Consider the following 576,716-nt stretch of genomic DNA (forward strand, 5'->3'; position numbering starts at 1 on the left):
AAGTCACTTCAGTCTTGTCTGACTCTTTGCTACCCCATGGGCTGTAGCCCACCAGGCTCCTCTGTCCGTGGAATTCTCCAGGCAAGAATACTGGAGTGGGTTGCCATTTCCTCCTCCAGGGGATCTTCCTGACCCAGGGATGGAAACCACATCTCTTATGTCTCCTGCATTGCCAGGTGAGTTCTTTACCTCTAGCACCACCTGGGAAGTCCTGTTGTCTCCTTGAGGAGCTTGTAGCAATTGCCAGCAAGAGACAGGAAGGGACTGGCTTTTACTTCTATTGATCTGATCCTTCATCCACCTCCCGTTCACTTTCTTTCCCCCCCTCTAGTTACCTCCCAAATTGCACTTCCCCAGATTCTGTATTCTCCCTCCATAGATAAGCACACTTATTCAGCTGTTTTGGAGTTGTGTGTGTGCTCCATCTTCTGCTTACATCTTATGCTGACCCAGAGGACTGTCCAAGAATATCTATGTATAGTGTGTAGCCTATTGTATATGAGAATATGTGTATTTGTGTGATCTTTAGGTTTAGGTTTAGTGTTACGATTTTGCTTTAAATTCCTGATTACTACATATCTAGATCACACAAATACACATATCTTCATTCCACAATTCACACAAATACACAGTTTTCATTCCAATCCCAAAGAAAGGCAATGCCAAAGAATGCTCAAACTACCACACAATTGTACTCGTCTCACACACTAGTAAAGTAAGCTCGAAATTCTCCAAGCCAGGCTTCAACAGTATGTGAACCATGAACTTCCAGATGTTCAAACTGGATTTAGAAAAGGCAGAGGAACCAGAGATCAAATTGCCAACATCTGTTGGGTCATCGAAAAAGCAAGATAATTCCAGAAAAACATCTACTTCTGCTTTATTGACTATGCCAAAGCTTTTGACTGTGTGGATCACAATAAACTGTGGAAAATTCTGAAAGAGATGGGAATACCAGACCACCTAACCTGCCTCCTGAGAAATCTGTATGCAGGTCAGGAAGCAACAGTTCAAACTGGACATGGAACAACAGACTGGTTCCAAACCGGGAAAGAAGTAAGTACATCAAGGCTGTATACTGTCACCTGCTTATTTAACTTATACTCAGAGTACATCATGAGAAATGCTGGACTGGATGAAGCACAAGCTGGAATCAAGATTGCCGGGAGAAATATCAATAACCTCAGATATACAGATATGCCACCGTTATGGCAGAAAGTGAAGAACTAAAGAGCCTCTTGATGAAGGTGAAAGAGGAGAGTGAAAAACTTGGTTTAAAACTTAACATTCAGAAAACTAGGATTATGGCATCTGGTCCCAACACTTCATGGCAAATAGATGGGGAAACAATGGAAACAGTGACAGACTTTATTTTTGTGGGCTCCAAAATCACTGCAGATGGTGATTATAGCCATGAAATTAAAAGATGCTTGCTCCTTGGAAGAAAAGCTATGACCTACCTAGACAGCATATTAAAAAGCAGAGACATTACTTTGCCAACAAAGGTCCGAATAGTCAAAGCTACATTTTTTTCCAGTAGTCATGTATGTATGTGAGAGTTGGACCATAAAGAAGGTGAACGCCGAAGAATTGATGCTTTTGAACTGTGGTGTTGGAGAAGACCCTTGAGAGTCCCATGCACTGCAAGGAGATCCAACCAGTCCATCCTAAAGAAATCAGTCCTGAATACTCATTGGAAGGACTGATGCTGAAGCTGAAACTCCAATACTCTGGCCACCTGATGTGAAGAACTGACTCATTAGAAAAGATCCTGATGCTGGGCAAGATTGAAAGCAGGAGGAAAAGGGGATGACAGAGGATGAGATGATTGGATGGCATCACCAACTCAATGGAGATGAGTTTGAGTAAACTCTGGGAGTTCGTGATGGACAGAGAGGCCTGTGCTGCAGTCCATGGGGTTGCAAAGAGTCAGACATGACTGAGCAACTGAACTGAACTGAAACCTAAACATCCTGGTTTGCTAAACTAAGGCAAGCCTGAAAGTTAAACTTTCCTTAAACCAAAAAGCTTAGAAGAAAATGACTTGGTTCAACTTAAGACAAGTAATAGAATTTTTCAAAAATTACTTACTCTTTTAAGTATAGATAACACATTTATATGATTCAAAATTAAATTAATTTATTTACTTATATAAGTGTTTATATTCCATCCCTGTCTTCTACATGTCCAGTTCCACTTCACTTTCCCAAAATGGTAGCCATGTTAATATTTCCTGTGAATTCTTCCAGAGATTTTTTAAATGTATGCAAGCAAATACAGGAATGAGAGCATGATATGCATTTTATTCTGCATCTTACTTTTTTAATGTTATAATCCATCTTGGGAATTTTTTAATTCATAAGAAGTGCCCTCATTCTCGTTTTATATCTACATAGTATTCTGTTGAATGGATGTATTGTAATAGGTTTAGCCAACTTCTTATTGGAAGACATTTAAGTTGTTCCAATTTCTTACCATAACAAGTAGCTGTTGTTTAGTCATTTAGTCATGTCCTACTCTTTTCATGACCCCATGGACTGTAACCTGTCAGGCTCCTCTGTCCATGGGATTTCCCAGGCAGGAATACTGGAATAGGTTGCCATTCCCTTCTCCAGGGGATATTCCCTACCCAGAGACTGAATTCCCATCTCCTGCATTAGCCAGCAGATTCTTTACCATTGAGCCAGCTGGGAAGACCATAGCAAACACTACTCCAGTGAAAAACCAATTTTGATGTTTATTACTAAATTGCCCGCCTATGGGAATGGCAAAGACAGGAGGAGAAGGGGGTAACAGAGGATTAGATGGTTGGATGTCATCACCGATTCAATGGAAATGAGTTTAAGCAAACTCCAGGAGATAGTGAAAGATGGGAAGCCTGGCAGTCCATGGGGTCGCAAAGAGTAGGACACAACTGAGTGACTGAACAACAGCAGCGATGGGGGAGGCACCAACTGACACTTGAATGACAGACACAGTGGAATGCTCATTTTCCTCTTCCTTGCCAAGATCATATATTAATATATTGCAATTTTGACACTTAGGGTGTTTTTTTGTTTTTTGTTTTTTTATAGCAACAAAACTTGGTGCTTTCACTGCTTTTGTTTCTTGTTGGCTGGTGGGAAGGGATAGGATGCTCTGGTTCTGGGCTTGGCTATTCCAAGGGGGTGGTGGATAGTTGACACTGTCCTCAGGGAGAAGGCAAGGAGCCTTGGCTGGAGGCAGCGGCACCCAAGGACTCTCGTCTGGTTCTTTGTTTTCTCCCTGGCAAGTCCTACTAGGGAGATTTTTTTTTTTTTTTTTTTTACTAATTTGATAGTGAAAATGATATGATATTAAGATATTGTATTTTGAATTTATGTTACTCTTAATATAAGAAGGTTGACTATTCATGTATTTAAAAGTTGTTTGTATTTCTTTTATCTGTGAACCATTTCTTTACATTCTTTTCCCAACTTTTCTCTGAATAATTGGTTTTTTTTTCTTTTTGACCCATAGAAGCTCTTAAAATATTAAACACATTAAACTTTGTGAAATGAATTATAAACAATTTGCTTCCATTTCACCATTTGTCTTTTTACTTTGCTCAAGGAGATTTTGCCAAGCAATGATTTTTATTTTTATGGAACTTAATTTTTAACTCTTTTACTTTATGCCTTCTAGTTTTTATATTATAGTTAGAAGGTCTTTTCTGCTCTGAATTTATAGAGGAGCTTTCCTTTTCGGATTTATGTTTTACTTCTTTTATTTGATTCATTTGGAATGGATCCTAGTAATAAGGCACTTTACAATTTCAGTGAGAATCTGAAAAGTAGGGCAAGGAAGGAGGTCAGAAGGATATTCCCATGAGGGCTGAAGACTGGAGTCAAACGCATCCAGAAGATCCTCATAGCTTTGCCATGTTCTTTATGCCTCTCCACCCACAGTCCTTTGGCTCAGAGGTGAGTATCTGGCTCAAGATAGGGCAGTCAGAGCCCTTCTCCAAAATTTCTGAACTTGGGGCCAGAACAAGAATCATTCAGGCAGCCATAAAAGATAAACCTTGTGAGTTCCATGAGATAGCCGGACAGCACTGAAAGAATAAACCAACCCAGAAGAAAAGGCAGAGATGATGGAAAACTACTCAGGAGTACAAAGGAATGAACTGCAGATACACCCAACAACATGAATCAGCCTGAGTGGCAGAAGCTAGACAAAAATAAGTATTGACCATATGATTCCATTTTACAAAACTCTTGAAGACGCAAACTAACCTAGAATGTCAGAAGTCAGATCAGTCGTTGTCAGAAGAAGAGGGTGAGGTGCACCAGGGTGGGGTGGGAGAGAGCAATGACAAAGGGGTGTAGGGAAATTGGGGATGGCAGATACTGTCCCTATCTGGTTGTGGTGATGATTCCATGGATGGGTACGTATTTCAAAACTTTTCAAATCACACACTATATATAATCAGTCCAGTTCATTTTATGTCGATGATATCTCAACAAAGTTGTTTTAAAATAAAGCAGAGATGAGGGGGAAAATAAATCAAGTACACATGAGGAATGTATGTATAGGATGAAAGGAAAGCAAGAGAAAATGAATTTAGTTGGGATCTACTTCTCTCATTCTAGATGCCCACACTTGCCCTTGAGTGCACCCATCCTATTTGTCCACCTGACAAACTTCTAACATATTCCAAGTCCAATTCGGATGTTATCTTTTTACAGCTTTTTTACTCTCTCAAGCTGAATTAATTGCTCCTTCATTTCTGTATGTGTTCCCATAGCTCTTATCATCTCTGCTGTGGTGACTGATGAGTCTGTCTTTTCCACAAGATGATAAACCTCTGAAGAGCAGGAAGTGTGTCTTATTTATCCTTATAAACCCAGAAACCAGCATAATTCACAAAAAGTAGCAGGTGCTCACTTAATGTCTTAATTGATTTAAATGGAGGGAATCAAATTCAACCAATGGTTATCAAGTCTTTTTGAACACTCCTTAATATAACTCTTTTTAAAAACAAAATATTGCAGGGACTCTCAATAGAGAATTCAGATAAAGGTGGAACTGACCTGGCTGAAGAGTCGATTTGAGTTTGAATCAGAGGCTATTTTCTCTTTCTGGTTTTCAATTGTTTTCTATCTGCATCCATGTATAGCATATTTGCTTTTCTGTCATCTTCCTCTATTTCCTGATCTCTACTACCTAAAGAAGACCCCACTCACCCTCTCTGGGAGCACCCATAACCCTCCTGTATCTGTCTTTCTCTTTCTGACTTACTCCACTTTGTATAATAGGCAAATACTGTACACTGACATATATATAGGGAATTCAGAAAGATGATAATGATGATCCAACAGGCAGAGCAGCAAAGGAGACACAGATGTAAGGAATAGACTTTTGGGCTCAGTGGGAGAAGGCGAGAGTGGGATGATTTGGAAGAAGAACATTGAAACATATATATTACCATTTTTACATATGTATATCTATATGTAAAATAGATAGCCAGTGAAAGTTTGATGCATGAGGCAGGACACCCAAAGCCAGTGCTCTGAGACAACCCAGAGGGATGGGGTGGGGAGGAAGATGGGAGGGGTGTTCAGGATGGGGGGCACATGGGCACCTGTGGCTGATTCATGTTGATGTATGGCAAAAACCACCACAATATTGTAAAGCAATTATCCTCCAACTAAAATAAATTAATTTTTTAAAAACCCTCCTGTACCACAAGAGACCCCAGAAGACAACGCCCTTGTGTTGGTGCTCCTGCTCCAAGCTTTCCTGTGCCGTAAGAAATTCCCGATTGTGAGGGTGGGGTGGGAGAGAAGGTTTTGGACAAAAAGATCCCTGACCACAAAAATAGATCTTATAAAAAGGTCTCTAGCTACTTGCTTAAATTACTAAGCTAGTTTCCAAAAAGTTAGATGAAAGAAACAGCTCATTTCCAAAGGGCCAAGGAGGCTGGGAGTTAAGCCATTGCTGTTAGGTGCTTCTCCTATTAATTGTTCCTGCCCACAGAGTCTCAGGGCTTCCCTGGTGGCTTGGGTGGTAAAGCATCTGCCTGCAATGCAGGAGACCTGGGTTTGATCCCTGGGTTGGGAAGATCCCCTAGAGAAGGTAAAGGCTTCCCACTCCAGTATTCTGGCCTGGAGAAATCCATGGACTTCAGTCCATGGGGTCGCAAAGAGTCAGATGTGACTGAGTGACTTTCACTCCCTCACAGAGTCTTAATCTAAAATTGTAAGTCTGTGGTCTTTTATTTCCAGGATTCCATTTTACAGAATTGCTTCTGGAATTATTTTCTGACTTGTATTATCCAAAGACTCACCATGTATTAATTTTCCCTGCAGTTTTTTAATCAGAGCTGGTTCAATATGAAACCCAATAGGCTATGTTTGGAATGCATAGAAAGCATTCAGAACATTGTGGCCTATAGAATTTACAATAAAGATAAAATGGAAGCAACTTCATTGTGCAGGCCAAATGAGGGCATTGGACAAGATGATCTCCGAGAGCTCCTCCAACCTTGTGAGTTTATGATTTCTGGGCAGACAGACGAGAACAGCAGCATAGGTTTGGGGTGAGCTGTGTGAGAAATAAATTGTTCTTTGCACAAATGAATAGAGTATAATAGCAATAAATCTCAGGAAGAACATTTCAACAGAAAGAACATTTCAAAATTATCTTCAATGTCTCATTGTCGGTACAGTTTCATTTTTGTATTATTTTTTCTTACTTTCTAAGTAATGCCTCTTGTAGGGGGTTTAAAGTGTGATTCAGCAAATGTTATGCCCATTTGTGCTATCTTCCATACCCAGGACAAGTCATTAGAGGCAAGGACCTAAGGACATTTGGCAAGGTCAACAGGACTAAATGAGGAAAGGAGAGGATTTTTTCTAACTGTTAAAAATGCAGGAAGAGGGTGTTTCAAAAGCTGGTCTGTTGATAAGAATTTAATATGTATTTGCCCAAACTGTTAAAGTTATATGGTTATGTTACCAGGCTAGGTCCCAACCTAAAATATGACAGAACAATAAAAACTTTATTTTTATATAGGTAACCTCATCTATAACATCATTTTCTTGGGGAAAAATGTCCATTTTGGGTTCTCTGCTACAATGTTGTGGACATGCCTCCCTCAGCCTAGCAGTAGAAGAGACCTGCAGTGACGGGGACAAATGTGGGCAGTTGTCCTCAGACACCCACAGTTCATCCAAGCGTTACATCTGCCGTCCCTTAGAAGGATAAATTATTCCAAACTAGGGAACAAGGGAAAATTACCTTGAAGGGTGATGTTCTGAATATCGACTCTCACCATTTTATGTTTAAATTACTTTACAAATTGAAAACTCACAACAGACTGTCTTTACATTTAATTTAGAATTCTGTTTTGTGTCCATGATTGAGAACTCAAGGGTTTTTTGCTCTGTGTTACAATTAGTAAATGGTTTTATGTTCCTTGATGATGATAAATTTGTTTTTGAATTTCATTATAATATCTAAATTGATTATTATCATAACTAGATGTCAGTACGTGACTGTCAGTGTTTTTCCTATGGCAGAAATGAATGATCCAAATTTTTTGAATTACTACGTTGTGGGTTTCTTCTTAACTACAGGAAGAAAAAAAAAAAAAAAAACACAGAATGACAAAGTGTATTTTGAACCAAACAGGAGTTCAGTCATTCATACTACAAATATTTATTGAGCATTCTGTCCTCTGGATTGAAGAAAGATAAATAATTCACATTTCATGCACTCATAGAACTCATGAATTACAGGAAATAAAACAGATAAATAATTCTACTCAAGGCAAAATGAGTAAGTACCATAAAGAAATATTAATAGCAGAGTTCTTTGGGCAACATAAAAGAAAGAAAAAACATTTCAGCTGAGACAAGAGAAGTCTCCCGGAGAAACTGATGCAGAAACTGGTCCTTCTTAAAGAAGAATCTAAAAAGTGATGGGCAGGGAGCCCACCAGGCGGAGAATGGAAAACCACTGGTGGTTTTTGGAAGGGGAAGTGACATGGTTTAGCTGAGTGGTTTAGAAGGCAAACATATACGAGTCCAACGATGATTGTAGTGATTCAGATGAAGTCAAGATGCTTGAGCCATATGAACGGGTGTGTACAGAGCACAGAGATTTAAGAGATGGTAAGGAATCAGGGCTTTCCAGGTGGCTCCAGTGGTAAAGAACCTCCCTGCCAGTACCAGAGATGTAAGGGATGCAGGTTCAATCCCTGGGTCAGGAAGATCCCCTGGAGGAGGGCATGACAACCCACTCCAGTATTCTTGTCTGGAGAATCTCATGGACAGAGGAGCCTGGTGGGCATGACTGAAGCGACTTAGCACGCATGCACATATGCAAGGAAACAGAATCAACAAACTTTGGGGATCCTTTAGAAACAAGAAGTAGAAACACAGATTTGAAAGTCAGGAAAGGCAATTACTGAAATTACAAAAGAGTGGTTTTCAAGCTTGATTCAAGTGCAAGAATTTCCTGGAGAGCTTAAATATCAACACAGGTTTCAGGGTCTACCTTATGGACATAAAGATTCAGTGAGATTTAGGTTTGGTCCCAGGAATCTGTATGTTTAAGCAGCATCCCAGAGGATTTGGATGCCTTGGGGCACTGACCACACTTCGAGAAACAGCTCTATGGAAACAGAGGTTACCAAGAGGGTGTGCAAAGCCCAAAACGGGGCTAACCTGGCTTTTTGGAAAATGAGGAAGAGAATCTGAGACCTGGAGTTCCTCCCTTTTCCCCTCTGCTTCTCCAAGACCTGAGATTAAAGTCACCTTCTGGGAGCTTACTATTCTAATGTAAAATAATGCATACAATAGACACACACAAAAATAAAATGGTTAAACAGTGCCATGGAGAAAATAAAGCAGAATAAGGGCTTGAGAAGGTTTGTGGGGAGAGGGAAAGGAGGCGAAGGGAGAGTAGGGGCAGCACTTTTGGACTGAATCATAAGGAGAGGCTTTCAGAAAATGACAGGAGTGGAGGTCTGAGATGAGGACGTGGCCAAAGGAGATGAGCATTGCAGGCGTGGGAACAAGATGGGTAAAGATGATGAGTGAGGAAACCACTGTGTGTTTGGGGAATGGCTGCAGGGCCAGGGTCCAGGGGGTGCTGGAGCAGAGTGAGGAAGGGGGCAAGCAGTAAGAGCTGAGGGCAAAGGAGAAAGCAGTAGTCAGGTCACAGAACAAGACCCTGCTGGATTCGGGAGTTAACTCTAAGGTGTGGGGGGACCTCCTTGGAGGCTTTGAGTAGGAGAGTGTCATGATGTGATTTACTTTTTGGAAGAGTCACTTTGCCTGCTTTGGCCGTGGAGTGTGGCTATGGGGGATGAGCTGGAGGTACTGAGATGATCTCAGACAGATGCTATAGCAGCTGGGACATGGACGGTAGAAGTGGAGAGATGAGGCCAAACCTGTGTTCTGAAAGGAAAAATGACACAACTTGCCAATGCATTAGCTATGTGGTATGAGGGTGAGGTCTAGCTTTTGGGGGTATTTGTTTGTGTTTTGGTGGAAGGAACAACTGGATCCATGAGATGAAGCTGATATAATATGGTGGAAGCTAAGGGAAAGAAAACTGCAGGGTCTAGTGTCTCAGCGTTGCTAATGCCGCAAACTATGATGGCAAAGGGTAAGCTCTTAACAGATATTTCTTGACTGAATTATTGAAAGACTCAATGCTAGAGAATAGCTAAGAAGGTAAGGATTGGGGAAAAAAACACTTGGTGGGATTTGGAACTGTGTAGGGACACTTGGTGGGGGTTGGAAGTGTGTAGGGGCTCTTCTGGTGGTCACAGTGACCAGCACCAGTCACACCTAAACTCTTGAAGTCACCACCAGGCAGTTTCAGATCCACTTGTATCTGTGCATGCCGTTTTCCTGCAGGTTTTTCCACATCCTCGGGTCAACTGTGTGTATTTCTATTGGTATTATTGCAGCAAACGCCTATATAACAAAATTTACCATTTTAGCCATCTTAAAGTGTACAGTTCAGTGACATTTTGTACATTCAGTACTGTACATTGACAGTTTGTACATTCACACTATTTCCAGAATACTTTTATCATCCCCAAGGAATTCCATGAAGCCGTTTCTTCCCATTTCTGCCTGCCCCTTTCCCTTCCCTGGCAACCACTAATCTGCTCTCTGTCTCTATGGATTTACTTATTCTAGGCTTTTCATATACACTGGATCATGGGGTCTGTGGCCTTTGTGCCTCACTTCATTCACTTAGCATAATGTTTTCCAGGCTCATCCATGTTGTAGCACGTATCAGCACATCATTTCATTCTGTGGATGAAAAATATGCAATTGTATGGGTAGATCATATTTTGTTTATCCATTAGTCCATTGATGGATATTTGACTTGTTTCTATCTTTTGGCTATTGTGAATAGGGCTGCTATCAATATTTGTGTATAAGAGTTTTTTGTGCCTGTTTTCAGTATGTGTGTTGAGAGGGTTGTTGAGTTACACGGTAATATTTTTTAAACTGTATTTATTTATTTCGGCTTCAGTAGGTCTTTGTTGCTACATGTGGCCTTTCTCTAGTTGTGGCAAGCAGGGGCTACTCTTCATTGCAGTTGCACAAGCTTCTCACTGCCGTGGCTTCTCTTGCTGCGGAGCACTGGCTCTACCCACGGGGGCTTCAGTAGTTGCCTCACACGGCCTTAGTAGTTGAAGCTCAGGCTTAGTTGCTCAGCGGTGTGTAGGATCCTCCCTGACCAGGGATCAAACTCTTGTCCCCTGCACTGGCAGGCAGCCTCCTAAGCACTGCACCACCGGGGAAGCCTTTTATGTTTAACTTATTAAGGAAATGTCAATCAATTGAGCATCTTTTAAGACATCCTTCCTGATGTCTTTCTTGACTTGTCCTTTCTCCTCCCATTGAACTTTCCCTTTTTCTGTGTATTGCCACTGTTTCTGATGTACACATGTCTCCTGGCACCCAAACTTGAGTTTAGCTACCTTATGCTAATATTACCCGTCTTCCATTTAGTGGATTATAAACTCTTTGAGGAAAGAACCCAAGTCTTATTTTTCTCTGTATGGTTTACTGCAACTCCATTTACCTTTGGTAAATTTACAAGCTCTCAATAAATCTTTGCTGGGAAAATGACAGTTCTCAGTGCAGAAAAGAGTTTCAAGCAGGGTGACTTTTCATTTGGGGAATGGAGAACTTTAGATGCTACACAGTGGTAATTGCTGTTTTTAACTGTAATTGCTGGGGCTGTGCTGGCACACCCAGGTTGCTATTATGTTTATTTAGACATATAAACAGGGGATATGTGTGTATATGTGTGGGGAAGAGGAGGCTGTGTTATTTATGTTGAAGCTTTTTGACAGTTCACCTACATCTGCAAAATCCCTGCAAAATCTCCCTACCAGACAAATGACCTCAATCAAGGTAGAAGAAACTTCTCAGAACTTCATAAACAAGCCTGAGTTGTTGGGCTTATCCACCGCTATGCTGATATCTGAAAATGCCACCTTTGATAAACCATAGCTCTGCCTAGAGAGACTGAATTTTTGGCAATCTTGCAAAATCCCAGGGTTTTAATTAAATTGCTTTCAAAGTAGCTTGACTTAATGGGTCATAGAACAAAATGTTGAATTAACACAAAGCATTTCCTAATGGAGTGAAAACAAATGGGAGGTAGCTTTTCGTGTGAGCTTCCTGTAATTGGAACCACCAATCAGATGTGCCGCATGAAGGCTCCCTGATGGAATGCCTTTTGTCTCTGAGTCAGCATACAAAGTTAAATGCTGAAAAAGTGTTGACTTTCCAAGTGCAAAAGTGCTGAGGATCAGACAGAGCAGCATAAGGCATGGCTTCCACTCACAAAGAGCTTATAATCCAACTGAGGAGGTGAGAAACAGACATATAAATGATAACATCAGTTTCAAATGTGTAAGAGCTAAAGGGGTAATATAAACAATTGGTAGTATTAGATAGGGCAGGGGGTCAGTGTTAGGGGGGAGGGAGAGATGCTAGTTGAGAGTGTGGAGAAGTTCATTACAAGGTTGTATATTTCAAATGACAAGCATGACACGTGTCAGGAACATGCAATGGTTAAGGGCCTTTGAATAAATTATTAATAGTCTAAATGGAGCAGTATATTCAGGTAAGGGAATATGGGGATACTCAAGTGGCAAGGATATTTGGGAACTCAGATTGAAAAGAGCATGGAAAATAAAAATAAGTTTAGACTTTATCCGGTAGGGAATGAGAAGCCATAAATGTCTCCTAAAGGCTTCTGAGAGGGAGAGTGACAAGACACATTGACAGTTATATTTATGGAAAAGTAATTTAATGAGGTTTTATAGGCTGGCGTAAAGAGGGAAAATATTGGAAAAGAGGAATAAGTTAATAGGCTATTGAAATAGTCCAGCAGAGAACCGAGAGCTTAAACTAGAGCAATGGCAATGGGGATATAAAGAAGTGTGGGAGTAGGAGGTGGATTCGTAAATAAAGTTGGCTTTTCTATAGTTTTAGACAGACATTAAAAAGTGTGAGTTTTTATGTTTAATTTTTCTATTTCTGCTTCATATTTTCCAACACTGCTCTGTTGGAAATCAGGACTTCCTTAGCTGATGAAGGGGATCATAATAAGCCACCCCCAAACATACCACTTTGACTTACAGGTTATTTTGAGTTGAAGGCAATTAAGAAATAGCATATACAGGAGAAACTCTGCCCTCCCATTTCTGCCTGAAAACAGGGCATAAATTTCCCCTTGGAAGGGTAACAAATTTACATTTATAAAGATTTCTCCCTCTCCAGCACCAGAAAGAGGAGAAAAATTTTAATCGCCAGAGATGACTCTTATCGCTGGAGACAGCACTGACTATGTCTGCATAACAAGCCTGACTCAATAACCTTTACTACCATACTTTTCCTAGTCACCTTCCCATAGTTCACTAAAAGCCCAAACACCCACTTTCCTTTGTCTAGTCGCTTCTCCACAATTTATTGTTGTTCAGTTGCTCAATCATGTCCAACTCTTTGCGACCCCATGGACTGCAGCATGCCAGGCTTCCCTGCCCATCACAACCTCCCAGAGTTTGTTCAAACTCATGTCCATTGAATCGATGATGCCACCCAACCATCTCATCCTCTGTCGTCCCCTTCTCCTTTCTCCAATCTTTCCCAGCATCAGGGTCTTTCCAATGAGTTGGCTCCACGCATCAGGTGGCCAAAGTATTGGAGTTTCAGCTTCAGCATCAGTCCTTCCAAAGAATATTCAGGACTGATTTCCTTTAGGATTGACTGGTTGGATCTCCTTGCAGTCCAAGGGGTCTCAAGAGTCCACGATTTACTACCCTTTGTTAAAGTGCTATGTAGGCACCTGGGTCTAACTCCGTCTTTGGGTTTTCCCTTATTTTCTGTGAGGCCGTCATGTACATGCGAAAGAAAAGTTTTCCCTGTTACTCTGTCTTTTGTCGTTCAGTTTGCTGGCTTCAGGTACTGAATCTAAGAGCATAGAGGAAGAGTTTTTCTTCCTCTATAATGAGCATTCAAAAATGCCCTCAAGCTACTGATCACTGCTAAATCATGTGACCACTTTCATGTATAGACTTGATTCTTAATCTCAAGTGGGTCCGAAGTGCTGCCTGGCAAACTGAATACATTTCTTTAGTAAATTCACTGGAATGTGAAACTGCATGGGCGGGGATCTCTGTTCAGTTTACTGGCATATCCCAAGAGCCTTGAATACTGCCTGGCACAGAGCATGTGTCGGACAATGTTATGGACAAGTGTTTTATACTTTTTCTTCTTTCCTCAAACCTCAACCCCCCAAATCCTCAGACCTCAATACTCAGCTATTGGCCTTGCTACTTACTTCACTGAGAAAATGCAATTAATCTGAGAAGAACATGCACATACTCCCACACCTAAGTCAACCACCCACTTGCAAACTTACCCATATTTTTCCCCTCCCACTTATCACAAAGGACAGTTTGTCCCAGCTCCTGCCTAAGTCTGACTCTCCCAACTGTACACTGCATCCCACTCTCTTCTGCCCACTCAAGAGTTTGTTCCTGCAGTCGACTCTTCTCTTTCCTGCATCATCAGTTTTTCCTCTCAACTGGATAATTCCCATCAGGATACAGATTGATTCAGGAGAAAACCCTGATGCAGAAAGTAAAGAGATGTTCTGGTGTGTGCTTGGGTGCTGGCAACCTACATAGAACTGTCAAACAGAGCTGCCTTTAGGTGGCCTTGGGCACTCAGAGCAAAACTAAGGGGTTTTTCCCAAGGTATAATATTGTGCCTGAAAATTAGTAGGTGCTCAATAAATATTCACTGAAGAATGAATAATAACCCTCATCTTAAACTATCCCTCTCTTGACTATGCAGCCCTCCAGCTACCATCTCTTTCTTCTGCACCCCTTTTATAGAAAGTTCCACAAAAGCATTATTTATATGATTGCTGTTTTCACTTTTAAGCCTCTTAGTTTCTCTTGATCTCGCTCCAATTGTGCTTTCATCTCTAGGACCCTACTAAAACTTTGAGATCATCAACGACTTCCATTTTGACTAGTCCAATTCCTAGACCTCATTTACTTGACCCTTCAGGCAATCATTTGACCCAGGGGATAACCTCTCCTTTTTTCCTCACTGACCTCTCTTTCTCAGTCACATTTTCTGGTTTCTACTCAGCTCTCCAAATTTTTGATGTTGTAATGTTCCCATTTCTGCCCTCAGACATCTTTTCTATCACATTTATTCCCGTACTTTACTTCCTAATCTAGATGCTGATGATTCTCAAATTTATATCCAGGCTCTGAATTTAAGACTTATCCACCATCTCCTCTTGGATTTTGAATAAGCGTCTCTCTGTGTTTCTTCCTTTAAATTTCAGATGTATAGAAATGAATGAATTATAATCTTTTGTTGATGCCATATTCATTTTTTTTTATTTGTTTTTGGTCAGTGCTTGGCCTTCTTTTCCATTTATTTATTGTTTAATATGCTATAATGAATACCTATGAACATATTACACAATAAAGAAACTAGAATGTCTACAATAATGGAAGTCATCCTCTATGATCTTCCCCCACCCCATCCCTGTACTACTCCCCACCCAGTTAACACCCTGGTACCATCTCCATTACCACAGCTGCACAAACCACCATTGACTCTCTCCTAGACTGATGTAATAGTCTTCTGATTGGTCTTCCTGCTTCTTTTATTGCGTCAACAACCCCCCTCCCCATCCATCTCCACCACCTCCTCCACCCCCAGCCAATCTATTCTTTTCACTGCATCTGGAGTGATGCTTTAAGGTCGGCTCATATAAATTCTATGTGACTCTAACCAAAATCTTCAATGGCTTCCCATTCTCATGCCAGATAAAATCCAAAATCCTTATGATGGATTACAAAGCCCTCCATTATCTGACTCTCCGAGTCCTCATCTGCTACCATCGTGCTCACTAGTTCTTTGGCCTAATATCTTTGAAGTAGCTATTCTAACTGCCTACAATACTCTTTCCCAAAATACCTCCCCGTCACTCTTCCTTATTTTATTCAGGTTGTTACTCATCAGTGAAGCCTTCTCAGCTAATCATTAAGAATAGCATTCCTCCTCCACTTCCTGAATCACTTCCGAACTTCCTTATTCTGTCCACTGGAACTTACCCCATGTGTATTTGTTTATTTTCTGTCTCCTCCCAGTAGAAGGAATGTTCCAGGGGGCAGGGACTTGCTTGTTCCCCACTTTAACCCCCAATGAAATGTGTCTTGTGCTGGGCAGCTACTTGTTGCAGGTTAGGTTCCCTGGAAGCAGACTCTGAGACTGGGTTAGTGTGCGTGACTTCCATTAGGGAGGGCTCTATAAAAGGGAAGGGAAGGAAACAGAACTGGGCACAGGGAGAAGCTGGGTGATGATACAGTCTTCATAAAGGACTTGGTTAATCCCACAGGAAGCTCTGAAGCTGGGGTGGCCCTTCAGAGTTCTACCAAACACCTGGGCTTTTATAACCCAGTCATTCGTGGGGCTTGCTCGAGAAAGTAGCCATGACCTTGGAGGGAGGGCTCTCTTTAGCTCTGCAGGGGATCACGGGCTAACGACTGAGTGCTTACTGCCGGCAGCACTCCTGGGACCTGGGGAAATAATTCCTTCATTTCCAGAGAGATCTAGGTGGCCTATCATGGGGCCCGCCACAGCAGTCAATAAAGTGGTTAGCGGATGAACTTTGAGATCCAAGAACACAGGAAATGGGTGAGGGTTCATGACATGGAAAAGAGGAAGGAACTGGGAACCAGGTCCGTGAATCTTCACACCCACAGTCCTCCAGTTACCTCCCGTGGCAGGACCATGTGCAGGTGCTCTGTGATGGGACCCAATGGTTACAATGTGACCCTGCCTGGGAGAGAGAAAGTGAAACATAGGCACAAACATCCATGGTACAAAGCAGTGTATTATAACAAAATAGTGCTTATGAAGAGAAAAGAGGAGGGGAGTGAGGGGAAGGATTGAGGAAGGCAACATGGGGGAGACTTTTGAAATCTTGGAAGGTGGATAAGGTGTTGCTGAGCATGATTGGAGGGAAGACAGCCAGCAGGCTAAGAGGTGGTAGACCAAGAGCTCAGATGCAAGAGCTCAGATGCTCAGACCAAGAGCTCTGTGCCTTGGCATCTCCCCTCTCTCTCCTCTGATACTTGGAGGCTTTACTGCACACAAATCCCTCCAATGCCAACATCACATGCATGTTGAAGTTCCATCCTGAAAGAGGAAAATGCTGCCTCTTTGCTACCAATTCTATCAGCCTCAGGGAGATAGTTTGTAGAGTTTTATGTGACCTGTTCTATTTTTAAAACTGTAATGAGCCAGTAAATCCCATAAGGCACACTATAAAACTGTCCCTTGTATTTAGGAAACAGAATCTAACAGCTACAGAAAAGACCATGTCTTTTGAATAGAAGCCAATGCAGTGGTAGCTGAGTCTCTGGTTTAAAAAAGTTAGACTTGGGCTTCTCTGGTGGCTCAGTGGTAAAGGATCATCTGCCAACGTAGGAGACAAGGATTCAATCCCTGGTCTGGGAAGATGCCACGTGCTGTGAAAAAATTAAGTCTGTGCACCACAACTATTGAGCCTGTGCTCTAGAGCTAGGAACCACAACTGCTGAGACCATGTGCCCTAGAGAACCTGCTCCACAACAAGAGAAGTCACCGCAATGAGAAGCCTGCACACTGCAACTAGAGAGTAGACTCCACTTACCACAACTAGAGAAAAGCCCATGGAGCAGCAAAGACCCAACACAGCCAAAAATAAATAAACAAATAAAAAATTTAGACTCAAATAAACACGTGTAGATTATCACCGATGTAATCTTACAGTTGAAGAACTTGAGCCCAGCAAGGTGATAGGACTTTGTCAAAGTGACAGAGCAGATCAGTGTCAGGTGAAGCCCAACAATATGCACATGGCCTCCAAACCCCTTTTAAAGGACTGTCTAGATCTTTGGCCAGGGGTCCTTAAAGGATGCCTGCCTCCCTCCTTAAATGAACAGCAGCAGGAGCCACTGGCCAACCCAGTTGCTGGGTCAAGTGGCAGCTTCCACCTAATTGTACCAGTCCAAAAAGGAGTGACACAGTGAGTCAGCTAGGAGTCTGGTTTCCTGTAGATCAAGAATGGCAAGACGAGGAACAAACCATGGGCTTTATTGTTGGGGTAAGAGAATGATTTACAAGGCCCTGGCCTTTGGCTGGGATAGAGAATAGAAAATCCTCTAAGAATGTGATTTCAGAGAGTGAAAAATAGTCACTTGAAACCATGGTTTCAGCTTGAGGTTCCAGCGTGGCTTTGTGTTTTCCTGCCAGTGAACCAATTTCTGTTTGCCTAAGCTAATCACCCTGAATAGTGCTTTCCTGATCTGCTTTAGAAATGAGCCTCTCCCCCTCCCTCCTTCCACTATAAATGGATCCACTATTTCTTAAGGCACTAGATCCCTTTGATCATTTGGTGGCAACCTCTGGCTTTAGCTTGGAATGTGTGGGATATCTCGTGACCAAAAAGGGACCAAGATGAAGACTGAATGTCAACAGTGATTATTACAGTGTTTGACTCCTTGGAATCAGCAACTTGATGGGAAATGACTTGCTTAGAAATTATACCTGGAAGATACAACAAGCCCATGTATGAAATTATACAAAATCTGATCCCAGGCCTCTGAAACTTAGAAGCAGGTAGAGGAAATAAGAGAGAGAAGCCCGCCCCCCCACCAAACTCCAAAAATAAATATTATTTATTCCCATGTGGCAGCTTTAATTGATGCTTAGTTTTTCTCAGTAGTGAGCCACACAACCACAAATCCCTGGGTGTGGGCCATGTGAATCTTTTTTTTTTTTAATTATCAGAATTCAAATAATCCATGCTTGGACTACAAGTTTCATCAGGGACCAAGTTCACATAAACACTTCGTTGATCTTTATTATCCTATTTGTCAGGATCCTCATAACGTCCTATTTCAAGATGAAATTTTGGTAAGAATGATATTTTATCAAATTTTATTCAGTTTTGATTATTATTTTGATGGATAAATGCCAGGCAGGGCTAATCCAGGCAGAAACAGTTACATACCTGTTATGGGTGTGGGATGGAGCTTGTTAGACACTAGTGGCCTACTTGCTTGAGTGTGAGATAATTAGTAAAAATGTTTTTGTTCATCTAAAAATCTTAGATCAGCCTCTCCTTATGGGTCACATTTTGGAGGCTTGAGTTTAATATGTCAGTCATCCATCCCTCAAGTTTCCATCCTCCCCTCCTATTCATTTAGTGGTGGGTTAACCAGGCCAGTAACTAGTTTCTCATGTACTAGGTATCTATCCCCATCACTCTCCTCATGGCTATAAAAGTACTCAGTTCAATCACTTACTATTATTCAGATTTAAGCAAGATGTGTCATGGTGGTGGTGGTGGTGATAGTGTATGTGTCTTTGTACATTGATCACTATCGAATTGATGCCAAGTTTCCTCATCTGTAAAGTGGGGATGATTATTCTAAACTCAAGGCTTGATGGGAAGGTTAAGTTAGTAGACATCATGCATGAGAATCTCTGACACACAGTAGGTCACCTTCAATATGTTTGTGAACCTGAACTCATAGGGATCTTTCCACTCTCACTGGGCCACACCTGCTCTCAGTTATTTGGGTTAAGTCCATGCGGCCTCAGGCATCTGTGCTAAGAGTGCACCTTGGGAGTTGGGTACATGGCTTGTTATGGAAGGTCAGGGCAGAGTAGGGAACCTGGCTTTCCAGTCAGACCATGAGCTCTGGAATTGATTACACTGGGCCATCACTTCTGAATCTATCTAACACCAGATTCTTCCATGGACATTTGCCTTCTCTCAGTAAGATGTTCCTCTTTTGTGTGTCTCCTGGTCCCTCAAGATGGCTACATTTTCAATCAGCAATCATTTGTTGAGCAGATGCCAGGCACGAGGCACTGTGTCAGATGTTGTGAGGGAAGTCCAGAGAATCACTTCTGTTGAGTATTTGCTAGGCAGCAAACTCTGAACTGGGCTTCCCTCATGGCTCAGACAGTAAAGAATCTGCCTGCAATGCAGGAGACCTGGGTTTGATCCCTGGATTAGGAAGATCCCCCGGAGAAGGGAATAACTGCTCACTCTAGTATTCTTGCCTGGAGAATCCCATGGACAGAGGAACCTGGCCAGCAACAGTCCATGGGGTTGAAAAGAGTTAGACACGACTGAGTGGCTAATACTTTCACTTTTCAAGCCCTGAGCTAGGCCTTTTACGTACTTTATCTCATTTACAAGGATGAATAAGACAGTTTCCAGCCATAAGGAATGAAACATCATTAAAGGAAAATAAGACATATACACACAAAAAATAACTATTCCAAAGTGTATAAAACTGAAAATCAAGACATTAAGAGAACTGAGAATTTAGAGAAAGCAGAGGTTACTGCTAAGGGATGGGGCCATGACTGTATTCAAAAGGAAGGATGGGTTTGATTGGGTCTTGAAGGATGGTCAACATTTGGGCAGGGAAGGAGAAGAAAATGAGGCTGCCCACTTGGGGAATTGCACAAGCAAATCTAAAAATGGGAATGAATCCCAGCTGTGCCCATCAGACAGTGAGCAGCCCATTCCTGAGGTTGGGATAGGACAATTTCCCCTCCCCTCTCTGTACCCGCCCGCGCACACACACAGACAGACGCAATAAGTGAGAGGCAACCACTTCAGTGTCAAACAGACTCAAATCCCACTTGTGTCACATGCCAGCTAGATTAATAAACCTGTCTGAATCTCAATAACTTCATCTCTGAAATGGGAATAAAATACTTCATCTCCAGGTTTGTTATGAAGATTAGATGAAAAGATGATATACGTAAACTGCTCAGCCCTCCGTTCTTGGCAATAGTGAGACCAGAATAAAAGGCTGTATTTCATCAAGCATGTGGATACTGATTGAGTGTCTGTGGTTAGAGCTGTCTGTGGTTTGCAAAGTACCTTCACCTACACTGGCTCATCAGGGTGCGCCTCCCCTCTGCTCCGTGTGTAGGCAGGGCTGGTGTCACTGCGGTCCCATTTTACAGCTGGGAAAATGGAAGTTTAGAGAAGCCTGGGCTTTCCCAAGTTCCTAACTTTACAGTCAGATAGACCCATGCTCAGACGCTGGCTCTGCCACCATCTGCTAGCTGGAGTACCTCTCTGAGCTTCAGCTTCTTTGCATTCCGTGGTCAATTTAACACATCCATACCTACATCCTTTACTAAACATTTAATTTGATTATTTAAATTTTTGAATATATAATAAGTTTCAAAACTTAAAAACTGCAAGAAGCTATGTGACGAAAAGTCTCCTTCTCACCCCTGTCCACTATCCATCATGTTCCACTACATCCCATAAGTAACTTGCACATACTTCAGCCGATCACTGTGTGTCCTTTTCTAAGTCTCTACACATATAGAAGCAAATCCAGGTGCATGTATATGTGCTTCTGCATCTTGCTTTATTTTTTAAAGCGCATCTAGGATTTTTTTCACATCAGCACATACCAGCTTCCTTATTTTCTTTGGCAGTTGGTATTTCATTACCTGGATGTGCTGTGATTCATTCAACAAGTCTCCAATGACTGACATTTAGGTTGTTGCCAGTCCTTTGCCATTACAAACAATACTGCAGTGAATAACCTTGTACACACACCACTTTGTGTATAAGCACGTTCATACGATAAATTCTTAGAAGCACATTACTGGATCAAACTCGGGCAACATCATGTTCATAGCTATTGTTAAGTTGCCTTCCATCAGGTTATACACCCACTTGCAGTATACAAGTGCCAGGGCAGTGTGTTGCCAAACTCTGGTACTGTTACCAATCTGATAGGTGAAAATAGCATCTCAGTGTAGTTTTAATTTGAATTTATCTCATTATGAATGAGATTGAGCATATTTTCAAAAAGCTCTTTGTATTTCCCTTACTGTGAACTGTATGTTCACATCCTTTGCTCATTTCTCCATTGGGTTGTTGGTCTTCTATATTTTATGATAAGAACTTTATACAAGGAAAATTTAATCATAGAAATGTAAACCCTCTGTGATATGAGTTGCAAATAACTTTTTTCTTTCTTCATTGGTTGTTTGCCTTTTCATATGGCTTATTGCATCCATTATTTGCACGTATGTGTGTGTTAGAAACCATCCCCGAACTTTTCAGCTCATCACAACAGCCAATGCAGTGCTATGGTCTGGGCTCAGCTAAGAGTCTATCTCTGTTCCACAAGGTATCAGCTGGGCTCAAGTATGCTTTAAAGTCAGCCGGTGGTTGATGTCCTCATTCCCAGGCCTGGTGGTTGACTGGCTGTCAATAGAAGGTCACCCGTCATCCAGTGGGCTAGTCTGGTGTTCTTCTCGTGATGGTCACAGGTTCCAAAAACAGCAAGAAAACAAGTACATACCAAAGCTCAAGTGTTTTTAAGCCTCTACTTGCATCACATTTGTTACTGCCTCAGTGGCCAAAGCAAGTAAAGCTGGATTCAGGGTGGAAAGGGAGCACCTGAGGGTGTAAATAAAGGGAAGAAATTTTTGGCCATTTTTGTAAACAATTTACAACATTTACAGGATTTGTTTGGGATTTTGGCTCTTTTCCTTGGTGTTACTATTGTTTGTTTTCCTATGTGGTGTTTTATTTTTATAGTAATGTAATTTGTCAATCTTTTCTGTCATAGATTCTAGATTTTAAGTTATAAGTAGGAAGCCGTTCTTCCACTCTGAGGTTATGAAGGTAATTCTTACTATCTTCTCATACTTTTATGGCTTCACTGATTAGCTTTTATCCATTTGGAATTTATCCTTCTGTTCACTCCACGTTTATATTCTTAAGTAAAACATAATCTTTCTCTATTGTCAGGGTAAGCAGTTAGACTCAGTAACAAACAACTCCTAAATTTTAGTGGCTTGTAACAAGAAAGATTTATTATGTGCTCACGCCACATGTCCATCATGGTCTGAGGTAAGCTCTGCTCCCCATCAACTTTACTCTGGGACCCAAGGTGATGACCCATGCTCCACCTAGGACACTGCCCATCTTGTACAGAAGAGAGACTAAGACCACATACACAGTGCTTCTTACAGCTTCCTCTCAGAAATAACGCTTGCTTTTCATAGGCTAAAATGAGTCACATTGCCAATCCTGATGCCAATGGAAAAGCGAAGTATAATCCTCCCCTGAGGAGGGACAACAATAACCAAGAACATTTCAGTCTTTCACAACTGTCCTTTCTGTTAACTTGCAGCTCTGGGAAAGGACACACACAGAGCCTGAAGCTGCTGGTGACCGCATCTTACCAGCTAGGTCAGGAACATCATCACTGGCCTGGGATTAGGCATGCCAGAAGCAAATGACCTTCACACCTGACCTTTCTCCCTCAGATCTTGAACCCTGTTCAGAGCAAGGGGTGTGTGTGTAGTCTGGAGCAGCAGAGCATATAAAGAGAGGAACAGTGAGCCTCACCTAGAAAACTGTTATAAGTTGAACGGTGTCACCTTAAAAAGACATACTGCAGTATGAATCCCACCCCAGTACCTCAGAATGTTACCTTTTTTAGAGATAGGGTCTTGCAGAGGTAATCAAATTAAAATGAGTTTATTAGGATGAGTCCTAATATGACTCATATCCTTATATAAATGGGAAATTGGGATACAGAGGAAATATGATATCAAAACAATTTACCTCAGATTGAGGCTTGAACCCATGTGCTTGGACTCCATCCCAGCTAAAACCCACAGTCTTCCAACTGAGATCACAGACCTGGCTTTAGGACCTAATGATGCTCTGGTTCTTCATGTCTCATCACTGAAAAAACTCAGTGAGAGACAAAATGATAGATAAGAGTGGATTTATTTAGAGAGAAACACTTTCACAGACGGACTGTGGGCCATCTCAGAAGGTGAGAATGATCTCAAAATGTGGCGTGGTTCGCTTTTATGGGCTGGATAATTTCATTGGCTGATGAGTGGGAGGATTATTCCAAACATTTCGGGGAAGGGGCAGAGATTTCCAGGAATTGGACCACCACCCATTTTTTGGTCTTTGATGGTCAGCCTTGGAACTGTCATGGTGCCTCTGGGTATGTCATTTAGCTTGCTGATGTGTTACAATGAGCGTATACTGAGGATCAAGATCTAGTCAAAGTTGACTTGTCCGCCATCTTGGACCCATTTGATTCTAATCAGTTTATGTTGTCTCCCTGGGCTATGTCATCCTTTCAAAAGTTGTGCCCTGCCCCCCCACCCCTCCGTTTCAGTATGAATACACAGGAAAAAGACAGCCATCCACTAGTAAAGGAGGGGGACCTGGAACAGATCCTTTACTCACAGGCCTCCAAAGGAACCAATTCTGTCATCACATGATATCAGACTTCCAGCCTCTGGGACTGTAAGAAAATAAATGTCTGCTGTTTAAATAAGTCACCCAGTTTATGGTACTTTTTCATGGCAGCCCTAGCAAAGGAATACAGGGAACATATCCCAGAGCCTGGATGCTAGTTTGAAGCATTTCTGGTGTCACAGGTTAACAGAAAAGAAGCCCATGGTCAACTAGCAACGTCTTCCTTGGATGTGAGGTGGGAAGTGGCAGTGAATTCACTCAGGTTCCAGTACATGGTGACTCTGTGATGACAGCAAGGGTCACACCAACTTGTAAATTGGTGAACTTCAGGGCAGGACTGCCAGGAATCCATGACTGAGGGCTTCACTGAGGATAAGGGAGGGGGAACAGAGAGTAAGCCTGGCATCTACCTAAATGTGGGTCCCTAGCCTGTCGGGTGATAGAGCAGCCAGCACTTCTCTGACGAGGGAGCACCAGGAGCCAGCAAGAGAAAGTCAGGGTCTCAAACGAAATGATAGCTCCTTAATATTTTACTAGATGTCAGCATTTCTTTCAATTAGCCTTTTTGAAGTTTGCTATATTAAGACACAAAGTCTGCCCTTCTCAGCTCTGCTAAGTATCATGAGATCTCTGCCTCTAGCAGAGTAGAGTAAGATTCCACAGCCCTGAAAAACACAAAGTATTTCTCAGAGCAGGTTTTAGAGGGTACTAGTATGTAAGAAAAGTCCTAAAATATTGATGAAAAGGTCCAGAGATGTGGGTGTAGAGGTTGCTTGCAGCAAGTATTTCCTTCCCGAAGGCAGATTCAATATCAAAAAAAAAAAAGCAACAGAAAAACTTTAAAAAAATGTTAATCTGTGTGTGTGTGTGCGCGCACGTGCACACGTGTGTGTAATATGCCATAGCTTGCTGGGTGCGCCATGGAACACTGTTATAATGTGGGAGCCAGACAACACTTTGGATATAGATATTGAGGTTGACTTAGCAGAAGCGGGAGTGATGAGATGTCTTCGGAAGTGACTTCAGAGGCAGAGCCCACCAGAGAGAGACATGGAGCAGAATAAGATGAAAGAACAGTGTATCTTTTGCTTATGGAACAAACCACCCCAGAAATAATGACTTAAGGCCACATTTTATTTGTTGGTGATTATGCAGGTCAGCAATTTGGGCTGGGCTCAGCTGGTCGATTCTTGTATTCCCCTAAGGTCACTCATGGGCCACAGCCAGCAGGCAGTTCAGCGAGGGCTGGTTGATTGGGGCTCTCAACTGGGGTGGCTCATCTCTGTGCCAGCGACTTTATCACAAGGCAGCAGGAGAGCCTTCAGCAGCCAGAGAGGGCAAGTCTGAAGACACACACATCCTTCAGGCCTCTGCCTGCATCACATTTGGTGACACCCCAGCGTCCAGCCCAGGATCAGTGCAGGAGGGCACTGCACAGAGGTTTAGCGGTATGAAGGCATGAGTCGCTGGTGTCTTCAGTGTAAGACTCCTCCACGGTTTGCCTTTCTGAGGACCTCTGTAACATGTCCTGAAACTCTCAGAGGTAAAAACCTGTAGTCTGCCAGAGGTTTTTACCTCTGAGAGTTTCAGGACATGTTACAGAGGTCCTCAGAAAGAGTTCAGGAGGTAGTGAAAGTTTTATTGTATTTATCATTCTGTGATCCTTTCTATACACACAGGCAAGTAGGCCTGGGAAAGCTCACATTATTGACCTTGAACAAATCCATGACTCTCTAAGATTTAGTTTCCCATTGGCAAAACTCACCCACAGGGTTACGGTCAGGATCATGTGAGCTCATGGCCTCTTGTGACACATGTTAAGTGGGCGCTTCCCTATCAGCCAGGATAGGCTACGGAGAAAACTTTAAACCAGTGCACAGGGAGACATATAGCTATTCAGTGAGAAAATAGAGCTCCAGGTGACTAGGCTGCTTGAATAATCTAAAAAATTCAGGAGAAGATCTTTCAGCTCTAGATACATTGTTAGTCTTGATCTTTGTCTACCCAGAATTGACAAGGAGAAAACAGATCAGCTTTGCCTTTTGTCCTAGTCCTAAACTATTCTCCTATCTCAAAGGCAACTCATTCTCTCTTGCTTTTAACATCATCAATCTAGCTCACAAAACATCTGCTCTGAAAAGTGTTTGATGAATCACACACGATTTGATCCCTGCTCACCTATCCATCAAATATTACCAAGTCCTCTTTAAGCATCTGGTGTGGTGCTAGGACCCGTGACACAAAGATGAATGAGGCCTCGTTTTTATCCCCTAGTTGCTCACAGACTAGTGATGTGATAGATGCTTAGACAGGAAATAGTACTGTCATTGTGTGCTGTGAGAGAAAAACGTACATTTACTCAACAAACATGTAACACCCCTTACTCTGTGTATGCCTTATGCTGGTGTGAAATATTAAAATGAACAAGGGGGACTTCCTGGTGGCCCACGGGTTAAGAATCCACCTGCCAATGCAGGGGACATGGGTTCCATCTCTGGTCTGGGAAGATCCCACGTGCCACGGAGCAAATACGCCTGTGTGCCAACAGTTCAACCCACGCTCTGGATACCACGTGCCACAACTACTGAAGCCCGTGAATCCTGGAATCCATGATTCGCAACAAGAGAAACCACCACAATGAGAAGCCCTTGTACCGCAAACAGTGAAAACCTGTGACCAGCAACCAGCAATGAAGACCGACTGCAGCCAAATAAATAAAATATGAACACGATGCCTTTGTATTCTTAAGGAGTGTCTAGTGAAGGAGTCAGAGAAGTCTCCAGTCATAATTTAGAACTCAGAAGTAGGTATGAGGCTCTCATGGAAGCCCAGAGCATGGCACCTGCCAGGTGGAAGTCATCAAGAGTAGTTTCCTATAGAGTTGATCACAGACGAGGGAAAGGCAGACACAGCAGCGTGTTACAAAGGCAGTTTGGAGCAGCTTGAGAGTGCGGCATCTGGGGGAGCCCAGAGCAGCTCGGCATGCCTGGTACACAGATCAAGAGCCGGGGTGTGAGAGCAGAATCCGGAGAAGTTGGTAGAGGCCAGACCATGGACGCTGAGGAACCATAGATCATTTCCATCCAGAACATGGTCTGATCAGATATGCATTTTAGAAAAGTCACTCGAGTAGGAGTAGGGAGATTGGCACTTACAGGGGCAGGCTCAGAAAGGGACAATGAAACAGGAGGCTGTTTAATAATCCATTTCAAGTGGGAAGTGCTGAGGGATCAAGTTTAAGAGATACTAATAGGGAGAGAGAGAAGGGGCATGGAGGTGTTTATGGGCTGAAATGCATCCTCCCCTGAAAATTTTCATATGTTGAAGTCCTTACCTTCAGTACCTCAGACTGTGATTGTATTTGAAGATGGGTTTGGGGTTTTTTGTTGTTGTTGTTGTTGTTTTTGGTCAAGCTGTGCAGCGTGGAGGATCTTAGTTCCCCAAACAGGGATTGCTCCCACACCCAATGCAATGGAAGCTCAGAGTCTCAATCACTGGACCACCAGAGAAGCCCTGAGATGGAGAGTCTTCAAAGAGGTGATTAAGTTATCAGCTATTAGTAAGTAAGTGAAGTCGCTCAGTCATGTCCGACTCTTGGCAACCCCATGGACTATAGCCTACCAGCCTCCTCTGTCCATGAGATTTTCCCGGCAAGAGTACTGGAGTGGATTGCCATAGCTATTAGGGTGGGCTTAATCCTATATGACTGCTGTGCTTATAAGATAGAAGAACAGTTTAGGATTAGGACAAAAGGTAAAGCAGATGTGTGAAACAAACACAAAGTCTGTTTTCTGTTTTCTCCAGGTTGGCCTTGGGGAGAGACGGGGAGAGATGCAGAGACATTCAGAAGAAAGACCATGTGAGGACACAGGGAAAAGACAGCCATCTTTAAGTCAAGGAGAGAGACTTCCGAAGAATCCTGCTGAAACCACAATCTTGGACTTTGGCCTCCAGAACTGTGGGAAAATGGCATTTCCATTATTTAAGCCATTCCGTCTGTGGTACTTTGTGGTGGCGACCAGAGCAAGCTAAAAGAAGCAAGATGGACATGTTCACAGTATAAAACTGATAACCAATAAGGACCTGCTGTATAGCAGAGGGAACTCTGCTCAGTGTTACCTAGCAGTCTGGATTGGAGGGGAGTTTGAGGGGCGAATGGATACATTTATATGTATGGCTGAGACCCTTTGATGTCCACCAGAAGCTATCACAACATTGTTAACCAGCTATATACTCCAATACAAAATTAAAAGTTTACAAAAAAAAAAAGAAACCTGTGCCTTTGGGGAGGGTCAGATGTATAGGAATTATGGAAACTGTAGCTCCACTTCCTTTATCCTCCCCAGACCCAGAAAGGATCCAGTTAGCATGGGTACCTCATAAGTCCCTGGCATCACCCCTGTACTTACTCCAGGGAAAGGGAAGCCATGTGGACCCCCTCAGGTTCTCCACACCCTAGCCCAGGAAGAGGTGTCTGGGAGAAAGTTAAAGGAATTTTCCCAAAGTCACATGAGGGACGATTCGAAAGATCTTCCCATAACTCTCCTACCCTGTTGGTGGGAATGTAAACTGGTGTAGCCACTATGGAAAGCAGTATGGAGGTTCCTTACAAAACTAAAAATAGAACTACCACACGATCCAGCAACCGCACTGGGCATATATCTGGAGAAAACTCTAATTCAAAAACATACATGCACCTCAATGTTCACAGCAGACTAAACACAATAGCCAAGACATGGAAGCAACTTAAATGTCCATTGACAGAGGAGTGGATAAAGAAGATGTGGGTACCTATATACTCTGAATACTGCTGCTGCTGCTGCTAAGTCACGTCAGTCGTGTCCGACTCTGTGCAACCCCATAGACGGCAGCCCACCAGGCTCCCGTCCCTGGGATTCTCCAGGCGAGAATACTGGAGTGGGCATGAAAGTGAAGAATGAAAGTGAAGTCGCTCAGTCGTGTCCAACTCTTAGCCACCCCATGGACTGTAGCCTACCAGGCTCCTCCGTCCATGGGATTTTCCAGGCAACTGTACTGGAGTGGGTTGCCATTGCCTTCTCCGACTCTGAATACTACTCAGATATAAAAAGAATGAAATAATGCCATCTGCAGCAACATGGATGGACCTAGAGATTATCATACTAAATGATGTAACTCAGACTGAGAAAGACAAGTATTAATATCATATGATAGCAATTATTTGTGGAATTTTTTAAATGATACAAATGACCTTATTTACAAAAAAAATACTTACAGACATGAAAAGCAGACAATGGTTACAAAAGAGGGGAGAGGGGAAGGATAAATTAGGAATTTGGGATGAACAGATATACACTACTGTATATAAAATAGATAACCAACAAGGCCCTACTATATAGCTGCTGCTATTTAATTGCTAAGATGTGTCTGATCCTTTTCGACCTTGTGAACTGTAGCCCGCCAGGCCCCTCTGGCCATGGGATTCTCTGGGCAAGAATACTGGAGTGGGTTGCCATTTCCTCCTCCAGGGGATCTCCCCAACCCAGGGACTGAACCCACATCTCCAGCTTGGCAGGTGGATTCTTCACCACTGAGCCACCGGGGAAGCCCACCGCTATATAGCACAGGAAACTATTTACTATCTTGTAACAACCTATAGTGGAAAAAAAAAAAATATATATATATATATACATAACTGAATCACCTCACTGTACACCAGAAATTAACACAAACAATGTAATTCAACTATACTTCAATTTTTTAAAAAAAAGCCTAGAGAGAAAAAATATATAAGAAATTAAAAAAAAAAAGATCTTCCCACCATTAAATTACCCTCTCCCCTGCTGTCTTCTCTCCATCACCGGGTTCTTTCTTCCTTTCCCACCTGTGCTCTGTGCTTACTCCAGCAGCCTCTGCACCAACCCTGGAGTCATTCTGCTGAAGTCCTGGGGCATCTTTACCCCGAAATAAACACAGTCAGCCAGCCTGTAGTTGGTGAACCAGCCAGTCCGTGGATGCGTCCTATCCAGGGTGCCCCTCCGGAGGGGATGGAGGGGGTGCAGAAAGCAATACAGAGAGAGTGAGCTTTGGGCCCTAGATTTCTGTCTTGCTGGAAATCTGAGCGCTGGATGAAAGGTCAGAGACCACATTTTCTAACCCATTCACACGACAGCAATTGGAGAAGGAAATGGCAACCCACTCCAGTGTTCTTGCCTGGAGAAACCCATGGACAGAGGAGCCTGGTGGGATACAGTCCATGGGGTCACAGAGTCCAATGCAATTGAGCGACTATCACTCACTCCACCAACAATATTGTCTAGGGAGGGTAAATTCCCTGTCGTTTTGGAGTCTCAAACTAGTTGTGATGGGGGTGGGGCAGGACCTCTCACCGTTTAACTGAGAGATCTGCTCACCCAGCAGCACAGTCTCAGGGGCCCCAAGGTGAACTCCGTTTCAAGTGTCAGACTCACATTCTTGTCATCTGGGCTCACAGCCTTCTGAGGTCCCTGGGCATGAGCCCCCTCCATGAAAGATCCCACCAGGGATGACCCAGCCTCTGTCTGAGCATCAGCCACACAGGAAGGGCTCCCAGCCTCCCGCCCTGAGACCTGCCACTCTGAGCCATTCCTATCTGTTCCTGGGTAGAGATGCACTCTCCCTCTGGAGTGCTCCCTCTGCAGAGTCAGAAGAGATGTGTGTGAAGCAGGGGGCCTGGGAAGCTTTTCCTTCCCACTCTCTCCCCTGGGTCAAGGCTTGGCAAGGTGGCTCTGCGTGCACCAGGCCTCCCTAGCTGGGACGAGCAGCCTCTTGCCTGCAGGCACTTCTGCAGAGCAGCGCTGTTTCCTCATACCTGAGCTGTGCACGGCAGCACCGACCACTCCCGGCTGAACCCACTATTTAAGGACAGCGCACCCCAGCCGGCTGTGAGTCACGGCACTAGGAGGGCAGCGGCAGCTCCACTCACCCCAGCATCCAGCGCCCTGCAGGAAGGGCCCCTTCCCCCGCCATGGCTTCCCTGGGGCAGGTCATCTTCTGGAGGTAGTGCTCTCTTCTCTGTCTTTACAGGTGCAGGGAACCGCGGTGAGGTCTTGCGGGGCTGCTGAAGACTGCTGGGCCATCCCATAGGTCCCCACCGGTACTCTTATCTGATCCAGCATTGGGCTGGCATGAGCCTGGCCAGATAAGAGCTTAAGATAATTAGATTTAACATCACACCCCGGCCACTCAAAGCCCCCATTCATGGTCAGATTGGTTTTCTGCCATGGAGGGAGGGCTGGCACCTGCCACGACAGCTCTAGACCAAGAAGTGTGTGTGCCAGGCTGGGACATTAAGGCTCTTGTGGGGGCCCTATGTAGGATGGCGTGGGGCTGCTCGATGAGGTGGGAGGGAATCTATGACTGATGATGGCTGGGATGCAGGGAAACCCTCTATAAGCCCCCAGGATGAAGGAGGTGAGCATGCTTAGACTTTTCTGTGGGTTTGACTTCCCAGTACTGCTGAGTTATTCACCCCTCCTCCACCCCAGCTCTGGGGTGGGGTCCCTAGTTTTCCTGGGGGTTCCTTGGAGAGGAGACCCCTGCTGCTTCTGATGATGATGATGATGATGAGAAAACAAAACTTTGTGGAAGGCCAGAGTCAGCCCACCCTAGGGCCTGGGATGGGACAGGGGAAGGACATAAAGAAGCAGCAGCAAGAGGAGCTTGTGGCCCTGGAAACTGCGGTAGGGCAGGTCCATCAGCAGAGCTGAGAGGATGGAGGAAGAGGATTGACAGAATGAGCCGAACTCCCCAGAGATGAAGGAAGCCCCATCTCTTACCTTCTGCTCCTCTCACAGAGCTCCCTCTAGTTGCCTGTTTATCTATCAGGCGGTTGCTTACCTTTCCAGAAGGAAAGAGATGGAAAGTGAAGGAAGAGTTTTCCTGAAACGGTTGGTGATTCACCTTTGGTCACAACTTGTGATGATGTTTAAGAGGACTGGTGGGTATTGGTTCTAGGGTTATTTGTGTCTTTTCCAGTGAAAGGAAAAGCAGGGAGGGAGGAAGGGTTAACCTCAGATTAACAGTGAAGTTTCTGAAAAGACTGAGAGAATGTTACTTCTTAGAGGCAGCCTAGAAAACTCTTCCTTAAAACAAAACATCAGCTCCCTCACTGGTGTCCTCCTGAAGCCACCAGTCCTGAGTCAGGGGCTGGGGGCACTCGGTGACTGCATGGCTGTTGGGCAGCATTCCCCTTCCTGTGTCTGCGAGGACACCCTGCTCCCTTCCATTTGGACTTTTCTGCCCAGTGAGGATGTCCCAAGAAACACCTACGTCAGAGGACCTAGCCTTTTGCCAGCACCTTCTTTCTCTGTGCCCTGGGCTAGGTGTCTCACAGTGGCTGCCTGTAATCCTCACCACAGCCTGTGAGCGTTCATGATCACCTCAGAGGGGTTACGTCTCGTTCTCAAGGCCACACAGCCTGGAAGGGGCAGGGCAGCGTTGGAATCCACCCTACCTAACTCCGAAACCCAAGTTCTGTCCCCCGTGTCACACTTGACTCCACTCCTTGCCCAAAGGCCCCCTTCCCCTCGTTCCTTGGTTCCACTGAGACACTCCTCATGCAACAAGTGGGTCTGTTGTTCCCAGGAAGAATGTGTGGGCTTTCTAATAATACATTACAACCAGCCTGACTGGTTTTGCAGGAGGATTAGCAGGAGATGGGTGTTCAAAATGCAGATCCCACCCTTCAGAGACCCACTGGAATCCACAGAGGTTCCTCTTGTTGACCCCAGCATGCCTCGGCAGTTCTTCATGCTCTGTGGTTACAGAAGCAGTGAGGAGCCAGCAGGGTGGCTGAATCTTTGTGCAAAGAGGCCCCTGGGAAGGGGGCCAATGGCAGGCTGGGTGGGGAGCAGGGTCTGGAAGGCTCTGCCCTAACAAGCCTCTTTCTTTGCCATAATTTCCTTAATTCATACTCACACCTTTACTGAGATTGGTGGTATGGGAGAGTTCATGGGAGGATCTGCCATCCTCTGCGGACCCAGTGGATTATTTCCTTAAATAATTACCAGAGAGCTTACTACCTTCAAAACTCATGCTCAGGGGGATGGAATGTCTGTGCGCAGGTTCCACTGAGCCTGACCTCCACGGTACATTTAGAAGCTCTGTGGTCAGAATTCTCTTCCCCCTTTCCCTTCAAGGTCATCAGTGGAAGCAGACCTCACCCAAGGAACATTTTGTTTCAGCTTTTTTAAAGTAAAGTATAATCAATGTACAATATTATATGTTACAGATGCACAACATAATGACTCACAATTTTTAAAGATTATATATGAGCTTTCCTGGTAGCTCAAATGGTAAAGACTCTGTCCACAATGTGGGAGATACAGGTTCAGTCCCTGGGTCAGGAAGATCCCCTGGAGAAAAGAATGGCAACCCACTCCAATATTGTTGCCTGGAGAATCCCATGGACAGAGGAGCCTGGAGGGCTACAGTCCACAGGGTTGCAAAGAATCCGACATGATTGAGCGACTTATACACACACACATACACTCATAGTCAATTTATAGCTACTATAAAATATTGCATATATTCTCTGTGTGGTACAATATATCCTTGTGGTTTATTTATTTTATACATACTAGTTCGTACATCTTAATATCCTACCCCTCTATTTCCCCTCCTCCATACCCTCTCCCTGTGGTAACCACTAGTTTGTTCTCGAAACCTGTGAGTCTGGCTCTTCGTTTTATTCACTAGTTCATTGCAGTTTTTTAGGTTCCACACAGAAGTGATATCATACAGCATTTGTTTTTCTCTGTCTGACTTATTTCACTTAGCATAATGTCCTATAAGTCTGTCCATGTTGCTGCATATGGCAAAATTGTCATTCTTTTTTACTGCTGAGTAGTATTCCATTGTATCTCAATAGCACGTCTTCTTTATCCACTCATCTATAGATGCACATTCAGGTTGTTTCCGTGTCTTAGCTACTGTGAATAGTGCTGCTATGAACACAGGGGTGCATGTATCTTTTTGAATTATAGTTTTGTCCAGATATGCCTAGGAGTGGATTGCTGGATCATACAGCATCTTTATTTTTAATTCCTTGAGGAACCTCCATACTGTTTTCCATGGTGGTTTCACCAATTTACATTCCCACCAACAATGTAAGAGGGTTCCCTTCTCGCCACGTCCTCTCTAGCACTTCTTATGTGTAGACTTATTAAAAATGGCCATTCTGACCAGTGTGAAATGGTACCTCATTGTAGTTTTGATTTGCATTTCTCTAATAATTAGTGATGTTAATCATCTTTTTATGTGCCTATTGGCCATCTGTATATCTTCTTTGGAGAAATGTCTGTTTGGTTCTGCCTATTTTTCAATTGGGTTGTCTGTTTTTTTGATGTTGAATTGTATGAGCTGTTTATATATGTTAGATAGTAACCACTTATCCATCAAATCATTTGCAAATATTTTCTCCAATTCAGTAGGCTGTCTTTTAATTTTGCCAGTGGTTTCCTTTGCTATGCAAAAGCTTTTAATTTATTTAGGTCCCATTTGTTTACTTCTGCTTTTATTTCCTTTGCTTTAGGAGAGAGATCTAAAGAAAATATTGCTGCAATGTGTATCGAAAGGTGTTCTGCCTATATTTTCCTCTAGCAGTTGTATAGTATTTGGTCTTTGGTCTTACATTTAGCTCTTTAATCCATTTGAAGTTTATTTTTGTGTATGCTATTAGAGAATGTTCTAATTTCATTCTTTGATATGTAGCTGTCCAGTTTTTCCAGCACCACTTATTGAAGAGATCATGGAGGGTCTTTCCCGGTGGCTCAACAGTAAAGAATCTGCCTGCAATGCAAGAGACATGTAGGAGTTTGGGTTCAGTCCCTGAGTCAGGAAGATCCCCTGGAGTAGGAAATGTTAACCTGCTCCAGTATTTTTGCTTGGAAAATTCCATGGACAGAGGAGCCTGGTGGGCTAAAGTCCTTGGGGTCGCAAAAAGTCAGACACGACTGAGCACGCATGAACTCCCCTTAGGAATCCATGGGTAGAGAAGTAGTGGTCCCTTCTCTGAAGGGCTTACATTCAGTCGACAGTATTAACAGAACACCTACTATGTGCCAAGCAGTGCATGAGGCACTAGGTCAAAGGCAGTTAAAACACTGACAAGATTTTAGGTTAATGGGAAAGAAAGACTCCCAAACAGACAATTCCAACCTTCTGTTGATAAACCATGAGACAATAGAGCAAAATAAAACTGGAGCACTTCCCTAACTTAAGAATTTGGGGAAGGATTCCTGAGCCAGGTGATGGCTGGGCTAAGTGTTGAGGATTAATTAGCATGATCCAGGTGAAGAAGGATGGGAAGGGCCCTCTAGGCAGAAGGGATAGAGTCAGATAGGATAGGATAGGATGATAGACTAAAGCTCATGAAGCAGTGTCAGGTGTTGGAAAGCTACAAGCTACTCTGTATCATCATCAGAGCCTGAAGTTTGAGGCAGGGAGTGCTGGGACGAGGCTGGAGAGGCTGAGTCAGGTCATGCTGGGCCTTCCTCTAGCAGACTCAGAGCCGGGAATTTGGTGTGGGTGATGAGGAGCCATCGTAGGTCTCTAGCAGAGGAAACCTGGTGGTTTTCATCTTAGGCAGGTTATTCCAGAGGCAGCATAGAGGATGGATATGAGGACAGGGAAAGGGTAGGGAAATAGGTAAGGAAGATAAGGACCTGAAATTGAGAATGATAACTGAGGTCCAGAGAAAGGAAACCTATTCAAGATACATTTGGACTTAAAATTGGTGGTATTTGGTAAATGAATGGAGGGTGGTAGAGAATAGGAATGGATGCGAAGGTTGGAGCCTGGAGTGACCCCCGTGTTCCTGGATTAGGTACAGTGAGGTGGGAAACAGAGACAAGGATGAGAAATAGTTAACTTTGGCATGTGTTCAATTCAGGGTTCCCCTGGGAACCTTAGGTGGTGATGATCACCTCTAGGCGGTGGTGCTCAGAGGACAGTGGAAGCCTTGAGGCTGAAACTGGGAGAAGCCAGGGCTGGAGATGTCAGTGTGAGATTCAGAAGTAGGAGGCAGGGAGTAGTCACCTGGAATGTCTTCTAAGGAGAGCCCATAGAAGGATAGGAGCCAGGGGCTTGGCATGGGAAGCTGAAGAACACCCATGTTTAAGGGAGGGCAGAGGAAGGTGAGTCAGAAAGAGCTGGGAGCAAATGGTGGGAGAGGCAGGATAAAGACCAGGATTGAGGGGTCTCGTGGATGTCAACAGAGCAGTTTCATGGAGCACCCAGGGCTGGTGGGGGTGTCACACAGGCCTGGTGCTGGTCAGGAGATCCAATCCAGCAGAGAATATGGCCTATGTAGCATTTAGCAGAACTCATGTGGCTTTGCACAGAAAATGAGGGGGGCATACTGCCAAGTAGCTCCTGAGTCCAAATGAGACCAGAAAGAGGCAGGGACCCTTTGAGTCTAGTTTTGTGGGTGCCTTGAGCATGAGCAGTGAACGGAGAAGATCACATAGCTGTTGCATCTGATTGCTCTCCTTCCAGAAAGCAGAGACACAAGCTGAAGTCCAAGTGAGGCCCAGTTGGCATGGATTTCAAATTGTCACTCTGCTCTCCTTCTTTGCTCCCCTCCCCCATCCCTTCCTCTCTTCTTCCTCCCACCCTCTCTTCCTTCCTTTCTTCTCCCTGGGAATCGTCATCTATTCCATTCTGTCTCTTCTATCTGAAGAGAGCTCTTTGAAGCATTTAAGACTGGGGAAAGTCACCAGCCTCAATGGGATTGATGAAGACAAGTCAAAGGAAGGAGGACATGGCAAAGACATGTCTTTCTCCCAGAGGAAGGTGGAAGAAACAGAGAATGAGGGAGGCTAGAACAAGCAGGCTCAGGGAACTTTGTTCCAAAAGCTTGGTTCCCCATTGCCCACAAGTTTTCAAGCTGGTGGCTGGCTCAGACATACCAGTCTTTGATGGCCAGACAAAATAGTGCTTGGCAACATAACAAGTTTGCCTACTGAGAAAATCTTACCAAGGCCTGGCCTGGGGAGGATCTCATCACAGGCCATGATGACACTTGAAACTCATCGTGATATGAAAAGATGGGCCCAAGTTTCAGATCCTCTGAGCCTAAAAAACCTGAGACTTCAGGGCCCTGAGGGCCCATCCTCTTGAACTAGAGAGTTGGAAAAAGAGATAAATTGCACTTTGAAGATCTAAACAGGAGGTACCTGTGTTCCCACCCGCACAGGCGTAGGTTTTCTCCTGATGGCGTGGCTCTAGCCCCCTCTCCACCTGCTACAAGGCCACTCCTTTCTCTCAGCATTCAGCTCAAGTGCCACTGCTGCTGTGACGTCTTCCTGGACTTTTCTTGTTTCTGTTCAGTCGCTCAGTCGTATCCGACTCTTTGCAACCCCATGGACTGCAGCACGCCAGGCTTCCCTGTCCTTCACCATCTTCCAGAGTTTGCTTTCCCCGGCCTTTCTAGTTGCAATTAATTCTTCCTTATATGTTCGTGGTCGGCCGTGTTAATAGATGTCTGTTCCTGTGCCCATTTCCTTCCCTCTGTGGGGTTGGCTTCTCAAGGGCCTGGCCTTTGTCTTGTCTCTTGTTGTAGGGAGGCAGTGTAGCTCCACGGCTATCCCTCTAGGCTCTGGAATCACACAGCCTGGGTTCAAATCTGTGTCCCACCTTGAGGTCTGTGGACCTCAATTTACCTACCTATGAAATGGGCTGATAATAGAATCTAACTCCTAGAGTTGTGTGAATGACATGTGACAGTTCTGTACCTGGCACATCCCAAGAGCTATTTGTTAGAGTCTTTATCTGCAAATCCCTCTATAGTGCTGACACATGGCTATGACATATGCATTCTAGTATACTTTGGATAAGTTGCTACTGGCGTTTCTTAAAGACAGGTCACTCTAGCAACACTCTGGGAATATTCAGAGTTTTTCAGCTTCTTGTTTGGAAAAAAGAGTCCACCCTACTTCTGTTGTCTATGAGATGATTCTTCTGCAAACCTGAGGAGGGCCAGGGTTTAGAATAACTGTCTGACTCTGCCAGTATCAAGCATTAAGGTGGTTGAGATGAGTCTGGAAGGCCCTTGTATATACAAGTTCAGTATCTAAGTCTTCCCATGAGGCACTAATCAGGGATTGAGGCACAGCCTTCACTGGGCCACTGGAACTCCAGAGCTATGAGCAAGCACCAGATAATGGTTAATTAACTAAACCACCCCATACTCATAATTATCTCCATTTCATAGGTGCAAATGTTGAATCAAGATGACTGTACAATGTCCCCCTGGTCAGCCAATGGCAGAACCAACAAGTTCCTACCTAGACCTCTATACTGACTTTGATTAGACAATTACCTTTGTAATCAGTTCTGCCTCATCTCCTGCCACTAGAAGCAGAACTCAGCTCATCACCCGCACAACTCCTCAGAGACCAGAGACCACCAGGGCACTAGAGTTCTCAACCAGCCAAGGAGGGTGCTGAGCCCAGAATAGCCTGGGGCCTGTGATTTATCACCCCTGGGTCTGTGTTCTTCCAGGTGGCTACTCTAGATGAGCAAGTGCAGGAGTAAGAAGCGATTGAAACTCAGTAAAAATTACATCCTTTCAGAGCCTGAAAATTTAGAAAGTCAGTACACCCCCTCATTTTATTGCTGGGATAATAAAAATAAACTGGCAACTTTGCTTAAAGGTTGTGCAGTTAAAAATGGGTAGAATGATGCTCTTTCAATGATTCCATATTGCCCCATGACCCTAGCTAAAAACTGATTCCAACTGACCACAATCTACCCAAACATCAAGGATCTAAGAGACCAAAGCTTCACCCATAATTACCTTTGACATAGGAAGAAGTGGAAATAATGTTGGTGCTAGAGTTAGTCTCACCTGTGTTCATATTCCAGCTTTCCTCTAGCTGAGTGACCCTAAGTAAGTTACTTAACCTCTCTGTATCTTCACTCCCTCAGTAAATTGGAGTTAATAATAGTATCAGCCTCACAGCTGTTGTGAAGACTAAATGAGTTGATACATGAAAAGAGTTCAGAGCAGCACCTTGCTCATAGTTAGTAGTGAGTGCTATATGTGTTAGACACCCATATTCAGTGATCCCCTCTTATTGTTTTTGCAGAATAACAAAGTGACTCAGAGGGAGGCAGAGAAATAACCAGTCCTAAAGTAGCAGCTCAGCCTAAGGGTCCTCTGTGTCCAGATTCTTCTGGGATTTCAGTGGACTTGAAACACCTTCTTAATCCTTGTTCCGTGAGATTTGGGAAAGATTCGGGAAAGCACTTGGCTGCCGGGGGTGGGCACTCTCTCTCCACAGTCAGTATGGTTTCTTGACAGGGGCGGGGTGCTGCAGGTAAGAAAGCCAGCTTGTATCTCTCTTTATGTTGGCTTTCCTCAGTTCCCAAGCCTCTGCCTGGAGTGTTTCAGATTTACTATCACATCACTTTCAAATGTATTCCTACCACTCCCAGCACAGCAGTAATGGGAGAAAGGGCTGGCAGTTTCCTCTCTTTCTTTCTCTGCAGATTTAGAATGAGAAATTTCATAGAAGAAAAAGCATGAAAGAGTGGAGAAACAGAGCATCCATAAAGTGCCAGGGTATTGAATTGTCTCTTTTTGCTTCCTGTCTTGGCTCTTCATTGCGTTCTCCTCTCTCCTCACCTCCCAAAAGGCCATTTCAAACCTCTCTCCTCCCCTCAGGCCTCCTGCAAGCCTCCTCCACCCCGCCCTCCATCCCAGTCTCAGATGATGATCTTACTTTATCGTTTACCAAGAAAATGGGAATCCTCAGACTTCTGACTCCTCCATCTTTTCTCTTCCACAGCTGCCTGCCACACTCATCTGCACCCTTTTTCTCTTCCTCCCCTCCTGGTACCAGAGGACAAGCCCAGCTCCGAGCAAAGGGCAAGGCCCCTGCTGCCTGGATCTGTCTCCTCTCTACTTGTCTGGCCAGCATCCTCACTCCTCCTCTGTTCCTCCAGTGTCTGTGTCAGCATGCCACCTGCACATCTGTGTTTCTAGCTTAAAAGGAAAGTCCTGAGAGTCAGCCCTATGACCTTTCCAGCTCCCACCCCCTCTCTTTTCCCTCACAGCAAACTTGTTGAAAGATGCTCAAAGCTAGTGATCTTATGATTTGCACGTGAGGGGGTGGCTCCCAGTACAGACTGGACCCTGGACAGGGAGGCTAGGGTGCAATTCCAGCTCTACCACTTTCCAGCTGTGTGGCCCTGGGCAGGTTCTCTATCTTTCCTGGGCATGAGGTACTCCCTTGTAAAATGGGCATGACATTAGAATCTACAGTGTAAGATTGTGAGAAATTTCTGAGTTGATGCCTATAAAGCACTTGGCAGAGAATGTAAACCATGGGTTCTATTACTATTCTCTCCTCAACTTACTCCATTGGGGTTTTGTCCCCACTGTGCTGAGACATTGCTACTGTCAGTGTCTCTAGTGATCTCCACATTGCCAAATCTAATGTCAGCTTCTCTGATCTGATCTTGTCTCCACATCAGTATTCAACACACAATGTCTCACGACCTCCTTCTTGAAATACTTCGTTCCATAACGCTACCCTCTCCCTCTCGCCCCATGACACCGGTCCCACCTCCTAGGGCTGTCCTCTGCTTCTCTATGCCTGGCCTGGTGGTAGTTGCTCTCCTCTGCTGTCCACACAACTCAAAACCACCACGCTCTGCCTACAGGGAACCCACCTCTGGAATAAGGGGGAAGACTTTCACTCATTTTATGCATTTGATGATTGACTGTACTCTTTGCCAAAAAGCCTCGGGGTACAGGAACAGAATATAAAATTGTGGGGACAATTGCCCTTTAGAACTTCAGGGTCAGGATAAAGTCCTATGAGACGAGGGAAGGTTAAGTTGTGTACTAGCAAGTGCCCTGTGGGAGGGAGCTTCTTTCAGACCCCAGAGGAGCCTGGACTGGAAGCCTTGAAGCCTGAGGTTAGGTTTCCAGACAGGTCCTGGTGGGAAGCCCATTGGCAGGATACATGTGAAAGAGGAATTATTCCAGTCAAGATGTTGACATGTCCAGGGAAGCAGCATCCTATCCTCTTCCTCTGTCTCCACTTTTTTGATGAAGATCCAAGTCTTTGTGATTCTCTTCACAGCTAAGAGAGAAGTCAGTTGATGGGAAAGTTGTGATGTTATTCTGATGGTCTTAGGTCAGGGGGTCTTTGTCCAAAGACCTTAATATATGGTCATGGCAATTCAGCAAGAGCTATCCAAGTTTGAAGCCCCTGCCACAGCCACCTTTGATGTGGGCCCTGCTCTGCGGACACTTCCCTGTGGAGGGGCTCTGCCTCCTGGCAATTACTCATACCGTATCCTCTAGGATGGCATCCAGGGGGTGCTGGGGGTGGCTTGCATATGGCTACTTGCCTAGAGTCTAGGAATGAGGCTGATCTGGGAGTGGGGCATGGAGAGGAAGCAGGACTTCTGAATGTCCCTTACTTAGAAGTGTTCCCTGCCAAGCCCTGGGGATGCCCCGGAAGTCTCTCCTGCAGGCCAGGCACTGCCTGAAGACCTGGACAGAGGAGTTCCTTGGCACCAACAACTGCATGTGTGCTTGCTCAGTCACTCAGCTCTGTCTGACTCTTTGTGACCCTATGGACTATACATAGCCTGCCAGGCTCCTCTGTCCATGGGATTTCTCAGGCAAGAATACTGGAGCACGTTACCATTTCCTTCTCCAGGGGCTCTTCCTGATCCAGGGATCAAACCCATGTCTCCTGCATCACAGGTGAATTCTTTACAACTGAGCTGTGGCGAAAACCCTCAGGAACAAACTTACCCTCTTACCAACAAGTAGCTGAGGGGCTGTTAGGGCAGCATCCTAAGCTAGACTGGAAAGACATTGTCCCATGGACACAGCTCAAAAATGCAAGCTAGATTCTCAGTTAGCCCGCAAAATCCATGCACTCCATGCTGTAGCTATAACTGTATGCTTATGGTAGGAATGTTTTCTGCTATTTTCCTTTCTCACTATAAATGTACCATATTTTTGAAACCTGGGGATTCAACAGGGTTTTGAGGCCCTGCTGAGAAAGCTCATCATCATTTATAAAGAGTGTTGCTAATAGGATCCTGTCAAAAACAATTTAAACGCAGACGTTAGAAAATAGCCATTGGGTATTAGAATGCTTGTCAACTTGGGGATCTGTGTGGGCGGGCTGGTTCTTGGTCTGGATGTGGAGGCAGAAGGGCTGTTAAGGTAAGTGATGGAGCCAGTGGGACATGATTGACTAAAGTTCTGGCTGGAAGGTCATCATCTCCTTGATACCACCTTCCCATCTGGAAAGAATGGAGAGGTGGAAAGAATGGAGATGGGGTGTGTTGGGACTTTCTCAGAAGACATTCTGGTGTCAACTCAAAGCCTAAGGAGTAGCTGGTATAATTTTTGTTTGGCTGGTTTTGTTTTTTGTTTTTTTTTCCTGTGAAACAGTAGAATAACACTTGAGGATTTTTTTTTAAAAAGGAAACAAAAGATCATCCATAGTTCTATCACTATAAATGACTGTTTTCTTTTTTTGTTCTTGCCCTTTGTAAGTCCAACCGTAAATCATTTTTACATAGTAATACAGTGTGTACCCTTTCATATTCTGCTTCTTCCATTGAGCCTTTATGTATTAAAGCTAAATGTTTTAAAGCACTTTTACAGTTTAAAAAAATCCTTACACCTTAATACCGCAGCGGTTGTGACTCTACACAGTAATGTGCATTTCTGCATGTTTATTGGGTTGGGAAGTGCCATACTGGGCCACCTTCCCAGAAACTCAACCCCAAGGCCTGGCGGGATTCCCACATCTGCTTGCTTCCCATTCTGCTCAATCCATTATCCTGTTACACGTGAGCATATTGGGGTCCAAGCAACACACACCATTCAAGCACCTAACACTCTCTATATTAAGTACTTAAAACAGTGGCTCCCAAAGGGAGTTCTGAGGACAACGATATTGCAAAAATTTCCCCACAAGAGTTCTGTAGTCAAAGAAGATCGGAAGTGCTGAATACTCTTAGGTTGGGCTACATGAAATTGCCAGTGTTCACTCGTTCTTGACCTCTGAAAGAGGGATTTCAAATAGTTCAACCTAATACATACACACATACATACTCCTCTGGGACATTCACCATGCATATTAGCATATTAAGAGCTTTAGAGGGATTTCCCTGGTGGTCCAGTGGTTAAGACTCCCTTCTTCCACTGCAGGGGGCCCAGGTGTCTGCCTTGCTGCCAAAATATAAAAACACAAACAATAACCAAAAATAAGGGCTTTTGAAAAGTCCTATAAAATAATCCTTTTAAAAATGATATTAATATACACCAGGACATGCTTTGGGAAACTAGGGCCTGGAGTAATTACAAAAGAACAGAAGTCTTATACAGAAAAATGTACATAAATGAGGGAGCCCAGGGGAGCATGGAGGGCTGAGCAAATAAATGCTCAGGAGGAAAAGAGCAGGTGGGCATTTTCCTTTCTGGGACTGCCCATCCATCTTGAGATCCAAAACCATCACATTTTCAGCCCTCCTCCTTCTACAGGGATTCTTCCTGAATGACCTCTACTTTTTTTCTCCCTCATAAACATGTAGGGAGGATTCATGAAGTGACAGCACTGGCTCGCCCCATATTCTTGAAATGACAGATACTAAATAAACATGGGTATTATTTTGACAGCTCTCTCATTATAATAATTAGTTCATCTTTTTAGGATGTTATTATCATCCCAGTTCATAAGTGATCATCTAATTTGCTTACAACTAGGAGGTGAGTTAAGCTGATCTGTTTGTAGGGAGGATGCTCTGACCTGGCTATGGTCCCTGGGGGGAGTGCCTCACACGTGCTCTGTAAAGAACGTGGGCATGTGGCCAGCTTTGACTCTCTTGTTCTCCGGGCACCAGAGCCAAATGTCCAAGACAGAGTCTGGAATTGTCGGCTGGGGTAGATTCAAGTAGCAAATGATGGCTTAGTCAGGACTAAATCCTCAGGGTCTCTAATCCCTACCTACCCCCCACTGTCCCAATGTCTGGAATTCTTCCCAGGAGAGAGCCTTTAATAGACCTGTCCATCATTCACACACTACCAGTGGACATCAGTATGACTGACTCTCTGAGGAGTGATGGCATTTTGGTCCTTCCAGTCATCCAGCAGAATGTTAGGTGTGGATAGAAATTATCTGATACTCCAGGGAATTGGAAGGTGAGAGTTGAAAGGTAGGGCGTCACTTCCCTGTGAGAGCCCATCTGATACTCCAGGGAATTGGAAGGTGAGAGTTGAAAGGTAGGGCGTCACTTCCCTGTGAGAGCCCACAGTTTATTTAAAGTTCTTAATTGTAGCATAGTGAGATTTATTTTTTAATGTTTATTTTATTTATTGGACTGTGCTGGGTCTTAGTTGCAGCACATGGGATCTTTGATCATCGCTGTAGCATGTGAGATCATTTGGGACCTAGTTCCCTGACCAGGGATTGAACCTGAGCCCCCTGCGTTGGGAATAAGGAGTCTTAGCCACTGGACCACCAAGGAAGTCCCCATGGTGGCATTTAAATGACATTAAATGCGACCCTAACAGTTTAGTACCCTAGAGTGGAAGGCACTGCCCAGAGGGAGCATACTTACGGGAGAAATCATTAGCCTCTCAAGGGCATTGCTATAAGTATGCTATTACCAAGAAAGGATAGAACAAGGTTATTTGATTTGTCATGAAAAGCCTTTAACTTCAGCTGACTGAAACAGCAAACACAGATAAGCTTTGAATGGGCCACACCATCTTTCAGATCCTCACATCTCGTTTGTCATCTATCTGTCAAAGTCAAATAATCTTTGTAATGTCTGCTGTGAGAGCTCTGAGAGCAGAGGAGAACGGAAGGGGTGGAGTGTTGTTATTTCTCTTCAGATGTACGGTAGATGGGAAAAGAAAAGATGGATTTAGAACCAGGGGAGCCTGACTTGACCTTCCTTTCCAAATTTATCCTGTGTGGTCCTATGCCAGTCACTTCATTTTTATTAAGGACAATAAATAGGCCTCCCAGAAGCACCTTGAGGATCAAAGGCGATAAGGTACAAAAGATGGTCACGACAGTGACAGTGAAGGCAACACACAGCTCTCTTGCATTACCTGACATGTCTACATCTTTCATAGAGAAACTGCCTTGCTCATTGGAGGAAGATAACCTTTAAAAAAAACCAAGACCCATACACCTTTTTAAAAATTTTTATTTATTTATTTTTTGGTTGTGCTGTGTGTTTATTGCTACGTTGGCTTTTCTCTGGTTGTGGCAAGCGGCGGCTACTCTCTAGTTGCTCAACTTTTATACATGCAGCAAATAAGCATTTTCACCAAGAGTGATCCCAGCATATTCCATTTATTCTTAACGTGTTATCTGTTTGTAAATGCTAATTACCTGAGGCAGAAAGTGTGGGGTCTGTGAGATAATCTGTTTAATACAGGTAAACTGTCAAGCAGTGAAGCCCAGGATGGTGGCTTTCATCAGCATTCCCCAAAGGCGTCCAAATGTGAAGGAATGCTGTTTACTGGGGCTCCTGGTGCTGTTCACCTGGGCCCCCAAACTGAGTCTGGTCTCCATCACCTCAGGCATCTTATAAATCACCTACTGAGCTATGAAAAACATGCATGCTCAAAACAGAAAAAGAGACACAGAAATACAGAACAGACTTTTGAACTCTGTGGGAGAATGTGAGGGTGGGATGTTTCAAAAGAACAGCATGTATACTATCTATGGTGAAACAGATCACCAGCCCAGGTGGGATGCATGAGACAAGTGCTCGGGCCTGGTGCACTGGGAAGACCCAGAGGAGTCGGGTGAAGAGGGAGGTGGGAGGGGGGATCGGGAAGGGGAATAAGTGTAAATCTATGGCTGATTCATATCAATGTATGACAAAACCCACTGAAATGTTGTGAAGTAATTAGCCTCCAACTAATAAAAAAAAAAAAAAGAAAAACATGCATGCTAACTTAAAGGAAGAAAAACCAGTTATGGGTAACTTCTAGCATGCGTTCACTGGGGTCTGGCTTTTCCCGTGGGAGTTCTATGATAAGTACAAACCATTGATCCAGGAAATTGTCGTAAGTGAACAACTTTGTGGGAGCATCTCATTGAAAGATGCCTGTTCATACATTGTCTCAAAGAGAGTTCAAACCTAGAGAAAATAGAGCAATGTTTTCTTTTTTTAAAATATGTTCTTCTTATTTGTTTTACAAAAGTAATATGGGGACAGTGGGTAGAATTTGGAAAATACAGAAAAGCCCAAAAGAATAAATATCTAAATCTATACCATCCTGAAACTGGAGATAACCACCTTTAACATATCCTTTCAGCCTTTTTTCTCCATATTTAGATTTAATAAATGGTAGCATACAGTACATATTATTTTTAGAAGCTACTTTCTGCTTACCAATTTTGCGACCATTTCTCACATAAATATTTCTTTACAACTACATAGCATCGCCTCTAGGGATGAACCTTAATTTACTCAGTTCCCGATTCTCGGACATGTGCTGCTGCTGCAAAGTCACTTCAGTCGTGTCCGACTCTGTGCGACCCCATAGACGGCAGCCCACCAGGCTCCCTTTTCCCTGGGATTCTCCAGGCGAGAACCCTGGAGTGGCTTGCCATTTCCTTCTCCAATTCATGAAATTGAAAAATGAAAGTGAAGTCAATGCATGAAAGTGAAAAATGAAAGTGAAGTCGTTCAGTTGTCTCCAACCCTTTGCGACCCCATGGACTGTAGCCTACCAGGCTCCTCCATCCATGGGATTCTCCAGGCAAGAGTACTGGAGTGGGGTGCCATTGCCTTCTCCATCTCGGACATGTAGGTGCTTTCAGTTATTTGCCCACAACTACTATCTTAATTTTAATCAACGCTATAGTTAATGACCTTAGAAATGCATTCTGCTGGTTCTTTAGTGTAGACTCCTAGAAGTAGAATCCCTGGATCAAGACTCACTGTGCACACAGAAGCATTATGGTACACATGGCCAAACTGTCCTTCTGTCCCCACCCTGAGTGAAGTGAAAGTCGCTCAGTCATGTCCGACTCTTTGCAGCCCATGGACTGACTATACAGTCCATGGAATTCCCCAGGCCAGAATACTGGAGTGGGTAGCCTTTCCCTTCTCCAGCGGATCTTCCCAACCCAGGGATGGAACCCAGGTCTCCCACACTGCAGGTGGGTTCTTTACCAGCTGAGCCACAAGGGAAGCCCCAGCCCTACCCTAAGGTTTGCTCCAATTCACACTCCTACCAGACAACCGGACTCCCCAAAATAAGAATTTTTACATAAGCCTTTTTCCAGGACCAGAACTAACCCTGCCAACGTTTTGAAAAGGAAAATAGCAAATTTCGTATCTAACGTTTCCACTTTTCCTCATCATTGAGGTTTTCTTTCTTATGGCTTAGTCTCTTCCTTCTTAATTTACCATCCAAGCCTACTCCCAGTAAAGTAACTAATAACACTCACTTGCATCCATGTATCAATGACTAAGGGACCTGCCTGGTAGCTCAGATGGTAACGAATCTGCCTGCAAAGCAGGAGACCTGGGCTCAACCTCCGGGTTGGGAAGATCCCCTGGAGAAGGGAATGGCAACCCACTCCAGTGTTCTTGCCTGGAGAATCCCATGGACAGAGGAGCCTGATGGGCCACAGTACATGGGGTCACAAAGAGTCAGACGTGACTGAGGGACTTAACACTTTCACATCAATGACGAATGAGATAAAATGTATTATACATTTTAATCAGGAACAAAAACAAAAGCAATACATCTCTTGTAAGTTTTCACTTCATAATCAAGCTAACGATGAGCTACTATGAGGTGGAGAAAGTCCCAGAGGTAGTAAAGCAGAGACCAGGTTTTCTTTGGTGTTCATTTTTGCTGATTGAAGTATAGTTGATTTACAGTGTGTTAGTTTCTGGCATACAGCAAAGTGATTCAGTCATATATATATTTCAGATTCTTCTCCATTATAGTTTATTGCTTCTCATGCTGCCCTTTGGCAAGTCTCTCTTTTAGAGGAAAATGAAGTTCACAGCCTCTTTTTTCTCCCCACAACTCCTCAGGAAAATCTTGGTGTTTTCTGCGAAGCCTGCTCACCCAACCACTCCTGATTATGAATTCAGTGGAGTAAACCATGCAGAGAAGTCTGGAAATGGTACAAGAGAAAGGGAAGAGAAGGGTGGATTTGCAGCTGAGAGTGGACTTGAGGCTATGAGGAAGAAGAGACAAGGGAGTGGATTTCAGAGAAAATCTGGTGAAATTTTTGAGAAGGGAAAAGTTTGGGGAGCTAGTAAGGACAGAAGTTGAGGAAGAAGATTTTTTTGAAGTTGTTTTCTGTGCAGATTCCATGTAATACCTTTGGATACTTTCCTACATGTCCATTGGTTTCAGTTAAACTTTTCTATTGGATTCATAATTCTTTGTAACATTGTCAAAAACCAGACCACAAGATGTTTGGGGTTTATAGAATTTTCAATAGGAGTAAATCTCTAGAGCTTGACTATATTTACGCATAATAAATAAGAGCTGATATCTAAATCTATATTTGTATTTAGAAGGTGATTTTAATTGTTTCCATAAAATCTTCCCCAAGTGTAATTTAAATAGACATAACCTTGAAATAAAAATATGGGCTGCCATCCATTTGGGCTGCCTCATGGACATGTTTTGATTCATAGAAGAGTATGTGCCAAAATCAGTCAGCTCAGTTTGGCATTTGTCAAATGTCTAGGATGAGTCAGGCACTATGTCTGACACTTAGGGGAATAAATGTGACTGATATATTGATCCAACATGACCAGTAGGTTATAATCAAAGCAAGATTTTATTTTTATCTTCCTCTGACCTTTTAAAGTACATTCAGTAGAGAAATACATGCTGAAACTTCTGAAGCCTCTGATGAAAACCTGTCCTCTTCATCATCTGGCTGATGTCCCCTCAGTGCTTTGTTCCCCAAAAGTCTACTTCACATACGACTCTCAATGCTCAGGTCTCATCTCCCAGGTAATCCTATTGGTGGGAACTCATTATGGCTCCAGGATATCTGGCCTGTTGGACAAACTCATCTATTCCTTATTTTATGAAAAGAGTTGTTGTTTAGTCACTAAATTGTGTCTAGCTCTTTTGAGACCCCATGGACTGCAGTGCACCAAGCTCCTCTGTCCATGGAATTTCCCAGGCAAGAATACTGGAGTCAGTTGCCATTTCCTTCTCCAGGGGATCTTCCCAACCCAGGAATCAAACCCATGTCTCCTACACTGCAGGTGGATTCTTTACCACTGAGTCACCTGGGAAGCCCCGTGAAAGAGTGGTGACCTCCAATGCATATTATCTTTCTCTTTCTTTCTCTCTCTCTCTCATTGACCTGTTTTATGCTATACATACTGTGCTAAGTCGTTTCAGTCATGTCTAACTCTTTGTGACTCCATGAACTGTAGCCCACTAAGCCCCTCTGTCCATTGGATTCTCCAGGCAAGGATACTGGAGTGGGTTGCCATGCCCTTCTCCAGGAGATCTTCCCAACCCAGGGATCAAACTCACATCCCTTATGTCTTCTGCATTGGCAGGCAGGTTCTTAACCACTACTAGCACTGTCTGGGAAGCCCCTATGTTTTAGATTACATTAAATTTCTTAAGTATGACTTTTTCTATAGTCCATGGTGTCCCCACCACACCCCAACTTTAAGCTTTGTATTTGTGTGTTGGGAGGGGGAAGAGTATGTGCTCATAGCAGAGAAAAAAGCTTTTTTCTCCTAAGAAATAGCATTACAAATCTTCTCTTTCTACTTTGATTCTGTTTTATAGTCCTTCATCTGATTGAGGTAGCTAAGAATCATGGAACTGGTTGTCAAAGATTCCATTTTTAAACTCTACAAAGTGATGTGGTGTCTCAGTTTGGTATGCAGCATCTATTGTATCTTGAATCTCAGTTGAAACTTTAAATTTAACATCCTATTATTACACAAAAACAAAAAGGTGCAGTTCCTGTTCTTGAGAAATTGAGAGGAGATTAAAGAAGACACAAATGTATAAATAGATCATTTTAATACAATATGAAAAGTGTCAGACAGAGAAATGTACAGGGTGAATGAGGGCAAGGAGACAGTTTCTGACACACATTGCCACTATTGAGGGAGGCCATACACAAAAGAACAAGGAGTCTGTGTAGCTTGCAAGGGAGCTGAAAGAATGTGGTATCTTCTTAGGAACTTCAGAACAAATGCTATTGATTTGTCCTCCAGTTACTCAACTGCCTGGAAAAAATGATTAAATTATGGGTCTGGGGTAATACTGCATAACTGGTTAAAGTGGATAGAAAAAGGATCCTTTTTTAAGGGTTTGAAAGGAAGCCCAGAAATCTTGGCAGACAAATGTGAAAATAGTTATGCTCTCTGAGTCTGCCTTAAGGTATTGTGGAAACAGGGCTGGTTCTGGAGCCTGGACTACTCAGATGAGTCTCATGTACCCCTTGGCTGCATGGCATCAGTGACCATATAGAGGGCATCCGGACAAGCACAGCCCCAGACGGAAGTGGAGAGGGAGCATGAGGGGCCCATCCCCCACACCTGCCGTCCCACTCTGCATTCTCCGTTCTACCCAGTTCTTTCTCTGCCTTTGGAATGAACAGTTCATTGCATGTTCCCAGCCCCTGTTCCCAGTCCCTAATCCCAGCATAAAAGATGACATCATAAAATTGCTTGGAAAATAGCTGAAAAATCTAGGAAAGAATCTGTTCCTCTAATGTTTTCTTTTTCTTCTTTTCGTTTTTCCTTTTCTGATTTGATGGTTTTCTTTTGTATTATAACATGCTTGAGTTCCTTTCTTTTCGGTTTTCGTGAATCTATTGTATGTTTTTGATTTGTGGTTACCCTGGAGTTCAAGTATGTTGACCCATAACTATATCTACTTTCTTTAAACTGATAGTCACATAAATCCAAACACATTCTAAAAGGTACACATTTTTATACTCCCCTCACCCACATTTTGTGATTTTGATGTCCTATTTTACATCTTCATGCTTATCCTTTTGCTGATATTACAGTTATAGTCACTTTTTACAAAAATTTTTCATTTTTTTAATCTATATACTGGTTTATTTATGTGATCTTCAATACTTCTATATATTTACCTTTCCTATTTTGATTTTTCCTTTTCCTATGGATTTTTGCTTCTTTTCTCTTCAGAGAAGACCTCTGAGTATTTCTTCTAGGGTAGATTTAGTATTGTTGAATTTTTTTAGTTTTTGCTTGTGTAACAAAGTCTTTATCTCTCCTATTTTAAATGATTATCTTGCTGGGTAGAGTATCCTAGGTTGCAGGTTTTTCCTTTTCCTTTTCATGACTTTGAATATATCATGCCACTCCCTTTTGGCCTGCAAAGTCTCTGCAGAGAAATCAGCTGATAGCCTTGGGGGTCCCTTTGTAACTGACCGTTTGTCTTTCTCTTGTGGCCTCTAGAATCCTCTCTTTAATTTTTGCTAGTATGGTGTCTTGGCATGCCTCTATTTGGGTTCATCTTGTTCGGGACTTTCTGTGCTTCTTGTACCAGGATATCTGTTTCCTTCTATAGGTTTGGGAATTTTTCAGCCATAATTTATTCAAATACTTTTTCCATCCCCTTTGCTCTTTGTTATCTTTCTGAAACCCCTATTATGTGTAGGTTGGAATGCTTTATATTACTATATTATCCCATAGATCGTGTATGTTGCTTTCATTTGTCTTTTTGTTTGCTGTTCTGATTGGATGGTTTCCAATATTCTATCTTCCAGATCACATTTTTTTTTCAATTTTTTTTCTTCTGTGTCATTTAGTCTGATATTCATTGCTTCTAGATTGGTTTTTATCTTGGCAATTGAATTGTCTAATTTTGATTGGTACACCTAGACTTTCTCACCCGAGATTGGTTTCTAGTTCCTTGTCACAGTGATCTGCATTTCTATTGATAATCTTTCTTAATTCCTTTAACATTTTTATAACCTTCTTTTTGAACTGAGGTTCCAGTAGACCGGTGAGCTCTGTTTCATTCTTTGTTCTTTCAGGGGATTTCTCTTGTTCTTTTCATTGAGAGCAGTTCCTCTGCTCTTCCATTTTACTTAACTTTCTCTGTCTCTGTGAATTTAGGAGAAAAAGTTACCTACTGTGGTCTTGAAGGGTTGGTTTTATGTGGGAGTATCCCTGTGTAGACTGTGTGAATCCAGTATCTTTGGTCCAAGGCCGGGTTTGGATGTGCATGCCAGCCATGTTTTTCCTCAGTGTGCTGGCCGTCATCCTCTTGGTAGGGGTCACAACCAAGAGCCTGGCTGGATGTAGGGGCAGGGCCCCCTCACTGTTCCGTGACTGTCACCAGCTTGTTGGGAGGCAGAGTCTGCTCCCCAGTTGTTGCAGTAGAAGCCCCAAGTTCAATCAAGCTCCATCGCCCCTGAGTATATGCCTACTCCTAAAGGAAGTGACCACTGAAGTAAGTCAGGCCCGCGCGGTCACAGTGAACCCATACACAGAAGCAGTCCAAGGTCATCTCCCTTCCTCTGTTGTCTTCATCCCAGACCTAGTGCTAGGCTGTGGTGTGACGGGGCTGGGGGCTCAGGTGCTGTGGCTGCAAGAACTGAGGTGCCGTGTTGCCAGTGGGGACCTGGGCGGCCTCTGTGCAGACCTTCCCCAGGATGTGTCCACCCCAGATCCAGCACCAAGCTGCAGTGTAGGGTGAGTGGAGCCTGAGCGATCCCACTGGGAAATGAACTCCTGCCTTCTCCTGCCCAGGGCCTGTCTGCCTGAGACTCCGTCCGCAGCCACTGTGCATTCCTGTGGTGCCAACGTCTGCTGCGACCAGGTCCTCCGCCGCCATGCATGCTGACAATGGGCTCCATGGCTTCCCTGGGCCAGGCCCTCCTGGCTGTCTCCACACGGCTAAGTCAAGTCCTCTCCCAGGGCTTGTCTGCCTAAGAGCCAGCATTCCACTGCTGTCTTTTCTTGTGGTGCGTGCACTGGCAGTGTCTGGCTGCCTCACCTCGCTGCCCGGTGTGCCTGCTGACACCCCTCTCTGCTGTTCAGTTCCATCACGCCCAGGTGCCCAGCTTTGGCTCTGCACAGGTAGACCAGATCTCTGCTCAAATCTCCTGCCAGACTTGGGTGTGGAGTGAGCCCAACCAGGAAGTTCTCCTCTTCGGACTGGGAAGTGCAGTGAGGGGGCTCTCTCCCTGGTGGTTCTCCCACCAAAAAAAAAGAAAGAAGGAAGAAAGCGAAATGTACTCTCAACCCAGGCCACAACAAATTTCAGCAGATGAAATTCCCTGACCTGACCACTAGCTCAGGTCTCTCTCTGCCCTGACTGTTAGCAAACCAGCACGGGTTCTCCACATAATTAGAGTCTAGGCTTCTCCAGCGCCTCTGTCTGAGGGGATTTCCCAGCAGGCGAGCGGTCTCCCCTGGTGGGGGTCTGCCCCTGTGGATTTTCTCTTCCTTAGAGATCCCTCAGGGGCACCAGTCACATACTGAGGTCCTTTTTTTTTTTTTAAATCTTACACTTTTATGTGGAGATCTATCTTGCAGCTTTGTTTGTACAGGAAATGTGCCAATTTCCAGCAGCTTTTCTCTTTTCCACATGGGGAGTATATTGTTGATATGTTTGTGGGGGGAAGTGAGCTCCCCCTTCTCTACCCTCTTGATCCTCTATCCCCTCTTTTATATTTTTAAACTCTTTGTTTCTCCATACTATACCATGAGTAATTCTTCCACTCTTACTTTGGATTAACTATTTCTCTCTTCCAGTTGTATCCAATCCACTACTTAACCTGTTCAGTAAGTTTGAACTCAGTTATTTATTTTTCATTTCTATATATTCTGTCTGGTTCTTTTTCAAATTTTTGTAATCAGCTTTTTTAGTCTCTTGTTCCTTTCTCGGGCTTGCCTTCCCTCTTCCATTTATTTTAACAAATTTGAAAGGCTTATTTTATAATCTGTATCTAGCAGTTTCAATTGGAGAAGGCAATGTCACCCCACTCCAGCACTCTCGCCTGGAAAATCCCATGGACGGAGGAGCCTGGTAGGCTGCAGTCCATGGGGTCGCTAAGAGTTGGACACGACTGAGCGACTTCACTTTCACTTTTCACTTTCATGCATTGGAGAAGGAAATGGCAACCCAGTCCAGTGTTCTTGCCTGGAGAATCCCAGGGACAGGGGAGCCTGGTGAGCTGCCGTCTATGGGGTCACACAGAGTCAGACACAACTGCAGTGACTTAGCAGCAGCAGCGGCAGTTTCAACATTCAAAGTCTTTTCAGTTCCAATCTGTGGCTTGTTTCTACCAACTTTTGTTCATGTTAGTCTTTTCTTTGTGTACTTAATGATTTTTTTATTATGAACTGATTTGGGGGAATTTAATTTGCAGAAATTTGTTGGAGCCTGGATTGAGAGTATATTTCTTTCTCTTTCTTCATCTTTTTTTTCTTTTTTGAGGTGGGAAAATGATTTATTTCTTAATTTTCAAAATATTTTCATTGAAATATAGTTGATTTACAATGTTGTTAGTTTCAGTTGTACAGATATATATATCTTTACAACTGAAATTTGTACAGGTCTATATATATATATAGGCTTCCCTAGTGGCTCAGTGGTAAAGAATCCAGCTGCAATGCAGGAGACATCGGTTTGATACCTGGGTGGGGAGGATTCCCTGGAGGAAAGCATGGCAACCCACTTCAGTATTCTTGCCTAGAGAATCCTATGGACGGAGGAGCCTGGCAGGCTACAGTCCATGGGGTCACAAAGAGTTGGACATGACTGAAGCAACTTGGCACACATGCATATATCCTTTTAAAAATTATTTTCCATTATAGATTATTACAAGATATTGAGGATAGTTTCCTGTGCTATTCAGTAGGTCCTTGCTGGTTATCTACTCCTTATGTGTTAGTGTGTATATGTGAATCCCAAACTCCTAATTTATCCCCCCCACTTTCTGGTAACCATAAGTTTGTTTTCTGTGTCTGTGAGTCTGTTTCTGTTTTGTAATTAAGTTTATTTGTGTCATGTTTTAGATTCCACATATAATAGATATCAAGGGATATTTGTCTTTCTCTGTCTGACTTCACTTAGTATGACCATCTCTAGGTCTATCCCTGTTGCTGCAAGTGGCATTTTTTCATTCTTTTCTATGATTGAGTAGTACTCCACTGTGGATATGTGCCATATTTTCTTTATCCATTCATCTGTTGGAAAGTATATTTCTTCAGAAATATTTCCTTCAACTTCTATCAAGCATCGAAACTTTACCTACTAGGAACTCTTTAACCTTGATTCTTGGTTTAGGATTCTTTGGGGCTGGATGTATTGTGAATTCAGGCTTCAAAACTGCATGATGACTGAATGATATATACCCAGACTCAGGGGAGTACTTTTTTCTTTTCACTCAAAATTAAGACCAGATAAGGCTACCATCCTTTGGGGAAGTGGGGGTCCTAGCTTACCTGAGTCTCCAGTTGGAGCTCCTAGCTTGTGTGGCCCCTTAGCTGTCTCTGTGTTCTGTATGACTCTTAAGACGGAAGCTTTTGGCCACTGGGAAGCATGGCCAGCCACTGTTCAGCACTCTCTTCCCTCCCAGGATTCATGTGTCTCCTTCATGTTCAGCCTCTGTACATCTCACTTCTTTTTCTTGCTAGCAAAAGCAAGTGTTCAAAAATAATATGCATGTGGTTTTGCTTTGTTTTTCTCAGCATTTTAAACATGTATAAAGTAAGATGGTTATTTTTAATGTATCTATATTCACTGTTGCTGGAAAGTTAAACATTCATTGTCTGCAAAGCCCCTTTAAGGACTCCTCTATTTCATAAGTCATCCATGGAGAGAAATTATATTGAATATAACTGATTAACAATGTTGTGCTAGTTTAAGATGTACAGCAAAGTGATTCAGTTATACATATGTGTGTGTATACGTGTGTGTGTATATACACGTGTGTGTGTATATACACGTGTGTGTGTGTATCTATTGTTTTTCAAAATGTTTTCCCATTAAGGTTATTACAGAATATCGAACAGAGTACCCTGGGCTATGCAGTAGGTCCTTGTTGGTTATCTCTTTTAAATATAGTAGTGTGTACCTGTCAATCCCAAACTCCCAATATCTTCTTTTAAAAAGGAAGATAAATGATCATTTCTGCCATGATTGGATGCTCAAAAGTTAAGAATGTTTTAGTTTCCATTAGTAACACAGTACTGATATTTAATTTAACCATTACTTCAACAAGTTTTAAATACTATGTGTTAGACACTCTGAGGGAAGCGTTTTCTAAGGTGGAGCACTTATTCAACAAACATTAACTGCCTACCATATTCCAAGAACAGGAAAAACAGCGTGAACAAAGCCCAGAGATGAGAAACAGCCTGGCCTATTTAGAGGCCCAAAGTAATGTTGAATAGATGGAACATGGAGGTAGGGGCCAGAGTGGGGCAAGAAATGGGATAAAGTATCCACAAATTTATGTAAACTCTTCTTGAGCTTATATTTGTGTTCAAACTTTAAACTTTGAGAATTTATATGCATGCTTCACTTTTCATTCTCAAATCAATACTTGAGATTTCAGTCTTAAGTTTTTACTAGAATATGGTATCTGAATGGGTTCTGAGAAGTCTCACTCAGAAGATTAAAAGAAATCTTGTGTTTCCTTGTAGCCCTGTAACAGTTTCTGGGTCTGTGCCGGATCCTGGGTCTCAGTGGGTTAGGGTGGCTCACCGGGTCTGGGATAGGAGTTGGGGGTGGGTATTGGAGAACACAGTAGGTTCTTATTGCATGTAGTACCAGGGGAATGCAGAACCCATGAATCTACAGGAGAAAGTTGAGACCAAGGCACCAGAACTCAGGCTGGACCAGAAGGGAAAGACCAAGAGCAGAGTCTGAAATCATCACAAGAAGGTCTGGGTTCAAACCCAGCTCCAGGGCAGAGGCAGGGTGCAGAGTCCAGGAAGGCCAGGGAACTTCGTGTCTGTAGCAGACAGGTCCACAGGGAAGTCCAACTCGAGGATGGCTGTGGTTCCTAGGACAGGGAGCGCCTCCCCTGCATTGGGTTTCAGAACCATCCTTGGTGTGGACAACCGAGGCTTGTTAGCGCAAGGCAGTGCCAGGGCAGCTGAAGGGTGCAGCTCAGACAGACAGACGAGGTCTTGAGAGGATGGGCCCGCCAGCCTGATGGCCTCATCTCCATCCGTAAAACCTTTCCAACAGCCACACCTGGAGAGCTGTGCCCGCGTCTAAAAGATGAGAATGCGGGTTCTAGCAGGTGAGGATTTGCAGCAGATTTGTAGTCCTGGTAGGGCTTTTGGAAGACTGGGCACCATATCCCTACTGATTTCCAAGACACAGTGGCCTGCTTTTCTCTGGGATATTTTCTAGTGTTACTGAAATAGAGAGTGAATGGTGGAAGCATTGGAGTCAACAGATATGACATTATGTCCCATTTCAGGGTGCGGAGACTTCAGACTGCCTGGGACAGATATATGTGCTTGGCTACAGAAAAGCTCTGAGGAAGACAGACATACTTGTTTCTGGTTTTCTTAATGAATAAACAGTGAACTAATCCCAGGGTTAGGTGTTCTGAGAGGATACAGCCCAAGCAGTTATCTGAATTCCTTCAGTGACAGTGCGTGATCCTGTAGGCAGGTCAAGGAATACAACACCAAACAGTCATTGTGGCTTTACTGCTGCTGCTACTGCTAAGTCACTTCATTCGTGTCCGACTCTGTGCGACCCCATCCCTGGGACTCTCCAGGCAAGAACACTGGAGTGGGTTGCCATTTCGTTCTCCAATGCATAAAAGTGAAAAGTGAAAGTGAAGTCGCTCAGTCATGTCTGACTCTTCGCGACCCCATGGACTGCAGCCTACCAGGCTCCTCCATCCATGGGATTTTCCAGGCAAGAGTACTGGAGTGGGGTGCCATTGCCTTCTCCGCATTGTGGCTTTAGGGTATGGCAAAGGTGATGGGCTTCTCCGGTGGCTCAGTAGTAAAGAATTTGCTGGCCAATGCAGTAGACATAGGACATGGGTTCGATCCCTGGGCCGAGAAGATCCCCTGGAGAAGGAAATGGCAACCCACTCCAGTATTCTTGCCTGGGAAATCCCATGTACAGAGGAGCCTGGTGGGCTATGGTCCACAGGGTCACAAATAGTCGGACATGACTTAGCAACTAATCCACCACCACCAAAGGATGAATGGCACCATTCTCAACAATACCAGCCCCTGTTCCCATCAGGGCTCCCTCAGATCATGAGAGCTGGGCTCTGTGAGGAATTGATAAGGGGCAAGGGTGACACAGTGCCTTCTCTAAGTGTCGTCCATTCCAGAAATGATCAGACTGAGGTGGTGCAGGGCAAGCCGGGGAGAAGGCAGCGGTGAAAGAAGAGCAGCCCAAACAACTGTGATCATGAAAACAACGTGCTTGTGAGCAGCCAAACCTCCCCCTGGGTGCTGTGAGCGTCTCCTCAAGGCCGGTTTGAGAGACTCACAATTAAGCCGTTACAGTGCAGGCCACACAGACCACTTAGAGGACACCTGGCTTCTCTAGCAGTACAGACACTTCACGGGAGGTTTGTAAAAGGTTTGAAGTGTGTTTGTTGTTAAACACAATGAGATCAGTTATGCTGCTGAAGGAATCTTCTGGAAATGTTTTTTTTTTCCTCCGGGGTGAGAATAAGGAGGAACGGGAAATACAGGTATGATTAGGAAAAGGACTAGTAATCAATCTTGTGTTGACTTTTGTCTCACTCTGCTTGTGCACCCGGCTGATGAAATGCTAATGTGGGCTTTGTGGGCAATCGGGGGACGGTTATAAATAGAGCTGGCTTAAGAATAAAATAAAAGGGCTTTGCCGCAAACCCAACATTGTCTGGGGAAAGGTGGTGTCTAGTTATGAACATTCTATATTTTTCCACCTGACACTCCTCCTTCCTGTTTTCCTTTCAGGGTTTCAGATATAAGATAGAGGGAGACTCCTTCAGTCCATGTAAAACTGGCCACGTAGTCCTCCCACCAGCTACAACTGTACAAAACAGGAGTCTCAGCACAGATCTGAACACTGGAGTTTACAAAACTTGGATTTATATAAAATAGAGTATAATAATGAAGGCCATGGATGATGGAGTCTAATTTCCCAGGGATGAAGCCCTTGGATGAGATCCTTGATGGTGGGCCTCGGTTTCCCCATCTATGAAACACAAATATTATCACCTCCCTCAGAGGGCTCTTGTGGGGATTAATGAGGTCATACACTCAGTATCAATTATCATTGTTACATGATTAACAAAGGTTTTAGGAGGCAGGTACAGAATACAGAACTCTGGCAATGGCAAAGCCAGAGCAAATGCCAGGGAGTATCGGATTACAGAATCATTTAACTACTATGTTTGAAAGGGACTTTTGGGATTGTTCCAATCCTTGTTTAGTGCCAGAAGCTCTTCCCTTCCCTCTTCTCTCCTTAAGTGGCTGCTCAACCCCAGGGTGCACACCCACACACAGTGACGGGGAGCTGCAGCTTCAGGCCAGAGCGACAGAGTTCTGCTGGAAAGTTTCTCTCTATGGCGAATCTAAACCTAACCTCTAGCACTTTCACCTACTGGCTTTGTTGCTTCCAGGGTGATGGAGAACAGGCCCATATAGCCTATTTCATTTTGGAATGATCATCACTACAGTTAGTCCTCTCTACTAATTATTCTTCAAAAGGCTTCTCTTCTGATCACATCACCACCCTGATCCTGTTTTTCCTGGATCCAGGATTATCAACCTGGGTGACACACCTGGAGATGGTGTTAGGTTATCACAAGAAGGGCAGGGGAGCTACTGGCATCCCAGCTAGTGGCCAGGGACGCTGCTAAACAACCTACAATGAACAGAACAGCCCCGCAACCAAGAATTATCTGGTTCAAATCATCAGTAAGGCTAAGCTTGAGAAACACTGTCCTAAATATACACATGAATCAGTGTTCTTCTTAAAATATGGGCATAGTTATGCCAAAATATGCAGTCAGTTAACATTGCCATTGGACTGGCATTAGTTTGCTATTAAATTAGCCTCGATTTATTATTAAATTAGCCTCAATTTGCTATTAAACTAGCCTCGACTCGATGGACATGAGTTTGAGCAAACTCCAGGAGTTGGCGATGGACAGGGAAGCCTGGCATGCTGCAGTCCATGGGGTTGCAAAGAGTTGGACATGACTGAATGACTGAAGTGAACTGAACTGAACTAAATTATTGAGACTCAGGTAGTTGGTACTGATCAGCCAGTTAAAGCCCCCTTTCATGTGTTGCTGCTAACCCAGGGACAGGGCCCATGTGATCACTTAGAAATCATTTATCAATGGTGGTCTTCTCTCTTGCTGAGCCCAGAGGCAGACTTGCAGTCTTTTCCAACATGATATCCTAGGCCACCACCATCAATCACATAAAAGAAGTCGGTGTGCGAGATGAAATCCACTTGCTGGTCAAGTCTCTCTGGTTTTGTGGCATTGGGCCCCAGGTATGATGTAATCCTGGGGCCCCAGCTTTGGAGGACCCCACAATCCCGTGTCATGACGCCTAGTGGCAGCTTGAAAGAAGAGAGGTTTCCTCAACTTGGCTCTCAAAAGCACCCAAGCTTCTCATACACAGTTTCCTAAAATCCCTTTCCCCAACACAAAGCCATGCTGTCCGCTGTCATTAGGGAAGTATGGGCAGAGCGGGGCTGCCCAGAAAGGACGCCCCGTCTTCTACACACTCTCCTCAAGCTCCCAGGAACAGCTCCTTCTCTTTGCCGATTTTCTTCTTCACTCTCCACTCCCCACTCTTGCTGCTCATTCTCTGATCCACTCTATGATCTCATTTCTTGGATTTACACTGGCCCTGATTTCTCCAAAATGAAGAGGTGAAGGAGAGGAACGTAGAGGTAGGGAAACACACTCTGGATTCCTCAGGGAAAGAAAGAACTTGAGTACTCAACAATCTAAGCGTCTCACAAACCTAAAACCTACACTAATCGATATCTGAGAATGGTACATAGTTTTACCTTGAAGCCCAGTGCTTCACATAGAAAGATAAAGTGAAAGAAAGAAAGTGAAGTCGCTCAGTCGTGTCCAACTCTTTGCGATCCCATGAGCTGTAGCCTACCAGCTTCTCCGTCCATGGGATTTTCCAGGCAAGGGTACTGGAGTGGGTTGCCATTTCCTTCTCCAGGGGATCTTCCCAACCCAGGAATCGAACCCAGGTCTCCCACATTGCAGGCAGACGCTTTACCCTCTGAGCCACAAATAATTTCTTTTCTCCTTCTCTGGGGAAAAAAAAAAAAGGAGAGAGAGAGAAACTTTTTGGATAGGCTGTAATAAATGTCTTCAATTTCAGCATCCCTTTATAAACCTAGTTACTTCATTAGTTTATAAACAAAGCAATATGTTTGATTTATTCAAATATTTACTTGATTTACTCAAATATTCTGCTTGTAATATTTAAAAGTAGAATTTATTCAGATTAATCCCATATTTGCTAACTTAATCTAGTTTTCAGAGTATTAATCATTTATCAGTGGCACAAGTAGAGGTAAGCTGATAATCTATAAGAAATACAGTCTCTCTGTTTTCCAGGTATTTGAGAAGGAGGCAGAATCTGGACAACAGAGAAACCATTAATGTCTGAATAAAACAAAGAGCATTAGATGCCTTACCGGATGACTGCTCTACACAACGGCATAGCAAATTTGGGAAGTCCTTGTTTTCAGAAATAGAGCCAGAGAAGATATTCATGGGTGGGGCTGAGGGTGCCTTCCAAACTTGCAGCCGCCTGCCATGTGGCACTTTTTCTACAAGTATGGCTCTCAGGAGAACAGGCTCACAAACTGGACTCCCTGGGTTTGAGACCTGGCTCTCCCACTTGCTAGCTGTGAGAGTTTGGTCATTTACTTAAGCTAAGCCTCAGTCACCCCACATGTAAAAGGTAAAGAAGTGACACTTGCCTCAAGGCATTACTGTAAGGAATGAACGAGACTCTGGATGCATAGCACTTGCACAGAACAGGACCGATAAGCATTAGCTATTGTTTAATCATCCTTAGGGATCTCTGATACAATGAGAGTTGGTCCTTAAAAGGCAGGTATCTCATCCCAGTTTTCTTTTCTTTTTTTTTTTTCTTTCTTTTTTTTTTTAAAGACCTGATGAGAGTTCACTTCAATGCAATTGACAAGGAAATTTGATTGTTTCAGTGAGATAACATTTTAAGATAATAACTGGAATTATGACCAATTACACTATAACCGGACGTATCACGGACAAAGACCTTGAATTGATAAATTTCTAGGAATTTCAGACAATTTTGGAAGCACATATTAATAACACATTCCATAAAATATAAACCAAAGAAGATTAAACATTGCTTCTTTTTCAACAAGGAATTGAAAATAAAATTTATTAGGGTCTCATATAGCCAGAAGGAGGTGGTACCCCATTTAGAGGAGTGATTGTTAGGTCAAAGGGATTGCCTATTTGGAACTTCTGAAACTGCAGGGTTAGGGAATCATCAATCTTGTTTCTTGGTAACTCATTACTATAGTCTGTATGCTGCAATATAGATATCTATAAAATCAATTAGCTTATATGTGGTTGGAAAAGAGAGGACTGATACAGTTTAACATGGACATAGTATTTAGTCACAGGCAAATTTTTCCAAGGCGAGAGGAGCTGAAACAGCAGAGAATGACAGTGTCAGTGGGAAGGGCTGAGTATGGCTTTCTGTTCTATTTTTCTTTTAATTTTAAATGAACCCATGCACTTGGGGCTCCCACCCCAGAGGCCCACATCGGCCTTGCACCCCCCAGGTTCCACTTTCCGCCATTGTACCCACCTTTACCACAACCTCACTGCCTCATATCACCTTAAGTTGGAGTTTCCACTCAGTGATTTCTGTGCATTTAAAATTTTCCCTGCAGCAGCTTCTGGGCCTACTAAGCTGCCTGCTTTGGCTGCTAAGTCATCTCCCAAGGTACCAATTACTGTGTCTCTTAAGAGACTGATCACAGAGTCATGTGGGTTTTGAATGGTCTTCCCTTAACCCTATTTTTTTCCCCATAAGCCCTATTACGTTCATTGTGTGATTTTGTAGAACATGAGGTTATTCGGGAACACAGCACGTCTTAACAGAAATGCCTCGTTTTTTCAAGTGCCGCAGAGAGGGCCAGCAGCTGAAGCAAAGACACATGAGAGAAGTGAGCGAGGCCATCCTCAGGTTGTGTGGATGTTTTATGCTGATTACCAGGCTGCAAGGCGGGCCCCTCCCCTGAAAGACTGAGGTCTGCAGCCTCTGAAACTCCCCTCCGCGGGCCCAGAGCACTAGGGTGTGATGCTCGGGTCCTGACCCTGTGCAATGCAGCAGAAACAACTTTTCTTTTTGGTTCTGCCTTGGATACAGAGTATATATTAGCATGAATTAGCTAAACATATTTTTGGATGAAGCCTTTCTCTTTACTTTCTTTGAAATTTGTCCATGAAAGTGTACTTTGATTCTCCCTACTTCTCTCAGATTTAAATAAGTTTCTGAAGTGAAGTGAAGTGAAGTGAAAGTCGCTCAGTCGTGTCTGACTCTTTGCAACCCCATGGAATATATACAGTCCCCGGAATTCTCCAGGGCAGAATACTGGAGTGGGTAGCCTTTCCCTTCTCCAGGGGATCTTCTCAACCCAGGGATCGAATCCGGGTGTCCCACATTGCAGGCGGATTCTTTACTAGCTGAGCCACCAGGGAAGCCCTGAAAATAACTTCCTACCTTCCTAGAATTCCTGTGAGAACTTGCTCCTCTCTTCACTGAAATCCTCACCACATTATGTCTTATTACAGTGGCATGTACATGTGTCTGTGTGTGCAATGTATGTTTGTGTATGCTTTACGTGTGTGTGTCTTACCTCAATTTACTGTAAGTTTCTTGAGGGCAGGCATTTGGTTTACTTCATCTGTCTACTTCCTCCATAGTGCCCAGAACAATGTCCTGCACTTAGGAAGTACTTAATAAATGTTTATTAAGTGAACAAATCCTCCAAAGATACTGGCTGTCATCTGGGCTTCTTTGTCAGGAGAGTCTAACAAACATGCACTGTGAATTCCAATGCAGTTGGTTAGAAGACACAGTTTTGCATTAAACATTTCCTGTAGCATTAGTTATTAGAAATTATTCTGGGGAAGTAAAAACCAAAAAGCAATGTAAGAACACCTTATGTGAAATATTTTATTCATCTTCTTAAAAAATTAACAAGCAGCAGACAGAAATTATTTCATTTGGCTGCTCTGATAGTTCCTGCTTCTCTTTCCAAGGCTCTGGAGGTTGAGCTGTTTCCCAAGGGAATACCAGCTCAGCACAAACCTCAAGGTGATTTCTGCTTAGAGAGGGAACTTGCTGACAGATAGCAGGGATCTGCTTCCAGTGCAGGGAAAGCATGTGGGCCTGGGGGTGAGGGAGATGGGCTCAGCGGCTCTGACTGTGATGTACAATCTCCACTGTCCCCTCCCTGCTGGTGAGGGTCCAGGTACCTATTCAGTGTCTCTGCTGTCCACCCACCCCGTTAGAGGGGGTAGGCCTGTGGCAGGGAGATCTGTGATGGCCCAGCGGGCTGGAAGGGTGGTCTGGAGTGCAGGATGCCAGGGGCAGTGTGGGAGGCAGCAAGGCTGGGGAGAGAGGGCTAAGACTCCCTTTGGAAGGCCATGTTGTCTACATCACAAAGTGGATTTTTACCACAGGGAGATGGAAAGGCACTTGAAGTTTTAAGCACAGGACTAGTATGATTAGTTTTGTAGTCATTCTGACCAGTAGCTCCGTAGCTAAGCAACGGGTGGTCCTCACAAGCATTTCCATTGGCACCACCAAGGAAATGTATATTTAGTTAGAAACCTGTGCTTGTTATATAACCACAGAAGGAAAACAAGAATGGTAATAGCTAATACTGATTAAAGCTTCCTGTGTGCCGCTGTTCTAGGTGACCTTTTAAAATGTGTCAACTCAGTCTTCACAGGAAGGAATGGAAACAAGGTCCGCAGTTAGTACCTAGTGGTGCTGGGATGTGAACCTGTTCAGGCTGGACCCAGAAGCCATGACGTGATTACAGCATTATACTGCCTCAGTATCACCCTCAGCCCCATTTCAACTGGGTCATCTCCCCTAAGCCACACTCATACAGAAATTCTGGGACTTCCCTGGTGGTCCAGTGGTTAAGAAAACTGCCAATGCAGGTTCCGTCCCTGGTCTGAGAACTACGATCCACGTGCAGTGGAGCGGCTCAGCCTGTGCACCACGACACTCTGGGGCCTGAGCACCACGGCTACTAAGGCTGCATGCCTGGAGCCCGCGCTCTGCAGCAGGAGAAGCCATGGCACCGCAATGAGAAGCCGTGCACTGCATCTAGAGAGAAACCCCCACTTGCAACTAGAAAAAGCCTGTGCGAAGCAGCGAAGACCCCGTGCAGACAGAAATAAATACATAATAAAACATTCTGGAGTCACCACTGATTCTGGCCGGGTGAAGCATGGGCTAGGAAGGTTTTAGTCTAGAAGCAGGACTGTCAGGAGAGTGTTGCAACAATGCTGCTAGACATGGTGGTGACCAGGAGCAGTGGGGACAGAAATGGAGGAATATGAGAGAAATTAAGGAGACCAGGACCTGATCATTCAAACAAATGAGAAAATGTGCACTGAATGCTTAGCACCAAGCTTACTACATGCTCTTTTTGATATACCAAAATACTTATGATATTTTTATTATTACCAGTTGGGTTATTCTCCAGCTTTAAGTCATAGCTTTTAATAAGAAGCATGCAGCAAATAGCCAGAGGTACATTTTTTTTACAAAAAAAAAAGAAACATATGAATAGCCTTGTATGGAATATGCAACAATCATTGCCCATTTTGATCTTAAAACAAGATCAAAGCTAGGGCAGCTGTAATAAAATACCACAAACTGGGTAACAACAGAAAAAAAATATTGTCTCACTGTTTTGGAGACTAGCAGTCTAGGTGGTTCCTCCCGAGGACCATGAGAAGAATCTATTCAGGCCTCACCCCTAGCTTCCGTCCGGTATTAGTTGGCAATCTTTGGTGTTCCTTGGCTTCTAGATCTCCACTTCCATCTTCACATGCTGTTCTCCCTGTGAGTGTCTGTGTCCAACTATCCCCTTTATATAAGGACACCAGTCATGTTGAATTAGGGCCCACCCTACTCCAGGGGCTTCCCTGGTAACTCAGCTGGTAAAGAATCTGCCTGCAATGTAGGAGGCCCCAGTTCGATTCCTGGGTCAGGAAGATCCACTGGAGAAGGGATTACACCAGTCATACGGAACTCCAGTGTGGGTTGCCCTGGTGGCTCAGACAGTAAAGAATCCGCCTGCAATGCGGGAGACTGGGCTTCGATCTCTGGGTTGGGAAGATCCCCTGAAGAAGGGCATGGCAACCCACTTCAGTATTCTTGCCTGGAGAACTGCCATGGACAGAACAGCCTGGCGGACTACAGTCCATGGAGTTGCAAAGGGTTGGACATGACTTAACGACTAAGCACAGCAGTACTCCAATACGATTTCATCTTAACTAATCACATCTGCAGTGACTGTTGCCAAATAGTTACATTCTGAGGTCCTGGGGGTCAGGACTTCAAAATGTGAGTAGGGAGAGGCACACTTCAACTTGTAATATTTTTATAACAGATGGAGCAGGAATTATTCCTACTCCCAGTTTAAAGATAAAGAAACTGAGTCTCAGAGAGACAAAGTAATTCACCCAAGGTAAGTGATTCCTGGGTCACAAATGCAAGTCCGCTCTGTCCAGCTCAGTAGTCAGAGAGCCGGACAGTACCTCTTGCTATGAGCCTGTTGAGCTATTCTCACACACTCGGCCCAATAATATCTGAGGCCACACCTAGGTGTGTAAAGAAAGGGGGGAGTGGTCAAATGAGGTCTCTTCTTGGAATCAACTGCAGACACCTTGTCAGTCCTAGTGATCATTTTGCTTGTTCAATTGTTGTCCCTGTGGCTATACCTCATGAGGGCTTAACCTCTAGGGGAACTGTTTACTCAAATTGTTCCTCGTGAGTCTATCGTTTCTCTCTGGTGGGCCCATCCCTGAGCTGAGGGCAACTGGGTACAATGAGCCTATTCGGGGCAGCAAGTAAAATGCCCTGTGCTTCCCTTCTCTCTCCATGGCGTCATTGTTTGCCTCCCTGTGCCTCTCTTTTGTCCTGCCTATTGCATAACATCAGTGTGGGTGCAGGCAATGTGTGCGTTGGCAGCAATGAGACTGTGGCGGAGGACACCTGCCTGATGACTTGTGCACCGGAGCAGGCAGTGCTGGGCAAGCTTCCCAGGGACTGCTCTGCCACCACGCCAGCTCTGACCTGCACCTTCTGTTCTGTCTGAGTCACTCTCAGCAGCTCAAGCCGGTATCCCCTAATGGGTTCCTCTGGGCAGAGAGGAGGGACACACCCCATCTTGAACCCCCATTCCTGGGAGGCAGTGTAGGAAGCAGTCAAGTGCAGAGTCTGGACACAGATTCTAATCCCAGCTCTGCCACTTACCAACCGTGTGAAGTTAGGGAAGAAGCTTCCTATCCCTATGTCATGTCTTCACCTGTAAAATTGAGATGTTTGTTTACCTCACAAGGTTATCACATGGATAAATGACATAGTCCATAAATGGTGCCTAAAACAACATGTCTATGACATAATTCTAGCACTTAGTAAATGTAAGCAGCATTTCCTTGTTTATTTCCTAAACATCATTTATTAATCTGCTCATTGAAAACTGGCAAGATAACATATCAAGAAGTTACCAGTTGTTATGTCTGGATGGTGGAGTTTCAGGTGACTTTATTGTCTTATTTTTGCTTATCTGTATTTCCTAAGCTCTCTGTAATAAACTTCTTACTGTTTTAATAAAACAAACTCTCACTGAGGATCTACAGAGTGAAGCAAACTAGTGGGTATAAAGCAAAGATATGACCGCTGTCCTTAGTGGAGTTTAAAGTCTATGGAAGGAGACAAAACAGATAGATTAATGATGTAATAAGAGGGATGCAGTAATGCTCAGGGTGGGCTAAGGGTTGAACTAGTCTCCCTCAAATGGCACCTGGCATTACAGAAATGCCACTGGGTTTTCCCCAGCAGTCTTTGTGTCTGATCTTCACTGATCTGGAAATAGGAGAGTAAGATGATGCACATAGTCAGACAAAAGGGCCACTCCTTTAATATATCCCAGCACCCAGGGGGCCGAGGATGGGATTGTTGAGATCCCTTTCTGGGGCACCTATTTCTAGGAAAGGACATATGCTGAAGAAAAAGTTGAGAGTCTTTATATAGAAGCTCTTACAAAGGGCAGGTGTGAGCCCAGGTTGCACAGCGGCATGTTAAGTGGAATACGGAATAATTTCCTGTTTCTTTCTCTCTCAATAGCATTATTAGCATCATCATTATTCTGGCTGGAGCAATTGCATTTATCATCGGGTTTGGTATTTCAGGTATGTGATTTCCTGCATTACCATGATCGGTAAGTCCCTAATCATTTAATGTGTAGATGGCAAGAACACAGGGTCTGAACCCAGCACGCCTTAGAGGAGAGCCCTGGTTCTTCTACTTACTGGCTGTGTTCTCTGCCCCTTAGTCATTTAGTCCCCAGACCTCAGCTCCCCCATATATGACATGGAGGAAACAATATCTACATCCCCAGGTAGTTGAGAGAAACAAATGGAATGTCTCTCGGACTGTTGTCTTCACCACACAGTGCTGAAGCTGTCATTCTGGGATCACAGCTAAGTGCCTTGGCTGAGCTATTCTATCAACAGGTGACCTGAGTAGATGATTCCTTTGCAATGAGGCTTCAGCTGAAGTGTTGAAGAACATCAGGTCTTCAAAGACAGGGTTCTTAAACAGAATACTTACTGGTCATAACTGTTGTTCCATGTGGGAAACAGACGCCACTGCGGCGCGGATGGTGAGTTTCCAAAGGCAGTCAACTGATGTCGGTTGCAAGAACAGTCCTCTCTTCTGTGTAGGCCACGTCTCAGGAGCATCTATTATGGATGCCAGATTAAGACATTGAATGAGTTAGACCAGCAGCTGTCCTCTCTGAAGCAAGTCATTTGCTTCATTTCCCTTGAAGCGCCTGACTCAGGCCAACACATTTATTTTAACTTAGACTGTGGCCAAAGCTGTCACTTGATAACTTTAGTTCTTATGGTTCCAGCTGTCTTTTCTCTCTGTCACTCTCCTCCACTGTGTGTGCTGCCACTAAATAGTAATCACAAGGCCTAAATGAATAAAACTCGTTGTGGATGTGTTTGCATAGAGAAGATATTAGCATCTTTCTCCATTTTCTTTATCGATAAAAATGTGTATTTTGTCTTTCATCTATTTTTCTATTGGGTTATCTTTTTCTTTTGATATGTAGGAATTATATGCTGAGTGCAATTTGGTTATATGTATTGAGAAATCTCTTCTACTCTCTGGCTTGCTTTTTCACTCTCTTAAGGATGTCTTTCAATGAGTGAAGTTCCCAATTTTAACACAGTCCAATTGATCTTTTTCTTTATACCAGGAATTTTTTGTAAGCAGTTTGTTTAAGACATCTACCTATTCCAAGGTCATAAATATTTTCTTCTAGGTTATCTTGTAGAAGCTTTAATGTTTAACCTCTCACATTTATATCTACAACCATCTAGAATAATTTTGTGCATGGGCAAAGACAGTGGTTAAGATGGGTCAAAACACTATCCTTCCCCCACTTCTCATTAGTGTTATTTTTATCATAAATCAAGTATCCAAATGTGTATGGATCTGTTTCTGAGCTCACTAGCCTATTTCATTCTAATATTCTTTTATAATTTGTTTTCTCTTTATCTTATCTCTTCCTATTCCTAATCTTGGGTGCTCTTTCTCCCCCAACCTTCTGTCATCTTAAAATAGATTTACAAGGTGTTAATTAGCTTTATAGTAGTTTTAAAGGAACCAGGTTTTGGTTTTATTTTTACTTTCTCTGATTTCCTTATTTAATTAATTATAGCTTTTATCTTTATTAATGTTCCTCTTCCTGCTTTGTTTTGCTGTCTTTTAATTCTTTTTTTTTTTAAGTGATGACCCATTTAAGTTCTTTTTTATTTAAAAAAATCTTTGTTGAAGTATAGTTGATTTATAATGTACTAATTTCTGCTCCATAGTAAAGCGACTCAGTTATACACATATGTACATTCTTTAAAAAAAAAATTCTTTTCACTACGGTTTAAACCAGAAGACTAGATATAATTCCCTTTGCTATACAGTAGGACCTAGTTGTTGCTTACTTTTAATTCCTTTTCTAGTATCTTAAAATAAGCACTTGACAAAACAGTATGTCCAAAAAGCCAATAAACAGATCCTAGTAGATACTGTCATTTCATTTTCCAAAGTGATTTACCAAGTTATTCTTAACCAGAGGTGTATGAGGGACCCAGGGCGTCATGTCCTCACCAACACTGGATACTGTGGAATACTGCTGTGATCTTAACTTCTATTTCATGGTGACTGAGAGATGTATGTTCTCAAATGAGAAACATAATGTTGAGCAACAGAGCAAGACACAGAACAGTACATTCTATATGAAAAACGGGGACTTCCCTAGGAGTCCAGTGGCTAAGACTCCGAGTTCCCAAGGTAGAGGGGGCCGGGTTTGATCCCTGGTCAGGGAACCAGATTCCAAACGTGTAGCAACAGCTCCTTGAATACAAAGAAGACTCTTTAAGTGTTTTTTGAATAGACAAGTGGACAGAGGCAAGGAGGGGTAAATACATAGACAGAGGTCACAGTTCACTCGGTTCAGCCATGAGCTACCAATAATATTAAAACCCTACCACCAATGAAAGGTTCTCTGCTTTCTTTCTCCTTCAGAAAGTAAAAGCTGGCTGTTTTGGATTAAATGGACTGTTTATTAGTTTAACACTATTTAGTTGGATTTTTCTCAATTGCCTGTTTATTAAAAGAACCATAACCAGTACCTGAGAGCACGACATTACCACATTTTAAATGAGTTAGATAAAATGCTAGCTGGATTAATATAATAGACAATGAAATTAAGCAAATAGCATTAGGTAGATGATGGTGGTGGTGGCAGTGATATTTTTCAAATCCTTTTTGTGTTCACCTCATGGTGCCAAATAACTTATCTGATTTACAACTCACAACAAATAAGAGATAAATATTACTATGTCCTGATTAGAAACTTGTGTAAAGTTGCACACAGCTAGCAACCAGGCACAAACACATAATTGCATTTCAAGCCCTGGACATTTGCTTCCAGAACCCACACTCCCACCCATTGCCCTATACGCATGACACTCATGTAACACAGAGCCGTAACACAGAAGGATGTTTTCTGGTGTACCTTGCAGGCCTTATTCCTGAGACCACAGGTGATAAAGATATTTCCAAATACAGGAAAAGAAATCTATTTCTTTGTAACTTTCCTGAGGCTGTATAGGTCACCTTCTGATAGGCATTCCACGCCTTCTAAACCCTAAATATGGACCCCAAATGCATTCGAGGTGGTTGGTTGGTAAGAGAGGCTGAGCAGCTCCCATCAGGCTGGTTTTAGGGTAGCCTTGGTGGGTGACCCTGTAAGAAGGAGGGAGATGCAGTGGAAAGGCCCCTGATGGTACTCTGCTAGTCTGTGGTAGCTAGTCTGCTACCCACCCCGCGGGTAACTTTGAACAGCTCTGGGTGGTAGAAACACTTAGAGATCGGAGTTGCTCTAACCTCAGGGATAACACTGTGTATCCTTTGGGATGTAACTTAACTTTCTAGAACCTCACTGGTAAAATAGTGAGAGTCATTGTGGGAATTACATGAGAAAGTGTTTATAAAGTGCCAGACACATATATGTGTAATAAATGGGCTGCTATTATTGTTTACATTGATACCATCAGTGCCATTAATCATTTGCTATTATTAATGCATTCACACAGCACCTCCTAAAACTTGTACGATTTCCTGGCCACACCAGGCAATTCCTCTGAAGTTAGGGAATCCTGGACACTGGACACTGCCTCCTAATGATGCTCCATCTTTGGTCACTGGATAAACAATAAGGCAGGTGCCTCGAAGAGTCAGACATGACTGAGCGACTTCACTTTCACTTTTCACTTTTATGCATTGGAGAAGGAAATGGCAACCCACTCCAGTGTTCTTGCCTGGAGAATCCCAGGGATGGGGTCGCACAGAGTCGGACAGGACTGAAGTGACTTAGCAGTAGCAGTAGTCTGGCACCAAAACACAAACATTGAAGTGGTTTGAAAAGAAATTGATACGTTTTTTTCCACTGGAGTCATCTGGGAAATCAAATAGATGTTGACCTTTCTTATACTTCTTTTAAGGTTTTTAACTGTTTTTATTTTTACAGGAGGTGGGGATACTGTTTTCATGGGTAGGCTCTCCACATATCTCAATCTGGCCCTGGATATCAGCAAAATGTGATAGAAGGAATACAGACTTAGAGCTTCCCTGGTAGCTCAGCTGGTAAAGAATCCACCTGCAATGCAGGAGACCCTGGTTTGATTCCTGGGTTGGGAAGATCTGCTGGAGACAGGAACAGCTACCCGCTCCAGTATTATGGCCTAGAGAATTCCATGGACTGGAAAGAGTTGGACACCACTGAACAACTTTCACATTCAGGCTTAGGAAAAACTCAGTCAAGACTGAGTTTGATACTGGCTCCACTACTAGCTAGATATAGGGCTTTAGGCAAGCCATTTAATCCCACAGAGCTTCTTTATCCTATTCATAAAATGGGTAGAACAGTATAATTCCTACCTCTCAAGGTTGTTATCTGGCTTAAACTGAATCACTGCAAGCATTTAGTAAAATATTTCTTTCCTCCTTGTGTGCTGATCTGCAATCTTTCTAAATGATTCTAACTAATAATGGTCATTAATATCATTGATTTAAGGTTCAACACGTGGCAAGTCAGGTACCATGCTAAGCTCTTTACTTACACTGTATCATTTAGTCCTTTCAGAGACCCTCTGAGGGAGCTATTATTAGTATCCCCATTTTACAGATTATGGGGATTTACAGATAATTTAATTAAAAAAATTATGGAATAGAGAAATTAGAAAATTTGCCCAGGTCCCATATCCAATAAGTGGCAGAGCTGGGACTTGACCACCCAAGAGCTTGATACCTGTTCTTACATGCCAGGCTCTGCTGCTGCTTCCCTGTTGTTCAGTTTCTAAGCCATTTTTGACTCTGTGACCCCATGGACTGCAACACACTGGGCTTCCCTGTCCTTCACCATCTCCTGGAGTTTGCTCAGATTCATGTCCCTTGAGTCAGTGATGCTATCTAACCATCTCATCCTCTGCCACCCCCTTCTCCTTTAGTCTTCCATCTTTGCCAGCATCAGGGTCTTTTCCAGTGAGTCAGTACTTTGCATCAGGTGACCAAAGTATTGGAGCTTCAGCTTCAGCATCAGTCTTTCCAATGAATGTTCAGGACTGATTTCCTTTAGGATTGACTAGTTTTATCTCCTTGCAGCCCAAGGGACTCTCAAGAGTCTTCTCCAACACCACAGTTCAGAAGCATCAATTCTTCAGCACTCAGCCTTCTTTATGGTCCAGCTCTCACAGCCATACATGACTACTGGAAAAACCACAGTCTTGACCATACGGACCTTTGTGGGCAAAGTCATGTCTTTGCTTTTTAATACACTATCTAGGTTTGTCATGGCTTTTCTTCCAAGGGGCAAGCGTCTTCTAATTTCATGGCTGCAGTCACCATCTGCAGTGATTTTTGGAGCCCAACCTGCTTCCCTACATTGCTCCTTTCACTAGCCTGGCCTAGCATCCTTTCTAATGTTTTCTCCCAAAGCAACTGTTCTCCTCCACCCTGCCCTCTTCTCTGGCGAGAGTGGCGCTGACAGGTGCTTCCCCAGGTGCCAGCAGTGCCGGCTTAAGCCTATGCGTTTCCACCTTTCCACCATGGGCTATGGTGCCCATCCAGACAGCGGGCTGCAGTGGATGCTGAGAAAGCTCTCCATGCTATTGGAATCCACAGAACTTACTGAGTCACTTCAAAGGAAAGTTCATTTTCCCAGGTTTCATCCAGTGGTACTGGGCATCCCAGAATCATAATTTCTATAAAGAATCCTTGCCTTGAGCTCAGCCTGGTGCTTGTGGGATTGGGGGTGGGGGGGGGCAGGTGGCAGGCACAAGAGGGACAGGATTATATATATACTTATGGCTGATTCAGGGTTTCCCTGATGGCTCAGATGGTAAAGAATCTGCCTGCAGTGCAGGAGTCTTGGGTTCAATCCCTGGAGCAGGAAGATCCCCTGGAGAATGGAATGGCTACCGACTCCAGTATTCTTGGCTGGAGAATTCCATGGACAGAGGAGCCAGGTGGGCTACAGTCCATAGGGCTGCAAAAGAGTTGGACACGACTGAGCGATTAACACTTAATGGCTGATTCACCTTGCTATGTGACAGAAACCAACACAACATTGTAAAGCAATTATCCTCCAATTAAAAATAAATTAAAAAAAAAAAAAGAATCCCTGCCTTGTGTTACCTATATCCCCACTTTCCAAGAGATTCCTATTCCTACTGCAGATGGCAGTTGAATAGTGCCCATCCATGTGAAAACAGAAAGGCTCCAATTTCAGCTTGCTGCCCTCTGACAATCCTCATTTTGCATGCAGACCAGAGCTGTGGTGGTAATTAGCCCCCAGGAGCTAGAGAATTCATTTTCAGAGAGTTGTTGGGGCTTCTAACTTTAAAGAGGTTTGATGGAATCTTAAGAGACCAGTGGAATTCTTAAAACCCATGCCTGTTTAACAGTAGATACAAAACTCTAACCGTCTCTTAAAGTCCTTTTACCCTCAACCAGCCACACAAGAGCCCCTGGTGTTTAAGAGACCTGGAGAGTCACATTAGACCAGACTGTGGTTCCTAGAACATAGCTCCTTGAGCCACTATTTGTTGGCTAAATTGAAAACAGATTTCTTTTTGAGAGAAGCAATATTTGTATGCTATTGCTTGCAAATTAAATTTCATTTTATCACTTGTAACCATCATTTATTCACCTAACAAATAAGTATTTATTGACTGCTTTCTGGGTGTGAAAGCAATGCCTAGGTCCTCATGGTTTTTAAAATTCTCACTGGCTTTTATTCCTCCCTGATTTGCTACAAGGAGGGGGGATTTAATCAACAGTGCACTCATTCCATCTGCCACATCTTTAATGCAACCTTAAATGAGCTAGAGCTGGCGGTGGGTCCCTGGGGGCACTCCACAGCTGCCTACTTTTAATCATTACGTTTTCCAAGAGATATTTCAACAAATTCTCCACCTGTGGGCTCAAGGCCAACACATTAAAATTAATTTGGTAACATAATTACTGAACTAAGATAAGTCATTACCATTTCATTCTCTCCATAAATTGTGCTAATCATATACTTTTTCTAAAAAGTAATTTTTCAATTCAACTTTAATGGGACTTTATAAACTACAATCAAATTTACCCTTGCTCTAAAATAGTTACATTTGCTTTAAGATTTTATTGAGAATCATGGTGTATTTTCATTGCTTTTTCTTTTTTTTCACTGACTCACATTTCCCCAAAATTTAGATGGGATAATCTTGCCAAATGTTCCTTACTCCTACAGTCACTTTGGATAGAATCATTATTTCAAACAGTGTCTTGATTTCAACTGATTTTCATTCATTCATTTATTCATTCACTCAACAAACATTATTTTTCTCTATAGAAACAGCACTAGGCACTTGTCTTAGTTTGCTCAGGTTGCCATGACAAAATATCACACACGGAGTAGTTCCAAGAGAGGTCCCCTGGCCTGTTGAAGCATAGAGCTGAATAGCACCGTGGTCTGGTCTTACTGTAGGATTTAAGAAGTCTGGTAGCCTTCCTTCATTTTGTCTCCTTTTTCTATACCCTTAGGTTTTTTCTGTACCAAGCTGGCAATATATAATCCTATCTCTATTCCTGGCTTTTGTTGTGGCGGCTGTTAAAATCCATGAGTCATACATATCATCTCCTTATCAAATGGATGTTCACCCACACCCTGAGTGCTATCTTCAGAATAGTCTTCTCATTTTTTGCAATATTGATAGGCTGAGAATTCTCTAAATCTCAGTTATGGATCCTTTTTGCTTAACAATTTTTTTTTCAATTCATCTTTCTCCTTTCCCATATTCTAGTATAAGCAGTCAGGAATAACCAAACCTCTCTTTCAACAATTTGCTTAGAAATCTCCTCAGCAAAGTATCCAATTTTATGGCTCACAAGTTTTACCTTCTACAAAACACTAGAACACAGTTTGGCCAAGTTCTGTGCCACCTTCTAACAAGGACAGCTTTTCCTCCAGTTTCCAATAATGTGTTCCTCATTAACATCCACATTTCTAGCACACACCTCAAAGCTCTTTCAGCCTCCACCCATTACCCAGTTTCAAAACTTCCTCCATATGCTTATTAGGTACTTATTACAGCAGCACCCCCACTTCCAGTACCAAAATTTATCAGTCAGGGTTCTCCAGAGAAACAGAACCGTTAGGGTGGGTGTGGGTGTGTGTGTGTGACGGGGGGATGTAGGGAGGAGGCGAGACAGAGAAAGGCAGAGAGAGAGTGAAATTCAGAAGGAATTGGCTCACGTGATTGTGGACTTTGAGAAGCCCTAAGATCTGTGGTTAGCAAGCTGGAGACCCAGATAGTTCAGTTCCAGTCTGAGTCCAAAGGTGTGAGACCCAGAAGAGCTAATGGTGTAGTTCTAGTCTAAAAATGGGCAGGCTCAAAATCACAAAAAATCACAGTTCAAGACTGAAGGCAGGAAAAGACAGATGTCCCAGCTCAAAGGCAGCATGAGACCCCTCTTGCTCCACCTTTTTGTTCTATGAGATCTTTAATTGATTGGATGAGGCCCACCCACATTAAGGAAGGTGATCTGCTTTACTGATTCAAATACTAATCTCCCCCAGAAACATCCTCACAGACATACCCAGAAAGTGAAAGTGAAGTCCCTTAGTTGTGTCCAGCTCTTTGCAACCCCATGGACTGTAGCCTACCAGGCTCCTCCATCCGTGGAATTTTCCAGGCAAGAGTACTGGAGTGGGTTGCCATTTCCTTCTCCAGGGGATCTTCCCAACCCAGGGATCAAACCCAGGTCTCCTGCATTGCAGGCCACCAGGGAAGCCCAGAATATCTGACCAAATGGCTGGGTACTCTGTGATCCAGTCAAGCTGACACATAAAAGTAACCATCAAAACATTTACAGGACTTACAAATATGATTAAGACAGCTTTTCCTTTGAAAAGCTTACGAATTAGTGCCAGAGATGGACTAGAGACAAAGTAAAAGGAGACAGGTGCTACAATAAAGGCAAAGAAAAGCGTTCAGGAAGAGTAAAGAGAATCTATTAACTTTTTTTTTCCATTTATTTTTATTAGTTGAAAGCTAATTACTTTACAATATTGTAGTGGTTTTTGCCATACATTGACATGAATCAGCCATGGATTTACATGTGTTCCCCATCCCGATCCCCCCTCTAGCCTCCCGAGAATCTATTAACTTTGTTTTGGCAGATCAAAAAGGGTTTCATGTGAATCCCTCAGTCTGAATAGCCTTGAATATAAGTAGGATTTAGACAATTGGTGATAAAGAAGAAGGAACTATAAACTGTAGGTGCAAGATGAACAAGGGTATGTGTCAAGATGCACAGTACAATTACAACCAGTACTAGCCTGCAATATCTTGGATATCAATCTGTCAAGTAAAAACAAATAAAAAGCAAATTAAATATTTAAAGCAATGTTCAAGAAAATACGAAAGCAAGGGACTTCCCTGGTGGTCCAGTGGCTAAGACTCCACGCTTCCGGTGCAGGGGGCCTGGATATGATCCATGGTCAGGGAACTATATCCCACATGGCACAACTAAAGATCCCATGTGCTGTAAGGCCTGGCGCAGGCAAATAAATAAAAATAATGAAAAGAAAATGCCAAAGCAGGGCAAACTCCTTCCTCATGATGAGGTCCTCTGTTAGAGCCTGTGAGCCCCACTGTTCCAGGATTCTGTACAGGAAGAGCAGATGTGTCAAATTTGTTATTACATTGAACTTTTTAATGTTATTTCTTTTATTGAAAAAAAATCAAGTACATCTTTGCAAAAATAAAAATAGAATTTTATTAGAGCAGCACAAAAGGGCAAGAAAGAAAAGGCAGAGGGTGGGGTATGTTGCACTCATACTACACAGCTAAACTGCATACTACTCTCTTTCATATTTTTTTTCCCAAATCTCCCACATAGATGGCCATTCATGGCAGTTACGCCACAGCCTCTCATTTCCCATACTCTAAAGCCTCCAAAACATCCTTCCAACTCAGCCTATGCACGTGCTTTTGTTTCTTCTGTCTCCTTTTTACTGATAATTTTTTCTTCCATTAGTAGCTCTCTGTTCTTTATAATATAAATTCATCTAGCTCTCTTTTCCAGTTCTGTCCCACATCCATTACCTTCATTTGTTCACAAAGGCCTAGGAGCTAATGAGACATTTCCAACCTCTTATGGGCTGGAAGACACAAGAGGCCAAAGATATCCCTATGTTCAAAATGTTAACCTCTTAAATTTGAAAAATAGCAAGCATCCTTTGCTTATGTATTTTTCCATTGAAAGCAACAAATAAATAAATTGCTTGATAAGCAAACTACAGTATAGAATGTAGTAGAAAGTATGGCTGGAAAAGCAGCAATAAGAGCTAATATATATGTGCATTTCCTAGGTGGCCCGCAGTACTTCACTTTGAAGGCCATGCTATTAGTCTGAAGTTTACTTCATAGCCCTTGGCAGTCATGGAAGGTCAGTGATTAGAAAACTGACATGGGGACTTCCTTGGTGGTCCAGTGGTTAAGAACCTGCCTTCCAGTACAGGGGATGTGGGTTCCATCTCTGGTTTGGGGAATTAAGATCCTACATGCCACAGGGCAACTAAGCCCATACACTGCAATGAAGACCCAGTGCAGCCAAAACAAAAATTTAGAACTAAAAAATAAAAAACAGTATTAAAGAAAAAAAAACTGAGATGTTAAGATTGTTCTTTAAGGTCCACCTGGATGCAAAGATGAGAGGCAGGAACACCAACAAGGAAGCTGAGAAGTCCAGCTGAGAAGTGCTCAGCACCCATCATATGTAGGACTTTCTTGGTTGTAAGAAAGAGATGTTTGTGCAGACCATTATAATCAGTGTTTGTTTAAAGGAGGGTGGACAGAAACTAGACCTGAAAACCTTCAGGATCTAAGACAGCACTGGAGATGGGGGACTCCCTTCATTTTTTCCTCTCATGGTCTCCCCCACACTTCTTTGGGCCTGTACCACTCTCTTCTGGAGCTCAAAGACCCATCCTTCTCCTTAGCTCCACATCCAAATCACAGAAGGAGGCTCTCAAGAATATTCAGTTAATTAAACCACCCCACAAACATCCTCAATCAGCAGCCTCCAGTACAGCAAGAAGAGTTGGTCAATCCTTTACAGACTGAGTGGGCAAGTGCAGAAGAGCCAGTGGACATGACTATTACCCTAATTAATGCTTCTACTTGTGATATGTTTGGAGAGGAGGGTGTGACTTCTATCTTCGGCCCCAGATCAATTGAATTAAGTACCATTCTTCATTACACCATAGCTAGCACTCTAACCTTAATCAAGTCACTTCTGTTCTCTATGCCTTCGTTTCCTTATCATTCAGGTGGAGATAAAAGTAACAGCACTTTAGAATTTAGCATTCTTCAGAATTATTAGCCACATTTAGTTAACATGAGAGTTCATTTCTATGCCACTTCTGGTTAACTAAGAATAACAATCACCTTATATGGCTAATTACAGTTTGCAAATCAAGTTCACATCCATTTGATTTTGATCCTCACAAGAGCTCTTTAAGGTAGGTAAGACAGATATCCTTACCTCCAATTTTCTGAAACCCAGAAGTGTAGTCAAGTTCAAAAACCTCGTTAACTGACCAAGCCAGGATTGGAATTCTCATCTTCAAAACTCAAGTCCAATACATTCTCCTCTTGTTTGGTCTCAAGGTTTTGGTTGCTTGGTCTCAAAAAGCTATAGTATAGCTTTTTTTATCAGCTATTGGCAGATCTGCTGAAGGTATCAAAACTATTGTCTTAATGCTCTATTATGTCTTCTTTTTTCATGACTCTCCTGTTTTGTATATTTCTAATTTTTTACAGAAGTCACTGTTTGGCTTTTTAATGATGAAGGATTTGGTTGTAGATGTTCCAAAGCTTCCCTTGGCATTGACCCTTGTTTCCTGAATTGTAGGAAGACACTCCATCACAGTCACTACTCTCACCTCAGCTGGGAACATCGGGGAGGATGGCATCCTAAGTTGCACTTTTGAACCTGACATCAAACTTGCTGATATCGTGATACAGTGGCTGAAGGAAGGTGTCATGGGCTTGGTCCATGAGTTCAAAGAAGGCAAAGATGTCCTGTCAAACCAGGATGAAATGTTCAGAGGCCGGACAGCAGTGTTTTCTGATCAAGTAATAGTTGGTAATGCCTCTCTGAGGCTGAAAAATGTACAACTCACAGATGCTGGCACCTATAAGTGTTACATCATCACTTCTAAGGGCAAGGGGAATGCTAACCTCGAATATAAAACTGGAGGTAAGTTACTTTTGCACAGTGGGACGGAAAGGGCCAGGAGATATTTGAGACTATAGAGTGTGAATAGCTCATGAGTGACTAATATCCAACAAAGACCATCTGAATTCTGTTAGTAGCCATCCTTGCTGTCTAAGACCCACACCAACTCCACAAGTAACCCACTATAATATTAAGTCTTAAAATCTTTTGTTCAGGACTCTAGTCTCTTCTGAATTTTCTCATATATCCCCTGAGATATTTTTCCAAAATACTTTTTCTCCCTAGTAGCTCTCTGTTCTTTCTCTTTTATGGTAGCCTTCAGTCTTGCTAGTGAGAGAAGACTATTTATAATCCAGTCTGAGACTTTTCTGTTCTAAGTGGGCTCTAGCCCAAGTCTGAAATCAGTACCTCCAGGGACTCACAGCAGTGGAAACCATTATAGGAGAAGTTCAAAGGTAAATGACCAAAACAATATTATCCTATAAACTCACTAATCCTTCTCCCGTGAAATCCATACTTCCTTACCAACTAAATTTAACGTTTTCTGAATTTATGTACAAGGGACTCAGATACTGTAAGAGTAAAAAGATGATTAAGAAAACAAAGATAATTGTCCTTCCTTCTAGAGCCAGAGCTCATAGTATAGAGTTTATAGAGTTGAGGGTCAGGGCAGAGATAAGAAATATGTGTAAAATCTATAATAATTGGTGAAGTGAAGTGAAGTGGCTTAGTCATGTCTGACTCTTTGCGACCCTGTGGACTGTAGCCTACCAGGCTCCTCCATCCATGGGATTCTCCAGGCAAGAGTACTAGAGTGGGTTGCCATTGCCTTCTCCAGGGGATCTTCCTGACCCAGGAATCGAACCCGGGTCTCCCACATTGTAGGCAGATGCTTTACCGTCTGAGCCACCAGGGAAGTCCTACAGTGCTTTTTGTTTAGTTGCTCAGTTGTGTCCAACTCTTTGCAAAACCCCATGAACTGTAGCCTGCCAGGCTCCTCTGTCCACAGGATTCTCCAGGCAAGAACACTGCTGTGGGTTGCCATTTCCTCCTCCAGGAGATCTTCCCAACCCAGGAATCAAACCTCGGTCTCCTGCATTGACTGAGCCACAAGTGTATTAAATGCTTGAAGAGAAAATATAGAGTGATTTGGGGATTCAGAGATCATATCCAAATGCATAGGGAGTAAAGGTATGGGAAGGCCCCCATGCCAAGAATTTGACATTTAATAGGAGCCTTGAAAGATAGAAAGTATTCTGAGACTTCCCAGCCTAAGTTAGTCTGCACAGGTCTTTCTTGGAACTCTCATGACATGTATATGTAATGGTTTGAAGCACAGATCTAGAGACAGACCTGGGCACATAACAGTGGCCTGGGCAAGGTAACCTCACTGAGACTTAGCTTCTCCATATTAAAATAGGGATTAAGAGAGTCACTGGACACTGGAGCCAGCTGAAAGGACTTCCAGTGGCAAAGCTGGAATGATCTGAGCAACAAAATAAACAACATAGTGTTAAATTATAACTAAGTATAAAATAAATACACAAGTCTATTCTTACATGAGTGAGATAAAGAAAATTTTCTTTATAGATGAATTCCAAATAATATTTTTAGATCTCTCCCCTTCTGGGAGGTGGAGCTTAGAACTTCCCTGCTCCCCCAACCACCACACTTAAGGTGTGTTAGTGAAGTCCAATTTCCAAAGAAACCTAGCAAACACAGCCTCAGCCAGGTGATCAAAGTTAACATCCTTATGATTAAGTCTTGCTGATTGCATGCACTCTCTGATGGGACATAATGAGAACGGCACTTTAACTTCTATTGTTTTCCTCTCCAAAATCCATAATCTCAGTCTAATCATGAGGAAATCATCAGACAGATTCCAATAGAGGACATTCTACAAAATATCTAGCTAGTACTCCTGAATAGAATGGTAAAGACTAGAGATCTCTTCAAGAAAATTAGAGATACCAAGGGAACATTTCATGCAAAGATGGGCACAATAAAAGAAAAAATGGCATGGACCTAACAGAAGCAGAAGATATTAAGAAGAGGTGGCAAGAATACACAGAAGAACTATACAAAAAAGATCTTCATGACCCAAATAACCACGATGGTGTGATCACTCACGTAGAGCCAGACATCCTGGAATGTGAAGTCAAGTGGGCCTTAGGAAGCATTACCACAAACAAAGCTAGTGGAGGTGATGGAATTCCAGTTGAGCTATTTCAAATCCTAAAAGATGATGCTGTTAAAGTGCTGCACTCAATATGTCAGCAAATTTGGAAAACTCAGCAGTGGCCATAGGATTGGAAAAGGTCAGTTTTCATTCCAATTCCAAATAAAGGCACTGCCAAAGAATGTTCAAACTACCACACAATTGCACTCATCTCACATGCTAGCAAAGTAACACTCAAAATCCTCCAAGCCAGGCTTCAACAGTATGTGAACCGTGAATTCCAGATGTTCAAGCTGGATTTAGAAAAGGCAGAGGAACCAGAGATCATATTGCCAACATCTGTTGGATCATTGAGAAAGCAAGAGAGTTCCAGAAAAACATCTACTTCTGCTTTATGACTATAGCAAAGCCTTTGACTGTGTGGACCACAACAAACTGGAAAATTCTTCAAGAGATGGGAATACCACACCACCTAACCTGCCTCCTGAGTAATCTGTATGCAGGTCAAGAAGCAACATTTAGAACTGGACATGGAACAACAGACTGGTTCCAAATAGGAAAAGGAGTATGTCAAGGCTGTATATTGTCACCCTGCTTATTTAACTTATATGAAGAGAACATCATGAGAAATGCTGGCCTGGATAAAGCACAAGCTGGAATCAAGATTGCCAGGAGAAATAGCAATAACCTCAGACATGCAGATGATACCATGCTAATGGCAGAAAGTGAAGAGGAACTAAAGAACCTCTTGAAGAAGATGAAAGAAGAGAGTGAAAATATTGGCTTAAAACTCAACATTCAAAAAATGAAGACCATGGCATCCGGTTCCACCACTTCATGGCAAATAGATGGGAAAACAATGGAAACAGTGACAGACTTTATTTTTGGGGGGCTCCAAAATCACTGCAGATGGTGACTGCAGTCATGAAATTAAAAGACTCTTGCTCCTTGGAAGAAAAGCTATGACCAACATAGACAGCAGATTAAAAAGCAGAGACATTACTTTGCCAACAAAGGTCTGTCTAGTCAAAGCTATGGTTTTTCCAGTAATCATGTATGGATGTGAGAGTTGGACCATAAAGAAAGCTGAGCACAGAAGAATTGATGCTTTTGAACTGTGGTGTTGAAGAAAACGCTTGAGAGTCACTTGGACTGCAAGGAGATCCAACCAGTCCATCCTAAAGGAATTCAGTCCTGAATATTCATTGGAAGGACTGATGCTGAAGCTGAAATTCCAATACTTTGGCCACCTGATGCGAAGAACTGACTCATTTGAAAGACACTGATGACAGGAAAAATTGAAGGCGGGAGGAGAAGGGGACGACAGAGGATGAAATGGTTGGATGGCATCACCGACTCAATGGACAAGAGTTTGAGTAAGCACCAGGAGTTGGTGATGAACAGGTAAGTCTGTCAGGCCGCAGTCCATGGGGTCAAAAGAGCTGGACACGACAGAGCTAGTGAACGGAACTGAACTGAGTACTCCTCAAAACTGTCAAGGTCATGAAAAACATGGAAAGATTGAGAACATATCACAGACCAGAGGAATCTAAAAAGACATGACAAATAAGGGCAATGTGACATTCTGATTGGGATCCTGGAATAGGAAATAGACATTAGTGGAAAAACTGATAAAATCCAATGAAGTCTGGAGTTAATAGTAATATATAAACAATATTAATAGTCTCTCAGTTTTGACAAATGTGTCACGGTTATGTTAGCGGAATATTAGCAGAAACTGGGTAAGGAGTATACAAGAACCCTCTGTACTAACTTTTCAACTTTTCTATAAATCTAAAATTACTCCATGTGCTTCCCTGGCAGTCCAGTGGTTTAGACTCCACGCTTTCGATGCAGGGGGCACGTGTTCGATCCCTGGTTGGGGAATTAAGATTCCACATGCTGCTGTGCATGGCCAAAAGATAAATAAAATCATTCCAGAATTAAAAATTTATTTTTTAAAGTGGTCACAACAATAGATATACCTGAGACTGTTTTGACAAACAAATGAAATAATGTCTAGAATTTGGTCCATAGCCCGGAGCACACCCTCTATAAATGGAGGTTCATTGTCATGTACACTCAGGTTCCCACATCATCTCCCAGGAGCTCATTCCTAACCTGTTCCAAGTGTGTGAGTCTGGTCTCCCCTGCTATGCTGCAGGCTCTTTAAGGGTATAGCAAAGCTGTCCTTCTACTTCTCACTCAACGCTAGCACAGTCCTGGGCAAAGGAAGATGCTGAATATATTAACAATGTGTATCCTGCCTTTTTGGCATGATAAACATTTACTGGCCAAAGTCCACAACTTAACATTTTTTACAAGTGTCTCTCTGCCTAGATAGATGAGGAAGTTAGTTTTAATTTCAAAATGTACTTGCCAGCCCAGGGAGCATCATCTTAGAAGAAAACAAATGCCTGTCTTTATTCATGGATACCAGGGCAATCTCTACCCAAGCAAACTTCAGATCTCCATGATGACAAGTCCTGTGTATGGAATTTCTGTGGGTGATAGGTGAATGCGCTTTCTTTCTTCCTTCTCCCTCCCCACCCTAACTTTACCCTCCAGGCAGAAAAATACATAAAATTCAGGAGGCTTCACAGGGTGCCTGGGAAAATAAACACCCAACTTCCCTAGCTAATAAAATTTTTTGTATGATCACTGGAGCTCCTCTTACACGGAGAAATTTATTTGTGTAACAATTACATCTAGAACGTAGGTCCTCGGAGTTTGTGATATTGGCCAGAATGTTGTGATATATAGCAATATTGTGAGCAAATCACTTTTTGCATCTATGATACAATGAGCCATACACAGCCCACTGGGAAAGTACTGAGTCACTTCAGTGTCTTTGTTGCAAGACCTAGCACCTCAAAGACTACACTGTCTTATCGTCCAAGCTTGACATCTGTCCTTTTGACCTGCAGCCTTCAGCATCCCAGAGGTGAACGTGGACTATAACGCCAGCTCGGAGAGCTTACGATGTGAGGCTCCCCGATGGTTTCCCCAGCCCACAGTGGTCTGGGCATCCCAAGTTGACCAGGGAGCCAACTTCTCAGACGTCTCCAACACTAGTTTTGAGCTGAACTCTGAGAATGTGACCATGAAGGTTGTGTCCGTACTCTACAACGTCACAATCAACAACACTTACTCCTGTATGATTGAAAACAACATTGCCAAAGCCACAGGGGATATCAAAGTGACAGGTGGGCTCCTTCACACTTGTGGTATGAATGTATTGCGGTTATAATCAAGTATAAATTAAAATTTAATTTCTTTAACAGATAAATTATGTACCAGGGCACAGAAAGTTTCACTGAGACCTCAATCACAATTCCAGTTGAGACTGCATTATGTAAGAACAAAACTAATACAAAACTATTTATGGCCTATAGGGCAAAGCTGACAATTAGTTTTCATTTGTATGCCTTCTTACTGCCTGGAGAGCAGTGTTTAGGATTCTGAGGCCCTGTCTAACTCAGAAGGATTTCTTTGGTAAAGCAGTATCTAATAAAAAAAATCATCTACATGAGAAAAAGAGAGCTCTTCCACTATCCTGTGGAACAAATTGATGACTGTACCAATTAGAACACTTTTAATTGCCTATAACACAAGACAAAACCAACTCGGGCCCAAGCTAAAAGGGTATTAGGATATCTCATGAAACCAAGGTCAGGAAGTACAGTATGACTTTAGGAGCAGCCGGAACCAAGAACTTAAATTCCATTGGTATTCTTTGTCTCTCATTTCTAGTTTATTCTCTAGTAAATTCTAATTTACTCTTTTGTTTTAGTCTACAGGGAAAAATATGGTTGCCAAGAGCTCTTACCTGTAAAAGTCTCTTTCACTCAAGAGAGTAACCAGACTGAAGGTCAGTCCCTCAGCCTGACTCGACATTCCCCGAAAGGCTCAACTTCAGTCAGCTACCTGTACTTAGACCAATGAGATAGTACCTGGATGAAAGGCCTTCCCAGAAGAGAAGGGAGAATGAAGTGTTAGGCATTTAAAACAAGGAGTGTTAACAAGAGTATCTCAGTTTAGATCTCAATTAAAAGCTCCAAACTACATAACGAATGCTCCTAATAGAAATGGCAATAACTGAACAAGCCACAGAAATTGAGCACAGCTTTTTTTCAGTGAGCAGGTTCTTTTTCAGCGCATGCTTATTGGATACATTAGAACAAGTGCTCCATATACCAGCACTAGGACTATATACAACTTTTAGAAGTGTGACATAGCTCAAAAATCAACATAAACTAACATAACTCCTTTTTACCACGCACAGGGTAAGTTTTTAAACAACTGAATGAGCCTGTGGGGTTTATATCCTGTGTTCTCTTATTGCTAACTGGGGTCATTCATTCAACAAGTATCTATTGAGTGCCAAACACATGAAAAGCAATTTGTTAAGTCCTATGAAACACTAAGATGAATAGCACAGTTGTCATAAGAGAAGTTAATCAGGGTGGATACGGCATCTAGGGGAAAGAGTTATTATGAGTACAGTGGCTCAATAGATGAGAAAGAGTTCAAGCTGGGTTTTGAAGGGGAAAAATGACTTTAATAGACTAGAAAGGCATGAAGTCAGGAGCCTATATCAGGTCCGGGCGAGAAATTACAAGGATCTTAACTGGGGCAGTGACAATGGGAAGGAAAGGGGGAAGAATCAAAAGTTAATGAAGAAAATAATCTACAAGCCTTGGTGACACAAATGTGCAGGACAAGAGAAGGAATAACTTGAGAGGGGTCTGATATTTCTACCCAGATTGCTTAGGAGGTTAGTAATGCTACCAACAACAACAATAATGAAAATGTAGGAAAAGCAACGTGTTTGGGAGGAAATTAAAGATTTTAGAGGGGCTGTGTTGAAAGTGTCCACTGCGTACAAAGGCAGAGATGTCCGGTGCTTAGCATAGGACCCAGCACATGACAAGTCTGGGGGAGGCTGCTTCATCCCTACGCCACAGACTTCTTCCACGGGAAGAGACCTCTACCACCAGTGTAACCCTTCTAGTCTCTCTCTTCTCCCTTCTTTCACTCTTTCTCAGAGGAGGAGGAATTAACTCACCCCATCAGTGAGTTTATCAGGGGAAGCATAAGTAGCTCAACACAAGAGCTGAGCTGCTTGTGTTATTCTATAACACAAGGAATTATGTTCCTTTCTCTCTAGCTAACCAGAAATTAGCTCCTCTGAGTCATCAGGTTTCAGGGGCAGGATTTGCCCTTGCAGGAGAAAGCAGGCCCGGGTCTTAAGATGCCTGCAGCCCACTTCCCTGCAGACAAAGCCTAATTCTTTATTATCAGCTTTATCAAGAACAAAGGTGATTTTAGTCTTCCAGTTGCCTCACTTTTTTGGTCTTACTCATTAACTGGTTCAGAGCTCAGTGGGGGAGAGGGTGTTTATTAGACTCCTTTGAATTCAAACAACAGGCACTCAAAAATATTTGCTGAATATTACATTTTTAAACTGACATACTCTAGTAACTATAAATACAGATGGGGAATTTAGGACAGAATTGGGGCTAAGGAGGTGGATTTAGAAATGATCAACTTAATGGAAGTAATGTTTATCAGGCTTGAGTGGGCTTACTGTTGTTTTTTATAGCTCATACCTATTGAGTGCTTACTATGGGGCCAGGTTCTGTTCTAAGTGTTTATACGTATGAATTCATTAATCCTCATAAGAACCCTAAGAAGTTGATTATTATTTTAGCCCTATCTTATAGATGAAGAAACTGAAGCACATATAGATTAACTTGCCTAAACTTGCCTGAAGTCACACAGCTATTAAGTGTCAGCGTTGAAATGGACTAAATGACATTGGACTATCTAGGGAGAAAATAGAGTAAAGAGTAATTTAATTCTTCACTTTTGCCTTTCTCTACTTCAAAATGAGAACAATATTTTCTCATTACTTGGTGGCGCTGTGATGAAAGCAAATGACACAGAACCTGTAAAGGTCACCGTCTAGAGGGAAAAAAATGTGTCTGAAACCAAGGACTGGCGGTAGCTGTTGGTTTAGCCTATTTTTTATTTGGTAACCAATAGCAATCTGTTTATTGGCATCGTTTTTCATTTGGCTGAGTGCTCACTGGACTGGAAGAGAGAATGGAACATCTCTCAGGAAAGGGAAAGCTCTGCTTTTAAGCTAATTACAGAAAGGTGGAGAATGGGTTACAAAATTCCCCCCAACTTAGGGCACAAGTTATATTAGGAACAACGTGTTCTGCTTTGGGGGTACTTTTCTCTGTTAACCAGCCACATGAAGAAGACATCACCTTTTCCTCTATGATCCTGAACTTTTTTCTCTTCCTTTACAGACTCAGAGATTAAGAGGCGAAGCCACCTACAGCTGCTGAACTCAAAGGCTTCCCTGTGTGTCTCTGCTTATTCTGGCATAGACTGGGCACTCTTGCCGCTCTGCTTTTATCTGATGCTAAAATAACAGACCTTGGTCACACAGAAACATGCAAAGTCATTCGTATGACAGGTGAGATGAATCACAAATGGTGTTGGGGATCCTCTGCATATGTTTGTGCTTGTGTCCCTATCAAGAATCAAGCAGCCCCCAGCCTCAGAGAGAAACATTAATAATGTCAGGGCAGCAGGCACTATTTCCACTGCTATTGTAAAAGGTAAGCATTTGTTAACAACGAGTATAGACCTCATTGACAGACTTACAGGAAAAGCAACTCTATACAATTCAAATATTTGTATAAATTCAAACACCTTTTCATTTATTGAGTCATCCTTGAAGGAAAACATCTTACTGGAGAGAAAGAGATATTTGGCCCTGATTACTCTGAATTGCACAAAGAAACATGGGCATAATTACATAAGCAGCTTCTCCCCACCCAGCAATGCCCACCCCCCAACAAAGCCCCTGTGGACTAGAGACTTGACAAGGCGCTCACCAACTAGCCTTCCTGCTGAGACTTCCCGCTGTTCCTTCAGTCCTTTGGCTCTAATTATTGGTAGGACACTTCCTCCTAAATATTCTTCTGCATGCAGACTTTGCATACACTGCCGAGTTATGAAGTCACAGTCAACACTACCCCCTTACTCAGTGACCACCACCATGCACCAGGCTCACAACCTTAGAGCTATTCTTGTCCCCCATCTGTCCTCAGGTCAATTTGATCCCAAGCTGTACAGTCCTTGCCCATGTCTTTCAGACTACCCTAATCCAGCTTCATCATTTTATGCCCCAACTAGTTCTAGAATCTTGTATTTATCTTACTCTCTTTCAGGTGATAGGAAACTCGGTGCCAGAATAAAAAAATTCAGATGCTATTTTCATCGTAGCATTCCTTTACTCTGCAAGCTAAAGTGACTCTCAGGGCATTGTCACATCAAAGTTAAAGTCCTCAGCTCTGCGGTCACAGTTCTCTAGGTTTTTCTTCCTAAGGTTCCTCCTTCTCTCGGCTCTCTACTACTGCCCTCTGTCCTTGCTCCCTGTGTCTCCCTTCTTGGAAATCTCTACTCTATGGTAATTCAGGCCCACATTTCCTTCACCCATTTCCTAATGGTCCTCTTATTTCACATCACCTTGGTGAGCCTGTATAATTTGTAATACCTTACACTCTCTAAGGCACATATATTCTTTGCCTAGATAAGTCCTCAAGGGCAGGCAAAAATCTGTTAGCTGCTTTGCTTTTTTGAGTATGGTTAAAAAAAAAACAAAAAAACATTTATTTTTAAAAAATAGTGATTGAATTAAAAATATAATGTTGTATACATGGATAAGGTAGTACATGGATATTATAAAAATTGCAAAGATTACAAAAATTGCAAGTAATTAAATTAGAGGAAACCCTTTCTTTTGGGGCTGCTGTGGGGATCAGGTCAGATCATGTTTCCTGAGTTAAGCTTGTTTTGCCATAAACAACATGCTTTTGTTGTATAGATTTTTGTTTGCACAGATTTTTTGGATTGTGTTTTCATTTTCATTTATCTCCACGCATTTTTTTTTAATTTCCTCTTTGATTTCTTTATTGACTCATCGGTTGTTTAGTAGCATGCTCTTTGGGCTCCACATGGGGGGTTTTTGGTGGGCTTTTTTTTTTTTTTTTTGGTAGTCATTTTTCCTTATAGTTGACTTTTAGTTTCAGAGCATTGTGATTGGAAAAATGTTTTTATATGATTTCAATTTTTAAAATTTTACCAAGGCTTGCTTTGCCGCACAGCAGCACGCGCTTTACCCTGGAGAATGTTCTACGTGTGCTTGAAAAGAATATGTATTCTGATGCTTTCAAATTAAATGTTAGATAAATATATATAAAATCAGTAAGGAAACACTAGCCTGAAATGACACATTAGACCAACTGGAGACTTTACACTGTCTGGATGATCTGTCCATTAATGTAAGTGAGGTTTTAAAGTCCCCTACTATTACTGAGTTACTGCTGATTTCTCCCTTTCCATCCATTAATATTTGCTTTACGGATTTAAGTGCTCCTATGGTGGGTGCATATATATTCGCAAGTGTTTTATCTTCATCTTGGATTGATTCCTTGATCATTATATAGTGTCCTTGTTTCTTATAACAGTCTTTGTTTTCAAGTTTATCCATCTGATATAGGTTTTGCTATCCTAGTTTTCTTTTGATTCCAACTTACATGGAATATCTTTCTCCCCCTCACTTTCAGTCTCTGTGTCTTTAGATCTGAAGTGAGTATCTTGTAGGTGGCATACATACAGGTCTATCCATCCAGCCACTCTATGTCTATTGATTGGAGCATTTAGTCCATTTAAATTTAAAGTAATTATTGATATGTATATTCTTATTGTCATTTTTTGTAATTGTTTGGGGGTTCTTTTTGTTAAGGCTTTTTTGCCCCTTTCTTCTTTTGTCGTCTTGTGATTTGAGGACCATCTTTAGTATTATGTTTGGATTCCTTTTACTTTTCTGTGTACCTAGCATAAGTTTTTGGTTTGTGGTTACCATGAGGCTTTTAAATAGCAATAAAATATACAGATGATTGTATTAAGCTGCTGATCTCTTAATTTCAAAGTACAACTCTGCATTTGGGCTCTCCTCCCATCTTGATTACTGTTTTTTGACATCACATTTCACATCTCATTGTTTTATGTATCCCTTAGCTGCTTACTAAAGATATAGACGATTTTTACTGCTTTTGTCTTTTAGCCTTCCTACTAGCTTTGTGCATGATGTGATTTCCTACCTTTATGTTTGCCTTTACCTATGAGCTTTTTCCCATCATACTTTTCATGTTTCTAGATTTGGCCTTTTCTTTTTAATTTAGAGAAGTTCCTTTAACATTTCTTGTAAAGCTGGTTTGGTGGTGCTGACCTTTGCTTGCCTGTGAAGTTGCTGATATTTCCATGGAATCTGAAGGAGAGAGTCTTATTGGCTAGAAGTTTCTTGGTTGTGGGTTTTTCCCTTTCACCACTTTAAACATATTGAGCAATTCCCTTCTGAACTGCAGAGTGTCTGCTGAAAAGTCAGCTGATAGCCTTCTGGGAGTTTGCTAGTATGTAATCTGTTGCTTTCCCCTTGCTGCTTTTAATATTTTTTTCCCTTTAGATTTTGCCATTTTAATGACAATGTGTCTTCATATGTTCCTCTTTGGCTCCTGCTTGGGGCTCTCTGCACTTCCTGGACTTGGATGTCTATTTTGTTTTCCAGAGTAGAGAAGTTTTCAGCTATTATGTCTTCAAATATGTTCTCAGTCCTTTTCTCTCTCTCTCCTCCTTCTGGGACATGACTATTAGTGCACTTGATGTTGTCCCAGAGGTCTCTCAAACTCTCATTTCTTTTCATTTTTTCTTTTTTCTGTTCAGCATCAGTGATTCCCACTACAGTCTTTCAGTTCACTCATCCATCACTTGCTCTAATGTTGATTCCTTCTGGTGTATTTTTCACTTCAGCTATTCTATTCTTCACCTCTGTTTGGTTGTTCTATATATTTTCTCTTTGTTAAAAACCTTTAACTTCTCGCTTTTTGTGTCTCCCTATTTCTTTGATCATCTTTACAGTCACTACCCTGAACTCTTTCCCAGGTAGATTGCCTAGCTCCACTCGGTTCTTCTGAGGTTTTATCTTGTTCCTTTGTCTGGAACATCTTCCTGTCACCTCATTTTGCTAAGCTGTTTGTATTTTTATGTATCTGGTAGGTTGGTTACATTTTCCCACCTTGGAGAAGTGCGATTTTGTAGGAGACCTCTTAGGAGTCCCAACAGCACACTCGCCTCTCATCACCCAAACTATATGCTCTTGAGTACTTTATATGAGGGTTGCATGGGTCCTCCTGTTGTTGCAGGCTGGCTATGTGGGAGGTCTAGTAGGCTTGGTTGGCCCCTGGTCCAATTGGCATCCAGGCTATCCACATGAGTTGAGGCTGCTAGCTACAGAGGCAGCTGACTATGGAACCTCAGGGGGACCCAGGGCTAGTGTTGGGTCACGGATGGCTGGAGTCAGGGTCCAAAGAACTCTGGTAATGTTGTCTGGTGAGTGAGAGCAAGGGTGTCAGTGCCAATCTACCAGTGGGCAAATCTATGTCCTGGAATCTGGTTGCAGGGCCCAGAGCTGGTCTTGGATTGCTGGGGGAGGGGGTAGGGGCACTCCTGATACCGTTGGGACCAGGGTCTGAGTGTCTCAAAGTTTGTGTTGGCCTGCTAGAGGGCAGGGCTGGGGCCCATCTGGTTCTCAGGGCAGGGTCTGACTTGCTGGTAGGCAGGCTAGGTCTGCAGGCTTTGGGATTGTGGTTTTTTGCATGTAGTGTCTGCCCCCTTGTGGTTGAAACTGGCCCAGACGCTAGAACAGGCTTCCTGGAAGGCAGCATCCAGGCCCAGAGGATTCTAGGGCTGGTACCTGCCCACTGGTGGATGGAATTAGGTCCTGGGCCCTCTGGTGGGTAAGGCCACATCCAGAGGCAGCTATGGCCTCAGGTAGTCTTAAGGCACCCAGTGTGCTGATGGGCAGAGCTGTGTCTCTGCCCAGTTAGTTGCTTGGCCAGAGACACCCGAGCACTGCTGACTCTTACAGACTATTGAGTGGGGCCAGGTCTTGGTGCTAATGAGCTACAGGCAGAATTTCACACTGGCGTTTGTCAGTGTCCACATGACAGAAGCTCCCCAGAGTGGCTGCCATGAGCAGCTGTATTCCCAGGGTGATGTGCAATTGCTTCCTACCTTTCTGGGAGGCTCTCCAGGATCAGTAGGTAGGTCTGACCCAGGCTCATATCAGATTACTGCTTCTGCCCGGGTTCCAGAGCATGTAAGATTTTATGTGCACTCTTTAACAATGAAGTCTTTCTTCCCCAGCTCTTTTGATCTCCTAAAAGTAAGCCCCGCTGGCCTTCAAAGCCAAGTGTTCTGGAAGTTTATCTTCCTAGTGTAGGACCCCTGGGCTGGGGAGCCTGATGTGGAGCACAGATTTCTCACTCTTTTGGGAGTACCTCTGCAAGGTAATTATCCTCCAGTTTTTGGGTCACGCACCTCGGAGTAGGGGACTTGCCTACATCATGAGTCTGCCTCTTCTACCTGTTTCATTGTAGTTCCTTCTTTACGTCTTTAGCTGTAGAACTTTTCTGGTAGACTCCAGTTTTTTTCAATGGCTGTTCTGCAAATGGCTGTGATTTGGTGTGCCCATGAAAGAAGATGAGCTCAGGGTCTTTCTACTCCACCATCTTGGCTGGGGATCTCTCAACCTGCTTTTCATTTTTTCTCTTGTTCTCCAAACACTATGGTGCAGTGTACAGAAGAGATTTTTTTGTAAGGAAACCTACCAGTTTCCATCATTTCCAAACTCCGTGGTTGTCACTGGAGGGAGGTTTCTTTGAGGAAACTATCCTTTGAGGATCTCATTAGAAGGAACCCTTTCTTCTTTCCTTGATTCTCATGACACTGTAAATGAGTTTTTAATATACTACAACTAGATAATCTGACCTATAAAGTATAGCCTATTCATCTTTATCTTGTATTCCCTTAGAGCAGGGATTTGCAATCTTTTTTTTAAATAAAATAAGACATACATGAATATATGTTCACATGCAGTATGCAAAGAGTTATATACTGTCACCTGGTTAGCTATAGCTTCACTTCTTTCTCTCTAGAACTATAGGGGGATAACCTTAAATCATTTTTTTAAAAATAAGTGAAGAGATCATTACTTGAGATACACATTATAACTGATGATGACACTTCAGGTCACACACATTCCTTGGTTGAGAACTCAGATAGAAGTCATCTTTCTGCTTCCATCTAGGAGCTTGCCCATAGCTCCTCTCTCAGTTTCTGTTTGCTGTGAGGATGATCCCCTTTTTTAAGGGGAGACTCAAGTCATCTCATTTCCCCTAGTAACCCATGACACCATGCAGCCTCAATAGAATATCATCAAAATACAGAAAAACAAATCCATTCCTGAACAAGAAATATACTCATACAGTGGAAGGGAGACTTTCAGTGTTTGATAAGTGTTTGCTGAATGGTTGTAATGGTATCTTATTGCTATTATTTTCAGAATCCCAGGAATCTGCAGAACTATTTCACCACAAGATATGACCTAGTTTTATATTTCTGGGGGGAAATGAATTCATGTCTAGAACTCAGGAGTGAACAAATAAGATCAAGAAGCAAAAAGAAGCCAAAAGCAACCCACAGAAGACTTCAATATGAACAAGATAAATTTATCTTCAAAGACATATATTAAAAGTTGAGAAATAATTCATCTGAACTAGAGAAGTGTATTAATACTACCAAGTAAAATGCATGTGGGACAAGTGTATCCCCATATCTCAGGGACCTCACCATCCCCACCCAAGAAGTAAGATAATAGGATATTGCATCTCTTTTGTCTCTGAATCTTCAGCTATATTGCTGTGATGGTGCTCTGAGGAAGTTTCTAGAAAGTTCTGATTGCACTATATTCCATGTTTTATAATCCACAAATTAAACTGTAGTGGATTCAGTTAGAAGTTGATAATGTACCGCCACTTCACAGTTTAGAGGTGGCTGCATTTTAGCGGGCTTCCCGGGTGACTCAGACTAAAGAATCCGCCCGCAGTGTAGGAGACCAGGTATGATCCTTGGGTTGGGACGATCCTGTGGAGAAGGAAATGGCAAACCACTCTAGTGTTCTTGCCTGGAGAATCCCACGGACAGAGGAACCTGGAGGGCTACAGTCCATGGGGTCGCAAAGAGTTGGACACGACTGAGTGACTAAGCATGCACGCATACATTTTAATGAAGGGTCAAATGATTCACTTTTCAATGCAAAAGTGCCCTGGCATCTCCTCCCACCTGACAAATGCCAAGAAAAACATGTAGAAAATGATCATAATTTGAACATAAAAAATGTAGTTGGGTGACACTGATTTTCTAAACTATGTCAGCACCTTATTTTTAAAACAAACTGATGCTATTTTACTTCTCAGATGACATTTATCCTTGAATGGTCCGGGGAAAGGACCTCTCATCTTGACCGTGTGTGATACTAGGTTATCATAAGATTTGAGGCTTCTTCTTTATATCCTGATCAGACAGTGATCACCTCAGTTTTCACCAGCATCTAGAGCAGGGGGACTCCACCAGGTGATTCTGTGCCACCCCCAGAGGCACTCGAAAATTTTGGAGACAATTTTGTGGTCACAACGTGGGGGTACCACTGGCATCTGCTGGACAGGACCCAGGGATGCTGCTCGACCTCCTGCAATGCACAGGCCGTCCATCTACAACAGAGAATTACGCAGCCCCAAAAGTCAGTGGGGCTGAGATTAAGAAACTCTGACGTAGAGTAGAAAAGTATCTAGAAAAGAGGGAAGCAAACAAACCTGTTTGCCTCCTAAAATTAGGCATTAGCTTCTGTCTCTCTGGCTGCTGCCTCAGCACAGAGAGCCAGAACTCAGTTTCAGGCAACCAGGAATTCCTGATGGGACGACCCTCAGCTGGTTGGAGCTTCCACTTGCCTTTCCTTTTTTTCCTACTCTACAAACCAAGTCTGGTGAGAGTGTTGCCTGATTTTCATCCCAAGTTCTCTCACTCTGAATTTAGATCTCAGGACTCTGCCTAGTCAAAGTTCAAATTAAGGCAACAAAACCATGTAACTTCCTTGAAGCAGAGACTTCCAAAAGCAAGGGCAATGAACCTTTGAAATGAGGCCCTGAGAAGTGAAGCTCTGATAGAAAAGATGTTTGGTTTCTAACTCCCTCCCTGTATTTTTCACGTGGCGCATACTGCCCTCCCTGGCACTTTGGACCAATTGTGCTTATATTACATTTTGTTATAGAAAACTTGACTTTAAAGTTCTGACCATTCAAGAGAAGGATTAAATATACATTTCCTATGCTGCTGTCTGCCTAGTTTGTCAAAGAACATTAGTTTAAGGGAAAATGGATAAAAAGCATGAGATCAGGTTCTAAAGATTAGTACTTAGTACATAGCAGACCTTCAATAAATATTTGTTGAATGAATGAATAAATGAATGAGTGGAAATGATAGGAGCCTATGAACAAAGGCAAGGTGACTTGGTCTAGTTTCTAGTTTTCTTAAGGAAACTACATTAGGCTTTACCAGCCTGCCAAGTCTCCACCTGGGAATATACAGTAGGCTTGAGGCAAATCTCCCATTTGAGGGAGAATACATATCAGTGCACAAACCCATTTCCCTAGTATCAAAAAAAAAAAATCTGATTTTTACTACTCAGGAATTATTAAACTCTCAAATCTTAGGAGGTGGAAGGACTTCAGAATCCTCTTTCCTAGTCCTTTCACTTTTCAGATGAAGATCCAGAGGCCCAGGGTAAAGTGTGGGTAATTAGCTATCCTCAGGCTATATAATTTGCCCAAAATCATACTAGTAGTTGGTAGAGGAGTAAAATATTAAAAAAATTTTTAATTGCCAAAGGGCAAATTCCCAGGGGACTTTGAAATATCTCTGCTGCATTCCCAGCTTGTTCTCAAAGGTCTTCTGTAGGAAGAGAATAATGCTGGCCCTTGTGGCTCAGCAGGTAAAGAATCTGGCTGCATTGCGGGAGACCTGGGTTCAATCCCTGGACTGGGAAGATCCCTTGGAGAAGGGAAAGGCTACCCACTCCAGTATTCTGGCCTGGAGAATTCCACAGACTATACAGTCCATGGGGTCTGCAAGAGTCGGACATAACTGAGCGACTTTCACTTTCAAACTCAGAGAGTGAACTGAAAATGCAACCACTCCCAGCCCACGTTGTTTCTTCGGCCTTGTCTCTGAGTACACGGTGTGTGCGGATGCATCAGACAACAGATGCTTCGTATTACCTGAAGTACAAAGGCAAGGATACAATGTACGCCACATCTAGGGAAGCTCAACTCTGGATGCCAAAAGCTAGAATATTTCCGAAGTATAACAATTTGAGGGAACAAGTCAAACTTGGAGAATTATTGGCTACCAGCTATACCCAGATTTGTTATAAGTGTATACTGACTTCAATCTCTTCATTGTTAATTGGGGGATGGGATATGCAGGGGGTCATTACTGCATAGTAAGGCTTCTATTAATGAAATTTGTAATTCCTAATCTCCCTTCAGCTGGTAAGTCTCCTAACAGCCAACTGGCTACTCTAATTCACACTGTCCCAATATATGCCTGAGCGCCTTTCTCCTTCTAACCTTGTCTTATTCCTTTTTTGACATCAGTCATCCAGGAGTTTCAGTATGCAAGCCATGAGTAAAAACTAACAGTCACAAAAACAGAACCTGAGAAATGCTCTCCTTTACCTTTCCTTAAATTCTACTTCCCTCAGGCAAAACTTTTTGTTTAGGCTGTCTCTGAGTGGTCCTCTGCACTATGATTTCACTCTTCTCTTCTGTCTACAAATGCAATTTATCACAAAATCGCACATTGTTTTGTCTATTGTTTTTCATTGCTGAGTACTTGGACACTATAAAGTTAATGACAAAATAAGGACAGAGCCTAGGTAGTCCCTGGAAGTTTGCTCATAGAAGAGGATCAAGCAGACACTCCCAGGAAGCCTTATTTACTGATAGAATCTGCTGGGTCAAAGAGGTTAAGTCACCACTTAGAAGGGGGGTCTGGAGTTGTCACCCTAGGAGCCTCTGTGTCTATGAACTGCATGGCTCCCCCAGATAATGATATGCCTGTCTCTTCTCAAAGTCATAATTTGACCTGCAGCATTATCTTATCTCTTCAGTTCAAATCTAACTGTCTGGCCTAAGAAGTATCCTTAGCATTTTCAATTTTAAGATCCCTTATGAACAAAGCTAGTGGAGGTGACGGAATTCCAGTTGAGCTATTTCAAATCCTAAAAGATGATGCTGTGAAAGTGCTACACTCAATATGCCAGCAAATTTGGAAAGCTCAACAGTGGCCACAGGACTGGAAAAGGTCAGTTTTCATTCCAATTCCATAGAAAGGCAATTCCAAAGAATGCTCAAACTACCGCACAATTACACTCACCTCACATGCTAGCAAAGTAATGCTCAAAATCCTCCAAGCCAGGCTTCAACAGTACGTGAACCATGAGCTTCCAGATGTTCAAGCTGGATTTAGAAAAGGCAGAGGAACCAGAGTTCAAATTGCCAACATCCACTGGATCACTGAAAAAGCAAGAGAGTTCCAAAAAAACATCTACTTCTGCTTAATTGACTATGCTAAAGCCTTTGACTGTGTGGATGACAACAAACTGTGGAAAATGCTTCAAGAGATGGGAATACCAGACCACCTGACCTGCCTCCTAAGAAATCTGTATGCAGGTCAAGAAGCAACAGTTAGAACTGGACATGAAACAACAGACTGGTTCCAAGTAGTGAAAGGAATACATCAAGGTTGTATATTGTCACCCTGCTTATTTAACTTATATGCAGAGAACATCATGAGAAATGCTGAGCTGGATGAAGCACCAGCTGGAATCAAGACTGCCGGGAGAAATAGCAATAACCTCAGATATGCAGATGACACTACCCTTATGGCAGAAAGTGAAGAAGAACTAAAGGCCTCTTGATGAAAGTGAAAGAGGAGAGTGAAAAAGTTGGCTTAAAACTCAGCATTCAAAAAACTAAGATCATGGCTCTGGTCCCATCACTTCATGGCAAGTAGATGGGGAAACAATGGAAACAGTGACAGACTTTGTTTTGGGGGGCTCCAAAATCACTGCAGATGGTGACTGAAGCCATGAAATTAAGACTCTTGCTCCTTGGAAGAAAAGTTATGACCAACCTAGATAGCATATTAAAAAGCAGAGACATTACTTTGCCAACAAAGGTCCGTCTAGTCAAGGCTATGGTTCTTCCAGTAGTCATGTACGGATGTAAGAGTTGGACTATAAAGAAAGCTGAACGCTGAAGAATTGATGCTTTTGAACTGTGGTGTTGGAGAAGACGCTTGAGAGTCCCTTGGACTGAAAGGAGATCCAACTAGTCAATCCTAAAGGAAATCAGTCCTGAATATTCATTGGAAGGACTGATGTTGAAGCTGAAACTCCAATACTTTGACCACCTGATGTGAAGAACTGCCTTATTTGAAAAGACCCTGATGACAGGAAAGATTGAAGGTGGGAGGAGAAGGGGACAACAGAGGATGAGATGGTCGGATGGCACCACCAACTCAATGGACGTGAGTTTGAGTAAGCCCCGGGAGTTGGTGATGGACAGGAACTGGGTGCTGCACTCCAGGGGACTGCAAAGAGTTGGACATGACTGAGCGATTGAAATGAACTGAACCCAAAACTCTAAACAACACTTCAAATAAGAACTTTATGGATATCTTCGTCCTATATCACACTCTTTAAACAAAAGTAATACTCAGTTCATCTATCCTGTGAGAGGGTCACAGCAAACTGTAACCATTTCCCTTCTCTTTGCCTTCCTTATTTGCAGCTGCCAAGATTTTTTTGTAACTATTTATGTATCATAAGAAGAACTATTAGGTTTTCACAGATAAAATTCCAGGATCTTATGGTACTTAAATATGACTTTGATGAGTTGGCTCAGATAGCCCTATATGACTCAAGTGGTGGGTCCAGGTCTCATAACAAGGGTAGATGAGACTGGAAACGTGAGACGTTTACAGCATAAAGATAGTAGTTTCTATTAACAGACAGCAGGTGGCCCCCAGAAGAAGCCAAGTCACAGCCTGCTAAATGTGGATCCATGAGGAAAATAGTGATTGTCTTCAGTTCCACTCATCATCCCTTTAATCCATTTTCTCCCATACAGCCCAATCACCTCTCCTCTAGGCCCTGAGTACTCTGTCTTTTCACCATTCTTTTCATCAAAACTCCCCATGCACCCCCACGCCAAGAAAAAAATGCTCCCTGGCATCTTTTTCATTTGTTTAAGGTATTATCTTCCCATGAAGGCAAATCCTCACTTCATTGAAATAACGCTATGAGTAAAAATACCAAACAAAAAATATCAAAGTAGCAAGAGATCCTTGGGGTATCAAAGTAGACCAAGGATTCTCACTGAGGATGTGGGGGTGCTTTTTAATAATACATAAATCACCACCTCATACATAAATCACCACCTCCACCCCCACTGTTGGAATTAAGAATCACTGTGTAACAAGAGATATATTTGAAGAGAATGTTACCTTTATAATCATTACTATTATAGAAATTTGAGATCCCCTGACACAAATTACAATCTTTAGAGAAGGAAAGAAATGGAGTGCCTCCTATGTCTCAAACATCATATTAGGTATTTGTCTCTTCAGTCCTTATAAGATGGGTATCACCTTGACCCAAGCTCCGTCACCATTTTACAGAGGAGAAAACAGGTCCTGAGAGGTTAAGTAACTTACCAAAGATTATACAGACAACAGATTGAAAAAGCATTCAAACTCAAATCTCTCATCACAACCATACTATTTCTGAAAAAGCATGGTCATTTGTAAAAGTGCTATAAAAAGTCTAATACTGTGTGTGTGAGGGGCTTCCCTGATAGCTCAGTTGGTAAAGAATCCCCCTGCAATGCAGGAGACCCCAGTTCAATTCCTGGGTCAGGAAGATCTGCTGGCGAAGGGATAGGCTACCCACTCCAGTATTCTTGGGCTTCCCTTGTGGCTCAGCTGATAAAGAATCCACCCGTATATGTTATATAAATATTGGCTATCCTGTATATTATATGTATTAAACTATGAGGACTCACTGAAACTTTCAGCTTCACTGCTCATGAAGATCTGCAGCCATCTATAAGGAAGATGGACCCTCTCCCTGGAAGAGATTCAGTGCTTCCTCAATTACACTTGGGCATTTTCCACCACAGCCCTTCCCTAATTCACAAAGGGGCTGGCAGTGAAATTTCAAGCCTCCTCCTAACTCACTCTAACTTCACCTTGATGTGATCCCAAAAGTCCCCTGGGGACGATCTCTAAGACTTCAGAAGATGGCTGTAACCTGCTGAGGTGCAGTCTTTACCAGATGATCCAAAATGTCTCTTGAGACCAGTTTATATGTTCTGTGTTGTTAGGCCTCAAAAATACCTGAAGAATAGGTTTAATTGTTATAAATATTTCCTTGAGTTCACAAATGTGGAGCACGGAAACTCTGCCAGGACCGAATATACTGTTTATATATAATCAAATCTATCAGTTTTTTCCATTTTTGTTTCTTCTTTTAGTACTTATGCTTACATGCCTTCAGTACCCCTAGATGATATAAAAATGATCATCTTTATATTTTAATATTCCATGTTTCTTTTTTAACATTTAAATCTTTATTTCATCTGAAGCTAATTTTTAGTATAATCTGTGAGGTAAGGGAGTTAACTATTATTTTTTCAAGTGATTCTCCAAAACTACTCATTAATTCCTTACCCCCACTGAATTTTTATAATATTTTACTCTATTGCATGTTCTTATATGTATACTTATATCTGTTTCTGATCTTTTGATAACCTTTGTGACGCACAATGTTAACCAATATATAAAGGAAAGGAAAAAGAATATTTATTTGCAAATACATTTACCCAGCTATTCCCGGGAGATGGCTGTGAGTGGCTCAAGAAAGTAAATTTACTTTCTTATAGCTATGGGTGCTAGAAATCCAAGATCCAAGAGTCAGTGGGTTTGGTTCATCTTTTTTTTTTTTTTTTTAATTGTCAAACTGAAGGTCAAGTTTAAATTTAATGACTTTGGTATTAACTATACACATACTAGTAAGTGCTAAGTCTTAAAATCTTCCGGTTCAGTTGTGACTCCAGACAGGATCCAGAGAGGAGTTCTAAAAATCTCTTCTCTGGGTTTTATGGAGACTTTCTTTACCCTCCTGTGTTAGCCTCTTAAGGCACTGCGTCAGCCTTAAAAGGGCAATGGAAAGGGCGAGGTTTGGTTCATATTAAGGCCCCTCTCCTTGGCTTGCAGATGGCCACCTTTTCAGTGAGTCCTAACATGGCCTCTTCTCTGCAGACACACATCTCTGATGTCTATTCCTCTTCTTATAATGACACCTGTAATATTGGATTAGGGTCCACCCATATTATCCCATTTAACCTTAATCACATCTTTAAAGGCCCTATCTCCAAATACAGTAACATTCTGAGGTACTGGCGGGTAGGACTTCAACACAGGAATTCAGGAGAACACAATTCAGTCCCTAACACTAACATATAAGAAATAATTAATAAAATTAGTTATTATTAAGTATCAAATGTATATTGGAAAGGGCAAATGAATGTCAAAGCAACCATGACAGGAAAAGATATGACCAACTTAGCTTTTTTCCCCTTATTTGACCAAGAATAGATGTTTAATATTTGAACAGTTGGGACACAAGGGAAAACCTTGTCCAAATAGCTACTGCTTCAAACCGGGTCAGAGGACACTTGAAGACTAGAGCACAATGGCTCAGCAGGTGGATGCTGTTAAAGGAACTGAATTGACTAATGGCCTTCTCAAACCACAAGTTACTATTTTAAATGTCACAAAAGACCAGAGAGCATGAAAAGATGAAAAACAAAACCAGTGTGGGGCCAATCTTCAAACAAGTAGAACTCAGTGATAGGGGCAGTTTTGGCTCCGTGTGACTAAACTAAATTGCCAAGTACTAAGGCTGTCTTTGGGCTAGAGGTAGATTACAATCTTTTCTGTCCTGGGGCTCTCAGAATAGAAGACAGCTTTTTTCTTTTTTCTGTCCTTCTCACTAAAATCCTTTTTGCAGTCCTTGTAGAGTAAAACATCTCTGTGTTGGTCAAAGTCATGCAAAAGGGACACTAACCCTAATGCTACATAATGTAAATATAAAAGAGGATGTATCTGACACCATATACAAAGATAAACTCAAATTAAAGACCTAAGTGTAAGACCAGATGTTATAAAATTCCTAGAGGAAAACAGAGGCAGAACACCTTTTGACATAAATCACAGCAAGATCTTTTGGGGTTGCGAAGCTCCCTGGGTCGGGAAGATCCCCTGGAGAAGGAAATGGCAACCCACTCCAGTACTCTTGCCTGGAAATTCCCATGGACAGAGGAGCCTGATAGCCTATAGTCCGTGGGGTCACAAAGAGTCTGACAGGACTGAGCGACTTCACTTTTCACTTTGCTAATGTAAAGGAAACAAAAGCAAAAATAAATAAATGGTGCCTAATTAAACTAAAACACTTCTGCACATCAAAGGAAACCATTGACAAAAATGAGGACAACCCATTGACTGGGAGAAAATATTTACAAGTGATATGACCAATATGGGATAGATATCCAACAACTCAACATCAAGGAAAACAAACAACACAGTTTAAAAATGGGCAGAAGAATTTGCAGCAAGGTGGACACACCTAGAGATTATCATATTAAGTGAAATCAGAAAGAGAAAGACTAATGCCATATTAAATCACTTACACCTGGAATCTAAAATGTGACACAAATGGACTTATTTACTGAAACAAAAACAGACTCACAGGCATAGAAAGCAAAGTTATGGCGACCAAAGGAGAAAAGGGAGAGAAGGGAGAAGGATAAATTAGGAGTTTGGGATTAGCAGATACAAACTACTATATATAAAATAAACAAGGTCAGCCCTACTGTATAGCACAAGGTACTATATTCAATATCCTATAATAAATCATAATGGAAAATTTGAAAAAGAATATGTATATATGTATAACTGAATCACTTTTCTGTACAGCAAAACACAACACAACATTGTAAATCAACTATATTTCAATTTAAAAAAATGGTCAGAAGAACTAAATAGACATTTTTCTAAAGAGGAAATGCAGATGACCCACAAGCATTTGAGAAGATGCTCAACATCACTAATCATGAGGGGAATGCAAGTTAAAACTACAGTGAGATATTACCTCACACCTGTCAGAATGGCTATCATCAAAAAGAACACAAATAACAAATGTTGGTGAGGATGTGGAGAAAAGGGAACCCTTGGTACACTGTTGGTGGGAATATAAATTGGTGTAGCCACTGTGGAAAACAGTAAGAAGTTTCACAAAAAAATGACAAATAGAAATACCATATGATCTAGCAATTCCACTCTTGGGCATGTACCCAAAAAAACCAAAAACACTAATTTGAAAAGACACACACACCACAATGTTCATAGCAGCATTATTTATAACCAAGATATAGATGCAATCTAAGTGTTCATCAGCAGATGAATGGATAAAGAGGATGTGATATGTGTGTTTATATCACACACACAATAAAATGCTACTCAGTCATAAAATTGGAGAAGGAAATGGCAACCCACTCCAGTGTTCTTGCCTGGAGAATCCCAGGGACGGGGGAGCCTGGTGGGCTGCCGTCTATGAGGTCGCACAGAGTCGGACATGACTGAAGCGACTTAGCAGCAGCAGCAGCAGTCATAAAAAAGAATGAAAGTTTGCCATTTGTAGCAACATGGATGGACATAGAGGACATTCTGCTAAGAGAAATAAGCTGGGGAAAGACAACTTAAAGAAAGATAGAAAGACTGTATAATTATATATCACTTAAATACAGAATCTAAAAAATTAACAAAATAGTGGATATAACAAAAAAGCAGTAGACATACAGATGTAGAGAACAAACCAGTGGATACTACTGGGTACCAGTGGGGAGGTGGGGAGGGGCAATATAGGTGTGGGGAAGTGGGAGGTACAAACAACTGGGTGTAAGATAGGCTCAAGGATATACTGTGCAACATGAGGAATATAGCCAATATTCTGTAATAACTGTAAGTGGGAAGTAACCTTTAAACATCTGTTTTAATTTTCGAATTAAAAAAAGGCGGCTTATTTGGGGAAAAAACTTCCAAGCAAATATGAAAGAGCAGAGCAATCCTCTGAGCTCATTAGAATGGACTGCTTAGGCTGGGTATAGCTACACCCGATTCATCAGGCCAAGCGTTCAAGTAGAGAGTAGTCACCCATCCTCATTACAGTAGAGAGTGACCCTTCTATACATTAACGCTCTACGTATTTGCAAGAAAAGAAAGAGCAGAGAACTATGATGCTATGGAAGATCCCAACTGTGGAAATGGCCTTGTTAGAAAGGGTGCCCCCCAAAGCTCAGGAACTTGTACTAGGTTATTCTCCTGTCAAGGGCTTCCAGGGCCCTCCACAGATGTGTCCTGCTCAGTTAAGGAAAAGCAATAATCACACTACCTATCTACCCGCTATTGTAAAGCAGGTCAGGCAACCCTCCAGTACATATTCCATTGCTGTTCAGTCACTAAGTCGTGCCCAACTCTTTGTGACCCAACGGGCTGTGGCATGCCAGGCTTCCCGGTCCTTCACTATCTCCCGGATTTTGCTCAAACTCATGTCCATTGAGTTGGTGATGCCATCCAACCATCTCATCTTCTGTCATCCCCTTCTCCTCTTGCCCTCAATCGTTCCCAGCATCAGGGTCTTTTCCAATGAGTTATCTCTTTGCATCAGGTAGCCAAGGTATTGGAGCTTCAGCTTCAGCATCAGTCCTTCCAATGAATATTCAGGCTTGATTATTTCCTTTAAGATTGATTGGATCTCTGGGCTGTCAGAGGGAGTCTCAAGAGTCTTCTCCAGTTCAAAAGCGTCAATTCTTTGGCACTCAGCCTTATGTATACATATACATATACAGTACGTATACATGTCATTGAACCACTGGTCAGTTGAAATGGCAGCACAAAGGGTGACCAGTTTTGTTTAAGAGCTTTCACATGGGTGTGCCAACTCTGAGCCAGCTCTCTACCAGGTGGAAAGAAAAGGCCTAGAGGTCTCTGCTCAGATTCACGTTAGGAACCAAGTTGTGATTCAAACCAGAAACAAAACCAAAATAATCCTCTGGAGTTACACTGCCAGAAAGGGCCATGAAAATTCTCTTTTATCATTTGAAGACCACCCACAGTCTGTTATATGCAGAGCACAGACAGTTTCTGAGTTCACTAAATGATCAATTCTTTCCCTTTGACCTTCCTCTCTGTTTCAGGTACTCAGCTGCTCCCTGGGCAAATGATGGTCCAGAATCCTTTCATTAACAGTATGAAAATAGTAAAAATGTCTCAAATATATATTATGAAGCAGATGGTAATTTGAATCAAAGGAAGAGGGTCACTTTAACTGAAAGATCACATGTATTTTTGGTAGTTACCAAAAAAAGAAATCTGATAATTCTCCAATTTTTATCTCCAGTTTTCATCCCCTTCTCCTGATACAGACATGTTTCCAACTACTGACTGAGCACCTCCATCCAAAGTTATCTCATTTTAAACACATCCAAAACAGACTCATTTTTGTGAGTTGTAGTATCTACATAGTCATCCAAGCTAGAGGCCTGAGAGTCTTCTTTGATCCCTAACACAGCCTAATTAATCGGCCTGTCAAACTGCCTCTATAATCCATCTACTTCCTCTTCATCCTTATGGTTCCTAATTCAGCATCTTCTCTCAAGTGAACAATTGCCCAAGACTCTAAACTAATTTTCCTGCTCCCAGTTTCATTTTAATTTTTGATTTTTGATCCATGCCCCTTTGAGGCACAGTAGAAATTCAAGATTGACCTCTTTGGAACAAAGTAATTTGCTTCAGGAGGGGAAAAGCAAGAATTCATTAGGCCCGATTCTCAAGAGGAATGACAAGGTCATGAAATAGAGAAACAAATCTTTCCAGATCAATGTGGTATGATGCTGTGGCTTGAGCCAATGACTCTGAGAGAGTACTATCATGCTACTGAGAGGAGAGGGTGGGAGATTTCTTGATGGGAGGTGGAAAGACAGAGAGAAAATGGCTGTTCAACAACTGAGTTAAATTAGCTAAGTATCTAGTAAGATTCAAAGTGGATGACTATTAGCTTTCCTTAATTAATGTGCAAAAAACTTGGGTATGTACTTACTCTAAAAATTATATACTATTTTTAACTTATATAGAGAAAAAATTACTTCTAAATCCACCACCCTAACGATTACCATGTCTGTGCACGCCCTTCCAGTCTTTGTCCACTGCACAAACAGCTGCAATCATAGCCTTCATCTTGGGTAAATATATAGGATTACATATAAAAAGATTTGATAAATTAGAAAAGCAACTGACCTGACTTAATCTCATGCACCTCACTTGAGAAATTGTCAGTATGGAGTACGTCATTCATTAGAGAGAAGTTCCTGCTGCTAAGAGTGAAGCTGCAGCCTGAGTTGTACCTCCACAATATTATACAAAGGAAAAGTGCAGAATTTGGTAAGGTGCTACAGATTTAAAACTGGTGGACCTCAGACTTGAGGGAAATACCTAAAGTCTAGAAAAGAAATAAAAAAAAGACTCTCTTACCTTCATAACACATTCTGGCTTTTATTATCAGCATCCTTAAAATGGAGTTGATAATATCTACTTCACAGGACTTTGGTGAAGAATAAGTGTACTGTAAACTATAAAAGGAAATCAGTCCTGGGTGTTCATTAGAAGGACTGATATTGAGGCTGAAACTCCAATATTTTGGCCACCTGATGCGAAGAGCTGACTCATTTGAAAAGACCCTGATGTTGGGAAAGATTGAAGGCAGGAGGAGAAGGGGACAACAGAGGATGAGATGGTTGGATGGCATCACCGACTCAATGGACATGAGTTTGAGTGGACTCCGGGAGCTGGTGATGGACAGGGAGGCCTGGCGTGCTGTGATTCATGGGGTTGCAAAGAGTCGGACACAACTGAGCGACTGAACTGAACTGAAACTATAAAAAATGATACAAATGTAAGGAAAAATGATCACTATCATTCATGAATCTGTACCTCTCACCAACCTCCAAACTTCTGAAAAACAACACCCTTGCTTCCTATCTTGGTATCTCCCCAAGCCAGCCCCTGCCCCCAGCTGAGAGGAACACCCAATCTGCTTCTCCTAGGATTGTCAGGTACATTTCACCGAGAGTTTTACAGGGGTAATAACAGGCACCTGGGAGCTATACTTAACATTTATAAATGTCAATCTGAAATTATACTGTTATCAGCAGTAAAGCTTTACAAGCTAAATAAAACATCAAGGCTTTATTTTTTGTTTCTTTTTCCTTTTAAATAGAATTATATAAAATAAATCTCATAGAAAAATTGTTGCTTTATTTAATAAATACTGTGTGAGGCCCTATAATAACCAAAAAGGACAAAAAGATCAATAAAATAAGTCATAATTCTTGTCCTTAAAGAACTCTCAGTGTAATGAAGACAGATAAGTTTAATGTACAGGTATAATAATATATGGCAAGGGCAATAGTAAGGACAATCACAATAAAAGATTGTGATCACAATCTAGGCCTGAGTGGGGCTGGGTGGTCAGGGAGGACTTCCTGGAGGAAGCTAAACTTTAAAAGACTCCTGGGAGTTATCCAGGCAAAGGCTGTGTATGAAGGAAGGGGAGGGGCTGCAGGTGGTATGTCCAGGCAGAAGGAGCAACATATGAAAAAGACCAAAGAGAAAAATGTTACAAGAAATTGTGGTTCAGCAGGGGCCTGTATGCAGGTCAGGAAGCAACAGTTAGAACTGGACATGGGACAACAGACTGGTTCCAAATAGGAAAAGGAGTACATCAAGGCTGTATACTGTCACCCTGATTATTTAACTTATATGCAGAGTACATCATGAGAAACGCTGGGCTGGATGAAGCACAAGCTAGAATTAAGATTGCCGGGAGAAATATCAATAACCTCAGATATGCAGATGACACCACCCTTATGGCAGAAAGTGAAGAGGAACTAAAAAGCCTCTTGATGAAAGTGAAAGAGGAGAGTGAAAAAGTTGGCTTAAAGCTCAACATTCAGAAAACTAAGATCATGGCATCTGGTCCCATCACCTCATGGGAAATAGATGGGGAAACAGTGGAAACAGTGTCAGACTTTATTTTTCTGAGCTCCAAAATCACTGCAGATGGTGATTGCAGCCATGAAATTAAAAGACGCTTACTCCTTGGAAGGAAAGTTATGACCAACCTAGATAGCATATTAAAAAGCAGAGACATTACTTTGCCAACAAAGGTCCGTCTAGTCAAGGCTATGGTTTTTCCAGTGGTCATGTATGGAGGTGAGAGTTGGACTGTGAGGAAGGCTGAGCTCTGAAAAATTGATGCTTTTGAACCATGGTGTTGGAGAAGACTCTTGAGAGTCCCTTGGACTGCAAGGAGATCCAACCAGTCCATCTTAAAGGAGATCAGTCCTGCGTGTTCACTGGAAGGACTGATGCTAAAGCTGAAACTCCAATACTTTGGCCACCTCATGCGAAGAGTTGACTCATTGGAAAAGACCTTGATGCTGGGAGGGATTGGGGGCAGGAGGAGAAGGGGATGACAGAGGATGAGATGGCTGGATGGCATCACCGACTCGATGGACATGAGTTTGAGTGGACTCTGGGAGTTGGTGATGGACAGGGAGGCCTGGCGTGCTGTGATTCATGGGGTCGCAAAGAGTTGGACATGACTGAGCGACTGAACTGAACTGAACTGAACTGAAGGGCCCCATGTTGGAGAAGGCAATGGCAACCCACTGCACTACTCTCGCCTGGAAAATCCCATGGGCAGAGGAGCCTAGTAGGCTGCAGTCCATGTGGTCGAGAAGAGTCAGACATGACTGAGTGACTTCACTTTCACTTTTCACTTTCATGCACTGGAGAAGGAAATGGCAGCCCACTCCAGTGTTCTTGCCTAGAGAATCCTAGGGACGGCGGAGCCTGGTGGGCTGCCGTCTATGGGGTCACACAGAGTCGGACACGACTGAAGCGACTTAGCAGCAGCAGCAGCAAGGGCCCCATGTGCGGCTTCCCTGGTGGCTCAGCAGTAAAGAACCCACCTGCAGTGTGGGAGACCTGGATTAGATTTCTGAGTTGGGAAGATTCCCTGCAGGAGGGCATGGCAACCCAGTCCAGCATTCTTGCCTGGAGAATCCCATGGACAGAGGAGCCTAGCAAACTACAGTCCACTGGGTTGCAAATAGTCAGACACAACTGAAACAACTCAGCATATGCATTATACACTAAAGAGTAAGATCTTTGTCATGCTCCAAGAACCAGTTTTGGCCCACTGACAGGCAATGTCACTATCATTGAGAACACAAAAGAGGAATGAATTAGATTATGAACTCCTATTTCAATTAGTTTTTAGAAACATTATATGAATCACATATAAAGATAAATTCTAAGAGTTCAAACAAAAAAGGTAACTCCTACTGTTTTAAATTTATTTTTGATTTATAACATTGCATTGATTTCTGCCATACATCAACATCAATCAGCCATAGGTATACATACGTCCCCTCCCTCCCACCTCCCACCCCTTCCCACCTCCCGAGGCAGCCACAGAACACTAGGTAGGAACTTCCTGCGTCACACAGCAAATTCTGTTTTACATATGGCAATGTATATGCTCCAGTGCTACTCCAACCACCACACCCTCTCCTTCTCCCACTGCGTCCACAGGTCTGTTCTCTATGTCTGCGTCTCTGCTGCTACCCTGCGAATATATAAGGAATCTAGAAAGATGGTACTCATGAACTCATAAAGTTTTATTTCAGTTCTTCTAAGAAAATGCTTTTTATTTTAAAGCCACTTGGCCACAGACCCCATACTCATGTGCCCCAGAGAAACTAGTATGGTAGTAAAAGACCCAGTCAATTATCATCTGGTCTTTGATGAAATCAATTAAATAACATAAGTCTCTGTTGGAAGGGGCTGGGGGAGGAGCACGGCAATCCCAAGTAGTTTGAGGGCAACAGAGGCACCAGACCCAAGCAAGTACTAGAGAAGAATCTTCTTTGTCGGAGGCAGCAAAACTTCCACAGGTTTTTGAACAAGGTTGTATTAAAGATTAACTCTACCAGTAACACTGTTTCACCAAGATGTAAAGTAGTTCTATCCAGCAGAAATTTAATTAAACAGTCTATGTAATTTTTTTAGAAGCCACATTTAAAAGGTAAAAAAGAAACAACTGAAAATAAATTTAGCAATAGGTTTTATTTAATAGACTTTAATTAAAATATTGTCACTTTAAGACAAGCAACTGCAGTATATTCATACATTGGAATGCTATTCAGTGCTAAAAAGAAATGAACTATCAAGCAATGAAGACATGGAAATTCTTAAATGCATATGATTAAGTGAAAGGACACAATATGAAAAGACTACATACTGTGTGGAAAAGGGCAAGACTGTAGACAATAAACAATAAAAAGATCAGAGGCTGCCAACGGTTTGGGGAGAAGAGAGAAATAAATGCAGCACAGTGCATCTATCCTGTATGATACTATAATGGTGGATATGTGTCATTACACATTTGTCAAAATCTACAGAATGAACAAAACCAAGAGTGAACCCTAATGTAAAATATGGACTTTGAGTGATAATTTGTATCAGTGATGGTTTACAAGTTATAACAAAGGTAATTCCCTAGTGCAGGATATTGATGGCGAGGGAGGCTGTGTGTACTGGGCTGGGGCAGGGGCAGAAAATGCATACATAAAAACTCTGTATTTTTTGCTCAGTGTTGCTGTAAATCTAAAGTTACTCTAAAAAAAGTCTATATTTAAAATGTGTATCATTTTAACATGCAATCAATGATAAAATATTTTACCATGCAATCAAGATAAAATATTACTAAATGAGACTGTTTGCATTTTCCATAATAAATCTTTTTAAAACCTGCATGCATTTTACATTTACACCATTTCTAATTTGTATTAACCACATTTCAAGTGCTCAAAGGCCACTTAATGACTAGTGGTTCTCACACTGGACAATGTAAGTCTGGAGCAGTGGCAGCACCAAGCCACACTGGATACATAAATGAGGAAAAAGTGTTCTGCTCTGCAAATGCAGCTTCCAAGAAAGCCTTTGAATCTTCTTTCTACCCAGCCTGCTGGCTCTCAGCTCCTCTCACACAGATATGCAGGAGCATCTTCCCTGTAAGGCCCCTCCCCAGCCCAGCCCTCCAGATGGTATCACTCTGAAGATTTTCTCTTGATGGAATTCTGTCTAAAAGAGAGGCATGGAACACAGAAGACAGAAGGTATTTATCACACTAGAGTTTCCTGAAAACACCTCATTAATATTAGGTATGCTCCTCATTAACAACAGGAGAAAAAGCTTTCAGGTCCTGTACACTGTACAAAAAATGAAGAATGAATTAAAATGCAGAGCAGATTTAAATGCTACCTAGAAAATAAGTACTTCAGAAAAAAAATAGTTGCTGTCATTATAGAAATAAATAACTAGGCTTTGCCTCAGTTGGTGGGGATTATTTATATTTCCTTGCAACTAGAAACATTATTTATTTATATTTCCTAGCAACATTCCTGGAAATACTGTATAGACTTCTCTGCATGCCATGAAATGTTATCATCTACTCACGCTCTAAATGCTGCTACCAAGATGTGGGTGCACTTTAGCTCAGAAAAGTGAGCTGTCATTTGAACTAGAAAATCCTCTATGTTAAATCATAGTCTGCCTTTACATATTCATCACTTTCAAGTTCTATCACTCACAGAAATGATAAAAAAAAATGGCATTTATTTGCTTATCATTTTCAACAGCTCTTCCAAATGAAGGGAGATAAAAAAAAAAAAAAAAAAAAAAAACAGAAAGTAGACCAATTATAACAAAGTAAAATTGCAGTCTCACAGAATCCAGCAAAGAAAACAGTATGACATGAAACACAATGCATACATATCAAGTAAGTTGTATTTATTGTTATAAAAACATTATTAAATGTCTAACTCTCATCTGAGTCCTCTCTGAAATAAAGGAAGAAATGTAAAATAAATATATAAAATTGGTATTTAACTATGTATGGCATTTTTAAAAATAAAAAATTTAGACAAAAAGTCAAAATTTTCCACCTTTACATCTAAACCTTTTCAAATAAGTTGTTGTTCAGTCACTAAATCGTGTCCCATGAACTGCAACATGCCAGGCTTTCCTGTTCTTCACTATCTCCCAGAGTTTGCTCAAACTCATGTCCATTGAGTCGGTGATGCCAATCAACCACCTCATTCAGCATCAGGGTCTTTTCCAATGAGTTGGCTCTTCACATCAGGTGGCCAAAGTATTGGAGCTTCAGCTATAGCATAATGAATATTCAGGGTTGATTTCCTTTAGGATCAACTGGTTTGATCTCCTTCCTCTCAAGAGTCTTCTCCAACACCAAAAACATCAATCCTTCAGCACTCAGCTTTCTTTACGGTCCAACTCACACATCTGCACATGACTACTGGAAAAATCATACCTTTGACTATACGGACCTTTGCTGGCAAAGTGATATCTCTGCTTTTTAATATGCTGTTTAGGTTTGTCATACCTTTTCTTCCAAGGAGCATTTTTTATTTCACGGCTGCAGTCACTGTCTGCAGTGATTTTGGAGCCCTGAAAAGAAAAATAAATCTGTCACAGTGATGGAACCTGGTGCCATGGTCTTAGTTTTTTGAATGTTGAGTTCTAAGTCAGTTTTTTCACTCTCCTCTTCTCACCCTCATCAAGAGGCTCTTTAATTCTTCTTCACTTTCTGCCATTAGAGTGGTATCATCTGCATATCTGAGGTTGTTGACATTTCTCCCAGGAATCTTGATTCCAGCTTGTGATTGATTCATCCAGCCTGGCATTTCACATAATGTACTCTGCATACAAGTTAAATAAGCAGGGTGACAATATACAGCCCTAATGTACTCGTTTCCTAATTTTGAACCAGTCTGTTGTTCCATGTCCAGTTCTAACTGTTGCTTCATGACCTGCATACAGGTTTCTCAAGAGACAGATAAGGTGGTCTGGTATTCCCATATCTTTAAGAGTTTTCCATAGTTTGTTGTGATCCACACAGTCAAAGGCTTTAACATAGTCAATGAAGCAGATTTTTTTTGAAATTCCTCATTTTTTGCTTTTCCAAATCAGTACCTTAAGAATAATAAGAATGACAGAACGCTATTAACTGGTGAAGCTGAGTAATGGATACTTGGGGATGTGTTATCCTTTTCTCTCCACTTGTATACAACTTATATTTAAAGTCTTCCAGATTAAAAAAAGTTCAAACTCGTTGGTGGAAAGTTTTAAAATATATGAGTATCTTCAACAACAAAAAAGTGACTACAACAACTACAGAATGTTTGGTTGTCTCTGACTCAAGGCCTGGCATCGGAGATTTACTATTTACTCACACTCTTTTAAATTGTTCATGTGTTTTTAATAAAACATTATTTTATCAGTACAAAGATCTATATACACATGTATATATGTAACACAAACATCTACCCCACAGATATATACATACACATGGATATATATAATATTTAATTATGCATTTTATATGGCATATATAATATATAAAAGACACATATATAAGACACATATAAAAGATACATACAATTGCATTATATGTGCACGTTTATATGTGTGTCAGTCTTGATAAATGTGGAATACTTAACACTTCCTGAGGATACACCTCCTGAGACTGCGTTTAGCTTGGCACCTTATCAGCTGTGGGTCCTTAAGCAAGTCACTTCTGAGTCTTCTTAGGTGAACACATAAATGAGAAAACACATTTGAAAATGCCAAGCACAAGGTCTGGTCTAATACAGATATTCACTAAGTGTTCCTTTAAATGACATTTAATATGTGAGGAGAACCAGATTTACCATGTAAGTAGGGCTGTCACTAACAGTGAGGGACCATAAGCAAGAGAAGAAACAGAGGCATCCAGCCCAGGATCTGTTTTTCTCCTTCCACCCTATAGAGGGGAGTCACACACGTGTATGGATATTTCAACAAATTTGATCAAGCTCCATCACCTGTAACAGCTGTCCTTTGACAACTCGGAAGGTTTAGATGTGGGCACACTTATTCTGCCTACAAAGAAGAGCTGGCAGAGGCCCTGAAAGTAGGCTTCCGGTTATTTGTCAGGGAATTTCAAGGGTCCCTGGTAGTAAGAATCTCGCTGGAATATGTGTGTGTCATGGGGCGTTTGGGGAGGCAGGGTGGGTAAAGTAGTAGGGAAATGTATTCTTAGAATTTCTTGGCCCCTGGGATAGGATGTAACTGGAGAAGGGCCACCATAGTCGGTTCTTTCAAAGCAAAGGGCCCAGGGCAGGGGACCCAGTACTGATTAGAGACAATGTGTTGTACTGAATCACTCAACAGAGTAGGAGTCATAAAACATGGATTCTTACCCAGTTCGGCCAGTAACTTCTCATGTGACCTTAGACCAATGTCTTTACCTAGCCATGCCTCAATTTTCTCATACATCCATTCAATAAATAATTATTGGGCTCCAAATATGGGCTAGGCATGCATCTAGACACTGTGGATATACATAGAATTTAACAGACAACAGTCCTTGCCCTCAAAGACTTACCATTTTGATAGGGAATAAGCCATAAGCTAAGAAGATATCTAGGGCAAACATATTCCAAACAAAGGGTCACCTCTAAATCAAAATTTTCATGTTAATCTTGGAAGTCAGCATGTTCATTAAATATAAACCATAAAAGACCCCTAAGAGGAAAAAACAGCATATTTTAAATTATAAAGCAACATCATAAAGAGTGCAAAGCGAGACTTTCATGATCCATGCTCTAACACAACAGGATGAGTACTCCACAACAGCTGCTCTTACCTGAATCACAAGAATCATCACCACATGCAGCACAGAATCCAGACTCTAAATGTGCCATTTTCTTTATATTATTACTAACTTAACTGTATATATATTTATATAGAAGATAAATTTATGTGAAAGACATGATCACAAAGCATTTACCCACATTAAACTTGTTTAATATAATGTATCAGATGCTTTTTAGAAGGTTAATGAGCTTAAAAGTATAGCAGTGGAATTTACACAGAGAGATGAACAGTGTCTGCCTTAATGTACAAACAGTCTAAGAAGAGCTTATATTTATACCAAACCAATAATGATTAGGTGCACCTTCCTGATACAACAACTACAGAATGTTTGGGGTCATGGCAAATAATTTGATCAGACAATTAGGAGTCACGTGAGAAGAACAAGAAGATCTTGAATTACACAACAGAAAAATTTTCTCTGAAAAGGTAGGCAGTTAAGTATTAATAATAATGGAACTTAAGTCTTATTTAGTTCCACTCTGACCTAAAAGCAGTTACACAAGGAGAGCATCAAAGCTCAGATCATTCTAGCCATTGCATCATACACCTCAAAGTTGAAGAGTTTCCCATTTATCACAAAATATCCCTTATAAAGGAATATTTACACTTGTTACATCTCACAATTAGAAACACCTCAAGGTATAGTGAATTTCTAGACAGAAATAAAAGCACCAATAATGCAACCCAACCAAGTTCTCCCTTCCCTGTCTCTGTTCAAAATAAACAGAGTAGAACAGCGTGCACTGTCCAGGTTTTACACAGTGTAGATTTTATACTCTCGGAGGGCACAAACGAAACCTTGTGCACACCACAGCCAGGAGAAAGGAGCAGTGACCCCACAAGACACCGCCCGAGACTCGCCCGTGAGTGTCCAGGAGTCTCGGGCAGAGGCGTGGGGTGGCGGTGGCCCGCTGCAGGGTTGGGGCACTGAGGGCGGCAGTGCGTGCCCTGCACTGTGGACCTTTCGAAGGGGGTCGCCACTATCTTCAACACCTCCACCATCGTTTGACCTCAGGTCAAACAAGAGGGAGGGAACACGGCCCCACCCATCAACAGAAAATTGGACTAAAGATGTACTGAGCATGGCTCCACCCATCAGAACAAGACCCAGTTTCCCCCTCAAGTCAGTCTCTCCCACCAGGAAGCTTCCATAAGCCTCTTATCCTTCTCCATCAGAGGGCAGACAGACTGAAAACCACAATCGCAGAAAACTAACCAATCTGATCACATGGACCACAGCCTTGTCTAACTCAATGAAACTATGAGCATGCCATGTAGGGCCACCCAAGACGGACGGGTCATGGTGAAGAGTTTTGACAAAATGTGGTCCACTGGAGAAGGGAACGGCAAACCATTTCAGTATTCTTGCCTTGAGAATCCCATGAACAGCATGAAAAGGCAAAAAGGACACTGAAAGATGAACTCCCCAGGTCGGTAGGTGCCCAATATGCTACTGGAGATCAGTAGAGCAATAACTCCAGAAAGAATGAAGGGATGGAGCCAAAGGAAAAACAGCGCCCAATTGTGGATGTGACTGGTGATAGAAGTAAAATCCGATGCTGTAAAGAGCAATATTCCATAGGAACCTGGAATGTTAGGTCCATGAATCAAGGTAAATTGGAAGTGGTCAAACAGGAGATGGCAAAAGTGAATATCGGCATTTTAGGAATCAGAAAACTAAAATGGACAGGAATGGATGAATTTAACTCAGATGACCATTATATCTACTACTGTGGGCAAGAATCCCTTAGAAGAAATGAAGTAGCCATCATAGTCAACAGAAGAGTCCGAAATGCAGTACTTGGATGCAATCTCAGAAACGACAGAATCATCTCTCTTCGTTTCCAAGGCAAACCATTCAATATCACAGTAATCCAAGCCTATGCCCCAATGAGTAATGCTGAAGAAGCTGAAGATGAATGGTTCTATGAAGACCTACAAGCCCTTCTAGAACTAACACCCAAAAAGATGTCCTTTTCAATGTAGGGGACTGTAATGCAAAACTAGGAAGTCAAGAGATACCTTGAATAACAGGCAAATTTGGCCTTGGAGTACAAAATGAAGCAGGGCAAAGGCTAACAGAGTTTTGGCAAGAGAATGCACTGGCTCTAGCAAACAATCTCTTCCAACAACACAAGAGAAGGCTCTATACATGGACATCACCAAATGGTCAATACTGAAATCAGATTGATTATATTCCTTGTAGCCAAAGATGCAGAAGCTCTATACAGTCAGCAAAAACAAGACTGGGAGCTGACTGTGGCTCAGATCATGAACTCCTTATTGCCAAATTCAGACTTAAATTGAAGAAAGTAAGGAAAACCACCAGACCATTCAGGTATGACCTAAATCAAATCCCTTATGATTATACAGTGGAAGTGACAAATAGATTCAAGGGATTAGATCTGATAGACAGAGTGCCTGAAGAACTATGGATGGAGGTTCATGATATTGTACGGAGGCAGGGATCAAGACCATCCCCAAGAAAAAGAAATGCAAAAAAGGCAAAATGGTTGTCTGAGGAGGCTTTACAAATATTTGAGAAAAGAAGAGAAGTGAAAGGCAAAGACGAAAAGGAAAGGTATACCCACTTGAATGCAGAGTTCCAAAGAATAGCAAGGAGAGATAAGAAAGCTTTCCTCAGTGATCAGTGCAAAGAAATAGAGGAAAACAACAGAATGGGAAAGACTAGAGATCTCTTCAAGAAAATTAAGAGATACCAATGGAACATTTCATGTGAAGATGAGCACAATAAAGGACAGAAATGGTATGGACCTAACAGAAGCAGAAGATACTAAGAGGTGGCAAGAATACACAGAACAACTGTACACAAAAGATCTTCATGACCCAGATAACCACAAAGGTGTGATCACTCACACAGAACCAGACATCCCGGAATGCGAAGTCAAGAGGGCCTTAGGAAACATCACTATGAACAAAGCTAGTGGAAGTGATGGAATTCCAGTTGAGCTACTTCAAATCCTGAAAAATGATGCTGTGAAAGTGCTACACTTAATATGCCAGCAAATTTGGAAAACTCAACAGTGGCCACAGGACTGGAAAAGGTCAGTTTTCATTCCAATCCCAAAGAAAGGCAATGACAAAGAATATTCAAACTACTGCACAATTGCACTCATCTTACACGCTAGCAAAGTAATGCTCAAAATTCTCCAAGCCAGGCTTCAACAGTATGTGAACCATGAACTTCCAGATGTTCAAGCTGGATTTAGAAAAGGCAGAAGAACCAGAGATCAAATTGCCAACATCCGCTGGACCATTGAAAAAGCAAGAGAGTTCCAGAAAAACATCTACTTCTGCTTTATTGACTACACCAAAGCCTTTGACTGTGTGGATCACAACAAACTGTAAAATTCTTCAAGATGGGAATATCAGACCACCTGACCTGCCTCCTGAGAAATCTGTATGCAGGTCAAGAAGCAACAGTTAGAACCAGACATAGAACAACAGATTGGTTCCAAATTGGGAAAGGAGTACGTCAAGGCTATAAATTGTCACTCTGTTTCTTTAACTTATTATGCAGAGTACATCGTGAGAAATGCTGGGCTGGATGAAACACAAGCTGGAGTCAAGATTGCCGGGAGAAATATCAATAACCTCAGATATGCAGATATGCCATCCTTATAGAAGAAAGCGAAGAAGAACTAAAGTCTCTTGATGAAAGTGAAAGAGGAGAGTGAAAAAGTTGGCATAAAACTCATCATTCAGAAAACTAAGATCATGGCATCCGGTCCCATCAATTCATGGCAAATAGATGGGGAAACAATAGAAACAGTGAAAGACTTTATTTTGGGGGGCTCCAAAATCACACTGCAGATGGTGACTGCAGCCATGGAATTAAAAGACGCTTGCTCCTTGGAAGAAAAGTTATGACTAACCTAGACAGCATATTAAAAAGCAGAGACATTACTTTGCCAACAAAGATTCCTCTAGTCAAAGCTATGGTTTTTCCAGTAGTCAAGTATGGATGTGAGAGCTGGACTATAAAGAAAGCTGAGCACCAAAAAATTGATTCTTTTGAACTGTGGTGCTGGAGAAGATGCTTGAGAGTCCCTTGGACATTAGAAGGACTGATGCTGAAGCTGAAATTCCAATACTTTGGCCACCTAACACAAAGAACTGACTCACTAGAAAAGACCCTGATGCTGGGAATGATTGAAAACAAGAGGAGAAGGGGATGATAGGGGGTGAGACAGTTGGATGGCATCATTGACTCGATGGATATGAGTTTGAGCAAGCTCCAGGAGTTGGTGATGGCCAGGGAAGCCTGGCGGACTGCAGTCTCAAAGACGGGGTCTCAAAGAGTAGGACACGACTAAGCAACTGAACTGAACTGATAGCTTTTTATTGCAGCTACTTCCACTAGATGGCACTACAGGTTCAGACTCTGGGGGGAAAATAAATCTGAACAGCAAAAGTGATCTACTACAATAAACAAGAAATGTCTCCAGTCATCTGTCCTACCATTATGATCAGTTCCTTAGAAATTAAACATGAATCTTGGCCACTAAATTCATGCATAGTACATTTATTAAAGTATACTATCTATGAGACTTGCCCAATGTTAGGAATGCAGAAATAAAATATTAAACCTTGTTCTTAGTGTGGGAGGAGTGGGGTGTAGTGAGAAACAAGTATACAATTGAAATGAGAATGCTAAAAAGGTCATCACAGAGTACCATGGTAGCACGAAGAGGAACACCTAATAAAGGCTTGTTGCAAAAAGGACTTCTAGAGAAGCTGATATCTGAAAACTGAGCTTTGAAGAATGGATAGGAATTAACTAGACAAGAGAATGGGCAGGGTGTCCTAGGCAGAGCAAGAAGTTTGTACAACTATACAAGAGGCTAAAAAAAAAAAAAAAAAACTATACAAGAGGCTGAAGCTCAGGGTGCATGCTAGGATGAGGGTGACGCAGTGCAAGAAATGAGGTTAGCTGGACTGGCAGAGGAAGTCAAGCCCTACTAGAAGATAATTCGCATGAGAACAGAGTTTTACCTTGTTCCACACAATAAGCTATATCCTGGCAGTCAGGAGTCCCTCCCTTCATGGAAACTATTATTCTAGTAGGAAGCAAACCATGAAGATATTTGGGGAAAACATATTCCAGGTGCTTAAGTGATATTTGATGAATAAATGAAGGTATTCAAAAGCCACAGAAGATTATGATCAAACTGCAGGGGGTAAAAAAAAAAATAAGATCTCTAACAGGATTATGGGGAATGAATTGGAAATAGAGAAACTACTCAGTGATCCAAACAAAATATGATAGGAATGTGAACTAAAGCAGGAAAAGCAGGGAGGGAGTAGATTCAGAGATATGATACAGACAGTAATAGTATCGGCAAAAAGAGCCCCTATATAAAGCGGGCTGGTGCTTTATCTATATCACCTCCAAACCCCACAACCACCAAGGGAGCTCTCTTTAAAAAAAAAAAAAAAAAGTTTGCTCAAAGACCCTAGGAAGTAGCAGTGTTTAAGAGCCAGGTGCAAGAAATAGTGCACTGCAAGGAGAAGAAAAGTAGTGGTGAGAAGGGCTGAAAGAGGAAGAAAAATCAAGCATAGTGTTAGAGAAACCAAGGAGGAAAAAGTTTCAAGAAGAAACTGTCAATGTCAGAAGCTATAACAAATTCTGTTAGATAATAACTGAAAAGTATCCACTAGACAGAGCAAGGGGGAAGTTATCAGGGACTATAGCAAAAGCAATTTCAGGGGATGGTGAGAACAAAAGCCAGTTTATACTATGTTTAGGAGTAAAATGTGAGGAGGATTACAGAAGCAAATGTAAAATATTCTTTTTAAGAGGGAAAGCGAAATCAAGAGCTAAAGACGGGTTGTAAGGTAGAAGAAGAGACTTAAATATGGGTATGAGTTGGAAGAAAAACCCATCAGAAAAGAAAGGATGAAGACAGAGGAGGAAGTAGATGAGACTGGGCTTTAAAGCACAGATCTTAGAAGAAAGGATTCTTTTGCTTTTCAAAGGAGGGAAGGATGGTGAATGACAGAAACAGGGATAATGGTGAAAGGGAAGCCTGACATAGCTCTCTAGTTCTCTGGTTCACCACTGTACATTCACCCCATGTCTGGTGGTGCTAATAAGGCAAACTGTCCAATCCAGATGTGCCGATTTCCTGATGGGTCATCCTCTGTTCCTGGCCTTCTTGCCTTTGGTACTTTCCCTATCTTGGGCTACAGGTTTAGTGGCTTAATCGCTGCCTCTTGTGACCCTGTGGACTGTAGCCCACCAGGCTCCTCTGTCCATGGGATTTTCCAGGCAAGGATACTGAACTGAGTTGCCATTTCCTCCTCCAGGGGATCTTCCTGACTCAGGTATTGAATCCTTGTCCCTTGTGTCTCCTGCATTGCAGGCATATTCCTTACCCGCTGAGCCACAGGAGTGCAGTGAAACTCCTTAGACACTTTGACAGACCTGGCCCTTTCCTCAGTCCTATTCCTCTGATCCCAAGACTTTTGCACTTCCCTGTAACTATTTGCTTCCCGGGGTACCCAAAAAGATGAAGCAGTATGTGAACATGGACTAAAACACTAACTAATTCTAAGAAAGGAGACTCCTTAAATAATTCTCTCCCATAATCTTATCCCATATCACTTGTGGTCTGCATGATCCATAAAACTCTTGGTTGCAAGTAGCCCCATTCTACTTTGGGATCGTTCACTTGCCTCATCAATAACAAGTCTGTATTAGATGTCTACTATGTAGGCATGGAATTGGTTGCCAAGGGTTTTTCATCTTAACAAAGAGACAAAAAATACGTGTGTGTGTGTGTGTGTACATGTACACATATATACATATATATACATAATAAATTAAAAACACTTAATACCAGAATGTAGCACAACTGAAAAACTAAAAGTATAAGCAAGTTGCCATCTGACCCAGTAATCCCACCTCTGGGTATATATCCAGACAATACTGTAATTCAAAAAGATAAATGCACCCATATATTTGCAACAGCACTGTTCACAATAGCCAAGACATGGAAATAACCTAAACATCCACCGGCGGATGAACAATAAAAAAGATCTGGCACATATGTACAATGGAATACTACTCAACCATAAAAAAGAATGAAATAATGCCACTTCCAGCAACATAGACAGAATTAGAGGTTAGCATACTAAGTGAAGTAAATCAGAAAAGGAAAGACAAATACCATGTGATATCACTTATATATGGAATCTAAAATACGACACAAATGAATTTACCTATGAGATAGAAACAGGCTCACAGACACGGAGAATAAACTTGTGGTTACCAAGGAGGAGGGTGAGTGAGGGAAGAGATGGCTTGGAAGTTTAGCAGTAGCAGATACAAACTATTACATATAGAATGGACAAACAACAAGGCCCTACTGTATAGCACAGGGAACTATATTCAATATCCTGTGATAAGTCATAATGAAAAATGAACATGAAAAACAATGTATATATAACTGAATCACTATGTTGTATGCAACACTGTAAATCAACTACACTTTAATAAATTTGTTTAAAAATAGCTCTCTCTCTCTCTCTTTAGTCACTCAGTCATGTCCAACTCTTTGTGACTCCATGGACTGTAGCCCACCAGGCTCTTCTGTCCATGGGATTCTCCAGGCGAGAATACTGGAGTGGGTTGCCATTTCTTTCTCCATTAAAATAGCTATTGGAGTTCAAATCTGGAGCGCTGAAACAACAGGGAAAGTTTCAAGAAAGTAGTGTGAAGAGTATGTTTAAATAATAAAGGTGGAAGAATTCTGAAGAGAAAATTGGATAAGACTAAGAAATGTGCTTGGCAATATTTAAGTCCAACTAAAAGGTCAGTTTCATGAATCTATTAAGGAATCCAGATTTCACCCTATAGAGGGAGCCTGGGAGCTACTGAAGCTTTTAGAAATGTTGATTTGTCCCATATTTTTACAATTAATTTGGAAAAACTGTGTAGAGAAAAAAAACAGAGGATAGGAATAATTCAGAAACTATTCTAATCCTCAAAGTAAGTCCTTATCATCTGAAAGTTCTCCACAGTAAGATGTTGGCTGTAGGGATGGAAAGAAACTGGTACCTGCTTGGATATGGAAAAAGAAAAAGGAAGCTAAGAGCACTATAAAGTGTCATGCTGGAGGCAGGAGAATAATATCCTTGAGAGAATAAAACAGAAAAATTCAGAGAATACAGATTAGTGATAAAAAGAAGTTCACTGAAGTTTAAGATATGTGGGGCCTAAGGTGATGGGGCTACATTTGGGCACAGGTTTATAATAAATGGCTATGACCAAAGCTCAAGAGAGAGGTCAGTGCCGAAAGTGTGAATCTGAGGATCAACTGCACAAGAAGTAAAGGCAGGGGATAAAGTGGAGCAAGCGGAATCAGTGAGGAAAGAGAATGTGAAAAGCTGTCCAAGCAATTAGAAGGCCAGGAGAGTAGAATATTTCAAAAGGCAAAAGGGAAGCAAGTTTTAAGGATGAAAAAGTACATAACAATGGTGAACATTAAAGAGACCTGAGTGAGAAAAGGGCAGTGACTGGTCACTTGTGATCCGCAAGAGCGAAGTCTCAACAGGGACTTTGGGAGAGGGAAAAAATGGGTGAAAGCATAAAGTGGGACTAGTCTTTTGCGAAATGTAATGGTGAGGGTCACAAAGGTAAGTAAGTTGAAAGGCAGCCTAGTCAAGGGAGAATTTGGTAAAAGAATGTGCTAGTTAAGGACTGATTGAAAATGTAGGGACAGCAATGTTTTAAGAAGGCCGGAAAGGTTGGAATAAAGAGCAAAAGTCTTATGGGGTTAACCTTGGAATAGAAAAAAAGAAGCCAGATGTCTGAGAGGAGTTGCGACAAATCACAGTTGTTTTTTTTTTAGCAAAAAGTGAGTGACTTGCTTTTCTCACCCAATTAAAGGCAGATACCTGCTGAGTTTATAAGTGATTCAACGCTTAAGAAGCTGGGGAAGAAAAGGCTACAGGTGATTGGGCTAGACTCTCAAACATGGCATCATAAGATAAGAGTTCAAGTTTCATTTGTTCTACCTTGGGCTAGCCACCAAATTTGAGACTTTCCTCATACAGTTGAGGTTAAAGGAGATAATATACAGGTAAATTCAAAAGCACTTCTTAAACAAGGGAAGCCTGGAACATCTACCATGGGAAACATGAGAAAGCATGAATAAGAGATGAAGTAAAGCATCTCCAGACATCAGGGAGAGTTGAGGTGAAGTTCAGAGTAAGAATAAATGGCAAACCCAAGTCTGCACAGTTTCTGTGACTTACTCCAGCATACTGGAGTGAAGAAAGCAGAATCTGAATCAGTAGGTATGGAGAAGAACAAGAAGCTGAAGAAAACCAGGTAAAGACTATTTTAAGACCTTCTAGATGTGCTTACTTTTGGAAATTCTATGTAATTCACATATAAACGTAGCATATGACTCACTGACATATTTTGGAAATGGCTGAACATTTCGACTTTCACTTTATAGTTTTCTTTTCATATTTCAAAGTCAAATTTCTGTTTGTTTGTTTCAGATTCCATATTTTTTAAAGCTTAGGCTCCAGGCACTGGTGCCTATAGCATGAAATGGATAATGAAGACATCATTGAGACAGTTGCCCACTGGGTGCAAATCAAGTAGGCAAAGTCATGAACAAAGCAAGTCGTGAGATAATCAGGCATCCTAGTCGGTCTTACCGGAGAAGGCAATGGCACCCCACTCCAGTACTCTTGCCTGGAAAATCCCATGGATGGAGGAGCCTGGTAGGCTGTGGTCCATGGGGTCCTTAAGAGTCGGACACGACTGAGCAACTTCACTTTCCACTTTCACACATTGGAGAAGGAAATGGCAACCCGTTCCAGTGTTCTTGCCTGGAGAATCCCAGGGACGGGGGAGCCTGGTGGGCTGCCCTCTATGGGATCACACAGAGTCGGACACGACTGAAGTGACTTAGCAGCAGCAGCAGCAGTCGGTCTTAAGATAATAAGAACAAGTGGAGCGTAAGGAACCAGAGTGTTACCATTTCTGGAATTGTGGAGGCACAAGTCCTAGATGCCAAGTGTAGCAAATTCCCCATACAGCCAAATCAGGATACTCCTTCTAAGAACACTTAAAAGACAGAGAAATTGTGAAGTAAAGGATGTCCGACGTGTTCATCTTCCCACTATTCTGTGAGCCCACAGAGGACTTATCCTACTTTGACATCTTCCACTATACCATTGTGACCAGTCATGGGCCCTCTCTGATTTAAAAAAACAAAAAAAAGCGGGACAAACTTGCCCTCTTTCTCTTACATAAAACTGTAGAACTCTGGTTGACAACTCCTTAGTCATCGGCACCTCTAGCCCCGACGGACGAAACAACAGCTTCTCAAGCCCCAGGGAACCGGGATTCGAGCTTCCCGGCGAGTGCTACACGAAGGCAAAGCTAGACCTTTCCCTGATGGGTCCACGGAACCAGCCTGGCCCGGAAAATGCCAGGACCCAGCGAGCCGCTTCCAGAAGCTCTGGTAACCCGCACGCATGGCCTCAAGGACTCCTGAATTAAAATAAGCTGGGAGGCCCAGAGGGGAACTCGCAGGTTCACAGTACAACCAAAGATAACGCACCATTCGCCGTTTCCAAGGACTCGGGAACCAAGAAAACGCCTCCCCCACCAACTCTCGACAAGCCCTGGGCGGAGCTTGGGGCAACTGACAGCGCCAGCCACCAATGGGAGGCCCCAGGGTGGGTTCGCGGGACCAATCCGAGGGAGCAAAGGAAACCTTCCCCGTGGCACATCAGCGCAGCTTTCTAAGTTGTCCTCTGACCTCTCTGGTCGCCAGAGCCATAGAGAGGGAGACAGTCGCCGTAAAATGGTGACGCTGGCTATACTATGCCGCTCACTCACAGCCTTACCCTTTTTCTCTTCCGAGGCCCAAGCCCTGAGGCCGCCCCGCCCCCGGCTATCGCCCCTCCCCGGAGAGGACCGGCGAAGATGTGGAATTTCCAAAGCTTATTGGATGCTGCTGGTGTCACTCTGGAGGGCGGCGGGGCTCGCAGCGGCGACGGCCGCCCCTCTCTGACGGTGATTGGAGTCGTCTGAGTAGCCCCGGGCTGGGATTGGTGCGAGGCGGGACCAGAGCCGTCGAGCGCCTTGGACCGAAGGGTGGGGAGGTGGTGGCAACCGAGAAGGCAGCGGGGGCTCGCAGCTCCCTGGTCCGCCGCGTGCCTTCCGCGGAGGGCCGGGTGGAAGGAAGGAGCGGAGGACCCCCCCAAGCGCATCACGCGGGGGCGGGGGTGGCAGTTGTCGCGTGTCCGGCGTGGGATCAGTGGGGCAGGCGGTGGGGTGGGGGGTAGTAGAGGGTGATAGAGGTGCAGGGGTCCAGGAGTCGACAACAGGATTAGCTGGAGACCTAGAGCTGGAAGCGCTTCCGGGGAGGAGGACTTGGGGGGCCGAGGAGGGCGTGGGCGTGTCTGGTATGGGATGCCTTGCTAAGGAGGAAGCCTTACTGAGTAGATCTGTGGGTGGCTCCTTTGAGGAATACTCTTTTTCCTTTTTGCCCTTTGATTTGCCAAAGAGAGAGTCCCCACGGTCTCTGTACAAGTTTTGGAAACTGTCTCTTTGGGTGGGCCTAATCACCTGCTACTTCATTATAGAACTGCCCAGGGCCTTTTCTGATACTGAGCACAAACGTGGGGAATATGGCAGAAAAGAGGAGGCCGCTGCTGGGCTTCGTGGGCAAACTACCCAGTGGGACCGCAGCTGGAAACTCAGGCAAAACTCACTGCCCTTTGTGCAGGGGGCTTTTCGAAGCCCCCAGGCTCCTGCCTTGTTTGCACACAGTTTGCACCACCTGTCTGGAGCAGCTGGAACCCTTCTCAGTAGTGGACATCCGAGGGGGAGAATCTGACACAAGCTCTGAGGGGTCCATATTCCAGGAACTCAAGCCACGCGCTCTGCAGCCACAGATTGGCATCCTCTGTCCGGTATGTGATGCTCAGGTGGACCTGCCCATGGGTGGAGTGAAGGCTTTAACCATAGACCACCTGGCCATGAATGATGTGATGCTGGAGAGTCTGCGTGGGGAAGGCCAGGGCCTGGTGTGTGACCTGTGCAGCGACAGGGAAGTGGAGAAGAGGTGTCAGACCTGCAAAGCCAATCTCTGCCACTTCTGCTGTCAGGCTCATAGGTAAAGATGGGATACCCACCTGGTGTGGCTTAAGAGTGGAGTATAAAGAGGAGTCAAGGCAGAGAAATCCCTTGGTGAGCAGATGGAAAGGAAAGCTCAAATGCCGTGGAAAGTCAGAGAACAGTATACAATGTGATTACAGATATTCCAGAACAGTAGTTAAATTCTGCAGCCTTTATGTAATACCCATGGTAATAATAGCATCAGAGGTTTGCAGGGTCCATTTCAGTTTACAAAGTTCTTACCCAGTTTCCTTGGCTCATCAATCATTCGTCCGGGGTGCTAGAGAAAGAGTATGATAGCAGATCCCCTGCCCTCAGTCTCATTTGATCCTTGGAACTCATAGAAAAGCAGGCACTGTTTTCACCCTTATTTATTATTGGAGGAAACTGAAGCTCAGCAGTGTGTGATATGCCAGGGTCCCATAACTGGTAAGTAGTATGTAACAATTGAATTTAAAATCCAAATCTTCTACCTGCCTGCGGTGTTTTCTCTGCTCATCTCTGTCGCCTTCCCAGTATAAGGTGCTGATCGGTGGGATACCACCTCCACCTTTGCCCTGTACCCTCGAGGTACTCTGGAACTCGGTGAGATGGACTTGGGGTGGGGATTATGTCTTTTATGCTGTTTGGTAAACAGTTTGTCACAGGAAGTCACTTTGTGCCTTCAGACCACCTCCCCCCCATTCCAGAACATCACAATATGAAATGGCCAATGTTTCAGGATTAGCTACAGTGCTTTTTAAGTTCTGCCTTCGAGGTGTTTTCTGGCCTCACCAACAGAACAAGTTAGCAGTCTTCAGTCCTTCTATTTTTACCTTGTAATGATGACTACTTTGCTGCCAGCTCAACAGCTGACCCTGTTTTGCCCACAGCCACTCTTCTGGTGCCAGAACAGGCATGTAAGCTTGACGTTGCTAAAACACTAAACACATGGTGTAACTCTGAACAGTCACCGTGGTTTCTGGGGATTTCCCTGAATTTCTAGAGGGCTATAAAAAGAGGGAATTAAAAGAGAGCTTTGGTTCTACTGACCACTGATTTTACTCTTTCTAATAATGTTGATGACTTTCCTCTAGAAAATTCTAGCTTGCTGCTTTGGGTGGCGGAGGCATTGATCAAAGGAAATGCTTTCCCAGAGAGTTCGATGAAAGCTGAGGGAGACTCTGTTGTGCCCAGCTAGCTGCTTTTTAACTGCCTGAAGTTTATTGCTAAGCCGTCTGGCACAGTCTCATCTCACTGCTGGTCTCCACCAAACTCTCCCCTCTAGCTTGCTGTAGCACTAGGCTGTGGCTCTTGCCTAAACTTGACAAATGAACTCTTTGGGAAAAGTCCCAGGAGGTAGCCTTAGCGTTGCAAAGTGATGCACCAAGCCATAGAGCCCTAGCCTACTATCATTTCGTCCCATAGAGCAGCCCTTTCACATATGTATTGCCCCAGTGTATAGAGGAGGAACTGGAATCCTAGAGACTCATTAGTAAGAGGTTAGAACAAGGAACTGAACCCAGATTTGTTGGACTTCAGAACCCATGCCCTTAAAGCTGCTAGACTGTTTGTTTCCCTGCTAGACTCATCCCCTCATTTTCCATTCGTGCCTTTGTTTGCCTCTAGGCGGCAGAAGAAGACGACCTACCATACCATGGTGGACCTGAAAGATTTAAAAGGCTACAGCCAGATCGGGAAGCCCATTCTGTGTCCTGCTCACCCTGCAGAGGAGCTGAGGCTGTTCTGTGAGCTCTGCGACCGGCCTGTGTGCCGGGACTGCGTGGTGGGGGAGCATCGGGAGCACCCCTGTGACTTCACTAGCAACGTCATTCACAAGCACGGGGACTCCGTGCGGGAGCTGCTCAGGGGTACCCAGCCCCACATGGAGGCCCTGGAGGAGGCCTTGGTACAGATCAAAGGGACCAACAGCGCCCTGCAGGAGCGGGTGAAGGCCGTAGCCGCTGACATCCGCACCTTCTCCGAGGGCTATATCAAGGCCATCGAGGAGCATCGGGACAAGCTGCTGAAGCAGCTGGAAGACATCCGAGTCCAGAAGGAAAACTCTCTGCAGCTGCAAAAGGCACAACTGGAGCAGCTGCTGGCAGACATGCGGACTGGAGTGGAGTTCACCGAGCACCTGCTGGCCAGCGGCTCCGACCTGGAGATCCTCATCACCAAGGGGGTGGTGGTGGAGCGGCTCACCAAGCTGAACAAAGTGGAATACAGTGCCCATCCCGGAGTCAACGAGAAGATAGCCTTCTCTCCCAAGGAGAAAGCAGGCCTGTGCCGTGGCTATGAAGTTTACGGGGCCATCAACACCAAAGAGGTCGATCCAGCCAAATGTGTCCTCCAAGGGGAAGGTAGGGCGACATCTCCCATTGGCATGGAAGGGCAGCGGCAGGACATGATGTCAAAGACATGTGGCATTTTCAGCTACGGCCTTCATTCAGCTAGGGAGAGAGTCATACCCATCTAACAGATGGTGATCCCTCCCATGTCCTTTTCTTTCTGGTTTGTTCTGGTCAGGTTGCACTTAAGATCCCAGACAGGGGTGAGGCTTGACCCTTTTCCACTTGAAAAAAGTAGTTAACAACCAAGGAACTCAAGGATCAGACCACTTCTCTCAGGTGACAGAACCGAGGCAGTGCCCTTAAGACATAACAGCATAGACCTCAGGGTAGAGTGAAATCCTGCCTGTTCAGAGAGGATGGCTTGTTTGGAGAGGATGGTTCTGAAGAGAATTTCTGAGGAGTGAGGAGGAAGGGATGATGGTTTGCTTTCTTTGATGCCCTTTCTGGTTCATGGAAGCCAGATACTGGCATTGAAAAGAATGTGGTAGGCATTTCAGTCAGTAGGGAGAGAAACAATTTCTTTTGACCATGGTGTTCTCTTCCTAAAGGAAGCACATTATTCAAACCTATTTCACAGATCAGTTCTCACAGGAAGATTGTATTCTAGAGTCATCCTGACCCAGGCACAGGAATTCTTACCTGCTTGGAGGTCACAGATCCCTTTGAGAATGATCTCTCCACAAGAAAATGCCCACTTATTTGAGCATACAATTTTAGGAGATTCTTCACCCCTCAGAAGGCCTCATAATAGTTCACAGACCCCAGATAAAAAAGCCTATTTCATCTGTCTTCTGAACCAGAAGTGGAGTGAAAGTGTTAGTTGCTCAGTCATGTCTGATTCTTTGCGACCTCATAGACCGTAGCCTGCCAGGCTCCTCTGTCCATGGAATTTTCCAGGCAAGAATACTGCAATGGGTAGCCATTCCCTTCTCCAGGGTATCTTCCCAACCCAGGGATCAAACCTAGATCTCCTGCATTGCAGGCAGATTCTTTACCATCTGAGCTATCAGGGAAGCCCTGGGCCAGAGGCTGTAGCTATTGAATATGCCCCCTAATGCCAAGGCACAGCCACCATGCCGTAGAGGACTTTAGGCATGAAGAGTCTGAGCTGGTTACCTGTACCTCCTGCCCCTTCTAGCAGGATCTGTCGCTCGGAGAGGGTAGTTTGGGGTTACAGCCTCTCTTTGGGGGCTTCCCTGGTGGCTCAGACTGTAAAAGGTCCGCCTGCAATGTGGAAGACCTGGATTTGATTCCTGGGTTGGGAAGATCCCCTGGAGGAGGGCATGGCAACCCGCTCCAGCATTCTTGCCTGGAGAGTCCCCATGGACAGGGGAGCCTGGTGGGCTACAGTCCATGGGGTCACAAAGAGTTGGACACGACTAAGCGACTAAGCACAACAGCACAGCACAGCCTGTCTTTTATTCTCTGAATACATTTGTCAAGCCTAAGATTTTTCAAAGCTTTCTTAAGGCTGAAATTAAGATCCAGGATCCTTTACAATCCAAGAGCTACTGCTGGCTGAGCGAGAACCAGGCTCACCAGAAGTGACTCCCAAGAAGTATGCTCCAAGAAACAGACAGGAAGAGAAAAGAAAGGGAGGAAACCAGAAACACGACCTTTTGTACTAAACAGAAAAAGCAAGATGGTGTCTGATCTGGGGACGCCGTCACTACGGTTGACCTTTGAGATTGAGGACTGAGTGTTTATCTTCCACAGATCTTCACAGAGCCCGTGAGAAACAGCCAGCCTCTTTCACCGTGCTTTGTAAGGATGCAACAGGAGAGAGCGTGGGCAGGGGAGGAGACAATGTTCAAGTCACAGTAGTCCCTAAAGATAAGAAAGACAGGTTTGTATCAAGACTCAGGCATCATGGACCTGGAAATCCAAGGTTCTTTGCCGTCACGGGGCCGTAACTGCAGTAGTTCCAGCCTACCTCCCCCATGATGCCATTAAAAAGCGCCATAGGACCATGTGGACCAGATGCAATTCCTTGTGTGGGTTTTAGGCTGCTATTTGATTCTCTCCCAAAGGTCTCATCTGCCCCCGCAGACTGTCTTTATCCCAAGCTTTGAATAGGCTGCAAAATATACTGTGTTAGACTGAATGGTGCCCTCCTCAGAGTTCAGCCCCATGCTTACTATTTGTGCTGGGAGCGAAGTTATAAGCGAAGTCTTCAGGATTGGAGGATGGAGGAGGGAGGAAGAAGAGCAGGAGGTATGACAGAAGCTGGTTAGAGAGAACACTGATGTTTTCAGGAAGTCTTCTGAATGTCAGATTAAATGAGGATTTATGTTACCTTGTATTGTAAAGTTAATTTCTGAGACAAGGAGAAGACACATCCTGCCTGGGGGACATTTAAAATTAACATTGGCTGTATGGTATAGCATTTACATCCTAAATGAGCAGGCAACTGATGTAGGCTTTGTGAGAATGAGTGGTATTTTTGAACTCCCGTTTCTATACAGTCCCGTCAAAACGATGGTCCATGATAACAAGGATGGGACATACTATGTTTCCTATACGCCCAAGGAACCCGGCACCTATACTGTGTTGGTCTGTGTCAAGGAGCAGCACGTGCAGGTAAGTGAGGCCTTGCCTACACTTCCTGACCTTTCACCCCGCCCCCTCCTCCCCTCGGTTTTGTCATCTTAGAATGTGGAGACATTTCACACAGGACCAGCTGTGTAGAGGGATTGACTGGGATTCTCTTCTTTCTTACTTCACCTCACTCAAGAAAGGGCCCAGATTTTGCAGCTGTTATTCTTACTATAGGATACTGGTGATCCTGAAACCTCTTTATTCCTACTTCACCTCTTAGCAGTTATGCCTGTATTTTGTCATTCTCCCAGTTAGATTGTTGGAGTTCTTAATTTGGGAAAGATGCCTTGATCACAGCGGGCAATCTACCAGCAGATGAGTATGCACACTTACAAGAAATATAACCTCACTCAGGATTTTCTGGCTTTGTTCAGACTATGACCAGACATGGACTTACGGGAATACCACTGGGAGAGTTATGCCCTCTCCTGTAACTGATCAGTCAACAATCTCCCTATTTGCCCAGATAATTCTCTACTGTGTTTATATGTATACATGTGTGTGAGCATGTATATATATATATATATGCTTCTCTGTTACCATGGTTACTACATCACCTCCACAGATATATGTAACACTTTTCTGGTGTAAAGATTATGAATTTTTAAAAATTGAGTTACACTCAACATGTCCAGCAGAATCTCTGCTGACATACAAGCTGCCAGAGGGTTTCCCCTAACCGGAAATCAACACTGGCGGGGACAAGAAACACCACAGAGTATCAGGATGTGTTAGGTTTCTGGGCTGTGCCCTGGGAAGACTCATAGTAGCCACTTGCTGCTTGCCTACTTACAGGATGCCAGATAGGTTAGATATATTTTCAAACATTATTTCACTTTTCTAACAAACCACTCAAACATAAGGATCATCATTCAATTAGACCAAGAAAACAAACTTGCCACAACACACAGTACCTGGGTAGAAAAATCAGAATTTGAAACCACATGTTTGAACTCCCAAGTTGTTTTTAAAACAGATTGTAGGGACTTCCCTGGCCATCCCATGGTTAAGACTCTGCACTCCCAATGCAGGGAATACGGGTTTGATCCCTGGTCAGGGAACTAAGATCCCACATACCATATAGCCAAAAAAAAAAAAAAAAAAGACTCTTTAAACGAAGAGAGATTTAACATCTGAAAGGCTTCTAAGTTGCCAGCCTCTCTGCTTTGTGTTTTTGCATGGTATGTGATTCTCATATAGGAACAGGCAGATAGCAACACTCATTAAATATTTACTGTTTAGCATAGGGTAGAAATTCAAGGATGAAAATTATCCTTAAAGGAAAGAAGGCATGTAGGAGAATTTCTAATCTGAGAATTATTAACCACATGCCTAATCTTCCTCCATTTCATCTATCTTCACCGACCTAGAATGAGTGGATGGGTAAACAGTTGTGTCCAGGATGAAGGGATGAAAAAAAATGAATTGGCTTAGGATCTGAGGGATAGGAGTGTGTGGCTGAGAAATTGGAGAAGGGACCACAGATGTTCTTAGACTGCTCAGGAATGGAGGAGATGGAGACCAAAGTCAGTGACTTGAAAGCACAGTTGAGTTTACTAGGGCTTCCCTGGTGGCCCAGATGGTAAAGAATCTGCCGGTAATGCAGGAGACCCAGGTTCGATTCCTGGTCAGGAAGGCCTGGAGGAGGGCACGGCAGTCCACTCCAGTATTCTTGCCTGGAGAATTCATGGACAGAGAAGCTTCACAGGCTGTAGTCCACAGGTCGTAAACAGGCAGACACGACTGAGTGATGAACACCGTCAGTGTGTCCGGCCGTCTGCGTGCCAGGGCAGCAGCACAGACTCCTTGACGCCTCTCACTGCATTTGTATCTGGCCCTGTCCAGCTGAGCACCCAGCTGGCTCTGACCCCCAGTCACTGTTTCCCTCTACTGTCCTCGTCCCTCCAGGGGCAGGGCCTGTGACTTAGCTGTTTAGTCTGTGTGATGCTCAGCACACGCCTGTTGACTCATGAGGCTGTTCTTTGCTCTTGGTCTGAACACTGAAGGGCTCGCCATTCACTGTGACCGTGAGAAAAAGGCACCGCTCACACCCGGGCGTGTTTCACTGTTGCACGTTCTGCTCCAGCGGAGGCCAGAAAACTGCTCGCTGCGCGTGTGGAGGCACCATGCCAGGTAAGGAGAACCAGGTAAGGAGGGCTCCAGAAAGCCCTCATTCTCCCCCTGTGCCTGTCTCCCAGCAGTGGGATCAGCACCACAGCGACCAGGGTCAGGGTGTTCAGACTCAGGCTTTGTTCCTAGGAAGGTAGTCTGTGCGTGTTGAATGTATCACAGTTCTAAACGTTTGATTTAAAGCTTCTTGGTTATGGAAACTGAAATGGCAAGATGAAAAGCTCTGAGTGCTTTTAGTTTTGATACAGTTCACTGATTCTAGAAGCCCTGTGCTTCTCCTGGGATGGTCAGTCTGTACCCTTTCCAACAGCCTGAGCGCTGTCAAAAACATAAACCCATCCTGTTCCTTTTGAAACCTTAAAGAAATTCCAGACAAGGAAGGGATGGGAGAACAGATGAATAAATCAACTGAACCAAGTCTGGCTCTTTTCTTGGGGGAAGGAAACGTAGGTAGAAAGGTCAGCATCCAGGCAAGAAATCTAATTATTTTCGCTCTTCTGTCCTGTCCTAACTCTTATGGTGAGCCTTAACATAGGCTCTTGTAAACTTGCATAGAGACACTTCAGGATCTATTTTGTTTATATCTAGCATTCTGCCCTTCTCTTTTATTTAGATTTTGTTATGTTAAAATCCAAACCAGTTCTTCTCCTTAAGTTCACAGAGTGTTAAAATAACACTGTTCTTACAACTCCAGTTAACTTCAATTGATTTGCTGTCATCTGTCTTTAGAGTCCTCCCAGCTACAGAGGCATCCGAGAGCTTGTTCCTCTCGCTGGGTTGTTTTTAGATGTAAAAACATCCATGAGTCTGAATATCGCCAGGAGTGTTAATTTCCATGGTAACTGCTGGACTTCCTTCTAATGGTTTTTCCCTCTTCTCTTTGGACCATGCAGGTGGGTACCTAGGCTGTGGCCACGGACACAAAGGCCACCCAGGACGTCCCCACTGGTCGTGCTGTGGGAAGTTTACGGAGAAGTCAGAATGCACATGGGCAGGTGGGCAGAGTGGACCGTGGAGTCTACTGAGGACGGTGGCCTTCTGATGGCTTCCTGGGTCCATGGTCACAGCTGTGGCCAGCACGGCTTCAGATCACCAGAGGACCACAGACCTTAATTCTGAAGAAACTGATAGAATTAAAAACAAAGTGCCTTATGTTATACCCTCAAATCCAAGGATCTCTTTGTGAGTTACTCACTGATGGTACATGTGGGCAATCAGGTACCAGAGACTGCATTACATTTGTCTTCTTGGCCAGAGGTCTTTGCAGGGAGGGGGAGGTAATCAGCTATCTGGTTTAAGTTAAATACCAGATGGTGCCCCTTATCAGTGTCCTTTTAAAAAATATGTACTGTAGTCCAGTAAGATAGCTACTATACAAAATGACTAAAATAGATTTTAGAATCACAGTGTATCATCTTCAAAATCAGATCGATCTTTGAAACTTGCAGTTTTGTAATCAAAACTGCCTTTATAGGAGGTGTATAACATATGCACTACTGTTGTTAAGACAATTAGTATGAGTGTGTGCACGTGTTTTTGTATGACTGAGCCCATTCATCATAAGTCTAAACTTGTTAGAAATAATGTATCCATGTAGACTAACAATATATATATAGATGTGATCTCAGTTGTAAATAGCAAAATCTAATTCAATAAACTGTAGGCTTACCCCCTCAAAAAAAAAAAAAGTGTCATTTCTATACCAAGGAGGCTACCTTCTATTTTGTATAGGCATGGAGGTACCTATGCCATTAGCATTTAGAGCTCATGGTAGTAATTTAGTTCCTTAACTTTTTGATACATAACTTTTAAAAACTTTTCCCCAAGGTACACATTATATATTTGTTTCCCTCAAAGAATAAAAACTTTTCCTCATGTCCACGTGTTGCTAGCACACCTTAAATGGATTATCATATGATACTGATGTTTAGGTGGGGGTCCCCCACTTCCCCTCTACACCATGTTCATCTCATAGCCCCCAGAGCCTAGAAGGTTACTATTTGGTCAAGGGTAGACACGTAGCCAGCAAATAAAGGGGAATGCTGTTGAACTAGGACCTTATAAATTCCTTACAAATGTACTCATGCCAGGTGATCCACATACCGTCATCGTCCTCAAATCTCACAGCCTTGTCTTCTAGAGAGTCATCTTCACTTTTGTCTGCATATCTAGGAAATTAACTAGAAGCTTTGGCTCCCAGAGCATGCCAGCTCAATAGAAGAGAATTCTTGGGAGACGAAGTACATAGGGCTGGTGCCCCAGCTCTGCCAGGGTGTTCACTGTATATATTCAGTGTGTTCACATTCAATTCAATGTGTTCTTCTAGGATATCTGATTCCTTATATAGCAAAAACACAGCATGTATTAAATATAATTATTGAAGTCTGCATTATAAGATCCATTAAGAAGTGACTCATTAGAGTGATGAGTTGGCTCAAGCAAAGGAAGTGAAATAATTAGACAAAACACATTGACTATCAGGTCATCATGGAATACGTTTCCTCCTTAAGGAGGTAGCCACAGTGTAGTTGTAAATTTGAAGATACTATATTCTCACCCTTTTCTGGGAAGATTCCCTCCAGCCCTGTCTCTGACCAAAATCTGATCTTCCGAGAAGCCCTGATGGTCCTGTAATCCTCTGAGAATATTACTTGCTCTTCCTCACTCTTTATAATCAATCACTGGACCCAGAGGTCAGGTAACAGTTTTTTAGCTCAGCACTGCTGCTTTAAAATCAGTGGTTTTCAACCAAGAGTGAATTTGTCCCTCAAGGATGTTTAGTAAAGTCTTGGACATTTTTTCTTGCCAAAGCTGGGATCAGGGTGCCACTAGCATCTTTTGGGGAGAAGTCAGGAATACTGCTTATGATCAATTTGGAACAGCTTCCCACAACGAAGAACTATCCAGGTCAAAGTGTTAATAATGCTGCTGTTGATAATCCTGTTCTAGACCATTCAGTTCAGTTCAGTCGCTCAGTCGTGTCCGACTCTTTGCGACCCCATGAATCACAGCACGCCAGGCCTCCATGTCCATCACAAACTCCCAGAGTTTGCTCAAACTCATGTCCACTGAGTCGGTGATGCCATCCAGCCATCTCATCCTCTGTCATCCCCTTCTCCTCCCATCCCCAATCCCTCCCAGCATCAGGGTCTTTTCCAATGAGTCAACTCTTCACATGAGGTGGCCAAAGTATTGGAGTTTCAGCTTCAGCATCAGTCCTTCCAATGAACACCCAGGACTTATCTCCTTCAGGATGGACTGATTGGATCTCCTTGCAGTCCAAGCGACTCTCAAGAGTCTTCTCCAACGCCACAGTTCAAAAGCATCAATTCTTTGGCGCTCAGCTTTCTTCACAGTCCAACTCTCATATCCATACATGACTACTGGAAAAACCATAGCCTTGACCAGATGGACCTTTGTTGGCAAAGTAATGTCTCTGCTTTTTCATATGCTATCTAGGTTGGTCATAACTTTCCTTCCAAGGAGTAAGCGTCTTTTGATTTCATGGCTGCAATCACCATCTGCAGTGATTTTGGAGCCCAGAAAAATAAAGTCTGACACTGTTTCCACTGTTTCCCCCATCTATTTCCCATGAGGTGATGGGACCAGATGCCATGATCTTAGTTTTCTGAATGTTGAGCTTTAAGCCAACTTTTTCACTCTCCTCTTTCACTTTCATCAAGAGGCTTTTTAGTTCCTCTTCACTTTCTGCCATAAGGGTGGTGTCATCTGCATATCTGAGGTTATTGATATTTCTCCTGGCAATCTTGATTCCAGCCTGTGCTTTTTCCAGCCCAGCATTTCTCATGATGTACTCTGTATATAAGTTAAATAATCAGGGGTGACAATATACAGCCTTTTGTACTCCTTTTCCTATTTGGAACCAGTCTGTTGTTCCATGTCCAGTTCTAACTGTTGCTTCCTGACCTGCATATAGGTTTCTCAAGAGGTGGGTCAGGTGGTCTGGTATTCCCATCTCTTTCAGAATATTCCACAGTTTATTGTGATCCATACAGTCAAAGGCTTTGACATAGTCAATAAAGCAGAAATAGATGTTTCTCCAGAACTCTTGCTTTTTTGATGATCCAGCAGATGTTGGCAATTTGATCTCTGGTTCCTCTGCCTTTTCTAAAACCAGCTTGAACATCTGGAAGTTCACGGTTCACATATTGCTGAAGCCTGGCTTGGAGAATTTTGAGCATTGTTTTACTAGCGTGGGAGATAGTAGTTTGAGCATTCTTTGGGATTGGAATGAAAACTGACCTTTTCCAGTCCTGTGGTCTAGACCATTATTCCCCCTTTAAAAATGGCCAGCCTTGAAGCTCACATCTTTATACAACTCATGACCTGTACGTGGTTTGGCCATCAACAGAGCCCTGAGTCATTTCTCACTTATTCCTTGAAGATTTTAGCATCAAACTTGCTGCTACTCCAGTACTACCCCTCATCAGTCTTAGAATAATTCAATATCTATGTAGGCATAATGGTTGTAATTCCGTGACCAATTCTCTAACGTTCTTTATTCCCAAACTCAACATACAGTCATACCCTAGACCTTGATTCTACCTGCTCCCTCTGCATAATCTCAACTTCAAGCATCCTGCAACCATAACCTCCCATCTTTCCAGCTCACCCACCTGACTCTAATTCTTCTACCTTCCTAGAGTCCCCAGGATAGTGACCACCTTCCCACTGTTCCCTTCCTGCCTCATGTCCTTTCCTTCAGCCTTACTCAGCTTAAACTCTACAGAACATCACTGTATTCTTGCATGTAGTATCCTTCTGTCCCTTTTCCCTGGAAAAACTCCAGATTAGATCTCCATCTAACCCAACTGAATGATCCTGGAGAAAAAACAAAAATGTTATGATGACTAGTGTCACTTTAATTGAAGACCACTGATTTCAATGGACTTAGCATTGCCCAATAGTTTGACAACATCTCTCTAGTCTGTTTACTCTTCCACTCTCCTAGAAAATTATTTCATACCTCTCCTCAAACTGCAATTTGTACCCACTTCCCTTCTCCACTTATGACTTTGCTTATTACTTCACTAAGAAAACGAATTAAGAAGAGAATTTCCCAACCTTCCCACCATATCAACAAATCTACCCAAATCTACCCATACTATCAAAAGTAAATTTTATATGAGTTCTCATTCCATCTCTACAACCCAAGAACATTGCTCCAGTCATTTCTCCCTCTATTGGATTGCTCATTTCAGAAAATAAACATGCTACAATATTCCTCATCTTCTTTTTTGTTTCTTGGTCGAAACACTGGGCTTGTGGGATCTTAGTTCCCTGACCAGGGATTGAACCCGGGCCCTCAACAGTAAGAGTGCCAAGTCCTAACCACAGGAATGCCAGGGAATTCCCTCCCATCTTAAAAAACAAATTGCTCTTGATTTTTTTATTAGTCTGCTAAAATACCACACACTGGGGGGCTTAAACAACATAAATTATGTTCTCACAGTTCTGGAGACTGGAAGTCCAAGATCAAGGTGCCAGCAGGGTTGATTTCTCCTGAGGCCTCTCCTTGGCTTGCAGATGGTACCGTCTCTTGTGTCATCACGTGGCCTCTTCCTTGCACATGTACCCCTGGTGTCTCTCCCTCTTCTTATCAAGACGCCACTCCTACTAATTTACAGCTTACCCACATGATCTCACTTAACCTCAATTATCTCCTTAAAGGCCCTGTCTTCAAATATTATCACATTGGGGGTTAGGGCTTCAATCCATGAATTTGGGAAGAACATAATTCATTCAGTCCATAATGGTTTTCTTCATCACTCTCTGACAGCCACTCCATTGTTCCACTTCCCTTTAAAAAGACCTTAAAAAAGTGTGTAAACAGTTATCTCTACTTCCCCTCTTTGCATTCCCTCTCTTAGATCTAATCCAGTCTTTCATGCTCACCACACCACAGCTCCTGTCATGGTCACCAGTAATATCCATGCTATGGAATCCAGGGGTCAGTTCTTGATCTTTATCCTTCTGACCTATCCACAGCATCGGACAAAGCTGATCACTTACTCCTCCAAGAAAGATTTTCTTCACTTGGCTTATGCATATTGCTCTTCTTAATCACCTATCTCATTGACTTTCCTTCTCAGTCTCCTTTGCTAGTTTCTCCTCCTCTCTCCATTCGCTACACCTTTAAGAGCTCCAAGAATCAGCCCTTGCATTTTCATCTCCCCTCTACATCCCAGGTGATGTCATCCTCTCATGAGTTTAAGTACCTTTTATTTAATTTTTTAAAGTACCTTTTCTATACTGATGACTCCTGAGTTTATCTCCAGCTCCAAATCCCATTATGATTACTGTATAGCCAAGAGCCCACCTAACACCTCCACTTGGATGTACCACCTTATTTTTGAGATGTCCAAAACAGAACTCTCAATACCTAATTCTCACTGCCTGCCTGCCCACCAGCACCAAAGTGTTTCTCCTGCAGGCTTTTCTATCTCTTTAAAAGGAAAGTCCACGTCTGTTCTTACAGATGGTGGAGCCAATCACCTTGGAAACACCCGTGACTCCCCTCTCATGCACTACATCCAAACCACTGGCAAATCCTACCGGCTATCCCTTCAAAATACATTGGCAGAGCACTGCTGTCTGCCTCCACACAGGGCTAACCATCCTGACCTAAGATACCACAATTTCATATCTGGAGTTTTGCAACAACCTTCTGACTAATCTTTCTGCTTTTGCCCTTAATCCTCTACAGTCTATTCTCCACCCCACAGTCAGAGAGGTCCTTTAAAATACATCACATCATATCACTCTTCTGCTCAACACACTCCAAAGACCTCCTGTGCATGTATGCTTAGTCGCTTCAGCTGTGTCTGACTCTGCCACCCTACAGACTGTAGTTTGGGGCTTCCCAGCTGTCTCAAGTGGTAAAGAAACCACCTGCCAATGCAGGAAACACAAAAGATGTGGGTTCGATCCCTGGGTCAGGAAGATCCCCTGAGGGATGGCATGGTGACCAACTCCAGTATGCTTGCCTGGAAAATCCCATGGACATAGAAGCCTGGTGAGTTACAGTTCACTGGGTCATGACTGAAGCAACTTAGCATGCATGCATGCACAGACTAGCTTACCAGGCTCCTCTGTCCATGGGACTTTCGAGGCAAGATTACTGGAGTGAGTTGCCATGCCCTCCTACAGGGGATCTTCCCGACCCAGTGATGGAGCCCGCGTTACTTATATCTCCTGCATTGGCAGACGAGTTCTCTACCATTAGCACCGCCTGGAAAATCCTCCAAAGGCGTCCTATCTTAGAGCAGTTTCCATCACCCTATTCCAGCAAAACTGGCCTGTCTGGGGCCCTCAAACTCTTACAGCCTTTACAATCACTGTCCCTCCCTCTAGCATGCTCCTCTCACAGATACTTACATGACTCACTCCCTCACTTTGCTCAGGTTTTCGCTCCTGTTAAATATCATCTGATTTGAGAGGTCCTTCTCTACCCTGTGTAAAATAGCAACTCCCACTTCAACACTCCGTATCATCCTTACTCAGCTTCATCACCATCTAACATATATATTCTATTTCCTGTCTGTCCTCTTATCCTAGACTGTAAGGTCTGTGAAGGCAGGGATTTGACATTTATTAATCACTATACTGGGCTTCCCAGGTAGCACTAGTGGTAAATAACTCTTGCCAGTGCAGGAGACATGAGACATGTATTCAGTCCTGAGGTCGGGATGACCCCCTGGAGAAGGGCATGGCAACCCAGTCCAATATTCTTGCCTGGAGAATCGCATGGACGGAGGAGCCTGGCGGGCTACAGTCCATGGGGTTGCAAAGAGTTGGACATGACTGAAGCAACTTAGCAGGCATGCACAACTGTCGGGAGCTGCCAGGATGCGCCCAATCTGTGACAAGGTCATGGGATGAGAGAGAAACCTGCAAGGCAGTTCTTCCCCTCGGGGGTGTCCCGGGGACAAGGTCATGGGATGAGAGAGGAACCTGCAAGGCAGCTCTTCCCCTCAGGGTTGTCCCGGGGGCCCGGTATGTCCCTTTCCTCTTTCTGTCTTACTGTTGTTGGGCTTTCTATTAATTTTTGGAAATGTAATATATAGTAATAAGGCCTCCCTGGGAAAGTCCAAGCCTATTTAGAAATGCTCATGATTGCTCTGGCTCAGGAAACCAGAAACATCAAGTCAAAAAGGAAAAGGCATACCAGACCACCTGACCTGCCTGCCTCTTGAGAAACCTGTATGCAGGTCAGGAAGCAACAGTTAGAACTGGACATGGAACAGACTGGTTCCAAATAGGAAAAGGAGTACGTCAAGGCTGTATACTGTCATCCTGATTATTTAACTTATATACAGAGTACATCATGAGAAACGCTGGGCTGGAAGAAGCACAGGCTGGAATCAAGATTGCTGGGAGAAATATCAATAACCTCAGATATGCAGATGACACCACCCTTATGGTCGAAAGTGAAGAGGAACTAAAAAGCCTCTTAATGAAAGTGAAAGAGGAGAGTGAAAAAGTTGGCTTAAAGCTCAACATTCAGAAAACTAAGATCATGGCATCTGGTCCCATCACCTCATGGGAAATAGATGGGGAAACAGTGGAAACAGTGTCAGACTTTATTTTTGGGGGCTCCAAAATCACTGCAAATGGTGACTGCAGCCATGAAATTAAAAGATGCTTACTCCTTGGAAGGAAAGTTATGACCAACCTAGATAGCATATGAAAAAGCAGAAACATTACTTTGCCAACAAAGGTCCATCTGGGTCAAGGCTATGGTTTTTCCAGTGGTCATGTATGGATGTAAGAGTTGGACTGTGAAGAAAGCTGAGCGCCAAAGAATTGATGCTTTTGAACTGTGGCGTTGGAGAAGACTCTTGAGAGTCCCTTGGACTGCAAGGAGATCCAATCAGTCCATCCTGAAGGAGATAAGTCCTGGGTGTTCATTGGAAGGACTGATGATGAAGCTGAAACTCCAATACTTTGGCCACCTCATGCGAAGAGTTGACTCATTGGAAAAGACCCTGATGCTGGGAGGGATTGGGGGCAGGAGAAGGGGATGACAGAGGATGAGATGGCTGGATGGCATCACTGACTCAGTGGACATGAGTCTGAGTAAACTCTGGGAGTTTGTGATGGACAGGGAGGCCTGGCGTGCTGCGATTCATGGGGTCGCAAAGAATCGGATATGACTGAGTGACTGAACTGAACTGAACTGATAGTTTGGCTGCTTGCTTAAAAGATTATAATGTTCTAGAATAGAATAGAGACATTTAGATTTAGAAGTAGATGTACTGCTTCAGTTTACTTGCTCCTTGGTTGACAGGGTTTTCATTATTGCTATTTCCTTGCTGCTATTTGTCCATTGTTTCCCTTCCTTTAAACAACATGGAATATTATGGGTATTTTTGTAGCGTTAGGAAATGTGGTCCATAGGATTTCAATAGAAGATTTATATTAACCAGCTTCACTGCCATCACCTCACTGTTAATAGAGGTGTTTTGCTGCTCTAGAGGTGCTTTGCTGCTTCATAGTTAATCATTGCAGACTGAGGTTTTGTGGTTTCAGGTAAAGAAAATTATCAAGGTTTTCACATGGTACTATTCTCAGAAATGTTAACCATGTTTTTGTAGCCCTTCCCATGTATTGTTTTATTGTCCAAAGAATTCATACTATACCTGAAATTTGTGGAATATTGTTTTTGTTAGAATGAAAATGTTAGGCCATTGAGGCAAGAAGACTAATGTATGGGACATTCAAGAAAAAAAACCCTGTAATGGGAAATGTTCCAGATGAATGCTTAGGGGAAAAATATGGGGAAGAAAAATATTGACAGAAGCACGAAACCAATATCTGATGTAACATGTGGTGACTTAAGGGGGAGGTAATGTTCATTCTATAAAAACTGAGCTGTCCTAAAAATAGAGCTTTTTCTTCCATGCAACCTTCTGTGTGTGTCTGTCTCCTTCCTCGCCGACGCCACTCATCCACTGGGTACTCCTGGACCCGCTGGGGCTGGACTCCAGCACACAACCACTATACTATCCCCGTGTAAGACAGTTTCTGGAACATTTTAACAGGAGAGGCTTAATCAATATTTTGTTGAATGAATAAAGATCTAACTGGTAGAATTTTTAGTTTGGATCTCCTTGGTTTCTACAAGCCAGACTACTCTTCCCCCGAACTGATATTTTTTCCTTCAACCAGATACCACTTGGGAAAAAAATCTCAGCCTTCTCTCAAACCTGTTGGATAAGTTCTATGCACCTTAGGGACCAGTCTTGAATTTTCCAATTACCTCAGACACCTAGGGAATTACTTGCCATGAAGAAGCCTGTTGTATTACATCATTTTCCCCCATGTGTCTTTCTTTTATGGCTGCACTAGGTCTTCTGCGGCACGTGGAGGCTTTTCTCTAGGTGTGGGGTGGGGACTTCTCTAGTTGTGGAGCATGGGCTCTAGATTGTGGGGCCTCAGTAGTTGCAGTGCACAGGCTTAGCTGCCCCGTCACATGTGGGATCTCAGTTCCCTGACCAGGATTCAAACCCATGTCCCCCGCATTAAAAGGCTGATTCTTAACCATGGGACTGCCAGGGAAGTCCCCACCATGTGTCTTTTTTTTTTTTTTTCCTCACTATATGTCTTTTAATGAACAGATTTCAGAACTAAGAATAAAAAATCTTATCATTTATTTCAGTTGGAAAAAGATTTTGGTCATTGGATAACTGTACTGTAGATGAAGTGTTATTACGACAGAAAATTAAGGCATCTAGGTCTGGCAAATGCCCTACCTAGCTTTTAAGCAGTATCAATTGTAACAGACTATTTTGGGGGGCTCCAAAATCACTGCAGATGGTGACTGCAGCCATGAAATTAGAAGACGCTTACTCCTTGGAAGAAAAGTTATGACCAACCTAGACAACATATTAAAAAGCAGAGACATTACGTTGCCAACAAAGGTGCATCTAGTCAAGGTTGTGGTTTTTCCAGTGGTCGTGTACAAATGTGACAGCTGGACTATAAAGAAAGCTGAGTGCCAAAGAATTGATGTTTTTGAACTGTGGTGTTGGAGAAGACTCTTGAGAGTCCCTTGGACTGCAAGGAGATCCAACCAGTCCATCCTAAAGGAGATCAGTCCTGGGTGTTCATTGGAAGGACTGATGCTGAAGCTGAAACTCCAATACTTTGGCCACCTGATGTGAAGAGCTTTCCCAGCATCAGGGAAAGATTGGAGGCGGGAGGAGAAGGGAACGACAGAGGATGAGATGGTTGGATGGCATCACCAACTCAATGGGCATGAGTCTGGGTAAACTCCGGGAGTTGGTGATGGACAGGGAGGCCTGGCCTGCTGCAGTCCATGGGGTCACAAAGAGTCGGATATGACTGATCGACTAAACTGAACTGAACTGAATGGTAACAGTTCCATTACAAATATTTACAAAGTCTGTGCAGGTGATGGAGGGGAGGGAGAGGCTGTTATTTAGTTTGTGCTACAGTGGAGTCTAAATCCAGCTGAAAGACTTGGCAAAGTAAGACTGGGCAGCAAAGCCCAAGATTCCAAGGTGAGGACACAAAGAAGTTTCAGGATTTAAGAACTGTCCCCAGTGTAACCAAGTGCTTCAGAAAACACCTCTGAGTTGAGAGCACTGAAGCATCAAGGTACAGCATTATGATGTAAGCTGTATCTCTGGTGTTACAGGTAGGAAAAAAAGAGCCACAAATTACAGCCTCTGTCCTCTGGGATGGTGTAACAGGATAAACATCTGGGTTGTCGTGGATAACATACGTACACACAAACCTGCCAGTCTACCCATTCTCTAATCTCTAAAATGCAGTGGTCACTCAGCTTTACTCCACATGAGGTATACCTGTGAGTTAGGTTTGTCTCAATTAAGAGGTGGCTGGGTGAAGTGAATGCTAATTAAAAGTATAATATAGGAAGAGGCGTTTCACTCTTTTTGCCTTATTAGCTTCTCTCTGTGTGTGTGCTGAGTCACTTCAGTTGTGTCCGACTCTTTGTGACCCTGTGGACTGTAGCCTGCCAGGCTCCTCTGTCCATGGGATTCTCCAGGCAAGAATACTGGAGTGGGTTGCCATGCCCTCCTCCAGGGGATCTTCTCGACCCAGGGATCAAACCCGCATCTCTTGCATCTCCTACATTGGCAGCCAGATTCTTTACCACTAGTACCACCTGAGAACGCCCTTATTAACTTCTATATGATTTCAATTCCTTCACCACTTCCTCAAAGAAGTCCTCCTTAACTAGCTTCAATCCCTGCTCTAAGTCCTCCCAGATATGTGGACCTCCGGACGGTAGCACTCATTGCCACGGCCACTTCACAGTCCTACATGATCTGATCAATGCCCATCTCCCCTAATAAGGCTGGAAGCCTCAGGAGGACAGGTTGTTTTCAGGTTTGCTCAACCTTATAAAGGATTCCCTGGTAGCTCAGCTGGTAAAGAACCTGCCTGCAATGCAGGAGACCCCAGTTCAATTCTTGATCCAGGAAGATACCCTGGAGAAAGGATGGGCTACCCACTTTAGTATTCTTGGGCTTCCCTTGTGGTTTAGCTGGTAGAATCCGCCTGCAATGCAGGAGACCTGGGTTTGATCCCTGGGTTGGGAAGATCCCCTGGAGAACAACAGCTACCCACTCCAGTATTCTGGCTGGAGAATTCCACGGACTGTATAGTCCATGGGGTCACAAAGAGTTGGACACGACTGAGCAACTTTCACTTAGTGCTCAGAAGTGCCTGGCACATTTAATATGTTTTAAAATTAATGTATGAATAATCAAGCACTTCCCCAGTGGTTCAGTGGTAAAGAATCCACCTGCAATGCAGGAGACACAGGAAATGTGCATTCAATCCCTGGGTCAGGAAGATTTCCTAGAGGAGGGTATGGCAACCCACACTAGTATTCTTGCCTGGAGAATCCCATGGACAGAGGAGCCTGGCAGGCTACAGTCCATAGGGTCTCAAAGAGTAGGACACAATCTTACAGACTGAAACCACCCCTTACAGACTGAAAGAACTGAGGTGCCTGGGGAATCTGCACCCAGCTAAACACCAGACAGTCAGCAAACGTTCTTACCAGCCTGGGAGCCAGGGCTTCTCAGGTGACATTCCCTTTAACCTGGTGTGTGGAACATACACCCAAACTCTCAGAGGGTAATCTTACATCTTCTATTTCCTGATTTTAGCAGGGACCTCACTACAGCTGCTGAAGTTCTAAAAACAATCCCACCACAGTCACAGAAACCAAAGTGTAGAGAAGGGAATGGTTTCTTCAAGGCTACACCCTCAGCTAAGGCGAACCTGGAAGTAAAGTCAGAACTCTTCCCTCCAGGCCATCTGTCTCCACCTTTGCAGCCTTTAGACTATGTCCTTAGAGGGAGCCTTTACTTAAAAAGGCCCCAGTGCCTCAGTTCATACTGTGACTGGCCTAACACAGGGCGTTGTCATGTAATCCTAATGCAAAAGAGGGCAACAATTCTATCAAAGAAGAAATACAACTCTTTTCAGCAGAAATTTGCAGAGTAAGTGTTTTGAAAATGACTGCCAACAGGAAGAAGGAAATCTGAATAGTTCCCCAAAGAGAAATTCTCAAACAGTTTGTATTAGTTAGGATACGAACTGCTATATAAACAATCACCAAATAAATCTCATAGCTAAAAAAAAAAATTATTTCTTGATTATGTCATAGTCTGATGTGGGTGAGCTGGGATGAGAAGGGAGGCACTGGAAGGCTTTGTTCTGCTGTCATTCAGGACCTGAGGCTTACCAGTCTACCAAATGGTCCACGGCCAACAGCAGATTAAAAATCTCTGGTCTAGTGGCTCCACAGTTCTCTAGGGCCCTGTAGTTGTCCATCAGTTCCTCTGTATTCAGCGGGCCAAGAAGAAAAGAAACAGCACAAAGAATCGTATGCAAAGTTTTAGAAGGGCAGATAAGAAATGACTCACACATCACTTCTCTCCACATTCCACTTGTTATAGCCACACTCTCCGGAAAACAAACTCACTCAGAAGGATAATGCAGATAGTGGAGTGCAGTTTATTACACCGGCGGGCCCAAGGCAGAGTCTCCTCTTAGCCAAGGACCCCGACCAGCATTTGTGAAAATCTTTTATACCCCATGTGTATGTGTCTAAACCCACCACCCCAATTTCCTTGAGACTTACATAAACATCGGAAGGGTAAATACAACTACAATAACCCCATCATTCATGTGTTATGTGTTCAAACAGTTAATAATCAATAAGCCCGCAGTTACATTCCAAACAGTTAATAATCAATAAGCCCGTGGTCATGTTCCAACCAGTTAATAATCGATAAGCCTGTGATTACATCCATCCAGATAGATACGGAAAAAAATTTATGACCTGTCTGGAGGCAGGGGTGATTACGGTATGTTTCCTCTTAGGCAATGAGTAACCTGGATGTGATCTTCAAGATTCCCCTGCCCACAGGGGGTCTTATCCTTCTATTGTCATTCCCATAGGCGCTAAGCACAGAGTTCAGAGTCCACTGGAGAGGTGGCTGTGCACGACCAGAACGGACAGGCCTGAGACGGAGTCCAGGCCCTATGAATTCCTTCTTCACACTGACTTAGAACTGAGTAATATGACCCATGTAACTGCAGTGAAGAATAGGAAATGTAGTCCCTGGTAGTCGGGAGGAAAAGGGACATGGGGATTAGTGGACACAAAGCATTATCTCTGCTACACGTCAAACACATATTTAGTGGATTATGCCAATGATAATAAAAATACTATATGATTCAGTAATACTGAATATAACAATGAGACTAAGTGCTTCTATACTGCAAATGTGTAAAACTACAATGACACAAATACTACAAGGTAACAATACAAAATGATATGATAACATAAATGATATGATACCAAATTCTAAATGATACAATAATAAGGAAGGGAATAGGTTTATTACTTTTTTTGTTTTATTAAATACTACCCAACCACGTATTAGGTAGGAGCCCACTTCTGCTCAGCCTAAACAGAGATGGTTACTATAAAACTCTTAGAGGAAAATACAGGCAGAACACTCTTTTGACAAAAGCACCAGGATCTTTTTTGACCCACCTGCTAGAGTAATGAAAACAGAAACAAAAATCAACAATTGGGATCTAATTAAATTTAAAAGCTTTTGCACAGCAAAGGAAACCATAAACAAGATGAAAAGACAACCCCCAGAATGGCAGAAAAATATTTGCAAACAAAGCAACGGACCAAGGATTAATCTCCAATATACACAGCTCATGCAGCTCAACATCAAAAAAAAAAAAAGACAAACAACCTAATCAAAAAATGGGTGGAAGACCTAAATAGATATTTCTCCAAAGAAGATAGAGATGGCCAACAACACAAAAAAAGAAGCTCAACATTGCTCATTATAAGAGAAAGGCAAATCAAAACTACAATGAGGTATCATCTCATACCTGTCAGAATGGCCATCATTAAAAAATCTACAAACAATAAATGCTGGAGTGGGTGTGGAGAAAAGGGGACCCTCTTGCACTGTTGCTGGGAATGTAAACTGAGACAGCCACTAAGGAGAACAGTATGGGGGTACCTTAAAAAACTAAAGACAGAACTACTGTATGACCCAGCAATCCCATTTTCCACATACCCAGGGAAAACCATAATTCAAAAAGATACATGCACACCAGTGTTCACTGCTTCCATGTCCTGGCTATTGACAATAGCATAGCCAAGACAGGGAAGCAACCTAAACGTCCATCAATAGAGGAATGGATAAAAATGATGTGGTGCATGTATACAATGGCATATTAGCCATAAAAAGGAACAAAACGGAATCATCTTGAGAGGGTAACAGGCAGGAAGGCCAGGGGTCTCCAAAGGGAGGAAATAAGCTGTAAGCACCAGACATTTTTATCTCTCTTAAGCGGCAGGAGGAAACAAACTAGCGATATTTTTTTCCCTTCTCTATACAAATTTAAAAGGTTTCTCTTAAAATACTGTGTTGCCATGACACCTGGTTTCACCTGAAGCTAACTATTCTCAAACCTTGAGTTAACCAATACATTTTTCTTATGGAAATGTTTGTCTTAAGCTATGTTAATGTGCTATGCATTTACCCCAGACTCTGTCTTCAAGTCGGTTCAGCCAAACTGTTAAGAACCTACTTGACAAACCAGTAAGTTATACTCAGATATTGTTCCCCTAATCTATGTAAACGAAACTATTTGTATGGTAATCTGCCCTTCTACAAGATTGAAGTCAATCGTTTTATGGCCTGGGATGAATCATCTGGTGCCAAGATTATCACAAAATGCAACTTATGGATGAGGGGCCTGGTGCCATTCTGAGTTTTAAGACATTCCTTTCTTTTCATTAACAGACTGCTAGTGACTATATAACATCCAGCTGAAGACTGGGGGCGGGCGGGGGGGGGGTTACTCTTTCTGCCCCCTTCTGATGCCTATGTCAGAAGTGTTCTCTATCTCCTTTATACTTTAATAAAACTTTATTACACAAAAGCTCTGAGCAACCCAGCCTCGTCTCTGGCCCCGGATTGAGTTCGTCTCCTCCGGAGGCCCAGAATCCCAGCGTCTTATCGTTCAGCAACAACCTTTCAATCTGTAGAGATGTGGATGGCTAGAGACTGTCAAACAAAGTAAGTCAAAACGAGAAAAACAAATACTGTATATTAATGCATATATGTGGAATCTAGAAAAATGGTCTAGAAGAGATGGTTATAGGAGCAGCCTTGTGGGCAGGAATTGAAGAGATGGGAGGGAGCCTGTTAGAAAAGGCAGCAACACTGGGTCCCCACCAGCTGAGAAGAAAAAGGTGCAGAGGGCTTTCTGAGTTTTTACTGAGGCATAGGTCCAACTCTCCCAGGGCTGTTTATCTGAAGCACTTTATTGGTTTTATTTAATATGCTGATTGGTTAACATGACTGGTTACCTAGCTGGTTAACGTGATAATTCATCCTCGCTTGGAGAAGGGCATCAGGCTTGAAGGTGAAACTGAAAGCCAAGGAGAGCTCAAAGGACCAGGGTTAAGTCGTTCCCTCCAGATCCTAGTACAAACCAACAGTGGCTCTATTCTGAGCCCGAAAAACAGGAAGTTAGATGCCAAAAAGAACTTTGAGGTCAGCCAAGGAGAGCTTGGTGACAAATTCTCCAGATCCTGATAGAATCTGTTTGGCTAAATCTTTCTTTTTTTCTTGGAGTTGCAAGATCTTCTCTTCCACTGTTCCCTCACAAACAAATCTGAAAAACAGACAAGCAAACAATCAAAACCCCAAAGCAGCATATCTAAAGAAATAGTCAAGCTTCTATGTATGCTTGTTTTTTTTTTTGTTGTTATTGACACTTGGTAACAATATTTTTTAATATCATTTTACCTACACAGTACTTTACTGTTTAACAGAATACTGAAAATATAGTCCAACATCCCAGTTTTAAGTGCAATAATCAGAACCACCATTGTATTTCGGAAGTGAGAGTGAAAGTGAAAAGTTACTCAGTCGGGTCTGACTCCTTGCAACCCCATGGACTGCAGCCCACCAGGCTCCTACATCCATGGAATTTTCTAAGCAAGAGTACTGGAGCGGGTTGCCATTTCCTTCTCCATCTATGTATGCTTAGTTTTTAAAGGAGATTTCTTCCTTTATTTTTCCTTAGGTTTGATTAATAACTCTAAGTTTAGGAAACCTAAATAACTTAGACTAAATATATACATCCGTTTAAAGTGATCTGAACTCAGACTGACTTATTATTTCTTTTCAAAGCTGAGATAACTGACAAACGCCAGAATCACAAGAGATACGTGCCTAGTCACTCAGTCATGTCTGATTTTCCGACGCCATGAACTGCAGCCTGACAGGCTCCTCTATCCTTGAGGATTCTCCAGGCAAGAATACTGGAGTGGGTTGCCATGCCCTCCTCAAGAGGATCTTGCCAACCCAGGGATCGAACCCAGGTCTCCCGCATTGCAGGTGGATTCTTTACCAACTGAGCCACTAGGGAATATGCCGACCCCAAAAAATAAAAATTGTAGAGGTCCAGCTTTCACACAAAAAGCCCCATCTTGGGAAGGTCAGAAGGTCTAAAGCTATCAGGCTTCTGCTAAGAATATGTGTACTGTGTACAGAGTGTCTTATTTCATGGCTAATTCACACTGAAAACAGTTTTGACCAGTTGAGGAAATGCCACTGTCAGTCCTTTCGTCACTCATTGAGCAAGTACTGGTGGAGACTCACCACATGCCATGCACTATGCTAGGTATAGGAACATAGAGACGAACATGCTCGTGCAGTCAAAGAGAACACAAGACAGAGACATGAAAATAAACAGCAAGAATAACGATATGACCTGGAAACTGCTCTAATGGAAATACGTCCACTGTACAAGACGAGTGAAAGGAAATCTGTCTGGGGTATTCAGGGACGACCCCATTGACAAGTTAATTCTTAATGTGACTTGTAGGATGAGCAAGGGTTTGCCAGATGGAACAGTGGGGAGGGCATCCCAGGGAATGGGAACATGTATAAAGCCGTGGCTAACATGTGCAGCAACATGAATGGATCTAGAGATTATTGTACTAAACCAGGAAGAGACAAATACACCACATGATATCACTTATATGTGGAGCCTAGACTACAACAGAAATGAACATATCTATGAAACAGAAACAGACTCACAGGTATAGAGAACAGACTTGTGGCTGCCAAGGAGGCTGGGGGTGGAGGAGGGATGGCTTGGGAGTCTGGGTTAGCAGAGGCAAACTATTATATGATGGACAAACAGCAAAGTCCTACTGTATAGCATATTCAGTGTCCTGTGATAAACCATAAGGGAAAATATGAAATAGAATATATATATGTGTAACTGCCACTTTTGCTATACAGCAGAAATTAACAAACACTGTAAATCAACTGTACGTCAATAAAATTAAAAATAACAACAAAGAAAACACAGAATGAATGAAATAGAGAAATTGTCCAACTCTTTGCGATGCCATGGACTGTAGCCCGCCAGGCTTCCCTGTCCATGGAATCCTCCAGGCAAGAATACTGGAGTGGGTTGCCGTTACCTTCTTCAGGGGATCTTCCCAACCCAGGGATCAAACCCAGGTCTCCTGCATTGCAGGAGAGTTCTTTACCACTAAGTCACCTGGGAAGCCTAATAGGTATTTGTTTTTTTGAGTTGAATGAGATAAACGCATGAGTAAATGAAAAATGGATGCAGATGTGGACACCTGGATTCATATATTTTGTGGGGATTTGGATATCTGGGCCTGAAGGTTAGGAGACCTTGGAATTGACGGTGTAGATTTTGGACTTGCTGGAGTAGATAGGATTATCGAGAGAGGTGCATACAAAGTAAGCTGAGAAGAGAGCTAAAGACAGAACAGCTGACATAATCGCTGTACTTGGCACATTTTGGAATTCATTGGTGGCCCTTAGCAAGAGCAGCTTCAGTGACGTGACAGGGGTGAAAGCCAGTTCACACGGTTGAGGAATGAATGGGAAATAAGTAAAGATAGACAATGATTTCTACATGTTCAAGAAACTTGGTCATGAAGATGAAGGAAAGCGGCCCATAACTGGGCTGGATTGCACTGTTAAGTGTCGGGAGCCGCTGGGATGCGCCCAATCCTCGACAAGGTCATGGGACGACAGAGGAACCTGCAAGGCCGTTCTTTCCCTCGGGGTTGTCCTGGGGACAAGGTCACCGGACGAGAAAGAACTTGCAAGGCAGCTCTTCCCCTCGGGGGTGTCCTGGGGGCCCGATATGTCCCTTTCCTCTTTCTGTCTTACTGTTGTTGAGCTTTCTATTAATTTTTGGAAATGTAATATATAGTAATAAGGCCTCCCTGGAAAAGTCCAAGCCTATTTAGAAATGCTTATGATTACTCTGGCTCAGGACACGACCATAAACATCAAGTCAAAAAGGAAAAGGCCACAGGCATAGTTTGGCTGCTTGCTTAAAAGATTATAATGTTCTAGAATAGAATAGAGTAGAGACATTTAGATTTAGAAGTAGATGTACTGCTTCAGTTTACTTGCTCCTTGGTTGACAGGGTTTTCATTATTGCTATTTCCTTGCTGCTATTTGTCCATTGTTTCCCTTCCTTTAAACAACATGGAATATTATGGGTATTTTTGTAGCGTTAGGAAATGTGGTCCATAGGATTTCAATAGAAGATTTCTATTAACCAGCTTCACTGCCATCACCTCACTGTTAATAGAGGTGTTTTGCTGCTTTAGAGGTGCTTTGCTGCTTCATAGTTAATCATTGCAGACTGAGGTTTTGTGGTTTCAGGTAAAGAAAATTATCAAGGTTTTCACATGGTACTATTCTCAGAAATGTTAACCATGTTTTTGTAGCCCTTCCCATGTATTGTTTTATTGTCCAAAGAATTCATACTATACCTGAAATTTGTGGAATATTGTTTTTGTTAGAATGAAAATGTTAGGCCATTGAGGCAAGAAGACTAATGTATGGGACATTCAAGAAAAAAAACCCTGTAATGGGAAATGTTCCAGATGAATGCACAGGGGAAAAACATGGGGAAGGAAAATATTGACAGAAGCATGAAACCAACATCTGATGTAATATGCGGTGACTTAAGGGGGAGGTAATGTTCATTCTATAAAAACTGAGCTGTCCTAAAAATAAAAAAGCTTTTTCTTCCACGCAACCTTCTGTGTGTGTCTGTCTCCTTCCTCGCCGACGCCACTCATCCCTTGGGTACTCCTAGACCCGCTGGGGCTGGACTCCAGCAGTTAAGGCAGGTTCTATTATTGTTTTTAAAAAGAGGAGTGTCTCACATAAAGGGACATTCTACAAAATAACTGCCCCATGCACTTTAAAAATGTCACTGTCATAAAACACAAAGAAAGACTGAAGTGTTGTTCCAGATTAAAGGGGATAAGAGAGTCAGGAGAATTGAATGCTATGCAGGACCTTTTGCTGGGAAGGACATCACTGGAACAAGTGGCAAAATTGAATAAGGTCCATAGATCAGATAATAGTATTGTATCATTGTTAACATCCTGGTTTTGATAACTTTATTGTGATTATGTAAGAGATGTCATTTTTAGAAAGTGCCTATTTTAGTATTTAGAGGTAAAGGAACATCATGTCTGCAACTTACTGTCAAATGGTCCAGAAAAAAGCTCACACACATACACACACACACAAATGTCACAGCAGTCAGGAATTTTTTGGTATTATTCTTAAAATCGAGAACTCTGGGGTATTTTTGTAAGAATTCTTACATTCTTTTCTATGTCTGGAGTTATGTCAAAATAAAAGTGAAAGAGAGAAAGAGAAAGAGAGAGAGAGAGAGGAGGGTCCTTTCATGGGCAGCCTTGACTGAGATAAGGCTCATCACTGTACTTGTTTTCTTCTGCAGGGACCAGCTCCAAGGTTACCCCCAAATTGCTTGTGTTCCCTTCCTGACCATGAGTGCCAAGAAGGATGAGCCCCACAAACACCATCAGTACAGTGACCACCAAATACTTTACATTCTGTTAAAATACTACCCAAGAAAGATTTTCACGGGAGCAGGTCTTGACTCCAGGAGACCTTTATATACTTACTTGTGTATGACGACATCTTTCTGCTGCCCTACTCGGTAGATTCGGTCACAAGCTTGATCTTCGAGCGATGGGTTCCTGTGAGAAGACAGGTTGGGCTCAGGGGCACTGACATCCTCGACAAGGGGCGGGCAGATCCCATGGCCAAATCCAGCCTGCGGTCTGTCTCTGTGTGGCTCTTGAGTTTGAAACAGTTGTTACATTTTTAAAGATTTGTTAAAAAAAAAAAAAAAAACCAAACCAAAAATCCACAAAGAAAGAATAAGTGACCTATGTATCTGCAAAGCCTGAAATATTTATAGAAAAAGTTGGCAGGTCTCTGTTCTAGTCTATGTGGGGCTTGGAGACTCCCAGATGTCTTCCTGCCCTCTCATGAGAAACTGGGCTCAGATTTGCCTCCAATAGGAACTCTTAGCACCACCATCAGTTGAACCTATAGGTAACAGCGGTTAAAGTGATGCTCAGATCCAATCACTAACTAGCTGGATGACTCTAGGCAAGTTATCTAACCATAGCCTAAAAGGCTTGGGAATGGGAGGACTGGCAAATGATCATTAATGCCTTTATCTTAAGATTTTTTTTTAATGTGGACCAGTTTTAAAGTCTATAATGAACTTACTACAATACTGTCTGCCTTATGTTTTGGTTTTTCAGCCGTAAGGCTTATGGGATCTTAGCTCCCCAACCAGGATTGAACCCACACCCCCTGCAATGGAAGACAAAGTCTTTTTAACTACTGGACCATGAGGAAAGTCCCCTCTAATACCGTTTTCAACTTTTAACTTTCTATGACTCAAATAAGGAGACTGAATTTGTTTCCTTCTTTCTAGATTCTCCTTTTCAACTCCAAACTAGTTTCTCTTCTTACCTCTTTAAAATCTTGAATAACATTTCTCCAATTCAGAAGCCAGCATGATTCCAATTCTGCTTTCCTCATGTATGGGGGTGGGAGGGGTCCCAAAGTAAGACCTAACCACATTCTCCAGGAAGATAACAACAGGTGGGCCTGTCTATGCCCATCTGGGCTGCCTGGAGAACAAACGACAATCCCTGGCAACGGTGCCTGGTGTGGCAATCCCTAACTGGCATCACTGAAAAATCAAAACTGGGACAGATTATGATACTTTTTCCTAGCAACGCATGAATCATTTGCTTCGTATCTAGGAAGGATGCTGCTATACTCCTGGTGTTGACACTATGAGCAGTGAGTCCAAGGCTGTGCCTTAAGTGTGTATCTAACATAATTAGAAAATTTCTTTCCCTTTCCCTTTAGGAGTAATGGTTTTCCTTCTTTGCCAATGTTGAGATTTCCTTGGACGTCAATAAGTATGTCTGAAATACGGTGTTTTGAAGAGATAAAACTCTTTGCTGAGTGAAGTAGCTCTTAGCCATGAGAAAAAGCCTTATTCCCAGTTTCCATGGAAACAGACATTAGGTTAACAATAAAGTGAACAGACTATTTTATATAGTCATTTGAATCCTTCCTTGCTCAGGAATACAGGGCCATCAACTCAGCCTACACCACTTTGATCTGTATCTATACACATGTATGCACAGAGGCAGCTCCACAATACGAAAGGAACACACTCCTTATAAGAAGTCAGGTTTTACTGCCCCTCTGGTCTCCCTGCAATGCAGGGACAACTCAAGAAAAATCCATAATTGTTACCAGTGCATGTCCAGAAGAAAAAGATGGTTTCCTCCAGTCAGGTTTAGACCGACACCTCCAGCCAAGAGAGAAATTAGCATAACCTTCAAAAGGAAGCACACCGTTCACTTTACACAGATTCGGTCTCATAAACCATCTTTCCTCCTGTCACAGGTTCAATACCAAGATCAATACAAATAAGCAACATGTTCTTATCAAATTTCCTTCTGCAGTCATAAAGGCATTGTTTCGAAACTTTGAGATGCTATTTCCCCTGCCTCACCTTGGAGAAGATTCTCATTTAACCTTTTTTGGGTGAGTCAATCTCAAGACATTAATTGTGTGCCTGCCAAATATATGAATACTACCATTTAGAGTACTGGGGCTGGTCAGTTCAATACACTTTCCATCAACCAGATACTGTCTATTCCACCAGTCCCCCACCACTGCCATGACTCTCCTGCCTGTCACTCAACTGTTGTTTGGTTGCTCAGTTATGTCTGACACTTTGTGACCCCCGTGGACTGTAGCCCACCAGGCTCCTCTGTCCATGGGATGTCCCAGGCAAGAACACTGGAGTGGGTAGCCATTCCCTTCTCCAAGGGATCTTTCCAACCCAGGGATCGACCCCAACTCTCCCCCTTGGCAGGCAGACTCTTTACCACTGAGCCACGAGCAAAGCCCTAAATTCCCATCATCCATAATTAGATGTCTCTGAGAGGACAGTGAAAAACTGGCTTAAAACTCAACATTCAGAAAACTAAGATCATGGCATCTGGTCCCATCACTTCACAGGAAATAGATGGAAACAGTGAGAGACTTTATTTTGGGGGGCTCCAAAATCACTGCTGATGGTGACTGCAGCCATGAAATTAAAAGACGCTTGTTCCTTGGAAGAAAAGCTATGACCAACCTAGACAGCAGATTAAAAAGCAGAGACGTTACTTTGCCAACAAAGGTCCGTCTAGTCAAAGCTATGGTTTTTCCAGCAGTCATGTATAGATATGAGAGTTGGACTATAAAGAAAACTGAGCACCAAAGAATTGATACTTTTGAACTGTGGTGTTAAGAGAAGACTCTTGAGAGTCCCTTGGACTGCAAGGAGATCCAACCAGCCCATCCTAAAGGAAACCAGTCCTGAATATTCATTGGAAGGACTGATGCTGAAGCTGAAACTTCAATACTTTGGCCACCTGACGCGAAGAACTGACTCATTTGAAAAGACTCTGATGCTGGGAAAGATTGAAGGCGGGAGGAAAGGGGACGACAGAGGATGAGATGGTTGGATGGCATCACCACTCAATGGACAAGAGTTTGGGTAAACTCCAGGAGTTGGTGATGGACAGGGAGGCCTGGCGTGCTACAGTCTGTGGGGTCGCAGAGTCGGACATGACTGAGCGACTGAACTGAACTGACTATTCTCCCACTTCCCTCCATCTTTCCTCATATCAAGATCCCACCCACCCATCCTTCCAGGCTTGCCTTTTCCACAAAGAGTTTCTTGATCCTAACCAGTTCTGTCCTTACTCTTTTTAACCTTTATATTTTATTCTCTTAGAGTATTTTCACACTTTGATACATACCCCTGATAAATGTCAAAGGAATCAAAAATATCTGGAGGGATCAAAGCTATGAATATTTTTCAATTGAGCTATGTTAAAATTGTCTGTGTAATCGGGAACAATCTGCTGTTAATTACAGAACTCAGCTGTGATCAGCTCGTACCTGAGGGCCCCTGGGGCTGTTAAATGCCTCTACCAAGTCCATTCTCTGTTTGGGGTTGACAGAGCCATCGATGGTGGCATAAGTAAATCCACATCTCTTAAGATGCAAGGCTATAACCTTCAGCATGCTGGTCCACTGAGAGACAATGACACTGGAAGAAAGGAGAAAACAGAAATAAACTCATGAAATAAACTCATCTGCAGGGCTTTAACACCTGCTATCCATATGATTCAGTTATCAAATGTGGAAGAAGGAAAGCCTTCTGATACCTAAGGGTACACACTTAGGTGACATAAGATTATAATGCTTCCAGTTATTTCTATATCCAGTCTGCTACTTATCTTGTGCAAAATGAAGTCAGAACAAAGTGGTGGTGAAACTAAAGTGACGGCTGCAGCCTCCAATTATCTGGGGACCTAATTCTCATCTAAAGGTCTGTCCTCCTGCAAAAAAGGAGGACAGGCCCTTCCCCTTGCCAGTCAGAACCATAAGCCTCTAGGGTTTCTCTGTTCCCTCCATGCTGTGCTTTAATTAGAGTTTTAGATCAAAATCTTTCTGATCTACAAATGCAGTGAGTAACACAGAGTAAAGTAAAACAAACAAAGACTGAACCTCCTGCATCCCCTGCCTCTAGCTCAGGAACATGTCCAGCACTGCCGGGGCTCCCGGTCTGACCACACCCCTCTCCCTCCATTTCCCTCTGTTATTCTCTGGCTTTGTTTAAGATGCTTCTTCTGTGCTCTTAAATGCTTCTTCAGATGCTCAGCTTACTTAGATCCTCCAGGGATTGCCTTTGCAACCAGTGTCAGAAATATTTTAATTAGAAATCACAGGGAATTTGTGCCATAACCTCAGTACTTTCTGCTGAGTGTGACTCAAGGACCTTGATATAAAAAGCTAAGATTTATAACCATCCACAATATCCAATTTTCTTGCATAGTTACAAGCAACACTTGGATCATGAAATAACACATTTACCTCTTTTGGGACCCTGAATTTCTTCGGACTGCCTCCAATTCTGCCAACAGGGATGAAATCTGGGAAAAGGTTGAATTAACATAAGTAGGTTTAAGCAAATTTGCTTTTCTCCATTTTCTCTGGCCTGAATGAAAGAATCAGTCTCCCCCAGGGCCTCTCGGCTTTAGGTGTGACTCCTCTCTGGTTCCTTCTCCTCTCTGCAGCCAGAGGACTATTTCCAAAATGCCAGTTTCTTATTTGCTTTCGCTGGCTGAAGACCCTCCAGTGGCCTCCCACAGAGAAGAAAGCCCAAGCTCCTTACCATGACCTCCCAGATTCTCACTTCCTCTCATGTCTCCAGCCTTACCCCTCACCACACCCAAATGATGCTTGGGTGAAACCAACACTCCCTCCACTGAGCTATGCTTTGTCTCATCTCTGTCCATTCCGTTCCCTCTGCTTAGAACAGCCTTGGGTGCCAGCTTAATGTCATTTCTTGGAGGTCCTCCCCAATCCAAGGTGCCCGCTGACCATGTGCTACTATACACCTTTTCTTTCTATTACCATGGTCTTTTTAAAAATTATATAATAATTGCTTATTAGTTATCTCTTGATTTCAAGGCCAGAGATGCTCCAAGGAGGTAGAGCTGGCATGTGTCCACCCTTAGCACGGTCCCCCTGCACGCTGCGGGACCACAGAAGATACTACCCTAATATTTGCAGAAGGAGAAAGTAAAAGAGCCTGATCCGGTCTGAGGCCTGCTGCAAACAGTGTTGAAGAACAGAACCTTTCCAGACTGAGGAACACTTGCTCAAGCTTTGCGACAAGCTCCCTGGCTATTTATCCAAACTGCTCAGGGCACAATCAAGTCAATGAAGGACCAGACAGTAAGAACACATGGGCAGGACTTCAAAGAGTGACTGAGTTCATTCTTCCTGACTGCTAAGGTGAGTGACCTTTCTAAAGGTTCTAAGAGGCCTAGAGTTCATCTCCAGAGTGGTAGAGGAGGAAGAGCATTGGACTAGGAACCAGGAGATGAAGAGTTCCTACTTTGCGATCACGGGGCAAGCTCACTCTGAAACTCCTAGGGGAGAGTTCAGCTTCCTCATGGGTGAAAGGAGCTGAGCCAGAGCAATGGAGATGCGCTTAGCTCTTCCCCTCTACGCTTACGTGACATTAGTGATAACCTGTAGAGGCTCCCACGAGGCTGCATTCCAATCTGAACAAACACTCCCATGACTGGGCAGGAAGATGGTCACAGGACTGTACCATTTTGAATCAGTAGGAATTTAAAAAGCACATACATGAAGTGCCTGGTGTTCTGACAGCTTGAGGTTATAGAAAGTTCTTGAATTGCCACGTGAAAAACCTAGCCATAGGTATTTTGAAGAAAAAAAAAAATGCAGTGGGAGAGCAGGATTTATGGTCTGTGAGCTGTAGACTAATTCTAATAACATTCTGTATGAGTTTAGGTTTGTGCTATCAAACAAACTCCCTTCCTTAACGTGAAACCACCTTAAAAGGTTTGAACTATGATTAATGGGCTCACATTAAGAAGGCTTGTGAATCATTAACTGAGTATCAGACAAGTTGTGAGGAACACAAATTATTAGGAATGTGAGGTTTCAACCCATCTGCTAACCGAGGGTTGCCAGGGCCTGAAACCTGGCCACATAGGGTGCCCTTTGCATGTTCCCACCAGTTACTGATGGTGAAGACCTATGTAAATATTTTTAGAACTCTAATTAAAAGTAACTCTTAGGTAACACCATTCCCTTGGCAGTGACCTCCTTCCTAGTTACATATTTTAAAAAACTTTGAAACAAGTCTGAGGAAGCCTCAGAAAGCAGCCGAGAGAGAAACCAGCCATGCAGGGCAGGCGAGACAATGGGCAGGTGCCAAGTGAGCCAGTGGAGGGGCAGGCCTGAGTCACACACACCCCAGGCTGCTTCTGAGGGAACCCCTCAGTTCTCAAATCACTCTCGTGGGAGTTCAGTTCAGTCGCTCAGTCATGACTGACTCTTTGCGACCCCATGGACTGCAGCACACCAGGCCTCCCTGTCTATCACCAACTCCCCGAGTTTACTCAAACTCAAGTCCATTGAGTCGGTGATGCCATCCAACCATCTCATCCTCTGTCATCCCCTTCTCCTCCCACCTTCAATCATTCCCAGCATCAGGGTCTTTTCAAATGAGCCAGCTCTTCGCATTAGGTGGCCAAAGTATTGGAGTTTCAGCTTCAACATCAGTCCTTCCGATGAATATTCAGGACTAATTTCCTTTAGGATGGACTGGTTGGATCTCCTTGCAGTCCAAGGGACTCTCAAGAGTTTTCTCCAATACCACGGTTCAAAAGCATTTCAGTGTCCTACCTTTTTGCCTTTTCATCCTGTTCATGGGGTTCTCAAGGCAAGAATACTGAAGTGGTTTGCCATTCCCTTCTCCAGCTTCCGTGGGAATAGAGTGACTAATGAGGACAGAAGGCTGCTAACAATCAAACCTGGCAGATTGAAGCTTCTCAACAAAGGAAAGCAACTGGCGCTCAGACGTAAGACATTGTCTTAAGGCCCAGGTCTTTGTGGCTTTCCCAAAACAAACTGCTCACTTGCCCAGGCCCTGTCCCCAGTGTAAACCTGACAGACTCCTTCCCCAGGAATCCACGCCAGAAATCTGCCTTGATGTGAGAGGTGGGCCCAAGCCACTCTCTGAAAGCCCACTTCAGTTCTATTCGTGAAATGAAACCAGAATTCAGAACTAGAGGGAGAATCTGACCAGCTAACATCTAGTAGCTCCAGCTCTGCCATCAAACAGCTGGACCCACTTGGACAAACATCATGCTCTCAAGGAAATATGTGAGGAGTTGAAGTCTTTCTACTAGAATGGAGGTGAACATACTACCTTGGTGCTCTCTCTCTTGTCATCAAAAAGCTCCACCTTGAAGCATTTGCCATTAAGGGAAACGGAGGCAGACGGCTCTGAGTCGTGAAATTCGGACAAGGTCAAGGCACTGAGCTGCTCCTCCAGGGAGAGGGCCAGACCTTCACTCTTCAGCTCCGTCGGATCCAGGGCCTGATCGGAATCAGACAGGGGACACATCAGATGGGCGGCTGAGGCAGCAAGCCACTGGACTTGCCAAAGTGCTGACTGTTTAACACTGCACATGGCAAAATGTTTTGTAATTTACCATCAGTACCCCCTTGAGTAAACCCAGATTAAAATGAAGTCTTACAAGTTTTTCTCACCAGACCAAAAATAAACCAAAGTGGAACTTTTTAGAAAATTGCCAGATAGACTACAAGATTATTCTATTTGCCCCAGCTGGAACAATAGAGTTAATTAAGCTATTGATAATCAAGACATAATTTACAGTACTACCAAAAAAAAGACACATTACTTCAATGCCTCAAAAAAATAATACATTTCAATAAAAACTTTTTAAATAAAAAATTTTTCAAGTACTAAGTAGTTTTTTTTTCTGTTCATAAAAATGATATGTGCTTATTACAGAAAACCTGGAAAAGTTCAGAAGAGTATAAAGAAAAGAATCATTGATAACCAAGGAGAAAATAATATAAATTCTAACTGCCAAGGAGGAAAAAAAGTAACACATTTCTCTTTTTTTCATTGAAGTATAGTTAATTTACAAAGTTCTGTTAGTTTTGAGCATACAGCAAAGTACTTCAATTTTATATCCATATATATTCCTTTTCAGGTTCTTTTCCATTATAGGACACTACAAGATTTAGTTGAGTTTAGTTTAGTTTAGTTTAGTTCCCTGTGCTATACAGTAGGTTCTTGTTGTTACCTATTCAATATATAGTAGTACGTATATGTTAACCCCAAACTCTTAATTTATTCCTCCCCCCAGCCAGCCCTCTGCTATCCCCTTTGGTAACACTGTTTGCTTTCTATGTCTGTGAGACTATTTCTGTTTTGTAAATAAGTTCATCCATATCATCTTTTTTGGATTGCAGTTGTCTTTCTCTTACTTACTTAATATGAACTCTCTAGGTCCAACCATGTTGCTGCAAATGGCATTATTTCATTCTTTTTTCCAACTAATATTTCACTGTATGTATGTATGCATGCATATGTGTGCATATATATACATATCACATCTTTTTTATCCATTATTCTGTTGATGGACATTTAGGCTGCCTCTATACCTTGGCTACTGTAAATAGTGTTGCTATGAACACTGGGGTGCATGAACCTTTTTGAAATAGTTTTCTCTGGCATGTGCCCAGGAGTGCGATTGCTGGATGGTGTGGTAACTCTATTTTTAGCTTTTTAAGGAACCTCCATGCTATTTTCCATAGTGGCCGCACTCACTTACACTCTCACCAACAGGGTAGAATGGTTCCTTTCTCTCCACACCATCTCCAGCATTATTTGTAGACTTTTTAATGATAGCCATTCTGATCAGTGTAAGGTGGTGCCTCACTGTGGTTTTGATTTGCATTTCTCAAATAATTAGCAATATTGAGCATCTTTCGATGTATCTGTTGCTCATCTGTATGTCTTCTTTGAAGAAATGTCTATGTGAATCTTCTGCCCATGTTTTGATTGGGTTGTTTGGCTTTTTGATATTTGCTGTATGAGTTGTTTGTTTATTTTGGAAATTAATCCCTAGTCAGTGGCATTGTTTGCAAATATTTTCTCCCAATCCATAGGTTGTCTTTTCATTTTGTTTACGGCTTCTTTTGCTTTGCAAAACCTTTTAAGTTTAATCAGGTCCCATTTGTTTATTTTTGCTCTTATTTCCATTACTCTAGAGAACAAATCCAAAAACATATTGCTGAAATTTATGTCTGAGTGTTCTGCCTGTAACATATTCTTCTTAATTATGAATGTGTCTCTACCCATTGTAGAGACAACTTTTCCAATTGTATAAATACTTGAGTTTTCATAACTAGACTTATTAGCTTTATGACATCCTAAAATACCAAAGTATTCACAAATGGTTTCCTTTTTAATGATGTAGTACTATTTTCTATTCTAAAATAAAGCTTTTTTTTAAAATAAAAACTGTTCTCAACATCATGGGAATTATCTCAAGATCACTAATGATTAAAATATAGTAAAATACGCAGTCCCATCTTTGTTGCCCCACCAAAAGACAAAACACCCTCGAATTCCATCTTGCTTGACCCGGCAGACCGGAGCCCCGGCGCAGGAGACGGAGGGGACCCGTCCGCGGCCCGCGGGACCCACACAGGCGCTGTGCTCACCGACTTCAGCAGAGAGAGGTGGCAGCAACACTGGCGGAGCCGCAGCAGCTGGGACAGGATGTGGGCGGTGCTGGAGGTCGCCCAGCTGGCTGCCGTGGAGGGCCCAGGCCCGTGGGACCCAAACTCCTGGGCCACTTCCAAGAAGGAAACCAGACACGGGAAAGAGCACAGTGTTTAAAACAGAAACATGGGGGAGACCCGTGAACTAAATGAGGAGATTTGAAACCTGCTTTGATCTGAGCTTCAATAACACAGTTCTAACTCACTTCTCTGCTAATGAAGAAAAACGAAATACTCATTTTCTCTACAGACCTACTGTATTTGCATTTTAATAAAACAGATTTCAGAAATAACTAAAAACAAGTTTACATCACCAGGTCTGGTGCTTGCAGATTATATTTTACTTTAGTTTGAGGTTCCAAGCTAAGGTCAAGTCTCCGCTATCAAGAATTCACGACCCCCATTTCTGTAAGTTTACCAAATCTGCACCCACATTTTCATAACTCTGTATTTACAAGTGTCTCACTGCTCACCTCTATTGAATGGATTGTCAGGGCTTCTTCCAGATTGGTTGCTCCCACTTTCATGTCTTTTTAGATAGTACTGCAGAGCCAACCTGCCTCAGATCAAGAAACAAAATGCACATATAGTGGTCACTAAGACCAAACAGGTTTACCATGGTCACTGCTTAACTGTGATAGTGGTAGGACCTTGAAGAATTATAAAAGTGGACTTCTTGGACCTCCCTGGTGGTCCAGTCGTTAAGGATCCACCTGCCAATGTAGGGGACCTGGGTTCAATCCCTGCTCTGGGAAGATCCCACATGCAGGGGGGCCACTAAGCCTGTGTGTCACAGCTACTGAGCCTGCATGCTTTAGCCCGTGAGCCTATGCTCTGCAACAAGAGACGCCCCCGAAATGAGAAGCCAGTGTACCACCAGGAAGAGCAGCTCCCTCCTGCTCCAACTACAGAAAGCCTACGTTCAACAACAAAGACCCACCACAGCCAAAAATAAATAAATTAATTTTTAAAAAAGTGGAAAAGTGAAAAAAAAAAAAAAGTGGAAAAGTGGACTTGTTAAATGAAGGCAGGCTCACAGCACGCACTGGCCAAAGGTAATAAAAATAATTAAAAGCTATACCATTTAAAAATGATTAATAAATACTAACAAACTTATTGATACTATAAAATATTAGTATTACATTCTATATCAATTTAATATTAAATATGTAACAGTAATATATTATTAATTAGTTAAGATTAATATTAAAATGTTTATTAATAAATATAAGATCTACAAAGAGGAAAAAACTTAATTACTTTGGAAGGTTTGATGAACAGCTTCTTAAAAGGTCTGGTGAGAGGCTGGATAACAGGTCAAAGGTCAAAGAGATGTACTAGGTTGGCCAATACTTTCCTAATACAGCCCCACAGCGACCAGAAAGACCTGGTGACAGTGTGCACAGCCTAGACCTTCCGTGTAAGAAAGCCAGTGAACAGGCCCGCTGTGTATATGAGACAAAGGTCAGCTGGGGGCGAGGTGAGAGAACAAGGGAGCTTTTGTAAAAAGGACCACTGATATTCAACTTGTCCATAATACCGTAACTGCAGTAGAGGAACCTTGACTCAATCCCAAGCAAGAACAAGAATAAACAAGAATAAACAGCTGTGAGAAGGTGCTTCTTCACTGCACATACCTCGATCTTGCAAAAAGGACACTATAGACAGTCTCTTCGTCTTCAGAGAGTTTTAAACGGTGCAACTGAAATTTACGCTGGGGCAGCACCACCTAGAAGAGTGAAAGACAAAAGAAGCCGCAATGAAGTTCTACAATTAACTGCATATTACAGAGCACGTTCCCCAGAGTTGACACTGGGAATCTAGTCAAGCCTTGGACGGCAGCTCCCACCCTCCCCTGAGAGCAGAATGGCTGTAACACACCACAAAACAGGACAGCTATGACCCCGGGGGCAGGACAGCAACTCAAGGGCCTCTGTGTAGGAGCATGGGAGACTTGGGAGCTCCTGAAGCAAAGGCTACGGCAGTGCAAGCAGAGTCAAGAACGTGGTCACCCTCCTTCCTGACCCCCCACATCCATCCAGCGACAAGTGTCAGTGGGATTACCAAGGGCTTGCCGGCGGAGTCCAGCTGGTCCTTTGTTCTCCTCAGCAAAAGGGTCCTGGTTAAGATATTTAACCGTTCTCCTCCTTTCTTTGAGCCATTGTCTACTTGACTCTTCCACAGCTTAAACTCATCAAATGGAGAACAACGGAGAAATCTTTTTCATCAGAGGACAGAGAACAGGAAACAAGCATGGGATGATGGAGGAGAGAGTCAAAGACAGACATAAGAGGAAAAGCATACCAGGTTTCACATGTCATCCCAACCAATGCGAAAAGTCAATTTCACAGCAAAGCTCTGCTAGACAGAGCAAAAGGGTCCAAGTCAACAACCACATGATAAAACCACATCATACAAACGTGCCTTTTCCCATTAAAATGTCTATATCACCACAACAGGACATATAACCAATAGCTAGAATTCATTCCTAAAGGTTCGAAGACTAATATAGAAATTCTATATCCTCTTATGTGCTGACTTAAATAAACGCAAATATTTAAAAATCAGCATTCTTTTCTGTTTGCTTCAAATAAACTATAGCCCTGACCTCAGGCCATGTGTTTTAAAGCAGAAGTAGCTGAAAACATTCCTAGGACTTAAAAAGTGACTTTTGTTTCCTTTAACTGGTCCTGTATCTTTCCACATAGAAGAACTGCATGTCATGAAAGTCCTGTATCAGCCAGTCAATCAACAGATTATATTCTCATAAATATTAATTCTCCTGTCCCTTAAATGTTGACAGGTTTGCCACCTGCTACACATGCTAATCTGGCGCACACATTGCCGATACGAGATATGAAATAATCAAGAAGGGTTACCGACAGGGCTCACATCTACCTAATCTCAAAGAGTTTACTCACTTCAGCAGTGAATACATGTCCAACAAGTTGTTCTGAATTGGTGTTCCAGTGACAGCCCACCGGGCTTGGGCCTGGAGCTTACACACGGCCATGGAAGTCTGCACCCGGGGATTCTTAACGTTGTGAGCTTCATCCAATATGATTCGAGCCCACACTACTCGAAGCAAAGGTGATGATGTCCCCTGGAAGAAACACAAGTGAAATCTAGCAAAAATATAGGAAAACATGTGTGTCTTCCAGCCAATAAGGGGGAATAAGCAAATTTCACAGACTCACTCTTATCTTCAAGTTTGAGGGCCTAGATCAGGTACACTGAAATAAGGATTAAGCTTAAGAAACCAAGAGCAGAAACTCAATGAGTACAAATAAACAAGTCACTTGACTTCCCAATTGTTGAGCACAAGATGTTTAAAGGTAAAATGTTTCCTAATTTTAGTTTTCTGTATTCTTTCAACCCACTTTCGAGCAATGGCCACGGGTAAGGGATACACTAGCTGTCAAGGCTGCAAAGTCATTCAATCAATAAAAAATTTACTCACTTTCCCTAAATTTACAATAATTCACTAAAAATTTACTAAAAGTCAACTTTATTTTCTTTTTTGGCCGTATCATACAGCATGCGTGATCTCAGTTCCCCAATCAGAGATCAAACCCATGCCCCCTGCAGTGGAAGCATGGAGTCTTAACCCCTGGATCACCAGGAAAATTCCCTAAAAGTCTCCTTTTACATGTAAGATACTAAGCCAGACACAAAGATCATTTCCTCTCTTCAAGGAGCTCACAATCTAGTGGGAGAGACAAAATAAAACAAGCATAAAGATCATTATATACAATGTATATACAGCAAGTCCTACTAGATGATTTAATAAGGAACAGTAGGAAGCTAGTGGGTCTTGCTCACTGCTATACACCTGAAATAGCATCTGGCACACGGTAGATACTCAATATTTGCAGAATGAATGGAGTGCGGAGGTACAAGCCAGCAGCAGGTGCCAAGAGATGCATTTGACCACAGAGGGCAGCAAAGCACTCCATTCAGAGGGAGAACGGCTCAACAGCACGACAGAGTATGGAGGGAAGTACAGCCCTTGGTACAGCTGAGCACGGGGTGCCCCTGGGAGGGAGGCGGGCGGGCAGGGAACGAGGGACACTCAGGAAGGGCAAGACTGTACAAGGCCTAAAAAATCATTTAAAGGAATGAGGGTTCTAGCCTGAAAGCTAAGAGAAACCATTGAGGAAGCTGAAAAGTTAATCATCTGCAAGAAGGCAGAGCTGGTCATGAGATGGGCAAGTACTCTAGTCAGTTCAATCACTCAGTCCTGTCCGACTCTTTGTGACCCCAAGGATTGCAGCACACCAGGCTTCCCTGTCCATCACCAACTTCCAGAGTTCACTCATTCATGTCCATCAAGTCGGTGATGCCATCCAACCATCTCATCCTCTGCCATCCCCTTCTCCTCCCACCTTCAATCTTTCCCAGCATCAGGGTCTTTTCAAATGAGGCAGTTCTTCGCATCAGGTAGCCAAAGTATTGGAGTTTCAGCTTCAACATCAGTCCTTCCAATGAGTATTCAGGACTGATTTCCTTTAGGATGGACTGGTTGGATCTCCTTGCAGTCCAAGGGACTTTCAAGAGTCTTCTCCTACACCACAGTTCAAAAGCATCAGTTCTTCGGCACTCAACTTTCTTTATAGTCCAACTCTCACATCCACACATGATTACTAGAAAAACCATAACTTTGACTAGACGGACCTTTGTTGGCAAAGTAATGTCTCTGCTTTTTAATATGCTGTCTAGGTTGGTCATAGGTCTTCTTCTAAGGAGTAAGCATCTTTTAATTTCATGGCTGCAGTCACCATCTGCAGTGATAAGTCTCTCACTGTTTCCATTGTTTCCCCATCTATTTGCCATGAATTGATGGGACCAGATGCCATGATCTTAGTTTTCTGAATGTTGAGTTTTAAGCCAACTTTTTCACTCTCCTCTTTCATGTTCATCAAGAGGTTCCTTAGTTCTTCTTCACTTTCTGCCATAAGGGTAGTGTCATCTGCGTATCTGAGGTTATTGGTATTTCTCCCGGCAGTCTTGATTCCAGCTTATGCTTCATCCAGTCCAGCATTTCACATGATGTACTCTACATATATGTTAAATAAGCAGGGGGACAACATACAGCCTTGACGTACTCCTTTCCTGATTTGGAACCAATCTGTTGTTCCATGTCTGGTTCTAACTGTTGCTTCTTGACCTTCATAGCGATTTCTCAGGAGGCAGGTCAGATGGTCTGGTATTTCCATCTCTTTAAGAATTTTCCAGTTTGTTGTGACCCACACAGTCAAAGGCTTTGGCGTAGTCAATTTAGCTAAAGTAGATGTTTTTCTGACACTCTCTTGCTTTTTCGATGATCCAACAGATGTTGGCAATTTGATCTCTGGTTCCTCTGTCTTTTCTAAATCCAGCTTAAATATCTGGAAGTTCATGGTTCAAGTATTGCTGAAGCCTGGCTTGGAGGATTTTTGAGCATTACTTTTGCTAGTATGTGAGATGAGTGCAATTGTGTGGTAGTTTGAACATTCTTTGGTATTGTCTTTCTTTAGGATTGGAATGAAACCTGACCTTTTCCAATCCTATGGCCACTGCTGAGTTTTCCAAATTTGCTGACATATTGAGTGCAGCACTTTCACAGCATCATCTTTTAGGATTTGAAATAGTTCAACTGGAATACCATCACCTCCACTTTGTTCAGTGATGTTTCCTAAGGCCCACTTGACTTCGCATTGCAGGATGTTTGGCTCTCGGTGTGTGGTCTCATCATTGTGGTTATCTGAGTCATGAAGATCTTTTTTGTATAGTTCTTCTGTGTATTCTTGCCAACTCTTCTCAATATCTTCTGCTTCTGTTAGGTCCATACCATTTCTGTCCTTTATTGTGCCCATCTTTGCATGAAATGTTCCCTTGGTATCTCTAATTTTCTTGAAGAGATCTCTAGTCTTTCCCATTCTATTGTTTTCCTCTATTTCTTTGCAATGATCACTGAGGAAAGCTTTCTTATCTCTCCTTGCTATTCTTTGGAACTCTGCATTCAAATGGGTATATCTTTCCTTTTCTCCTTTGCCTTTCCCTTCTCTTCTTTTCTCAAATATTTGTAAGGCCTCCTCAGACAACTATTTTGCCTTTTTGCATTTCTTTTTCTTGGATGGTTTTGCTCACTGCCTCTTGTACAATGTCATGGATATCCATCCATAGTTCTTCAGGCACTCTGTCTATCAGATCTAATCCCTTGAATCTATTTCTCACTTGTATTGTATAATCGTAAGGGATTTGATTTAGGTCATACTTCAATGGTCTAGTGGTTTTCCCTACTTTCTTCAATTTAAGTCTGAATTTTGCAATAAGGAGTTGATCTGAGCCATAGTCAGCTCCCAGTCTTGTTTTTACTGACTATATAGAGCTTCTCCATCTTTGGCTGCAAAGAATGTAATCAATCTGATTTCGGTATTGATCATCTGGTGATGTCCATGTATAGAGTCGTCTCTTATGTTGTTGCAAGAGGGTGTTTACTATGACCAGTGCATTCTCTTGGCAAAACTCTCTTAGTCTTTGCCTTGCTTCATTCTGTACTCCAAGGCCAAATTTTCCTGTTACTCCAGCTATCTCTTGACTTCCTAGTTTTGCATTCCAGTCTCCTATAATGAAAAGGACATTTTTTTGGGGTGTCAGTTCTAGAAGGTCTTGTAGGTCTCCATTGAACTGCTCAACTTCAGCTTCTTCAGCATTACCAGTTGTGGCATAGACTTGGATTACTGTGATACTGAATGAATTGCCTTGGAAACAGAGATCATTCTGTCATTTTTGAGACTGCACCCAAGTACTGCATTTCAGACTCTTCTGTTGACTATGAGTGCTCAGTCATGTCCAACTCTTCGTGACCCCACGGACTGTAGCCTACCACGCTCCTCCATCCGTGGGATTTTCCAGGCAAGAGTACTGGAGTGGGTTGCCATTTCCTTCTCCAGAGGATCTTCCCGACCCAGGGATCGAATCCCACATTATAAGCAAGACGCTTTACTGTCCGAGCCACCAGGGAACTCTATGAGGGCGACTCCATTTCTTCTAAGGGATTCTTGCCCACAGTAGTAGATATAGTGGTCATCTGAGTTAAGTTCACCCATTCCAGTTCATTTTAGTTCACTGATTCCTAAAATGTTGATGTTCACTCTTGCCATCTCCTGTTTGAGACGAGCCATGCCGTGTAGCCATGAGCCATGCCGTGTGGGGCCACCCAAGACAGACGGGTCATGGTGGAGAGTTCTGACTGTGGTCCACTGGAGAAGGGAATGGCAAACCACTTCAGTATTCTTGCCTTGAGAACCCCAAGAACAGCATGAAAAGGCAAAAAGACAGGACACTGAAAGATGAACTCCCCAGGTCGGTAGGTGCCCAATATGCTACTGGAGAACAGTGGAGAAATAACTCCAGAAAGAACTAAGAGACAGAGCCAAAGCAAAAACAACACCCAGCTGTGGATGTGACTGGTGATGGAAGTAAAGTCCCATGCTGCAAAGAACAATATTGCATAGGAACCTGGAATATTAGGTCCACAAATCAAGCACTCTAGAAATCACCCCAAACACAGGAAGTTGTGAATATTCTATTGCACTAAGAATAAAAGTATATGCAAAACAGCAGGTCTTGGAACAACACTGTATTTTCAGGAGGGAAAAGCCCATAAGAGTTATGCAATAAAGCCTCTACATAACTGAGACTAGCCTGGAAACAGCAACATTCAGGTTTTTTCCCTTGGTTACTGTTTAAGCCTCTGGCCCACTGTAGCCTATTTCTTTGCAACCCCTTTTCCTGGGAGGTGGAGTAAAGGCAGGGAATAATGCCTTAATATCAAAATACTAGTCCTGACACTGAATACAAAACACATCCTGAGAGTACCCCCCAAAGACTCTCAAACAAACACTGCAACAAGTGAAGCTCCCCTATATTCACACCATGATCAGCACAACTGCAATGTAGTCACTATTTCTAAAAGACAGCAAACTGCATCTCCACCTTCAGCACTGAGGAGGACATCTACAATAAAAGAGAAGGGACAGGGGAAAGAACTCTGTTTCCACAGGAGAAGCAGCATGAATGCTAAGGACCCCAGTAGCAGGGACCTCTCCATCTGTGATGCTGTGAAAAGACTCCTGTTAAACAATCTGTGGTTCTGACCCTACTTCCCCAGCAGGGTCCACGCCTCACCTCCACACTGGGGTTTGCACCCGGGATCTGTTCGTCTTGTTTCGCTGTGGGGATCTCCTTGGCCAGGAGGCTGTAGGTGGTGATCACGATGTCGTACGTGGAGAGGCTGCAGATATAACACAAAGCAAACGGTAAATCATCCAGCATGACTCTGACAAAGTGAGACAGAGTTGATTCCTTCACAAAAATACCTCCAGCAGAACTCATTAATTTGTGTCAATTTACACACACACACACACACACACACACACACCCGGAAGAGGTAAATTTTATACACTTGACTTCCTTATCGCTTACCACTGGTCATTTTTACAGACTACTTACTGTAACTAGAACAGCCCCCCTCTTCCCAGCCAAGTCACAAAGGATCATCTCTGGCTGAGGACAAATTAAGCTTGATGAGATCTGACAAGAACAGAAAGTTGGGCAGGATTGGGATTTAATATTTAGTTAATTTGACACAAATGATTCTAAAGTCCCAAGGAAGTAACCTCTGAAGTACTGTTCATCTTATATCAACAGTGCTTTCTCCTCATTGTTCTGTAATGGATTCATGAAAACCCATTCATCTAGCTCTGACATTTGGGCACAAAAATACATGCTGTACACTTTCAGTTCCCCTTGCCTATACTTTTTACATGTAAAGATTCTTAATGAAAAGCACAAATCTTTCTCCAAGGAAGCTTAAAATTGTGTACCTTAGAGAACTTCAGTAAACACTTTTGATAAAGATGACATGTGAATTTGGAGAGGCAGTGATGCCTACTTGTTGCCTTAGCATCATAAAAGGGTGTCTGACTGAGAATGAGTCCTATCAGTCAGCTAGTGCACTCAGAACACCAAACCCAGTACAATCAAAATGCAAATCATATAAGATAGAACTGACTTCCAAACAAAAATCTATAGTACTCCAAGCCAGAGAAGGCGTGCGGGATGGCCACTACTGCCCTGATTCCATTCATCTGCTGAAATGACTACCAGTCATGAGGGCTGTGCCCTTAAGACTCAGGGTCACCATTCTGGCAATTCATCCCCAAGAGAGCACTGTGCTGTTCTTTAACAGATAAAATATCCAGTATCAGAGGTTGGGGAGAGAGATTACTTAGAAGGAAAAACAACTCAGTTCTTGACTAGATCAGCAAGTATTCATTCCAGACCATCATATCATAATTAAGAACAAAAAACTGGTCCTTTAAAACCAAAAGACAAAGGATAGGACTACAATCACCATCTGGGGAAACATTTTCTTTCCTCCTTCCAGGTCATCCCCTTTAGGAATTCAGTTAGGTTTAATCCTAAACTTTTGAATCTAAACTTCTTAGATGGTTCACATATGAAAAATACAGCCATAAACATTTAACTAGCATATATCAACTAATCATTAATATTACATCAAGATGCTCTGTTAAGACTGAGTTGGTTCCATTTACACTAACAGAAAAAGAATGTTAACTTGGAATCAGATATTCAATCATGAAATAATTGTGACATATCCCTTTTACCAGGGGAACTCTGCTACTTCCTAGCTGACAATTCAGGTATCTCCGGCTAACTTGCAAGGCAGCTTGTTGAGAACGGTGACAGGATATAGCAACAGAACACTAGTCTCTCTCAAGATGCATCCCTTAGGTGAAGGCTGTTTGGTGATGACTGTGCCTGTGGCCTTCACAAATACCATTAGCCTTGATTAAATAAAATATCAGAGGGCACATAAGGTCAACATGACCCTTAAGCCAAGATGCTGAACACCTCATACTGACGGCAACATTTCTGCACTTACACTTTTGCATGTTGATTCCGGTTTGGCCCATGATACAGACAGACTCTTAATCTGTTGTGGCTCACATGTTTCTCCACCTCATTTTTCCAATGATGGATCAGAGAGGCAGGACAGATGATTAGTGTTCCATGAGAAGTGAACTCAGAGGAGTCTTGAGGCGGGGGAAAAAATCAACACCTAGTTACACTCATTAAATAGCTTTAACTTCTTCAAGGCATTACCTCTTTTCCTTGACTGATGTCTATTCATTTAATCAATATTTTTAACAACTGTTGCTCTTATTTCTACATATAGCTTATACCTTGGAGATACTGCAGGCTGGGATCCAGACCACAGCAATAAAATAAATATCACAATAAAGAGAGTCACACAAAACTCTGAGGTTTCTCAGTGCATATGAAAATTATGTTTACACTACATTATAGTCTATTAAGTGTTCAATAGTATAATGCTTTTTAAAAAGTTACATAGTTTAATTTAAAAATACATATTTATTGCTAGACAGTGCTAACACCATTTGTAATCTTTTTACTGATGGAGGGTTTGAAATATTCCAAGAATTACCAAAATCTGACATGGAGACATGAAGTGAGGAAATGCTGTTGGAACAATGGTGCCAAAAACACAGGGTTGACACAGACCCTCAACATGTAAAAACAAAACAAAACACTATTTGTGAAGTGCAATAAGTAGAATAGAAACTAGGAAAAAAATAATCTTTTAACTCAAACAATTATTTGTTTCTTTTCCCCTATAAAAGTGGAAGAGAGGCTAAACAGGGAGAGGAGAGCGGCTAGTACATTACTTCAGTTTAAAAACCAAAAAACCCCAATGCACTTTCCCAGTGGCGAGAAGATAGAAGCTGGGTCATTTCCTAACTCTTCATTGATTCATTAGAGGGCAATATTATTTATTACCTTCCTTTGAAAAGCATACCTTAATTACATTCATACTGAAGAGTAAGTACCAAGTCCTCTAGGATAAGCAAACACTACTTCAGAGCCAGATAGCGGTGGAGTGTTTGTACGTGTGCCCCCGTGCATGTGCACGGGCACACAGGTGGCTGCTTCACACAAGAACAGAGGACCCGCTGCAACAGGGGTTGATGGAGGCCCTGAGAGCAGACGGCCAGAGTCTTTGACTGTCTCACCAACCGAGAAATGTATTTGTGTACATGCAGTTTACATGTAGTGTCATCTATATACAATATACAGGACCGTTAAAGTACTTATACAGTTTTTACATTTTAAAAACAGAGATAGAAATAAGAGAAACTCTCTAGAATCTAGAAATTTCTGGAATTTCAGAAATATGGAAAACTGTCTACTATGGTGGCTGAAGTCTGAATGTGTTAGATCTTCCTTCAAAAAATAATATTTTAACTATTTGGGTCTACCCTGTAGTTATGTTCTCAACATTAACAAAAACAATCATTAGGTTTAAACTAAGATTTTTAGACTTTTAGCTGCCACCATACAACTGTTTCTAATCACAGGCCAAGCTAACCTTATATTTAAAGGAAAAAAATGATCACCTTTAGTTAGCATATTCAGTGTCAGAAATGATAGTATAGGAAAGTAACAGTTTCCCCAAAAATTAAGTATGACCAAAGGCATCCTTTCATGGCTGAAAAACTTCCACTCTCCACTGCCTCACGTCATTTAGGAAGCAGCAGACTAGCAAGACACTTCGGAATACCATTTTTGGAAAGCCAAGTCAAAGCCGTGGTTTCGTCCTTTTCTTCGCTTTTCTTTTGATTCTTTTGGGTCAGGATGAGTGCAATCATTGTCAGGGTTTTTCCTAACCCCATATCATCAGCTGGAAAATGAACAAAAAAAATAGGAGAGGTAATTACTTTGGGCAAGGAATCAGTTCAACTTCAAGAGATGCGGTCCGGGGTGGATATCAGCCTGGTCCCTATGCTGCCAGCACCACTCCAGTCACTGTGCTTTGCCTCCTCTAATGAAGCCTTTGTCTTATTAAAATGAACACTAACGCTTGCCATTTATTTTGCAATCTAGGTCACAGACATTTATCATGACCTCTATAAAATTTAGAACTTATTATTTAGATCTTATTTGCGTCTCTGTGTTTTATTGTTACTTATCCAATACACTCATTGATCTCTCTCAGTTTGATGATGTTGCCTATGTGTGTTAGTCTCAGTCGTGTCCGACTCTTTGCGACTCCATTGACTATAGCCCAGCAGGCTCCGCTGTCCATAGAATTCTCCAGGCAAGAATACTGGAATGGGCTGTCATTCCCTTCTCCAGGGGATCTTCCTGACCCAGGGATCAAACTCAGGTCTCCTACACTGCCAGCAGATTCTTTACCATCTGAGCCACCAGGGAAGTTCCAGATGTTGCCTAGTCTTATTTATTACCCTGCAAAAGCAAAAAGGTCCCAGTAGATATATCCTACTACCCACTTCACTACTGCAATTCTGGAGTTAGAGTTAAGACAGTCCTCTCCATCCCCTTAACTTATTCATCAGTGAAGGTCATAAATTAGCATTTCTTGGGTACCATCATTGTGTTAGTTACTGAGCTTATCCAATTTACTATTTACACCCTATAAAATGGTATTATCTTCTTTTTAATGGTTTAAATACGCGTTCTGACGTAAGCAGAAGTAAAATGTCACAGCATGGGCTCTGGTTCAAGTTCTGGCTCTACCACTGTGCAGCAGAGTTACCACAGCAGCTGACCACTCTCCTCTGAAAGGCCAGCTTACAAGGCTGGCTCTCGGCTAGCACGTGGGAACTCATTTCAGGAGGGGTCCCCCCATTCCCAGACTGGGAAGAGTGGCTCACCATGCCTTAACTGCTTGGACCCACAGAACAGTTTACACTGAATGCCTGCTTTCCCTCTGGGAATCTAGAATTTCAGTACCTGCCAGCCTGAAGCTGCTTATGTGGGTTTTTATCCCGCAGTAAAAATCCTGGGTGCCAAGTCTCTAACAAGCTCTGTGGCTGGCAACGTTTTACCTGTGTTTTCGCAGCTTGCTGCTGGGAGATTAAGTAGATACTGAGTGACTCCGCTCGGACAGGACATGGACCCGGTTGCCCCTAGACTGTGCCCTGTGTGCCTTTTTCCCTTGCTGATTTTGATTTATATCAAATCAAAATAACTCAATTATTATTCACTTTGACTGCAATAAATTACACCCATGAATATGATGCTGGGAAAGACTGACAGTGGGAGAAGAAAGGGGCGACAGAGGATGAGATGGTTGGATGGCACCATCAACTCAAAGGACATGAGTTTGAGCAAACTCTGGGAGATGGTGAGGAACAGGGAAGCCTGGAGAGCTGCACTCCATGGGGTCACAGAGAGTCGGACACGACCTAGCAACTGAACAGCAATATATGACTATATGCTGTGCGTTTTAGCAAACCACCCAACCAGGAGGTGATCCTGGGGACCAAGACACAGCCACTTACTAGCCGTAGTGGACCTCTGTCACGTTTTCTGGAAGTTGAACACCTTGGAAATTTTTAGTGTGATGAGGTCCCGAAGCAGAGCCTGGAAAACTTGCTTCCTGCCTCCTCTGTAGCTAAGGCACCAGCAGCATGACCAGGCTCTACAGAGACTTACACTCACAGCAGACTTTGTTTCAGATGTGAGCAACTTCAGAAGATGAGGCTCCCTGTGAAGCCCTCTCAACAGGAAGGGGTGGAAACAGCAGTGTGTGGCTCTGAGGAGCGGTGCTTTCCTCTACTGCTCCGTGGCACGGAGCAGTCGTATCGTTCTCACGGGACATTCCATTGGTAACTCGACTCTGGCCATTGCTCCTGGAAGTCTAGCCTCCAGCTTGGCCCTCCACATCTTTCAAAGATTCTGTGGGCCACCAGAGAATAAACCCTCCCTCTGCTTCATCAGCCAGAGTCAGTCTCTACTGCCTGCAGCCAAGACCTGACTGATCCTATGGCTGTGTACTCTGGAGCACGTAACTTAAGCTTCCTGATTGATGTTATGGCTGTGTACTCCGGAGTGCACAGCTTAAGCTGCCTGACTGATGCTGTGGCTGTGTACTCTGGAGGGTGCGGCTTAAGCTTCCTGACTGATCCTATGGCTGTGTACTCTGGAGCACGCAGCTTAAGCTTCCTGACTGATTTTATGGCTGTGTACTTTGGAGCGCATGGCTTAAAGCTTCCTGACTGATTCTATGGCTGTGTACTCTGGAGCATGCAGCTTAAGCTTCCTGACTTATCCTATGACTGTGTACTCCAGAGTGTGCAGTTTAAGCTTCCTGGCTGATCCTACGGCTGTGTACTCTGAAGCGTGCAGCTTAAAGCTTTCTGACTGATACTATGGCTGTGTACTCCGGAGCACATGGCTTGTTTCCCACACTACAGTTTCCTGATCTGGCAAACAGGGTGTTAAGAGTAGCTACCCACAGGAGTTGTTGAGAGGACTGAACAAAGCAATGTATTTGTGGGCTCTTATCCTAATGCGAGACTCACCCAAAATTCCTCCTCGTGGCTTCTGGCTTTCCCGCCATAGCAGCCAGGCTAATGCCTGCTTCTGGTGTGGCAGCAAAGAGACCTGACAAAGGTAATAACGGAAAGTTAGGTATCGATTCCTGACGAGAGGCTATGCTGGAGTCTGGCCACATGGACTCCCTCCTCCACTCATTTATTTTCTGTAAGTGACCCTCCCAATACTCTAGCTGTCAGATAAGCCGCTCATTTCACCTTGAAGTCCTGGACTCCACTCTCTCACTGAGGGTCACCACATGCCCTGGCCTGCCCAGGACAGATCATTCATGCCGACTGCCCAGCCTGTCTATCAAGGGCTGCCTCTGTCACTCTCAAGTGACTGCTGCTCTGTCTGCTTAATCAGTACAAGTCAAGATCTCTGAGGAATCACTCTACTTCTACCAGCTGTTTGGCTAGCTATTCCTCGTTATCACTTCAATGTGACTCTCCTCTCTGTGGGCAATGCTAGTCATAAACTGATGGCCCTTTAACTAGGGGCCTCCCTGCTAGTCTTCCCTTCCTCCAGTTTATCTGGAATTCTGTGACATAAATAACCTTCTTAAAACATCCCTGCTCAAATTTCTACAGTGATTCCGTAATATCTCTTAAGCTGTGCTATGCTTAGTCGTGTCCAACTCTTTGTGACCCCATGGACGGTAGCCCACCAAGCTCCTCTGTCCCTGGGGATTCTCCAGGCAAGAATACTGGAGTGGGTTGCCATTCCCTCCTCCAGGGGATCTTCCCAATCCAGGGACTGAACCCAGGTCTCTCACATTGCAGGCAGATTCTTTACTATCTGAGCCACCGGGGAAGCCCAAGAATATTGGAGTGGTTAGCCTATTCCTTCTGCAGAGGAATTTTCTGACCCAGGAATCAAACGGGGGTCTCCAGCACTGCAGGTGAATTCTTTACCAGCTGAGCTACTAGGGAAGCCCTCTCTTATGCTATCCTAGTCTAAATTCCTCCACCAATGCTAGGTTCCATAGCAAGAGACTCTTTGTGCTAAGTTACACCACCTGCTGCTCCCAGCTCAGGTGCTGCCGTCACCTGATCATCACTCATTAATATAAATATCTGATCTTCCTTCCGACCACCACTCCCTCTCACTGAAGTGTTTGGTTTCTACCCTGTCTAAAGGCTTGCAGTTTCCTTAAGGCACAAATAATACTGCTGACCTAGAAAAACTTGTCCTTTATTTCAAATGTCTTTGTATTTTGCATACACTTCACAGTATGTGACAATGCACATTTTCTGCCTTACAATGATTGTCTAATAATCTTACATTGATTGTACACGCATTGTCACTCCAACTAGTTCATTAAAAGCAGCAATTCCTCTGTATCCCTGTGGCACCTATTGAAGCTCAATAAGTGATAAATTCATCTGTTACTGCTACAGACATATAACTTAATGACGTTAAGGAAAAAAAAGTGTTTTTTATTTTCACTGCTAAATAGAAAAAAAGAAAACACCATAAGGGAAACCACTTGAGTGTGATTTGTAGAAAAGATATGTCAGAATGGCTCTCTGGGACTTCCCTGGTGACAGAGTGGATAAGAACTCACTTGCCAATGCAGGGGACACAGGTTCAGTCTCTGGTCCAGAAGATTCCACATGCCGTGGAGCAACTAAGCCCAGCACCTCAACTACTGAAGCCCGCACCCGGAAGCCCAGGCTCCACAGCAGAAGAAGCCACCTCAAGCAGAAGCCCGTGCACCTCAGGGAAGAGCAGCACTCCCTCGCCACGTGCAACTAGGGAGAGCGCCCGTGCAGCAACAAAGACCCAGAGCAACCAAAACTAAAAACACATAAATAAAATCTTAAAATGTAAATTAAAAAAGAAACCAAAAAGGACTATTTAAAGAAAAACAACAAAGAATGGCACTCTGGCAGGCCCTTTCCCAATGGTTGGTCCCCCTCCTCGTGGGCGCTAGGGCATTGTCCAGGATACTCTGCCCTGCAGGCCTTCCCAGCTCACCTTCAGCCCAGCTGGATCCTCTGCCATGGCGGTCTCCCCAGGACACGACTCAAGAGATCGATGTAGCTCATCAATGGCTTCACTTGTGATCTTCCACACTGCGTGAAGGCCATTCTGGCTCACAGAGCCTGCAGACAAATTGAGGTTGTGAGTATTACATCCCGACCAGAGCTGCAAAAAGGGAATTCACTATTTGCCAGATGATGGATCTGTATGGGCTAAAAATTCTTGCCTCCAGATTCTCCTAGGTGCTCTGGCTGCTTTAGCCCCATTCTCTGTATGTCTGTGTTTTAAAGTTCACATTAACAAGTGCTCTAATAAAGGAAAAAGTAATAGAAAGTATAATTAAAATATAAGATAATCTATAATCTTTTTTATTTTTTTTTTCAGCTTTGAAGAGGTGGCAGAGAAAACAATACCATCAGAACTTTTGGAAAAAAAGACCCCTGGGGCTGGATTCCAAGAAGAAAAGCCAGCAATAGAAGAGACCGAGCTAGAGGAAGTTGTCAAACTTCAGGCAGAGAGAGACAGCCCCAAATATGCACATCCCAAGATGCCTACACTGCCCCGGGAATACTTCAGTGTTGGAGACCACTCATTCTATTAATACATAGAGAACTTCTACTGAGGTTAGGCAATAAATACAAGCACCTTAGCTGGTTGAAAATTTAGGGATGAAGTACCCAAATAAGAGATTTCTAGATGAATAAAAAATAATTATCCACTTAAAATGTTTTTAAATGAAAATCTATTTTAACGGGATTCTTTCCTAAACATATAACTTCTTACCTTAATAATCCACCTTATTTTCTCTAGGCAACTCCATCACCATGGTGATGACTGAATGATATCTGGAGCATAGCTAAGCTCTGCCACTGGACTAAATATGTTTTCTTCTTTGTTTCAGTGGAAGTAGTTAATTCACAACACTGTGTTAGTTTTAAGTGTACAGCAAAGTGACTCAGTTATATGTATTTTTTTATGTATTCTTTTCCATGATAGGTTATTATAAGATACCCCGGTGCTATACAGTAGATTCTTGCTGCTTATCTAGTTCACCTATGTAAGTACATTTTCTCTGTGCCCTTTTAGAGGGATCCTTGTGTCACATGGCATCCTGTCTATCCCTTACCCTCTTCTGACTACTGCTTTTCAACTTCTCTCCCCTCCCTCCTGTTTTCTTTTTTCTCTCCTTTTCCTTTCCACATCCTGAGCAGTTCTCAGGAGAAAACTGGCTTTTGCTTTTCTCATCACTGTCAGCCCACCCAAGTTCCTGTGTCCTGGTCAAGAAACCATATGATCATATTACATAGTTGAGGCTCTTCCAGGGATCCTTCTCCTGCAGCTGCTTCAGAATTCACTGTTGTCTGTAGAGTTCAGGATGGAAACGCTCATTTAAATAGGGTGGTACTGCGCTCTGTGGGTCTATTGGTCATGGTCACATACTCCCCTGCTCTGCCTCAGCACACACACACATACACACACACAGGACTACAAACATCTCCACTGGTTTGCTTTCCTCCTCATGATGTAAGTTTGAGTTTTCACTCACAAACATGTAGTAGATGACTCCCATATGCCGGCCACCAAGCTGGTTGATTAAGGGCCATGAACAAGGTCAGTGAGCAGGGCAGACACAGTCTCTGCTTGCAAGAAGATCTAAATTACACTGTGTAAAAACTCAGCTGAGCACCACCCGCTTCATTACACAGGCAACACAGAATGTCTTCGCCCTTCTCATGGGCACAAAGGCATCTATGAGGAAGCACTTAACTTGTAGGTGTAGCTACCCCCCAGGGCCAGGCCCTCGGATCTCACCTCCACAGCACTGATCAGACCTTCCAGCAGCTTCCTGGTGGGCAGCCTTCAGTCCTCGAGAACCCAGAGGCCAGGGATCCTGACCCTGCAGGGGCTTGGGAGGCAGCAAGTGGGGAGGGTCAGTGGTCTCTTTGGTGAAGTGACTCTGCTGAGGTTCCTGAGTGTTACTCTTCTCCTTAGCGTCTGCTCAAAACACAGGGAAGAACAGATTACACTTCAGAAAAGTGAAGGAATTCTATGAGCAAGGTGAGGTCAAGAGAGAGTGGGATCGCCATGAGCAGGGGAGGGCTTCCTAGAGAGCGCAGCATTTAAACTGCTTCTTAAACAATGGGAAAAGACTCGAGTCCACAGGAAACAGGAGGAAATTTTTATCAGTCACAGATGCAACTTAAAAGGAAGCTCAGAAACAGACAACAAGATGGGCAGGTGAATGCATCAACCTATTCTTTCAATGTCAGGAACTATTCCTCAGATTTAAAAAAAAAAAATCTGTTTTAAGACTTTATTGAATTTGTTACATTGCTCCTCTTTTTATGTTTTGGGTTTTTTTGGGGGGCAGGGCCACGTGGCATCTGGGATCTCAGCTCCCTGATCAGGGACTGAACCTGTACCCCCTGCATTGGAAGCTGAAGTCCTAACCACTGGACAGCCAAGGAAGTCCCCCAACCCGTTCTTTATCGAAATGGCTCTCAAATATCTTGGGAAGTTCATGCAAACCCCGGGTTCAGGGGCAGAACCCCTTCTACCTTGCTCTGGGGAGAGGGCCAGGGCACTGAGCGCTTCCTCCAGCTCCTGGATTTGCTTGAACAACTTCTGACCCTTGTCTGGAAGAGCCTGGATGTTCACCGATGCCAGTGTGCTCTGGAAAACAGATCCTATAAAATGGGTCCCTCGCTCCTCTCGAGGTGTCAGAAGGCAGTTTCAGATTAAAACAGCCTAGAAAGCTAAAACTGTGACTTTAGTCTTTTAGCTACATGTGTGAAAACCAGAACCTTTCTTCTTTCTAAACCCAGCTGATTTACCAATCCTGAACATATAAACACAGCAAAAGGCAGAAACTAAACATCCACCTGTGAGACCTTCCTTACATTAATATATTTCACTTGTTTGTGGCGTACCTTGCCTGCCCACAGCAAGCAATGCTCCGACCTTATAAACCAATACAGATAGTAGCTACCTTCTTTTGTTTCAGTTGTGTTGTGAGGAACACACGTTGGGCTGTTGCGTCTGAAGGTTCTCCCTTCTTGGAGACACTCGGGGCAGAAGAAACATTTCTTTGCACACTCTGACCAGGGAGTTTAAGGTTCTTCTTCTCCTGTGTGTCTGGAGGCAAGTCAAAGAGTAAGGGGCTCCCTGGCTTAGACGAAACAAAAACAACGTCCTCTTCCTCACTGTCAGCACTGCTTGTGTCAGCGTCTCGCCTCCCTCCTGCGGGACGCCCTGTAGCCAGTGGTGCAGGCTGAGCAGCGGGTTCCTCTGGAGCAGGCATGTCCCGGGTCTCCGATTGAGCCTGAAAATGGCCCTGGGGCAGACTCTTCTGGAGGGTCTGTGTGCTTGGGTCGTTCCCTGTCTTTGTTTCTCCAGCCTCCCCGCTCTTGGGGTGCTCCTTGTTGAGGTGCTTCCCTTTCAGGGGCTGGCTTACTGAGTGTTGACTGTGAACAATTCGAGGCAAAGGCTTAGTTTCCTTTTCTGTCAGAGGTTCTGACTCTTTTTGGACAGAATGACTCTCACTATCTGACTTCACCTGAAATGCAGATGGTTCTCTGAGCACATTTCCATGGACCTGTTTGAATTTCATCTCAAAAAGGTTTCTTTTGTGCATCCCTTCTATCTCCTTTGCTTCGCACTGAAACTCTGTCTTCTCCCTTTGCTGCTTGTCTTGAACTGCAGATTCTTTTTTCTTTACTCCCAAGCCAGATGAGAGCTCTTTCTCCGTCCAGCACTTAGATTCCAGCTTCTGTTCCTTCTTCTGATCCAGGAGTGGGTCTCCCTTTTCTCTTTGCTTCTTATCAGCTGTCTTTTCCTCATCTTCACCTTTGATGAACTGTTTCCAGACGGATGGTTCTTGATTCTTATCAAGTACCTTGAACGGGTTTCTCTGCTGGCTGGAAGGATAGTGAGATGGCTCAGAGGCATGCTGAGACTTACTGGTTCCAGAATGTTCTTTAGAATTAGGATCCTAAAAGACAAAAGAAATAATCTAATCTTAACATAAAATATGAATGCAACCTTCACACCTAGAATGCCTTTCTTCAGAGGAAATGGAAACACAGTAAAAGTAGCCCAGTTTTTCTAAACGTTCCTGGGATCATTTCTTGCTCTAGAAAGGACTGCCAAACTCACAAAGCATTTGTTTCTTAAAAGTACTTTCAACGCTTGGTTCCTTCTCTGTCTGTGATCACTGCTTCTACAGGCCTCAAGGAAAAGCAGTGTCCAGGTCAAACTGTTTTAATAATAGCAATAGCCACAATGTATATTTTTCATGAAAACAACTCTCTCAAGATGAACTTTTCCCCAAACCTAAACAGCTCTGATTTTGGCTTTAGGATGGTTTCACAGTGCAAATCTAGAACCTTACGTCCAAGCTATCCATCTACAAATCTCAAGACCTCCCTCAGTCTAGTTCCTCATGTAGTAGACATCTACAGGGTCTCTCCTAGTTCTCACACTCTGGAAGCTTATGAATTACACTCAGTTTATACAAACATCAAGTAGATATCAGTCTATAAAAACATGCTGGGACTTCCCTGGCGGTCCGGTGGCTAAGACTTCATGTTCCCAATGCAGGGGGTCTGGGTTAGATCCCTGGTCAATGAACTAGATCCCACATGTTACAACTAAAGATCCTGCATGCTACAACTAAAATAAGAGTAGCCAAATAAATAAATATTAAAAAAAAAAAAATTCCTGAGGTTAGTCAAGTAAATTTAAATTTTTTCCCTAAATAGGAGAATGCTAACCATAGAATGGGCTTCCCTGGTGGTTTAGATGGTAAAGAATCTGCCTGCGATGCAGGAGACCTGGGTTCAATCCCTGGGTGGGGAAGATCCCCTGGAGAAGGGAATGGCTACCCACTCCAGTATTCTTGCTTGGAAAATTCCACAGACCGAGGAGCCTGACAGGTTATAGTCCATGGGGTCAAAAAGAGTCGGACACAACTGAGTGACTAACACTACTATTATTAACTATAGAATGGAGAGATGTTTATGTGTGACTGAGTCCCTTCGCTGTTTACCTGAAACTATCACAGCATTGTTTGCTAACTGGCCACACTCCAATATAAAATTAAAAGTTAAAAAAAAAAAAAGATCCAAATAGTTCTTTGAATTAAGAGTCCCAACAGGGTCTACCTTGCTGAAAGAAAAGAACTGTCTTTCAGAGAAAGTACAATGAAGACCAATCAGTTTATAATGGACTTTAGGGTCTTTTCAGGTGATCCCACAGGTTAAACATCTTTACATAGTCAGATCTGAAACTCCTACCTGCCATGGGATATTTCCACACCACTGCTTCCCCTCTGCTTTACTTTTAACACATCGGAAGAACAACCTGATAAAGTATGAAACACAAATAATCAAGTTTGTGAAAATCCATTAGAATAAAAGATGAACTTGTTTTTAATTCAAGAAACCCTTCTATAATTATTTGATAACAGCTTTGAAAGGTCACTTGAAACCAATTACTCTTACATGTACTACATTTAAAAATTCTTTACCTCAAAGGATATTTACAAGACCTGAGAAGTGAAAGAATACAGATGTCATAGTAACCAGAGGGTACTCATAGATTTATTCATTTAACTCTACAGAATGATTGACATGGGGACACCGATCCACAGGGGCCGCTAAAATCAGAAAAAAGGAGGTAACCAGACATGATGTGTCCCTAATGGGAAGCTTCAGTGTTTCCTGTAGAGTGAAAAAGCAAAAAAAAAAAAAACAGAAAACCAAGCCAAATCGAAGCAAAGACTTCCCCAGTCATCCAGTGGTTAGACTGTGTGCTTCCTCTGCAGGGGGCCTGGTGTGTCCCTAATGGGAAGCCACAATGCTCCCTATAGAGTGAAAAAAGCAAAAAACAAAAAACCAAGCCAAATCAAAGCAAAGACTTCCCCCATCATCCAGTGGTTAAGACTGTGTGCTTCCTCTGCAGGGGGCCTGGGCTCCATCCCTGGTCTGGAAACTAAGACCCCACAAAACTTATAGTGGCATGGTCAAGAAAAGGAAACTAAGACAAAAACGAATCTGAATCTGGTCAAACCCCTGGATCCAATTAGCAATTTACAGGAAATGCAAACAGATGAACACATAAAACTAGACCAGGGGATGTAACCTGCAAACTCTTAACAGTGGGAAATGCTATAAGACAAACAACTTGATTCCTTCAACAAGTAAATCACAAGGCAGAAGAAAAAGACTGGGGGGACCTATTTAAGAGACTTAAAAAAATATATCAATTAACTGCAATCTGTAGACCTTATTAGAATCCTGACTTAAGCAAATGAGCAAAAACTACCAAAAATAAACTATTTATAATATTTATGAATCTTCTGGAAATCTGTACTCCAATTGGTTAAAAAAAAAAAAGTCCATATTTTTTACAGCTACACACTGAAATATTTACAGAAGAAACGACATTATGTGGGATCTGTCTCCAAACATGGAGGAGCTGGTGGGTAGGGTGCAAGGATATAGATGCAACAAGATTCGCCATGAGTGTGACTGTTGAAGCTCACATGCAGTATCCTTTCTACTTTCGTATATGTTTCCAATCTTTCATTAAAAAAAAAAAAAAAAAAAAAGACTGACTACAGGCCTAAATCCCAGGGCAAGGCAGTCCCTGCTCACACAAACACTACCTATATTCCAGCTATGCAAAAATGGCCATGCTGTCCCGTGCTCAAACTAAGCCACACACTCCCCATCCTACTGGACTTTGCACGGGTACCACTCTCCATCCAAAGAATGTCCTCTTATCCCTATTTGCCCACCATTACCCCATCACCAGCTGTCAATCCTTCAGGTCCCTCCATACCCAGTTCAAGACATGCCGCCTTTGCACACTCTCTGCCCTATTCACACATTGTACTGCTTCTGTATTTTTGTCATATATAGTTGTATTAAGCTTATATCTGCCTGTCAGCAACTAGAAGGCGATAAATATCTCTTTATTCCTAAGCCTCGCTGTTTGTACATAATAGTTAAGTATTGTTGAATTAAACAGAACCAACTGAATTCTTCCTTACCCCAAATGACTCCTCAAAAACATTTAATCAGTTAAATAAGAGCCTCTGAAATTATGTATTCCACTTAATTGTTTAAATAGGTAAAATGCTCAATCAAAAAGTATAAAATGACAGTGAAAGGCACCTCCTCTCCATTTGTTCAGTTCACATCCCTCCCAAGTAACCATATCTCTTAGTTTTTTGTTTGCCTTTCCAGAGATGGCTTTAATGAATATTCAGGTCAATGTATTTTCTTTATTTCTTCCTTATCTACTCAAGTGGGTAGCGTAGTATGCTGTGCTGTGCTCAGTCGCTCAGCTGTGTCCAACTCTTTGCAACCCCATAGGCTGTAGTCCGCCAGGCTCCTCTGTCCTTGGGGATCCTCCAGGCAAGAATACTGGAGTGGGTTGCCATGCCCTCCTTCAGAGGATCTTCCCAACTCGGGGATCGAACCCAGGTCTCCCACATTGAGGCTGGATTCTTTACTGTCTGAGCCACCAGGGGAGCCCAAGAATACTGGAGTGGGTAGCCGATCCCTTCTCCAGGGGATCTTCCAGACCCAGGAATCAAACCGGAATCTCCTGCATTGCAAGCGGATTCTTTACCAGTTGAGCTACCAGGGAAGCCCAAGTAGCATAGTATACATACTACCAAATACCTTGCTTGCTTTTTTTTTTTTAACTGAACAATATGTCTTGGAGATTTTTCTATAAAAACATATACATAAAGGACTTCCTTATGTGTACGTATTTTCTACAATTGCACAGGTTTTTACACAGCAGCAGTTTTCCACTATAAGGATGTTCCATTATTTATTTAACCAGACCCCTCTGGTTATTTCCAATCCTTTACTATTAAAAGCAATATCACAATGAATAACCTTTGGCATATGTCATTTCACATGTGTTTTAATGTATCCATTGGGCAACTCTCTATATTTCATGCTGTATATTAGAGCCTTCTCTGTTTTTCTTCATCAATTAGCTTCTAGATTTTATTTATTAGCTCACTTTTTTCCTTTCTACCTCCTTAAGTTCAATTTTATCTGCATTAATTCCTTCTTTCTGTTTTCTTTCTGTTTAATTTCTTGTCCTTTTTCTAACTTCTTAAATTAGTACTGTGATACATAATACAAGGGCTTTACTGGTGGCTCAGCGGCAAAGAATCCGATTGCCAATGCAGGAGACGTGGGTTCGATCCCTGCATTGGGAAGATTCCCTGGAGAAGGAAATGGCATCTCACTCCAGTATTCTTGCCTGAGAAATCCTAGGGACAGAGGAGCCTGAGGGGCTACAATCCATTTTGTAGCAGAATTGGGGTTGCAGAATCAAATACAACCTAGCGACTAAACAACAAATACAACACAAATCACAACAGTCTGAGTCCTGACTCAAAATGAATCCTGAGCAGATCACAACCCCTCGATGCCACCACTTCACTTGGATGTAAAAGCAAAGATAACAAGCTCCAAATGGACAAGTATTCCATAAGAGTGAAAAAGAAGACATGGACTTTCCTAGTGGTACAGATGATAGGAATCCACCTGCCAATGTGGGCACATGGGTTTGATCCCTGGTCCGGGAAGGTTCCACGTGCCACGGAGCAATTAGGCCCATGCGCCACAACTACTGAGCCTGCATGCCGAAACTACTAAAACCCGTGCATAGAGTCTGTGCTCCACAACAAAGGAAGACCCCACAATGAGAAGCCCACACACTGCCTCCAGAGAGTAGCCCCCACTCTCCACAACTAGAGAAAGCCCATGCAGACAACACAGGATCCAATGCAACCAAAAAAAATAAATAAATAAAATTATTTTTAAAAAAGAAGAAAGGACCAGCTCCTATCACACAAACTCATAATTTTCTCATTCAAGTTCACCATAAAAAACATGTGTTGGTCTCTAATTTTTTCTTACTGCAATAAGAAAATTTAGTTCTGAACATATAGTTCTGAAAATTTCTGAAATGCCTTGATTGCAAAAAACTCAAAGAAAGGCTACTATTAGGGAGTACTACTACTTATGAAAACAAGTCAAGAACAAATTCTTGCTGTTGAAAGTGTATCAAGTACCTGAAACCTTAACTGAAAGAATGTTTTATAAGTAGCATGTATTTTAAAGCCCAAACTTCATAGACTTTCAGGAGAAGGGCAAGATTTGGAGAAAGAGGGAAGTAAACAACACACACTGAGCATCAGCTATGTGCTAGGCACACTGCAAAAAAATGTTTCTGCTTATGTTTTTATTAAAAACAATCTAGATGAGCTTCTCTGTTTTTAGGATAAAAGTTTGTTATGTTTATTAAATTGTAAATCAATAGAGAAAGCGGTGGAAATACATTGTCATAGAGAAAGCAAACAATGAGTTCACTATGAAAAAGAGCGTAATTTCTACAGTATATTCATTAATTATTTTCCAAGGCATAGGTTATGAACAAGAAAAATGAAAAAATCAGCTAGGGATCATTCAAGGCCAAGTTCAAGTCTCAATTCCTCCACTTTCTCAGTAACCTTCACCAGCCTTAATCTCCTACTGTTGGTTTTACAGCCAGAGAAACATCTGGCATTTGAACACATACAATTTAGCACTCTAACCAGCAGATCAGACTGCTCACCAACCTTCCTGTGTCTAACTCTTATCCCAATCGTGTCTTAGGGCCCTTAGAAATACGGGTTCATTTCTCCACATGCAGCAGTGGAAAAACATAAAGCTGGATTTCTATCTCACCTTTTACACAAAAATTCAAGATGGAACAAAAATGTATAGAATAAAACTATAAATGTTCTAGGGAAAAAAACAGAGATGAATATTTTGGCAATTCTAAAGTAAAAAGGGAATGACAAAATCCTGCAGCTGAGAGATAAAGGATTTAGTAATTTGACTACACAGAAGTATTAAATGTCCATATAGTAAAAATACCATAGGCAAAATTACAAGAAAAAAGGCAACCTGGGGAAAGGAATTGCTGTACACATTATAAAAGGCTAATATCCTCTCCATGGGCTTCCCAGGTGTCCCAGTGGGCCTGCCAAGACAGGAGATGCAAGAGATGCTGGTTCAATCCCTGGGTCAGGAAGATCCCCTGGAGAAGGAAAGGGCAACCCACTCCAGTACTCCTGCCTGGAAAATCCCACGGACAGAGAATGTGGGGGGCTGCAGTCCCTGGGGCCGCAAACAGTCGGACACCACTGACTGAGTGAGCCGTTTCCATACAAGGATCACTTCTGTGGTACAGCACAGTGCATGATACTCCACAGTACCTAGTTAAAGCACTGGCTTTGTTGAGTGGGATTCTTTATGGGTGGCTGGAGCCCGAGGTCCTTCTGCATGGGTCTGGCTCATGTCCCAGTGCCTCTCTGTCATCAGCCTAGGTAATCATCATTGGGTTAGATACTCTGCATGCCAATTTTACCCAGTAATCAACCTACCACAAAAGGGGTGTCCTAGATGTGCGCAGATTCGTGTGCTATTAAAAATGAAGCATTTGGGGGGACCTGTCTGGTGGTACAGTGGATAGGAATCTGCCTACCAATGCAGGGGACATGGGTTTGATCCCTGGTCTGGGAAAATTCCACATGCCTTCGTGCAACCAAGCAGGTGAGGCACAACTCCTGAGCCTATTTGCTACAACTACTGAAGCCCGCAGGCCAAGAGCCTTTGCTCTACAACATGAGAAGTCACCGCAATGAGAAGCCCGCACACTGCAACGAAGAGCAGCCCCTGCTCTCCACAACTAGAGAAAGCCCGCGCACAGCAATGAAGACCCATGGAAGCCAAATAAAAAAAAAACCCTCTTTAAAAAAAAGTAAAAACATAAAAGTATTTTGAACATCCCAGTACAACCAGTTATTTAAAGAACTAAAACCTGTTTTACCAATCTACAGACAAAGAAAATTACCATCTATTTTGATCCTTGAGAATAAAAGCTAAAAGAGAGAGAGAAAGGGAAGAGAGGAGAGAAGAGGAACTCAGGAGCTTGACAACCATATCCAATATCCGTATATCAACAAGTACCACATCGTTCACGTCAAGGCAGGAGTTCTTCTCTCTGGTTTTACTGAGCAACAATCATAGTTTTCCTTAATGCCCAACAACAGGGTCATGGCTGAAGGGCCAGTCAAATGCTGGTGAGTGGCACCATCTGGTGTTTAGTTAGAGAACTACACAAAAAAGCAGCTTCGTGCCAAGGTAAGAAAAATGGGCACCTCAGTGTTACTTCGGTCTCCTAGTGTCTCCTAGCTAGGTTAAGCATTAAACATAACAGTACTAATTCAAGGATACAAAGTCCTTTAAGTTCTTGAAAAGAAAACCCAATTTGGGGGAAGAAAAGCTTGTGCTACATGATGTCTTTCTCCAGACTGCAGGGATTCTGGCTAAATGCTTTACTGTCTACTAAGGAAGTCATCATCCATAGATACATTACCTATTTCTTTTTTAAATTTTCAGCCTATACCACCTATCAGGGTATACTTGGATTTTTTGCTGGGTTTCTTTTTTTTTTTTTTTTTGCTTTGTTGTTAATTTGTTGTGTGCTGTAGAACTGTATTTTATTCGTGCTAAAACAATCTTTTCAAAGCTCTAGTAAGTACCTCTTAATAAGTGTTCTAGACTTGAGCTAAAAGAAATACATTCAAGCATTCTTTTTCTATTTTTAAAATAATGAGCACCTCAGCCTCCTCCACCTCATGTGAAGAGTAACAGAGACAAGTTCTCAAGATTCTGTCCTCAGCCTAGACCTCTTTGGAGCTGCCCATTCACTTGTCCAGCCTGCTTCACGTGTACATAAGACACAATGAGTCCAAAGCTGTATGTGTTAGTGATCCTCTACTGATGTCAACTTTCCTTCCTTGTTTTGCTTAATGGTAAACTCACCCACCCAGGAAACCATTTCCTGAGCACTGACCACGTGCTAAACACCAAAGGAAGTGATCACACACACGACTGCACTGACCCTCGCAGCCCGGGGAATCCAGTGCTACCATGACTGCTATCCCAGCTGAGTAAATGGAGGAAGAGAAGATGCTTAACCACCAGGAAACACGTTGTATCAATTCTCTTTCAGCAAGTGCTCTCCAGTCTGTGTGTGTGTGTTAGTCACTGAGTCCTGTCTGACTCTTCGCCACCCCATGGACTGTAGCCTGCCAGACTCCTCTGACCATGGAATTCTCCAGGCAAGAATACTGGAGTGGGTAGCCATTCCCTTCTCCAGATCTTCCTAATCCAGGGATCAAACCCAGGACTCCTGCACTGCAGGCAGATTCTTTACCGTCTGATCCACCAGTCTAAGCACACCCAACTCTACCGCCAGGGCTTCAGTCTAAATTCACCTTTCACTTAGAGAAAGTGGGTGTGCCTGGAGCTGGTTAGATCTAGGCTCAAATCCCAGGGGCTTCCCTGGTGGCTCAGTGGCAAAGAATCTGCCTGTCAATGCAGGAGACATAGGTTCAATCCCTGGGTTGGGAAGGTCCCCTGGAGAAGGAACTAGAAACCCACTCCAGTGTTCTCGCCTGGGAATCCTCATAGACAGGGAAGCCTGGTGGGCTACATTCCATGGGGTCACAAAAGAATCAGACACAACTTAGCACCTAAATAACAACAACAACAAGGCTCCCATGCCAGCCAGGCCACACTATAATGCTTGGACCTCAAATTCCTTTTCTAACCTCTCTAAATGTTTCCTCATCTGTCTATAAAACAGGGATATTGAAACCTGTCACAGTAGATTCAATGAAGAGGTCATGAACGTGCCAGGTAGTAGGCATTCTAGAGCCCCACATAGTTCAGTGGGCTCCTTGCCTCCCCTGCCATCACCTCCTAATCTAACTTCCATAGTTCTTCTTTTGATGCAAATTGAATAAAAAATTCTTCAGCATCTTCCTACCACATAGAACAGTATTTCTGTATGATCCAGGGCCCCCAGTAGTATGTAAAGGAGATTGTTCTAACTTCAGGCACTAAAGGCTTACTGACCCCGCTATACTAGCAGGAAACAATAGAAAAGTGAAATTTTTAAAAATTCCACTTTTAAAGACTTCTCTGGTGGCACAGTGGGTAAGAATCTGCCTGCCAATGCAGGGGACACAGCTTGGATCCCTGGTCCAGGATCGCACATGTGCAACTAAGCTGGTGAGCCACAACTACTGGGCCGGTGCTCGAGAGCCCACAAGCTGCAACTACTGAAGCCTGAGAGCATAGAGCCTGTGCTCCGCAACAAGTGAAGCCACAGCAATGAGAAGCCCCCACGCTGCAACCAAGAGTGGCCCTCGATCACCAAAACTAGAGAAAGCCTGTGCAAAGCAACAAAGACCCAGCACAGCCAAAAATAAGTAAATAAATGATTGTTAAAAATTCCATTCATTAGAGTGTCAAGAAACGTAAACACTGAGGACTAAATTTAACCAAAAGGGTATATAGCACTCTATAATCAACTATTCGACAATGCTAAAAGAAATTTTAAATGTCATAAGTAAATATACCATGCTCATGGACTGGAAGATCAAGATTAATACAGTTCTCCCTACACTGATCTATACAGATTCAATAGAATCCCAACTGAGTTTTCTGAGGAAACTGTAAAAGGTGACTCTACATTTTATATGGAAATGTAAAGGACCCAGAATAGCAAATCTTGAAGAGGGAAGTGGGAAGACTCACAGGATCTTATTTGATCATGTCAGGATAGACAAAAAGATCAATGGAAGAGACTAGCAAGTCCAGAAACAGATCCACACATGGTGGTCAACCAATTTTTCACAAAGGTGCCAAGTGTTTCCACGGGAAACATTCAAAAAATGGTGCTGAAACAATTGAATAGCATTCATTCAATACTACATGAAAAAATAAATGAACTTCTATCTCATAAGGTATGTCAAATTAATTTGAGGTAGGGCACAGAGAGATAGGAAAGACAGAAAAGCCTGGGGTGCTGCAGTCCATGGGCTTGCAGAATTGGACAAGCCTGAGCAACTGAACAACAACAAGAGGCGTAGACTAAACAAAAAATCATTAAAAAAAAAATAAAGAAAACAACTATAAAACTTCTAAAAGAAACCACTAGAAAACTTTATGATCTTGAGGTAGGCAAAGATTCCTCACAGAAGACAAAGAGCACAAATCATAAAAAAATGATAGATTGGATTTCATAAAATGAAAAGTTTCTACTCTTCAAAAGACAGTCAAGAAAACGAAAGCCACAGACTCAGGGAAAAAATACACAATATATATATCTGCCAAAGGACCTGTGCAGAGAATACATTAGGAATTCTTCCAACTCAGTAACAAAAGACAACACAATTTTGAAGATAGAAAAAACCCCCAAAGTTACACTGTATGATTCCATGTATGTAACATTTTGAAGTGACAGCATTTGAGAACTAGAGATCAGGTTCATGGTTGCCAGGAGTATACAGAGGGAAATAAGAGGAAGGTGGGTATAGTTACAACAGGGCAACAAGGATTCTCCAGTAAAGGAACTGCTCAATATCTTGACTGTTGTAGTAAATACACAAAAGGTGGCTCAGTTGGTAAAGAATCTGCCTGCAATGCAGGAGATCTAGGCTCAATCCCTGGATTGTGAAGATCCCTGGAGAAGTGAATGGCAACCCACTCCAGTATTCTTGCCTGGAGAACCCCACAGACAGAGGAACTTGGCAGGTTACAGTCCATGAGGTCACAAAGTGTCAGAAACGATGGAGCAACAAAGCACGCATGCATGCACACATGATAAAGTTGCATAGAACTAAACGTATAATGTATACATGCCATTAGGTAATGTGTAAGTCTGCAGAGGATCTCCTTGTACTATTTCTTAAGCTGCCTGTGAATCTATAATTATCTCGATAAAAATTTCAATTAAAAAAATGGGCAAAATTTTAAACAGAGACTTCATCAAAGAAGGTATACAGAAATAGCAAAAAACGACATGAAACAAAATGGCTTTCATAAATGGTATTCAAAATGGTGTTCTGGGCAATGATAAAGAATGAATTACTGACAGATACAACTACATGGATGAATCTCTACAGACACTGTTACATAAAAGAAGCCAGATACAAAAGAATACATGCAGTATGAATCAAAACAGTGATTAACTACGATAGGTGGAGGGATTACCTAGATGGGACCCAATGGCACTTAATGGGGTAATGGAAATAAATATTCTATATTTTGACTGGAATCTTGGTTTTAAGGATAGGTGTATACCTTTCTTAAAACTCAATCAGAAAACAAACAAAAGTCAACTAGTTGAACACTTAAGAACTGTGCATCTTACTGCATGCATAACTCAGTAAAGAAATATCATAGTACAGGCAGTTTTCAGTTATGTAAAATTGTGAAGATGGTACTTGAGTGCCTATATTTGGGGGGAGGAATCAATCTAGAATATATAAATTTCAAACTGTCATATAAAGACCATTACATATAAATGTCATATAAAGACTACTACATCTGGCCCCTGCTTTTCTGGCCAGTATTATCTTCTGAATCTCTGCTTAAATATATGCTAAACGACCACTGAACAGAGTTTCCCTGGTGGCTCAGTGGTAAAGAATCAGCTTGCCAATGCCAGCGACGTGGGTTTGATCCCTGGGTTGAGAAGATCTGCTGGAGAAGGAAATGGCAACCCGCTCCAGTATTCTTGCCTGGGAAATTCCATGGACAGAGGAGCCTGGTGGGCTACAGTCCATGGGGTCGCAAAGAGTTGGACATGACTGAGCAAATAACTTTCACTTTCATTCTACTACCAGAATGAGAACGTTGACAAGCGAGTGCAAATTAATGACTGCTGGTGAGCTGACGTTATTGGCTACTTGAAAGCTGGAGAGGGAGGGAGGTGAAGCAGTTTATCCAGAAATTAACCAGAGGTCAGATTTCTCACATCAACAAGTAGCTCAGAAGTTAGGAAGTGACAGTCCAGAAGATATTCAATACATACAGAAACACCATTTGTTTCTTACTGACTTTTAAAGACTAGTCAATCCTAGGAAAACACCTGACCATAACCCTTCCAGACAAAGAAAAACAAAAACAAATACACTTAGCTGTTCCTTTTGGACACTTACCTATATTCTTTCTTGCTCTGTGATAGAGACAGACCCTGAAGCTCTACCACAAAGTCCTCATGCAATAAACAGTGAGAAACAGGAATGCTAGAAGGGAAGAAAAAAAAAAGGAAATTTGTGTTTTAGGAGGCAAAGAATAGAGGTCAATATCCTAAAATGAAATCTAAAATATGTGTTTTAAACATAAGGGCCCATGTATAATCTCTACTGGGTTTGTAAATCCCACACACTTTCTTGTCCATATGCATTCCTCTGGGGAAAGGGCCCATCTTTTCATCTTTTCTCATGCCCCCAAATAAAGCATGACAATAAACATACCTATCTTTTTCCTGAGGACTCAAGTTTAAAATGATATTGTGCTATGTACCACTATACTGTGATTCCTCCAAGCTGTGACTTTTTCCCAGGTTCTCCTATCATCCTTTTCCCTCTAATAACCTGTTAGCTGTCACTATCAACATGAGGACTCTGGCAACACACTCTACTAATTCACTTCATGCTTGATTGGCCTAAGTTTAACTCCTCCCTTCCAACTTCTTAGTAGGAAAGAATTAATATATAATATTTGAGAGTGAAAATCTAAAGTACTCTCATATGACCTGTGGCATTTTCCTTCTTTTTGCTTATAATCTGGTTACCAGACATATTATAAATGGGTCAAATTATCAAATAACCATCTTTTGAGTCAAATATTATTATACTAGTTTGTATAGCAATATGTTCTTATAAATGGTACTTTACATAAGGGCATTTTCCTTTTCATTTAAAACCAAATCTTATGCTGCCACTAATATTTAATTTCTACAAATCCGAATGTGCTTTCATGAAACTTGAGCTAGGTAATGAACCTAAGAAGCTCCATATACATATGAGAAATTAAACAGTAAACCCTGACACACTGATGTTTATAGCTTGAGAAATTTGTTTGGTCCCTTCTATCTCAAGATTTAACACTAATTTAAGTAAAGTCATTTTGTATTTAATTTAAATGGATCCCAGTAATTTCTTTCAAATGAAAAAACAACTTATTAGAAGGCTAAGAAAATACTTCCTCTAAAAAATTTATTTTCTAAATCTGAAAAAAGGTAAAAATCTTCCACTTAAGTTTCAAAGTGTAACAAAAACACAAGTCATCTAAACCATGTGGGAAAAACATGAGAAGCTAATATATGTGTTGAAAAAAAAAAACAACTTTATTTTCTATTGATATCCAAAGTGTCTTACACATGTAGAAAATGACTTTCCTAAACCAAGTTCAGTAGAAAGCAGGAAAAAATGCATAATTCTGTGATAGTCTAAAATTTCACATAGAAACTGTGGACACCAGATACTATGAAATATTAACAATACTTATGAGAACAGTATTTTCTCACTTCAAAGAAGATGCTTATTATTTCTCGGTCTCAGTTTTTAATTTTGTAAAAACTAGACTGCTGAATCAGATTACTTATGTCTTTTCAGCTTTAATCCCTAATTTGTTTTTGTCGAGTATCAAACTCACTACTTAAATGCAGAGAATCCTGTTTTTAAAGGATCCCGTTAATCTGACTACCAGGGTGTTTTAACATCAAACATTTGGAAACCAATTCGGCCTAAGACTAGGTGTAAAGCTGGAGCCAATTATTTTCTGCTATGTCTGCACGTTCTCAATTATAAACGGGATGGGAGTAATGTCCCAACAGGAAAAGGGACGGTCAAGGCCAGGCCAGTGAACCCAGAACTGAAAAAGCCCAGAAGGATCCAGATGTAGCCAATCCAGATTATAAGCGAGCGCCTTGGCGGCCCAGAGAGGGAAAGTGAACAGCCATGGGTGACATAGCAAGCAATAGCGGAGCATGTCCCTAACATGCCGGGGATTACCAACTACTTAAAGGGCCCTGGCTCTGAAGACCAGGAGTCCCAGCTCTCCTAGCCGTTTTGGGCAGCGGGGAGCTGGCGACTCCTCCTGAGTGGCCACGCGCAGTCCCAGGGAATTGTGCCTAGCTCGGAGACCTACTCGGTGGTCCGCACAAAGTTGCATGTGTCCGCCCGGCACACGTAGAAGCTCTTTCCTTTATTCGGGCCCTCTCGGATGCCGGTCTTCAGAAGACATAAAGTCCCTAAGGAGAGAAGGTCGACAACGATTACACCAAGCTAGGCTGGCAGACCCCTTGGACCCTTGGGCCCTGACCTCCTACCATGCTCCGGACACCTAACTACTTCCATCTCGCTCCAGCTTTCCTCTTCTCAGAAGCCACCGCCTCTCCCAACGCCTGCTTCCGCCTTTTTCTCCGCCCTCCTCATTCAAGAAACAATCGTCACCCACCTCCTCCACTCTTAATCCCCCATAATTCACCGCCGCGGTTTTAGCCCCACCCACCCTAACGACTATCAGCCAGTCAGACGGGAAATGTGCTCACCTCCAACCAATCACGGCCGCCCTGAGATTCGCAGCGCGCCGAAATAAAAAATGGAGCGGGGGGGAAACCTGGTCTTTGGGCCGTGGGGCGAGGCTGAAGCTGGAATGAGTTTTGGAGGCTGGCGGGGCTTTCCGGAGGAGGGAAGCTTTGCGAGGAAGGAACTGGTCGACTCTACCTTGCACGCATTTAAGACCTAGAGGCATCCCTAGAGGAAGCAGGCATTACAGACTGCTTAGAGGAGCTCTACAAAAAAGACTCTCTTCTCCCCGAGGCCGAGAGCGCCTAGAGCTTCGCGGTCTTCTGGATGCCTGCCGGGGCCTAGCGCTGGTGGGCGCTCCGCCTCCGCGCTCGATCTCTAGGGAGGGGAATCCCAGAGAAGCCGCCGCCTCAGGAAGAGGCACTGGATTTGCATGTGGAGGCGAAGCGGGGTGCGAGTGAGGGCCGTTGGGGCGTCCTTTATAGCTAAGCGGTGAACTGACCAGTCTGTTGTAGAGCGGGCCTAAAGACTTCTCTAGAACCCGATAACACAGTCCTTACCCATGCACGTCTGTCTTGACAACCTGGTGGGATGCGCAACATTTTAAGGACCCCGAGACTCAAAAGTTTGAGTGAGCCCCCCCAGGTCAGAGAATTAGTGAGTGGGCAGTTGGCCGACGGTGCTCAGAAAACTGCCTCCTGTGTGCTGTACGTTCTCTAGGCACTCAGTGTAGGAGACCTGAGTTAGAAATGTCAAAGTGGAAACAACAGGAGGAATAGATGGCCTTTGGTGAAAGGGAGTTTTATACTGTATATTTTGTATTGTCAGACTTTTTCTATTAGTATGCGTTTGTAATATTAAAAATCGAGGATGTAATTAAAAGAAGGGACTATTTGAAATCGTAATCAGATCTCCTAGTCAACAAAAAGGGAGGAATAGCAATCAGACATGGCAAGAGAGACGGCTTAATCTTACAACTATTGAGGACCATATGTACAGACATATGGTGTGGCGTGTGTAACTGTATTTACAGAGACAGTAGGACAGGAAAATCTGCAAATTCTAGGAAATCTGAGCTATGTGGTGAATGTAAATGTCATAGGGAGCCAGAGGAGGGGAGACAAACCTGAGAACAAACAATTCTTGTTTATTAAGAATTAAACAAGTTCTTAATAAATAGCTTTTGGTATACCTAATGTGAACTAGGTGCTTAGGAAATATACAATCCATTTATTCACATATAAAGTTTAAGACGACTATTCTAACCACAAAGAACTTGCTCAGTATTTGGAGGAGACTGATCTAGCACATACTGAACACTTAAATAACAATGTGATAGCATTTGAATGCCATGATAAGTGGAGATCCCAGTAAACTCTTAGGACTAAAGATGTGTCTGGAAGCAAAGTAGAGTAAGTTTATACATAATTATCCCTTCTGAAACACCTATAGATAAATGCAGAAATAGGAAAGGAGTAAAGAAACAATAGTGACAGTTTCATTATACCCAGATTGCAATTCTCGCATTGAGAAAGTTCTATTCATGTATTCAATAAATGCTATATTAGGAGAATTAGAGCTTGAATATTGGATTTGCAGGACAAGGGACATGATAATTTAATTATTTCTTTAAAAATGCCTTTTTCAAACAAGACAAAATCAGGGCCTCTTAAGTGTCCCATTGAGGAGGGACTTCTTCCTCTGTCAAGTATTCAAGCTAGTGTCTCAGGTCAAACCCCACAAAAGGATGCACAGCCAAATCACAGAATGGGGGATTATTTCTCCCATAAATTTGGTCACAGTCCATGGGGGTGCAGTCGGACACCACTGACTAACACAGAGAATTATACAATGTGCACTTTTCAAAATATATACATTAGTATGTGTATATTGTTTATATCCTTAACTAGCCTATAAACTCTTGGAGAGCCCTTTGGACACAATGTGGTTTATGGACCCTTATTTTTAGTAAAGTTGAGACTTTGAGTTTGTTTTGCTTTAAAACTTGATGTATTCAAAATGAACGCCTAGGCTAGGTCCTAAAGCTCAGTGGTTTAAATCCACAGGTTAATGAGCCAATAAATTCTTTGTGCATGGAGGTGGCCAGATATGAAGTATGTTCTAAATTGTTCTAAAACTCGGTTGTGGTAATAGCTGCACAATTGTATACATTTCCTAAGACTCAGGGATACACTTTAAATAAGTGAATTCTATGGTGTCTATTCTTCAGTAAAGCTGTTAAAAACAGTGTATAGGCAATACCAAAACATCTGCAAGGAAAATAAAATCTCGGCTCGATCACCAAAATGTTTCAGCATCCTAAGGACTCTTTAGTTTTAGATGATATTAATCCTTAAGCAGACTGGTTCTCTGACCTGTGGAATAAAATCCAGAGTGGTACAAACACACATTTTAATTCTTGGGAAATAAAGCAGTTGTATATTACCTGGTCAGCATTGTGCTGGGTGGCATATATTAACCATGAAAAGTGAAGTTGCTCAGTCATGTCTGACTCTTTGCAACCCCATGGACTGTAGCCTACCAGGTTCCACTGTCCGTGGGATTTTCCAGGCAAGAATACTGGAGTGGGTTGCCATTCCCTTCTCCAGGAGATCTTCCCGACCCAGGGATTGAACCCCGGGTCTCCCGCATTGCAGGCAGACGCTTTACTGTCTTAGCCACCAGGGAAGTCCCATTAAACTTGAAAGGCATCTATAAAATACTGGCGGTGAGGGTATCAGCTGGAAGTCACCCCTTGACTTTCTTGTCACTCTCTGGTTTTTCAGTCACTAAGTCATGTACGACTCTTTGTGACCCCATGAACTGCAGCACGCCAGACTTCCCTGTCCTTCACTATCACCTGGAATTTGCTCTAACTCATGTCCATTGAGTGAGTGATGGAAATAATCAGCAATTCTAAGTTTTAAGTTATTTGTAAAATTCACGTTCTATGCAACTGATGCCTCCCAAAATCTTGGCTTTCTCTGGCCACCAAAGCCAAATAAAAAGTATGGAGAGAGACTTTGGAGGAAATAGAAAGGTGGCTTTAATCCTCAGCATGTGGAGGGGAGACAAAGGAGACTCAAGCGCCCCCTCCATGAGGAATCTGGGGGATTATACCGCAATCAGAGGTTGGTGATGAACAAAGCTGTTCAAAGCTGTAAGGATCTTTTATTTTTCCTCTTGCATTGTTTCAAAAAAATGGCCACAGGCTGGCGTCAGGTAGCCCGGTAATTGGGTCCATTGTCTTCTGTGTATTGTACTGTGGCCTTCTTTCTATTGATATAATGCAAAAAGAGAAAAACTACAAGGGATGGTCTCCAAGAGAGTGCTGTAAAGGGGAGCACCAGATATAGGATGTAATTAGCATAGAGTTAAAAGAAGTAGGTGCAGAATGTAGCCCATGCAGCGCTAGAGGGCAGAAAAGCAAACTGAAGTTATAGACAATAATTAGGAGTGGTTAAAGTAAAAACTTGGAATGACCAGGCCTGCTCACTGTTCTCTCCATCTTCTTTGTTGTCAGGAAAGAATAGAACAACTCATTCCTCTTTTTTTCCTTTTCACTGTTTTAAACGTTAAGTTGTCCAAATATGCCTCTCCAATTAGCAGATAATCTAAGTTTATTTCAATTTTATATCCCTCTGGGTTTTTGCTCATTGCTTTGGAGTGGGGTGGGAGGGATAACTAATTTTAAAGAGTAGGTAAAGGATGTTTTGTCCCTACGAGGCATATTTACTATTGGGAAGCATCACTGTAGCCTACTCCTGCAGTGTATTTTGAGCTAAGTGCTTTTAAAAAAAAAAAAAAATTTACTTATTTTTGGCTGTGCTGGTCTTTGTTGCTGCATGTGGGCTTTTTCTAGTTGCAGCGATCAGGGGTTGCTCTTGAGTTGCAGTGCGCAGGCTTCCCTTGGCAGTGGCTTCTCGTTATGGAGCACAGGCTCAGTAGCTGTGGTTCCTGAGCTCTAAAGCATAAATAGGCTCAGTAGCTGTGACACGTGGGTTTAGTTGCACGAGGGACCTTCTGAGAGCAAGGGCAGAACCTGTGTCCCCTGCATTGCAAGATGAATTCTTAACCATTGAACCACCAGGAAAGCCCTGAGATAAGTGCTTTTACAGACAGCACTTATAAGTGGTTTTAAGTCACACAGCTACCCTGGGGGCAGGTATTCCTTTATCCCCATTTTAAAGAATGGAACACCAAAGTTTAGAGAGCTACTAGCCACTTTCTTACAGAGCCCCACTACTTGAACTTTGGAACCAAAAGATTAATCTTGTCCTGGCTCAGAGTCACAAAGCTGACATCAGACAGATCAGGAACTGGAAGTCACTTTAGAGGGACTCCTATCCCAGTTCTTGCCACCACAGTATTTTTAGGAAGCATAAATTATTCAGTGATTCATTCAGACATTTAACCTATACATAGCCAAGCATTCAAATATTTGTGTTATACAGATGCAGCTCAACAAACCCAAGGAAACAAAACAAATCAAGTCCTGCTGTTTTGTAAATGATCACTAGGTAGCAGCATATTAACATAAAAACCAAACACAAGGCCCACTTCTGTTTTCATGCTCTTTAGTGATAAGCAGTGGTAATTCAGTTTCATTTTATTTCGTGCCTTTCAAATATATGACCGTTTTAAACTTTACCATGGATAAAGGCATAGTCAAGATGAGAATATAGTAAGGACAAATTTGGTTATTTGGAAAAGGGAAGAGATTTTATAAATTCTTTTGTTGTGCCAGTATTTTCTATTAGGTTCCAAATGTCACCTGTGTTAAATTATTATCCCCAAAATGGTTCAAACCTGGCACCCCTTCATCTATTTTTGTTTTTCATTAAGTATACTATTCAGTACTTTTAAAAGTAAATTTATAAAGTTGTGCAACAATCACCACAATCTAGTTTTAGCACATGTCCATCATCCCCAAAACTTCCCTCAAACCTGTGTATAGTCAACGGACACAACACCCGTGTTCTCAGTGAATTGAAGGTTTCTGCTTCATCTTGAGAAAGAATTCAGAGATGTAGCAGGGAGATTAAGACTGTAAAGTGAGAATTTATTTAAGCCAGAATGTGCTCTCAGACGGAAAGCAGGCAGACAGGTGAGGAGCTGCTGTCCTGGGTTTCTGTGACAAGCCAGTTTTGAGGGGCATACAAATGAAGGGACGGGATATTTCACTGGAGAAGGAGGAGTTCGGGGATCACACTGTCGTCTTCCCTGATTTTCATCCCAATTCCATCTTCCCAAAGGGAGGAGAGATTTTTGTCTTTATAGGAGTGTTGGGCTTCCTTGGTGGCTCAGTGGTGAAGAATACATGGGTTAGATCTCTGGTCTGGGACGATTGCACATGCCACAAGCCACGCACCACAATTACTGAAGCCCACGCACCCTAGAGCATAGCAAGAGAAGCCGCCACAGTGAGAAGCCTGCCACAACTAGAGGGTAGCCCCTGCACGTCAACAGAGACCCAGCACAGCCAAAATTATATAAATACATAAAATTTAAAAAAGAAGAAGCATCACCTGGTCAGTGCATGATGGGCACTTATCTGCAAGGCTAATTTTATTGTAATGAGATCATATTGAGCCACAGGTCACATTCCTATGCAGGAGATTGCCACCTTCCCTCACCTTTCTTTGCGTGCTTCCATGACACTTATCATCCAACATCCTGTGTATTTCCTGTCAGTCTGGAGGATTCTGCTTTTCTTTGTCTGCCCCTGGACCCCTGCTGTTTACAAGCTGCCACCCGGCCCCTTCCCGCATTTCTCTGCTCATACCTGGCTACCCGCCTGCTCTAAGACTCCCAGCACCACGGCCCCCACTGACCTGCTCTCTGTGTTTATAAATACGCCTTCTGGGAACATCTCTTATAGGTAGAGTTTACGGTGTGTAGTCTGTTGCCTCTGTTTTCTTTCATTTAGCACAAGGTTTTGGAGGTTCACCCATGTTCTAATGCACGTCAGTGTTTCACTCTTTATGACTGAATAATATTCCATTATTTTCATCACCAGTTGATAGATACTTGCATTGTTTTCCCTTTAGGTTTATTAGGAATAATGTTGTTATGAACATTTACAAGTCTTTAGGTGGGCATTTGTTCTCATTCCTCTTCTGTAGATACCTATGAGAGGAATTGCTGGTCAGGTGGTAAGTTTATGTATAACTTTTTAAGAAATGACCAAGCTGTTTTCCCAGTGGTAGTACCATTTTATAATCCCAGGAGCAACGTATAAAGGTTCCAAGTTCTCCACATCCTTACCAACACTTATTATTGTCTTTCTTTTTTATTATAGTCATTCTAGCATCTGTGAAGGGGTATCTTATGTTGGCCTTATTGTACATTTCCTAATGACTACTGAGGTTGAGCTCCTTTTCACATGCTTATTAGCCATCATCTTCCTCTTTTATGATGGTCTTGAAAGGCTTTTTCCTTTAAAGGTTTGTATGAAACAAACCAAAAAGCAAAAATGACATTTGCTGTTGTTCAGTTGCTCAGTCATGTCTGATTCTTTGCGACCCCATGGACTACATACAGCACGCCAGGCTTTCCTGTCCTTCACCATCTCCCCGAGCTTGCTCAAACTCATGTCCACTGAATCCTTGATGCCATCCAGCCATCTCATCCTCTATCGTTCCCTTCTCCTCCTGCCTTCAATTTTTCCCAGCATCAGTGTCTTGTCCAATGAGCCAGCTCTTCGCATCGGGTGGCCAAAGTATTGGAGCTTCAGCTCCAGCATCAGTCCTTCCAATGAGTATTCAGGACTGACTTCCTTTAAGATTAATGGTTTGATCTCCTTGCAGTCCAAGGAAGTCTCAAGAGTCTTCTCCAACACCACAATTCAAAAGCATCAATTCTTCAGCACTCAGCTTTCTTTTTGGTCCAACTCTCACATCCATACATGACTACTGGAAAAACCATAGCTTTGACTAAACGGACCTTTGTTGGCAAAGTGATGTTTCTGCTTTTTAATATGTTGTTTAGGTTTGTCATAGCTTTTCTTCCAAGGGACAAATATCTTCTAATTTCATGGCTGCAGTCACCATCTGCAATGATTTTGGAGCCCAAGAAAATAAAGTCTGTCACTGTTTCCATTTTTCCCCATCTACTGCCATGAAGTGATGGACCAGATGCCATGATCTTAGCTTTTTGAATGTTGAGTTTGTTTGTTTGTTTTTTTTTTGAATGTTGAGTTTTAAGCTAGCTTTTTCACTCTCTCCTTTCCCCTTTATCAGGAGGCTCTTTAGTTCCTCTTCACTTTCTGCTATTAGAGTGGTGTCATCTGCATATCTGACATTCTTGATATTTCTCCCAGCAATCTTGAGTCCAGCTTGAGCTTCATCCAGCCTGGCATTTCACAAGATGTACCCTGCACATAAGTTAAATAAGCAGGGTGACAACATACAGCCTTGACGTACTCCATTCCCAATTTGGAACCAGTCCATTTTTCCATGTCTGGTTCTGTGTGTTGCTTCTTGACCTGCATACAGGTTTCTCAGGAGGCAGGTAATGTGGTCTGGTGTTCACACCTCTTGAAGAATTTTCCACAGTTTGTTGTGATCCACACAGTCAAAGGCTTTAGCACAGTCAGTGAAGCAGAAGTAGATGTTTTTCTGAAATCTCCTTGCTTTTTCTGTGATCCAACAGATGTTGGCAATTTGATCTCTGGCTCCCAGCATTTTCTAAATCCAGCTTGTGCATCTGGATTTTCTTACTTCATGTCCTGTTGAAGCCTAACTTGAAGGGTTTTGAGCATGACTTTGCTAGCATGTGAAATGAATGCAATTATGCAGTAGTCAGTACATTCTTTGGCATTGTCCTTCTTTGGGATTGGAATGAAAACTGACCTTTTCCAGTCCTGCGGCCATTGCTGAATTTTCCAAATTTGCTGGCATTAATTTTTATTAACTCAAGGAGACCAAAGAAATATTAATGCATAATGTTAATGTTTGTATAATGTTAAGTAAGAAAACTGAATATATACTGTAATATAGTTCTGTGGGGGAAAAAAAAGAAATATATATATATATATTTTGGCTGTGCCACCACATGGCATTTGAGATCTTAGTTCCCTGACTAGTGATGGAACCCATGCCCCCTGCAGTGGAAGTGCAGAGTCTTAATCACTGGACCACCAGGGAAGTCCCCTGTGAAAAATATTTTAACAACAAGCTATTAACTTTTTATAATTGAAGTATAGTTGATGTATAATGTCATATAAATTACAAGTGTACAATATAATGATTCACAATTTTAAAAGATTATACTCTATAGTAATTATAAAATGTTGGTTATATTCCCCGTGTTGTACAATATATTCTTGTAGCTTTTTAAAAATATTTGTATAATTAGTTTATTTATTTGCCTGTGCCAGGTTGGGTCTTATTTGCAGCATGCAAACTCTTAGTTGTGGCATGTGGGATCTAGTTCCTGGACCAGGGTTCAAACTCAGGCTCCCTATATTGGGAGCTCAGAGTCTTAGCCACTGAACCACCAGGGAAGTCTGCCTTGTAGCTTATTTTATATCTAATAGTTTGTACCTCTTACTCTCCTACCCCTGTGTTGCCCCTTACCTCTTCCATCTTTTCACTGGTAACCACTAGTTTGTTCTCTATATCTGTGAGTCTGCTTCTTTTTTGTTATGTTCACTAGTTTGTTGTATTTTTTAGATTCCACATATAAGTGATACTGTTGTAGCCGTGCGTTCTGGGAAACAAACTCACTCAGAAGGACGATGCAGATAGTGGAGTGCAGTTTATTACACCGGCGGGCCCAAGGCAGAGTCTTCTCTTTGCCAAGGACCCTGTCCAGCATTTGTGAAAATCTTTTATACCCCATGTGTACATGTCCAAACCCACCACCCCAAATTCCTTGAGAGTTACATAAATTAAGGAAGGGTAAATACAATTCCAATAACCCCATCACTCATATGCCATGTGCTCAGACAGTTAAACGATTAGCCAATAATCAATAAGCACGAGGTTACACTCTGACAGGTACAGAAGAATTTATGGCCTGTCTGGAGGAAGGGGTGATTAGTGTATGTGTTCTCTTAGGCGATGAGTAACCTGGATCTGATCTTCAAGATTCCCCTGTCTGGAGGGGGTCTTATCCTTCTGTTGTCGTTTCCATAGACACTGAACACAGAGTTCAGAGTCCACTGGAGAGGTGGCCGAGCATGATCAGCATGGACAGGCCTGAGATGGAGTCCAGGCCCTATGCATTCCTTCTTCAATACCTACAATGTTTTTCTCTGACTTACTTTGCTTAGCATAATACCATCCAAGTGCATCCAGGTTGCTGCAAATGGCAAAATTTCATTCTTTTTTTATGGCTGAGTAGTGTTCTATTTGTGTGTGTGTGTGTGTGTGTATCATATCTTCTTTTAACTTCTTTTAACAAACTGTTCACTTTTAGGACTATATTCCATTTACATACCTCTGAGAGATTGGATTGGGTGCAGTTTTCATTTTATACAGCTCATATGTATTGCTCTTATGACTTAGAAAAAATCCAATAAAGATCTTAAAAGCAGACACAAAGGAAAAATAACAAAGAAATACACAAAATTAATAATGATGCCAATTGAAGGTGGAAGGATTATTGGTAGCTTTTTTCTCTTTCTCCCCCTTTTACTATACAGCCTGCAGTGTTATGATACTGTTGGGTAAAGTGACTGTGAGAACCACATCTCCACGCCTCACCACAGCCCCTCTTAAATTTGCTTAGTTCTCAATCTAGCTATTCGATCCTGACCTTCCAGTAATTAATCCTTTATTTTATTTTTTAAAATTCATCCCACTTCCTTCTTGGTATCTAATTTCAATTTTATAGCAAAATCCCTCTTCCCTTAACTCTATTCTAGTTATTTTGCTTAATTCTAACCATATTCTCAGCTCCAATTCTAAATATTACTAGAAAGCAAGCATATTTCTCACTTGTTTTCTAAGATCTTTACCTCTTTAGAAATTATAGACAACCTAGAGTCTCAAGGTATCTGAGGCTCTGAACTTGTTTGCTGGAATTCACCCTGAGTTACACTTCTTCTGGAAGGCAACAAATGACACTAGGGTAGATTCCATGTTCTCAGGTTGAGAAGGAATACACTGCCCAGTGCTCCAGAGGCTTCCGCCATGGTGTTTTGAGCCTCCGTAGAGGCAAAAGTAGTGGAGTGGTTGCCATGCCCTCCTCCAGGGGATCTTCCTAACCCAAGGATCGAACCCACATCTCTTGTGTCTCCTGCATTGGTAGGCAGGTTCTTCACCACCAGTGCCACCTGGGAGGCTATGAAGGGCCTTCCTGATTGATCTCTGTCTCAGCACCCTCTTTGTAGTCAGTTGTCTACTTACCTGTTGATGGTCTGTCTCCTCCATTAATCACATAGGGAGGTGCCAAGAGAGCAGCTTCTTTTCTGCTCACCACTCGCTATATACACAGGACATAGAATTTCAGTATATACCTTTCAAGTGAAATAAGTTAAACCATAGAGTGGAAGAGACCCCAAAGTCACCTAGTGTGTCCTCCCAATTCCCTCCACATCTTTCCTAATGAGTTCAAGGTAGAAACTTCGGGTCACAGCAAATGCTGTATTTGGATATCTCAAAATGTCAATTAATTCTAAAGTATATTGAGTAGAAATCTGTCTTTCTGTCTGAAACTTCCCTTTACTTGTCATCTGGAGGTACACGTAATAGACTTAATTCTTTTCAATGACACTTTCAAATATTTGAATATGACTGTCTCTTCCTCCCCACACTCCACACACATTCTCATTCCTCAGAGACACTGCTGTCACTGCTTCAATTACTTCTCCCCCCACCAGGCCCCCTCACCAGCATTTTTCAATGAATGTTTTCTTAACTTGAGGCATCTCAAATAGAATTCAATATGAATACTGTGGGGTAATTATCTCCCCTTTTTTTTTAATATGACCACTTTATTTATGTAGTAAAAGCTGCAAAAATTATTTTCTCTCTTTTCTAACAAATGTCATGCTAGTAATTTGTATCAAGAGTGCAATCAGCCAAAACCACTCTTTTCATTTCTCATACATGTACTCAAGTCTCCCTTACCTGGTGCATCTAATTGTTTGAACTTAACTATGGCTTCCATCTTTCATCTTGTTAGTTCTGATCTGTCATTCTAACCTGTCTAGATCTCTTTGAATCTTGTTCCTGTCAGCTGACTTATTAGTTCTATCTCATGACTGTGTGTCAGCTGAACCCTTGACAGGCCTGCTCGTTTTGACTTCATCCAAGTTGCCAGGAAAAATGCTGAACAACGCAGACACATTAGCACAACCTGGACAGATCTCTTCCAGGTAAACATGGCACCTTGGACATCACACTTTGGGTTTGGTCATTCAGTCAGGCGTGGAGTCTCATTAAAGCATATTGCTCCTTTTTGTTCAAATGCCTCACTGAAGGTCATTCACGTTCTATCTGGATAGCTATCCCTTGATGTCCCAGCCTGCAAAGCTTAGCAGAAAAAGAAGTGAGGTGAATCTGGGTGACTTTTTTTTTCTTGGTGAGCAGCACAGGAAGCAGCCTAGAAGCCGCAGGGGGATGTGGTTCTTCAGGATGAAGGCTTGTGCTTTGCACTGGCCTAGTGATTCATTCAGTCAGACCATCTCCTGTCTCGTTGATTTGCCTCACAGCACCTCTCCCTTCTCACTTCTTATCAAATCTGCCACCTGCTTCTCTCTCTTGGTCCTCTCTCAACATTTACATGCATTTGGATGAAGGCTAGGAAGTTCTAAGGGAGTGATTTGCTATAGTCCAACGATGAGAAGAAGAAGAGCTAGTAATCCTTTTGATGAAGATCTGAGGCAGCCGTCCTGGGTAGCCCAGGACATCCCCTTCAAAAGATGTAGCTCTTCCTAGCTCTTCAGTTCTTTATACTTTCTCACCCTCCCTTTCCTGGACTGACTCCCACCTTACTCTAAGCAGAAGTTGATGGGTCTGTTTCCACACACAGTAGACGGAACTTTCTCTACTATTCTAGAGACACAGTGAGCCTTGCCTCGGGGCTGTGGGACTGCTGCCTCCCTTGGCATCTGAAGGGTTTCTTCCTGAAAGCTTTTTCCTTCAGAAGCCACCAGCACCTGGTGCAGGGCATCAAGAGAAGAGCTTGGGTGGGGCCGGGGCTGTGAGGCTCTTCTTTCTGTAGTTTGCGGCTTTAATTTCTGCTTTCTTGCTCCATATGCTAATTGCCCATTTCTTCTCTCCCATTCCTCCTTTTTCTTCATTTTCACCCTGCTACCCCTCCTCCAAACTTTTGGTCCAGAAGAGACAAACCCAACATTATTGATTGGCTGTGGAAGATGATCTTCCAGCTTCTGTATATTCTCACCCAGAGCTCTGCAATAAGCAGTCCCTTTTCAGCCTGCAACTTTTTTCATGATGTCACCATACCTGCCACTTCAGTCATCACCTATTTGTGATGGAAGAGCTGAAACATGGTGAAGTGGGAGGGGGGAAAATGCTGCAGGTTTGAATGGCTTTGCTTCTAAGTTGTACACCCTACCCATGTGTGTGCATGTGCAATAGAAAACACCAAACATGTGGCGCTCAAATAACTTTCTCCCTCTGACACATGCAAACAGGCATGAAGAACACAGGTACAGGGCAAACCACAGTTCAGGTCATCACACTGCACTGTCAGTTCTGCTGGGGGCTCACCTGTGTTCCCTCGAGTTCTTACGATGAAGCTCTACCTCTTCGTGTGAGGGTATTTGGAAGTGGGGCCATTGGGAGATAATTAGGTTTAGATGAGATCATGAGGGTGGAGCCCTCGTGATCACATTAGTGTCCTTTTAAGAAGAGATACCAGAGAGCCTCTGTCTGTCCATCTCTTTCTCTCAGTCCTATGAGGACACAGTGATAAGTTGGCAGTCTACAAGCCAGGAAAAGGGCCCTTGCCAGTGACCTGGCACCTTGATCTGGGACTTCCCAGCCTCCAGAACTGTGAGGGAATAAATTTCCATTGTTTAAGCCACCCAGTTTATGGTATTTGTTATGGCAGCCAGAGCAGACTAATACAAATTCCCAAGCTAATTATTTGCTCTCTGCCATAACATTTGTTTTCTAAATGTGCCATTTGAACTCAAATCTACATGTAAATTGAATTAGCTAATTAAACAGGTATAAAACACCTCAGGATAGGTGTCCCTGGTGACTTCATTTCCCATTAATCCCCGTATATTTATATGTCCTCCCTTGGAACTCCTGGATTAAACTATATTGGCTTCTCACTTAACTGTAAAGCACTCAGACAATTTTGTCCAAATGTTCCCCTGTCCCTGTTACCTTGATATCCTGACTCTTTCCTGAAAATCTATCTATCTTTCCTGAAACACCTATCTATCCCTAAATTAGCCTCTTGGACTCTGGGCCCAAAAAATGATCCCATTTTGTAGCAAAACCCATGGTTTCATTTCATTTCCATACCCCGTCTCTCTGCTGTTATGTTAAAAAATTAGGACTTAAAATGTAAGTAACTGGTTTCCTTTACAGGAGTAAAAAGGATTAAAATGGCCAATTTCTTGATCATGATAAGGTTGATATCTAACATTTACGAGTATTCATTTAATCTGTCTGACAAATGCTATGAAGTAAGGGATATTCCATCCATGTTTATGGATGAGGGAAGTGAGGGAAAGCGATTAACCACCAAAAATTATCCATCCAGTGAGTGATGTCATCAGGATTTGAATTTAGGCATCTAAATCCAGATCTCACATTCCCTACTATTAGGTTACCAGAAGTATTCATTGGGCATGCCATCTAAAAAGACCCAAAAGTCAAAGTGGAAGACCCTAAGAGGGAGTAGTTAGCAGCCTGGATTTTGTCTCACTACAGCTTACTTCTCAGGAGGATTTATATGTTGACTATTTCTTTTGTATGGAAGGGTTACTAAATATCACCTTGCCATTTAGCCTTCTGTTGCCAGTTGGGAAGTCTCCTGGTTTACTTCATTTGAATGATTCATGCTTCACACTGTACTGAATACTTTCCATCAATCAAGAAAAAGGTTTAACAAACTCATAGACATAGAGAACACACTTGTGGTTGTCAAGGGGAGGTTGAATAGAAGAGGGATGGACTGGGAGTTTGGAATTTGCAGATGCAAGCTAGTATATTGAGAATGAATAAACAACAAGGTCCTACTGCATAGCACAAGAAACTATATTCACTATCCTGTGATAAACCATAATGGAAAAGAAAATGAAAAAGAATACATATATATATATATTATATACATATACATATACAATACATATATATATTTAACAGAATCATTTTCCTGTATAGCAGAAATACAACATTGTAAATCAACTATATTTCAATATAAATTTTAAAATAAAAATAAAATCTAAAAAAATTTTCACTTGTTTCAAGTGAAGAGTTTAGACATGTGTGTTAGGAGCTGATGTTAGACAGTCAGTAACCCTCATTCAGTATGGATGCTAAAGGCCAGCCCACAGGCACTTCAGACTCCTGTAACGCTGCTCAATTTTTTACTTCCATAGTGATGCTTTTTACACAAGCATCCTCATTTGCCAATTTTAAGGCTAGATATTTGGCCCACACATGGAAAACAAAGGGCACCCTAACACTTGGATCCTTTTATTGGGCTGATTCTATCTTGGATATTGAGAACAGAAGAATCTTCAAACAATTTCCTGCTGCTAGTTGGACAGACCATTAAACAATACAAAGATTCCCTTAAGACAGACTTAAGAACTCATAGCATCTGCCTTCAGTCATGGGAGACTGTAACAAAACATGCTCTCGTGTGTCTATTTGAACAGTATCATCGGGCAGCACAGAGTAGCCATAATCAACATGCACTGAGCTGAATGGAGATCTGTGGGAACCAGGGCAAAGAGGGCAGTGGGATCCCCTGCTTCCCCAGTCCAAATTCATCTCCCCTTTGCAGAGCTAACTGGCCCCAGAGAGCAAGTGGCAGAAAAGCACATGGCATTGTTTTCTGTCCCAGCCATCCCCTCACTACCTTGTAAACATAGATCTTCGCTGGTGATCAGACGGTGGAATCCCCACAGCTAGAGGAAGCATGCTGCGACAGAGCATCGTTTTTGGAGGCCATGCTCGTGCTCTGCCCCTTAACGCCTGGTGACCTTAGGCATAATGTTTAACTGCTTTCTCCTGGTGTGTGGTTTAATCTCCATTTCTCTGCAGGTTTGTCGTTAAGATTCAGTCATCATCACTCATGAACCCCTTTCTTTGTCAGTTATTTCTGCATGCCTATCTCCTAGTGTATGTCTTGGCTTATGTTAGACATCAAAAGGTGCTTGTAAAATGTGTGTCTCATTTCTCTCATATGTTATACCTCTCTATATGTTGGTCATCTAGTTAATTCTTAAATGCTTTTTGAAAGAGAAAGAAGTTTTTTTAAAAACTCAGGTTTAGGTTATTTACATATAAGCTATCTGTTAAGTTATGTATTAGTATTATTAGTATTAAGTTCAGTTATTTACATACAATAAAGTACTCAATCTTAAGAGGACTCATTCTTTTTTTTTATTTTTTCATTTATTTTTATTAGTTGGAGGCTAATTACTTTACAATATTGTAGTGGTTTTTGTCATACATTGACATAAATCAGCCATGGATTTACACGTATTCCCCATCCCGATCCGCCCTCCCACCTCCCTCTCTACCTGATTCCTCTGGGTCTTCCCAGTGTACCAGGCATGAGCACTTGTCTCATGCATCCAGCCTGGGCTGGTGATCTGTTTCACCCTAGATAATATACATGTTTCGATGCTGTTCTCTCGAAACATCCCACCCTCGCCTTCTCCCACAGAGTCCAAAAGTCTGTTCTGTACATCTGCGTCTCTTTTTCTGTTTTGCATATAGGGTTATCTTTACCATCTTTCTAAATTCCATATATATGCGTTAGTATACTGTATTGGTCTTTATCTTTCTGGCTTACTTCACTCTGTATAAGGGGCTCCAGTTTCATCCCATCTCATTAGAACTGATTCAAATGAATTCTTTTTAATGGCTGAGTAATATTCCATGGTGTATATGTACCATAGCTTCCTTATCCATTCATCTGCTGATGGGCATCTAGGTTGCTTCCACGTCCTGGCTATTATAGACAGTGCTGTGATGAACATTGGGGTACACGTGTCTCTTTCAGATCTGGTTTCCTCAGTGTGTATGCCCAGAAGTGGTATTGCTGGGTCATATGGCAGTTCTAATTCCAGTTTTTTAAGAAATCTCCACACTGTTCTCCATAGCAGCTGTACTAGTTTGCATTCCCACCAACAGTGTAAGAGGGTTCCCTTTTCTCCACACCCTCTCCAGCATTTATTGCTTGTAGACTTTTGGATAGCAACCATCCTGACTGGTGTGTAATGGTACCTCATTGTGGTTTTTATTTGCATTTCTCTGATAATGAGTGATGTTGAGCATCTTTTCATGTGTTTGTTAGCCATCTGTATGTCTTCTTTGGAGAAATGTCTGTTTAGTTCTTTGGCCCATTTTTTGATTGGGTCATTTATTTTTCTGGAATTGAGCTGCAGGAGTTGCTTGTATATTTTTGAGATTAATCCTTTGTCTGTTGCTTCGTTTGCTATTATTTTCTCCCATTCTGAAGGCTGTCTTTTCACCTTGCTTATAGTTTCCTTCGTTGTGCAAAAGCTTTTAAGTTTAATTAGGTCCCATTTGTTTATTTTTGCTTTTATTTCCAATATCCTGGGAGGTGGGTCATAGAGGATCCTGCTGTGATTTATGTCGGAGAGTGTTTTGCCTATGTTCTCCTCTAGGAGTTTTATAGTTTCTGGTCTTACATTTAGATCTTTAATCCATTTTGAGTTTATTTTTGTGTATGGTGTTAGAAAGTGTTCTAGTTTCATTCTTTTACAAGTGGTTGACCAGTTTTCCCAGCACCACTTGTCAAAGAGGTTGTCTTTTTTCCATTGTATATTCTTGAAGAGGACTCATTCTTAAGTAAATTTTCACATAGGCATACAATCATGGAACCACCACCCAGATAAAGATAATAAAAAGCAATTCAGTTGCTTCAGAAGTTTCCTTCATGCTATTTGTAGTCAAGGCTCCCCTTGCTAGGGAAAATCATTATTCTGACTTCTGTCACCGTAGATTCACTTTGCTCATTCTTAGACTATGTACCCTGCTGTGTCTGGATTCCTTCATTCAACAGTGCTGTGAGATTCATCCATATTGTCATGTACATCAGTAGTTTGTTCATTTTTTCCACTGTGCAGTATTCTGTGGTTTATATAAACTGTAATTAATCCACTCACCTAATGATGGACAATGGATTTGTTTCCAGTTTTTAGCAATGATGAGTAAAGCTATAAATATACCTGTGTACATCTTTTGGTGCATGTAGGCATTCATTTCTTTTGGGTAAATGCAAGGAATGGAATTACTAAGTCATAGGGTCATTGTATTTTTACTTTTATTAGAAACTACCAATTATTTTACAAAATAGTTGAAAAGACTTATACTCTACTCAGCAATGTATTGAATTCCAATTCCTCCAAATTCTTACATGAGCATTTCCTTTTTTTTCCAATTTTTTTTTTACCACACTGTGTGGCATGTGGGATCCTAGTTGCCCAACCAGGGATAGAATCTGTACCCCCTGCATTGGAAGTGTGGAATCTTAAGCACTGGGCCAGCAGGGAAGCCCATCTCTTACAAGCATTTGATATTGTCAGTCTTTTTAATTTTAGCCATCTTGATGTAATGAATTTGGGTTTTCATTTGAGGGTTATTTATAACTTATGAACTTATTAATAATTCCTTATCCAATGTGATCCTCCATCTTAGCAAGTGGTTTAATGTGATAAATATGCTTCTAGTCAAAACATCTTTATCTGGTAGTCAGAGCTGCAGAATGAGGGGCAAAAGGAGACTTGGATTCAAAGATGACATGGTAGGAACTCCAAATTTCTACAACTAAATTAAATGTAAAATCAAGTATCAAAAGATAAAGTAAATAGAAAACCAGTTAAGATAATGAACAATGTAACTCTCCCTTGTCCCCACACTTATCAGTAGGAAATTTCGTTAACAAATATTTACTAAACGCTTCCCAGGTGGCTCAGTGGTAAGAAAAAAAAAATCTGCCTGCCAATGTTGGAGCCATGGGTTCAATCCCTGAGTCAGGAAGATCCCCTGGAGGAGGAAGTGGCAACCCACTCCAGTATTCTTGCCTAGAGAAATCCCATGGACAGAGGAGCCTGCTGGGCGAAAGTCCATGAAGTTGCAAAGAGCTGGACAAGACTGAGTGACTAAGCACACATATCAGCTTACACACACTACCCCTATGAGCTTGATAGAATACTTGAAACTTTCTGATAATTTTGTTCAGTTATCAAAACCTTCACAAAATTGGTATTATCTTCATTATATAACTTGGGAAAGCAGAGATAGTTTGCTGAGGATGGCTACCTTGCTTTACCATGGTACAACTGCCGCCCTCACCCCAAATCCTCTCCATCACCCAAGCTGCTGCTTTTTTTTAAGCTTATTTATTTTTAATTGAAGGATAATTGCTTACAATATTGTGTTGATTTCTGCCATACATCAACATGAATCAGCCCTAGGTATATACACGTCCCCTCCCTCTCGAACTCCCTCCCACCTCTCACTCCATCCCACCCTTTGGGTAGTCACAGAGTACCAGTTTGAGTTCCCTGAGTCATGCAGCCAGTCATATATACTGGCTATCTATTTTACATATGGTAGTGTATATGCTCCCACGTCACTCTCTCCATTCATCCTATCCTCTCCTTCCCCCTCCCTCCCTCTGCCTTCTGGTCCACAAATCTGTTCTCTATGTCTGCGTCTCCATTAAGCTGTTGCTTTTTCAGTCCTCCTAAAGGACAACTGTTCTTTCCCTTCTAAATAACACCCAAATGACCCACCCTGTCCACCAAATAAGGTCCAAGTTCTTAAAAAAAAAAAGTTATTGGAGTATAGTTGATTTACAATTTGTGTTAATTTCAGGTGTACGGCAAAATGAATCAGTTATACATATACATATATCCACTCTTTTTAAGATTCTTTTCCCATATAAGCCATTGCAGAGTACTGAGTAGAGTTGCTTGTGCTAAATGTGCGTGTGTGCTAAGTCGCTTCAGTTCTGTCTGACTCCTTTGTGACCCTATGGACTATAGCCCACCAGGCTCCTCTGTCCATGGGATTCTCCAGGCAAGAATACTAGAGTGGGTTGCCATGCCCTCCTCCAGGGGATCTTCCCAACCCAGGGATTGAACCCTCATGCCCTATGTCTCCTGCATTGACAGGCAGCTTCTTCACTGCTAGTGCCACCTGGGAAGCCCCTTGTGCCATATAGAAGGTCCTTATTAGTTGCTGTTGTTATTTAGTTGCTAAATTGTGTCTCACTCTTCTGCGATCCCATGGACTGTGTAGCCCACCAGGTTCCTCCATCCATGGGATTTCCCAGGCAAGAATACTGGAGTGGGTTGCCATTTCCTTCTCCAGGGGATCTTCCCCCATCCAGGGGTCGAACCAAAGTCTCCTGCATTGTGAGGTAGATTCTTTACCACTGAGCCACCAGGGAAGTCCTTCTTATTAGTTACCTATTTTATATATAGTAGAGTGTGTGTCAATCCCAATCTTCCAGTTTAAGGTCCAAGTTCTTACCCATGTTTGCGATCTCTTTCCTGTCCCTCCCCACCCCTAGTTAGAGTTTGTTACATTTCCATGTTAATCTCTCATTTCTCCCCTTCATAAATCTGACCCTTAAAATCAAACCAAAGATACTCTATACATTGTGCTCTACATGGAACTATCTCTGCCCTCAGACTACTGTTTACTCCAACTTCTATCAAAATATTTCCTGACATTCTGAAAGTTTAAATGACACCTCTTTTGTGAAATTGTCTCTGATTTCTCATTGCCCACAGCACTTCACTGCGTTGAGGGGGAGGTAAAAATTGAAAGCTAGCATGATAGAAGTCTGAACCAAGCCTACCAGGAATACCAGTTTCTCCAGACCTGTCTGATGAGTGGGGAGCCTTCCACAAGCACAATCTGCATGACGTAGCTGCAGGAGAAAGGGGGCCTGTGATGAAGACATTTCAGGGGTTCCTGGGAGCTGAGAATGGGAAGTGGAGAGCATAGTGTGAGGTTTGTCTCCCATATTGGTTCCAGATTGGCCAGCGTTTCGGCCCTATAGAGAAAAAGGAGACGATGAGTGAACACCAAGGGAGCAGTGTTCACAAGAGAATCTTTAGAGATATGGGGGCACAAGCAACCTTGAATCTGTTTGCAATCGAAGCAGAGTATCATGCAAAGACAGAATGAGGTTGGCCACTCTCCCAGTCTTAGAGTCCAGCTTTGGCATCTCATGGGCTCCAGCATTGCAGGGGGAGCCCATAGATCTGATCAGAGCAGTGGGAAGTCCTGTGGGAAGGGACTTGTCTGTGAGTTCATCTGAATTCCCAGAATCTGATGGAAGCCTCAGAAAGGCTTTAAGAATGCTTTATAGATGGCCAAGACTCTGTAAGGACTTCCCTGCAGCTCAAATGGTAAAGAATCTGCCTGCAATGCAGGAGACCAGAGTTCAATCCCTGGGTCGGGAAGATCCTCTGGAGAAGGGAATGGCAACCCACTCCAGTATTCATGCCTGGAGAATTCCATGGACAGAGAAGCCTGGCGGGCTACAGTTCATGGGGTCACAAAGAGTCGGACGCAGCTGAGCGACTAATGCACACACACACACAAGACTCTCTGTAAACCTGGGGCACAAGTCTGTAGAATTTGAATTATTAGTGTTGATTCAATTTCATTTATGTGCACAGACAAGGAAAAACTTGGGTTATGCAGATGTTCACTTATGACTTGAAATGGTTTAAAACTTATCTTCACGCAAGTATCTGATTTGATTACCTCATAACAGCCAGAAGAGGTGGATACAATTATCGCCAGATTTTTCTGATATTAGTGGATTTGAGCACAGTATTGGTTGTGGAAAGAGTCTAGATTTACTGTCAGCGGGCCTAATATTGAGCCCTTTCTCTTCTACATATGACTGGGTGATCCTGAGCTTTAATTTCTTACTGGCAGGAGAAGAGTAACAATTCATTTCACATGGGGATGCTCTGAGATGATGAACAACTCTTGTGCAATTGTGAGAAATGATCATGGTACATGATTTTCTACCTATGGTATTCACTTTCTGCCATGAGTCAGTTGTTTCCATACATGTCTCCAGAGACTGAAAATACTAAAAGGAATGTATTCATGCCTTATTCCTCTCTGCGTCATCTCACGCTGCAACTTAGGATGGTGTGGAGTCCCTCAGGGTGATGTGTTTCTCATCTTCAGTGGGAATGTGCAGGAAAGGATTCATGCTTCAGAACTACTGGGACTAGACACCAATCCGGAGAGCCTAAAATTATTTATTAAAGTCATCAGCTGTATAACAGAGACAGATACAACTGCTCAAATCAAGCTTCCTAGGAACATAATACATGGCTAAGATAAAACATAAGCTACTGAAGGAGAGCAGGGAGTGGCCAGTTTTTTCCATGAAAGGTCAGAGAGTAAACATTTTAGGTTACTGTGGCAACTACTTTATTCAGCCATTATATCATATCAGCAGCCATAGATAATATGTAGGCAAATGAGAGTGTCTGTATTCCAACAAATTGCATTTAAAAAAACAGGTGGTGGGTCTGTTTTTGGCCTGTGGGCTACAGGTAGCCAACTCCTGAGGCAGAGGTTTGTCCTGTTGCCACGGAGGATTTACTGACACAAGAAGCCGAAAGTGGTGACATAAAATAGTTGAAGTCACTGAGTAAAAGTAAAGATCTCTGTGAAGTCTAAAAAACTAAAAAGAACAAGCCCATAATCAGAGAGATTCCATATAAAATGCCTACTGAATTGAATAAAAGCAAATTTTATTCTAAAAAGTTCAGAAAGGTAAAAAGAAGACACACAGGTTTTAGCTGCCAGAAAACTACTATGGGCCAAACAGCATGATGTGACTTCTTAGAAAATCTAATGTGCTCCAGCCCCCATTAAGGAAAGCAGAGCGTCCAGAACAAAACAAGGTGATCATCCCAGGGGAACGGGGCTATGTCTGCCCAAGTCACAATAGCAACCTTTGCAACCCAGGAAGTGCTCACTGGACAATAAATCTGCTCCAGGTGGAGCAGTTGCATATCTGAGTGTCTGTTCTGTGCAATCTCTGTGCTGAATTCAAATGTGAAGAACTGCTGTTTGAGCTGAGAGCTGAAAGGCAGTATCCAGGTAGTGAGGGAGAACAGTGTTTGGGGGAGAGGGTACCCGGGCAGGGGCAGCTCTAGAATCTACTCTGATTCTCTGATGGAGCTCCATTCCACTCTTTTCCTTCAATATCCATTTAAAATAAAGGTTTCTGGGAAAAATGGTGGGGGTACAGAAGGCATCACACTTTCTAAGATATCTTAACATTAGCCTTGTTTTTGCAAAACTTTGTTCCCTTTTCCTGAGAAGGAAGAAATAAATGCACTAACCTGTTTAAGAAAACATTTGGAATATTTCAAATAGGGCTACAAAGGAAGATGAATTCAAGGAACCTGTAGGTCTGCAGTGGGAGTTCTCATAGTCACCAATAATCCCCTTGCAAAGGAACTAATTATGTTTGGAGAAGATGTGTGTGCCTGATAAAATAATTAAAAATAAATTGCCCTCCTTGGAAATCCAAATTAATGAGTGTTAGAGCAACCCTGTTGGTCACATAGCTAATAAATAGACGTGTTTTCTCAAGTCTGTTAGGTGGCACTGATTGATTTCCAATTCTGGCTACAACAGGGCCTGCACAGCTTTTGAAACAAAGGTGAGGGGACCTCAGGCTCAGTGGGGACAGTTGGTTTCTCTTAGGGGATGGTGGTTGAAAGTCATCAGCCATGACACCCCCATCCCCCAGCCCCTGACTTTTCCTGGCTGAGAAGAGAGGACACAGAGGAGCCAGCCTGACCCACTGCTCCCCCGGAGCTCCTAGTCCCTGCCAGAGCAGGGCAGGAGAGAGGCCCTGTTAACCCTCTGCCCTCACATAACTACCACAGCCCCTTTTCCGGCTGCTCAGTGCTGTCAGGTCAAGGAAAATAAGGCCTTTGGCTAAGAAGAGCCAGGAGCCAGATGGACCTTTGGGTGTGGGAAGATATGAGGGAGATATGAGGCCTTGGGGAGCTGACTAGACCACTGTTGCAAAAAAAAATTTTTTTTTAATTTTTTTCTTACCAATGAGTTACTAAGTCTTATGGAGAAAAAAGAAAGAAAGGCTACAAAATACTTTATCCTTTCATTAAGGAACCCATACTGATTAAGAACTTACTCTGCCAAGCTTGCTTGTGAGCAGCTTTTAGAGAAGGGATGGAGATGGGGTGGAGGAGAAGATGGGATTTCTGTCTTCAAGGCTGTCACAGTCTGGTTGGGAGGCACATTTGATCTGAATGAAGGGCACATTCCCAACTTCTCTTGCCTTGCTGGCATCAGGTCCTTTCCTATGCCTCTGATCTGGAGGCAAAGATTACCTAGAGCCAGGGTGGCTGGACCGCCGAGTGTTCTCCAGAGAATCAGTGACCTAAGAGAGCAAGGCGAAAGAAGCATGGCCCTGGAGTCTGTCATGGGATCTCACTTAACCCCCAGTGGCTGAGTGAGGGAGGTACTCTTCTCCTTACAGGTCTTCCAGATGAGGAGCCCAAGCCTTGGGAGATGTGGCAAATGTAAGACCAGGTTAGTGCCACCTAGCTCCTGGGGGGGATGCAAGGGAGTGATTAGATAAAATACTAAGAAACACTTAACCGTTCCTGGAACCACAAACACGCTCAATACATGTTCCCTCTGAGTCCTAGGTACTTTACCCCAGGCCACAGACTCAGAGAAGGACAGAACCAGGGGGCGCGCCTATCCCGGGCAGTCCAGTTCCAAAGTCTTTCCTCTTCGTGGGCACCACTCAGGATTCAATTGTCTTCACCATAGTCTCCCATCCTGTTTGTGGTCCTGCCTCCAGCTCCTTTCAAGTTCACCCAGAGGCTCTGTTCTTTCTGCATGCTTAGACTCAGAGCTGACAACTTCTTGGCCTTCCAGTACAGGCAGAGGAGGGACATGAGCAGAAAGACGAGTATGACGAAGGGGCAGATGAATAGGAAATAGACTAAAGGTGCTGACGAGCAGATCCTGGAAGGAAAGTTGGGCTCTGTACCAAAAAGGAAGAAAATAAAGAGAATCATTAGTCTCCAGCTTATTTGTACTCATCAATTATAAACACTTCTGGGATTTATTGTTACAGGAAAATATATGTAAAAATAACGGGGCCAGATAGCAGGGGGCCCCTTAAATCACACTCGAGGAGCCAAGGAAAGGGAGTTGGGAGAAGAGGGCTCTAGGGCGGCTTCTGCCAGCCCGACTCCCCCTCACCCAGCAATTTCCAACCACCAGAGGTTCCGATGACCTACTTAAAACTAACAGCCAGAAATGAAAACAAAACAAAAAAGAAAACCTCTCCTTTAATCTTCTTTCCTCAGAAAAGATATCTATAATTCAACCCTCGTTCCCAACTCTGTTGCCAATCCTGAATTTTTAACTGAGTTATTCCCACTGCTGCTTCTGAAACACACACACAGGCGCGCGCACACACACACACACACATTCTACACTGCCCTTATATAACAAGTAAGTAAGTAAAGTCACTCAGTTGTGTCCGACTCTTTGCAACCCCATGGACTGTAGCCTACCAGGATCCTCCCGTGGGATTTTCCAAGCAAGGGTACTGGTGTGGGTTGCCATTTCCTTCTCCAGAGGATCTTCCCCACCCAAGGATTGAACCTGGGTCTCCCGCATTGTAGGCAGACGCTTTACCGTCTGAGCCACCAGGGAAGTCTAACATAACAAGAGCACCCACAAATGAGAAGCACCATCCCTTCCTGAATCTCCAAATTGGTCTCTCATCCCCTGGCGCCCCCTACCTCAACCCCATTCAGCTCCTTCGCCTCTCCCTCTTACTGTTGCCTCTATCTGGTAAGCCCTCTGCTCCCCTATCACATCCTCATCTATCATATCCTATAGCCTCTGGGTCCTGCCGGCCTCACTCTCCATCACAGTGGCCTTCCCACCTTGCCTCAGGCACAGTTTTTCTCTTCTTTCTATGCTCTTCTCACACATACCTTTGTTTAGACTTCTTTCATTCCCTTTTAACCATCTTTGTCATCACAGTTTCTCCAGCAGGTCTCACAGTGTCCTTTGTTTCCATAGCCCCTGCAGTGCCTAGCACGTGTGCCTTGATAATGCTTACTGATCTGAATTAAACTGGCTTGCCTGCAACCTCATGGGCAAAGGCTACTATATAAAGGCAGGCTGAAGCATCTGGCAGCTGCAGCCCACGGGGAAGTGCTATCAGCACGCAGACACGCAGAGCACGCACCAGCAGCCCCGGGGGGTTCCTGGCCATGCAACCAAGAAAGCAAAGGCGCGCGGACTGCCAACACCGCAGGCTCTGGGAAGCAGTGCCCTGAGTTACTAGTCAAAGGACGGGGATTTCGTCCCTCAGTGCAGATAGACACACGCTTAAAGAGACACCAACTATTAAATGCAGCCTTCCAACTACGTTTATTTACCACAGGATATTCAAAATCAGGGCTGTTCTGAAAAATCTGATGTTAATGGTAGCTGTGCTTTTATTGGAAAATTGCAATGACCTAAGCACTTTCTTCTTCAGAGGTAAAACTATAGGATTCATGGGATTACAGATGCCTAGAGATGAAGACAACAGGTTCTTGTGACATGTCCTTGTGACCAACATCATGCTGCAAGAATTCCATTTTTGGCATTGTTAATACATTTTGTACCTTGAAGAATGTCTCTTTGTGGGAAGTCAAGAAAGAATCTAAACCTAGGTACAGCTCCTGCATTTGTAAACTTCTGGAGGAGGCCCATGTCTTATGCATTTTTTCCTCCCGAGTAGCACTTTGTTCACAGGTCATCAGTGGAGATTTAAGAATGAGACAATTGCATGAGTGATTTGCACACACAGGAACTCAGGAGTCACCGCCATGATGTTCCCCAGAGTACAGATCATCACTGAACATAAGGCTGGCAGCTTTGAACAGGGCTGGCAAGGAGCTACAAGGGTTTGCTCCCTGGCTTTTCTCTGGCCTCATTTATATTCTCCACCCTAAATCTGGCTTTTGTTTTTGAAAGGGTGGGCAATGATAAAGCTAGACTTTGAATTCTTTCTCACTCCTTTCCACATCCTTCCTGACCCTTCTCTCCAAGGCCCTCCTATAATAATTCTCCTAGGTCTTATCTGAATACATCTGAAAGCATATAGTTAGGAAGGTACAGAGTGCAATGTTAAAAAAGAATGGTGCTATAGAGACCAGTGAGCAAGAGTTCTGGCCTTGCTACTTCACACTACTCATGTAGGGAGTAGGGATTGAGTATCTACTTTGTCTCAAAGATAGCTGGGTTCAAATCATGGCTCTAAAACTTAGCATTATTGACTTTGGACAAGTTACTTATCCTCTCTTTCTAATCATCAGAAATCTAATCTTGTCGATCAAATGAGGATAATAATTTCCAGAGTTATAATGAGATAAGGCTGAGTAAAGCATTAAACAGTGCTTGGCACATTTGTTGAATCAACAAAGAATAAATAGCAGCTAGAAAGCTGCTAACAAAGTTAGGAAAATCACAAGCAAATTTTCCCCAAGAGACCAGGCAGAAAAGAGGGCGGCAGGCTTGACTCTGTCTTTCCACAGCCCAAGCCTCTCCCTTAAATCTCTGATCTCTCTGTCCCCAGGGTAGGAAGACATTCAGTTGAGAGTCAGATGATTACTTGTGAGACTCTGGCTTCCTTTTCCAATCATGGGAAGCAGAGAATTGGGAGTTAAGAGTCCCACAGCACCCATGTGTCACTGCTGCTAGGATGGTGGCATGCTGATGGGGAGACAGGGCCGGCACAGAGAAGGTGGAAAGAAACTTGGCTCTTGGATTTTTCTGCCACTGAGACTCTAACCTTCAGCATGAAGGGACTGCCAGAGGGCCTGACTATATAAATGGGGAGGAGGCTGCTTGAGTTCAAGCCACCTGTCATCCAAGGACGACAAAACAGACCCCTCACAGTGCTGAATTGGCCCACAGCTAGAAGCTGTCAGCTCCAGTGCCTCTAAATGACCTCTCCTGGGAGGGCAGCACTTGCCCTGGGTCCCACAGTCACTGTTCCCACCATCTGCCTCTCACCCATTTCTGGATGAGCATTAGTGACATTCAAAACCATTAAGGTTTGGCGTTTTGAAGCAATCCAAGTAAGTGCCCTGTGCTCCAAGCACAAGGCCTCTAAGGCAGAGCCAAAAGTGTGATGAGAATGCTTCATCACAAGCTTTAGTTTGTAACTTGCTTCTACCTTGCAGCCAAGCATATCATGAGGAGCGTTCTTGTCTGATACTATGCCAGATATACTGATTTTTGGGCTTCCCCGGTAGGCTAGCAATAAAGAACCAGCCAGCCAATGCAGGAGATGTAAGAGACGCAGGTTCTATCCCTGGGTTGGGAAGATCCCCTGGAGGAGGGCATGGCAACCCACTCTAGTATTATTGTCTGGAGAATCCCAAGGACAGAGGAGCCTGGCGGGCTACAGTCCATAGCGTCGCAAAGAGTCGGACATGACTGAAGCAACTTAGCATGGAAACAGGCATAAAGACTCTGGAGAAGAAAAGTAGAGGATAATGAGGGGGCTATCAACTCCCCCTCAACCCCAACCCACCCTTGGGCAACTGACATGCCAGGTGTGGCCATATGAGAGAGATGGCTCCTGCCAAGAACTAAGGCAAGGTTAGGTAACGTGATACAAGTGCATCCCAGAATAAGTGAGCCCCTGACAGCACTGGTTTCAACTCCATTAAGACTCGCTTGCCCATTCTTTCATCAAGCATTTGTTGAACTGAGCACTGTGTGCCAGGCCTTGTTGAAAGCACCAGGGTAGCATTGATAAATGACACATCCTCTCCAGAAACATCAGTGTGATAGGGGCTCAAGTCTCCTATGAGGACTCGCTTTCTAAATATATCCTTACCACCCAAAAGCTGGGAAATAGTAACAAACACCATACTGCTACAAATAATCCAGCACCCAGAAAGCCTTATAACCTTGCCTATTAATTAATCAGAGAATTCTCTAGCATGAGATACAAAACGACTCAGGTAGTTGCTAGCCCCTGCGTTGGCTTAGTCATAGCTAAGGAAGTAAGATGGAGAGGAAAACGCAAGGTGAGATCCACCAGGGAAACACCTCTCCATTTTCTGCCTTCACAGGAATCGCATGCTTCATAGTTTTATTAAGTAGCTCCAAACTAACCCAACCCAGAAATGATAAACAGAGATGGTAGAAAACCATTTGAGAAGTGAGAACTGGTAGCCTATTGTATTTGACCTGAACTTTATTAATATACAGAGCTGGTCCTGACCAGGAGGGCAGCTATACGGATTCAGTAAGTGTATTTGAGCCTGTTCTGTGTGCCAGGAACTATGCTGGGGCTGAGAACAAGACACTCAGTCTTTGCCTTCCCAGAAGGTATTGTCTGGTCCTGATGATGGATGTTAAACAAGTGTGATGACTAAGAGACACAAGTAAGTCACTGAGAATGAGGCAGTTAAGTTGGTTGGTGAAGGATTAGTGGGTGTTGACTAGGGACAGATAACATGAAGGAGAATTCCAATCAGGAGGTGGTATAAATTCATTCAAGCTGTTGGACTGTCAGTCTTGTCCACTCTCTTCTAACCTTCCTCTTCTGATTCTCCATGGCTCTTTTCTCTCTAGAATATAAACGTGCTCAAGTCCCTACTAACTTCAAACCAAAACAGAACAAAGCAAAGCTTCAGCGAACCTCTTGCCTTTTGTTCTTGTCTCTCTCCTTTTACATCAAAGCTCTTGAAGGACTTTCCTGGTGGTCCCATGGTTAAGAACCCACCTTCCAATGCAGGGGACATGAGTTTGGTCCCTGGTTGGGGAACTAAGATTGAAGGAGTCTTTTGGGCCTAGAAAAGAGAACAACAGTCTCAAAGGCCCCTTGCTGAATCATCTAACTTCGGAGAAAACAAAACAGAACCTTAGTTCTACCCTGATGCTCCAGGCTAGTTGCATCTATCGGGGACTTATCAACCCCTGTCCAGAAACCTTCCACCCCCTACACCTGCCCAGAAGACTTATCACCCCCTGCCCAACTACAAATGTCATCTCAACAAAAGAATACTCAAAATATCCCGCCTGATTAACGTTTCCCTTATCACTTCCACAAACCTCCCTATAAGCATGAAGCCTCCCTGATCCCTCTCGGCGCTCAGCCTGGTCGTTAGGCCGACTGTCGCCCCTCTTTGCCTGAATAAAGGTAACCTACTTCTGTTGAGGTCATCTTTCCTTTTCTGCCTCGCCCGAACTATGCCTTACAAAGATCCCACATGCTGTAGCGCAACTAATTCCATACACTGCAACAAGAAGTCCTTGCACCGCAACTAGAGAAAGCCCATAAACTGCAATGAAGACCCAGTGCAGCCACACACACACACATACACACAAGCTCTTAAAAGCATGAGCTGGATTTGATGTGTCCACTTTCTCCGTGCAGTCTGATTTTACTACTTTTCTGTGATTGTCCTATGTTGTCAAACCCAATGGATATTTTCCTATTTTTCCTATTTCCTACCCTCGCCACTTTTGGTGTCTGTGATACTACCAAACCCCAGTTCTCCTATCTATGGCTCCTCCTTCCGTTCTCCTTCACAGGCTTCTCTTCTGCAATCCCCTGAGAAATAGTGATATCTCAGGGGTCCGCCCTTGGGCATCATTATAGACTATAAGTTGATGATTTCTAATCTATAACTCTGGCAGAGATCTCACTTGGAAATTCCAAAGTTTATTGGATAGATCTCCCTAGATAACTCACTGGTACTCCAAACTCAATTCCAGCCCAACTTATTCAAAACTGAACTAATCTTCCTCTTTAGACCCTTTTCTTATATTACTTCATCAGTGACTGTCCCCACTGTACCAGAAACCTGGTATTTATTCTTGATTCTCTTCTTCTGCTCATTCACCCTCTACATACACACATATGCATGCGTGCTCAGTCACTTCAGTCATGTCCAACTCTTCGTGACCCCATGCACTATAGCCTGTCAGGCTCCTCTGTCTGCAGGATTCTCCAGATAAGAATACTGGAGAGGGTTGCTGTGCCCTCCTCCAGGGGATCTTCCCAACCCAGGATCAAACCCACGTCTCCTGAATCTTCTGCTCTGCAGGCAGGTTCTTTACTGCTGAGCCACTGGGGAAGCCACAGACACATAATCAGTCTCTAAATCCTGAAGACGCCATCTCCTAATATGGAATGCAGAGTGCTGTCCTCTCAGCCCTCGTGGCACTGACTTCATTCAGTCCTGCATCTTGTCTCACCTGGGCCCCTACAGTCAATTTCAAATAGTTCTCCCGGCTCTGTGCCTGCCTCGCTTCCAATTCACTTTTAACCTTGTTCCCAGGGGGAGCTTTCTAAAATGCAAATCTGACATGTCACTACCCTGCCTGAATTTATTCAACGACACTCTGTAACTTCCATGATAAAGCTCACCTTTCTTGGCTCTGTACAGAGGACCCACTTGACATCAGTACCCTTTCCATCTCCTGAGCCTCCTCTTTTGCCATCCTACCACAATTTCTCTGATCATCTTGCATATCCTTTCCTTTTCCCAAAATATGTGCTTTCCTTTGTATAGCCCCACACAACATTCCCAGATCCCCTCCCCACCTAGCCCTGCTTTTGCTCCATCCTTAGTATCCTGAGACTACTTCATTCATGACTCCTGTTATGTTGGACTCTCCTTCCCCTACCAGCCTCAACTCTATGGGAACAGACTTCATAATATATTTTTTTATGTGTCCTTAGAATCTCACATGGTTACTTATCGAACAAATTAAAATATTTTGCCACATAAATAGATATATACAGATGTAGATGTGTGTGTGTGTAGCATGTCTGGAGGCACAAGGGGAAACTGGGGTAACATTTGTTGAGCACTTACAACGTGCCAGGGACTGTGCTAGATACTTCATATGCATTTGTATTATGACCCTCATTTTATGAGGAAGCTGAGTAACCAGGGGATGACTTCACAGCTAGTAGGGAGGTAGACAGAGCAACAATTTGAGCCTAGGCTTCTCTTTTTCCAAATGCTGGAATTTTTGTTATCCCACACTGTCTCCCTAAATCCCAGAAAGGAATAGTCAGGTAGAGGAAGTGAGGTGTTGTATTATAAAGATTGACTTGGGAACACCTAACTATACTTAACAATGAAAACCCTCAGGTTCTCACGGCACAGGCTTCTAAGCACCTTCACTTGTGAAGAATACAAAGACCATTTGGTTTGTAACACTTTCTTTCCAGAGTTCTTTTTTTAAAAAAAAACCTTATACCTGCTTTCTAAGAATTCCACAAAGATGAACAGTATATATATATATATATATATATACACGCACACACACACAGATATGCTGTGAACAATCCCATCTGTCTCAGGAGAGATGTGCTTTTTAGTCATAGAATATATGCTTTTTACAGTTATTATCTATTCATTCTACTACACAAACTTCTGAATCTACAGAGCCCAGGAATTCCATTGGAAAACATGTATAGAATATGCTCAGGGTGTGGACTTCCTACAATTGTTGGAATGGAAGAAAAGCTGATAGGAAAATCAATTCTGCCTGGAAACTTGGGAGAAGAATCCTGCTGAAGAAGAGTCAGGGGGAGAGAGTGATGGACTCCAGGGAACAGGTTCCACAACTGTGATTTCCACTCCAGAAGCCTTGCTGGGGCTGGGATGCCACTATTACTACTCTGAGACGGTGCCTTTCATTCTCAGTAGCCCTCTTTCCCACCTGTGGACTGTCTCCAAAGCTGGCTGGCACTGTAAGGAGGTCATCTTTATTGATCCTTTCTACTCTTCCTGGCGTGGGGCTCCAAGACCAAACCCCTGCCTCTCCAGTGATCCTCTCTTGCTGTAAGTGCAACCTATAGCTCAGCTCTCGCCTTCTCCTTAAACCCCTGCAGAAAGAAGTTGCAGGGAGGATGAGCAGGCTACGACACCCATCTACCAACTCATTGATCACCTTGGAAGATTTAGTGGTCTGGCTGGAGGAATTTTTGCTTAATGGATGCCTGTCATATGCTTGTCACTGCACTGGCTGGAAGGAACCCCTCTTCTCCTTTACAACCTCTTATTCTGCATGCCTCCTGAAGCTGAGTGCTCAGCAGAATAGATTGGCCGTCCACACAGAGAAGACCATCGTGCCCAATGGTCTTCAAGTCCCTGCATTTTCGCTAGAGCCTGTAAACAAGTGTAAACAAGGGCACACTTCCTCCTGTGATGCCTCTCAAGGTGCAGTTAGGAGAGGCACACCCACTGACTATCATGATCAAAGAGGTAGTAGTTTGTTGAGCACATCAGTAAGAAGCTTGACACTTATTCATTGGGAAAGACTTTTTTTTGGTTGGTTGGTTTTTGACTCAGGGAGCATTAGATGTAGCTGATTTTGGTTGAACAAAGTTACAGACAAAGTCACCATGTCACACTATTCCTCACCCCACTCTCACCGCCGGTCAGTGTTCTGAGATTGGAGTGTCAGCTAGAAGATAAAGCTGTCTGCTTCAAACATTATTTGGTTACTTAAAGGGATACAATATTGATGGCTTTTTTGTTTATGAGGGGAAGTGGGGGAGGAGGTCAGATGCCCTTGACATTTAAACGTCCATGCCAAAACCTCATGTAACCTTGTCTGTCTGAATGAGTTACTATTGAGAGAAATGGAGAAGTCATTTTCTTTCTGTAAATTGTGTTCAGCCTGAGAAGAAGCAAAACATAGCAGGGCAGGCAAGCATAGGAGCAGAGACAGAGATTCTCCTGACTGCGAGCCGTGGCCGATGAACCTCTGGTTACCTGAAGGCAGTACTCTGAGCACCACAGGCTGTGACTCATCTGATGCTTGGCTGACCCACTTGCTTGGGTTGCCGTGGAGCTGCCACTCCGCCACCTTGCACCAGTATTCTCCAGTATCTTCCATCTCCACCCGATGTAGCACCAGGACAAAGTCAGTAGTGGATAAGCGATAAGAGTGAAGGCGCCTCCTGAGCCCCTCTTCACCATATTCCAGCAAGCCATCATGCTGCACGTGCACCAACATCTTACTTCTAGAATCTCGGTGCAAGTACCACATCACAGAGATCAGGGAGGCAGGGCTGATGGCTCCCTCAAGGCTGCAGCAGATGGTCACCTCACTGTGCTCGGAGGCATTTTCTGTCCGGGACACTTTGGAGACGCGTACTTTACTTCCTAGGAAACAAAATGGCAGTAAATTTGAGAGGAACCCAGACTTCAGATTGGACACCTCCTCTGAAAAAAACTTCTTCTCATTGAAGTGATGCTGTCTGATAACCTTTAGATATCAGGTCCTTCATTTTGAACACTTTTCCTTGACCTCTGTCCATCTTCCATATTTGCCAGAACATTCTCTGCTGTGAATCAAACCAGCCACTTTCATTCTTCAGCCCGCCTCTTGTCCACTGGCCCTGTCACTGAAAACCACCCAGGTTTGCAGGGAGCTCTGCCCTGCTGCTTTTATCAATACTTCTCCCGGGTCAACTCTCCCTTCTGCTACTTAGAAAGGCCATTTGAAACTTCCAGTCCTCTCCTCAAGTCCTGTATTCCATCACTACTCCTTTTTCTTAGCAAATTACCTCTTCCCATATACCTAGATATCAACCTCAGGTATGGACACAGGAAAAGAGGAGGTTAGGTGAGAGACTGATCATTTTCATACATGTGTTAGAATATCACTCAAGGGACTTCCCTGGTGGTCTAGTGGTTGAGAATTCATCTTGCAATGCAGGGGACACAGGTTCAATCTCTTGTGGGAGGACTAATATCGCACATACCACAGGGCAGCTAAGCCCAGGAGCTATAACTACTGAGGCCACAACAAAAGATCTTGTGTGCTGCAACTAAGATACAACAGTCAAATAAATATTTTTTTAAAAAGAATACTATTCAAGGAGACTATTTACATTAATAGATTAGATTAAGTTTTTAACAGATTTTGACATTTACTTTTTTAAAATGTTCCCCTGTTAACCAGCAAGTGAGGAATTGGAAGGAAGGCTAGAGTAGTCACAAACAAAATAAAGAAATTATGTTGTTGTTGTTCAGTCACTAAGTCTTGTCCAACTCTTTGTGACCCCACAGACTATAGCATGCCCGTCTCCTCTGTCCTCCACTATCTCTTGGAGTTTGCTCAAATTCATGTCCACTGAGTCTGTGATACTATCTAACCACATCATCCTCTGCTGCCCCCTTCTCTTTTTGCCTTCAATCTTTCCCAGCATCAGAGTCTTTTCCAATGTGCTTGCTAAGTCACTTTAGTCATGTCTGACTCTTTTGTGACCCCATGGACTGTAACCCACCAGGCTTCTCTGTCCATGGGATTCTCCAGGCAAGAATACTAGAGTGGATTCTCCAGAGGATTTTCCTGACCCAGGGATCAAACCTGCGTCTCATATGTCTGCCGCATTGGCAGGTGGATTCTTTACCACTAGCGCCACCTGGGAAGCCCCCCTTTTCCAATGAGTATGTGCTAAATTTTCAGCCCTACTACAAACATATTTATTGGTCTATCTTTAAAAGATTAACTGTGTCTGCTCCTAGATTCTCTTTTAGTTACATCTTTACTCTCTCCTCTTTGTAGAGAAGCCTGTGAAGTATTAGTTTACATGGTACTGTCTCTGCTTCCTCAACTCAAATTACTCTCTACCTTATTGCCATCAGCTTTCCAATCCCATCACTATGCTCTGGCCAAGGTTCCCTCCCAGTAAAGGTGCAATTTCCCAACTCAAGAGACCCTCCAGGATTTTCTGTTCTCTCTGCAGTTTTTGTTACCAAAACCAATTTTCTTCCGAAATCCTCTCCTCCTTTGATTTCAGAGAAAATATCCCTGCCCCCTCCCACAGCTCTGACCAATCCTTCTCCATGTCTTTCCCTGGGGCTTCTTCTTTTTCTCACTTCCTATACCAGGGTAACCAGCTAGCTACCCAGAGCCAGCCACACCCAGCCCACAATTATGTTTTATTTGACATCTTTAGTATTTTAAAAGAATTTGAATTCATTATGGACAGTCTCAAAATGGGTGATGCCACCAAAAAAAAGAGTTCAGGCATTTCTTGATAGAATAAAAGATTGGACAACACTGGGCCCTCATTTCTGAACAGGAAGCACTGGCTCGAGCTAAGAAATGGTGTTCAATTTGTTTTTTTTTTTCAAGACTTTTTTGATGTGGGCCACTTTTAAAGTGTTTATTGAATTTGTTATGATATTGCTTCTGTTTTATGTTTTGGTTTTTCGGCCAGGAGGCATATGGGATCTTATTTACCTGACCAGGGGTGGAACCCACATCCCCTGCATTGGAAGGCAAAGTTTTATTCACTGAACCACCAGGCAAGTCCCTTGGTGTGCACTTTTTTAAAGGGGTGGGCACACATTATCAAGATCCAGCTTGGACAATTGGGAGAAACGGATGCCAGCCGCACAGATGGAGGACTGAGTGGGCCTAAGTCTTGTGGGACTGAGCAGCAACAACAGAAAGCCTTGTGGGATGGCCAAGATGATAGACAGTATCATGATGATATGGGACATAAGGATGATTTGGAACAAGTGGAGTGTGAGGGTCTCTGGGGCAGCCAAGTAGAAATGTGCAACAGGCAGTTGAGTGGAAAGGCCTGGAGTTCAGGAGGTGGGGGCAAAGCATAAAAACTTAGAGCTTGTTTCACTGAAGGTGGTAGTTGGAACCAAGGCACTATTTAAGAGGTTCTGAAGGGAGCAGAGAGTAAGAATAAAAATGGGTTCATGTGTCCCTGAGGAACACTCACATTGAGCAGGGAGAGGAAGAAGGGCCTGAAGGGCATGGAGAAGGGGACCAAAGCAGAAGGAAGAGACCCTTGCACTCAGCTACTATTTTGCCCCTACTGCTCCCAACTGACTGTGAGCTCCTTAAGACTCTGTCTTATTTATCTTTGGATCCCTAATTGCCTAACACAAAGCAATGTTCATTATAATCTTATTTTTTGATGTTACATTGAAAATAGAATTTTAAGTGCCAAACTAGATTAACTTATTTGCATTGTGCTTTTGGATCTCGGCCAGTTCCCGAACCTTAGATGTGACATTCATTTAATTTTAATCAACATTGGAGGTGACCTAACTAATGCTGACAGATCTAATCAACCCTGCCCACATTTAGACCACGGCACTCTTGGACCAATGCAAATGAATGGAACTTCTATTTCATTTTTAAAGATCTCCTGAGGGGGAGGAGATGCCCTCAGTAAGCCATTCCAACAGTTAACTACTCTTATTTGCCTTATGTTGAGGCGGCCGAATGTTGAAAAGCAATCTCTCCACATATCCCTATAGAGTTGTACAGTTTCTGTTCACAGTGGGAGAAATATGCTTTGTATTACTCTTTCTCTGCCAAATTACAGTAGAGCCCCACTGGAATGACACAGCTTGTTATTATAGAGAGCTGGAGATACGATACCCTGGGTAGCTGCCTAGACCAGGCTGCCAGGCTGAGAAGCCAACCATTCAAAGGGATCTTGTTCCCATCTAAGCTTCTCCAAATCTCAGACTGACTCACTGGAAATGACCCCCACCTCCTCTGGTGGGCTATTCCGTCCTGCAGTCACTGTGCTGGCGGCCACTATTCCTGTGACTCTAGGTCATGTTTTCACCTGCATGTTATCAGCCCATAGAACAGCTGTCCAAGAGAAGGGGGTCATTCTACAGAAAGATGCTAGAGAACACACTTGTAAGGTTTACCTGTGGGCCTGAGCTTCAGTTCTGTGAGACCTGATGTCTGTCCTCCAAGCTTGTGCCAAGTACTGTTTGCAGACCAGAGCCATTCGTCCACAGCACAGTGGTATCTGCCCTGATCGCTGTCTTCCACGTTCAGAATGTGTAGCTGAAACAAGTCTCGGGAAACTTTCTCAGCGTGGAATTTTTGTTTTCTCCGTGTGGTCTGAAATTCATCCCCATATTTTACTACGTGGTTTTGGTCCACTTCCAGGATCTTCAGCCAGTGTGCATCAGTGGAAATGGGAGAGAAATACCAAGTCACGACCAACTGAAGGTTTCCAGGGGACTGGGACAGGATGCTACACTCTATGTCCGTGTTGGAGTTGATGGAGATCTCTTGGACTTGACTGCTTGAATTCACTTTCAGGTTGCTCTCTAAATGAGAAGAACAGTACAATTACTTTTGTTACTTTGCTAAAAATAGAACTTGAAGGTAGAAGGGACATTAGAGGTCAACTAAGGCCATAGCTCCTAGATCCATCAGATGTGTGAATTCTCTCTTTAGTAGTCCCACTAACTGCTCATCCAGCCTCTGAACAACTCATTGACAAAGCACACATTCCACCTTTGGACATGCTGCCACTAGAGAATTCTTTCCAATATCAAGTTGAATCATACTTTTTCACAATTTCCACCCACTGGTCCTAGTTCTACCCTACTCTAAGAGTGGAATGGGGATGGTAGGGCAGGGAGGAAGTATCAAGCTGAAAAGCCAGTCTCTCCCACATGAAAATGCTTTAATATTAGATAATCAAAAAGGACCTACTGTGTAGCCCAAGGAACTATATTCAACATCCTATAATAAATCATATACATATAAAACTGAATCACTTTGCTGTATACCAGAAACTAACACAACATCATTAATCAACTATATTTCAGTATAAAGTAAAATTTAAAAAAAGAAAATTCTTCAATATTTAGGCACAGACATCTTCTCTTTTGTGGCATTTCATAAATCAAATTGAGAGAAAGTGGCCCTTGGATGCTTTGTCTGGGTGTTTGCTATCCAGAATAATTTGCCCAAGTCTAGTTGTATCTGTCTGCAGACATGGGTAAACAAGAGGAAGCTGTATGTTCACTATTAAAACTGAATGTCTCTTTGCAGTCACTCAAGTCTGGGAACATTGTATGGATATGGAGTCAACTATCCTTTGATCCTAGAGCTTTTCTGCTTTGTCAGAAAGATGAATGACAAAACCTGGCTTCTAAATCTTATTCTTCTTGCTGACATCACAGATTATACTTTTGTGACGGCTCACTGATGCTGCCAGTAGGTCCCTTTATTCTTCCTTCAACAAACATTTATTAACACATACTATGTGCCAGACTATTCCAGGCTCTGTGGATCCCTCCCCTCAGTTTCTGCCCAGAGGGAGAGACTAGTACAGGGACAGAGGCTGAGGGATTATAGGACTGTGTCACCCAAGCAGGACAGAAGTGTGCAAAAGTGACTATCAGAGCACATAGCAGAACTATATAACCCAAATACGGGAGTGAGGCTTCCTGGAGGAGATAATCTCTAAGCTAAGTCTTAAGGGTTAATAGGAATTAAGCTGATAGAGAAGAGGTAAAGGAATTCCATGCAAAAGAAGCAACTTGAACAAGGACTAAAAATGAGAGAGAGCATAGAGTATTGGAGGAACTACAAGTAGTTCAGTGTGGTTGGAGCTCAAATTCAAGATGGAAAGTGGAGAGATGGTGCTGGGAAGACATAATGTACCAGATCACAAAGGACCTTGCCTGGCATGTAATGCAAGTTTGAATATGAGTTGGATGTGGAGGAGCAGTGGATGACTCAGGTTTCTTGCTTGGATAACTGATGGATGGTGGGGACATAGAGAATGATGTCAGAGGAGTAGCTTTGGCAGGATGATAATGGTATGTTCTGACATATTGAGTGTGGACATGTCTTGAAGGCAATTGCATGAGTCTGGAGATCAGAAGAGAAGTCATTCAAGATAGTGAATTTGGGAGTTGTCAATACATAGCATGAATCCCTGGGTAGGAATAAGCCTACTTTGGGAGACTCTATAGAATGAGAAGAAAGAAAGTTGAGAATGAAGCCCAAAGGGCTGAGTCAATGTGAGGGGAGGACTCTGCGAAAGAGAATGAGAAGGAGCCATGAGAGGGCTAGGAAGGAAACCAAGAAAATCTTGTGTCACAAGGCCATGGAAAAAGAAGTTTTAAGAAGAAAGGATTGAACCAACAATTTGAAATACAACAGAAAAGACAAGTAAATTAAGGCATGAGTTAATCAACAAGGAGATGACTACTGTAACCAAAACTAGTGCTCAGTAGCTGAGAGAATGATGGTTACCACGTTTGAGCATCTGCTTGGTTCATCAGACACTGCACTAGGAACATGTCACCATCTTTAAATTGCACATCAGCAATTTACCCATGGAGTCAGTAGCCTTGGACAGATGAAGTTCTCATTAGATCTAAGTGATGTCAAAGCCTCTTGAACACGCCACCTTAAGAGGATGGAAATCAGGAAAGAAGATAGTGGCACAGCAGCATTTGTGAAGTTGTGTCTTACTTTTCATCTCTATTACCAATTGACAAGGTAAATTATGTTGACTATAATCATAAATTCTCTAATTCTTATACATTAACATATCAAAATGAATGGCTAAGTGTATTGAATGAAATTTTCATTATCCATACCACTAGGAGAGACATTCTAAACATTTAATGACTGGCCAGGCACAGGCAGGGACCAATCTGGAAGAATGCCCCAGCACTGGAGCTGATCCTGGAGGCCCCCTCTGTACCATGCAGTGTCCAGTTGTTGAGCGGTGGGGACTTACAGGAAATGAGGAAGGGGCAACAGTTATTATTAGTGTGGAAGTATTCCAATGTTTTAAAAACCAGTGTGGCCATTTCGTGCATATTAACTCAATGTTAACCTAGATCACTTTGCATGTGTATGTCTGTATGTGTGTGGGGGTGGGGGGTATGTTTTTGGTTTTGGTTAATTTCTTTTTAAATTAAAATATACTTGATTTACAATGTTTCAGGAGTACAGCAAAGTGATTTATATATTCTCATTCAGATTCTTTTCCATTATAGGTTACTCTAAGATATTGAATATAGTTCCCTGTGCTATATAGCAGGTCCTTGTTGTTTATCTACTTTATATATACTAGTGAGCACCTGTTAACGTTGTTGTTCATTCACTAAGTCGTGTCCGACTCTCTGTGACCCCATCGACTGCTTCCCTGTCCCTCACCATCTCCCAGAGTTTGTCCAAGTTCATGTCCATTAAATCTATTAATACCAAATTTCTAATTTATCCCTACCCCACTTCCTGGATATCACTTATATATTGTGCTTACTTATAGTACAAACATGGGGAGAAAGTATTTTATGCTTTAATTCCACAACTTTCCCCAAATGGGAAGAATGTTTTTTTAAAAAAACGGAATTAATTTCAAGTAGTGTTAACCTGGCAAAGTGACAGTGATCCTCAGTGGGTGAGAGGTGGCAGAAGCCCTCACAGGACTATTTGTGTGCAGAGAATTTCTGTCATAAACTTCTACTTTACACTGATAAACTCCTGCTTCTTCCTCGGTGGCATCATGGATTAGGAGCCGAGAATGAAATGAAGACTGGGAAATCTTCGTCTTCCTTTGGAACTGGGGTAGGCAGCTCCCCCATTCAATAGTGCCATTGTGGGTGATTTGAAGAAGCAGATCAAAGGTTCGAGATCTGGCTGGCTGGAACTGCCATGTCATGGTGAATGGAACCTTCAAGTCAGAGTAGCCAACCCTCACTATGCAGGACAGGTCAAAGGTGTTGGTTAATTTCACTTGTGGTTGACGGCTCATCAGACTAACTTGTAAACTTGACTCTGTGGGCATAAACACAAAACAAGATTTCTAACCCGTTTATCAAATCGAGGTACCATGCTTCTAAGTTTTCCTAGTCATCGCCTCTTCACACTGAACCATGTGTTCACACACTGGGAGTATCAAATATTTGGGGGTAGAAACTGATTCACAGTACAGGCTGTCCTGAATTCTGACCTCAGTTTTCTAAAGCTGACCCTCTTGGAAGAGCGTTCTCAGCAGAGACAACAAACAGGCAGTGTTTCTCCAGTCCACTGCTTAGACAGCTGCTGCTGAGGGGGTGGGGCACTCCCCAGCCCTGCTGGCTGGCCTGCTGCCCTTATCCCCACTGCTGGGTGCACACTGTTTCACACTTGCTACTGGAGATTCCGCCATCCCAGGCTGCAGCTGTCAGAAGCCTGAAGGTATGAGGCTCCGCTTCACTTGACATATCTCTTTTCTAAGTCTACTTCAAATGATACGATTTTGTTGTTAGCCTTGAATAACAACTTATGTTGCACCCTGAAGATGATCTTTATAAAGATGACTAAACTTTGGAGACAAGTTGGCAGACTTGGTAACCAGAGACTCTGCTCTGTGCTCTGGGGTATACGTACTGTACCTGGAGGATTCAGGATGACGTGCAAGCAAATTCCATGGCATCCCACTACAGAAGGAAGATGCTGATGATATGCAAGTTCAGCAAAGGCTTTCCCTGACACTTACCGAGGGGTTTTACAGTGATCGACACCTTCTGAGTCCAACTCTGATCTCTGGCCTGGCTCCGGGTCCTCTCAGACACTCTGCACTCATACATGCCACTGTCTGTGATGGTGGTGGAGGCGATCTCAAGTTGGAAGGTGGCCCAGTCCATTTTCTCCAGCCTTGCGTTTCTGAGGTTATCAAGTTCCCCGTAGGAGGCACCCAGCTTCACGGTGCCATCCTGCTCCATGCCAGCCACAAACACCGGCTGTGTCTGGTTTTGTGGGACATGCCACCAGGCCACAGTCAGGAGATTCTCAGCTCCATCTGCCTTGCAGAAAAGGGTTAACGCCTCTCCTTCCCACACTGCTTGCTGCCTGTTCTTGGTAGACACGGCCACATTTCTTGCTGTGGATTACAGATTTTAGAAGAAAAAGATATTTCGAGTAAATGAAAAGTTTTCTAAAAAACAGTGAACTCTCATTAATTAAGACTTGACTACTTTGTGACAAATCCAATCAAAGTGTTTACTCTTGCACCATCCCCCAGAATAAAAGATTTAATCAACACTTAAATAGTAGAAATGACAGAAAGGACACCAGGAGAACTAATTTACATGTAAACAATTTACAGTTTGCCCTACATTTTAGTGATTTGGTCCTTAGGAACATCTAGTTGGGAAAACACATGGTAATATTTCGTTAAATTAATTAGAGTTGGTGTGTGAGACTGAAAATAATGAAACTGTGTTTATTTCAATGTTTAGTTTTCTAGAATTCAGACTTTCACAGTTCAAAATGACCTTCCTCCCCTTACTTATCTTTCCCTAATTAGTATGTATCTGAACAGTGAAGAAGTACTGTTAATTATATTTCTGTTCAAAATGCTGCCATTAAAAAACAATTACTTGAAGAGGGTGTGGAGAAAAGAGGATCCTCTTACACTGTTGGTAGGAATATAAATTGATACAGACCCTATGGAGAATAGTATGGATGTTCCTTAAAAAAATGAAAATAGAACTACTGTGTGACTCAGATATCCCATTCCTGGGCACAGACTCAGAGAAAACAATAATTGCAAAAGATACACACACCCCAATGCTCATTTACAACAGGCAAGACATGGAAGCAACCTAAATGTCCATTAACAGAAATGGGTTAAAGAACATGTGGCATATGTATGCAACGTAATATCACTCAGCCATAAAAAGGAATGAAATTGTGCCACTTGCAGAGACTTGGATGGACCTAGAGCCGTCATACAGAATGAAGGAAGTCAGAAGTTGAAAAACAAATACTGTGTATTAATGCATATATGTGGAACCTAGAAAAATGGTACAGATGAACCTATTTGCAAAGCAGAAGTAAACACACAGATATAGAGAACAAGCATATGGACACCAAGGGGGGAAGCAAGGGGTGGGATGAATTGGGAGATTGGAGTTGACATATATACACTATATGTATAAAATAGGTAACTAATAAGGACCTCTGTTGGAGCACAGAGAACTGTATTCAATGCTCTGTGGTGACAAAGAAGGGATATATGTATATGTATAACTGATTAGCTTTTCTGTATAGCAGAAACTAGCACAAAATTGTAAAGCAACTAAGCGCCAAGAAAAATTTTTTTTAATTAAAAATGTTTTCTTTTAAAAAATTATTTGGGTGAAAATATGTATATATAAATATATATACTATAAATACAGATATACTTCTCCCTCAAGTATTTAAAATATATATATATATATATATATATACACCTATACACACACACACACATATATGTATACATTTCTCCTTTTCAAATCATATATTCATTCATATATATTGTTGGTTGAAGGGAGATTCATCGTATATCTGAACTACAGTGTAAAACAGTAAATGTAAGTCTGGCTCCCAGATGGAAAATTCAAGATGATCAGAAATGTGGACATTCTTTCAACAGATACTTCCTGTGCGAGGCCTTGTCCTGGGTGCTTTGCGGGCAGTGTGAAGGTCCCTCAAGCTCATGCATCCTAGGCAGCCCAGCCTCATGTTTAAGGTCAAGGTCCCTGGAGTTATTATAGAATTACCCTGGACAACAAGTGAGCCTCAGTTTCCTTTCCTGTAAAGGAAAGGGGGTAATAATAGCACCTCACTTTTGCACTGTGAGAAAACTAAGTGAATGGCACGTGCAAAGGGCCTACACTCTCTGGCAAGGAAAAGTGCCCAGCAAAGGTGAGCTACTAGCATTAGTGTGTAATGATAGGTCCTTCGTGAAAGCAGAGGTGTTCAAAGTCAGAAAAGGAAAATAAAAAGATTTTTAAAAAATTTATATTTTCTAGACTTGTGGGATCTTAGTTCCCTGACCAGGGATTGAAACTGGGCCCTCAGCAGTGAGAGCATGGAGTCCTAATCATTGAACCACCAGGGAATTTCCAGGAAAATAAAACAGAACTGGCATTTGAAATCTTAATAAGATCTAAATGAATTTGCAAATTGATCTTCTCTGCTGAGGAAGAGTTCTGTCTTTAACAGCTTTATGGATGAACATACATTACCAAGACAGAAAGAAGGCTAATGTCCACAAATAGATTAATATATATCTACCATTACATATATATGTATATAACATAACATATATATACATATACAAAACTTGCTTCCAAATTTGGGGTATTAGATGCATTATTACACTTAATTTTTTTTGAGGTTAAAAATAGACTCATAACTAAAGTTTCAAAATTAGAGGGGAAAGTATTAGTCATAATCTTACTATTCAAGTATAACCATTATGATAGGTTTCAAGCAGTTTCAGTTTTTTAAAAAACCTGTGGTTTCCTTACTTTTTTGTGGTCATTGCTGTCTCTGGGTTAGAAGTGATACACTCACCAGGCATGTGTAAGGCGCGCATGCATAGTGGTAGGGAAGTACTCTCTTCTGTTTAAAACATTCATCGAATGATAAAACTGCTCATACTTGAAGTAATGGTTTGAGTTTCAAAACCAAATGCTCAATAGGATCTTTAATAAATCTGCTACTAACTTTTTCTGTTTCTCCGTAAAAAGAAACAGGTTGGACTCCAGGCTGCACAAAGTATTATTTTTAGCTTGGGCAGACCACCTACTTGATAGGCTTGTGATCTGTGTGCCCCAAAGCACACCTTTTTTGTCCCTTTGGCACAGATTCCTCTGTCCTGAGTTTATGAAAGGTTTACAGTTCTGTTCCAGTGGAGACAGATACACGAGGTTGAGATTTAGCTCTGTGTAAATATGTAAACACGCCTACATAGTTTTTTCTGAATCCTAGCAAGAAAGACCAAATGTTTAGTGTAAAAACTAACACCAACACACTTCCTGGCTTGCCAATCTAGGCCAAAGCTGTGCATCTTCACTCCAAGCAAATGGGGTGATGGAGAAGAGCATGGAAGTGTTTGTGTCTATGGAGATGCCTCCAATAAGCGAGTACAAAAAGGACATCTTCATTTTGAGTTTGTTATTTATTTTTTGGTTTTTCCTTTGGAGCAATTCATCTTTCTAGACTTTGAATTTAATACTCAGCCCAGAAAATCATAGTATTGCTTGTGGATTTATCAGTTTTCTCTCCACACAAAAAGCACTGATTATTCAAACATGCTTAAGATCACCCAGCCTTCAGAAACTTAACAGGAGCTGAATGGCCTTCCAGATAATCAGACCCAGCCTATCTGGGTCAGATAGGCGTCTCGCCACATCACAGCAACATGCAGGCAATAGAGTCTGCCCACTCTCACTTCTTCTTTTCTTACCCTGAGTCATGGCTTGATGCAGAATTAAGACTGAGTATCATTCCCTGAATTAGGTTAAGAACACAGAGAACTGACAAAAGACACCTTTTGTCAGTTGAAAGATGTTGAAAAAGTAGAAGGGGTAATGTGGGTGTTTATTTCTCAGGAAAGAGGCAAGTATAAGCTCTTTCCTCTTAATCTACTCAAAATACACACACACACACAAGGAGACAGGGGGCTTCATGAATGCAGGTATTCTTGGCTGAAAGAAAACCCAATACAACAATTAGAAATAATAGCAAATAGAATCAAGAATCTAAGATGGCAAGAAGGGACTTAAAGACAGTCAAATTAGATTATCTTACAACTGAGGAAGCTGAGAATTAGCGAAGTGAAGTACGTACATAGAGTGTTCATGTCACAGGCCATTTATTGGCTCAGGAGTAGGACTCAGGTCTTCAACTGTATGGGTGCATGCTCAATCACTTCAGTTGTGTCCAACTCTTTGTGACCCCATGGACTGTAGCCCACCAGGCTCCTCTGTCCATGGGATTTTCAGAGAAGAATACTAGAGTGGCTTGCCATTTCCTCCTATAGGGGATCTTCCCAACCCAGGGATCGAACCTGAGTCTCCTGGGTTTCCTGCACTGCAGATGGACTCTTTACCCACTAAACCACCTGGGAAGTCCCCAGGTCTTCAGCTAGTTTGGGTGCTTCCCTTTACTCCACTCCACCTCAAAGTGACCTGATTGCTACCCGACTTCAGAAGACCTCCCCTGTGTCCATGAAGTTATCTAGTACTCACAAAGGAGGACATCAAAATGCTGCCCAGCCATGTCTGGCCCCAACTTCACATACCTGCTTGCTTCCTAAGGCGCACAAAGCTGTCTGGTGATTGTTTTTTCTGAAGCACCTGCCAGGAGCCCATCTGAGCTCTTGTCACCTCTGCCACTACACATCTGTATGCACCTTCATCCTCTGGGCCCATAGAGAAGATCTTGAGAGAGAAAGACTTGGGGCTTAACTTTGAAACCTGGAGCTGTCCTTGGCTTGCTCTTTCTTGGTAATCTTTCTTCAGATCCAGAACTCCGTCAGCATCAATGTGGGCCGTTTCAATATCATTGAAGAACCAAGTGCCCTGAAGGTGTGGGTCCTGGCCACCGCCCATGACCAGGCAAACGAGTTCTAAGGATTTTCCTTCAGGAACTGTGTTCTCAGCTCTAATGTTGACTTGAAAATCTCTCACTAGGAAACAAAAGCAAGGCAGATATTTAGAGAGGCCACTGTACCTATGCCTTTAATACCAGAGAGAGATGCTATCCCCTATCAGGATAGTACAAGGACTGAATTTAATGTGGGAGATCAGAGATGGGCCAAAGAAATGCCTAGAATCAAAAATGCCCTTGATTATTTTTTAAATCATCTAGAAAGAACAACACATGTGATTTTTTGAATGCAATACAATTAAGCAAGATGAATGTATGGATGTGTACATAGCAATGTATTTTTTAAAATAAAATATTTTATACTATGTTGAACTGACGTAAATTGTGATTTCTTGCTCTTGTTTTTGGCTGAGAATATCCAGTGGAATTTTCCTAAGTTAAAAGCATATGTGATATATGGCAAATCCACAGCTAACATTACACTCAACAGTGGAAACCTGAAAGCTTTTCGTCTAATATCAAGAATAAGACAAGGATGATCATTCTCACCACTTCTATTCAACATGGTATTGGAAGTCCTAGCTAGAGCAATTAGACAGAAAAAAAAATTAAAAGTATCTACATTGGAAAAAAAAGAAGAAAGACTTACTGTTGGCAGATGGCATGTTCTTACCTATAGGAACCAAAAGAAAAAAGAAAAAAACCGCACCAAACTCCACCAAGAAGCTGTTAAAACTAATAAATAATTTCAGTAAAGTTGCAGCATACAAAATCAACACACGAAAAAAATCAGTTGCATCTCTATACATGAACAGTAAACTATCAAAAAAACTTGGAAAAAATCCCATTTACAATAGTATCAAAAAGAAGAAAATACTTAAGGATAAATTTAACCAAAGAGGTGGAAGAGATATACAATGAAAACTGTAGAACACTGACGAAAGAAACTGAAGATGAAACAAAAAAATGGAAACATATCCCATGTTCATGGTTGGAAAAATTAATATTATTAAAATGCTCATATCACCCAAAGCAATCTACAGATTCATTGCAATCGCTATCAAAATTCTAATAGCATCTTGAAATAGATAAAAACAATTATGAAATTCATATGGAACCACAAAAGACCCTGACTGGCCAAAGAATTTTGAGCAAGAGATGTAGGTATCACATTGCCTGTTTTCAAAATGCATTACAAAGCTACAGTAATCAAAACTATGATACTGGCATAAAGACATATAAACCAATGAAACAGGATAGACAAGCCAGAAATAAATTCATGAATCTTTGTCAATTAATCTTCAATAAGGGTGTCAAGAACACACAACAGGGAAAAGATAGTCTCTTCAGTAAATGGTGTTGAACCAACTGGATATCCATATGCAGAAAAAAAAAGTTGGACCCCTGTCTCAGAGCATATTAAAAAAAATAAACTCAAAATGAACTGAAGATTTAAACCTAAGACCTGAAATTGAAAAACTACTAGAAGAAAATAAAAGGGGGACTTCCTTGATGGTCCAGTGGTTAAGGCTCTGTGCTTCTACGGCAGGGGGCATGGGTTCGACCCTTGGTCAGGGAACTAAGATCCCACATGTCATGCAGCATGGTCAAAGAAAAAAAAGAAAAGAAAATAGAAGGAAAACCTTCCTGACATTAGTTTGGGCCATGATTTTATGGATATGATCCCACAAGCACAGGCAACAAAAGCAAAAATGGACAAGTAGAATTGCATCAAAACAAAAAAGATTCTGTACACAAAAGAAATGATCAGCAGAGTGAAGAGACAATCTACAAAATGGGAGAAAATATTCACAAACCATGTACTCAAAAAGAGGTTCCCATTCAAAATGTATAGGAAACTCATACAAATTAATAGCAAAAAATTCCAAATAAGTTGACATAAAAATGAAAAAGGATCTGACTACATACTCTCAAAAGAAGACAAACAAATGGCTAAAAATCTGGAAAGGAAGATGCTTATCACTAATCACCAGGGAAATGCAAATTGAAGCCACAAGATATCAAGTCACATCTGTTAGAATGGCTGTCATCAAGAGACAAAAGATAGCAAGTGTTGGTGAGGATGGAGAAGAAAAAAGAACCTTTGTATACTGTTAGTAGGAATGTAAATTGGTATGATCGTTACAGAAAATGGTATGGAGGTTCCTCAAAAACTAAAAGTAGAACTACCACATAACCCAGCAATCCCCACTTGAGGGTACATAGCCAAAGGAAATGACACAGTGTCTCAAAGAGATACCTGCACTATGTCCATTACTCATAATATCCAAGATATGAAAACAACACAAGTGACTATCAAAGGATAAATGGATGAAGAAAATGTATGTATACACAAAGGACTATTATTAAGCCATGAGAGAAAAGGAAATCTTACTGTTTTCAAAAACATGGACCAACCTGGAGGACATTTTGCTATGTGAAATAAGCCAGACACAGAAAGATAAATACTGTGGAAACTAAAAATGTTGAACACATGGGAGCAGAGAGTAGACTAGTGGTTGCTAGGGCTTTTGGTAGCGGGGTAAATGGGGAGACGTTGGTCAAAGAGTACAAAGTTTCAGTTATGCAGGATGAATAAGTTCGGGAGATCTAATGATTACAGTTAGTCATATTGTGTGGTGTTACCTGAAATTTGCTAAGAAAGTAGATCTTAAGTGTTACCACATACATGACACAAACATGTGAGGCAATGGATATGCTAACGAACATGATCATAGTCATTTCACAATGCATACAGATATCAAAACACAGTACTGTACACCTTAAACATATACAATTTTTATTGATTTAAATAAATAAATTTTAAAAATAAAGACATACTTTAAAAAAATTTTTTTTCAAAGAAAGGGGAAGAAAAGCATATGTCTCCACAGGACTCCCCGTGTATAATTTGGACATATAACGCCATCAGGACAGTTTTTAATGGAACAGACTAATACTCCTCTTTAAGAAAAAAAAAGAAAGAAAACGTCAATCAACCACCACTGGATCATTGCTGTTAGCAAGAATGTTTATGGTTTTAGATCTCCTCCTAGTGGACCAAAGCTCATGTGGAGAGACCAGGAATTACAATGGAGTCTTCCTGCTTGCTCTAATGAAAGTGCCAATGGATCCCAAAGAGTGACATTATTGCAGGGCAAAGGAGCCAGGCGGAGGGAGCACTGCCAAGGCTTCACACTGGAAACTGGGGCTATTCTGAGGCCCAGGTGATCGTGGAGAGAGGGCCTTGGAGAGACACACCTGTCTTCAAACACCAGCTCCACTTCTCACCCGCTGAGCAAGCTTAGGCAGACCATTAGATGGGGCTCCGGGCCTTGTTTCGAAAACCGGAATTTGACAACTTGCTCCGAGGCTGGTTGTTAGGATTATGTTAGATAATGCAGCTGAAATGCTTACACAGAGACTGGCAAAAATGGCAACAAAACTATTTCCATGTATGGTTTGTGGGATCTACCTGACAGTCAACAGATTTTATCCCATATAAGACCTTCCATAGACATAGCCTGCGGACAGAGCCCGAAATGAAGATCTTTCTTATTTATGCTTCAAAAATGACAAAAGCAAAATTTACCCAAACCTTCTAAATGATCTTGTTTTATATTCAACCAAAGATTTAAAAATAAAAATCAGGAGTTCCCTAGTTGTTCTGTGGTTAAAACTCCATCCCTGGTGGTCCTGTGGTTAAGACTCCATGCTTTCACTGCCGAGGGCATTGATTCAGTCCCTTGTTAGGAAGCTAAGATCCCACAAGACATGTGGCACAGCCAAAAAAAGGAAAAAAAAAAAAACCAAACAGAAAGATATCTCCCCAAATACCCACCATTAGCATATTAATGAATTTCCTGAGAAGATAATTACCTGCCGGCTGGACCCTGAGAGTTGTTTGATCTGTCTGCTTTTTCGTGATGGAAGTCCAGGTTTCATCAGGATCCTGAATCCATTCAGTTGCCTCACAGAACAGCTGACCTTGATCTGAGGGCTGGAGCCTCCCCATGGACAGCCTGAAGGTAGTGACCCCAAGCTTGTCCAGTCGCACATCACCAGCTGCAAACCTCTTTGTAAACAAGGGCCCAGGGAGCAATGTAAAATCTTTGGAGAGGGAAATAATCTTGCTGGCTTGGCTTCCTTCTCCATCCTTCATCAGGTACCAGGTGATGGAGAGGTGGGTATGTTGAGCTGTGGCTTTGGACACCTCACAGGTAAGTTCCAACGGCTCACCTTCCTCCTTACTTAGAGTCTGGGAAGCCATGGCCGCCGAGAGGGTATCTGGAATGACTGGACACAGAGGAATGATGGTAATTGACTTAGTATCAATTAGAGGCTTAGTTAGACTAGCCTCTCTAGATGAAGGTGGTGGCCTGACCCACTATCTGTAAAGTACATTCTTTGAGTTGGCTTCCCATCAGCTGTATGCTTTACCTATTACCAACAGGAACATTGGCATCTATGTACATACAGTCTATGGAATCTGGCAAGGCTCTTGGTTCACTGTTACATTTTTAGCATAGTCTGTAACCCATTTTGCTACTCAGACACAGAAGTTTTAAATGGGAAAAGCACTAGGAGCTAGAAGACCTATATTCTGATCCTGTATTTGTCCCTATTTGACTCCATGAACTGGAACAAGTCACTTCACTTGTTTGGGCCTTCACCTGCTCCTTTATAAAATAAAGTTCTGAAATAATCTGTTATAATTTATCTTTCAGAGCCAAAATGCAACCCTTACCGAAGTTTTGATAACCATCCTATACCCTAACATTCTCTTCCTCCTCAAAGGAGATCATACAGCCCAAGTTTATGTGAAAGCGACATTTAGATTCAACAATGAATGTTTATTGAGCTTCTACCCAGTGCTAACCACTGCGCTAGGGAGTGAAGTAAATGTTATCTTACAGTGCTTGGGGCAAAATCAGAGAGGGTCATATAAGCAGCCAATTACCACATAAACTGGGTGAGTGCTAATAACAGTGCTGTGAAGAGAACAACAAGAAGGAACAAAGATGGGAATACTGCCTGCAACAGTCAGAACAGGTTTCACAGGAGAGGAAATATCTAAACTGGGTTTGAAAGTATATGTAGGAGTTTGCTAGGCTGAAAAGGAAGTGATAAGATATTCCAGGCAAAGGGACACAATGATAATTTCAAATATGACCCTTGCCACATAGGAAAATACACTAGAGAATGGTAGTTTGAGAATAACTATTTCCACATTAATGACTTACTTCCTATGATATTAATTATATATAAGTGTGTTATATCAATACCAGCTCTTCTATCAAGTTAATATTCTGCTTCCAAGAAGAGACATGAGAACTCTCAAAGCTTTGTCTGTGTTATTATCAACCTATGGATAGCTTTGGGCAAGGCCTCGGAATACCACATCATATCTAACTCTTCATGACAAAGTCGATTGGGAAAATGAATTGAGAGTTTTAAAGAATATTGGATACCTATCTGTGACAAACTCCAAAATATTCAGAGGGGTTCATGGGCTCTTTTGCTAAGACAAACAGCACACTATAAAGCCATGTCACAGGGCAAGGCATTGTGGTGATGGAGATTGTGGTTTGTCAGGGGCTGGCTAACAAAGAAGGGCGCACAGCTTACCAATAAGATTAGTCTTCGCATTGTAAGTCCCATAGTATTTTTCATCAGTGTTGGGTGTGAAACACTCATATTCGCCAGTATCCTTCATCTGGAGCTTGGAAATGTGCAAAAAGACTGAGTTACCCTGGACTCTCTCCACGTAGATTTCCCTGCTTTTTACCCGCTTTGCATACAGTACATAAGAGAAGGTGTCATCCTTGGTGCTAATGATCTGGATTTCTTGGGTCGGGGCTGTTGGCAGGTAAACAGACCATTGGAAATGCTGCTCAGAAGGTCCTTGGTGGCCAGTTACATTGCAGCCGATGCTGATGGGGTAACCTTCAGCTCTGAATAGCGGTCCTTTCTGAACTGTTACTTCTCGCTGGCCAATGCTGAGCTTAGCTTGCAAGTAGGAGAAAGAAAAGGGAATAAAAATAGATTAGTGCTCCAGTTCCCAATGTGCCACATTATGTAGCTCCCTGTATTACAATTCTAGAAAATGAGATCACAGGTTATTAGCTATAATCCACTCAAATGTTCAATACCTTCTTCAGGCTGAGGAGCAGTGGAATGGCTTGATGAGTTAATTGTTCTTTTATAATTCTAACTTCTAGAGTAATCTCTAGTCTCTTAAAAAAGGATAGCTTCATCAGTGTAACATGACCACTTCTATAAAATGCACGTACTTACCTAAGTGCACCTGAAGTAAATAAGATGTATGATAATTCACCTTTTACATAATTTTATGGAAAAATTCTCAGTATACTTCCTCAAGCCTCCACTTCTTAGGTACCTGTCATCGAGCTGTCCTAACAGAAATGATTGCTGGAGAGACGGAGTCCATGGCACTGCCCCTGGTGCTATGCCTTTTTCTGCTGGTTGGTTGGAACTATTTGTAGCTCCTGGCCAGGTCTGGTGCAAGATTAGCTAAACTTAGCACCTGAAGAAGCAGCAGTACTTCCTTTCTATACCATAGAGGGTTTTTCATTTTGTAATTTTTTAAAGAGCCACTACAACTTTATTGAAAAGCTTCCTAAAAGATGACTGTCAAGTCCAACAGGATCCAGGATCAGACTTAGTTTAGTTGCTCTCTTATTTAAAGCTTTCAGTTTGGGATCACAGTGGAATGCTTCATGTTAGGACAAATCTCAAGTATTAGGTTTAAAGGAGAAAATATTATTTAGTGATAATTTTTCCTTTAACATACACATTTTCAAAATCAAGACTTTTTTAGAAATTAAAGTGCATGTGTTTATTTCTTATGTTAATATTAAAGGCTGGTTTATTTTGTGTTACAGAAAGAACAATGAACAAGTGATAGAGATGCTGCAAAGGTGAGCTAAGTCTTTCACTCGGGGCCTAGGGCCCAGGGGAAAGACATCATAAGAGTCCATCAGGGAGCAATTACTGGCATTACGGAATTAACAGAGCAGAGTTCATAAGCAGGAATGGAAGAAGCAGAGCATCTGCTGAATTTTGTGAATCCACAAGGACAAAGAGTAAGGGAGACAGATTGGGAAAAAAAGTGAGAGAAAGGAAAAATGACATTACAGAGACCATGGTAAGGTTAAATATAGAAATTTTAGAATGAAAACAATTCTGATAGGAGGGGACCTGCAAAAACAGGGAGAAAGGGTAATTGGTCACGATGTAGTCAACTAAAAATTGCATATGGATACAATCAATGCAAAACTGGCAAACAAACATCCAATCAATCAACCAACTGTATACATTTCCAGTAATGATTTAAAATATACTAATTTATTCATAAATCCCAGTTAAATGTGATATATATACATTAGACTTTTTTCGTAATAAGCACTTAGGAATAGAAGTTAGAAAATATGAGAAAAAATTTTGTTACTTTAATTTTTTTCAAAACAGGACTTTTTTTTTTTTTTTCCAGTGGGTTTTGTCATACATTGACATGAATCAGCAATAGATTTACACGTATTCCCCATCCCGATCCCCCCTCCCACCTCCCTCTCCACCCGATTCCTCTGGGTCTTCCCAGTGCACCAGGCCCGAGCACTTGTCTCATGCGTCCCACCTGGGCTGGTGACCTGTTTCACCATAGATAATATACATGCTGTTCTTTCGCAACATCCCACCCTCACCTTCTCCCACAGAGTTCAAAAGTCTGTTCTGTACTTCTGTGTCTCTTTTTCTGCAAAACAGGACTTTTTATTGAAGTATAGTTGATTTACAATGTTGTGTTAGTTTTAGGTGTATAGCAAAGTGATTCAGTTATACATACTTAAATATCTATTCTTCTTCAAATTCTTTTCCATTATAGGTTATTACAGGGTATTGAGTATAGTTCCCTATACCATACAGTAGTAAAATTTTAAAATATTATTTACCAAAAAATTATTCTACAGAGGCAATTTAAAACATTGTCAGCAATGCTAGCCAGTCTTAGACATACATCTTAAAGAAATGTGAGCACTGCCCCAGGCTACACATGAAAAAATATCCACAGCTGCATTGTTCACTGCGGCCCCCAAACTAGAGACAACCTACATGTCCATCAACAGTATAACAGGCAGGCTGTGGTACATTCATAAAGTGGAATCTTATGCAGAAATAAAAGTGAGTGAATTGCTGCTGGTTGCAAAAACATGGATCACTGTGTTTAAGGAAAGATGCTGAACACTTAGAATCTTTTTGATATATACAAAATGAATATAAAAGTTAAAGAAAGGCAAAAAACCCCACACTGTATTGTTTAGTGATGCAAACATAAGAAGTTAAACCTTAAAAAAAAAAAAAAAAAGCTAAGAAGTAGTTATCATGGAAGTCAGGAAAGTGATTGTATGTGTATCTGGTGGGGCGTACAGCAAGGTAGATGGGTGAGTCTAGGGTCCTAGCAATGTTCTATTTCTTCTCCTGCATAGTGATTACATGGTTTTTACTTTTTCCTTATTTATTCAATTTCATAGCTGTGTTTTATTAACTTTCCTTTTTAATTAATTAAGTTTTGGCTGTGTTGGGGCTCGTTGCTACAAGCAGACTTTCTCCACTTGCGGTGAGCGGCGGCTAATCTTTAACTGGTGTGTGAGCTTCTCACTGCGGCGGCTTCTCTTGTTGCCAAGCAGGGGCTCTAGAACATGGGTTCAGTCACTGTGGCACGTGGGCTTAGCCTGTGCAGCCCGTGGAACCTTCCCCAAGAGATCGAACCCGTGTCCCCTGCCTTGGCAGGTAGATGCTTAACCACTGGACTACCAGGGAAGTCACTTCTCTTATGTGTTATATTTGCACAGTGAAAATGTTTTTAAAAATGTGATTTCTGAGGTACCACTAATATGTTTATGTCAGGGGATGTTTCCACAATATTATTTTTTATGCCTAGGCAGCATTGACTCCACATTTTTTATGACTTTTCAGAGAGATGGGTACATTCAAAACATTTTATTGTGCAAAGCAGTACTTTATTTTCTTCTGCTTCAGTTGCTAATTCAATTAATATTTATTTAACCACTTGTAGTATTTCTGATGCTTCAAGGACTAAGATATGAAGACGAGTTTAGGGTAGTCTTTGACTTCTAAATTTTACAATTCAGTCAAGTAGGGTGGTCGTCATCTCTCCTGGAAAGACATATGATAAAAGTTCTTTGAGGAATTTGAAGGAAGGAAAGATTACATTTTAGGGAAAGAAAATAGGTAAGGTATATGGAAGAGATAGTATTAAAAATGGACCTTGGAGAAGGTTATGGCAATTTAAGTGGAGAGAAAGGGTATTTTTCAGTGAAGGAAACTTCATGAAAAGACTGTATAAGTAGTAATCAAAAGAATTGTTCAGGAAATAGGGAGTAATCAGTTGGATTCGGGGGTGGGTTACACAAAGATTAATAGAAAGAGGTAAGATTGGGCAGGAATTTTGAGTCCAAAGCATGAAGAGCTTAACTGGCATATTTAAAAGTTTGGGCTTGATTGATAGGCAATGGGGAACCCACTGAAAATGTTTTAAAATTCTCAGTAAAATTAACTTGATGGTGTGTAGGATGATGGAGTTAGAAGTAGATATCAGATAATTATAGTAGCTCAGGAGATAAGTGATGAAGGCAGTAGAAATGGAAAGAAAAGGGCTATAATCTGAGAGCCACTGTGGAGATAAATCTATAGAGTTTTTCAGCATCTTAGATGCTTGGAGGTTAAAGGGGTGGATGGAAGACAAGAGGAAATCAAAGATGATACCAGGTTTTGTAAGGGTGACTGGGAGTAACAGTACTGTTAACAGGAATAAGGCTATCATGAAGAGGTACTGTTGTGTGTTCAAGGGTGAAGGAGAAGATGATAAAGAACTTAATTTTGGAAACACTAAATTAGAGTGCTATGGAATAAACAAGAAGGAAATCCAGCAAATACTTAGAGATATTGTTGAAATATATGTCAATATCTGTATCTCTTTCTATACTTTAAAATCTACTCAACTCTTTGAAAATATTTGTCATCTAGTTATCTTAAGAAGTCTGTGATATTCCCATATTTAGCAATGTCAAAGTTGTAAATGATGGAGCCAGACTTGAATTTGGATTTACAAATGTCAAATTCCTGACTGTCTCCATTGCTTCCTCACTGCTTCCTGTAAATGCTTGTCTGTAACTAGGGAGAGTTCTGGGCTGTAGATGCTAACTTAGTCATTTACATGTTAAGTAGTGGAAAATGTTAGGGCATATAAGAAGAGAGCTAAAGAGAGATTATTAGAGGATCTCTCTATTTAGGAAATAAGATGAGAAATGCATGCTACAGAAAGAAGAAGGGGAGGTGGGAGGGTAGCCAGGACACTGCAGCTTGAAAACCAAAGGAGCAAAGTGTTCCAAGAAGAAAGAGCTTGTCAGCATTGCTGAATGCTACTGAGGGGTAAGGATTCGAAAGGCAGAGAAGTGTCCTTTTAGTTTGATGATGAGGATGTCATTGGTGATCTTTGTAAAAGAGATTTCAACAGAGCAGAAGCAGAGCATTTCAAGGGTAAGAAACAACTGCAAGAAGCTTAAACTACTTCAAGAACTTTCATGGAGAAGGGAAAGAGAAAAATAGGGTGGTAGTTAGAAAGAGCAGTTCAATGGGGCAGAGCAGTGAGGGCAGATGGACAGGGGTGCCTCTGCATGTTTATGGGCAGAGGAGCTGCACAGGGGAGAGATGGATGAAGCCAGAGAGATGATGATGAATGCAGTAAGGTCTTAGTGGAAGCATGAGGTCAAGAGCTTGATTGGGAGGGTACCACTTTCCCAGAAAAGTGAAAGAGACAATGTGAAGGATTAATAGGTATTATGGAGGTACAAAGAAATGACGGACAGAGGCCAGTTCAAATGGTCATGCATGGGGAATCATACACTTGAAGCATCTTATTATAAATCTATTTTCTGTGGGATGTTGCACATATCTCTCCTCCAAAAGAGGAAAATACCTCAGGGGACTGGCCTATTGCTTTCTCTTTTAATGGACAGAGGGTTAGGCACCTCTGGACAGCAGATTCTTGCTGACTGATGCACACACAGCTTAACAATGACATACTGCATCAGAGTCACACTTTTGATGCATGAAGAATTTCCTGATGGTATTGGCTTTTTTCAAAAACATCACTGGCATTGCCAAATTTTCTATTGCAGTGTTATTTGAATTGAAGTTATTTGATTGAACTATATAAAATGGTCAACACCTGACCATTTTTGATATACAAAAACAGCAACTTCAAATACTTCCACCTTATACAAAACCTAGCTTGAGAACATCAAACACAACAAACAACTTCTCTTTCTTTACCCATACAAAATCTCTGCATGCTTGGAGGCTGAAAGCATTTTCATCCATAATTTAATGGATTTCTTTTTTTTTTTTCATGAATACAGTCTTAGTAAGACAAACAGTATGCCCTCCCCAGGACCCTCCCAAGTTAATGACTTTTATTTGTAGGGCAGCTAGTTAGGGTGAGGGGTGACAGACCAAGAGGACAAAGCTAAGTCCAAGAATTCATTTATCCATGACTTTAATCTCATCCGGCCCCATATTCTAACAGGATTCATCAGTCTTTACAAATTTTCTTGAACTTTTTATTTTATATATAAATTTATATTAAATTTATTTTATATATTTATAGCCAATTAAACAATGTTGTGATAGTTTCAGGTGAATAGTGAAGGGACTCAGCCATACATATATATTTACATATTTATTTTTAAAACTAATTAGGACAAGGTAAACATTTGCTAAACAATGCAAGTGCTCAACTGATCATCCATCATTTAGTTTATTTCCTTAATTTCTCCTTCTGTATTTGTAATGACAAATAGCAGGCTTGCAACATCTTTTTCAAGTTACTTTCTGATTTAGGTGTTTTTCACATAAAAACTGGGACTCTATACAAAATAAGTATTTATGGAATCTAAATTTAGAAGAAGTAAATATATAACCCAGTTTAGGTAATGGTTTAAATGAACTAGGAAAAGCCTGGCTGCTTCCCCTTTTTGAACCTTGGTTACTTTCCTTTTCCCAGGCCTTTCAGACTACTTACCCCTCCCATCCCCCCCACCAAAAAAAACAGACAGAATTTGCAACTGTCTGACTTGTTGCTCAATGTAAGCCCAGTTTCCCCATACACAAGCCAAATACACAGTTCAGAGACACAAGGCAGACCCTTGAGAGTCACACTCAGACACCTGAACAGGACAAGTAGGAACATGCCAGGCAACAGTCCCCAAAGGACCCCACCAGTCCTCCTAGTCATCAGTGCCTGCCAAGCCAGTCTGGTGGGCATCAATTAACCAGCACCTGGTCCCAATAACTTCCCCTGCAGGCTATCCATCACCCCCATCAGGCCCCATATCTGATCTTCACCTCTCACTACCCAATGTCCTTTGAGACATGAGCCCAGTGCAATTCAAGCCAAGGGTTTATTAAGCGCCCCTTTGAGCTGAACGCTGCACCCTTTTTGTCTATTAGCCACAGCCTTGGTTGCTCTGATCCTAAGCTCTTTTAGTTCCCCTATTGTCCAAATCCCTTCACTAATTCCATCCAGTCACTCTAAAGCAGAAGTTTTGAACCTGAGTCCACATGGGGGAATAAAGGGTTCGTAAACTTGAGTGGAAAAACACCCTACATCTTTATTTTCACTAACCTTAATGGAAATTCAGTATTTTCTTCAGCTATGAAGGTAGACAACAAACCATAGATATTTTCACATCACATCTATTGCAGAGTCTTGAAATATTGTTCACACTCATTACTACATTGAAATTTGGTGGTTAATAGACCACTTCTAGATCTTATCATATAATGAATACATAAAGAAGAAAATAAATGACATCATGATTTATTTTAAAATATTTTTGATAACTGCATTTCAATATGAGTATTTCCCCCTATAATCTTATATGTTTTAATTTATGTATTTAAAAATTATTCTGAGAGGGGGGTGAAGATGAGCTTCACCAAGTGCTAAATGAATCCACAGCACTGAAAAGTACCTGCTCCCTGCTCTGTCTGCTCTGAAACTATTTCATGCCCTTCCCAGTTCATCTGTTCTCCATCCACCCCCAAATTTCTACTTCCTCCACCCTGTTCCACCATGTACAAGTGCCCCTAGGCTCATGGAGGCCCTTCCACATGGCTCTCAGCAGAGACATGTGACTCTTCCTGCCACCTTCTCAGTTTCACAGTAGTCAACGCCCACTTCAGCTCACAGGTGAACTCAGAACCTTCTTTTAAGTTAGCCTAAAACTAACTAAAACTCTCATAAGCCTTTCATCCAGCCACATCCCCGAGGTACATTGCTCTAGACAAGCTCTCCTCAGGCATCCCCTGTCAGTCTGAAGAGTTAAGCCTCATCCTATCTCCAGGAATGGGTTAGCCCAAGAAAATAAGGTGAAGGCAAGGGCCAGCAAAACTGGCAGATCTAGTAACACGCACAAGTATAAAAACCTCTGGGGTCAGGTTCACGGGACTCAACCAAACATTGCACCACCTGGAGCTCAAGGTTGTTCAGGTAGCCAAGAACATCATCAAAAGTCAAGAATAATTGCCAGCACCAGAGATGTGGGCCACTGTTTTCCCCATAGAGACCAAACCGTCCCATTTTATCACCCAACAGTCTCTGTTTGACTAGTTCCTGTGGCAACAGTAACATACAGAAATGTGACACTTACTCAGAAAGAGAAAAAATGATGCCACATGTGGGAAGCGTGCCATTTGGACCAGTGTAGACCTTTCCTGGTGGTGTCACTGAAGTTGCTCAGACGCCGAGTGACAAATGCTGTGCTCTCACTACAAAGATAAAGAGGAAGCAATCGTGCGGTTTCCAGCCCACTGAGAAGCAGAGATGGCCTGCAAAGGGCAATACAGTTTGCTTTATATGGCTCTTTGAAAATCATTCCAATTCGGTGTGAAAAGTTATCTTCATGGGCAGGTAACGACATATAGATACAAATAAGAAAAGATGGCCTCCTTCTGGCTAAATATGTGTCAATTTAGGTAATGATGAGGGCATTTAAGCAAACAGAATAAATAAAACAATCAAGCAGAAATTTTCTCTTCTTAGCTCTCACCTTGCCTCCCATCTTGGGAGAGGGAAGGGGTTGAGAAAAGAGCCCCTGGAAGACAGGAACCTGGGCAACATGAGATGGCGGTGATGCTGGCCTGCTCTAGAATCAGGCTGCCTGGGTGTGCACACAGACTCTGTTTTTAGTAGCTGATCTTAGAAAAGTTACTTAACATTTTCTAACTCTCATCTACAAAACAGAGATACTAACTGTGTACGTCCCATAAGACTGCTGTGAGAATTGAATGGACTAATTCACTGAAAGCGCTCAGAGCAACATCTAGTACATAGGAAGTGCCCAATGGATATCAAGGAACATTTAAGGGAATCTTCAGCTGCTCAGCGTGGACCTGGCCACTAAGGATGGCCCTGAATCCAGGCCAAATTAATCCTAGTACCCAAAGACAAGACTGTACAAGGGACAAGCTCACTAAGGATGTTAGTTCTCCAGACCAAGCCTCTATTTAGATACGTCAGGGATGGTCTGGTCTGCTTCAGGCCACAGTTACAGCAGATTCCTGCTCCAACCATCCACTGATTTATCCAACGATTTTTTTTTTTTTTAATCTTCTGGGTGTGTTAGGGGCTGCACAAACTGGGTTGGACAAAATGTTTCTTTTTGACCACCTCAATACAAAGTCTTTGTTCTCAGGAAGCTTCCACTTACTCAGGTAACCACAGGGTAATTTTGCAAGCACAACAATCAATGGGGCACCTCAAGCGAGTCCAGAAAATGAGTGGGTGGGAGGGAGGGTCAGGATCGGCTGGGTCACGTGAGGCAACCAGGGAGGAAGGGGGGGCTGAGGTGTGGTTGGGGAGGTCCAGCATGGACCGTGATGCATCCGCTGTGCCCTCTTGTTGGAGTAAAGTTAGAGGCTGGTGTGAAGGGAGAGGGTCTACAGAGGTGGGCTGGGACAGACCTGAGTTGGTCATGCACGCCAGGCCTAAGAAATTGGTCTTAACCTTATAGAAAAGGGAAGCTATTAAGAGGTTGTTTGTTGGTTGGTTTTTCAAGTAGGAAAATGGCCTGGTCATGTTTTTCTTTTAAGTTAAGTACCAAGATGAGGAAGGGAGGCGAGGGAGGAAGCAGGAAGGCCAGATACAGCCTTTTGAAATTTTCTGCAGGATCAATGCTAAGGGCCTGAATTAGGGCATTTAAGATAAAGACAGAGCTAGGAGAGATGATGAGGTCATGAAATACTTCACGGAGCATCTGCTTTAGGATAAGCACCTTACCAGGTGCCAGAGACACATATGGAAAAGTGTAGCCTCTGATCTTAGGAAGTTTTGCTGGTGGAGCCTGGTGCAGGTGGACAGGAAAGAACATGACTGGCTATTACATAAGGTAAATTCCGGGAGGTCCACTAGGAGAAATACAGGCGGCAAGAGACATGGAGAGCTGAAGGAGAGAAAGAATGTATCTAATTTGAGGAGAATGGGAAGTCTGGAATCTTCAGGGAATAGGTAGCATTGTATGATTTATTTTTCCAGGGGGAATTAGAGTAGAGTAGGGTAAGATTTGATGCTTTTGAACTGTGGTGTTGGAGAAGACTCTTGAGAGTCCCTTGGACTGCAAGGAGATCCAACCAGTCCATCCTAAAGGAAATCAGTCCTGGGTGTTCATTGGAAGGACTGATGCTGAAGCTGAAACTCCAATACTTTGGCCACTTCATGTGAAGAGTTGACTCACTGGAAAAGACCCTGATGCTGGGAAGGATTAGGGGCAGAAGGAGAAGGGGACGACAGAGGATGAGATGGCTGGATGGCATCACCAATTCGATGGGCATGAGTTTGAATAAACTCCGGGAGTTGGTGAAGGACAGGGAGGCCTGGCGTGCTGCGATTCATGGGGTCACAAAGAGTCGGACACGACTGAGCAACTGAACTGAACTGAGGGTAAGATCCTACAAGCTTTCATCTGGAAGCCTATAACTTTAAAAAGCTATTTATTTGTTGGCCAGTCCACACAGCACGTGGGATCCTAGTTCCCTGAAAAGGGATTGAACCCCTGCCCCTTGTAGTGGAAGCATGGAATCTTAACTACTGGGCCATTGGGGAAGTCCTTGAAGCCTCTAACTTCTTTTTTAATTGTAATTTTTTTCTTTTTTTCAAGTTTTTAAAAATTGAGATATAATTGACACGCAACACTGTATTAGTTGAGCTTCCCTGGTGGCTCAGTCAGTAAAGAATCTGCCTACAGTGCAGAAGACCTAGGTTCAATCCCTGGGTCAGGAAGATCCCCTGGAGAAGAAAACAGCAACTCATGCCCCATGGACAGAGGAGCCATGGAGTTGCAAGAGTCGGACACAACTTGGCAACTAAACCACCGACCACCACCACCACCACTGTGCTAGTTTTAGGTGTACAACACAGTGATCTCCCTTTGGTTTTATTCATTAGCAATGACACCAAACAATAGCAACCCTCCTCCATGTCAACCTACAAATATTAACATCTTCAGTTAAAAGGCCCTGTGTGTTCCTTTTTAAGGTACTATGCAGTGCTTGGGGGATAAAAGAGGTAAAAAAATGGGCCCTGCCCTCCAGGAAGTTGGAATCTAGTTTGATAAAGGACTGTAGATAAGAAATGGTAGCCATGGAAGGCAGCCTGTGTTGGGTATTCATTTTAGGACTCAGGCAAGACCACTGCAGACAGGGGGCAGCTAGAGGTCATTCAGAAAAGGCTGGTTTATGTGGTTTGTGTTAGGTCTTTGGAGATCTGGAATGATTCAAATAGAGAAGAGAGAAGAAAGGACATTCCCTAGGGAGAAATGAAATGTACAAAGATACTGAAGCAGGGATATACAGGTTGTATTCAGGGAACAATTAAAGGGCATCTTACCTGGAATGGTGATTTCAAACTACCTCTCCAGGCAGTTAACTATAGTATCAGTAGCGCTTGCAGCACAAGAATTTTTTCCACCATTTCAGTTGTAGAAGTCATGGGTTAGGCCCTAGGCTCCAAAATTTACTATATCAGTTAGCTATTGTTGCATAACAAATAGCAAGCTTTGGTGGCATACAGATTTTTGTTCACAAGCCTATGGATGAGCTGATGGGAGCTAGATGATCTAGGATGGCCTTAGCTTGGATCCCTCTCATAGTCCTTGAATAGGCTAGCCTGGGTATATTTTCACAGTAATGTCAGGGGTCCAAAAGGACTAGGAGAAACACATCAGTACTTTTAAAAGCTTCTACTTGCATCATGACTGCTAACATCCTCAGATCAAAGCAAGTCTCATGGCCAAGTCCAAAAGCAAGAGATGGGTTAATAGACTCCATCTCTTGCGGGAAGGAAACAGCAAAGTGGCAGGGCAAAAGCAGTGGAAGGGAACTGGGGCCATCGATGCAATCAATCTGCTACACGCACTGAAAAGAGAATTATGTTAGAAATAAGCATTGACCACAGAGACAATCATTGCCAATAATGCAGAGGGCCCTGTATTCCCAAAATACACACAACTAAGTAGTGGAGTGAAAGTCGCTCAGTCGTGTCTGACTCTTTGAGATTCCATGGATGGAATTCTCTAGGCTAGAATACTGGAGTGGGTAGCCTTTTCCCTTCTCCAGGGTATCTTCCCAACCCAAGGATTGAATGCAGGTCTCCCGCATTGCGGGCAGATTCTTTACCAGCTGAGCCACAAGGGAAGCCCAAGAATACTGGAGTGAGTAGCCTATCCCTTCTCCAGGGGATCTTCCTGACCCAGGAATCGAACCAGGGTCTCCTGCATTGCAGGCAGATTCTTTACCAACTGAGCTATCAGGGAAGCCCAACTGGGTAATGCTCTAGCAATTTTTCACTCCTGGCTGTTGCCAATTTTTTTTTCTTTCCATGTTAGCGGCTCCGTTTCTGCCAAAATTTAACATTGACAGGGTGATGCTGCTTCTTTTCTGGAAGGAAAAAAAGAAGCTTTATGTTATTAAGGGGAAAAGAAAAAAGGAGAAGAAAGAAAAAATAGAGCCAGTGAGAGAGACAGTTATTCTATTACCTTGGGAATCACTGTAGTGCATGGCAATTGTATCAGTTGAAAGGAATGTAAAAATAGAATCCCTGATTCAGATGGAGGGACAGGGCCAGTGACAGTCAAAGCAACACAGTGATGTACTAAAGAAAAAAGTCCTTTCTTAAGTTCCTAGAAGATTAATGAAAAGTGATGTATTTTTTTTCAGGTTTGACATTTCAAATATTAATTCCACCAAATGACAAAAATTGCAAGTATCACGGATTTGTAGGCTAAGCATTCAGGCCTAAGATATATTTAAATGCAGACCTTTTACATGTCAAGTTCTGTGTGAGGCATTTTCACTTATGCAGGGTTACAGAATAGCTCATATCATTAATCGCATTTTATAGATGAGAAAACCGAGGCTCAGAAGAATCCATTAACTTGGCTAAGATTGTGTGGCTAGGAGTGGGTGCATTCTATGGCTGCCATCTCACTTTTGGTTCAGTGCCCTTTTTATTACACTTTCTAGATTGCCATTCAAAATTTTCAGAAGGCAGAGTATGTGGGACAGTGAGTGACAGGAGGACAGAAAAGAAAATCCTGAAGGGGTGAGCAGAAAGCTGATCAGGATTTTGCCCGTTTTCCCTACTTGAGCTCCTGCAATTTAGGTCAGTGATTGCTACCTGCATGGGTGTAGGTCTTACCCAGGTACAGGGCATCCCCAGGTTCTGAGCCTTGCTCCTCCATGCATGGAATGCCACCATGAGCTCAATCAATCTGTCCCTCATACAACAGTGGGAGAAACTGAGGCCTAGAGCAGACCCGGGTACAACTTGGGTCCTATGACGGAGAACAACTCCCAGGTCCTTTACTTCTCACCAGCCTGACTTCACCAGGAGCTGACAATTAGCTAACTGAGGCTGAGTTTTTCAACGTGGGTGGCAACTCCTATCTGTGGGGAAAACCTTAAGTAGATTCCTGTTTGCAGAGGCAAATGCCAGGGCACAAGAAGGGCATTTTCTAGTCATACAATCTAGGCAGGTTAGTTGATTCCTCTGAGCCTCAGTTTTCTCATCTGTAAAATGGGGTTACTACCTATCACATAGTGACGTGAGTTATTCTACAATACTGCATATGTGAAAGGAAAGTGGGTGAAGGAGGAGACAGGGATTAGGGGCTGGTAGCAGCAGAGCAAGAGCAACAGATGGGATTCCCAGGCCATCTTCTGGTTTCAGATATACCCTTGGCAAGAGCTACATCTTCAGTTCCCTGTCAGGGAGTAACTGACAATGAGTTCTGATTTTAAAACAAGAAGGGGGTGTGGGGGAGTGCTCAAAATAGGCCCCAAAGGGAAGAAGAAAGGGGGCAAAGGGACACGAAGTTTGCTTTATCTGGGCTTTAGGTACAGGTGTACCCCCTGACACAGATGCCCCTTCACGGTCTCCTTGGCCCATAAAGCAGCCCAGGTGCCTACTCCCTTACTAAATAGTCACCTTTTCACCCTAGTTTCCAACTGCCTCCTCTTCCCTCCCCTCTTCAGATCTGTGAGTTTCCCCATATTCTGTATTCTGCTTGATTTCCTAACTAGCCAGCACTTGAGCCCACCATGATCTGGGCTTGACTTCACCCAAACATCCAAGGTCACAGCCATGGACAGTGCTCAGCTTTTGCTTGACTCGGTCCTTCTGTGGCATGAGGTATGACCGACCATTGGCATATCTGCTCGGAATTCTGTCCTTCCTTCTCTGATACCACGGTCTTGCTGGGATTTTTCCTCCCCTCTTCGGAAGTTCCTTCTCAGTGAAGCCCTTCTCGGGGTTCTGTCACCAGCCCTTTCTCCTCACGGTGCTTCCACATCTCATGCCCTGTCTGTATACTGACAATCACAAATCTGCCTCCACCCCCAACTTCTCCCTTAAGCTCCAGGCCAATCATCTAACTGCTGAACATTTCCACCTGAAGGTCCTGCAGAAAACTCAAACTTGCGTCCAAAGCTAAAATCGTTGTTTCCTCCTTCACTGGTACTGTCCATCGTTGCTGAGCGCACCAACATCCATCCAGACCCGTGGCTGGCCTCCACATTCCACATTTAGTTGTAAAATCCTGTCAGTTCTTCCTAAAACTTTTAATGAATTCACTGTAGCTGCTGCTGTCACAACTGAGAGCTGTGATTTTTCACCTGGATTAATGCAGTTCAGTTCATCTTCCAGCTTTGCCTGCACCCTGCGCCCCCTCTGCCAGAGTAATCGAAAATGCAAACATAGCCACACACTCTCCTGAATAAAGACTTTCAGGGCTTCCCCCCGTGGTCTAGTGGCTAAGAATCCGCCTTGCAATGCATGGGACACAGGTTCGATCTCTGGTCTGGGAAGATCCTGCATGCCGCAGAGCAGCTAAGCTCATATGCCAGTTATTGAAGCCCGAGCATCCGAGAGCCTGTGCTCCACAAGCAGAGAGGCCACGGCAGTGAGAAGCCCACACACAGGAACAAAGAGTGAGACCCTGTCCACCACAACTAGAGAAAGCCTGCGTGCGGCAACAGAGACCCGCCACAGCCAAAAAATAAAATAAATCTTATGTCTCCCCCCCACAAACTTCTAGATGACCAAGTCCCAAATCCTTGACTGGATCTTCATGAACTGGTGCTTGAGAATTCTCCCATCACCTCACCTTTCAGACACAGAACCACTGTGTTTCTTTGAATGGGTCTTACCATTCCTATAACTTTGCATATACTGTCCCCTCTGCTAAGAGCCCTCCCTACCTGATATATGCCTATTTATTTAAACCATTTAAAATTTGGGTTTGCATCTCCTATGCAAAACCTTTCTTGACATCTTAGAAGGTTCACCACTCCCTCCTCTATCTCTGTCATGAACTGCTATAATTTTACTTATGACACGTAATAAAATGAATTATTTACATGCCCATGCTCTCTCCTACAAGTCCATGAATTTCCTAAGGGCAGGAATCAGTTCTTATCCATCTTTCTATCTCTTCAAAAAATACTGAATGGCTAAAATAGTCAGACACTGTAGCTGGTGCAGTGATTTAGAACATGTACACACTTTGAAGCCGGAAAGACCTAGGTTCAAATCTTGAGCAAATCAGTTTCCTTAAGCCTCAATTTCCTCATCTCTAAGAATGGGGACAATAATAGGAGAAACTCCATTATCTGACACAATTAGAGCTATCAGTTGATCAATTAACAGAAATGTCAGGTAAAGATGAGAATCATCAAAAGACACATATGTATCTTAAAAATTTTATTTTCACTTCAATCACATAGTATGTATTTGCTCAACAATCTCTTGACACAGGCCCAGGTCTATTATCTGGAGTCTCCTCTCTTTTTTACATAAACCAAACCTATCTCCTCTTCTACAACTTTCAGGTTTGATTTCTTTAAAAAGGAGTAAGAATTAACTACAACAACAAAAAAACAACATTTGTAAAGTCAATGGAGTACAGATCTTCCTATGCCTTTATGATTTATAAAAACATGAATCGTTTATAGTTGTTTTGCCTGGACTTAAATTGACAGCATTAAAAAAAAAAAAGCAATTTACCTCTGTCTAGTCTTTTCAGGGAATTCATCTTCCTTTCATCAACACATCTTTCTTTGGCACTCATATTTTGTTGATTTACATATTATTCAATGAAATTATATAATCAAAGTAACCAGTACTGGTGGCACAAATATACTGGCAAATAAATAGAACAGAGAGGACTCAGGTGAGCGTTACTCCCCACCGCTAGGGGAGCTGAGCCAACCAGGTGTACAAGCCCCAAGCAGTGAGTGTATTAATCCTGTCATTTTATTTCTGGTTTTTGATGCTTTGACATCCAGAGCCTTGCTGACCCTGGAGACACTGCTCCTCCCAGGACTGACCAGTTCCTAGAGAAAGGAAGTCATTCAGATTTGCCAGTGAGCATGCCTTCCCTCAGCTGGTAAAGAATCCGCCTGCAGTGCAGGAGACCCCGGTTTGATTCCTGGGTTGGGAAGATCCCCTGGAGAAGGGAACTGCTACTCACTCCAGTATTCTGGCCTGGAGAATTCCATGGACTGTACAGTCCATGGGGTTGCAAAGAGTCGGACACGACTGATCAACTTTCATTTTCTCACTTTCACGCCCTTCCGTGTGCAAACCCCTCCTCCACTGGGCCCTTAGACTCAGGACCACTGTTCCCTGCTCAGATCACCCCAAGGCCAGGAACCAGATATGTTGGGGGAGAGAAGGGGAATAACTGGAGTATTAAATTAGGCACATGCAGACCATGTCCTATTGAACAAGGAGGCACAAACCACCCACATCGGGTCAGCAAGTTGCTCCCTCAGCATCTGAACCCCCACCCTGAGGAAGTGAAACCCAGGGTCATTTTGATTGAAGGCACAGTTGCAATACACTCACACAAAGAAAGTTAAGTCATAAGATTTATTACTTAGAGACCCCAGAAACCAGGGCTGGGGGACCAGCGAGCCAGGGGAAGGGCAGTCCTGTGACATCCCAGGTGTCCAGTGAGCAGGAGATAAGAGAGCAGGGTAACAAGTGCCTATTACTTATAAGGTGGCTGCGGTGGAGGCTGCAGGCTCAACTCAAAAGGGTTATTTAAAAAGGATCCCAGGGAAAAGCAAAGTGGGAACTTGGGGCAGGAACCGTAAGCTCAGGTTCTTATCTATACGTTCAGGCTTTGGCTGTGAGCAGCACTATCATCCTGTAAAATCCTAGGCAGCAACTCAAAATAGCTGTTTTCTCATCACACCTGATAACTAGGGACACTTGCTATGCCGCAGAACCCGCTGAAATTCTCCAAACTAGTCAATCCGAAGCCAGCTTACCCTGACTTGCCCGTTCCTTCCTGTGAAAACCCAAACAAGGGCTGCAGTGCATGCTTTTCTCTTGCTCCCTCTGCTGCCTGAGGGACGCTGGTGCTTCCCTGTGTGGCCCCCGGGGTGCGGCGTGACCCCTCCTCTTGGGATATGTGAGTGAAACAAGCTACCTTCTCAATGGTTGGCCCTGCTTCACTGAAATAATAAAACCTGTATTTTGAAACAGTGTTCTACACACACTGGTCTGTGGGTAAGAGGACACGGGGTGGCTGTTAGCTGGACGATCCGGTTACATGAAGAGCACACAAGAAATCTGCAGTGGTCACCTCGGGTGACCTGAGCTTCTTGCCCAGGTGCGACTGCATGCATATGCGTGCTCAGTCAAGTCTGACTCTTTGCCACAAGAGCACTGGAGTGGGGCGCCATTTCCTCTTCCAGGGGATCTTCCCAGCCCAGGGACTGAACCCGTGTCTCCTGCATCTCCTGCATTGGCAGGCAGATTCTTTACTGCCTGAACCACCTGGGAAGCCCTTGTGCCCTCGCCCAGGTGCAGAGCACATCAAAGCATCCCAGTGTTAGTTAGCTATTGTCACAGTGGAAAGAGGTCCCTGCCCTCGGGCCACTTTCAGACAACCAGAGCATCTGTCTTCTAGCCTAGAGGGGCAGATAAAGGCTCCCTGAGACTTGACAGAGAAGCAGGAGTTGGAACAGGTGGAAAGAGGTTTCTGGATGAGCCAACAGCAGCTGCCAAGCCCTCTAGGAAAGGACATAAGTGGGAGGTTTTCTGTGCTGAGCACAATGCCTTGGCCACAGGAGGTGTGTGAGCAAGTTTTTATTTTGCTTTTAATATAAACTGAGGCAGATACAGGCTCAGCAAGGGGTGTGGGACTGCTGCAGACCAGCTCTGACTGTGTCAGGGTTTCGATGTGAGCAGAATCCTCCCTTTTCATGGAAATTCATGCAGTGTTGGGCCATTTCCCACAGGACAGCATTCGCTGTGCATTCATAAATCTCTAGTCCCTTCTGTGGGGTTTCCCTGGTGGCTCAGTGGTAAAGAATTTGCCTGCCAATGCAGGAGATGTGGGTTCAATCCCTGGTCTGGGAAGATCTCCTGGAGAAGGAAATGACAACCCACTCCAGTATTCTTGCCTGGGAAATCCCATGAACAGAGGAGCCTGGCGGGCTACAATCCACAGAGTTAAAAAAAGAGTTGGACACGACTTGGCAACTAAAAACAAGTCCCTTCCATACGCCTGGACCGGGGCCAAGCCCCAGGCGAGGTTAGTTAACCAGGACACAGATCCAGCCTCTGAAAACCTCACAAGTGAGGTGGTCCCTGCCCAAGACACAAAGAGGGAAGGCTGGCCAAGGCTGAGCGGCTGCTCCTGGGGCCAGCAGGGAGGTGGGAGCCCCAGCACTCTCTCCTGTCCTGGACTCTGAAGCCAGCAGCATGGGGAAAGGATTGTTTTTACATAATACAGGGGCTAACACCTTCTGGACCTGTTTGGCTCCAGACTGGGTCATGAGTCAGAAAAGCTGTTCTGTTCCAGGCATGACATGGTCACAGAACTTGGGTGTGTTTCCTCATCCGCAGAGAGGAACAGCCTCTAACTTCTCTCTTTCCTGACAAGGGTCCTATAAGGTCGTGAGAATGCATGCAGAGACCGAGAGATCATCCTCAGCAGGGGCCCCAGCCCTCACTTTTCCGCTTGGTGGAAATCTCACTAGTGGTCCTGTTAAATCCATTTCTTCTTTTATCTTTGGTGAACATCTACAACACTTTCACGGGATTCCAAGACATGAGAAGGTTCTCAAGTGGCAAGGGAATTCAGCCACAGTCCCTTACGCGGAGGAGATAAAAGTTCCTCACACAACTTCAGTTTAAATTAAACTTCCTTTAATGAAATAAAAAACAAACGGTGCATTGCATAATATTTTGTGGTCACAGTATAAAACAATACAATTAGTTCATATAACATTGGATATGGACAAAAATACACAAGACCCTTTCTTTTGTCTACGTAAAATTCGGCAGATCTGTATGTGCCACGCTAAAAAAGAAAGAAAGTCAACTTTTTTCTCCTAGTGATCTGCACACAATATTTATCACTGAGAATTTGGTCAAACAGCGGAGGAGAACTTACCCAAATCCCAGTTCCCTTCTTCCTCTGTTGTCATCGGTGAAGGTTAAAAAAAAAAAAAAAAAGGTTTTCTGAAAGTAGCAAGTTGTGTAGTATTGCTTATTATTCCTGCTAAAGAGGCTCAGTCTTTGGCTCACAGATGTCAGTGACAAAATCATGGCAGCAGGCAGGCTGCAAAGCAAGAGCCACCAGGGAAAACAGACAAGGGTCTGGGCAGGAGAAGCCACCTTGACCAGGATCTTAGGGAAAGCCACATAGATAGGGAGGGGAGAAAACACACAAATAAATACATTTCTAAATCAAGATTTTAACTCCAGTTGGTGAGTCAGAGTTCCACTGTCCCATGAAAAATCTGAAAAGTTGTTAAAAAGTCAGAGCTGGCATTTTCTTTTTTTTAAAAAAGTGAAAAGTATATGTAAACATTATAAAGTAAACAATGGAAAGTACTTTTCAGGCTTTTATCTGAATATAGCTTAGGCTCTTTCTGGGGATATTTTTATGATTAGAAGGAAAAAAAAAAAAAAGTCAAACTTTCTATCAAGTTTCTTTGTGTTAAGCAGTGCACTTTGATCCGTGTCAGTCGTGGCTGGGTCCTTGCCTTCATTCCAGTGCTTCTGCGGGAAGCTTTTCCAGAAAAGCACGGAGCAGGGGGCCCTATTTGGTATAACAAGAGTACATCTCACCCTCTGACCAGGACACATGTTCCAGCCATGTTTATGTCCTTGGAAGGAAGGAGGTCCTTGGTACAATGCCCTGTGACTTCTCCCTACTTGGTACCAGCCCAGTGGATGGAGGGTGGGGCTAGGGGCACAGTAAATGCCACAAAAGCCCCAGCCGTGAACTGCAACAGCAGTTTGAAAGGAAAAGGTACAGTGTGTGAGCACGTGTCACCTTTACTGCCACAGGCTGTCTGCGTTTTTACATACACCCGGGGCCACCGGGTCACATCCAAAGCCAAATATCCTTTCCTCCTTCCAAGGGCCTGTACTGCAACAATCCTGAACCTTCTTTTAGGAGGCTGATCACTGTGAGGGCTCAAAGGGCACTGGCTGTTCTGAACGCAGCACCTGTGTCTATTTCCTGTTTGCACAATCACCTGTGACTCACCTCCTCTGAGATGGCACAGTTAGGAAACGGCATGGAGGAAATACCCCAGTCTAGTGCTATCACAGCCTCTTCCCCTTCCCCTGGTCTTTCGTGTAGAGCAGACCTGCGGTGCATCTTCCCACCACAGATGCTAGGCCCGGAATTCCTCTGTGCTGCTACCGTTAGTACAGAATCTAGTTTCAATCATGTGAGCGGGCCCCTCGGTGGGCAAAACCAAAAGGAAAAATTTGGTGGCAATCTGCCGTCTGGGGGTGACGTGGTGATATGTGCAGAATGAATCGTGGGCAACAGAGTGAGGGAAGTAGAAGGGAAGATGGTGAGCTGGGAGCAGTCCAGCTCTTCCGGCCCATCGTGACAGAGAGCCACACGTGAATGGCCATCATTTTGTATTACTTTATTGCTCGAAACAAATGCATCTTTTTTTCCCTTTTGGAAGACAACGCGGTATTAGGTCCTTCAGAGCCGGGGTAAGAGCACGCAGAATGCAATGTGGGGACTGTCACGAGAGAGCCTCAGGAAAACCCCACTGGGATGCTTCTGAAAGGCCAGCGCTGTGTAGGGGCAAGTCACAGATCTTTTGGGGACCGCTGTCCTACTCCTGGTACGAGTGATCGGGCAAAGCGGACCACTCTCAGATCTACTTTGTAGGCTGTTCACACGGCAATAAATTGCTGGGTTTCCTCTGTGTTCCTAATAGGAAAGCAAACACACCACAAAGTATACCCTTTCTCACTAACCCCCTGCAGGGGATTTTTTAAAAGACTTGAAGGACTGACAAGGTCACAGAAAATGCATGGTTCTTCTGGGTAATTTCTGATTCTATGAAGTCAGTCTTGCAAGCAGCAATTTGACTTCACATTAAAGAGCCCAAGTGGCCCGTGAAGGACATGGGGTGTCTGTGGTTCCCCCTGCAGACCCACAAGGCTTTAGCCTCTCACAAAGGGCGGGACAGGGAAGAGAGGTGGCTTCTTCCAGCTGACACACCCCTGCACTACTGACCCTCTGGCATGAACTGCAGAAATCAAACTTCCAGGATATCTCCCTTCTGCAATCCCTGGGGCCCCCTGAGGCATGGTAGCCTCGGAACTATGGGAGTGACTGTCTGTTCCTTTCCTTGTCCCCGACCTCTTCTTCCTTGCAGGCCTTCTCACTGCCCTGGACAGAGGGGGCTGTGCATTTTTCTTCATACTCATTCTTAAGGCTAAGGTGGCAAGATAAGGTGCTTGGTGGAGAGCCAAATTCTCGATTCCAGGGCCATTTCAGCACTCGCACACAAAGCAAATACGAGAGAAGTGGAAAGGGGGCAGAGAAGCAGAAAACCAAAAAACAAAATGCATTTGGGCTTGATAGGAAGTTACGGACTGCAGGTTTAGATTTTAAATGTAGCCTAAACCCCCTGGAAAATAGGGGGTGGGAGGGTAGTAAAAGCCACACATTAGCCTTCAGCACTGGTCTGTGTTGTCCCTCGGCCGGGGTAGAGGGTCGCCTTTAGCAGCTCTCTTAGCACGAGCCTCCGACTCGGAAGCCGTACGGATCTCACCCGAGACAAAGAACTCTGAACGCCTTCACCCCTTTCTCACTGCAACCCCTCAAAACAAAAGGTAGAAACACACACAAGTCAGAGATCTATAAGCCAGTAGGAGAAAAAAATTAGAGGTTAACCATTAAAAACGCCGCCGTCAGGAAAACACACACTCGATTGTTCCATCAGAAAGTGCCGTGGGAAGAAGAGCCGTGTGCTGGTAAACGTGTCTGCGCTCAGGACTTGACATGCAGAAAAGAGAGAGCGCTGAGTCCCACCTGAGATTAGAGAGGACTGGTTTTTAGTGTAACACACTTCGCGTCAAAAGATTGCTGTCCTCATCTCGCCCAAACCGCTCCTCGACCGTCCCCCGGTCTCGGCCTTTCTGGCACCAGCTAGTCCATCTCCATGGACATGAGCCGGCGGCGCTCTCGCCGGGTCTCCTGGACTTCCTTCTTACAGCACCAGTGGGAGCTGCAGTACCCGATGAGGCAGGACAGGAGCCCGATGACCGTGGACAGGCCGACACCAATCAGCAGCGGGTACTTGAAGGCATTCAGCACTGGGAGGGAGAGATCAGAGGGACAGAATTAGTGATGCAAATTGTGGGGTGGGAAAGCTCAGGGAAGACCATCACCTCCCCCCTCCACTGCCCGGGGTCTCCTCCAGGAGTCTGACCTCACGGGTCTTGCACCTAGCACAGGGTTTGAGACAAGAGCAGCTCAGCCATAGGCGTCCAAAAATGAGCAAACATATCCCCACTCAAGTCCACAGCAGGCGGGGTGGTGCTGGGGGGGAACCCAGAAAAAAAAGATTTCCTTCGATATCTTTGAATGTCAACTTGCTTTTTAGGGTTTTGGCAGGAGATTGATTTTTAAAAGTCAGTATAAGGGCACCACACATTCAGTAGCAGATGCATCCTTAAAAAAAAACTGTACATAAATCAATTCTATGCATCAGATAACTGAAGTGTACTAGGGGAGCTATTTTAAGTAACACTATAGTAAATTATCTAGCAAAGTGAATAATCACTCCCTGCTTGTTCAGTAAATCTGGATTTTCACACGGAATGACTTCAAGCAAGACATTTCTAAGAGGCAAGTATGGTATCACTGACCAAGTTGCAGGAATGCATACAGTTCAGATCCTGCACCCACAAAGTCCCTGTCCCCCAAATTACCAGCAAACCTTGGGTAGAGGCTGGCACCGTGGTTGTTTGCCTGACATTTAGCACAACAGCCCCACGAGACATCATTATCTCATTTAACAAGAGAGGACACAAAGGATTAGAAAGACTAAGTCGTCTGTGGAAAAGCTGGGGCTCCAATTCCAGTCCCCGCCAAACTGACACATCGTCAGGGAAACACACTCGAAGGCTCTTACTTAATCCTTCCAGGCACCTGGACTTGAATTCTGTCCATGAGTTTTTTCAATTCACACTTACTCTGACACTTTCTGCAGAGAAGACAAGTTTTCCATTAACCAAGGAAAATGTGCCCCCACTCCAGGAGGCTCAGAGAGCAGAAGGGCGGGGAGGGGACCCCCAACCACTTAGTTAGGCTGACTGGCGATCAGTGTGAGCCAACGAGGCCGGGAGTGCCCCCTCCCGTCTCAGGGTTCTGTGAAGAACCCTCCCTGAGATAGTGAATGGGAGGAGCCCCCTTTCACCAAAAGGAGGACCAGTAAGGGGCTTCCCGGATGGCTCAGTGGGTAAAGAATCCACTTGCAACACAGGAGACAAGGAGACCCGGCTTCGATCCCTGGGTCAGGAAGACCCCCCGGAGGAGGAGATGGCAACCCACTCCAGTATTCTTGCCTGAAAAAGCCCATGGACAGAGAAGCCCGATGTGCAGCAGTACATGGGGTGGCAGAGTCGGACACGACTGAGCGACTCGCAGGGCACAGGACCAGTAGAAGGGCAAAAGGGGCAGGAACTCGCTCACAGCCCCTCCTAGAGACCTGGGCCCACTCTCTCGGTGCTCTTCTCTGCCCCTGCCTGGCAGAATCTGTGCCAACCCTAGGATACAACAAAGTGACTATGTCTAGAATTTACAGAATGCATCGAAAATCTGTCCAGTAAGTTTAAAAAATCACTTCCCAATGGTGCCTCCAGCACACCCGGTACCTAAGCTGGGCAAACAGCAAGGGCTGAGTGTGCTCTTTCTGGGTACACGCCCGAGCCAGGCTAGAGAGAAAGCAGGCACATTCCTCAAAGGGTGAGAAGCTGGATCCCATCAGGGGTGGCAAAACGCACGGAGAAGACATTCCCCAAACACTGAGAAGGTTATTTGTGTGTCACTCTTACCATCCATCTTCACAGTTATAAAGACGGGCTTGGACTGGATCTCTGCCTCCTTCTGCCAGGAACCTGTGGGTGACTTCACCCATGGAGTCACGGAGCAGTAGTAGTTGCCAAAGTCCTGGTCCTCGGAGCCATGCACTTGCAGCAAGAACTCCAGCACGCTCATGCGCTCCAGGCTGAGGCTGCTCTTCCAGTCCCTCTGGGCCGTGTTCACAATCCCCTTCCGATCCAGTGATGACAGGAGGACGGGCGCCTTGTCCAGGCCGAAAGAGTGCACCGCAAACCAGGACACGTCAAAGGCCATGTCGTCTACGGATGACCAAGCCAAAACCCTGGGATCAGTGGCACAGGCAGAAGAAGTTCCAAGTATGGATAACACACCTCAGGTGGCGTGAGTGGTGAAGAACCCGCCTGCCTAATGCAGGAGACATAAGAGACTCCGGTTTGATCCCTGGGTTGGGAAGATCTCCTGGAGAAGGGCACGGCAACCCACTCCAGTATTCTTGCCTGGACAACCCCATGGACAGAGGAGCCTGGCAGGCTATACTCCACAGTGTCGCAAAGAGTCGGACATGACTAAATCGACTTAGCAGACATGCAGCCTGACTGGGGGCCGGCACGGCTCTGGGGACCTTAGGTGTCCCCGAATCCTCTCAACAACCGTACATGAAGGTACAGTCACATTTTCTAATCTCTGGAGGGACCCATTAACCTTGTTTGAGATCACACAGCTGGGAGGTTGCAGAGCATGTGGCTTAACCCAGGAGTTCAACTGCAGAATCCACCCTTTTAACCAGGCCACTGCCACCACCCAGCTAAAGGAACACAGCCCCAAAATGTCTCCTCTACAGAACACGCGATGGAAAGCTGGTGTGTGGTGACATAGACCGCTCTCTCCCCCAAAGAAAGCAGGGTCCTTCAGCATTTCAGGCAGAAGAACCCAAGACTGGAAGGACACTAGTTGTAAGCGACAACACAGACATAAAGTGAATCGTTCAAAGACTCTGGATGATTTCAATATCTTTAGATCATGAAATTTTTGCACCTTGTTTTATGTCCCTGGATATGTTCCAGTGTCTCCTAGTTTATAGTCTATGGGAACTTGAGTAGAATTTGTATTCTACTGTTGCGTGAAAATTGTATAAATCTTATTTATGTTGAATTGGCTCAAAAAAAAAAAAAAAAAGATACAAGCTTTCAGTTATAAGATAAATAAATACTAGTGATGTAGTATACACATGATGACTATAGTTAACACTGCTCCATGATGTATATGAATGTTAAGAGAATAAATTCTAAGAGTTTTCATTACAGGGAAAAAAAACCCCACTTTTTTGTATCTATGTGAGATGAGAGATGTCCACTAAACTTATTGTGATAACGATTTCATGATGTATATAAGTGAGATCATTATGCTGTGTACCTTAAACCTGTACAGGGATGTATGTCAATTTTATCTTAATAAAACTGGAAGGAAAAACGGAAAAAAAAAATAATAAAGTGAATCGTACAAAATGGAGAGTTGTAAACAGTTTAGATTTTATCGTTCACTGTGATTTTTTTCTCCCCCCTGAAGTGCTTAAGTTCAAAACAAGAGGAAAAAAATGTCAAGCTGAGAAAATTGAACATGGTTTAACAGTCCCAGTGAGTAATGCTGTGGAATCGTAAAGTACTCTGCAAAATTAAGGTTCTAACAGCCTCAAATAAATTAATGTGGGCACAAGAGTAAGACGACTTTGGCACAAGTGGTAATTCTCATCGAACGTGGAAATAAGCCTGCACATCCTAAGCCTCTGACCTCTTCTGCTGACAGTTACCAAGTGATACCAGCTGTGTCAGGTCTGAGAGTCGCCCAGCAGGCAAGAAAGCAGGCCACAAACACTGCTTTATCTTAAATTCACTTGACAAGACTTTCTATACAAATGTTAAATGACACAATTTTTATTAAACAAAAAGTAACATCCATTTAGTAAAAATACACTAATAACCTCAAAAAGCACATTATAAGGCAAATAAATCATATTCAGATGCTTACACAGAGAAAAAGAATGTAAGCAAAATTAAAAGCAAGAATTTTTTTCTTTTTTTGGGGGGGCCACGTCTCTCAGCTTGTGGGATATTAGTTCCCTGACCAGGGATAGAACCCTGCAGTGGTTAAGCATGGAGTCCTCACCACTGGACCACCAAGGAATTCCCCCAGAGAATTTCTACAAAACTGTTCAAATGATAATTCCTTTTCAACTCACAATAAAAATGTTAAGTGCTAAGTTGCTTTAGTCCGTGTCCTACTCCGCGATCCTGTGGATTGTAGCCTGCCAGGCTCCTCTGTCCATGGGATTCTCCGGGCAAGAATACTGGAGTGGGTAGCCTAAGATGTTAATGGCCATAGACAAATCTCAGCTCTACATGTGATGCCAGCTCTCTACTCTGAGACACCAAAATATCATTTTTTTCCTTCCCATCAACCCACCGAGGCACTTGAGCAAAACGTTTGAGTGTTCCCAGCGTGCAGGCCATCTCTTGCCAAATGACCAGCTCCCTGAGGGCAGAAGGGCATGTGGTCAATGTCCTCACATCCCGGCCAGTGCCTGGGCAGAGCAGATCACTCCCAGGTCCTCAGTGAAAACCGGCTGTGGGCTGCTGTCACCTGCAGGCGCTGGGCGTTTCTGAAGGCAGAGAGTCACAGCTGTGTCCATATTACTTGTGCCCGGACTCTAACCCCCATCCAGCCATGCCTTACAGCATGGTGGCCAGGCTGTAGAGCCAGGCTATTTCAGGCTACAGTCCTAGCTCTCATCAGCCATGTGACCTGGGTGAGTCACTTAAGTTCACAGTGACTCAGTTTCCTCCTCTCTAAAAGGAAATTACAATAGCACCCAGGGTTAGTCAGCTGTATAAAATGCTTAAAATAGCACCTGGGGTGTAGTAAGTGCACAGTAAAAGGTGGCCGCCATGAACATCCTTATCTCCACAGTTCAACATACACACTCTGTACCAGGAGATGCCCCGACAGGAAGGGCACTCCTGCCTGCAGCAGATGTTCCTGGCACCCTGCCCTGACCAGCGGGAGTGCTGGGCCCCCAACTGCTCTAGGTGTCGGCTGCTAAGCTCTCACACCTGAACCCTTCTCCAGAGGACCGTCCTCAGCTGACAGAAGCCACCTCCAGGAGAGCCACCCTGGAGGTGAAGACACGCTGCCCCTCCCCAGCCATTCACTGCGGACAATGACTAACAACTGCGGAGGCTAGGTACAACAGCCTTAGCTCAACAAGGTCACACTCTATGGCATAATCCATGCTCTGGAGCGCCCCATAGGGACTTAACACTTGTTCTGAATTCAGATCTCTGCCTGGCTTCTTTCCTAGTTCTACCTTAATTCCCTCAGTCCCTCGTAGTTTCCTCCTGAGGGCACATCTTCAATTAATCACTCGTATGCTCGTCTCAGGCTTTGCTTCTAGGGAATCTGACTTAAGACCCCGCCTCTAAAGAGCTGTGATCCTCCCCATCCCTCCCCCTGTGTTGGCACTCGGCCCAGTTGGGCCACATGTCCTTTCCAGAAGAGAATTCCTTCATAGCCCATAGGAAACGTGAGGAAAAATGAAACCACAACTTGTATTTAATTATTCAGAATCTTCTACCATGCAGTCCAAGAGTGCAAAGTTCTGGAAAATTGTGATGTGTAAGGTAACAGCTACCTATAGCTTTTGCAATTACATTGGAGGGAAAGACTTATGTTAAGGGCACAATTGGTGACCCATTAATTTATGAGAAAGACATTTAAATGTTACATTTTTGTATATTTATAAATGAGCTTAAAAATTTTTTATAAATAGAAGGATTGTGGGGGAGGGATAGTTAGGGAGGACATATACACACTGTTATATTTTAAATGGATAACCAATAAGTACCTAGGTGGCTCGTGCGCAATCATGTCCAACTCTGCAACCCCAAGGACTGTAGCCCACTAGCCTTCTTCGTTCATGGGATTCTCCAGGCAAGAATATTGCAGTGGACCTACTATATAGTATAGGCAACTCTGTTCAATGTTATGTGGCAACCTGGATAGAAGATGACTTTGGGAGAGAATGGATACATGTATATGTATGGCTGAGTCCCTTCACTGCTCACCGGACACTATCACAACATTGTTTGTTAACTGGTTATACGCCGAAACAAAATATAAAGTTTAAAAAACATTTTTTATAAATAAATTTTAGAGGCAAAAATAGTATTAAATCATTTCAACTTTTGCAAAGTACCTCTCTGCTCCCCCTTTCCTGGCAGCCTCCATAGGAGTGGTGGCTCCTTCCTGACTACAGAGGACAGAGTTGACTGATCTTTGTTTTGGATGGGTTTTTTTTTGTTTTCTTTTCCTTTTCTTATGTTTTCCATAAACCCCCTTTTTTTTTTTTTTTAACCTCTAAAGCTCAATCATATTTAGGTTCCCTGACAAGAGTCAATTTTGGTATCAATCAACGTGTGTAGGGTTCAGTAAACTGCAGCCTGCAGGTCAAGCCAGCCCACCACCTGTTTTTGTAAATAGTTTCACTGGAACACAGCCAGGCCCATTTGTTTGTTCTCTTTGGCTGCTTTCCCTCTATAACAGCAGAATAGAGTAACTGCCTCAGAGATCATCTGGCCCACAGAGCCAAAAAAAACTGAAAATACTCCCTACCTGGGTCCCTTACAGAAGAGGTTTGCTGACCCTGAGCTAGACGCACCCGAACCTTCAGCTGGGGGCCATGCGGGAGTCAGACCTCAGGAGCTTCTGCTCCTGTTGGTCACACAAGATCAACTACAGCCCGCCCTGTTTACAGACAGCTTGCCCTTAACACAGAATGAAGACCTGCTTCATTTCCACTCTAGGGCCACATGTCCAGTGGTTTCCACCAAGAACTCAGTGATCTCTGCACAATCTGGCCTTTTCAAGGTGCAAAGCTGTGTGAGGTCATGGCTCTGCCTGTGATGGAGAAGGCAGTACAAGACACCGGAGGTCAGAGCATGGGCAGCCCCTAGGCAGGGAGTCAGGGTCTCCACAGGCTCTTTAGAAGGCAGAGACACACCTGCATACATTTAATATTCTTTCAAACCCTGAGGATCTAAGTGAGAAGCACAGCAATTCATACTAAGGGGGCCAAACAGAAAAGGTATGAGGTTGCTGGCCCACAACTCTTGGGCATCCTGTTGGCAGTGCTAATATTTTATGCAGAGAAAAGATTTACAAAGATTTCCTAAAAGTTTAAACTGCAATAGCATACCCTGGTTACTTGCCACTCACTTACTCTGCTTTGTATTTCTCCAGTGTTAATCACTATCTGATACTACATATATGGTGATTTCTTTCTTGTCTGTTTAATAAACTAGGCTGCAAGCTCCATGAAAGTAGACATAGAATATTTTGATCATGCCTCTCTATTCCCAGTATCTAGAACAGCATCTGTTTATAGGAGTTCAATAACCATCTGAAGGAATAAACAAAAGACAAAACGGAAGGGAGCTGGACTCTGCCAGTGGGTTGCAAACCAGCTGGAATTAGCCCCTGAAGTGGCCACTGGATCACCATGAGAACTTGCATTCAAATGTCTGGCTGTGTTTTCAAACCATCTAACAGATAGTGGCATCCATTTTAACAAGTCCTCAGTAAACATCTACTGAATACAAAGGACCGAGCTAGGCACTTTGGGAATAAATAGCCAATCCAATCCCTGACCTTCACATTTGTAACACAGTGGGGATGATATGAGAAACACTTAAATAAAGCAATATGAGGAAGGGGAAAGGATGGAGAGAGGTACCTGGATCCAAGGCTACTCCTTCGACAGTGATGATACAAAACAATTTGATGAGATCTCCCCGGATGACCGACGGCGTGTCCGAATGCACAGAGGCATTGAATATAGGACCTGGAAGAAAGTAACATCACTTCATGATCCTCTTTCACACTTTTGTTTAAATCCCATTCTTGGTGCACAAATGTGCATCTAAATGTAGGCTCCCTTTCCTTGGAACTGGGCGAGAAACCCACAAAATAATAGCTTTTTAAGGATGTTTTTCTTCTCTTCAGAGAGACGTGAATAAGTACTTCCATCTGGGCTTCACCTTAAGATTCCAACCACAGTCTCATTTCGAGACCACCCCACCTCCCATCCTGGTACAGTCGGGGATGTTTCTGGCTCCACACAGTTCACTTCCAGGCCAGAGGGGCTCAGGCTGTTACGAGGCTGACATCCAGTAGGGAGACGGGCAAGCCAACAATGATGATGTTGCTACGAGGTATGGCTGAAGGCGATTACAATCTGCTGGGGGAAATGGAGGCAGCTTGGAAACTCCTTTTAAATACCACCCAGACAGGACCTGTCCTGCCTGCTATACTGGAATCCTCCCTCAATACCCAGTTTACTTTTATAAACGACCCCTTTCCTTCTCCCAAAGGCCAGAAGATGGTTCTACACAAACCATGCTGACTTCTCATAGTATTACTGATTCACTGCAAGGCAGGGCTGTTTCAAGTTTGTAAGTTGTAAGGTAATGAGCATATGTATGGGCAAGAAAATATGAAGGGTAAAGTAAAAATAATTTTGGGCTATAAGTTAATAATATTTACCATAGAGTCAGTTGGATGCATTTGGCTGTTGGGATAATTATCATTGTGCTGTTTCATTACTAGGCACAAATAAATGACTTATTATATTGAAAAAAGGTATGCCTTGTATGGAAGAAACCTGTAGCTCCAATCCCCTCCTGAGGCAGAGAAGGGCTAAGTACTGCATTCTTTGGTTTTAACCCTTTGACAGCTTACTTTTGAGGTGAAATTATTAAGCAGCTTTAAGCCAATTGATCCTAAGAGTTTAATAGTTACTGTATCCCAATTCTAACATCTAGGAATAGGCAAGCCTGAAGACGATTCCAGAATACCAATGCTATGAGATTTCCCTTGTGTTTTCTTGAAAGTAAAGATAGATGGTCCTGGACACTGATTCTGAAACTCATTCGAAGCTAAGAATACAGATGTAACTACCTTTAAAATCAGATTATCAGGAAGGAAAAGGTACTTTTTAACATCCAAAAGAAATGACTGTAAGAAAGAGAGTAAAAGGTCATGTGAACCAATGAGGCAAAGAATTGAAAAGGCTATACTTTTATTTCAACATAAGTAGTAAGATGAATTCAACAGAGGGCTTTTCTAACACCAAGTTCATGAGTAATGTGTGTTTTGCTGGGAGAAAGGTGAAGGATGGTTGTAGAACATGGAAACCTTGAGGCGTCAGACAGCTCTGGTTGGTTCTGCTGAGCACTCAAATTGGGCCTACGGGATGGAGAACACAATAGAATGGCAGTTCCAGGACATAGGGAATGGGATGAAAGGGAAAAGGACAAGGAAACCTGCCCCACTTCTGGGCATCATGTCCCTCAGTTAACTCGGCTCTTGGCCATGGTTTGCTCAGGTCCTTACCACCCTGGATTTGCTCTGTTTATAGCAGTGAGGTGGGAAAGGATTAAGCCAGTTGCTCTGAGTTGGCTCAGTGGTGATGACTCGGGGGACTTCATGCCATTTATGGTCATCTGTGAGGACAGGTTAGTAGCAACCATGGTGAGCAATGGGGACTAAACTTTTTTCCTCTGACAAGAAATTTCATGGTTAAAAATAGAACTATACTATGGGGCTTGCTTAAAGCATTCCAGGCACCTTCTCAGAGAACACAAGATAATAAAACACAAGGAGAGCCTCATAATGGATTTCGGTTCCTCTTTACTTAATTAGAAACAGCAAAGAAATGTGGACATATTTTCTTTACCTAATTTGGACAAATTTCCCTTTCTTTCCATTTCCCAAGAACCCCAAAATGCCTTCTGGATCACAAGTTACAGTTCTCATTTCTCCTCGTGGCCGTGGGAACAAGAGAGGATCTGTGCCATTCTCACCACACAGACGAGGACCAGGGAAAAGGCCTGCATTGTGAACTATTCACAGCAGTGGATCTCCTTCAGACGAAATCAACAACTCACTGTTAATACGGGTCATTATCCCAGGCTTAGAAATATTTTTATTATGGTCAATTTCTGGGTAATGCTGCTTTTGTGAGGGGATGTGTCTGGTTAGCTTCACAGATGACAGATTATGGCACAGTGAATCTAAGTGAACAACCAGGGCCACTACATGTCCCCAGATTTCTATCTGTAGAGTACACGGACCACTTAACTTTTAAATACAAACATTGACACAAACCATGCTCCAACTCTAGCCCCTAAGCAAAGGCTATAAAGGACAGTATTTCTGTGAAAGCCAAAACTGCAGACCATCTGCATGTCATCAGTAGGGAAATGGTTAGCCAAATTCTAGCAGGTGTAGGCATTAAAGTTGGTATTTACCTATAATTTTTTATAACATGGAAAACGCTTATCTTATAATGTTAAAGTGGGGGAAAGCAGGTCATAAAATTGCATATACAGCCTGATTTCAAAGTCATGAAGAAAACATGCAAGGGAAAAATTCTAAGATAACAAATACCACTAATTAACAGTCTCTGGTAAGATGAAGGGTGATTGGGTGATTCCTTCTTGTATTTTATTATATTTTCAAACTTCTCTATTAAGAAAAATGTTATTATTATTCTTTTAACATCAAATATTAAATATGTAACATCATCACATTTAAACCACATAACCACATTTAAACCCCAGATACTTAGAGTCAGAAGATGTCACAACTCAGTAAGGCCCCTTGGGGAACACGGTCCTTATACCAAGAGGTAAGTGTCCTGAAAACAGAGGACAAAAAGGTAGATACCAGGAAAGATCTCTTTGTTACATGTATTTTACTGTGTGCCGATGACTTTTAGGAAGTGAAAGCTCTTCAGTATCAAGTCAATATTCTCGTGGAGCTATTCAGGGCTATTGCAATGTGCTGGGTGTTGGATTTGATGCAGCTCCTCTTAATTAAACTGTGAACCCATGACAACTCCATGAATTTAATAAAGCAAAAACCTTAAGCAGTCTATTCAACCTGTAAGCTACAGTGATTTTATCTGTTACGATGAGATTTAAAGAACTCAGTAATAGATTCAATACCCATTCCTCACCTAGAAATACATATAAAAGATTTTATGTCTCCCTTCTTTCTCATAATAGTTTTAAAGAAACATCAAATAACAAATGTAAAACAAAATGGAATAAAATCCTATAGACAATAAAAACAGATAACACAAAGAACAAAACCCACATAATCATCTGAATCTCAATAGTCAGAGAAAAAGCATTTGATAACACCCAACACTTATTCGTGATAAAACACTCAACAGATTAGGGATGAAAGAAAACTTCCTCAACTCAATATTTGCTGTCTATGAAATGCCCATAGCTAGCAAGATACTTAAGGGTAAAAGGCACTTAACTGGAAAAATTCCCTCAAGATCAGGAAATAGACAAGGATGTCCTCTTGTGCCACTACTGTTCAATGCTTTACTAGAGATTCTAGCCAGGACAATTAAGCAAGAAAAGTAATTAGAAGGCATTAAGGAAAAGACCCTGATGCTGGGAGGGATTGGGGGCAGGAGGAGAAGGGGGCGACAGAGGATGAGATGGCTGGATGGCATCACCGACTTGATGGGCATGAGTTTGGGTAAACTCTGGGAGTTGGTGATGGACAGGGAGGCCTGGCGTGCTGCGATTCATGGGGTCGCAAAGAGTTGGACACAGCTGAGCGACTGAACTGAACTGAACTGAAGGAAAACTGAATATAAGAAGTAAAACTATCTCTATTTGCAGATGACATGGTCCTATATTTAAAAAGCCTAAGCCATCAACAAAAGCAACAACAACAAACTATTAGGACTAATAAACAAATTCAGCAAGGTTGCAGGATACAAGATCAATGTATAAAAGTCAGTTCAGTTTCTATACACTCGCAATGAATAACCTGAAAAGGAAATTAGGAAAGCAATTAATTTACAGTTGCATCAACAATAAAATACCTAGGACAAATTTAATGAAAAAAGTTCAACATTTGTATGCTGGAAACTACAAACACCATTGAAAAATTTTAAAAGACCCAAATAAGGGGAAAGACATCTCATGTTTATGGATTAGAAAACTATATTGTTAAATAGTAATACTCTCCAAACTGATTTACAAATTTGGCACAATCCCTATCAAAGTCCCAATTATCTTTTCTGAAAATATTAATGAGCTGATCCTAAAATTCATTTGGAAATGCAAGCGGCCCATAAAGCCAAAACAATTTTGAAAAAGAACAAAGCCAGAAGAGTCACACTTATTTCAAAACTTACTAGAAAGCTATAGTAATGAAACAATGTGATTCTGGTACAGGAAAAGATAAAAGGATCAACAGAATAGAACTGAAAGTTCAGAAATAAATCCTTTTTTTTATGGTTAAATGACTTTTGACAAGTGTACCAAATTCAATGGGGGAAAGAATATAGACTTTTCAACAAATGGTGCCAGGACAACTAAGTGTTCACACACAAAAGCATAAAGCTGAATCCCAACTTCATACCACAAACAGAAATTGACTCAAAATGGATCATAGCTCTGAATGTTTGGGCTAAAACTGTAAAACTCTTAGAGGAAACCATAGGTGTAAATCCTCACAGTCATGGATTAGGCAATGGTTTCTTAGATATGACACCAAACCCACAAGCAACAAAAATGAACTATAGATAAATTGGTCTTCATCAAAATTAAAAACCTGGTGCTTCAAAGGACACAATTAAGAAAGTGAAAAGACTACATACAGAATAGATATTTTCAAATCATGTATTTTGTTAAAGGACTTTTGTATTCAAAGTATGAAAAGCTCCACTAGCCAACAATTAAAAAAAAAAACAATTAAAAAAGAGGTAAACAGTATGAATAGACATCTCTCCAGAACATATGACCAATAACTATTAGTATGAAAAGATGCTCAACATCAACAGTCATTACGGAAATACAAATTAAAACCACAATGAAATACTACTTCACATACACTTGTTGTTGCTGTTTGGTCACTAAGTCGTGTCTGACTCTTTTTATGACCCCATGGACTGTAGCCTGCCAGGGCCCTCTGTCCATGGGATATCCCAGGCAAGAATACTGGAGTGGGTTGCCATTTCTTCTCCAGGGGATCTTCCCCAACCCAAGGATCCAATCCTCATCTCTTATGTCTCCTGCACTGGCAGGCAGGTTCTTCACCACTGAGCCACGAGGGAAGCCCTCACATATACTAGGTTGGCTATAATTTAAAAAAAAAAAAAGATGGAAAATAACAATAACTAACCAGTGAGAATGAGGACAAATTGGAACCCTTACACATTGCTGGTGGGAATGCAAAATGGTGCAGCTGCTTTGGGAAAATATTTGGCAATTCCTCAAAGAATTAAAGAGTTATCTGATGACCTAACATCACTCCTAGGTGAGAAATGAAAACCTAACGTCTACACAAAAACTTGTACACTAACGTTATGTCAGCATATTATTATTCATAATGGCCAAAAGATGGAAACAATCTAAAGGTCCATCGACTGATGAACAGCTAAACAAAATGTGGTATAGTCTTACACTGGAATATTATTCAGTGATAAAAAGGAATGAATTATTGATACATGATATGATAGACCCTGAAAACATAATGCTAAAGCAGAAGAAGATAGTCACAAAAGCCCACATATATGTTTCAAATCATATGAAATGTTTAAAAAGGCAAATCTATATAGAGAGAAAGTAGAATAGTGGTTGCCAGAGGCTAGAGGTAGAGTTAGGAGTGATTATTAACAGGTACAGAGTTTGCTTTTTTGGAATGATTAAAAAGTTCTAGAATTAGATACTAGCAATGGTTGTACAATATATATCTGTGAATATACTAAAAACCATTAAATTGATATTTTGAATGGGTGAATTTTATGGTATATTAAGGCTTATTTCAATAAAGCTATTATAAGAAAATAAATGAGACACTTGTATTTTCTCTGTTCTTTCCAATTCCAAGGGTCTAAAATCAATATTCACTCTTTATTAAAGGTTGAGAGATTATTAGATGCCAGAACAACAACACAACACTGTAAAGCAATTATCCTCCAATTAGAAAATTTAAAAAAACAAAAAAGAGATTATTAGATGCCAGAAGATTATTTCATTATACACTATAAAAAGTTACAATACAAATACTAATATAAAACAAACTTTACTAAGATTTAGTTTACCTTTAATATAAATGCAATTCAACAAATATCTTGCATTCATTGTACTGATTCAATTAACACTTGAATCTTTATAGGTGAGTATGATTTTATACATTTAGAAATTTCTAACTGGAATCCAGGGCAGATTTAGTGAAAACACTCAGTATTAAACTCAACAGTGATGATCCTTCACTTTGATATTCTAAATAAGATTGGGAATCAAAAATTTTTACATCATCCTCCTGCTGAAACACACATAGATTTGTCAGAGGAGCTTAATGAACTACACAGATGAATAAGAAACATTTCCATTTGAGAATATGTATACATGCTATTAAAAAAAAAAAAGTAGATCTTCCCAACTTAAGGCATAAAAACATTTGACTTACCAAGGATAAATCATTCAGAACAGACACCAAAATGCTCCTGTTTTAATTAACCCTCTCACAGATGAACACTGCTAATAATTACTCTTAACAAAGCAGATCGACAGACACAGTCACACATAGAACCACAGCTCTGGAGACTCGACTAATTGGAAATCTTTTCTTAGTCCAAAGGCAAAGGTGAGGCCCAAGGTTGGGCTGCTCACCGGTGTATGGAAATACTGCTGTGATAAGACCAAGAATAGCACCTACCACCTTCAGTCCTAGGGACCTCCAAGAGTGAAAGCCATGGGCTGGATAAAACGTGGGTCTTAGCTTTGAATCTTTCACTCTTGGCAAGTCATTTAATGCCTCTGGAGGCCCGGTTCCCTCTTTCTTTATACTCTGCCATGTTCCCTGAAGGAGTTATATAGCTGTGTGTCAACTGATCTGTTTTAAAAATGAGGGGGTTGGCTTTCCCTGGTAGGCCAGTGGTTAGGAATCTGCCTGGCAACACAGGGGATATGGGTTCAATCCCTGGTCTGGGAAGATTTCACGTGCCGCAGGGCAACTAAGCCTGTGTGCCACGACGACGACTGACCTGTACCTGAGCCCTGAATCCCAGCTCTAAAGCCGGGGAGCTGCAAGTACTGAAGCCTGCGCGCCTACACCCTGAGCTCTGCGACAAGAGAAGCCACCACAAGAGAAGCCCGCACAGCGCAACTAACTGGAGAACAGCCCCCATTCTCCGCAACTAGAGAGCCCGTGCGCAACAAAGACACGGCACAACCAAACGCAAACAAATAAATGCTTGGGGAATGAATGCGGGTCAAAGTAAAGGTAGTAGGTTCACACAAAAATCTGCACCCAGATGTTCACAGCCGCATTACTCATAATAATCAAGAACCGGAAACACTCAAATGTCCATTAGCTGATCAGTAGATAAACAAAATATGGTATACTCACATAATAGAATATTATTCAGTCATAAAAATGAAGTGCCAATGAGAATTTCTTTTGCATTAAATGCTCAAGTAAAAAAAGGAGAGAATATGTGGTTTTCCTGAGTTTGATTTTTTTAAATCAATCAGTAGTATTTGTAGTTGTGAGTTACACAGGTTTATGTGGAGAGAGCACAGTTTGCTATAGCCACCAAAAAAAAAAAAAGTCTTGCTAACACTTCCCAAGCACTTTGAAATTCCTAAACTTATTTTCTGATATAGAAAATGTGGTATTTACTGGCATTATTTTGCATTTCTCAAGACAAAAATAACACTAAGTAAAAGTTATGTGTAAATTTGATTCACAGGTACTTTAAAGCTGCAAATGAAATGAAAGGTCCCCAATATTCAGACAATGATATTTTCTTTTTCTGACTATGAGTTTATATCTCATTTATTTTATAAATGGTTTAGTTAAAGCAGGCTTCAATGGTGGCTCAGATGGTAAAGAAGCTACCAGCAATGCAGGAGACCTGGGTTCAATCCCTAAGTTGGGAAGATCTCCTGGAGAAGGGAATGGCTATCCACTCCAGTATTATTGCCTGGAGAATTTACTGGACAGAGGAGCCTGGTCCGCTACTGTCCATGGGGTCACAAAGAGTCGGACACAACTGAGCAGCTAACTCTCCCTTTCTTCTTTAAAGCACTGTTCCTTTTGACATTAAAGTTTTCATTGTACTACATTTTTCATGTAAGACCATATCCAGAACTGCATTTTTACAGTGCTTTTTCCTCTCAGTGCTGCTAAAAAGAAAAAGCAGCTAACATTTTGAATTTACAACATGCCAAAGATGACACAGAAATTATTACATTTATTTTTATTCTTGTTAAAACTCTGTGAGCAACATTTACCAAGATAGCATGTTAAATTACTGGCATTCTCTGGGTACTAAATAAAAGGCTGCAACTCTCTTTAACAATATATATATATATAAAAAATTCCCTAGCGATCCAATGGTTAGGATTCTGTGCTTTCACTGCTGAGGGCACAGGTTCAATTCCTGGTTAGGGAACTAGGATCCAACAAGCTGCAAGGCACAACCAAAAAAATATAGAACAAAAAAGAAAAAAAAAGTAATTAAAAAAGAAAAAAAGAACAAAGTACTGATACATATTGCAATGTGGATGACTCTTGAAAACATGCTACATGAAAAAAGCCAGACACAAGGCTATGTATTACATTCCATTTATGTGGAATGTCCAGAATAGGCAAGTTTACAGAGACAGAAAGGAAGTAAGCGGTTTCCAGGGGACAGGAGGTTGGGGAGCAGAGTTGGGGGTGTTGGGGGGGCGAGGGGGAGGACTAAAGGGTGTCAGTTAAGGGTGCAGGTTTCTATTGATTGTAATGAAAATGTTCTATAATTGATAGTGGTGATGGTTGCACAACTCTGTGAATATACTATACATTTATATTTATAGTGCAGTATGAACATTGGGTTGGCCAAAAAAGCCTGTCTGGGTTTTTCTGTAACATCTTATGGAAAAACTTGAATGGATTTTTGGCCAACCCAATACTATAGTATAGTATTTAAATACTAAATATACTATAGTATAGTACATTCTCTGTTGGATCAGTGGTAAAGAATACTGCAGCACATGTAGGAGACTAGGGTTCAATCCCTGGGTTGGGAGGATGCCTTGGGGAAGGAAATGGCAACCTACTCTAGCATTCTTGCCTGGGAAACCCCCATGGACAGAGGAACCTGGTGGGCTACAGTCCATGGGTTCACCAAGAGTCAGACACAACTGAGCACATATATAGTGTATTTAAATACACAGTATATATTTAGATGGGTAAATTGCATGGCATGTGAATTACATCTCAATTAAGCTGTTTAAAAAAAATGAGGCCACTGGATCAAAAGCCCACGGTCTCTTCCAGTCTATCTATGACTTACCAAGTTTCCCTGCTCACCTGAGGTCTGGAAGTCTATCTCAATAGGATTGGAGAGACTGGTTGCTGCTTCTCGCCACAGGCTGCCCCTGACAGGAGACCAGGCTGTCACCACACAGCGGTAGAGGCCTGCATCTGAGACCTGAGTCTGGTACATTCGATAGCGAAATTCATCTTCCTGCACTTTCTCCAACACAACACCATCCACCCGCGAGGCATCTGTCCAGTTCTCCAGCTTCACCACGGAATCCTGGTCCAGGGAGATGATGTACTTGGTTTCATTGGGACTGGAGAGGTCCCCAACGGGTTTCTCAGCCGTGATGAGAACAGAGTAGCGTGGCGACTTAATATTTTTGGAAGACACTTTGCAAGTCATCTCAAATGTATTTCCAGCAGCGAAGAAAGGCTTGGGCTGCCTTGCCTTCACCACAAGCACGGAATCTGCAATGAAGTACCAGAAAGATGTGATTTCTAACAGGATTAGCTAAATGGATATGCATCTGAAAGCACAATGTCAAGGAAATAGAAATTTATTTGTAAATTGCCACACAATACCATTTAGGAAAATCTGGAAACTCAGAAAGAAAATAGCGTGTGTCAGGAAGCAGGCTGAACACCACCACATTGGAGGAGGCAGAGCAGCCTGCTTCAATTTAATAGGTGTGAGAGGACAGAGGATCGATGGCTGAGAATTTGCTTTGAAGGATTTTCTTGAGAAGCCTTGAGAAGTCTCACCCAGAGTGAGAATTTAGGAAGCCCCCACGGATGTGAGCCAGAACTTGCTTCTAGTGAAGTGGGGAAGATGCAGCTCTAGGCATTGCCACCTGCCTCTCCCCACTGGGGCTCCCCTGGGTGCAAGGATGGTAGCAGAGCAAGTGAGAAATGGGTTCTACTGCTGTTTCACCATACGATGGTAACATTATAGACAGGTCATTACTAACATGACTGCAACATACACATGTAGATCTGTGTATAAAGATCTGACTGCAAAGATGCATAGTCATTTCCAGAGATGCAATTAAAATTTAATTAATTTTAATTCTGAACCAGCATCCAAGGCTACTATCTTAAAGGTTTAAGTGTGTTACTTCCTGTCTGTCAGGAAAAAAAAATTAATCTCTAAGCATACACACATTAGAATTCATCTATATTATAATATTAATAGCTCAATGCCAGGCACTTGGAAGATACCTAAATGTTCGCTGAGTAGATAGATAAATGAGTTAAATACAACCCTTTTACCCTTTAATGATATAATTCTGTAACCCATCCAGTTACAAAACAAAATTTTTATGCTGGGGTTTTCTGGGGAATAGTTGTTCCACCAAACTATTAGGACACCATGTATGTTACAGGGTCTCTCCAGAATTACTGATTCCTGAGGTTCCACTGAGTCATTCACATTCTTTCTTGGAGGTTCAATTTGTTAGATTAGAAGAGAGCACTAGAGGTTAAACAGGAAAAGAGTCCGAGGACTGTGTCCTCAGGCATCTAATGTTTGAGGGTCAGGAAAGTAAAAAGAAATCAGCAAAGGAAGCTGAGAAGAGCTCAAGGTTGGAGAAAAGCCCAGAGAGGATGGTGTCCCACAAACCAAGGAGAAACCAAAGTATTTCCAAGAAGAGGGAAAGATCACTGTGGTAAATCCTGCTAAGTCAAGAAAGATGACTACCCATTAGATTTTGCAGTATGTCACTCACTAGTCATCTGGGTCAAAAGCCAGATGAGAGGAGATTAGAGAATAGGAGGAGAGAAAGTGGAGACACTGAGAACAGACAAATCAAAGGAAAGAAACAGAAAGGGGTAAGCAAGGGGTGTGGAGAACAGAAAGACGGAGGTGGGGGAAGCAAGATCAAGACTCAGTTCAGTTCAGTTGCTCAGTCATGTCTGACTCTTTGCGACCCCATGGACTACAACACGCCAGGCCTCCCTATCACCAACTCCCAGAGTGTACTCAAACTCATGTCCATTGAGTATGTGATGCCATCCAACCATCCCATCCTCTGTTGTCTCCTTCTCCTCCTCCTCCTGCCATCAATCTTTCCCAGTATCAGTGTCTTTTCAAACGAGTTAGTTCTTCGCATCAGGTAGACAAAATATTTGAGTTTCAGCTTCAGCATCAGTCCTTCCAATGAATATTCAGGACTGATTTCCTTTAGGATGGACTGGTTGGATCTCCTTGCAATCCAAGGGGCTCTCAAGAACCTTCTCCAACACCACAGATCAAAAACATCAATTCTTTGGCACTTAGCTTTCTTTATAGTCTAACTTTCACATCCATACATGACTACTGGAAAAACCATAGCCTTGACTAGACGGATCTTTGTTGGCAAAGTAATGTCCCTGCTTTTTACTATGCTGTCTGGGTTGGTCATAACTTTTCTTCCAAGGAGTAAGAGTGTTTTAATTTCATGGCTGCAGTCACCATTTGCAGTGATTTTGGAGCCCCCCCCAAATAAAGTCTGTCACTGTTCCCACTGTTTCCCCATCTATTTGCCATGAAGTGATGGGACCAGATGCCATGATCTTAGTTTTCTGAATGTTGAGTTTTAAGCCAACTTTTTCACTCTCCTCTTTCACTTTCATCAAGAGGCCCTTTAGTTCTTCTCTGCTCTCTGGCATAAGGGTGGTGTCATCTGCATATCTGAGGTTATTGATATTTCTCCCAGTAATCTTGATTCCAGCCTGTGCTTCATCCAGCCCAGCATTTCTCATGATGTACTCTGCATATAAGTTAAATAAGCAGGGTGACAATATACAGCCTTGATGTACTCCTTTCCCAATTTGGAAGCAGTCTTTTGTTCCATGTCCAGTTCTAACTGTTGCTTCCTGACCTGCATACAGGTTTCTCCAGAGGCAGGTCAGGTGGTCTGATATTCCCATCTCTTTAAGAATTTTCTACAGTTTATTGTGATCCACACAGTCAAAGGCTTTGGCGTAGTCAATAAAGCAAAGATAGACGTTTTTCTGGAACTCTCTTGCTTTTTCGATGATCCAATGGATGCTGGCAATTTGATCTCTGGCTCCTCTGCCTTTTCTAAATCCAGCTTGAACATCTGGAAGTTCATGGTTCAAGTACTGTTGAAGCCTGGCTTGGAGAATTTTGAGCATTACTTTACCATCGTGTTTGAAATGAGTGCAATTGTGTGGTAGTTTGAACATTCTTTGGCATTGCTTTTCTTTGGAATTCGAATGAAACTTGACCTTTTCCAGTCCTATGGCCACTGCTGAGTTTTTCAAATTTGCTGACATATTGAGCGCAGCACTTTAACAGCATCATCTTTCAGGATTTGAAATAGCTCAACTGGAATTCCATCACCTCCACTAGCTTTGTTTGTAGTGATGCTTCCTAAGGCCCACTTCACCTCAAATTCCAGGATGTCTGGCTCTAGGTGAGTGATCACAACATCGTGATTATTTGGGTCGTGAAGATCTTTTTTGATCAAGATTAGCTTAGCTTCAATTTAAAAAGACCACAACAAGAGATCTAACAGCATGTTAATAGGCCAGTGGGAAACAATGGGAGTGATCTAGAAAGATAGGTGTGTTGAGAGGATAGGCTGAGTGGAATTGAGAGTATGGAGGGCTCTCAGTTATCAGATGTGAGATTTCTAGTGTAGGGTGTAAGCTTGGGAGTGAATAACCCAAACAGGACAAAGGTCATGATGACTAGAGAAGGGGACATGAGACGAAGAATGAAAGGCTTCTCAACCTCAGATGCACCTGAGAACCATCTTGGGGGCATCTGAAAATTTCAATGCCCAGATTGCAAGTAACCTCAGGCCAGTTAAGACAGAACCTCTTGTGTGACTTCAGCTTCAGTACTTTTTTAAAGCTCCTTGGGTGACTCCAACAGGCAGCCAGATGTGACCCAGTGCCTATAAGGATCACGAAGCCAGCAAGACAGCAGGACAGAGGGGCTGTGAGACAAGAGTGAGCATCTGCACAGCATTCATGGGGAGGACCCAGGAGTGACAGCAATGAGCGGAGGTGAAACCATCTGATGACTGGAGACCTGAGGTTAGACGTTTTTAGGGAGGAGGAAAAAGGGCCTGGAGGCTGCAGTGAGGGACGTGGAAGGCACCTGCCCCATCGAGACTGGGTTACACAGTGAGAAGAAAACAGCACCACTCAGGAAGACTCCAGGGAAAATGCTGTCCTCGGGGAGAGCTAGGTGGGGGATGCTTACCGGGAGGAAGAGAAAGGAATATTCAGAGATGAGGTCAGGAAGCAGGAGATTTTGCCAAGTTCTAGAGGGCCCAGTGTGGGGTTTGGAGATTTCAAAGGCGTGGCAATGAGGCCACAAAAGCATGTGGAGGGCTGTGAAGGAGGACCCAGGAGGCCTGGCCTTCCTGCAGTGACGGACTAGACCAAGGATAAAAGCCTTGACCGGTTCTGATGTCCCAAGGCACCCAGGGCTCTGAGCATTCAGGAGGAGACTGCATCAAAGAAACTGTTTCCCTGAAGTTCTTGTCAGCTCACCCCAGGAACGGTGTCTCTGGATGGCTGACTGGCCACTCAGGGGTAGATGCCATGGCCTGGGGCTGCCCACTCACTCTGGGATTACCTCGAATGTGCCAGCATCCAGCAGGAACTCATGGACCCTGAAACACCCCCAAAGGACTGTGTGAAGTTTGGCTTGAGACCAGCCAATGGAGTAAGAGTGTCAATGGCTTCTCTAGGCACCTGTGAGCTCCCACTAGATGATCTTCTATCTCCGACCAAGCCCCAGCCCTCTCATTAGGACTTAATCCTCTCAGTGTCAGCCCTGCAAAGGGATTCATGCTGAGGATAAAAGGAACAGTTTCTTGACTGCATTTCTTAGATTCCTAGTATAAAGGGAAACCTGCAGGGTGACTGTGAATCTGAAAATGCAGAGCAGGACGACCGAAGTCAAAACAAACCAAAAATGTTCATGAACGAGAAGAAAGCGCCTACCTTCCAGTGCCCAAAATATGTTGATGGGCTTGGAGAAGACGTCCTTGCTCTTCACCCAGCTACTGTTACGCTGTTTGGTCCAGGCAGACACAACACAGTAATAATTGCCCCTGTCTTCCTCTGTAGTCCTTTGGATCCGGAAATTGAACGTGTCCGGGTGCTCCTTAGAAAAAATGAAGTCTCCCTCCCGGGCCCGCTGCTTGCTCCGCTCCCCGTACTTGACTGTCCAGTCCCCATTCATGACGGCCAGGAGCTCGCTGGCCACCACGTCGTCGTTGCGCCGGTTCACCCGGTAGTACCAGGACACGGTGAAACGGACGCTCGCCTCTGGGTTCTTCACATCCAGGATCCGGCATTCCAGCTCGGTGATGTCATCTGAGAACTCAGGGACCTTAGAAGCATTCAGGTACACCTGATAGTCTGGTTCTGAACAAGAGGGGGCCAGGATAAAACAACAAAGAAAATCAATCAAATCAGACACAGCAATTTACCAAGAACTAACAAAAGGAACAAGACAAGCACTATTCTTGTCCTGATGATTAAATGCCCATCCTACCAACTACAATGAAAGAAACAGAAGTCTTTACATTGCACGGGAAGGATCCTCTGAGGCTGTCACAAAACTTGATATCACAAGTTTTGTTATCACAAAACTTGCTAAACACTGGCCCCACTATGCCCCTCAAGAAAAACTCCCAAGGCCAGAAGCTAAATATCTCCCATTAGAGTCTCATCTTCCCAGAGGGCTGGGGTCGGCTGTCAGTTTCCCCTGGAGCTTAGTCTTTTGAGAATCTCTTAATTGTATCCATGCTCTACCAACATGTCCTCTAGCACGCCAGGCAGTGCCCAGAGACCTCCAAAGCCCCCACTGGAAAATCTCAGGACCTCAGAACACACTTTGTTCTTGAGGCCAGTCAACCCCCCACCACTCTGGTTCCTGCCATCCTTGGCTTTGGCCCAAAGGTAAAGTCCTCATTTCCCCATGTATGTTGGTTGCTCAGCCGTGTCCGCCTCTGCAACCCCATGGACTGTAGCTGGCCAGACTCCTCCGTTCATGGGGTTCTCTAGTCAAGAATACTGGAGTGGGTTGCCATTCATTTCTGCAGGGGATCTTCCCTACCCAAGAGATTGAACCAGGTCTCCTGCATTGCAGGCAGATTCTTTACCCTCTAAGCCACCAGGGAAGTCCCCATGTATAAACATACTTAAACTCCCCAAAAAGTATTTTTTTCCACTGACACATGTAACTCTCCCATTCAATTCTGCCAACCTGGAAGCTAGCTCACTGTGATCCTGGCTCTAGTAAAGCCTGCTCATGATGACCACTCTGCTCCTCGCCAGGCAGGTTCTGATGAGGGAGGGAGGGAAGTCAGTGTTCTCCTCATGTCCCCACTGTCATAGTCCGGTTACTTTTCACTTGTATAAAAAGCCCTCCTGCTACGGGGGTCATGTTGGCATCTAATCCATTTCTGCAACTCAACATTTCACAGCCTCCCAGAAACTACTACCGGGGCCCCTTCACGCTTCCTTCCCTCTACCACCACCCTCTCTGGGTGTCACGCCTCATCATCTGAAGTTCTCTGTTCACCACAGTCTCACACCTCTGTCTGCGGAGGCCTCTCCTCCTGACTTCCCTACAAATGCGCTCTCATTCTTTCATCTCCTCTGTGACCCCTTCCTGGGCCCCCCGAGTGGGAAACCCTTTCTCTGTGCTCCCATAAGCAGCAAGTTACTCCTTGCTTGAAGGTCTTGTCCCCAAGCTCCAAATACACAGCCTTCTATGCAGTAGTCACTTGGTGTGAAGCCTTTTAAAAAGGCTACATTTTTCTCCTGTAGCACTTCGCCTGTTAGGAGACGAATAATTCTACCGACACAGAATTTTCCATTTGCCAATACGATATTCATATCACCTCCATCAGACAGTTTAGTTTTATTTAACATTGCTTTTATTTATGACTCATACAAATTATAAACTGCTGAGGTCAAGGAACTGTTCTTTTGTGATTTATACTTCTAACGAAATGTACAACATCATGACTTCCCCAAGAATGATTCAGTGGTCAGGAAATGGAAAGAACTCAAAATCCTAATTCCCTCAAATGTCATATTCACAAGCATTTAGCTGCAAGTGAGGCTGGACCCCCTGCCACAAAAAGTTCAATCAATGCTGCTCGGCCTGCCGATGAAAGAATGTCCTCAGTGACATGGATGTTACAGAGTAACACGCGAGAATGTCATCTGCCACCTTGTCTCAGAGGTGAATGTGTTGAAGATGCATCGCTGGGGAGTTTCCTGGCCCTGGGCAGAGTGCTAACACACACACTGCCTCTCCAGCATCTGCTGACTCTGGAGTCGACACTGAAATGTCACATGCATAACGCGAGGCATTCCCAAATGACCCCACATCCAGGGTTTCAGGTCCTTCCCTCATGTCAGAGTTTGGCACGGCAGCAGGGGTGAGGACAAGGTCAACCAAGTTTATTTAATGCGGAAAGGACAGACTTGAACGGGTTGTGCATGCAGCAAGACTGCCCTCCTCAGTCCTGGCAGGACCAACCGTGAACACCGTATCATCAAGAGTCCTCTCGAAGCAGGAGCAACCTGCTGCGCTCTGAGCACAGTGGGAAGACCCTTCCCATGGGTCACCACATTAACCTGAACAACAAACCGTGAAGCCGTAAAGAGCAGTGGTGAGGAGCCAGGGGTCTGGAAGACAGACTGGGTCTGAACCTGACTGTGCCATGATTGGATGTGTGACACTGGGCAGATTACTCAACCTCTCTGGTGGCTTATCTGCAAAAATGGGGAGAATAACAGTCACCACCTCACAATGTTATCATGAGGATTCATAGTTAAAATATAGGTGAAAGTGCTCAGACTGGTTGCTTAGTCCTGGGGGTGGGGGGAGGGAGGGTGTACGGGCAGAAGCGGGTGGGGAGTGAGATGAATTGGGTTGCAAACATGTTATTGTTGAGATGCAGTGGAGACAAGTCAAGATGCCGAAGACAAAGCTTGGTGCCATCGTCTGAACCTGGAGACTAAGAGAGAGCTGGGGCCAAGCAGGGGAACGAACACATATCCACTCCCCAAACAAACACAGCCGGCGCCTCCCCTTACCTTTCCAACCACTGCTCCTGGTACCACACCCCGTTCTTCACTCCCCTGTGCCCATTCCCACTCTCCACGCAGATGGTCCCTAAGTCTCACAATTTTACCTCCTCAGCGTCTCTGCCACTTCTCGACGTCCAGGGCTCACACATAGTGGGTGCTAGATAGATATTTGTGCACGGAAGTGAAAACCTCACAACTGCCACTCCCATCCTGGCCCTCTGCCTCCATCCAAGACTATCGTGATAACCTTCCAACCTGCCTCCAGGTTCACACCAGCACTAGGTCATCTGTTCAAGAAGGCTGCCAAGGCTTTGCCTCTCATCTACTGAGTTAGGACTTCCCTGGTGGCTTAGCACTAAAGAATTCTGCCAGTGCAGGAGATGGGTTTGATCCCTGGGTCGGGAAGATCCCCTGGTGAAAGGCATGGCAATTCACTCCAGTATTCTTGCCTGGAAAATCCCATGGACAGAGGGGCCCGGAGGGCTATATAGTTCATGGGGTTGCAAAGAGTCAGACACAACTGAAGCGACTTAGCACACACACACATGCACTGAGTTAAGAACACCCCCCCCAGCCTGGTATTCAAGGCCCTACAGAACGTGAGTCTAACCCCTCTGCCCAGCCCCACTGCCCGCTTCCCTCAGTATCCACTCTAGACTCCACTCCTTCATCACCTCCTCTGCTTTCTTCCTGCTGTTGCCTCTGCCTGAGCACCTGGGACACCTGCTCAGTCAGGCACTGAGTAAATGACTGAACAGATTCCTCTCCTCCTCTCCCACAGAGGGCCTGTTTAAGTCTAGGTATTCAAATGTGGAGAGAGGACAGCACCGGGGTTGCAGCACGTGTGTATCTGGCCGCAGGAATTCCAGCTTGGCAGAAGAGCAAAGTCTCTTCGTTGACAGGCTGGTCTCCTTGTTCTCTGTTAAAACTAAATCTTAGGTCCCAAGAGGAGGAACTTAATTAAAAAACAAACACGTGGATTTTTGTGAACTTACAAGGCGTAAGTTACAGTGTTTTAAAGCAGTGGCCCCTAATCCTTTTTTGGCACCAGGGACCAATTTTGGGGAAGACAATTTTTCCTTGGACTGGGAAAGGGGGGAGGTTGTGGGGAGAGGTAGGGGAGATGGTTTTGGAATGATTCAAGTACATTACATTTATTATGCACTTTATTTCTAACCCAATGCCACTGGTGATCTAACAGGATACCAGTCTCAGGCCTGGAAGTTGGGGACCCCTGGTTTAAAGGATGCACAAAGGTCATCTGAACCATCCCCCAGCCTTGGAGATCATCTTTCAGACTTACACTCCTAGAGAAGATAGGACTTCACTGCACCAGACTGGTAGGGGTGTACGTGGGTTCTTATTTCCTTTTTGTTTGGGTGCATGTGTGGAAATCTTCCCTTATTGCTGTTTCACAATTTTAAAAAACTGTTGGCAGAGATTGGGCCTGTTTCTCATGGTCCAAGGTACACAGACCTCACTCTGAACAGACAGAGACAGCCTCTGCTACTGAACAGGAAGGCCTCCTTTGAACTCACTAGCCTGCCCACTTCTACTTCTTATTCAGCAAACGCTCACAGAGACCCTACCACCTGCCAGGCTCCTTGCTCTCTAAGGACTTTCCTTGAGCATCGCCTTGAATTTCAGTTACATGTCTGTTTGCCTCATGGACCTTCATTAGGGCTCTTCACGGGGTCTGGGACCCCCTACTTGATTCATCTGTGTGTGTTGTGCATATAGTGCCTTGTACATAAAAGACATTAATACACTTGCTGAATTGGACTAAATTTAATACTTTGCATAAAAATGCTCATTTTCAGCATAAGCATTCCACTACTGATTACTGCTATATTCTGCTTGATCTCATCAAGAAATCATCTAAGAACGTAATGGTGGTTATGTTTAAAAAATGCTTATCAGTGAAAGATGCATACTAAAGTATTTAATGGCAAAATGACATGATGTCTGGGATGTGTTTTAAATTCTTTCAGAAGGAAAAAAAAACAGGGCAGCAGGGGAAAGAAAGAGAGGAACAGGGTGTGTGTGTGTGTGTGTGTGTATGTGTGTGTGTGTGTGTATCCCAGGGAAGGAAGAGAGATGAAGTAAGATTAACAGGGCAGCAGGGGAAAGAAAGAGAGGAACAGGGTGTGTGTGTGTGTGTGTGTGTATGTGTGTGTGTGTGTGTATCCCAGGGAAGGAAGAGAGATGAAGTAAGATTAGCAGGGCAGCAGGGGAAAGAAAGAGAGGAACAGGGTGTGTGTGTGTGTGTGTGTGTGTGTGTGTGTAACAGGGTGTGTGTGTGTGTGTGTGTAACAGGGTGTGTGTGTGTGTGTGGAACAGGGTGTGTGTGTGTGTGGAACAGGGTGTGTGTGTGTGTGTGTGTGTGTGTGTGTGTGTATCCCAGGGAAGGAAGAGAGATGAAGTAAGATTAGCAAAATATTGGTAATTGTTGAAGCAGGTGGTTTGTTCTACTACTGTGTAAACTTCTGTTCCAAAAGTTTAGAATAAACAGCCCACCCACATAGTAAACCCTTTCACAGAATACTGAGGCCAGTGTAAGGCACGACATCACTAACCTTCCAGAAACAAAGATCTCTCCCTAACCTGTCCCCCAGGTCAACCTGCTCACTTACACATCACCTCCCGAAGCTTTCACCTCCCATAGTGCAAACCCTGTCACCACCAAGAAAGACTTTATTTTTTGATTATGGATTATTAAACTCCTTTGTTACTACTTTCAAGACAATGAAAATATTCAGGATTATTGGCTAGTGTGTAAAAGCAGGTATTTTGTGCCTACTGCATGCAGGAGCCTGAACTGGGGGTTTCTATGAATTAGCTCCTTCTTTTACTCTCACAATTCTGTACGGAAGGTACAAGAATACTAAGAACTGGAATGTGTGCAAGGCCTCCTGTAAGCCAGGCACCACACCATATACTTTTCTTTCAATCTCATTTAATCTTCAAAACATCCTTATGTAATAGGTACTACTTTTACATACATTTCCTAAACAAAAACAAAGCTCAAATCAAAGCTCAAAGGAGGTTAAGTTCAAAGACTAAGGTCTTGCATGGTGTAGGGGAGCAGAATCATAGGAGAGGCTCTGGCTCCATGGCCTGGCTTCCACTAGCGCCGAAATGCACATCATCATTACACACCCAATGATTAATGCTTCTCAAGGCCGGCTTCATCCCAGAAGACAAGAGTGATGATAACCGCTGAGGCACTAATCCTGAACTGTGTACAGTGCCATGTTCTGATACCCACTTTGAAGCTTAGTTAACTTGGGAGAGCTAATTAGATGAACAGGCTGCACACACATGTCAGAAGAAATGGGAGGAACTGGGCCTTGATTTCTGCCAATGCTGATTTTATCATCCTGAACAAATGAGCAGGTACTTTAGAGGCAGCTGAATGAGCTGACTGTCAAAGAGCTGCCACTATCATCATTGGTATGTGCATTTCTGCTCAGTCACTAAGTCATCTCTGATCCTTTGCAACCCCATGGACTGTAGCCCGCCAGGCTCCTCTGTGCATGGGATTTCCCAGGCAAGAATACTGGAGTGGGTTGCCATTTCCTCCTCCAGGGCATCTTCCCAACTCAGGGCTCAAACTCACATCTCTTGTGTCTCCTGCAATGGCAGGTGGATTCTTTACCATACAATAATTAAATATTCTCTAACATTTAAACAGAGAAGACTATAAATAAGCAGTTGTTACAGGGCGGGTGCTTTACCCCACTAATGAAAATCGTTATTATGAGGCTGCATTCAGCATTATGGATTTCAGGGCAACAGAGATAACATTATTTGAATGGGATACCAATGCCCCACACCCAAAGTGACAATTGTGCCATTTTGTTTTTTCTTTCTTCATCCTCACTCACTCCTCCCAGAGAAAAAAGAAAAAGTTATCAGATTTGCGGGGGCATAAGGGCTAGGTGTGCTCAACTCGGCTCCTCTCTGGACCCACACATTCCTTGCTCTCCATGTCCTAAGACACCCCCATGGCTTATTTTTTTCCCATGACTTATTTAGTTAAGAGCTTGATGGAGAAGAGCATGTTCTATATTGACTCTTCCTCCAAAACACCAATCAGTAACCACCACCACCACCATGAAAATGTGTGGAGCACTTAAGTGCCAGGCACTGCCCTAAGGCACTTCATATGCATTATCCCACAAAGCCAAGAAAACCAAAGCTTAGAAACCACATGCGTCAAGCCCGAGACAGCACGCCTAGAAGGTGGTGGAGCAGGACTCCATCGCTCTTCAGCCTTCAGAGGTAATCCTGGACAGACAGCAGATTGTAGTTGCCTGTAAAATTCTGCAGATCTAAACCTTATCATCTATAGATGGCAAAGAACTCTCAAATCTCTCCCAAGTACTTAGCAGATTAACAGCTCCCTTTAAAGAAAAATAATTACCTTCCTCACTGGCTCTCGGCTGGAAGAGGGGACAGACCTCGAGTGGAGAAGAATGCAAATTAAGTGCTTAAGCTGGAATAGCAGAACTCGGCTCTGCCTCCTCCTGCTCTCCAATCTGAAGCCGGTGGAACCCTCTCCAATTAACACCACGGAAGTCTGGGACTTCGGGCAGACAGCTCAACCATGAACTGATTAGTATCCAACTCTTGCCAAGGGCTCATTTAAGACATCTGATAGCAGAGTGAGATGGCTTAATATGCAGATTAACCAGCCATTCCTCAAGATTCTCTATAGTTTTAGCCATATACTAAATCGGATAGACACAAGGCAACATTTGTCCTCCGTAGTAACTCAGCTTCTTACAAAAACTCCTTCACACACTTAAGGTTTATGCCCTTGGGTTTTATAGGGAATGGATATAAGAAACATCTATTTAAACAATCACTAAAGATTTTGTAAAGGAACAGTTGAAAGCACTGCTTGTTATGTTATCCGATGCCCTTAAAGAAAAAGCACGCAATATATTCAGTGCCAAGAAAAAATTTGTTTCTCTTTTATTTGTTTTCCCTCATCAGAAGAGGACTGCATAATCACATCTCTTTTTGCCTCAACTCTCCAAAACTTCAGAGGCAAATTCAGTGCTCAAATGCAATAACTAATTCATCCCAACCATCTTGCCATATCTATTCTTTGATTATTTTTTTTACCCCTTTTGATCTTGATTTTATTTTTGTGCCTCCTGCTTTAAATTGGACTTCGTTTTGCAAGCCAACTTATATCTTTTTCCCTTCAAAAGTAGGACATCCATCCTAAGTAAAGAGGCTTTTTCTTACCCTCTAAGAAAAATCATAGTCCTCCCAGATGCTACAAGTGCTCTTGGACTTGACAGACCCATTCATGTCTTTGCCCTAATCTGTCTGGTTAATACAGTGAACATGAGAAGACTCCAATCAGCTTCAACCCCTCACCGATTTAGTGCACCAACCCCAAGCAAATGAGAACAAGAACCACCCAGCTTTCAGGATTTTATGCTCTTGAGCTTCAGGAGTCAAGCTGATTCCCAAAGTCAAAATGTTTCCACGCAGGATGACAATACTTGGGACAGACGCCCCTTAAGATAAAAACACTTGGAACAGACTTGACCCACAGCCATAATTCTGTCCAAGCCATTCTAAACATTTCTTTTGAAATAAAAGAAACAAGCATTAACCACTGTATAGATGCTATTTTCCAAAGAGAGCTGCAGTAACATTTCCCTTTTCACATGCCCTTTTTGCAAAATGACCTTGCTAGTCTCCCATTAAGGGATGGGGTCTCTTTCTCTACTCCCTTGAACTTGGACAAACTCTGTAGTGGCCCTGGCCAATAGGAAACAGTGGAAGTGTGTTGTGCCAGTCCCAGGGATAGCTTTTAACTAGTCTGCCACTTTCACTTCCTGTGTCTTGGCAGTCAGCCGCCATAAAAGGAGCATGACCGTCCTGAGAAGATAGTGCCGTAAAAAGCACCACATGGACAGGGCCTGGATGAGACACCATGTGGGGACAGAGATGCCCCAGAATATGGTGACACATGCATGAGAAAGCCATCTGGAAGGGGATCCCCATTCCGAACTGTCCTAGCTGTCACCATGTGCACCAGAGATGAACCTTGACTCGTTCCCTAATTCCTGCCCTTCATAACTGGAAGCAAAACGAAAATCAGTGGTTTTCAAATGGGGACTGGGACAGTGTCTTAACTCACACTATCATGAGGATCAAATATTTAATGCATGTAAAGCCTCTGGCCCAGTCCCTGGCATGCAGTAAGTGTTCAACACATGGTAGCGATCATTTTTAATTGGTCTAAGTAGCAAAACCAAGCATTTTGAGTCATACCTGCATAGGGAGCCGGCTTTCTCAAGAGCTCTTTTGTGACAACACTCCAGTCACACAACATAAGATGACCTATATAAACAGAATACTTCCTGTCTTAGCGCCACCTCTCAGTCACCTCCAACAGGCCCCAAGTCGCATGTGGCATGGGATCGACATGTATATGCATACATGTTGTAAATCTAGAGAACGTCACATAGTATTGAGGCATGCCTGCTCTCTGCCGGGCAGAGAATCCTTCTGGGAGGTCCGGGGGGAGGGTCTACTGCTATACTCGTGCCCAACTCGCCTTCTGACAAATGTCCAGGGAGCGTCGTGGCGTGAGTTGCAGGCACACGGAAGGAGGGGAGATTTAAGGGAAGACAAGAATATCGCTTACACTCCTGGCAGGTTTACCCATGTGCCTCTGAATATTCTGAGCTGAACTTACTGCTTTCTTTGCAATTCTTCTTTTCCGATGCACATATTTTAACATATCTGTGTGTTGGTGCTGCCTTAGCTCCCCATCTGCCCAATGCTGACCGAGTGTCCATTACTTGCAAAGGTTTGGGGTGGAGGTCGGGGGGGGTAGGTCAGTCAGGGAAAAGCACACTGACCGCTTTCACAACAGCGGTGCTGGACCCTTAGGAGAATAACTGAACCTTTTCCTGAACTGAACAATTTAGGCTCTTTATTTCTTCCCACTTTCCGGAGAACACAGCCACCAACAAACCCCTCCCAGCTAAAAGAGCCCATTCCCTCTCAGAGCTCCCATCCTCTTCCTGCCAGTCCCTCCATCTCCCCCCAGGGTAGGCTGGGATCAATGCAGGAGGACTTCAAAGAGGCCCTCAAATTGGAGTGCAGGCAGCACTTTCTTTTAAAAAAAAAAAAAAGAGAGAGAGAGAGAGAGAAAGAAAAAAAACCCGCTGGAGCTGTGATTCTAAGTCAGTGGGGGAGGGGTGGAGTCAGGGACGGGATCTGACAGCAGGCACAATGCGCTGAGGATCAGGGCTCCGAGACACATTCAGCTCCAGAGATGAAAACTCTTCTTTCGCTGCTGACAACATCTGTTTTATTTTGAAGGTTGCTAAGGAGAGTTCTAGCTGGGCTAACATTGTTCCAGTTCAGTACTTCATAGTGAGTCTCTTTGCGCAGGGTTCAGGCGGCAGGAATAAAAGCTCACCAGATAAACCCCACTCCTTTCACTCTGCAGATATCAAAGAATCACTTTGCTACCAGGGATGACTAACACCCCGCCTCATCTTGCTCTGAATTGGACGGACCCTCTGCTTACTCTCTTATTACTCTTCCTCTCCCTGCCCCCCTCTGTCCCCACTTGCCAACTCCCCATCTCTGCCAAATAATGGCTTATTAGGAAGAAACAAGACAGTGAATGTGTCACTAGCCTGGGAGGAGGTTTCAATGCAGAGACAAGAAAGAGCTGAGGAATGAGCTGGGGCTCACAGAGCGAGGATGTATGGCATTACACAAAGGAGGAAGTGATTTCCCAGCCTTTAAAGATCTGTTTTACCTCCTAGTAGAGCAATGCCAAATGCCTTCTTGTGGGCTTAGAATGGTCAGAGGACAGGAGAGAGATCAAGTTCAAAACAGGGAAGGGGCTGACCCACAAGCCTGTGTCCATCTTTGCAGTAATGGACATGGGAAGCAAGGCGCTCCACACTCCACTTGGTCCCATCCTGCCTAAGGTCACTTGCAATTAATTACAAGATGGTAACAAAATCAGGAAAAGCACTCAGAAAAATAAGAGATGGGGAGGATGACAGTGGTTAAAAAAAAAAAAAAAGGCTATGACAATGACCTTCATATGTATGACAAGAAGCAACTGCATGAGTGGCAAGGTGGGCAACAGTTGAGGGCCACTCTGCTTCTCCCCCGGGAATTGGACTTGGGGAGAGAACCCTCCGGTGGGGGGGGGGGGAGGGCGGGGCGGGGCAGGAAGGCCCTGTTTCATTGCTATCTGCAAAAAAATAAAAAAAATCATTTTGGGATGCCAGGGCATTCAGTGAAAAAACTGTGTTCCATTAACTGAAGGAATTCTTTTTCTTCCCTGGGCTTTAGAAAAGCAGCAGCTCCTGCCAGAGAATACCTAGGAGTCTAGGAAAAAGAGAGGGAGAATGGCAGTGTGCTCCCTCCAACAAAGATCCATTTCAAAGAGCCAATCAGCAGGACCCCCGACCCTGCAAATCTCTGACCACAAAAGGAAACTGTATCCTCTCAAATGAGGGTATTGAGACAACTGAGGGCACATCATCTAAACATTTCCCTTGACTGCCAGATTCTATTTCAGCCAGTTTTGCTTTCTCTCCTCCCCAGCTTGGGATCTATCCAGGAGAAAGTATGCTTGTGGATATCAAGAATGCCACAATAATGCAAAACACACAGCTCTTTGACTCCTCTCCAGACCCCAGGGGAAGGATTAAGCCAGCGAGGTGGAGAGCCACCCTCCAAAACCACTCACCTAGCCAGGTCACCGTCACGGCAGCCGGGGCCGACACGGCCTCTGCCACCTTGTGCCAGCTTCTGTTGTATCCGGGGGTCCAGAGCGCCACGTGGCAGAAATAGTAGCCAGCATTTTCTTTGCTGACATCTCGAACCAGTAGGTGGTAGGAGCGTGCATCCATGTGACTCAAGGCCACGTGAGGAGAGCCATGCACCAGGGAGTCACGGTCCAGCCGAGCCAGCACACGGGAGCCAGGCAACGTGCTGTCGGGCGTCCGGCTGAAGGACCAAGTCACCTCGGGTCTGACATCGTCCGTTCGGTCCGTGGTGATGTTGCAAGCCAGGCCCAGGTCCTTGCCTTCAGCCACAGACACATTCCTGGCCACAGCTGCTCGGAGAACTGGAAAACCAAAAACAAGGACATCGAGATAATCTCAGTTACATTTGCCACTTCCACCCCATCCCCTTAGATCACCTCCTTTTACCTTCTTATGTACGACATTCAAGTTAGGAGACTTTGTACAGTTTTACGTGCTTGAGAAATGTACTGAATAAATGAACGATGTATTTCTTTTTATTTCATTAAAACAGTAACAGCAGCAAACACTTATCTAGATGCTGCTATATGCCAGGCTCTTCTGAGTGCTTTATAAATGTCATCTTCAAAACAACCCTACGAGGTGGTTCTATTATCATCTCCATTTTACCAATAAGGCAACTGAACCACAGAGAAATTAAGTAACTTGCCCAATGTCACACAGCTACTATGTGGCAGAGTTAGGATTCAAATTCAGGCTGCCTGCCTCTAGGGACTCTGCTCTTAAGTGTTACACCATCATTACACACATTATCATTTGAAAACAACTCTGTTGAACATCACAAAACTAAATTTATATTTTCTCCATATGCATGATAGACGGGTGACTTTCAGAGAAAGGATAGCTCAGCTCTGGCAGGTACATATTGTCACGCGGGGGCTAGGAGGTGGAGGGTAGAAGTGAGGGTAAAACCATCCTCTGGAAAAAAAAAAAAACCATCCTCTGGGTAAAACAGGGTCAGGGATGTAAACAGAAGGACTGGGAAAGGGAAACCAGACAACATGCCTAGCAGGTCAAAGTCTCCCAAATGCAATGTACTTAGAGCATCATTTATTCCGCTCTACACCCCCACCTTCAAGTCAAGGATAAAGGATATTCTAAAACCAAAACACAGTGATTTCTGGACGATGCCACTGCCCTCTCTCATTAGTGTGGATAATTAAAAGTAAACTATATTTAGATGAAGCACTGAAGGATTTGGTGTGACAGTCCCCAGGCAGATCTGGTGTCAGCATGCCCCTGTCAAGGCTTTTACATGGAAACATTTTATTTTATTCAAGGGATTTTTTTGCAATGAAATTGAACATCTGTAATCATAGTAGAAAAACATTCAACACGTGGTAATGCTCTGGGAACAACTGCTTAGATGATGAGGAGTCGACACCTCCCAGGGGATTCAAGTGGAAGCAGAGCACAGGCCTGGTCTTCCAGCCAGAGTCACTCAGCATCAGCTACGGACCTGGGTCAGCTCAGCAACAAACGCTGGCACTTGGTTCAGAAAAGACCCAACCCCACGAACCCATGTGCTTTGAAGTAAATGACTTTCATTATAGATTTTTCCAAAGACTGATGATATTTCAAACAAGAGCTTCAGGCCAAGTTCAAGCTTCACTTTGATGAAGACAGAAAACAAGGTAGGCATAGTATTAGAAAAAGGAATTTAAAGTCTAATTTCTCACCACCACCCACCTTCTTCCAAATTCTTCCTCCTCCTTCACCCCTTTAAAGGAGCCAAAAACAATATGAGATATCGTTTGAGAGGAGTCAGGAAACTGCTGCTCTGAGCCCAGGCTGCCGTTTGAACCACCCAATGTGCAACCATGGTCAGAGACCCTGGAATACTGCCAGAGTTGCTCTCTGCCAGCCACCACTACAGCAGTTGTAAAAGAAGGCCCAGGAGGGAGCCAGCCGAGGAAAGAAGTGGCCAGTATGCAACTGCGGACAGCATGCATGGAGAAAATGGATTCTTGCGTTTAGAAATAGTGACATCTCTGTAATAATATAGTTCACTTTCTAATTTGTTTTCTCTGCAAGTGGCTAAATATCTCGTCACATCACTCAGCACAGTTTTTCACGTGTTCTATGGGATTGGAGAGTTCACTACTGGGACAGGATGAAGTATGGTGAAGGGAAAAAGGAATCAGTTCTAGGGACTCATACAGGGGACTTCAGACAAAGTCTGTGATGGTGTAGGCTTTCTCCTCCTGGATATAACTGACCCTGTAAATTACGACACCAGGCTCAGCATTAACCAGACCACTCCTAACACAGAGGGGTTTACTGTCACCTACAGGGTACAGCCCCACCATGTAAGTCACTTTGTGCCATTTATCATAAGAATGCAATAAGAATAGTTAAGAAGTTAGCTACGGACAACTTCATAGCAGCACTATTTACTATAGCCAAGACATGGAAGCAACCTGCGTCCATCAACAGATGAATGGTTAAAGAAGATGTGGTATATATATATACAATGGATTATTGCTACTGCTAAGTCACTTCAGTCGTGTTCGACCCTGTGCAACCCCATCCCTGGGATTCTCCAGGCAAGAACACTGGAGTGGGTTGCCATTTCCTTCTCCAATGCATAAAGGTGAAAAGCGAAAGTGAAGTTGCTCAGTCATGTCCGACTCTTCGAGACCCCATGGACTGCAGCCTACCAGGCTCCTCCGTCCATGGGATTTTCCAGGCAAGAGTACTGGAGTGGGGTGACAATGGATTACTCAGCCATAAAAAGGAATGAAAGTTAGCCATGTGCAACAGCATGGATGGACCTGTAGGGAATTACACTTAGTGAAGTAAGTCAGACAGAGAAAGACAAATATTATATGTTTTTACTTATAAATGGAATCTAAAAAATAAAACAAACAATATAACAAAAACAAACAAACAAAAAGGCTCACAGATGCAGAGAACAAACTAGTGGTTACCAGTGGGGGAGGTGGTGGGGCAAGATAGAGGAAGGGGGGACTTCCCTGGTGGTCCAGGGGTTAAGAATCTGCCTAGCAATTCAGGGGACTTGGGTTCGATCCCTGATCGAGGAACTAAGACTCTACAACTAAGACACAGAGCAACTAAGCCTGCATGCTGCAACTACTGAGGCTGCACATCACAAGCAAAGATCCTACATGACATATTGAAGATCCTGCATGTTGCAACAAGATCTAACACAGCCAAATAAATAATAGAAATTAGTAAATACTTTTTTTAAAAAAAGATAGAGGCAGGGAATCAAGAGGCAAGAAGTACTAACTACTAAGTAGAAAGTAAGTAAGATTCAAGGATGTAATGCCCAGCACAGAAAATGGAGCCAATATTTTAAAATAACTTTAATGGAGTAGATGGGGCTTCCCTGGTGGCTCAGATGGTAAAGAATCTGCCTGCAATGCAGGAGACCTGGGTTCAGTCCCTGGGTCAGGAAGATCCTCTGAAGAAGGGCAGGGCAACCCACTCCAATATTCTTGACTGGAGAATTCCATGGACAGAGGAGCTGATGGGCTACGGTCCGTGGGGTTGGACATGACTGAGTGACTAACACTTTCACTTTGAATGGAGTAAAATCTGTAAAACTATTGAACCACAATGTTGTGAAACTAATCAGTTCAGTTCAGTTGCTCAGTCGTGTCCAAGTCTTGCAACCCCATGGACTGCAGCACACCAGGCTTCCCTGTCCATCACCATCTCCCAGAGCTTGCTCAAACTCATGTCCATTGAATTGGTGATGCCATCCAACCATTTCATCTTCTGTCATCCTCTTCTCCTCCTGCTTTCAATCTTTCACAGCATCAGGGGGCTAAAGTATTGGAGCTTCAGCACCAGTCCTTCCAAACAATATTCAGGACTGATTTCCTTTAGGATGGACTGGCTGGATCTCCTTGCAGTCTAAGGGACTCTCAAGAATCTTCTCCAACACCACTAATATGATATTGTAAATCAAATAAACTCCAATTAAAAAAAAAAAAAGCTAGCTAAGGAGAATGCAAGTATTTAAAATGAGAGAAAGACCATCACTCTAGTGTGGTGGTTCTTAACCCGGGATCCAAAAGAGAATTTAAGGCGTCTGTGACATGGATGTCAAAACAAATTGCCTTTCTTTTACTAACCTCTACCTGAAAGACGGCATCTCTTCTCATTATGAAACTAAGCAAACCAGTGTAGTATTATCTGTCCCTAGGATCTTGCTCCCAATAGAAATCACAGATATTTTCACATTACATTTCAATTGTTGCAGATATCTTAAAATATTATTTATATTCATCACTTATCAGAAATTACAGTAGTTGTTAGGTCTGCCACTCTATCTTATTACTTAAGGAATTAATAAAACACTGGGCTTCCCAGGTGGTTCAGTGGTAAAAGAATCCAATGCAGGAGATGCAGTTTGATCTCTGGGTCAAGAAAATCCCCAGGAGTAGGAAATGGCAACCCACTCCAGTATTCCTGCCTGGAAAATTCCATGGACAGAGGAGGGCTACAGTCCATGGGACCACAAAAAGTTGGATACAACTGAGCAACTGCGTACACACATATGCAATAAAACACTATATTGTTATACAACGAATTTATCTTAAATATTTTGATAACTATTTTAATGTTACTGTTTTCCTATGTCATCCTCTTTATGTATTTTATTAATTAAAATATATTAACTCTGAGAAAGGGCTTGGGAGCTTCAAAGGACTATCAAAGACACCCATGCACAAAAGGCTATGAATCCTTAGGCTTGAGTAAGAGCCAGATACTACTGCCTGCCTAATAGGCTCAGAGTGTTCAAGTCTTAAAACTACACTCTGGGTTTTGTGGCTTGTTTGAAATTTAAAAAAAAAAAAAAAAAACTTTACAATTGGAATTCTTGCATTTGCTAAATCTGAAACTCTTAACCCTTTCAAAAGCCTGTTAAAATAGTCGTTTGATGCAAGACGAACATCCAAGGTTTCTTATGTCAGATTCCTGACAGATCATTTCCGAAAAGGCAGGTGACCTCAATCCATCTGGAAAGTGATTTCGGCAGCCAGGAGAATCAAGATTGAGTGCAACCTGTGGCCCCTCTTGTCGGCGAGAACACCTCCAACCTGCCTGACTGCCACAGTCAAGAACATTGGTCCTGCTTTTACCAAATTCAGCTTTTGTGCTGTGGTGTAAATTCAGAGGCAAGTGCTCAGGACAACACGGCCTGCAGAGGAAAAACATTTCCCAAGTGTATCATTGCCTGCTTTCCTTCCCATTTGAGCGACAGAGCGGCCATGCTCTCTCGTTTACAGTCAAGAAACGAGTCCAGCCAAGGTCTTCCCAGTTTACAAAACAGGAGACAGCAGCAACAGCAGCAAAGTACTCTGCGATCTGGCAATGTCAGACTCCCAGCAAACCAAGTCTTCCAACCACCCGCAGCAGTGACATCCCCCTGAGAAGGTCTCTTTACACCTTCCCTCTGCCGAGCCAGAAGCTCTGTGAGGCTTGGGCACGATCTTCAAGCATCTCTGACCCCAGAGCCCAGGACAGAACTCAGCACACAGTAGGTTCTCTACTCATGTCTGCTGGACACTGGAGGCAAAAATGGCCTGTTTTTCCTGTTTTTCATTTATTTTTATGGGCTTTTGGAAATGCATTTTGCATTTCTTTAATTACTTCTCTAGTATAAGTAAGAAGGTTTTTGGTTATTGTTTCTTAAAAAGATGGTTCACAGATAAAAACAACTTGCATACAGACCCCAGAGTTGGATGCTTCCAGGGTTTGTGTCCTCAAGGAGATAAGAGGCCCAGCCCTAGGGGATCCCTCACCTACAAGGGGATGTCACATCAGAGGTGACCTGAAAGGCAGGCCTAGAGGACCCAGGTCGGACAGAGGTTTGGGGATGAGCCAAACACACCCCCAGCAGCTGTGGGGAAGGGCAGATCCAGAGACTGGGAAACACCAAACAAAATGAAGCCATAGGAGCAAGGTGGGGACAGCCCCACCCCAAAGCCCCTCTGGACACCAGGCTGGACCTTGTCCTGGCACTCAAAAGCACTTAATCTTTCAGTCACAAAATTCTCTTAGTGTCTTATGTAACTTGCAGCTTCCCATGGGTACGAATCCAGAGAAAAAGCAGCTGCAGAGCAGAACTTGGCATTTGGCACAAAACAAATGCATCCTTTCCAAACCATCAACACCACCCTATACCCTCACCCATCAACAGAAGGTCTCCCAGGAGGAGGAGAAACCTTGTCAGAGAGGAATAAGGCTCTGGCCTAGTTCTTTACCCAGCTTCCCTGATGGCTCAGTGGAAAAGATTCAGTCTGCAACGCAGAAGACCCAGGTTAGATGCCTGGGTGGGAAAGATCCCCTGGAGAAGGAAATGGCAGCTCACTCCAGTAGTCTTGCCTGGAAAATTCCATGGACAGAGGAGCCTGGTGGGCTACAGTCCATGGGGTCGCAAAGAGTCGGACACGACTGAGTGATTAAACAACAGCAGCAAATGGTCTAAAACATGCAATTTTCAGAAGCTCACCTGTTGGCTGGATCACCACGGTGGCCACATCCACGGCTTTCTCTTGAATTTCTTGCCAGTTTCCCTGCTCTCCGATCCACTCGCTGACGATGCACCTGTAGGAGCCCTGGTCGGAGGACAGGGCCCGGGACACGGCCAGGCGGTACCCGTCGCTCCCCACAGTGTCCAGGCGTACGTCCCCGCCGCGGTAGCGCTGCTCATAGCCCGGGCCGGGCTGGAACCTGCCCTCGTGGGTCAGGGAGAGGATGCTCCGCCGGGCGGGGCCGCGCCGCACCTCCCACTGCAGCGCCAGGTGCGTGTGCAGCGGCGACGTGCTGGAGGCCGCGCACCGCAGCTCGAAGGGTTCGCCTTCGCGCAGGCTGGGGCCCGGGGCGGGCTGAGGGCTGGCGGCCACACGCAGGGCGTCGGGCAGCACTGCGGGGAGACAGCGGAGCGGTCAGAACACTGCTGCCCCAAGCGCTGGGCAAGTGCCCGCCAACCTCCAGGTCTTGAGGGACAATTTCTTCCTCCCCTCCCCCATTCTAATGCCCAGATGGGCCCATCTGCCCATTTCACTACACCTCTCATCTCAGCCGACATTCTGACTTGACAAACGAGGCAGCACTATTAAGACCCCCTGCTAGAACTGGGCGGTGCTAACTCCCTTTGGGAAGCTGTGTCTTGGGCTACACTTCTGTCACCCTTAGGCAAGCCACTCTGTGCCTCAATTTCCTCACTCCTAAAATGGGATGCCAACTAGACCCAACTCAGGAAGCTGACTGAGAATTCAACTAGTTATAAGGGAAGGTTCCAGGACAGGGCTTGGTACTCACTGATAACCAGCCATGACTGTCCAACGTATCTGTTGGGACACAAGCTGGAGTAGGGAGCCTGGGGGATCTTCTAGAAGTTAAAGCAGTGTAATCCGCAGAGCACTAAGGCGTGGGAGAACTTCCTGCGCCTCCAGGTCTAGGCAATGCCTAAGAATAACTAGATCGAGAAGAGGATATCTGCAGGGTAGGACCCCATAAACGAAAACTGAAGCCTCAGCTATTTAATTATTAGGACCCATTGGGAAAAGGCCGGGTCTCTCTATAGTCTAGAAAAGGGGGCAGGAGATCAGGCAAGTGTTGGTGAGAGCTCCTGAGGAAGGGAAGCCACACTGGATATAGCAGTGAGGAGGCCCCTCCCAAAGAGACTGCAGGGACCACCACCTCTTAGGTTTGCCTAAGGGCTGGCCGAGAGAATCCCCAAACACCACTGTGCACCATCTCCTTGGGTGTTCCTGCCATTCCACACTAGGAAATGAATTCAATGTCCTTGAAAAAGGACTACTTTAAATAACAGAAAAAACTGCTACATCTTTAGAAGGACATATCCCAAAGTCCTATCTCTACTGCAAATGAATATATTTAATGACTTTGTAGTATATACATCAGTCTGTGAGTCCAGCTAACATGACTCCGTTCCCAAGATCAGTTATCTCTGAGGCCATGGATATAGTTTAAGACCTGTGAAGCTGAAGGCCAGAGAGACTCTAGATCATGCATGGCAGCCACCAGAGGCTCCATCTGGGCAGCCAGCCAGGCTCATTCATGGCCATCCATCTGCTTTCCTGACCCTGAGGAAAGTCTCTCCTTGCTTCTCCTTCCAGAGACTGGAGAAGAAACAGAAAGATACTGGGGCAGGGGGCAGGAGGTTCCTCCTGCAGCCTCCAACTCCTTAAGATGAGCATCGCACATGGAGACAAGTGTGTATCTGATCTAATGGACGTGTAGCATGTGTGTGATGACGACGGAAGCAATGGATTACTCAACTCCAATGCAAGAATGCCTTATGAGACTTTGTTCTAAAAAGACATATTTGATTTTTGTATAGGAATGAGAAGAGGTAATGGAAGAGGTAGATTTGACATTTTAATGCTTGCATAATGGAAGTGGCTGTTTTTATCCCCTCATGAGTCTAGTCAGGGAACAGAATCTGGAATATGGTAGGATTCAAGAAATCATTATAGAAGTAATGAATGCCTGAATCAACCCCTTCTTTTTATATCATCATGTACATTTTCTGCTTTCTTGATCATTTAATACACTACTACCCCTACATAATTCTTTTTGGAACAAGGCAGGATACAAATAAAAACATAATTAAGTAATAATGATAACAACACTAATGTTTCTATTTTGCTAGCCTCAAATTAAAATTGCTTGTTCTTGTTCATTTACCAATTAGCTGTGTGATTTTAGGCAAGTAATTAACCTATGCTTTTTCGTCTCCTTGTGTGTAAATTAGGGAAATACCCTGCCGTCTCTTCTTCATTTGATTGAGAACTGAATGGGTGAGTAAATCAAATAGAACTTGGAAAATGAAAAAACAAACAAACCCAAACATTCCAGCTATGTTAGGTGTGATTACTTGCATAGCCAGGCCCACCAGCTTGCAGTGACCACATCATTCTTTCTCTACATATGACCCATACGACTTCTAGAAAACACAGGTACTTAAGTCATGAAGGGCACAGAGAAAGACATGAGCTTCAAAGTATCTCTTATTCCCATAAATATGAACAGTGTCCACCTGACCACCACCCTCTCATCTCTAACTTGCCTGAGTGCTTACTATGGCACTGCTGAGGCTTTACATGTGCTAATTCACCTTGGGGGTTTTCCTGGTGGCTCAGTAGTAAAGACTCTGCCTGCCAATGCAGGAGACGTGGGTTTGACCCCTGGGTCAGGAAGATCCCCTGAAAAAGGAAACGGTAACCCACTCTAGTATTCTTGCCTGGGAAATCCCATGGACAGAGGAGCCTGGTGGGCTACAGTCCATGGGGTCGCAAAAGAGTTGGACAAGACTTAGCGGCTAAATAACAACAGTTCACTTTGACCTTTATGGGAGGCACTGTTTTCCAGAGGAGGAAGCTGAGGCATGGGGCATACAAACAGCCAGAGAGGTGACAAATGGGAGAGCCAGCCATGGAACTAAGCGCAGGCAACCTGGCTCAGAGCTGGACTCTCCACCACACACCATGCTGCCTCCAACTCACCAGCCACGAGACCGTTCACATTCCCCATGGAATGAAGAGAGGGAGCTCAGAGGCGCCCTGGCCCATTCTCTGCCTTTCATCAGGTAAGATGCTATTACTCCCTTGGACAGAGGAGGGAGCAGAGCCCCGGGCACAGTCACTCACGGCTGGGTGGCAGAGGGAAGAATGGTCCCCTGGCACAGCAATCCCCCTCCTCCCATGAGGATGTACCTTTAACCTGCACTGTATCCTCATAGTTGCCTTGCACTGTGGCGTCCGTGCTGGGGGTGGAACACTTGTAGTGGCCCTGGTCGGAGTGCTGGACATTCTTTATGTGCAGCTCCACCGCGTCGTTGGCCGTCCGCCGCAGCAGGATGTCGCCCCTCTGCAGGCGCTCACGGTACTGTGGGGCTGGGAAGCCCGCTTCCCAGGTGCTGGCAAGCTCCACGAAGCTGCTGCCCGAGGCCGAGAAGCTCCAGTCAAAGTTCTGCTCGCTGGGGCCGTCGTAGTCACTGACGTTGCAGGGGATGACCAGCTCGGTGCCCACTACCCGCACCAGGCTGCCCGCAGGGACCCTCACCACGCGCCCTCGGCAAAGAGCTGCAATGACAAGAAGTGAAAGAGGGGGACTTGAATCCAGTAAGCTCTTCCCGGAATAAATGCGGCAAGCCTGTGCGTGCCTCAGCTCCCAGGCACATGATGGAAAACATGACACTGACCAGCATGCTGCCAGTGTCTGTGCAGAAGAAGGTTCGGCCCACCCCAAGGACCCCGAGCCCGGAACAGCCCCCTGCAGTGAGTACCTCTCATGCACCAGTCTCCTAGGATCAACAGAGAGGAAGCTAAGTACTAAAAGTGGGCTAACTATAAATTTGAAGAGCTTTCTCCCTCCCGTTACTATTTAACCTACTGTGATCACTCAACGTGATGTGGAAATATTTTAGGTTTTGTGTGAAAGAAAAGGACACAGCTAATCAAGTATTTACATTTCTGCCCACCCTATATCAACCCTCTTCCCTAGAGACCATTCCCCCGGGCTCCTGAGACCTGATTTACAATGATGGATGCCAGTTTCTTAAATCCAGAAGCAGCCTGCTGATAAAATGATTTAACTCTGGTTATCTGACGTTGCCTATAAATTAATTTTAAAATATGACGACTCTACCAAGTATTAATTTTCTATTTTCTGGCTCATTTCCTTCTCTCTACTCCTCACCCTGATCCAAATGCAGAATGAGGGTAGGGAGGCACAAAGTGAGACAGTGCCTGCTCTGGCCTGTTGCTGGGCATTGGTAGGAACGCAGCAGCTTACTGGGGACGGGCCGGGTGGACAAAGCCAAGAGTTCACTGGCATTTCCCGCCCCAAGAGCACAGACCTCAGGCCTCTGGGCAGGCCCCTGGGGCCTATCATGGTATCCTTTAAGATAGCTTCTTTGTGATGAACTTTGGCACATTCTTTGTAGTGAGTTTATTACCTGTGTAAGCATTTCAATTTGGACCAAAAGAACTTGCATGGCTCTTTCCTGAGGTTCTATGAATTTGTCCGGCATTAAGATATACAGGAGAAAGGATGGGCTCTGAAATCAAGGGGTGTGTGTGTGTGTGATCAAGGGTGTGTGTGTGTGTGTGTGTGTGTGTGTGTGTGTGTGTGTGTGTGTGTGTGTGTGTGTGTGTGTGTGTGTGTGTGTGTGTGTGTGTGTATGCTAGTCTCTCAGTTGTGTCCGACTCTTTGTGACCCCATGATATACAGGAGAAAGGATGGGCTCTGAAATCAAGGGGTGTGTGTGTGTGTGTGTGTGTGTGTGTGTGTGTGTGTGTGTATGCTAGTCTCTCAGTTGTGTCCGACTCTTTGTGACCCCATGATATACAGGAGAAAGGATGGGCTCTGAAATCAAGGGGTGTGTGTGTGTGTGTGTGTGTGTGTGTGTGTGTGTGTGTGTATGCTAGTCTCTCAGTTGTGTCCGACTCTTTGTGACCCCATGATATACAGGAGAAAGGATGGGCTCTGAAATCAAGGGTGTGTGTGTGTGTGTGTGTGTGTGTGTGTGTGTGTGTGTATGCTAGTCTCTCAGTTGTGTCCGACTCTTTGTGACCCCATGGACTGTAGCCCACCAGGTTCTTCTGTCCATGCAATTCTCCAAGCAAGAATATGGAATGGATTGCCATTCCCTCCTCTAGGGGACCTTCCCAACCCAAGGATCAAACCCAGGTCTCCTGCATTACAGGCAGATCTTTCCTGTCTGAGCCACCAGGGAAGCCCTAAAATCAAGGGGACCTAAGTTGAAATTTGAGAGACTTCTTTTAGCTTTGGCTTCCTCAACAATAAAATGAGGCAAGAAAGAGTCATTGAGCTGATGAAATAAAACGTCTAGCTAAGACTCCATCAGGTAAGAAGAGCTCAACCAAAGAGATCTTCTGTTATTTATTTTCAATGTTGTGTTTTTGTCATTTGTTCTGGGTGGAATTGTGTCTCCCTACCACCACCTCCCCACTCATATGCTGAAGTCCAGGCCCTCGGCACCTCAGAATATGACCTTATTTGGGAATAGGTTGTTGCAGTTGTAATTAGCTAAACTGTGATGAGGTCACACAGAGAAGGGTGGGCCCCTGATCCAATGACCAGTATCCTTATAAGTGGGGGGCGGGGATTTGAACATAGATATGCACTCAGGGAGAGTGCCAGGTGAAGCTCAAGGAAGAGGTTTGTCTACGATCCAAGGAATGCCCGGTACCCCAGTCTCAGGGACAGACACCGAGGCTGAAACCAGGTTCGAGTCCTCCTGGCTCATTTCTGCTGAAGCTTCTCAGAAAGACATTTGCACCTCCTTTGGGATCAGGAATGCTTTACTCTGAAGCAGCACATAGGCAGCCCTTTTGACCAGGCGAGAAAGCCGTCTGTGGCAGAAGAGACTCAGGCCAACACCAGGAGAGGCGCAAGGAATGTGTCCTCCTGACAGATGGCCTTATTTGAGCCACTTGATTTGGCCACACCCTCTATCTACATCATTCACACACATGTGCATGTCTTCCCCAGACATTTCAATTCCTTACAATTCCACTCACATTTATGGTCCTTAAGCTAATATCTGTCACTGGCAACTCAGGGCATTGAAATAAAACACACCTACCAAGCAGTGAAGTCATCATCACCACAGTTCACAAAAGAAACAGGCGATCTTTTTTACATTTAATTTCAGAGATGACCGGATAATCCCAAATCTCGCACAGAGGCCCTTCAGAAGGAAGGTCACAGTGGAGACTTGTAAGAAGGGTCACAACCTAATGCTTTTTTCCTCGTGCCCACTGTCCTCTTCTATGAAGTGGACACATGACCCCTTAGGGCTTTGTAAGGCTTAAACGAGCCACAGAGCCCCCATGACTGCATGAAATTCGGTAAAGCTCTGCTTTGCAGGCGGCATCTATAATAAACCTGATCACATTCATTCATTCTGCTTCCCTGGCAGGTTTACAAAGGAATTTCCTAACGTGTCAATCTTTGCAATTCCTAGCCCTTGTCAGGAGGCTGACCAGGTTAATAACCGGCTCAACAGGGCCCTTAGGCATGAGGCTATATTCCTTGTAAAGTCTCTGTCTTTATTCTCAGTGAGCAGAGCTTGGGGGACAGCTGGTTCGTCTCAGCTCTCCAGTCCTGCTTCCACACACAGCTGCCCAAATCATCTTTTAAGGCATAAATCATATGTCACTTCACTGGTCAGAAGAACTTCATGGCTCCTCATCACCTGCAGGATTCACTCTATCTTCCAGGTCCCCTACTGTGATCTCCCTGGTTCAAGCCACCTTCCCTCTCACCTGAATTATTGCAACAGTCTCCCAACTGGCTGCCCACCTGCCCTCCACTCTCAACATGGCCAAGCCATCTTTTAATAACTCAAGTTGTCTGACATCTTTACTCTGTTCAAAGCTTCAGATAAAAGGCAAGTCCTCAAAGAGGCCATTAACACCTCACAGGACCCGGCCTTCTCCACCCTCCTGCTCCTCCTTCTATTGTACTCTAGCCGTCTTTACCTCCTAAGGCTCTTGAGCAAACAGAACTACTCCAATCTCAGGGTTTCTGCACATTGCTAAGTCCAGAACATTCTCAGATGCTCACGATGCTCACCATGCTCCATCATCAGCTCCACATTTCATTACAATGTCACCTTCCCTTTCCTGACCATCTTAAAATTGCACATATCCATCCTTATTCTTGTCGTATTCTCTTGTCACTTATCAATAATACTCTTTATGTGTATCCATATATTTTTACTATTATTTATTATCCAACTCCTCCCACTAGAATGTAAGGACTATATGAGTTGTGATTTTTAATCTGTTTCCTTTGCTCCTAAATGCCAGTGCCTAGAACTGGACCTGGTTCATAGCATATGTTCAGTAAATATTTGCTAAATGAGTGGATGAATAAAAATACACAAGATCCTTCAAAGTCTGCCCCATGGCTACCATTCCAGCTTCATCAGCTATCATTCTCCCAGCCCTTAGTGCTTAGATGCCAACAAGACAAATGACCCTTCGTTTTCTGGAAATGCCATGCTTCTCATTCATCTGGAATTGCCATCCCAACAACCTCTCAGCCTCTTGCAAGAAGCAGCTCCATCCCCATCTCCTGCATGAAGCATTCCTCATCTCCCCAGGGGTCACTCAGGCACTTCTGCCTCCACATTCCAACTCAACCTGCAGAAGTACCTTCCATGCTGGCTATGTTACAGTGCCACTGGGAAAAAAAGCCAAGCAGATACGAACAGATGCTTGGCAGACCCAATTCTAATCTAAAAAAGATAGAAATCTGAGTAGTGGCATACATGAAGATCTGGGATGTCCTCTCATCTGTGCAAAGCAAGATTTTGAAGTTGGGAGAACAGAATTTCAACTTGCTAATAGCAAGCTGGTATTTAGCACATATTTCCTTTAATACTGTTAGATAACAGTTAATAATATTTAAAAAGAAATACAACTTGTGAAACATAGAGCATATGGCTCTTTCAGAATCAAAAAGAATATCTGCAAAGCCACACATTGCCATTAGTTGAAACCTCTTGTAACTGCTGATAACTAAGGGAAAAAGAACAAAATTCTCCTCTGGTTTTCCAAATTTTACCAAATTTCACATGAAGAGTCCCAAACACTTTGGCACCTGAACTGTATTAGTTTCACATTCTATAAAAATATCTTTACTAAGAAATAATTTAAAATTGTAGTTTCATTTGTTTTCAGAGGTCAATATAAGAAACCTTCACATGAAATACATTTCTTTATTAGCCTTAAAAGGACTATTGAGGGCACGACTGTGTTGTTCAGTGACAGAAGAAAACATATGATAAGTCTCTTAAAATTTAGCACCTGAACTCCTGTTGATGGCCCACTGTGTGTTCCTTCCCCAGAAAATAAGAAGTACATAGGCATCTCTCACCCCTCAGCCCAGAAACCACAGCCCAAGTACCTTTGATACTCAACACAAAATTAGGGCACCTTAATAGCACATTTTGTGCAGTATATTAAGGCTCTGATGCTAAGGCTCTTCATAATCCCAGTTACTAAATATACCAGTACCACATCACCATGCCCTGACTTAGATCAGACCTTCTTACATAGTTATCAGAACCCTGTACTGCTTCCTAATTCCTGTTTTTAAAATTTCTGCCTAAACCTCCCAGCAAACACATACACATACACACACACACACACACACACACACACACACACACACACCTGAATACAACTGTGACTACTAACTTCATCATCTCTCTTTTCTCTATTCCAACTTCCAAGTCTTGTTTTCCCCATCATACATAAAATTCGTGTGTCCTTTTGTACTTTGGGCTTCCCTGGTGGCTCAGAGGGTAAACAATCTGTCTACAATGGTGGAGACCTGGGTTTGATCCCTAGGTCTGGAAGATCCTCTGGAGGAGGAAATGGCAACCCACTCCAGTATTCTTGTTTGGATAATTCCCTGGACAGAGGAGCCTGGCGAGCTATATAGTCCATGGGGTCCCAAAGAGTCAGACACGAATGAGTGACTAACACTTTCACTTTTGTACCTTAGCTTCAAGGAAATCTAGTACTAAATATGATAGTGAAATATGGAAACCATCCACAACTTAACTTTCTAATAATTATCTCTTTCCTCTATCTCTATAACTTCTTTTGCCATCTTTTTGCGTCTCCTGCACTAGAAGGCAGATTCTTTACCACTGCACCACCCGGGAAGCTGGGGAAACAAAAATTGAAGTTCTGAGTTCACAAAGGAAGGTGGACTATAGTAAACACCCCAGAATGAATTACAGCCCTGGAAAGTGCTATGCCTTTGGAGTAAGAGCAAAGCTGAAGAAAAAACCTGCTCTATGAATACTGAAATCTCATCTCAAAACATCTCACTTCCTCATTGGATGACAGTGAGTTTCTCTTACTCTTTAGCCTACTAGGGGAAAAAAAAAGTACATCTTGTGAAGAAGATGGCATCATACAGAGCCTCTACAATTTTTCAATATTTAATCAAAACCTACCAGACACCCCATATGACAGCACCAAATGACAAAAATAAAAGACAACAAAACAGACAACAGAAACAGATGCACAGGGATCCAGATATTGGTGTTATCAGACATGGGCTTTAAAATAACTACAGTTAATTTACTAAAGAAATAGACAACAGGATTCCACTTAACTTAATCTATTTAAATAGATTAAAATCTAGAACTAAAAATAAAAAAAAAAGAATCTAGAATTAAGAGCTCAGGGGGAGGAGCCAAGATGGTGGAGGAATAGGACTGGGAGACCACTTTCTCCCCTACAAATTCATCGAAAGAACATTTGAACGCTGAGCAAACTTCACAAAACAACTTCTGATCACTAGCAGAGGACATCAGGCACCCAGAAAAGCAGCCCATCGTCTTCAAAAGGAGGTAGGACAGAATATAGAGGATAAAGGGAGAGACAAAAGAGCTAGGGATGGAGCACATCCCGGGAAGGGAGTCATAATAGAGGAAGTTTCCAAACACCAGGAAACCCTCTCACGGGTGGGCCTGGGGGAAGTTTTCGAATCTCGGAGGGCAACCTAACTGGGACGAAAAATAAATAAAACCCACAGATTACATGCTTAAAAGCAACTCCCAGCAGAAAAGTACCCCAGACGCCCGCATCCGCCACCAGCAAGTGGGGGCGGAACGGAGAGGAGCGGGCGGCATTGCTTAGGGTAAGGACCTGGCCTGAGTGCCCTGAGGGCAATCGGAAGGAGCTAATGTGAGATAGCAACTTAAACTGGGGGATAGCAAGAGAGAGAGAGAAAATCAACCTGCCCGAACACACTGCCGGCCATTCGCAGAACAAAGGGACTGAGCAATTCCAGAGAAGAGCTAGCCTGCGGGCTGGCCCATCCCCAACGGAGGCAGGAGGCAGGGGGTAGGGGAAAGGGGCAAACTCGGCCCCAGAGACAGCATCCCCTCCCACACTGCAAACAGGCCTCCAGTTTCTAACCAAAGACCTCCTGAGATTCTGGATGGTCGACATCCACCAGGAGGGTCGCAGCTAGAGGCCAGCTCCCAAGAATAGACACAAGCCGCAGGCATCTGACTGGCTCTGGAGGAAACTGAGGCTGGGACCGCGGAGGGGAGAAGGCGCACCGCACCTGGGGAGAGTGCACCCGTCAAGCTCCTGGCTGCCTGAGCTGCTCCAGCGGGGAAGGCACAAAACACAGGCCCAACGGAGTCCGCGCTTTTGTAGAATACCAGAAAACTGGAACCGCTCGCAACGCAGGACCCTCTCCATACAGAGCAGCCGGGAGCCTGAGCAGTGTAGACGGGGAGAGCACACACCCATGAGCAGGGGCAAACCCAGTGTGGCCAGAACACTGTGAGTGCTCCCCACACACAGCGATATCTGTCTGCCGCGTCCCTCCCTCCCCGCAGCAGGACTGAACCAGCGAACCTGAATAAGAGACCACCTCCGCCCGCCTGTGTCAGGGCGGAAATTAGACACTGAAGAGGCCTGCAAACAGAAGCCAAATAAACAAAGGGAACCGCTTCAGAAGGGACCGGTGCAACAGATTAAAATCCCTGTAGGTAACACCGACTCCACCGGAAGGGGCCTATAGATATCAAGAAGTGTAAGCTGGAATGAGGAGCTATCTGAAATTGAACCGAACCCACACTGACCACAACAGCTCCAGAGAAAGTCCCAGATATATTTTTACTTTTTTTTTTTTTATTAAAAAAATTTTTTTTTCTTTTCTTTTTTTTATTTTTTCTCTTGTATTTTCTTTTAAAATTCCCTATCACTCCCCCATTACTCCTTAACTTTCATTTTCATTTTCATATATTTTTACTATTTTTTTTAATTAGGAAAAAATTTTTTTTTCTTGTTTTATTTTTTTCTCTTATTTTCTTTTAAAGTCCTCTATTACTCTTCTATTACTCCTTAATTTTCATTTTCATTTCACTATAACTTGTGCAAAAAAAAAGGAGAACCCATATTTTTAAACCAAACTTCATATATATTTCTAAAATTTTTTGTTTTTGTTTTTAATATTGTATTTTTAAGAGTCTAACCTCTACTCTAGATTTTTAATCTTTGTTCTTCAGTATTTGATATCAATTTTGGACATTTAAGAATCCAATATTCAGTACCCATTTTTACTCAGGAGTGTGTTGATTACTCTCTCCCACTTTTGACTCTCCGTTTTCTCCCTCAGATCACCTCTATTTCCTCCCTCCCCCTTCTCTTCCCAATCCAATTCTGTGAATCTCTGTGGGTGTCTGGGCTACGGAGAACACTTTGGGAACAGAGAACTGCGTAGATCTGTCTCTCTCCTCTTGAGTCCCCCTTTTTCTCCTCCTGCTCACCTATATCTCCCTCCTCCCTCGCCTCTTCTTCATGTAACTCTGTGAACCTCTCTGGGTGTCCCTCATTGTGGAGAATCTTTTCACCATTAACCTAGAAGTTTTATTATCAGTGTTGTATAGTTGGAGAAGTCTTGAGACTACTGGAAGAATAAAACTGAAATCCAGAGGCAGGAGACTTAAGCCCAAAACCTGAGAACACCAGAAAACTCCTGACTACACAGAACATTAAGTAATAAGAGACCATCCAAAAGCCTCCATACCTACACTGAAGAATTAAGAGCTCAATAAATGGGTTTGATATCAGATTAGATGCAGAGAAAAGAAGTCAGTACAAGATATCCAATCCTGGAGAAGGAAATGGCGACCTACTCCAGAATTCCTGCCTGGAGAATTCCATGGACAGAGAGACAGGTGGGCTACAGTCCATGGGGTCGCAACGGTAGGATACGACTGAGCGACTATCAGTCACTCATAAGATATCCAAACTGAAGCCCAGGGTGTAAAAAAGATGAAAAATATAGAGAACAGTCTAAGAGACACATGAGAGATAGCAAAAAGGTCAAACATGTAACAGAGACCCAGGATGAGAGAGAAAGAATGTGATAGAACCGGGCGGAATTAATTTCTGAAGAGATAATGGCTAAGGTGTTTCTTAAACTGATAAAGACAGCATGCCATGGATTCAGGCAGTACTACATACCAGAGGCGTACAAACACAATGAAAACCACACCTAGGTACATGATAGCAAAACTGCGGAAAGGTAGAGAAGGGAGCAACAATACAGTGATGCTGACTTTGAATAGAACTGATGCTCTTAAAACAATGTAATGACATCTTTAAAGTGATGAAAGAAAGTAACCACCAACTGAGAATTCTACACAGAAACAGCAAAATAAATTTTAAAAGGAAGGCAAAATAAATATGCTTTCAACTAACTCTCAACAAGGGAAAGAAAATTAATAAAAAGAAATAGTAACGAAATACCAAGAAGATATACTAAAGGGCATTCTTCAAATAGGAGAAGAATGATCCCAGATGGAATCAAGGAGATGTACGAAGACATAAAGGGCAATAGAAAGGTTAAGTGTGTGGGTAAACCTACTGAGTGGGGACTATATAATACAATATTAATCATGTCTTCGGAAATTTAAAATATATGCATAATTAAAATATATGACAGCAGCACAAAAAATGAGGGAAAGAATGAAATAAATGGAGCCTAAATGTTTTCTAAGGTCTTGCATATGATAAAAGGATCATCAGCAGACACTAATAAGTCAACAATGTATGTTCTAATCTCTAGAATAATCATAAAAATAAAAGAATAGATAAACTAAAGAGAAAGGGATAATAAAAATTACTTGATTAGGGACTTCTTTGGTGGTCCAGTGGTTAAGAATCCACCTGTCAATGCCTAGGACATGGGTTTGATCCCTGATCCAGGAAGATCTCACATGCTGCAGAGCAACTAAAGACCTGCATCATGACTACTGAGCCAGTGCTCCAGAGCCCTCCAGGCACACCTACTGAGCCCTCAAGCCACAACTACTGAGGCCATGTGCTGCAATTACTGAAGCCCATGCAACCCCCTCCAGTATTCCTGCCTAGAGAATCCCATGGACAGAGGAGCCTGGCAGGCTCCATACAGTCTATAGGGTCACAGAGTCAGATACGACTGAAGCGACTTATCACTCACGCATGCACACATCTAGAGCCTGCAAGCCTCAAGAGAAGCCACCACATTGAGAAGCCTGTGCACCACAGTAAAGAGTAGCCCCTGCTTGCAGCAACTAGAGAAAAGACCACACACAACAGCAAAGACCCAGCACAGCCAAAAATAAATAAAGAGAAAAAAAAAAAGAATCCACCTGCCAATGCAAGGGACACAGTTCCAGGAACTAAGATACCACATGCCTCGGGGCAACTAAGCCCTTGCCTAACAACTACTGAGCCTGCATGCCCTGGAGCCTGTGCTCTGCAACAAAAGAAACCACAACTGCGAATCCCACATGCTGCAGCTAGAGAAAGCCCATGCACAGCAACGAAGCCCCAACACAGCCAAAAAGAAATAAACACAAAAATAATTTTTAAAAAGGAATCACTGTTCTAGTCCACTCTTAAGTAAATTTAAAACATATATTTAAAAAACTTAATCAAAGAATCCATCATTTCAGCTAAAACGACATAAGCATTTTTCAAGTATTTACTTTCTAGTCTGTTCACTTTGATTCATCACCAAATTTCTCTCCACAAGGCTGAGATAAAGTAAGAGGAGGAATAACAACATCCTGTGTCTCTCTTATATGCCAGAACACCCCCATCACTGAACCGAGGAATCTGAGACTCTGACAAGTTGATAACTTGCATGGAACTATGAAGTGAGGGACTCCAGCCAGGTTTATCTGGTCCATGCACTGCCCTGTCAGGGCAAAGATTGGCTGGGCTGGTTTTGTCTTCAGCTGCCTTGTTGATGTTACCACCTTCTGTTGACTTTGTGCTGAGTGGGAAGAAGGAACAGCTTGACATTCCCTATAAAATATTTCAAATTCTCCAAGGACAATGTGAATCAGATAGGCAGCAAAGTAACCAAAATGAGTTACTAAAGAGAAGAAATATCTATTCTTGATATAAAGTAGACAGAGGAGAAAAACAGGATTATTAAAAATAACATCCAGTTTCTTAAAAAAATTTTTTCTGACAGACTGTTTTAAGTGATATTAACTCAATGTCTTACACTTTCATATTCAAATAAGGGGAAGAGAACTTTATTCTAAAAACATATAGGAAGGACTTTTGGAAGCCTACTGCTCTTTCTTGCAGTACAGATAATTAATATGCAAGCAGTAACTGTTTCCAGATTTCTATTTGCCTATCTCTGAAGTACTCAAGAAAATAAATACCTTCAACTTTCTCCCATGATGTAGAATGAATGGGGATAGGCTTGCTCCTTGGAAGAAAAGCTATGACCAACTTAGACAGCATATTAAAAAGGAGAGACATTACTTTGCCAACAAAGGTCTGTCTAGTCAAGGCTATGGTTTTTCCAGCAGTCATGTATGGATGTGAGAGTATGACCATGAAGAAAGCTGAGTGCCGAAGAACTGATGCTTTTGAACTATGGTGCTGGAGAAGACTCTTGAGAGTCCCTTGGACTGCAAGGAGATCAAATCAGTCAATCCTAAAGGAAATCAATCCTGAATATTCATTGGAAGGATTGATGCTGAAGCTGAAGCTCCAATACTTTGGCCACCTGATGTGAAGGGCTAACTCATTAGAAAAGACCCTGATGCTGGAAAAGACTGAAGACAGGAGGAGAAGGGGTAACAGAGGATGAAACAGTTGTGTGGCATCACCGACTTGATGGACATGAGTTTGAGCAAGTTCCAGGGATTGGTGATGGACAGGAAAGTCTGGTATGCTGCAGTCCATGAGGTCGCCAAGAGTTGGACACAACTAAGTGATTGAACTGAACTGAGGCAAGAAAAATCAGGCAACTTTTTCAGTGCAATCATTCCTGCAATGTTTATTTCAACAAGCGTTATTGGCAACCATGAGGAATCATTAAGAGAGACAAGCTAATGAAGACGAAATGTATTTATCCAGCCTCTTTCACCCCCTCAGGATAGCCATGGGAAATAGATTTTACTTCCTGGGTTATCATCAACATTATTCTACATCAAGACCTGCAGAGTACAGAAGATCTGCAAAGGATATTTGCAATTGTTTCTATTATTGCTCAAATGTTATCACCTCACTAAGCAGTCTAGAAACAAACAATCTGACTTTCCAATCAGAGTAATTTCTAAGGTTAAGTATTGAAAGTTACTGACTCCAATAGTACAGGTAGAACAGAATACTAAAACTGAAGAGCTTGTGGTATTTTCACTTTGCCTTGTAAAATGACACCTAAATCCCCTTTCCCCCGTCCTTACAAGCCCTTTAAGAGAGACTAGGGGCCTGTGGATTTCTACATGAAGTTTCCAGTCCACACGTGATTTAAAAATGGATATACAAGGTCAAACCTATAAACCCTCAGAGGGCCTGCACTGCAGCATCTGACTTAACAAATGCAAAACCTTTGTCTCTGCATGACTGCCACTGAGAGGTCTGGCAAGAAGGGAACATGCCGGCTTTCATCTAGACAGTCCCTATGCAATGAAAACGCAGCAATGTACACATTAAACAAGTTACAGCCAGCAGAGAACGTGTGATGAAGTCACACATGGCACTACTTCAAAACCCCATCCAAACGCAAATACGGTTCTACCAGAGCAAGCCTCATAATCATAAAAAAAAAAAAAAAAAGATTTAGCTAAGACCTTACAGAGATAAACTAGACAAATACAATATGACTCTTAACAAACAACTATTGAGCAAGGAGCCCCCTACCCAGACGATATGTGAGAGAGGAAGGTAAATCAGCCTTGGACCTTCTTTTAAGAGACTTACGGTATATTGAGTTTTAGAGGCATGTTGAATCTTAGGGGCACGTGAAAAACTAACAGGAGGAAGGATATTTGTAACCCAAGAGAGGTACTAGCAAGTGCCAGGGGTTCCACAGAAACTGAGGGTGTGTCCCTAAAGAGATTATGGGAAAGCTTCATGCAGTGTCAACATCTGCAAAATGGCTGGGGGCTAGGGGTTGGGCAGGGGACACTGAGGAGAAAGGTGAGCAGTGTTCAAAGGAGGAGCATAAGCAAAGGCCTAGAGGGAACATGTGGGCTGTGGTGAAGAGTAGGGCGTGCAGTTCAAGCAGGCTGGCAGGACACACACAGGGGAGGTCAATCAGGAATCCTCAACGAGATGGGGGTGGGGAGGTCGGTATAAGAATCAAAAGAAGAACAAGGGCGGGAGTGGAAAGGCGCAGCTCCGAGAGCCATGCTGGAAGAAGAATCCATGGACAGACCTGAGATGAGAGAGATGTCCCAGGGAAGCTGAGAGCTGCTAAGGAGATACTGAGGAGAAAAGTAGTCAGTGAGACTCAGACAAGTTGAAAGGTCCACCAGGAATGGAAACCCACCCTTCCAAAGATATTTGAGCCCCGTAAGAATGTGGAGTCACATGCCTGGAGAGGGGATTGGGTGGAGATCTCAGAGATATGGAAGTCCATGGAGTCACCAGAGGACAGAGTACAGACAAGAGGAAAGGAACAAAACCATAGAAACATCGCAAATGTCTATCATTTAAACACAAACAGAAGAAAAGGACTGAAAAAGGACCAAAAAAAAAAGGAGAAAGGAACAGCAGTCAGTTAGGAAGAAAACCAGAAAAGGCTTATGTCCTAGCAGCCACCAAGGGATGCAAGAATTCCAAGAAGCAAAGGTTGGGAGTGACATCTACTGTTTTCCTTACGGACATACCCATCTATGGTCTGTCCAAAATGTTTGTCTGCATTTTGCCATAAGATGTTATAGAAAACCCAGAACAAACTTTATGGCCAACCCAATACTTGCTCCTGGGAGGCTGCAAGCTCCTATGGCAGGACCTGGCTCCTACACTATGTGCATCTTGCACAGCATCTAGAGCAGAATCCTATTATGTTTCAGTTTGGAAAAAAATGAGCAACAGTGTCAATCAAACCTGAGCAAAGTGTCGATCAAACCTGCAGAAAAATCAAGGAAGATGGGTGCTGAGAGAAGACTTCTGAAATGATGATCAAGTAACCACTGGTAACCTCCACAGAAACGCATTTGCAATAATGTGGTGTGGAACCTGGCGAGTAACAGCCAGGAGAAAGGGACAATCCAGATGCAAGGGAGAGAGGGTATAGCCACGAAAGAGACCCCAAAGTAGGCAAGTGGCAATGAAGGGCACAAGTGGGCAGTTTATCCTGGAAAGTCAGCCAGTTGGTCCTCTAAGCACCTTCTAGGCACTGCGGACATTCAGCCAAGTGTCCCTGCTCACAAAAAGCTTAAACTCCAGTTAAGGAGAGAGTGTGGAAACAAGCCGGGAGGGCTGATAAATGCTATCAAGATCAAATAGGCTGACGTGCTGGTAACTGGGGATGGGGATGGTGAAGGGCTGCTTTTAGCCAGTGTGGTCAGGAAAGTCTCCTCTGAGGTCACCAATGATGTCAGACCTGAATAAGGAGGAGGCAGGGGCAGAACTCCGGGGTAAGACTGCTCCAGGCAGAGAGACCAGCAAAAATAAAAACATGAAGACTGGAGCAAGCCTGGGGTATTCAAGGGACAGAAAAAAGACCAGTGTGGTTGGATTATAATGAACAAGGGGGCAGAGGCCTTGGACTCTGGTTGAAATGGGAAGCACATAAACTAGGGGATGATAAAGCTTACTTTATCATAGAAAGTCCACCCTGGCTGCTCTGTGAAAGATAGACAACAGTGGGGCTAATTTGGATGTAAGGACACTGGAATGGAAGAAGTTGTGGTAAATCAAGCAAAAGATGATGGATGCTGGGCCTCAGCTTGTAGTAGTGGTAACTCTCAGGAGTAGTCAGATCCAAAATATGTTTTAGAAATAAAATGAAAAGATGCACTGCTATTTTGAATGTGGAGAATGAAGAAGACAGGAATAGGGGTGGTACAGGCTCTGGCTGGAGCATATGGGTTCACGGTGAAGCCATTTACTGAGACGGGAAAGTAACTGGCAGGAAGGAATTCATACCAGGCAAGACTAGAGCTCTTTTCCAGCCCTTTTAAACTTGAGATGCTTATTGGACATGTGAGTAGGGGTGCAGTGGAGTAGGCAATGGGTACATATGTCTGAAGCTCAGGGGGAAGGTCCAACCAGAGACAATCATCAAAGAGTCCTCAGCACATAGATGGTATTCAAAGCCACAAGAGACATGGGAGTCACATAAAGACACACTGCATACATACAGAAGAGAAAAGAGCCAAAGACAGGGTCTTTACTTTTTTCAGAATTTAGGAGAAAAGGATGGGTAAAAATACAGCAAGGTTTTGAGGCAAAAAAAACTTGAGGAGCCTTAGGCTAGTCTCCAGTGTCACAGTGAAGTGGTCGAAAAGGGATTAGATCCTGGAGATTGTGGACAAGGTTTAGAATAAGAATTAGAAGGAATATAATGGCAAACCATCACAAAATTATTACAAGGTTCACTGAGATGCAGTAAAGACACCCTAATTGGTAAGAAAATGAGGTGGGCAGGATTTAAGATTTTGCAAGATGATAAAGCTTAGACTTAGAGACTATGGCTAATGTGGGTTACTCAACCACAATATGAGGACTGGCAAAGAAATGAGGCAGAGTGTCCTTAGGATGTTAACAAGCTCACTGCTGACATGCTGACTGCCAGGATGAGAGCCCATGAATTGAAAGTGGCTTGGAGCAAAAGGAGTTTTCAAGATCAGGGGATCACAGTGAGGATGAAGAATAGGTTCAACACATATGAGGGAACTTATAAGGAGTAAAGAGAAGCAATTGTGGTCACAGAGGGAAATATTAGAATGGATAATCAAAAAGGTGAAAGAATTCTGAATGATGACAAGGTCCAGGTGTGGCCATTAAATCTCATAAAGTGTGTTATTTTCTTAGGGGCTAAGGGACCATAGAAGGCATTTCCTTAGCCCTCACTGACCTGAGATGGCTGCAGAAACATGAGGAAAGGGCCATATGACCAACAGACGACAGGAGTAAATAAGGGCAGAGTTATCATTCTGACTCTTTGTGACCCCATGGACTCTAGCCCACCAGGCTCCTCTGTCCATGGTATTTCCCAGGCAAGATTACTGGAGTGGGTTGCCATTTCCTTCACCAGATCTTCCTGATTCAGGGATCAAACCTTAATCTCTGGTGTCTCTTGTGTGACAGTCAGATTCTTTACCACTGAGCCACGTGGGAAACCCCGAAGAAGGGTGGTACAGGGATCTAAACTGTGTTCTCACTTAGCGTTCGCACAACAGTTTCTGGCCGTAGTCTGCCATCATTCATATCTGCAAATTTTCTTTTAGCCTTCGTACTGGAAGAGGAGAAAGAGTAAGTATGTGTTTCTCCAGGTCAAACAGGAACTTGATGGTAGAAAGACTTCCCGCTTGGGACTTCTCTGGTGGTTCAGTGGTTAAGAATCTGCCTGCCAATGCAAGAAACATGGGTTCAATCCCTGACCTGGGAAGATCTCACCTGCTAAGAGGCAACAAAGCCTCTGAGCCGCAACTACACATGCCCTGGAGCCTGCGCTCCACAGCAAGAGAAATCACCACAATGAGAAGCCTTGGCACTACAAATAAGAGAGCAGCCAGCTCCTGTTCTCTGCAACTAGAGAAAGCCCATGTGCAGCAACAAAGACCCAGAGCAGCCAAAAATAAATAAATAAAGCTTTGAAAAAGACTTCACGCTCCCTGGGAATTGACAGGCTCTTCAGTCAATGCAACTTTCCATAGCTTTTGCTGCTGAGACAACCATTCCCTCCAGCACTACAAGTAGGAAAGGCAAGGAAGACAGGAGATGCAAATGAGGAACACAGCTGCAAGTCACTTCTTAAAGGCTGGATCATTAACTAAGTGAACTTCTTACCAGGGAAGCCCCAGATCATGTAAATCATGACATCACTCCAGCAATGTGGCCTTTGAGAGATCCTGAGAGGCCAGAGTCATGCCAAATCCTTAATTCTGCATTATGACACTGTGCAGGTTTGTACTGAGTCAATATGATTATATGGAACTACATCTCCCAGAGTCCTCCTGCCTGTGCAGTTCCAGGTTACAGTTGGACAAAAGGGAGGTGAGTACATGCGAGATTTGGGAGTAGAAAGGAAGCAGGAGCCATAATGCTATGGGGGTCATCAAGGTTCAAGGACGCGAGAGACAGATGTGCAGGTGTTGGTGGGTTCCAGTTTGTTCTTGCTCTTCTTTCTGCTCTGCGTTTCTTCCCGAATGTTATCTTTACTGACCAAAGTGGCTCCGGGACCACCAGGTAGTAGCTATGAAGCAGCAATTGTCTTTGCATAAACTCTTACGCCGGATCATTCCCCCTCTTCATGGTCCCACTCCGCCTGGCTTCTCCATTCCTCGGCCAGCTTCAGCATGTCCACCCCTACCAGTGCGTCAGGAGAGCTGGCTTTTCCCTGACCCCTTTTCAGACCTTCATTTACCCAGTTCCTCCCCAAATCGTACAGTCTAATTCCTCTACTAAATGTCTTATTCCATAATATTCACAGTGGCTCTGCTCCTCTGATGGAGCCCTGATACATAAGCCAAGTATCGAGCAGAAAGCATTGCCCTCAAGGACTCAGTAATTGACAGAAACCACCTCACATTTATAGCACGGCTTTACAGCTTGCAAATCCTGTCCACATGATTTAATACCCAACCTTGAGAGGATTAAATCAGGAAACTGAGGTTCCAAGAAGTTAGGTGACCAAAGAAGAACAGAAAGACACAAACAGCACTTTGAGACAATCTTTACCGGTGGGTAACCAAAATACATGACATGATTCAATCAATTCTCTGTGCAAGGACCAGAGACAGAAAGAGCTGAGGCAAGATCTATCCACAAGGATTATTTTAGAACGTTTTGTAAAATTAACAGCTGCTAGAGGCCTCAGCACTGCCCTGCACCCCTTACCACTCAGCCATTTTCAATACTCCCTGTGTTCAAACAGGCCAACAGAGTCTGCCAAGTTGTGTGTGAACACCTGGCCCTCCTTGCAGTCTCAAGTTTATAAGGAATGGGAGATTCACATGAGTTTAAACATGCATCTGGGCGTGAATGCACCTGAGGACAACTGTTGGTAAGATTCTCCCCTGCTCCTTTCCTTGGGCAGCTGTGTCCTCTCCTTTCCAGTTTTACTATTTCCCATTTTCTGCTGCTCCTTTGCCTTTTCCATCCTTCTCCCGCAGCAAGGCTTAAGCCTACCCTTGATATTTACAGGCACATCACTAGATGCCATGGGTGGTGGAGAGGCCCAGAGAGGGGTGCAGTGTGGTAGACTGACTTGAAAATGACTCTGAGTTCACATGTCCTTTAAGAAACAGGCCTTGACTCCAATCTGATATCTCATGCCTTCATTCAGCAGTTCCTTATTGCACACCTGCTGGGTGCAGAACCACATCTTCAGGTGAGTCAACACCTAGCCAAGGGTCAACATCAAGGATGTTGGAACAATGTGGCAGACTCATAGAAAATCCTGGGGTGGGGGTTGGGAAGGGATAACTTGGGAGTCTGGGATTAGTAGGTACAAACTACTATATATAAAATAGTTAAACAACAAAGTCCTATTGTATAGCACAGGGAACTATATTCAATATCCTCTAAGAACCTATAATGAAAAAAAACCTGAAAAAGAATATATATATACACGTACATGTGTGTATATGTATATATATATGTGTATATATATATATATATGGAGAAGGCAATGGCACCCCACTCCAGTACTCTTGCCTGGAAAATCCCATGGACGGAGGAGCCTAGTAGGCTGCAGTCCATGGGGTCGTTAAGAGTCAGACACGACTGAGTGACTTCCCTTTCATATACATATACACACATGTATGTACATACATACATACACGTGTACATATATGTGCACATGGGCTTCCCTGGTGGCCCAGTGGTAAAGAATCTGCCCACAATGCAGGAGACACAGGAGACTCAGGTTCAATCCCTGGGTCAGGAAGATCCCCTGGAGGAGGGCATGGCAACCCACTCCAGTATTTTTGCCTGGAGAATCCCAGGGACAAAAGAGCCTGGTGGGCTACAGTCAGTTAGGGTCGCAAAGAGTCAGACAGGACTGAAGTGACTGAGCATGCGCACACACATGTGTACATACACATATACACACACATATATATGTATAACTGAGTCACTTTGCAGTACACCAGAAACTAACACGGGCTTCTCTGGTGACGCAGATGGTAAAGAATCCATCTGCAATACAGGAGACCTGGGTTCGATCCCTGGGCTGGGAAGATCCCCTGGAGGAGGGCATGGCAACCCATTCCAGTATGCTTGCCTGGAGAATCCCCACGGACAGAGAAGCCTGGTGGGCTTCAGTCCATGGGGTCACAAAGAGCCGGACACAACTGAGTGACTAAACACAGAACTGCACACACAGAAACTAACATAGTATAAATTAACTATTCCCCAATAAAAAAAGAGAAAAAAGGGAGATGAGTCCTCCAACAATGAGAACCTTTTAAAGTATCAAGTAAATAAAGGACATAAGGGACTCGGGGCAGGCAGAACTAGTGAAAAATAGATGTTCACTCACAACATCAGGCTTAAACTCCTTCAGGTGACATTCCAGGCTCTTCCCAATCTTACGACTTTCTCTCCAGTCTCAACCCTTTCCTTCTGAAGCCCCTACATCTTAACCCCCAACTCAAGCCACCGAAAAGTTTTCTTTAGGCAAGACCAGCTTACTTCTATAAATAGGTATACTTCTTTACTCATGCTTTTCCTTTCACCTGAAACAAATAACCCGCCCTTTCTCTGCCAGACAAAAGCCTAGTGATGGTCCAGACTGATGAGTTACCATGAGTCCAACTTGTGGAAACCTTTCGTGACCCTCATACAGCTCCAGGCAGAGTTCAGAAGGTGCCTGCTGAGGGTGGACTTGGCATGGACTAAAGGATCACCCTGGGCTCCCTGCTCATCATCACTCTCCCAACCCAGCAACGTGCCTGCTCACACAATGACTAGGATCACTCCGGTCCCAGTGAGTTTCTGCAAACTGGAATTTGAGAGCCAGAACTGATCTTTGGATCATCATCTAGGTTGGTTAATAGGAGTTACTTTATCTCATTTATATCAGAAATGGCCCCTCATTGATGAATTTTTTAAAAAGCTCTTCACTAAATTGATTACAGAAAGTGAAGTGCATACAGTTAGAGCAACCATAACTTGTAGCATTACCAGGCAAGAATAGCATTGAAACATATACATGACCATATGTAAAATAGATAACAGAGTCTGAGGTATGAAGCAGGGCACCCAAAGCCAGTGTTCTGTGACAACCTGGAGGGATGGGGGGGGGGGCAGTTCAAGATGGAGGGGACACATGTATACCTGTGACCAATTCATGTTGATATATGGCAAAAACCACCACAATATTGTAAAGTAATTATCCTCTAATAAAAATAAATACATTTCAAAAAAGAAGCCAATTCTCAGAATCCAGGAAGTGATCACTCAGGAAGTGATATCATCTCAATAATTGAAACCCCCAAATTTGCCACATCAGTTTTATTATCGCGCTCCCTTGGGGCTAGAGAAGCCAATGACCTGGATGCTCTGGATCCTTACAAAATATTCCCAGTCCAGGCATGGCACCAAAACTTAAAAAATGCATATTCTGTATAGGTAGAGAGGCTACAGGTAGTGATACAAGCAGGTGTAAAGGATTATGTTAGCTGTCCCACCTTTTCTGCAAGAGCACCTCTGTTTAAATTAGCCCAGAACATTCTCCCTTCTCTTTGAAGTTGTAGCATTTTTTTCCTAACAACCCTTAGACACTTTTTATCTTGGCTGCACAACACTGCTTGCAGGATCTTAGTTCCCCAACCAGGGGTCAAACCCGTGCCCCCTGCAGTGGAAGCACTAACTGCTGGCCACCTCTCTTCTTGTGTATGTCAGGCCTCCACACTGAGACCAGCAGCTACAGGAGTTATGGGTCTGTGACTACGTCCTTATATGCCCAGAGCTCAGGTCTAATGCCTGGCACAGGGTAGATAATAAGGAGCCGTGATGAGCCAGGCCAACACAGGCTACAGGCAGCAGCCCCACTGCCCCTTCCTGCAGACATGCCCAGAGCTTGCCATCTATGAGAACAGTGATGGCAAGGAGGCAGTATGCGGTCTGGACTAACCCAGCCACCAGGCCCTTGAAACCTGTAATGGAACTGAACAGGAGTGCTTCCCCACGCTGTGAGCAACTGAGATGAAGCCTAGGAAGGAGCAGATGCCAGTCGGGGACGGGAGAGGCTGTGCCAATTCCACAAAGGTCACAGTGGGTGGAGAGATGATAGTGAGAACACATGAGTCATTTGTCTTCCACATGAGCTGCAAAGGGAAAAACTGAGAAAGACAGGAGGAAGAAAGAGGAGTCCTTTCTTTCCTCCTCACTCCTTCCTCTTCATGGGTGGACTCCATTTTTTCCCTCCCCCACCCAACCCTACAAACCTCTGTTACCTGCAATTACTTCGAAAATGCTATGGTAGTAACAACAACAAAAAAAAACAGTAAAGTACACAAACGAAAGATAAAGATGCTGAGGACACACAGATAAGCTCCATCCCCTTTGTGACTGAAGGCCCACAATACAGAGTTTATACATGTATCTCACATATGCTTTGTACATGTCATATGTACATGTCATATATATATACTATATATGAGATAATATGCATTTTCTAAATACATAATTTAATCATTCAAAGACTCAAAGTCTTAAGACACCGGAGTAAACAGAAACAGACCTGGCCCTGCTTTTACGGTGCTTGTAGTCTGGGGTGAGAGACACTCAACCTAGTAAGCAGATCATTATGAATCTCTGGCTGTGCTCTGAAGGAACGGGGCCAGTGAGAGCCCAGGACACAGGAAAGGAGGCAGCTGCATGCTTACGTTACAGGCAGTCCCCCCCGGGTCAGGATGCGTGCGCACCACTCCCAGGGCGCGAGGCTTGAACTGGGCTCCAAAGAAGCAAACAAAGAGCAGTCACTCCAAGACAATATATAAACATAACAGGGGCAATGTGTGCACAGATTATACAGCTGTTTCTAAGGGCATGAAATGAGGGATGCTTGGGAAGCCTTCAACAGGTGTCATCAAACTTGATTATAGAGACTTCGCTTGTGGTCCAGTGGCTAAGACTCCATGATCCCAATGCAGGGGGCCGGGTTCGATCCCTGGTCAGGGAACTAGATCCCACATGCCACAACTAAAGATCCTACCTGCTGCAACTGAGAGCCAGCACAGCCAAATAAAATTTCTTCTAAATTTGATTATGTGCTTCTTTGTTCTGAGACTTAAAACACTGTCAGTGAACACAGAGCTTGTCTTACCAGTGCCATTTGCTTAGAACCACAGTGCTGTGGGGTCATTCCCGGTAGGTCTGTGGGTCCTGAAGGTACCGTTGGGCAGTGTATACCACCTCATGCCTCTGGGACGTCACAGATGCAGCAACAGAAGCACCATCCCCAGGTACTTAGAATCCAGGTTCAACACTAAGCTTTCTGGGACTCATACTGATGTTCAGAAAGAATTAGTTTGTGGGATAAACTGTTATTAAAGTGGGACTCTGATGAATAGACCACATGATTGCATTAACCTTGTTCCCAGAGAAAACCATCTAAAACTTGCCATCCTTCCTCTGAAACTTATCTGTGTCTCTTATCAGGCAATAGTCCTTTGAAGAAATGCTCTGATACACTACCTAAGGGGAACATCGGCAATTGTTTTGTGAGCCATTTCCCTCATAAGAAACAACCAAAAATAAGATTATGGCCTGACTTATCACCTTAATTTAGCAGACTAGCTTCCTGTGGGCCCCAGTGGACTTTGCCAGCCTCATGTATGTGGGTTCTTAGCTGCTCTGTGGGCGCCAACAATGTTGCTGACACCTTTCAGGGTGACTCTGCTCCCGTTCTTCCCCTCCGCCAACCTCCCGGCCCCAGAATTTAATTTCCACAACCCCTGAGGTCTGTTTTCCTGTTCCACCTTAAGTCAGCTAATCCCCAAACAGAACAACACCCACACACGCTGATTTACTCCCCATATCTGAGATGCTGCGCTGGTCATTTTCTCACCTGAAATGCTTTTTCCTGTTCTAGGCTCAAACAGCTTTCCAGACCCACCTGCTCCATGGAGCTTTATGATAAAGCAGCTCCCGGTCTCAGTCTTATCCCTATAATTGTGACAGCCCCATATGCACAGCTGTCCAGTAATCCATCCACTCAAGATTTTAAAAAAGCACCCACAATCCATTCCTACAGTCCAATTGTAACTGGCTCAGTTTCCATTTTGGACTCTATGTCCTAATTCCTATGTCATTTTCACAGTGTCAGAAACATGATAGTGTCAGCCATTCAGTTGTGTCTAGTTCTTTGCAACCCCATGAACGGTAGCCCACCATGTTCTTCTGTCCATGGAATTGCCCAGGCAAGAGTACTAGAATGGGTTGCCATTTCCTTCTCCAGGGGATCTTCCCAACCCAGGGATTGAACCCAGGTCTCCTGCATTGCAAGCAGATTCTTTATCATCTGAGCCACCAGGGAAGACCAGAAACACGGTAGAGAATCCCGAAATGCTGCTGAAGTATGGAAAAAATAAGGCCATAAGAAAAAGCAGCAGTGTTGTGTATTAACAGTTGGACATAATGTATTTATTCACAACTGTGTTCACTTTGACCAATGTGACCAAGTGCCTGCCATGTGCCAGGCTCTGGACTGGGCACTATGGTCTTCAGTTGGAACTTACTGCATGGATTTCCCAATCAAAGATGATGGACTATAATGCCTTCTAATAAATAAGAAAACATTTGGGTGTGCCAGCCTTCAGAAAATGGAAAGATGAAAAGCTGTGCCAAAAGTGGTTTGGTTTTGCTTTTTTTTAACTCCTCACCACAGCATAAGCCAAGTAGCAGCATGCAGGACAGACATTAAATCAGCTAACATTCTGTTCTGAGGACATCCTGGAGGGACAGTGCATTTATAAAGCACTATCCTCTGCTTTGCCTCCAGGATTGCACATGACAGCAAGCCACTTCAAACACAGTGGAGAACTCACTCCCAGAGGGTCCTTGCACGCGTGCTAAGTTGCTTCAATTGTGTCCGACTCTGTGAGACTCTATGGATTATAGCCCACCAGGCTCCTCTGTCCATGGGATTCTCCAGGCAACAATACTGGAGTGGGTTGCCATGCCCTTCTCCAGGAAATCTTCCCGACTCAGGGATCGAACTCGCATCTCTTATGTCTCCTGCATTGGCAGGCAGGTTCTTTACCACTAGCACCACCTGGGAAGCTTGACTAGGGTCCTTGATGAGCCTCAGAAAGACCCACGTCCAGGACATGGGTCAACACCACCAGCCACAGGTGCACTTCAGAGTAGCCAGGAGAGCTGGGCAGCAGCCAGAATGCAGTAAGGACTGAGGTCATAACACAAGCTCCTACCAACAATATGGATTTTTTGAGAATGTATCCTTTTCATTGCTATTGTAGCCAACATTATTTGCACCTTCCCCTTTCAGACTAAGAGGATGAAAAGGAAGGAAGTCCACAAACATTAGAACACATTGCTCGGCCAACTAAGGCTATGGATTGGAGATGCTGGAATTTCAACTCTCCTACTCTATAGGAGTGTGGAAAAATCCGAAATAGTGTCAACATTTGGACCCAGCTAAAGGTGTCTGTGTCTCTTCTTGCTGTGGTTTGGGGGTGTCAGGAAAAGGAGAGCCAGTGTTGCACAGCCATCTACTGATTCAAGGTCAGTTCTAAATGGGGGAAAAAACACATATTACTCAACTGAAACTTACTTGTGGCTGAGGTCCTCAACAAAACTTACACACACACACACAATCAGTAATAAGGAACAGTTTGCTGGGAACGAATGAAGGCAAAAGAAGAGGGCGACAGAGGATGAGATGGCTGGATGGCATCACCAACTCAATGGACATGAGTTTGAGCAAACTCTGGGAGATGATGAAGGACAGGGAAGCTGGTGTGCTGCAGTCCATGGGGACTTAGCGACTAAACAACGACAAACTGCCATCTAGAAACCTCAATCAGTTTTACTGTTTCGGTGACTCTTCTCAGAGGTCCATTGGAAACCGCAGATAGTCCGTGGTAGGGACATCTCAGCAACCTAGAGCACTATGAGGAGAGAGGCCAGTTTCAGGGCATGGGATGGGCTAGGAGGACACAGCTGCTGCTGCAGTGACCAAACAGCTAACAGTGCCCAAGCCTTCTGAGGCACCAAAGCCCCATTGTGGGGAGGTACCAGGCAGGTGAGAGATGAAAGGCCTAGGCTGCAGACAGGAGTGGTGGGGAAGATGGGCCAGGAGCCAGGGCTGGACCAAGCAGCCCATCTGGCCCACAGCAGGGGTCAGCGTGAACTCAAAGAATTCTGGAGATGAACCGAGGCCTTGCAACCACCTAGCCCAGCCTCTTACTTTACAGAAGCTGAGAGCTATTCAGCAACTTGTTCAAGGTCACAAAACCAGTGAGTGGAAGATCAAGGGCCAGAATCCCAGCCTCCTGTTTTGAAAGACGAGGACACAAATGTTATCACATCTTAGTAACTGCATCAATTCCTTTCTGTGTTTTCAAATATGTGTTTGACTGAGTATCTGGACTAAGACAGAGAGGCAGAACAGTGTGTTTTGGTGATAAAATAAGCCCAGACTCTGGAGCCAGGCTGTCTGGGCTTGAACCACAGCAGCTCACCCACTTACTGTGTGACTTTGAATAAGTTACTTCACCTCTCTGTGACTCAGTTTCCTCTTCTATCAAATGGAGGTCATAATAGTTCCTACCCCATTGGGTTACACACCTACCCCGTTGGGTTAGAGACCCTGACGTTGGGAAAGATTTGAGAGCAGGAGAAGGGGGGCAACAGAGGATAAGATGGTTGGATGGCATTATCGACTCAATGGACATGAGCCTAAGCAAACACCAAGAGATAGTGAAGGACAGGGAAGCCTGGCGCGCTCCAATCCATGGGGTCAAAAAGAGTCAGACACAACTGAGCGACTGAACAACACTGGGTTATGAAGCCTACTGAATAAGTTAATAAATGGAAAATACAGTACCTGGCACAAAGTAAGTGCTATATAAATGGTAGGCAGGAATTTCTTTTTTTTAAATTTTGTATTGGAATAGAGCTGATTAATGGGCTTCCCTAGTAGCTCAGGTGGTAAAGAATGCGCCTGCAATGCAGGAGACCTGGGTTCAATCCCTGGGTTGGGAAGATCCCCTGGAGGACGGCATGGCAACCCACTCCAGGATTCTTGCCTGGAGAATCCCCATGGACAGAGGAGCCTGGCGGGCTACAGTCCATGGGGTCACAAAGAGTCAGACACGACTAAGCGACTAAGCACAGCACAGCACAGAGCCGATTAACAATGTTGTAATAGTTTCAGGTGGACAGCAAGGGACTCAGCCATACATACACATGTAAGGAAGGAATTTCTTAAGGAGGAATAGCCCTCATCCTAATGTTAGTTCCTCCCCAGCACACCTGCTCCCAGCCCCCATTCATCTTCGTCACAGGTTAAGACCTTGTCCCTACAACACTTGGGACTAATGCTTTTAAAACCTCACACCTTTGTCTCTTAATCCATTCAGCCCAACCCAGTCAGATGTTAGAGATAAACTGGCCAAAATGATGTGAGAGGTGAAGACTTTGGCTACTGTCAGATGTTAGAGATAAACTGGCCAAAATGATGTGAGAGGTGAAGACTTTGGCTACTACCCACCAGGCCTACTACCCCTCAGATTTGTATTTCTGAGACCCTGGACTCAGAAGTTACCTCTTCCAACCCTCACCTCCTACCTTCCTGGCCCACTCACTCCCTTGGACCTCGGAATCTCCTTTTTTACCTTCATCTCATCCTTCAGGCCCTCTAACCTTCTGTGAGTCACCAGGCCTTCCAGCGTCTCAGCTGCCAGTCCCACCTGGACCCCTTGGCCAACTGTGTCCATGAGGCTGTCAGAACTTTTTATGCATTCCCACACCCTCCTCTCATGGAGAGATCACACCATGTCCCTGCCTTGCTATTCAGCTGCTGAACCTGGTAGCGAAGGTCAGGCTAAGTGCCTCCACTACAGACCTTTCATGGCTAACTGACCACCTGCTACATTCCCACAGAGCCCACCCCATCCCATATTCCTCTAGCTCTGGTGCTCTGACCATGGCCTTTGCCTCAGAGTTCACCAGGGATGTCCAGGCCGCCAAATAACCCATGTGTCAAGCATTCTTTCAGACAAGGCTCTCTCAAAATTTAGCATTTGAATCCCCTGGGGATATGGTTAAACCACAGACTCCAATTCAGCAGATTGGACCAGGTCCTGAGATTTTTCTCAGGAGCTGCTGTCACTCTGGGTCCCCAGACCCCACTTTGTGTAGCAAAGTTCTAGGGATTAATATGTTGTTGTTGTTGTTGTTTTGGCCCCTGAGTTGTGTCCTATTCTTTTGCAATGGACTGTAGCCCTCCAGGCTCCTCTCTCAATGGGATTCTCCAGGCAAGAATACTGGAATGGGTTGCCATTTTCTTTTCCAGGGGATCTTTCCCACCCAGGGATCGAACTCACATCTCCTGCATAGGCAGGCAGATTCTTTACCATCTGAGCCACCAGGGAAACCCAAGGATTTACATACATGAAGTTTAATGTGTGTATTTTCCTATATTTTTTTAGTCTTCATGACAAACCTGCAAGAGAGGTATTAGTGCCTTTTTACATGTGTAGAAAATCAGGTTCAGAAACCACTGCTGGAGGGCAGGATTCAAACGGAAGGCTGATTCCAAAGCCTTAGCCCTGTTTTTTCCTCTCCCTAAGTGATTTTGAAGAGCAGAAGTAGCTTAGAAATACACATGTAATGTGTTTATTTGTAATACAAATTACTGAAATCTTAGCTGATGAAGATGGGAGAAAGATGCGTTATAAAACTGACTCCAAATCCCCATGCTGGAGATTCCAACTAAAAGCTGAAGGCTTCAAAGCAGCTGTCAGAGAGGTTAATTCCACCAGTCAACGTGGACGAGGACACCAGTGGGACACGAGACAAACTTTTAAAAATATACACAGAGAATGGAAGGGGACATATAGTGACCTCTAGGTGACATGTCTGGGGACGCCGCTGCCACTCTCAGGGCTAAACAGGCTGAAAGCGCTGCAGAAACTAGGTGCCCCACACCTTACAGCTCCCGCCCGGTCCCCGCCACCCCCCTATTTCCGCCCTCTCCGCAGTCTCCAAATCTAAGGCTTCTCTTTCTCTCTCTGGTTTCCTGCAGCACTTGAACACTCTGTCCATATATTTGTTGTGCAATGCTCAGTTACTTAGTCATGTCCGACTCTTTGCGACCCTATCGACTGTAGCCCGCCAGGCTCCTCTGTCCATGCGGACTCTCCAGGCAAGAATACTGGAGTGGGTTGCCATGCCGTCCTCCAGGGGATCTTCCCGACCCAGGGATTGAACCCAGGTCTCCCGCATTGCAGGTGGATTCTTTACCAGCTGAGCTACCAGGGAAGCCCATGTATATTTATTTCTTTTTGGTTGTGCTGGGTCTTCATTGCTGCATGGGCTCTCTCTAGTTGCAGTGAGCAGGGGGCTACTCTTCATTGCAAAGCACAGCCTTCTCATTGTGGTGGCTTTTTTTGTTACGAAGCGTGGGTTCCAGGGTGCGTGGGCTTCAGTAGTTTTCGTTCCCGGACTCGAGAGCACAGGCTCCACAGTTGTGCCACATGGGCTTAGCTGCTCCATGGCGTGTGGGATCTTCCCAGACCCGGGCTCGAACCCATGACTCCCGCACTGGCAGGCAATTCTTTACCACTGAGGCACCAGGGAAGCCCACAGACCATTTGTCCTTTAACAAATCTACAGCATCCACCTCTGCTTGGCTTCTGACAGTGATCTCCTGGTTCTCCTCCCTGGGACTTCTCCTTTAAGAACTCTCCCTCCCATTTCCTGTCCCCTTGCTACAGGCATTCCCATGAACTTGCCCTTGACCCTTGCCTCTACTATCCAGTGGAGGTGATGCTGCACTTTCTGGGGACACCACCAACCACGCGTTGAGTCCATCCTGTCCCATCCATGGAGGGGTAGAGCTGAGCTGGCTCTGTCTGATGCAGCATCCCCAGAGCTGAGAACAACGCTTGGCCTGGAGCTGTGGGTACTCTCTCAATATTCGCTAAATAAACCAATGAGCAACACACCATGTCACTTAGCTTCTCATCTGCCATCTTGAAACTACTCATCCCAAGGCCAGGCTGGGGCTCAGGGGCTGCAAGGCTCTCCCCAGGTAAGAGGGAGACTGCCAATCTCATCCGATCACAGCACACACAGGCAACGGTACACCAGCTCTATGGCTGTCAGGGTAGACAGGGCTTCTGGTTTTGAGGCAGCTCTGACCTGTGAGTCCCAGGGGCTGAGGGTGTCAGTATCATGATACACCTACAACCCACTTGAATCCCATGTGGGTCCCTTACCATGACCCACAAGCAGGGAAGTTTGGTCCAGTCTAACCCTAAGAAACAAGAAGGAAGAACCATTATAAGGATGTTCTTGGCTTAGGATCACTTTTTAAAAATTATTATTTATGGCTGTGCTGGATCTTCGTTGCAGCTCGTGAGCTACTCTCCAGCTGTGACGCCTCTGCTTCTCATTGCGGTGGCTTCTCTTGTTGCGGAACGCAGGCTCTAGGGCACACGGGCTGCAGTGATTGCGGCCCTTGGACTCCAGAACACAGTCTTAGTAGTTGTGGCACATGGACCCAGTGGCTCCGCAGCATGTGGGATCTTCCTGGACCAGGGATGGGACTCATCTCTCCTGCATTGGCAGGCAGATTCTTAACCAGTGGACCACCAGGGAAGTCCTGCTGTCACTTTTAAGGTCTGAGTAGTAACCCATCTGTCCGCATTGCTGCTTCTATTTCATTAGGATTCCAAGGTAGCACCCATTCTGAAAAGTCCCCTGAACCCTTATGCACAATGCTGTTCTTCATGGTTCTAAGGCAAATTCATCCTAGACAAGAGCAACTCTAAGCCAAACACTGTTTCTCCAACGCCCTGCAACATCCTGAGGGATGTCCATGCCTTCACATTCAGCCACTTGTAACAGTGCAAAGTAGGATGCAGTTGAGGTCCCAGAACATCACATTTAAACTTGAATCCAGCTGCTTAGCGACCACATAATCCCATACAAACACACTGTGAGTGTTGGGGGGAAATCAACACTTCGAAGAACACAAATCTGCCCACGGTGCCAGTATCTCTAGATCCAGGAAATCACACTGTTGGTCCATGAGAGTGTTAACTACTGGGTCTAATTCTGTCGCTTCACAAAGACTACAGTTGGTATGGAGGAAAATATTCCAAGATCTAAAAAGCACTGGGTGTGCCAACTACAGCACTTTGCCTTTTCCAGAAGATAAATTATGACGAATTTTCTGCCAGTTCAAGTTATTTTCCCAAAGCAGAGCATCAAGTGGCCTTGCTACCCTGCCTTTAAGGAACCAAGGCAATTAAACCGAACAGCTATGAACTGCCCTGACAGCTTCCCCCAACTTCATTTGATAAAGTGAGACACAGCCATACACTGACAGATACACACACACCTTCTTCAACCGAGAGACACATTGTCAGTATGGAAATGTACATTCAGTCTACGGGGTGGAAATCCACTCGGCAGCTCGGCACAGCAACAAACTAGCCCTATACATGCCGACTAGCCCAACTGCCTTGTAAGGAATGATTGCCGATGACTAGAGTTCCTATTCGCCAGGCTAATAAGAATAATTATAGCCAGGGCAGGCATTCATCAGCTTGGCAGATACAGGAATTCTGTTAACAAGGCTAAAATGAGAGCTGAGGACTCTCTGAAGGCCACGGCACTTCAAAGACCATGGAGCTGGACGGATTGACTAGGGTTCCTCCCGCCAGCCTTCCTCCTCCAGCACTTTCTGGAGGAAGCTGCAGTTTGGTCCCTGTCCTCAGAGCAGAGTGGTGATGCCTTAGGGATTATAGAGCTGCCACATCGCTCAGGGGCATCCTGACATGGCCCCTCCCTTCAGGAATCTTGCCTGGGCTGCACTCACCCCAAGACCTTCCTCTTTGTAACTGTACGTTTGCTGTCAAACCACTTGCATCCTTTTTCACTTAAACTAATCTTGCAGGGTACACAGCCTAAGATGATGGCATACCTCAGTCAATCCTAGCTCAGCAGAGACCAAATTTGGGTCCTGTGGTCAAATCCTGGCTCGACCATGGATTAGCTGTATGAATCCAGACAAGTTATTTAACTTTTCTGGCTGGCAGTTTCCTCATCTGTAACATGGAGAAAATAGTAGTACCTTTCTCAAACTGTTGTCGAGAGAATTCAACAGTCTGATGCTCAGTATGCATGCTATAAATAGCAGCTATTATTACTCTGGGTCTGTTCCGAGTGGAACTCTGTGCAGAAGCTATGAAAAAAGACCAAACAGGGCTTCTCCGGTGGCTCACTGGTAACGAATCCACCTACCAATGCAGGAGACACAGGTTTGATCCCTGATCTAAGAGGATCCCACACGCCACAGAGCAACTAAGCTCGTGTGCCACTACCATTGAGACTGTGCTCAGTAGCCCTAACTACCGATCCCGTGTGCCCTATAGCCCAGGTCCACAAGAGAAGCCACCGCATTGAGCAGCCTGTACATCACAACCAGGAGTAGCCCGCCCACTCTCCACAGCTAGAGAAAGCACTTGTATGGCAACAAAGAGCCAGCACAGCCACAAAAAAAAATTAATAAAATGATGTATATATAAATCAAACACAATATTTAGTATATGGACACATGTACATTATATGAGTGGTTATGCCTGGGAGGAGGCATATGCAGTGGGAGGGTGGGCACGCTCATCCATTTACCTTATATTCTTTATAAGTGATACAGAGACAGCCAGCTGTCCCCCAGATCTGTTCTTCTCTTCTTCCAATGGTTAGCACCCTGCTAACCATTCCTCTGCGTTTCCCAGACTCCCTGGCAGCTAGTGTGGCCTGGACCAAATCTTCTGCCATGAAGTGTATGCAGAAGTGATAGAAGCCACTTCCGAGCTCAGCCCAGGAAGCCTCCAGACAGCCTCCTCCATGCTCTTTTCCCTTTGTGCTATGCACTCAGTCACTCAGTTGTGTCTGACTCTCTGCAACCCTATGGACTGTAGCCTGCCAGGGTCTTCTGTCCAGGGGATTTTCCAGGCAAGAATACTGGAGTGGGTTGCCATTTCCTACCCCAGGGAATCTTCCCAACCCAGGGATCAAACCTGCATCTCCAGCGTCTCCTGCATTGGCAGGCAGATTCTTTACCACTGAGCCACCTGGGAAGCCCCCTATTTACGAGGCTGGAAAGGTGATGATGGCAACCCAGGTGAACTTAGAAACTACGGGCTGAAGACAGCAAAACCACCATCAGCCTGGGAGCTCAAAATGCCTGTGTGGAACAGCAATCCCACCCAACCATTTCACTGGAAACATCCCCAACCCACTCCCCCGCCCCCCAGGAATGGCTAGGAAAGACACTTCTGTTGTTTGAACCACTGTGCTTTCAGTCTATTTGTGAGAACAATTCGGCCTACCCAATAGAATAATACAGTACATCTATGAAATCTGGATTTTAAAACAGATGTAATGTTTTTGTTGTTTAGAAACTATTTTGATGGATTTGCAACTTTTTTTCAAAAGATGCACATGAAGAGAGTATCTTAATCCCTCTCCACAGTCTTCATACCTCCCACTCTCTAATTCATGCCGCACACTAGGACTGACCTCCTCAAACACATCAACATGCTGTATCAATCTCACACTGCGAATTTGCAATGGCAGACCATAACCCACAGATAAAATGATATACACATGCATTCATTCAGGCAGCCAGTATTTACCAAACACCTACTCTGTACCGGACACTCAGTATGAGGAATACTACAGCAAACAATACCGACCTGGGATATAATACCGCCTCATGGGATATAATCAGAGTGGGGATTTAGAGCAGGAAAAATCATACACAGTGAGATAAATAAGTGCTCTGATGGGAGAAGCACAGTTGTGTGGCAGCACCCACAAGGCAAACTAGCCCATGCAAATGGCAAGGACTTCAGCACTGCAAGAACAGCTCTCAGAATCCAACCCAGACCCAGTTTTCCAATTTGCCCTCCTAGTGTATCCTCCTCCCTCCTCCAGTTTCATGGAACTTCCTGCCCTTTCTGAATGAACCATGTCCTTTCTACTCATCCACACTGGATGCCTTTCCCCGGAGCCTGGAAGCCTCTCCCATCCTTTCTCTCAAAATACTAATTATCCTCAAGGCTCAGCTCAAATGTCACCTCTTCAGCAAAATCAACCTCAATCCCAAGTCTAAATTAATCATCCTCTTCCTTGCTTCCTACCAGCACCTGGTTTCTATGTCAGGTATGTCATTCTGGCTTGTATTTAGCTCTTATTATTAACTGTCCGCCCATCCCAACTGATCACTCAGTGAGACGCTATGTCTTGGTCATTTGTCTGGGCCACTCTTATTGACACAGTGGGCATTCAAGAAGTGCTGTATTAAATGGATGGATAAGACAGGTCAGACATAGGCCATGGAAGTGAAAACCTGAAGCTGAGTGTGTTCTGCTGTGATTGTGATAGGTAGACTCATTTAGAGAAGCTTTATGGAGGAAGCAGTTTTAAGGGGGAAGGAAATAGATAGGTAAGAGTGGAGAAGCAGGAGACACTTTCCCAGGTCATGAGAAATGGAAAGGCCAGAAGGTTTACATACATTCAATGTAAAGGGTAGCAAGCAAGGTCCTCAGAATGAGAGTCCCTACTCAGAGAGAAGTAGCCGGGGAGAGAATACAAGGGGCAGAACATCCTCAGAAGAAAACCATAAGGGACCACGGAAACAAGGTGGCACCTCCAAAAACAATCCGAAGGGAGGCCGGTGGAAAAAGTCAAACAGGAAGATGTCAGATCTGTGTGGGGAGCTGTCAGAACTGGGGTGAGGACAGTAGCTTTAGATAAAGGAAGAACAGAAGATGCTGGAGTCTGCACTATGGGAAAAGCGACAGAGTTGAGAGACAGAGTGAATGTGGAGGTCAAAGAAAGTGACAGTAAGACTATGCCCAGGTTGCAATACAAGAGGAAAGATGATCTAGCTTATCAACATACTGGGTGGCAGGAATCAGTACAGCGTAGAGTATCACAGGGAGGGCATCTGGGAGGTCAAACTGAAGCCACACCAAGTGAGATTCGGTATGGCAGAGTTATCACGCAAACACGAAGTTCAGTAACTGTTAGGGGGCAAAACATTGGACACCAGAGACATTCCCTGCGCATAGGTGACATGAGACATCCAGCCAGGCAGGGTGGACTGGTACACCTCAAAGCTACCCCAAGCCGGGCTTTCCCCACTTCTGTTTTTGCTTTTGTTAGTCTCTTTGACCTTTCTCTTTTTTCCTCTTACCGTGGTTACTCGAGGACATTCTTTTCAAGTTTCTACCTGGCCCCACCCACTTAACTAGTGCCAGGGTTGTGAATTGCACAACTCTAGGGAGGGTCATTCACACAGGCAGAAAGTGACGGCAGCTCCTAGAGTTGTTCCTAGAGTTATGCAGGGCACAATCAGTGCAACCAGTGGCCGTGGCCCTGCCTGACCCAGACACATCAGCCAATTATGTAATGGGTGTGGACTATCACCAGCGGTGTGCAACAAAGGGAAAACCTACAAGGGTCCCAGAGTGAAAGGAAGAGAATAAAAGCACTAGGATCTGAGAGCACAGAACAGATGCCACAAAATCAAGTGAAAGATGCACAAGCTTTCTGCACCTGGTGGCATCTAAAGCAATGTGGTGGTTGGGTGAGCTCTCTTAGGGAGGAAGTTCCAGAAAACCCCTCAGAGGGGAAGGAAGAAAACACAGTAGCACCTAGAAAGGAGGGCCCCCACCAGCAGCAGGAGTAACAGGGGTGGGGACAGCGTGAGACCTGATGCCAAGCTGGCAGTGGCAATGGAAGGCCTCCACTGGGACCCTGTGACCATAAGTGCAGTGTAGTCACTTAGCCTGTGTGCAGCTGGGGCCTGGCTAGGATAGACATCACACACTGTGTGGCTTTATAAAAGATTCAGTTCTGCCATCTCCAGGGGTGAGGAAGAAAATCCCCAGGCAGGTCACAGGATTCCTTCTGTTCTGGTTGACACTGACTAAAGGCTTCAAGAACAGTTTTTAAGAGTCAGCCTCCCTGATCCACGGTGGGCACTCAATAAGCAGATGATTTCTGTGGCTGATAACCACTTGGTTATACTAATATAACCACATTATACAAGGTGAAGATGGTGTCTGTGTGTATGGAAGATGGGGGCGGGGGGAAACACCAAAGATTCCTTGGGTTGGATGGAGGGCGCTGGGTCAAAGGATCAGGAGGCACCGAGGTTTACAGAGTGTGGAAGACAGGGGACAGCAAGGGAGAAAAGTAACAGGTAGGAAAAGTTGAAGAAGCCAAGGCACCCAGGTCTTTGTGTGCAAATATGCAGCGAGGCAGCTTCTACAGGCGCTGAAGGAGAAGACTAAGGCAGAAGAGCTTGTTACAACTAACACATAGGAGGGCCCCGCACACCCATTCTGACTGTAGCGCTCGGGGCCACCCGGTGACCTTCGGAGAAGGAAGTTGGTGGATCCTCTCGCTTCCCTGGAAAGGCAGCTGGGCGCGGGGGAGTGTGTGCGGAGCGCGGTTCTGCCTCTCTCGGCCATGGCGGGGCAGATCAAAGCCGCAGATTTCCGCTCGCAAGCCCGGGACTAAGGCCGGGACAGCAGGCACCTTCCGGGCCGGGAGTTCAAGGTGAGCCGGCAGCTGGCGACTAACAGGTAGGGAGGGCCGGGGGAAGCCGACCGCGGGCCACTCCCCCCCGCACATGGGGGCGAGGCTCGGCCTACAGGACGGCGACTCGAACCCCGCGCCCGGCTCCGGGCGGCCCCGCGCCCTCTCCCCAGCCGGGCCCTGCCGCCCGCGGACCCCGGCCAGGTCTCCCGGGAGCGGCCCCGGCCCCGTCGGCGCTCCAGGCCGCGCGCGGTAGCCGCGCCCCGCCGGTCCCCCCGCGCCCGGCCGAGCCCCCTGCGCCTCACCGGGCCCCGCGCGCACTCACCCAGCGACAGGAGCGCCAGCAGCAGCGGCCTCGGCGCCAGGCGCCCCATGCTCGCCGGGCGGGAGCGACTCTCCCCCTCCTCCTCCTTCCCCGCCGCCTCTCCTCCTCCTCCTCCTCCAGCTCCGGCTGCTCCAGAGTCAGCGCTCCTCCGCCTGGGCCGCGCGCCTGCTCCGCTCTCCTCGCGAGCCGAGAAATCCCAGCGCTGGGGCGGACGTGCGCCCCTCGCTCCGCTCCGCTCCGCTCCCGCCCGCCTCTGCCCGCCTCCTCCAGCCGGCCGGGCACCGGGAGCCGGGCGCCAGGGCCGCCCCGCCGAGCTGAGCTTGCAGCCCCGACCGCTTCCCGAAAGCGGGAGGGAAGAACCGCAGCACCCGCCCGCCCGCGCCTCCCATCCGGCGCTTTGCCAGCAACAAACACAAACTTTCCCAAGCCCCTCCCCGCTCCAGGTAACGGAGGCAGCGCTGGGACCACCCGCTTAAAGGGGAGGAGGCGTCGGAGCCCACCCAGCTCTACCCCCTCGGGGCCCCCGCCCCGCCACAAACTTTCCTCCGACCTTTAAAAGTTGGCCTTGGAAAGACTCGTCTGGAAATCCCATTGCTTGAGCGCCATTCCGGGCCACCCCTCGTCCCACCACTCTGGAGTCCCCACGTGGGCCTCTGGGTCCCTCAGCTAACTCCCCGCACGGTCACCCACTCGTCCCGAAGTAAGCACCCACCAACCAGCCGCTAGGACTTGGCTAAATATTGTCCAGATAGGACTGAAAGAGATGAAAGGACTGTAAACTCCGGGGATTCCAGCCCCCAAGATGCAGAGGCGTGAAGTGTTTGGGTGCCTTGCCCAAGATTCACAGCGAAGTGTCAAGACCAAAACCCAGATCTCACAGGCTCTGCTCACTGCCCTGTGGTTGGGGAGGCCTCGCCTCCCGTCGCCCACCTCCTTCCTCCCTTCTCCGGGGTGCCTATGGCACTGATTAACTCTTCCCACAAATAGACCCATGGTGGGGGGGGGATGCGGACGCTCAGAACCCAAGTGTATTAATAGCTTCAGTACTTCATATGGAATGTACTCTTTAAACTTTTTATTTATTGCTTTAAGTGGACAGAACTGGTTGCCAATAAAGATTCTTTTCTTCCCCCCACAATGGGGCTTTGTGCTTTTAATTTGAATACAAATGACCCAGTATTAGGGGAAAATTTTTAGTGTTCATTGTTTAAAACTTCTCAAGGATAATTCAAACACAGCACTGGTGTCCCCCTTATTAATATATGCAAAACAAATCACAGATGTTAATGGGAAACTGCCCCAACTGGGAGAGGAACATTGCTTTTACTCCAGTACATCGTTATTTCCACTAACAAGTGTTTCTTATTTCCACTAACAAAAGTGCCTTTAGCCAGGTATGAACACATCTGCAAGAGACTTAAAAATTAGTCCCTGATGGGCCAATAATGTGAATGTACTTAATGCCATTGGACTGTAGACTTTAAAAACAGTTAAAATGGTAGATTCTGTGTTATATATGGGACTTTCTAGTTGCTCAGTGGTAAAGAATTTGCCTTCCAACGCAGGAGACTCCAGTTCAATCCTAGTTGGGAAGATCCTCTGAAGAAGGAAATGGCAACCCACTCCAGTATTCTTGCCTGGAGAATCCCATGGACAGAGGAGCCTGGCGGGCTACAGTCCATAGGGTCTCAAAGAGTCAGGTAATACTTAGCAACTAAACAACAACAGAGGGTTATATATGTTTTAACATGCTAAAAAAAATTCTTCTAAATTTATTTTTGTCACCAAGCCTTTCTTCATGCTATTCACCCACCTAGCAGTTCCTTTGCATTTCCCATCCCATGAAATCCTCTAGAATTTCTCTGGGAAGTCTTTCAATTTAATTCAATCAACCTTAAATGCAAGCCTCTTGTTAGGCCTTGAGAAATGCTGAAGCTACAGAGAAGACTAAGTACCTGACCCCTCCGGAAGCTCAAATCTTTCCATTTCTTAACTACCCACAGTGCTTAACATCTGAAGCACACATTCTGGCCCTTGGTCACATTCAGTTTAGCCCATGCAATGCACTGAATGTACTGTGTCCCCCCACCAAATTCATAAACTGAAGCCCTAATCTCCAAAGGTTTTTGGAGGTGGGGACTTCAGGGAGTAATTCAGTCTGGAGGATGGAGCCCTCCTGCATGGGATTAGTGCCCTTATAAGTAGAGACGTGAGAGGCATTATACCTATATCTATGCCGTGTGAGGGTACAGCAAGAAGGCATTTGTCTGCAAATCAGGAGAGGGTCCTCACCAGGTACTGAATGGGCCAGCATCTTGATCTTAGACTTCACAGCCTCCAGAAGTGGGAGACATAATTGTCTGTTGTTTAAGCCACCCAGTTCATGATATTTGTTATATCAGCTCAAGCTGACAGCAGACACAGTGCTCCCATCTCTGTCTAATAGTGGAAGAGAGAGATTGTCATGTGCTCATTTCATGTCTCTCACATCACTGTAGAGTCGATGTTTGCTAAAAACTCTTTTGTTTAACAAAGTGCAAGTCAGGAAGTGTGCCTGGCACACGGTAGGTCTTCAGTAAATATTTGTGGAGTGAATTAATGCCACTTACTGGGCTGGAGCCTGGGAAAACAGAGGTAAATATAACTGCTCCTGCCCTTGAAGTGCTTACAGTCTGTGCCTCCTGACTCAGAAGGTGTGACAGCCAGATGCAATTGTGACATAAGGGAGTGGTCAGTCCTGAGGAAGCGTGTCCAAAACAGCTCAGTGGGGATGACTGTGAACCAAATCTTGAATGACCAGCAGGTCTCTAGCTGTGAGGTGGACGAATGAGCCAACAATAGACATTGTGTATTCAATGTGGAAGGGATTCTTCTCTCCTCCCTTCCCCACCCCCAGATGTTATTAAATTAATGGTGGATCTTATAGTCATTGAAACAGCAGTAGTTGGCTGAAATGGAAAGAAGAAATAAGACTTTCCAGGCAGGGCCAGTACAATGAGGACAAAAGTGGATGGTCTCTTGGCAGTGGGTAGTCAGCTGTGTTATGTCATGAGAGTCAGCCCTAGATAACCGTTTATGTAGCAGAAAATGAGGCTAAATTAATAACTACAGGTGCTTGGACATAGCACCACACCCTTTTCATAGCCCTGACTACCAAAAGATAAAATATGTTTCGAGCTAAAGGAACATAGCACCTGAAACAGACCAACACAATGTGTTAAGTCATAACTCTGGAATCTGATGATGCTTTCATTATGAATGGCTTTTATTAATATTTTCCAGAGTGAGTAACCCCATGTATAGGTAAGGCTTTTGCCCCAACCAATTGTTCTCAGTCTGCTTAGTCTGTAGGCTTGCCCAGGGCAGGAAGGCTCACTCTGCAGCAACTCTGATCCACACCCATCCCCAAGGAGGGGAGTCCCCCCTCTGTAGGTTTCCTGCCAGATCACGGAGACCCTTAGAGGCTCTGGTCACAACAGCCAACCATTACTTTCTCTTAATTACAGGGACCTGTCTGCAGGCGTTCCCCCTGAAAACCCCTGAGGGTCCTACACTCTCACTTCTAACAGGTTTTCCTGCTGAGATCGGTAAAATCGCCTTACTGTTTTAAAGGTGAACATGCAAATGTCAAAAGGTCCCAAAGAATTAATGTCCCGATTATCCTAAGATTCACCCAGACCCTGTGTGTTACCTTTGCTGCCTCCATCAGCCCATTCTCTCTCTCTCCCTCCCTCACTTTCTCTCTGCCTCTCTCTGTGACCCTGAAGCTACTTTAGCAGAAAACATTTCATTGCACTAATCATTTTCACTACGTTTCCTTTGTATTGGTTCCAGGTGTCTATTTCTCCTATTGAAGTTAAACATGGGGATTACTAATCAAAGAGAACTTTAAGATTTAATCATAGAATTAGAGAATGGAATTACAAGTTAAAAAGGTAGGGGTGGGGGAGAGGAAGCCTTCATTTCCTGATGAGTGAAAGTCATTCAGTGAGGCCATGAGGGAAATTGTGGAATGCCCATCTGACAAGTTTCAAAAACAGAAAGGGGTCTTATCTGCCTGGAATGGGTGAAGTATAGTCCTGCCAAAGGCTGTGCTTTGTGACCTCTGGCCTCAAAGACCAAAATGGGAGATAACAGAGAAAGTGTCCTTCGATGTCTAGAACTGGCCCTGATTCCAGACCAGGAGTGACTTCCAAACATTTGCTCCTGCAGCGACACTGGGGTGAAAGTGTGAGGAGAAAAATAAGAAAATGGAATGAGACAAGGCTTTTGCAATAAAAGCTTTCTACAAAAGTGAGGCATTATTACTATATTAAGAGTATGCATAGCCCTTGCCCTAGAGGAGTTTATAATCTAGTTTAATGTATCAAAAGACCTGGAATGCTGTAAAGGAAGGGGAGAAGATTGATGCCAGAAGAGCAAAGGAAATTGAAGGGGAGGTAAGTGGAGAGAGAGGCCCCAGTTATTGTGTGTAGTTTTGTGCCAATATGCTATCATCCGGGCTGAAAATACCTCCAACAATGAATAGAAACAGCAGAGTCCATTACGGGAAGGAAGTGTGGCCACATCACAGAAGTTGGAAAAAGCTAGAGGGGGCTTAGGGATGTTGGAGGAGATGCTTTACCAAGTTAAGGCTGCCAAGCATGATGGTACCCAAAGGTGCCCACTTGGCCTGAACTTGTGCCCTGGTCCCAAAATGGTATGCCAGGGAAGGGGCTTTCTGCCTTCACTGGAAGGCGCTTTACCCTGTTCTTCACACAGAAGCATGGGTGAGGGTAATGGGGAGCGGGTCAAGGGGTGAGGGGGTCCCCATTCCTTCCCCTTACCACTGTTCCTCCATCAGACTTTCTCACCCACCTTGAGCTCTGCTTGAAGGTTCAAATAGAACAATGCCTTAAGCTCTAGGCACTACCTTTCAAAAACATTTGCAAACTAAAATGTGACCAGAGTAGAGCTGCTACCTAAAATACAAGATGCCTGGTTGAATTTGAGTTTCAGATAAATAAGGAATACTTCTTCAGTGTAAATACATCCCAAATATTACATGAAGCATACTTATACTGAAAAAGTGTTCCTTATTTATCTGAAACTCAAATTCAGTTGGACATCCCACATTTGTATTTGCTAAGTCTGGCAACCCTCATCCAGAGAGGCGTTACCTTATATGGAAATAGGCTCTTCTGGAAGACTTGGAGAAGACAACAGGGAGCTCTGAGTAGTTATCTTTGGATTATGTGGAAGTTTTGCCTTTCAAAGGAGGAATAGACTTGCTTCGGGTGTTATGTTGAGTCACTGGGCAAAAATTGCTGAGAGGCTGAACTGGCATCATTTGTCATTAGCAGTTAGTCATCAGTGATGAGGGGAGCTTTATTGTTCGGTGTTATCCTCTTCTCTCTAAAAGCCGTTCAGTGAAAAGTTACGTGCCTACCTGTAAGGGGGGCTGTGAGGGGATTACTGTATTGGGTGGGGACCCAGACAAGCTGCCTTGGAAGGAAGTCCTCAAGATTGTGTGATTTATCTCAATCCAGCCTACTGTCTTTTCTAGTTCCTCTTCCAAAGTTGAGTCTTTGTCCCCGCTGTTTCCTTTTCTTGAACTTCCACCCCTTAGGGCTGGGCTGGTGTGTGCCCTTGCGGTTAGAGAACGGAGCGAAGTCTGTGGAAGCTTTGCACAAAACTAGACCTCTGGTAGCTCAGAGGGTAAAGAGTCTGCCTGCAATGCAGGAGACCTGGGTTCAAACCCTGGGTCAGGAAGAGCCTCTGAAAAAGGAAATGGCAACCCACTCCAGTATTCTTGCCTGGAAAACCATGTGGGCAGAGGAGCCTGAGGGGCTATAGTCCATGGTCTCACAGAGTCGGTCACGACTGAACAACTAAGACAACAAGAGGATTACTACCCCTGCTACATACCTACTCTATGTGGGGATTCTGATTAGTGATTTTAAAACCAAGCCACCATTTTTGTAGACAGCTTCCCATTTTCATCCACTTCGTAGCTCATAATCACCCTCTGCAAGTCATTTAGTAGAGAGGTACTTTTTTTGGTAAATTTGTCTCTCCTGGAAGGTGCGTGGGGAGTGGCATTTTGACAGCAAACCACTTCAGGGACACTTTACTGAATGGCTTTTCTTTCCCTGTGGCAGAAGCCGGCTTGGGGTCCCTGCTTCAATATTTTTTTGTGTGGTCTAAAATTGCTATATCCGTGCTTTATGACGTAAAGCTTGTGGGGCCTAGATCACCCATTTGCCTCTGAGTTAGAAAGAATATGAAGTGACTTTCCAAGGAGAATCTTGGCCATCTGCCCACGGAAATCGTGGAGGTCTGCATCCCAGTCACGGTGAGTGTCTGGGGCTGGCCCCAGCATTTCACAGGAGGATGTCAGACCCGCCCCAGGTGGGCTGATGGATGGCTAGAGCAGGTGCTTTTGTGCTTAACCAGACACCTGGACCAGCCACCATCCAGATGATGATTTCAAACTTTCTTCTGCCTGATACTTTTAAGAGCTCAGCTGCATGAAACAATATTTACAGAAGATTGCCTGATGTGAATGCAGTCTCTATGTTCCTTTAGATACCCTGAGAACCTACCCCTGAATTATGAATTAAGTAGACCATCAGCGAGTGTGACACCTGGCCCTGTCCTACTATCACCCCCATAGAGGTGAATTGCAGTTTTGTTACGATGCCATCAGTCTGTATTGAGGGACGTCCTAAGGGGCAGCCCTAAGGACAGGTTTACAGACGCGCTTCACCACTTCCGGCAGCAGCCTCTCTGCTTAGGACCCATGGAGAAATTTTACCGTGGTCTTAGTGCTACAAAGACTGTGCTCTACCTCAGCGACCGGTTTCCTTCTACTTCTGTTGTTGATGTTCAGTCACTCAGTCGTGTCTGACTCTTTGCAACCCCATGGACTGCAACACGCCAGGCTTCCCTGTCCTTCACCATCTCCTGGAGCTTGTTCAAACTCATGTCCACTGAGTCAGTGATGCCATCCAACCATCTCGTCCTCTGTCATGCCTTTCTCCTCCTGCCCTCCATCTTTCCCTTATGGACTTTGTAAATATTGTAACTGGCAGTTTTCCTTTTCATGACAGTGGCTAGAAAGCTTATGGTCCAATCTGTGGCCTTCCTCTAGCAGACAGGAATAGGACTTCCACCATGAATTTTGAATTGCCTCACTGTCAGCTCCTCCTTATCTCGCCACTAAAACTGGCAAGGGAAAGGAACTCCCTTCCCCTCATTTTACCTTTTTTCATTTTCATTTCACCTTTTTTCATTTTCATTTCTTTTATTATGTTCAGGCAGGGGCACAACATAGGAAGTGGTTTCCTATCCTCCCTACTGTAAAATTCTATTCCACACCTCCTGCTCTTCAAGACACATTTTAAATTCTAACTCCTCATTTGCAGATTAAATACAATGAGGTAATAATCACAAGGAATGAACTCTGCTTCCAGGGAAAGGCTGGCCAGTGATTTGCCTGTGTCAGCCGCCCTTCAGCTTGAGCACTGGTGGGGTGAGGAGGGCACAGCAACCCATCAGAGTCTCGGGAGCTCCTGAGAAAGGACACCGTTTTCAGGAGCAGCTGAAAGTGGCCTCTCCTCTGCTAACCCTTGAAAAGTGCACTGTTGATTCGTCTGCCCTGATTAGCAAATATTAGAATGAGCTTGCTCTCTCCAAGCACACAAGGGTTGGAGGGTTGAAGTGGTCTGAGAGCGTCCTGGGCAATGGACGGTAGTTGACCCCAGATTTCATGCAGACAACAGCTCAAGCTCCAGTGTGCCGGTCCAGCCAGCCCCTGATCGACTCTGCGGTTTCTCATTTATCAGTGTTTGTTGCTGTCCTGTCCCAGCTGTGCACTCTCACACGGCAGCACATTGCCACCCCTTTAGGTTAGGTTCCCTTGAAAGCAAAACTTGAGATGTTGACTTGGGTGTGAGTGGCTGAACTGGGAAGTGCTCTCAGAGAGCAGCGCTGCCGGAGCAGGGGGGCAAGTCAGGGAAGGACAGAGAGAGAAGAAAGAGTGTGTTCTTCAAGGAGGCCCTGCTGCGGGCCCTCTGTGTCCCTTGTGCCTCAGAACCGTCCTCTAGGGGACAGAAGGCTCAGGCATTGACCCTCTGATCCTCAGGTCTTGACAGCTGAGACGCCTCTGCAGCTTCTGAGCCCGGAGTCCTGACGCAGGCAGCCGGACAGATGCAGGTGTGCTTGGGCTGGGCCGCTGGCAGCATGCACGGAATTACCCCCCGTGGCTGTGTGGAAACCACGGGAGGGGCCCCAGCACTGTGACTTGGGCCATCTGCTTTGGCGACAGCCCTCCCTGTTCCCCCAGATTGCTATCCCCCACCCACCCATACCCTGTGCCTCCCTCTGGCCCTGGATTTGAATGTGTCTGTGGTTGCACAGCTGTCCTATATTTACCTCTGTCTCCCCCATCAGAATGAGAAAAGAAGCTGTGTTCTACTCGCCCAGCACCCAGCACGGTATTTGACACTTGGTAGGCCTGTTAAGTAAAGGCTTCCGCTCCAACTAGAGCTGGTGTAATTTTATCCCTTACCTATTGGAACGCCACGTAAAAATTTTATTTGAAGGAAAATTGATCCAAAACCACTATCTACTCTAACCCCCTCATTTTACAGATGAGGCATTTGAGGCCCAGAGAGCCTAAGTAACTTGTTCAAGATTACACCGTGTATTAAAGTGATTATGGAATATTAAAATGATTTCACAAAATATGCCAAATGCAGACAAGGGAGCCGACTGGAGTTACAATGTGAGTTATTAGCACTTCAGATGGAGGGTATGACCACCTCTGTGCTGGGTTTCCAGGAGGAAATTGCTTAAAATAAATTAACTTGGAAAGTTCTTGAGCTCTGATTAAAGAGGTAAATGGCTGGAATGAGTCTCTCTCCTCGAGCAGAAGAAATTCATCCTCAGTAAACACATTTTCAGGTAACGTACCAAGGACTTTGAGTCAGGAGGAACTCATTTAGTATTTTCTTCCTCCACCCTGTTCATCTCACAGTGGCAGCATAGGGAAAATGTTGTGTTTGTTTTTAATTTAAAAAATGAGATGCGGACGGTACTACCATTTGAATAAATTGGAAAAGCTTCCTGTCAGCCCTCTCCTTTGCCTGTACATCCTTTCTCCTTCAACACCACACTTCTGCTGCCATCTTGGGTACGAGTGTGACATACAGAATGCCAGGCGTGGTCAAAGATTACGATGAAAACCAAAAGTAAGATCTGATCACTTCTCACTGCAGGCTGGGCTTCCCCGAAGAATCTGACTGCAATGCAGGAGACACAGGAGACTCGAGTTCAAGCCCTGGGTTGGGAAGATCTCCTGGAGAAGGGAATGGCAACCCACTCCAGTATTCTTGCCAGGAAAATCCCATGGACAGAGGAGCCTCAAGGGCTACACTCTGTGGGGTCGCAAAGAATCGGACAGGACTGAGCATACAAACTCAGGCACTGCATGCTAGTATAAGAAAAAGAAAAGAGCGAAACATTGTATTTTGTGGAGAAGGAGTCGGGGTTGTCATGAGAACTACTTATTGCTGACAAATGAGAGAGTTAGGATTTATTTGAACAGCCCTGCTTGTACTAAACTTTTCTTATTTGCCCAGACATGGGTCAACATTACTCTAGAAAAGAGGGGCTGGTGTAGCATTTCCACAGTCTAAAATACGGTGACAAAAAAGAACTTGGTGGGTGTACGGCAGACACCTGCTCCTCACCTGTGTGGTCCATTCTTAAAAGTTTTCCTTCTGACACTCATCTGAGCCAGAAGCACCAGGAGTCAAACAATAAAGAAAGAAGTGGTGATGGGTTTTTTCAGGTGATGTAGGAACCAAATTGGAGTCACACAGCATAGATGAACGTTCACGCTCTGCCACTTACAAACCCTTCTGACCTGACACAAATTATTTAACCTCTCTGGGTCTTTTTCCACATCTGTAAGATGGGGACAAAAATAATATTGTTTGGGGCATAACTGAGACAGCATAAATAACATTTCTGTGGTAGAAACTGTTGATTTGTCTCTCAACAGTGAGTGCCCCCATCCCCCACCCCCACCAGAGCGGACACCCAGCTTGCCACCAAAATGTGTGTGACATTCCACGGTGTGGAGTTAGCACTGGGAATCAGCTCTCCTGCCAGGGACTATATTTCTAGCTCCCTTTCCAAGTGTTTATGTGTTGAGTGAGTATGAGCAGAAATTCCACATGTAACTTTGAGGTAATTCTGTGGGTTCTTTACAGTCTCTTTCCCTCATCTGCTAGATGGAAGCAGATACCTAAGGTGACAGGGCCACAAGATGGGGAAGAAATAAGAGTCCCTGAATCTCCCCATGGAGGAAAGCTGCCTGCAACCAGGAACATCTGTATTGTCCTGCCAGGCTAGGTAGGAATTAGCTTTGAAGGTGTTTAGTCACTGAAATTTGAGGGCTTACTTGTTACAACTGCTACAGTAACCATAAGTAATACACCGCGCTTCCTCTTTTTCTAACAGAACCTCACTGTTGTTAAGGGGCCCACCCACTTCTAATGAACCATATGCCTTATGGGAGACTGCCTCCATCCCCTCAGGTCTGATAGGTAATTCCTGATTGCTCTATAATAGGAGATCTCCAGAGCTCCAAGGTTAAGCTTCATAAATATCATTCCCTTGTCAGTGATTGGTTTAAGCATGAAAGTGAAAGTGAGGTCGCTGAGTCGTGCCCGACTCTTTGCGACCCAATGGACTGTAGCCTACCAAGCCCCTCTGTCCATGGGGTTTTCCAGGCAAGAGTACTGGAGTGGGTTGCCATTTCCTTCTCCAGGGGATCTTCCCAGCCCAAGGATTGAACCCAGGTCTCCCGCATTGTAGGCAGATGCTTTACCGTCTGAGCCACCAGGGAAGTGGTTTAAGCATGAACATGAGCAAAATCTGGTCAATGAGATGTGAGGGGAGGTCTTCTGAAGGGGAGCTGTTCTTGGAAAGGTTTTCTTTTTCTTCTATTAATATAGCTATTTTAGCTTTCTTCTCATTATGGGGTTTTTTGGTTTGTTTTGTTTGATTTTCATTTTCTTTTTATTATTTTTAAGATTTAGTGAGATGTCATTTATTGTAATTGAATAAATGACATATAATAAAATTGACCAGTTTAAATACACAGTTTGATGAGTTTTTGCAGATCTAGACAGTTATGCAACCACAACCACCACAATCATTATAAAAATTATTTCTTCTCCCAGAAGTTTCCCATGCTCCTTTGAGGTCAGTCTCCTTCCTCTGCACCCTGGTCGCTGGCAACCACTGATCTGCTTTCTATCACTATAGTTCTACATTTTCTAAAATGTCATATAAATTGAATCATACAGATATAGTCTTACATGTCTGGATCCTTTCACATAGCATAATGCTTTTGAGATTCATCCATGTTATTGTATGTGTCAGCAGTTCATCTTTTTTTTTTAATTGCTGAGCAGTATTCCATTATAGATATAATGCAATTTGTTATGCACTCATCAGCTGATGCACACTTATGTTCTTTTCAGGTTTTTTTGTCTATTATGAACATAGTTACTAAGAACATTTGCAAGCAAGTGTTTATATGGACATTTTTTTTTCTCTTGGGAAAATGACTGAGAGTGATATTATTAGATCACATGTTAGGTTTATGTTTAAACTTATAAGGCACTCCCAAACTGTTTCCTAGATAACATTTTGAAATATATTATTTGGCATTTTTACCTGAAACATACAAGAGTTTCAGTTCTTCTACACCCTTGCCAACACTTGATTTTGTCAGGAATTTTTAACTTAAGCTATCCTAGTGAGTCTGTAGTAGAATTACAATGTGGTCTTAGTCTGTGTATCTCTAGAGACTAATCATGTAGAGTATCTTTTCATGTGTTTCTTTGCCATCTGAATGTTTTTAATCTGGTTGTTTCTCTTCTTATGAATAACTTGTAGAATTTCATTGTTTTTGAAAACAAGTCCCTTATCAGCTACATGTTTTGCAGACATTTTCCTCAGATTCATATTTGCATGGTATATCTTTTTCACCTTTTATCTTTACCTGTCTGTGACTTTTTATTTAAAATGCGATTTTAACAGGTGGTATCTAGTTGGATTTTGGCTTTTTAATCTGTTCTGACTATCTCTGCATTGTAATTGGATTGTTAGAAACATTTACATTTAATGTAATTTCAGTAAGGTAGAGTTTAATTCTATGATCCTAATGTTTTCTATTCATCCCATATGGTCTTTTTTTTCCTGCCCTTATTTGATTGAGGTTTATTTTGTTTTTACTTATTCTCTTTTATCTCTTCTTTTTGTTTTTAGATATACCTCTTGGCTATTCTTTTTAAAACTGGTTTCTGTGTTTACAGTCTGCATGTTTAACTTGTCACAGTCTACCTCATGTTAATATAAGAAGTTACAAACTACTTCCATTTTCCTTTCTCCTCCCTTGTGCTATTGTTTTCATTAACTTTTTCTACATTTGTTATAAATCTTAGACTACATTATTATTATTTTGTGGTTAGACAGTCAATTACCTTTTAAAGTAGTCTTAAAATAAGGAAAAATGTCTCATATTAATCCACATGCTTACATTCTAGAGTAGCTCTTAATTCCCTTGTGTGGGTCCCAATTTCTATCTAGTATTTTTTTCCTTCCACTAAAAACTACCTTAACATTTCTTGTATGTCTACTACTGCAGATGATAAATTCTCCAGCTTTTGTTTGCCTGAAAATGTCTTTATTTTGTCTTCATTTTATGAAGGACACTATTCCCCCTGGATGTAGAATTTTAGATTGTAAGTTTTAATTTTCTTTCAGTACTTTAAAGATGTCATTCATTGTCTTCTGGTTTGCAGTGTTTTTGACAAGAAGTCAGCCGGCCAGCCTTATTTTTGTTTTCTTGTATACAATGTATCTCTTTCTGTGGCTACCTCAAAGAGTTCCACTTTACCATTGGTTTTCAATAATTTTTTAAAAGAATTTTTAAAATATGTATTATATATTTATTTTTGGCTGCATTGGGTCTTCATTGCTATGCATGGCCTTTCTCTAGTTGCAGAGAGAGGCGGCTACTGTCTAGTTGTGGCACGTGGGCTTCTGTTTGCAGTGGCTTATCTTGTTTCAGAGCATGGGCTATAGGGCACTCAGGCTTCAGTAGCTGTGGCACACAGGCTTAGTTGCCCTCAGGGCATGTGGGATCTTCCTGGACCAGGGATTGAACCCATGTCCCCTGCATTGCAAGGCAGATTCTTAACCACTGGACAACCAGGGGAGCCACCAATAATTTTATTATGATGTATTTTGCTGAGATTTTCCTTATATTTATCTTCTCTTGAGTTTATTAAAATTTTAAGATCCATGGCTTAAAGTTTTTATCAAATTTTTAAAAAATTTGGCCACTATTTTTTCAAATATATTTTTTGACTGAAATGCCCTTTTTGTCTTTCTGAACTCCAATTGAATGTATGTTAGTCATAATGTTATCCCAAAGGGCACTGTGACTCTGCTCATTGTTTGAAAAACATCTTTCTGTCTGTGCTTCAATTTGGATGGATTTTATTGCTGTGTCTTCAAGTTCATTGATCTTTTCTTCTGTGGTATTGATTATGCTGGTAAGTCCAACCAGCAAATTTTTCACTTCAGATATTTGTATTTTCAGCTCTAGAGGTTTCTTTATTTTTGTAGTTTCCATTTATGTCTTCATTATCTTCATGTTCTACTTTGAATTCTTCAATATATTTATAATAACTGCTTAAATTCCTTTTTTTTTTTTGGCCGTACCACACAGCTTGCAGGATCTTAGGTCTCTGATCAGGGATCGAACCTGAGCTCCAGGAATGAAAGCACAGAGTCTTAACCACTGGATTGCCAAAGAATTCCCTTAAATTTCTTTTTTTGAAAATTTCACCATGATCCCATTTTTAATATTTCTGTGGACTGCTTTTTCTTCTGGTTAGGAGAAACATTGCTCTGCTTCTTAGATGTTAGGCAATGTGAACATTATATTCTAGATTTTGTTATCTTCCCTAAAAGAGTGATAGGCTTTATATGGGCAGGCGGTTAAGTTACCTGCAGATAAGCTTGATTTTTTTTAAACTATTTAAATTGTTTTAATTCTTAAAAGTAATGTATGCTTATTATACAAAAGCCAGAAGTCTAAAAAGTATAAAAAAGAAAATAAAAACAACAGAGAATATAATCATCCACCTATAACCACTGTTAATATTTATATATTTCCTTTCAATGTTTTTCACCCTTTAAGGATAAATTTCATTTAAAAATATATAAATAATACCATAATGAGCACACATGTAAGTTCCCTGCTTTTTTTTACATAACATTTCCTCATGTAATTAAAAATCTTTTATAAACTTACTTGTTTAGACTTTTATTTTGAAATAATTTTAGATTTGCAGAAGAGTTGCAAAGGGAGTGCAGAGTTCCTATGTCTGCTTCATTCAGCCTTCCTTGATATTAACATCTTCTGTAACTACAGTAAGGCATACCTCACTTTATTGTATTTCAATTGACTGTACTTCACAGACATGGAGCTTTTCACAATAGAAGGTTTATGGCAACTCTGCATTGAGCAAAAGTCTCAGTGCCATTTTCCAATAGCATTTGATGAGTTCATGTCTCTATGTCACATTTTGGTAATTCTCACAGTATCTCACAGTATTTTCAAGTTTTTATAATTATTATATTCGTTATAGTGATCTGTGATCAAGTGATCTTTTATGTTACTATAGCAAAAAGATTGCTACTCACTGAAGACTCAGATAATAGTTATTATTTTTTAGCAATAAAGCATTTTAAAATTAAGGTAGGTGTGTGTGTGTTTTAGTCGCTCAGTCATGTCCAACTCTTTGCAACTCGTGGACTATAGCCCACCAGGCTCCTTCGTCCATGGAATTCTTCAAACAAGAATACTGGAGTGGGTTGCCATTCCTTTCTCCAGGGGATCTTCCTGATACAGGGATCGAACCCGGTCTCCCACGTTGCAAGTAGATGCTTTACTGTCTGAGGCCCCAGGGAAGATAAGGTATATATATATTTAGACATGACATTATTGCATACTTAATAGACTACTGTATAGCATAAACATAACTTTTATATGGGCTGGGAAACCAAAAAATTCATGTGACTTGCTTTATTGTGATAGTCACCTTATTTTGACAGTCTGGAATTTAACCTGTCTGGAATTTAATATCTCTGATATATGCCTGTACATTTTATCTTGAGTTGCCAGCCAGATTTAGCAAATAGAAACACCTAGTTAATCTTGAATCTCAGACAAACAGACAATGTATAAACACACACACATATACACACACACATAGACACACATTTTTTTTTTTTTTTTTCAAAAAAGAGATCAATTCTTTTAAGGATTTTTAGATCTTTGTTATGGCAGGTAACCTTTACTCCAGGGTTAGTTTAGCCTTACTACTAGTGCAAGATGCTTCCGAATCTCTCTTGAATGCTCAGGTATCCAGAGAAGACCCTCCAGTCCATCTAGCTGCTGTACAAACAGCTGTCATTCCTGTGTGAGAACTGGGAACTGTGCAGCTTCAGGACTTGTTTTATTGCCCAGTTTTGTACAGTTTTACTCTGAATTTGTTCAGCTTAGTATTCAACCAAAGACTCAAAGTTTCCCCTTAAGCTGATCACTGGGGGTTCTTTCTCCCTATGGCTTTTGTCCCTCTAGCACTCTGCCCCCCATTTCAAACCCTGCATTCCAGATTCTGATTGTGTCTCCAAAAGTCAGAGAGGCTACCTTCTCTGCATGGGTCCCCTTCCTGCTCTGTGATCCAGAAATGTCTGCAGGAAGAAAGTCAAAGCAATTGTGGGGCTCATCTATATTTTCCCTTCTCTTGGGGATCACCCTGCACTGCTTGTGAATGATGATGGAAAACAGGTTTTTTAAATATTATATCCAGTTTGATAGTTGTTTGTGACAGAAATCAATTCCAGTATCAGCTACAGTATCATAGCCAGAAACAGAAAAGTCTCCTTTTTCTTATTAAAAAAAAAAAAAAAACAAAGCAAAACACATACACACATGGTGTCTTCTTTCTTGGACGCTGCTGTGCTTGGTTGTGATGATGGTTGTGTTAGCCAAGTTAGAGAGCTGAGAAAAGCTGGCTTGCAGACAAAGCTAATATGACAAGAATGGCAGGGACTTCCCTGGTGGTCCAGTGATAAAGAGCCCGCCTGCCAATGCAGGGGACATGGGTTCAATCGTTGGTCCAGGAAGATTCCACATTGCAGGGCAACTAACCCCGGACACTCCAGCTACTGAGTTCATGCTCTGGAGCCCATGCGACACAGCAAGCAAGCCACTGCAATGAGACGCCTATGCAGTGCCATGAAGAGTGGCCCCTGCTCGCTGCAACTGGGGAAAGCCCGGACACAGCAACGAAGACACAGCACAGCCAAAAATAAATAACAAAATAATATTTATTAAAAAAAAGAATGGCAGGGACAAAGGGAGAATGCCTGGGTCCTTGGTGACATCATCAATCCACTGAACTAATCAACCGGGGAAACATACTGCCTCCCCTCCCGAAGAAGTATTGGTATGTGAAAAAACTTTTTTTCTAATTTTTAAGCCAGTTGGGTTGCAGCTTTGTTATTTGATGTCAAAGGTATCCTAATTAATACAAATTAGTGTACTAATAAAATAGCAAATGCTCAGTACTGGTTAGTAAGTAATAAAAAGTATATAGTTGTAGAGCCCTGTGTGCCATCTAGGTTGTGCACTGAGAGATTTATATGTATATTATCACACTTAGGGCCTCCCTAGTGACTCAGCTGGTAAAGAATCCGCCTGCAATGTGGGAGACCTTGGTTCCATCCCTGGGTTGGGAAGATTCCCTGGAGAAGGGAACAGCTACCACCCGCTCCAGTATTCTGGAGAATTGCATGGACTGTATAGTCCATGGGGTTGCAAAGAGTCAGACACGACTGAGCGACTTTCACTTCACTATCTCACTTCATGTCATAGCCAACCTAGTAGGTAGTTAGTATCAACCCCACTTTACAGATGCAGAACTTGAGCCTGAGAGAAAAGCTCAGTTTTCAAGCTTGCAGATTTAAACCAATCTCTGGCTTCTCTGACTTCAAATTTACACTGTTATTTAGTCTTTCTAAGACTGGTTTTTAAGTCCCTAAACTTAATCTAGACCATAGATCTTTTCATTAAAAGGAGAAAACTGATCAATGAAAAAAAGTACCATTCAAGATGGGAAACCAGGACACCCAAATGTTAGCTCAGTTGGGAGAGAGAAAGTTCTAATCTAGTCCTGGATCCTAAATTCCCCTGCCTGCCGTTTCTGAGGATAAAGTTTGAGTGCTTTCTGCTAAGTCAGGACAGCTGGCCCAATCAGAATAAAGACCACCTGAAGCAGGCAAGCATCTGGGAATCAGAGTTAGGTCCCCAGCAGCAAAAGATCCAGATGTGCAACAAGGCTGAAACAGCAACCAGGGAGCATTGTCAGAGCCACCCAACCTGAAGGAAGTTTTCAAATCAGAGTCAGGGATACAGGAGGTGGGAAACAGAAGTTGCTGGGAAAAGCCCAGAGTCCCATGTCATGGCCCTGCTGTCAGGAAACTGAACGATGCTTATTTAGAGATGCTGGAAAGAGGGAAAGAGCCACTGTCCTTAAAGCTTACTCTGTTTGTGCTAGGAATGCCAAAGTGATAGTTTTAAAAATTTGAGAGATATAAAAAATGGACTGCATTCTGGTGGATACAAACAGTAAATTCTCTAGGAAACTCTTTATAAGTCAAGTGAAGTTTCTGAGAGCTCCTATCAGAAGAGAGAGAGAGAGGGAAAAAAAAAATATATATATATATATTTTACATATATATATATATATGAGAAAGAGAAAGAGAGAAAGGTGGAGAAACTCAGGAGCAGGCAAGAAGATGAGCCATACTGATGCAGGGCAGCAAGCCCAGAGCTGGAGTCCAGTGGGTCAACTGCACAGGATCCAGTCGATCCAGTAGATCATTGCAGAAAGATCCTTCTGCAATGACTGACTCTAGGCAGACTCAAGATGAGAATGGGCATGAGGCTGAAAAAGCACAGTTCTGTTCCTAACTGAATGGGAATAGGTTGGGCAATAAACCGGAGTGAGTCATCAAGGCAGTGAAAACGTGTCACCAACAGAAAGGAGGGTACCTGGAGGGATGGAGGGAGTGTGTGTGTGTGTGTGTGTGTGTGTGTGTGTTGGAGGGAAGTAAGCCAAGAGACAGAAGGAAGGGGACTCATCTTTCTCCCCAATCCCAAGAAATCTGAAAATGACAAATTTGGGTAGAACTGCCTTCAGAAATGGGGAGGAGACAAGAGACATCTAAGGCATGACAGATTGAGTAAAAAGAGCAATAAAAATTGCATTAGCTATGGAGGAGAACAAGGAAAAGTGAAAACAGTGAATTTGCTGGTGGGGGAGGGTGGGGCGGTGGATGCTTTTTTAAAAAATCTGTTACTTCAATACATAGCTTTTTCAAAATGACATCCTGTGTTTGAGAGTCAGGATTTCATCTGGATATTCCTAAATCCCTGTCCTGAAATTTAACTTGCTGCCCCAGGGGCTAGTAGCACTTTAAATTGATCCTGAGAACAAAGAAGGGAGACTTTGCCACATTTTAATGGCCTCCAGCTGCTGGGCCAGCCCCTCCCAGGCCTTAGCCCTGACCACACCCTCAGAGCATTCTGCTTTTGGGAAGTCTGTGCTCCCTGAGGTTTGGCTGTGTCGGAGTTAGATCGGCTCCCTGGAAAATGTTACTGCCCATGTTACCGGTTGCAGAAAGCATTCTGCCTTTGGCATGAAGACCCTTGCTGGCTTTAATTTCTCAGGCTATCCCATAGGAAGGGGAGGGATGGGGATGAGGGGAGCTCTCTTCTCCGCAACTGCAGTATGGACAGGGAGACTTGCTGGAAGGCCTGGGCTGGTTGATCAATGAAAGCCTGACACTCCCCTTGCTAAGTGGTCCTTCCAGCCTGGGCAAAATGATGTGGCATGTAGCCTGCCATCCAGCTCCACCTTCGTGGCATCTCACAGGGGACGTTCAGCAAGCTAACCCATTTTACAAATTACCAGATTTGAAGGTCCCTCCCCCTCAAGCCCAGCAAGGAGAACCTGGATGCTTAAATCGCCTATGTCCTGTATTAATTAAATTTTTAAACTTTAAAATTAAATGCAACACTGTGAAGGTTTCTCAAAAAATTACAAATTATCATACCACACAGCAATTCCACTTCTAGATATATTCCCCAAAGAGTTGAAAGCAGGTACTCATACAAATGTTTGTGCCTCAGTATTCACAGCTTCATTATTCACAATAGTGAAAAGGCAGAAGTAACCCACATGTCCATCACTAGGTGGGTGGATAACAAAACCTGGTACATACAGACAATGGAATATTATTCAGCCTTAAAAAGGAAGGGAAAACCTGACATATGCTATAACATCCCTGAACCTTGAAAATATTATGCTCAGTAAAAGAAGACAATCACAAAAGGACAAATAGGATCCTACTTACATGTGGTACCTGGAATAGTCACATTGATAGAGACAGAAGAATGATGCTGGCCAGGGGAAGTAGGAAATGGAGAGTTAATACAGAGAGAGGATCAGTTGTGCTGACGAAAAGGTTCTAGACATGGATATTGGTGCTGATTGCCCAACAATGTGAATGTGCTTAATGCCACTGAATTGTCCATTTAAATGGTTCAGATGGTAAACTTCTGTATACTACAAAAATTAAATGAAACGCATTAAGTAATTTAGTTATTCACTTAGTAAATGAGCATTTATGGGGAACTCATATGCCAGCGTTGTATTACTAGACAGAATACAAAAAGAGAGTAGAAAATGTTACTGCTCCCAGAGAGGTCACCATCCAAGTTGCCAAATACAGTCTAGCCAAACTAGACTCATTTCCTTCCTAGACACTGTCAAAGGAATCTATAGATAGAAATCTGTCTTTTTTTGCCAGACCTTTTTTTAAAATTGTTCAACTCTTAGTCCTCTCTATCTAGTCCCTTTCTCCCCTATACTTACACACACCTGTATGTCTTTACGAACCCTTATCACATCATTGTGTAGTCACTGGCCTGTGTATTTATCTCTTCTAGACTCTGATTTCCCTGATTCACCCCGCCCCTAACACCAGAAATGCTGTATTCATGTGTCAGAGAATGTGGGATGAGCCTTGCTCCTCCAAATGTGGTCTGAGAACCAGCTGTGTCAGCATCACTTGGAAGCTTATTAGCAACGCAGGCTCAGAGACCCCACTCAGACCTATTTAATCAGAATTTGCATTTTTATAGGTGCCCCCAGATGATCTGATTAGATTCCCTGATGGCTCAGATATAGAGTCTGCCTGCAATTCAGGAGACCCGGCTTCGATCCCTGGGTCAGGAAGATCCCCTGGAGAAGGAAATGGCAATCCACTCCAGTATTCTTGCCTGGAAAATCCCATGGATGGAGGAGCCTGGCAGGCTACAGTCCATGGGATCACAAAGAGTCAGGCATGACTGAGGGACTTCACTTTCACTTTCAGATGATCTGCGCATACATTCCAATGTGAGCAGCCTGCGGGGAGGCAGGGTATAGGTTAACATAGGTGGGTGGGGAGCATGTACTTGGGTGTGTGTGTTCACACACACTTTTTTGTAGGATCTGACCACCCCCCGAAGGAGACTCTAATTGGTAGCCTCTGGAAGCATCTCCTCTAATTATTCAACCCATCTCTAGATAAACCACAAATTTCTTCCCAAACAGTGACTGAACAGAACTTAAGCAAGAAGTAGAAGAGAATGAGCCGTAATTCGGAGGATTCCAGCCTGCCCGGGTGAGGCTCCATTCAGCACAATGGAACAGTTACTGCTTCCTCACGTTAAATCTTAATACCACAGCAGAGTTGACTGGCAAAATCCCTCGCCTAGTAACCATTTCTGCTTTCCGGCTGACTGTTTATTTCTTTCAAGGAAGAATTTCAAAGAGCCATATGGTTGTAAAGGTAAATTTTTAAGCTTCTACTTTAATACCTCCATTTCACAGGAGAGCAAACTGGAGACCAAGTGAGGCTGAAGGAGCTTGACCTGACTTGGCCACTAGGATCAAGGCTAGACTGAAGCTGTGAGCACCCGGCAGATTAATGAGTTGATGGCCCTTCAACTTGTTATTTTTGAAATATTTGTTCAACACTTATCTGGTATTCCACAGATAAGCTGATCTTCTATTAATAAAAATTGCATACAGAAATAGATCCTATCGTTAATTTTTATCTACTGGCCAAAACAGAGTCTTCGTACCAAAAAAGCCTGGTAAGATATTTTCCACTTTTCTGATGTTCTTATTCTCATTTCCATTTTCTTTTATAATTTTCTAAACATGACAACTTCATCACAGGACTATGAAAGAGTTTGCAAAAAAAAAAAAAAAAAAGAAAGAGTTTGCAATTTAAATAAAAAGAATTAGATTACTTGATCTTAGTAAGTAGCACTATTTGCCCCTGTTCAGGTTCAGTATTCATCTAATTGTGACTGCTAACTTCAGGTATGGTTGCATCAAGCATGCGTATGTGGTACTTCTGTGTACAATACACAGAGATAGGTCAATTTGGCAGAATGGGTTTTTTTTTTTTAAGTATAGTTGATTAACAGTGTTGTGTTAGTTACTGATATACAGTAAAGTGATTCAGTTATATATATATTTATTTATGTATATTCCTTTTTATATTATTTTCCATTGTGGTTTATCATCAGATATCAAATAAAGTTCCCTGTGCTACACAGTAATACTTTGTTGTTTATCTGTTTTGACAGACTGTTTTTAAATTTACTACTCAAGGGTGTTGTATATTTTGTGGAGGCAGACCAATAGTCACATGACTTCAGGGGAAATCTAAAAGTGGCAATCGTTCCAATTTATAATAGCAGTGTTCTGTTACCCTGAGCAGTTGCTTGGCTGGATCTTATTAATCCAGCTCTAACTGAAATCTAGGCATCTGGGCATATCTGGAAGATTAAAGGGACAGGCTTCCAGGAGACTATTTGCATGAAGAGCCAAGGAAGGCCGTGGAAGAAAGGATTACTGGAAAAAGAGGCATCCTGGTGAGTCAGACCCACAAACTTGTCTCAGCACCTCCCATTTTCTAGTGGCAGCTCCATTTGCCCCAGGGACCTTTGGAATATTCCCTGGCTTCTCCCGCTTCTTCTTCTTACGGTATAAGGGTAGACCTGATCCAGAATGCGGCTCTGGCACTGAGGGGCAGTGAGCTCAGTGCTCTTCACCACGGGTACCAGCAGCAGAACATCAGGGAACCCACGGAGACCAGAGAAGGAGAGGAGGAGCATGGAGGATGTCACATGGGAGTTGGAAGGACGTGTTGATGAGCACAGGTAAGCCTTCCCAGGGTACCCAGAATAGAACCAGAGAGCCAGCTATAGCACTATTAGGGTTAGTCTATTTATTTCCTACGCTCTCTTGTTCTGATGGAAGAAACAATAAACCAGGACCTCTGCTTTTTCCTACTCAGGTGACCATTGGCATTTAGTGATCTCTCTGATCCTCACTTTCCTCTCTTGTAAAACAGGACTCTGATAGTTGCCTAATCCCTTTCCAAGAATACTGAGTTTCATGTGATATAAAGTACTTGAAGGGCTTCCCTGGTGGTCCAGTGGTTAAGAATCTGCCTGCCAGTGCAGGAGACGTGGGTTCGATACCTGGTCTGGGAAGATTCCACATGCTGCAGGGCAACTGAATCCACTGACCCTGCGCACCACAACTACTAAGCCTGCTTTCTAGAGCCCAAGAGCTGCAACTACTGAAGCCACACGCTCTAGAGCCTGTGCTCCACAACAAGGGAAGCCACCACAATGAGAGGCTCGTGCCCTGCAACTGGAGAGTAGCCCCCGCTCACTGCAACTACGGAAAGCCCGTCCCAGCAACCAAGGCCCAGCACAGCCATAAAAAACAACAAAAACAAAAAACTTGAAAGTGTTTTGCTAACTATAAACAAAAGTAAGGTATTAACCAGAAGAAAGTCAACCCCCAACGTTTATGGCCCAAGAGAGAAGGCTGTAGACTAAGATGAGAGTGGCACCTAGGAACCCAAAGTTAGAGATTTTACATTTGTGCTAAAGGAACGAAGAAACCCTAGGAGATAGCTAACACCAGCTGCTCGGCAGAGGAGCTGAGTGTGAATGGTGCCCCCTGGAACTGTGTGACATAGAGCTTAGGTTCTTTGGGCCCCCACATCTCCTTGTGTTGCATTAAAACTTGATTGTGTGTTTGAATCACCTGCACTAGACTTGATTTTATTTGTCAGCAGAGGTACTTTTTGGGGGGGAAGAAGCTAACAAGAATTATAAACAATGGGCAAAATCTCTGAGTGGACATGCCTATCTACATATCATCCTGGGTGGTGGCCGAAAAAAGCTTAACGCATGATCTCGCAGAGCCGCATGTCACATCCTGTCTGGAAGAGGGCTTTCCCAGGCAGGCAGGAGGCTCTCTCGGCATTCCGTAGTCATTGCCGTTATGTCATGGTCTCGGGTTCTTTGACAGACAGGTTACATACAGAGAAGTACAGGTTATGGCATGCAGTGCTCCACCAGGCTCTGGGCCACACAAACCAAAGTAGCGACTTGAATGGTAGAAAACCTTCTGTAAGAAGTTAAAGTGGCCTTGGTTATGTTAGAAATCATTGTTAGCCTCACCGTGGATCCTATCACAATGGAAAATTCGGGTGTTCTTTCAGGTTAGGAAAGGTGTCCTTTCCTTGAGAAGGAATACTACAGAATGCTGTGCTAATCACATTTGGACAAAAAGTATTGCAGATATTTCCGTGTTCCACACAGAAAGCCTCAGCAGTGAAACCAGAAAATGCAGTCTTGGCAGGAACTGCTGGGGTTCCTGGAAACCCATTCAGTGCAGACACCTGGGGCCAGATCCTTGGAGCAAAAAAGGTATTCCCTTCTTATCCTGGCCGGTGACAGCTGCTTTGTGGTCCACTGCCCAGGGTCTAAATGGTTCAGTTGTCAATCAAACAACCTTCAATCAGTCATCAAGCTCTAAATTTCTATGAGTCTGTCATCAAATTCTCCATTTGTAACTAAGTATCCAAAGGTCTTTCCCTGACTCTATGGAAGTTATAGGGTCTCTTCTTCCCATCCCCCATTCTCCCAAGAGCTTATCTGTTTGAAAAACCAGTGAATAAAACTAAAGAGCATTCACATCTACTTAACATCTTTTGTTAAAGCCTTGCAAGCAAATTACTTTTCCAGATAACTGAAACTTACTTCATTAAGTGCCAAGGATTTATTTGAATTTGTTTTGATGGAAATCTTTTCAAAATGTATTATACAGCTCTCTATTTTCTTTTCTTTTCTTTCCTTTTTTTTTTAAATTAAGACTGGGGAGATTTATTAATCTTTTTAGGAACTCTGATACAAAGCACAGTAAAAGGCCACAAACCAGTAAATAAACATCATGGTTTTTGGCTCTTTCGTAACCGCTTCTACGGCCATAATAGCAAAACACCCTTTTACATCACTTTGAATGGAGGAGTACAAATGGCAAATAAAAAACTTTAGTCACTTCTCTGATTTAAAAGTTTAATAAAGCTTTAAGTGTTTGCTGGTTTAAATATTGCCTATCTAAAAAAAAATACTTAAAAAAATTTTAACATGATATTTATAGAGAAAGTGACTTGGTTTTGAAGGCAGTGCAGTTGGTTCCTATGCCATAAGAAACTTACCATCCAGATTTATGAATTAGTAAAGTAGCAGATTGTATTATAGGCCCGAGTCACATAAATTTATATCTTATTAGCATTATCTTTAAATTTACAATATAAACAAAACTGTATATATATGTATAATGTATATATATATATATATATAATGTATATATATATATACATTAGCTTTGTTTTCCAAAATAATAGGCAACTCATTAGCCAAAGACACCATAGTCTACAAAACAAAAAGGCACATCTGTATAGATTCATGCTCTTGTTCCCTCTATGATTGAGTTAGGTAGTCTGCATTTTGACCAAATAATAAGTACAGTGTATTCTGTTATTTTCATTCTATTTTTCACTTTTGTCTTCAGCAGCAAATTCTGGCATTTAAGACATTACATTAAAGAGTTTAAGAACAGTGGGTGTTATTTACAATTTTCCTAAATGTAAAAACTAGAAGATGGTCAAAGAGGCTTAAAACTCTGTATCACCACACACCCCCATATGTGTGTAAATTCACTGCCTTAAAAAGTCTTGAATTCTACCTCTATTTTCTTAAAGTTATGTTACTGAATATGATGTAGTCTTTATTTTTTTAACGGAAACAAGTCTTTGTTAAGTAACTTTTAACATCAGAAAAATAAAACTCTTGCAGTTCTCTTTACAGAAAATATATCAGTCCTTTGGCTATCTTAAAAACCCTTTACCATAAAATATGTGGTTTTAAAGTTTACTCAAATAGAATGTATAATCCCTATGGCTCCCCTACGTATACATAACAAAAGAGTGCAGTAAATTTAGTAAATACTAAACTGTATTGATAATTTATCATTCTCAGTTTGTGGCTTTTAGAAACAGTACAAGGACCTAATACATTTCGATTCATTGGCTTATTAGTTGCAGTGTACAGTGCAACAAAATACAAAATACATACTTGGTGAACATCCGTTTTATCTACAAGACAGCAGCTGAAGATTAGGCTTCAATACTGACATTTAACAATCCTGCAAGCAATTAGCATTACCTCAGAAATATAGCCTTTCTTTAAGTTACTATTCATTTGCAACCAATTGTTCAACAGATGTTTTGTACATAACTAGTATTGATTAGCCATTCCTAATTCCTGGGAATACAATGCACTGTACATAAATCCTGTCCTCTAAGAGCTTCCAGGCGATGGAGGGGACAGAGACATTAACAAGCAGTCGTTGTACATGGGCTACTACCCTGGTGGGGTACAGGGAGCGGAGGTCAGGAAAGGCTTCCAAAGGCCCTTGCAAGTGGAAACTGAAGTACCAGCAAAACTTAGTTGAAGCAGGAATGAGGAACTGAAGGGCATCTTTCAAGAAGCTGCTGCTTCTGCTAAGTCGCTTCAGTCGTGTCTGACTCTGTGCGACCCCATAGACAGCAGCTCACCAGGCTCCTCTATCCGTAGCCCTCTCCAGGCAAGAATAATGGAGTGGGTTGCCATTTCCTTCTCCAATGCATGCATACATGCTAAGTCGCTCCAGTTGTGTCCGACTCTGTGCGACCCTATGGACAGCAGCCCACCAGGCTCCTCTATCCGTAGCCCTCTCCAGGCAAGAATAATGGAGTGGGTTGCCATTTCCTTCAACATCATTCAAGAAGAGAGAACTGCAAAAGCAAATGCCAGACGTACTATGAAGTTTGAGGGAAAACGCAAGAAGACCGAGGGGATGGGGGGTAGGGGCACACAGTATGGGGGATGTGCTGTGATGAAACCACAGGGCATCTAGTGCAAAGAAGGCTAGAGTCTGGAGACATTAACGGAACCAGGACACCAAGAGCTTCCTATGTCTTTGGATACCAATTGGATCTTCATCTTCTTTTCAGTCTGTGCACAGCACAATTTGACTCAACAGCAAACAAATGTTAATTGGCCACCTACCAAATGCCAGGTGTTGATAATAATAATTGCTAACCATGAGTGCTTACTATATGCCAGACATGTCTCTAAGCACTTTTGAAGGTTGCCTTTTTTAATCCTTAGGAAATGGGCATTACCCCCAGGGGATTTCCCTGGTGGCACAGTGGATAAGAATTCACCTGCCAATGCAGGGAACCCAAGTTTGATCCCTGGTCTGGAGAGCTTCCGCATGCCAAGGGACAGCTAAGCCTGTGCACCACACCTACTGACCCTGCATGCCTAGAGCCTGTGCTCTGCAACAGGGGAAGCCACCACAACGAGAAGTCTGCACACGGCAACAGCCCCCACTCACCCCAGCTAAAGAAAGCCTGTGCAAAGCAATGAAGACCCAGAGGAGCCAAAAATAAAATAAATAAATAAATAGTTTAAAAAATACTGTGCCCATTCTATGGATGAGGAAATTAAGATTCCAAGAACTTAGGCAGCTTGCTCATAGCTGCCCTGCTCATCGGGCCCATGCCATAGTAGGTGCCACAGATAATGGAGATATACTTAGGCAGATTTTTGTAAAAGTGCATGGCGTTTTTTTAAATGATCTCCACCATCATTTCTGCCTTACTCTATGGATCAAAGCAGTCCCAAAGACCCTCCCAAGTACAGGGGACTTTGACCTCACCACCAGATGGGAGGAGAACCAATGTCACATTGTCAGAAGAGCATAATGGGTAGGAGATATTTTGGCTCCCATGTTTGGAAAATGCAGTCTGCCTGGGGGTACCTTGGGAAAAGGTCCACAGATGGAAGGGCTTGACCCACTGCCTGGCTGGGCCCATCATGCAGTGCACAAACTATAGAAATCCATGCAGCAACCTCGGGTCCATCAGTTTTGTTTTGGGAGACCCTGGCCTGGGTGAATCACCGAGGGAGGGAGTGTTTTCTGAATCTCCATACTGAACCACCTGGGATCATTTTTACCTTACGTTGCCAAGGTCTTATTAGTAAGACTGGTGTAGCTAGGTGCACAGGTAGAAATACCCAATGATGTGCAGGTCTCCAGTCTATCAAGCAGTGGGGGAAGCTGCAAGTGAGGGGCAGCTATGGAGAGGTGGGGGCAGACAATGGGCAGTAGTTGTAGTGTTTGTCCCTGAGAGTTGATGATACCTGAGTCACTACCTCTCCCCAGTAGGTTGTATCTCATTAATTACAAACATAGTGGTTACCCTTCGAGAGCCTATTTGGGAAGGAGTATCCTGGAAAAGACTGGAATTGCTGGTAGTACAGTGTATGGAAGCTCAATGTATCCAGGTAAGCATTGTGTCAGTTGCTGATTTCTAGCCAAGATAAAATAGCAAGAAATTGTAAATACACACACACACACACACACACACACCAGGACTCACTGGATGGCTGAATCTGTTTTATTGTAGCGAGTGGTCAGAGAAGTGAAATAGTGTAACAGAAGCTCAGATAGGTAAATTGCAGAGGCTCCTAAACATCAGGCTAGTATCTTCTTACTTAGACCAGTCATTTCCAAACAGTTTTGATCATATAATCCAATAATATGACATTTTTTTTTGAGCACCCCTTGTTGAAATGAATACGCATCACGGATATACTAATAAATGGTGCACATTATACAACCTTTCCAAGAAGAGAATTAAGGCAGAGGCCAGATAATTATTAAAGATAACTGTCTTTATTTAAATTTTTTTTTCTAATTAATTCTTTTCTGTATCCCAACAGATGAGCACACACAGTTAATGTTAGAGGCCACTAGCTCAGACAATGGGAAATCTTTGAAGGGTCTTGATCCTAGAAGAGACAAGGTCAAGGTGGCATAGGAGGAAATCTAGGTTGGTGGTGCTTATTATCTCTAGACCTCGGCGGGCCCTAGCCCCTTCCGTGGTTTTGTTACCAGAGAGAATCTATTATTTAAGAGTGAACTCACCTGGCTCCCTCCTGGCTTTCCCCATCTCTCTCCTTTCCCAGATCTTCAGGGTTGGAATCCTCATTGCATTGTTCCAGCCACTGAACAAACTGCATGGAGATCTGTAGACCTGCAACATATCAAATAAAGGAACATCATATCTCATTCTGTCAAAGTTTTTTCCTTGATCCAGCCTGAAAAGATACCCAGTCTGTCTTCCTTTACTACCAGGTGCTACAATTTCTCTCATCACCAAAATCTTGATAGCTCTGTTTCTCCAGCGGCTTGTGTTGGAACCTTGTGAATCACCCGGTGGGCCAATACCGCTGTTCTGCGTAGGCGAATGTCTGATAATATTGTGTAATATGAGTTCAGCAGTGTGAATACGCACAGCTGTCGAATGTTAATTCTCTCGGCAGGCTTTAAAACACAAGCACCAGTCAGTCCTAAAGTCCCTTGTCAATAACCCCAAGGCTGGGGGTTAGTTGGAGTCCGTGGGCTTACACTTTCCAACCAGTCATGGAAAGCCTGTCTGCCTACCCTCTGTCATTACTGCTACCTTTTGGAGGATGTGGTTATTTGTTTATTCATTTTTACTGGCTGATGTTGGGAACCCAGGTTTAACTGGTTTTTCAGGGTCTCTTGGGGAGGTGGGCTTAAGGTGGGTGGCAATGAATAAGCCACAGCCTTGCTGTGGTTCTGGGACCAGACTAGGGGGAGGCAAGTGAGGTGCCCAGGGTGCTGAGCTTTAGGAGGTATCAGTCTCAGCATCACCCACGTGCAGGGCTGGCACCTGAGACAGATGCCTCTTCAAATCTTGCCTTGCTCTTGGGGTCCCTTTCCTCTCCAGATTGTTGTTGCTCATTGTTCAGTGACTAAGTCATGTCTAACTCTTTGAGGCCCCATGGACTGCAGAATGCCAGGCTTCTCTGTCCTTTACCATCCCCTGGAGCTTGCTCAAACTCATGTCCATCAAGTTGGTGATGCCATCCAACCATCTCGTCCTCTGTCGCCCCTCTCTCCTTCTCCCTTCAATCTTTCCCAGCATCAGGGTCTTTTCCAGTGAGTCAGCTCTTTGCCTCAGGAGGCCAAAGTATTGGAGCTTCGGCTAGACTGACTTAGTGCACAGGATAGAGCTGTTGAGATGTGAGGCGATGGATAATTTTTTTTGCCAGGGTTTAAGCTGAATCCCATCTGGTCTAAGTATACACCAGACTCTGAGGTTTTAGTCCAGAGGGGCTGAGCCCAGATGGGGTTGGGAATGTAGCCCATGGTGATTCAGAGTTTTGAAAGTCTCTGAGGCTAGGAAAAATGAAATTGCAGAGATTGGGGGAGGAGAAATAATTCATGTCTCTTGCATACACACACGTCATTGCGGCCCGTGGTAAGTGGCTGGTGGCAGTTCCTTTGCTTGTGGGGAGCATTTGAGTCATTCACCTGCATCCTGCTGGCTTAAGGAGCCCTGGCCTTTTAAGCTCTGACCAGTGGGCCATCTGTTACTGAGTTAAAAATGTTACTTCTGCAAATTGGCTGCTCTCTCTGCTCGGTTTCTAGCACATTGGCACCAATAGTTTGAGTGTAATTCCGTTTGCTCTTTCAATCCTTCCAGGTCCTTCAGTAAAGAATAGAATCTCATGAAATCCTTCCAGCTCACACACTTCTAACCTTTGAGTCAACTTTGATGGCTGGTCAAAGGGTATCAAAATGGCTCCAAATGCACAGATTAAGCAGCTCTCCACTGTCTGAATAGTTGAAGTATCCAAGAAAAGGACAAAAATGGAAGCAAAGATTGTCTTTTTTGCCTTGTTTCTTTCTTTTCAAATGGTGACAAGCTGGAAACAATCTAAATACCCAAAACAAGGAACTGGCTAAGTCAATTACGGTGCAGAAACTTGAGGGAATGCTATACAGCAATGAAAATAAGTAAGAAAATGACCTACGAAAATATCTTTATAATGTTACACTTAAATCCAGAATACAGAACTGTGTGTTCACTGTATGAAATATGTGAGTGCATGAACAGAAGAAACATGCATGCATAAAATTGTTTGCATGGGTGTGGTGACTTTTTTCTCTCATTTAAACATGCTTTTAACGATGTTATCTATATAATGATATTGGTGTCCAAAAAATTTCTAAGTACTTTGAAAAAAAAGGAAGACAATCTGATGAAGACAAGAGATTGGAATCATTCAATGAATGTCCAGACCCCAGTGTGACAGGCTGGAGTGTGGGCTCTGACTTCTTCTTCTTCTTTTTTTAATTCTTTTTGTTTATTTAATAAATTTATTTGGCTGCACCAGGTCTTAGTTGAGGCATAAGGGGTCTTAGTTACCTGACCAGGGATTGAACCCAGGTCCCCTGCATTGGGAGCATGGAGTTTTAGCCACTGGACCACCAGGGAAGTTCTTGGGCTCGGGCTTCTAACTGTCTGGGTTGAGATCCAACTTTGCCACTTTGTCAAAACATGACCTTGAGCATATTCTTATCTTCCTGTCAAATAGAGATAAGAATGGTGTCTGTTTCATAGGCTATTACAAGTTGCTGTGAGTTGGTGTATGTAGAGTGCTTAGAAAAATTCCTGGCCCAGAGTGAGCACTCAGCAAATATTAGCTCTCGTGATTATACTGTGGATGCAAGAAATATCAGCCTGGGCAGAAGGCTTAAGTCAGAGGAATTTCTCTGGCTTGACCACAACCCATTCTCATAGGTCTTCTCTGACTTTTTTCCAGGACGATTCATGAGTATTTAGAAAGAGAGGGGGGTCCTTGCTGCCTCAGCTGGCTGGCAAAAAGGAAGCCTCCCTACTGCCCCTGGCTACCACTCTTGCTGAGTCCTGCTGCCTGCCCTGGAGAGGCTGGTTATCCCTTCCAAGGACAGAGAGGCACCTGCTGCTGAAGCTGCAGGGCTGGCAGTCAGGGTGGCAGCTACTGCAGATGCCACAGCTGGGGCCATCTCCTGGGGATGCCCAGAGTCACAGGCTGGCTGCCCCTGCTAATCCCCCTGTGCGCTGCCACCTTGTCCTGGGGAGAGTGTGGCTTTCACTTTTCACGTGTGTGCAGCCCGCTCAGCCTCAGCCCACGGCGACGGGGACAGGTCTGAGCGACATCACTACTCTTCGCCCTGCCCCTCCTCCCACCGCTGAGTCAGTGATGAGCCACAGCCTGTGTGTGGCTGCCTCTCCCCTCGTTCCCAGGAGGCCCCACCTGTCTTCTCGCCAGCCACCTCGCTCTTCCCGGCAGGACAAGCCCAGACCTGACCATATCCTCAGGGGAGGACAGTTCTGCTCCAGCTGGGACCCCATGCAGCATGAAACCGGACTGGCATCCAACCTGGAGAAAACATCTGGATGCAGGAATGAGGAACAGATGCCCAGACAGACCAAGGGCAGGAATGGTCAGTGTGGGAGGCGAGTGACTGAGCATGCTGCTGACTGGACACGAAGGGTGAGGAGAGGAGGAAGAACGAGAGGCAGCTGCTGAAAAGGAACGAGGGAGGTCCCCAGCAGATGCTAAAAAAAAACCCTCAAGTTCATTTGCACACATCAGCTTCAATCTCCCCAGAGTATCTTCCTCAATCCTTACCTCTCCACACACCCCCTGATTCTTTTCTGGCTTCTAATCTTCACAAAAGAAGAGTGTTTGAGGTTGGGGGAGGGCAGGGGCTGTTCACTAGTGTGACTGTCTTACATACCTTGTTCTAGAGACAGACCTACGATTCAAGTAATGCCTTCTTTCCCCTTCACCAGAGTGGGATTAGAAATGGGGACAAGTTGCCTTACTCAAGGGGAGGGGGTGTGTTTGAGGAAAACGGGATGTTGTGAAATGGGAAGAAGAGACAACAGTAAAAAGCCCTGGTGGAAATAAAGTGCTCCAGCAGTCCTGTATCCATTAAAGTAATAACATCGTTGCATGGCAGGTTTATCACTCCCTTACAGCTCCTCAGCGTGGGAGCTGTGGCTCTTTTTAAAAATGAGAACGGGGTTGCGAGCTGCTGCTCCAGTGTGGAAGGGCAGGTCTCCCTGTCTCTCCCCTTCAATGATCCTCTCTCACCACCACCCCCAGCCTTGGACTTCTCCCAGCCTCTAGGACCATCACTAAAATTCATTTCACTCTTTAATTAGATTTCATGGAGTAAGGGATTGGGAGGGGTGCTGGGAAAGGCATTCATATGACCTCTTTCTGTAGAGAGGGGTAATGCTGTTGATAGGGGAGGTGGGACAATGGTTGCCATGGAGACATATTCCCAGACATACAGACACACACTCATTTAAATGCCTTTTTTTTTTTTTTTTTCCAGCAGGGGAAGGATCCGGTGCCCTATTTTTAGTGTCAGATTTCAGCAAAACAATTCACTTTCATTTCATCACACACACACTGCTGGGTTTTAAAGTAGGTCACATTTTCTAACCATATCAAGAGCTCAGATCTGTCTTGCTCAAGTAGTGCAAGGTTCCACAGAAGATTTTACTGATTGAGACGGAGATCTCAGACTTGCCTCGGTACAGTTTCCTTTCATCTCTATTTGACAGGCATTAGAATAGGCAGAATGAAGAGCTGTAGGTAAATTTACATTTTAAAGACTAATACAAAATGTCTAAGAAGTGATGATGGTAAGGGGAGGCATAGAAATTAAAAACGACAAACTGGGCTGTTATTCTGTTATCAGATTATCACTGATTATTATAAAAAATATTCCTTGAGTGCCAATCTGCACAGTCCATTGAGGAAGAAATAAGTCCTGATTGGTAGCTGTCCAACTTAAATCTTTAATCTTTATTCCAGCTTGACAGGGTATGCTAGAATATGTGAATCCAGAGTTTGGGGTTTTATTTCTGCTCCATGCCAAATTGCAGTTTTTAAGTGTTTTCGTCTGCATTTCTTGCTTCGTGCTCTTTGCCAAATTTCACAGCCCCTTGGTGACCAGAATACCCTATTGACTGGAATGAGCACTGGACACTCCCCAGCAGAATTAGCCTGAAGCAAGATTGTGAATTGGCCCAGAATTTCCAGCGGCCCTAAACTCACCCACTTCCCCAGATGGTGTCAGTGCCTCCTCTTCCTTGGGTTTGGTTCTTTCCGAGGTGGCAATAAATCTAGAGTAATTTAAGAAGGATTGTCCTCTCTTTCCTTGAAACTCATTTTATATCAAGTCCTTTTGTTTCTAATGAGGGAGTTATTTTTACACTGGCAGAGAATGCTGGCTTCCCTTTCATAGCACAGAGTGGGAAACTGCCCCTGTGTAGAATCAAAGGGTACCCTGTGGTCCACAGTCTTAAAAATATAATAGCCTGATAGAAAAAGGAAGACTGAAATGAAATCATGATAGAATACTAACAGTGTTATCCCAAGTAGAGAGCGATCAGTTGACTAATTTTCTCCTTTCTAACTTTTTGTATTTTCTAAACTTCATTGAGCATACACTGCCTTATTAATCAGGGAGTAATTAAAAAATGATAAACTGAGACAGGCACTGGCTTCAGGACCCCAGGCTATGCAGTCAGCTATGCCGGGACCCAGTCTTGCCCACCAGTGGGCCCGCAGCCTTTGCACCGCATAAAGCCTGGCAGCCGACAGTGCCAGGGGCCAGCCCCACCCACCAGCACGCTCACAGCGGTCAGTCCTGCCAGCATAGCAGGGCACATGCACCCCACATACGGGGCACCCCTAAAGCATATACTTCTGGTGACCAGAAGGGAGTGTGCTACTAGACCCCACAGAACATCTACCTTAAGCCACTTCTCTAAGATTCAGGGCTTCCCAGGTGGCTCAGTGGTAAAGAATCCACCTGCCAATGCAGGAGATGCAAGAGATGCAGGTTTGATCCCTGGTTGGGAAGATCCTCTGGGGTAGGAACTGGCAACCCACTCCAGTATTCTTGCCTGGGAGATCCCACGGAGAGAGGAGCCTGTCCATGGGAGCCAGTCCATCGGGTGGCAAAGAGTCAGACACAGCTGAGCACACATACACACAGAAGCAGCAAGATCAGAAAACGTAACCAACCTACATTATACAGCAAGTAAACATGGAGTACTAGGCAAAGTGAGGTGATGAGGGAGTATGCTCCAAATGAAGGAATAAGATAAACCTCCAGAAACAGAACTAAGTAAAATAGAAATAAGCAAGCTACCTGATAAAGAGTTCAAGGCAATGATCATAAGGACGGTAAGTGACCTGGGGAGAAGAATGAATGAACACTGTGAGAAGCTTAACAAAGAGAAAATATAAAGAAGACCCAAACAAACCAAAGAATACAATAACTGAAATGAAAAATACACTAACAGGAATCAATGGTAGATTAGATGAAACACAGGAAAGGATCAACAAGCTGATCTGGAAGACAGACTAATGGAAGTCATCCAAGGTAAACAGAAAAAAAAAAAAAGAAAGAATTTTTTTAAATGAGGATGATTTAAAAGACTAGTGGGACAACATCAAGCATACTAACATTCACATTATAGGTGTCCTAGAAGAAGAGAGAGAGAAAGAGGAAGAGAACCTATTTAAAGGAATAATAGGTGAAAACTTCCCTAACCTGAGAAAGGAAACAGACATCCAGGTCCAATAAGTACACAATTCCAAACAAGATGAACCCAAAGAGGTCTCCCCAAGACACACTGTAATTAAAATAGCAAAAATGAAAGATAAAGCGAGAATCTTTCAAAGCAGCAAGGTAAAAGCAGCTAGTTATGTACAAGGGAACTCCCATAAGGCTGTCAGTTTACTCCTCAGCAGAAACTTTTCAGGCCAGAGAGAGTGAAACGATATATTCAAAGAGGTGAAAGAAAAAGGTACAACCAAGAATACTCTAGCATTCAAGCAAGAATACTAGAGTGGGTTGCCATTTCCTTTTCCAGGGTATCTCCCTGACCCAGGGGTTGAACCTGCCTCTCTTTCATCTCCTGCATGGCGGGTGGATTCTTTACCATTGCCATTTAGTAAACACTAAATGCCAAACATTTTGTGTGTGTATATACATACATATATGTTAATATATATACATTATAAAATTATTATGCCCATTATACATGTATGTATGCACATATATGTATATGTGTATATATAATCATATCTGCACAAGTAGTTTTATTTTTTAATCTATATTCTATAGTTAAGAAAACTGAGATTCAGTAAGGTAAAGTAATTTCCCTAAAGTCACATAGGTAGTAAGTAATTGGAGTAGGGGATATTTGAACCCAGGTTTGTGCAAAGCTTTTTGTAGCTCCCTGGGGCTGTGGGGTTGAATCAGGGTATTGGACATCTGGTCCAGTCTCTCAGTTAAGGGATGAACATTGTCTAATATAGATATCCTATTGTCACACACATAAAACTCTATTCAATGAAAACTCTGAGTTTTGACTACCTAGCAAAATGTATTTTTCTGCTTTGCAGATTGCAGGTAGGCTCCATCACTCTTCATAGGAAAAGGTCCTATCCTATAGGTTGTTCTTGTTGTTTAGTCTCTAAGTCATGTCCCATTCTTTCACGATCCCATGGACTCTAGCCTGCCAGGTTCTTCTGTCCATGGGATTTCCCAGGCAATAATACTGGAGTGGGTTGCCATTTCCCAACCTATTCTCGGTAATGGCTGCTTTGTTTATGAAGACAGCCTCAGGTGGTCTGAAGCATGCTGCAACTAAGACCTGGCACAGCCAAATAAATAAACAAATAAATATTAAGAAAGATTTATCCTAAAAGATGATCCTGTGAAATTGTTGCACTCAATATGCCAGCAAATTTGGAAAACTCAGCAGTGGCCGTGGGACTGGAAAAGGTCAGTTTTCATTCCAATCCCAAAGAAAGACGATGCCAAAGAATGCTCAAACTACCACACAATTGCACTCATCTCACATGCTAGTAAACTAATGCTTAAAATTCTCCAAGCCAGGCTTCAACAGTATGTGAACTGTGAAACTTCCAGATGTTCAAGCTGGATTTAGAAAAGGCAGAGGAACCAGAGATCAAATTGCCAACATCTGCTGGATCATCAAAAAAGCTAGAGAGTTCCAGAAAAACATCTACCTTTGCTTTATTGACTATGCCAAAGCCTTTGACTGTGTGGATCACAATAAGCTGAAAAATTCTGAAAGAGATGGGAATACCAGATCACCTGACCTGCCTCTTGAGAAATCTGTATGCAGGTCAGGAAGCAACAGTTAGAACTAGACATGGAACAATAGACTGGTTCCAAATAGGAAAAAAAAGTACGACAAGGCTCTATATTGTTACCATGCTTATTTAACTTATATGCAGAGTACATCATGAGAAACGCTGGGCTGGATGAAGCACAAGCTGGAATCAAGATTGCCACGAGAAATATCAATAACCTCGGATATGCAGATGACACCATCCTTATGCCAGAAAGCAGAGAAGAACTAAACAGCCTCTTGATGAAAGTGAAAGAGGAGAGTGAAAAACTTGACTTAAAGCTCAACATTCAGAAAACTAAGATCATGGCATCCAGTCCCATCACTTCATGGCAAATAGATGGAGAAACAGTGGAAACAGTGAAAGACTATTTTGGGGGGGCTCCAAAATCACTGCAGATGGTGACTGAAGCCATGAAATTAAAAGATGCTTACTCCTTGGAAGAAAAGTTATGACCAACCTAGACAGCATATTAAAAAGCAGAGACATTACTTTGCCAATAAAGGTCTGTCTAGTAGGCTATGGTCTTTCCAGTAGTCATGTATGGATGTGAGAGTTGGACTATAAAGGAAGCTGAGTGCTGAAGAACTGATGCTTTTGAACTGTGGTGTTGGAAAAGACTCTTGAGAGTCCTGTGGACAGCAAGGAGATCCAACCAGTCCATCCTAAAGGGAATCAGTCCTAAATCTTCATTGGAAGGACTGATGCTGAAGCTGAAACTCCAATACTTTGGGCACCTGATGCGGAGAGCTGACTCATTTGAAAAGACCCTGATGCTGGGAAAGATTGAAGGTGGGAGGAGAAGGGGACAACAGAGGATGAGATGGTTGGATGGCATCACCGACCCAAAGGACATGAGTTTGAGTAAACTCTGGGAGTTGGTGATGGACAGGGAGGCCTGGCGTGCTGCAGTCCATGGGGTCGCAGAGAGTCAGACACGACTGAGCGACTGAACTGAACTGAACTGAGAAAAGGGAACAAAAGTAAGAAAAAGAAAAAACATCTCTCTGCCAGACAGTAGGTGATAGCTTGGCTGTGTTAAAAAAAGAAGTGTTGCTGTCTTTCCAAAATTTACTATTTCAGATAGCCTCAACTAAGTATCATTAAACAAGGGGAGGGATGGAAAGAGGACAAAGGTCTACAATTCAAAGATCTAAGTCTTCAGGTTTAAAGGCTAATTTTAGACGAGACCTTTGGTTGTTACTTGTGCACGGAACTGATAGAAGGCACGTGGAGGAGATGCCTATTGAGTTTTTGAGGGAATTGCATGGCCAAAGCCACCATGAGCCTAACCTGCAAAAGCCTGTGACTGTTCAATGCCTAAAGCAAAACTTGTGTTTCCAAATCTGCCTCAGCAGGTAGTAGACTCTGAAAGCTGAGCAGCCCTCAAAAGGCATACTCGCTCTTTGCTGCCCCAGCCATGGCCATGGAAGGTAACGGACACAAAAGAACCTCCCAGAGGACAGTTGGCTGACCTCTTCTGTTTCAGAAGACAGTCTCCTCTATTTTTGCTCAGCAGGATTTGATCAATGTTTTAGACTGTGACTTCTGAGGATTTCCCATTTTCTGAATGGCAGTTTTAATTACAGTTTTCCTATTCTTACTCCAATACTGTATATGTAGTGTGACGGGGGCAGATAAGTAGCCTTTTAGTTTGTGGTTTGCAAGATCCTGTAACATCACATCTGGACTCAGACAGGGAGACTACATATCACCCAAAATCTTGATTCTGAGCTGGAGACAATCTCAAGATAAAATTTGAGTGCACCTTCTTTTGAGGACAGAGTGCATCCTATGAGGAGGAAGAAGGGTACAAGTTTACTTTTAGGAGATCAAAGGGGTAAATTATGGTAGAAACTGTTTAATTGTCCCAAAACATTAGTCTTCTTCAACTTTATAGCATTAGAACCCTTAATATTTAGCCAGGAGAGATGATCTCTTTGTCTTTTTCTACCTTCTTTCTCCTGGCTGGAATGGGGATGAAGGGCTGGCTAAAGCAGCCATTTTGGATCACGAGATCACTTGGGAACTGGAGATTATGCCAGGCAGAAAATTAAGGAAAAAGAACCCGAGTCCCTGCTACCGTGTAGCACTTTACAATCTATGAAGCACTTATCCAGCTTTATATGAAAGAGAAATAGATTTCTATGTTGTTTAAGCCACTGTTTTTGTTTGTTTGTTTGGGATCAGGAGAGAAGGGTAAAGATAATTCAGCCTCCTTCTCTGAAACCTAACTAGTACATGAGAAATTACTTTCTTGAGTTATCCCAATTTCCCCAAAACAAGCATATTTTAGAGGCTGAAGACAAAAAAGATTCAGAGAAGCTCTGAATTGAAGTAAATATGATACCACCTTTCCCTATGATACATAAGCTAGAGGAAGGCCCCATGCTCAGGGTGTTCACATTCTGTTATACTACAATTTATATCATCATCAGTATCTCTAGAAGACATGAATACAGGTATCCCTTGGTCTCAAAAATTTGCTTCACCACAGTTAACTTTTAAGAAAGACCTACATTAGTACCTGTTTTCCCTAACCAAAAGAACTCTGAAGAGAAGTTTTGCTTTACTGAACAATTATTTTACAGTGAGCTGTTTTAGAAGCCGTGTGCACCTGTAGGAATAAGAATGGCACTGCCAAGCTCCTTCCAGGGGATCTACACTCAGTATCAAACCACCATGGATGTGAACTGTGAGCATCTGTGCTGGATCTCGATTTATTTTGTGCATCTATTAGCAAGATGTGTTGTAAAGTAATTGCTTTTTGCTTCACATCACCTTGACTTAGGAGAGGTTTCTAGGAATTCTCTACTTTTGGATAGTTGGGGACAAGAGTACCTATCCCTCTGTATTGAAACACTGGAGCTTCAGAAATTAAATTCATTTACTTCTCTGAGTTTTGGCCAAGGAGCTTGTCTGCAAAGCCCCCTTTTTAGATAATTGTCTGCCAAGTTGGTTTAGGAAAAATTGCCCAACTGGCAAAGAATATCTGTGGCTCTGGAAAATGACTCACCTATTCCAAACTGCTTAAAAAGTAAATCCATTCCTAATATCCCAACAACTGTTTAAATTTTGTTCCATCTAGTTTGGTATAAATCTATTTTTACTTAACTCCTAATATCCTCATTGACTTCAGTTTTTATTTGGAAATTTTAATATTTGATTTCTTCCAAATGATATCTTATTAGTTTGATGATGTTGCAGCTTGCCTCTGATGCACATCATTATTTAATCACTTCAGTATAGCATTGATTCAATGATTTTGCTCTTGGTTACCTAAATATTACTAGTTTCCTTCCATTTCCTCTCTTGTACAATGATAGTGCTTGTTTATAAAACTTCTTTGAAATTACTAAGGGGAAAGAGCTACATCAAGATAAAGTGCTGTGTTGTTTTTCCCTTGGAAATATGCCTGGACTCAAATTTGAACTTGGGGTATAAATTGTAAAAGATTCTGCCAAGAGTACTCCGGTTCTGATAGGCAGTGCTAGATGAGTCTCTGCTTCCAAGCCAGGTCATTATGCAACTTGAGGGAGAGATGGGAAAGGAGAGTCAGGCAGGAGAAGGACAGGTTTTTTTTTTATTCTATCATGAAGAAAAGGAAGTTGAGTTCCATTTTCCCTTCTCTCCCTCCTTTCCTCCCCCCTCCTTTCCTTCCTTTTTTCCTTCTTTCTAACATTTCTAATTTCTTCCCTCCCACAACCTACCCTCCCTTCCTGCTTTCCTTCCACCCACAAATACTTAGTGAATCCGGTGGCAGCTAATCTTCAGAGATGCTACCCACAATGAACTTGGAGAGGTGTTATGCAGGCACTCAGGACCACAGACTTAGCTCAACTCCAAGCCAATAGCCAGCCTTACATGTCAGTCATGTCTTTGAGATGACACCAGCCCCATATGCCACTTGACTGTAAGCATGAAAGATTTCCACTAAAGAGCCACCCAGCTGAGCCTAGTCAACCCATGGGATAGTGGGATTTTAACGAACTGTTGTTTAAAGTCACTACGTTTTAGGATGATTTATGGTGCATCACAGATCATTAAAATGAACATTTATTTACTATGAGCCAGGTGCTGTTTTAGAATCTGGAGGTGAACAAAACAAAATTCTGTTCCCTTATGAACCCACATGCTAATGGGAGAGATAGGCAATGAAAAAGATAAATATGTGAATAATAATGAATCCGGTAAGAGAAAATAAATTATAATAGAAAAAGGGAGTATGAAGTGTGGGAGGATGGGAAAAGTTTGATTAGGGCTGCTAAGGAAGGCTCACTGAGAAAATGATTTCTGAGTCATGAACTAAGAGCAGTGCAGGTGTAGCTGGGGCAGAGTGCAAATGGCTGGTGATGAGGTTGAAGAGGGTGCGGGTACGCAAACTTGCAGGAAAGACATGATGGCATCTTGGATCTAGGTGGTGGCCACAGCAAATGGCAAGGAAGAGGTTGAATTCTGGCTTATTTTGAAACCATCAGTGATGATGGACTGAATTTGGGTTGGGAGAGAAAGAGAGGCATCAAGCATGATACCAGGCTCTCAGCCAGTGGAAAATGAAGACACTATTAATTGAGATGGAGGACAGTATAGAAGGAGCTGTCTTGGGGAGAATATTTTGTGTTTATTAATTTCCTAATTTGTGCCCTTCCTCCCTCCCTTCCTTCCTTTTTTCCTTCCTGTTGAAGTGGGATGTCTCACTACCTAGTTTGAGATGCAAATTGTGTGCCCAGTCAGCAGACAGAGCACTTCATTCTATGTATTGGCAATAGCAGGAAGCCCAAAAGGAGAAGCCAGTCTTACTCCTCTAAATCTGTAGCCACCATTTGATGTCTAAGGATCTGAAGGGTGTAAATAAGTATCCAGTCCAGTCTTGGCCTCTCTCAGTATGCTCTCTGGGCAGAGAGATGCTGGTGGTTGAGTGAAGTTTGGCCAACATGGATCCTGTTTAGAATCTGGAAACCACTCAAAGTCCTTTCCTCTAGTACCAACCTCAGGTCCTTTGATGGCCTGCCTTGTCTTGCAAAAGCATCTTTCTGAGGGCTAGCCCATTCAACCAGAGCTATGCTCAGTGATGGATACTTTTGGCCAAACTGCCAGGACAGTTCAGAAGACCCCGGTGTCCCTCTTTCTGTTGCTTCCCCAAGGAAGAGCAGGCATCTCACGGACACCCAGCAGCAGAGATTTGGACTAAGGAGTGATATTGCCACAAGATGACTTGGAAACTTGGCAGAGGAAAAGTTGGATCAGTGGTTGAGTCTCTCCGAAGGAAGGTAAGAATTTCAGGTCCCAGGTGATGCTAATGGTAAAAAACTTGCCTGCCAATGCAGGTTAGACGCAAGACACGCCAGTTTGATCCCTGGGTCAGGAAGATCCTCTGGAGAAAGGAATGGCAATCCACTCCAGTATTCTTGCCTGGAGAATCCCATGGACAGATGAGCCTGGCAGGCTACAGTTCATAGGGTTGCACAGAGTTGGACACGACTGAAGTGACTCAGCACAGGTAGCAATTCCAGAATCAGTCAAGCCTGGAGAATAGTGGTAGTACCCGAGCTGCTCCAGATCCTCCAGTGTATGCTAAGCGTGCTCAGTCATGAGGACCTTACACCCTCACTGGTTTCAGGGTTATAGGTTCTAGTCCTGGATGTATTGCTAAGTGTATAACAACTGGCTCCCCCAGGGAGTGCGGGTTGGGAGGAAGCATTGATTAATAGAGTCTGTCCATTTTTAAGGTATAAGCACTCTCACCATGACTGATTTCAAGCTAGCAATGTGGACATCACTGAAGGCTGAGTTGGTAATCCATAGTGGCTCACCATTATGTACAAAATGTCCCCCATACAGCAACAATAGATGTAAATAACCTCCAGAACATGGATAATAGTAAAATGTGAGAAAATAATTAGTAGGTGATGAGTTTCAAGCGTTTATTGTCTTTGTTTTTAATATAATTATTTAATTAAAAATTTACATAATTTAATATTTAATAATGATTATATTTAACAACTGGCTTGCACCATTTCTGAAAAATTTACCATCAATTCTTGCAAGCCATTATGAGTGACTTCCAGAATTCCACGGGTTTATAGCTCTTGCCAGCCAACTCTTTTGTACACACACACACCCCCACTTCCCTGGTGTCAAGCTGGCCAGATACAGTGAGTTTAGGGCTGGTGCCAGCCTTTGTCACCTGGTGGATCATCTGACTTGCTGGGGATCTGACCACTTGGTAAAGCTTTCTATCAAGGACTAGGAATGCCCGTTGCTCTCCTGCCTCCTGGGAATTTTATTGCCTGGACCCTGAGTCACACGCCACCACGAGATAACTCAGGGAGGTTCAGGGAGCAGGGGCTTGAACTTTAATCCTTTCCCTCCCAGGAGGCATTGAACTCTCAGGCAAACAAGTCGTCTACTTCCAGAAGACCTAAATCTGCATATGAAAGATTGGGGAAGGTTTTCACCAGGAAGGAGTGAAAGAAGGGGGAGGGGAAAAAAAATCAACCTACTAAAACTTCTTCCCAAAGGGTTTCCCTGGTGGCTCAGATGGTAAAGAATCTGGCTGCAATGAGGAAGACCCAGGTCCAATCCCTGGGTTGGGAAGATTCCCCTGGAGAAAGAAATGACAACCCACTCCAGTACTCTTGCCTGGAGAATTCCATGGACAGAGGAGCCTGGCGGGCTACAGTCTATTGTGTTGCAAAGAGTCGGACACAACTGAGCGACCAACACACACACAAAAGTTCTCCTAGGACAAAGGACCTATTTGTCCTACATTTATGCAACTAAGATGATGAGTGACTTGTCACTGAGCAAGGAGTATCTGCTTCAGGATGATTCAATAGGTCCAACACTCCTACGTTATGTAAGCAACTGCAAGAAGCTACTTAGAGGTTCTTCAGAAAATAAAGACACACTTTAATGCAATTTTCGGTCCTTGGCTATAGAGAGAAGCAACTCCTGCTGCAGAAAAGCAAAGCACAAGTTTAATCTATGGTGTCTCCCTGTGGGGAAGCCTCTGGTCTCCCTTCCCCTGTCTTTTTGTCTTCTCCCCTCCACCACTTCCTTCCTTCTCAAAACATTTATTTAATGCCTTTCTCAAAGCATGCTACTAGGAATGCCAAGAGGAGGAAGAGGACAATCCATTCTGTTCCCCTTCAGTTCTTTCTCGACAAATCTGCCTGAGTGCTCCTTTAAAAATGCAAATCAAAAGGTAACCCGACTCTTTTGCTTTACGTTTCTATTCCATTTCCTTATCTTCTTTTTCTCTTCTTGTCTTTGGGAATTATTTATTGGCTGGCTTCCTTTCTTCAATGAAAAGTCTGAACGAGGTAGGTAGCCAGTTTGGAGGATGCAAGCTGGAGAAGCAGTGAGCTAGGGGGCATGACCTGGTGAGGTAAGACGTTGACTACACAGAGATAGTTTGGGATGGTGGGAGCAAGTTTATCACTGTTGAAGAAGGAAGGCACAAATATGGCAAGGGAGAAACAAAAATAAACCTCACAGTGTTGGATTGAAACTAGAGCTTATCCGTGTATACTATGGTTTAGGGACATACATAGATGGAGAGCTGAATGAAAAGAGATGTAAATGTGTGTATACATGTCCAAACATTTATCTTCTAGCTCTGTCCAGTGAAAGAACCTGGGATGACTGACACTGCAAGAAGCAACAAGTACACTTAGTGCTCAGAACAGTGCTGCTCAACACCACTCCTTGTAGGAACCTTGGTTTCCTTGGACAAATGGCTGATTCCAGGGTTGGGGCTGGAAAAGAACAAGATTGACCTGGAACATCTTGTACCACAGTGAAAGGAATTTCTCTAAGAATGATGAGCACATGTTGAAACAACACAGAAACAATCTTGAAGGGGCTTCTGTTGATCAAATCTGGGACAGTTTGAGGGTCAAAATGAATATGATAACCCATTGAATAAAGCAGAAGCTATGAGTCTGTAGATACAGTCATGTGTATGTGTGTTAGTCCCTCATCATGTCTGACTATTTGTGACCCCATGGACTGTAGCCCATCAGGCTCTTCTGTCCGTGGGCTTTCCCAGGCAAGAATACTAGAGTGGGTTGTCATTTCCTTCTCCAGGGGATCTTCCCAACGAGGGATCAAACCCAGGGCTCCAGCACTCTTTACCATCTGAGCCATCAGGGAATCCCCAGATACAGTCATGGACATTAACAAATAAATGTGAAGAAATTTCTTACAGTAAAAAGTCAACCAATAAATGTAGAAGCAATAGTGGCATTAGAAATACACCATTTGGCAGTCATCAGTGTTAATAATTTAGGTAAGAAACATCAATGGATGGTGGTGAATAGGGGTAACAGTCTGGTGAGGAGATGGCCCAAGGTGCATCCCACATCTCCTGGGCTTTCCTGAATCAGTGTGGGTAACAGTGCCAGGCAAGGTTCCCTCAGAACTGCACCTTCATGGCTGACCTGGGTGTACACCTTTCCCTGACTCCTGGGCTGCTTCTTTCCTTATTGCTTATGACCTTTCTAAATCACAAGCTTGAACTAAATTTTATGAAAAGATTTTTAAAAATGGTTCCTTGGAGTTAAGCATCATATTGTAATCTTTTAATAAAGCAATGATAAAACAATAGCTAAACATTTATTTCACATGTGTTCTCCCATTTAATCCTTACAACAATTCCAGGGAGGACTACTCTCATCCATACTCTACATGTGAGGACACTTGGGCCCAAAGACATGAAATAATAACTTAGTGAGAATAAAAAGAGCTGGCTTTTAAATGCTGATAATGTGACTCAAGAAGTAGGAGTGAGAGATGTGCCTTAGGCCCTCAAAGATGAAGTTTAAGCAACTAAGATTGCCACTGACCTGCCAAAGGAACTCATGCCCACATAGTTATGGGCACTTGTTTCCCACCCACATTCATGTCTTCAAATGTAAGCTTTTTCTCTTGCCCCTGGTTAGAATGCCTATGATGGCCTAAACTAGAGGAGTGAGTGAAAACAGATTATGGTGAGGGGCCAGCAGGAAAAGTCAGTCCAGGTGCAGGCAAATAAAGCATGTATTAGTCTGTAGAGAGTTTAAAAATAATAATAAAACCAACTAAAAGCCATCTGGTTTGTATTATCACCATGCACCATGGCAATTCTAAATAATGTCATTGACAAAATGCTCCTCCCAGCCAAGGGCTGACTCTTACCCTCCACCACCTTGGAATGCCACTGGTTGGATGAGATTCATCTTCTTCTTTTTTTTTTTAATTTTTATTTATTTATTTATTTATTTTGAGATTCATCTTCTTTGATAGTAAACGTTATCCAGTTTTGATGTCCCAGAATCTGTAGTGCCTTGGTATAATAGATGCTCAATAAACCTTACCACAAAAAAAAAAAAGTAACCTTGAAGTCAGATATGTATGTGGCCCTTTAAAACTAGGCTGATGTTCCCCCAAAGACTTGCCTGGGTGTCACCTATCACAAAGGATACTTGAGGCAACACAGGCCCACTCAGTTAAAACACAGGAAAATTGAGGCAATCACCCAAGATCTGTAGGCGAAGCTGGAGCTCTGCCCGAATGATATAGACAGCTGCCTTAATTTTTCACTCTGCGTTGGCAGTGGTTATCAGGCACACCACCAAGTGATTTTATTCATATATTTTATTTCCCTTCTTTGGAAAACCAGTGAAAATCACCTCATAATTCAGACTATTAAAGGATCCATTAGTTCTAGTTGGGGTTTAGGGTCCTAAGGGAAGCTGAGTGCTTAAGAAAACCCTCCTCCTACTGCACAGACACCCTCCAAACTCTCACATTACCAAACCAGCTCATAATTGGGACCAGCTGGCAGGATGAGAGAAGAGGCCCCTTGCACCAAGCCAGGAATCATGTTACAAATTTCATCCCTAGAAAGGAGTTCATCTTGTTCCCTTAAGGGTTAAGATGTGGGAGGTCAGAGGAATAGAGCTTAGGAGCTGGAACTGAAGTTGGCTAAACAGATCCTGGAAGCGAAGGGTGCTCAGAGTAGCAACTATAACTCCTCCATTTGTCTGGGACAAAGCATGTATGAAATAACTTAGTTGACTCTGCAGGGCTATAGCATCGGCTGAATTTCACTTTGTTTTTCCAGAATTGGTGGAGTTGATATGTTAACAACCCAATAGCTTTCCTTTTCCCTTATGCCCACTCAGCTTGGAAGCACGGAGCTTGCCATCCCACAATGGGGAGGAATTGAAATGAGTGATGACTATGACACCTGGTATTTCCTAATCTCAAGTATCTCTTGAGATCTGCTTTTGCCTGCTTTCTCGATAGGCTCCCAGCGCCTGGGCTCTACGCCCCTCACCTCACTCCAGCCCGAGCCAGAACTACAGCTCTGCTTTCGGCAGCGGCTCATGAGGGCTGTCCTTCCAGCATTGGCACTGGGTCCTCCAGCCTGAACTGGGAATCTGGAGGAAATGAATCAAGCCCTCGGAGGGAGAGCGCGCTTTTTCAGTAGAGTCCAGCGGCAGCCGTGGCTGTTAGCGGCTGGTGGCCGCAGTGATGATGGCACTGTCCCAGCTGAGTGGTTTTCAGGGGTGTGACCTTGGCTGTCCTCTCTGGTGCCAGTCTCTTTTGGTTCTTGCCTGTTGGCTGAGTTAGATTCTCCAGGCTTCCTGTCGATTCCGCTAACGACTTGATGGCTTTCCAGTATTTTTTTCTTCTCCTTAACAGAGTCAATTTCTGGTGTCAGAAACCAAGAACTCTGACTGGTACAGCATCTGTCCCCACTCAAGACTTAAGAGACTGACGCCAGCACTCAAGAGGGAAAAGGAGAGATCAAAGGAAACAGGAGAATCAGAATAAAGAAGGGGCGGTAGGCAGCAGGAAAGGCTGAGGCTTCACGGAGTGTGGGGCAAAGGACGAGTCATAGAGGAGGGGAAAACAGCAGGGGGGTAGGGGGGTGGGAGGCGTGTATAAGGGAATTGGCAGGTGAGGCAGAACAGCCTAGAAAGGGTCAGTCACCTTGTTAATGCTTGTAATAGAAGCCTTGAAGGAAATTGCCAAGCAGCCTCCCTGAGGTATTTCTACATTTCTATTTCTGGCAGACAATGTGGTTTAGATGGTTTTCTGTGACTATTTCAGAACAACAACTCCTTGATTTGGATTTGCCTGTGGAGGTAACTGAAGGTGTGAGGTTTTACCTCAGACATTTATCAAACGCTCTGCATGCTTGGAAGCACACAGATGTGTGGGCATGCATATGCATACTGTGACGTGATAAATATATGCATGAAGAAAATGGGTCTCGGGCTAGTTAGTTAGGTGGGGGCATTTTATGTAACAAGCCTACTGAATATCTCAAAGGGAAAACATTACTTACTATGCCATATTAGCACATCATTCATCTTACTGGGAAGACAGAATGAAAAAATATTTAACAATTAATAGAAATCATAGGAAAAATTATGATTAAGTGCCATCTGCTGGCTTCTGTGGGTTTTATTTTTATACAGCTTCAAGCCTGTTCACATAATCATCGGATGTCTCTGTTGCTGAGAGTGAACTCGCTCATTGCATTATTTGGCCTATTAATAAATGTTTCATTGTGTGTATGTGTGTGTGCCTGTGTATGTGAATGAAACTAATTTGGGAGAACAAATTCGCCCTACAAAAATCCATTTTCCTCTAAATTCTTATTTGAGAGAGCAGACGAGGGTTTATTTTAAAATTCTGTTTTCGTAGCAGATTGCAAAAGCTCTGTGTGCTTAGCATGTGTATCGAAGGGAAAGGCAGGGGGGATGGTTCTCTGAAAGTGACTTCTCTCTTCTGTTCCACTGCTCTCCTCTGAGAATGGCTATGGTTTGCATCTCTAAAGCTCTGTCTAGCCTATGGCAGGTGAAAAATCTCCATGTCTCATTTTGATGACATTGCAACAAGCAAAGCGTCTCATTGCTCAAAAGTTAGTGGAAAGGGAAGCAGGTTACATGCTAGTATATTTGACCTCTTTCCTTGTGTCTAGTTCTGGAATTCTCAGCAGGAAATAGGTCTTGCTGTTAGTAAATTACCATGACTTGTGTTTACATGGTGAGTCAACAGGCCTAGTTCAGCTCTCCTCTCCAAGCAGACCCTCGAGCTGATTATTTATCTGGGAAACTCACATTCCAGATCCACTGTTTACCTGTGATTAATGAAATTGAGTATCAGGACTTCCCAAGCAATAATAGTTACCATTAACTGAGTGCACACTATGTATTAGAAACTGTGGTAGACTATTTAGAAATATATATATATATAAATATGCATATTTAAAACATTTATATAGTCAAATACTTTGTTGTTCAGTTGCTCAGTCGTGTCCAACTCTTTGCGACTCCATGGACTGCAGGAGGCCAGGTTTCCCTCCCTGTCCTTCACTATCTCTCAGAGTCTGCTCAAACTCATATCCATTGAGTTGGTGATGCCATCCAACCATCTCATCCTCTGTTGCCCCCTTCTCCTCCTTCCCTCAATCTTCCCCAGCATCAGAGTCTTTTCTAGTGAGTCAGCTCTTACATGTTTGAAATTCATCTAGGAATTTCAGTAATATGTAAAGTCAAGCAAGTGTCCTTTATTATTTTAACATTACATTTGATGCATAAAAAGAGTATAGATACATATACAATAAAATGAATAAAAATGAAACTATCACATGATTCAAGATGGGAACCCAGAATATTACCAGTACTGCTACATTGTGGTACATTCTCTATGTGTCTTAGTTACATCTAATCACATTTTTATGACATACGTGTTATTCTCTGCAATACAGTTTAGTAAACTGAGGGTCAGAAAGATAAAGCAACTACTAAACATTATCAGAAGGCACTAGAGGTAAAGAACCTGTAGTAAACTGAGGGTCGGAGAGATAAAACAACTTCTAAACATCAGCTGGCACTGGAGGTAAAGAACCTGCCTGCCAATGCAGGAGACACAAGAGACTTGGATTCGATCTCAGGGTCTGGAAGATCCCCTGGAAGAGGAAATGGCAACTCACTCCAATATTATTGCCTGGAGAATTCCATGGACTGAGGAGCCTGGTGTGCTACAGTCCATAGGATCACAAAGAGTCAGACACGACTGAAGTGACTTAACAGGAAAGCAAGCATCTTGGATTAATGGTTCTAATCAGTTTATGTTGTGTCCTTAGGTTATGTCATTTTTTTGTGCTTCCCAGGTAGCGCAGTGGTAAAGAATCCACTTGCCAATGCAGGAGACACAAGAGACTCAGGTTCAATCCCTGCATTGGGAAGATCCCCTAGAGGAAGGCATGGCAACCCACTCTAGCATTCTAGTCTGAAGAATCCCATGGACAAAGGAACCTGGAGGGTTACAGTCCACAGGACCTCAAAGAGTTGGACATGGCTGAGTAATCATGAACCAAAACATTATCAGGGTTCAATAACACCCACCTCCCCTCCCTCTCTGGAGACAAGGCAGCCTCCTTCTCCCAGCCCCATCATAGGAGTGCCAGGCCACTTACTCTGCCCTTGGGCTTGTGAATATGTCACTTCTGGACTGAAGCAACATGATATCCCCGAGAGACTGCACAGGCTCTCTCCTCTGCAGTGTGGTAGGTTCTGTTAGTGCTTGGACCCACATCTGCCCCCCTCCCCCTCCCTGGTCCTCACCGTTCCCATTCATGCCATTGCTTCTTCCCACGGTCACCTGCAAGTCTGCTCAAGTGAGCCAGGTGCGTGGGAACTGCCAGGGAGTGACTGCCTCCAGGAGTGGCTTTGCGTAATGACACACAGGATTTGGAGGATCTTCTTTGTCCCTGGAGTGGGATGACGCAGGGCGGGTTCTAGTCTGTCTGCCATGATCTTCTAGCAGCATCCGATTCCTTAAAGCACTTCACACTGATTTCCTTTCGTTCCCCATCTCACTTCTTTATGGCCAGATAAGCTATTTGTGCTCACATCTTGGGCTGAGGATCAGCCTCTAGACAAGAATTCAAGTTGGGTACCTCGATGTGTGTTCTGAGGATGCAGCTACCATGTGAGGCAGATGCTCTACATGGTTGCACTGTTCGCATCCTCTTCTAGGAAAGGTTCGTCACCTCAGGGGCCGGAGTGCTGCCTGCAGACAGCCTTCCATGCTCAGTCACTGCGGGGATCACCTCAGCTGCAGAGAGCCACCTTGCCTGGGGTCCACCCCGGGACGGATGTGGAGGTTCTAAGGATCCAGCCCTCTTGGTCCAACCTGGGACAGGTCTAAAAGACTACTCAAGCTGCAGACCCTGTGGGTTTGGCTGAGGTTATCTCTGGGACTATACATCAGCTCAGTTCCTCCCTCTGCACAATTTTATTTCCTCCTGCTCTTTTTCACAGGTGTTGATCCCAGGAGTGCTCCCTAACATGCCCCCTGCATGTTAATTTCCCATCTGAGCCTGCTTTGCAGGAACACCAGCCTGCCGCATGCCACCAGTCCACCTGGGTCCAGGAGCGCATTCTCATGGTGGACTTGTGCTGGGTGACCCTGGTTCTTTGTTGCATTAAGCTGATGATATTTCAGGGTTGAGGTGTGAGCACAGGGTAACATAGTGGCTTTGCATTTATCTGCCCCCAACGCCTGCATTCTTTCCAGAATCATTCTATTTCCTAAAACATTCATTCCTCCCCTGGCTTTGACTGGCAGCCCTAACATCTTGCATCTTGACTACTTCCTAGTTTGCCTCATGTATGACCTTTGATCTTCTTAATGGTCCAAGAGACTGCTGAGGTTGGCTGAGAGTGAAAGTGAAGTCGCTCAGTCGTGTCCAACTCTTTGTGACCCCGTGGACTGGTAGCCTACCAGGCTCCTCCGTCCATGCGATTCTCCAAGCAAGAATACTGGAGTGGGTTGCCGGTCTAAACATGAGGTTTCAGAGGCTTTAAGTGACTCATCTAGCTTCCTGCCTAGGGCGGGGACTTAAAGGCTGGGCCTGGGCCTGCTGCCCGCAGGGCACTAACTCCAGGAGACTGGAGAATGTGACTGGAGCTTTTTAACACGTGTGTGTGTGTGTGTGTGTGTGTGTGTGTGTGTGTTCAGTCATGTCCGACTCTTTGCAATCTCCTGAACTGTAGCCCACCAGGCTCCTCTGTCCATGGAATTTCCAGGCAAGGGAACATGTTTATTCCACATACATTTTGAAAGTACTTCCTGTGTCCCACAGGCTGAGGACAGGAAGATGGATAAGAAACAACCCTTGATCTCAGCCTTGTCATACTAGATAGGCAGATAAGCTAGTACTTGCAGTGCAAAGCTGTAAGTAAACAAAGGGGTGCAGAGAAGGGGCCTAGGAATCTGACCAGAGGAATTCACGGCTGGCATCATGGATAAGGTACCATTTGAGCTTGATCTTAATCAAAGGAGATCACTAGTGGAGCAAGTGCAGGGAAGAGAATTCCAAATAGAGGGAATAGTCTATGCAAAAGCACGGAAACATGAAAAGTGAGAAATTTCATTGACTAGAGCAGAGGTGTAAGGCCAGAAGAAAGGGTGGTAAGTCAGTCCCTCGGAACCCATCGGGCCTTTAGGCCTTATTATGCAGGCCAAAAGGATTTGTATTACCAGAATTTACTTTTTGCTCCCAAAAAGTAAGTTCTGATAATATTTATCACAGAATTAACATAAGCTACATATCTTACACTGATTACTTCACTCCTTTCTTATAAGAGCCTTATAAGATAAAAAACATTATCATCGGACTTCCATGGTGGTCCAGTGGTTAAAAAATCTGCGTGCCAAGGCAGGTGACATGGGTTTAATCCCTGGCCCAGGAAGATTCCACATGCGGCAAGGCAATTAACCCTGCAACTGTCGAGACCACACTCTAGAGCCCATGCTTCTCAACAAGAGAAGACACCACGATGAGAAGCTGGTGTACCATAACTGGAGAGTACCCCACACACAGCAATGAAGACCCAACACAGACAAAAATAAATAAATTAAAAAAAATTTTTTAAGTAACAGAAGAAGTATTACTATATTATAAAAGAGAACATCATCATTTATGGATTATTGTGCTTATTGGAAAAAGCTGCTTATGGTAACAGAGTAGGGGATAAACTAGAGTGATAAAACCTGGTGGCAGAGAGAATAGTTTAGGAAGTATGTGACATTCCAGGAGAGAAATGGCAAGGCCCTGAGCTAAGGGGCAGCAGAGGCAAAGAGAGAAAAGTTCAGATGTCTGAGCTGTTTGTATGGGACTTGATTGATTAGCTGAGGCTGGGAGACTGGGAGGCCCCATAAACCATGAAAGGGATCACTGGAAGGGAAATTCATGGGGAAGCATGTTGCATCTAAGATTTCTGCAGTTGTCCATGTAGAGATTTCTTGAGGAATTGGGTTTGGAGGCCAGGAAAGAGGCTTGGAATGGAAATACAGATTTGGGATGCTCTCCCTATAGATGGTAAATGAGGTCACAGCACATGAGTATTAAAAAGAGCTTGTGCACTAGGGAGAACAGGTCCCAACTCCGTTGTTTACTGGTAGTATATGTGATCTTCAGCAAGTTAATCTGGGACCCTAGTTTCCTCATTTGTAAACATGGGGATGATAATACCAACCTCACAGAGTTATAGCAAGCATTTATTTAGAATGTCTAGTAGCATGTTTAGAACATAATAAGTGGTCAATAAATGGTAACTATTACTGGATAAGTAGATGAAATCACGGGGGGAAAGCGCATACAATGAAATGGAAGCAGGATGAGGCTGGAACTCTGGAGGATAGCAACATTGCAGAGGGAGGTAAAGAAGCAGACACCAGAAAAGAGATAACAAAGGATTCAAAAAACAGGAGTGTCCTTGAAGCAAAAGAAAAAGATCATTTCAAGAGGATATGAATTTGCTGGTTTCAATACCTATGGAACCTACAAAAAAACGAAAAATACGTCATATAAGTATTTGAAAAGATGTTTAACCCCACTCATCAATATAGAAGTACAGATTAAAATGATAATCAGGTACTATTTTTTGCCATTAGATTAGTAAAAATAATAAAGTTTAGTGTTGGCCAAGGCATGAGAAGTAGTTGCTCCCAGACTCGATAGGAATGTATGTAAATGTCATATTTTAAAGAGCAATTTGTCAAATATATCCAGATTGTGAAGGTACATGTTCTTGACCCAGACATTGCACTTCTGAGAGTTTACAACAAACAAGTATCCAAAGATTTATCTTTCAGGATATTAATAATCACATCATTTAACAAAGCAAAAGAGAACTAGAAGCAGCCTAAATGTACGTCAGAAAGGGACTGATTAAATAAAATATAGTGCATCCTTACAACTTCGCTGGGGTGATTGGGAGAAGGAAAGGGTTGGGATGGGGATGCAGAGGCCTTGGAAAAAAGGCATGACTATAATCACTGAGACTGTGTGTGTGCGTGTGTGTCTGTCAGTGAACAGGGGCCAAAGAGGAGAACGCCCAGTATGGGCTGGCAAGACTATGAAGGAGAGGCATGTTAAACATAGTTATGTTTAAGAAAGAGATGCCAACCTCTGGCAATGTGGCCCTTCTCCCCAACCCCATCAACCTTTATAATACTTTATTCATCAAATATATTTGGTATGACTGGGTTTCTTGTAAACGCCCCTTGACCAGAGGCTGAGTTTTGTCTCAAACATGGCATGGGACCAAAAGAGGGTCCAGTCATAAGGATAAGGTAGACAGCCAACATTTGGGTCACATATATATTTGTGTATGTGTAAAAATTCTCTAGAGGTGGATGCAAAAATCTGTTATTAGGGTAACCTCTGGGAAGTGAGATTGGGATGTTGCATGGAGATAGACTTTACTTTTCAGTTTACATCCTTCCAGTCCGTGAGCATTTCCTCTTTAAAAACAATTTTAAAAATTATATCACTCAGACAATACAATTGGATAATAATGACAATTGCTGGCCAGCTGAATGGCGTCTCAATTTTTCCCTCATATGATACTTGGATGACTATGAAGACATCCAAACAATGATTCTCACAGAGAAGTACAGCTAAAGCGATGGTGTCTACAAAGCTTTGAATATCTCATTCTCCTGAAATTATACAATTCATGCATTATAGAAAAAGGAGTGTTTGCTGTACTTCTTAGTAGCTCATAGGTGCTCAACAGATGTTTATTGGCCAATGTTTAAAATATTTAAATACTTTGTCCAGAGTTAAACTATACATGATACATTCAACTAAATTTTAGGGGAACCATAACTCTGTTCATTATGAACTGCTACTATGATAGTAATCCTCTGCTGTGTGTTTGGCATAAATACTGCACCATTCTCCTAACCTATGTCCCGAGTGATCCATTAAACCAAAACAAGGCATTAAAGTTTCAATGAATCACCCACACAATGCTTAGTAGTCCCATATAAGCTATTTTCGGGACATTTGAGACTCACTTTTACAGCAGTTCTGAAATTTTCCCATTTAATTCAGTTCTCGAGAAGGGAGATGCCTTTCACAAACTCCAGAAGCCCCTGTTGAGATCCTGGGACTACAATTTTCCATTTTGAAAGCAAAGTCTTTGTTGGTAATGCTGCTCCCCCAGGCAGGCTGGAAGCAGAACTGGAAATGATCACAGCTTGTCTGGCAGGGGAAGTCCTATGCAGATGTTCTAAGTGATGCAGACTTTCCTGGCTACAGCAGCAAGACCCTTTGGGGGCTGGGGTTCCCACCCCAGCCGGGGTCGAGTCCACCCTTCAGGAAAGAACTGCGTTCTCTGCTTCCCTCAGTGCAGCCGGGAGCTCCATTTCTACCTCCCTGGTGCCAATTTAATGGGTTTATAGATCTGAACAGTGCATCTCTATTTACTCCACTGAAGCTGCTTATGGCGTGATAACTCAGAGAGGCCACCAGATTTTATTTTTGACTTTCTCTCCCAACATTTTTTAAAGCTTTTGATTTTATATTGGAGTATAGCTGATTAACAATGTTATGACATTAATAGATTCAGGTGGACAGCAAGGAGACTCAGCCATACATATACATGTATCCATTCTCCCCCAAACTCTCCTCCCATCCAGGCTGCCACATGACATTGAGTAGAGTTCCCTGTGCTATCCATTAGGTCCTTGTTGGTTATCCATTTTAAACATAGCAGTGTGTACGTGCCGATCTCAAACTCCTTAAGTGTCCCTCCCTTCTTTCTCCCAACATTTTATTATAACAATTTTTAAATATTCAGAAAAGTTGAAAAAAATGTGCGGGGGATAGCCATATACTCAGCACTGAGATCCTGACTTTGACATTCTACGCTATTTTGTCAAACAGCCAGGCCTCCTGTTTTCAGTACCACGGGTATTCAGCGACCATGCTGGTCCTGGTGACCGTGAAACTCTGTCTCTGAGCTCTATGGCAATTATAGACTTAAATGTACAATTTAATAAGTACTTATATTCAAAGAGATACTAACATTTAATGAGTCTTACTTGTTGCGGCTCCATGGACTGCCACCAGCCAGGCTCCTCTGTCCAAGGAATTCTCCAGGCAAGACTACTGGAGTGAGTTGCCATGCCCTCCTCCTATATTCAAAGACATACTAACATTTAGTACCTGCTTTGTGCCAGGCCCCAAGCAAGGTACAGGGTACTTTTACACATATAATCATCTAATTTTTAATCCATGAGGTAGATATTATTGTTCCTAATTTAGAGCTAAGAAAATTGAGACACATCGAAGTAACGGAACTTCCAAAGTTATTTATAGCTAAAAATATTATTTTAAAAGAAATAATCATAAATGAAATGTCTTATATATTTAAAACAAATAGTAATGTTTAGGTGCTCCTCTTAGTGTTTAAATAATACATTGGCAGAATTACGTCACAATCATTAAATGTGTGTTTCAGAGTGAGATATTTTGAAGGGGTTGTTTGCATGCAGCCACTTTGAAATGGTTGTTTAGATGTCTAGACCAAGTCCCCAAAGAGGTTTGTTTTTGTGTTTGGTTTCTGTAGTAGTTGTTATTTAATGTTGGCCATTTTAGCTGTAGTTCTTCATTTCTACCCTCCACCCCCACCCCAGAGAATCAAAAGTGTCTCATTTGTTTTCCAGTGTTGCTTGATGAAAATTCATGGGTCTGGATGACTTAGTGTAAATAATCTAATAGAGAATTCTGGACAACACCAGAAAATGCTATGCAGTTTCATACTCATTTTACTAGCCTAAAATCAAGCCATAAAACTTTCAGTTATAAACAGCTGTTGTGGAGCCTCTGTTCCCACAAGCTACAAAATGACACATCAAGACAATGCCAAGTAATCAAATGTGCCACAAGGAAAAGCATCTTAACCACTGTCTGTTAATAGTGATGTAAGGGATGGAGTTTGGAATGCGAGGAGGTCTACAGAAAAGGAAGACAGGAGTGCCAAAAGGAAGCTTTGCATTGCCTGAGACCAGCCCCTAGAGCTCTCCCCTTTCTTGCATTTGTGTAGAGGGCTCTGCTTGAGAGGGCTTATCTGGTGGCTCAGATGGATAAAAATATGCCTGCAATGCAGGAGACTCAGGTTTGATCCCTGCATTGGGAAGATACCCTGAAGAAGAGAATGGCAACCCACTCCAGTATTCTTTCCCAGAGAAATCCATGGACAGAGGAGCCTGGTGGGTCCATGGGGTCGCAAAGAGTCAGACACAACTGAGAGACTAACACGCAAACACACACACTGCTAGAAAACATAGATGTATGACAGTCTAAAATGTTAGAGCCCTTGGGACTTCCCTGGTGGTCCAGTGGTTAAGAATTTGCTTTGCAATGAAAAGGACCCAGGTTTGATCACTGTTCAGAAACTAAGATCCCACAGTCTGCAAGGCAACTGAGCCACAACTAGAGAGCTTGCATGCCACAATTAAGGCCCAATACAGTCAAATGAATAAGTAACTATTTAGAAATAAATAAATAAAATAAATTTATAAGGCACTCGACAATTAACAAAGCTCCCTCCTGGAACTTTTCAGACTTGAATTTCCCAACAACTAAAAAAAAGGCAGGTTGAGTAGTGTTGCTTCCTTTCTCCTAAGACAGAGAAATTAAATGACTTAACCAGGAAGATTCAGCATTTCCTCTACCTCCCCTGATAGAACACGAGATACAAAAATCAAGAACTTTGATCTAAATCACATTTCTGCTTCCTGCTAGCTAGAAGCCTTTGAGCCACTGACTTAATTACTCTGAAATTGTTTCCTGTGAAAAGAGGATAATAAAACCTATCTCATAGGCTTGAGGTTAGGGTTATGTTGTTATGCATAAAAAGTTCTCTGTGAACTACAATATATGACATGAATTTGGTTATTATTAATATCCAGACAACATATCAACTCTGGTAACATGTATTTTATTTCACTAAAGTTTTTATGACAACATTTTTAAACATACACTACAGTGTTTGAAAATAATGAATATATTTGTTATAAACCTCCATGTACCCATTACCTAACTTTACCATTTATCAATGTAAGACCAACTAAACTTTATTATCCTACTCTCTGCTAGATTCTTCTTATTTAGAATATTTATTTATTTGACTGGGCCCAGTCTCAGTTGCAGCACTTGGGATCTTCAGTCTTCATTGTAGCATGTGGGATCTTTAATTGTGTCATGCAAACTCTTAGTTGCTGCATGTGGGATCTAATACCCGGACCAGGAATCGATCCCGCCCCAGCTCCCTGCATTGGGAACACAGAGTCTTAGCCACTGCACCACTAGAGAAATCCCATTTGCTGATTATTTTTTAAACAACCTCAGACTTTATGTCATTTCATTCAAATATCCTTAAATATATATCTCTAAGAGATAAGGGCCCTTTAAAAAATATATCCATCACCATTATCACATCTAGAAGAAATAAACAATAATTCCCTAATACCATCTAATATTCAGTCAGTATAAAAATTCTGATTATATCAGTTATTTTATCTGAATCAGGATCCAAACAAGGTACACACATCACTTTTACTGATATTTCTCAAGAAGTCTTTTTAAATTTATATGATGATCTCTCTCCCTGTCCCATTTTTTTATTACTTGCAATTTATTTGAAATTGCAAAAAATTGAAAAGTTGAAAAAATTGGATAATTTGTCCTATAAAGTCTCCCATATTATGGATTTGGCTGTTGTATTCTCTTGATGTGTCTTACATGTTCTTCTGTCCCCAGTAGTTTGTATTAATATCAACTAGTGATTTATCTCGGAGAAGGCAAGTACTCTCGCCTGGAAAATCCCATGGGCGGAGGAGCCTGGGAGGCTGCAGTTCATGGGGTCTCAAAGAGTCTGACACGACTGAGCGACTTCACTTTCATTTTTCACTTTCATGAATTGGAGAAGGAAATGGCATCCCACTCCAGTGTTCTTGCCTGGAGTGCCGTCTATGGGGTCGCACAGAGTTGGACACGACTGAAGTGACAGCAGCAGCAGCAGCAGTGGTTTATCTGGCTGTTTGATCAGTTTGAGGTTAAACTTACGGCAGAAGTGTTTCATGAATGGTGCTATTTCCTATCCCATCACAGCAGGGGGCTGTGTTTGATTGTCTTTATTTATTGTGATCTTAATATTGATCACAGTAATCCAGGTATGTGGAAGATAAGATTTTCAATTTGAAAAGTTTCCTTTATGAGAAAGAAATCCAAGTTCCAAAGATAAAGTTAGAGTCTAGGACTTGGAAAAGAACCGCTGAAGTGAGGGCCACTGAAATCTACTGTATATCTGCTCGGGGTAAATCCGCCTCTGGATTCAGGTGAAATCAGCCTGATTCATTTGTTATTAGGTTCCCCATCAGCTTTACTGAGTGGCTAAACGTCACTGATTATCATTGCCTAGATATATTCTTTTTTTTTAACTGTTAAGTATTTTAATTCTGTCATTCCTTAAACATTTATGAGCTGGTCTTCTTCTATATAAAAGAACCATCCCAGGTCAATATATAGATTACCATGTGAGTCAGGATTCACATAGGAGACAGAAACCACACAGTGACTTGAACAGAAAAATGTCATTATAAGAAATTATTAAATAGTAATAGAGGATTAACCAATAGGGATTAAGAAACTCTAAAGAATAGCAGATCCAGGGAAGAGCTATAGCTCTGGAGCTGAGTCAGAGCTCCCAAGGGAGTGACAAACTGGACGTGGGTCTCCCTATCCCTGAGGTTGGAGAGAGCGTGGCTATACTTCCCTGGATAGTGGAGGAGTTTAAGCCAGGCCTGGCAAGCAAAACTACCCACTGGGATGTGGACAAACTCCATAGGAAGCCAACCAGAGTGCTGCTAAAACTCATGGAGTGTCCTCCACACTCTTGGCCACTGTACACGGCAGGAACGAGCAGGAATGCACAGTGGAGCCAGAAAGAGAAACTCCCTCCTCCTGCAGCGTCTTTCCAACAGCCTCTACTGATCAGAGCTTACCACTGGTGGCAACAGGAGAAGTATTCACAGGGTCCAGCACCAGTACCACAACACAGAGACAGGAAGGGTAGATTAGGAGCTGATACAGTGACAACTGACATGTCATAAAATGTAATTCATATCCGAAAGGCAGGGTAAATGCTTTGTCTTTTCCCTTTACTAACCAGCTTTCTGAATGAGTTAGTACCCTGGAAACCTCCAAAGATTGCCATAATGGTTTCTATTGCTGTCATTGTTGTTTGGAAACCATTATAAACTTAAAATTTTTAGCATATTTGTTGTGTCCAATTCAGCTATTCTTTTTGATTGGCAGCATATATTTAAAGCAGACCCAGTGCATGAAGAATGCATGTTTTCTCCTTTAGTGTTTATGGAAGACAAAATGGAAAACTATCTCAAAGCTTTTGGACACAGAAACTCTTACAGGAGAGAAACCTATAGTACAGTGGAGTCAGAGCTGGGAGTTTCTTTTCTATTGGCTCAAAAATTACTCTGAAGTAGCAGTATTTATAAGCTAAATGTCCATTGACAGATGACTGGATAAAGACCATGTGGAACATATATACAATGGAATACTACTCAGCCGTAAAAAGGATGAAATAATGCCATTTGCAGTAACATGGGTGGACCTAGAGATTATCAGACTAAGCGAACTAAGTCAGAAAGACAAATACCACATGATATCACTTATGTGTGGAATCTAAAATATGACATAAATGAACATATTTATGAAACAGAACAGACTTAACAGATACAAAGAACAGACTTATAGTTGCCAAGTGGGAGCAGGTGAAGGAGGGAAGGGCTGGGAATTTGGAATTAGCAGAGGCAAACTATTATATAAAGAATGGATAAACAACAAGGTTCTACTGTTGAACAAGGTTCTACAGCACAAGGAACTATATTCAACATCCTGTGATAAACCATAATGGAAAAGGATATTAAAAGAATACATATACATAAGAGGCTTATGGAAGCTTCCTGATGGAGAGACTGACTGAAGGGGAAACTGGGTCTTGTTTTAGTGGGCAGGACCATGCTCAGTAAAATTGTAATCCAATTTCTATTGTTGGTGGGCAGTGGGGGCTGTGTTTCCTCCCTGTTGTTTGACCTGAGGCCAAACTATGCTGGAGGTGATGAAGATAAGGTCCTCCTTCCAAAGGTCCCACACACGCACTGCTGCACTCAGCACCCCCAGTCCTGCAGCAGACCACTGCCGGCCCACGCCTCTGCTGGAGACTCCTGGACGCTCACAGGCAAGTCTGCGTCAGTCTCTTGTGGGGTCACTGCTCCTTTCTCCTGGGTCCTGGTGCACACCACGTTTGTTTGTGCCTCCAAGAGTCTGTTTCCCCAGTCCTGTGTAAGTTCTGGCAGCTCTATGGTAGGGTAAACGGCGACTTCTTCCAAGACGGCTTATGCCACACCCAGGTCTGCTGCACCCAGAGCCCCTGCCCCTGTGGGTTGAAGCCACAGCTTCAACAGTTGAAGCCAGGCTTCAACAGTACGTGAGCGATAAACTTCCAGATGTTCAAGCTGGCTTTAGAAAAAGCAGAGGAACTCGAGATCAAATTGCCAACATCTGTTGGATCATTGAAAAAGCAAGAGAGTTCCAGAAAAACATCTACTTCTCCTTTATTGACTATGCCAAAGCCTTTGACTGTGTGGATCATAATAAACTGTGGAAAATTCTTAAAGAGATGGGAATACCAGACCACCTGACCTGCCTCTGGAGAAATCTGTATACAGGTCAAGAAGTAACAGTTAGAACTGGACATGAAACAACAGACTGGTTCCAAATTGGGAAAGGCTGTATATTGTCACCCAGCTTATTTAACTTGTATCAGAGTACATCATGTGAAATGCCAGGCTGGATGAAGCAGAAGCTGGAATCAAGATTGCCACGAGAAATATCAATAATCTCAGATATGCAGATGACACCACCCGTATGGCAGAAAGCGAAGAAGAAATAAAGAGCCTCTTGATGAAAGTGAAAGAGGAGAGTGAAAAACTTGACTTAAAGCTCAACATTCAGAAAACTAAGATCATGGCATCCAGTCCCATCACTTCATGGCAAATAGATGGGGAAACAATGGAAACAATGACAGACTATATTTTTTTGGCTCCAAAATCACTGCAGATGGTGACTGAAACCATGAAATTAAAAGATGCTTGCTCCTTGGAAGAAAAGCTATGACCAACCTAGGCAGCATATTAAAAAGTAGAGATATTACTTTGCCAACAAAGGTCCATCTAGTCAAAGCTATGGTCTTTCCAGTAGTCATGTATGGTTGTGAGAGTTGGACTATTAAGAAAGCTGAGTGCTGAAGAATTGATGTTTTTGAGCTGTGGTGTTGAAGACTCTTGAGAATCCCTTGGACTGCAAGGAGATCCAACCAGCCCATCCTAAAGGAAATCAGTCCGGAATATTCACTGGAAGGACTGATGCTGAAGCTGAAACTCCAATACTTTGGCCACCTGATGAGAAGAACTGACTCATTTGAAAAGACCCTGATGCTGGGAAAGATTGAAGGCAGGAGGAGAAGGGGACGACAAAGGATGAGATGGTTGGATGGCATCCTTGACTCGATGGACATGAGCTAACTCTGAGAATTGATGATGGACAGGGAAGCCTCGTGTGCTGCAGTCCATGGGGTCGCAAAGAGTCAGTTCAGTGTGACTGAACTGAACTGATAAATGTATAACTGAGTCACTTTGCTGTAGAGCAGAAATTAAATGCAACATTGTAAATCAACTATACTTTAGTAAAATAAAATTTAAAAATTACTCTGAAGCATGTGGGAAATTGTGTCCTCAAATGCACACTGGCCATAAAGTACAGGAAGGAAGATTTGTTGATCACAGATGGTGAGCCTGTCAGAACTACCCAACAGGTGTGTCATGAGCCTGTTACGCTTTCTGTACATTACACTTTCTGTGTGTGCAATGAGGTGACAAAGTTCAGGAAACACTGGATTAAATGCCTGAGCAGATTTTACTGTCTGGAGTTGGCTAAAACATCTCTCACCTTACATGCCTCTTTTGTTTTTTTGCTTACTTCTTTATTTTATTTTTGTAAATTATGAAAATACAGTAACACATTTACAGGAAATTTGGAAAATGCAGAACAAAGTTGCATATAGTTCCACTATATATTAGAATTAAATTTTTTTTACAATTTTTTAAAGTAGATAAATTAAGATTTTTACTGGGAGTTTAAATATCAAACTCTCAAAAATTAATAGAATGAATATACAAAGAAGTAGAAAGATATAGTAGACCTGAAAAGCAGTATGAACCAATTCAACATAATTAAGATTTATGCAATTTTCACACAACAGTAGGATACAAAGTCCATTCAAGTTCCTATAGACTATAAACTAGAAGACATTGGAACATATCCAGGGACATAAGACCAGATGCAAAAATTTCATAGTCTAAAGGTATTGAAATCATGCAGAATCTATTCTCTTATCACTGTGGAATTACATTAGAGATTAATATCAAAAGATACTTGAAAATAACCCACCTATTTTCAAGAGAAATGTGACATTTATCAAGAGGGGTCATTGACATAGCCGTTGAAGGCTTCAATAACATTAGAAGACTGAAAAAAAAAAAAAAAACACCAGGGGAGTGATTGCAGAGAATAAAGCCTTTAAATGAGAAATTAATATAAAATACTTTAAAAATCCCAATTACATGCATCTTTACAATGTGATTTTGCCACACCTTCATCAAGAGGTGGAGCCTAATTTTCCTTCCCTTGAATGTAGTCTGTTTAAAGATTCATTTGTAACCAGCAGATGCCATGGGAGTGATGCATGAGTTCCAAGGCTAGATCAGAGAAGGACTTGCAGCTCCTGCCTGGATTTTTGGGAATGCCTGTCCTGGGGGAAGCTAGACATCAGGTGTGATGTCCTACTGCCCTGAGTTGGCCAAACTGGAGAGGCCACATGTGGACTTTCTAGCAGACAGTTCATCAGCCAACATCAACTGCCACTCATGTCAGTGAGCCATTTTGCACATTCAATCCAGTTAGCTCCTGCTGACATTTGACTGGAACCACATGAAAGACCTGTGTGTGAATTGCCCAGCCATGACCTGTTAAATAAAATGACATGGTGGTTTTAAGTTGCCAAGTTTTAGGGTAACTTGTAATTCCACAATAGTAACTGGAATAAAGCTCTAGAAGGACTTTCCTGCATAGGTGACAAATCAAGATTGTGTGTAGGCTGTGGACAAAGAATGCCACCTGCCATTCTAGTAAACCATGAACATTGCCACCATGAAACCATCAGCCACTCCAGACACCCCTACAACAGAGTGCCCTGACGGGAATTTAGGATGGGGGAAAACAGGATACTGTCCTTACCTAGTTGAGATGTATATCAAAGGAATAGTTTCAATCAGCACAGACTATTGCCTCTTCCCATACAATGAAGGGCTTCCCTGGTGGCTCAGACCGTAAAGGATCTGCCTGCGATGTGGGAGACCTGGGTTCAGTTTCCTGGTTTGGGAAGATCCCCTGGAGAAGGGAACACTCCAGTATTCTTGTCTGGAGAATTCTATGGACAGAGGAGCCTGGCAGACTACAGTCCATAGGGTTGCAAAGAATCAGACATGACTGAGAGACTAACACACAAACACATATATATTGAAAGTGCTAAAACTGAGATGTCTACTTTTTTTGTGATTAGCAGTAATCTTTTGATGTTCGGCTATGTAGGTTTGTTCTGGTTTTTGTTTTTTTTCAGCAAAAACTCCTATGTATCCTGGCTCTTCCATTACCTTGTTGGAGCAGTTCCTCAGAGATGTCTGAGAGGCTGTCTCAGGTTATCGTCCTCAGTAAGGTCACTGAATGAAACATAACTCGTAATTCCTAGGTTGGGCATTCTTCTTCAGTCAACAAGGCCTATGTATTACAGGCATTCTGCAGGGGTGATTTTTTTAAAAGGGGGCCTACTTCTAAGCTATGATATGAGGATTCCTCGAGTCTGTGGGCAAGTCCTGATCATTCTTCTGTAGTTATGTCTTTGTCACCTGTCTCCAGTTAAAGGTCCAGTGCACTTTCCTGGTCATTCCCAGGTATTTGCAACTGTGTCACTCATTTTGGGTGATGGCAGGAGAAGACCAGTCACCTTTCCTTCCAAAGGATCCTGGCAGTCCAAGGTTAGGACTCCGTACTTCTAATGCAGGGGATGAGACTTCGATCTCTGATCAGGGAACTTAGATACCACATGTTTCGAGGCTTAGCCAAAAAAAGAAAAGTACCCTGTTGCTTTAGCCATCAGAAGAGACTACTGTTCTTGAGAAACAGAGAGAAGTGGAAGGAGAAACGTGGAATCTAGGGTCAAAAGACCAGGGTTCAAGTCCAGATTCACTCACATTCTAGCTGTGTGACCTTGAGGAAAATATGGAACAGCTTTAGCTTCAGTTTCTCCTTCTGAAAATGGGAAAAATAATTGTGTCCCACAGAGATGTGGGGAGAATTATATAAAATTGTACCTATGAAAACGAGTTTCAGTCAACCTTGTTTGAGCTGCTTTTATTATCTTTATGCCTTTTCATTTTGTTTTGATTTTCAAATTTGATTATTTTTCTTTTCTTTTCCTTTTTGCTGCACTTAGTCTTTGTTGCGGCACGAGGGCTTTCTCTGTGGTGAGTGGGGGCTAGTCTTCGTTGCGGTGCACAGCCTTCTCCTCGCAGCGGCCTCTCTCATTGCACAGCGTGGGCTCTAGGGAACACTGGCTCAGTAGTTGCAGCAGGTGGGCTCAGCAGTTATGGCACCCGGGGTTAGCTGCTCCACGGCATGCGGGATCTTCCTGGGCCAGGGATAGAACTCACATCCCCTGCGCTGGCAGGGAGACTCCCAACCACTAGACCACCAGGGAAGTTTTTTATTTTTAGAAAATTTAAAAATCCAAAAAAGAAAAGAACAACCATTCATATTCTCACAACTGTAAATTACCATCATTTTCATCATGACTTACTTCTTTCAGGCTTCCCTGGTGGCTCAGTCAGTAAAGAATCCACCTGCAGTATGGGAGACCTGGGTTCGATCCCTGGTTTGGGAAGATCCCCTGGAGGAGGGCAGGGCAGCCCACTCCAATATTCTTGCCTGAAGAATCCCCATGGACAGAGGAGCCTGGCAGGCTACAGTTCACAGGGTCACAAAGAGTCGGACATGACTGAGCAACTAATACTTTACTTATTTCTATTCTTTTTGTTTTTTAAACTACTTTGTTGGTTGTTTTGGAAAAACTGAGAAATATTGTGTATATTATTAGAATGTCTTCAATCATGCAGAAAAATGCCCCTCAACACTGAGTGCTTCACGAAGGTGCAAGTGATCTGGTGCAGGGGATGTGATGATTTCTGTGTCATTCTAATGTCTCCGCATCTGTGAGCCCTGACTATCATCCAGCATGGTTTAAATACTAGGATTTATTAATTCATAAGACGACATTCAATTGTATCTATTGCCAATCCCCTGGTCTTTTGGATATCCTTTAACCTTGGGTCTCTATTTGAGTACAGCTTTACAGCCCTGGCTGGACACTCCTATCCTCAAGAGGCAACATTCTCTATTATTTAGCCAAAGGGAAAACTGTCTCCATCTTCACCTTACCCTCTGCCTTTTTTTTTTTTTTTGCCACAAATTGTACTCAACTCTATATCCCACTTCCCAGGTGGCACTAGTGGTAAAGAATTCACCTGCCAATGCAGGAGAAGCAGGTTTGATCCCTGGGCTGGGAAGATCCCCTGGAGGAGGGCATGGCAACCTACTCCAGTATTCTTGCCTGGAGAATCCCATGGACAGAGGAGTCTGGTGGATTATAGTCCATATCTTTGCAAAGAGTCAGACATGACTTAAGCAACTTAGCACGAATGCACTACATCCCACTGCCTGCTCAACCCAATGTTCCTTCTCACATATCATTGCTGTTTCACAATACATGGTCCATTGTATCAAAACCAACTTTTATACATACATCTGTGTTTGCTAGCACAACTGGGAAGGGTGTGCAGCACTGCAGTGGCGGCCAGGTAGAACGTCTAGCTCTACTGTCTTGAAGTTCCCTTCTGTGTGGGCAACACACAGGGATGTCCACATGGTTGACTCTGTACCTGTTTTGACTTTATCCCCCCTCCCGCCTTTGTGATTTCCCAATATCTCCACAGGGTCTTCTCTGCCTCTAATCCTCGTGGTCCCAGGAGCTGGGAAGACAGAGCCAATGTCCTCCCAGTGGACAGGATAAACTACCCAAGAGTCCAAGAGAAGATGCATCGTTCACCTGCTGCCTTAGAGAGGACTTATTTTGAGCTCATCTATGTATTCCCTGGGAGTTCTTAGGGAATATATAGATGAACTCAAAATTAGGAGCTTCCTGCCTTCAGTGTTCCTACATGTGAGCTCTTATGTATGAGATGTTAAAGAAAAAGTATGACTCTGTTTGGGCTTCCCTGATGGCTCAGCAGTAAAGAATCTGTCTACAATGCAGGGCACTTGAGTTCAATCCTTGGGTCAGGAAGATCCCCTGGAAAAGGGCATGCCAATTCACTCCAGTATTTTTGCCTGGAGAATTTCATGGAAAGAAGAGCCTGGTGGGCTACAGCTCATGAGGTTGCAAAGAGTTGGACACAACTGTGACTGAACACACACCAGTATGCTAGCCTGAAAAATCCCATGGACAGAGGAGACGGGTGGGCTAAAATCCATGAGGTCTCAAAAGAGTTGGACACAACAACAAATTATTCTGTTAAGGAAAAAGATTATGAAACATATTAAAGCATGACAAGGCAGACTTTATTCAGGTGCAATGGAGTTTTGCAGTAGGAAACAGTGATCGGACTCGACTCTGAATATAATGAGGAAAAGAGATAATTTATGACCAAGGAACAGGCTGACAGAAAATTGCTGTGAGGAAGCCTAAGGCATAAAGAAGGGTTCTGCCTCAACTGGCCTACCAGGATTCTTGCTGAAGACAGCCCAGGGTGATGGGACATCACCTAGGGCATGGTGGGGGAGGAGGAAGCTGATCAGATATTTTAGATGATCAGATATCAAGATGGGAGTTCTTGCTAAGCTGACTAAATAGGATTCTTGCTCAATTTAGACAGTGGCTTTCCACGTGGAACTAGTGGTAAAGAACTCCCCAGCCAATGCAGGAGACACAGGATACTCGGGTTCAATCCCTGGGTCAGGAAAATCCCCTGGAGGAGGGCATGGCAAACCACTCCAGTATTCTTCTCTTGGAGAATCCCATGGACAGAGGAGCCTGGCAGGCTACAGATCATAGACTCGCACAGAGTCGGACACGATTGAAGTGATTTAGCATGTGATGAACATGGAAGCCCCAAAATCAGAACCCAGATGAGAAGACAGTTCAGAGAAGAGTCTTTGTCAGGAAGCAGGAGACAATCAGAGTACAAAAATCTGGATGTCTTGGATATCTTGACAAAAGATATCCCCAGGCGGAAGGAGTTGGAGGAACAGGATCAAAATAGAATTGCCTCAGAGCCTGGAGAGTCTGCTGTCTGAAAGTCTTGAGGAGAGGAGAGAGGGTTCCTTGGGCTACTGAGTGGTGAGGAATGGGACCAGCCCAGGTTTTTTGGGCTGAGCAGGAGGGCAGTGCTCTCTCCTTTTCCTGAGAAAGCCCAGGAGAGAGACTGTAATAGCTTTTGCTTTTTAAAAGACAAACTAATTTCCTGGTCTGAGGGGGTGTAGGATGGACTTTCCACTGGGGATCATCAGGGAACATGGCTGTTTCTCTGTTGGTCATTTTCAAGGAAGAGAGGTAGGAACTGACTCAGCAGGAACAAGGTGCCCCAGGAGAGCCGTACATTGTCTGAGCTAAAAGGAACAGATGGGAAGAGGCCACAAGCCACGGACTAGAGCGCAGCAGTGAGATAACCGAGAACTGGGAAGTTATGGCCAGATGAAGGGGTCCCTGACCTGGAGGAGAGGCACTCAGCCAAGTCCCTTAGAACTGGGCCTTGGGGAAGGCAGAACACTGAAGAAGAATATTTTAACTCTAAACATGAAATTAAAAGATGCTTACTCCTTGGAAGGAAAGTCATGACCATCATAGATAGCATATTAAAAAGCAGAGACATTACGTTGCCAACAAAGGTCCGTCTGGTCAAGGCTATGGTTTTTCCAGTAGTCATGTATGGATGTGAGAGTTGGACTATAAAGAAAGCTGAGCACTGAAGAACTGATGCTTTTGAACTGTGGTGTTGGAGAAGACTCTTGAGAGTCCCTTGGACTGCAGGGAGATCCAACCAGTCCATCCTAAAGGAGATCAGTCCTGGGTGTTCATTGGAAGGACTGATGCTGAAGCTGAAACTCCAATAATTTGGCCACCTCATGCGCAGAGTTGACTCATTGGAAAAGACCCTGATGCTTGGAGGGATTGGGGGCAGGAGGAGAAGGGGACGACAGAGGATGAGATGGCTGGATGGCATCACTGACTCGATGGGCATGAATTTGAGTAAACTCTGGGAGTTGGTGACGGACAGGGAGGCCTGGCGTGCTGCGATTCATGGGGTCGCAAAGAGTCGGACACGACTGAGTGACTGAACTGAACTGAACTGAAAGAAATGTTTAGGGGACTTCCCTTGTAGCGCAGTGGATAAGAATCCACCTGCCAATGCAGGGCACACGGGTTTGATCCCTGGTCTTGGAAGATTCCAAATGCCACAGAGCAACTAGGCCCATGTGCCACAACTACTGAGCCTGAGTGCTACGACTACTGAAGCCTGCATGCCTAGAGCCTGTGCTCCACAGCAAGAGAAGCCCCGGCTTGCCACAACTAAAAAACGCCTGTGCAAAGCAATGAAGACTAGAGCAACCTAAATAAATAATAAAAACCTAAATAAATAAAAATAAATAAATAAAATTTAAAAATGCTTAGGAAGGTGGAAGGTTACTGTATGTCTTTTAAATATCATACTGTATTATTGTGAAATCAGCCCACCTAAGCATCATCTGATAGTCTAGGGCACTGTCTCAAAGTATGGTCTGGACACCTCTGGAGGTCTCTGAGATCCTTTCTGTGGCCCAGAACGTCAAAACAATTTTCACAATATTAAGATGCTATTTATCCTCCATATAGTCTCCCCTACATTGGAATGTTAAGAGACAAGAAGTAAATTCTTCATTTTAGGCATATATCTAGACTATATTTGCAAACTCCCTATGGTTAGGTTGGCCCCATGACTGTGTTCTAGCCACTGGACAGAAGTGATGCCCTCCACTCCCACACATGGCCCTAAAGTCCTCCTATGGGTGACCATCTACGTTCTTCCCCACACAGGCTGGTTGGAAACAGACTCTCCCTTCCCCTGACCCCCACCCCGCCCCAGCCACTCATCCCCAGAGCAACCTTGGGAACAGCCTGTTGACAATGGCAGAGAAGGAGGCTGGATCTCCGAATCCCTGCTTAGAAGAGAACCACCCATACAGGAGCCCCACTTCGGGATAAAAAGAGACAAGAAATAAACTTTTATTGTGTTAAATCACTGAGCCTGGAGGGTTTATCTGTTACTAACACAATGAGCTTCACAATGGTGAAGATGGAGGCCACTTATCTAGAGTTAACTGCTGTTGTCAAATTCAATGCATGGCAAATGTAATCTGACAAATCCTTCATTTGTTTGGCAGCCCTTCAGGTTTTGACATCAGCTGTTATTGTGCTGCATGACAACTAGGCATCAATAATAAACATTTCACAAAAATGGCTGTAATAGCTTTTGCTTTTTAAAAGACAAACTAATTTCCTCCTTTTTTCCTCCTCCAGTACCTACACTGATGCCTACACTTGGCATCAGTCAAAAATTGCTTCTGATGCTATGCACATTATCATCCTTAAAACTGTAGGATTAATAGGCATAACATTTCTAGAACGTAGGGGCTGATGATCTTGCTTCAATCTAGGCTGGTCACATTATGACCGTGAGGAGTAGCACAATATGCCACCCCAAATATGCCCCCTTGGCACAAGGATTATTTTTAGCTAAAGGCATTTGAGAAGAAGCAGGAAAGCTCTCTGTCCTCCCTCTATTTGCCTCAAAGCAGGACACACATTTAATAAGGGGTCCCCTGTCCCTTCCCTACTAGGAGAGGGAGAAGTTAATCACCAGAGATAACTGGAGACCCTTCTCAGACCAGACACCAACATCAAAGAAATCTACATAATGACCTCTGCTAAAACAAGCCCTTATTTACAATTACTTTCCCTATATATTTGCCTTCCAGCAATTTCTTGCTCCTAGAAGCTCAAAGTTCTGGTCCTTGTTACTTCTCTGAAAGTTTGTTGTTAAGCATCTTGTTAAGATGCTTATTAATATAAGCCCAAGTTCTAGCCACCACTTTGAGTTACTCATAACTGAGCACTCCCCTGTGTAAGTGGAAAACACACACTAGTAAACTGCTGTTTGTTTTTCTCTTGTTAAAATGTCTTTTGTCAGTCTAATTTGCAGAGCCCCAGACAATGAACATGAGATAGGTAAAGGAAAGACAGTTTATTTTTCCCTACATTGAAACTTAACTTCAGGCCTGGGCTCCCTCCTTGTGCTAGGGGGAGATAAAGTGGAGCCTAGGAACACATCAACCAGGATAAGAAGGGGTTCAGAACTGCCCTTTGGGAGATGGCCAAGGGACTGAGAGAAAAAGAAAATTCCAGGAAGATGTGGTAACTGTCTTAACCTATTTGAAAGGCTGTCATGTTGAAGAGGGATTAGATTTATACTCTGGCCCCAAGGGGCGGAAACAGAACCAACTGACTGAAAGCCCCCGGTGTGAAATCCTTCAATAAAGACAGAGCTTTCTAACAGGGCAGGCGTATCCATAAATGGAAGTGACTTGGGTGTTGCTGCAGACTTAAAGGAAGAAAAAGGAGGGAGAAAAGAAGAAAGAAAGAAAGAAAGAAAAAGAAAACCAGAGGCTTCTATTCAGAAGTAACAACACATTCTGATTTCATTTGAAGGTTGGAAGTAGTTTTCTGCCTTCAGATAATTTTGAGTCAGACTGCTTCATTGTTCTGGGGGGAAAAAAACCTCCTGAAGAATCTTTGGTAATGCAAATATAGTACAATGACCCTTTTCTAGAATGACAGGTTTGAGACCCTAACTCTCAGGAGCTAAACTGCTTGCATAATAATGAAAAATATTTTTCATTTTTTTGTGGGAAAAGTTGCATCTCTACTGATTGAGCTTCTGGGAGAAAAATGTTTCCTAAATGCAGATTTGGAGTCTATGCACTATTTATATATTATGACTTGTCCCTGTGGAGGTGTGTGAATGTGTGTTTTGTCTCAGCAGTTACCTCAGGAGAGATTCAGAAGATTGTGGGAGGACCAAGCTAGCCTGCCTTCATCCTGAGCTGGAGTCACAGTTCAGACTATTTATGTCCCACTCACTCTCCAGGAATGAGCGAACCAGACGTGGGCAAACTACTGGTATAGAATTTTTAGGTTTTGATGGATTCATGTGGAGACTCTGGGCCAGTGTTCCTCAGAGCCTGATCCAAGGATAGATTTAAAGAATAATTTAGGAGACTTCCCTGGTGGTTCAGTGACTAAGACTCCGTGCTCCCAGAGCAGGAGACCCGGGTTCGAACCCTGGTCAGGGAACTAGGTCCCACCTACCACAACTAACAGCTTGCATGCCGCAACTAAAGATCCCGTATGCTTCAAACTAAGGCCTGGTGCAGCTCAAAAAAGGATAATTTAAAAAATAATTATAAAACGAACATCCCTGTAATCAATCAGCAATCAGAATAGACCACTGATTTCAAGATCAAGTACCCACTGTCTTCCAATCACAGCTCCTCTCTTTCCCAGAGATGGAACCAGTAAGATGATTTTGTGATTATTGTCCCATTGCTTGTCTTTAGTTTTAACATCTGGGCATCCCTAAAGACCATTTTCTTACTTTTGTCTGTTTTATAATTTTAATTAGATTGATTCATCGTCCATGTATTCTTCTTTGACTGGCTCTTTTTACTCATGATTCACCCATGTTGATATCTAATGCTGTGTTTCATTCTATTCTGGGGCATTAGCAGTCTTATATTGTCACTGATCTGATCAAGTAGGGCCTCAACAAGGGTCCTCCTGCCTGATGTCATTTGAGCCAATAGAGTAAGACTGAGTTCTGTTCAAAGCAAAGGAAAGTTTTACTGTTTGATTGAGGAATGGAGAGGTGCAGGCTCTCCCACTGGTGTCCACAGGCTCTCCCGACCGGGCTGCTGCATGGGGATCTCGTCAGCACAGAGGGGACGGGACAGAGCTCTCACAAGGAGGGCACAGGCCTGTTGCTTACGTTCCAGATTACAACGTGGGGTGCAGCTCTTTCTCTGCACACAGCCCGTTGCCAGGTCGAATTGAATGTTGTGTGCCTCTTTTGCACACACCCCGAAGTGCCAGTTGTGAGGTCTCTACATGTAGTTCCCGGTGAGCAAGTGAAGCCAGACTAAGCACAAAGGAAAAAACGGTTAGACTTTATTTTATTACCCAGGTTATATTTTTATTCCTGGGGGACTGTTAATGGGCTTTGCTGGTGACAAATCCCTCCTCTGTCTTTTGTCCTGCTCCTCCTTCTTGAAGGGCACTGAGGGTGTAGGTCTGCCCTCTGTAACTGCTTCCTACTGATTTTGGAGTGTCGTCATCACCCGGAACAGAGGAGCAGAACTTCCTTCCAGCTGCCTTTAGATGCGTTTGATGGTCACCAGGCTGCAGCCCTGTTTGTATCCCTGAGCAACTGCCATTTTTCTAAACTTTTGGAGACAAAGGAGAAAAATATAGGCCTGTAAGTCTTTTGCCTGAAGGCACAAGTGTGCCTTGGTGTAGCGGGATCCCTGCCATGGCCTGAATCTCCCTGGCCTCATTTTGTTGTTTTTACGAAGAGAAGCTTCAGTTTGGAGAGAGATTCGCACAAATAGCCAAGGGGTCTGGTGCCCCAGGTTGTCGTATGGAGGCTGGGGTTCAGGGCCCTCTTCACTTGAGCACGACGTGCCCAGAGTGAGCCCTGCAGCTTCAGGACAAAGAGGATGGTTAGGATCACCAAGTGGGCTCTTTTCAATTTAGGGGTGAGCTGATCTTATTGATGATACCAGTTTTTCAGGTTTTTAGGTCTACCCGTTTCCTGGCTGGAAGGGGTACAGGGCCAGGCCAGTGGGTGCAGATAGCACTTGGTTACTATATGCAGTGAGAGCTTTCACATTTTCTCTTCCCTGGAGGGCACACATGATTTGTTCCATTTCAGGGGGTCTAAAGAGTCCCTTCTCTCGCCCAGAGTGAGCCCTGCAGCTTCAGGGCAAAGAGGGTGGTTAGGATCACCAAGTGGGCTCTTTTCAATTTAGGGGTGAGCTGATCTTATTGATGATACCAGTTTTTCAGGTTTTTAGGTCTACCCGTTTCCTGGCTGGAAGGGGTACAGGGCCAGGTCAGTGGGTGCAGATAGCACTTGGTTACTATATGCAGTGAGAGCTTTCACATTTTCTCTTCCCTGGAGGGCACACATGATTTGTTCCATTTCAGGGGGTCTAGAGTCCCTTCTCTCGGGATCGGGGAGTGGGTCTACCATACAGGAGTTCAAATGCTCTTAACATTGACTTATCCCTTGTGGCTAACCAGATGCGGAGAAGGGCAATCAGAAGCAATTTAATCCAATTTTCTAGAGTTTCCTGACATAGCTTGGCTAAAGCGTGTTTTAAGATCTGCCTGCATTTCTCTGCTTTCCGAAGTGATTGGGATCTCCAGGCTAAGAGCAAGGTCCATTTTATATCCAGGGCATTCATTACCTCTTCATCACTTGAGATAAAAATACTGGAACATAATTTTTTTAAAAGCTTTTATTTTGTATTTGGGTATAGCTGATTAATAAACAATGCTGTTATAGTTACAGGTGAATAGCCAAAGGACTCAGTCATACATATGCATGTATCTGTTCTCCCCCAAACCCCCTCCCATCCAGGCTGCCACATAATATTGAGCAGAGTTCCTTGTGCTATACAATAGGACCTTTTTGGTTATCCATTTTAAATATAGAAGAGTGTACACTGGACCATTATTGCTTTGCAGGAATCCTGGGAGCCCAAACCTGGGGATTATTTCTTTTAGTAGTGCCATAGCCACTTCAACTGTGGGTTCAGTTCTAGCAGGGAATTTCTGTCTACCCAGAAAATTTGTCTACCAGCACCAAGCCAATTCATTAGAAAGCCCTTGATGCTGGGAAAGATTGAAGAAAGGAGGAGAAGGGGATGACCAAGGATGAAATGGTTGGATGGCATCACCGAGTCAATGCAGATGAGTTTGAGCGTCAGGAGATCAACGGAGACGGAGATGAGTCCAGGCGATGGTGAAGGATGGGGAAGCCTGGCATGCTGCAGTCCATGGGGTGGCAAAGAGGCAAACATGACTTAGCAACTGAACAACAGCAGAGCACCAAGAGATATCTGACACTGACTGGTACACTCAGCATGCAGAGAAATGAGTCTCAATCTTCCCCAGGATACGTCCCTCTGGTCTGAATGGGCCTTATCTGGGAACCTCTGGGGCTTGGGGGGAGCTGGTGTTGGGGTTGTTTATTATGCAGATAGGGCATGTCTCAACTATCTGACTGATTATACTTTTCATGTGAAGAATTACCAAGACCTCAACTAATCAATTACTCAGGGCATCCCTCCAATAGTAAGTTGCTTGATGAGCCTCCCTGATGACTTGACAAGTTGCAGTTTGGGGAAAGAAGTATTGCCTATATTCATTAACCAGCCACACATGGGCTCTGGGATCTCCACTGAAGCCCCATTTTCAGATTCTGTCTAAATCTTCCTTTTGTGTATGTTGAGGGGGAATTGGATGGATCTGACCTTTGAGGTATGAGGGGTTGTTGCCAAGTCACTGGTTCTAGAGCTGCCCTTTTGGCAGCTGTATCTGCCTTATTGTTTCCCTTCATCACCTCTGCATCCCCTTTAGGTGACCCCTACAGTGAATCATTGCTAATTTTGGGGGACACTGTACTGCTTCTAAGAGCTGCAATATGCTTAAGCCATGTTTCACCTGTTTATTCTCTGCAATAAGCATAACTCTTTGCCTCCAAATAGACCTGTGTGCATTTAGGATGGTGTATTCATATGGGGAATCTGTGTAAACATGTAAGATCTTCCCAGTCCTGAGCTGTAAAGCTCAGGTGAGGGCTATCAGCTCTGCTTTTTGGGCAGAAGTTCCTGGGGGTAGGCTTCTTGCTTCTACGACTTGGGTCTCAAAGGTCCCTGCAGACCCTGCTAGCCTTTTTCCCTCTTGCATAAAACTGCTCCCACCTGTGAACCATTCCTCTTTGGCATTGGGGAGAGGCTCACTTCCTAGTTCAGGGCGACTGGAATAGATCATGTCTATCATTTTCTACACCGGAGAAGGCAATGGCACCCCACTCCAGTGTTCTTGCCTGGAGAATCCCAGGGAGAGCGGAGCCTGGTGGGCTGCCATCTATGGGGTCGCACAGAGTCGGACACGACTGGGGTGACTTAGCAGCAGCAGCATCGTTTTCTACACAACTGTGCTTCAGGGCCCCTGTTTCTGTGGGCAGCAGGGTGGCAGGATTCAGTGAGTGACAGGTTTTTGTAGTAGCCACTGGGTTGTCTAAAAGCATAAACTGAACTTGAATCAACCTCCCAGGGGGTAGCCGTTCTGTTCTCTTTGAACTTAGTAAAGCCTAACCCCGGTGTGGAGTCCACACAGAGATGGGCTGACCAAACGCTAACTTTTCAGCCTCCTTTGACCAGGGCTGCAGTAGCTACCACTGGGCTTGCCAGGTGGTGGAGTGGTAAAGAATCCACCTACCAATGCAGGAGGTGCAAGAGACGTGGGATCAAACCCTGGGTCGGGAAGATCCCCTGAAGTAGGAAATGGCAACCTGCTCCAGTATTCTTGCCTGGAAAATTCCAGGGACAGAGGAGCCTGGCAAGCTAGAGTCCATGGGGTGGCAAAGAGTCTGACGTGATTGAGCGACTGAGCACACGCACACAGTAGCAGCTGCTACCCATAGGAGGCCAGCCCTCTGTTTAGAGAAATAAGAAATCACCCAAGCCAGGGTTCCCAGTGTTTAAGCTAATACCCTCAAAGGCGAGTCCCCTCCTCTCATGAATATGAAGGTCAAAGGGTTTAGCTACATCTGGGAGGGCCAGGGCAGGGGCCTGAAGTAATTTCTCTCTCAATTCTTGAAAGACCCCTGCACATTCTGAATTCCATTCAAAAGGATAATAATGTTTTCCTTTAAATTTTTCATATAGAAGCCTTGCTATGAGACCATAGTTAAAGATCCAGATGGGGCAAAAATTGGCCATTCCCAGGAATCCCCTAAGCTGTCTTCTAGTATTAGGAGCGATGAGGCTTCAAATACCTTCTTTCCTTTCCTGGGATAGGCCTCTCTGATCTTCTATGAGAATAAAGCCTGGGAAGCACACCCTAGTTTGTGGTATTTGAGCCTTTTTCTTGGACACCTTTTATCCTTAATCAGTTAGGTGGTTCAGAGTAGTTAATGTTTTTATCAGAGGCCTCCATAGTAGGGCTAGTGATCAGAATGTCTTTCTCATACTGGAGGAGGGTTCTCTTCTCCAGAGGTAGATCTTTCATGCCCTTTAGGTAAAATTTTCCTAAAGACAGTGGGGGAACTTTTTAACACTTGGGGCAGGATTGTCCACCAGTATTGTTTTTGTTTCTTGTTTGGCTTCTGCCACTCAAAAGCAAAAAACTTTCGTGACTCTGGGGCTACTGGAATACAGAACAAGACATCTTTTTAATTTAATACAGAATAGCAGGTCCAGGGTAGAGTGGCCAGAGAAGTGCAGGGATTAGAGACTACTGAATATATATCCTCAGTGGTTTCATTGACTGACTTGCAGCCCTGTACCATCTGGGATTCCATGTTGGGTTTCTCTGTGGGGAGAATGGGGGTATGACAGGCTGATTGGCATGGTCTAATAAGGCCCTGACCAATGAGGATCTGCATATCAGGGCAATGCTCAATAAGGCCTCCCAACAGAGAGGGTATTATTTTTTCTTGGGCCATATATGTCGGAGGTTGTAGATGGACTATCACAGGACTGGGCCTTACAGCTTCTCCCAACTTTCCCTGGGTCCAAACCTCAGGATTTACTCCAGAGCGGTCAACTTGCTCTGCCTGGAGAGCTTTGTCCTCAGCCATTAATATCATCACCTTGTGCCCTTGGTCTAAGAGGACACCAATCACAAGATTTGACCCAAATAAGATCTCCAGTGTGAGAAATTTCCAGCACCAAGCTATTAAAGAATTCCTCAGAAGGCGAAAATAGTTCAGTTCAGTTCAGTCGCTCAGTCGTGTCCAACTCTTTGCAACTCCATGAACCTCAGCACGCCAGGCCTCCCTGTCCATCACCAACTGCCGGAGTCCACCCAAACCCATGTCCATCGAGTCAGTGATGCCATCCAACCATCTCATCCTCTGTTGTCCCCTTCCCTTCCTGCCCCCAATCCCTCCAAGCATTAGGGTCTTTTCAAATGAGTCAGCTCTTCACATCAGGTGGCCAAAGGATTGGAGTTTCAGCTTCAGCATCAGTCCTTCCAATGAACACCCAGGACTGATCTCCTTTAGGATGGACTGGTTGGATCTCCTTGCAGTCCAAGGGACTCTCAAGAGTCTTCCCCAACACCACAGTTCAAAAGCATCAATTTTCCGGTGCTCAACTTTCTTTATAGTCTAACTCTCACATCCAAACATGACTATTGGAAAAACCATCGTCTTGACTAGACAGAATGTGGACAAAGTAACGTCTCTGCTTTTTAACATGCTGTCTAGGTTGGTCATGACTTTCCTTCCAAGGAGCAAGCATCTTTTAATTTCATGGCTGCAGTCACCATCTGCAGTGATTTTGGAGCCCAGAAAAATAAAGTCAGCCACCGCTTCCACTGTTTCCCCATCTATTTGCCATGAAGTGATGGGACCAGATGCCATGATCTCAGTTTTCTGAATGTTGAGCTTTAAGCCAACTTTTTCGCTCTCCTCTTTCACTCTCATTAAGAGGCCCTTTAGTTCTTCTTCACTTTCTGCCCTAAGAGTGGTGTCATCCTCATATCTGAGCTTATTGATATTACTCCTGGCAATCTTGATTCCAGCTTGTGCTTCATCCAGCCCAGCATTTCTCATGATGTACTCTGCATAGAGGTTAAATAAGCAGGGTGACAATACATAGCCTTGAAGTACTCCTTTTCCTATTTGGAACCAGTCTGTTATTCCATGTCCAGTTCGTTGCTTCCTGACATGCATATAGGTTTCTCAAGAGGCAGGTCAGGTGGTCTGGTGTTCCCATCTCCTTCAGAATTTTCCACAGTTTATTGTGATCCACACAGTCAAAGGCTTTGGCATAGTCAATAAAGCAGAAATAGATGTTTTTCTGGAACTCTCTTGCTTTTTCAATGATCCAGTGGATGTTGGCAATTTGATCTCTGGTTCCTCTGCCTTTTCTAAAACCAGCTTGAACATCTGGAAATTCACAGTTCACGTATTGCTGAAGCCTGGCTTGGAGAATTTTTGAAGCCAAAATGGGAGGCGTCCAAATGCATGGACTCTGGTATAACTGAGGGTCTGCCTTGAATGTGTAACGGCCCATGCTTGAGATAGTCAGTCCCTTCTTAGTCAGAATAGCCCACCAGATGATAGACAGGACTACTGCCCAGGCAGAGCAGCCGTCATGCTAGTTCCTAACCAACTGGGTCTGCTAGAGATTGGTACAGCTGCCTGAGGGGAAGAAGGAACGGGTGAGCAGAAAAAGAGGAGTTTTCAGACTTTCCTCTGGGTGAGAGTTAAAAGCACAGGGAATTCCCACAGAGTATTCTAGGTACCAGATCACTAGGGCAACTGGTATTCTGAGCTTATACCAGGAAATTCTCTACCCCAGAATCTCAGCTGATAATCACCCAAGGTTTGCCTCACAAACAGAGGGGGAAGGGGAGGTTAGGTGGTGACTCTTTCCTGTTTTTGCCAGCAGCTCACAGGGCTGACCAATAATGGGGTTACTGTTCTTGTGAGCAACAATTGTTGACCCAAAGAGGTGTCAAGTCACTGGTTGCAACCTACCTAGGGACCCTTTTTCACTTGGGTGTCCCTTTTCCTGATTTCAGATCCAGTTTCAGATCAGCCTTTTCCTGATTTCAGATCCCGTTTCCTCATTCTGATTTGTCAGGCAGTCCTCATTACCTGGGCCTTTTCCTGATCTCACCTCTTGGTTCATGGGGCTGGCCACTTTTCTTCACCACAACAAAAGTAACAATCGAGAACGCTATTGTTGACCCCTGGGCATCAGCAAGGAAGGCGAAAAGGCCTGGTGGAGCTGCTACTGCCTTGTAGGGGAGTCAAGAGGACAGTACCACTGGTGAGAAAGCAGACAAGACTGACATGGCTCCAGCTCATCCACAAGTCCCCACTGTCCCTGGGCATCCAGAACTGAGGGAAGACCGGCCAGAGGTAGTGGACAGATACATGTGAGTTTCAGTCTTCCATCCCCTGTAACGCCACAGTATGATCCTCTGAAGGGGGTGCAGTCCAGGCTACTCTGGAGGCTATGCTGTGTGTGCACCACACCTGGGTATCAGGTTACTGGGTAGAGTTGCTCTGAATTTGATCAAAAGCTATTACTCTTCTACCCTGTCAGAGTGTACTTAAAGACCAGGGTCAGTCCTCATCATGTGAACTTCCTAAAGCCTTAGCTGTCCTTCCACTAGAGCCAGAGTGAGCCCATAGCCTGGTGGAAAGGTATGAGTTAAAGGCCATGGTCCATCTTATCTGGGTTGCCAAAATTTGTTACTGATACTTCTGAGTTGGGCCCCAACAAGGGTCCTCCTGCCCTGTGTCATTTGAGTCAACAGAACGAGGCTGAGTTCAGTTCAAAAGCAAAGGAAAGTTTTATTTTTGATCAAAGAATGGGAAGGTGTGAGTTCACACTCGAGAGTACATGCTCTACCTGCTAGGCCATGGGCAGGGCAGCTTTCTAGGGTTCTTGCCAGTCTTGTGGGGTGTGGAGTTCTTGCACATTGGTTAACCTGTACTGTTCACGGTGCTCCAGATCACATTGCCGGTTACAGCATCTCTGCACACGGTCCAGTAGCTGACATACTGGGGTGGCCATTTAGCATTAGAAACAGCCTGAAGTGCTAGGTATACAGCCTATGCACGTGGCACCCTAGGAGCAAGTGAAAAGAAAAAGAAAGAGAACAAAAAATGTTAGATGTTACTACCAAGATTCTATTTTTATTTCCCAGGAATTGCTAACGGGCTTTGCTGAAGACAATACCACAGTTTATTTGTCCAATTTACAGTTGAAGCGGGGGGCTTCCCAGGTGGTGCTAATGGTAAAGAACCCGCCTGCCAATGCAGGAGACATAACAGATGCAGATTTGATCCCTGGGTAGGGAAGATCCCCTGGAGCAGGGCATGGCAACCCATTCCAGTATTCTTGCTTGGAGAATCCCATGGACAGAGGAGCATCCCGCGGACAGAGGAGCCTGGTGTGCTACAGTTCACAGGGTTGCAAAAAGTTGGACACAACTGAAGTGACTTAGCATGCACAGTTGATGGGCATTTGGATTATTTCCATTTTTGTTGCTGTTGTTGTAGTCACTAAATCTTCGGTGCAATAGAATTTCTTGTTCATGTTTTCTGTTGCACACATGCAAGAATTTTTCTAGGAAAGTTGTTCTCAAAGTATGGTCTCAGCATCAGATCACTTTGGAACTTGTTAGAAATGCACAATCTTGACTTCCCCTCCAGACCTATTAAATAAAAAATGTTGGGAGAGGGCTCCAGTAATCAGTTTTAACAAACCTCCCCAGATGTGCTAATGGCAGAGTGAAGTTTGAAACCTATGCTCTAGGGTATGTCTTTAGGAATTAAATTGCTGGGTTTGTGTTCAACTTTGTTAGACAAAATCAATCTGTTTTCCAAAATGATTATACCAACTTAAACTTTACCAATTCTATATGAAAGTCCTTGATCTTCCATATTGTTAGCAGCAGTTGGTTTTGTCAGTCTTCTTACTTTAGATATTCTGGGGGGTATGAAGTGATATTTTGTCATTGCTTTAATTTGCAATTCACATTGTAACCAACGAAATTGAGCAGTGTATAAGATATCCCCAACAGGAAGAAGATGGCACACTTTATACTTGACTTAGGATAATTGTGTGTGTTTGTGTGCGTGTGTATAGTACATTTTAGGTGTATAGCGAATACTGGAAATAATACAGAAGCTCAAGGCTAGTAGCTGTGAATCTGTTACAATCTAACCTAGGTCAAAATGGTAGAGACAGAGTTCCATTGAGCAGGCCACCTTCAAAGAAGCACTGCCCTTTGAAGAATATAGCTGGTCAAGGCAATTGCTCTCAGGGAAGAAAGCAAGGGATAAATACCTCCTCACTCTCATCCTTTTTCTGAACTCTTATGGGACTCCTCACAGGGATGGGATATTTGATGAATGTGGAGGAGCAAATAGAAGACATCTAATCTGGTACAAACATCTTTTTCATATGGTTTTAGCCATTTGAGTTTCTTTTGTGTGTGTGTATGGAGGTGGGAGTGCTTATTCAAGATTTTGGCACTTTTTTCTACCACTTTTTTCTCGTTATTTGTAGACATTTAAATAGCCTGAATTTATGCCCTTTGTCAATTATTTATCTTGCAGATATCTTTTACCACTGTAAATGATTCTATACCCAGGCCAATGTGCATGTGTCTGTATGTTTCAATACCATCAAGCAGTTCTCCAACACCAGCTGGGTATCATAATTCAACTCAATACTGACACTGTCTAACTGGCAATAGCATCAGATTCCACAGGTTCAAGGCTCAGTCCCATAAAACTCCAGTTCAGATGCCAGTCACAAGCCCAGCTTATTACCTATATGTCTGACCAACTGGCTATAAATCAGAGGTTTCCACCATTCCCTTCCTGTGTTTAATTAATTTGCCAGAATGGCTTACAGAGCTCAGGAAACATTGTGCTTACTTTATTACCAGTAATGATTAAAGGAATAGCTCAGAAACAGCCAAATGGAAGAGATACATAGAGCAAAGGAAAAAGCTTTCATTTCCTGTCTGGTTGCTCCACTCTGCGAATTTCCATGTGCTTACCTCCAACCCCTCAAGCTATTCAAACCCCCATTCTCTTGGGTTTTTATGGAGGCTTCATTACATAGGCAAAATTGGTTAAATCATTAGCCATCGGCAACTGAGTGGACCTCTAGCCTTTCTCCCTTCTCAGGAGGTCAGGGGTTTGGGCTGAAAGTTCCAATCCTCAAATCTCATGGTCCTCATATTTAGGTGCTTTCCAGAAACTGCCATTATCATCATAACAAAAGACACCATTGTTGCTCTTAACCCTTAGGAAATTCTAAGGGTTTTAGGAGCTCTGTGCCAGAAATGGGATGAAGAAAAACAATATATATATGTGTGTATTATATATTTATAATATAATATAAATATTTCTTATAAAGTCACAATATCACATCACTACATGGCTGTCTTTTTTGCCCTTTTAATGGATTTTTTTTTTTTTTTTAAGAATTGAATGAAATCTATTCAGTAGCATGAGTTTTTGCTTGTTTGTTTTGTTTTTTGCCACACTGTGTGGCATGCAACATCTTGGTTTCCCAACCAGGGGTAGAACTCGTGCCCTCTATAATGGGAGCATGGAGTTTTAACCACTGGGCCACCAGGGAAGTCCGCTAATGGTGTCTTTCAATAAACAGAAATTCTTAATTTTAGTGTAGTCTCATTTATCAAAATCTTCATGGTTAGTTCTGTGTTCTATCTTAAAAATATTTACTTGAGATCTGGGCTTCCCTGGTGGCTCATTGGTAAATAACCCACCTGCAATGCAGGAGACACAGGAGACAAAGGTTGAATCCCCAGGTCAGGAAGATCTCCTGGAGGAGGACATGGCAACCCACGCTAATATTCTTGCCTGGAGAATTCCATGGACAGAGGAGGCTGATGGGCTACAGTCCATGGGGTCACAAAGAGTTGGAATGACTGAAGCAACTTAGCCCTCATGAAGGCACGCAACTTGAGGTCATGAAGATATTCTTCTTTATAAATTTCTAGCTTATTTCTACGTCACATTTAGATGCAGAATTGACGTACCTGGAGTTTCCACCTTTGTCATAGCAAATTTCTGTATACATGTGAGTCTGTTCCTGGCTTCTCTTTTCTATCATTGCAGCAACACCACAGTGCATTGACTGCTGTAGCATCAATAAGTCTTGATTTCAAGCAGAGCAAATCTTTACCCTTTGTTCTTCAAGAGAGTCTGGGTTATCCTTGGGCCATTGCATTCCCATGTATATTCTAGAATGAGTCTGTCAAATTCCACCAGAAATTCCCAACATATCCTTGGAATTTTCACTGAGATTGAATTGAATTCATAGATCAATTTGGGGAAAATATACATTTTTACAGCATCAAGTCTTCTTATTCATCAATAGTGTATACCCGACTCCAATTATTTAAGCATTTAATTTTTCTTAAAAGTGTTTATAGCTTTTCCTATGTAAATCTTACATGTTATTTTTAGATTTATAACTAGAGAGTTTTTATATTTTTTGTTATATTTTTAAAATTTTCATATTCTAATTCTGTTGCTGAAATATAGACAGGTAAAAGATTGTTTTTTGTTAGCACTCTTGCTAATTTTCCCTAAAAATTCTAGTAATTTATATTAAATTAAAAAAAATTCTCTGTATACAAGTGTGTCACTTGTGAATAATAGCAGTTTAATTCCTTTTCCAATTCTTTTCATTTTTTTCAGTGCTATGTTACACTTGATAGGCTTTCGGGTACAGTGCTGTAAATAAGTTAAGATAGCAAGCATTCTTATTCTAGCTGCACTGTAGTTAATTTCTAAAATATTTCTTAGATTGAAGGAATTACAGCTAATCCCTAGTTTGCTAGGAGCTTTAAAAAATAAAACCACAAACATATGTTGAATTTAATTAAATGAGATAATCATATGATTTTTCCTGTTTTCTCTGTTAATTACATTTATTAATTTTTGAATGCTAAACCAATTTGCATTCTTGAATAAACCCAACTTGATTATGATGTGATGTCCTTTTTATATATTGCTGGATTTAGCTTGCTATAATAATTTTTTGTTTGGGATTTTTACATCTGTGTTCATAAGTGGGATCAGCTTAACATTTTTCTTCCTTGTTATGAACTCCTAGCTGAACAACTTTAGGATCCAGCTTATGTAGGCTTCACAAAATGAATTGGGGAATGTTCCCTGGTTTTCTGTTCTCTGGATTTATAGAATATTGACATTTTCCTGCCTTAAGTGGCTGGTAGAATTTGCTGGGGAAGTCATCTGAGCCTGAAATTTTCCTTGAGAGATTTTCAATTATGGACGCAATTTTTGTAATAATTTGTGATTTAGAAGTTTTCATTCTTTTGGTAGATTATATTATTCTAGGAGTTTATTTCACTAAAAATTTCAAATTTATTGGCAAAAAATTATTTATAATTTCTTATTATCTAATAATTTATTTTAAATTATTTTTGATTCTCTCACAGGAATTCAGAAAAAAGAGAAGCGTGAAGTCAGAGTATTTCTTCCCGATTTCCTCCCTACAGGTGATGTTCCTTTTCTATTCCTGATATTGTTTATTTGTATCTCCTCTCTCTCTCTTACAATCAATCTTGCCAGTGGTCTAACAATTTTATTAATCTTTTCAAAGGACTGACCTTTTATTTTATTGACTATTTCTATTGTATATTTGTTCTACATTCCATAAATTTCTGGTCTTTATTATTTTACTTGTTCTACTTTCCTTGATTTCAATTGGCTGATCTTTTTCTACTTTGTTGGGATGAATATTGGCCTTTCCTCTTTTCTATATATGCATTAAGAATTGAAAATGTTCTTCTAAGAACTACCCTACAAATTTTGATGTGGAGTATTCTTTATTTCGGTATTGACCATTTAAAAACTCATCTGGCTTAAAACTCAACGTTCAAAAACCTAAGATCATGGCATCCAGCCCCATCACTTCATGGCAAATAGATGGGGAAACAATGGAAACAATGACAGACTTAATTTTCTTGGGCTCCAAAATCACTGCAGATGGTGACTGCAGCAATAAAATTAAAAGACGCTTGCTCCTTGGAAGAAAAGCTATGACCAACCTAGACAGTGTATTAAGAAGCAGAGACATCACTTTGCCGACAAAGGTCCTTCTAGTCAAAGCTATGGTTTTTCCAGTAGTCATGTATGGACGTGAGAGTTGGACCATAAAGAAGGCTGAGTGCTAAAGAATTGATGCTTTTGAACTGTGGACTCTTGAAAATCTCTTGGACTGCAAGGAGATCCAACCAGTCAATTCTAGAGGAAATCAGTGCTAAATATTCATTGGAAGGACTGATGCTGAAGCTGAAGCTCCAATACTTTGGCCACCTGGTGCGAAGAACTGACTCATTGGAAAATACCCTGATGCTGGGAAAGATTGAAGGCAGGAGGAGAAGGGGACAACAGAGGATGAGATGGTTGGATGGCATCACCAACGCAATGGACATGAGTTTGAGCAAGCTCTGGGAGTTGGTGATGGACAGGGCAGCCTGGCGTGCTACAGTCCGTGGGGTCACAAAGAGTCAGACATGATGGAGCAACTGAACTGAATTGAACTGATTTGGTGATATTCATGTGTAGAGTTGTCTCTTGTGTTGTTAGGAGAGTCGTTAGTTGTTAGTCGTTAGTCGTCTCTTGTGTTGTGCTATGACCAGTGTATTCTGTTGACAAAACCCTGTTAGCCTTTGTTCCACTTTATTTTGTACTCTGAGGCCAAACTTGCCTATTATTCCAGGTATCTTTTGACTTCCTACTTTTGCATTCCAGTTCCCTATGATGAAAAGGACATCTTTTTCTGGTGTTAGTTTTAGAAGATCTTGCAGGTCTTCATAGAACCATTCAACTTCATCTTAGTTCTAACTATTTTATATTTTTCAGTGTGATTTAATCTTTTATCTGTAGCTTATTTAGAATCAAATTGCTTTATTTTTAAACATTTGGGGGGTTTTTCTAGCTATATTTTTGTTATTGACTTAGTTAAATTATTTTGACTAGAGAATAATTTTTGCAAGATTTCAGTTCATCAAAACTTGTTGAGACTTGTCTTATGGCCAAACATATGGTCATTTTTTCTTAAATATTTCATGTGCAATTAAAAAGAATGTGTATCTGCAGATGTTGTGTGCTATGCTCTATATATGTTAATTAGGTCAGTTTTGCTGATACTGTTTTTTCATATATTCTGAGCCCTTTCTATTTTTTAAAATCTGCTTGTTCTATCAATACTGAGATAAGATATATTAAAATCTCCAACTATCATTATATGTTTATTTATTTTTTTTACATTTGTCAATTTTTACTTTATATATTTTGAGGCTATTTTGTAGCTGCATATAGACTTAAAATTTTATATCTTCCTGGTGGATTAACTCTTTTTATCATTATAAAGAGTATCTCTTTGCTGCTAGTAATGCTTTTTGCCTTAACATTCACTTTGTGTAATTTTAACATAGTAACACTAACCTTTTTTTTTTTGTTAGTTTTTACACAGCACTTTTTTTTTTTTAATCTTCTCCATTTACACTTTCTATAGCCTTAGGTTTAGGCAGTCTATCAAAATACTTGATTAAATCTGACAATCTTTGTTTGTTTTGATTGCAGCAATTATTCCATTTAATTTTATGTAATATATTCTGGTATATTTGTCCATGGGCTTCCCTGATAGCCCAGTGGTAAAGAACCTGCCTGCCATTGCAGGAAACTTGGATTCGATCCCTGGGCCAAAAAGATCCCCTAGAGAAGGAAATAGCAACCCACTCCAGTATTCTTTCCTTGGAAACCCCATAGACAGGGGAGCCTGACAGGCGACAGTCCATGGGGTCACAAAGGATTTGGAGACAACTTAGCGACTAGAAGACAGCAACATTTGTCCTGCCACCTCTACTGCTCCTTTTAAATTTATTACTAGATGGTTTACCCATATTTGGGTACTATTTAAATATATTGCTTACTGTATCTTTTACTCTATGTCTCAGCATTTCCACTCCTGAGTAATTTTGCACAGAACTCATGCATAGGTCCATGAGGGCATGTGCAAGACTGTACATCACAGTACTATCCTTGTAAGAATTCTGAAGCAATCATGGAAGCAAAACGCCTTTGTCTTCATGCAGTTATGAGTGTGTGCATTTCCTGCCATCTCGGGACAGGGCATTTTGCACACTGTAATTAACTGATATTTGGCTGAATACTGTTTTTTCACATATTCTGAGCCCTTTCTATTTTTTTTTTTTAAATCTACTTGTTCTATCAATACTGAGATATGGTATATAACAATAACAACTATGGCAAAGGACAGGTTTATCTGTCCTTTCATTTATTTTGGAGAACAGAACTAGAGGAAACCATTCTACCACTGACCTTAGCCATGCTGATGTCTGAAGGCTGGTGATCACCTTCTCCACTGGATAAGAAAATCATATAAAAAGGACATATGCTCTTTTTCCCACTGTGAACTGATATATGAGAGCTTGGTAACACTGGTAACTCTGTACCTTATCAGGAAGATCCCCTGGAGGAGGAGGGCATGGCAACCCACTCCAGTATTCTTGCCTGGGAAAGCCCATGCACAGAGGAGCCTGGAGGGCTATAGTCCAAAGTCGCAAAGAGTCAGACATGACTTAGAGACTAAACAACAACATTTCCATTTAGATACCCCTTGTGGTTTTTGTTTGAAAAACCAGTTCTTCTGGATGCTGACTCCTTCGCACCTCTTTGCATGTAAACTGCCTTTCTTTTCTAAATAACGTTGTCTCTGAGTCATCTCCTACAACATAATGTGGGGGTGCAAACCATGGAAAACCACTAGCAGTTATTAGGAAGAAGGAGACACTGCGTTGGCCAAAAATTTTGTTCAGATTTTTCCATAAGATGTTATGGAAAAATCTTCATGAACTTTTTGGCCAACCCAATATATATAGTTCACAGATACTTAAAAATATGAATTATTTTAATATAATCATTTATTATTAATTAATCTTTATTAACCACTGTTTAATTTAATTTATTAATTTAAATTTTTTCTTTGGGCTTCCCTGATGGCTCAGAGGGTAAAGAATCTGCCTGCAATGGAGACAGAGGAGACTCCGGTTTGATCCTTGGGTCAGGATGATCCCCTGGAAGAGGAAATGGTAACCTACTATAGCATTCTTGCCTGAAAAATCCCATGGAGAGAGGAGTCTGGTGGGCTACAGTCCAGAGGGGTGCAAAGAGTTGGACACGATTGAATTATTTTTATTTATTTATTATTGATAACTATGAATCATGATTTAATTTATTAATTTAAATTCATTATTTAATTTATTTCATCCTCACAGCAATTATAAGCTTCATGAGGGGAAGGATTCTGTACCTGGAACAGTGCTTGGCACATGCAGGCCCTCAATAAATATTTGTGAATCTTTGTTGAGTAAGTCCTCCTTTTACACACATAGTATGCAAAAACTAAGGGTTATATAACTTGCATAAAGTCACCTCGTGAGTAGGTGACAGAGATGTGATGCCAAGACCACATTGTCATCAGCATGCTTGTGGTCTCTAAGTGAGAATGGTACAGTACTGTTTTTTAATACTGTACAGTAAAATGGTCTTAAAAAAATAATGCAAATTCAGGTACTCAAGCAAAACAAACTTGTGTGTGTATGTGGTAGAGAGGGAAAGGAGAGTTGAGATCAGTAACGAAGGGTAAAGAACTAAACAAAGCACAAAGGGCCTTGTCCACACTGAAGATGATACTCACAGGCTGAGCAGTAGGAATAACTCAGCTCCTTGCACCTGTGGCTCCAAAACAATAACACCAATTTTGTAACAACAATAGTAACAATAACAATGATGATGATGATACATGATGGGAAAAGGTGAGAAAGTAGAGATAGTAGGTAAAAGCAACTCTTTCAAAAAGTTTTGCTCTTAAGGAGAACAAAGAATAAGGTAGTAGATGAAGCGGAATGAGGGCTCAAAGAAGATCTTTTTTCTTTTTTCTTTTTTTAAAGAATATCCTTATTGAGATATAATTAACATACCATGCAATTTCCTCATATAAAGTACAAAATTCAGTGGGTTTTAGTATTCTCACAAAGTTGTGCAATCATTACCATAATCAATTATAGAATATTCTCATGACCCCAAAAAGAGAAACCCCATTCCTATTAGCAGTCACTCCCAATTTTCCCCAACTCCTTCATCCCTTGGCAACAACTAAGCTTCATTTTCTTCATGTCTATAGATTTGTCTGTTTGGACATTGCTATAAGTGGAATCATATAACATGGGGCCTTTTGTGGCTGGCTTCTTTCACTTAGCATAGTTTCCAAGGTTCATCTATGTTGTAGCATGTATCAGCAGTTCATTTCTTTTACTACCAAATAATATTCCGTGTGTGGATATATCACATTTGACTTATCCATTCATCAGGTGATGGACATTTGAGTTGTTTCCACTTTTTGGCTATTATGAAGGATGCTGCCATGAAATCCATGTATAGGTTTTTGCGTGGACATTCATTTTCATTTTACTTGGGTGTATGCCTAGAAGTGGAATTTCTGGGTCATGAAGTAACTTTTCATTTAGCTTTTTTTGGAACTCCCAGACTGCTTCCAAAGTGGCTGTACCATTTTACATTCCCACCAGAAGTGTGGGAGAGTTCCAATTTCTCCACATCCTCCCCAACACTTTTTAATTCATTCTTTTGATTATAGCCATTCTATCAATAGTAGGTGTGAAGTTATGTATCATCGTGGCTTTGATTGGCATTTCCCTCATGGCTAACAATATAGAGCATCTTTTCATGTGTCTTTTTCTTTTTTAAAGATGGAACAAAAGTGTGTTGCAAATAGCCCAGTGGAGGGAGAACTTGATGACATGGGAGATACTGGGGGAGAACTTGACACAGGAGATACTGGGGCTTTACATGCATACTCTGTGACACTGTCCTCTGTCTTTGTGCCCAACAGCCAGGCACGTAAGGACTCAGGCATGCAAGGACCTGGACATGTGAGGACCTGGTTGAACGAAGACTGGGTGTGTGAAGACCCAGGGCCCAGGATCCATTTGTGGTTGGACTCCAGACCTCTGTGGACCTTATGAGAAGAACAGCAACCAGGGGCGCTCAGTAACCAAGGGACCAGCCCCAGGTCAGGAAGCAGCATCTTCCTTCACCATAAACTATCAAACAGCACTGGGAACCAATTTTATGGCCTTAGCTGGGGGCCAGCCTTCTGAGGTCTCTGACTGTAAATCATCCCCAAGCTGTAGATCCTGCTGGCTGGGCCCGGCTGCCCTTGGAGGCGGGTGTAGGCAGGACAGCCAGCCGGCGCTGTGGGCTCTGCTCCTCCCCCCCCCACCCCCCCCTCCTCGTGCCTGTCAAAAAAGCACACCAGGATAAACGTGCTGAGTGGCTTTGACAGGAGAAGCCGCAGAAGGTTGTGAGATTTGCAGTTTGGCTATTTTGGAGTGATGGCAGGAATGGAGAAGGAGGAAGAAGGTCCTAATCCTGCGAACCTAGGAGGCAGCCGGGTCTATTTCCAGCCTCTGCCGGTGGCCCTGGCTACGGCCTCGCCTCCTCCTCCCAGCTCCATCTCTCAGCAGCGGGCCGGGGGGCTTCCCTGTCCCCTCCGCTAGCCAGCTCTGCTCCCACCAAGCTGGGAGAGAGGGTCTGAGGCAGTTTGGAGTGTAGTCTGCTGAAAGCAGAGCGGGGAGAAGGGAAACGTTGAATATTAGCTGAGCAGGGAAGCTGTGGGGGACGGGGAGAAGAGCTGCATAAATCTGCATGGCTAATGAAGTCAGGACAGAGCGGGCTGGGAGCCTGGGACAGCAGGTCGCGGACAGTGGGGAGCTGTGAACTTGAGGGGAAGAAGACACAGCCAGGGAAATACTCTCTGCCAGTCTGGAGTAAGAGGGATTGGGAGAGGAGCCGGGCGGGGGGCGGATGTGATTTTCTAACAAGTGAGGAACAATGAGGTAATTGTGGGCCAATCGGAGTGAAGAATGGAATTTGAACCGGGGAAAGGGAAGAGAAAAGACCCCTGGGGAACTAAGAGTGCCACATTCTTGTGGCCCCCTTGAGACCGTGTGAAAGAGGACGGCACGGAGCGGGAAGGCCGGTCGCGGCCCGTGCGGCTCCGAGTTAACCTTTGTGCTCCAGATTTCCTTTTGTGCTGTCTTCAGTGTGCTGGGGAGAAGGGCCCCACGGGGCGGGGGCACAGCCCTCCCCGGGAGGTGGCCCCTCTCCCCGCAGGCCCTTGCCTCCCTGAATCCTGGCCCACAAGGCAAGGTTCTCCGCTGAGACCCGTCCCTCGGCAGGGACCCCTCCCCGCATCTCGCCAAAACGCTGACTCAGGGCAGGTGGGACTTGGAGCTTCTTTGGGTATCCCACCTTTCACATCCTTGACAGGTGGTCTTCCAAAACAAAAACAGGGAGCACATTACCTCACAATGCAGCTGTTCTAATTCGGGGCCTTTTTTTTTTTTTTTTTAGCAAATTATTCTTCCATATCAAGAAAAAAATATATATCTCCCTCTAACTTCCACTGATTTTACTTAGAGTTGCATAGAATGTATTCCACAGCTTTCTGACACAAGAGTATTTAAATTTGTAAACATTGATAGGATTGCTCTCCTGTCCCAAGAAATCTTGTGCTTTATAAAAAGTTCGCATTTTTTCACTCCTGTCTCTCAGGAATGATTTCCTTATCACTTGCCTTGCAAGTTGCTCTTCTCTGAATATGCATCCATTTTCCACTTAGTTATTTTCTTGTTTATTCATTCATATTACCAGTGTTTTCCAAAAGAGACTTGAAGTTTACAAGGCATAAATGATAACAGCAGGTTTATAAAAGCAATGGAGATATTAGTGAAGTGAAAATAAATGCAGGAAATACCAAGCCAAGTAAGCCTAGTACACAGACATGTGCCATACGGTTCTCTGAACGTAGCCCCGTGTAGTCCCTAAATTTGCCTTTTGAACTTGCTGACAACCAAAGGAAAAACAAAAATATGGGTGGTTATACAATTTAGTGTCCTTAAGAGCAAATAGGAGACACTGCTATGCCTGTATCTGGAAATGAAAGAAAATTTTCTGAGTCTTCCTGAAAAACACACCCAACAATTTTCTTATGATAAATTCAATAATACACTTACTTGAACTGTTTCTTAGAAAGTTATCTCTCAATGTAGATCGAAATCTTAACTCCAAAGCATAATTTCAATAAAAGCAGACACTCCAGTGTGCTAATGTGCCTCTTAAAATCTGGCAATAAAACATTTCAAATTCAATCTAACCAAAGAAAATTACTGCCTGTTTGGGAAAACTATATTTCTATTAACACAGCTTACAATTGCATTAGCTTTTTGCAGAGCGCCACTGGTATTGACTCTTTGTTAGTGTCTACTCAAACTTACTCCTGCTGCTGTGACAGGAACTGAATTTAAGCCAAGCTGTCTTCATCTTATACTTGTGCAATTGATTTTTTGAACTTAAGTGCAGGACTAAGTTGTTTATCACTACAAAATTCCATCCTGTTAGAGCCACTCCTATTTGTTCTATCCTATTGATAATTTTTGATTTGTATTACATCAACCAATAGACCATATTTCATGGGATATAAGACTCTTAATTGTAAGATGCACTATTTTTAAAAATTACCACAAAGAAGAAATATTGCCAATTAAACTATGACATGCAACTGACTGTATGATACATGCAATTTTAGACATATTAAGATGTGCATCTTAGATTTAGTGAAATATGGTATTAATAATCTCTCATGTTCTGTCATTTGCAATTTGCTAAACATATCCTCCATAGTACCATTTACTGGGTTTTCACAGAATGCAGCCATTGACGAAAACGTTGAACTGGGCAGGGCCAAGGAGAGAGTTCAGGAGACTTCTACCTGGGAACTCCCTCAGGTTTGCTTGCTCATTTGTTTGAATACACACTTACCAAATAAATATTAATTTATCCAGTGACTGCACGAAGAACTCAGCTGACAAAGATGAAGACGGCCTGGCCCCCATCAATCTCAGTCTGGAATTCACAGTGTACTCCATTAAGGCATACTCTCCGGGTCCGGTTGTTCCAGCCCTGCAGTATCCCTTTAACTGAGCTATGGTCCACATCAGAACTTGAGGCCCAGTCAGGAGGGGCAACTGGAGGAAGATGGAACAGAGCAGGCAAGGGGCCAGGACCCAGAATCAGGGTGGGAGAAACAGGCTGGTTACAGGGATTAGCAAGTACATAAATAAAGAAGTCACATGCCTGAAAGGAAGCGTGAGTTCAGGCATGACCAGAAGTAGACTCAGAAAGAATGGGCAGCCAAACCAGAGATGCCACAGTTGTCAATCCTCACGGTCAGGAAGATGGGCAGAGGACATTCAGAGATCTGAGTACGCATGGGCTCTAGGACAGGGATCCAGGCCCAAACGTCAACAAAATAAGACACCGAGGACCCCCAACTCATACTTTGGTTCTAGGCAGGAGTCCGGGTACTAGGACACAAAACCAGTCAGATCTAAGAACCAGGTTCCAAAACTGTAGACTGCCGTCTGCTCCCTGAGCGTCCACAGGGTGAGACAGGGGAGATAGATGTGGGGAGGGACTTCCTCCTCAGGGCAGTGAGAGCTGAGGCTGGGCCTCGGAGGGGAGCAGGGGGAGCCAGAGCCCGGAGCTTTCGACATGCAGCCAAAAAGACCTGGAGGACCACAGGAGAGAAAATGGGAGGGACAGAGTAGCAAGTGTCTCCCTCTGAGAAGAGGTCTGAGAAGGTGAGTAATTTCCCCAGGAGACTAAAGTCTCTGACACATGGGAATCCCAGTCAGGAACCGGCCAGGGGCAGAATGGGCCAGTGAGTGCAACATGGGCACACACAGTTGTGATGACCCAAAAATGTCACCCCTTCTTTAGCAAGAGTTAAGAAATAAATTTATATACAAATGAACTTATTTACAAAACAGAAACAGACTTACAGATATCAGGAACAAACTTAGGGCTACCAAAGAGGAAAGATGGGGGAGGAGGGATAAATCAAGAGCTTGGAATGAACACACACACACACACTACTATGTATAAGACAGACAACGGGCAAGGACCTACTGCACAGGGAACCCTGCTCAACATTCTGTGATAATCTGTATGAGAAAAAAAAAAGAATGGCTATCTGTATAACTAAATCACTGTGTTGCATACCTGAAACTAAGTCAACAATGTCAGTCAACTATACTCCAAAATTTTTTAAAAGATAATTATGGTGACAGTGATTAAAAATGAAAACAAAAAGAAATTCATGATGGTGGCTTAGAATAATAATTATAAATTAAATGCAGAACATTAGTTACTCCCATGACAGAATGAGATAGAAATGTAACTGGTTCTGGCTAATTGCAACTTCATTCGGCATGAAGAAGCAAGGTGCTCAGTACCATGTGTGGAAACAGCTTCATTATTTGCACTCATTCACATTTATTTCAGACACACGTATGATTTGGTAGTACCCTCTTACTTCTAAAAAAGCCTCTAGAGGTTTTGTGTTTTTGCTTTCAAGAGAGAAAAAAAAAAATCAAGACCCAGTTAAATTGTGAATTTAAATACAAACTTTAAAATTGCAGGGATTCTCATAATCACATTTAGGTCTTTCTATTACTAGATAAGCTTGAAACTTATGGAGCATTTTCTCTCTCCTGGGTCAAACTTAGATTGAAATGTGGAAATAGATGATCAAGATTTGGGTTTTTATAATTTTCTGCGTGGGCAGACACAGGTCCCAGCCCTAGAAACTCTTCACAGGGATCTCACAAAATGTGACTCATTCAGTGGAGATAATGGTGACCTTGGCAACAAGAATACTGAGGTCTCGGGGACTTCCTGGTGGTTCAGTGGTCAAGAGTTTGCCTTGCAATGCAGGGAGGTGGGTTCAATCCTGGTAGGGAAACTAAGGTTCCACAAGCTTCAGAGCAACTAAGCCGGTGCACTGCGAGCTGGCATGCCACAACTTGAGTCCGTGCACTGCAACAAGAGATCCTGCATGATGCAACTAAGACCAGACTCAGCCAAACAACTAAGGGATACTGAGGTCTTCATCATATCCGGAGGCCTGATCTCCACCTGGAAGGACTGGCCAGTTCTTACCCCAGTGGCAGGAAGTCAAGAGGACAGGGAGGTGACCAGCTGGGCTTTATCTCCGCAGGCCTGCAGGCTTCCATCATGTTATCCTGTACACCACTGGCGGCCATCCGGGGCTGAACGTGGCATGGGAGGCACCATAAAACCTGTAGGTGGGGTCTTCGAGAGCGAGGGCAGGAAGGGTAAACCACAAAGTGCCGCCCCTCTGGTGCAGAGTGGATGTAAGTTCCTGCTCTCCCAGCAGGGGGCAGCAAGGGCCGAGGAGCGGTATTTAATTCAAGCGACTCGCAGTAATGCTTGAGCAACGCTGAAATACAGTGGATTTCTCATTGAGAGCAATTCAGAGTGATAATTTGGGTATTATAGTAAATGAGGCTCTATTTTACAGTCACAAACTGGTGGGGCCAGAGTGCTTGAGTTATAGAAAACATAGAATGTCCATAAATGTTTGTAAAGGATTTAGCAGAATGAATGCAAATTGCAAAATAAGCTTATGAAAATATTTCAGTCTTACCTGTACGAAGAAATGTAAGCAAGATAGTACATTAAAATCTGTCAAACCATCACATTTTTAAATTATAACTTGTCAAGAGTTTAGGAAAAAAAAAAAAACAGAAGTAAAACCAATGAATCACTGAAGTGGTAATTAGTTAAAATTTATTGCACACACACCAAGAAGACAATTTGCAAACCAAGAGCACTCAGACTAAAACAGGGAATGAGGCTCAGAGGAATGTTGTAAGAAAGCAACTTTTATGGGTGGAAGCAGTGAATGTTTGTTCTTCACAGTGATTGTTACAATATTATTAATAGAATTTTCTTAAATGAAGATAATTGGTTACTAGTGTTTACCTCATATAAATGCAAGGGAACAGTTAAAGTTTCCCTTACAGTTTTTTGAAGTGTAAGCAAAGAAGTGACCAAAGGCAAGTTAGCCAGACTTGTCTTGCAAAGTAAGCTTAATTTAAGCTTTGCTTGTATAACTGAACTGATTTTGTCTACTCAGCTAATTTTCAAGTCTGGTTTCCATTTGTGTTTGATTTTTAACAAATTTCTGGCTAATGATGAAGAATTTTTTATGCTTTGCATTCTGTTTATACATTATCTCCTTTAGTCCTAAGTGTTCATCCCATTGTATGAATGAAGAAACTGAATCTCTAAGAGATTGAGTAATAAACTATGTCAATTTGAATATATATGTTGATGTCCTCTCTGTGCTACTAAAATGATAAATAATTAGTTGTTGTAGGAGCTGTCATAAGCATTGAGGATGTTTAGCATCGTCCCAGATCTCTACCCACTAGAAGTCAGTACCAACCCCTCACCCTGGTTGTGACAACCAGAAACATCTGCAGTTATGACCAAAAGTTCCCTGGGGGGCAAGTGTGCCCACAGTTGAGAACCACTGGATAAGGGCTATCTGATGGTGAAGGATCTCAAAAAAATTCTTGAAGAGTGATGTTGGATGTAACAGGCTGGAGGAAGCCAAAGCTTTTTGTGCCCACTGAGCCACCGTAGGGTGCAGAACACACCTGCATCACCTCTCAGCTTAGAAAGATTACACACCAAAAGGAAGAAAAGACTTGGAGAACTAAAGCCCAGAGGATTAAGTAGAAGGCTGTTCAAAGAACATTTTGATTCCTGATCCATCTTGAAGCAGGATTATGAAGAACTGAGGCAGAAAGATCTTCATGAACACGGTGGACTTAACATAATACCTGATATAATGGTAATTTTTAAAAATGTGAACAATGACAAAGAAGACAATGGAAGAAGAAAAGGACAACTGGAAACTACAGCCCAAACAAAAAGGGAAGGGAAAGTAACTAATATAAATACACAGCAAGGGTCTGTGGTGAATAGTATTTATGCAGTTATAATAATTCATATTAAATTAATCATAAGTATGAATAAATATATAATTATAATCACAGAGATATCATTGTTATATTACTTAATAATTAATTATTGACTTACTTCTGGCTAAACTAAACATGGGCTTCTCTGATGGTTTAGTGGTTTAAAAAAAAAAAAAAATCTGCCTGCAGTGCTGGAGATGCAGTTTTGGTCTGTGGGTTGGGAAGATCCCCTGGAGAAGGAAATGGCAACCCACTTCAGTATTCTTGCTGGGAAATCCCATGGATAGAGGAACCTCGTGGGCTACAGTCCATGGGGTCGCCAAAGAGTTGGACGTGACTTAACTAACGACTGAACAATATTACCAAACTACATAGAGATATGTTTATTGGAAGGATATGGGAATGAAAAGTGGGGCAGGGGCAACTGATATAAACGAGCTAAATCTTAACATATCACAACAGTAAGTGAATAATGCCTACAGCTTTGAGATTACAGAATAAACGTATTACTGGAGGTAAGCATCTAAAACAATAACTAAAAATTTGAGTGGCCCTGGGCTGTGAACAGGAAGGGGAGCTCAGTGAGCCAGGATACTAGTGTTTTCTATTATACTTTTTGATAATGTTTAGTTTTTGAGACAATATGCATATGCCATTTAAAAAAATATTTTTAATATCCAGATCTATTGAAATGTTAGTGAAAAGAGCCCTCTTCTCTGTTGCTGGTAGAGATATGTATTGAGACAAGTTTTCTGGGAAATAGTGTGCCAGTTATCAAGTCTTAAAATATTCATCACCTCAAAAAAAATATTCATCACCTCTAGGAATATATCCTTTAGATGAAGCTAGCAATGTAGGCTAAAATGTATATGCAAAGCCTCATATTATATTATTTGTTACAGTAACAAGTTGGAAACATCACAAATATCCCACAGTTGGCAAGTAGCTAAATGAATGCATAGATATACAACTAATAATATACAACTTTTAAAAGGGTTTATGAAGAACTTACATTGTGTGGAGACAAGCTTACAAAATATCAAGTGGAAAAAAGCAGAGGACCCAACTAAAAGGCCTTATCTCAACAATGTAAAATACATAAGTGCAGGAAAAAGTCTAGACAGCAATATATGAGCATGTTAACACAGGTTATCTCTGGGATTGTGGTAAATTTTTATTTTCTTCTTAATTCTTCCTAGTTTTCTAATTTTTATTCAATGAGCATATATTGCTTTCACAATCAGAAAGAACATAAATGTATCATTTTAAAAGAAAAGGAAACAATCTTGAGTACCAATTGCCTTCAGTTCAGTTCCATTGCTCAGTCTTGTCTGACTCTTTGTGACCCCATGGACTGCAGTACCCCAGGCTTCCCTGTCCATCATCGACTCCCGGAGCTTGCTAGAGAACAAAATCTACCTCTGTGTGGCTAAGGCCTGGAGGGTGGAGTTTGCTTCAGGCCTTTCTGGAACCCCCTGGAGGTTGATTTCCCACTGTACAGTCAACTAGAGATTAGGAATGGAACAAAAGACTATGCAAAGAGTTTCACTTTGCATAACTGGTTTAGCTCACCAAGGCCTTGGAACAGGCGTTCATTTTTATCCACAGTCTAACAGAGGCATTACCATTCACTGTCACATTCATGTGTCTGAATCTTAGGAATCCATGAATTCTTAGGCTCTTTTCCTTTAGTTTCAGGCAGCAAACAGCAGATGAATGATGGTACTTAAGACTGTTTAGGCCAAAAAGCAAGAAAATGAACAAGATATTATTTACTTGAGAGTGGTTTTTTAATGGTCTATTCCCTTATAAAATGTACCTTTTCATCAAAATATCAAAGTATTCTATCATTCATTAATAATACAAAATAGAACAGTGGTTCTTAAACTTTAGAGCTGTTTTAATTATCTGAGGAACGTGTTTAAAATGCAGACTAGTTGGCTCAACCTCTCAAGAGTCTCATGCGTATGATCTACGATGGATTCAAGAATGTGCCTTTTGAACAGATATGATAAGTTAATTTTGATGCTTGTGTTTCTGAGAGTAACTTTGACAGTTATAAAGTAAGGTTTGAAGAAGTATATACCCATGGATAGAAACTCAGTACCTTCCAAACTAAGAATTACTTGTTAATCACTGCTTAATTTAGCTAATTTTGTTGATTTTATAAATAAATATTTAAATTTTCAGTAAAGGATGGGTGGATTAAACATGGGGAATTGAAGAATATACTTATTTTCATCTCACCGGAAATAACAATAAAATGACTGTGGATGGATTTTTTGTAAAAGCCATAAATCCACAAAAACAAAGAAAAGCAGGAGAAAAGACACTAGAAGAAAGATGTCAACAAGATTTTGGGACTCATAAAGTGGATAGACAAGAGGTAAATGATGTACTGGTGTGGAGGCAATAGAAATCTCCATAGGCCATGGGGAAAGTGACAATGGGAGGTCAGTTTGCTCAAGTGAGCCTCATAGATGCCTGGTGATCAGGGGTACCCAAAACCTCTGAACCTAGGGATGAGGAATGGGGGCTGAAAAGAGGAGCATAGATTCACAGTCTGTGTAAGCAGCAGTCAGACCACAGGTCTCTTCTCCTATGCCAGCAAGAGAGAGATGCGTGCTCTTGACATTGGCAAAGAGGCTCTAGGCTCAGAGATACCCGGCCAGTGTACGGCAGGTGTGTAGTTATCCGCCCACTGCCTCTCACAGGCTTACCCTTCATGTCCCGATTTGTTATATGGAAGCTGGACCCTATGAACATTTTCTTTGTGGACCTGACTGGCTTGGTATTAGGCTTTGTCAATAGAAGATTCTGGAATGGCACTACAAGGTGATGGCAGCACAAAGGTGCTTGCAACCTTCTGGATCTGTTTCTCCCACCATTTCATTCTGTGAGGGAGCTAGTGGACTTATGTGGGGGCGCCTAGTGGTGCTTACTTCAGTGACCCTCGTGATCAGTTCCAGCCACACTCAGCCCATGCTGTCTGTCTGACTGCCACTTCCACGGCAGCTCTAGCTGGGCCCTCCAGACACTGCCCCCACCAACTGACCATTTCTCCAGGAGCACGTCCATCCTTGGTGGCTCAGTGGGAAAGAACCCACTTGCCAATGTAGGAGACACGGATTCAATCCCTGTGTCGGGAAGATTTCCTGGAGAAGGAAATGGCAACCCACTCTAGTATTCTTGCCTGGGAAATCCCATGGACAGAGGACAGTCCATGATGTCGCCAAAGAGTCAGACATGACTTAGCAACTAAATAACAACTTAGCCCATCCATGCCTTCTGCAGTAAAAGGCCACCTCTATAGGTTTTTTCTGGAAGGTCTCTTTGCCCCAGGTAGGTTGCATGTTCCTGTTCAGGTCAGTTCAGTTAAGTCGCTCAGTCGTGTCCAACTCTTTGCGACCCCGTGAATCACAGCACGCCAGGCCTCCCTGTTCATCACCAAATCCCGGAGTTTACTCAAACTCACATCCATCGAGTCGGTGATGCCATCCAGCCATCTCATCCTCTGTCGTCCCCTTCTCCTCCTGCCCCCAATCCCTCCCAGCATCAGGGTCTTTTCCAATGAGTCAACTCTTCGCATGAGGTGGCCAAAGTATTGGAGTTTCAGCTTCAGCATCAGTCCTTCCGATGAACACCCAGGACTGATCTCCTTTAAGATGGACAGTAGCTGTGTATTCTTTGAGATCTAATCTCAGCTTGTGTGTGGTGTGGGAATGGGGAGCAGACTACTCCTAGTTCCTAGTCCCATTTCCTTTATGGTCCATACTTCCTCTGTCTAAATAATCTAAAGCTAGTAACTGTTTTTCTACTTCTGGAGCTTTTAGACTCTTTTTTAAAAAAGTAGTTAACCACTTTTAACAGTAAACATTTCTTTATATTAAATTTTCATCTATTTGAATTACTAGTGTGGTTTTGTCTTTTGATATAGTGCAAAGTTTTTAAAGCAGGGAATAAAAATCCTCATATTTGAAGGTGAGATCCACAGTTTCCTTCTTTCCTTGACTCCCAAAACACTAGCATGCAGGATCATAGCTCTCAGGCAGGAGGATCCCTCCAGAGAGAAACTGACTGATGTGGGAGAAAAGGTTTATATCACTGACAGGTTGAGGTTTTGCAACAAAGTGACCAGGCTCCACATTATAGCCCTGCAATGAAGCCATTGGTCAGAAAGCTCTATTTATGCAGGTAACCAGCTTTTTGTTCCTTGCTTATAAATACGAATACATACCTGAGAATCACTAGGAGCCTGAGGAAATTTTCACTATAAAAAATAGTTTTAGTAACAAAATTTTAGTAACAAAGAAGCAGAACAAAATGAATTAAAAGAAAACATCCTGGGCTTAATATCACCCAAGTTATGAGATAGTGCATTCATAAGGGAAAAAGAAAAAGCTCTTAAGTGAACATTCAGAAAATGAAAAAGGGCTCTTGGAAGTTAAAAATGTGATAGTCAAAAGCTCGACAGAAGATTGGAAGACAAAGTGGAGGAAATCCTCTAGAATTTAACCAGAAAGGTAAAGATATGAAAAAACACAAAAATTAGAGCATCAATCTAAGATGTATAATTATATTAAGAGACATTCTAGAAAGAGACAACAGAAAATAAAGTTAGAAATTTTTCAAGAAAATAATACAATTAAATCTTTTGGGCCTGAAGGACATGAACTTCCCTATTGTACAAGGCCAGCTAATTTCCCAGACAATGGCACAGAGAGGCATCACTGTGAAATTTTAGACAATTAGATAAAAAAATCTAAAACCAGAAAATCACTAGACTTCTAATCAACAACACTAAAAACTGGAATATAGTGAAGGACTGCCTGCCCAATTCTGAAGAGAAACAATGATCAATTTAGATTTCTACTTCCAGCCAAGCTATCAACCAAGTGTGAGAGTAGAATGAAGACATTTCCAGACATGGAAGGCTCAAACATTTCACTCCCTTATGCCACTTCTGGCAGGCTACTGGAGACGGGCTTCATCCAACCAAGAATGGGAACAGTATGAGAGCCGTGAAGCAGGACATCCAGCATAGGAGAGAAGCCCAGATAATTCCCAGACAACACATCCCTAGCAGGAGAGGAGGACAGAGAACCCTAAAGGGAAATCTCAGAACAAGAAGTGAACATGATAGATTGCTTTACTTGTGTGACTTGCTAAGAGGAGTTTTAAAGCTTTGACAGAGAATTTAGAATAAGAGTTAGTGATAGACCAAATTAAAATATAAATAATTACCTCCAAGCCATTAAAAAAAAACAAACTCATATAAGCAAGGAAATTAATCATACTACAGTTTGTGGCTCAGCTGTGAATAATAGTTAGTCATAGTAATGTTAACACTGAATATTGACTTTTTTTAACGAAAAAATCACGCTTGGAAAAAACCATACTACAAGGGAGGAGAAAGAGAATAGTTTGTGTGGGTGTGTTGGAAGGGCAGGTGGGTGTAAGGTAATTAAATCCTCATTCTTCTTAGAAGGCAATAGGTAATAACTAAACTTGAAAAATCCAGAAATACTAAGTATAAGCACATATATCAATATGGATATAAATATTGGAAGAAATGTCTGAAAGAGTTGGGAATGTTCTTTATAACGAATAGAGCTGGGAATATAAGGAAGATGTAAGCAAGAGACTGCCCTTGTTTACCCTTCTCTTGTTGAACTTTAATACTCTATTTAGGTATCATGTGAATCAATAACTAAATGTGAGGGACTTCCCTGACAGTCCAGTGGTTAAGACTTTGCCATCCAATGCGGGGGGCACCAGTTCGATCCTTGTTCAGGGAGCTAAGATCCCTCAAGGCTCGTGACCAAAAAACCCAAAACATACAAAACAGAAGTAATATTTAACAAACTTAATAAAGACATTAAAAGTGGTCCACACTTAAAAAAAATCTTTAAAAAAAAAAACCCTAAATGTGAAAACATAGAATTTCAATGACTTGAAACCCATCACTATTATTTTTGCTATTTATGGGACATCCTATCAGGGGCCTCCAAGACCACCACTGGGTTTGGTGACTTGCTGGGACTCACAGAACTTGGCATATAGTTATATTCATGCTTTATTAGAGCTAAAGGGTGCGAAATAAAATTGGCAAATGAACAAGAAGCTTGGGGCCAACTCCAGAGGGAACCAGCACCAGCTTCTGAGAGTCCTCTCCAGTGCATTCACTCAAAACACGTTTAATTCTTCCAGCAATGACTAGAGACAGCATGTGTGAAATGTCATCTACCAGCAAAGCTCATTAGAGACTCAGCATTCAAGGTGTTTATTGGGGGCTGGTCACATAGATACCCTCTGCCCAGCACATTGTAAAACTCCAGACTCCCAGAAGGAAAGCAGGTGTTCAGCACAAGCTACAGTCTTTACACAGACTTCATGCACAATGGGCCACTCATCATTTAGGGAAAGTTTTGTATCAGTCTAGGGAATTGTTTAACATTCAAATTCCCAGGTGCCAAAGGCCAACCTTGCAAACAGGTCTTTCCAAGGATAGCAGTCTTAGGCGGCTATGTTAACTCTTAATTTTCCACTGGCATTAAAAGTCTTTACAGTTTTTCTTACAACATATCAGAAAAGTGCTTAGAGAACTGGAAAGACCCCTGCCTGTGTTAGTTATAAGAAACAAGTTTAAGTCCCACACAGGCTACTTCAATGGCCATGTGATGTTGGGAGAGAAACTATTTGAGACTTGCTTTTTCCATAGGGCTAAAGGAAAGTTTGGAGGATATTAGACAATAACACGGAGAAGGCAATGGCAACCCACTCCAGTACTGTTACCTGGAAAATCCCATGGACGGAGGAGCCTGATGGGCTGCAGTCCGTGGGGTCTCTAGGAGTCAGACACGACTGAGCAACTTCACTTTCACTTTTCACTTTCATGCATTGGAGAAGGAAATGGCAACCCACTCCACTATTCTTGCCTTCAGAATCCCAGGGACGGGGGAGCCTGGTGGGCTGCCGTCTATGGGTCACACAGAGTCGGACATGACTGAAGCGACTTAGCAGCAGCAGCAGCAGGAGCAGACAATAACACAGGTGCTCAGAAAATGTTGATTTCTACAATTCTGTGATTTTGCCTAAAAGTCTCCGTGGTAGACTTCAGACTTAACTTCTCACTCAGTCTCCTCTGCTCTGCTTTTGCATTAAAGTAAATGTGTTCTATTCCAAGGAGTTTTTAAATGTTTCCTTCTGTATCTTAGCTACCTAGAAATTTCTGCCAGTCTTGTGCACTTATCAGCAAGGGGCCATTGAGCTTCCCCAGCTCTGAGTAAAACACTTTGATGAGTCCTTTACCAAGAGAAACCACATCAGTGTAACCAGCTTTGACTAGGTTCTCAGTGGGCGACTCACAGTGGCTTTCCTCCGTGTGTATCTGGTTAGCTTTCATTCATTTCGACTCCCCCAGGGTTGAAGAATGAAAAATGACTCCCCTAGTTTCAACTTCCTTGCTATGCCCACATGACACCCCTCAAGAATTCTGTACAAGAGTCAAGGAACTGTTTGACTCCATTGTTACAGTCCATTCCTCATTTGCCCGGAATCACTTCCCCAAATCCACTAATCTTTCTCATCATTCTTACTCTGAAGTAATCCAACACAAATCCAGAGCCCTGTGGCACATTGCCCACAGTCCACCTAGCCCTAAAAGGCTATTTTCTTTTTTAAAAAGCTTTTTATTTTGTATTGGGGTGTAGCTGACTGACAATGTTGTGATAGGTTCAGGTGAATAGCGAAGGGATACAATCATACATATACATGTATTCATTTTCCCCCAAACTCCCTAAAAGGCTATTTTCTATGTCATGGGATTGTTCTGAAGATTACATGAGCTAATGAATATGAAAGTGTCCCAGCAAATGTAAAATGATACATGAATCATGAATGTTGTTTTATCATGCACTTTTCGAATTCTACAGATTTACCTATTAAACAATAATTATTTACACATAAAGTGCCCCAATATGATACAGTTATGGTTCTAGAACTCCAAAGACTTCATAATTAAAATTTGTTTCACTTTAAAGAAACATTTTTATTAACAAAAATATTTTTATTAAATTAAAAATTTTTGTCAGAATCCCTGATTTTTTATCAGTTTAAGTTTATTTTTAAACTTCAAGTTTATACCATTTATTTGTTGTTAAATCAATCAGTCAAAATACGGCTGTTTTGATGACTTTAAATCTGAAGTTACAAATAACAGTTGAATCTCATGTTAGTCAATTGATCTCTGTTTTTTGTTTTGAAGATATAATTTTGAGAAATCCTAATTACCCAGAATAGAAATCACAAAACTTATTTTTTAAAAAAATAGCTTGCTTAAAATCTAACAATGCTCCTTAACATAATTGTTCTAGAAACTTGAAAAAGGAATAGTCTTGTGACTGTTTCAAAGTTCAGTCATTAACAATATCTAATAAGGGTTGTCATTCTTTAACTGTTTATTATTATTCTATGTGGGGAGCATGAATAAATGGACCCTCAGATAATATGTCTCCACTATTTGGAAGAAAATACATTTTAACTGTATGGTAACTTTTGATACCAGGATATTTTAATCTATGACCTTTTACAAAGTTTCATATGGAACTTAGTTTTTGCCATTGATAAAGGTGCATTTCACTTCAAAACAGTGAATCTGACATTTTTCATATTGGTTCCACACTTTCAGTTTCATGTCTGACACTCTGTGTAGTTGTAAGCCCAGTGACATTGTTACCGTACGCAGCCACAATGATTTTACTGAACTTACTAAAAGTTAGTAAGAGATACAGGCTTGTGCAGCTACGTTACATTACAGAGATATTTAAAGAGTGGGATCTCTTTATCAGGCTCCCCCAGGGGGATTTCTTGTCTCATTTGAATTATTTATACCAACATCCTGTCTTGAACTTCACTATGAAAAATGAAAACTTGGTACTCACAGTCGGCAGCATTACAAACAATGCTGAAAAACCCACAGTTTAAATAATATACCTTAACCAGGTCAGACAGCTCGTGTGGAATTACCTAACACTAGGAAGATTCTGGCATCTTCAAAGAAGTTCTTGTATGTCCCCGTGACACACAGTGAGTTATCAAACACATTTCAGTGACAAAGTTTGTATGTGTTATAACTTGTGCAGTTTTCGCTATTACTTTTTGCTCTCTATGGCACTGCTGTTTTGCCAATTTATTTGATGGAGTATTAAAATTGATCCCAACAACTAGAAGTGTCTTCGGTTATGTAATACATATTTCTTGTTTGTACCTGCATGATCACATTACAAAAGAACAAGGAAAGAGGTGAGACTTATAGCATTCCTCTCATCTACTCACCCTTTCAGTTCAAACTAGAAATAAACTATGATAATATTTAAATATCACACACCAGAATGCCTTCGAAGTCTTAGACTTATAATAATGGAGACATTGTCACTTTTGCAAACATCTGAAAGAGTGCTTAGTGGTGAAATTGCTGAGTGTTCTCGGAAACCTTGGGGTCCACTTCCTCCAAGAAGTCAGACACAGGATGCAGTGGACTTTCAATGAGTCATTAATTTGACATTCATTGGGCCTTTTGTTGACAGAATGGAGAAAAAAGTGGGTTTATTTTCATGCTGCCATTAGGAGTAATTCTGGGGATGGCATAAAATGCAGGGCAGCTGCCTAGCCATCCTGGGGGACATCATCCTGTGCCCTCTATTTACCAGTGGGGAGAGGGGAAGGTGCTGTGGAACTGTAAATCCAATAGGCTCTCAAGAGATTTGAATTGACCCTCAGTCCTGGTGTCTGGAAATCCATCATTCTACATAGACGCAGGGACTTGAGCAGAATGAATAATTAGTATAGTCTAGAGAATTCAATTCATCTAGTATTTATTGAGTGCACTGTGAACACACAGTGTTCAGGGCCAGGTGCTGGAGAAGGCAGGAAACAAGGATGGGAGAAAATATGCCACAATATATGAAATGTTTCTAATCCTCAGGAGCTTTCAGTTTTGACAGAGAGACAAAACACACTTAGGAAATAATGAGAAAATCCGAGAGACAGTGTCTAATATTTAAAACCAGATATGAATGCAAATGAGTGTCAAGATCAGGCCTCATCTTGGGATACGGGTTGGATGGAGACTGGGGAGGCAAGCAGACTGTCAAGAGGCAATTAAGTGGTCCAGGGAGGGAAGATGATTCTACCTTAGGGCAAGGCAGCGGGAAAGGACAAAATGGTGATACTGACAGAGGTGCCAAAAGGAGTGTTGATTGACACGAAAATCAAACTCTTATTTTGACAATTTCTTCTGATTCTCCTAAAAACGTGTTTTTTTGGTAACATTCTAAAGTCATTTTCAATTCGGAACCAACCTATTTGTTCTGAGCCAATTTCAACTCTACTGACTATCAAAACATTCTCTAAGAAAAATCAAATATAGGACTTGTCATTAGGATTGTTCTGGAAATAACAGAATGATCAAAGAAAATAAATTTACATCCTCCTGAAGTTTATGCTTAAGCTAAATAGAGTTGAGGTGTACAGAGGAGGATGATGAGAGGGAATAAGAAGAATAAGGGAGATGATATTTTTGTGGTTAAGATGACATTCTCAACATAAATTCTAGTTTTAGAAACGTTTGTGGTACACATGACTGTGTTCTCCGAGGGATCTCCACTTTCAGACACACAGAGATTAGATTTTCCTGCTCCATAGAAGCCAGGCAGAACCACATGACTAAGTGTGAAGACTGTTGTTGGCTAACGTGATTCTATTACTTCCAGGAGGAAGCTTTTAAGGGCAGGTGCATGACTCTCTGTCCTCCTCTTCTGCCATTTCATGAAGAGATCACAAGCCCAGATGGAGCAGCAAAATATGGAAGAGCCTCTCTCAACCTGGATCCCTGAGGTCTCTCATGGAGGATGATTGCCTTGCAGAGTCTCTTGGGACCTTAATGGATGTTGCATGAATGAGAAAAAACTTTGCTATGCCATGCTCTGAGACTTTAGACTGTTTATTATCACAGCACAACCCACCTTATCTTGATTGGTACTTTTTGGTTTTTTTTCTTTAATTTTCAGTCAAAAATATTTTTAAAAATCTGGCTTAGTTAGAGAATAGTTCTAAGGCCAATAACACAGATTTAATCTCCACCCAGATTGTTAAATTGGGCTTCCCAGCTGGCCCAGTGGTAAACAGTCTGCCTGCAGTGCAGGAGATGTGGGTTTGATCGCTGGGTGGGGAAGACCCCCTGGAAAAGGAAATGGCAATCCATTCTAGTATTCTTGCCTAGGAAATCCGATGGACAGAGGAGCCTGGCAGGATACAATCCGTGGGCTTGCAAGAGAGTTGGACACACCTTAGTGACTAAACAACAAACAACACATTGTTAACTTAATGGAAGAAAAAGTGTTTGTAAGAAAAATATGGTCTTTTCTCCAAGTGCTCGGGCCTGGTGCACTGGGAAGACCCAGAGGAGTCGGGTGGAGACGGGGGTGGGAGGGGGGATCGGGATGGGGAATACGTGTAAATCTATTGCTGGTTCGTGTCAATGTATGACAAAACCCACTGAAAAAATAAATAAATAAATAAATTTAAAAAATTAAAAAAAAAAAAAAGAAATTAACACCTGCAGCAGGAGAGCATGAGATAAAATGAAGACGGGCTGGAAGACAGGAGCAGCTCAGCACAGGCTTCATGGTGAGGAGTTTGGATTTTCTTTCAGTGCCCTGGAAAGTCACTAAAGGGCCTTTCTTGCCTCTAAACCAGCTACATTCCTAGAAGTAGCATAGGCTAGAAGGGGCATGTGGCAGCTGATTGTGATAAATTAGTTCTGATGGTCTCTCAAGGAATACGAATTCTTATTGGTTTACTGAAACAAGCCTAGTCGGTGCCCTATTTGGCAACTTGGGAAGGCGCTGAGTCACCATCCAGGATAATTAAATTTCCCTGGTAGCTCAGCTGGTAAAGAATCTGTCTGCAGTGCAGGAGACCACAGTCTGATTCCTGGGTCGAGAAGATCCCCTGGAGAAGGGATAGGCTACCCACTCCAGTATTCTTGGGTTTCCCCCGTGGCTCAGACACTAAAGAATCTGCCTGCAAAGCGGGAGACCTGGGTTCGATTCCTGGGTTGGAAGATCCCCTGGAGGAGGGCATGGCAACCCACTCCATTATTCTTGCCTGGAGAATCCCCACCGACAGAGGAGCCTGGAGGGCTACGGCCCATGGGTTGCAAAGAGGCAGACATGACTGAGCCACTAAGCACCTCACCTGATAAGATGTTTGGACCTTGGAGACACTCTCCCTTTCTGAACGAAGCACCAAAACAAGAATTGCAAGGATTTCCAATACCACTCTTAATCGCTGACTTTATCACTAATAAAATGTGCTGGCCTAGAAAAAAAAAGAAAAATATGGTGTTTTCTACCAAAGATAAAGATATAAGAAGTAAAGAAATGATCCATATTCATTTTTAAAAAAATATTTAAATAGAAAGATGTGTGTGTGTGTGTGTGTGTGTGTGTGTGTGTGCCCAGCTTATGTATAAGGTTCCTAAAGGTGGCGGCTCATTGCCAGTCTTTTGTTCTCTTCCCTTCCTAGTTCCCCTTCCTCATAAGAACAATTTGGTGGGCAAATTTCACAGGCTTTACTCTGGACTTGTGCAGAGAACGAAAGGGATGGGGAAAACAGTTAATATAAATTCTCCGCTCAGAAGCCTACAGGTATTACTCATGGCCGCATCAACCAATAAAAGACTTCCAGGAAGATTGTGACTCTCTCTTCCTCAGCCTATGAGGAACCAGGGGAGGGAACCTGTGTCCCAGGGATAAAAATTAGGCAGACTTCTTGCTCAGTGTGCCTGCCCACCAGACAGCTCATCTTGCAAGACCATTATTGAAGCCTTGCTTCCCACTGCACCTCATGTCTCCAAGTCCATTCTTCAAGTTTGGGCTGGTAAGCATGTTTCCCACAGTGTTTTAGGAGTCCATGGGACTCAAAATTTGTGTGCCTTCTTTGATTCCCTTAATTGCCTCCTTCTTTCCAAAGGTGTTGCTTGTGTTCCCAACTGTTCCCGTTGCTAGTGATCCTATCAGCATCACCAATCTGCTGACACCATACCAAGATTTCTGAGCTGGAGACGAGGTTAAGACCAGCAAAGTTCTGACATCTCAGACACCAAGCCTGATCGACTCCATGTCACATTTCCATTTCTGGAACTTGGATGCATGGGATCTGGCTTTCTGAGCAGCTGAGTGATGTCCTCCAAAGCAGAGGGGGAGCGAATTCAGCCCTGGGGTAAACCTTGGCCAATGGGAGGCAGGAGATGGCAAGAGTCACACATAACATCTTCTCTTCCTCTCTCCCTTCCAAATAAAGCACGGAGGCGCAGATTTTTCTTGCCACATATCCAGAGGAAATTCCACCTGAGAATGTGTTTTCTTCCTGACTCCTTGTGAATATGGGCACCTTGGTAATGTGTTGTATCACACTTCACCACGCTCCACAGTTGTACTTTTCTCATCTCGTATTTCCTCACCCTTAAAACTCTGGGCTGGCACCTTCTGGAAGGGTAGGAGAGCTCCAGGAGAACAAAGTAATGTGTACCACAAATTTTTTTTAAATATTATTTTTATCTATTTATTTTTTTTGACTATGCCAGGTCTTAGTTGTGGCATGTGGAATCTACTTCCCTGATCAGGGACAGAACCCAGGCCCCCTGCATTGGAAGTATGGAGTCTTAACCACTGGACTACCAGGGAAATCCTCACAAACATTTTTAAAAATAAGATTTATATGGAGAAGATCATTTTAATCACAAAAATATCATCTCCCTCCTTCTTCTTATTCTCCCTCATAGTCCTTATCTATACAACTAAATTCTACTTAGCTTAAGCAAAAATTTCTGGATGATGTACATTTATTTTCTTTGATTATTCCATCATTTCCAGAACTACCCCAATGACAAGTCCTATATTTGATTTTTCTTAGAGAACCTTTTGATAGTCAAGAGAGTTGAAACTGGCTTAGAACACATTCCTCTCTCTTTCTCTGTGCTAAAGTTTTTCAGGGCAAGAACTGTGGAGGATGAGAGGGTGGAGGCAGGCTTCTACGGGAAGTGTGGTGTAACAGGCAGGGGCCCACGGGGAGGGCAGGAAAGAGAGAGCCAGGTGGACACTTCAAACCTGGAGGCCCTTTGCTAAATTTCTCAACTTGTGTCTTCTTGGTACACTACTGGCGTACGAAGACACCAGTAGTGTGGAGTCAAGACTTAACGTTCTAGGAGAGACTTTTTCCACAGCCGGCTTCAACACAGGTTGAAAAAATTCCTTTAATGACTCCCTTTGCTTTTGAGCAGCTTTTCCATAGATACCTTCTCAAAGAGGTTCTTTCACTGTGTCAACATTATATGGAGTTCTCTGTTCCAACTCTCACCTTACGATGGGCTCGAGGCTTTAACTGCAGTCCCTACACAACCGCTAAACTAAAAACTCTGAGTTATAGGAATCAGTAAATATCCAAAGGGCAGCTACAGCTTCAGAGTCAGCTCATGGCTAAGTTTTCCAGCTTCAGCTTCATTCCGGTACATATTTCACAACCTTTTTTGTCAAGATCAGTAATGACTTTTAGAGGAGATTTGATACATTTTGTCCAGAATTTCTAGATGTCTTGTAGTGGGATATTTTCTCTGACTATTTCACTCACAATATTGCCAGAAACGGAAATCTCCAGACTGCTAAAAAAATTGAACACAGAGAATTTTATGGCAGTAAAATTGACTGACATAGCACCATGGCACACGGTACCATAGCCATGTGTAGTGGACTTTGGCCATTTTGTGACCACCTTGGGCTTTCAAGGTGGTGCTAGTTACCTAGAGGTTACCTAGAGGTAACCTAGAGGTCTCGTTACCCAGAGGTAATGAACCCACCTGCCAATGCAGGAGTCATAAAAGAGGCAGGTCTGATCTCTGGATCAGGAAGATCCCATGGAGGAGAACATGGCAACCCAGTCCAGTGTTCTTGCCTGGAGAATCCCATGGGCAGAGAAGCCTGGTGAGTTATAGTGCATGGGGTCGCAGAGAGTTGGACATGACTGAAGCGACTTAGTACGCACAAAGGCACGTGTTGTTTGAACAGCTTCCTGTATTTGGGAAACTTCCTGTATTATGGAGTGCTGGTGCAAACTTGGACTTCCTAAGATAGAAGCCAGAGCTCAGTTCCCCATCTTGACACGTGGGTACAGGAGACAGGCATACTATCTAGACTCCGCCTGTCTGATGCCCCAAGGTAAGAATTCAATTTGGAAAAGAGCAACGTGAAGAACAGGAATACCTGGGGATATCTTTTGGTTAGAAGAACAGCAGAATGCCTGCTTTGGGGGGGAACAGTGGCAGAGCTTCTGATGCACAGTGCCTGGCATCAGCTGTGGGCACTACAGTGCTGTCCGGGGTGGTCTTTCTGGTACAATCCTGTGATGAGTTATACACTTGGATGTGCAGCTTCTAAGCCCAACTGGCCCTCTCAGTCTGTGTGATACCCAACAGCCTATAATAAATTCCCTTTTTGCTTAAACTAGCTAAGCAGGTGATGGTGTTTTCAATTAAGGACTCTGACTGATAGCCTGTGGATATAGCAAAGTAAAGAGGTTTAATTATGAAGACTGATTCTGCAAGCTACATGCAGAAATCAATATCATTACATATGGTCCCACCTCATTGAATTCTGTGGGCTAATAAAGAGAAGGCTTACAAACTCAGAGTACCAAAATAAATGTGATATTATATTTAGAAGGGAAATATAATTTAGAACTTAAAACCTTTCTTGTGAACAATTACTATTCAATGACTTTTTAAATTATGCAGAATTCTATTGTCTGGTTCAAATTTAGGAGTACAGTGATGTGTGTGTGTGTGTGTGTGTGTGTGTGTGTTCAAGTTTGGTTTGATCTGTGGCTTAGTTAAAAGTAAGAAATGAATATTCAGTTCTAGTTGGGATTTTATGTAAGTTCCTGCCAAGGTTATTATTACAAAGATGCAAAGAGGTCAGCATCATGGAGATAAATAATCACAATGATTTTCCACATGATATCCCATGACACCCCTGATAAATAAAGACTATGCGTCTCATTTCCATTCCCATTTCACCTTTGCTCCCTCTGCTTGGAATTTCCTCCCCTTCTGTCTCTGCAGACCTAGATTATAGTTGTCCTTTAAAGCTCCCTTTTCATGCTGCTTCCTCCATCAAGCCTTCCTTTCATCACAGCCAAAGGAATTAACATCTCTCTTCTCTGGGCTCACAAAGCACTTTGTGAGTTCTACTTAATATTCGTGTGTATGTCCGTAACCTGGCACCATCCCTCCATGCCTGCCATGGAAGGTGGTAAAGCCAAACAAGAATGATCTCTCAGCTGTTCGTCAGTCAGTTCCAGGAGTGGTCATCTTCACTTCCCCACCTTCTGTGGTCCAGGAGTGTGCTGGTGAAGGAAGGGTGGGAGGTGGGTGGGGATGGGAAAGGTGACCTAATCCAGGTATCATGGAGTCAGACACACCATGGACTCATAGGGAATGTAAAACCAGCTCTTTATTTCTGCCTCCTGCCTTGTCATCTAAAGAATTCATGGCCCCAGTGGTTAGTTTACTTCATCTTTTAATTTGTTCTTTGGCTCATGGGCACAGATCTCCCTGTTCAAAACTTGGGGTCCACATAGAGCGACTGCTCTGTGTGGTAGGGTCCATTCCCCAGACCTTCCTGCTGCTGCCCACTTTTCCCCTCCCAGGCAGTTATTTTAACCCTTTCCCTCCATGGCGCACACCCTCAGGTCCCACTTCTTCCTGTGTCTAAGCTTCCAGATGACTTACTCTCTGTTTCATCTCCTTCTGCTCTTGGATGGGGGAGAAGGGGAACATCGAATGCTAGAAGAAAGTTGAGGAAGGAGCCCTCATGATGGCTGACCATCAGACGGAATATTTAAAATTAATGTAAGATCTCTCAGAGTGTGTGTGTTAGTCACTCAGTCATGTCCGACTCTTCGTGACCCCATGGACTACAACCCACCAGGATCTTCTGTCCATGGAATCCTCCAGGCAAGAATACTGGAGTGGGTTATTGTTGTTCTGTCACCCAACCATGTCCTACTACTTGTAACCCCATGGACTGCAGCACGCCAGGCCTTCCTGTCCCTCACCATCTCCTGGAGTTTGCCCAAGTTCATGTTTATTGCATTGGTGATGCCATCCAGCCATCTCATCCTCTGATGCTCCCTTCTCCTTCTGCCCTCAATCTTTCCCAGGATCAGGACTTTTCCAATGAGTGGTCTGTTCGCATCAGATGACCAAAATACTGGCGCTTCAGCTTCAGCATCAGTCCTTCCAGTGAATAATCAGGGTTGATCTCCCTGAAGATTGACTGGTTTGATCTCCTTGCTGTCCAAGGGACTTTCAGAAGTCTTCTCTAGCCCCACAGGCATCGATTCTTCAGCATTCTGCCTTCTTTACAGTCTAGCTCTCACAACCGTAGGTGACCACTGCGAAGACCATAGCCTTGGGTATACAGATCTTTGTTGGCAGCGTAATGTCTCTGCTCTTCAACACACTGTCTGGGTTTGTCATTGCTTGCCTGCCAAGAAGCAATTGTCTTCTGATTTCATGGCTGCAGTCACCGTCCACAGTGATTTTGGAGCCCGAGAAGAGGAAGACAATCTTCCTGACCCAGGGATCGAACCCCGGTCTCCTGAATTGCAGGTGGATTCTTTACTGTCTGAGCCCCCGGGGAAGCCCCAGATCTCTCAGGAGGCAAAAGTTAAACTCTTACCTGAGTATCTCCTGTATCTATCATGTGAAAAGACTGTCTCTTTCCAAGATGTGGATTTCATAACAACAGAACAATCTCATTTATCACTGTAGCCTTGAGAGGTTTATTTTCTGGGAAGGGGTGGGGATGAGGAAGAAAAGAAAACCCCATCCTTCCAATTACCTCCCTGGCTAGAAATTAAACATTTTGAGAGAATGAGCTGTTTTCTCATACCTTCCTCAGTCCTTGTACAGAGTAGATCAACAAATACTTGTTTAATGGATGGAGGGACTGTGAAACTAATCTAGCGGAGAAAATGTCGTGTTCTGATGTTTGATGGTACATATTATGCCTTTGGGGTCCCTGGTGGCTCAGCAGTAAAGAACCCTCCTGCCAGTGTAATAGATGCAGGTTTGATCTCTGGGTTGGGAAGATCACCTGGAGGAGGAAATGGCTACCTACTCCAGTGTTCTTGTTTGGGAAATCCCATGGACAGAGAAGCCCAGTGGGCTTCACTTCAAAGGGTTGCAAAGAGTTGGACATGACTGAACAACTGAGCACATTATGTCTTCAAATGATTCCTTTTTTTTTTTTAAAGGTGAAATAAGTTTGGTTTGATCTAAAGGCACTCCCTGTGGCCTAAAAAGGTGTGGATGCCACGGGCCCTTATTTGTCTGCTGCAGTCCCGCAGGGCTGGCCCCGGGAGGGTTTGAAGTGAAGACACCTGACCTTGTCTCTCCTGCTCACCTGTCGGTCCCACAACCCCCAGGAATCTCCCCTCCTCTTCTACCCCAGTCAGCGCTTTCTTGCTCTCAACTTGCTTGCAAAACAGGAAAAGGTCTGATAGCATGTGTATTTTGACAGAAATTGCTTCAGGTGAGATAACTAGATGATTCAGAAAAATTGTAGATGCTGTGTTTGAGATACCATGGAAGTGTGACTGCTCAGATAAAAAGAGATATCTGAGCTACTGGGCTTTATCTGAGAGCCTGGAAATCTTGAAAGACACAGCAGAAAGGTTCAACAGAAACTAGTTAAAGAGCTCACCCGAAGTTCCCCATGCAGAGGCAGGAGCAGGGTGGCAGGGCTCTGTCTGGGACGTGGAGGTGGGGGAAAACCGGAGGCAACAAAGGAGGCAAGGCAGGGGACAACTGTAGCTCCAGGGGGGCTTGCCTCCTGGAGGCAAAGTGCGGCTTGATATTCAACAATTGCCTGCCAGTGACCCAAGTCAAATTCCACTGTACTGTCATTCCACTCTTGTTTATTCCCAGGGCTGATGAAACTTGGGAAATAAAGGTGTGTGCACCTCAACTGGATGGTGAGTTTTCTAGGCCAGCTATAATATCTTTTTAAACTGTTTTACAATTTATTTTTAATTGGAGGAAAATTGCTTAATAATGTTGTGCTGGTTTCTGTTTTACAACAATGAGAATGAGTCATAATTACATATATATCCCCTCCCTCTTGAGCCTCCCTCCCGTCCCCCCATCCCACCCCTCTAGGTTATCACAGAGCACCAGGCTGGGCTCCGTGTGTTTTACAGCAGCTTCCTACTAGCTAGCTATTTACACATGATAGTGTATATCTGTCAACGCTACTTTCGCAATTTGCCCCAACTTCTTCTTCCCTCACTGTGTCCACAAGTCCATTCTCTGCATCTTCGTCTGCATCTTTATTCCTTCCCTGCAAATAGGTTCATCTAATTTTCTAGATTCCACGCATGCATGTGTGCTAAGTTGCTTCAGTCGTGTCTGACTCTTTGTGACCCCATGGACTGTATAGCCCTCCAGGCTCCTCTGTCCATGAGATTCCACAGGCAAGAATACTGGAGTGGGTTGTCATGCCCTCCTCCAGGGGATCTTCTCCACCCAGGGACTGAACCCACATCTGTGGCTACCATATTGCAGGTGGATTCTTTACAGCTGAGTCACTGGGGAAGTCCCTAGATTCCACATAGATGTGTTAATATATGATATTTGTTTCTCTCTTTTTGACTTACTTCACTCTGTATAACAGCTCTAGATTCATCTACCTCACTACAGCTGCCTCAAATTCATTCCTTTTTATGGCTGAGTAATACTCCATTGTGGGCTTCCCAGGTGGCTCAATGGTAAAGAATCCACCTGCAATGCAGAAGACATAGGTTTGATCCCTGGGTCAGCAAGATCCCCTGGAGAAGGAAATGGCAACCCACTCCCGTATCCTTGCCTGGGAAATCCCATGGACAGAGGAGCCTGATGGGCTACAGTTCATGGGGTCATAAGGAGACACAAGTTTGCAGTTAGACAACAACAACAGCATTCCATTGTATATATGTACCACATTTTCTTTATCCATTCATCTGTCAATGGCCATCAAAACTACAATGAGGTATCACCTCATACCAATCTGAATGGCCATCATCAAAAAAAAATCTATAAACAATAAATGCTGAAGAGGATGTGGAGAAAAGGAAACCCTCCTTTGGGAATGTAAATTGACTCAGCCACTATGGAGAACAGTATGGAGAGTCCTTAAAAACTAGGAATAAAACTATCATCTGGCTCAGCAATCTCTCTACTGGGCATATATCCTGAGAAAACCACAATATAATATTTTTCATCCTTCTAGTCCCAGTGCCTAATATAGTACCTGGCCTGATAGATGTTCATATAGAAAATTACTGAAGAAATGGATGACTGAATGAAAGGCAAAATGAAAAGCACATCTTACAATTTCCCAGTTCTCTGAACTGAAAACCAAACTAGCAAACAAAAAATAAAGTTGAAGAGAAAGGAGGCACAGTAGCTTCAGAAGGGTCCTGAGCATTTCCTGAATGTTTCAAGCAATTTTATATGCTCATTAATGCCAGTGAAAATTCAGAATTGCCTCATGTTGCCCTCCTTCCCCACTGCACAAGGTCTGTTCATCCTTAGGATGTCATCGGGCTGTCCCTCCATACCTATGCTGTATCACAAATTCCTTTTTTTTTTTAACTTTTAATTTTGTATTGGGGTATAGCTGGTCAACAATGTTGTGATATAAGGGTTTCAGGTGAACAGCAGAAGAACTCAGCCATACAGTCTCCCCCAAACTCCCCTCCCAGATAGGCTTCCACATAAATTGAGTAGAGTTCCATGTGCTATATGGTAGGTCCTTGTTGGTTATCCATTTTAAATATAGCAGTGTGTACATGACCATCCCAAACTCTCTAACTATCCCTTCCTTCCTGTCCTTCCCCCTAGCAGCCATAAGTTCATTCTCTAGGTCTGTGAGAATGACAGGTCTGAGTCTGTCTAAATTTATTCTCTAGGTCTGAGTCTCTTACTGTTTTGTAAGTTCATTTGTATCTTTTCAGATTCAATTTGAATCTTTTCAGATTCCACATATAAAGGATGTCATACAATATTTCTCCTTCTCTATCTGACTTACTTCACTCAGTATGACAATCTCTAGGTCCAACCATTTGCTGCAACTGGTATTATTTCATTCTTTTAATGGCTGAGTTCATTGTATATATGTACCACATCTTCTTTATTCATTCTTCTGTCAATGGACGTTTATGTTGCTTCCATGCCTTGGCTATTGTAAACAGTGTGCAAAGAACATTGGAGTGCATGTATCCTTTTGGATCATGTTTTTCTCCGGAAATATGCCCAAGAGTGGGATTTCAGAGTCATATGGTAGCTCTATTTTTAGTTTTTAAGGAACCTTCATACCGTTCTCCACAGTGGCTGTACCAGTTTACATTCCCACCAACAGTGTAGGAGGGTTCCCTTCTCTCCACACCCTCTCCAGCATTTACTGTTTGTGGATTTTTTGATGATGGCCGTTCTGGCTGGTGTGAGGTATCACACACTCTTATGGTGGGTGCTCTTGAGAGGTCCTGACAGCCTGAGGGTTCAGGTCACTGGGCTGAAGTTATAACAGTTCATTGTGCAGAGTTCCAGGCCAGCTGCTTCCTCATCCCAGGGCAGCAGACAGAAGAGAGAGTTGATTATCTGTCCCCAGTCTCTCCAGGAGCCCTAAAAGAATGCTACACTCCAGGAAGGGACCAGCAGAGTATGGTTTGAGGCAGAAAGAGAAAGGCTGTCATGCAGCCCTTGCCCTGTTCTTCACACACCTGCTGGGATTCCTAGAGGGCGCCAACTTTCTCCATAAATGGCTCATGGCCAGCTGAGGGGAAGCACTGTTGTGCATGTGTGACTGAAATTCCATGAGGGTGTAAATAATGGTATGTGATCCTGTCCTGTGAGGAAGCAGAAACAGATCTGGCTCTGGGAGATGGCTAGAATCCACCTGACAGGAAGGGTAGAAGAGAAAACAAGTTCTCCCTGAGGAGAGCTGTCCCTGAGGAGAGTGTCCCCTCAGGACTGCTACCCCTGAGAAGTGCTCCCCTGGGCACCTCCCCACAGAACTGCCCACCCCAGAAAAGCATGATGACTGAGGAGACTCCCCCTGAGGGATGCTCCCCTGAGGAATCTCCCTGAGGAGAGCCCCCCTGAGATGGCTTCCACTGAGCAAGATTCCTCTTGCCTCTTCCCTAAGGATTCTCCCCTGGGCTCTGGGTAGTGGAAACACTCTCTCCCTTAGAACAGGGGACTTTCCTCCTTAGAAGAGGACAGCTTTCTCTTTCACCTTCCAAGCAGCTCTTGAAGGCTACCCATGGGGTGAGAGGTGGCTCCATGGGCCTGACAACTGCTCAGGAAAATTCTGGGCCTGCTGCCCTGCCTGCCAGGAGCAGCCCCTCTGCTCTGGGGCTCCAAGGCCTGATGTACTCTGAGCAGGGAGGGCTCAGGTCGGATTCTGAGGTGGCAAAGCTTGCCCCAATCCCCTCCCCACATTATTCTCATGCCCCTAAACTACACCCTCAGCCCCCCAACCTCATTCTACCCTTTCTATACCTTCGGCACAGTGCCAACGTGCCCTTCTTTCCACACAAAAATTCTCTTTATGCACTTTTCTGGGAGGACTTGCATTCTAGTAGGGCTTAAACCCTTAAGCCAGAGGTGAGGGAACTTCTCCATGCACAGGAAAAATAAAATGTGCACAGGCCCAGTCTGCTTTCCAATGCAGAGAATATGTGAAGAAAAAAAAAAGGTATCTTAGAACCTGGAATACCTGCCTGACTAAAAGAATGTCAGTGAGGAAACTGACATAGCTCCCTAATCACTATAAAATTAGGATGCTCATCCTAATATCATTGGTCAGTCTGATGGTCTCACACATAGCTCTGAGTCCTCAGGTTGTTCCTGCTCCACACTGAAAAACTTGAAGCTTTCACATGGGATTTCAGTTATCAACCAGTGGGATGGGAGCCATCAAGGGGATGGGGGAGCAGGGGGCTTCCTGGTCCCTTAGACATCATACCATTGAGCACTCCTGGCCTGGCCCTGAGACATGGGTCTCTGAAGCATAGAAGGGACTTTACCTTCTCACAGCTTCACAGAAGACCCTACCCTGGGAAGCGAGCAGTAGGATACACTGATGACAGGCCTGCTCCTAGAACAGAAATTTCTGCTACTTTTCCCCCTTACATTCTTAGGGAAATATGTTTCTGTGTATAACCAACAGTCATGCTGGGTCTTTTTATCAGTTCTCTAAGAGCAGGTGTTGATGACCAGTGTGACCAATCTAGGTTACGATTACCTTGCTTTTCCCGTCAGGGTTTGCCTTCCCTGGTAAACAGTGACGTGGGACCCATTCATTCACACACAGGTTATTCAGCATTTTCACTTGGGGTGAGCTGTTCTGCTGTCATCAGGCTACAGCTAATGTCAGCACTCTTAAGGCACATGTAGCCAGTTTCACCCCAGCAGTGTCTCATAAAGTCAGTCTCAATGGTCTGACTTTGAAACAGAGAAAAAGGAAGCAGCTAGGGTCTCTGTGGGCAGCTCTCTGGCAGGAAACCCACCTCTTCAGACCACCTGCCTTCTTCCAAAGTCTTCTGAGGGTCAACTTTCAGTCTGCTAATTGCAGAGGTGGAAAAGATATAAATATCCACACTGGAAATTGCTTCCCCATTTTCTTTTTTTAATTTATATATTTTAATTGGAGGCTAATTACTTTACAATATTGTAGTGGGTTTTGCCATACATTGACGTGAATCAGCCTTGGGTATACATGTGTTCCCCATCCTGAACCCCCCTCTCACCTCCCTCCCCATCCCGTCCCTCAGGGTCGCTTCCCTGTTTCCTTAAGCTCACTCCACCTGGGGACCAGGTAGCATGGGCGGGGAACTTGCCTCAGGTCTCTGGGTTCTTCCCTGGCTGCCACCTGCCCACGTCTCACAGGTGGTCCTGGTCATCGCCTTATCTGTGGACACAGCACTGTCCTAGTTCTCAGATGAAGCCTGATCAGGCACATCCTGTTCTTGTGAGAAAAACCTACACATTGACTACACTGTACTTCTGGTCAGGCGATGTGGTTCCTGAGGCAGGCCTCTGACGCCTCTGCTTTGTTTTTGTCGTTTAGTCACTCAGTCAAACCTGACTCTTTGTGACCCCATGGACTGTAGCCCACCAGCTCCTCTGTCCATGGAATTTCCCAGGCAAGAATGCTGGAGTGGGTTGCTATGTCCTCCAGGGGTCTTCCCAACCCTGAGATCGAACCCACATCTCCTGCATTGTAAGCATATTATTTACCAACGAGCCACTTGGGAAACCCTCTGAACCAGTTATGCCTATGCAAATATATTTTAATGATTAAATGGATGAATTTGCTTAAAATATTTATTGAGCACCTAGTATGTTTCAAGCACCATACTGTGACTTCGAGGCAAACAAGAGAGACCCAGGACACACAGTCTAGCACAAAAGACAGCAGTAAGCAAGTGACTGTCTAAAATGTTTGGAAAGTTGTGGAAGGGGATGGTCATGGTCCTGTGAGGAATTCAGGATGGGGGCCTAGTACTCTAGCCTATTAGGGAACATGACTGGGGTTTGAGGCAAGAAGAGTGATATTTAGTCTGGAACTTGAAGGACAAATAGAAATTAGGCAAGTAAGCAAGCAAGACTGGTATATGCAAAGGCCACAACTGAAGTGACTTAGCAGCAGCAGCAGCAGCAGATGTGAGAGTTTAAATATATTGAAAAGAACTGAAGAAAGTTCACGTGCCTAGAATTTAGATAAGTGTGAGAAGCTACTTGAGAGGCAGGCTGAAGTGAGGTTGGGAGGCGCTTTAAAACGTGGCAGTAAAGTGTTTGGCCTTTTCTTAGAGGACATGGAAATAAGACTGCCTCTTAAGCAGCACTGGTATTTTGTAGCTTTTTTAAAGCTTGGTTTTATAGTTTTGTTTATTTATTTATTTTTGGCTGTGCTGGGTCTTTGTTGCCATACAGGCTTTTCTCTAGTTGTGAAGAGCGCACTGCAACTACTCTCTAGTTGCGATGTGTGGGCTTCTCGTTGCAGTGGCGAATCCTGTTGCGGGCTCTAGGGCATGTGGGCCCAGGCGCTGCGGCTCCCAGGTTCTAGAGCACAGGTCCAATAGCTGTGGTGCACCGGCCTAGTTGCCTCACAGCATACGGGATCTTTCTGGACCAGGGATCGAACCCGTGTCGCCTACGTTGGCAGGTGGATTCTTTACCACTGAGCCACTAGGGAAGCTTCTTATAACTTTTTTTTTTAAGATTAGGATTTATTCACTGCTGTATTAAAGAGAGCAGAGCATTAATGCCTGAGCACCAAGCTCTCCACAGTCTTATACCCTATGAGCCAAACACCAACCTTCTGCTACACAAGTATATTAAAATATTCTTGATCAGGAAATGAAATTACAGCAGGAGAGCAAAGATCTAATGACATCTCTGACATCTTTGCCCCTGGTTCTGCAATTGCTTCTGGACTCTGATTGCATAGTATTTATATGGATGGCTTTTCCTGGCTTGCCTTTGGTCTTTCCTTTAGTCTTATAATTTATTGCAAAAGTGTCTCATTGTTCTGGAATAGTCGATAGACTTATCCACCCAACTTTCTTTCTAGTTTTTTTTCTTTTTATGGTTAAATAATTATAGATTCATAGGAAGTTGCAAAAATTTTATCTAGAGTCCAGTAAATCCTTCACCCAGATGTCATCCAATGGTCACATCTTATAGTATAACAATATTACAATTTCAAAACTAGGAAATACATATTGCTACGATCCTATTGACTAAATCACTGATTTTATTTGGTTTTCACATGAATTCTGGGGGTGTGTGTGCGTGTGTGTAGCTCTATGCAATTAGGTCCATGTACAGATTTATGCATGCACGCATGCTAAGTCACTTCAGTCATGTCCGACTCTGTGCGACCCCATGGACAGCAGCCCACCAGGCTCCTCTGTCCACAGGATTCTCCAGGCAAGAATACTGGAGTGGGTTGCCATTTACTTCTCCAACAGACTTATGCAATGAATCTATAAATACTGAACTACTCCTTCACCGTGAAGAACTGTCTCATCTATCCCTTTATAATCACTTTCCCTGGCAAACACTAATTTATTAGCTCTATTATTTTTAAGATGTCTCCTTACTGCTGTGTACTCATCAGTGTTTTGCTTCTAATTGCATAGAACCCTATACAAGCACAAGAATTCTATAATAGCTTACCCATTCTCTTGGTCACCATCTAGATTACCTATAATTCTTTATAAGAATAGATATGGGCTTGTGCAGGTATTTCTCTAAGATGTATACACCCAAAGATAGATTTGTCAGGTCAAATGCTGTATGAATTCTTGATTTGACTCTGCACTGCCAGATGGCTCAGAGCACATCCCTTTAGAGAGAGCCTAAATATTTGTCTACATCTAGTAGCAAGGGTGGATGGGAAATGTAGTCTTTACTTTGGTAACCATGCATCCAGGTCAACTTTCATCAATCCAAGGGGAGCCAATTAGTGACCATGGCTATATCTTCTATTTCCTCCTGTGCTAAAGCTTTTAGTCAAATGTTATTGTTTTCCACTTTTTTATATGCTAATCATATAATTATGATTTTTCTCCTTTCAGCTATTTTGTAATTTTATTGATGCTGCTGCTGCTGTTTAGTCACTAAGTCAAGTTGAATTCTTTGCAACCCCATGGACTGTTGCCCACCAGGCTCCTCTGTCCATGGGATTTTTCAGGCAAGAATCCCGGAGTGGGTTCCTTCTCCAGAGGATCTTCCCTGACTCAAGGAACAAACCCAGGTCTCTTGCTTGGCAGGCAGAATCATTTCCTTCTCCAGAGGATCTTCTCTGACTCAGGCAGGGAACAAACCCAGGTCTCTTGCTTGGCAGGCAGACTCTTTACCACTGAACCATCAAGAAAGACCACATTATTTTTAAGTTTATATTTCCCTGCATTTCTTGGATAAACTCTATTTGATCATGATGTATTTTAAAAAATATAATGATGGCTTTGTTTGTTAATATTTTATCTAAGATCTTAAAAAAATCTCCATTTGTAAGTGAAATGAACTCATACTTTCTTTTTTATATTACTCTTATTTCAGTTTTAGAATCAGTATTATATTAACCTCATAAATTGAACTAGGTAGTTTTCATTCTTTCTCCAATTTCTGAAATTACTTGTATAAGATAGAAATTAACATTCCATGGACATTTCCTAAATGTCACCTGTAAAATATACTGGAAATTTTTTTAAAGGGAGAGTGCTAATATATCCATTTTTTAAACACTTTATAGTTTATTCTAATTTTGTGCCTCTTGTGCCAATTTTGCTTTTTATATTTTTCAAGAAATGTAACAGATTTCCTTAGCCTTAAAAATATTAGTATATAGTTATTCATAATACTCTATTAATTTGTAAATTTCTGCTGTATCTGTAGTTTTTCCCTCACTTACATTCTGTATTTTTTTTTTAATTTCAATCTTCTAGCTCTCTTTTTTTCCCTAAATGGTCTCACCACAGGGCTGTCTTGTTAGTCTTTCTAAAACACCAGTTTATTTTTTATTAATATTCTCTAGTTTTGCTGTTGTGACTTGCTATCTCATTGATTCTTTTAAGACATTTATTTTTAACTGTCATTTGTTTATGGCTACACTGCGTCTTCGTTGCTGTGCTCAGAATTCCTCTAGCCGTGGTGAGTGGGAGATACTCTCTACTTGCAGTGTGTGGGCTTCTCACTGAGGTGGCGTCTCTTGTTGTGGAGCATGGGCTCCAGGGCGTGAGGGCTCAGTAGTTGTGGCACATGTGCCATGTGGCACATGCACACGTGGCATGTAAGATCTTCCCAAACCAGGGATCAAACCAGTGTTCCCTACATTGCAAAGCAGATTCTTAACCATTGGATCACCAGGGAAGCCCTATTTCTTTGATTTCTATTCCATCTTTATTATTATTCTTTCTGTTTCTTTGCTTATTCTTTTCTCATCCTCCTGTCTACTATCCTTTGTTTGCTTTCCACCTGTATCATATCTTGATAAATCTATTTAAAACTACATATTTGTCTCTCAGTACTGCTGTAAATGCGGTCTTCAAATTTTAACATGTAGTAGTTTCGTTATCATTTGGTTTTACATATTTACTTCCTTGGTGATTTTAGTATTAACCCAAGAATTACTTAACAATATATCTTCTATTTTTCTAGAAATAATGTATGTCTAGAAAAGTAATGTTTTCTGATAATCTGACATAAATTTCTTTTCACTATCTCTTAAAAAATATTTTTCAATTTAATTCATTATGATTGAAAAATGTAATCTGAATAACACTCATTCTTTAGACTTCCTAGTAATTTCCTTTGTGGCCTAGTATGTGATTAATTTTTTAAAACTCTTTTATCTATACTCAAAAAGAATATGTATTCTGTTGGGTATAGATGAAATGAACTTTTCGATTGAAACATTCTGATTATCTGTATCACTGCTTTTTTTTTTCTGTTTAACTTATTCATTTCTGAAGACTCAGCTTTCTCCTCTATGATTTTTTATGTTAAAATTTCCAACCAAAATTATTAATTTGGGTATTTCTTATCAAGTTCTATCAGTTTTCATTATATATAAATATATATATGTATGTTTGTGTGTATATATACACACACACACAGACATTTATATTGGTAACCCCCCACATAGCATGTAGGATCTTAGTTCACCAACCAGGGATTAAACCCATGCCCCTATATTGGAAGTGTGAAGTCTTAATCACCAGACCACCAGGAAAGCCCCTGTCTTTTATGTTTTTTGAGGTAATATTCTTATGTTCATATGTATTTGCTCTACTGTTCTTTCTACCAGTATATGATTTCCTTGTCCCCTGAATTTTCTTTCATCAAGTTTTAAGACTCCTGTCTCATCTTTCGGAGAAGGCAATGGCAACCCACTCCAGTACTATTGCCTGGAAAATCCCATGGACGGAGGAGCCTGGTAGGCTGCAGTCCATGGGGTCACTAAGAGTCAGACACGACTGAGCAACTTCACTTTCACTTTTCACTTTCATGCATTGGAGAAGGAAATGGCAACTCACTCCAGTGTTCTTGCCTGGAGAATCCCAGGTTCAGGGTAGCCTGGTGGGCTGCGGTCTATGGGGTCGCACAGAGTCAGACACAACTGAAGCGACCTAGCAGCAGCAGCAGCAGTCTCATCTTTTCAGATTGATATCTGTTTATTTATTTATTTTTGCTTGATATCTTTTTATATTCAGCCTTTCTATATTCTTTTGTTGTAAATGTCTCCTCTGTAGATAATATATTGTTGGATCTTTTAAAATGTCCAATTTGACATTTGATGTCTTTTGATTAATTCATCTTAATTCATGTACATTTATTATAATCTCTATATTAGGACTTGTTTCTGCTTCTTATTTTCTAGTTTCCATACCTGATATATATATTTTTTCTGTTTTAACCTTCTTGACTGTTTATTGAGTGGATGTGATTTTCTTCTGCTGGCTTAAAAGAATATGTTTAATTTTTGTTCGTACAGAGGTTGTCCTTACCTTAAGATACATATTTGTTTGTTTATTCTTCCTGACTCATTGAATGTCAATGTCTATTTCCTCTCTCTGACAAGGAAGGCAATTTACATGCTCTCTCACGTATTTGGACTCTGCTCCCCCATCTCACCCACAGTACACACTACAACAGAGGAAACAACACACACACACACACACTAAACTAATGTAGCCCAGATCAGATTTTAGTTCTGGATTCTTATGAACATAGTTTTTCCTTTGCTTTTTATCTTTAACCCTCATATTGGTTTGTTTTTTTTTTTTTTCGCTCAACAGTTTTGCTAGGTTCTTTGATCACCCTAACTCCACATTTCTCCACAGTATCTGCTGGGTTTATTTCCTCTTTTTTGAATATTTCCTCTAATGGTTTTTCAAAATGAGTCTATGTATAGCATAGTTTCTGGGGTTTTGTATGTCAGAAAATATATTTATTATATCCAGAATAGTTTTTCTTACATCCTCACATTTCAGTGTCAGTTTGGCTGAATATAAAATTCTATGTACAATATTTTAAAAATAGCATTGCTTTTTTATCTTCTTGCATCCTGTTGCTACTGAGAGGTATAAAGTAAATCCGATGCTTGTTTTTTGTATGTGTGCTGCTTTCTCTCTCTGAAAACATTTCAGAGTTTTCTCTTAGTCTTCACTGATTCTAATTCAGAGTAACGCATCTAATTTGGAGGGTTTCTATGTCTTCTGTTTGCCTCCATATCATAGCCTTCATTTTCTCCCCTTTGTTTTTTTTCCTCTTGTGAGATCCTTTTTATCTGACTGTTGTTGTTTTATCCCTCATATCTCTTAAATATTTCTCTTCTTTTTTAAAATCTCTTTATTTTCCCCTGCCTTCTGGAATAAGTCTTCAGGATTACTTGACAGCTTCTTAATTCATTCTTTCACTGTATCTATCTTGCTACTTATCCCAACTATTATGTCTTCTGTTTCAACTACTGTGTTTTTCATATTTGATATTTCCACTTGGTTGTTCTTACATCATGTTACTAATATCCTCCCTGATTGTGTTTCTGACAAGCCAATGAACCAGCTTCGGCTGATGGTCCTGTCCTCCAAAATTAACTCTTGGCAAACTATAGAACTATTGGAGGGAAAAAAACATGGATATGAAAAACTCACATAAAACAGAACCCTCTGAGAAGACCAAAGGCTCTTTGTGAACAGGAGTGTGAGCAAGGGGACCCAATGGGATATATGTCCACAACCTGGGGGAGAAAAGGGTAGGTCAGGGGAATTTGTAAACCATTTATGCTCTCCTGGCCCTGCCTGGGGTGCCTTATCACCACAGTGATCATGGGCAATAGTCCTGTCAGTCTGGTGATGGCAGAGAGAGTGAGGGGAGTGAATCTGAAGGCAGTGCAAGAGGAAAAAAAGAAACATATATGCAGTCAACTATTATTCACAGTGGTTGTGTTCTATAAAGCCACTACGAACACTGACTTGGCAAATCCTGAACCTTTGCTCCCAGGGGAAATACAAGGTTGGGTTCCTGTGAGCCTCTGGTCACAACATTTTTATCCAGTGATCAATACAGAACTTTGTTTTATGTGTGTCTCTGCTCAAAGACACCTAATTTAGAATACATGGCTGCCACATTAGTGCTGAACTCATGGCCAACAGCACCATAACTCATGCTATAGTGAAGCTTATGTAACACATGGGTCTTTCTCCATAGGACACATAGAGCCTTCTGGCCCTTAGGCACATTAGACAGCACTTCAGCATTGTTATGGACTAATTATATCCACCAAAATTTACATGTTGAAACCCTAATCCCTGGTGTGACTATATTTGGAGATGAAGGAAGAGTAAAGACCACAATCTCTCTGAGTAGAAGGTGCTTAATGACCACAGACTTTACTCCGGGTCCACTTAGCTGGGTGGTTTTATTGGGAAACTCTGGGTGTCAGTGTCATTAGATCTTTTTCGGTGAGGTTATTTGATAAGATTCTTTTTGATATGATGAATCTCTCCCAGTATTCTGCCTGAAAATATCATGAATACTCTATCTGATTTCTGCAAACTAGGTGGGGGAAGAGCCTCGTGGCAACAATCATCAGAAATGTTGTCTTTGATCTCTCTGTTTTTAATTATGCTACGTTTTCTTCCTCTGTTCTCTTTGTCCTTGTGGTTGGTGTCTTTTCTTTTTTTAAGCTTAATGTTATTTTTGTTGGGTTTCAGAAGAGAGTAAAGGCTAACACATGAGTTAAGCTGCTACCCTTAACTAGAAACTGCCCAGTCTTACCATCACTCCTTCCCTGTTCTCAGCTTGAAATCAGCTCTCAGGTGGCGCTAGTGGTAAAGAACCCACTTACCAATTCAGGAGATGGAAGAGACAAGGGTTCAATCCCTGGGTCAGGAAGATTCCCTGGAGAAGAACATGGTAACCCCCTCCAGTATTTTTGCCTGGAGAATTTCATGGACAGAGGAACCTTGTGGGCTATCGGCCATAGGGTCACAAAGGGTCGGACACGACTTAGCATGCATGCAGGCTACAATCCAGATTTTACCTCCCCAGTCCATTGGCTGGGTTCTGCTGTCACAGTTCATTTGGGACCTCTGGGACTGCTTGATTGTTCGATAAAATTCATGAAATTGTTTGCCCTCTGCCAGCATTTGCTGTAAGCCCCTTCCTGGTGCCAGCTCTGACCCCTAGGTAGATCTCAGACCTTATCAGAGGTAGGCTATCAGAAACATCACGACCTCCCCTGCCTCCCTCTCCCCTGCTCTGTGTTGCTGTGAACAAACCACCTTTTGTGGTTTTAAACCATCTGTGAAGTGGTGTCCAGATGTGTCATCAGGGTGGCCCTGCATCAGGGCGCCCAGCAAGGTGGCAGGTGGCTGGTGGCTCAAACTTGGCTTTGTGGGGCAGTCTCAGAGATCATGTTCTTCCACTTTTAATTGTCTGGGATAGAATTTTATCTGTTTGTCCTGCGTGACCAGATATTAAGCTACTCACTCAGGTGAATCAAACTCACCGCACACGAAGTCACTTTATTGTTGTTCAGTCTCTTTGTGACCCCATGGACCACAGCCCGTCAGGCTCCTCACTCATGGGATTTCCCAGGCAAGAATACTAGAGTGGGTTGCCATTTCCTTCTTCAGAGGACCTTCCCAACCCAGAGATCAAATCCATGTGTCCTGCATCTCCTGTATGGGCAGGCAGATTCTTTACCACTGAGTCACCAGGGAAACCCAAGTCACCTTACAGAGTGCTTATTTATTAATTCAAAATGGGCTGTGTCTTTTTCCAATAACTGGGCCATTTATATCTGCTATCCAGCGTATCTATTCTCAGATATCAAGCCAGAAAGAAAGCTCACGGTTATTAGATTTCTTCTGTACACAGGACATACCAGTCACATTTACGCATGTTACTTCTAGTTAATCCTCATTTCAACCCCATGAGGTGTTATCTCCATTTTAGAGATAAAGAAACCAATATTCAAAGAGGCTGAGTAAATAGCTCAAGCTCGCAAAGCCAATGAGAAAGAGTCAGAACCTTTCGGCTGCAATACCTGTGGGCCTCCTCCTCCTTTGACCTGGGGGGCCACAGAGTGAGACATAGAGATGAAACAGTCTCACCAGCCTCAAGTCACAGCAGAGTTCAGGAAAGGTCTCTTTCGTGACCCTCAATCTGAGTCCAGAGAGAAGAGTGGCTAGATGAAAATCCAGGTGAGGAGTGTGGACAGTGGGGTCAGCATGTGCAATGGCCCTGCGGTGGGGGACACGTCGGTGAGCTTGAGGAACCGTGTGGCTGCAGCCCAGCCAGCACAGGTGAGTTCCATGCTAGAGACGTTATAAGAAAGACTGAGATGAAATTGCCAGTCCACAGCCAAGGTCCCCGTGAGCTAGGCTGACCCAGCTGCTGGCATCAGACTGCTTTTAGGAAGAGCAGAGAATCTATTAAAAAGACTGGAATTTTCCTTCATGTGACACTCCAGAGTGTCTCCAATTACCTAAATATGTCTTTCAACCAGGCTTCATTCCTTGTAGTAGATGTTACCTACGGGGGATTATTTAACAGGGCTGTTATTGTTTTTTCTTACAGTGCTGTATTATCTATCAAGTCCTCAGGTTTGACCAGTCACAGGACCGGGAGACCTGCGGTTCCCTACTTGAAAACCCCTTAGAATTGTTATTGTTAAAAACAACAGAAGATTGGGCCCCAACCTAAGCTACTGAATCATCATTTTTTTTTTTTTTCCACAGGCTTCACAAGCTATTCTGTAGCTGGCCTGACCACATCTCAGAAAGTCCACACTCTGGGACAAGGTCAGTGGGAGGTTACACAACATCAGCAGTGGTGACCACAGCACAAATTTCAAGCAAGGCCAGTGTTTTCCGCCTCGTGGCAGAGATTCCAGCAGGCCAGGAAGTGTATTTTACATATGTTTGGAGTTGGCCAGCAGGTTTGTTTGGGTTTTTCAGTAAGGTGTTAGAGAAAAACCCAAACAGACTTGTTGGCCAACCCAATAGATGCCATGGTGGTTGTTTCTTTTTCTTTCATCAAGACTGTACTCACCCATTGAATCAACTGGCCAGTGAAATTTTCAGTAAAGTGGTAGGGGCAATGCTGAGAAATGGCCAAAGTCCTCAGGAGGCTTTTTAACTATGCATTTCATTAGTTCTAAACACATTTTTTTTCATATTTTAACACCTCAGGAATAGGGTTGAACCTACAAATTGATTGTATCTTAGCATTTGTTAAAGTGCAATTGAGAGTGCTTTTTCTTTCAAATGGTGTGTAAATAATGGTGCCATTTAAAATCAATAGTGTTTTCAAACTGATGAAACATAGTAGTTGATAAAGGAATAACATATTTACCTCAACAGATTGTCAGCAGGAGCAAAGTTCATGCTCCCTCTACAGGGGTAATTCTACACCTCTGCTTCAGCAGTTTTTTTGACTCATCTATTACAACTCAATTCAAATGCCACCTCCTCCGGGAAGCCTTCTGGGTCCCCTAGTCCTGCCAACCAATCCAGATTCCAAGTCCTTCCTCTGGGCTCCCGTATTGGCCTCTAACCAATACTTTTCACATGGTTACATTTATCCTGTAATTAGTCTACCCCTCCCGCAACTTGAGCACCTTGAAAGCAAAGATGTGTGTGCCTCTGTGTTTCTAGCACCTAGCACAGAGCGTGGTATGTAGTACAAGTTCAATAAATGTTTGTTGAATGGATAAGTGATGTAGGGATTGAATAGTTATAGGCACTGTATTATATGTATGCCACAAGATTGCGGGAAAAAGGCAGAACGCAGGGCTGCAAAGGCCAGGGAGGGCTTCAGGAAGGGAATGGGTTAGGAGTTATTCGGGCAGGATGGCTGATGTAATGGCACAGGGCTGCAATGAGGAAGGAGAAAAGCGGCCATGCTAAGACCTTCCTTTCTCTTCCTAGTAGATCTCATGATGCCTGTCACTTGACTAGACTCCATGTTAGAATTTCAGGAGGCGGTGGGCTTTCATTCATCATTATTCTTAACAATTAACTTTGGGGGTTAAAACAATAGAAGCCCAGGTTCAGAGAAAAGAGCAGCTCAACCCTCTGTGAGCTCTGACAGGAAGTCCTGAATGTACAGAGACTTTGTGGTTTAGACCTCAGAGCTTCCTGCCAGAGCTTGACAGGGTTTAACAAGTCTAAGAAGCCGGGAGAAGGCGGGCGGCCGGGACCGCAAACAGCATGGTGCCAACATTGCAAACCAGGTGCCTTCTCACCATCTACTGCTTTAGAACCTTAACTGTAAACTGCGTTTTTTTCTTTTTTTTCTCCCCCACTTCCCTCAAAGTACAACTAGCATGACTGCCAGCTGAGGGTGGGGCCTGACCTTTTAATCATGGTCACTTGAGACCTGGGGTTTGCTTCGACTGAGCTGTGTCTCAGCTTGCCCCTTTGGCATGTTCTCTGACAGGCTCGTGGCACCTCCAGTCTTTATGGACCCCCCTCTTTTCAAGGATGGTTCTACAGATCACCATGAACATGTCTGAAGAACCAAGGAAGTGAAACTGCAAATGAGGTTATGTTTTCTGGTGCCTCTTTTGTTGAAGTTTGTGCATAGAGATTTCAATTCCTTATACAAATCTACCAATGGGCCGTGGGTCCAGCTTTGCACCTGGAACCTGGGGAGTGGATGTCAGTTGTTCTGGTGGGGGATTAAGGGGAACCGGTTGAACTGGGATGGCCAGATTTGGTGGCGGGGTCATACTACACCAAATAGCCTCTTTCCCATTCAGCACTAGATGACACCTGGGGTCAAGTCAAGGCTTTTATTTCACTGCTACTCCCAATACAGTGAGCAAGTGTCCACCAAGCACAAAAGAAAACCAAGAGTGTCTCAAGCAGGAAGCTGCTTGTATAAGACATGGCCACAGTGACTGCTTGACATCAGACACGGGCACATGCTCTGAGAGGGAACAGGGAGACCTCTAGGATTCTGTGCTCTGTCACCCAGTCCAAATGTGCGCACTTTTATTGTTTTTTCCCTTCCTGGTGAAGTGGTGATCGGGGAAGGGGGCCAGAGACTCCAGACGTCAGACCACGTGGCTGTGTTAAAAGGCACAGACTGTGGCTCACGGGCTGGGGAGGCGATCATGGTCTGTTTGGAGAGCACCCTTGCTGGAGGATGGAGGTGTGGGTGTGCACACCCAGAGTGGAGAAATTCCACAGTGCCTTTTATGGGAAAGGACGGGTATTCATCTCTTTTGATGAGAGGAAGAGGACAGCCGCGGCACAGAATTAGGAGTTTTCTTCGGCGTCACTGGGAGGTTTCGTTTGAACGCGAGGCTTGGGGAGGGGAGGGCCTTTTTGCTGGTGAACTTGTGTGCCTGGCGTCGGAGGAAGCCTCTTCTGCTGGGGCTGGACACGGGGGCCAACAGGCCGGGGACGATGAGCAGGGGGCTGAGAACGATGACCAGGTACTGGAGGAGTTTGGGACATGCCTGGATTTGCAGGAGTTGAGACTGGAATCTGGTGAGGCTTCCGGCCTCTTTCCTCAAGGGTCGCTTTCTGTGCTGTTATCTCCAGCTGCTCATCTGCAAGGATCAAAGAAGAGTTCTCTGAAGAGTTCTCTTGGCAAAAATCAGGATCGATGTAACAATATTGAGTGTACCTCCTGTGTACACCACAGCGTGCTAGCTGCTCTGGGGGGGATATGATGAGAAGGCAGAAGCCACCTCTGCTCTCCAGAGATTCCAGGTCTTGAGGGGGAGGACAGAAAGACCCACAGCAAGATAGAGGGACAGCCCAGGGCGTCAGAGAACTCAGGGAGTCAGAGGCAAGGAATCCAGTGGAGAACGTGATGCCTGGATCTCCAGGGAGCAGAGAGGGCACTTAGACCCCAGTCCTGACTCTAAGTCATCCCAGGTATCACACCTTAGCGCCACTCAGGGTCAGAGCCCTTATGATAGGATTGAGGAGTCAGAGAGGGGCTTCCCTTGTGGCTCAGATGGTAAAGAATCTGCCTCTAGTGTGGGAGACCCTGGTTCTACCCCTGGATCAAGAAGATCCCCTGGAGAAGGGTATGGCAACCCACTCCATCATTCCTGCCTACAGAATCCCACAGACAGAGGAGCCTGGCAGGCTACAGTCCATGCGGACGCAAAGAGTCAGACACGACTGAGTGACTAACACACACAGTCAGAAAGAATGTTAGTAACCACCTGCCTTCAGATGGGTCTCTGTGTGAGATCTACCTTTCACCCACTTCTGTAATTCACCCACATTTTGGTGAGGGGTTGGGACTTACGCAAAGGGGCTGTTTAGTCCTTAGAAACATATTAGTGTCTCAGAAATTCATAAGCCAGCCCTATGCTCTTGGACTTGGAAGAAATATTCCTCCTCTGGTCACTCACCTCTCTGGGATTTTCTGCTTTGTGTGATGGCAATCCGTGAAGACAGGCCTATGACTCAGAGTAATGTCATTTTCCCTTTGCTGTTTTGAAATCACAGAGGAAATCTTTGAGGATGCTCAGGTGCCATAGGCCTGGAGGGCTCGGATGGCCCCTCTGGCCCCCTTTGTGCTACAAGTCAGGTATTTCCTACCCTATGCCCAAAGCCATCCTCACGGTGTTCTCTAGAAAGCCAGAACGAGGACGCCCTCCCTGGGGTGGATGGCTGCTCACATCAGTACAGAGGTGCATGGTTTAGGAAACACTTGCCCTCTCTGAGCACCACGCTGTGACTTCAGGTGAAAGTGAAGTGAAGGTCGCTCAGTCATGTCTGACTCTTTGTGACCCCATGGACTATACAGTCCATGAAATTCTTCTGTCCAGAATACTGGAGTGGGTAGCCGTTCCCTCCTCCAGGGGATCTTCCCAACTCCAGGGATCAAACCCAGGTCTCCCGCATGGCAGGCGGATTCTTTTCCAGCTGAGCCATCAGGGAAGCCCGAGCAGCCTCCTCTGACTGCTGGAAATCCAGGCGTTGGGTGACTCTGAACGCGAAGGCTCAAAGCCAAACGCCAGGGTTTTGCTGAGGAGATGTTGGTGTGCTCTGAGCACAAAAAGTGAAACGCACAGAAAGGGAAAAACATATCTTCTGTGCCATTTCTGGTGCCTTCAGGAGGCAGAGGTGGTGCCATGAGGCCATGCAGAGGACTTTGAGCCTCAACCCCAGGTCCCAGCTATGGGGCCGTGGGAAAGCCTTTTTCCATCCTTGGACTGCAAGCTGGAGCTGGCCATTTGCTTACTGCTAGTCTGGTCACCCGCTGTTTTGTTCATTTGTTTTTAGAACACTTATTCCCCATCTTCTAGGTATTAGGTACCATTGCTAAGTGCCTGTGATGGCTCAGACATAAGCACTCTTCTTAGATAGCCAAAAGTCAATAAGCGGCACAAACCAGGACAGCAGATCACAATGTCAGTCTCTGGAAAGGGCCCAGGGCCACTAGGGAGACACAGACAAAGAGCCCCATGAGTTCTGGGAGGAAGAGAGGGGTGTGGCCAAGGGGCTGACCCCTCAGGTTGGCTTGGACAGACAAGGCGGTCATCAAAGCTCTGTGCAGCCCACCGTCACAGCAGGACACCCACGCCCACAACTCCAGCCACGGCCCACATTGCTCCACGGCTGCGTGGAATCCCTCCAGCCTCAATGTTCTCCTCCCTCACTGCATCTCCTGGTTACTCAGCGCTAGGCCAGGACTAGATGAAGCAAACAGCCACCCGGAGCACAAAACCAAAGGAGGCCCAAAACCCTGGGGCTGTGCAAGGGCAGGGTCAACCCTGGAGGTGGAGGTCTCCTCAACTTTTGTATCCGGGGGTCCTTGTTCATCTCACCCTTGTCCTAACTCAGCCTACTGGCCATAGTATTTGGGACAAAGCATTTAACCCTCGCTGAGCTTAAACTTCAGCTGAATGAATATTATCTGTCTCATGTGATCATGCAGAAAGTTGGATGAGATAATGAGTATAAAGCATCACATTAGGGAGGGAGGTTCAAGAGGGATGGGACATGGGTAAACCGATGGCTGATTCATGTTGATATATGGCAGAAGCCAACACAACACTGTAAAGCAATTATTCCCCCAATTAAAAATAAATACGTTTTTAAAAAACATCCTATTATAGATTGGGGTCTGACACAGCCAACTGCTTTGTCAACCTGAGTTGATCATCATGTTGGTCATTTCAGCCTCAAGAAAGAGCAGTTGTTTTGCCACCGGATGGCATGTGAGGTCCAAGCATGTGATCTTTGACTCTTAAGCAGTGGGGAAGGAGCCTTTGCAGGGGGGATGGGGATGGAAAACTGCCCAAGTCAGGCCAAGAAGTGAGGAAACCGTGTGTGCTTATGGGACTAACAAACAGCTCTGGTCCACTGGGGTGGAGGGTGCGGGAGAGAGGGAGGTGGAAGCTTGGGCCCATGCTGGAGCAGTGGCCTGAGGGAGACCTGAGGAAAGAAGTCTAAAGTAAGGAAATTAAATCCAAAGGTGGCTCAAGGCCACCACTGCCTGGGGAGGTGCAGACCAGATCTTTGTTTGGGCAGTTGCAGAGGCAGTTGGCCTGGGAGTGCCAGGCTCACTCCAGGGAGAAGACCCCACATAGGGGGACCCAGTCCTGCTGTGAATGTGAGCTTGTGCAGAACCTGAGGACCTGTCCACCTGGCCTCACGTCCTGCTGATGACTGGACACCCCCTGCTGGACCCACCTGTAGCTCACTCCCTAACACCCTCATCCCAGTGTCCACAGAAACATCATTTTCTGAACACATCGCTTTGGGTGGCCTGGATGCTCCTTGAGCCAGCTCCTCATGAGCATAACATTTTCTTTCTTAGTGGGTTGTCAGGACTGATTCAAGAAAGAAACACTCACAGCCCTGACAACTCCTCTTGGAACAGTAAATTGGAAAGGGAATAGAAACACCCAGTTTTAGAACAAATGTGCTCCTGTGAGTCCCCAGTGAGTGTCCTGAAATTTTACCAGTGTTCCTAGGAGACTGGTCCTGAACCCAGCTTGGCCACCCCCACTCAGGAGAAGACAAGATGTTGGTTCATAGACATGGTGTTTTGATGCTAATCTTTCTATCCACATTGATACACATGGCTCATTCAAAGCATGTCCACACAGCTTTGCACCAAGTCAGCTTCAGCTGGTGGATTCTAGTGAGGCCAACCTGGACTGAGCATCTCAAATCTCCCCCATTGTCACTACTGAGAATCTGTTTTTCAAAACTCAAGCTAACCACAAAATGGAACAAACTGTAACCGCCGGTGAAGGCCCTGACATTCTGAAACTACCCATCTCCAGTCTTTTCTTTCCAGACTCTGGGTGCCAGCCCCATGAGCAGTTTCCACGGGGATTTCACCTGGGCCTGCGGTGGGACAGAAGAAGGGGGAGCTTACCATCTCTCCTGTGGCTCTGTTTTTTCCTCCTGCTGATGTAGCAGATGAGTAGTGCCACGAAGATGAGCAAGACGACGCCTCCTACACAAATGCCGATGATGAGGTACAAATCCAGGCCTTCATCTGCAAGAGGAACAGATGCGGCATGGATGGGAGGTCCTGGGAAGAGGGACCATTTCATTGCCCTGGCCAAGGACTCGAGGACTCCTGCCTCCCATCTTATGGATGAAAGAGTTTGATGGGACTTCTCAGCCTCACGGAGGCTAAGCTTATGGAGGCTGGTAAATGGGGTCAATACCTCAAGGAGTGCAGGGTTCAAGATAAGCCCCTCTCACAAGGCTCCTTCGAGAGCTCTTCTCCTGGACCAGAAATGCCTGATTCTTTGTGAGCCAAGGCTCTGTCCCTTCTCAAGGAGGATGTCACAGAAATTTAGATCTGAGAACGAGGTTAGAGAAAATCTAACGTAATCTCTAGCTTCATGCACAAGGCCCAGAGAGGAAGGATGAATTGCCTGAGGTCACACAGCATCCATTCCTGAGTGGTTCCTTTAAGCAGCCCCTCATCTTCATATTTCTGCACTGTTTATCCAGCTTCATCTCTGGTTGCCCTCCTACATCATGATTGCTTTTTCCTCATTCTCATGACCAGGTAGTTCCCAAAGACAGGATCCATGTTTCATGTGTCCAGCCCAGCTCTCTAACCTCAAAGCCAGCAAGCACCCTCTCCCAGATTTTCCCTGGCCTGTGAGAGAAACTCAGAACACAGTGAGTTAGCCGCAGCAGTGAACTTAATCTTCAACTCACAAACCTTCAGCTGCTATAATGCAACAAGAATAACAATGACTGTGTTAAGAGAAATTGATTTGAGTGCAGGCTTTTCTAGGTAGGAGCTGTGTGACCTTTGGCCAGTTACTTCACCTCTCTGAGCCTGTTCCTGTCTTTGAAAAAATGGAAATAATGAATTTACATTACAGGTGGCTGTTGGAAGTCAATCAGATAATGGATGTGAAAGTGCTTTATAAAGTGTGAAACTACACACAAAGATGGGGGCCTGCCCTGACTACAGTTCTGGGCACTGGCACTTCTGGGAGCTGTTTCCTGAGAGGGATGCTGGGCCATCTGCCCATTTGTGAGTCACAGCAGTCAGAGAGTCAGCAGCTGGGGCCAGAGGTCAGGGGACTTGTCCATCCTGAGAATGAACAGAGCTCAGCCCAGCATCACAAGGAAACCCTTCTCCAGCCAGACATTCTTGGGAAGATACTGTTATACATGAAGCCCAGGATGGGCCCCAGGAGCAAGCTCAGAAACCAAACTAAACAGGTGTTCAGACTGCAGTGGTTTGTTAATCCTTGCTTTTCTTCCTAAGTGTCTCTCTCTCTCTCACCCATTCTTTGCCTGCTGGTTATATAGACTTTCTAGGCTCTGTGGATGAAGGGGCTTCCATCAGGAAAGCAGGCACAATCCTAACCTGCTGTGAAACTGGACTGGGAAAAGCAGAAGGGCCCTTTAGGTTCTGCCTGCTTGGAGGAAGGGTCAGGGCTATCAGAATCCACCTTGGGCTCAGCCAAGGACTTCCCAGGGTCTGACCTGGGGGGGTTGGGGGCAAGCCTAGGACCAGTTGAGGAACATGGGGCTAAACCATGCAGACACCAGCTTGTCTCCTCAGAGTCCTCAGACAGGACAAGCATGCCCTTATCTGGGCACACTTGGGAATGTAGGTGTGCCCCACACAGTCTGTTCACAGATTTGTCCAGCGCGGCCTCTGAACGCTTTCTGTGGGGAAGGTTCCAGCATGTCTCAGAGGTAGCTATGTCCTCACAGTCACTAAATCCAGCCACACTCCTTCCTGCACTCCTTCTCAGAGATAATATGCCCATGAATTCATGGGGTAGAGTCCTTTCTTGTGTCCAAACCTGCTCCCTCCTCCTACTATTTTGATTTTAAGTACATGCTTATCTGTTTTGAGCCAAGTGGTTAATCATGTCATTGCTCCTCTCTGCCATGGCCTTTTAGGATGATGCATCCAGATCCACTTTAGGGTCTTCAAGAGCAAACTTGTCCTCCCCAGACTTGCCCTAGGTATTCCTCCCATGTCTCCAGTGCCCCTTCCCCCAGCTGGCTCCCCCAACTCTGCACCACAAGGAGGTGACAGGAAGGTTCCAGTCTTCGAACCCCAGCTCCCCCCAAAGCCCTTCCTCTCTTCCTCCATCCCTAATGCACACACATTTTTATACTGCTGGGATCTAGTTAAAATACACATGGAGTAGCATTACCAGATAAAATACTGGAGATGACTAGTTAAATTAGAAATAAACAATGAATAATGTTTTTGGATAAGGGTGTCCCATGCAACACTTGGAACACACTTATACTGTCTTTTTAGGGACTTCCCTGCCAATCCAGTGGTTAAGACTCTGTGCTTCCAATGCAGGAGGTGTGGGGTCGATTCCTGGTTGGGGAGCTAAGATCCTGCATGCCATGCAGGGTGACCAAAAAAAAATATTTACACTGTTTTTTGTTTCTTTTTTTTTTTCAATTTGCTAAATCTGGCAACTCTAATTAAGAGCATCCTGAAGGGGGATAAGAGCTTGTGAAGTCGAGGAGGGGCTACCTCACTCACTGTGCCTTAGTGATGGGGGGCATGGAGGGATGGCTGGGAGGCAGAGATTTCATAGGAGGTGACGTGACGCTGGTCTGAGCATGTGACTTGTGGACTCTAGGATGGTCCCCACTGAGCCCTGCCTCCTGAGATTTCTACCTGTGTGCGATCCCTTCTGAATAAATGCGGGCCGGGCTTACTGAGTGGCTCCTAAAAGAATACAGTACAGCAGCAGTGATGGGACCTGAGACCGAGTTCACAAAGACCAAAGACCCTGGCTTTTGCGCCGGGCCCTTACTGTTGCTCTTTCTCAAGGGGCTCTGAGGGAAGTGGCTGCCATATTGTGAGGCAGCCGATTGCCCGCCATGAGTAAACTTGGAAGTGGGTCCTCCCTCAGCAGTGCTTCTACCTGACTGACATGACTGCACCCCTGCTGGAACCTTGATGATAGCTGCCTGAATGACTCTGAGCCAGAACCATCAGCTAGGCCAGTCCCAGATTCAGTGTCTCACAGAAACTGTGAGATTATTATCTTCAACACTGTTTGCTGTTTTAAGCCACTAAATATAGGGTCATTTGTTACACAACTGATAACTAATTCAAAATATATATTAAAGTCTTACTTCTGATTTCACACCAGCTCAGGGTTGCTTCCTAGGGTCACTGACCAGCCAAAATTGCTATAGAAACTAAGGAAATCTGGCCAGATCACTGGTGTTTTTTTGGTTGTTTGTTTTTTTCGGTTTCCTTTCAGGGGATTGACCAGACAGCACTGGAAAGATAATCGTGGCGTATCAGATGAGTAGACTCTTGGGGATCACAGGGCTTATCTTCTTTGTGGCCCAGGAGGCTAAAGCCCAGAAAGAGGAAGGAATTCTGTCCAGGCCATTCCAGTACATTTAGACAGACCAAAACTAGAAGTCCAGACCCCAGTCTCCCAGGCCAGAGCAGGCCATCTTTCAAAAATTACTTTTGGGGGTCATGTCAAGTTGGGGACCAGGAAAGAACTTAGACTCTTGAAATTTCAGAACTTTCTGTGCTGAGCGCTCTGCTCTGAGGCAGTTAGAGCTTTGCCCACCTGGGTTCACAGTCCTCCCCGGCCTCTAGCCTTTCCTCTCTCCAAGTCCTTCACTTCCTGGGTTTCTAGAAGGAGCCCTTCTGCTCCTGTCTCTGATAGGAGGTGCCGACCATCGCCCCTCCAGAAAGGAATCTTTCTTGCTCCCTTCTCCATCATTGCCCTGGGGTCACAGTCGTGGTCCCTGACTAACTGAGAGACTGTGGGCAAGTCTGTTTGCCTCTCTGGCAAGGGGCAGTCTGTATGAGATAACCATTTCAGCTCCTTTTATGTCTTCAACTCAGCAATTCTTTCTCCTAGAAGAGCACCTTTTTAATTACCTGAGGTTAGACCATGCTCTGTGAGAAGAATCCCAAGATGGGTAAGCATAGAACACTACCTCCTCTCTCCTCTAAGCCTTCCCTTGGAGATTTCCAGGAGAAAGAGGGGTGTTTTCAGTTCTCACCCTGAGCCTAAGTGGCCTCCCAGGCCAGGCACCCATGCCCTGGAGCAGTCCTTGCCTGTTTGGCCGTAAAGGCTGGACTGTGATGTGAACTTGTGGCGCCTGATCAGTGCCTACCACGCACCTGGACACATGACCGTCACCATGCTGACTTTCTTATCGACATGGTTACGCGCCATGCACTTGAATGTTTTATTCCATTTGGTGTTCCACTTGTAGGTGATGAGCCTCTGATGACCTTGTTGGACAGTGCTCTTATTTAAAAACAGTTCTAATATAGGATCACTTCCATTTTCTACCTTGCAGCTCACAGTTCTGTTGGTACAGGTCCAGTTAATTTCAGGTCCTGAGAGCATCTCTGAAAAGAAAAGAAAGATCCAACTCAAGTCAGGCAACTTACTGATTGTAAAAGATATACCTATTTAGAGAGGGGAAATGGAGTTAGTTGGGGACCAGGAAACAACTTCAAAGATCCCAGCAATTTTTAAAATATCATTTCTATTTTATGTTATTTATACAACACATTCAGAATAAATTTATTTCTGATAATTATAGATATATCAGTAAAATATACATCATATTCTCAGATGGTAAATTGTCTACTTGCAATGTGGGAGACCTGGGTTTGATCCCTGTGTTGGGAAGATCTTCTAGAGAAGGAAATGGCAACCCACTCTGGTACTCTTGCCTAGAAAATTCCATGGATGGAGGAGCCTGGTGGGCTACAGTCCATGGAGTCACAAAGAGGCAGACATGACTGAGCGACTTCACTTTTTTCTTTCTTTATACCTTAAAATGCTTTCACGTATATGATAGCATTTCATCCTAACAAACAGAGAAGATGATGTTTTTCTTCCTGTTTATAGATGAAGTACCCAAGGGTCTGGGAGTGTTAAATGGATGGTCCAAAGGTACCCACTAGTAAATGGCAAATCAGGAGAGGAGCTCACCTTCCCAAATTCAAGTTCAGTCATACGGTTAAGAGGTTTACCATGTTCTGACGCCCACACAGCACAGGAGTCTGTGGCGGGGATGGAGGGTTGGGAGAAATGCTTTAAGAGCAACTGGGAAACTGACCCTGGAGAAACTGGTACGTGTGTAGCCTGGGGCCTTGGTCACAAATGGAAACTCCCTCCTCCTTCCCCCGGCAGATCCTGGGAGCAGAGGTGCTGTTCAAGCTCTGGACAGACAGAGCCCCCTTCATCCTCCCAGAGCTGCTGGGCCACTCCCCACACCTCACTGGCCCTCACCCACAGATAAGGATAAGAAAGACATTCCCCATCTGTACAGCAGGAATGACAGGTGACAAAGTCCTGGCACATGGATAGGCTCTGGCGATGCTGGTGGTGGGGCTTCCCAGGAGGCACAGTGGTAAAGAACCCACCTGCCAATGCAGCAGGCACAAGAGACAAGGGTCAATCCCTGGGGAGGGAAGATCTCCTGGAGTAGGAACTGGAACCCCACTCCAGTATTCTTGCCTGGAAAATTCCATGGACAGAGGAGACTGGTGGGCTTCAGTCCACGGGGTTGCAAAGAGTTGGACACGACTGAGCGACTGGGCACACACAATACTGGCGGTGGCTGTCATGGTCCCACACTCCTGCCTCTCCGTTTCTGACATGCTAACATTCCAAGGCTGTGTCATGAAAGAAAAAGCCCTGGCCTTGGAGTCATTTGGACCAGGTTCAAATCGTATTCCACCACTTGTGAGCTGTGACCAAATTCTGCCCTTTTTCTCACCCTGCCTTCCCTTCCTTTCCTCAGATTTGCCCCCTTTCTCTCGCAGCATCCTTCCATTCATCATGCATTTTTTTTCTTAATGATTTCCTCCCTCCCTGACTCCCAGACAATCATATCTTCCCCATGAACTTTCTCACCAAATTTCATTTCTGTCCCAGAATATAGGTAAGCAGAAATTAAGTGTTTTCCCATCCAGAGATTCAGTGTGACCCCAAATGAAGAGGGTGGAAAAACATCACCGTACACCAAGACAGGGTCAGTGCATGCTCTAGGGGTTGAGTTGAGGAGTTTGTCTGTGTTTTCAAAATGGGAATACTCCTTTTTTTTTCTATTTATAAATCTACATGTTGCTGTTCAGTTGAAACCAACACAGTATTGTAAAGCAATTATCCTCCAATTAAAAATATGAGTAAAAAAAGCATACAAGTAAATCACATCACTATAAAAATTGATGAAATATCAAAAAAGTTTCAAGAAGATTAAAAATCACTTACAATTCTATCACGCAGAGTCAATAATTACTAATGTTTCAATGCATCTAACAAATGTTTTCTATGCATGCATACCATATATAAATAATGTTCTAAAAAATAAAATTGGATCATATGATTTTTTAGTCTGTCTTTTTCCCTTTACTGATCTATTATGAAATTCTTTACTTTATGAACACCAATAAATATACATCTCCACCATCTTTTTTTAATGATGTATTCTTGATTTTAAGGGCTTCCCTGGTGGCTCAGTGGTAAAGAATCCGCCTGCCAATGCAGGAGACGCAAGCTCCATCTCTGGGTCGAGAAGATCCCGTGGAGGAGGAAATGGCAACCCGCTCCATTATTCTTGCTGGGAAAATCCCATGGACAGAGGAGCCTAGCAGTCCATGGGATCAGAGTCGGAAAGGACTGAGTGAGTGAGCGCGCATGCATTCTTGATTTAATCAGTAAGTTTCTAACTGCCGGGGACTTTAAGATCTTTCCAGTATTTCACTGACATAAACCACCCAGCTATGTGCAGCCACTTGAAAGCATATCTTTGTATACACGGTCTCTGTAAGACAGCTTCGTACAAGAGGCATGATTATATTGAGTGAGGGTACATCTCATAGATGAACGTTCTCTGATTCCAGGTTGCTAGGATGAACTTCTCCACTAACATCTGCTTTTAAGGGGACTTCCTCAGCTAATGTCAGCAACCCCCTCATTAAGGAGTTGTGGGTACCAAGACTGGAAACAGAGAAGCTTGAAGGAACAAAGAGATGGAGAGAGCTCTAGCCCTGAGGAAACAGGTACTATGTCCCAGGGGCCTGAGGCACCTATGGTTAGGTTTCCCTGAAGCCTTGTCCCATGAATACCCCATAGGGTCATAATTATGAAAATCAGACTTAGAGCAGATAGAGAATTTGCCCAAGGCCTTGTGGCAAGAAATGGTGACTGGATCACAAATTGACATGCTGTGTAACATTTACACACACACACACACACACACACACAACGAGATGGCAGTTGTGTCATGGAAAGATCTCTGTCTTTTGGCAAAAGAGTGAGAATTTATTTTTGAGGTTGTGAAAACATTCTAAAATTGATTGCCGGTTTGGTTGTACAACTCTGTAAATACACTACAAGTCATAGAATCATATACTTTAAATGGGTGGATTTTATGGTATGTGCATTATATCTGGATAAAGCTGATGGGGTAGGCGTGGGTCGGGGCAGGGTGAGGGCAGAACGTCACCATCATTGCTAAAACCAGCCTTGGGTTTGGATCCTGACTTTGCTCCCGTCAGACCACTACCTGTTTCCTCATAGTTGATAAGGGAAAAACTACCCCTCAGGATTGTTGGGAACCTTAAGTAAGAGCATGTAGCAAAGCACATGACATATCATCGGTAGCCATTATTACCCAGGCAATGCTAAATGATACATGAATGTGAAGCTCAAGTTTAAAACAGAATACTTGGCCAAAGTTATGACATCTGTGGTTCCCAGAGCCCACAACAGAGGCCCTTTCTGGCTGCATCTATCTCACCCCATTTCTGAGCTGTACTCTATTCTGGTGCCGGACGAGGTGTGGAAAGTTGTCATCTGGGGGGAGGGTGGGTGGGCTGCCAATGTCTGTGAGTATTGCGGGTGGGGGCTGTTACCAGGTCCGCGTGCTCAAGAACAGGGCTGGAGGGTGACTTTATGTAGGAGGAGGGGGCCCTTCCTTTGGCAGCATTTCCTGTCTCAAGCACGGAAATGCTTATTTGCTCACTGAATCTCTGGCTTGTGTTCAGGCTCAGGTTCCTATCTTCTTCTCCAAGCAAGTTCAGCTTCTTCTTCTACTGTTATCCATGCCCTGCCAAGGGACCCCTGGACTTGCAACTTCAATGTCATTTCAATTCTACTTTCTTGTCCCTCTCTCTCAAACTCAAGCCACTTTGTTCATCCTTTTCCCACACATGACCCTCAGTGGAAGCATGCTGCAGGCAGTTTATAGGCACCCTTTGGTTTAGGCCACTGGTTATCAGCTTTGGCTGTGCTTTAAAATCGCCTGGGGAGTTTAGAGCCAACAAGGCCCAGGCCCTGAGCCAAGAAACTCTGATTTAATTGGTCTGGGATGGGACTCAGTACTGGTAAATTTTACTGTACCTCAGCTGATTCCAACATGAAGCCTGAATTAAGACTCACCAACCAGCCCCTTCCTGCTTCCCCTGGATTAAAGCAGCAGCCCCCTGTCTAACCTTCCATCTTTCATCTCCCACAGTTACTACTGTTCCCCTAGTACATGCATAGACAGACAGAGCCACACCTTGTGTATTTTCTACAGATACCAGCAAAAACACCTTCTACCTTTGATCGTGCTAATGTCGAGCAGATTAGAAACCACTCATCCTTTAATGCATTATTCCTTTCCTGCCTTACCACCACTCCTTCAGGACATCCGGGCTTGAAATTGTCTCTCTGGACAGAAGACCCACTGCCCTTCAATCAGCCTCCCCTTCCTAGCCCCATAGCTTATCCTTCATCATCCACCTGAAATGGCCACCTTTTTCGCCTTCTGCCCACTGATTCCCCTCCTCCTAATTAATGCCATCTCAATCTAGATCCTTCACTCAAACCAGCATCCCCACCACCTCTGGAGAGTTGAAGTGTGTAGACATGAGGGTCTATTAGCTGTGGAGTCTATCTCTCCCACAAGACTGGAGCTTGCATCGAGGCAGGAGGAATGCATTCAGTTTCCTTTAGGGCTCCCCAAGGCCAACATCTGGGCTGGGGACCTTGCATAAATGTTACTCTTTGGCTTGCTAAATAGCACCCATTTTGAGATGGAGGAATATAGGGGTCAAAGACTTACCTTGAATCTTCAAATCAAAGGTTTTGCTCAGTAGGTTTACTCCATTTGAATTATATACCCCTACCTTATAGAGATCACTATCGTTTCTCATCAGAGTTTTAATTTTCAGAGTTCCATTTGCAAACATAACATATTTGTCCATTTGGTTGTAAAGTGGCTTGTCTTTCCTGATTCGTGCAATCTTCTCTTTGTTTTTGTTCCATTGTATATCTGCTACCGTATCACTCCTTTGAAAACCAGGAATGTCCAGGATGAGGTCATGATCCAAGGCACCCCAGACGACAGTGCTTTCAGGGTCTTCACCTACAAAAAGCAAGACAGTTGCTGAGGTAACTTGCTACCAAGGAACAGCAGGGCTGTGACCTTTCTGACTTTTCCACTCAGTTCAGGGTCTCCAACGAAGCTTCTAACAGTGAGAGTGAAGACCCTCACGCCAACTTACCTTTGGTGGGAACAGTGAAAATCAGAAGGAAGCTGGCTAAGATTTCACATGCGAGGTTCATCTTTGGGGATCGTTTCCTTCTGTGATTCTGTGCTCTTCTTGCAAAAGGAACTCAAGTAACATCAGTGGAATCCACCCCCTGTGAGCGTAACCACGTGCCTCTCTTTCTTGCTTCTTTACAGTAACATAGAAAACAGACGTACACACACACACTCACACTCAAGTATATACAATTCAGAAAACCAACCTGGCTGATGTCCTTCTTTGCCAAAGCAGGGATATTTCTGAGTGTGTCTTCTTATGGTGTTTTAATCCTCACAGCAGCCTTGGGTGGGTTTTATTATACTCGTCAAAGAGAAGAGGAACTAACAGACTAAGTAAGCCACTTAGAATCACCCTTTAGTTGACAAGGAGCCAGATTCAACCTTACAGCCCGCCTTCTATGCCCTCCACTGCAGTATATATGAAAAATTATTACTATTGAAATAGATAAATTATTCCTATCAATCAATAAGACAAATGAAATTTGGTTTTTAAAATGAACAAAGAATACAAACAAGCAATTTATAGAAGAAATACATTATAGAAAAAATGTCAATAAATGTATGAGAAGACATCTAATGCTACAGATATTATACATAAGTCATAAAATACCATCTTCACATTCAAATTGGCAAAGTTAGAAAAGATAGTGATTTACATTATTGATGGGAATGTTGGGAGAAGCAGGCACCTTCATATAATACTTGAGGGAGTATAAAGTATACTTCCCATGGGTGGGACTTGACAGTTTCCACTAAACTTTAAAATATATATATATATATATATATATATATATATATACACATATATTTTTTTTTTTACTTAGTAATTTTAATTTGAGAAACCTATCTTTCAAAAATACTTGAATAAATGTGAAAAAATTCTGTCCAAGGATATTTGTTATAGCTTTTTTGGTAATAAAAATTTTCAAACAACTAAAATTGTGGTATATTCATATGATGAAATATTGGTTGAGTTAAAATAGAAAGAAGTAGCCCTAAGAGCATATTCTATATTATATTGTATTGTATTATACTATAATAGTGTAGACATAGGAAGAAATCTGTGAAGACTCATGCCAAACTTTTCACAGCACTTCCCTTTCAGGACTTGGATTTGGAGGAGGCAAAAAGGAAACTTTCACTATTTTGTCAACTTTGGTGAAGTTAGAAATTTTGATAATGAACATATTCATTCTGTAATAAAAAGTGTGTTTAATAAAGGGTGCTTAAAACACATCTGTTCCAAAGCATATGCAGATCCTGAGAAACAATTTGCCTCTAGCTCCCTTACCTGTAAGCGGCTCACCCACTAGCCAGCTGCCAACCACAGCCTCCCAAGTCCTCGTCCAGACAACATGGTGATGGCCATGGTGCTCCCTGCCTTGGCCTTTCTGATAATTTTCCTAAGCTCTCATGGGGCAAATGGAGAGCAGATGTCTATTCTCTCTGAAATATTAATCAATCCTGCTCCTCTCACATCTCATTTAATTCTTTTTTTTTCTTCAAACTTTAAATTTTTTATTTTGTGTTGGGGTATAGCTGATCAACAATGTCATCATAGTTTCAGGTGAATAGCAAAGGGACTCAGCCACACATATACATGTATCCATTCTCCCCCAAACTCTCCTCCCATCCAGGTTGCCACATAACACTGACATCTCACTTAATTCTGAATGTTGAAGGAGCATGACTTCAAGGACAGAAACTGAAAAAGAAAAGGATCGATAAATTTATGTAAAATTTAAAATCTTTGTACATGAAAAGCCCTAAGAAACATTAAAAGACAAAGTATTGAAAGGGGCAAATTATTTGCATGATATATAACAAAGGTTAATATCTTTGAAATTAAATTTTTCATGTAAATGTAGAAAGAAAAGATAGACATCTTGATATTAAACTGGGTCAAGGTCATCAAAGGACAATTCACCAAAAAAGAAGCACGATTGAATAAACCTATGAAAATGGAGTCGACTTATTAAAAAGCAGAGGAATATAAATTTTAACAAAGGTGTATTTCCATCTTTTATTTAAAAATGAAAATATACAATGTCGATGATGGTAAAAACAGACATTCTTGAATATGGACAGTAGAAACACAAGCAGATGTAGAGTTTCTGGTAGACAATTTCTCAGTGTGAATTAGAAGCATCAAAAATATTCATATTTTGACCTAGCAAGTCCACAAGAATGATTTTATCTTAAGGAAATAATAAAAGACTTACAAGACTTGGCTAAAATTTATACCTTGTAGAATTTTTTATAACTCAAAATTACAGATGATTTAAATATTTGAAAGGAGGAAATCTGTTAAACAAATCATGATATGAACCAACTAAACACGAGGGGAAAGATTACAATAAACAATATAATCCTATTTTTGTTTCTTAAAAAGCATTGTTTGTGTATCTTTTGGAAGAACATTCACTAGGGTGTTGGTCTCTGAGTGGTGGGATAATGCCTATTGTTCTGTTGTCCTTGGCTGTTGTTGCTATTCTGACATTTCTAAATTGAACATATATTGCTTTTCGATTGATCTCTTTTTCATTATAAGTAGCCCTTCTGCTTAGGTAAAAAATCCCAGGGCCGAAGATGGATGCAGTTCCTGCCCTTGTATGTGTGAGTTTCCGGGGAAAATCCGCCCATGACTCATTCCAAATTTTCCCTCTCCATCCTCACTGCCCTCTGGGAGCTGTCTCTTGCTTTATCTTCACTGACTCTTCTTATCTAAACTAATACTCCTGGGGAAATAGTCGAAGAGAGCAAGAAGCAGGTGAAGGGGTGGAAGGCATTTCCACAGATCTATCCCTGGCTAGCGAAATACCTTCAGTCCCTGCTCCTGCCGTCCCTGCAATATGTCAAGGGAACGCTCTCGGAGAGAATCAGATTCTGTTAACACTTCGGCAGTTCACACCCAACCGAACATCCTGAATTGTCAGACTTTAGAGCAGCAGGAAATTCAGGAAGTGATCTGGTCTCCTCTCCGCATTTCAGTTGAGGGTCTTGAGCCCATGGAGTTTCTAGGGTGTTCCTGTCCCCCTTGTCCGAGTCAGCAGCCTAATCCCCAGGCTCTGGGACAGTCTCTGCTTCCTACTGCAGGGTCATCTTTGCCTCTCACCCTTCATGTGCCCCCTCAACTTGGGGGTGACTAAGTCCAGCTTTGCCTTCCTACTTCACATCCGTCTCTTCTCTTTGGTACCTCGGCTTGTGCCCTCATTATACCTTCCCACCAGCTCAGGTGAGACATGTGAAACAGGAGGCAAGCAGGTGGCTGCTGCTGCTGCTGCTAAGTCACTTCAGTCGTGTCCAACTCTGTGCGACCCCATAGACGGCAGCCCACCAGGCTCCGCCGTCCCTGGGATTCTCCAGGCAAGAACCCTGGAGTGGGCTGCCATTTCCTGCTCCAATGCATGAAAGTGAAAAGTGAAAGGGAAGTCACTCAGTCATGTCCGACTCTTAGTGACCCCATGGACTGCAGCCTACCAGGCTCCCCCGTCCCTGGGATTCTCCAGGCAAGAGTCCTGGCGTGAGGTGCCATTGCCTTCTCCGAAGCATTTTATGCTAAAAATTGAGTATGTTGTGGCTTCAGTGCTGATGAGCAAGGCCACGTGTGTGAGTGTCTGCAGCCTGGTCCCGTTGATACTTGGCCTCACATTAGCATTGCATCAGCATCAGTGCACAGCTCTGCTCACTGCCAGGCAGCGACTGGGTGTTCACTCAAAGGCGGCCTCATGTAATCAGCCACCCAAGTATCTTCCAAGGTGGGAGACCTCCGAATCTGAGCACCAAGTCCATTGCCAAATGTTATTTCCTCTGGGGCAAAAACTTGAGTTTCCTTTTCCTTCTGTGTTTCCCACCCACACAGCAGACAGGAGAAAATCAGCCCACGGAAACAGTTCCTGTGTGAAATCTGGATGCCTGAAATGAGAGTCGTTGAGGCTGGAAGTCCCCCAGGGGGGTAAATTCCTCTGAGAGAAGATGGAATACACGTTTTGTCACTAGCCGTATAATCATGTGATTACAGAGAAGCGAGTTTTGAGCCAAACCAAGCCGGCCCACGTGTACCAGTTACAGATCTAGGCAGATAGGTCCCGCTGGTGAGCCTCAGTTTCCACATTCTCAAGCTGACTATGAGTCAGATGAAGCGATGGGTGTCGGGCATCTAGGGCAGTGCCTAGCCCCTAGGAGACCCTCAACAAACATCAGCTTTCTTTCCTGTCTGCCATTACGCTCTGGATAAGGGGCCTACTTAAGAGAATAAGGGCAGGGACAACATCAAGACACTTTGCCTTCAGAAAAAAGTCATGAAAGCTGGAAGCTCCCAGGGCTTCTGAACACTTTCCAACAAGAAAGCGGGGGACTTAAGACTGAGAAGACCTAGGAAACTATGATTTTTTTAGGGCACGTGTTGCTTTTCGCTGCTTTTTATTTTTGGAGCCTTCTTTCCTGTATTTATTTCTCGGGGTTGCTTAGCTGGATCGCCAGCAGGGCCTGTGAGCTTGTGAACTAAGCGGTGAAACAGAGCCCTTCTCAGCTGCTAGGCTTGGGGACACGAGCCCAGGTCACAAGAAGCTGGTGCCGGCTGAAGAACAGAGGAAAACAGACTGAGGGCCAGCACTTGAGGAGAGCAGGAAGGAGACCCCAGCTGGCTGAGCCCTGAGAAGGGTCCATGGTGGCTGGAAGTCCATACAACTCTCCAACAAACAGCAAAACACAGCAAATGCTGGTGGCATGAAGAGCTGAATAGGGAAGGTGAAGGAAGGGGTGATGTGCTTGGATTCGAGCCGGAAGACCCAGTTTAAAGACAGTTCTGACTTTGCCTACTTGCTAGCTGCGTGCTCCACGCAGTCCCTCTTTGAGCCTCAGTTTCAATGAGTCTGAAATGGCAAGGAGGGGGAGGGGCAGTCATTCTGCTTGCTCAATTTTGCTCAAAAGGTTGTGGTGAGGGCCAGATAAGGTAACCAATGAAAATCTTACACGTGATGGTGAAAGTGGCCATCAAAATCTTATGGGGATCTGTACCATTTTAGAGATGCAGACATAGAGAACGGATATGTGTGTGTGGAGGGCTGGGGAGTGGGATGAATTGGGATCGACAGTATAATCCCCTGTGTGCTCAGTCACTTCAGTCGTATCCGACGCTTTGCGAGGCTATGGACTGTAGTCCACCAGGCTCCTCTGTCCATGGGATTCTCCAGGCAAAAATACTGGACTGGATTGACGTTTCCTCCTCCAGGGGATCTTCCCCACCCAAACTACCATGTGTGAAATAGGCGGGAAGCTGCTCTATAGCACAGGGGGCTCAGCTGGGTGCTCCGTGGTGACCTAGAGGGGTGGGATGAGGGGGTGGGAGGGAGGCGCAACAGGAAGGCGATATATACATACACACAGCTGATTCCGCTTCAGTGTCAGCAGAAATGAACACAACATTGTTGTGATTATACCACCAATTAAAAAAAAAAACAACAAAACTTATGGGGAAATCATCAAAAGGTTTCTGGGCTTCAGGCACAGCCAGATCCCACTACAGAAGACAAGTCAATCTCTTCAGAGTCAGGTGAGCTGAGCAGAAAAGAAAACTGTTACCAATCACAGAACCAGGATCCAGCAGCTCCTGGGGTTGCTTTCTTTCAAAAGGATCCCGGGGCAAAGCTGCCTGCTGCTGCCACCCTCTGGTCACAACCTGAACTGCACCCTTGCTAATTTCACTGCTGATGGTTAGAACACAACCTTTGCATAGGAACAGTATTTGTACAATGTTTTTGTTTACACTTTTCCCCTCTAAAAAATTATATTCTTTCATCCACACAATATCCTTGCACTGTAAGCATTTTCATAGATGAATAAACCAAAGCTTAAAGATTTTAAAGCTTCCTTGGTGAAACTTAGCCAGGAGGTGACCCAGATTCTCTGATCCAAGAACTGTGTTCTTTCTGCCACTCCTATAGTAGGTATCAGAATCTGAAGATGGGGTTCTCCTGACATCTCCTATCCCAACCCCTCCTCCATGGTCCCAAACTCCCAATATCCCTCTGTGTTTGAGTTTGCCCATGGGCAGGGATGGTGAAACTAGAAAAAAAGTGAGCAGGGCGCATGGTGCCCCAGTCTTCCCAAGGATCTCAGAAGGATGAAGGAGGTGAGACATGCATCGGAGGTGAGATAGGCATCCATGGACCCTGGTACCCATGAGAAGGGCTACAGACAGGCTCAGGTGGAATTCATGGGAGGGCAAAGTGGTTCCAGCTGGGAGAGGTGATGCCTGAGCTGACTGTTAAAAGGCTAACAGGGTGCAAGATCATCAAGGGGTCAGTGAAGGACATCCCAGGCTGAAGGCCCGGGAGGAGGGAAGCACAGATATAGACAGACTTCAGTGCGAGGGGAAGAGGCATTCCTGTTTGGCTGAGAAGAGGGCAGTGATGCTGGATGTGGAGATTGGGTGAAGGATGAAATTCCTCCTACTTCGTGAGGCCATCCATTCTTCATGCTTTCCACTTAACTTGTGTAGCCAATATTTATTGTGACAGGCACACATTCAGTTTGTTTCTCGGGACAATAGCAAAACCAACACTTTGTCACATAGCTTTGAATTTATTCAATGAATATTTATTGACGGCCTATTTTCCCTGTGCCAGGTCCTCTCCTGGGTTTGGGATGTACTCCCCACCCACCCACCCCTCAATGCACTTACATTCTACTGGAGACACAGACAACATACAACACAAATAAGTAACATATAAATAAGCATTTAGATGGTGAAAATGAGGGAGAAAAATAAGGAATAAAGGGGGAGTGTGGGCTGGGTGGAGGGTTTGCACTCTTAGTGTGACCACAAATGTCTCACTGAGGAAACAGCCTTGGGTAAAGGCCTGAGGGAGTGAGGTGGGGGGAGCCGGGGGGTGAGACCGCAGCCTGTTTGGGGAGAGGGGTGCGAATGTAGACGTGTCGGGGTGGAGCAGCGGTGGGAAGGGGTGGGGGGGTAGGGGGAGGAGAAAAGGTCTAAGAGGCAGAGGTGAGACAGGCAGTCATAGGAGGCTTCATTCAGAGCAGCAGCAACTCCATGCTGTCCACCTTGAAGTCCTGTTCTTTCTGCAGAGTTAAAACAATGCGAAAGCAGCCTGTTCTGCAGTTTGACTCTACAGATTTGACAGGGGTGTGGGGAGGTCAGGCCACGGGGTCCTGGGACACACAACCAACCATCACAAACTTAGTGGCATAAAACAACCACCGGGCTGTTGTGATCCCAGAACCTGTGGGCACGACTCTTCCTGAGCTGGCGCGTCTGGAGCCTCCACTGGAGCCTCCCAGCTGGGAGAGCTGGGCCTGGGAAGAGGCAGGTCCAACAGGGCCTGAAGCCTGCCCTGGGAGGGGGCTGCAGCCAGAGGGCACCCATGGCCCTTCCCGGGGCAGTGTGAGGGATTCCTTCTGAGAGCCAGGGGCCACCAGAGAGCCAGCACTGCAAGAGGAGTGGGCACAAGGGCCTGGCCTCTTATGACCTAGCCTCAGGAGTCCCAGAACATCATTCCCACCACTCAGATGGCTGAAGAAGTCACAGAGCTCAGATTTCAGGGGAGGAGCCCCATGTCTTAATGGGAAGCATCTCAAAAAAAAACAGCAGGCTTGTAAAACACCACCACAATGAACCTTAAGGCAGGTCAAAACAGGAGAACTGTAGACATGAGCTTTGGGGTTTTGTTTTGTTAAATATTTATTTGTTTATCTTTTTGGCTCTGCTGGGTCTTAGTTGTGGCAGGTGAGATCTTTAGTTGCTGTATATGAACTCGGAATTGCGGCTTATGGGATCTATTCATAGTTCCCCAACCAGGGGTTGAACCCCGGCCACCTGCATTGGGAGCACGGAGTCTTACCCACTGGACCCCTGAGGAAGTCCCCACATGAGTTTTTAATAAGGATGAAGACCCAAGTTATATCTCACACTTGCTCTAGCAAAGAGGTCTACTGCCTGTGTGTCTCTGGGCCTTTAAAAGATCAAGCTCTTGATGCACATGGGAGTGTGTGATTCACAATAGCCAATATATGAGGACAAGCCAAGTGTCCATCAGCAGATGAATGGAAAAAGAAATTGTGGTATATGCATACAATGGAATATTTTTCATCCTTTACAAAGAAGGAGACCCTGCCATTTTGACAACATAGATAATAGCAGACATTATGCTACAGAAGGACAAAGGCTGCCTGATTCCACTTGTGCGAGGTGCCTAAAATAGTCAAATACACGGAAGCAGAGAACACCATGTGGCCGCCAGGGGCTGAGGGAAGGGGCAATGGGGAGATCAGTGGGGGTGAAGTTCCAGTTACGTCAGATAAGTAACCGTGTATAAATTTAAGGTATACAACCCAATGATCTGATATGAAGGAATGTTGCAAAATAATTATCATAGCAAAGTTAGTTAACAGCTCCAACACCTCACTTAATTATCTGTGTGTGTGTGTGCATGTGTGTGTATGTGTGTGTGTGTGGTAAGAATATTGAAGACCTGCAGCTTTCATGTACATAATAAAGTATTGTTGACTGTAGTCACCAAGCTGTATGTCAGATTCCTCAGAAAGTATTCCTTCTATGACTAGAAGCTGGTACACTAACATCTCTCCATTTTCCCTACTTCCAGCTCCTGGCAACCACTATTCTACTCTCTGTGAGTTTGACTTTTTCACATTCCACATTTAAGTGAGCTCATACAGTATCTGTCTTTCTCTGAATTATCTCACTTAGCATAATGCCCTCAAGGTCCATCCATGTTGCCGCAAGTGGCAGGATTTCCTCCTTCTTATGGCTGAATTACATATTTTCTGTAACAGTTCATCATTTAGGTTGCCTCCATGTCTTGTGTGTGTGTGTGTGTGTGTGTGAAGTTGCTCATTCGAGTCCGACTCTTTGCAACCCCATGGACTGTAGCCTACCAGGCTCCTCCCTCCATGGGATTCTCCAGGCAAGAATACTGGACTGGGGTGCCATTTCCTTCTCCAGGGTATCTTCCCGACTCAGGGATCGAACCTGGGTCTCCATGTCTTGGCTATGGTAAATAATTCTGCCATGTACTTAGCATGCAGCTATCTCTTTGAGTTAGTGTTTTTATTTTCTTTGGAAATAAACCCAGAAGTGGGACTTGCTGGATCACACGGTAGTTCTATTTTTAATTTTTTGAGGAATCTCCATACTATTTTCCACAATGGCTGTACCATCATGTTGAGTGTTGTTACGACAGACAAAGGGACACAAGGGAACTTTGAGAGGTGTTGCTGTGTCTGTTACCTAGATTGTAGTGTCTGTTACCATGATCATGGCATCATGGATCTCTGCATATGTCCAAACGCTTCAATTTGTACATTGTGCACATTAAATATGTGCAGTTCTTTGCATATCAATCAAACATCAATAAAACTGTTCAAAAGAAAAGAACAGTTCCCCGGGAAAGTGGGGGGGGGGGGGGGGCTACACCCTAGTCCTCCACTGTGGGCTGTGTCTATAAACATGCAATTAGCCCGCCCCCCCCCCCCCGCCTCTCTCCACGGGGGATGGGGCAGTGTCGGGTGCCAAAACTGTGCCAAGTATGTATTAATAAACTCTGAACCATATTGGCAGCTTTGTGGTTTTCTGCAGCCTTTTGCAGCCTGGAAAACGTTTTCCGATTAGAAGCCCCTGCTGTTTTATCTATTACACGTGAAACCGAGTAAGTCTCCACACGTCCACTGGGAGTTGGGGAGTAGCATCAGAGTATGTGTGCAGCGAGGGGAAAGGAATTAAAAAGGGAGCTAATGTCATCCGTGGGGAATAGCGGGCGGGCGGTGGGGGTAGGGGGTTGGGGACCGCTCCAGAGGAGAAGGGGCTGCGGAAGGATTTTTCGCCATGTGTCGCGGCCACTCAAGCAGGAGCACGTGCCTGCTGTCCGCGCGCCCCCAACATATAAAAGGCAGCTGCACGGAATGTTGCACATGGGCTGACTTACAAGGAGAGAAATTTTTATCTCGCAAGGCAGATTTGATTTCCCGAGACCATATGCTTGCTTGTCTTTTTCCCAAAGAGCCCACGATCTCATGCGGGAAAAATTCAGTTTTATTGGCTCTCGGAGAAGAGGGAATTGGAAATGTTAGCTAAATAGAGACCGCATGGACCAGAGTCTCTGAGCACTCCCCCGGGGCTGTGGAGGAGTGTCAGGCTCTGAAACTGCAGATCCGAGGACCGAAATGCAAAACCGAGAAGAACTGTGGCTGGGAGCAAGGCAGTGTGGGCTCTGGTCCCGGCTCTGCTGCGCGCGACCTCCGAACCACGCTCTGCCTGTGATGTGGGGGGAGGACAGGATTTGCCCCGTTTATGTTGCAAAACCAACGTATAAGTGTTGCATAAAGGGGCACCATATGCGACACTGACTTGGGACTTAACTGGGGTAGTTGCAGGCCGGATGTTGTTATGATTAATATTTGAAGACAACTTACAATCTGATCAAAGCTAAGGTATTTGTCCACTTTTTAAGCAACTATTACTTGAACACTGTATTAGGACCCTGTGTCTACAAGTGGCATCAAGTCAAATGAAAATGCCTTATTCATAATAGGGAAGTCATTAGTTCATGCATTCATTCAATCAGTAAGCTGACAACACTTTGAGTCTCTGCTGTGTGCCATTCGCCTTTCTAAGAATTGGGTACACAGCAGCAAACTGAACAGCCCAAGTTTCTCAAAGGATGTGCATGCTAATGAGGAGATACAGATAATAATAGCCACAAATATATGTAGTTTTTCAGGAAGTGATGAGTGATATAAAGATAAATCAATCGGTCTTCAGGCGGGGCCAGCGAGTGGAGATGGCAGGATTTCTCTAGTATATCTAGTATGAGTTCTACATCTTGGCCTTTTATCCACCTTCAGCAGTCTCATCTCCATCATCTTAAGAATAAATGAGATTTGCATGAGTTCCAAATTTGGGGCTGAAATACAAACTCCAGTGCTAATATCCTTTTCTTCTAGTTGTTATTAACAGCTCCTCAGAAAATTAAATGTCGTCAGAAGACCGAGAAGCTCAGGAGGATGAATTGCTGGCCCTGGCAAGTATTTATGATGGAGATGAATTTAGAAAAGCAGAGTCTGTCCAAGGTGGAGAAACCAGGATCCATTTGGACTTACCACAAAATTTCAAGATATTTGTGAGCGGCAATTCAAATGAGTGTCTCCAGAATAGTGGCTTTGAATACACCATTTGCTTTCTGCCTCCACTTGTGCTGAACTTTGAACTGCCACCAGATTATCCATCCTCCTCCCCACCTTCATTCACTCTTAGTGGCAAATGGCTGTCACCAACTCAGCTATCTGCTCTCTGCAAGCACTTAGACAACCTGTGGGAAGAACACCGTGGCAGCGTGGTCCTGTTTGCCTGGATGCAGTTCCTTAAGGAAGAGACCTTAGCATACCTGAATATTGTCTCTCCTTTTGAACTCACGATGGGTTCTCAGAAAAAGGTTCAGAGAAGGATGGCTCAAGCTTCTTCCAACACAGAGCTAGATTTTGGAGGAGCCACTGGATCTGACATAGACCAAGAGGAAGTTGTGGACGAGAGAGCCGTGCAGGATGTGGAATCATTGTCGAGTCTGATCCAGGAAATCTTGGACTTTGATCAAGCTCAGCAGATAAAATGCTTTAATAGTAAATTGTTCCTGTGCAATATCTGTTTCTGTGAGAAACTGGGTGGTGAGTGCATGTACTTCTTGGAGTGCAGGCATGTGTACTGCAAAGCCTGTCTCAAGGACTACTTTGAAATCCAGATCAGAGATGGCCAAGTTCAGTGCCTCAACTGCCCAGAACCCAAGTGCCCTTCAGTGGCCACTCCTGGTCAGGTCAAAGAGCTAGTGGAAGCAGAGTTGTTTGCCCGTTATGACCGCCTTCTCCTCCAGTCCACCTTGGACCTGATGGCCGATGTGGTGTACTGCCCCCGCCCATCCTGCCAGCTGCCTGTGATGCAGGAGCCCGGCTGTACCATGGGCATCTGCTCCAGCTGCAATTTCGCCTTCTGTACCCTGTGCAGACTGACCTACCACGGGGTCTCTCCATGTAAGGTGACAGCAGAAAAACTAATGGATTTACGAAATGAGTACCTGCAAGCAGATGAGGCCAATAAAAGATTTTTGGAACAGAGGTATGGTAAGAGGGTGATTCAGAAGGCACTGGAAGAGATGGAAAGTAAGGAGTGGCTAGAAAAGAACTCAAAGAGCTGCCCATGTTGTGGAACTCCCATTGAGAAATTAGATGGATGTAACAAGATGACATGTACTGGCTGTATGCAATATTTCTGCTGGATTTGCATGGGTTCTCTTTCCAGAGCAAACCCTTATAAACATTTCACTGATCCTGCTTCCCCGTGTTTTAACCGGTTGTTCCATGCTGTGGATGTTAATGGAGATATTTGGGAAGATGAGATTGAAGACTAATTAACTTCTGCTGCTCAAGATATGGAAGTGGAATGGATTGCCCTAATCTTTTGTCAAGTATACAGAGTAACTTTGTAGGATATTTAGGGTGCCATTGATTCAGTCTTCCTGTGTAGAAGATATGGAGGAACAAGGTTTTATTTTCACGTGGTACTACTGATTAAGGCACATGTATACATTTTTTCACTGCAGTATAATTGAAGAAGTATTAAGCCAAAGGTTCAGAAAATGAAAAATAGAAAATATTAATATTACAATGTGCCCGAAGCTTTGAGTAGTTAAAAATTAAATATTTATTTTCTTCTCCAAGCTTTAGGGAAAGAGAGACGGGTCAAGAGTTAAAGACCTTTTTATCTCTGAGAAGCATCCCTCTAAGACATTCTGTGGGAGCTGTCTCAGTAGTACTCCTTAACACCTGGGGTGGGTAGAAGCCTTACTAAAATTGTGCCGAGAGCCTGATCTTATTTACTTCATGTTACATTCTTTCCAACCTGAATTTCTGCTGATTTTATTTGGAGGAAGCCCTTTACTTTAACTGATTGGATGGCCCAGTGTCATTTTGATCTGCTGCTTTTCAGAATAGAAATTTACAGATAATTTAAAAAATATTTTTTAGTACATAAACACTGTAGGTCACCTGATATATTTATCAGTGGTCTATAGTCCACTGGTTTTGAGCCAAGTCTAGAATTTATTGATAGTGGCTTAGAAGAATTTCAGCCCTTTTAAACTTTGCTGTTTCTTCTAGGCAGTAGAGCTTAGATTCAGAACGACTTGTCTTTGCTACCTTTTGTTCTACATTCTCTCCGGTTGACCCTTGCCCTGTCTTTCATTGGTAAGGACAATTTTAATATTAGCTCCAAAAGCTCATAGTTTTATTTCCCCTGCTGGGATAGGAGAAAGCCTAATATGTTCCCAAGCTGAACTTTAATTATCTGCGTTTTGAACACTGCACCACCATAGTTCCAGTGCTAAGTTTCTGAATTCTTTTTAAAGGGCTTCTCTAATGTGCTATGGAAATTTGTTTTCCTATCCTCTTTTTTTTTTTTTTTTGGCATCAGCACTGTTCCAGGGGATGATTTTGGCTTGATACCTAGATCCCTGTTCTTGAGTTTTGTTGGCTTTTTGAAAAATTGTCTTTCCATATGGTTTGGTGAGTGGGTTGGTAGCAAAATAAGATTTTTGGTAAAAAGGACAGAAGAATTCAGCTATAGCTGTGAACATGTTCTTTTTTCCTACCTTGTCATTGAAAATTGGGGAATCACTTTTAACCGTTTTATGTGTGTATCCAAAGAGCACGGACTGTTTCTGGATTGTCAATGAGGATGCTAAATCTTAAAAATAAAAATTATTTAAAACTTGTCTTATAATTAAAAATAAAAAAAAAAAAAAAAAAAAGATAAATCAATCAAAGCAAGGGGTGACAAGGAAGTGCTAGTTTAGGGAGGACTGGCCAGAGGTGACCTAACTGGAAAGGCAGCAGGTGAGCAGAGCTGTGAAGGCAAGAGGGAGCAAACCGTGCGGAGGTCTGATGGAAGAGTGTCCCAGGGAGCGGGGACAGCAGATGCAAAGACCCTGTAGTGGGAGTCAAAGGCCAGTGAGCATGGAGTGGGCTGAGCCAGAGCAGGAGTGGTGGCAGATGAGGTCCGAGGGGAGCAGGTGGGTCATGCAAGGCCTGCAAGTCAAGAAAAAGTTCTTGCAGTGGAACAGAGAGCTTTTAGAGGGTTCTGAGCAGAGCGGTGGTATTACCTGACCTATGCTTTTAACAGGATCGCTCAGGCTACCTCGTGGAGAATAGTGCACAAGGGCTGGGAATGGAGGCAGGGCTTCTGTGTGCAGGTGTTGCAGCGGCCTGAACCTAAGGATTGGGAAGGGAGCAGCAGACATACAAGGAGGGACTGGTTTATGGATGTATCTCAAAGGCAGTGCTGGTGGGATGTGTTTACAGCTTGGATGTAGGGTATAGGTTGCTGCAGGCTTCCCTGGTGGCTCAGTGGTAAAGAATCTGCCTGCTAAGCCGGAGACACAGGTTCGACCCCTGGGTCTGGAAGAAGGAAATGGCAACCCACTCCAGTATTCTTGCCTGGAGAATCCCATGGACAGAGGAGCCTGGTGGTCTACAGTCCATAGGGTTGCAAAAGAGTCAGACATGACTTAGTGATTAAACAACAACCATAGGTCTAGAGTGGTCCAAAACAGTTGGATCCATGAGCTCAAATATTAAAACCAAGACTCATAGCCTTTCTGTGTCTCCTGGTGCTGTTCTCTCCTGTGTTGGCCTCATTTTCAGATAGGCTCTTGCCCGTGCTGGTAGAGATGGCCACCAACCCCTGTGGCCCATAAGCTTGCTCAGAAAAGTGAGGAAGCTTTTGTTCCACCGAATCTTCAATAGATGCTCTCTCTGGTCTTGTTGGTTTGAGCAGGGTCCTATGCTCACACCACAGCAATGAGAATGACCAGGGAAGGGAATCACGTTGACTCGGTTAGGCTGAGCCACAAGCTCCCTTCCTAGAGCTGTGGGTGGTGTTAGCTCCCCCTTGGTGCGGGGGGAGCTGCAGGTAAAGGACCAAAAATCAAGAGCGGCCGCTGAGAGAAGGCGGCTCAGTGCAGCGTGGCTTCCGCTATGGGCACTGCAATCAGGGAGGCAAGGGCATCTCAGCAAATGGGAAGAGGTGGACAACAAAGATGCAAACTGGGGAACTGTCACGTGTGGAGGCTGAGGGAGAGGGGAGGCCAGAGATAATTCCAGAATAATTTAAGCAATGTGTTCATAGACATGAGGGCCATGGGATCCAAGTGTGTTTCCATTGCCAAAGGGTGAGAGGATGAGATAGGTTTTGTCATCTGGGACACATGCAGATGACTGACCTCAAGCCAAGGCAGAACAAAATAGATGCTAAATGAGAGCCATGAGCAAAACGCCCCTGAGAAACTTAAAGCTGAGCTGCCTGCAGTTCAGAAATGAGAGATGGACAGCCCTCAGGTAGACTGTTAGATCAGGAGTGATGCTTCACTGTCCCTGATAACAAGCGCTAAATTATCCCCGGCCACTGGCCCTGCTAGGTGGGCAGCACCTTTTCAGTCATTAGCTTCCCCAGCAGTCCGTGCCCCGAGCCGCTAATAGGTGGCCCATCTGACTGCACAGCTTCCTCTCCCGCTTTTGCCCCAGGCATAGCCTTCTGTACTAGCCGCGAAACAGCCAGGGGAAGAACCACCAGCAGCTGAGGGCCAAACAGCACTTTGGCTGCAGATGGAAAACTGGAGAAACCTGGGTGGTTTTCAGGGGAGAAACAGGTGGCAAAGGAGGGGGCCCACCCATAAATAAAGCCCAGGCCACCCAGCACTTCTAAAGGGGAAGCAAAATACAATCAGTGCAACTTCCTCCAAAGACTGAGGAGAGAGTCACAGAGAAACCCACTCCTGTGTGTGGAGAAAAAGGGAGAGAATTAAACGAGAACACTCTGCATCAGTTAAAGCTTCCTGGGAAAAAGATAAAGAGCGGCGAAAAATCAGAATTAGATCACACCAGCCAAAGCAATTAAGGAGAATAAGATGTGCTTTTTACAAATATCAGGGGAAAGGAGATTATGAAGGGGAAATAAGACTTAATAAATGCAGAGGACCATGAAATTAATGATGACCACAAACTACTGAAATACTCAATTCATTCTTTGTTAGCCTTTAACTAGGAAAACAAAGAGAAGAAATTGAGCAATTAAAAAGCGAGGACAAGTTGAGAAAAGAATGAAGTAACTGCTGGCAGGGAGGAGGTGTCTAGCCCCATGGTCCTCACACTTTACAGGCACTTTGTTGGGACCCGACACCTAGGATTCATGTGTCAGCCCCAGCCCGGCACGTGCCCTGGGCGTGCCCTCATTTTCCTGAGTCTAATGAACTGATGGAGCTGAGGAAGGGGAGAGGAGTGAGAGGTGGGAGGGGAGACTCCTAAGCTGAATTTGGAACCATCGTAGTTGCCCCAAACTAAGTTGCTGGTCTTCATTGTGGCCGCTCCCCTTGAAGAAGGAATTCATAGGGCCTGAACTCGATCTCAGGCCTGTCCGTGCTGGCTGTGCTCGACTGCCTCTCCAGTGGACTCTGAACTCTCTGCTTAGTGCCTGTGAGGACGACAATGGAAGGATAAGACCCCCTCCAGACAGAGGAATCCTGAACATCACATCCAGGCTACTCATTGCCTAAGAGGAAGCATACCATAATCACACCTGTCTCCGGACAGGTCATAAACTTTTTTCGCATCTGTCAAGATGTAATCACAGGCTTATCGATTATTAACTGGTTGGAATGTAACTGCGGGCTTATTGACTATTGACTGTTTAAGACATGTACACATGGGACAAGTGGTGGGTTAAGACACGTACACATGGGATAGGAGGTGGGTTTAGACACGTACGCATGGGGTATAAAAGATTTTCACAAATGCGGGACGGGGTCCTTGGCTAAGAGGAGACTCTGCCTTGGGCCCGCCGGCGTAATAAACTGCACTCCACTATCTGCATTGTCCTTCTGAGTGAGTCTGTTTCCCGGAAAGCGTGGCTATAACACCCTCTCCTCCCACTCTTCCTACCCTGCTTCAGGGCCTCTGTCCTTCAGGGCTTAGTATCCAGTGTTTAATGCCCATTTCTTGCCGTATTCTCTGTGAGAAGCCCACCCACAAGACGGGCCTGTTTCTGAGATCAGGAGGAAGTATGGAGCGGCTCAGTGGTAAAGAACCTGCCTTACCAATGAAGGAGACACAAGAGACACAGTTCAACCCCTGGTTGGGAAGATTCCCTGGAGAAGGAAATGGCAACCCACTCCAGTATTCTTGCCTGGGAAATCCCATGGATGGAGGAGCCCCGAGGGCTACACTACAGTCCACGGGGTCACAAGGAATCCAACACGACTGAGCGACTTAACAACAACACGAAGAGGCTAGGGTGGGCTGACCAAGCAAGAGTGACTTCTTTTTTGCTTAAGTGAGGAGATCAAGTTGATTTCTATAAATTGCAACCGGAAGTCCTGACTTACCCTGCCAACTTCTACGACAGGTACTGGAGATAGAAGGGTATGCTGTCAAGGGCACTGCTCTCAGAGTGTTCGTGGCCCCATAAGAGAGACATCACCCATACACAGATCCTTGGAATACTGTGTGATGGATGCAATCATGGTGGACATCTGGAGGCAGTGCCCCAGTGAAGCCAGAGGTCCAACTCTACTCAGGTGGACCAGGGAAGGCTTCTAAAGTCTCCTGTGCTTGCTTCTGACAGATGCCGGGAACGTTTGACACATCGCAAAGGAGCATTCTTCAGACAGCAGCAACCCAAGTGCTAAGGACAAGAGGCACCAACAGCGCATGGCAAAAGTCATTCCCTTTCGTTTCCAAATCTTTCCAACGTCTCCTTCCTCCAGCTGCCTCACATTCTCTTGTAGTGCAAATATTTCTTGCTAGAGAGGGTGTTTTAGAAATAGATTAAACTTTTAGCTAAACTCAAGCGTTAGGACATTTCACCTCCCTTAACCACATTACAGAAAGGACCCAAGTGTGATGTCAGGGCTTAACCAAACAATGGACTTCCTGACTTGGTGGTTATAGAGGTTTGGAGGGAGTTGGTGGGGGGCGGGGGGGACTCCGGGGCTGGAGAGCACCGAGTTGATGACCACGCGCTGTGTCCAGATGGCCCTTAGGCCCCTGGAAGCACATAGCACCTCATGCACCTTCTTCTCCCCCTTCCTTTATTCAAGAGGTGCCAGCTGAGCACACAGACGTGACTCTGCGCTCCCAGAGACCAGTGGCTCCCAGCAGGCTCACATCAGCCAAGGAATGAAGCTGCCAAGGGGAGATGTGCGGGGAAGGAGAGGCATGGGCGTTGTGACCGTGGATCCAGGGTGGGAGGCCTCCCTGAGAAAGCTCCACTGACCTGGGCAGAAAGGGCAGGTGCCCTACCTAGGGTGAGCGGTGGGGAGAGTGGTCCCCAAGGCAGAGAGAAGAGCAGGGCAGAGGCCCGTGGTGGAGGACACGGGGGTGGCAGGAAGGTTGTGTGGCCTGGACTGAGGGAGTGGGGCCTGGGGGAGGGGCTCGAAGTATTGGGCTGGCCAAAAAGTTTGTTTGGGTTTGCCTGTATGATGGTATGGGGAAACCCAAATGAACCTTTTGGCCAGCCCAGCAAGACGGAACTGGAGAAGTCCACAAGTGCCAGAACAGGCAGGGGCAAAGCTTAGATGCTTTCTCCCAAAGGCCATGGGACGCCACTGGATAGTCTAAGCTTTGGCTGACTGGACAGGTTCTGGTTTGCATGAGATAGATTGGAGGGAGCCGTGTGGCATAGGTTCAGATTCAGATGACAGAACGTGGGTGGAAAGTGGGCAGGATGTGACGATGGACTGAAGATGGTGGTGTGGGGTGGGGGTAGGGAGAGGAAGGTATCACATATCCTGATGGTCATCAAGGAGGAAACAGAACAGGCTCTATCTTGAAAGCAGGACTCCATCCTGGGCCCGACTGTGGACTTTGAGCTAGATGCCTGGTATCTATGGAAACAACTTACCAACTGGAAACCAGGCCCGGGAAGGAAGAGCCCCAGGGCTCTCCGTTGCCTAAAAGAATACCCTAATTATCTGTGTAACTGAATAGAATCATACATTCTATTATGCTTATTGGGGTATGGCCACAGGCCTGTTGATAATTGTCCACTGTTAACTACCTAGGCTTAAAGCATATGAATCACGGGTTAACTTTGATTGTATCTTTCTCTTTCCTTTGTTCAGACTAGTTTCAGGGAACCTTATACACTTAGGGTATATAAGGTTTTCACAAAAACTGGTCAGGGTCCTTGGCTAAGAGGAGACTCTGCCTTGGGCCCGCCGGTGTAATAAACTGCACTCCACTCTCTGCGTTGTCCTTCTGAGTGAGTTTGTTTCCTGGAATGCATGGCTACAACAGTCACAGGTGCCACCAACCAAGGTGGGGACCTGAGAGGAGGACTGCGGCCGTAGCCTGCCTCAGCGCCCCTCGTTTTGTGCATGGACCTTGCCAAGGACCACTTGGAGGTGCCGACGCTGCCACCGTTGCGCTGGTTGGCCTCCAGACCTCCACTTTGATCCTCAACAGGACACCTCGTGGCCACTGCTTTCCCAGTGGGGGGAGAGAGGCACCGTCAGACAATAATACCCTGAAATTGTGGCTGTTACTGTCTTTCTATATTGTTTTTACCAACTTGCTTGTTTGGTCCATTGTTTGGTTAAGCCCTGACCTCACACTTGGGTCCTTTCTGTAATGCAGTTAAGGGAGGTGAAATGTCCTAACGCTTGAGTTTAGCTAAAAGTTTAATCTATTTCTAAAACACCCTCTCTAGCAAGAAATATTTTTACTCCCCCCTCTGGTGGGAAGACGGGCTTCCCAGGTGGCACTAGCAGTCAAGAACCTGCCCGCCACTGCAGGAGACATAAGAGACATGGGCTCAATCCCTGGGTCTGGAAGATGCCCTGGAGGAGGGCGTGACAACCCACTCCAGTATTCTTGCCTGGAGAAGTCCACGGACAGAGGAGCCAGGTGGACTACAGGCCATAGGGTCTCAAAGAGTCCTCGGACATGGCTGAAGTGACTTAGCATGCATGCATGCACTCACGCACTGGTGGGAAGACAAGAGTCTAATGATCAAGACAAGAACTTTAAAAGGAGCTATCGACTTGGCAAAACATACTGAAGAGTTACATGATCAATCAATCACACACTGTTAGAATTGAAAAGAAACTTAGTGGGAAAAAAAAAAAAAACAATCTTCCAGAGCATCTTGACAGCTGTTAAAACACCCTCGACTTCAGCATTTCCAATTGCTGGGAGCAAACTGTCTGAACATCCAGCCAGCTCAGTTGTCAGAGGGCTCTGATAGCAGGAGCTAGGATTTTCTTGTATTCTGTTGGAATTTATCTCCGAGCAACTTCCACCCATTTGTCTTGCTTCCATTCTTTGGAGGCAGAACAGGTCAATGTCCCTTTTAAAATGTGGTGCCCAGAAGGCGACACAGGACTCCAAATGTGGTCTGATTTAGTTAAAGCCCTGTAGGGAATTTAGAGGGGAAAAAAAATAAAGCCACTGAGTTGCCAACTTAAAAAAAAAAAAAAAAAGACAGTCATAGAAAGCGCCCATAAGCAGAACCTTAGAATCATAAACTAAAGGGGAGCCTTTGAAAACACCCAGCTGGTCTTGTTCCCTAAAGAGATCACACCTAAAGCTGTCCAACCCAGAGACAAAAAGCTGACCTATTTTTTTTTAACATCTCTGAATGCAGGAGTTCCACAGATTCCAAGAGGCTCCTTCCAAATCAATCATGGTAAAATATTTTCAAATCAGTGTTTTCTAGTAGGCTAATTTGTTTTTACATTTTCCTCTCTTGCTATTATCTCTCCTACCCCATAAATTGTCTTCCTAATGAAGCTGCTTATTGTATCATTTTCCGGGAGCGCATGTTCTTCGGCTCCTTCTGCTTCAGTTTCAGTTCCTACCGCATTAATTAACCACACTTCCTCTATTATTTTCCTTTTTTGTATGGGATCCATGCTATTTATCCTTACACTGTTGCATAATGCTTTGTGTGATGGATGTGTTCTCAAAATTGTGTGCACATCTAATCTTTGTAAATTGAGTCTCTTCAATTAGAAGTGCCTTCCAAATGCATTTCAAGTGTCATTATTTTGAGGCGCTCTGTGGGAGGCGGCCTGGTAGAATGGGAAACACTGGGCCTTTGGAGCCAGAAAACGAAACCACCCAGTTTGGGGTCTGCATCTCACAAGCTGTGTAACCTTTATGGCTTACTTAATCTATGTGGGCCTTGGTTTCTAATCCATGAAACAGAAATAATAATGCTGCCTCAAATGTTGTTGGAAAAAATAACTAAGCAAACTAAAATCTCTGCAACCCAGGAAATAGATACCTCTTCCTGTCTCTAAAGTGGAGGATCCTTTTTTAAAAGAGAATAATCTTCTCAAAAATCTATTTTGCAAATTCAGACATTTCTGATTGTGTGTGTGTGTGTGTATGTGTTAGTCACTCAGTCATGTCTGACTCTTTGTGACCCATGGATTTAAGCCCGCCAGGCTTCTCTGTCCATGGGATTTCCCAGGCAAGAATACAGGACTGGGCAACCATTCCCTTCTCCAGGGGATCTTCCCAACTCAGAGATAGAACCCAGGTCTCCCGCATTGCAGGCAGATTCTTTACCATCTGAGTTACCAGGTAGCCCCTCAAACACTTCTGATGATGTTGTAGCCACGCGTTCTGGGAAACAAACTCACTCAGAAGGACAATGCAGAGAGTGGAGTGCAGTTTATTACACCAGCAGGCCCAAGGCAGAGTCTCCTCTTAGCCAAGGACCCTGACCAGTTTTTCTGAAATCCTTATATACCCTAAGTGTACGTGCCCAAACCCACCTCCCCAAATTCCCTGAAACTAGTCTGAACAAAGGAAAAGAAAGATACAATTAAAGGTAACCCGTGATTCATATGCCTTAAGCCTAGGTAGTTAACAGTGGACAATTATCAATAGGCCTGTGGTCATACCCCCATAAGCATAATAGAATGTATGATTCTATTTGGTTACACAGATAATTAGGGTATTCTTTTAGACAACAGAGAGTCTAGATATGAGCCCTGGGGCTCTTCCATCCAGGGGCCCTATTTTCCAGTTGGTACGTCCTTTCCATAGATACTGGGCATGGAGCTCAGAGTTCACAGCCCGGCCCAAGATGGAGTCCTCCTTTCAAGATGGAGCCTGTTCTGTCTGTTTTCTCCTTCAAAGAGATGTCCTTAAAGCAGAACACAGCATATATTGATTTCACTCTTTGATTTAGGAAGCTTCTACCAAACTTTATCTTGGGTTCTGCCATTGGATTCCACCCTGTTCTGAAAGATCTCATCTGATCCATAATAGAAGTTAACACCTGCAGCCTCTACCCAGCAGGCTTGAATTTCTGAAGCCCAAGACATAGACCTCTCTTCTCACTGTCATCTACATGTGTCCTTCTGAACATCTTTACATGCCATTTTCCAGATTATTTGAGCCGTTTTGGTTTCCCCAAAGTTCTTCCTCAGAAGGGTAGGATTTTGCATTCATTCAAATCACCCATCTCTCCTGCCTGACTCTGAGTTCCTTGAAAGCTCATATCCACAGTCCAAGCGTGGTGTGTAAATGAATGGCTAGTGACCTTCCCTGGAAGTTCTTCTGCAGCTTGACATATGGAGCAAGTCACTTCAATTCTCCATTTATCTGTAAAATGAGAAAATACAATGATATTAGTGGTTTCCAGGCTGGAGTTCCTAGTCCTTAGGGATCCACAGTGGGAGAAAAGAAGAAAAGGAGAAAACTACTCTGAATGCTTTTAAGAGTTCAAAAGTAAGCATGCAAGACTTCCCTGGTGGTCCAGTGGTTAAGAATCCACCTTGCAATGCAAGGGATGCAGGTTCTGTCCCTGGTTGGGGAACTAAGATCCCACATGCCTTGCCACAACCAACACCCGATGTAGCCAAATAAATAAAATAAATGAACAGATTTTTTTTAAAAAGTGTACATTTACCCAGTTAAGGCTGCCCTGGTTCATGTAAACACTGTCTCTTGATCTAGGTAGAGCGATGTCAGTTCTGTGCAGTATCATAGGTACAGTCATGTTGCTTAGCATGTGCATCAGTCAGGATTCTTGGTTGTGAAGAACAGAAACCAAGTCTGATTGACTACAGCAGAAAATAAGTGTGTCGGAAAGATGTCAGCTAGCTGCAGAAGAAATGGAAGGACCAGGCTCTGGAAATGGGCAGTAGCCAGAGAAGGCTGAGCAATGAGATGCTGAGCTAAAGTCCCATCAAAGAAGCAGCCCACTGGGGGTGCCACTGGACGTCAGACACTGACCCACAGGAACCACAGGAAGCCACCTCTAGGGCATAGGATGCTGTAGGATGAATTCTAAACCATGGTGGTTGCTTTGCGTCACTCCAGATGCAAGAACTCAGGTGAGACCATCCTGTGGGCTAGTTTCAAACTTTCTGTGCCTGTGTCCAGCTGCTAGAGGACCAGGATACTTGCTGACACTTGCTAGTATCGGGTCTGCAGAGACTCCATCGTATTAGGAAAATCTCCCAAATATAGAGACAGGATCAGTTGTTGAAGAGCCCCCCAAATGGCAGATATCCACAGCGGTTGTAATGTTTGTCATGATGAGTGAACCAATTGGAGAAAATTTTATTTTGAAACATAGGATCCATAGAAGAAAAAAAGTCATAAACAGGCTTGATGATTTAAAAAAAAAAAAAAAAATGTGACTATATGATTTCTAATGTCCTCCCAGGCTTAAGTGCCCCCTGCAGGCAAGATAGAGGAATAAGAACTGAACTGATTTTTCTCCAGTTCTTAATTTCATCAAATACAGTTGTCCCTCGATATCCAAGGGGGATTTGTTTCAGGATCCCCTGTGGATACCAAAATCTGCAGAGGCTCTAGTTCTTTATATAAAAGGGTGTGGTATTTGCATGTAACCTATGTACATCCTCCCTTTCATATACTTCAAATCATTTCTAGATTACTTATAATACCTAATACAATGTAAATGCTATGCAAACAATTGTAAATACAGTGCAGAAGCTATGTAAGTAGTTGCCATTGTAAGGCAAATTCAAGCTTTGGTTTTTGGAACTTTCTGGAATTTTTTAAAAAATATATTTGACTCATGGCTGGTTGAACCCACAGATGCAGAACCTGTGATTGTAGAATTTGTTTTGCACTGACTGTTTATGCCGTAAAAACCTGGACTTACAGTGATTAATTAATCACTGCTCAGGAATAATTAGCCATAGCTGTTATTAGGTCCTGATATAAGAGAAAACAAAAGGAAGAATGGCATAAGCATAATACTGAGTCTTCCTTTACACAAAAGAAATCTGAAGGTGGGCAGTTGCAGCTGGTATGGTAGTTTCATAGTGTTCATGAACCCAAGCCTCTTTTGTTTTTACTCTGCCATCCTTAGTAGTTCAGGCTTCTATCTACAAGGACATTTCTTCAAGGCTGCCAGAGCTCCAGCCATCATGTCTGCGTTCCAGAAAGGAAACAGGAGGAAGAGTGAAGGAGCAAATGGCAAAAGGGCACATACAAGCCGCCTTCTTAAGATTTCCTGAAAGTTGCACTTAACAATGTTTGCTTACATCTTACTGACCATCTTTAATTTCAGGACCGCCTGGGATATGATGTTCTTTTAGCTGGGCACATTGCTGCTCAAATACTGAGTGGGAAGCTACAGTATTTGCCTCCCCCAAGAAACTCTCAAGGGAATCCAAGGTAGTAAGAGGCCTGCTTTGGTGGCCATCAGCTCTCTGCAGGTTTATAGGTATCAAATAACAAGCAGACTCAATGGGGATGGTTAGTACAGACACCCTAGGAGCTACCTTTCTGAAATTCCTGGAAGGAGGTTGTGGGTCCTTTAAGGAGTTTTCTAGGGAATAACAAAAATAGTGAACATTTGTTGAGAATTTACCTTCTGCCAGGTGTTGTGTGAAGTGCTTTATCTCTACTTTCTCACCTCTGTCTCACAGCTGCTCCATGAGGTAGGCACAACTCTACCCAGCCTACAAATGAGGAAACCAAGGGTTAGTGGCAAGAAGCATCTTGCCCAATCACAGTTAGTAAGTGGGAAGCCAGGGTCAAAACCTGGGTCTGTCTGACTCTGGAGTCTAATACACACACATACACATACCGTAGCAGCTGTGCTGTCCCAAACGGTGGTTGCCAGCCACAAATCCATTTAGATTTAAATTAATTAAATGGAATTAAATTAAAAACACAGTTCCCACTAGCCACATTTCGAGGGCTCAGCAGCCACATGTGACTATTAGCTACCATATTGAATAGTGCACATGCTGAGCGTTTTCAACAGACCGTCCTATTGGACCACCTCGGGCTACAGCAACTGGATCATTCCTGGATTCCGGCTCTCATCATAAATAAGGTGATGATATATTCTCATTCTTTCTCTGGCCTCCTTTCCTGTTTCTGTTGCCCCATCTTGTTACACATACAGCTTAGCCTTGCAAAGAATGAAAGAAATTCTACAAAGGACATTATCGATGCAAGTTGGAGAAGTGGTGGTGTGTGATCTTCGTGCTGTTACAGCACTTAACCTTGGGGCTGAGGAGCCACTGTGGGGGCAGAGCCGGCCCAGGGTGGAGTCAGCAGTCAGCTCAGCTCACAGGGTGACTGCTAGACTGGCCTGAATTCCTGAGCACCGAGCTGCTGCCGCTAAGTCGCTTCAGTCATTTCCGACTCTGTGCAACCCCATAGACGGCAGCCCACCAGGCTCCGCCGTCCCTGGGATTCTCCAGGCAAGAACACTGAGTGGGTTGCCATTTCCTTCTTCAGTGCATGAAATTCAGTGAAAAGTGAAAGTGAAGTCGCTCAGTCGTGTCCGACTCTTCGCGACCCCATGGACTGCAGCCTACCAGGCTCCTCCGTCCATGGGATTTTCCAGGCGAGAGTACTGGAGTGGGGTGCCATTGCCTTCTCTGGCACCAAGCTGCAGCCTCCTTATTTTCCCCTCCTTTCTTTAGCTCTTCTTCCCCCTCCCTTCCCATTTTGTCACATGCCAAATGTGCTTTCATTAAACCTGCTCTTTTAAAAAGTTGCAAAGCTCCCAGCTGCTGCGAAGTCAGATTTTTAAGAACACATTTGCATCTTTTCTCAGTTGCTGCTTTAATTACACATAATAAAGGTATTTAGTTGGAGAAGAATAGCTGATGAGCCTGCACTATCATGAAAAGGTCTTGCCAAACGCCATTTCCTTTGTCAAGAGAGAACTTGCTCAAAGACAGTGGAAAGCTGTGATTCATTCCTCTGCCATAGTGTTACTATAAGAAATTCGGTTCATTGGGAGTGGCTGTCGCAGAGACTTTAAGCAGTGACAGAGTTCTCAGCCATGTTCTGCAACCACCACCAGCGCCTGGACTGGAAAGGTGTGACAGGAGAAGAATGGTGTCATTTGTGATTGGTTGATCAGGGTCAGGGAGCTTCATGGCTGGACCTCCTATTTTTGCAAATAAAGCTCTATCAGGAGATTAGACATGCTCATTCATTTACACATTGTTTTGTTTTTAATTATAGACCTGAAACTATTTATTTAGTCTTTGACCTGGAACTTTGTCTCTCTGTTTTAAAAAAAATAATTTTATTTATTTAATTTTGGCTGTCCTGGGTCCCCGTTGCTGCACATTCCCCGCCCCCCCACCCCTCACCCCCAGCCACTGTGAACAGGGGCCAGTCTCTAGCTGCTGTATGCGGGCCTCCCGCTGTGAAACACAGACCCTAGGGCTCAAGGACTTCGGTAGTTGCCACTCCCCAGCTCCAGAGGATGGGCTCAACAGTTGCGGCACATGGGCCCAATTGCTCTAAGGCACATGGGATCCTCCCGTGCCAGGGATCAAACCCACGTCCCCTGCATTGGCAGGCGGCCTGAGCCACCACTGAACCACCAAGGAAGCTCCTGCTTACACACTGTTTGTATCAGCTTCCAGGCTACTATAGCAGAGCTGGGTAGTTGCTGCAGATACTACCTGTAAAGCCTAAAATACTGTCTGCTCCTTCCCCAGCCCCTGGCTTAGAAGGCGGGAGTTGGAACAGATTAGAGGTCTCAATCCTATCCTGCTTGGATGTCTCTCTGGAAGGATTTTCACTGACCCTGCCCCCGACCTGGTCCAGGGTACCATCACCCTGCCCCTATGTGACTGCCTGACTTACCACCTACCTGCATCCCCCTTGTCCCCCACAGTCTATTCGCCACCCTGCAGCCTGAATGTCCCTTTGAAACACAAGCCCTTTCTTGACCCTGCCTTGCTCAAAGCCCTCCAAGGGCTTCCATTTCATAGAAAGTGTGCATGTTAAGTTGCTCCAGTTACGTCTGACTCTTTGCGACCCTATGGACTGTAGCCCACCAGAATCCTCTGTCCATGGTATTTTCCAGGCAAGAATACTAGAGTGGGTTGTCATTTCCTCCTCCAGAGGATCTTCCTAACCCAGGGATTGAACCCACATCTCTGATGTCTCCTGCATCGGCAGGCAGGTTCTTTACCACTAGCACCACCTGGGAAGCCCGTTTCATAGAGTCAAGTCCAAAGTCCTTGGACAACCTGTCAGACCCCCACCACCACCCACCTTACTCAACCTGGCTTCTTCTGCCCCAGCCACACCAGTCTCCTTACTCACCCTTGAACTGCCAGCCCGTGTCTCCACTCAACCTGGGGTGGCCAGCTGCCCCCCAAACGCCTGTCTGCAGTGTGCCTTGCTGCCAGTAGAGGGCAACCCAGTCAGACCCCTGGCGTCCATGGGTGGCCTCCTGACTGGTTCTCTCTGAGAGAAAGTGATAGAAAGTTGTGCTTGTCACTTCCACTGCGGGTGCAGGCCTTAAGAACAGTCGGCACCTTCTGCATTCCCCATCTACCCCTTAATAGAGTGATCGTCGAGACACTTGGAAGCAGGAAAGCCACGGAATAGAAGGCATTTGAGTCTCTGGACCCAAATGAAGACAGCCTATCACCAGTAGCTTAACATGGAACTGGAACATGAGCAGGAAATAAGCATTCATTGTGCCATCCATTTAGTGTGGAGTTTTAGATTTGCTTGTCATGAAAGCATCACCTGGACCAACTCAGAGCCTTTGCGCTTGCTGCGCCCTCTGCTTGAAAAGTTTTTACCCAGATATCTGTGTGGTTTTTCACTTCCTTCAGGTCTCTGTTCAAACACCATCTTAACCGAGAGGCTTTCACAGATGATGAAAGCAAATCACCTGCCACTGAAGCACCATCTGCCCTGTTTGTACTGTTTTATTTTACTTCACAGCACACACCGTCTCCTGCCATCGTCTCTGTTCACTAGCTTACTGCTCAGGGCCATGTGTTTTCAGGGCTTGCCGCCATGCCTGCTACAGTGTAGTAGCTCAATAAATGTCTGATGAATGAATGAATGAACAGACCAACAATCTCAAGGATCAGTGGGTAAAATAATAAGGTTTTATTCCTGGGGCGGGGAGTTGAAAGGATGTGGGATGATTCCTTTTGCAGTTTTTAACACTGAGTAAATTATTGTTGCTGTTTTAGTCACTCAGTCATGTCCAACCCTTTGTGACACCATGGATTATAGCCCACCAGGCTCCTCTGTCCATGGGATTTTCCAGGCAAGAATATTGGAGCGGGTGGCCATTTCCTTCTCCACGGGATCTTCCCAACCCGGGGATGGAACCCATGTCCCCTGCCTTGCAGGCAGATTCTTTACTGCTGAAGCCACCGGGGAAGCCCAAGTAAGGTATTAATTGATGCCAAAATAAATGCAGACGTGGTGTGTGGAGCCCCTGCTCTCATGGGGCTGTGGGTACAGGTGGCAGCACACTGTGAGGGCTGCTCTGTCACAGAGAGCCCAGGGCGCTCAGCGTCTCATGGGTATCATGGGATGGGGATCAAAATTAGGCTGTGGGGTCCGTGAAGCTTGCCAAAGGAGGTGACATGTGAAGGAACTGGCTGTGAGGAGCCGGAAGAAGAGATTCTGGCATACAGAAGACGGGAGACTTGCCACAGCCTGGGGGGTTTGAGGAGCCCTGAACAGTCTGATGTGGTGTGAACTCAGGGGCAGGAGGGAAGTGGGAGTAGGATAGGGCAGCAGGGCCTGCAGGTCGGATCATGAACAGACTTGCCTGTTACACTAGGAAGCTTGAACTATATTCTGAAAGCGATGGGAACCAGGTAAGAGAAGGCCAAGCAGGAGTATGGCATAATCAGGGGTGTATTTAATAAGGCTCCTCCTGGCAGCAGCCTGTAAATGGGCTTGGCAAGGGTGTGAGATAGAGGCCGGGTGAGGCAAATACTCAGTGATGCCCTGGGGTGGTCCAGGATCCCAGCCCCTCTCAGTGGGAAGACAGCACAGACCACGTGGCCTGGCTCTAGCCAATGGGAACCGGAGGGGCTGTTTCCACTTTCTTCCTCCCTGGGCCAGGTGAGGGGGTGGGTACCATCTGTGTCTAGTTTCCTAAAACCATGGGTTCCAGGGAAAGGCAGTGGCTTCCGGCAGTGGCATCTCTGAATCCGTATTGAGCTCTTCATCCTACCTTCCCTCGCCACCCAGCAGGGACCCTGCAGGGGTGGTGGACCGTGATGCATTCCTGCCACAAGCCAGCAGCGTGAATGTGCCCATAGTCTTGGGGTCCAGCTGAACAGAGGATATTTGGGATGCCCCCGGGCACGCAGGTCTGCCATGTCATAACCTAAGTGTTTAGAGTCTTGGCACCTTAGGGGTGTCCAGAGAGGAGACATTTAGACGATGCAATTGCATTTCGGATGCACGGGGTTGGCCTTCTCCAGTTAGGAGAGGCCAAGGAAGACAGGGAAGGTCTGCAGCGGGTAGCTGTGTGAGCTGAGTCTCTCAGTCGTGTCTAACTCTTTGTGACCCCATGGACTGCAGCCCGCAAGGCTCCTCTGTCCATATGATTTTCCAGGCAAGGTTATTGGAGTGGGTTGCCATTTCTTCCTCCAGGGGATCTTCCTGACCCAGGGATCGAAGCCGTGTCTCCTCCACTGGCGGGTGAACTCTTTACCACTGAACCACCTGGGAAGCCACCAGAGGGTAGCTGTAACCACCCAAATGTCAGCAAAAGCCCTTCAACGCTCTTGGTTTGCCCCCAGGCACTTGGTGGCTTCCATGTGGCAGCATCCACACAGCAGTAGGACTCTGGGTGTGTTCATTTCCGTCCTCTCCTGCGCTCACCCTCCACACACAGGCTGCGGTAAAGCACTTGCTGAAATTTCCAGGAATGGGAGGACAGTGGATGGGATTTCCCAGTGTTGGAGCTGAGCAGTGCTCACGGATTCCAGCAACAACTCATGGAAAGCTGGGAGAGGCTCAAGTCAGCCCTTGCTCCTCACATGGTTTGTGCTGTGAGCAAGCCTTCTGGGTTCGAGGAGCTTGGAGAAGCTGCCAGGCTGAAGCAAGGAGTACAGGCAGTAGGTGTGTGAGGGTGGAAGCAAAGGAAGCCATGTGGAACATGTGACAAGTGCCTGAAATGGGGCGGGACCTTGTTGCTCGGGACTGGCTATTACAAGGACTTCCCAGGTGGCTCAGACGGTAAAGCGTCTGTCTCACTCTCTGTGGCTCTTCTTATACAAGGGTGTCATGGGAGCTTGAGTTAGACCCTTAGAAGGGCCAACAAGTCACGCAAGTGAGTAAAGTGGGCAGATGGTGACTGGTCCCCATGCAAAAGGGGAGCTGCTCTTCATCTCCAGTCATTTGTTGCCAGGGGGCCCTGGAGGCCGAGTCATTGGATCTTTTGATTCTTTAAGGGAAGTGCAAGGTTCAGATTCTCATGGACTATCTCGTCTATCTGTCACTTTTTCTAGGTTAGGCTGTGGTAACAGGCAGCCCGCAATGTATCAGTGGCTTGTAACAGTAAAAGTTTCTTTGTTTTCTTTTTGTTTGCTTGTCTTTATTGAACTTAGTACAGTATTGTTTCTGTTTTATGTTTTGGTTTTTTGGCAGGGAGGTACGTGATATCTTGGGCCCCCCTAGTGGCTCAGATGGTAAAAAATCAAATCAAATCAAATCAAATCCTCCTAAGTGTAAGAGACAGGGTTTGATCCCTGGGTGGGGAAGATCCCCTGGAGAAGGGAACGGCTACCCACTCCAGTGTTCTTGCCTGGAGAATCCCATGGTCAGAGGAGCCTGGTGGACTATAGTCCATGGGGTCGCAAAGAGTCTGATACGACTAAGCGACTAACACTTTCACATGTGCACCCTCTGCATCAGAAGGCAAAGTCTTAACCCCTGGCCTGCCAGGGAAGTCCCATAAAGGTTCATTCCTGTTCTTGTTACTTATCAGCAGGGATGGTTCTGCTCTGCGTTTCCCCTCATTCAAGGATTCAGGCTGAAGAGCAGACTAGGTCCTAGAAGTGCTCCCAGGTGGCAGAGGGAACTTCTGCTTGCTCCCTGTCCCCCAAAGCAAAGCAAAGTGTCCCCCAAAGCAAAGTGTCCTGGCCAAGCCTGAATGACTGGGGAGAAGAGTGAATGCCCACCCACCCCCACCTCCCATGGGGAGACATGACTGTTCACGTGAACACTAGTGGGAGGGCAGAAGGAAACTGGGACAAGAAATGATCTCCCCCCACCGCCGCCCCTGCCCCGTTTCTAACAACTGGCAACCGCATCAAGAGCGTCATAAAAGCTGGGCAGAGACAAACACACGAACCAGAGACCACAAACTTGTAATTTCTAATTTATGGGGTCAGATATGGAGTGGATAGTCTTGCTGTCTTCCTGAAACACAGGCCCTGACTCAGAATCCCCTTGATAGTCCTCTCACAAAGAGAAAAATGGTTACTACGCCTTCCCAATAGGAGTGAATCTATACTGGCTCCTAGTAATCACTACTTCCTTTTATAGATGCTCATAAATTCCCTTTAAACAATTCTTTCATAAATACTACCCAAGATCCAAGTTGCTTATCATTTGTGGTTTTCAGAATTCAGCTTCTATTTTTTGCATTCAGGACATTTGCCTGGGTCTAGTTTATAGCACCGGAGACAGAAATGGCAACCCACTCCAGTATTCTTGCCTGGAGAATCCTGTGGACAGGGGAGCCTGGTGGGCTGCCATCCATGGGGTCGCACAGAGTCGGACATGACTAGTGACTTAGCAGCAGCAGCAGTCTATAGCACCCAGTTTTGTTCTCCACAGAACTCAGCAATGACATTGGCAAGACCTCTTAGCATTCAAAGGTTAAAAGGTTTCAGGCCGAGAAACTTGGCACCATTTCTAACAGTAAGAAGGTCTTAGTTTCCTGAAGTTATTTCTTTCTCATGAATGTGTCCTGGCTGAAACTAGGATCTTCTTCTTCCTTTTTTTTTTTTTGAGAACTGTGTGAGTAGAATGTGAGGAAATTGTCATTTAAACCTGCATCCATTTTGGTCCAGAAAAAGATGGTGAGTTGAATCCACCTGGATCACACCTGGTGGGTCATTTTGTAATGAACACATGCAAACGAGTACCCTGTGTGTGCTCTTTGAAATAATTATCAAGTCATCATTAATCTGGGTATGGTTTTAGGTTTGGAAGATTAATGCTTTATTTTGAGAGTGTGCGTTTTGGTATATGATGGAGCCAGAGCTGAGTTGCTATGACCTTACTTTCAGAGAAGGGGAAAATATCTCTTAATTCTGTATGAACGCAATGAATTACAGTAGTTGCCTATTCTTGCGGAGTTGACAGGATGTTTTCCCTGAGCAGTCATTTGTGAGGGCTGAGGCCCAGAGGACTGCCAGGGACATTCAGGCAGAATAGTCCCCTCTCCCCGGAAGAGAACTAAGGATGCCCAAAGCAGCATAACTGGGGTGGATCATTCCTGTCCTTCACATGGCATTATTGGAGACGGATGTCCTCCAAACCCCTTGGATTATTGTGTTCTGGTGGAACTGTTCCACTGGTCACTGCAGGGCAAGATGGCAGGCCTGGTGTGAGGGCCGGCTTTTCCAAGGGGAGGAATGGGCCGTCAGCAATCACAGAGGACAGCAGGTGCTGGGACAGGAAATGAGCACAGGGAGGCTGGCTCTTTCTGGACCTTGGGCAGATTCCAGGCAGAGCAGGCCTGACTCCAGGGCACTTGCAAATGGGCCGTTGCACTGACTCTTGCCAGGCGGCAGGATGGGAGCCACATAAGGAGACAAAGCAACTTGTCCATGGAACAAAGAGCCTGGCCAAGGGGTGACACGAAGCTGTGTGTCCAAGAACACGGCCCGTCCACCCTGGTGTGGGGTGTCCCTGCTGAGAGAAGGCAGCCTTCTTCACAAAGGTACCACCTACTGATCCACTGGCCCATAGGCCATGCCCACTGTGGGGTCTCCTTCTTGGGGAGGGTAGGGGGATGCTTTCTTTCTGTTTCATCAGCCGAGCACACCCTTTACTTCCCATGAAAGTATCTTCTATGTGCAAAGCCATGGCCTGCTCATGGCAGAGGCGGGCGGGGGTAGGGTGTATTTCTGTTGTTATTTATACAAAAGAACTCCTAAATCTGGGACTGAGAACTGTGAAATTAGCAACATCTTTTAACTGTCGTTAGTTTTTCTCCACTTTGTTCTTTTATCTTGGAGTGTGTAGTCAAGACTTGCTGAGATTAGAGATTTAATGAGCTCCATCTCTATGCCAGGAACTGTCCTAGACCCTGGGGATGCGTAAGTGGGGAAACCAGAACAGACAGCACTCCCTGCCGGTGTGCGGCTCATGTTCTGAAGGAGGGATTGATCAGTCTCAGCCCTGCTCGAAGGCATGTAGGGAACGCTGTGTCCTGTGCTTTGATGGGGAGGCAGAGGGGAGAACGGCATCCCTCGCTGAAGGCTTGCTTGATGGTAGCAGCAGTGGAATGAACTAGCTGTGGCCTGCAGATGGCCAGTCTGTGAGTACCATTAGCAGCAGGCTGAGATTTGGGGTAGTGGACACACGTTTAGATCCAAGCACTCTGGGCATCTCAGAAATATCCGAGGAGCACTCAGGGAGCTAAATCCCACTGGGGCACTTAGGCATTTAGCGGGCATGTGAAGTCTGCCCATCAGGTTCTACGTGGCTTCATTCCCTCTGCACATGTGCTCAGCTGCTCAGTCGTGTCTGACTCTTTGCAAACCCCATGGACGGCAGCACGCCAGGCTCCCCCATCCATGGGATTCTCCAGGCAAGAATGCTGGAGCAGGTTGCCATCTCCTTCTCCAGGGCATCTTCCCGACCCAGGGATCAAACCCGCGTCTCCTGCTTGGCAGGCGTATTCTTTACCAGTGAACCACCTGGGAATCCCCATCTAACCAGCATTAATTCTGTCTTTTCCAGTCTGGACATCAGTCTTCTTGGCTGAGAGTTTGGAGGCAAAGTATAAGTTGAGGAGTTCTGCTTTCTTGCCATCATCTGTCAAAAATACAATTGGTCCCAATTAGCCTCCTTTTCCTCTTGAGCTGTCTGCTCACTGAGAGCCTCTGCCCACAGAGACCTACCCGACCCTTCTTTGGACATTTCTAAAATCTGCTTTCTCGACAGGTTCAGAGCCCTCATCTGGCCAGGCCTTTGCAGAGGCCAGCTCCTCTCAGGGACCCCGTCGCTTGCACTTCCACATAGCAGAGTGCCCAGAGTCAGGTACAGGAGAGCTGTTCTCGTTTCTTTCCTCAAATTAGGAAAGATGAAGCTGTCAGCAATTCGAGGAGAATGTATCCGACATCCTGTGTCCAGTAGAGCAGATCCCCACACTGTCCCTCCCCTATCTTGCTGCCGCTGTCGAAGTCTTGCTCGGGCCTTGGAGCCCCGAGCGCAGTACCACTACATGTGAAGAAACAGGCGTGAACGTGAGAGCCCAGCAGCACACGGCCCCCAGGTGGAATTCCACGTCCGCCTCTTTGTCTGCAGCCTCGTCACCGCTCGCCTCGTCCATGCCCACCCAGCTCACCCAGTTCCAGTTTCTGGCCTCTGCTCTGGGTTCCTCCCTCAGACTGTGTCTTACTCTCTAGGTTTGACTCACTCGTGTCACCTGGCTTCTGCCCTTAGCTTGGCCTTGAGTCTGCATTTGTCTACCCTTGATTCGATCCATTTTGCATCTAGTGTAGCTCCTGCTCCCAGTGCGTACCTGGCAGTTTCCTGGCCTGGCTGACTGGGCTTCCAAGCCTTTGACCCTTACTTCCAGGGAGCTAGACATGCCCCCAGCCTTGTCCCAGCCGAGCACATGGACTGTGACGCTTCTTAGGAGCATGTCCTCCATTTCTTCTTTCTGGTTGCACAGCCCAGAGCTCACGCCACCCTTGCACCCCCTTCCTCTCCTCTCTTTTCCGTCATTCTCTCTACCATCGTGGTTTGTGGATATCCATGCAGGTGTGCTCATATCTGTGTGACACATTCACCTTTTACTCCCTTTCCTACAAGCACTTGGAAAAGCAGAGCTCTCCTATTGCTTCCATCCCATCCCACCCTACCCTATCCCATCCCATCCCATCCTCCAAGGTAATGAAACCAGTGAAGTCACATCTGTCTTTCTGGGCTCAGATCGCAAGGTTATCTTTTTCAGTACTCATTCTCTCTACCCTGAGGTACAGACTTCCAAGACTGCAAATGTGATTCCCCCTGTTTATTTTGTTTCTGAGAATTATTATACTTTTCTTCCATTTTCCTTGTTGTTTCCATGTCTTTTATTTTATCAGGTTCTATGGTTTTGCTGCCTTAGCTGGTGCTTTGTTTAGGATGTCTCTTGTTAAAAAACAAAAACAAAAGCAGACAGAAATTCAATTCCAACAAGCTCAAGCATGAAGAAAATTTGTGGACCCATGTAACCCAAATGGGAGAGGCAGGAATAGTGCTGGGCATCAGGGATGACTAGAACAGGGCTCAGGCCCTCAAGACTCCCTTCCTCCCTCTCGCCTTTGTGCTACAAGGCAGAGATGTGCTGTTCAAGGGGCCTTCCACCCAGCAACTGCAGGCTCACATATTCTAGCTTTGCTGTTGGACAGAGCAGGGCTTGCTTCTCAGTTAAGAAAAAAAGTCCTTGGAAGCACCAGGTTTGTATCTTGAGTGACTGGGTCATCCATGCGACCAAGAACAAAATTGGAAAAGGACTTACAGAACCTCATCATTAGGAGTGGGAGGGGCAGTTCTAAATAACAGATGACTGGTCCCAGAGAAAAGAAGGGGTAATAGCAGACAAATGACAGATGTCCACTACAGACCAAGGTTACACACATCCTGGCTCTGGCCGTCCCATATCAGTTCCCCTTGAAGCTGTCTTCCCAGTATTGATCTTCTAATCCAGAAGACTAGATGTAATTCTACCTTGGTGTATTAGTCAGGGCTCTTGAGAGAGCAAATAAGAGAGAAAAAGAGAAGGGGAGGAGGATTTATTTTATATATAAAGATATTTACTATAAGGAATTGATTTACATAATTATGGAGGCTGAGAAGTCCCGCAGTCTGTGGTCTACATGTTGGATACCTAGGAAAGCTGATGGTGTAGGCTGGGTCTGAGCCTGAAGGCCTGAGAACCAGGAGAGATGATTCCAAGGGCAGGAGAAAACTGATATCCCAATTCAATAGTCAAAGCGGACAGAGAGAGAATTCCCGCTTCTTTCTGTTCTATTTGGGCCTTCAGTGGATTAGAGAAGGCCCATCCACATTGGGGAAGGCAATCTGCTTTACTACATTCACTAATCCAAATGCTAGTTTCTCCAAGAAACACCTTCACAGATGTACTCAGAAAGAATGTTTAGCTAAATATCTGGGCACCCTGTGGCCCAGTCAAATTGACACTTAAAATTAACTGTCAGATTTAGTAACCTGATTAAGGAGATTTGGACCCCAGTACCAAAAGCTTTCTGTGGGTTAAATGTGGTGGGAGCATGTATTGGAAATGACGGGGAGTAAGAGTAGAGATGGGAGAGGAAGATCAGATGAAATTATAGTTGTTACACCCAGCTCAGCTGGTCTAGACCAAGTCTCCCACATTTTCACTGGCATAAACCAACTCAAACACATCTTCGCACTTTCATTAGAGCAGCAAGCTGCACTGGACATGGAGAGAGGTGTTTGGTGCTACAGCAATGGTTTTCAAAGCTTTAAACCCAACAGGACCCACTGTATTTATCTCAAAAGAAGCAGCATGCAGAACTCCAATATATAGAACAGACAAGAGCAGAGCTGCCTGGGAACACTGGCTTCCTCACAACTCAATGAAAAAGCAACTGTAACAGAAGAGACATGTTACATTCTCTGTAATTTCCTTTGACATGCCTCAGCATTAACAGTGTGACTTGTATGTGTGTGTGATTTAGATTTAATCTGCACCCAAGGATTGCTCTGACTTGGGATGCAAACCCAGGGCCTGACTAGCTAATATTTACCAAGAAAGCCATACTTCAGAGGCAAAAACTCTGAGTTCTTTAGTTATCATCATCTCCAGTAATTATCAACAGTTTGATGATTAGTATAATGAATATTAGAAATGCTTTCTGTTGGTGACGTAAGTGATAATCAAGAGAAGAGAATTAGATAAAATACTATAGAGGGTCCCCACATTGTAAGAACAGGACACAGGAATCCAGCAAGTGCTTCCTTTTCATCCAGGCTCAATTCCTATACAATCATGGGTAGAGATGCTGATTCAGAGGAATCCTGCTTGTCTGACTCCAATGGGATGCTTAGCAGCATTCAGCCTTTAGAATATTATCATTTGCTTCATACAAGTTTTCCATGAAGTGTCCTGTCAGAGCACCTGAAAGGACATAGACCTGTGTCCCCATTAAGATTACAAAACAAGTTTTATGATGGTCCCTCTGCCTGCCTAATAATGCAAGTTTGTTATATGAAGTAGAACTGAACCTGACTCTTGCCTTTGCTGTGACCTGGTAGCAAAGTGCAAACATCTTTGCACTTTCATTAGAACAACAAGCAGCATTGGACATGAAGAGAGGTGCTTAGTGCTAAAGTGATGGTTTTCAGAGCTTTAAACACAAGGGAAGAACAAAACATGAAGGGGAAAAGCAAGCATCTTCACCCATCTAATGCTAAGTATGACTTTTATGGGGCCTGAGACATACATCTTGAGGGTCTTTTTTGAGAAAAAGCATTAAAAATGATAAATACAAAATACAGAATGGGAAAAAATCATAATAGATTTAGAATTTTAAAAAGTTAATAAGGGTTACAAAGAATCCAAAAAACATGATATTTTTATTAATTAATAGCTAATAGCAGCTTTAGAATTAAATTCCTACGTTTTGGGGCTGTATACTCTCTGATAGGCTTCCCTGGTGGCTCAGAGGTAAAGAATCTATCTGCAGTGTGGGAGACCTGGGTTCAATCCCTGGGTTGGGAAGATCCCCTGGAGGAGGGCATGGCAACCCACTCCAGTATTCTTGCTGGGAAATCCCATGGACAGAGGAGCCTGGTGGGCTACATTCCATGGGGTCACAAAGAGCCAGACATGACTGAGCGACTAAGCACATATTCTTTGATAGCCTCTTCATGTGACAATTATTCTGTAATAGTTTCAATAGAGAGAATAAAATAATTTAGTCCTTCCTCTAACTTGTTGATCAAAATGTTTTGTTTTTATCTTTTAAATGCACCAATACACAACTTCCGTGGATATATTCACTATAGCTCTCACACAGGACTTGTGCCCTCTAAATAAGGAATTCTGATCAGTTTGATTTGACATAATTTCTTCAAAAAAGAAAAATGCATGAAATGTTTATAATTGTATATAATGTATATAGAGCATATTCTTAAAAAATTTCTCTCATTAATGATGAGGACTGAATGCTCTGATCACAACTTTATATGTCTTGATTGGGAGAATCCTCACAGATTATCTTCTGGCTTCGCACAGTTAAAACCTTGTATCGCTCCCTCTCTCACACCCATGCTCAGTGCCATAGAACCTGTTCTATTGCAGTAGGCAGTCTGGTTTGCATCTTCCCATGATGTCAATGGGTAATTTTGCCCAGTGGATAGTAAGACTATCCCTGCACAGGACAAATAGGAATAAGTTAACTATATCTGGAAATGTTTGCAAACCACACTAATACATCCCACTGAACCTAAACTAAACCAATTCAACTTTCCTTAGCTACATCCCCCTAAAGCCCTTCAACACCATCTGATAAAAGGAGAGATTGGCTGGGGAAAAAAATCCATAAAGGAAAGAGAGAGTTCCTTAACTGATTGTGGTTCAAATATATGTCCTTTGCAAAATGTATTAAAACGCTCATCAAGTAAACAGGTTGTTAGGGACCTTCCCATCGTCTTGGAAGAGGCCCATTAATTGAAAGATCTCATATTTAGCTTCATTTCTTTCATAGTACATTGACTCTACACCAAACTATTGAGGGTAACTAATATTTACTCAATTACGAACAGCCAAATTGGCTTAGGTGGGTTTGCAACAATGGGAATAAATGGAAGACAGACTTGTTCCATATATAAACTCTTGCTTATAAACATCAGCAAAACATTCACATATAAAATAAATGCCAAAAAATTTTTACAGAACTCCATGGCCATAAGTGTATTTAATCTACTAGAAACTATTTACAAACTATGACAAAGGATTAGTAAATAAAGAGGGGTGGATAATGTAAATCCATGGCTGATTCATGTCAATGTATGACAAAAACAACTACAATATTGTAAAGTAATTAGCCTTCAACTAATAAAAATAAATCAAAAAATAAAATTAAATTTAAAAAAAAGAGGGGTGGATAGATTAACCACTGGAGGTTTTCTGGAAAGGATGAATTTTAAAATAGCTTTTGTAACAGGTGAGACACAAAAATGAGAGGGGAAGGTACATTCTAGGCAGGCATATAAGATCCAAATACACTGAAGAACATCAAATTGTGTAAAGGAAACCATTTAGGATTGTCTGGAACAGAGTGTTCATGAAAGAGAGCATAAAAACTTTAAAGAACTGTTTCTGGTCATAGTGAAGAAAGTGATACACAACTAGTCCACTAAGTGTAAACAATTAGGGAACTACACAAAAAATATGAAAGAATTCTTTTCAAATGTTGAGCATCAGGTGTTTCAGGACCAGCACTCCTGAGAGAAGAGAATTGAGTGAGGTGAACTCTACCATAACCTTGGCCTTTTATTTTAACACAGTTTCTGGACCAGGATGCAGGAAGGGGGGATCCACACAGAGCATGGAAGTCTCACTGAGCTGAAGAGTCAAGAGATTAGAGTTTGGTAAGGTTGGGACAGCTGGAAGTTGTGATGCGTTCCAGGGTAGAAGTGCCTCAGAAATCTGCAGAAGACCCCTGTGAGTCTTTGGCTGAATAATAAGATGCATATATTTGAGGTTAAACTCCACAAACCTCGGTAAATAATAAGTAACAAAGAAAGATAAACTATGAGGAATTATAGGCTAAAAAGCTACCAGAGCTCACACAGGGTTGGAAGATATTTTATTATAGTTCAGATGGGACAAAATGAAAAGATCTTGTTGAATACCTGAAGCATTCAGGTGAAATTCCAAAAAAGGTACATCTTACTAGTAGGATTAAACTAGTACTAGAGCAAAAGCTACCCTAGGTCCTAACTTAAAAAGCTTCAGTTCAGTCTCTCAGTCGTATCTGACTCTTGGCGACTCCATGGACTGAGGCACGCCAGGCTTGCCTGTCCATCACCAATTCCCGGAGCTTATTCAAACTCATGTCCATAGAGTTGGTGATGCCATCCAACCATCTCATCCTCTGTCGTCCCCTTCTCCTCTTGCCTTCAATCTTTCCCAGCACCAGGGTCTTTTCAAATGAGTCAGTTCTTCACATCAGATGGCCAAAGTACTGGAGTTTCAGCTTCAACATCAGTCCTCCCAATCAATATTCAGGACAGATTTCCTTTAGGATTGACTGGTTGGATCTCCTTGCAGTCCAAGGGACTCTCAAAAGTCTTCTCCAACACCACAGTTCAAAAGCATCAGTTCTTCAGTGCTCAGCTTTCTTTATAGTCCAACTCTCACATCCATACATGACTACTGGAAAAACCATAGCCTTGACTAGATGGACCTTTGCTGGCAAAGTAATGTCTCTGCTTTTTAATATGCTGTCTAGGTTGGTCATAACTTTTCTTCCAAGGAGCAAGCGTCTTTTAATTTCATGGCTGCAGTTACCATCTGCAGTGATTCTGCAGCCCAAGAAAATAAAGTTTCTCACTGTTTCCATTGTTTCCTCATCTATTTGCCATGAAGTGATGGGACCAGATGCCATGATCTTAGTTTTCTGAATGCTGAGTTTTAAGCCAACTTTTTCACTCTCTTCTTTCACTTTCATCAAGAGGCTCTTCAGTTTTTCTTTGGTTTCTGCCATAAGGGTGGTGTCATCTGCATATCTGAGGTTATTGATATTTCTCCCTGCAATCTTGATTCCAGCTTGTGCTTCATCCAGCCCAGCATTTCTCATGATGTACTCCGCATATAATTTAAATAAGCAATTAAATAAGTTAAAAAGTTTCAGAGGGATCAAACTGATCTGAAATTAAATGAACTTCTTATCAGAATAAAACTCAACACTCTTGAAAAGAACACAAGACAATGTTGACAACGTAACATTTACAATAGTCAGCATCTAATCAATAACTAGACATGACCAAAACAAGAACATATAACCTACAATGAAGGGGGAAATCAGTCAATAGAAGCAGATCTCAAAACCACAAAAATGGAATGAATAAACAAGGACTTAAAAATAATCACTATAAACGTCTAAGGAATTAAGGAGACACATGAACATAATGAAGAGGAAATTATAAAATATAAATAAATAAATCTTCTAGAGCTTATTAAAAAATAAAACCCAACACCTGAAATAAAAAACGCATTAGGCAGGCTTAACATGAGATTGTACATTTCAGAAGAACATATCAGTGAACTTGAAGAAAGTAAGCAGAAAATATCCAAGTGAAAGCACATAGGGGGGAAAATCTGAAAAAACCAAATGAACAGATCTTCAGTAACCTATAACACAAAATTCCCAGAAGGAACAGATATGAGTGGCAGTACAGGGGGAAAAAAAAAAAAACTTTAAGAAAAAAAGACTGTGATCTTCCAAATTTAGTTAAAAAATATAAATTTACAGATCTAAAATGTTCAATGAAACCTGGACAGAATAAACTCAGTGAAAACCACACAAGAAAGTGGAAAGGAAAATAAGTAGTTTTCTACACTGTATGTAAAGTGATAAATTATTTAAAGGTAAACTATGATATATAAAAGATGTAATCTGTGAACCCTTTTTTGAGCAAACTAAAAAAAAAAAAGTTATGGCTAATAAAACAGTAGAAATAGACTGAAATACTAAAAAGTTTTCAGTCCAAAAGAAAAAAAGAAATAGAAGGGAAAAAAGTAATAGATGGGACAAATAAATCATTAACTGACAACAGCCATATCAATAATTACATGAAATATAAATACACTAAAATAATATATTAAATGGCAAATATTGTCATACTGGGTAGAAAAGCAAGGCCCAACTACGTGTTTTTTAAAAGACTTTTTCTTTTACCACTAAGATACATATAAAGGCTAGAAAAAGACGAATCAGGCAAATACTAATTTTAAGAAAGTTGGAGTGGCTACTTTGATATCACAAAATATCCACACAGGAGAAAACATGACAAAATATTTACTCTTAATAAAAAAGATAATATTACTCTTAATCAAAAAGATAAAGAGAAATATTTCATCATGATGAAAGGGTCAACTCATCTAGAAGATAAATAATATTCAAGGTGTATGCAACAATGCAGGATGAAAATGCTGACAGGACTCAACGGAGAAATACACAAATACAAAAGTGTATTTGGAGATTTTAACACTCTTTCCTCAGTAATTTACACAACAAGGAAACAGAAAATGAGTCTAGATATAAAGGGCTTGAACAACATTATTATTATTGAGCCTAACTGATATTGGTAGAACACTCTACACAGAAACGGCAAAATACACATTCTTTTCAAATATACAGAATTATTTATCATGGTGTTCACAGAAGAGCACATAATAGGCCACAAAACATGTTTCAATAAGTTTAAAAACATCCATGTTACAGAGTATATTCTCTGACCAGGCCACATTGGAATTAAATCAGAAATTAATAACCAAAAAACTCTGCAAAATCCACAAATATTGCAACTGAAACAACACAGTTCAAAATAACCTATGCATCCAATTAGAATATATTTGGGGAAATTAGAACATGATAATTATATTTAATAGGTATATAGCTCCAGATTTCAAAATACATGGGATACAGCTAAAGAAGTGCTTAAAAGAAAATTTGTAACTTTAATGCCTATGTTAGAAAGAAAAGAAGGTCAGTGATCTAAGCTTCTACCTTATGAAATTAAAATAAAGAGTAAATTAGGGACTTCCCCTGGTAGTCCATTGCTTAAGACTCTGTGCTTCCACTGCAGACGGCACTGGCTCATTCCCTGGGGAAGGAACTAAGATACCACATGCCATGCAGTGTGGTCCAGAAAAAAAGAGAAAATTAAAACTCAGAAGAATGGAAATTATAAAAATAATAAAGGAAATAAGTGCAATAGAAAACAGGCAAACAATAAAGAAAATTGAAAAATCCAAAAATGATTCCATTGAAAAAAAAAAGCAGTGAAATAAAAAAGCTTCTGGTGAGACTGATCAAGGTGGAGAAAAAGCAAAAAAACACACAAGAATCAGTGCTGAAAGAGGGGGCACCATTACAAATCTTCTAGACATATAAAAAAACAAGAGAATATTATGAATAACTTTATGCCAATAAATTTTATAAATTAGTTGAAATGGACAGTTTCTTCAAAAACACAAATAACTAAAACTGACACAAGAAGAAATAGGAACTCCGAGTGGTCTTACATATATTAAAGAGATTGGATTCATAATTTACATCTTCTGATAATATAAACTCCAGGCCTAGATGGATTAAACAAGGAAGCATCAAGGGAAGAAACAGTACCACTGTTAAACAACACCTTTCGGAGAAAAAAGGAGAAGGAAACACAGCCCAATTCATTTTACAAGGTCACCATTGCTCTGATACCAACACTGGACAATGACATTAATAGAAAATTACACATAAGTTAATTAAAAATAAATAAAAAACATACCATTTTTAAACAAGAAAACTACAGATCAACATCCCTCATGAACATAGACTTTTAAATCCTTAAAATATTAGCAAATCAAATCCAGGAATATAACCTAAATGATAATACATTATGACTAAATGGGTTAATTTAACATTTGAAAATCAATCAATATAACTTACTACATTAACAGAACAAAGGTGAAAAATCATACAATCATTTAAATCAATGTAGAAAAATCATGTGATGAAATTCAATGTCCCATAGCAGTTAAAAACAAACCTCAGCAAAAAAAAAAAAAAACAACTTCCTCAGTCTAATAAAGGAATCTATAAAAAAATCTGAGCAAACACTAGTTTAACATTGAAAGACTCACTACGTTTTCACTAATAATAAGATCAAGGCAAAATGTTTACTCTCTCCCTTCTTCTCAACATCATATTGGTGTCCCAGCCAGTGGAAGAACACATGGAAGAATAAACAAAGAGACTTACAGACTGAGAAGACAAAAGTTAAACTTTCATTCACAGAGGACATAACTGTGTATCTAAAAAATACTAACAAATCTACAAAAAAATTTCCTACATTAATAAGTGAGTTTATAAGGTTGCAAGATCAGTATACAAAATAAATTGAACATATTTCTGTATACTAGCAACAAATGTGAAACAGGAAATTTCAAGTGGAATTTGCAATAGCACCAAAAATGTAAGATACTTAAGAATGAATTTAACCAAACATGTATGTGACCTGTACACTAAAAACTACAAAAAAAAAAAAAAAACCCTCAGCAACAGTGGGGGCAAAAACACCAATAGGCAGGCTCTGGGTCCCCCACCTGGCCCCCACAACTACTTCAAAGGAACTCGGTGCTGTGTGATCCCAGGATCAGGGAAAACTCGGGGTGGGAAGAGGTGGCTCTTGGTGTTAATACCTGTGAATCCTCCCAACTCCCCAAAGCCTAGCCCTGGAGAGGCCAAGGCAGCTCACCACTGCCCTGGAGCTCAAGGCCCCTCGCCTCTGAGCTCTTTGAAGTCCATGGCAGAGCTGGCATCCTTCAGTTCTCGCATTGCCTACGCTGCACCCAACCGAGCAAGACATCATTCCGAGCAGCACCATGGCAGTTCCATGGCTGTTGCTGGGTGTGTGTCCACCAGGGTTTGCAGCCCTCACCAAAGAGAGCTCAGCCATCAGGAGAACCCGCCTGGCACCACATGCCCCACCCTCGAGACTGAGCCCATCCCACAGTCTTTGCAACCCCATGGACTGTAGCCCACCAGGCTCATCTGTCCATGGAATTCTCCAGGCAAGAATATGGAGTAGGTTGCCATTCCCTTCTCCAGGTGATCTTCCCAAATCAGGGATCGAACCCGGGTCCCACCACTTTGCAGGGAGATTCTTTACCATCTGAGACACCAGGGAAGCTTCTTTCCCCAGGAGCCCCTGACAGAATTCCCCAGCACCAGCAGATGCTGCCCCAGCACTTAACACTGTGGAGTTCTACCAGTGCCTGTGAGCGGAGATGCTCTATGACATCCTCTTCTATCCAGAGGGCCCTAAGGCGCAGTACCTGGAAGCCAAAGTCCTAAAAAAGCAGTCGTGGAAGTTCCACACCAAATACACAATATGGTTCCAGAGGCACGAGGAGCCCAAAGCCATCACTGTTGAGTTTGGGCAGGGCACCTGAATCTGTTGATAGTCCGGCTAGGAGAAGTGGGCTCTACGGAAGAAAGAAGGTTTCACCTTTGAGTACACCGGTCCCTCCCTCCACCCCACCCCTCTCCCTGGCATGCTGATTCTTCTGCCCAGGTGAGGGCCCTGGCCTGGAAAATTGAGGGGAGGTCCCAGGCCATGGGAGTCCCCCTCCCTTAGAAAGCAGGGAAGGGGCCCGAGGTTTCCCCATCCTGATGCCGCAGGAGCAAGGGCTCTCCTCAGTGAGGGACATTTTTCTGGTAGACCTATTTTCATTTTGGAAAACATTTATAAATAAAAAATTTATGAGAGAAAAGGAAAGAAACACCATGCTTGTGAATTAGAAGGCTCAGTATTATTAAGCTGTCAATTCTCTTTAAATTGAATCAATACAATCCCAAACAAAATATGAGCAGATTTTTAAAGAGAAATTGTCATGCTAAACCTAAAATTTATATAGAAATGCAAAACTAAATTGTATAGTAGCCAAAACAATTTTGGAAAAGAGATTCAAATTTGGAGGACTGAAACTATCTGAGTTCAAGGCTTGTTTTAAAGCTATTGTAATCAAGATATATTGTCTATGGCTACTTTCTCACTATAATGGCAAAGTTGAATAGCTGTGACAGGGACCATATGGTTCACAAATCCTAAAATGTTTACTATCTGTCCTTGTACAGAGTTTTCTGACCCTTGTGATGCTGCTGATGCTAAGATGCTTCAGTCGTGTTCGACTCTGTGCGACCCCATAGACGGCAGCCCACCAGGCCCTTCTGCCCCTGGGATTCTCCAGGCAAGAACACTGGAGTGGGTTGCCATTCCCTTCTCCAATGCATGCATGCATGCCAAGTCGCTTCAGTCATGTCTGACTCTGTGCGACCCCATGGACAGCAGCCCACCAGGCTCCTCTGTCCATGGGATTCTCCAGGCAAGAATATTGGAGTGGGTTGCCATTTCCTTCTCCAAGGTCTTTGTGATAGATGATGTTTATATATAAGACATGCTCTTGTATACAATTCCTGGTCCAATAGGTATTATTCCACCAATTTCTCTGTATATTTCTTTTATAGCACATTAGAATGCAGGTTGGTTAGAATAATTTTAGAAATAATCTTTAATCCCATCGAATATATTGAAGAATATAAATTGTTTGTAAATTATGATACCTTATAATTAACAATATATTGTTTGCAATATCCCTTACAGCTGCTCACAAAGCTGTGGCTGAAAATGCTCTTAGCAGGATGAAAATAATTGAACATTAAATGTGTGTAGTATGTGAATATGTAAATTAGGCATAGTACTATTAGGCTTCTTTTTTAAAATATTTATTTTAATTTATTTATTTGACTGTGCCGGGTCTTACTTGCAACATGCAGGATCCAGTTCCTTGAGCAGGGATTGAAACCCACGCCCCCCAGCATTGGAGGAAGAGAGTTTTAACCATTGGACCACCAGGGAAGTCCCTAGGCCTGCTCTATAAATGAGTAGCATTTGCGATTGTTAGAGCCTGCTCTAGGTGATTAGGAGAAGCAGACCAATGAGACGGTGGGATGATTAGGCACCAGTTGGAGATGGACTGGATATAGGTAGGAAAAACAAGTATTGAGAAAAATAAAGCTGAGTGTTGTTGTGAGTCTGAGCTTTTAGATGTAGTTGCTTTTGACCTCATGGGACAATTGTGAAGAAATATTTATTTAGCTGTCGAGAGCAGAAAGGCTATGTGATCAATTAGCAATTGCTTAAAGCAATGTGTTTCAGTTTAATGAACTTGCCAGGTCATCCTGCTGTAATGTAGATTGATTCAGCAGTTTTGGGACAAGTCCCAAGTTTCTGCAGCTCTCAGAAGTTTCCAGGTGATTCTGATATGGATGATTCAAGGAGCAAGCTTTGCGTAGCTAATAGAAATTTATGTGTAGATTTCTTCTGGAAGATAATGGGAAGGTTGAGACAGCGAGTGATTTCTATGAATGGAAGGAAGGACTCTATGGTCTCTTCTAGGGTCTTCAGTCTTAAGAAAATCTTAATTCAGAGAAGAGGAGGATCCAGGGCAACCAAGGAGAAAAAAAATTAGAGCTGTAAGGGAGGAAAACAAGAAGAAGAATCAGGAGGATTTAGTTGCATTAAGGTATAAGTGGCTTAAGTATTCCTATGGAATACTGAGCTTCAAGTAGGAGGTTAGTGGAATTCCAATATATAATTCATTCATCACATTATCTTCCCTGGTCTTTTTTCCAGTCCTCTCTTGGCTGTAGTAATGTTGATGGATTGTCTGTCAAAAGCTTATCCATTCCTTTTGCTAAAAAGGCCTCTCCTTATCGATATGAGGTCCATAAGAACCGCCATGTTTTTATATGACCCCATTCTCCCTCCCTACAGTTCACTGGTTGATGCAGTAACACTGGATCCCAGTTGGGTCAGTCATAGTTCTTCCCTGAGATAACTTTGGCTTCCCAAGTGGTGCTAGTGATAGAAAACCCACCTGCCAATGCAAGAGACATAAAACGTGCAGGTTCAATCCCTGGGTGGGGAAGATCCCCTGGAGGAGGGCATGGCAACCCACTCCAGTATTCTTGCCTGGAGAATCCCCATGGACAGAGGAGCCTGGCGTACTTGATCAGGGCAAAAGGAATTCATACAGAATTGTTTTTATAGTGGTAAAGGTGTTAGGTACAGAATCTGCTAGCTGTTGTCAGCTGTGCTAGAACCAGCACAGAGGAAAATTAAAGACAGGTGATAGAAGAGAGCTCTGGCGGTGCTCCAACTCTTCCAACTATTCCCAAGCCCAGCTACATCCCCTTTCATTCCCATGATTTGGTTATTTAACACTCCCTTCTGTGACCCTGAAAATTCCCCTCTTGCTTAAGTGAGTTTGAGTCACTTTCAGCAGAACTCTGACTAATAGCCAGCAAACCTTTTCCCAACACGTTTCCCCGTGTACACTTCCCTGGGGCTTCTGCACCCCTTTGACTGAAGCCTTCCCCAGGCGCTTCCCCAGCGTGACACCAGGCCAGAATCAGCTTCTGGACAAGGACCATTAACCCCAGCATTGGTCTGGATGGGTGTGAATGTGTCACTGAACACCAGTGTACCAGATCCATGTGTTCATGGCAGCAGCCAAAAAGAGCCCACGAAAGTCTAATCTTCAGCTCCCTGGGCCTCTCCTGGCAGATTGTTAAGACCCCGGGGCAGAGCTTAATGTGCATGACTATTTGCAATGCACGATTTCCATTTTACTCATTTTGACTAAATTAAATTCATTTTGGAATTCTCAGAGTTATTGCTTGTTGATTTTTCCCCACTCCCACTTCATATTCTAGGCATATGCATGCTTAGACCCTCAGTCATGTCCAACTCTTTGTGATCCCATGGACTGTAGCCTGCCAGGCTCCTCTGTCCATGGGATTTTTCAGGCGAGAATACTGGAGTGGGTTGCCATTTCCTCCTCCAGGGGACCTTCCCAATCCAAGGATTGAACCCACGTCTCCTGTGTCTCCTTCATTGCAGGCAGATTTTTTTTAACCTGCTGAGCCTATGAAGAAGCCCATTTAGATACATTTCCCCCAAAACTGAAAGCCACCCCCATCTCTAGGTTCCTCAGTGCCTCAGATCCCTGCAGAGTTTCTATCCCTTGGCAATTTGCTAGGGTTTCTGGAATGAGTTAGCTCCTTCACTGCTGGGAAATTAAAAACACACACATACACACACACAAAACCAAAAAATAAAACCTGGTATTCTACAAAAAGGCAAAGAATTTCCCACTCCCTCCGCCATCTCCAACACACACACACACACACACACACACACACTCCAGGCCTGGCTGAGGGCAAGAAACCCATCTCCCACCACCCTTCCACAGGCAGAAACACTGGCATTCGTAAGCTGTCACTCCGAGGAAGACAGCAGCTGTGTTATTCTATGATTTATAGAACAGATTTGCATTTCCTTGCCTTTGAAGCTTGCCTATAATCTGCCACATAAATATTTGAAAGACAGGATGGTGGAAACAGACCTAAGCAGCTTAATCGAACGCTTGGCAGGTAGAGGACTCAGGCTGGTGTTCATTTCCAACGCCCCCACTGCCCCAGGGCCTCTTGGTGAGTGTGTACAAAATTGAAATTCAGTGTTTAAACCCAATCCTACAGTCAAAAATCCCACTTGAAGGAAAAGCCAGAAGAATGCCGTTGGAAAACAGGTTTCATTTCATGTCTGGTCTCTTGGGCCAAAAGCCCATTTGGCTTCCTGAAACTCTGCTCCAAGGAACAGGGGGCAGGGAGTAGGAGCTTCAGCCACTCCAGAAGGCCCACCTGTGGAAATGGGGTGATCTGAGCCCCACCCTTCCCTGCCGCAGCCCTGAAGGCAGGTCAGAGGCAGAGCTGGGCTACAGAAAGTGGGAGAGATCCCTACGCCAACACTTCCTCATGGCACGGAGCTGGCACACCCAGCAGCAGGCTTGTCCTGCCTCCACTTGTGGGAAGAGCAGCTGGGCTGGCCCTGCCACGAGGGGAAAGCCCGTGAGCCTGTGGGAGACACAGAAAGCAGTTCTATGTTTACCTTGCCCCTGTCTGTTCATACCCCATCCTCATGTCCACAGGGAGATGTGGCCAAGGAAGTCTCTGCTACACAGTTTAGGCAGACACCTCGGGTGGGTCCCTCATCATAGTCACGTGGCTTTCCCTCACTCCACAGGCGGAGCCCACAGCTGAGCCTATTGTCCTGCGGCCTCAGCAGCTGTGCCCCTGACCTGGGAGGGGCTGCAAGTCTGGGCAGGAGAGGCTTTGGGAAGCCGGAGTTGTTGCCAATGATCTGTTTCCAGCCGCGGGGAGAGCCGGGTTGGGTTCCAGGAAGAACATTTGATCAGCCATTAGGCACAGACCTTGCTTCTGCCAGACACCTCACTCCTGCCTCAGGGCCTTTGCACTTGCAGCCTCTGTTCTGGGACTACTCCTCCTCCTGACTTTCCCCTAACCTGTGCTCCCTGTTCGTCAGATGTCACTTTCTCAGAGAGGCCCTCCTGACCACCCAGGCCACTGTAGCCCTTGTTCTCTCTCTGCTCCACCGCCCTGTTTATTTCTTTGTTGACACTCCCAGAAATCTGTAATTCTCCTGTTCATCTGTTGACATGTTCACTGTCCTGTCCCCCACTGGAATGGTAGCTCTCTGCAGGGAGAGGTCTTTTGTTTCCTGTCCACAAGTGTTCACAGCTTCCAGCACCATTCCTGCTACATGGTAGGCACTTAACACGTATCTGTCGAATGAATAAATGAATGAATGGACGCCTCTGCAGCGGCTCTGTGGTCACTTATCCACAGTAACTGTGCCCCTATGCTTCTCCCTTTTCCACGGAACCTCAGTGTTGTCTGACAGCCTTTGCTGCTCGCTGACATGAGTTATGAGCTGCTATGGTGTCCCTTAACCCATGCCAGTAATTGGCTTCAGAAGGATAAGTGACAGAATTTTGACCAGAAACTTGAGCAGAAGTCTAATTAGGTGAGGGCCCGAGGCGCTGAAAAAGGTTTTTCCTTCATTAAAAAAGAGCAGCAGATCCTGTTGTTTGATCTAAGTACCATGCCTTCTGCAGCTGAAGGTCCAGGGTCCTCCATGGCACTACTGAAGAACAATACTCCCTGTTCTGGGGCAAAATAAATGTTCTCATTTTTAAGTCATGGTGAGCGGTGTCTTTTGTTACTTGGTGCCAAAGGCTTTTGAACCATAGAGACTATGGCATACGCTGTTCCTTGGTCCTAGGGGCTGCCCTAGGTGGGGTGTCAAGTGGACATGAATGAAGAACTAGTCTTTCCTTACGTCATCCATACAACCGACAAACTTCACTGAAAACTTCTGTGCTGGGTTTTGTCCTGATGGTTCAGAGACTAAGTCTCTGACCTCCCAGTGCAGAGGGCCTGGGTTCGATCCACAGTCAGGGAACTAGATCCCACGTGCCACAATTAAGAGATCTCATGCCGAAGCTAAAGATGCTGTGTGCTGCCACTGAGGATTCTGCACGATGCAACAAAGATTGAAGATCCTGCATGCTGCAACTAAGACCCGGTGCAGCCAAATAAATACACATTTTTTTTTTTTAAAAAAAGAAAGAAAACCTCTATGCTGGGAAGAGAGATGGATGAGGCAAGGTCCTGATCCTGAAGGAGCCTAGAGCCCTCAGGAGGAAGGCTTGTGAACAGACTGGCAATCCGGAAGGTACTTGCTATGACAGGGGTACATGAGATGCCACTCGGAGCTGAGAGCAGGAGGAACAGAGTGTCTGAAAGCAGGAGATGGGAGGGTGACGACAGAAGAGGTGGTATGAGAATGAGTCTTGAACGAAAAGCATGAGTTGCCCAAGATGGACAATATGGCAGAGGGAACGATAATATCCCACATTCCAGAGAAGTAAAACTGTAAGTGGGACCACTTTTAAAATACGTACAATGAGCCGGCACTATGCTAAGTGATTTAACATACCTTCCCCCTCTCATCCTAAGGATGTGCATTCAAGGCAAATATTGTTTTACTATATGAAAACTGAGGCTCCAAATAGTTGGGACTTACTCAATGTCATGCAGCCAGAAAGTTGCAGAGTCAGGCTTCGAACATGGTGCATCTGGCTCTAGATCCCATATTCTTTCTATCATCCATCCCAGCACTCTTCCTGCAGAAGCAAACCCTATACAATTGTATTTCGACCCAGTAACCCACATGTGAAAGAGACACAGCTCCGTGAGCAGAAGCAAGAAGCAATTGGTAGAAGGTGTGCTCTGGATGGGGTAGTGATGAGGTGGGTGGTTGACGGAGACAGAAGGAAGAAAAGAGAATGTAGGTGACCTGGAAATACCTCTCTCTCTTATACTGGGTTTATTTTAAGACTCTAGTCGGGGTTGCCATCTCCTAACAATTTCCTTATAAATCACCCTCGCAGCTAAATATTATCCTAAAAATTTACCAGCCCACAAATTTTTGTTAACCAGTCTGCTACAAATATTATACAGATAGCAAACTAAATGAAACACATCAGTAGTTACAACTAGCCTCCCTGAAATGGTAAGTGGCCTTGGGCTTACAGGGACTCAGCTTTGAGAAGACGGCCTTAAATAATGAACAGGAAGATGAAACAGACACTCTGTCCCCAGACACTGCGTGGCCCTGCAAGTTAGCACCCCAGATCCTGCCGATACTCTCGGTTTGCAAACTCTCTTTTTCATGAAACAAGGGGTAGGGCAGACACCCATCATCGTAATAAAATAATGGCACCAGCTAATTTCCCGAGGCTTCAGTCTCAGCAGGGAAGGATATAATATTGCAAGCCAGCAGAAGCAAACCAAGTGGTGATACAGTAGTTCTGTTTTACATTACATTAAATGTTACTATTTCTGAAGGGAATATCTGTGGAGCACTGGTGTAACCCATAGCAACCAGCTAATAAATTGTAACTTACACTGCTTCAGTTTATTGTAGGGGTGGAGAACAGCAGGAAAAAAAAGACCAAAATAAAAAAAAAAAAGGCAAATGCTGGCAAAAATGCCACATTTTCCCCCCTCTTGCTACCTCCCCCACCCCACACACATACCCCACCACCACAAATACAGGCTGCATCAGCAGACTCTACTAAAACTTAAAGGGAAATGGGACAATTAGCAGCCAATGGTTTAGAATTCTTGACTTTCATGTTTAAATATATGGTGTCTCTTTTAAAGCTCAGAAGATGTACTTTCAATGCTTCCGACTCTGGGCCCTGCGTTCACAAAGATAACCCTGTGCCTCATTTCGCAGCCTCTGTTGAGGGTGACAATTCTTAGCATCAAGGCTGCACCTGGAACTGAGCCGCTGGGCTCACCTTTTCTCTGTCTGCAAATAGCTCAAGCCTAATTGCCCCCGTACTTCAAACTCACAGCTGGTGGCTGAGCCTCACTCTTTGCTACAGTGAGCCTACTCTCCCGCCCCAAGACCAATAGATTCCTCCCACCCATTAACCCTGTCCCTGGAGCCGCTCAGTTGTTTGTTTGTTTTTTACACACCCATTCAGTCTCTCCAAAACTTAGGCATTGGATTTGTGTTTACACAGGGCACTTCGTGACCTTCAGATAGTCTGTTCATGTGCCGGCTGATCAACTGTGTAACCCCACCCCTACCCCACTGCATCCGTCCGTGTGAACAGTGCAGAGCTTGAAGAAATTGCTCTCTGCCCTGAAATGCCCATCACGCAGTGCCTGGAAGGAAGTGACTGATGCTCAACCGCCTGAATAAGTACACCTTCTGTCTGGCCATCTCCGCTCTGCATGCCGAGGAGGGGAGTCAGGGAGTGCACCAAGGCTCAGGCCACAGGAGAGCCTCTTGTCTTTTCTCTTAAGGGACCAGCATAGAGGTGGGGCTTGGGATCAGGCCCCCAGGATCAAGAACCACGCACTTATAAGCGAAATGTCATTTGGTCAAACTATTTTACTTCTGGGGGCTTAATTTTCCCATCTGCAAGTGAGGCTACTGTATCTGGTAGCACACATTTGGCAACAGTAACGGAAAACCTAACTGAGGACTCTAAAGGGGAAGAAACTTGTTTTCCCATATGGCAATGGCCAGGGCAGGCTGGAGGCTCCCCTCCCACTTGCCTGGGATTCGCTCTTGTTGGGGGAAGAGGGGTTTCCTTTCCTCCCCACGTTCTACACACCAAAGCCTGTCTCTCTACTGCGGTTTATGCATTCATCTCCTCACCTAGTCCTGATTCCCTCACTCATCTCGGAAAGTCCTCTGCCTCTAGCTCAGTGCCTGGATGTGACTGGGATAAAGGGGTGGGTGGGTGAATGAACGAGTGACTGATTCTAAACAGTCTCCTTTCTTATTGAAGGAAAAGGAAATTAGGGGGAAATAAAAAGCTGTAATATGTGTGAAAATGCTCTATAAACTGCAAAATGCTACAAAAACTTAAGGAAATGTTATGAGTATTCATTATCACAATCATGACTCTTCCTGCTATAGGAACAGCCTCTTGGATACCTATGAGTTCACCAAACTGTCAGTGGGGGGTTTTGATGGGACAATTGAGGGGAGACTTTTTTTTTTTTAATCTGGGAAAAGTAGATGGTTTTTGGCTCCAAAAAAGAAAAAAGACTTTAACACCCACAGTGTAATTATTAATTACAAAGGTCAAAAGTTGTCTTTACAATGGAGAGAGCTAATAGATGTTCCCTTAGCCAAATTATTAAACTTGGCATCACAAACATTGAGGGTAACTGATGTTGTGGCCTCCTGTTGTGGGCAGTGGGGTTCATGGAGCTTCATCTTGTAGTATTGTTGCCTCAAACATTCAATCTAAATATAATGAAGAAGAAGCAATCAACAAAACCCAGACCGTGGGACATTCCACAGGACAACCAGCTGAACCCTTTGATAATACGGTGTCATTAAGACAAAGAAGTTGAAAGGCAGAGGTCTCTTTCAAATTAAAGGAGATTCAGAAGAGACAAGAGCCAAATTGCAATGAGCGAACTTGATTGGATCCTGGATTATAAAGATGCTATAAAACATATTTTTTAGACAATTGGGCTCTATATTGGATAATACTATTGCATTAATGTCAAATATCTTCAGTATGATAATGATATTTTAGGAGAGTGTCATTATTCTTAGTGTTACATAGTGAAGTGTCATGGTATCTATAACTTACTTCAAAATAGTTTAGAAAAAAACCCCCACACAGACACAAATACACTCATGAAAACACACAAGCCATCCACAACAGTCAGGCACACATATACCCAAAAGGAAAAAGCAAATGTGGCAAAATGCTAACTAGTGAATCTGGGGAAGGGGTACATGAATATTCACTGCACTATTCATCCTAGTTTTCTGTAGCTGTGAACTTTTTCACTATAAAATATTGGGCAGAAAGACATCAGCAGAGAGCATGAAAATCCTATTTACTCATTTAGACATTATCCTAGTTAGACATTTACCTTTCGTCCATTTCTATTCTCTCAGTTTTCATTATTACACACTTGTCTTTGGACTCCTTTTACGTAGGCTAGAGTAGAAAAATCGGGAGACTATATCAGAGCCCACATACATGTAAGGAGACATCATTCTTTCAAAACATCAGCTGGGCTCCTGTTATGTATTCCTGCTGTGCCTCCTCCTTCCCTCTCTCTTTCTCCCTTCTCTTGTCTTCCCACCAGTGACCTCAAGTGCCCTGTGCATTTAAATGGCCTTGGTCCCTGCCCTCCAGCCCTGCACACCCTAGATAAGACTTCCTTTGAGCAGAAGCAAGCAAAAAAGCAACCAGTCAGTCACAGGCCCAATGTCTCCCTCCCACAAACCCACACCCGAAACTTGAACCCAGAAAAGGACAGTGAGACAAAAATTTAGCCTTAGTTTATCCAGTTCACAATAGGGGCGGGGGCGGGGGTGGGGCTGGGTGAGACTGTGGTGGAGGGGGGGCTCTGAACTGAAAGCTTTGTCTGGCCCTGACCGATGAAATGTAGATCAGGCCAAGTCCAGGATGCTAGACCATCTGGCAGAATTTCTAGGAAGGGCTGGTCCCTGCTGCTTCTTGTCCCTGAAGCCGGAAGAGGCCAGTCTGTCCTACTGGCCATTGACAAGTGGCGCTCTGCCCTCTGGGGTGTCCAGTCTTGGCTGTGCTCATTTACCAGACCCACACGCCTCTCTGGGATCTGGCCATCTTGTCACTATTCCTCAACTTTCCTCTGCTACACTCCTGCTCCTCAGGCAGGACCGGATTTTGCCATAGGCAGAACCAGTGTGGGCCTGATGATGCACTCCGGTGCCCTGTATCACTGGATGCTGCCCCCAATTTTAGGACTGTCAGGCCTGATTTATCCATTAGGCATAGTGGACAAAGTTCCTTAGGCCTGCAATACTTTTAGGGGCCCACAAAAATGTTTAAATTTCTTTTAACATCAGAGGGAAGAGAGTGAGCAATTAGGGTCAAAGGTTATATTCTTTATACCAATACAATCATAAAATATAATTTGTAATAATTTTATAGAAGAAGCCCTGCCCACTTCACTACCCCCTCACCCCTCACCCCGCCCCCCCACCCAAGGAAAGCATGTCCAGGGCCCTGGAAGGTCATGACGCAGCTTTGGGGGCTAGATTGCCCCACATCCATCCCCCAAACCCAGGGAGCCCAGAAAGATGAGATCCCAGACACCTCAGCACCTCTGTCCCAGTTGCTTTGCTCTGCGGCAGTGCCTTATCCAGCTTTTCCCCACTGCAGCTCTAGGACTCCTGCTTTCGTGAATCTGCAGCAAAATGAGACAAATAAGAACAATGTGATGAGTTCTTCACAAAGTTAAAATTATACCAAGTACAGGACAATCCTTTTTTCTGAAGTTATGCACCTCCAAATTCCTTTTCTTTCTTTTTTTAAAGTTCGGGTACTAAAAGGCTATTTCATCTATAAAATTATGAAAATGGCAGATGATATTCTGAATGATCATTACCTCACCAAGTGTAAACGTTGGTAACCCAGTAGTGGCCCTGCCCTCCTGGATGGTTCCATGAACATTGCTCTGGTCTCTGCCCAGCACTGGCTGAGATAACCTGAGCCTGTTTTCAAGACTTGCCTCTTTGGACTTCTCTGGCAATCCAGTGGTTAAGATTTTGGGCTTCCACTGCAGCAGGTGTGCGTACGATATCTGGTCAGAGGAATTAAGATCCCCCATGCCAAAAGGAGCAGCAAACAAACAAATAAATAGATAAATGCAAACTCTATAAAGATTAAAAACAAAGAAAGACTTACCTCTCATGGCTCATCCTCCAGGATGTCTTGCCTGGCCATGGGCTCTAGGCTCCTTACGGTCTCTGCTCTGTTTCCACCCCAGTATATACTCCCTCTTGTCCCGTTAGCATTTTCTCGACCGTAGCCACAAAGAGACATCTCCTGGAAGGCAGGCTTGCACCTTACCTCTGTCTGTCTCCTCCACTTGGCTTCCTGCCTGGCATACAGTAACTGCTCAATCAATCTTTGTTGAATAAATGAAGAAATAGGTTAATTCCCAGAAAAATTAAGTTAATGGATAGAATTTCTCCAGCTTTTTGTTTTTTTTTTCCTCTCTACATTTTTATTAAATCTTTGGCACCTGTTATTGCTTGTCCACTGGCCAGTGCTAGCAGATGACAGAGAGAATTAGCAAGTAGCGAATGAATATTAATGGACCCAGACATAGCCGCCAGTGCTGAGCTTGACAGCTTGTTTTTTCTATGGACAGGTGTTTGAGCTTATGGTTGTGGTTTTATATTGTGTGTTAGTGTCTGGAAATTTAATTAAATTTAACATTTCTAAGCAACTTAAGCATATAGTAGCTAAATACATAATTTTGTGCTAAACCATAGGCTGTATTTTGGACTTAAACACATCACTATTTCATGATGTTCTTCAAAGGGTACCATGATCGATAGGAGGAAAGTGAAAAGTGTTAGTCTCTCAGCTGTGTCTGATTCTTTGCAACACCATGGACTGTAGCCCACTAAGCTCCTCTGTCCATGGGATTCTCCAAGCAAGAATACTAGAGTGGGTTGCCATGCCCTCCTCCAGGGGATCTTCCTGACCCAGGGATCCAGCCCAGGTCCCCTGCATTGTAGGCAGATTCTTTACCATCTGAGTCACAGGGAAGCCCTCCACTGTATAAAACATTAGAGTCTAAAAAATAGAGAACCACTGTACCCTTGGTGTCAGCATGGGCTCTGGGGGCAGATTTTAAACAGAATGGGGACTCCTTTCTATTATAGGGAGTTTAAAAGGGGGTGGTGTCTAGGAAGAAGGGTTGGAAAGGTTTGTACGAGGTCAGGATAGGTGACCTCCTTCCCAATGCTTGGGTCTAAGAATGTAATTCTCTCGTTTGTTCTTGCTGAGGCTTTAGGTGCATCTATATTAATGTCTGTGAGTATTGAGGGTGTGGCAAATAATTGAAACAGTTATTATTGGGTAAAAACATGGAACAGGCTTTGGTCCCTCTACTAAAAATGGATCTTCCCATACTCAGCTCTGATTCTGTCACCTGTCTATTGAGAAAATTTCCAGAGCCCGTCATTTGCAAACTAAGCAGACCCTCATTTCTTGGCTTGGTATTTATTTATTTTTTTAATTTTTATTTTATATTGGAGAATAGCCGGTTAACAATGTTGTGACAGTTTCAGGGGCACAGCAGAGCACCTCAGCCACATACATACATGTATCCATTCTCCCACAAACTCCCTTCCCATCCAGGTTTGGCCTGGTATTTAAGGTGTCTCAAATCTGACCCAGTGTAATTTTTCAACATTATTTCCTCTCCTCTTGTACATGGGCTCCATAAGCCAGCTGAACCAAATGTACTACTTGGCTTTCCAGACCAGTTCACTTTAGATTCAGTTCACCAGATTCTGCCTTTCCTAGTACAGTTTCCTATCTTTCCCAACCTGGGAAGCTCTTCACACTGTCTCCAAAAATCCTACTACTTTTCAAGACCCAGCTTCTATTCTACTTCCTTCATGGAGACTAACCCAGTTTCCCCCAACTGATATTATCAATATCTTTTTTGACCTCGTATATCTCTTTCAAGGCACTTATATTCTGTTTCTGAGAATAGTAATTTTTGTATTTAATTATCCCCTTCCCCTAATACAGACACACATAGATTTGTTATGAGTAATTTACGGTAAGGGAGTTTTATTCATCTGTGTCTAATACTGTGCCTGGCACATTGTTCTCATTTTATCGATATTGCATTGAATTGAATTGATATCCTCAATACGGCCATGCTGAATTCTGTATCTATTTTGCTGATATACTGGGTATTGGAATTCTTCCAGTGGCAAAACACAGATGAACCAAGATGAAAAGGCAGCATCAATAAGGAAAATAGATAATAATACCTCACATATTAAGACGTCAGGAGGTAGGGAGGCTCCCAGGTTGAATTCAGTGGCATCTTGAAAGAGCTCCCCTCTTCCCTGTGGGCCACCCTTAGACCTGGCCTCAGTGTGGCTGCTGCAGTCCCAGGTTCTACACACAGATAACCCTGGGAAGCTAAGAAGAGAAATCATTCTTCCCATGAGTCTCTCTCTCTTTTTAAACTTTTTATCTTGTATTGGAGTATAGCCAACTAACACTGTTGTGATATTTTCAGGTGAGCAGCAAAGGGACTCAGTCATACATAAACATGTATCCATTCTCTCCCAGACTCCCCTCTCATCCCAGCTGCCATATAATATTCAACAGAGTTCCCTGTGCTATACAAATAGGTCCTTGTTGATTCACCATTTTATTTTTTTTTAACTTTTTATTTTGTACTGGGGTGTAGCTGATTAGCAATGCTGTGACAGATTCAAGTGAAGAGTGAAGGGACTCAGCCACACATACACTTGCATCCATTCTCCCCCAAATTCCCTTCCCATCCAGGCTGCCAGGTAACAATGAGTGGAGTCTACGTTGCTATTCAGTAGGACCTTGCTGGTTATTCATTTTAAATATCACAGTGTATACATGTCCATCCCAAACTCCGTATCTCTTCCTGTTATCCTTTCTCTGGCAACCATAAATGCCTTTTTGAAGTCTGTTTCTGCTTTGTAAATAAGTTCATTTGTATCATTTCTTTTTCAGTTCAGTCCAGTCACTCAGTCCTGTCTGACTCCTTGCAACCCCACGAACCGCAGCACGCCAGGCCTCCCTGTCCGTCACCAATTCCCAGAGTTTACCCAAACTCATGTCCATTGAGTTAATGATGCCATCCAACCATATCATCCTCTGTCGTCCCCTTCTCCTCCTGCCTTCAATCTTTCCCAGCATCAGAGTCTTTTCAAATGAGTCAGCTCTTTGCATCAGATGGGCAAAGTATTGGATTTTCAGCTTCAGCATCAGTCCTTCCAGTGAACACCCAGGACTGATCTCCTTTAGGATGGACTGGTTGGATCTCCTTGCAGTCCAAGGGACTCTCAAGAGTCTTCTCCAATACCACAATTCAAAAGCATCAATTCTTCTGTGCTCAGCTTTCTTTACAGCCCAAATCTCACATCCATACATGACTACTGGAAAAACCATAGCCTTGACTAGACAGACCTTTGTGGACAAAGTAATGTCTCTGCTTTTCAATATGCTATCTAGGTTGGTCATAACTTTCCTTCCAAGGAGTAAGCATCTTTTAATTTCATGGCTGCAATCACCATCTGCAGTGATTTTGGAGACCCCAAAAATAAAGTCAGACACTGTTTCCACTGTTTCCCCATCTATTTTCCATGGAGTGATGGGACCAGATGCCATGATCTTAGTTTTCTGAATGTTAAGCTTTAAGCCTACTTTTTCTCTCTGCTCTTTCATCAAGAGGCTCTTTTAGTTCTTCTTCACTTTCTGCCATAAGGGTGGTGTCATCTGCATATCTGAGGTTATTGATATTTCTCTTGGCAATCTTGATTCCAGCTTGTGCTTCATCCAGCCCAGTGTTTCTCATGATGTACTCTGCATGTAAGTTAAATAAGCAGAGTGACAATATACAGCCTTGATGTACTCCGTTTCCTAGGTGGAACCAGTCTGTTGTTCCATGTCCAGTTCTAACTGTTGCTTCCTGATCTGCATACAGGTTTCTCAAGAGGCAGGTCAGGTGGTCTGGTATTCCCATTTCTTGAAGAATTTTCCATAGTTTATTGTGATCTGCACAGTCAAAGGCTTTGGCATAGTCAATAAAGCAGAAATAGATGTTTTTCTGGAACTCTCTTGCTTTTTTGATGATCCAGTGGATGTTGGCAATTTGATCTCTGGTCCCTCTGCCTTTTCTAAAACCAGCTTGAACATCTGGAAGTTCACAGTTCACACATTGCTGAAGCCTGGCTTGGAGAATTTTGAGCATTACTTTACTAGCGTGTGAGATGAGTGCAATTGTGTGGTAGTTTGAGCATTCTTTGGCATTGCCTTTCTTTGGGATTGGAATGAAACCTGACCTTTTCCAGTCCTGTGGCCACTGTTTAGTTTCCAAATTTGCTGGTATATTGAGTGCAGCACTTTTAGGATTTGAAATAGCTCAACCTGGAATTCCATCACCTCCACTAGCTTTGTTCATAGTGATGCTTCCTAAGGTCCACTTGACTTCACATTCCAGGATGTCTGGCTCTAGGTGAGTGATCACACCATCATGATTATCTGGGTCGTGAAGATCTTTTTTGTACAGTTCTTCTGTGTATTCTTGCCACCTTTTCTTAATATCGTCTGCTTCTGTTAGGTCCATACCATTTCTGTCCTTTATTGAGCCCATCTTTGCATGAAATGTTCCCTTGGTATCTCTAATTTTCTTGAAGAGATCTCTAGTCTTTCCCATTCTATTGTTTTCCTCTATTTCTTTGCATTGATCGCTGAGGAAGGCTTTCTTATCTCTCCTGACTGTTCTTTGGAACTCTGCATTCAAATGGGCATATCTTTCCTTTTCTCCTTTGCTTTTTGCTTCTCTTCTTTTCACAGCTATTTGTAAGGCCTCATTTCTTTTTAGATTCTGCACAGAAGGGATCTCATACAATGTTTCTCATTCTTTGTCTGATTTATTTTATCTTATGAAGATCTTTTCTAAGAGCCTGCTAGTAGGTCTCCCCTCACATGTTATTGATCAGAAATTGCAACACATGTCCAGCCCGAAAACAACTGCTGGTAAAGGGAACAGAATTATCTTGATCTGCTCATGCTAATTAAGATTCATAGCATTGATTGGGGAAAAGACAACCCCTGGGTTGAAGAACATGGCCCCCACAGAGCTGAACAAAACTGGGTTTTGTGTCATGGAGGAATTAAAAAATGGCTTTGTCTGGGCACTATAGTTCCTGCCAAAGTCACTTGACATTAGGCTATACAAAGCCTGACTCTCCCAGAATCCTGAGCTAGTCCTAGAAAGTAACAGGAAAGATGAGAACCTTACTTCCCACAGATATATCATATAATGGCCACCATTCATTTCTACACACCTCCTTCTTGACCTTCTAACACCTCTTCCCTTATCCTCAAGTTCAGCCAACGACCTTGCTGAGGAAACATGAGCAGTGAAATCAGCATACTTCCACCAACATCTACTCACCAGCTTACATCAGTGCCCATGTATTCTGCCTTTCCTCCCGTGTTATGTATGGCCCATTCTTGTTCCCAGCTAAGGCCAGTGCCTTTACTTATACGCTGCATCTCAAGAACATCATGTGGCAAATCTGTCTCCTGCATCACTTGATTTTCCTCTCTCCACTAAATCATTCCCATCCATAAACAACATGCTCCCAACCTTAAGACATCCTCCTTGACTGCACATCCTTCTACCACTATGAATGCATTTCCCTATTTTTCTTTCTCTCAGAATCTCTCAACAGAGATATCTGTAGCCATGGCTCCAACTCCTCTCTTCCCACTCATTCTTCAACTCCTTGTAAGTAGGCTGCCATTTACCACTCCACTAAAACTGTTCCTCTCATGGTAACTAAAGACATTCCTTGACTAACTCCCATGATCAGTTATTAGTTCTCATCTTATTGAATCAGTTAGCAGTGTTTGACATAATTGATTTATTCTTTCTACCAGTAACACAATCAATTATTTGGCTCCCAGGACACCATACACGCCTGGTTCTTCTCCTTTTGCACCAGTTGATCCTTCTCAATCACATTTGCAACTCCTTTTCCTTTCTAGATGTTCTGGTGTCCCAGAGCTCAGTCCTTGGGCTCCTCCTCTTTTGTACTTATATTCACATCCTTGGTGCTTTTACCAGTCTCATGGCATTAACTACCATAGAATAATGCTGTTGATTCTCAAGATGTGTTTGCAGCCTGGAAATCCCCTGGATTCTAGACTCAAGTGCCTACTTGACACCCCAGTTTGAATGTCTATGTGTGTGTGAGTGCTAAGTCGCTTCAGTCATGTCTGACTCTTTGTGACCCTATGGACCGTAGCCTGCCCAGCTCCTCTGTCCATGGGATTCTCCAGGCAAGAATACTGGAGTGGGTCATCATGCTCTTCTCCAGGAGAGGAGAATTCTCCAAGGATTGAACCTACATCTTTTATGTCTCCTGCACTGGCAGGTAGGTTCTTTACTATTCATGCCACCCATAAGACATTTCAATTTTCACAAGATTATACCAGTTAACTGTTATTCGTCAGAAATCTTAAAGCTTAGTGGCAGTTTGGACTGGACCAATGGATCATTCATGAGACTCAAGTGCTCTGGAGGTTTCACCTGGCCTGGATGGTTTAAGAGACCCTCACTTATGTGTCTGGCCATTATTTGGAGCTCTTGCTTGTCCTCCCCATGCCTCTCCAGCAGGGCAGCCTGGGCTTCTTACATGTCTGAGACAGTCTTTGAAGAGGGCAAGCTCCAGTGTACAAACCTCCATGCATGACTCATCGGGACTATTGAGGCAATAGTCTCTCACAATGCCCAAAACAAAACTCATAGCATTTACTCAAAAAGGCAATTTCATCCAGGCCCCAAATCTTACAGACGTTCTAGAATTCCTCCCTTATTTTCACACTCCTCATGGGATCCATCATCAAAATTCTGTCAGCTTCTCCTTAAAAAAATATATCCTGAATCCAACGCACTTCTCACCACCTCCTTTCTACCACTGGGTCAAGGCTAGCACCACCTCTCACCCGAACTACTGCACTGGACTTTTACTGGTTTCCCTGCTGCTACTCTGACCCCACTGGTTTATTTTCAACCCATCAGCCCAAGCACTGCTATTAAAATCTTAATCAGATTGTATCACCCCTCTCCATAAAACTCTCCCAAGTTTTTACGAGGGTCAACAAGTCCCTGCGTGACTGCACTGCCTGCTACCACTGTGCCCTCCTGCGCACACGCACCTCTACCTCTCTGACCTCATTTCCAACTCTCCTCCCACCCCCGTTTAACTGCAGCCACACCAGCCTCTTAGATGTGTCTCCATCACACCTGGTGCACTCTGGCCTCAAGGCCTTTGCACTCACCGTCCCCCCGCCCAGAATATTCTTCCCTCAGACACCCACAGGCTGGGCTCTTTAACCTCCTTCAGTGCTATATTTTCACATCGCTTTCCAGGAGTACTGGTTGCTCACTTTAAAATTGCAATCCCATCTTCCATCTCCCCACTCCAGCACTCTTATCCCCTCCCTGACTTTATTCTTTCCACAGACCTTCTCATCATCTGACCTCCTATTTTACTTATTTGTTTCTCATCTCTCTTTTCCTCCGAGAAGGTTAACTCCATGAGACTGGAGTCTTGTTGTTGTCTGTTTTGTTTCCCCAGCACCTGCAACAGAGTCTGGAATTTAGTAGGCGTCTAATCATATTCATTAAATGACTGAATTCATTGAGCATTTGCTACATGCTACAGATTGCAGTCAGCATCTTACCCCTGAACGCTGTGCTGACCCTGTGACCGAAGCATGATGAGAGCTCCTCACAGGAACCACGTGCTCTTATCTCCATTTTGCAGATGAGAAAACTTTTTTCTTACATTTTCTTACAGATCAGAAGTGGGGCTGGCAGTTCTCTGTGGGGTGAGCCTTCCACCCGCCTTGCTGGAGTCCCATGGCTCTTCTCAATCTGCAGTGTGTATGGGAAAAAGAAGGAAGAAGAGAAGGAAAAGGAGGAAGAGGAGAACAAGAAAGCATCCAGAGAGAAAGGGATGAAGGAGGTGGTGGACGTGGTGGGGTCCAGAGCCGTCCAACTGCCTCTGGCCTGGACAGTAGGACACGGGACCACCGGGGAAGACCCACAGGAGGAGGACTCCTACGTGCTCCCTTCCACGTCCGCAGCTCATGGTTCTTCTTTAAAGCTGTCAACGAGATCTGTCCTGGTTTTCCTTCATGGTAAGGACTGGATTCCTAGGTTGAAAACAAGCCTTTTAATAAGCAGCAGTGGCTGAACTTGGAGAACAATCTAGCCCACCCCATCTCCGTTCCCAGGAGGCTTTGCTCTTTAGCCTCCCCCTCCCCACAGCGGGCCTCAGGCAAGATCAGGCCTCCCTCAGATCTGGGGTGGAGCTTGCAAAGGGCTGTCAACCCCCACCACCGCACAGACCAGAACGGCTCTGCGGTGGGTGAGGATGAAAGAGAACCTCTGGCTGGCTGACATCTGGCAGCCAGGAGTGGGCTGCGGGCTGGGAGAGCCCAGCTGAATTCCACAGGGCGGCCATTGTTGCAACGGAGGCTACTTTGGTCTTGTGACTGATACACACACACACACATTAAAAGAAAAAAAATTTTTTTTTTTAAAACAGTCTAGGACCAAGACAGACGGCTGTGGTTGATAGTGTCTGGAGAAAAACAGCAACTACTGTGTTTGGGTTATCATATGACATCTCACAAAGAAAGGGGCTTTGTTCTATGATTGCTTTCTTTAGTCAATTAAATGTGTAATATCTGCCATGAGGTCCCCGCTGTTTAAGTAGAGATACTGCAGATATATGCCTCAGAGACATGTGTGGTTACTTATTTTCAGGGTCTCTTTCTTTCTTTTTTCCTTTTTTTTCTTTGTCTCTCTCTCCCTTTCTTTCCTTGTCTCTCTCCCTTTCTGTCTGTCTTCTTTTCTTTCTCTTCTGCTTCTTCCTTCGTTCCTCCGGCTTCCCTGTTTTACTTCTTTGGTTCATTCTCTCTTTTTCAAGTTCTTTTCTTCCCTTTCTGCTGCTCCCCATTCCCCTTGTCCAAAAATAGAAAATTATAAGCAAAGAAAAGTAGGGAAAGAGGACAGGGGGTCACGGAAGTGGTGTATAAATCACAAGTGATTATGAAGGAAGCTTGTTAACATCCATGTTTGGTAATTTGTGCTGTGAACTAAAAACACATATGTGGGCTCCTAAACACGGTCAGCTTCACCCAAAGCCTTACTGGAGATGCTGTCCTTCATTGAGTCCCAAGGGCCATGAGGTCTGGACTAGGCAAAACTTGGGAATTCCAGGGAAATGGGCAATGGAAGAGAGTACAGGTGATAGAGGTATATGGCCTTTGCCAGAGGACTTTGTGGATGGAGCTAAAGAGGAAGGCTCTTGGGCACAAGTAGAAACAAAAAAGCTGGGACTTCCCTGGTTGCCCAGTGGTTAAGAATCCACCTGCCAATGCAGGGGACACAGGTTCAACCCCATCCAGGAAGATTCCACCTGCCAAGGGGCAATTAAGCCCATGTGCTACAACTACTGAAGCCCATGCGCCTAGAGCCAGTGCTGTGGAATGAAATGAGAAGCCCACACACCTTATTTAGAGAGTAGCTCCTGCTCACTGCAGCTAGAGATAGTCTCTGGACAACAGTCAAGACCCAGCACAGCCAAAAATAAATACATAAAAATTTTTTTAAATCTTAAAAAAAAAAGGACAGAAAGCATGAAAATAGGAACACACAGCTTTTTTTGTTGGGGGAAGGGTTACACTGCAAGGGGGATCTTAGTTTCCTGACCAGGGATTGAACCCATGCCCCCTGCATTAAAAGTAGAGAGTCTTAACCACTGGATCACCAGGGAAGTCCATCGAAAATACAGGTTTAAAAGATGTTTTCCAGGTTACCAGTTGCACATGGAAAGTGAGGAGTCTAAAATTAATCCCTACATTCTGACTTACATGATCGAGTGAAAAGTAGTATCATTAACTGAGGAAATTGATGAGAAAAAAAATAGTTTAGAGGGTAAAATAATGAGCTAAGTTTGGGGCATGTTCAGTCTAAAGTTTGGTGACATTCAGGCAGAACATTTCGAGAGGCAGTTGGCTTCATCGGGATAAAGCTCAGAAAAAAGAACTGGGCTGAAAATTACAATTAGGAAGTTGTCTACTGAGAGAGATGGAGAGACCATGGGTGGATGGGGAGAATAGAGAGTAAAAAGGGGTAGGGAATTATTCTGACATTTTCCTCACATCCCATGCCCAATCCATCAGGAAGAGCTGTCAACTCTCCCTTCAAAGTATATCCCAAATTCACCTGGGGCTTCCTTGGTGGGGCAGTGGTAAAGAATCTGCCTGCTGATGCAGGAGACTCAAGAGTTGCAGGTTCAAAAAAAAAAAAAAAGAAAAAAAGAGATGCAGGTTCAATCCCTGGGTCCTTGGAGAAGGAAATGGCAAACTACTCCAGTATTCTTGCCTGGAAAATTCCATGGGCAGAGGAGCCTGGTGGGCTATAGTTCATGGGGTTACAATGAGTGGGACATGACTTAGCGACTAAACAACAAACACTTCTCACCACCTCCCTCTCCCCCACCCTAGACTAAACTTCTATCATCTGTCACCTGGACCTTGCAATGATCTACTAATTGGTCTCCTTGTGTCTACTTTTCCTTCCCTATAGCCTATTTCCTATACAACAACCAAATTAACCTTTTAAAAATGTAAATTAAATCATGTCACTTTAATGCTGTAAACCTTCCAATAGTTTCTCTTGACACATGGAATAAAACCCAAATTCTCAGAACTTCCCTGGTGGTCCAGTGGTTAAGACTCTGCCCTTCCAATGCAGGGAGCAAAGTTTCGATACTCTGGTCAGGGAACTAAGATCCCATATGCTAAATGGCACAGCCAAAAATTCTAAAAGAAAAAAAAAAAACAAACCATAAAATTCCCACCCCCCTTGTGATTTGCCTGGGCCTTCTTTCCTGAACTCATCTTCCACCTTTCTCTCTGTCATGCTCATTCTGCTTCTGCCACACTGATTTTTTTCTCTCAAATCTGCCACAGGACCTTTGCACTTGTTTTCCTCTCACCTTGGGCTGCTCTTTCTCTAGATCTTTTTATAACCTCCAGTTCTCTGACAAAATTTTCAAGTTTTAATTTTATTTTTTGAGAAAAGTAAGCATAGTTATTCTATCGGCTATGTCAGAGAACTCCAATATCTTAAGGATTCGTGGATCTGTTTTAATTTTCTGCTGATTCTTACTCATATGGTGTCATTTTCTGGTTATTTCTGATTACATGTTGGAAATGTCACTTTAAGATAATTGAGGCCCAAGGTGATAGGATCTGAAAGGATTTTCATTTGCTTCTAGAAGCTGCCTGGTGCTGGTCTCCATCTGTAACCCCTTTAACAGAAGTTCTAGGCTCAAGTTCTCCCCAGCTTCAAGCTCAAAGCCCCCACCTTCTTCCTGGGCTTTGGTGTTTGTCTCCCTTGGCTTTTGAGGCCACCAAAACCTCAGCTCAGTTTGGCAGAGGTTATTGCACATTCACAGGTGTCCTCGGAATAACAATGGCTCTGAGTAGCGGTTGTCTTCTTCTCCTACCTTTTGCCTAGTAATTCCTTGCCACTTGATAACTCTATTTTTAATACTATTTAAATTTTGTCCAGGCATTTTAGTTGACTGTGGGAACTTTGGTCCAGATATCCTGGTCTGACACCAAAAGCGGGAGTCCTTCTTCTCGGACCCCTTCCCTGAGTCAATTCCTCCTCCAGATCTCCATGCAAATATCATTTCTTCAGAGAAGCCTTTCACAGCCACCCCACGGAAAATAGTCATCCGCATCCCTGAACTCTGTGCTTTATATTCCTTCATAGAACTTGTTATCACCTGACATTGGTCACATATTTACCTGCTTACTTGTTTACTATCTGTCTCTCTGACTGGAATTTATTTACTCATTCATTCAACAAATGTTTATTGAGTACATTCTTTGCGGCAGGCACTGCGCTAGGCGTTGAAGCATACACTAGAGGACAAGGCAGACCAGATTCCAGCCCATGGGGAGCTTACATTCTCAGGAGAAAACAGACAATGAACAGAAAAATCAAAGCAATGTAAATTCCCCTGAGGATAGGAAGCAGGCCTGGTTTCTCTAGCACTTCAGGGCATAGAACGGTGCTTTATGTTAACTGAATACTTGCTACATTTAAAAAAAAAAAATCCTTGTCCCAGTGTTATTTTTCAGTATTGTTTAATCCCTGGTGTTTCAACTGTATTGTTGGTTGGCTGCTTTTTTCCTCTTAAACACATAGCATTTGAAGCATATAAAGGGTTAAATAGACTTGTGTGTTAGTCTGGAAATATAATCACCATTTATTATTTTATTCTTATAGGGAAATATGTTCTGAGTTTCAAATAATTAACTTCCAAGTGAACTTTTGGAAACTGTCAGCTGGGCTCATATATATTTGGGTGAGATTTGCCAATGTCTTTGCACTCTTTTATAGAAACAGGCTACATGCCAGACAGATCAGGCCAAACAGCCTGGGTGATCAGTGGAATAACAGATGTCTCAGAAAGAGCACCCCCACATCCAGAAGGCTCTGTTCTGCTCTAAGCTCATGGTCCATCTCATTCTTCGAATCTTAGATCTCTGGTGACATACCTTCCCATGTAAGAGACAGAGGCTCTATGATCAAACTAACATTGTTTTTTTACACCAGAGAGGCCAAGCCAAATTCTTTAGAGTCTTCCACCTGGGCAACAGCGTGCTTGAAAGTGGCAGCCAGCCCTGGCAGCCAGCCTGGCTGCCCTGGGACACTGAGAGAGTGAGAGAGAGATTGGGGTCAGACAATCTAGCTCAGAGGAATCACTCCAACACAAGTGCCATGGCATTCAGCCTGAGCTCAGTATCTTTGCCTGCCCACAGGCGCTGGGTTATTTCCATTCTTTAGCAAAGGGAGGGAATGCAGACAGAGAAAAGCACAGGCGGTGAGCCAGAATTGAGTGTAAAAGGCCCATCTAAGGCTGTTGTTGGGTTAAAAAAACAATTAGGATTTGCTGAGACTTTTGGAAAGGAGGAATGAAGAGCAATGAAATGCTCAAGGCTTGGGGTGAGAAGGATGCGGGGGCTGCTCTCGAAATGGTCAGGGTTAGGTTTAAGTCAGGACTGGTCTTTTGTGATGGCTCAAAGGGTAAAGAATCCGCCTGCTTCATGTCAATGTATGACAAAACCCACTGCAATGTTGTGAAGTAATTAGCCTCCAACTAATAAAAATAAATGGAAAAAAAAAAAAAGAATCCGCCTGCAATGCTGGAGACACAGGAGACGCAGGTTCAATCCCTGTTTGGGAAGATCCCCTGAAGAAGGAAATGGCAACATTCTTGCCCGAAAAATTCCATAGACAGAGAAGCTTGGCAGTCTGCAGTCCAAAGGGTCGCAGAGAGTCAGACATGACTGAGCAAGTAAGCACACACACGCAGGTTTAGAGTAGAACAGTGGTAGAAAGGATGAGCTCTTCTACTTTTTTGAGCTAGGTGTCAAGCTATTGTAGTGGAGAGTCCTCCCCACCAAAATCAGAAGGCTTATGATGTTGACTCCTACTTACCTTACCACCAACCCTTCAGAAGAATGTACACAAGCTGATCACACCCTCTTTTACTATAAAACTGGCATCATGAATTTGTGAAAATTCATCATAAAATTTTGAGCTCGAAGAGCCCTTAAAACTCACCTAGTCCAGTTTCGCAGCAATACTTGGAGATGGAATTGCCTGGTTGAGGCTGGAGAATCTGTATTTTAATGCTGCTGGAGAAACTCATGCACGGCATTTTGGGACCTTCTGACTAATCTGACCACTCTCATTTTACAGAAGAAATTTGGGTCCAGAAACGTCAAAAGACAGCATAAGCAGTAGAGTCTGGACTGAAAGCTAGAATTTCTGGCTCCTCGTTCACGGCTCCTTGGACTGTGCGAGGTTCATGATGAGAGACGAGAATAGCTAATGTGTATTGAGAACTAAGTACCAG

General features: G+C 43.5%; 7 protein-coding genes, 4 long non-coding RNA genes and 1 other non-coding gene across 27 annotated transcripts; 4 read left to right on the forward strand and 8 right to left on the reverse strand.

Annotated features, from left to right (window-relative positions):
* Window positions 1-30,775: 30,775 nt before the first annotated feature.
* On the forward strand, window positions 30,776-95,494 carry VTCN1 (V-set domain containing T cell activation inhibitor 1). The gene is made up of 6 exons (XM_043459729.1): window positions 30,776-30,888; window positions 68,311-68,375; window positions 80,215-80,562; window positions 85,648-85,926; window positions 89,041-89,210; window positions 95,205-95,494. Exons 1-5 carry the CDS (start codon window positions 30,857-30,859, stop codon window positions 89,163-89,165), a joined length of 849 nt encoding a protein of 282 aa, XP_043315664.1. The 5' UTR covers window positions 30,776-30,856; the 3' UTR covers window positions 89,166-89,210; window positions 95,205-95,494.
* Window positions 95,495-102,862: 7,368 nt separating this feature from the next.
* Window positions 102,863-102,985, reverse strand: LOC122437530. Its single transcript, XR_006268341.1, has one exon. It is a non-coding gene; the product is annotated as a small nucleolar RNA SNORA26 (small nucleolar RNA).
* Window positions 102,986-127,414: 24,429 nt separating this feature from the next.
* TRIM45 (tripartite motif containing 45) lies at window positions 127,415-137,122 on the forward strand. 2 transcript variants are annotated; one of them, XM_043459724.1, is made up of 7 exons: window positions 127,415-127,787; window positions 128,642-128,892; window positions 130,503-131,236; window positions 132,944-133,073; window positions 133,693-133,807; window positions 135,832-135,958; window positions 136,849-137,122. In XM_043459724.1, the coding sequence occupies exons 1-7, from the start codon at window positions 127,596-127,598 to the stop codon at window positions 136,995-136,997; spliced, it is 1,698 nt and encodes a 565-aa protein (XP_043315659.1). In that variant the 5' UTR covers window positions 127,415-127,595; the 3' UTR covers window positions 136,998-137,122. The 2 variants fall into 2 exon arrangements, with proteins under 2 accessions (XP_043315659.1, XP_043315656.1); XM_043459721.1 differs by lacking the exon at window positions 127,415-127,787 and having other exon boundaries at window positions 127,791-128,892.
* Window positions 137,123-152,826: 15,704 nt separating this feature from the next.
* Window positions 152,827-201,959, reverse strand: TTF2 (transcription termination factor 2). Of its 2 annotated transcripts, XM_043459738.1 has the most exons (23): window positions 201,848-201,959; window positions 201,667-201,769; window positions 199,671-199,757; window positions 188,869-188,935; window positions 186,564-187,565; window positions 186,133-186,247; window positions 185,387-185,569; window positions 183,569-183,696; window positions 181,576-181,657; window positions 178,809-178,928; window positions 177,111-177,261; window positions 175,331-175,436; window positions 170,080-170,261; window positions 169,223-169,376; window positions 168,796-168,887; window positions 167,632-167,714; window positions 167,099-167,232; window positions 164,766-164,936; window positions 161,888-161,946; window positions 160,910-161,060; window positions 159,206-159,288; window positions 157,540-157,614; window positions 152,827-153,199 (listed from the first exon to the last, which is right to left on the reverse strand). In XM_043459738.1, exons 1-23 carry the CDS (start codon window positions 201,873-201,875, stop codon window positions 153,055-153,057), a joined length of 3,501 nt encoding a protein of 1,166 aa, XP_043315673.1. In that variant the 5' UTR covers window positions 201,876-201,959; the 3' UTR covers window positions 152,827-153,054. The 2 variants fall into 2 exon arrangements, with proteins under 2 accessions (XP_043315673.1, XP_043315678.1); XM_043459743.1 differs by lacking the exon at window positions 152,827-153,199 and having other exon boundaries at window positions 157,581-157,714.
* Window positions 201,960-223,462: 21,503 nt separating this feature from the next.
* CD101 (CD101 molecule) lies at window positions 223,463-263,219 on the reverse strand. Its single transcript, XM_043459749.1, has 9 exons — window positions 262,210-263,219; window positions 254,087-254,467; window positions 252,338-252,754; window positions 248,151-248,537; window positions 243,570-243,953; window positions 242,462-242,866; window positions 238,975-239,385; window positions 235,048-235,440; window positions 223,463-226,265 (listed from the first exon to the last, which is right to left on the reverse strand). Exons 1-9 carry the CDS (start codon window positions 262,250-262,252, stop codon window positions 226,030-226,032), a joined length of 3,057 nt encoding a protein of 1,018 aa, XP_043315684.1. The 5' UTR covers window positions 262,253-263,219; the 3' UTR covers window positions 223,463-226,029.
* Window positions 263,220-273,258: 10,039 nt separating this feature from the next.
* PTGFRN (prostaglandin F2 receptor inhibitor) lies at window positions 273,259-357,255 on the reverse strand. The gene is made up of 9 exons (XM_043459758.1): window positions 356,895-357,255; window positions 320,486-320,854; window positions 317,254-317,667; window positions 310,688-311,068; window positions 298,822-299,247; window positions 293,908-294,327; window positions 284,246-284,353; window positions 278,454-278,759; window positions 273,259-276,710 (listed from the first exon to the last, which is right to left on the reverse strand). The coding sequence occupies exons 1-9, from the start codon at window positions 356,941-356,943 to the stop codon at window positions 276,544-276,546; spliced, it is 2,640 nt and encodes an 879-aa protein (XP_043315693.1). The 5' UTR covers window positions 356,944-357,255; the 3' UTR covers window positions 273,259-276,543.
* Window positions 357,256-358,533: 1,278 nt separating this feature from the next.
* Window positions 358,534-387,779, forward strand: LOC122435590. 6 transcript variants are annotated; one of them, XR_006267683.1, is made up of 6 exons: window positions 377,175-377,497; window positions 377,696-377,765; window positions 377,975-378,240; window positions 378,920-379,029; window positions 379,149-379,317; window positions 387,087-387,779. It is a non-coding gene; the product is annotated as an uncharacterized LOC122435590 (long non-coding RNA). The 6 variants fall into 6 exon arrangements; XR_006267682.1 differs by lacking the exons at window positions 377,175-377,497; window positions 377,696-377,765 and adding an exon at window positions 358,534-358,594; XR_006267681.1 differs by having other exon boundaries at window positions 377,177-377,765.
* Window positions 387,780-437,909: 50,130 nt separating this feature from the next.
* LOC122435612 lies at window positions 437,910-453,399 on the reverse strand. 2 transcript variants are annotated; one of them, XR_006267684.1, is made up of 3 exons: window positions 453,268-453,399; window positions 451,087-451,170; window positions 437,910-438,211 (listed from the first exon to the last, which is right to left on the reverse strand). It is a non-coding gene; the product is annotated as an uncharacterized LOC122435612 (long non-coding RNA). The 2 variants fall into 2 exon arrangements; XR_006267685.1 differs by lacking the exon at window positions 451,087-451,170.
* A 2,917-nt stretch (window positions 453,400-456,316) lies between these two features.
* On the reverse strand, window positions 456,317-458,650 carry LOC122435617. Its single transcript, XR_006267686.1, has 2 exons — window positions 458,596-458,650; window positions 456,317-456,852 (listed from the first exon to the last, which is right to left on the reverse strand). It is a non-coding gene; the product is annotated as an uncharacterized LOC122435617 (long non-coding RNA).
* Window positions 458,651-491,078: 32,428 nt separating this feature from the next.
* CD2 (CD2 molecule) lies at window positions 491,079-505,471 on the reverse strand. The gene is made up of 5 exons (XM_043459793.1): window positions 505,291-505,471; window positions 504,849-505,151; window positions 499,900-500,133; window positions 495,661-495,783; window positions 491,079-491,857 (listed from the first exon to the last, which is right to left on the reverse strand). Exons 1-5 carry the CDS (start codon window positions 505,349-505,351, stop codon window positions 491,562-491,564), a joined length of 1,017 nt encoding a protein of 338 aa, XP_043315728.1. The 5' UTR covers window positions 505,352-505,471; the 3' UTR covers window positions 491,079-491,561.
* Window positions 505,472-516,125: 10,654 nt separating this feature from the next.
* LOC122435636 (E3 ubiquitin-protein ligase RNF14) lies at window positions 516,126-519,172 on the forward strand. 3 transcript variants are annotated; one of them, XM_043459795.1, is made up of 2 exons: window positions 516,126-516,151; window positions 516,328-519,172. In XM_043459795.1, exon 2 carries the CDS (start codon window positions 516,344-516,346, stop codon window positions 517,766-517,768), a length of 1,425 nt encoding a protein of 474 aa, XP_043315730.1. In that variant the 5' UTR covers window positions 516,126-516,151; window positions 516,328-516,343; the 3' UTR covers window positions 517,769-519,172. The 3 variants fall into 3 exon arrangements, with proteins under 3 accessions (XP_043315730.1, XP_043315733.1, XP_043315736.1); XM_043459798.1 differs by having other exon boundaries at window positions 516,133-516,391; window positions 516,650-519,172; XM_043459801.1 differs by lacking the exon at window positions 516,126-516,151 and having other exon boundaries at window positions 516,364-516,497; window positions 516,650-519,172.
* A 27,499-nt stretch (window positions 519,173-546,671) lies between these two features.
* LOC122435659 lies at window positions 546,672-565,757 on the reverse strand. Of its 6 annotated transcripts, none has more exons than XR_006267693.1 (3): window positions 562,562-565,757; window positions 562,278-562,360; window positions 546,672-551,136 (listed from the first exon to the last, which is right to left on the reverse strand). It is a non-coding gene; the product is annotated as an uncharacterized LOC122435659 (long non-coding RNA). The 6 variants fall into 6 exon arrangements; XR_006267692.1 differs by having other exon boundaries at window positions 562,270-562,360; XR_006267690.1 differs by adding an exon at window positions 561,056-561,123 and having other exon boundaries at window positions 562,278-565,757.
* Between the last annotated feature and the right edge of the window lie 10,959 nt (window positions 565,758-576,716).

This window comes from Cervus canadensis, chromosome 2 (assembly GCF_019320065.1).
Source record: "Cervus canadensis isolate Bull #8, Minnesota chromosome 2, ASM1932006v1, whole genome shotgun sequence".
In the NCBI taxonomy this organism is placed as follows: Eukaryota; Metazoa; Chordata; class Mammalia; order Artiodactyla; family Cervidae; genus Cervus; species Cervus canadensis.

Excerpts from the sequence above, each read along its gene's own strand:
- VTCN1 (XM_043459729.1), top strand. The coding sequence starts at position 30,857 with ATGGCTTCCCTGGGGCAGGTCATCTTCTGGAG. Across the intron at positions 30,889-68,310 it reads GGGCAGGTCATCTTCTGGAG|CATTATTAGCATCATCATTA; the intron begins GTAGTGCTCTCT and ends CTCTCTCAATAG. Across the intron at positions 68,376-80,214 it reads CATCGGGTTTGGTATTTCAG|GAAGACACTCCATCACAGTC; the intron begins GTATGTGATTTC and ends CCTGAATTGTAG.
- TRIM45 (XM_043459721.1), top strand. The coding sequence starts at position 128,405 with ATGGCAGAAAAGAGGAGGCCGCTGCTGGGCTTCGTGGGCAAACTACCC. Across the intron at positions 128,893-130,502 it reads TTCTGCTGTCAGGCTCATAG|GCGGCAGAAGAAGACGACCT; the intron begins GTAAAGATGGGA and ends GTTTGCCTCTAG. Across the intron at positions 135,959-136,848 it reads GTGTGGAGGCACCATGCCAG|GTGGGTACCTAGGCTGTGGC; the intron begins GTAAGGAGAACC and ends TGGACCATGCAG.
- TTF2 (XM_043459738.1), bottom strand. The coding sequence starts at position 201,875 with ATGGAAGTAGTTAGGTGTCCGGAGCATG. Across the intron at positions 201,770-201,847 it reads AGTTAGGTGTCCGGAGCATG|GGACTTTATGTCTTCTGAAG; the intron begins GTAGGAGGTCAG and ends TTCTCTCCTTAG. Across the intron at positions 188,936-199,670 it reads CAGAGCAAGAAAGAATATAG|GTTGTTCTTCCGATGTGTTA; the intron begins GTAAGTGTCCAA and ends ATACTTTATCAG.
- CD101 (XM_043459749.1), bottom strand. The coding sequence starts at position 262,252 with ATGGCACGCTTCCCACATGTGGCATCATTTTTTCTCTTTCTGA. Across the intron at positions 239,386-242,461 it reads GATCACTGTCACTTTGCCAG|AGAGCAACCTGAAAGTGAAT; the intron begins GTTAACACTACT and ends CTTCTCATTTAG. Across the intron at positions 226,266-235,047 it reads GCTCAGAGTACTGCCTTCAG|AGCCCAACTTTCCTTCCAGG; the intron begins GTAACCAGAGGT and ends TTTTTGGTACAG.
- PTGFRN (XM_043459758.1), bottom strand. The coding sequence starts at position 356,943 with ATGGGGCGCCTGGCGCCGAGGCCGCTGCTGCTGGCGCTCCTGTCGCTG. Across the intron at positions 317,668-320,485 it reads GGATACAGTGCAGGTTAAAG|TGCTGCCCGACGCCCTGCGT; the intron begins GTACATCCTCAT and ends GTCTCCCCGCAG. Across the intron at positions 276,711-278,453 it reads TATAACTGTGAAGATGGATG|TGCTGAATGCCTTCAAGTAC; the intron begins GTAAGAGTGACA and ends TCTCCCTCCCAG.
- CD2 (XM_043459793.1), bottom strand. The coding sequence starts at position 505,351 with ATGAACCTCGCATGTGAAATCTTAGCCAGCTTCCTTCTGATTTTCACT. Across the intron at positions 505,152-505,290 it reads TTTCACTGTTCCCACCAAAG|GTGAAGACCCTGAAAGCACT; the intron begins GTAAGTTGGCGT and ends TGCTTTTTGTAG. Across the intron at positions 500,134-504,848 it reads CTTTGATTTGAAGATTCAAG|AGATGCTCTCAGGACCTGAA; the intron begins GTAAGTCTTTGA and ends TTTTCTTTTCAG.
- LOC122435636 (XM_043459795.1), top strand. The coding sequence starts at position 516,344 with ATGTCGTCAGAAGACCGAGAAGCTCAGGAGGATGAATTGCTGGCCCTG.